This window comes from Odontesthes bonariensis, chromosome 1, assembly GCF_027942865.1.
Source record: "Odontesthes bonariensis isolate fOdoBon6 chromosome 1, fOdoBon6.hap1, whole genome shotgun sequence".
NCBI classification, from domain to species: domain Eukaryota; kingdom Metazoa; phylum Chordata; class Actinopteri; order Atheriniformes; family Atherinopsidae; genus Odontesthes; species Odontesthes bonariensis.
The window spans coordinates 24,072,956-24,575,014 of NC_134506.1; the positions used below are offsets into that span (position 1 = coordinate 24,072,956).

A 502,059-nucleotide genomic window follows, 5' to 3' on the forward strand; every position below is an offset into this window, starting at 1 on the left:
TAACTTAAAATGAATAGATTAAAACGTCCCCGTCAATAAACATCAAAGAGGAACTATCTCTTCATTCTGCATAAATCTAAATGTAAAGAAAGAGTACGACCACAGCACTTCTATCACACTTTATTAAAAATAAACATATATTCATAGTACTTTCCATACAGACTACATGGTCCACTGGTACTATTTTCAAATGAGTTACATACTGTAAAACACTCATTTGGCCTAAATACACTGTAGAAATATCTCCAAAACGAAAACAATAACAGAGTCTGAATTACCCTAATTTCCTTTCCTCGTTTCTCTTCTGTGTTTTTCACAAACCAAAATTCAACGCGGAGGCCGAAAGCACGACACAGAGATTAATGAGAAACATGTTTGTTCTGGGAGAGAAATAACTGCACGTACAATGGAGTTTAAAAAAGATGGCACATTTATTGCAACATAAATGTTATATACATTGTTTTTTTTTCCTGTTGAAAAAGACAGAAAATTCAAATTCTTGCTGCCGCAGTTTGTTTTCATTTTTGTTCTTTTTTTTCATCCTTTTTGATGTGCACCAACAACACCCTTTATTTGACACAGGAACAAATCTTTTATCAATTGACCACGGAGACTGAAGACTAAGACGGAGGTCGCCTTTTCAGTGATTCTGGAGCTCGTGCGAAGCCTTTTTAAGAACTAGACTACGAGCAACACTTCAGCTGTTGTTCTGGAGATGCCGCTGGTAAATATCTCGTCATAATGGGCATGTCATGGTAAATAACCGTACATTTTACTATCTAACATAGTAAAATAAAGTAAGAAACTTTTTACTCAAAACTTTTGCTTTCAAAAATCTAGAAAGAGTAATATTTAGAATTCAAGAAATATTCTTACAGTATTATTGTATAAAAGACTAACTACAGTGAAAAATAAGCCAAATGTTTTTTTTTTCATTTTCCTTTTCTTTTTTTTTGTCATATATTATACAAGGGGAAAGCATCTGGGAATACAGCAAAGTCTAACTTGGCAAACAAAGGAGCAAAGAAACACAGGAAGAACAGGACATTTAAAAAATAAAAAAAATGAAGGAAATAGAGCTGGAAGTGACATACATTATGCCCTCAACTGAAGTCTGCCAACAGGAATACAAGGTCATGAAATACTGAAATGAAGAACAAGGCCACATTCAGTCAGAGAATACACAAAAACTGATTATGTTTTTCTGCCCTCGCTAGAAATAAAGGTGGTGATCCTCGATTCTTTCCGAAGTCCCTTTATTGTACAGAATACCCATTCTGAATGCGGCAGCCTTGTTTAAAGGTGTAAATAATGGTAGAACCGAATACACAAAGAAATATATGGAATATAAAGCAAGTCTTAAGACCAAAGATTTCATAAAAGGAGAAACGTAAAGCATGCACACTGATAGGGAAAACAAAAATAAAGCCATGACCAATATGTGTTGAAATGTAAAAGAACATCCTCTTCACTGCTTTTGTTCATTATCATGCTACAGTTCAATGACATCCAACAAAATTGGTGAAATATGGAGCCTGGCTGACTGTATCGAGTGCTATCATGGCTTTGATCAAAACATCATTGAAAAATAACTTAGACGCTCTCTCAGATGACTGAAACTGAACGTCATAATGCTGAAAGTCAAAAGAAAGGACGTGCTACAACACAAATAAGCATAACTTAACGTTACTCTGAATAACTGCGCTTGAAATGTAATGTCTTGATTTAGTAACAGAAGTAAAAATTGATATGTTCATCAGGCCAGGAGAAGGTGTGGTCGTCGTTTATTTCTTATTTGTACTTTTTTTTTTAACTACATCTCTGATAAGCAATCTCTGATTTGCCGGTGAAAACAAAACACAAGACAAACGAGCCATCCCAATGCTGAGATCAACGACGTAACCGTCAGGAGGCTAAATGTAGACAAGCATCTGCAAAAATATGTAACTGCTTACATTTAACACTATATGGCAAAGGAACAACGGGTCAGTGACCCATATTCCTTTAGTTAAGACACTAAAAAAATATGCAGGGAATGCTAAGGTCTGCAGATAAGTTTGCTCTCTGTGTATTTTCACTGTTCACTACCAAGGAAAACAAAACAAAATAAAAAAACCTGAATCTGAGCTTTCAGTAAAACTACAGTTTGCCATTCGTCCGTCACCTTTGTGGACAACATTGTTGATTTGAATGTAGTTGGGCCCGTTTGTCGCGATGCTCGGGAATGCAGAAGCTGATCTAAACTGCACGGCAACAAACATTATAGGTAGTTTTGGTTGCACGGGTGGCCAGTGGCAGAATGAAGCACATATAAATATAAATACAATATCGTCTTTAAAAAACATTGGGTGGGGTTAGTCTTTAGCTTCTAAAAGCTATATTCAGTTGGATATAAATATCAATCTAAACTGGCCAATAAATTAATCTCGATCCTTTCAGTGCTCAAATCTTTTCCCCCGCATCTCGGACTAGCCGAAGACTTCTCAGGGCGGAGTGCTCAGTTTTAGCGATGACGCCAGCAAACTATAGATCAACTGAAAAGCTGCTTGCTTCTCTTTGAATTTACCTAACTTTCCCTTTAGACATACACTTCATAGCTCAATAACATAATAAATAGAAAAAAACAAAACAAAACAAAACAAAAAAAGAAACAGACAAACAGAAACAATTGCTGTTACAATGCATTCGTCAATTCAGTTTAGGCACGAGGCAATTTCCACAAACAGATGGAGGAGATTGCGAAGTCTCTGATTGTTCAGAAGCATCACACTTCTTGCAGACAGTGATATGTGCTGAGGATTTTTCTTTATGGGGAGAAATTTGCAGATGGAAACCGGTCGCAGGGAGCTGTACGCTTGGCTCTTCTTCGATCTTAGAACTGGATTGTGTTTAGACTCGTAGTTTTGCTTCAAGTGGTCTCTCTCCTCCAATTGATGTCACAAACACAGAGTCCTGTCGGTCGCTGGGAAGCAATTTCACCGACTGAAGCGGGACAGAAATGCTCTGCATCTTGCTGATCTGGAGAGAGGAATGGAGAAATGTACAGATTAGAGGGGAAGATCAACGATCATTAAGCAAGGACACAAGTGATTCTGTCTGCTTTAGGGTAAACTTTTACTGAGACTGTCGCACATATCTACAGACTTTTCTTCTCATTCCAGTGATGTATGAACAGAGGCACGATCAGCCAAATGATAGGCAGATAGACAGCATCTTACTAGTTAAAATAAATTGTGATGAATGTTTTGCTTTATTTCATAGAACAAATCAAAATATCTGTAAGTTGAAGACTTATTTTCTGGTTAAACAGAGAGAACAGAAAATACAATTTGAAATTTAAATATAATAGTGGAATAAAAAGTTTTAAGAAGAGATTCTGAGGATGTTGACAGCCTTCTGAGATGTTAACAAAGGTCAGCTGAGGTGCAAGTACCTGTTTCCTGTTCAGAGGTGGCCCATGGAGTTGGATGTGTCCGTCAGGCCTGGATGGACTCCCGTGTGAGCTTGTTGGGTGTCACTGGAGCTTCCGGACACTTTTTCCTCTTCCCGTCTCTTAAGGCAGGCTGCTTTGGGGTTCAAATTCCGCTCTGAAAGTCCAAAGAGACTGAAATCAAACTTTTCTGCCTTTTTCTTTTTTTTACTTTTATTTGAACAAAACAGCAAGAGTACAAATTCACAGATCAAAATCGTTGATTCTTTTTAATCAAACCTGATCAATGATATGCGACAAAGCAGAATTTTGATGACTGAATGGAGGAGTTGCGTCATAAAAAGCCCTAACTGAGATTATTCAAACTATCTTTAATGAAGACACTAATACAGAAAACAAGATGTGTTTTTAACACTGGTGTGATATCATGACTCAATATCCACATTGTCAGTTGTGTAAAGTGAATTAGCTCCCTATAAATCAGAGTACAGCTCAGTTTAGGGCTCTACTTAAAGTCCTCTCTGGGTGTGACACTAAAATAAAATGATCACTTGTAGTCTTACGATATGAAGACAATAATTGAGTTATTCCATGGCAGGACAAGCAGCAGTCTATGCTTCATTTTTTATTTTATTTTGTTAAATGTATTTCTGATGGCAGATGAAAATACATGATGGAGATAATGCAGTAAGAAATCCCCCCGTGGCTCCACCATCTGAACATATAGAATAACTTTCACCAGGAGAAAATCAAAGGTAAGAGCATTTCAAAAACACGGTTGAGCTGACATGGAATAGCCCGATTGTTTTCAGGACACTGCAGATGAGATAGCTGATGACATTTCAGATACTTGCGGCAAGGCTACGACACTGACCTCTGACTTGATGCTCCAAGTTAAGAATGACGGCCACAGCCTGATGGAGGATGAGCAGTTTTGTCTGGGGCTTCTCGCTTTTCAGGTGCAGCTGGCACATACGACCCAGCTCCTTGAAGGCCTCGTTGATGTCCCGCACTCTCAGGCGTTCACGGGCGTTGTTGGCCATCCTCCTGTCACGCTCACGTTCAGCCTTCTGCTCAGGATTCAGATCCTCATCTTCAGTGACGCTGCTGAAAACGAGAGAAGAGATCCACCTGCTGTCAATGCAAAGCAGATTGTGGTAACAGAGGTCTCAACCTGACTGACAGTGGGACCATTTCATCAAAAAGAGAATATCAAATACTCGCTCCAACCTCTCATTGACTGTTCCAATTATAAGGAACCTCCAACTAAACCTCTCTAAAACTGAACTGTTTGTCTTCCCAGCCAAACCAACCATACACCACAGCATCTGCATCCAAACTGAATCCCTATCTCTTGCTCCGTCAAAGGTAGCTAGAAACTTGGGTGTCATGATGACCAGCTGACCAGTAGAGATCATGTTGCCCCTGTTGCTCGATCATACCACTCCGAATTGTTAGACATAAGAAAGATCAGGCCGTACCTAATCCAACACGCCACCCAGCTCCTGGTGCAGTCTATGGTCATCTCCCACCTTGACTACTGCAACACCCTCCCAACTGTTCTCCCAGCCTGTGCTGTTAAACTTCTGCAGATGGCCTTCAATCAGCCTAAAAGAGCACACGTCACCCCTCTGTTCGTCGAGCTCCACTGGCTACCCTTACCCGCCCGCATCAAATTCAAGTCACTGATGTTAGCCTGCAAAGTGCTTAATGGAACGGCTCCCATCTACTTGAATGCTCTCGCAAAGGCTTATGTCACAACTCGGTCACCCCGGTCGTTAAAGGATGGTCGTCTAGCAGTGCCTACACCACGCTCAAGACAATCCAGACTCTTTTCATGTGTCGTTCCACGATGGTGGAACCTAACCTACCGAGCACTACCAGAACAGGGGCGTCCCTGAATATCTTCAAGAAACTCTTAAAGACCAAGCTCTTCAGAGAGAATCTCCTACCCTAGCACTTACTCTGTACTCCCCTACTGCTCTTTCTGTACTTCCCTCTATGCCTGCACTCTATTTCTACACCGTGCCCCCTGTCACTTCTGACAGAGCCTGACTAAGGGTTTTAATTCCATGTAGCTTATTGTTAGCTTTGATGTTCGCTGCATTGTCATATCCTAATTTGTAAGTCGCTTTGGATAAAAGCATCTTTCAAATGCATAAACATAAACATACTAGCGTAAGACTTCATCATTTTGCAAACTAGTACCATCTGCAATCTTTAGAAAATATCTTAATAAAATTGGTACTCATTTCTTAACGAGTTTATACAATTTTCTGTTGTATATATGTATAAATGTCCAAATATTAGTTGAACACTAATTTATTTCTCTTCTGGAAAATATTTGGAGCCTTCTTTTGTACTAAAATGTTCCAACCTTGTGCGTGGGCCTGTTCTGGGTGTCTTCATATCTCTTCTGTCGCTCTCATCATCTGACTTGGCATCAATGGAGAGGCTATCATGCATCTCATCCTTTTCCTGTTTCTCAACCTTTAGCTCCAGGGTGGCAGGCACCTGGCCAGTCAGCCCTGAGGTGAGACCTGTTGTCAATTACATAAATGTGGATGTAAAACATACATACATACACTGATCCCTTTCAGCCGTGCAAATGTACTGACTGCAGAGTGCATCTTACTTCTGAATGCCTCCACTTGGTGGTTGAGTTCTGTGCTGGACGTAGAGCCGGCGCTGGGCAGCCCTCTGTGACTGTTGTTCAGGCTGGCAGCGTCATCACCACCCTGCTGCAACACATACAGGAAGGACATGTGAGGAAAGGAAGCAGACATCCTCTGAGACAGCACAGACAACAATACTTTTCAGCAAGAGATGACAGCTTGTTAACAGCCAAATATGGACAACCTCCTGGGTCTAAACAGAAAAATAACCTCAGTTGAGGGTATATGTAGTTACACTAAATGGCCTTTGAATTTCAGATTCATCGCCATCTATTCATCGTGTTTAAAGACTGAACCATTTAAGTGACAGTTATAATGATGGTCCAGGTCTATCTCCAGCTCCTGGGGATGGTTTGCTGACTAGCTTTACAAATGGATTGTATCATAATTTTTAAAAAAGAACCCATCTATGTCTCTGTTTGTGCTACACTGCTCATTGGTGTGACATGTTCAGGCAAAGCTCTTTGTAGCCAGAACTGAAAACACATCCCCGTCTCATGTCTACAATCCTGTATTCTTTTTCTCAACTAAACCCACTCCAAAGTCTGAACATTTCCTTCTTGTTTTTTTCCCCCAAATTCATTACATAAAAATGGTGAACTCCCACCATGTTGTACCACAAAGTCCCTCCTATTCCACATGCTCTCAAGCTATTTGATTTCCCCTTTGAGGACCGAGGAAAGGCGGAGAAATCATCACTGTGGGTGGAGAGTGTCTCCCCCTTTTCTTCTGGAATGTGATCCCCCAGTCACTGTTGGCCTCTGTTAACCCCACCACTACGAGATCCTCCCCTTCCTCAGCGCTACGCTAATCTTTGCTGCGCTCTCAACAGGTGTCCAAACACCTCTTTGTCTGGAGGAGGAGGAGGGAAGCCGGGGCTCTGGCGAGAAAAGAACGCTGCCATTTTCATGGCTCTGCCTGATTACCATACAGCTGAGGACCTCTATTTGGGTGGAGGCCGCGGGTTCAGACACACGTTTCCAACGATTCAGATTTCCTGGGTTGTTAAAAAAAGTGATGAAAAGGGGTGGACAGGGGTAGAGGGCGGGGTGTAAGCCGGAGTAAATAGCCTGCGGCTGTACCGTGCCGAGGCTGTTGAGCCCTGTCTGAAGGGACCTCTTCCCACACAGGAAGTTCTGTGTTAGTGCAGACACAGTATGCTCTATCTCACAGTCGCAGTCGGTCAACATCACTGCCACAAGCCAGCCCAACAAATACATCACACTGAGGTCTTCTGACAACAGGAGTGTCACGCCAGTGGACTCATGTCTTAAGTTTTATGTTTCAGGTTACGTTTTGGTGTTCAGTCTATGTCCAGGTTTTGCTTTTCAGTCTTGTCATTGTTTTTCCCCCTCACTCAGGTCATTAGTTTCATTCACGTCACCTGCACTCATTTTCATCAGCTGCACTCATCAGTTCCCCACAGTACTTAAGTTCCCTGTTTGTTTTCAGTTATCGTGAGATCCTTGCACCATACATGTGCACCTTCACGCCACGTCTAGTCTGGCAAAGTTAAGTATTTATCCATGCCATGCTAAGTTGTTTGTTTTGCTCCTAGTCTTGTTAATGTTTCTTTTGATTCCACAGTTTAAGTTTCTTTGTTATCCGGCTCAGCCGCGCTTTTGTTTGAACTTTGTTTTTGAAAATAAATCTAGTTTGCTTTTTGAATTTCCGCATCCGTGTCCTTCTCACACCACCCAAACTGACACAGAGAAAAATACTTGTTGGATACAAAACGAAGTACTGAACATCTTCAGCATCAATAGTGAAAACTCATAAAACCAAAAACTTCAACAGCACTGAAATTTTTTTCAAAGTCTTCAGTAATCGTTGGAGAATTGGATTTAAAGTAAAGTAAAATGAGGGAAAAATAATCACAACAAACATTTGAAAAACTGTTCATGGTCCGGACTCCTCTTTCTGTCATTTGCATCCTGCTTACTGGAAGTGATCTAAACTCGTATCTATAATGAAACTAATTCAGCATTGTTTTTTTTCTTTGATACAGTGTGTGACCCAAATCATTTCCAAACACCGACGGATTACAGTTGAACGAGCCGTCCCCATTTCAATTTCCACTGCAGATGTGTTCAAATCTCTCGGCTCTATAAAATCAAATACCTCGACTGGAGGATGGGCGAACACGTCCTGATTTATACTGAGACCTGCATTCCCCTGCTCCTCGAGAGGCTTCGACTTTAATTCTACGAGGAGCGCTACACACAAACACATCCCACACTGAAGCACAACTTCACTTTATTGCGCCTGTTTTCCTCATTTCTCCTTCACCCCTGAGTATACAGCCGCTCTCAAGAGGAGGGTGAGCCTGAGGCCAGGCATTACACTTATGGAAAATATGTCGATTCAACTGTGTAAATTCAACTGTTCATGTGTGGAAAATGTGTCGTATTTACACATGGCAAAGCACCGCATTTGAGCAGGTGGCCGAGCCTCTAGTGAGGTAAATTTTCCCAAACACCATACAGGAAAAATCTTAAGAAATATTAAGGATCTAAATACTTATGCAGATTATCATACCATCGCTGCAGTCCGACTTGGGACCAGCCCAGAGGCAGGGAAGTTTGGTCCAATAGCTGTTATTGGCCCATTCTGTGCCTGTCCCAGCAGACTGTGTATGTCACTGGGCAGACTGGCGGTGGAGCCCACTGCATGGTTCCTCAGAACAAGGATTGCATCATCCAATCTGTCCAAACGATCCTCCATTCGAGACTGGGAGGAACAGGGGGATTGAGAAAAGAAGAGTTAGGGAGAGGAGTGGAAAAGAAGGACAGAGCAGCTTAGTATAAGCACATTAGGACAAAAGTCGAAAACACTGATTGTATGGAGTGGACTTTGAGAGAGAAAAAAAAAAATCTGAAACATACGATAAAGAAGGCAATTCAAATGTAAAACCAACTGAGTCATTTCAGCTTGAGTTGTTACAGACAACACATGTCCTCATTTGCTTTTAACAAAATAACAGAGGCAATCTATCCACATGGGTCTTTTAGAAGTCAACCCATGTGCTCGAGCTTATTACTGCAAGCTGGAACGGCTGTAGGAGACAACACGACATGACAATAAAGCAACAAAGACAGAAAAATGAAACATTATTTCACAGTGACAAATGTAGTCGAACAGGTGGGAGCAAACGAAACGATAAATGCAGAGATATATGGAACAGCTAATGAGGAAAGGTTATCTGAAGAGTACCTCGCAGACATCCTTTAAGAAAGACATGGCATCCTGGAGATGCTCATGTAACTGCTGATGAACTCTGTTTTTCTGGCAAAATCAAATGAGAACAGGACAGAATTATGAGTAAAGGTCAGAGTCTTTAAGTACTGCAAATACACTGAGGATAGAGACTGTTTCTGTGGAGTCACGCAGACGAGAAGGAAAAGGATTTGGTCGGAAGCTGCTGACCATTCACTTTGTAAAGATGACAGTGTTTGCACATTTAATAGCTCCCGCCACAGCCCTGGTCACATCCTCTACTCTACATTTACTGCAATGCACACAAGTTTCTTGACGTCATTAACGTCAAAGTTTTCTGTAGGCCCTTTCCTTTTTGCAATAAATACTGCCACTACTCGTTTTATCCACCTGTGCTTAACACTTTAAAACAACGGTCAGCGATTTCTAAATTAGTCTTAACCATAAATGACGACTGGTGGTCGAGTTCACTGATATTATCAACAATTTAAACTAGAATCTAAACCTCATCTCTCCTCATCACTGCTTCCTAAAGCTCTGAGACTTTACAATGTTCCCTCAACTATCAGGGATATTTGGTCCACGCTTTTATTCCAACACACTCTTAAACATATCCTGAGAACACATCAGCTTGTGAGCTTTCCTTCACCTCCTGCCAGTGGGATGATTTATCTATTCCAAGTTGAAACAGAGTTTTACTTGAACCCCTTCCGAGCCCAAATGGTTCAGCAGTTCTTGGACAAGGAATTAAAGGCACATCCTTTTCCATTTTTGTAACTCCTCCCCCAATTTCTAATCTTATACAGCATCATTCCAAGAAGGTTTTAGGTTGCCATGCAGCCGAGTAATCTTTCCAGACAATAAGATTTGACAGGAAATGGTTGTGAAAATATAGAAAAATGTAGATATTACACATTACACCTGTGACCCACAGTGAACCTGAACAACTTGTTATTCCAATTCATCCCATCAAAATCTATAATCTTTAACTCCACTACAGGTCTTACTCTCTCTCCACAGAGATATAAATTGCAATCTTATGAGACCCTGCAGCTAATTGTTAGGTTAGCACTCTCACTGACTTATCTTTGGTGGCCATGTGTGAGGACACATTAAAATGGACACGTTCAATGTCTGCATGCAGCGAGCTGGCTGTTCAATGACTGGGATCTAATTAAGCCATTCTGAAAAATGTTAAGGAGCAGCATGTCTTTACAGGCTCCAGACAACACAATATTTATCTATACATGCTGGTAGTTTGAACCCAAAACAAAAGAAAGAAAAAAACAGCTGCAGACTCATCCATAGATCATATGTTCCTGTTTTATTTTGTATTTGTACATTCTTCAATGTGTTTTCTTTTCATACCTACCTCTTTACTGACGTTTATCAACTTGTGCAGTCACAAATGATAATAAACAAGAAAAAAATAAATGCTAAATATCCTTTAAAATGTATCAACAATTGAGCCTTTTCTTTTCTTTTCTTCGCCTTTTTGTGTTGTGTGTTCTTTGGCTTATATTGGCCAAGATGCTCTTCATCTTTCAGGTAAGGTAACGTTCATGCAAATATTGTCGTGCAGTCGGAACCTGTCTTTATTTTGCCTGACCCCCCCCCCCCCCCCCACAGAAACCTCCAGCCTGGAATCCAAGACATTCTGCAAACCGGCATGTGAGGAGACAGCAAACAGCTGGGAGCAGCTTACACGAACAGCACTGTTCATGAGACTGAAAACATTTCCAATAAATATTTACAGCCTTTTGCGAGCCTCGTCCTGATTGAGGTTTGGTGATTTTCTGCAAATTCTGTTTTGCATCCTCGCTTTTATTTACTGTGAAAAAAAATGTTTGGACTTCTGTGCAACAAGTGGTTTATATTTGAAAGTATTGCATTTAACCTCGTGGCAGAGAATAGGAAGCGGGGCAGGCCGAAACGGGATCCTTAGCTGTGGTCGCATGGCAGCGAAGGAATTCTGGAGAAGCGGTTCAGCAAACAGCTGCCACCTACCCACGCCGGCCTGCCCAACTCAACCCATCCCCCAACTGTCATCCTTGTCCCAGCCCACAGAGTAGAGGACAGATGGCAAGCCCCAAGGGACAGGTATTGTTCAGTTTGGTTATCCCTCGACCCCCACCTTCCTCAGGAAAACATTTGTCAGACAGGAATCTCCCTGTAATGCAAGCTCAGTCCTCCATGAGTGGCTTATCTAAAGTAAGCATCCATCATATCATTCGCTCACTGGAGGAGGGAGGTGGACGGGGAGCTTACCAGCGAGTGAAGGGAGTTCTCATAATTTGGAGAGGAGGGGGTCTGTCCACTCGCGTGGGGCCACTGGTTGGTACCTGATGAGAAAGAAAGTGATATAGAGATGGTCAGAGTTAGTAATCCTCTGATTCAGTTTCATATCAACGTGGCCAGAAGCCGCGTCCTGCTGAATCGTGTGTAGACTGAGGCACACAACGTGCAGCCATAACACACAGACATCCTGATTATCTGGTTTCATGTCGTTCTATAAGGGATATTTTTATCTTACAAGGCCCAACTACATAATTTCCTGATGGCTGGACTGCATCCTGACATAAGAGCTAGCAGAGGATTTGACTAACACCCACTTCCCCCCTGACATGCACGCTGTGTTTGTACAGTCATACCATTTAAACACTAGTTCTCATTTCCATTGTCTTTTGTCTCAGAGTCTTTGGGTCTCTGCAGGAACAAAAGAGTGATCAAAAGTGCTTCGGCACGTGGTCTTCATCTGGGTTTTTGATGACGAAAATATGCCAAGCATCTGAGTTCAATCAAAGTTAATTATCTTGCAACAATTTAGTTTACACTGCTAATTTAAATGTTTTAGAATTCTCCTTTTGAAGACTTATTTGACTGCTGATGTCGTAGCAGTGGTCAGTTTCTGTTATTCATGCATTTCACAGCATCTGGAAACAAGTGAGCAAGATTTTTCAATAACCCTAGTTTGTTTGATAAAAGCACATTTCTTTTTGACAAATCCCCTCTTATCATCAAAAAATAAATAAATAATAATCCTTCATTTTTAGTCACATGCTCTCAAAATGATGCAATCTTAAGATGTTCAAGAAATTAAAATGTCCCATTGGCTGGAGAAAGTTTGCTCTGGATTCTGTAGGTCTTTACGAGCCAAGAAGTTAATCTACAGGCCCGTACAGGAAGACAAATCAAGTTGATTTGATCTGTTGTAAATTAGAGGAATCCACATCTGTTCATCGCATTTCCAGCTCCTCTATGTTTCTTTCTTTCCTTTTTCAGAAGCACAATTGTCCAAGTAACCTGCGTGCTCTGTGTAACAAGAGGTAATGGATTGTACCACAATCAAATAACCGTGATGGTTTTCCACAATAATGAACCTTTCCAGGTTATTTAAAGGATGGCGTATCTTTGAACTTCCCAGCTCAGGACAAAGCTCCTCTGGCATCTTATCACGGTGGAAGGATGCCAAATCCAACCTACGTGCTTGTAAATGGAGTCTGTTATTTTACAATCCACACATGGATACTTTGTTTTAGTTACCCTTTATTTGGCATGAGTCCACTGTTCTCCACTTCTTATAATAGCAAGGTAATGAAAAATATAGAGCAGGATGAGGGGAATCATTTATAGCAGAGGCCTGGGGGATACTAATTGTTTTGGGTTGGTTTTTTTCACTCCTAATTCAAAGAATAATCTAAAAAAGTGTAGTGTAGCGCAAAATGATTTTCTGAGCCCATCTGTGAGCGGAGTGATGCATTGTTTTAATCATAATTGTTCAGTGTGAAGGCCTACGTGATCAGGCTGAACGCGTAATGAACAACTAAATGCAACACTATCGTTTTAGAGACAGATAGGCTCATACCTCCCTCAAGTTCAGGAAACTCTTCACAATGTTTTCCATTATTCAATTCCAATTAAATGTCTGACTAAACTTCTGCGGTCTTCTGTTTTTTGAGTGTTCCCATTTCCAAAAAGCCTTTGAAAAATCAGCCTTTCATTAACAGACTATTAAAAGTGAGGGAAATCAAGAAGTCTCTGCTCTGCCTCGGCTTTCTCCCAGGTGAGTGAGGGAGGAACTTCCCACGAGCCTCTGCTGGCTGCCAGCTATGAAAAATTAGGCTTAGGCTCTGTTCCCCACATGCACCAGAGAGGGCTAATTGAACAAACCAGCCTTGAGTAATGTGCTGTATATGGCTGCAATCCCAGTGATGAATGGATTTTGCCACTAACATCAACAGCGAGCCAAATTTCGTACCATTTTCAGAGTATCGCTCTTTTTCCAGCCTCAGAAGCATAATAAGGGGTGAATAATTAGCGAAACAATTTCTTTTCTCTACAATCCCTGATGTATACATTTGGCATTAGTGTTTTATGCTTCTTATGTCGATTAAGAGCTTCATTACTCATCAGCGCTACGCAGCCTGGTGTGGCACGCTGTGCTGCAAAAAGGAAAGGAAAATGGTCACGGTCCTCATCAGCTGAGTCACAGCCACCTTCGCTCACCCACCGGCAAATAAACTGAGCCATTTGCAGTCTGCTCTGCGTGTGCAAGTGTGTGTGAGCGCGTGTGTCTGGGTGTGTGTTAGGGGGAACAGCTGTCCATGGGGCAGGGCAACAGCTGAGGATGAGGGGGGCATACGTAGAGACAGCTGTCGCCACTCCATTACCGCACATGACACAACTGCCCGCTGAAACAACACACTGGGCTTTCCCTTACTGTCCCTCCCCATTCTCTGCCTATAACTCTCACCTATGTCAACACATCTGACAGTCCATATTCTATAATGCACATCTCCATTTTTCTGCACAAACAGGAAACCCCTTTGGCGTTCTCTCAACCATGAGAAGATGGGCTGTGCCGTACTTTCCTGTTTTTGCTGCACAAAGTAATTACGATTTATAGGGAAGTCGGTGCGCCCACCCTCAACAGTTTAACTGACATTAAAACACAAACTACTACAAAGCATTTGTCGGGAAAAGCGGGATTACGCAACAATAAATCCACTCTCTAAAAATCCCTCTTATTACAAAGCAGGGAGAATGTCATCAACTATTACTATAAGCCAGAGAATCAGTGTTCCCAAATTAAAGGCTTGTTCGAGAATAGTCATCTAGGACTCACTTCAAACACTTTCCTTGCAAGAGTTTCCCGTCTTTCAGCACTTCAGAAAGCCACAGGTTTTTATTTCCTTTTATTTACACTCTCATTCCAGGGCTTGTCTGAAAGTTTCCATCACAAAGACCCTCCCAACGCTGAGAGCCAGAACTAGTCTGTGACGTCGCCGGGAGCCGATGCTGAGCAGCAGATAATGAAGCACATGTTGTGAACACTGGGCTAGCAAGTCCGGCACTGTATGGAGGTGTGGGTGTGTTGTTACAGTCAGAGTGAACTAAACAATGATCTGATGGTTTTAATGCAAATCGTGTTATTTTTGTTTCCATGGAGGGCAAATAGGAGGCAGCCAGTAGATAGAAACTCTTACGATGAGGTCAGCATTTACTGTACATTCTCAGGAAAAAGTACATCTAGTGTTTTAAATTTTCTTTAAAGACTCATCACAACTGTCATTTTCCTGTTCAGAACGGATCATAATAAAAAACAGCATTTACTGCCGTGGCTCAGATAAAGCATGGGAAATTATTGGTGATATTCTGAAGCTAAAAAGGGGTATCAAGTTGAATTTCAGAAAACTTCTCACAACCCATTCTTTTTCGGATTGGATACACCCAAAGAATCCAAAGAAAAACTAAAGTCACAGGGCCATATTTTTGTAGGAATGAAACAGCAGTCACAGGCAGATCTATGACAGTCTGGCAATTTCCAAACTCTTGAAATTAATTTCATCTGTTTGTTGTTTTCACGCCAAGAACAGAGTGCACGGCACAAACAGTAGGTGGGAGGATCGTTCACATGATCATTGTTAAGTGATTTGATGGTATTTTAGTGGAAAATATGTCCTTGTGCTGAGAAGAAGCAGCAAACTTGGAGCTGTTTTTAGTGATTCACTAATATTGTCATCATGTTTACTCGTCCATTTGTGCTACGCTGCTTTATAATGCACTTATAAACACTTTATAACGTGTTTATAAATACAATCCGAATCCTAATAAAAGCCTTTTGATTTGAAAATGACCACGCCAACCATCACACACTACTGTCCAGTGTGTTTACCTTTGATAAATCACATGCAAATGGCAGCAGGCTGCTCCAAAGTCACCCATTCACAAACTGGTCTGCCGTGACAGAGTTTTTTCTGTTTGTAAGCTGAGGATACGTTTACAGCTGCGCCTGCTTGTTTATCATACATCTATAAACTTCTATGATCCTTAGGGTTGCAAATGGGGCGGAAATTTCCACGTAAATTGTCAGTAAATTTCCAGAAACTTTCCAAGGTAACTTTAGTTCGGGAATCGTGGGAATATTCCAAATTGGATGATTTATACAAAAACAAAGACCCTCCATCAACATTAGCTGGTATGCCTTTTTTCTGTTGAATAACGTTTAAAAAACACTAATTCAATGCAAGCAAGATGCATTAAATGTTAGCTGAAGAAATGGGATGATTTTCAAAATATTTAACAACTCATGTTATATAAAATTTTGTATGGTTAGAAAACTTTCTAGCAGGAGGCAGAAGAAACAGCATCACATCTGAGGTGGCGAGCGCCACGATAAGATAGCCTCTTTAATGAAATGGCGCTAGCTATCCTGCATTTAGCAAATGCTGTTTACCAGTTGGCTAGCTACTGAATACATTTTGATTTAATAGCTGCTGCTTAAACTTCAACACGATAGATCAAACATATCCACCTCATAATATCAACAAAACTTACTTGACTTTTATGTAGTTTTTGGGCTCAAATGTGTGGCTTCAGTATTCTGCGTCTGTGCTGTGCGGTCAAAAGAGTTGCTTTAGGAGTTCAGAAATCCTGAAATCATCAGTGCATGTGTTGGACAATGCAGGTAGATGTGTGGTAACAACAGCCCTGCAGTAAGTAGTGTGCCATGTGCCTATGAGCGTTGAATAGCATGGATACTAAACTGTATTTGCATAAAATCTGATCACTTTTAGCCAACATTATGCTACAATATACCCTTTTACCAACTACATTTAATTCTTATAAATTCCCGTTTATTCCCAGTTTCCAACTCTGAAAATGCTCAGAATTTTGCAACCCTAATGATCATCGTAAAAGTTCAATAAAAACCACACCATCTTTCTCTGGCTACAGATTTGAGGTGTTGTGAGTTCAGGTTGTGCACCATCGAGACAAAAAAAAAACACCCTAGAGAAGCTCTCCTCAGCCTTGTAAAGGTCTAAATGGTTCATTATCCCGCTCAACTATTTAAATCCCACATCAATAAGCCATTTCAAACTTCACTGAGGTTGCACCTAGATGAATAAAACAGCAGGTGTGCTTGGAGACGCTCCCCATTGCCTCCTTTTTTTGTGCAAATTCTTTTTTTTTGTACGGTTAAAATTAGCAAAATCCTTTTAATGAGACCGTTGTCTACTTCAAACAATCTATTGTGCATCTCTCGCTGCTTCAGAACCTGTGGGAATGTCTTATCAAGCAGTATCAGGGCAGTTTTCTTTTATATTGCTGGTGTCTAAGGTGAGTGAAAAGTAGGTGTGTAGGAGATTAAAATCCAAAGACTGGCGCTCTACCTGGCCTTCCGGACGGGGTGCCAGCAGCAGCCACCACAGTACCTGCGGAGGCAGCACCTGCCGTGGCCGTCAGAGGTGAAGGAGAGCCCACAGGTGTCGACGGATTGGATGCAAAACTACTGCTAGTGTGGTCAGGTGAGTAAATCTGAAAGCACAGAGGAGGAGATAGAGAGAGATTCATCATCAGTGCAGCAGCAGCTTGAGATTTATAGTATATAAATATCAGGTTGTTGCTTTTTCATTCATATCTCAGCCATTTCTTTACCGTGTAGGATATCATGCTCAGAGTTCAGCAGTAACCAAATGAGTCATAAACAACATTCACTTTGATGTCTGTTGCTGAAGTTTTGCTCTCCGTCATCTCCATTAAGTCTGTCAATTGTATGTGAAAGATATTTAAAAATGTGTGATGTAACAGATTAAATGTTTAGTCTATTTCTATTGCCCTGTGGTTCTCTAAATGTTTTTCATTCTGGTTTCAATCTATGGGTTCATCAAGGTTGGAAAGATGAATCTCCTAATAAATAGGACTGCACCAATATATTAGAAAAAAAAATGTTTTCGAGGATTAAAGACGGATGCATAAGCAGGCAGAATTACGGTCTCTCTGTGAACGAGACCTGGAGCTGAGCAGAGAGATTAACTCTGGCTCAAATTTATACACAAATGGGAGAACTTCATTCGGCTTCCTTTGTGTGCACATTTTTGCAATGAGGACTCAAACTTTTGATAAACTTTTTTGTAGTTTTGTCGGATCACAGCCGTTTTTTCTCTTGTATTCAGACTCTTGTTTCTGTACGAGTCAGCGCTTATTATTCCGCTGTGGCTCCAAGAAGTTCAGACGCCCAACCTGGAAACCCCGTTAAGCCAAAAAACTGAAAAATCTCAAGGGCCACATTTCAGCCTGCAGTCAGAGATTGCACAGCAACCCATGCATCAAAATCTCGAAGCGTTCAAGTGTTGTTTATGTTTCCATCTTTTTAAATTTCTACTGCAGTCTCGGTTAAAAAGGACAACGAGGGCGAATGTCTGGGCTTTATGCATGATGCCAAAGATAACACACCTCAGCTTCACAGCTTCTTTTTGCTCTGGTATACTGTCTGGTAACTTATACAGGATTCATTTAGCTTTGTGATGACTCACTGCTAATGAGAGTCTTATTCTTGTTTTTTTTCCTTTAGTAAGTGGATATTTATGGCAGAATGTCTCAGAGAAGTCAGCCCATAGCAGTGGATCCTGACTAATTAGTAGAGAAGGGGGGGGGGGGGGGGGGTCTGCAGAGATTTTTCTACTAAGTTGATCAAATTGAGTTTGGAAGCAACCGTTTAAAACTTCAGTGGGGATGATAGAATGTGCTTACTGTTAATAATCACCTTATTTAATCTTGGATCACAGGGCTTTAGTTTTTTCAATCAGTGTGGAGCATCGGGATGAAGTTTTCACTGAAGTGTGTCGCTGAGTGTAACGGAGGATCGACCGTTGTTTGAAGAGAAGAAAGTCTATCTATGCTTTTTTTGCATTCTAAGCCTCAGCTCAGCATTTTTACTCTCAGACATGCAGTTCAGTCAAAAACTAAGTAGGATTAATGGCAAGTGGTTATCGCTGTGGCAGAAACCAATAGAACGCAAACTAAATCTCCAAATATCTTTTAGTGTCTCAACAGCAAGCCGTTTTCTAACCGTGACTTTTGACCAGACAATATATGACTTTCTATTCTTCTGCCTCCCTGGCTGCTAACGCTGAATTCAAAGTGAAACATAGCTCATTTTACTGGAATAAATGAAGCCCCGCCTCATCATCAGTTACGCTCCCGCAGGCGGCATGGGGCCAATAAGCATGGCCAATTTAAAAGGGCGGAGAACAAAAGCTCTAAAGGGGGCGGGGGGCATGGAGTTGAGCCACAGCAGCTATAAACTCCCTTGTGCACACTGATCCATCCACCCACCCCCACCCCAGTCCAAGCATGTCCATTTCACTCCAGCTTTGTCATGCTAATAGAATTGAGTCTGCAAACATAAAGGACTTAATTTGTTATTACCATCCCTAAACTCTAATATTTTGGAAATTTTCTTCTTAAAGGCACAGCTTGTACTTCGACTGAAAACTAATGTTTCTTTATGTAATGCTCAAATCTTCAGGATCACATAATGTCTTTGCAACATATTAAACACCATTTGAGGAAATTTGGTTCAGTGACTGAATTTTGACTAATTTCTCCAAATTCTGAATACATTCTCCAGATTTTAATGGGTCAGTGTTTTTACAGAGATGATCTAAAGATCTGAACCCATCTATGGCTGTTTTTTCCTCAAACTGTGCAGTCCACCAGCTTTCCAAACATGTATAATGTACAGCTGCCTTTCTAGAATACTCTTCCTTTAATCCCCCAATTATAAAGGTTTAGGCCTAAAAGCAACTACAAACACTTCCTCAATGCTTTCTTTGAATCAGCAGTCAGTATAGCGTGATTACTGGCTCCCCTTCTTTAGAGAAAACTTTCTATTTTGATCTGAATAAGAATGTGTTTTATAGAGGCATGAGGGTGTACACAGCCTCACATCCTCACAAGATGGGATACGAATGCAGAAATGCAGAGACTTCTTAAAAGAGGACAGAAAAGCTTAAGCCATTGATGCTTCCCAGAAAATAATCCAATATTAATGCGGAATAAATTCTCCATACAAAGAACAATTGATTCCGACCAGTTTTCAAATCTAAATCTTTAATCAGCGATGTGTAGTAGAAGAAACCGAACTCATCTTAAAACTGGGACTGTAACTCACCGAGGCTAAAGCCTTGCCCAGTGCATCTCCAGTCTGCGAGCTTCCAGTGGCCGTCCCCCGATTTGCAGCAGCTACGGGAACACAGAGGAAAGTTTTGTGACAGCAGAATCGCAAATATGGAGAGAGGTCACGCTACACAAAGCAGCTGTCCAACTGACTCACTCATTACCTTTACAGAGTGTATGCTGTGCTAAGGTTCACACTGAGGACCAGTGAGTCAGTCAACCCGAGAAGGTTGCTGAATGGTTTCCATAAGAACATACCCATAACCCCATCGGCTGAGTTGACGGACGGGGTGTGTGCTGCGGTAACGAATGGTGAAGTGCTGGTGTTGCTTCGGTGGAAGCTGGACATGGGAGGAAGACTGGCATTGATGTCCGGAGAGACCGAGTGTGCAGGATAGTTCTGTAACATAAAAATAACACTAAGCTTTTATATGTTCGAACATAAATGTGTTGGTGTGTAAGAAAGAAAGGGCTCATTTGTTCTCTAAATTGTAATTGTCCTTTGACATCTCCCAGGCGTTTATGGAGCAAAAGTTAATGGGGGGGGGGGGGGGGGGGGGGCAGAGATAAAGGGAGGGCAGGCAGCATCTGCAGGCTCTCTGTGATGCTCTGCCAGCTGAAGCAGGCAGTCAGACGAGGCCAGATCAAACACTGACAAAAAGAGGGTCAACAGTGTCTTCACTGATAATAACCAGACAACAACTTAATACGCACACACCCACCACCCAGGGGGGGGGGGACCTGTGCAAAGGGAGTGCAGAGCTGAGATAGAATTTAAAATGTGAGCGATACACACTGGATCTCTTACACACATGATGGCAAAAAGAGTGACTAACAATCAATTATTATCTATTTATCTGGTTAAGTATTGTGCGTTCTGGGTGGTGCTGCTTACCAAACGGTTGTGTGAGTGCAGGCTGCTGTAGTTTCCTGACTGTGGCATGTGAGATGAAGATCCTGGGAGCATTCCAGCATAGCCGGGCTGACTGATCCCACTGGACGAATTCCATGGGTCAGACGAACTGTGGGTACCATCTAACACACACACAAAAAAAAGTTGTTTTTCTGTACGTGTGCTCAGAATTCAAAGCAGAAACATGAACAGGGTGTCAATTCTCCTTTTAAAACTTGGGGTCATTAACATGTGCTTTTTATGCTTTTCTTTCCTAGAGACTGAGACAAAATCCCTGTCCTGAACACAGCTGAGATTCCACAAAAGCTATAACCATCAATAAGAGAACTTACCAAAGAAAGTGCTTGCAAACATACTGCTGGAGGGTTTAGGAGAGGAGTAAGAGGGCGAATCTCTATTGAAGTCCTCTGAGTTCGGAGACGGTGCGTACACCTGCCAGGCAAACACAGGTGTTATGACAACAGACCGCCACACAGGAAAACACTGTGGCAAGTGTAGAATACCAAGGCATGACTGTAAGACATGGATCTGTCAAGTATGACGTCTGAAAATGAATCATTTGTCTATCTCAGTTCCTCTGAAGTAAATGTTTTCACCAGAAATGCAAAGCACAATCACATTTACCAACGCAACAGTGTGTAATCTCATGCGTGTGTACAACAAGCACAACAAGTACTGTCGATGCAGCCCTAAACCTCCAAATACACAAATGCACACACCTTAACGACTAGCAAGCAATCAAGCTCATGAAGGGAGGAGTGGATTATCAGGAGTATTTTACATTTCAGATAGACTCAGCCTCTAATGGAAATGTAATGGTACCGCTTACACGCATAGACTAAGAGCTTGGCAAATTACAGCATTCCCACAGCGGCAGAAATCAAATAACAAGTACGAAAAACTGCCTGGTTTGCTTTATTCATATTTGTACCTGCAAGCTGGTGGCAGAAAAGAGGGGCACAATGGGCATGCTGTTGTACAGCTGCAAGGGTGTGCCAAGCTGGGCCATGGGATCAAAGAGACTGGAGGCCAAACACCGGTGATGTGGTCTCTGACTTCATCAACTCCAGATGGAGGGAGCGAGGGTGAGGAGGGGAAGAAGGGAGAAAAGGTTTGGATAAATCCTCCCTCCCACAGACAGGACTGGATGACCCTGTCGCTATGTAACACGAATCAGAGCCAGATAGATGCACCTGCACGTCTCCAGCCCGTGTCTTCCGCTCTGCATGTTAAATCCCTCCGTTAATGGCCTCATTTCACACTCTGATGATGACAGCTCACTCCTGAAAATTGCTTTCTAATGCAAGTGGATGTCACGGGCCACAAGCATTGCTCGCACACTGTATGTTGTTGTTTTACGACACAGTGCTGTTGGGAAATGTGCATCACAGCCCCATGTAAATAAATTCAATTAAAACACTAGTGTGCCCACACGTGAACATGCAGGCAGGACGTGAGACTCAGTGCTGTTGGGCTTTGCTGAGTGAGCAGGACTCCGGCCTGCTGTTGTCTGGATGTGTAATTAAAGTGCTCAGGGAGGGGTGGAGCTCTCATGGGTCTTCTGGCTTACACATGTGACCAGAGTTGATAGTAGTTCCGCGGAGGTCTCAGGTTAGCCTCACACAGGAGCCAAGGCTTTTGTCTTTTGCCTCTGTCAGACGTTCTATGGGCAGCATATGGCAGCGGACGATGCTAATTGTCCTTTTTACCCTGGGCTAACCAGTCGAAGCATTAATAAACCATCCCGAACACCGGGTGCCTCATTCCGCTGGCCTATGGTGGAGAGGGTCCGCCCGGGTTTCCTTTTACAAGGCCATTAATTAAAAGCCGTCACTCACACAGACCGTCGCACCAACGCAGACATACACTGATTATTCGAGCCGCAGCCGATATTACTTAAATAAAATGAACCCTAACAGGGACACCAAAGTTCGAAGCATTCATTCATCTGAATAAGATAGGGCTTGAAAAGTAAAGAAGAAAAATCTCCCACTGGGGCAAACTCGAGTGTAAAATATTGTCCCTTCTACTATTCATCATTAGAATGTAAGAGTAAAGCAAAAACTATGGCCTGGATTTGTCTGCATGACGTGTTAATGATAAGAAATTAACACAATGGGGGACAAATATTTGAGCTAAAGAGTCCACGCTGAGTTTTAATGGTTCAATAGCTCTGTTATATCTTTCAACAGCGCTGCTTCTGAGGGAAAATATCCTGCACGCTTTCCCAAAAGCCTCCAAGCAAACCTGCCTGTGGTACCTGCCTTTGAAGTTCATGCCACACCAATCAAAACATCACATCATGTTAAAACGCAATCTTTCAACCTCCACAAAGGATGTAACATAACAACATGAAGGGCAATTAAAAACTAAAAGAGTAAGTCAAAATTGGGCGATCGACCAAAAAGCTCAAAGAGACGAAGTTCAAACACGCTATTAATGGCGTGTCCTGTTTTTCTATGGTATGTCATTACTTGGAATCGGACCAAATCTCTGAAGGCATTTTGTTTCAAGTCCAAAACCTTACACACTTACAAGGCTTAGTGTGCTTGAAAGATTCAATGTCTTTTCAAACAACTGCTGGGCTTAACCTGCTCAGAGGGGCATTGTTTCATATCAGTCTGTGGTTTTTGAACAATACTGTCGCTCCGTACTCTCACGATCACGCCGCGACATCGAACCTCCACAAGGACCGACTTTCAGCTGTCACAGTGATCTGAAGAATGCAAAGTTGGTTTAAGAATAATCGAGTAACTCAGTGAGCGTACATGACACGTGACTGTGAACATGACACTCAAATAAAACCCGGAGTGTGTACAAGTACTCTTTCACACAAACAAAAGAGTACTTCAGCAAACCTACCCTGTCATCTGTTGACAGCCCCATCAGCCTACTTAAAACATTGTCCTGGCCAAAATCTATTTTTTTTTATAAAAAGTCAAGTGCACAGCAGAATGAGACCTTCAAGTCTTCAATAATAAGAAAAACACACACAAACACACCACCCCCCACTCTGACTTTGTTTTGCGTACGCAGTGAAGCCTGCATGCTTCAGTGCAGCCGCACGTGTGTACAATGTGGGGGGGGGGGGTTGGAGGATTAGCTTCTAGAAAGAGTGACGTTACCTGTTGCACCACAAAAACAACAACAGGTAAACTGATCTTTACAGAAAGAGCGTTTAAATATTTATTTGTTTCACTGTCTTGCGATGTGGTGTAAGGCAGCTGCACTACAGGGGGAAAAAAAACTGCCTACGACTTAATGTGAGGTTTGGCATTTTCTCTTTTCTTCTTTTTCACTCATAGGGCAACGATAGAAAGATCCGCGAGCTGCTCCATCTGTATTGGTAGCGTGCCACCAGCTCACAAGCCAAAGGCCCACTGCGGATTCTCCCAGTGCTCCAGATGGTGAGCCTGCTATGAAACGATGCATTGCAACAAATTAATGTGGATCGACTTGACTCAAAGAATGAGTACCATCTTTCTCCTCCTTTGCATGAAAAACAGAGAACAAACAGTTGGTGCTGGTCGTTCAACAAGTGCTTTTGATCATAACCCTTTGCCTGTTCTGTCCACATGCGATCAATTTTCTCCCCATCACAACTGTAACACAAGCCTGTTAATGCTTAATATGAAAAAGATCAAAGTCATCTTTTGTGCGGCAGGAACAAAAAGGGAAATGCTGTAATGGGCTGTGAGGAAAGTTGAAACAAAAGGCTGAGTAAGATGACCTTTTCGACACAGAACCATAAAAAGGCTAATCTCCGTATTTTTGCCTTCAAACAAAAGTGCCCTTTATAAAATAACAAAAGTAGCCTGGAACATGACAGGTGGAAATGAGCCTGTGTAATTTGCCTATGACAAGATCGTTCCTCAAGGATTACTGAAATGCTTTACAGAGCCCGTCCAGCCATTGTTGGACTGCGTCCTTGAGCAGATGCATTAGTTCACTGGATTGTTTTTACAATGAAAACAGGAGAAACACTTTCTAAAACCCTGTCTGCAACACACCCACAGCTAACATCTACACCTACAAGTTCACTCAAAACAACCATAAAAACTCTGTTCCATCAACTCCAAGTGCCGAATTATACACACATACACACTCAATTATGTGTATATTGACTAAAAAAATAAAATAAAATAAAACACTCAGAGCAACAAAAATCAAAGAGGTCATTACAGAAAAGTTCAGAAATCACATTAGGCTCCCTGTGGCGTCAAGAATGCCAAAGTGATTAAAAACAGATGGAATAACAGCAACACTGGTGCTTGGAGCTCAATCTGCAAACAGGAAAGTATAACCTCAACAGGCAGCCTCTTTCCCTTAATCATTCCCAGACTCCCACTTGTTATTATTTCAACCCAGTCTCGGAGCTGAAGAAACCAGCCAGTAAAAATAAATTCAAGACTGCAAGACACTTTCTGCCGCACTGTTTCACTGGGCGCACGAGTTTTATACAATGGCAAAAACTTTTCTCTCACGCGCACCTGCTTACTTACACAGGACAGGGTACGGGGGGCAGGCAGGCCGAAATAAGGTTATGGTATCATCAAACCGCAGTCTTTCAACTGTCAGACAGCTTTAACTGATATAATGGAAAATCAGACAGAGGAGACCAGAGCACATGCATCCACACAAACAGAGACAGGAGTGCGGGGCTTTCATCTAAAATGAACTAAACTTAGGGAGGCTCAGATAGGAAAGCAGGCAGAGACTGACAGTCAGAGACAAACACACACATGCACACTTCTCGCAGCTCCTCTCCGTCTTAGACACACACATTCCCAAAGGGACTACTCACCGATTTCCCGTTGTAGTAATACATTAAAGAGTTGCTACCCATTCCAGGGACAGGGTAGGCGCAATACATTATAGCTTTTACAATTCAAGTGATCGAGGCGTGTAACAGCGGCACACTAGCCTGCTCTCAGACATACATCCAAACCGTTCAAAAGGGACTAATAATTCTTTCAGTGCTGGCCTTCACACACGACCCACTCAGAGGAAACTTATGCAAAGCAGGATTGTACCATTCCACGCAGCGGGGAGGGGAGGCTGCAAGAAGGGAGTGGCTCATGTGGTACATCCCTCTCTTAAGCCTCTGAATGCTGAGGCAAAGAGGAAGAGGATGGGGGAGGGAGGCGAAGGGGAGGTGGGCAGAGAAAAGATAAAGGGAAGTGGGTGGGACGGAAAACAAATGTGTGAGCGGATTTAGAGGGAGAGGACAAATGTTTAATTCCAGGCATAAAAAAGTGCAGATTTTCTGCTGGGGAACCCCAACAAACTGGAACTAAAATAATGGCGCCGTAAGCTGGATTTCATTAATATGTGTGGCGATCAAATGAGCGCTACAATAACCGCAGTGAGCCTGTTCTCGTCCCCACATTTTAATCCCGAGTGTCTAATCTTTTTGTTTTTGTGACGATTAAATGAGTCTACAGGCAGTGAGGAGGAATTTGGCATCAGGAAGAACACAATAAACTGGCAACGCACTTTACCTGTTCCCACACACGGCTCACACACCATCTCGGAGTCATTCGTGAGTGAGAGCTCAAAATGCAAAATTCCAAAGATCCAGCTCCAGACAATGAGAGGGAAAAGAGTATCTATTCAGTGTGGGGTGTTAAATGTGAGTTTTGGTGTTAGGTGAGCGTGACCTTTAGCTGAAGTGCCTGTGAACAGAGTTGTAAAGCATGCAACAGCTGCAAAGGGGTCGGCTTGTGACGTCGAGCAGGAAAATAATGCTCCATTTCCTATACCCTGGAGGCCTCAGACGGGGGTGAGCGAAACACTGACAGCCATTTTAGCATGGTTTACTGTCACTGCAAGCCACGCGGCTCCCAATTACCTTTCCCATGTGGGAGGAGGTGGAGGGGAGCAAAGGAGAGGAGAAGAAAGGAGAGGATAGATACCATATTCCAGTGAGAGCCCGGTCTGACTGGAGCCTTTCATGTGCAGCACTCGAGGCTCGCTGGACTAAACACAGGCCTGAAGACTCATTGAGAACATTACTGTTATAGAAAGATGAAAGCATCCACTTCCCTAACAAAACTAGGCCCTTATTATTTTTTCCTTTTAGCACTGTTATTATTTATCCCCCCCTTTCTTCTCTGAATCTCTTTTAAACTCATCCAAAACACTGGCTCTGCATGTTGTTACCATTTTATATCTGGCGCCATTTCAAGTTGATGCTTTAAGGAAAATGGTCATGGTAGAAGTGTTTGAAGGGGTCTGAAACAAGTCCAGACACACAGTGCACTGTTGCAGGAAAACACATGAAAGCAGGGGACAAATAAGCATTCATTTAGGAAATTAAGCACACACATCGGTGCCTGCTGATTTAGGACACAGCCAGAGCATTTGGTTTTACTACCGACTCTGCAGGAGGCACAGTGAGCATGCCTAAATGCTTTTATATTGATTGAGCTGAAATGAATCGGTGATTATGCCAAATAATTCACGGCCCTGACACAGTGGTAAAAAACTCGTATCAGTCCGAGAGGTGACGGCTCAGCTCCGCCCACCCGTTCATACTATCCTCCCTGAGGTGCTTTTCTTAGAATTTGAGAGTGAAGAGTGAAGAACGATAATAAAAATAAAAAACCGCTGAGGTCACCCCCTCTCACCTACGGATTTAGCAGTGATGTCATCAGAGGGCAGGATTGCTTCCTATAAGAAGCTCTGCTTCTAATTAGGGAGGGTTGACACGAAGAGTAGGAGGGTGTGAGGGATTCAGACCCCGACTCGCCCAAAGCTGAGCACGTTTTGATCAATTCTAAGTGATATTTCCTGTTTTCAGCTGGGTTCATCTCGGATAGCATTTAAGCGAAGTAGTATGACAGTGGAGTGCACAGACAGCATGTTATACATCCTGTATATAATGAGAAACTTTTTAATGGATATTAGTTAAAGGGGCCTGAAACAGAACAAACACACAACATATGACAATTCAAATGATCAGCTTCTCTAAGGCGATGGTTGGTAAGTTTATGTAAGTGGCGTGAAAGCTAGTTTTGAAATTGAAAGAAATCTAGTTTAAATAGAACAATGTTTGTATAGTAACACTAATAATGTCCCTCGTCTTCACATAATGTATTAACATCAAACAAATCCACTGAGGTAACTTGGCTGCTAACTCAGCTACAGACAAAACTGTTTAAATTGTGCACCTTGATTATAAACCATCTTGACCGTGGCAAATACGACATCAGCACATATTTGTCGATCAGGTTTTTTTTTCATTCAATTTACTCGTTAAAACAAACCGGATTTACTGTAATTGCTCATATGTAAGTTTATTTCTTCATACAGACGCCGTTGTTTGTCTTTGATCTGAAAAGTGTTTCCATACTCTCACCTAGTACAAATAAAACAACAACGTCGTGTCGGAATGAGCTAAAACACTTCAACCTCAAAGCATTAGTATTCCTGACAAGGAGCTCCCTTTATTCACTTAATTCTCCTGCTCACACAAAGAGTCTGTATTGTTTCACACCGAGGAATAAATGGTGGAAATATAAATCAGAAAGGGTATAAGAGAGATGCGAATAAAAGGAAGAGAGACGGAGGGGTGGAGAATGAAGGCTTAAACGGTGACAAAGTGAGGCTTTAATTCCTCAGAAGATTAGATTTATCTGATTTCACATGATAAGGGATGACTATGTTGTTTTTTTTTGGCAGGACCAGGAAGGCCACCGTATCACTGGGCAGACAGATAGAACAACACCGAGGACAGAAATGCCAGAATGATTCAAGACCCCCCCCCCAAAAAACAAACACACAACACTCAGCTTTGAAAAGGAAGATTATTCTTTTGTCTATGCAAGCAGACTCTTTGGTTGTCTTTGTTCAGTTACATCTTTCTATCCAGACAAAACATCACTTTTGTAGTTCCAGTGTAGGTGGAGCCTGCCTGACCACAAGCGTATTCATCCTAACTCCAACTCTGTACTCACAATTATCCTGTGTGTGCTGTGTACAGTACATCCAAGCACTCGCTGTAAAACTGATGTACATTTTCAGATATTTCCACAGTATTCTGCTGTGTTGTTACACTGGAAACTGCTCACCGATGAGCTCGGGAAGATAACAGAAAAGTGCAGGATCTAAAATCTATACTTAAACTATACCAATGACTTCTTTTTCATTTCTTGCAAAATTCTGCTTTCGGAACTTGAATTTCAAGTTTTGATTTTGAATCGGGATGGATTAGTGATGCTTTCTGAGTTCTGAGGGTTAAGAGAGTTTTCTCTGGCTCCCTTCCACAGTACAAAGAAACCCACGTAAACTTCATTAGCAATTCTAAATTTGAGGCAGGTATGAACATGCTGGGTCTGCTGTCTAGATGTGATAGGTATCTGTCTGTGCTGCTCTCGGCCTCTACAGATGGCAGACAAACACATAGGCTCTGCAGATCAAGCTACGTGCTGATCGACTGTTGATTGGCGGAAAATTAGCGAGAACCGAGAGAGGCTGACAATAACGGATTTCATAACAAAGACTACAAAGTGGCTAAAACCATTAATAGCAAAGAAGAACAACAATTTTTATCATCTTCATTACCTCAACACTTAGTTTAACTCCATCACAAGGCAGATCTTTGTCCACTTTGACTTCTGTATTTTCCACAACAGTAAAGTAACAACAACAACATCAATAACCCAACTAAGAGCCGCACACCGCTTCGGTTGTTCCACATATTTATGCCCCAAAAAAGGCAGCAAAATGCTAAAACAGGCAGACATGTGTTTATGAGGCACCAAAGGAGAATAAACAAATATCATTTGGACAAAATACTAACCAATACGTCCTACACCAAATAGGAAGATCATCAGCTGAGACCACTAAACAGGATTAGAGCAATTAATCCCACACACACGCATATATATTACAAGTTAACTTTGACCTACAAGTGCGTGAGCTTCTACATGAGCTTCATGTGGCTCACCACTTTCCAGGTCAGAGCAGTTAGTCTTAAAGGGCCTCTAAATAACAAACACTACCACGGTTACTGTTGGCAGGCTGTGTGTTCTTGGGTCTGCCTGTGATCTGAAATCAGGGTTTCCATTAATGCTGTACACTCACGCAAGGCCAACATGAATAATTTACAACAGGCCAGAATGTGAGTAATGACTTTAACGTGTGCATTATTTTTTGTTCTCTTTGTCTCTTTGAGTCCTTGTTCTCCTTACAGATGAAAGACGCCTAGCCTCTGGCTTGTTTGTCTGTTCCATTATCTGCAGCCTCTAATGTCCGTGGTAGATTTCACCCAAACAAAGATAAACGCCAAGTCCCAGAGGTAGCAGCGACTGGTCAGCATCACCCCGTCAAACCAGGGGTGTCTATCTAATCAGCAATCTGATGAGGTAGCCTCTGCGGAGCTCACTCACTCGCATCAGACCACAACCTTAAATCCTGCCCTTGCTGTAGCAAAATTCAACAACAATGATAAATAAAACAGCTGAACGAATAAAACTATGTCAGTTATTGGGTTTTATAAAAGTGAAAGTAACACAAAGCTCAGACGACGGTTGGCGCGTGAGTTTTGCAGCGTGGTTTCTTTTACGTGGCGCTTCTTTTTCTTTTTTTCTTTCATGCTTTAAGCCTCCACATTCTCCTGGTGATGATTTCAGACATTAAAAACACGTCTTTTAAATAAGCCACTGTGTTTTTTTGTTGTACATTCACAGGCTTTTGAGCATGAACAGAGCTTAGACGGACCTGATAAAACCGTACATGAAGTAATGTGCAGATGGTAATAAGAGTCCGCTGAGGTAAGAGCTGCTGCTTGACAGCAACCACAACATTTGGTGGATTTTTCATTCTGCTTTGAGCAGAGCAGGTAGCACACATGAAACTGGTCTGAACCTGTTTGGGCGAAATGAATGACTATGGTTTCCATGGGTGGGTTTGGTAAGATGAGCCAAACCCAACTAAGCAGTTATTAATCACAGTGGAACCAAAACAGTCGCCTAAAGGAAGGAGAAAACCTTAAAGAGCTGCTAAGAGGCTTTTTAAATTTTCAGTTGAATTGGCAGCTAGAGTGACCCTTATACATCAGATATATTTATATAATTTGGTACAAATATCAGTTATCATGGAAATGACACATGTTGACGGGTCAATATAAGACTGTTTTAAAATCTTATTCAATTCATTTTCTCCCCATATTCGGATCAAATTAAGCACTACAGAACCCTGTCCGATATGACAGTACATCATTTCTAAGTATATTAGCCAGTTTCAGCAGAATAAAACAAATCCTTTAAACTTGGACAAATAACAAAAGTTGTACAAGTCTACCAAAAATATCCCGAGGAGAATCTGGAAGAGAAAGAATTCAAATCAACTGGCAAGAAAACACCTGACTAATTAAAATGCCAAAAATATGAATAATATTAGTCCACAATAGCAGCGTTTATTTTACTGAACAATAGTTTATTTCAACATGAAAGTGGTTGTTAAAGGTGATCCAATCAATTAGCTGCCAGCTGCTAATGGCAGAAGAATTATTTAATCCCTAAAAAGAGCTAAAAGAAAAGGAGAAGAGAACAGCTCAGTCTTTTTTCGTCACTTTTTTTTGTGCAACACAACCTTTACATTCAGATCAAATTACTCTTTTGAAACTTGGTGCTCATCGAATTATGTCAGCACAAGCAGGTATGTCGAACATTAAATGTGCAGTAGTAATCCCTGATTCAGGATTATCAGACATCAAAGGGGGAAACTGTCTGTGTGCGTGTGTGAAGTGCAACTGAGAAAAGACAGCTAAAGTAAAGAAAATAAAACTCGAGATGGCAACTCATAATGTTACCACAAGTGCAATAATCTAAAAGAATAATAATCTAAAATGAGTGAGGACCATTTGAAAACAAGGCTTTAAACCCTGAATCTGGTAAACATGGCATATGTGTTAGAAGCTTTGCTGCTCTTGGTCGCAAAGCTTGGTTGCATGTTTTAAGTTTCAGTAGTAAAATAAAGTAAAATATAGTAAAATAAATAATTTGGCAACTTGGGCTACTTTATCTTCTCTCAGTTTCAGAATGCAACATGCGATGCTGCTGAGAGCAGAAAATGAAAAAAACTAAGATCATGGTGAAAGGCATGTTTTGTCTGGGTGACATTAAGTGTCTGTCAGCAGCATAAAACTGTACCTCGTCGCACTCAGCCCCACTTTCTTGATTTGATGTTTATTTGTATGCAAACATAAATTAAGTAATATAAAGAGAATATTGTGTCTGTCGCATCTGTTATTACCCCACAAAGCTTTGATGATACAAGCAATAGCAGTAATTTATTCTGTTATTGCAGCAATCCTGTAATCTTTTTTTTTAACCCCTTGTCCTTTCCAGCATTATGGCAGCAGAATTGTAATCTGAATACCGTTTATGCCAAACACATTTGCTATGCCCAGGGAAGCTTTATGAATGTAAAGCTCGCCTTGATGCCCATCAACTGCTTATTTATCTATTTATTTTTGTTACAAAACTTAACATGTGATAGTGCCGAACCGGACCGGCGGACAGGGAAAGAGGAGGAGCAAAGAGAAAAAAAAGGAACAGAAATAGGAAGAAACAATCATAGAAATCCTGTAATCTAAGCGGTTACTTTTAAAAGTAACATGATCAAACACGGATAATAAATCAAAAGTTTAAAATAAGATGGGCTGATCTAGCTTCCAGCGATTTGTCACCAAAAGTCATGATGGAAGCGCCCTTATAACCTGCAGCAAGTTGAACGCCATTCTGCTCGCCTAATCATGACTCGCAGAGCAGAACACACATCTGTTTCAAAACTGTGAGGAAAAATTCACGCCCTTGCATGCTGAAAAAAATCTTATTACTTGTAATGATATTATTGAGCTGATGTTTTCCCCTCCTGAGCTGCTTTCTTTTATCATATCGAAGACATCTGTATCAATAAATGAAGACTGAACACTGGTACCCAGGGCTCGGTGTCAAGGTACCTCTTAAGAGTAGATAAGAGAACTGTTGAAGGCAAATAAAAAGATATAGCAGGATGTAATGAAAAATGGATGCAGGTGTATGTTTAATTGTTCATGGTGTTCATCTTTCCCCGTGCTGCTTTTTTAGTTTTTGTGATTTTTGCATCAAAACAACAAAAAGGCAAAAACAGAAGAGTGCAGCTTTATTCTTTTCTGCCGGATGGCCCCAGCATCTAATTGTCCTTGTGACTTTAAAGGGCCTCAGGTCTTTGTGGATATTTATACCGGGCTCTACTGGTGCATTTCATCTGAGATCTCAGGCACTCCTGTTACTGTCCCAGCCTGCTATGGTTCAAAGGGAGAAACAAAAAGGACCTGATCTGTCGACAGGAGTATTAGGTTATTTTTGCAGCTCAGTATAATACTCATCTCTTGTTTTTGAATTGTTTAAGACACGCTGATAGAAAGAAAGAGATCATTTGAATGTCATGCACTTGACAGCACTACGAGGAACATTTCTAGGTCTGAAGATTCAGAGCCTTGAGCAGACTTCCTCTCTTACAACTCGCACAGTACAAATGTCTCAGAAGCAGGGGTGTCTGAGTGATCTGTCAAAAGCAAATGTCAATCTTTTTTGTCATCCACACTCAGGGTTCTCGCTAGCTAAAGTCCCAGAGGGCAGCTGAATCTCAGCCCACCGCTTTCTTTTTCTCATCCTGTAGCTATACTGCCACCAAAGCCAGGGAGGAAGTGTCACATCAAGCCGCTCTGCCTCTGACAAGGGGGGTGGGGGGACACCATTTACACAAACAAACTGACATGCAGACACACACATACAGAACATGCCCTTGCAGATTCCCATAAATATCCTACAAGATGCAGCTTTCCCCCACGAGCTAAAAAACCCTTCCTCTCCTTCTTGAGTCGTCCTGCCAGACAGGTGCCCACGCAGCTGCCCATCAGCATCCTTCAGCACAGCAGCTTGTCTGTCCACTGACAACATGCCCTGTCCTTCACTCCCAGTCTTCAGTTTATACAGTCAAATAATGCAGCGAGCCAACTATTGCCCCGTTATCTCCAGGAACCAAAACAAACAGGCTTATGCTTGAATACTATATAGATGAGTAGTTTTTACACTAAGCAGGAAGCTAGGTAGAGTCTAAAATTCTCATCTTAAAAAGATATGGGACAGGCAAAAACATCACACAACTACAGCCTCTGCTGTATCCCAAGTCTGCAAGCACACAACCATCAGACCACAGAGGAAAGTATGTGTGTGGCAGAGGGATGAGGTGGAGGAGGAGGGGGGGTGTCTGTATATAAGATGAAAAAGCCCTATAAACATTTAAATGTTTGCAATCACCATCTGGCATGTCTAGATAGTCTTCACATCCTGGTGCACTGCAGTGTCAAAACCGAAATGCACAGAGGATGTGTTCCCATAAATATTTTGATTTAGCTCAATCATGCAGTGTACACACAGGCACAACATGCTTGGACCTGCAACTTGCATTGCCCATCTGATTAAAAACTCCAAAAATGTATTTTTAGACTGGGAAGCATAAATGCTGGTGGAATCCAAAAAAATAGAATAATAAGAAATAAATTTAAAGGACGGTGGTGTGGGGTGAACATTCCCAGAAGTAGACATAACGATAGGAAGCACTGTGTTGATCTTTTTTTTTTTTCTTTTTTTTTTTTCAAATCAAGCAGCTATTCAGGTCCCTGGTGGGGCCCTCCAGTTTGCTTACACAAGCAAAAGCTTTTAGTGGCATCTGCAGCTGCATTCATGCTTTACAGGTACGCTGCTGGCTCTTCACACAGCTGCCTCTGGCACAGCAGATCTGACTCCAGGTGCGCCTTCCCCCCTCGACACTTCCTCAACACCTTCACTACTTCATCTACTGCTGCTGGCAATACAAACACAGATCATGGCTGATAACCACCCCTAGACATACACATTACGCTCTCTCTAACAATCACTTAGTACAGTGTTGAAGGCCACGGGTGGTGCTTTTTCACCCATCGGGTAGTTTCTGCTCCCGTACTTCACCTTTGCTTCCTATTACTGTAGAAACCATTAATGCAACACCTAAAAGCTGCCAGACAACCTCCTACTCAAACATTTTCCACTTATGCCACCTGTCAAAATCAGCTTTATGTTTTTTTCCGCTCTCTGTCAGCGGGTTATAAGAGAACTACAACCAGTTATTCAGCAGTGCCATCTTTATACTTTCAAATGGGATCAAAGACTAACTGGGATAATTCCTTCGAAGCTCCAGGTTTTATCTTCTGAGCAGCCCTGACTGACAAGACGAAGCTGCATTTTATCCCATGCTCCGTCACCGTTTTTCCCCATCTTGCATTGTACTGCTTGATTGTACTCTTATGAGTCACAGAACCACACCTGCGCCTATGTGTTAAGTACTGACAAATAATAGCCCAGCGTCCATTTACACAACAAAGAGATGTAACCCGTGAGGCAACCTTTCTTTGCCTGCCTCCCTCCGTGTGACAAGACCTCAAATATATCACTTAGTTAAGAAAAAGGCAGCTCACGTTCCTGCCTCTGCCGGGGACTTCGTCTCTCCCTCACGCTCTGACAAACTTCTTTTCAAATACAAATCCAGAAACAAAACACATGCCACCCTTTTATGTCGGCTGGCCTGTTCCATATTTAATTTCAGAGCAACAGCAGCAGAAGTGAAGATTATCAAAGCTCTGAAAGGCAAATCCAGCCTCAGACTCCCTCACGACAAAAAAAAAGAGAAAGAAAGCCTCTCATTGTTTAAGGAAAGAAAATGTGGATTCTAGTGAACCATTTGCTTCTTATTAAAAAAAGAAGAAGAAGAAGAAGAAAAAAACATTGTCTTTTGCAAGTTCAGGGAAGTTAAGGCAAGGTTTAATAAAACCTTTACCAATCCGCCGGGGTTTCAACAATGAACATCTGACTTACTGATTTATGCATATTAATGAACTCCAACACTCCCTGTCTGTGCGAATACAAGCTGAGCTCCACACTTCTCTGCATCCTAATGGTTTCTGCTCCACCGGGATCATTACCAATAGAAATTTCAGATATTCTGTGCTATTAATCTCTGTCTGTCCTCCTGCTCAGCCACGTAATGACTAATTAAACATCAAAAGAGCAGAGCTGGGGATCCGCTCTGACAGCCTCTCTTTCTCCCAGGAGAGGCTGTGAGGAGACTAGACTGTGACAGGGCAGCACTGAAAATCAATCACCCCAAGGTCCACACACACACACACACACACACACACACGTGCATGTATACACGCACACACAAAACAGCAAGAAAGAAAGAAAGAAAGAAAGAAAGAAAGAAAGACAGGCAGTGCCCCAATGAGACCTTTGCATGCTAGGATTAAACAACAAAAATGTAAACAACAAACATCACAACTTCATCAACCGACAGGCACCAACGGTGCCACTTCTGAACGAGGCACACAAAAACCGAATGAATTTCCATCCAAGAGGTGCGGTGGTGATGTCAACGGCGCTCTTTGTGTGCACTCATGGAAAGGGAGAGCAGTAAAGAAGTGTGTGTGTTTGTAAGGGTAAGCTCACTGTGAAATCTATTTATATGAGAGGTAGATGATCTTCCACTCACAGATGAAGGCAGGCCAGGGGGGACCTTGCGAACCTTTTTTGTTTGTAGAGGATCTGTGAAGAGATGAAAGCCCATCGATTCATTCGAAAGCAAAAACAAACAAAAAAAGAGGCGACTGCTCGCAAACTAGACAGAACTCACCAACAAAAACCCTAATGAGGTGTAACAAATCATTTGTGACTGAAGCGTCATGATCGCACAAGCAAGAAAAAGAGAAATACAACTGAAGATATTCTTACATTCGATACATGTTTTAGCCACAATCCTGAGCAGGGTCAATTATTTCACCCCAAAGCAGGTATTTCATGAGTAACTTATCTGTGGGTTAGCAGTGGGGTAAAGAGGTGGCAACATTTTTTTAAAAGCTTGATTCCCAGATTGAGTAATTATTGAAACTGTATTGAAACCTGACCTACTTTGGAAGCACTAAGGTAACTGCATTGTATAATCTCTCCTTTGTCCCTGCACAGGACATCTTAAATAAACTTTTGTCTTTTAATGATTGAGACTGCACTCACCGGTGGGAGGAGGATCTTGTAGAGAACGTCTTCTGGGATTGGCAGCGGTGAAGGAGTAGAACGGAGCAGAGGACTTCCCTGATGTAGCCGCTGAACTTGGACTCGCCAACCCGATGTCCGGCCTTAGAGAGGACTGAAAGACAAAGAACACGCACTAAAAATGTGCTTGGAACTGAGTGTTTGTTTCATTAGTTTGTCGTAAACACAACATAATCATTGATTTCATGTCCCTAAAACTAGATTTTCTAAATTGCCTATATCTTAAACATAATTGAGTACACATTTGGGGACCACAATGGCTGCATAGAGGGGTGTTCTTCCAATCAGAGGACTGATAGTTTGATCCCCAAACCCCCCACATGTAGAAGTGTTCTTGGGCAAGACACTGAAAGCAGTGTTTTTCCTCATGGGGATCTTCCACACCAGGGACTATGCCTACTTGGGCTGTGGGGATCGCCCTGGTCAGGGTGTCTGGGGGCTCCTGCCCTGCAGCCCTGGCTGTGGTGTGGCCGGCCTGCCCTGATCTGGGCGGTTCGCCGTTGTGACGGCCTCTGTGGTCATTGGTGGGCTGGCTCCCGGCGTGGACAGATCCCCAAGATATCGTTTCCTCACCTCAGCGACAAGCCAGATGTTGATGTTTATTGTTGTTGATGTTGCTCGTGTGTGTGTGTGTGTGTTGGGGGGGGTTAAGACCTTCATACTTAAATTGTTGTGAGAAAATTGTAACTAATGCATGTCCAATATGTTTCAGATGCGTGACACATCATGGGTAACTGGGCAGGCCTCTGAAAGCTCTCCTGTCACCACTATCTTTTTAACCTTTGCAGTCCAAACTAACTGGGTTAAGTGGCCAATTAAGAGCTTGGTCTGATTAGAGTAGGCAGCTGTGGAGAGCAGGGATCACGTGAGTGAGTACTACTTGGATGGACGTGTAGTAGTTGGCTTGAAAATTGGCTGTACGCGCCCTGTCGGATTCCCCGAGGATTGACACAGTAACCACTAAGAACTTTTCCAGCGATGCAACTTTTAAATTGCGAATTCAAGACGGGTGGAAAATAAACAGAATTTAGCGTAAATGTTTTTAATTAATAAATGAAGAAATAAAAGAATAAAAAAGTAAAAAGATATTGGGTGTAGTTTTTGAAAAAATGAAAACAAATTCTCTGACCTGAAACACAGCAAAGGAAGAAATCAGGTTCTGTGAAATGGCAGCCTGTCAATGGTGCTGCAGCATTCACACGGTTCAACAAAAACAGACCCACATCTGCTGCTGCCTGCGTTCAATGATACTGCACCCCAACCGCAAATCGAGGTCTAGTCTCCTTAATATAGTTATACTTCTGCAGAATGGAACAACATGTAAATCTGGATGCTTGTGATGATCTCTGTGAGCTCTACTGATTAAAAAAAATTCAGTGTAATCATTTTGGTGAGGGCTGTTGCCCCTCGCAGAGAAGAGGGAGCAGGCAGGCAGGCAGGGAAGGAATCAGGAACCAAACTCTTGCAGCTTAAGTACTTCACATCTTGAGAGGGTGCCAATATACATATTAAATGCCAAGTTTCACATCGGGCTTTGTGACTCAGATGCAACATGGAAGCAAAATCCCGGGACTCGTGACATGTGCACCTAAACATTGACAGGTAGAACTCAGCAAACGAGAAGGTCTGAATCTAAACCACAGTCGGCTCTTTTCTTTAAGGAGCTATCTAGGTCATGGCGTAAGCGACCCTACTGGCTACCTTTCCTGAGGCAAGCAGATCATGAGATTAGTTAACTTGTTTATTTCTTATGCTTGTTCAGACGACAAAATAAAATCAACTTTTGTGTTCCTGTTTGTGTGTTTGCACCTGGATACATCAGGAGGTATTCCTGCTAAACATTAGCTCATTAAGAAAGGTCGATTATGTCTTATCATGTCAGAGTATGCAAAAACTTTGTGACACCAAACCCACCTAAACGCCACTGCCAAAGACACCCAGTATCAATGAATACCATTTAAGGTTTGCTCTCTCTGTTTCAATGCAGCCCTGTATCTTGTTGATACTGTAAACTTATCTTACACAAAGAGATCAACACATCCTAGTAGTTGTTTTGGATAGGACCTTTGCCAATTTCTCAAAATTCAAAGTATTGTATGAATACAATACACATTCTCCTAACAAGGATTAAAAGAAATGAACACCAGAAGAGCCTTAAAGGTGACTGTCTGAGCTTCTGCTCAGACTGCAGCATCCTGATCAGTTCTGATACCCACAGAAACAATATCAAAACCGGACACAAATGGAGTTTCTCAAAGGGCTGAAATGTTGAGATGGGCCAAATAAAAACTGTCACCGTAAAGTAAATGCAAGACAGCAGTGTCGTCTTACAGCTTTGTGAAAAAGCCTGGCGGCTACATTTGCAGCACAGTAGAAGGAGCTTTCATTTAGACTGGAAGAAAGGACGTGCCAAGACAAACCTTCATCAGATAAAAGGAAAGTTGAAGAAAGCCTTATAAAATCTGTTTGGATGCAGAAATGTTTAATGTGGTACAGCTAGGTTACTTCTCACTTAATTACAGTTGAAAAGGAAACAAGCGGTCAACAGCCACGCTTCTGCATTTCGGCTTTGTTTTTGTTGAACGAACAAAGACGGCATAATATTTCACCTGTTCTGAGGTTGTGTTTACCTAACTTTGGGAACCGGTGAGGACAAGATGATTTCTTATTAAGTCCTGATACATAAAACCTTAGAAATGAAAGAGTGTACTGTGGCAACGTTGAGGGTTAAAGAGGTATTTTCTTTATAACTTGTTGTTTTTTAAAAAGGGCTTGAAGCTACCAGCACGGTCGATAAGTATCACAGCTTGTAAACAGTTTTCTGTTTTTGTAGAAACCTAAAAGTCTTTTACCCTTTCAGGCTCCAGTGCTGGTTAAGAGCTGGTGAGGGAGCAGGTTCTAAGTTGGTTCTGGCTTAGAACTGGTTTGGTTTAACACAGCTGGACGGCCAATACAGCGGTTTTTACATCATTTTAAGAGCATTTTATCATCAGAAGTTTGACCCTCCCTCTAGTGTATTCTGAACTTCTGTAAAGGACCCTGGGCAGACAGGGGTGGGTGAGGGGACAAGGTTTTCTACAAACCTTCATAATCTCGTAGACTTGTGCAGGTATTGTGCCATATAACCATTCACCAACACTTTAGAGCCTGCTTAATCCCCCCGAAGTTATTTTTCATTAATTGAGGGTTCGGATTTTACCTCTTCAACAATGATGCAAGCAGCTCTTCCTGAAGATTTCTTTGGTCTTCAAGACATCACCGTGACCTCCACCTGTACACTGCCATTTCTTTATTTAATTAAACTGAGGAGACAGCTATGTGCAATTATTTTTGCTATCTTCTTACAGCCTTTTTCATTATATTAACTGTCAGCATGGTTAAGCTGTTGGTACAAGGTTACCAAGGAGCATTTATGACTTTAATCATAATCTCACCTTTGTAATGATGACTGTTAACAAGCCATGACTCAAACAAGCTAATTAAAGTTTTAAAATTTTGGAAAGACACACATCTCTAAGTGTTACCAAACATTTTGATGCAAGCACTTTTCTTCACTCTGATATTATAAAAAAAAAAAAGAAAAGACGAATCCATGTATAACAGTATGCCCTTTAGGAGATCAGCACCTGTTCGTGTCAGTTCCTGACACAGGACCTCAGTCTGTGGTGTGTCTGTTCACATTCACTACTCAGAGGTTTTCTCCAAACAATTCTGCTTGCACGAGACTCCCTAAGCAGTTTTAATGGTATTAAATTTGTAAATGGATCTGTAGGGAAAACATACAAAACCAAATAAAAGATTTTAAAAAACTGAACCTCTGACGTGAAACTCACCTGGCAACCGGATGCTCCAGGATCCCTCCCATAACCAAGAAAAGAGGCCCTCTCTGATTTACCTGCAATCAACACAGAAAAGCCACATGTAAGTACGGTGATACTTTATGAAAGATGGCCACACACCGTGCTTCAAGCCCTCATGATCTGCTACTGCCTCCAAGTTGTTTGGGTCTGCAGGGAGAAAAGTTGGGTGCAAGACCAATGCTTAGTTCGCTGTCGCACCCTCTTCTTCCTCGTGCCAGTTTGGTCCTCATCAGAACCATTGCAAAGACTCGCTTTTTTAGCACACAGTAAAGACAGTTTTGTGCAGCTGGTTACAATGAAATTGTGCAATGAAATTCCTGTAATTCCGAGCACTTTAAGGTGTTGTGGTTTCTCAACACTGGTTGTCAGCATCTCTTGTCAGCATCCCTTTGACTTCGACAGACACTTTGATATCCACTTCTCCAACACCTGGCCCGCTGCTGTCTGTACAATGTAGTGTCTTTAACTGAAGATAAGAGCTACTCTGTATCATGTGATGATGCCAAACGCTGACTGGAAATGAAGAAAAGACAGAGGGAGGGGATGCAGTCTGCCAATGCGCTAACTGACAGACGGGCTGCTTTGCATTTGTGTGGTAAATCTCGCTTGTTTTTTTTCCACAGTAAACTGTTCAGCCTCATGGATTAGTCATACCAAAGTGAACTAAGTTTTTACTTCACTGCAAGAAAAGCAGCAGCTGCAAAGGTCCCGTTGCAACACACTAACCCGTAAATGTACAAAACAATTCGGAATAAAAACAAAACCTGAGGTTTACAGTATGCAGAATGTGTTTTCAGAGAAGCGTAACAATAGTCAAGAGTCCTTCTATCAGTGTCACATCCTGTGTGCAACACTCAAAGGAGGCTCCCAAGCTGCCAACAGGGGGGAAATAAAGATCTTACACAACACAGATGAATCATACACATCACAACATCCACACTCAGCAGTTTTACTCCCATATAAAGACCGAACAAACAAACAAACGAGAGCTCCTCGGGGAGAATGATGAACAGCTTTAGGGGCATCGTACATTATTTTTGTCAGACTTCCAAAAATTACAAGCACAGACAGTGTTGGAACTAAATTCTGTTTACTCTGGGGACAAGGTAAATATCTTTTTGAGCATTAAAAACCTGCATAGCCTGGATCTTTTTGTCACACAATGACTGATTTGAACACTGCTTGCACGAGCGCAGGTGAACAGAAGCACATCTAAGAGAATTCACTTGTGCTTATCTGAGCAATCCTGCAGAAGACAGTTGTTCTGCATCAGGGGAGAATGTCTCTGGAGACAAAAGAAGCTGAGGAAATCAGGGGACTTGGTTAAACTGGCAAAGCTGCTTCTGCCGTAACAATTATGGGATGCTGCTCTGAGCCATCTTTCTTGCAAAAGGAAATAGGATTAAGTTGTTGGTTACCACCAATGTTCACTATTATGGCAGGATGATGAAAGACGTCCCCTCACGAGGATTTTAATTTCTCTATTCTCTGTCTAACATGCAGAGGTGGTTTAGTGAAATTCATTTTCCGTCCTTAGATGTCTACAGACAAAAAAAAGGTCTGCTCAAGTGCAAGAGTTTAATATTCATTGGCAGCATGTGTGTTGTCACACACACGGGTTCTGATGTGAATAATTGATGGTCACTGTTGTAATTCAGACCCCACCAGCAGACAGATGTGTTTGTGAAAACACTGTTACGGTCTATGCTATGATGCACAGAAGGTGGCGGCACCACAGGCGGCTGTAGCTCAGGAGGAAGCGATGTCGCCCACCAATCGGAAATTCGGTGGTTCAACTCCAGCTTCCCCGGGCCACATGTCAAATTGTCCTTGGGCAAGACACTGAACCCCAGCTAATAGTTTGTTTAACCGAGAATACATACATATAGGCCGTTTCTCAATACCAAGTACGCTAAGTCGTACTCTTGTGCTTACAAGTATGGACTTGTCGGAAGTACGGACATCTGAGTACACAAGTACGCTCATTGTGCATTTGGAACGGAAGCGTACTTGATTACATCATAGACATTGACGTTGCCGCTAAAAATATAAAAAACGAAAACGATTGTTTTTGATTTTTCTGTTCATCGCTGCCCGTGTGTGATTTCAACAGCAAAGAAAAATCAAAACTTCTAGAAAAGATTGAAAATGGACCGAGCTGTGCTTGCAGCTGCTGTTGGAGTTCTTTATTTTAAAGCTGAAGAGGAAGCGGTGAGGCTGAGGAGGAGCAGGCTAATGGCATACCTGTCAACTTTTGTCAACTCCTCTGCCATTTTCGCTTGACCCACTTTTTTTTTTTTGCTTGTGCCACACTGGTTTCTGGGACAGCAAGCTGTCTGAAGTCTACACAAGTCACCACAGAAGCAGACTCGATAAAATGGGCGGAGCAAGTACACATCCGGGAATGTGGAGCGTACTTGTCTGGATGCGTACTTTGAATCGGGACAGTACTTGGTCCTTTCGTGATGACGTTTCAGAAGTACACGAGAACACAAGTACAGACAATTACGCGTATTGAGAAACAGCCATAGATTCAACCTGCTTATTTTGTGAACAAAGCCTTGTTTTTGAATCTGCCCCTAATCTCTGCTTTATATTTTCATTAAAACTCTTCAAAAATCTCTGCATGAAAACATAGCAGAGTTAAGATATGATTAAATCTCCTTTTGGAGAACTGACTGACCCATGTTATTCGAATAGGAGCTGGATTTGCTAAATCTAAGAAAGTGCACTTTCTACAACACTAGTACTCAAGGCAGAGCTAAATTTAGACAGAACTGGGATTAAAGCTGTCGCTGAAGGTACTGCAGTCCATCCAATTTGGAAATATAGATCACAAAACTGTATCCATACAACTGATATTTGTAAGTATTATGTTTCTTGAACACAAGAAGTTTCAAGTTTGAGAGGAGAGTCTTGGGGATGCTTTAGAGGGAAAAAGCAGGTGCGTGCAGGCGTCCTGAAACCAAAAGGAAGCCAGTTTTAGTAGCTTAGGCTGCTGATTTTACCTCCTCTACAGCACAGTCAGCAGTTGGAGCTGCAGCAGGGGCTGTGACATGCTGGTTAAAGGACACAAAAACCCTTTGCATCTGACTGCTGCATCAAAAATAGCGCTCTGTTCCCTGAGTCATAACTGAGTCAATTCTGAACACAAGATACACATATTTTTAGGCTCTTTATGAGGACATCCTTGTCTTCACCTTTGCAAACAAGTGATCCATAAACCTGCAAAGAAATCATTGAAAATGGGCGCACTTGCCAGTGAATCACCAGTTTTAAGTGCATGCATGGCTGCATTACAAACAGGAACTGCTAATTCTGCTTTCTTTTATTGGCACACATTTGCAAATACAGGGTGCAGCAGTTTAGATTTTGTTATTTGCGGCAGACTTTGAAAATCTCTTCTGGTAAATTCAGCCGTTTATTGTGACAAGATTGATTTTCCTGTAGATTAGATAGTGGGCAAAAATAACCACATTAATAACAAGAGCAGTGTGAAATATCTTCGTATAAAATTATATGGCAGAAAGAAAGAAGCAATATGGCATGAGGGCAAGACACATGACCACTGGACACCACAACTCCCATTCCGACTGTATTCTACCTCTGAAATATCAGCCAGCAGGAAGAGATGGATGAAGTGATTCTTTGTCCGGTCATGTGGCAGCAATGGTCTGTCCAAAGATAGGTATCCCATCACAGCCCTCACAAAGTGAAGCAGTTATTAAACTGGAAGTCGTGCAAAAGCTTTTCATCACTTTCTCAAAGACGGTCTTTCTTCCCGTGACATGTCCAACAAAGACATAAATTAAATCTCTCTGCAGCATGTTAAATTTCACAATGTAGCGAGAGCACCTGCTTCTAAATGACTTGCAGAAATCCGCGCACAGATTTCAGGAGAATTCATATTTATGATGCTGAACTAAAGTAGAACAAAGTGATATATGGAGTGGAACGCTCTGCTGGGTTGGCCAGGAGCTTAAATTAGACAAATTAAATATCACGCAGTGACACAATCTCCTGTCTAACACTGTAACTCACGGAGAGCAAAATAGGTCAGCGTATTGAAGTATATTTTCTATTAAATTCACAAAACTAGATCTGAAACTGGTCATTTGTTGATTTAGGTACCCAAGTTTGAAATATTAGCCCATAAATTAAAGATTATTCCCACTGTGAGGAAGAAATGTGTAAAAGCAGAGTCGATTAGTTTCACGTGTTGCAGGGTTGTTATTTAGCCATGTTTGTTTTCCCTCCACTGAGCAGACCCGTGTGATCACAGCCTAACAACAAGAGCAACACTAATATCGTTATTATTATGTCCTGAGCAGCCGTACAAAGGGCTAAACATGCGTTTTCTTTTTGTGGCGCAGACCTATTAACAAGACTATAAGCAATCACTGATAGGAAGCAGAAATCATTGTCAGCTTTAAAACAACAGGAAAGCAGCAGAAAACGCAAAAAAAAACAACAACAATGACAGTAAAGTGTTTTAATTACTGCAAAGTATGCGGTCCTCCCTCCCTCGGGATATCTCTTTATGCTGTGAAAATTCAAGCTCACGGGGGAACAAATTCCATCAATTCCGATGAAAATATTCTGTGAAGCCGATAATTAGCATATCACTGAGAAGTGTGAAGGTGTAACTATAATTGCGAGACATCTCGCTGTAGAAGGAAGTCTGCGTTCGTCAGAGCATGCCGTGGCAGTTGTAAATAACCATTTACAATAGTCAGAGCCTAAAATCTTGCAAGTATGTAACCAGCTGGAATAAGGAATGCATTCATCAAACTAAATATTAAGCTGATGAGTGTGATTAAAACTACATTCAAAATATTAATTTCCAGAGCGGATACACTGTAAAGGTGCTTTTGGTATCAATTATAGCTTTACCTACATATACATATATATATATACATATATATAATATATATATATATATATATATACACATATACATATATATATATATATATAAATATATACACATATACACACATATATATATATATATATATATATATATATATATATATATATATATATATATATGAAAAAAAATAATGGATAAAGTTTGATTTGCACAGGTTTGCTCATGTGAACAGGGAGCGTCTGTGCTATAACAGCTATCAGGACATCGGGACTCCACGGATTTGAAAGCTTTGCGACAGATGTGCAATGAAAATGCTTCAACGTTCGTGCTGGGACACCAAGTTAGTGTTGATTCAAATGTAAGCTTACAATGCCAAAGGTCAAGATTTTGTTGGGACATAAATAATCATGCCACTCTTAAGTCTTTCCTGCATTTGGCTTCTTTCTGCCCTGTTGTACCACCAGCATGCAGTGCAGCGGGGATGGTCATCTGCGCCCAGTTTCGGCTAAATATAGCACTCTCATTAAATAAATATAGCGCTCCTCTTTTGTTTAGCCAAAGCCAATAATTGTCAGCCTCGTTCTTTCATCTTTCTTTGTTTGTTTCCATATTCTGGGCTGCAGCCATGTGCCTTTTATCAGGACTGGCTTGTTTCTACTCATCCTGTGTCACGCTGATACATTAGGTTTTGGCAAGTTCTCTCATTGCAGTCAAGGAAGTGCAGTTGTTCTCCTTGCCAACTTGTTTCCCGATTGTTTGGAATGAGCATTTGCAGGTCCTTCGTCTTCTTTTCACGTCACGATGAAGCCCACTGTGCTCCTCCTACAATACATCCACTAACTGCCCTGGTTACCTTTTTCCAACTGCTGGCCGTTATACAGCCCCACTGACACAAGAGTCACGTTGTTTGCTCAAACAGACCTCAACAGAGTTTTCTTAAGAAAGGAGTCTCTTTTCTCACCCTGATGTTCTCTATAATAATGCTCATCCTAAACTGCTACAAATTGAATTCATCACGCTTCATTCTGCAGTAACAACAGTGTAAATAACGTATGATGTCAGATCGCATGATTGCAGAAAAGCTAGTCTGTTCTACACTATTTAATATCAAGCTGAATAAGCATAAAGTAAACATTCGTTATAAATCAATCAACTTGTGTGTAGAGAAGTATTTTGATTTCAGATCATTACGAAATCGAGCCATTATCCTCCTCTAAATTTAAACACTTTTAATCCAGTTCAGTCTCATCTCCCTTTATGCTTTAGCGGTGGAAAATAAACAATAATTGGTGCTTAAATCCGTCACAAAGAAAAGGCAAGCTGACTGGTCATTCACAGCGTGCGACCTTATTGATCACAGTATTGCAGTACAGCATGGCATGTCGAGCCCCTTATTTTGATAATGTGAGCGGTAGTGACCTAATCGTCTCCGGGAGACGATTAGGTCACTACCACAAAAACAGCCAATTAGTGAGGGCACTTCACTGCCTCTCAGATGCATTCCAAGAGCCACTTTTTCTCCATCCAGAAAATGAGTGCTTTTTCCTTGCTCCCAAGGAAAGCCAAGACCATGAAAACAAGCACGTAATAATGATCCTACAGGATGAGGAAACGTTAATGTAGAAACCAAATGAACTTATCACGTGCCAACTTGCTTGGTTTGTTTTTCCTCTGAGTAAACATGTGTTTGGAGTTGGTGTCTGGGCTTATTTTCCAGTCTGATGGCACTTCACCACAAAAGATTATTGCTATGAAGTTAAAGATCATTACTTCTTTGTAGCAATGAAAACTATGATGGACTTGTAAGCACTAAATAGGCAAGACCTTAATATTGTTATGTGATGTTGAGTTTGTGTTTTTGTTTTTTCAGCTGAATTTCATCAAAGCATGGCGGCAATACAAGGACCTACAACAGGGAAGACTAAATAATGAACTGTCAATGAGCAATGGCAATGATTTTGGGCTGTGTGGCTGCTTTAAAAATTAGACAGGCTCCATGGTTACTAATATATTCCTCTGGCAACCAGAGATGGTACGGGCTTCCGTCAGATGAACACTCACTCTGAGCTTTTTCACCATACCTTTTAACATGCCTCCCTTTGTTTCCCTTTTAAGAGATCGTGTACATCCGTTCCGTCAGTGCTGTTTGATGCTTTCAACATTTCTCTTTCACCCTAAATAAAAGCTGGCTGGGTTAGAGGTTAGGTCAGTGTGAATGAGGAAACAGGGAAGGGAGATGGGAGAAGGGAGGCAGTGCACCATATCAGCTTCCTCCCTGGCTGGCAGGAGAATGTCTGCAGCGCAGCATTAAGGAATAACAGCAGGACGGAGGAACATGATAGAGCCACAAAACACCAAGGAAACATGTCTCCCTTGCCCTGAGCTCAACATCAATTTCTGTATACAGCCTTGTCAGCAGCGACATTATTCAAAACAGCTAGAGCAAATGTTAATGAGTTCTTATTTGCATATTTATTTTTTTTCTTTGTTGAAATGTCACTGATTATTACGTACTAGGATGATAAATGCATCTGCTCTTGCAGCCTGATGTGTAATTAGCCATTAGGTGGAATGAATAGATCAATTAAAGGCGAGGGAGCAGGATTAAGAGAAATCAAACTGGGAAGAAACAGGAAAAAGAAACAAAACAGCACATTAGCTCAGGAGAGGAAAAAAAAAACTCTGTTGCTTTTAGATTCGGCTAGAAATTACAATGAGATTAGAAATTGTTTTTTGTTTTTTTTTTCTAATCTGCAAAATCACAAACATTCAGCATTTTAGAAAATTTTCTTGAGCCTTAAAGTATGACTTTCAAAAATCTGGAGCTGCTGCCCTTCACACAAGCTAAACTGCTTATTTTCTCCTAAAATCCATCTCTGCGCGACACAAGTGGATTTCCTGATTGTGTTTATCCCCTCCCAGGATAATCAGGTGCCATGGCTTGGTCTATTTAAATTTATTTTTAACTCGGTAAGAGGGAAAAAGGGGAGGTGGACAGGGGAAAGTGTTTTCGCTTGGCCTTTGCCTTTTTCTGAGCCCAACCATTCTCCTGCCAGCGCTTGTTATTCACAAATGAGGGAAAAAAATGCATTACTGTGGACCAGATGGGAACATTCCACATGACCAAATCAATCAATCACTTTGGTGGGACGCAGGTGTGACACAGCCGTGCAGCAACACACCATTTCACAGTCTATCAGGCACAAACACATGGTCACCAATCAATGGCACCCTGAGGACCCATGAGGAGGGGTGCTCCTCTGTAGCCTCGCTGGTTCATGGCTGATGACTTCATAATAATCACACATCCATTCTCTCTGAGGAGAAAGGCGATGAGCTCCCTAATAACGTCTCCCAACATGTGAGCACCAACACTGTAATGGATGCTGCTTTAGCAGGGACACCAACATGCTCTCCTACGTGTCACATTCAAATGTGAGCTCAATGCAATGGCCCCTATCTGGGAAACAAGAGCAGCTTTAACAAGCTGGAGAAATATCCCCCTGTTGGCTGTTAGAATCAAGCCAGCACGCACCATCAAAGAATGAGTCAATGTTTGGTATTAGATGCCAAACAACTGTTGAACAGCAAAACAGCAGAGAGTCAAAGAGAGGTGAAGGACAAGGAAGGATACACACATGGGTTAGGAATGCTGATCCAGCTCACAGCACTGTGGGCATATTTCCTTACACAGAAACCCCCGCAAACCCTAAGCAGTCTTCAGTCCAAGAGCTCAAGCTTGTACTAAATAAAACATCAAGACAGCCAGGAGGGGATAAATCTTTTGATGAGCACTCTCTGTGGGGACGGCATGGTAGGACAGCAAAAAACTGGAGCAGCCATTTAAAGGAGTTTCGTTTGGTTTTAAGTTGACAAAAAAAGTACCTTCCCACCCCCAGATCCCTGGCATTAAAGAACAAGTCTCACAGAGACGTGCTTCTCTCCACACTTCCCACACTTTACACTCTCGGGGCTGTGCCAGCGTAGGAGAAAATGTCAGGCATTGTCATGTGGGAGTAAAGGCGAAACAAATGTTTGCATTTTATTATCCAATTACAATTCACTACAGTCCGAAAAGAGGGGAGCGTAATATTATCTTGTATTTTGCTTGCCAGCACACCCAGCGTGGACACAAGACGCCTGGCCAAACAGTTGTGACTGTGGAAAGAATGGAGGTGGGAGTTAGAGGAGTGGGGGGGCAAGAAAGCTAACCAACAACTGCGTGCCAGCCTAGTTGCTTTAGCAGAGGGAAACTTTACCGAGGCGAGTTCAAGTAAAACCTGGCCGGTCCATGTTGGAGAGATCAATGTGCAAAGGTCAATTTCACGCATTCCCCTGTTGTAACGGGGAAGTTACTCTGTTTCAAGAAAAGAATCTCAGAATTCATTTGTTACGCGTCTATGACCATAAATTACAACTACAGGGGATCTTAAAAAAAGACTCCTTATGTTGATCATCTTTATGGTAAATGCAAACAGACAGTAACAATCTTTAAGGATTATTAGGCCCCTTTTTAGGTTAGGTCTTGTTAAAATGTATGAAATTTGCTTTGGTCAAAATGTCACTTGGCTTAAGTACAAGAGCTGTCTTATAAAATGACTTTATTGACCCCACAAAGGCGATTATTTTTTTTTTTTAGAAATCTTTCGGTGCAACTTATTGATAGGTCCCGCTAAGTAAAGCTTTCCCATCAACAGTAATGGACCAAGAGAAATACACAGGGGGTGGTGTGTAAATTATGTCTGTAAATGAAGAAGAAACAATATTCCTTAATGGCAAACGGTTTTTCGGGGGTGTGGTTCAAAGCTGAACAATCTTAAACATTCACTGCTATAAACAAGACAATGTCAGGCACCACAGTAAGCAGACTTAAAGTGTTCTGCTAACAGTGATCCTTCTGAATGAATCACTTCCTTTTAAGAGGCTGAACTTGAATTAAATAAGCTCCAACATTCTTATTGGCATCAGCTGCACAAAGCACGAGGTGGGAGAAATACGAGAATGGGGGGGGGGGGGGGGGAGAAAAGGAAAAAGAAAGATAGATGTGGGGTATACATGCACACAGGCACTACAGATCTCAGCAGCAGGATTTGGATGAAAACATCTTTATTATTCAGCAGAAAAGTTATTTTGATGATAGAACTGGATGTCATGTGAACTTCTAACAAACAAAGCTGCCTGTTCTTGGCCCTGTGAAGTCAACATTCATAGCAAGCCAAAAAAAAAAAAAAGAAATGTAGTGAACTGACTGAGGCAAACGAGATTAAGACACCTTTCCTCTGGTCAGAAATATAAGTGCCGTGCTCTGACCCTTGCAGCTGCTTCCTAGAGACTTGTTATGTCATCATAACTTGGCTATACCACCGCTCATCTATCCTCTTTGGAGAGACGGCCCTTGGGGCCTACGCAGTCTACAGCTGATCCTCTACATCTGGACAGCCTCGCCAGTTGCATGCTGGGGGCGAAGACTAAGGAAGGAAGGGAGGAAGGACGGAAGGAGCTTGGCAGGGCCAAGATGGGCTGAGAGAAGCCTGAAGGCGGGGAGGGGTGTGGGGGAGATGTGGGCAGCATGGGGAAGGAGAAATGGGATTTGCACCCTTTCAGCTCATCCTCAGCTCCTCATGCTTCACTGACCACAGTAACAGATAAGCACACCCTGCAGCTCTGCATAATGACAAGTTATATCTACTTAACTGTACTGCACACATCTCCCTTTTCTGATTATATCGCATGACATGGCCAAATAATATCAGTCATAATGATATTATTACATATATGTATATGCATACATACATGTATATATATATATATATATATATATATATATTTTGGTGCATATATATAGGCAAGGCAAGGCAAGTTTATTTGTATAGCACAATTCAACTACTATATATATATATATATATATATATATATATATATTCATGTATGTATGTATATATATATATAATTAGATATATGTGTTTTGTGAGTTCAATTTAAAACCATTTCATTACTACTACATTGTATTTTTCTCCTGAAAGCTTGCAGTTAACTATGTGCGCGTGTGTGTGTGTGTGTGTGTGTGTGTGTGTGTGTGTGTGTGTGTGTGTGTGTGTGTGTGTGTGTGTGTGTGTGTGTGTGAGTATGGTTATGAGCAGCAAAGTGGGAAGAGGGAGCAGCACTGGCAGCACCTGTGACCCACACTGCACTGGAAACTGAGTGCGCACCTGAACAACACCTGGCCACATTCGCAGCCTGGGTCCGCGGAGGTTTTTCCCGTGGGACGGAGCATTAGCACATGACACCTGCCCCAATAAAAATGCTCCGGGGAAGCCAGCATGAAGTAGGATTTGACACTTTGCAAAAAGCCTTGAGGATCAATTAAACACAAAAAAAGAAAAAAGGCAAGAACAGATCCGGCAAGAGTCTGGCAAATGCAGAATGGATGTCTTTTTTTAACCTTAAAAACATAACGTCACAGAAGCAATTCCACTATCTACTTTATTAGCTTTAAGAGAAGACAAGCCAGCGTAAAGAAACGTTCTTTTTTGCACACAGTATTAGGAGCACGGGGAGAGAAAAAGCCCACAAATACTGTCCAATCATCAACATTAGCATGGTGAAAGTCGTTGGTACGAGACACTACACAAATACAAAGTGTAGAATTACTTGTTAAGACAAGATATAATATTTGACCAGTAATATTATACTGGAAACATAGGCTAAGAGCAAACCACCAGTCACATAAAGTCTGGGGATTCAATTTTTACCCCCTCTACTGTTGTCAGAGAATGACAATCATAAAAAAGTACTCTGAAAGCAATAACCACACATGGAGCAATCAGGTTATAAAAGGGAAAATCCTTTTTTGGGTCAAACTTGTCACTTCAATTATTTCATATCACGGGCCACATTTTTCTTTCTTGGTATTAAGCTCAGAGATGACTTAAGATAGCATGACAACCAGCAGGAGGTTCGAATAACAATAGAAAAATATCTTCGGAAATGTTCAAAAGACAAATTACTTTTGTGCCTCAAATGTCTAATCAGTGACCAAATGTCTTAGATCTTTTCTATAATCATCCTTTCAGTACAGACCCTTAGTTTAGAGGAACAGACGCGTCAACACAAATCAATACGATTTAATAAGCGGCTGTCAAAAAGAAATTTCTTCTGAGGGCTTTTTTCCTGGGAAGCAAAAGTGCATTTTGTGTGTATGCCGTGAGATGCCTTTGACTAATTCACTTGTTGCAACAGAAAACAAAAACATGCAGCAGAACTTACATTTAAAGAAAAAAAATACAAAAACAGAAAGCAGCTCATTGTTGCAATTACAGTGTCAACGTCCTGTTCGACTAACACGTCAAACATTTAAAGTTGGCAATGAGATATTCGTCTCCATTGTCTGCGATGTGCAGCAGTGGATAAAACAAACTGAGACGGGACAGCGACCCAACTGTGCGATCGCAGTCTGAAAATAATGTTGAGGTCGCACGTGTATGTCAACATGCCGGCAACACCGTGCATGTGTTGATGACAGCTTTAAGCTGATTAGATTTTATGAAGCACTAAAGCTGTATGAGTAACACAAATGAAGCACGCCTAAGGAACGTGAGTCTAAAACTACAACTCAGCAGTCGTGGTATCACGCCCTCAGGCACATGGCTGCAAAGAACCGATTCAAAAGCAGCTGAGTTATGCAGCGAGAGCCCACATGAACGTTACTTTGTTCTACACACATTTGAAGTGTTAAGATATCCACTTGAATCTATCAAACTAAATACGACAATTTGAAAAGGACTATAAAGTACTTGGGGAAATAATAAGTCATGTGTGCCTCAGATTGGACAAATGTGAACAATTTTAAGCCTTATCCCACTGCAATTTTAAGTGTAAATTAAGCGCAGTTTGAGAAAGCTTTAACAAAATATATTGAGCACACAAACAATCAGAAATTTGGTTTGTGGCTTTACCTCAACTTGATAATCTTGTAGCTATAACTATGAAGCTTTTATGGTTCTCAAACTCCAATTACAGTCCTTGTTTTTCCATTCAGACCATCTGACACACATACATACAAAAGTCACTCTAAGTACACGGACGAAGCAAACCAGCGATAGAGAGCGAACTTGAAACTTAGGCATTACAGTATAATTATCCTGACCTGAACGATGTGAAATCAATAAAATCATAATGTTGGGAAGTTATTTCACAATTCTTTTGATTTCCAGATGAGTGATTTCCCATTCTTTTATGTGTTCAAGAACTGTTATTAAAGACAGATGTGGAAAGCTTCACTAGCTCTATTCTCCACGGCAACATTAACATTATTTGAGGTTTGAGAGAATCAAAAGGCTTTCTGCAAGATCAGTCCATTGAGTAAATAACATCAAAAAGGCAAAAACTAAGTAGCTCACACTCAAAATACAGTGTGAAATAAATGAGCAAAGTGCAGCTCGTTCAGTTGGAGCTCATCGCCTGTGGTAATTGCCCAGATCGCTTGAAGTCGACCTCCCTGCCGACCGCTCGTATTGAGCTCACAACACAAGTGAAAATCTCAGCAGGTAATTAGATGTAACCATTTCTTGTCGGGGCTGTGAACTGTTCGAAATCCCTGTGGCTAAACAATTAGAACAAGTGGATGAGAGACAAACCTCCACTGGAGGACCAGCCGAAGACCTTAAGTCAAGCATTGTAAAAAAGAAGCTGTTTGTTTCAGTGTCGGCCAAGCTTTATTTGCAGCTCGGTGGGCAAGGGACAGGAGTTAAGGCGTGGGCACACAGTGAAGTGGGTTAAGCGCCAAAATAAAGAATGCCCGCTGAATTGAGAATTGGTTTAAATTGAGAATAACTGGAATCCGATCGTGTTGTTGCTAAAGATTCCCACGTGGACCACTTTCTCTATCTCATCACTTCACGTTCACTATAATTAATAATTAAGTAGGTGTTTGTTTTGTCTGGGTGACTACTGACTATTAATACTGTCAGTCAGGGGAATCACACACGGTGCTGCAAATCCCTTTCAATGATACCGCTCATCGACTGTCCTAGTGTTGCCTTTGTCCCAAATGCATGTGACGGTTGAGTCACAGAGACTCACATGGCTGAGACTGAAACTTTTTGATGTCCGCTGTGTGCATGAACAATGTGGCTGCCACCTGTTGGGCAGTCCACACTGGATGACGTGCCAGTTTGTAAGAGGATTGCAGAACAAGAGGGTGGGGCTAAAATGTTCTTGAAGCTCGGACCAGTCAGATTCCTAACTGGGACATTAACCCCCACCCCACCCCCTACCAGAGAACAGCATCATCATTAACCACTCAGTGACATTAAAACAACACCCCCCTCTTCGTCTCTACGCCCACGCATTCTTCTCCTGTCGATATTTCCAAGGAAGAGAGGCAGAGTTATCACAGAACACCTGAAGAAGGTGTGATTGGACTTCTTCCTAAAGAAGAAAATGACAATTTATTTAAAAAAGAGAAAGAGACGCTTAAAATTCGGTTGATGAAGGTAATTTGAGTGTCCAAACCAAAGGCAAAACTACAACATAATCCACATACTGTACATTCAGGCACTAAATATTGCTCATATAGACCCATTCTCAAAAATACATAAGTCAGAAAACACAAGATCAGTACAATACACAGTTAGAAACTTAGTCCCCCAAAGCTGCAGGTGATGTTAATTTTACAGCAACATGTGCAGACCTCTTCTTTTCAAACAATTGTTCTTGTGTTTCTTTCCTCCTCTCTGACCTCCTCTGTTGTTTTTAAAATTCAGACATGTTTACATGCGCATTTAGTCTTGGAGCTGTTTTTCTGAGCAGCAGTACGTCTGACGGCTTAATGAACAACAGGAGAGACGTTACTAAAATGAGAGTTGAGGGGTTTTTTTTGCAAAAGCAAAACAAAATATTTTTGTCACTATTCTTCCAAAGGAAATTTCCAATTACTGTTCTCTGATGCTAACCCTGGTTTGGATCTATTGTGCTGATGAACAGACCAAACATCCATGTTACAATGGCGTGTTACTTAGGTCATTTATTGCCCACTTCCGATCAGGAAGAGTGGCCTGAATAAGAGGCAGGAAATATGAAGTGGACCTGAGGCCTCTGAGTCATCAAGTAGACTGCTGGTCACCGCTCATTCCAGCAGATATCGTCCATATTCTGCCACTGAGGAGCGTATTACAGACACAGGGGTGGGTAGAAATAAGCTGTGTGTTGGAAGCAGTCATGTGATCAATTACAAGAAAGATAACATTTTGTTTCAATTCAGCAGCACCCATTTGTGAACTAATCACTGTGTCTGGAGGGCCAATATATAATGAGCTGAGATGTAGTTAGCCATAAAACCATCAAGCGGTTACACATCACAGTGGTGATGAGCTCCAAAGAGCTGGATAGGGTGGATGAAAGGACATGTCAGAGCTGTTGGGCGGTGGTGTGTGTGTGTGTGTGTGTGTGTGTGTGTGTGTGTGTGTGTGTGTGTGTGTGTGTTTGGGGGGGACGCATCACATCAAATAGATTTGGAACCACTGAGCTGAGAAGCATCAACTGGGTTTGGTAAGGCAGATATAGAACGTTTCTTATTTACATCTGCTTACAGACACAGGGTATAAAGTCTTGATTAATATATTTAGACAATAGATCAAAGTAAAAAGGTTTGGATCTTTCAGTGACACAGTCTGTGATACAACTCATAACCTACACCAAAGAAACACAACTGACTTGTGGCCAATGGAAGCTGCTGAAGGTGGTTTTGATGTCTAAGAGACAGCTTCATATGATGGAAAGCTACACTGATGGTGTGACTTCGAGCCTGGGGGAGGGTCATCACAGGAGGAGGAAGATGGAGATGCAGAAAGGGATGGGGGGGGCTGGCAAGCCTTTCAGCACTGCTACCTCCAGATGCATGATGTGCCTTGCACCTCAGTCAGGCTTTTTCATTTTTTACCATCTTTCCACTACCAACAGGCATGTGAGGGATGAGTTAAGAGGAGTAGCTCACTTACCCATTATGTTTGAGTTCACAAAAGGTGTTGGGGACAATCCTTCATGGGACACTAATCGGCCGTCACTCAAATGATCGCTGTAATGAGGGCTGTCTGCGAAACCCTGAGGGAAAACATCAGAATATCAAGCACATTAGTGAGCAACTTCAGTAACTGTGTGCTGCAGCATACTGCTAGAGGAGAACACAAGTGGTCATTTATGCCAGTGAACTATATGCATGGTAGTTTGAAAAAAAAAAAAAGAGTTTGTCAAGAAAAGATCCAGCGGTGACAGTGACTGGTTCATCTTCACGATACGGTCACAAATATAACCCGATTATTTGCCACCTATATACAATAACTTATATTTTTTTATCTTGGTGCAAGAAACACTGAGCTTACTTTATCGCTCGGTGAATATGAAAACCAACAACCTTAAATACCTTCCTGTAGGTTTTATCTGAGCCTAACAAACATACCACAGAGATTTCAGAGCACCTGTTCATGCACAGCTAAAACGATAATGGTGGAAGTGGTTATGATAAACGACAGAGTTACTGTTAGATTTTTGCTTTTTAACATTTTTACTCCAGTATGGCAGTTACTGTTTATAATATTGTGTGTTTTTAAATGGCATCTACCATCATTCTAACCTCTTTAATACATCAGCACAATATCAAAAGATTGTGGCGGTTTTTCTGAGGTTCTCCTGTTCATGCAAAACCTTATTTTTACAAACCCAGCTCTTTCAAAAAAAAAAAAAAAAAGAGGGCAAATATACCATCTTGTTGCAAATTTAAATAGCTGGCTAAGGATTCCACTGTCGATGCATCTCGCATCATCAGCAATATATATCAAAAGGACTGTAGCTGGAAGTTTGTTCAGAAAAAGCGTGTATTTGTGTTTATCTTGATTTATTTTAACATTTACTCTAGATTCTAAGAGGTTTTTGCACCAACTCACGCACGTGGATGCTACAAAGGCGATGTTTAATAGAAGAGGAAGACTTAGAGAGATGCACTCCTACATTATTTCCAGGTACCTGCAGCTTACGAAAATTGGCTTTTTTTCCCCGCCGCTTCACAGCGCCTTTTTATGACAGTTATCAGCTTCAGGGGCTTTGGTCTAAATATCGGTCACAGTGTGGTTCTGGAAAACTTTGGGTCCCAGGTAATAAAAGATTCTCTGTTACAGTGTTAATCCCAAACCCTAGAAAAATCCTCCTGTGCTCCAGTCACATACCGAACTACATTAACTCCCAGCAGACGGTCCACGCAGCGGCGCGCTCGCATTTCTATAGAGCTATTTTCACCGACTCCTACCCTTTGCATTTAACATATAGTAAAAAAAAAAAAAAGAAAGTTAATCTGATTATCTATCTTTTTTTGTGAGAGGATGGCGATGGAGTAAATTCAAAGGCAGTGGAGTGTTGTGCTGCATTGAGGGATTCCCTGTTGTGCTTCTGCCAGGCTGCACACACTGTAAATCACACCGTGAACCGACTCAATGACAACAACACCCCCGAGAGAAGCTCTAAGATAACTATTACACACAAACAGACTTACACATACAGTGCTGAACCAAGCAAGCAAAATAAAGAAATATTTGCTCCAAAATGTTTACCTCAAGGAATAGAATGATTTTGGAAGTTTAAATAAGATTGACACTACTTCCTTATTTGTCCCACAAAAATCAGCTTTCGTATGTAACGATAGTTCACTTTTGCCGGATGAGATTGCAACGGTTTGTGTGCAAATGGAGGTGAGGGCACACACTTTCTTAAATCCCTTTCTTTCCCTTTCTACACAATGCATTAGGCAAAGTGCTGAGAAGTGAACAATAAATTCAGCTGCCTCTCCGGTGAGTCTCTCATTCAGCTGAAAGAATCCACCGTCTTGGATTGTAGCTGGTGACCACGATTCTTTTCTGCAGCCCTTTATGAACGTGGAGCTGCAAAACGTGAGCCAGATCGCCACCTGCTTGCATTTGTGTGTGGAGTTGTCCTCGAGAACGTATGCCACAGGTTGCAGGCCAAGACGGTGGAGATGTAGCATGTCGGTGAGACTCACTGGAGAGGCAACCAGCCTGCGGGAAGGGAGACATGTGGACGGATTGGACAGAGCTAAGTAGTTAGCAGCCATTGAACTTTCAAAACAAATATTGTGGTGGGCCTCCACAAATCATCAAAAGTATGGAAAACAAAGCAATTGGCTGCACATGGCAGAGTCCTATCTTATGAATAAAGAATACAAATTTTGAAAAATGCCAAAATAGGTCTCAAAATCTATTCTGAAACCATTACAAAAATAATACAAACAAAATAAAAAAATTAATAAAATAAAATAAAGGACTATAGGGAAAGTCAATATAGCAACCAGATTAGATTCTCAGCTGGTTGCCAGGCAACTACTTCCAGCCAAAACACAATCTGATACGCAATTCTCTACAAAATGGGGAGTTTTCGCTTTTACATTAAAAGATATATAACTTAGAGACAGCCTACAGGCCAGTACACACATTCTCGGCCGTTCCAAATAACAGATGACCAACATGAAAGAATCGTAGTAATGTCTTTGATAGCGGCAAAAAAATGTTGTCTCTACACTGAATAGTCAGAGGAGTTCAAAGACCCTTGTTGACCAAAGATAAACGGGGACAAATGTCTGCAAGTTTTCAGAAAATGATGATCATCTGCAATGGTCCGCGCCTCCAAATGAACATATCATGAAATGACATGCTGATCAACAAAACAGACCTCAACAGTGTAGATGGAAGCTAAGTGAGATAAATGTCACTTGTGGACTTCAAACAAAGGACGAAATCTGGTTGAGATGTGGCAGCAGAATTCTTCCAGCTCGCGTCACGACCGCACAGAGAACGATGCAGCACAGAAAGAAATACCAGAGGATTTACAACGTCGAAGTGAGTAGCAAAGTAGTAGACATGTCGATGCACATCTCGGTGAACAATGCGGTGATTCTTCAGTGTGTCGGCTCATCAAACTTACTTTGTGTTAACGTGGCGTTCTGAATCCATCTTGCTCTTCACAGCCGCGTCCTATGATTCAGCAAGTATCACGATTGTACAGTCGGCATAAATTTAACATGATCTTGTAGCCTAGTTCATGAGATTCCTTTTGATAGAGTGTGGCTAAAATCGCATAGTGCAGAGCTGCTTTCAGAGAGAGCGGTTTAACTTATCAGTGAGCGGTATCGATCTCATCATCGAACCCTGTCTTAGCAAAAGGTTACGTGTACTTCCCAAAATATCAAACTATTGTCTTCTAAATGAATTGTCATAAATCATTTGGAATAGTTTCATCACTCAAAAATGAGGCTGCCTTTGACTGCCATGAAATCCCCGCTAACAGGGTCTGTCAGCGGGGCAGGGAAAAGGCGAGAGATGATGGTAAAACCAGGCTTACTGGATGCCTGTGATTGTATGTTTGTCAATGCGACCAGACTGTTTGCTCCTCTGAGTCTGTTAGATCATCAATCACAGGTCCCTCATCATTCCCCAAATACTTGTGGCCTAAGTCTATCTAAGACACTAACATACGCTGTCATCGCTGCCACAGGGCGACATTAGCACTCTTGGCTAAATAGCTGTCAGATCACTATGGCAGCAAGTGGGCTGTGGCTCACGCCTTGTTCTCCATTCACTCACCACACCATTAACAGAGTCATTTTTCCACACACTGGATTGCATCCCAGGTGAATGTGTGGCTGCATGCGGCTGCTGGGGAAGTGATGATATGCTCATGATGGATGCTTGTGGGGTTGAGTATCAATAGGGGCAGGACACTGGAGAAGAGGGGGTTGTCGTGCTGTGGCGGTGGTCGCAGCCCTGCCTGTCAGATGGGGATACAGCGGCTGGCTGCGGGCCAAGGTCAGCTCGACAGGGCTCAGGACTCTTCACAGTCGACTGATCACACATTCATAGTGCAACAGCTCAGACAAGCTCAGGGACAAGACCGAATTCCCCTTCGTAACAGACTGAAAGATGAGGCACGCAGAATCTCTTCCAAGATCCTTGGACAGATTTAGTGAATGAAGCATAAATTGGGAAATTTGCGAATAACAGCTTTGTTTTTGTTTTTTTTAATCAATAATCACCACACTGTCTTTCAACAGTGTGGTGAAATGAAAAATAGCAATTCCTGAAAACACCTAATTTCCACAGGCAAATCTATTGAGAAAAGAATAACAGAGTTTGTTTCATGGCGCAGCTTTGTTGTTATCCCTGCTTTTCAATTTCAAGGAAAAGTAGAAAAATGACAACATGGTCCTGACAGCATATATAAACGTCTGCACATATTCAGCGCTCAAACACTCGTAAGTACATAAATTATGCTTTAACTTACACTGGTCCATTAAGATTTATGTTGCTGGGATGATTTGATGATGATTTGTATTTACACATGAAAATCTCATCCTCGACCTCTTACTTTTTCCAAGATGGCTTCAGATGAAACAATTAGGAATAAAAAAATGAGGAGGATTAAAACTTTTAATGGCATCACTTGATTCTTTTTGTAGCTCTGGTGTTCCTTGGTGATCATCGGGTTTATGTACTCCTACAGGCTTCAGTAGAATGCAAATTGACATGTTGAGTGAGTTGAGAACCTCTGCTCACGCTTTTAAGCTTGTAAAAATGTGGCCTTGGTTAAATGTACGGGTAACTCAAACATTATATCTAGTGCCTATATTATCATTGTGTTTATTCTTTATTCATTTTGAGCTATTCATAAAAAAAAGGTGGAAAAAAAACTTTACCAAAGAATCATTAAAGGCAACATATGAATGATGGTGTTCTGGGTATAAAACAATAATTATTACAGAAAAACTAATTAAATATTCCATACAAACAAATAAGGTAACATGATTATTACAGTGCACAGCTTTCATTTACAGGCAAATCTAACAAACACTAAAAGAGACATGAATCATTTAATGGGCCTCTCGTTCGTAAGTGTTATTCACGACATATTGATCGGATGTGCCCTCAAAGGAAAAGACACTACATTTAACAATGAAAACAATAAATCAGTTGCACTACAGTTGGTTTGGTTTATTTCCTGAGAAGCAAAGTAAATAAGAGCTGCACATTATCACAGATGGGGTTTGTTGTACGACTGATAAGGATGCACAACGATAGCGACACCATCCTCTTTATCAGCTGGTCCACGGTTTAGAGTCGTGTTAGGAATGTAACAGGAAATAAGTACGCACAATTTTCATGTCAGTTCAAGTTGTTGTTTCGCTTTTTGCGCAGTGAATTTGTACATGGGGGGGAAGGGGGGGGTGTAATATATTGGTATCCGGGGTTTCCCCCACAACGTTAATGTCCAGGTAAACTGCCCAATAATATTTGACAAACCACCTACTACGCTCGATTCAGCCCCCCACGGTACGTCAGCCCCTGCCGGCGTCATGCGACCAGCGGTAGTTTGGCCACTTTAAAACCTCTTTTAAAGTGACCTTTAAAGCACCTTTCTACAAAAAAGAAACCAGCAAAATAAAGCGGAAACATTTGAAATCAATACGAATTACTTTCTGTGCGAGACTATCTGTCCCTGGCACTGCTCCTCTGTGCTTTAATACTGCCACAAGTATGATGTCTTTCAGTGGGAAACGCAGGTGATGCCACGAGAAGTTGATCAAAACAAGCTGGAAAACATTGACATACCAGACATCATCAAAACTCTAATATTGTTCATCATAAAGCCTCTGCGAGCAACTACAATGAAGAGTACATTTCATTTCACACACTGAGCAGAAGCTTTTATCCACAGAAACTTACAGGTGAGGAACATTATGCACAAGATTTCTTTATCTATACAAATGAAGTACGTTTCAAAAAGCAGCGCTGGACAACACATACAAACAAAGCTTTACACACCATCGATAACTCCTTATTAACCACACACATTTTTACTAGTCATCATTTAATAGCAACAAACCTCATTGTTAATTTTCTCTGCATCCTATTCTGTCACCATTTAAGGTCTGCTGGGTTTATAAATCCGTGTGATGGGAATACTAAACCATCAAAACTGGTCGAACAGATCGTTGTACTATACTGATATTTATGAGAAATTCTACTCCTGTGTGGGATATGACATCCTATGGGCTGTGCTGTCAAATGTGTATCAGTAGAAGGTGTTTGTGCAGCTGTGTGTGAGCGTCTGCACGCAGGCCTTATGGATGTGCAAACAGCTGTCTGCTGGCTGACGCTATGCCTTCTAATGTCAGAATCACTCATTTATATGCACCTGGAGCAAAGATATCTCAAGCGTCTCTGTCTTATAATTCAAATCAAGCTGGCTATGTTACCATCGCCTGTAGATGTTCATTCGGGAAGGGCACAGAGAAATAAACAAGGTAACGCAGCCCGAGTGGCTCTGACATTTGGCTGAATTCTAATGGAAAGTGACAGGAGATTGACATTAAATGAAATTCATACAGGGCATCTAGAACAAAGAGGAAGATGTTCACACTTGCTCACAAGAAGAAGAAGTGAGACGTCCTCACTTAAAGAAGACAAAGAGACACAGTTTGAAGATGTCAGATGCATGTGTGGGTCTTATAAATCATCCTCATCATCATACAAACACATCCCTCTTGAAAATACAATGAGGACACTTTTTCTTGAGTGAATAACAACCCGTTACACATTGAGAAATAATAAATTAAACTTTATGACTACCACACATTTCTTAGTTCATGCCAACGATTCCCAGAGATTCATTCAAATTCAAAGAAATTCAAATTAAATTGTACATACAGTTGTGACAAATACATAGTACAAAGTCTGAATCACCGAACCGATTGCACAGATGAACGAGGACTGACCTTCCCTTTTACAGAGCAAAGAATTAGTTATTAGTCACTGGCTCGTCAACCAGAAACCTGTGCTCATCCTGACTTTTCGCAGCTTGAACTCCTATTCAAAGTTGTAATAATTTGTCAGTTAATCAGTAGTTGGCCAATATGCAAATAATTTGCCATTCAAACTGGTTAACCACTGCAGCAATTTTCCAAACAAGAAGCAGCGTTGGAGTTGGAGGATTTACTTGTTTTCTCTGGTTTATACAGATGTAAGTTTTGGGTCGTATAGAACAAAACAATTGAAGATGTTTGTTCTTTGTGTTGTTTGAGCCTAAAAGGGGAACGTTTTTTATTGGTTATTTGTAGACTAAACTATTATCAGTTAGAATAGAAACACAACGGCACCTTGATAAATAATGAAAATATAGACTAACACTGAAACTTTTATTTTAGTTTCATAGTAGCCATGAGATGGGATTGATTCATTGTAAGTGTGTTACAAATGAAGAAAGCATTAGAGAGCATATGTTTAGATAATTATCAAACACTGTGACACCACTTCCTCCACATCGCTTCACCATAACTAGGAAAGGGTGTAAAGTTGCTGTGTCACTGGACCTGAAAGAATATCTAATATTCAGGCCATAAAAACAGTCATGATAGCTTTTTTTTGCTTTTGGGTGAAAAAATACACATTTTGTGAATTGTGAGAAGCATCGACAAAATACCCCTCGGTTACAACAGCGTGACAAGAAGTTTAATAACATGAGACTTTGATCATCCTGGTACCCATAAACTAAGTAACACATCGAGTTTGGTCGAAGAAAAAAAAAAATTTATTTCACCAGTCAGTGGAGACCACTCGTGTCACAGAGAAATATGTCTATTATAGGTCAAAGAACAGGGCGGGCTCTGCGATAAGGTGACACAAAAACACTGTGCATTCAACACTTTGATGTAATGAGTGTTAAATGATGTGCTGTGGAGCAGAAAGGCCACTCAGAGGCATTATATTGTGGGTCATCTTACCCGGGAGGACTCATAGGAAGGACTGGACTCGCCACCTGGGGCCCAAGACGCTTGGTTGGTCCGCTCGTCCAAACCTGTCAGGAGAGGAGATGCGCAGCTCAGTCAGCAAGTCACGATTACTCGCACAGTTCAATGTACATGTTGAAGAATCCGTATCCAAACCCTCTCACACGCAAACGTTATATGCATATGTAAGCAGTTTCACTCTGCTTGTGTTTGACAGAATATCCCCTCGTTACGATCACATCACTTCAAAAGAGACACCGCATCTCTTTCAACCTGCCCCCTCTGTGCGTTTCTCCGGTACGGTACACAGCAGACGGATAATCCAACATGTATTCAAGTTCCCCTAAATGCTGTGTTGCAACGGGCAACCGAGAGGAAAAATGTCCTTTTAAGTAAATGCCAGAATAGGTTAAAGCACTCAATGATTAATGAACCGAAAATGAAGCTTTATGGTCCACGGTATGAAAAAAAAGGGGGGTGGGAAAGTGTTTCTTTACTTCCTTACAGCAAGAACGATAAGAACTGATGGGGTTTTGTTTTCCTTTTAAATGGTTGAGATAGTAATATATTACAAATGAGAGTGAAAGTAATGGAATTACACTGCTCACAGACCTAAATCCAATGGGAGAGACGGCTCAGGCAGGCGTAAGATTGGGACATTTCAAGGTTCAAATGAAACTGATCCAGTCAAACTTCAGCAAAACGTCCCCACACAGACAACATTTCGCTGCTTCGGCCACTTACATCTACTTCATGTGTTGTTTGCTTGTCCCGTTTCATATGGACATAAATTAAACATCTTTGGGTTTACGGACAGTTGGTTCGACAAAATAAGACCTCAAATCTTTTGACATTTCACCAATAAATAAAAGTAAATAAAGAATTTTTCGGAATAAAATAAACTATGAAGATTACTTGATAAAAAATAAGTTGAGGACGGTTAATTGAAGCCAGCGTATCGGCACCACATCACATAACCTTCAACTGAGTAAAAAAAACACTTCACCGTCCTGTAATCTAATCAGGATTTGTCTCCTAAACACTGTCATGTTCCTGAAAATCACATGCGTAGCCTGCATACAAATGGCCAATTGGAAGCTTGATCAAAAAGGCTCGCCAAGATTAGAATTATTTCTGATTGGTTATGTATCTGATTGACACCTTACGCCAAGTTAATACTGATCACAGATGCACTGAAGCCTCGCTGATCGCTGGCATGGTAGGGCTGGTGTTTTTTTTTTCACCCCGACTATGTTTTCTCCATCTTGAAATGAATAAAAAAAACACAACTTTCTAATATCTTTAAAAGTTACTCTTGTTAAAACAACACGCTTCCAATGTGTTTCACTTCAAATGCATCACGGTCATATTGGTTCGTACGTTCTTAAAGTATCAACAGGCGACAACTTTCTGATTATGCGTATGCCAAGCTAAACAGCTGAGAACTGAAGCAAGATTTAAAAAAAAGCAATCCCTAGATTAACTAAAAAAAAACTTGATGCTTCAAGCAGATAAACACATAAATCAATAACGCCAACTAAACTGTCAAGCTACACCATCTGGCATATGTTGAAAAACAGAATATCTGGTCTTTACAATCAAATTTATGTGATGCAGTCATTTACAAATATTTGAAACCTTGGTTTTTTCTCGCCATTTGAAACAATATCGTGTTGCAGTAATGGCAAAAGCCTCCACAACAAACCCATAGCTGCAGAGGCGGGGAAACATCAACATTCTTCAAGTTATTGATTGTCCCTGTTGTAATTTCATCTGTCTCAGTAAAAATGCATTTGTTCATTTTCAACTTCAAATAAAGGGAATCAGAAAGAAATGTGGATGCCTGTAAAACAAAAGATAAATAAATAAATAACAATATTTTGGGGGCAATAAAGCAAATTGTTCAATATTACTATGTTTCACCGAGATGCCTCCGTGCAGCAAGAATATCTTATCAAAGATTCAGAAAGTTGTTTGTTTACGTGCGTTCTTCAAAGCAGAAGTTAATTATGCCCAGCAAAAGGGGGAAAAAAAACAAGACTAAAGCAGATCAAAATGCGTTCAGTCATCTTCTGAGTCACCAACATCAAAGTGAAGCTAAGCAAACAGCCACATGTGATGTGTACATTTAACCCTCTGCAGTTAGATCCAACTCTGCGGTCACTTTTCATGCCTCATCATAGTTTATAATCCAAAGCAACGGCGTTTTTGGTGAGACAGAAAAACCATAAAGAGGCAGAATTTTATAGTTAAAAGCATGTTATATTGCTGAATGTTAGCTTATTTCTTGTTAGTATTTTTGGGGACATTTATCCTCGTCACGCCATTTTCGACCTGCTTTCTGCAAATACCTTTTTTGCTTGTGAATCTTTTTTTTTTTTACCCTTGTCCTGTCCAGCATTATGGCAGCAGAATTGTAATCTGAATACCGTTTATGCTAAACACATTTGCTATGCCAAGGGAAGCTTTTTTTTGCTTGTGAATCTAATTATATACTTAACCAGAAAGTCAGTGGCATGTCTCTAACCAGAAATCATGCTCCGCTGAGCAGAGCTCTCGATAAGTTTCATCCTGAGAAACATGATGCTTTGCTGTCTGCACACATCAGATTCATTTCCTCTTCTTCGGTGGCTTTATGGAAACACCACTTGGTTAATTTAGTCTCACTTTCATCATGGCTCTTCTTCTCACATGTTTAGCTGCGATACTCATGCAACCATGCGACAAGTTATCGTTTCATTAACAAAACTATGCAAAAAGGGCCTGAAACTTAGTAAATACTTTTATAGAAACTCAGAGGGTAAGTAGCTGATAGGTGCTGCTGATCAAATTCACTTAATCAATTGATCATCAGTTTGTTGATCTGAAGCATTCAGGTGTTAACACGGTGCCAAGGAGGAAAGACATCAGCAGTGACCTAAGAGAAGCAGTTGGTGCTGCCCATCAATCTGAGAGTCTATCATTGTTATTCAAAAGTGAAGAACATTAGATATGGATAAAGTCGCTGACCTGCCCTGAAGTGGACAATCCAGTCCCAAGTTCAGACTGTGCCACAGAAACTCTCAGAGAAACTTTTAAAAAGTCACCCAAACGTGACACCGCAGGCATAAGATCATGACAGCACAATTACAAAAAGGCTGGACTGGTGCGGCTTGTTTGGAGGGGTTGCAGGAGAAAGCCTCTTCACTCTAAAAAGAAGGTGGCAGCACGACTTAGCTATGCTGAAGCTATGCTGAAGAAACCCCAAAGATTTCTGGAACAATGTTTGGTCATAATGCACAGCAGCATGTGGCGAAAACTGAACGCAGCACATCAGCACAAACAGCTCAGACCAACTGTCAAGCACGCTGGTGGAGAGCTGATGATCTGGACACTTTGCACCCACCATCAACTCCTTCGTAAACCAAAGCATTCTAGTCAGATGTGAGGCCTTTGGTCCATCAGCTAAAGTTTGGTTGAAACTGGGTCATGCAACAACGACTCCAAAAGCACCAGAAAGTCTACAACAGACTTGCTGAAACATAAAAAAAATTAAAAATCAAAAAAAGCATGATGTTATTGAAATGACTCAGTAAAAGTCCAAACTCAGCCTGATTGCAATGCTGTGGTGGGACCTTAAGAGAACAAACAAAGGCCTCCAACCCTCAATGAACTGAAACAAAGTTGTAAAGCAGAATGGGATAAAATCCCTCCACAATAATGAACGTCACTTATTATCTCATACAGAAAACAATTACTTCAAGTCACTGCTGCTGAAGATGGTTTAACAAGTTATTGAATTATGTGTTCTTCTTAAGTTTTTCACACTATGCTGCAGCTTTTTGCTTTAGAAAAATAATGATGCGTGTCATATGTTTATAGAAGGTTGCATTTACCTAAATTTAAGACCTAATACAGACAAACACATTTTTTTTTATCATTTCCCTGAATGTAAAACCTTTTACACAAGACTATAACTGACCGAATAACTCCTGTGTCTTTTTAACCCAACTGAAGCCTTTTACACTGAATAAAATAAGCGGATTTTGCCGTCTGGTCCGGTGGTTATCATCCTGTCTGATTACCATCTCCTAAAACGGCTCAAGGGAACCTTCTTTTCTCAGTGCACACACACAAACACAGTGAGATCACTCACTAATACAAAAGGTTCAAGGACAGAAGTATAATTAATTACAAGAAGCAGTGCTGCACTACAGTTAGTAATTTCAAGCAAATGTGCTCAAAATCCTACAACAGATGTTTATTTTTTCTTTTCACACACACATAAAGTGTGTCTAACAAATGCAAGCAATAAGAGAAGCAGCCCCAAATGTGTCCAAAAGAGCACTAAACTGCAGGAAGAAAAGGTTCAATATGCTTCATCATCAATTTCAAACAAAGTCTAATCTAAAAAAAAATTTCAATTTCCTGGGAACCTGTGGTGAGAATATTGTAATGGAGGCCTGACAGAGTAAACACAGAGGTTGGCTATCATAACTGACTGCTTCTTTCTTATTGTCTCTGCTGGGCCATTCATAAGCAGCTGCACCCTCCCCAAACCCCTGATTCAGGGAACAGTCATCCAACAGCAATATTGAGGAATTTTCTGTGTAACTGAGTAAAACAAAAAGCTTCATTTAAGAGACTTTAAATATTTCTGATTGTGAAAATGCAACCAGGCTGAGGTACTGCCAAGTTTCTGCTTAATAATCTGCAGGAAAAAAAAAAACAACACCTAAATGTCAGCTTGTCAGTAACAATTTCAGCATCCGATCAATAAACTGAAACAGACCTAATGTTTTCATTTAGCATAATTGATTTTTGTGTAAAAAAAAAAAAAAACTGTCAAACTAATACAAACTAATACACTTCTGTTCTTTATTGTTGTCGACATCGCTTAATAAACACATAGCAGTCAGAATAACGACCTTACTGAATCTGTTCCAACATTGTTCCAACATTTCTGTCTTTATTTATTTGTGAACTGAATTTGAAGTTTTATCTGAAAGTCAGACGGCAAAAGAAATATATCCCAATCAAACAGGCTCTAATAAACAGAGAAAAACAGCGTGAGAAAGCAGCTGTAAAATAGTCAAAAGCCATATCATTTTTGGAGATATTCACGCCGAAAACACACGGCCGCAGTCTTAAAGACGCCAATCAGACCCACACAAAAGAAGCAACACATGAAACTGAACATTTAAACACTGTCCCTGAGGAGATAGAGGGAAGTAGAACAAAACGCAGAAACCCAACGGATGATTTAATATTCTCCCGCCGTTAAGAGACTGTTACACATCATTAAGTTAATTCAGACGCACGGCTCAGCTTCATCTACGGACAGCTGAGTTTGACTGAGAAATCCATGTAATCCAGTCCTGGGGCTGAATTCTTCCCGTCACTCAACAAAAAAAAACAAAAGGGGTGTAAAAGAAAAGCTCACGGTCTTTGTGGCATCTTAAAAAGACACAAAAAAACGTCTGTTTTTAAGGATTTTATCAGCCTTATTCTCAGCACATATAATAAGGCTTCTGTGACCCCAACAGTGATCAAATGATTCCCACATACAAAGGCACGGTCAGATTCCATCTGGATAATAAAACCAGAGGTTTTTTGGTTTTTTTTTTGCTCATTTGAACTAAATCTCTGCTGCACTGCAACAGGTTCAACAATCCCGCGAGTTACAACTAACTGTTGGATTTCACCGAGCCCGGCTTCATCACAGTCTGCCTGCAACGAGAGCCGACTGTGCCCACTTAAGACGATGCTTGTGTTTCCACCAGGCACACGTTTCAAAAGCGCCCATAAAAGGCTCTCCCCGCTCCACTGACAATACAAGCCTTGCATGTTTGTGATAGAAGCTGCATCAAACAGATGAGCCGAATGGGTAACTAGATACGGGAAACAGGACAGAAGAGCCAGTCGAATTTGAAAAGAGGAAACTGTGCGAGGAATTCGCGACCGTATGTCACAAAACTACATCAACACAGCCAAGAGGGACCGGGCCAGAAAATAAGAGCGTTTTCACCAGGGACGACGAGAAGTTCATCAGCTGCACAACAAAGCAGTAAATGGCTCCAACGATCCCTCTGAAGGGACAACACTGAACCGATAAGACACTGAATCAACTGAAGGAGTTTTTGGGAGGAGATCAAAAAACCGCTCCGCTCCCAAAACACTCCTGTAGTGGTGTGAATGAAGCTTCGTGAAGTATGAAATAAAAACCAGACGAGACATTATAGGTCTATGCCCCAGGAAATGTTAATCACAGTGTTCATTTCTCACAACAATCTGATTCATGTTCACAACATCTTCAATCGTGAATAAATCCAGAAAGCTGCCAAACTCCAAGTGACAGCACTCGCTAAGAAACAACGTAAACTATTGTGACTGTATCGGGCTTTCTAATGGGCAGTCAGGTCATACTTGGTGTTTTAAAATGGTATTTTAGTGATGACTCTTCACACACTAAATTAAGACATTAATTCCACTAGAACGTCATTGTTTTCTGAGGCTTTCTTTAGATTTCAGGCTCATCACGTCTGATCTATGAGGCAGACTGTCCGCGCTGCAATATGAAAGTAATCCCATTATCGAGTATCAAATCCAATATGAATTGCATTTCAAACCACTTCCACATGTGGTTCGCATCTGATTAAATAATTAATTGATGTGGGAAGTGGATGTGTTGCTAATCAAATGGATTTGTTTGACTGACAGTCTTGTTCTAACAGATATTTGCTGAAGCTGCCAAATATGATCACTGAAAACGATTCAAACGCTGTTTCATTACGTTTACATTTGAATTCTGTTAACAAGCATCTCACAATGAATCATTTGACCATCATGAGAACTGATCCATGCTGACTGCAGGCCAGGTTCTCTTGCTTTGTTTTAAACCCCAAACTGAACACAAAGTGCTGCTCTTTGGAGCTGTGGTCAGCAGTGAAAAACATGCAACGTTGGGGTCCAACCGACTCCACAAACCAACGAGCAGCTCGTCACACAGCTAAATAAAAATGACCCATTTCACAACAGCCATTCACAGCCCCAGTACGGGCTAAAGAGTCAATGGCCTCATCAGATTTGCATCCTCGACACAGCTGCAGGGGAGAAAGGATGAATCTCTGTTAGAGCCACTTTGGCTGTTTTTTTTCTTCCCCCAATCCATCTTTCTCTGGCACACTTTTGAAGAGTCTCGCCTGTCCCACTCTACCTCAATTATCTGGCAATGCCCGGCTGAGATGCAATAATCCAAACTCTCATTCCCTGCAATTTCCACACTTGTGTCTGCACACTCACTTGCCTTAAGTTCATGATCACTTATGTAGGTGCTTCTTCCCCCACCTTGAGGATCTGAGAGACGTGAGCTCTGACTGTAGGCTGAAGGGAGGAGGGATTTACCCAACACGCGCCTTCAGTCGAGGAATATTTCAATCGAAATGTATTCAGATTCAATCTAATTTTAGCCCCCTGAAATTGGACTCCACTCCAAGTTAAAGTGATGTAGAAATACGCTGGAGATTTCATGCGTTTTCTGTCTTTTTTGCTCCATAAACAGACAAAATACACAAATCAAAATTAAATATTTCCTTTCTGCTGGTCTGTGGTTGGTCTCATCCACAAAATGTCAAAACTAACTCAGATTTTACGAGCATCACAAACTGAAAGCCAAATACATCTTTAACGTCTGGATTTCCCTTATTATAATATGCATCCACGTCATCTGTCATGAATGCATGAAAGAATTAACATCGGACAAAATAAATGTGCCTGCATCATATGTCTTTGTAAAAACATAGACATATGATGCAGGCACATCCTAATTAAAATCAAAGTGAGGTCGTAATATAACAGTTTAATTCTTACACAAACTTTATATTTTTGGAAACTTTGCACCAGCCTGGATTTGTGCCCCGTCCCGTTCTTTTAAAGGATGAAGTTGGTCGTCAGACAACACGCAGCTCTGACAATGAGCTGTGGCTGTGACACACAGTTCTCCGGACCTCCTGACAGTCTCCACTTCTTTTCTGTTCCAAACAAAAAGCACCATGCTGACACTGGTCTATTTTGGAAGTCACAGAGTGCACGGCTTAGTCTAGAGGTGGCTGCCCACATGATGTCCCCGCGTTGCGTTATTAAATCGTCATGGAGCAGAGCAATGCCCTCTGTTTTGGGATCATACACACTCAGGATACACTGTAGTCGATTCAGACTGGCTTCGAAACATCCTGCATGTTATTCTGAAGACCAATCGACCTTCAACAAACTAATACTCAAGAGTGTTAGAGATACAGCCTGGCTTGTGAAAACTTGAATATACGGAAAGGAAGCTGTTTATCAGGTAACTCCTGCAATAAATAAATCCCATCACTGTGTTCCACAAGAAAATACGGATTAGATCTACTGGGAATTTGGAGGAAGAAGTTGGGGTTGTGTAAACAGGAGCACGGTTTAATAACAACATCTACAATGTTATTCTGTTGTCAGTCCGGGTGATTTCTGTGTTATTTAATCACGATCTCGGTGGAAACCTTCATATCTCACAGCAGTTAAACTCCAGTTTCTTTGTTATTTGTTTCACTGAAGAGCGCGCACATAAACATCCTTCCCACTTGAATGATTAGGTATCATAAAAGTCACCCTCACAGCTCCACAGTTCATGTGTGACAGCTCTGTTGTTGTTTCTTTGTCATTCCTACTCAATGTGTGTCTTTGGTTTCACAGATAACTGCCTACAACGAGGCTTTGTGGATGCACACAAGACGCGCTCTCAGACAACATAATGCTCGATTGTTGACTTTCTCTAGTGGCACATCAGACAATAGATGTGCTTCAGATTAATGTCCTGTGGCATTTATAGCCATAGGAAGCGATCCAGAAGAAGGGGATCTGCACCAAACCAACTCAGATTGAGATCATTTCAACGCTCAGATATGAAAGGCGGGAAACAAAGTGAATGGGTGTATGTGGCAGATTTTATAACAGGTGGAGCTGCTCTGATCCGTGTCAAGCTCACCGAAATGAAAGCCAGCACAGCAAATCTCACAGAGACAATGTCTCATTATTTCATTCAGCTAAACTGCAGCTCAGAGAAAAGCTCCAGCACTCATATTAGCACAGATTTTCTCCAACACACCTCACAGTAAACCCTCTCCGGTGACCGTCTCTGTCAACATTTCCCGCGCTTGACCACACCTGATCATAACAGCCAAAAACTTTATGCATTATTCATACGTCTGGCAGTAACACTAAACATGATTAACATTCCCTGCACTAACCATAATGTAATCAGATCAATAAAACATTTACACATGTCTGCGGCCTAAACTGTGCTTTGTTCAACATCTTTTACTGCAGCACTGCTCCACAATTCCAGGTGGAGAGCTCAGGTTTCAAGCACCAGATGTGAAGAGGGAGAGGAACTGCATCCAGGACTGTAAACTAAGACGCGTTTCCCTCCATTCATAAATAAGCCCAGAAACCATTCAAAACAAAGGTAGAAGACAGCAGACAAGAGGCAGAGACATCAGAAGGTTTGCAGAAGTAGGTTTGAGGGATTAAGTCCTACCTGATGCACTGAATTGACTGCTTCCAAGTGTAGTAGGCCTGTTTTTCCCTCCGCCGACAGGTGGAGAGAACATCTGAAGAGGAAAATATGGACATATAACTGCAAGTAAAGCAAAGACTCCCGCTGTGTAAAAGCAACCGTTCAGCTAATCCGCTGCAGTGACTCTGACTGTGATTTTAATAAATAAATAAATAAATCAGACAGACAGCCTGTGGTTTATGACATATTCATGTGATGGCAATCATGAATTATTATTAATTGTTTCGCTTCACCTGTATAAAAACTGTTGGGTGAACCTAGCAAATAATGTATTTTCACCAGCATTCCCACCTGCCACTGACCATAGAAGTTTAAAAGCTAGAATAGGCTACCAATCACATTATCTTGTTTCTTTCCCTTCTTCAGGTATAATTTAAAGGCACCTTTTGGAGGAATTAGCACCACCAGCAGTTAGCCTAATCGGGAGATGCTTTAAACATTGGGCTGACGGTGTAAGGATGACAATCTGCTAATATTATATATCTGCAAAGCCAAACACCACAAAACTAGCCTATTATGGGAACATTTCAACTTTGGGGTCACATGAATAAGAAAAGCTCAATCATTCGGAGGCGGTGAGAGCAAAAAGGTGGTCAAACGCACAAATACCACTAAAAAGAGAATACAACATCTACAACATTGTTGTAGAGTTTTGGAAAGACGAGAAACACTTCAAACATCAACTAAGTCTTCATTCGTTTGTGTCTATGTTCCAACCCACAAAATGAGTGTTTAAGTGCAAGTTTATGTGCATTATCAAACATTATTTTAAGCTGAAAGCGGTATAAAATGAACAGAGCAAGACATTTATAGCATTAATGACACTACATTTAACTGTCTTCTACAATGTCGTGATGTAGTCTGTTTGGTCCTCACATCTCTGAGCTCTGACGAGTGAAATGCACCAACAGGTAAGACTGAAAAACGGTTAATCCTACCGCACTAAAATCCAGCAGGTCACTTAATTCCTTGTCTGTTCCGAGCGCGGAAATCCGCTGCTGAGGATTCATCCTTGCGATCTAGAAACCTGGAGAAAGCACAGTCCATCAGGTCACACATTAACAGCGGGGACCGGTGCCACAGGAAATTACTGCCACGGGAGGCATTTGTTCTGGATGCACAATAAAAAACCCACACTGTGAAGTAAAGTTGGCTCTGGTTTCACACCGCAACGACACACTGACTGCGAGCTGATGATCACAACGGATCAAATGGCGATGGATAGTTTTGTTCGCACAGCTTCGGTTGTCTTTCTCTTCCAAGGGCTGATAAGGAGAGATGATTGCGCTCTGAATGGATGTCTGAGCGTGCTCAAGCCCGGACCTGCAGCATCGCGTTAGTGCAGTAACAATGTTACTCTCTACTAACACCGCGTGTCACTGGGTAGACATCTGCGTGGGTCGCTGGTTAGGCTGTCACTGTCGGTGTTAATGCCAGTGATGTATGAAGCCCACTTCCCAAGCATGTCGGTGGTGCGCTGGTGTCTGAGGCACCTAACGTTACTTAGCTAGCCGGCTAACGCTAGCTGCAGTTACTCGCTCATATGGGTTGAGAACAGCTAGCGAGCTGCGGGCAGCGGCAGCGGGTTGAGTCTTTGTGGGCAGTAGTGAGAGGAGGACACTGCCTTCCCAGTGACTGAAACGGAGATTACAAACAAGCTCAAGACAGGCAACGCGGACAAACAAGTAGTGCAAGTGACAATCTCAGTCTCCAGCTCCAGAAAACAAAACGCAATGATGGTCTCTCTCAACTCCCAACTTCTTCCACGGGTCCGACAGCTTCTGGCAAACTCCCACCCATATCTTACCTGTTTTCCGATTAAAATCCCGACTAGGGTGATCTGGTGGAGAGTCGCTGCCAGACAAAACGCCACCAAATAGCTAAATGTGAAGTTAAACAGCAATACGAGGGATAAAATCCTCTATATATATCAGTTACGAGTTTCCCTTAGGCAGACATTTTTGCTTTGCAAAAGCCTCAGCACCACGATGACAGTGGTTAATGTATCCCTCCGCCGAGCACGGCGAGGTGATGGTCCCACTCAGCGGGAGATGCTGCGGGAGTCAGCACGCGCTGTCCTGAGTCACAGTGATGCGCGACAGGTTTATCACTGCTTTATCTATCGCAAGCCAACCCCGCGCTCCGTGGATTTTAATGCACTGCAGCATAGCAGACATCTTAATGTTAAAATCTTGTAATTAAAAAGTAAAATACTTATTTTCCAGTTATAACTTGGTTACATTTTTAAAACCACCGCCATAACCATTCTCACAACGCTGCCATTTATTCATGTTGTTAGTATAAGTTTAAAAGATATCATTAGCAATACTCAAGCGCCAACCAGGCGAACTGTTGCAGGCTCCCACCAAATGCTGCATGTTTGGTCATGTGGTGAAATGTAAGATGCAAGAGGATCTCTGAATATCACAGACTGTCTCATATTGTAAGGATCAACATCTAGTTTTGACGCAGGCGTTAATTATGGCATCCAAATCATGCATATCCCCGTAGTAAACAGCCGATTCCTTGAGTGGCAGCACAGCACCACCTATAATTACCTTCCAAGAATTACAAACACTGAAATAAGTTTGCTCTACTATTAAAAAAAATCGTTTTCTTTGTAGTTTCTTTGTTTTTGACTGTTGGGTGGTTGTATTTTCGCCTTGTTTGACTGGTTTGCAGCGCCGAATGTCTGAAATGCAGTTTAAAAAATTGCTTTCATTGTCCAAATGTGGCCCTTTGGTCAGCAGCCAGCAGCATTTGTGTCAATGCTTCCGAAGTATTGATAGAAAAGGAAGTTCGTTTTTCTTATTTCGAAAGTCGTTTCATGCACAGTTTTCGTTTTAGCTACTTGCTCTTGAAGAAAAATCGGGAGTTTGAATGATATCGCAAGTGATGTTTTGATTTCTGTTGTTCGCGTTTATCAATCGACATTGTTGGGATGTTACACTTTTATTCTAAAAAGTTCAAACCGGAAGTGTGATATCAGCCGGCGGAAATAAGGCGGGCATTTAAAAACAAGCTATTTACTTACCTTCTATCTTTGTGTTGAAATGATGAAATAAAGATGCATTAGCGAATGGCCAAACATCAAGTGAAAACAGCACAACACACTGATGTTAGTCAGATATCAGCTCCAGCGGCAAAACAGAGGAAGGTCTGAGAAAAAGGAATAATGTCACAGTCTGAACCAGATTTCTTTTCCTTTTCCATTGTTTTAAAAGGTGGAGAGAATTAAATGAGCAGAATCTGTACCTATATATTGAATTAGTAAGTGTTCGGTGAGTTACATTAGACCTAATTTCTTACAGCTCTGTTGCACTCTTAAGTATCTATTATGATAAAATGCTGATCAAATAATAATTACTAACGCATACATCGGATCAGTATCAAACTGAATTGCAATTATTATTGAATACATTTGCTCACTAGACTGTAAATAAAGATCTAAACATTCACTTTAAAGCTGGAATTGCTCAGAAATGTCAAAGATGGCACCTTAGTTCGTCTGCAGCCGAGTTCAGGGTCAATTCCACGGTTTTAATTGTTAGCTTTGATAGCGGTGCTTTACTGTGTTGAATTGTGGCGATGCCACGGGCAGACAAAAGCAACCTTTCACACGTAGAATTACGAAAATAGACAAACACCGAAACGCAGCGTCTTTTGTTAGATGCTTTTGCGAGGCTATTCAGGAGTGCATTTGTCACTACATTGGGACTACTTTTTCTTCCGCGCTGAGGTAAAGTTAGGTTGATCGTCAAGGCTGTGTTATTAATGAAGACATCGATTTCTAGGTCTGTTACACATTTTACTTTCAGCAAGTGCTGTTTTTTCCCATCCTTTTCCGTTTATGCACGTTTCAGCTCAAGTATTAAAGGAATGGTACTTGGGGTTTACCTCTGATTATTGCTTACCCGTTCATTGACAAATGATCAGCGCAAGATAAATGTATATTTAATTCAAAGATGTGAAGTTAAGGTTGCAATGTGTAACAAAATCAAACATATATGAGTGAAATTGACAATAGTAGCACAAACTATTTCCGTTTGTAAATTTCTGCTTTTCTGAATGGATTTTTATGCTTTTAAAAACCTTAGAATAAACCATTTATATCTATTTGTGCAGCAGGTCCTTCGACATGGGAGAAAGGACATATTTGCACTGCCATTTTGAGCCTTTTAAGAGTGCTATAAGTGGGTGGTGAGGAAGAAAACGCAGAGGAATCAGTGGTTGTGAATGCCAGTTTGCAAGAAGGATAGATGAAGGCTGACAGCAAGAAAAAACACTGGTGTAGATGGAAATTTGCTAATTAAAAACAAAGCTCTTTCAAAGTTTCTTGCTTTTTTTTATCTCGGCAGATCATTTAGTCTACTGAAACAGATGCAGTCTTCTGTTACATACTGGGCAGACATCTTTTTAGATGGTTGCTATCTACAAATCGACCGCTATATTTCAGTAATTGTTCCATACTTACATTAAGGGTTGAGTCCTCATGCACATACTGCAGAAATGTTGGGTCTAAAAGTTAACCCAGCTGGAACACAGTTCACTCAAGACAACCCCAGTGATCAACAAAACACTCAGTGCACAAGATTGCATTTTTACTTGCAAGGGGAGCCGGACGGAGTGACAGAACTTACTTCTTCATCCGTGCTCAAAACGACTCCATCCGACTTTCCCGTGTAGTTCTTTTTATTACACAGCTTAGTTACACTCAGCATACGTAAAACAATCTTGTGAGCAAGATGCAACAAATTTTTCACTGGGACATCTAGTTCCTCACGTGTTGAGTGGTTGCACATTTTCCTACATGGGAAGACCAGAGCACCCTGTTTCTCACAGTTCCCTTTAATTACTTTGTATCACACTAAGCAGAGTTCACACACTACATGTCTGTCTTTAAAATGTTGTTTACTAAATACATTTTCTCAACAAGGGCTGCACGGTGGTGTGGTGGTTAGCACCATCACCTCACAGCAAGAAGGTTCCAGGTTCAACTCCCAGCTGGGGCCTTTCTGTGTGGAGTTTGCATGTTCTCCCCATGTATGTGTGGGTTCTCTCTGGGTACTCTGGCTTCCTCCCACTGTTCAAAAACATGCATGTTAAGTTAATTGGTGTCTCTAAAATTGTCCTTAGGAGTGAGTGTGAGCATGTATGGTTGTTTGTCTCGTGTGGCCCTGTGATGGCGTGGCTGCCTGTCCAGGGTGTACCCTGCCTCTTACCCGTTGACCGCTGGGATAGGCTCCAGCCCCCCCACGACCTGATCGACAGATTCAGCGGTATAGAAAATGGAAGGATGGATTTTTCCAACAAGCACCCACCTCCAAAATGATATCTCCATCAATTTTTACTCAAAAAAGCCAAATACTAAATATACCTTCTCACCCCACATCCCTTAAATTGGGACTGTGCAGACATGCATGCGGTCCTTTACATCTTATAGGTCACCTGTTCCAGTGCATCCAATACATGGGCATATGATCAGCCTATGGTACATTGTAGAGGTGTGAATGACAGGGATTCTCTTTCAAAGTCTTAAAACCAAAGACTCCATTGTTCATCTGCCCTTTATCTTCTCATGTATTGTGCTTTAATGAACGGAGATTAATCCAGGAGCACGAGTGGTCAGGGCCCTGGGTGTGTGAGGTTACAAATATTTGGGCTGCACGTGATCAGTTGAAGAGGGACCTTCGCAGGCGGGAGAGGATGTTACGAACAAACCATGAATTGCCTTTAGGGGAAAACATATTGCAGAATTGTAATAGGTTTAGAGACATATTAGGATTCACCTTCCCTGGATTTGGAAATTTGAAGTTCATGCAAAGTATATCCTCTCTGTTGAAACATGTAGTTTGCAGTGTGCTGGAATCTTAGCACATCAGGGTCAATAATCCAGTCCAGTAGATCTATGTTGATTTTTCTTAGTTTGTTCAAACTCTTGGCATTTCAATTTAGTCTCTCCTTGCATGGTCCCTTCTTATCTTATTTTCACTCTTCTCCATCTAGTCTGACTGCTCTGAACAAGTTTATAGCTTCTTATCAAGGTGATAATCCTGGATAAGATAAATTTCAATGGGACCCAGCTGTGAATGCAGGCTTCTGACCTCCTCAGCATAGCGTGCATTCAAAATGAGCGTCCAAGTGGCCACGTTGAACTGTGTACCCTTCCATGAGGTGTGAAACCTGCTTTACCTCATTCACACTGTGTGCATTTTTGTGAGTCATGTAAGGACCAGCTTTAAGACCTTGCTGTTTTTGTTCTGTGGGGGAGGAGGTGTAAGCGGTGATGGTAGATTTCTGAAAAGAATGTGGAAAACAAAGCTGTTTTCATGTTGTTTGATCCTGTTTTATATTTCACCCTTTTATTTTTGTAGAAAATACATTCTTTAACCTGGTTTATATAACTGCATCCCCAATGACACATGTGGAACATGAGCTTGACTTTATGGCAATGAACACATCAGTCTTTGGTCTCTCAACATTAAGTTTCAGTTTCTAAAAGTATTTCAAAACACTTTTGGGAGTTTCTTTTCTTTTCCTATGTTTACATCTTGTTATTAAACACCTGTAGGAGGCTGATTCTATTCTAAAGACTGATTTTTACTCAAAATACAGCTGAGTGTGGGTGTTGAGCTGCAAGACTGAAACTATGGTTGAAAGAGGAGCATGCCTGAAACTGAGTTCTTACGTAGCATAAGGGTTCAGAGAAGACATGGGAGATGGGTTAGCTGGTGCACATGTCACTGACTGCAGGGCTCAGTGTTTGAAGCTAACCTCAATCTTTTGGCCATATTGAATTAAAGTTACTGGAAAATAAGTTTTCTGTTAAGAATAAAATTTTACAAGTGAACCTGTTTCTGTGAGCTAAATCGGCTCAAATCCTCATCATAATCTCAGATATGTAAGTATGCTTGCTGCTCGTCTTTGGACTGGCAGGAGTGTCACAGAAAGAGAGTAGGGAAACAAATAAATAGAGGAAATAATGGAAGAGGGAATGTGGAAGTAAGAAAATATGGAAACAAGAGGGGAAATAAATAAAAGAACAAATAAATGGAAAAATCCTATTTATTTTTGTATGATTTAATAGTTTCATGTTTTTATTTTTTCCTGTTCTTCTCCACATTAAATGTGCTTTTTCTGTTTTGTTATAGCTTTTTTATTATTATTATTGCTTTTGCTTTTATTGACACGTTTACATTTTCCACCTCTGAATTGCTTTTGCTATTTCTCTTCCACCTGTGCAACTGTAAAAAATCTAAGTGCAGCTGCTCGATCTTTGCAATCCTAACTTACAAGTCAATGAAGCAAATAGCTAGAACAGGTCTGCCACTTGATCAGTGGACCCAGGATGGGTGTTAAACCCCTGTTTATATGAACCTTTCCTTCCTCTGACAAGATCTTGGCAGCATTGATAAAACAGGACACAGCACAGTCTTATACATTATATGAAAGGTGAGACCCTGGTTGCAGTTTTTGGGGAAGAGGATTTCCTCCCCAGACATGTGCAACCAGTCTTATAAAGCCTATATATAAAGCCTCTTATAAAGTCTAAAACACAGCCTATTGAGCAAAAGTAAAATTGAAATACTGAAAGCAAAGCCGTGAAGAAAAGAAATACAATATAAGCTGGTTACTCAATTTAAAAAATAAACAATGAAAACTGTTTATATCTTTATTTATTTGTTTTATATTTCCAAACTCGTTTTTTTCTGTCTCTCCTATAAATCCATAAATTTCAAAATAACTTTGTGTGCGTGTTCCTTAAAGATTGTGAATGAAATGCAGAATACCAACAAAGGATGAAACACTTAAAGCAGAGTGAGGTACCTTGAAACCCATATTTGAACGTTGAAGGAAGCAGCAGGGGTGTTGGTGCATCGCTAGGGGTTACCACTCCCATCCAGTCCAGATGTTTTATTGAATGAGGCCTGTTCCACTTAAAGAGTCAGTAAACTTAATCCCACAACCACCAACACGTCTGGCAGTATTCACTCTGATTAATATAATACTAAGTAGACATGAGAGAGGGAAGAAAATAGCCCATTTTAGAACAGGATGGGCTTCATAATCAGGGAGGGTAAACATTTCTTTGCTGTTGTGGCAGAAATCTGCGTAAACACTTGAAGCTCATTAGATGTAATAAAAAACTGGCTGCAGGTCAAGGCGACTCATGCAACAGATGTTATGGCCTTCACAAAGCCCTGACTTCAACATCTTGTAGTCATGTTGGGATTAAAGCAGAAGTGTGTAATATTTGGTGAGGTAAAGTTGCAGATTACAAATAGTTCCAAACTCCTCAACTCAACCTACACTTCCAAGTATGCAGGAGAAACAAAGGCAACTGCTACAAAATAAATATAAAAGGCTCACTCCAGAGTTGGGTTTAGTTTGTCCATTCTGGCCTATTTTAGAAACTTAGTAGTGGAGCATACAAGGGAGTAGACGGATACCATCTTTATATATGTGTAGTTGGTTCTAATGTATTATTTTAATTATATCAGTTCTGAAAGTTGTGTTTATTTTCTGCCATTTAACACCACTGATTGCTACACATTTGAACTTAAGGAGATGTTTAAGAGACAGTTTACTTATTCTTTTCATTGTAGATGGTTTTACAGTCATAGTCGTACATTTAAATCCTGACATTTTTTACATGTAGACCACAGTAAGCACTTTTTAAATTCAAAAAGGTCGGAGATAGTTACAGTGCTTTCTGACCTCAGTCCAATTTTTTCTAAAGGGCCCTGAAATTAGGAGGGACATGAGTGTTGTTGCATGTTGGTTGTCAGGAAATACAGCGAATCTTTGCATTGTGTGTTGCTGTTATGGATATGAATTTCCCAGGAAGTGACGCCATGATGGCAAGTAAGTTAAAATGATTTCCACATAGATTTTCTGCTATTTTCACTGGAAATACACCATCCATGTAACAAACACAGGGCAATAGAGCTCACAAAAGCATGCAGATTGTAGCAGAGATGGACGATATGCTTTATTTAGAACATCAAAACATTTTTTCCATTTTAAAAATGCCTCTCAACATATTGTTCAGAGGAAACTGCAGAGCTCAGTTACCAGAATGTCCTCATGTTTACTTTCAGGGTGTAGCTCTGAATATCAGCCAGTTTAGATGTAAAAAATGTTGAATTACTCAATCAAAACCAAACTGTCATAAAAGAGGAAATTAATAACATGTTTTCTCTTTGAGTTGAAACGGACCCATGAGAGGCCCCTCTGCAGTACATTATTAATTCCAGACTGCCACCTGTTGGACAAATTCAGATCACCCAAATCCTCCAGATGCTCCTCACTCAGCGAAAACATCCAGATAAGGAGATGAAAAACAGTTTGAAAGGAACTTTTATATCTTATCAAAAAAATCTCACAGATTTTTTAAATAAAGTTGCAGCAAAAGGATATTATATCATATTCTCTATATTCTGGAATACATTAACAGTTTTCTGAGGCAATACTGCAAAGCTGTGATACTAATGCTAATATTTCCTAAAAATCATCTGAAATATTGTGATAGAGCATTGTAAGAAGAACTTATTTCGGAAAGTATTTCATTGTTATTTTTATACATTTATCAGGAAATCTAGCCATTTAAGATCTTTTTTGCAAACGTTTCCTACCCAGGTAAGCCAGCAGCTCATTAAGAATGGTTACACAGCAAAACACACTCAATATACACGGAGCAATAGACTTAAAAGTATACTTATACATTTAATGACACATAAAAGTAGTTTGCGCTAAGTGTGATAAAAAACTTAAATCTACTTTACGTCAATCTGATCACATCTTGAGTCATTTTGAGGACGTTTGTTAACGATAAACATGAGATAGATGAGGATGAAACTGTTCCATCCGTGGGAATATCATGTTGTCGTACATCTGTTACCAACACTTCCAAATGAATTGATTAAATTTAATTTAGGTTAGCTGAAAAACACTAAAATTCATTTTACAAATGAATCCCTTTACCAGCATGTCTGACAGACATTCACAAAATATCGTTATGTGGGTTCGCTGCACTCAAACTTCAGCTGTTCAATAAACATTCTACAAAAGGTGCTTTAGATACTTTGTCTAATGCAATCTTATCACATAGTTACCTGAAGATGATCTCATTGTGTTAGAGATCATATAGAATGTAACTTTATTACTGAGGTTAGTCATTGATCAGCACAGAAAACTTTTAAAAAGTTAGATATATAGTCACAGGCTGTTCACACACCTTCCTGTCCTCACATTTATCCACACAAATCACAGTTAACACGTCCAGATGAAAATAATCGGGCGTCACCGTGAAAGTTGCAGCTGTGTGGAATTGTGGGACAGAATTATCGCTTTTCTTTCATAAAGGGTGGTCCGATGTTTCCTATGCCGAAGGAGATCTCGAGGGACGGATCGGAGCTCCTTTTTGTTTGGAGAATTCCAGCAACTCTTATCTGAGTCCTTTCAGTCAGTTGGGAAGGATCCAAATCAAAACACCTTGTTTGACCGGACACTTGATCTCATCCAACTGTACGCAGGGAATGATGGGAAAATGTCTGGTTCAGATACCAGCTCAGCACCGCAACAGTTTTGTTTTTTTGGCCAGTGAAACTGTAATTTTTTTTATGTGATTTTGTTGCCGTTGGTGGTGTTTGTCAGACTATACGTTTGTATTATTTCATACTGAGTACTACTTATTGTGGTTCTAGACATACTGTATTTATATGAAAATTAGACCACTTGGCATTGTTCCATAAATAAAGATGTCATAATTTTGTAATTCAAGTGGTCTGAGAGGAAATAAAATTCCTGCGACCCCTCCGGACTCTGCCACAGTAGACTTTGGTCGATCACAAGTATCTTTGGAGAGACAAATCCTGAAAGGAAAGGCTATTCCAGCATTGGCAGTAACAGTCTATACTATCTTAAGAAAAAAAGACTTGTCAAGTTTAATGATAAACACAACAAAGCACGTGTTAATATCTACATAGAGTTTGACAGATGGAGAGAATTTTAGGATTGCATCAGTCATGTTAAAGAGCTCCAACGCTTGCTGTTCTTCTTCTGAATGGGTGTTATGTTAGAATATCTCTTACTGACAGTTCAAAGTAACATGTAGCTACATGAATTGATTAGGCTTGTGATGTTTGCTAAGTAAGAAGTGCGTGCAGATGCATGTGATTATTTACATGAAAATGTTGCATTTGATGCACAGTGCATAGGGAGTAAAGAGAGAAGAGTAACTGCAGGTGCTCAATGCCTCATGGACGGTTCCTCAGCAATCAAGGCTTTTGACAGCATAATTAAATGGTCACCTGAGCCAGTGCTAACCATAAAATATATGTAAAAATACCTGATTATGTTCTTGATCATCTTTTTTTAAAAGTTTTGGGGCACTTGTGGTCTTTATTCAGCAGTGGGTGGACAGGAAAGAGGGCAGATAACGTTTTAAATCATATGGCGACGAGCCTTGTGTATTTATGGTCAGGTCATTTTGTTGGGAGTTATGTTAAGAGTTTCTCAATTGTTTTCAGGTGTGCAGTAGCACCCACAGCTACAGCGACACCTGAAGCCCGCATCAAATGAGCAACAATCCCGTGTCCTTATGCAGTGTACTGACTCCTGCAGCATATACAGAGTCATCTAGCTAGCCAAACACATTCAGAACAGCCTAAGACACAGTTGATAAGATGAAAATTATTTTCACAATGAATCCTCTGCGTGGGTGTAGCTGCGGTCTGCCATGTGCGAGGGCAGCTCGCCCTTTTTTTCAAGATCAAATAACAAAATTACATTTCATTAAATAGCAGACTTTCAGTTTCCTTCCACCTCAGACTTAAAGCTCTTAATAAGCATGTCTAGCACAGTAGATTCTGTGGTCAAAACTCTGAATCAAATGTTCTGTTTCATCAAGCTTAGTTTGAATGAATACATCCATGACTGTCATACCACTGTTCGGAGTGTTCCTCCATGCGAGGTCCTTACTTGGACAATGTACCACTGTGACAAACCCTGCCCACAAATGCAAACTGCTTGTCATGTTCCCTTAGAAAAGTTTAAAGCCATGTTTACCCAAGATAATAAAAAATTCCTTTCATCAAATAGTAGCCACAAAAGTTTTTTTTGTCTGATTTGTTCAAATCATCTCATATTGATCAAGAAGTCTGTGGTGGCCACTGTATTTAAATTGTCTTTATGGATATTTGTTCAATGGGAATGTGTAAAACCACTGGACTTTCAGACTTAAAACTCCATGTGTTATGACCTTTTAATGTATATGACTACTTTAAGAGTTAACCTGCAGTGCTGTTACAGTAAAAGATGTTGGTATGACCAAGAAAATTAAACAAAAACATTGAAGCTTGCGACTTAAAATGTTCAGTGTCATCAGGGTTTGATCAGAAACAGAGCACTATTTTACTGCTGGTGTAGGAAATCCATCTTTGGGTCATTGCAGCCAGATTGCAGTATTCTCAACACTAAAATGAAAAATAAAGCAATTAGAAGTGCAACACAGATGCCTTTAATGTGACAGAATACAAATCTTAGTCATCCTCAGCATTGGTACAAACAAGACTGATTGAAAATGTCGAATTTATCAAATGCTTTTAATACTAATTTGCTCCACATTCATTTTTCCACATATTATTCTTGTAGTTGGTGCCTTTCCAGAAAATACAGAAATATCGTTGTCGACTTGAGAACTTATGTGACCACTTGGGCTGTAAAGAAGCTGAACTCTGAAATCAAGTAAGTATGGGTGAGTGTGTCACTGGGAAAAGTGGGTCTCCTTAGTTCCAAGATGCTTAAAACGTGTTGTTAAGGTGATGCAACACAGTGGTTACCAGGCTTGTTCAACTCTTTGAAAAGTGGCATCGAATTCAAAAGGAACATAAATAAGAATGAATGACAATAGAAAATGACTAAATGATCAGTTTCAGCATTTAATATGATGTCTTTCTACAAGTTCCAATCAGACATAGTGTTTAAAGTAAATGTGTGATAATTGGATACACAGAAGTTGTAGATAGTGATCATCTCAAGTGCCATCAACAGTTTAGTGAAAAAAGAAAGCTAAAAATTGTATATATAGAAAGAGAAAATCTGGTCCTGAACAACAAGATATTACACTCAGTCAATATGGTTTTAACTAAACTAACTGATTTACTAATTGTCATCTGTATAAAGCATCAGTCTCGCATGTCATTGAGGATTAATTCTGGCCCACTCTTCTTTACGACTTTGTTTCAGTTCACTGTTTATGAACAGCTCTCTTAAGATCCCACCACGGTGTTTAAATCAGGCTGACCTCTGGACTTCAACTGGACCATTGCAACACTGTGATTCTTTTCTTTTTCAGACATTCTGTTGTTGATTTGCTGCTGTGTTTGGGATCTTTGTCCTGTTGATGACCCAGTTTCAGTCAAGCTTTAGCTGTCGGACAGACGGCCTCACATTTGACTCTAGAAAAAAATTTGACAAATGATACGACGTAATACAAGTGTTGTTGTTCATCTGAGGTTGTATTTAGCTCATTTTAAGACCTGGTAAGTCCAAGAAAATATTTCAATAAGTTCTGAAGCCTAAGTGACAACCTTAGAACTGAAAGCGGATATTCTATGTTCTTCAGGCGAATGGGGCAACAAATGAATCCATGTAGATGGGCTTTTGGCTGTTCTCATGTGTAGTTTGGGCCTGCTGTGTAAAAATATATTTTATTCTGTTGGAACTACAATAATACAGATGTAACCATCCATTCAGTAAAGTAAGTATCAGAATCATCTTTATTTGGCCAAGTTTGGGTTCACAAACAAGGAATTTGACTCTGGTTCCCTTTGCTCTCTGCATGCAAAAAAAAAACAACAACAAAAAAAGAAGATATTAATATATACATATTGTCATCAATTTTACCAGATCTTTGTTTGTTACTAATACACCCTACAGCTTTTAAACCTATATATAATTGTTTATGAATAAAAATGGATGACTTTATTATATGATACATGTACTGTGTATGTTCAGTTTGTGATCCACGGTTTAAACGTTAAGGTCACACAAGCCAGGAGACTTAATTTACAACGGGACTGGATCTGATTAAGATTCGGGTTGACTTGGGAGCCACCATTGTTTTTTTTTTATTTTGGGGCCCCCATCATGCCAAGAAGATAAGAAAACCCGCCAGAGGGACTGGGAAGCACTCCATTCCCGGGCTCCTGATTGGTCCAAACCTTCCGAGCATTTCCGCTGTCTTGGACCAGCCATATAGATAACCCCCCTCCACCCCCTCGGGGTGATGTACACCCGCAGTGCGTGATTACCATCGTCCACAGGCCAAAGACTGAGCTGAAACCCGTATCTAGAAAGGCTCTGTCCCAATCATTGGGAGAGAAAGAGGTAAACTGAAACACAAACCCTGCTCAACAAGTCTTTGTCTCGGATCTACCTCCTAAAGAACGTGAGCATGCTAACGGAGGCTGGCTAATTTTATGGATCTGTGGTCAATGATCGGTACCTCTAGCGACTTATTGGCAGGCTGATTTAGAAATACAATGAGACGAAGGGTTTAAATCTGACTTTTGCTTTAACGCCGCAGCGTTGTGCAGTGGTTTGAATAGTGGCAGCTTCACATGAAATATGATCGTTAGCATTAGCTTCTCAGCTGTTGAAAAGAAGCGAGAAGATAAAAGGCACACAGCGCTGCTCAGCTTAGCTAGTATTAGCTCGTGTTAGCTAGTGGAAGTTGGCTTTGCAGTCTGTTCAAAGTACCAAACCATAATTGCTGTGTTTCGTTTGTTTTTAGAAATGGCCAGAAGCACAATACATGGTGCGAGGTTAGCTAGCTTTAAGCACCTTTACATTCTTGCACAATTTCACCCAATTGTTCTTTCTTGCAAGGAAAAAGCTTACTCTACTCTAAATTTATTTGCCGTATCATAGACCAGCATTCATATGTAACTAATAAAAACTCGTCACACTGGGGTTTTAAAAGTGTTGGATTTCCAAAACGCGTAAATTGGTCTGTACAGAGGTTTGAAAACAGCATCAGTAATCGATGCTGTCGCCATCTTGGGAGGCAGTTGAGCAGCCTTGTTCAATGGCATTGCTGATCAATGATCTTACACTGATATTTCAGTTTGTCTCCCATTTAGGTTTGTATAATAAAACAATATGTCAACATTATCCTGATGGTTACATGTGCTCTGGTTGGCTGTCCAGTAAAAATACCTCATTATAAAGCAGTATTATAGGTTACTCTGACATCATCAAAGCTTTTAGTTAAGACAGTGAGGTTTGAATTAGATATTTAAGTGACTATTATTAGAATCATTAGAATAAATGACCACAGGGATTGATCTCTTGTCTCCACCACTGACCTCTTTAACATCTGTCAGCCCATTGTTCTGGTTTTACCTCCCCATGAGCCCGTGTCGCAACAAAATCAAAATGCCTACATTCCTATAACACAATGCGATACCTGTTCAGAAGGGGTGACCCGAAGGTGACTCTCTTTTGAACAAGCCAAAATCACGACGATGTGTTAGGCTAAAGGCAGAACTTGCTGTAGTTTTGCTCAGTTTAAACAACAGTTGAATGTGATCGATTTGAAGTATTGAGTCGGTTTCGAGGTCTGACTTTGAAACCAAATTTACTTTGTTGAAGTGCACTTTGTTCACATTTTGTCCTGATTTGCCAAAGAGTTTGTTCTGTACTGATATTGGATTTACTATAACACGGTTTAGACAATGAATCAGTATACCTGGTTGGTTGGATAGTGTCGGATCTAAATAAGTGTCGGATAGATGACGTTTTAAGTTTAGAGCTTTATTTGCAGCTTTCTTTTTTAGCCATAAACAGCCAAATATTAACTGCTTTTATTTGTAAAAAGGAACCCATTGTCTCTTTTCTTGCCTTAATTGCTGTTATAGTGTTTTTGTTTTTGTTTTTTTGCATGAATGATTTTTACATTCATCACATATTCAAACAGCCTGATCCTCTTAATTGTCTGTGGAAGATTCGTCAAAGAGGGCATAAAAATGCCCCTTTTTGTATGCATTTGACCAGGAAAACTCAATTCAAATTCAATTCAATTCAAAAATACTTGATTTATCCCAGAGGGAAATTAAATGTTGATGTAACTCAATAAAATCAAGGAGTTATTATAGATGCTGATGGGTAGGAAAGATTTCCTGTAGCGGTCCGTTTTGCATCCAAACTGAAGAAGCCTTTGACTGAAGAGACTCTGTTTTCCGATAACAGTCTCATGGAGAGGATGTTCAGGGTTGTCCATAATTCTCTTGATTTAATGCAAAATCCTTCTTTGCATTATTGTCTCCAAAGGTTCCACAGTCGTTCCCAGAACAGAACCAGCCTTCCTTATCAGGTTGTTGAGTCTTTTTAGGTCCCTGGTTCTGATGCTGCTGCCCCAACAGATGACGCAAGAGGAAATGACGCTCTCAACAACAGACTTGTAGAAGATCTGCAACATCTTGTTGCAAACCTTGAAGGACCTTAGCTTCCTCAAGAAGTACAGTCTGCTCTGTCCTTTCTTGTAGATGGCTTCACTGTTGTGTCTCCAGTCCAGTCTGTTGTCCACATGAACACCCAGGTATTTATATTCCTCAACCACCTCCACTTCTTCTCCCATGATGGAAACAGGGTTTGATCTGACCCTGTTTCTCCTGAAATCTACAATCATCTCCTTTGTTTTGTTAACATTCAAGATGAGATGATTGTTCCCACACCATGCCACAAAGCGGTCCACCAGCTCTCTGTAGTCAGCTTCTTGTCCATCTCTGATACACCCGACAACTGCAGAGTCATCTGAATATTTCTGTAGATGACAGGAGTCTGACTTGTACTGGAAGTCTGAAGTGTACAGAGTAAAAAGGAATGGTGAGAGTACAGTCCCCTGTGGTGCTCCTGTGCTGCTGATCACCTGGTTAGACACACAATTCTTCAGTCTGACAAACTGTGGTCTGTTTGTCAGGTAGTCATTAATCCAGGTGATTGTTGAGGCCTCCACCTGAGTCTTCTGGAGTTTCTGACGAAGCAGATCAGGCTGGATTGTGTTAAATGCACTGGAGAAATCAAAGAACATGATCCTCACAGTGCTGCCTGCTTTGTCCAGATGACAGTGGGTTTGTTGAAGCAGGTGTATTATAGCGTCTTCAACTCCAACTCCATGGCGATAAGCAAACTGCAGGGGGTCCTGATATGTGCTGGTCTGCTTACACAGGTGGGTCAACAGGAGTCTCTCCAGGACCTTCATGATGTGGGATGTCAGGGCAACAGGTCTGTAGTCATTGATGACTGAAGGGTGAGTTTTCTTTGGTACCAGAACCAGACAGGATGTCTTCCACAACAGTGGTACCTTCTCTTGGGTCAAGCTAAGGTTGAAAAGGTGTTGCAGAATCCCACAGAGCTGCTCTGCACAGGCCTTCAGGACTCGGGGGCTGACACCATCTGGACCTGCAGCCTTGTTCCGGTTCAGTCTCTCCAACTGCCTCTTCACCTGACTTCTAGAAACAGAAAAGTGGGGGGAGGCAAAGGGGACAGCAGCATCTCCTGATTGGGTTGAAGACAAACTAGTGGAAGCAGAAGAATCCATGACTGAGGTGGAGGTGGAGATGTTACAGGAAAGCTGTGGGTCAGAGGAGGGTGGGATGTCTCTTTGGCTGGGAACAGGAGGGGAGGGTGGTGAGCTTGTTCCTGAACTGAACCTGTTGAAGAATGTGTTCAGCTCATTTGCTCTGTCCAGATTTCCATCCTCCATCCATCCGATCCTCCCTCTGTTTGAGGCCTGTGATCTTCTTCATTCCTGACCACACATCTCTGATATTGTTCCTCTGCAGTTTACTCTCAAGCTTCTTTCTATACACCTCCTTGCTCTCTCTGATCTTGACTTTGAGCTGCTTCTGTATACTCCTCAGTAACTCCCTGTCTCGCTCCCTAAAGGCTCTTTTTTTCTTGTTCAATAGTTCCTTTAGCTCACTGGTGATCCAGGGTTTGTTATTAGGGAAGCATCTCACTGTTCTGGTGGGGATGGTGTTGTCCACACAGAAGTTTATATAGTCAGTCACACACTCAGTCATGGCATTAATGTCCTCTCCATGTGGCTTACAAAGAGAAATCCAATCGGTTGCATCAAAACAACCCTGTAAGGCTTCTTCAGCTTCCTGTGACCACTTTCTAACAGTCCTTTTTGTGACAGGTAGTCTCTGGACAAGGGGTTTATATGCTGAACAGAGAAAAACAAGGTTGTGATCTGATTTACCCAGGGGAGGTCTTGATTTGGAAATGTATGAATCCTTGACATTTGTGTAACACAAATCCAATGTCTTGTTTTCTCTGGTAGAGCAGCTGACAAACTGTTGAAAAGTTGGCAGTGTAGCAGAGAGTGAGGCATGATTAAAATCACCAGATATTGCCACAAAAGAATTGGGGTGTTGTGTCTGTATCTTAGCAACAACGGAACTGATGACATCACATGCAGTGTCGGCAACAGCTGAGGGTAGAATGTAAACAGCCACCAAAACAACACTGGTGAACTCTCTTGGCAAATAATATGGACGAAAACTTACTGCCAATAATTCAATGTCAGGACTGCAGAGACGACTCTTCACAGTAACATGTCCTGGGTGACACCATCTGTTGTTGACAAGCACTGCCAATCCACCCCCTTTCCTTTTCCTGCTACTCTTTATATCTCGATCTGCTCGTACAGTCAGGAAGCCCGGCAGAGAGACGCTGGAGTCGGGGATATGATCCTGCAGCCATGTCTCAGTAAAACACATAATGCTACATTCCCGATATTCTTGCTGAGTCCTTGTCAAGGCTAGAAGTTCATCCAACTTGTTAGCTAACGATCTTACATTGCCCATGATGACGGATGGCAGAGATGGTTTGAACTTCTTCTTTCTTTCTCTCCTCTTTGCTCCTGCTCTGCATCCACGACGCCTCCTTTTCAATTCCAGTGGGATTTCTGGCTTCAGTTGTCGAATTATTTCTGCTTTTCCAATGTTAATCAGCTGCTCCCTGTTGTAAACCACCCTGTTGCTATGGTTATGCATCATAACAAAAGAGCAAAATATACAAAAGTATTGGGAAAAATCAATCCAGCTGCACGGCATCCAAGGCAGGAAGGAACAGTTGTCCAAAAAATGCAATTTCTTCCAAGAAAAAACAGGAATGAAATTTAGAAAAAAAAAAGAAAATCTCAATGTGAGGTACAGAGCTACTCCAACGTGCTGCCACCCTCAGCGGCGCATTCTAGAACAGTGGTGTCTTTGAATTTATTTTAATAATGGAGAAATTGAGCAGCCTTGCTTTGTTGTCTACAGTAGTAGATCAACCCTCATCTTACTTTGAAGCTCCCAGCTCCCTGAAGTGACGTCGACGCAGCTTTAGCAGCAGAGAAGCTATCAGGCTTGTGTTGATAATAATAAACTCCTGGACTATTTTCAAACTTCCAAATGCATCGTTTTGTGAGTACAGACCCATATTTGTAGTACTGTAGAAGTTTGGTGTCATGGCATGTGATTTTAGTGTGGTAATTTTGGAGATACTGCCAGGGTCCATTAAACCTTGTACGAAGCTATTCGGGATAACTCAGTAACTCAGCTGATGTTCAGCCAATATCGAAAAAACTGCGGGTGGGCTACTTGGCTGGATATCACGGTTCAAATTACCCCAGGTTGAATCTACTCCGGACCATCACTTTAAATGTCAGTTTTAACCAGATTTCTATTTTATTTTATTTTTTTATTAGCACAAAGGGAGTTGTTTTGAACTGACCAAACACTGAAAATGTTGAGGAATAATGCGTCCTATCAGTTGTCAGAATATTTGATCAAATCATAACTATATAATCTCTCACTATATCTTATCATACACCTAAATAGATTAACCAGTCTCCTACAGCCAGCTTGATTTATTTTTTATGTGTCAAATAATGAGCTTTTGGGGGTAGATACGAGACATTTTTAACAGGTGACGATTGATTATTGTTTGCAGCGACAGTTGCAAGAAGCTATCAAAATTCGATCTGTTGTAGGTCCAGGATGTCTGAGCTTTTTATGGAGTGTGTAGAGGAGGAGCTGGAGCCGTGGCAGAAGCAAGTTCCTCAAGTTCACCTGATAGACGATGATGACGACGAGCCCATCTTCGTCGGCGTGCTCTGTATGTCAAAGTGCATTTCTAACACGTTCGTGCAAAGCATTTAAACGGCGAAATGTGTTGACTTGAAAACTTGTCGTGTGATAAATCGGCCTTGGTTTCTAATATGATCTTATATTAGCTTATTGTTAGTATATCGTCACACTGACTTCAGTTACAGGTTTTTTTCTCGTTGATATTTAATCCTTTACGATGGATTTGTCTTGCAGTATGACTCACATGGTCCACTAAAAGTTTGTTTAAGGTGTTTCATTAGCAGCCAAGGTCGGTTGATCAAACGTGTACGTGTTCTTACATGTAGAGGGGCTTCATTTCCTGAGAAGCTTGCTTTGGCCCTGGTTTTTTGTTCTTGCAGCTAACAGCCAGAAGGATGGTAAGAATCAGCCAGCACCTCCTCAGAAGAACAGTCCAAGGAAACAGGACATAAAGCGCCCTCCCCCCCAGGCTTCTGCTGCTGGCCCCGCACCAGTAGTGCTGCCATTGAGCGCACCCGCAACCACAGTGAATGCTGCGCCACCTAACCTGACAACAGTCACTCCGCAGCCTGTCATAGTTAATAATCAGGTAGGTTTGATATTTACAGGTTTGTGAAATAATAAGTAAACACAGTGTTCGTGGTGAATGTGAATTTTTTTCTTTTCTCAGGGCTTTATTGTCACCTCTCCACAAATGACCAACCACAATGAGCTTATTGCCACTCTTGGGAGTCGGTATCCCCCTGGGACGTCATTTACAATTGTTCCAGGTAAATCTGAGTATGCCGTACTTCTGAGGAGTGCATTTTTGTCCCCCCTCCCCCACCCCTCAGTTTGGAAGTTTAATGACAAATGTCCGTCCTCTCGTCTTTCAGCCGGTCAGCAGCAGCTTTTCCAGCAGGTTTCTCCTGCCACAGCGTTGCCCGGTGTGGTCCACAGGCCTCAGGTGCAACAAATTAGGAACAACGTAGTGACTCTGTCTCATGTCCAGAGTCCTGCTGTGTATTCAATACAGTCCAGTCAGCTGCAGGCCAAACGCTCCAACTTGCAATTGCTTCAGACTATTTCTGCGCCCGTCAAGGAGAATAGCAACAACAGAGGTAAAAAATAAATAAATAAATAAATTAGCTTGTTTTAACTCATTATGAACTAAATAAGGACTTCTTAAAAGCTTTGTAAAATGTTTTAAACTGTCATCTAAAACCTTTAATTTCTCAGTTTACCAAAAACATGAAATGAGAACCTTTGGCTTTGATTGTGACTTACCGACTTTTTAAAGATGGTAATCATTCTTGTGTCTTGAAAATGTGTGTGATGCAAGCGTCACATCAAGCTGAAGTGGTGTTGATTTAAACGTGTGATAGAAATGTAAAAGATTTTGGTGTTGGATTTCATTTAGATCCCATCTCAGTCAAAAAAGAATCGAAATCACTAGAAGGTGAAAGTGTGGCGAAAAAAGCTAAGCTTGATTTGGGTAAGTTTCTGTCAATCTCACTACTGTTGGGGGGGGGGGGGGGGGGTCTAATCCTGTTGGGTTTTAATATGTTATTAGTTGTTCAATCTAACTGTTTTTTTCTGTAGCACCAGCAAAAGTCACCGTCAAGTTGGAAAACGGCATCCTAAAGAAAAAGTGCCCCAAATGTCAAGAAGAACTTCTTACAGAGGAGGCCCAGAAGTATCATACGATGGTGCGTAAACTTGTGAAATCGTGTGTGTCAGTGGGGTAAAAATGTGCCAGAACCATTTAGGAAACATTTTGAGTCTTAAGTGATGTAGAACCATCTCTTTTTATTTCAGCGATGCCGTGGAAATGTGGGAAATCCCACTCCGTCGGGCCCGAACTCGAGCACAAACAAGCTCATCATGCTTGTGGCAGATTTTTACTACGGACGCTTTGAGGGGGAGCAACAAAAGAAGGAAGCGCCGAAGACCAACACCACTTTCAAGTGCCAAAGCTGTCTAAAAGTTCTCAAGAACAACATCAGGTATGATCCTCTTAGAAAATAACAGGATAGGAAGCAAGTTTTCGGGTTATTTCCAAAGAGTGGGCTTTTCTCAGTTCGATGAGCCCCAACTTTGCATCGCAGCATTTCACCGGTGATGCAAGTTTGTTTGGGTCGTCGAGTTGGCTTCGTGCATCTGGACACAGAGGAGTTTTCAGGCAGTGTGTGCTGCGTTTATGATGATGTCTCAGGTGTCTGCTATTCACTGAAGTCTTATCCAGTATATGTTTATTGAGTTTATACATGCAGTAACTCACTTTCTGGCTTTTTGGGTGCGAGCTGCCTTTATTTGACAGTACGTGGATAGGCAAGGGGGCAGAGAGACTAGAGGAAGGCATGCAGCAAAGAGCCTCAGGAACTACAGAAACTTCAGCCTCTGTACTTGGGGTGCCCACTCAACCAGTTAAGCTTTAAGGCCCCCCTGAATCATTACACCAAAAATTGTTTGCCTAAATTGCACGTTGTTCAACTCACCAGCTAATGAGGTACAAAAATCAGCATTAAGAGCTCTTAATAATCCATTTTATTAATATTATTATTATTATAATTGTTCACGGTCATCAGGAATTCTTTACATTAATTGTTTTAATTGGGGAAACTAAAAGTAAAACGCTTCAAACAAATATTTTTTTTAGCTCATTTTTAATTCTTTGTTCATATTACTTTTATTTGCAGAGTGTTTTTTTTTTTTATCTTATTGTTATCATGAAAATAGTTTAATTTATTGAGCTTTCTGTCAGAAACTACCTACATGCAGTGATAAATCTATCCCCACAAGGGAGACAGGGACTTTGATATCTGTCCTGTGCCGATAAAGAAAGGGTGGACATCTTTTTCCGCCCTGACTTCAGCTCTCCTCTCAGATGGATGACGGTATTGGACCGTGTTTTTTTTTTTTTTTTTTTTTTCCTCAAGGACCCGAAGATGAAAAATTACTGTTAGTTTACGTAGCGTGAAAACTGCTCCTTTGATTAAATAACTTTGCTTCTGAGCGTTGCAAACAAAAAAAAAAAACAGCTTTTGTAAGCTGCTTTTAATGGGGAAACACATTTGTACTTCAACTACACTCTCACTGTCGCGGTCATAGTTCATCCACATGAAACTTTCTATTAGGGGAGCTGAGGTAGCACAATGTGCAGGCTGAGAAATGGGCCGCGCATCGTCGGGGCAACAGTGGCAGGTTTGCTGCTGAGGTGCCACGGAGCACTACATCATTAGGAAAAAAACTAAAATCTCTGTGTAATTGCTGATATTATAACGGCCATTATACATGCTTAGAAAGTGAGGCGTGAGGAGAATTCCTCATTTGTCTTAAAAACCTTTGGGACCGGCACCATAACTGCTGCATGCACATAAGCCGTTAATAATGAATTTTTCCCCACTCCTTAACGCCTTATCCTTATCTTTTAACCCCTCTATCCTCACAATTGAAGTCCTGATGTTTAGTTTAGTTCTTAAAGAAATGTACTCAGCTTTGCACTCAACACCATTGGAAAATTGCTAATATTTTGCAGTTGTAACGGTTGGTGTAATATTGTTAGTTTGATTAAAAAAAATGTATTGTAAAATTAATGGTGAGTTTCTTTCTTGTTATTGATGATGGTTATTACAGGGAAAAGTAGAGTTCATCATCAGGAAGTCTACTATTTTATAGTCGGAGGCAAACATCACCCTTCGTGTTAAAAAGAATTTGAATAAGTAACTGATTAATATATTGATGTCAGATTTAACCAGTTGATTCATTGGTTAACCCTTTAAAGCCTACTGACATCCTGTCGTTAAATCTGAGGGTTTTGGCTCCTTGTGCCACGAACGCGCAACAATCACTGCGGTGAAATTCTGGCTGAATTGTCGTGAATTCATCGGGTTAAACAGTTATCGGACATTTTGTTCTTTCCTCACCGTGTGTGTATGTGGGTTCTTTTCCTGGCAGGTTCATGAACCACATGAAGCACCACCTGGAGCTGGAAAAGCAGAACAGTGAGAGCTGGGAAAGCCACACAACCTGCCAGCACTGCTACCGACAGTACATGACTCCATTCCAGCTGCAGTGTCACATCGAAAGTGCTCACAGCCCGATCGAATCCTCAAGTAAGATATTCGTCTGGATTGATCGTTTGCTTACACACTTATTGGCCTTTGAGTGACCTTCATTTTTCTTTCCTTTTGCAGCAAATTGCAAGATATGCGAGCTGGCGTTTGAGTCTGAGCAGGTGCTCCTGGAACACATGAAGGGGAACCACAAACCCGGGGAAATGCCTTACGTCTGCCAGGTCGACCTCTCGTTATCACTCAACTTAATGTGTCAAGACAAACTGTCCCTGATACTGACGTTGTGCCTTTACTCATTCTGAAGGTGTGCAGTTACAGATCGTCTTTCTTCTCGGACGTGGAGACGCATTTCCGAAGCGTCCACGAAAACACGAAGGACCTGCTGTGTCCTTTCTGCCTCAAAGTTCTCAGAACGAGCCACATATACATGCAGCACTACATGAAACATCAGGTATGATGTAAATCACACCCCCCGGGGTTGTAAAGATGATAAAACCTGCCTGAAAAATTATTTTCAAAGTCTGTGCTTTGACTGAGACACACAGCAGTTCTGCTGTTTCTTGAAATATTTGGGTGTGACCTGCCTTTTTGTTTGTACTGATGGCTCAGAGTGAGCTCCGATTGATTGATTTGGTCTTAAACCTGCTCCAAAGAGGCAATAAATGTGAGGGAGGTGGAGCCCAATTGAAGGGATTTAAACTTGATTAATTGGAATAAAAACGTTTTCTTTTTTTTTACTGGTTGTTGAATTGAAGTGAATCCCAATCAAATGCATATGTAGCCTTTAGTCACATTTATTGATTGTTTGTTCTGCTTCAGAAAAAAGGGATCCATCGCTGTGGAAAATGCAGACTGAATTTCCTCACCTACAAGGAAAAAGTGGAGCACAGGACTCACGTCCACAAGACTTTCAGGAAACCCAGGGCCCTGGAGGGCCTTCCTCCGGGAACAAAGGTCTGAGGCCGTCAGCCGCACCCGTGCAACATTTACCGTAGACCCGTGGAGTTTTCGGTGTTCCGACGTTAATAAGATTGGATTCACTGTCGGTTCTTCTTTTGCTCTCGTCACAGGTGACCATCCGAGCCTCCCTCGTAGGAAAGTCGTCTGTATCGCCTCTCTCACCCGATCGATCTGCTATTACTGTCCGTCCAGAACCACCGACCGGCTCCAGTTTCAAAGTTGGTGTATCCAAGTCTAAACCAAACAACTCCGGAGCAGGAAAAGCCAAGGCGGCTCAGAACAAGAAGCGATATCATCCACCCACCAAACACAACCTGGCACTCAAGAATCTCAGGTTGTTAACTGAGCTTTTTTCCAAAATGCTACGCCGTCATATTAACAGTTTATTTTAACAGAGACTTTCACACGCTGGAGCATGGAATTAACAGAAGGCCACATGTGTGATGCATATTCATGGGATTTAAGAGGGATAGCAGCTTTTAGTTGGTTTTATGTTAACGCACAAGGTGAGGACCGCCAATTACACTCCTGAGGTGCTTCTTCAGTGAGATCTGTTGGGTCTGAATATGTGTGGGGTTGGATTTTCAGGGTTTTGTTTTATTTTTACTGACAGTGTAGCACAGTTAAACGCTGAATCTGTTCTTTTTGCACACAATTTTACTGTAATTAAATCCATATTTGGCAATGTGTTGTTCATTTATTAAGTGATTGTGGCAGGTTATTTAAAACAAAAAACAAAACTCCCTAATAAATCCAGCTTTGAGTTACCAAATCACAGTCCTCATCCCGACATCCAAGGTACTCATGACAGGGAGACGGTGAATTAATGGACGTTATTAAATCACAGCATTACGCAAAGTGGCTAATTGTGTTTTCTTTTTTGGGGGCTTTTTATGCCTTTAATGATAGGACAGTTGGAGAGAGACAGGAAGCAGGGGGCAGAGAGAGGGGGGAGACCTCTCTCTCCCACCGACCGCCCCGGCTAATTGTGTTTTCAATCAATTATCTAAACACTTCATTAGGCTGGCTAAAAATAAGTTGATGCATAGCAGGATTACTTCCATTGAAAAAAGAATCGTCTGAAACTGAGGTCATTTGTCCTCAGCCATTTAAAAACAATGTCCTGACCTGACAACAGGGTTTCAGATCATTCGTCTTTTAATGTGTCTAAACGTGAAAGCATCTGAGTCGGACCGTACAGACTGAATAACGGCGGGTTCTGTGTTTTCAGCATCAACGGAGGCCGCTACACGTGCATTGAGTGCAACGGGAAAGTCGCCGACTTCTTTTCGCATTACCCGATGGTCTCAAGCTGCGGTGCGTGCAACTATCGCACGAGCTGCAAAACTTCCATCGGGAACCACATGATAAAGTGAGTAAGACCCGCTTTATTTGTCCTAGCAATTGACGAAGCTTGTCGTGACGAGGCTTCTTTGCTTTTTTTTTTTTTTTGGTCAGATTTCATAGCACCATCAGCAAACAGAAATTTCTCAAAATGGATCAGAAGAAACATCCGCCGCCATTGAGGTGAGAAGGCTTCACCAGCTGCAGTTGAGTTAAAAATGGAGAAACAGAAAATGACGAAGCGCCTTCTTTTCCCTTCAGATATACCATCCTCTGTCTCGACTGCAACCTCCTCGTTGATGCGTCGGGTGGTGACCTGATGACCAAACATTTAACCGATAAACCAAATCACTTATGCAGAGTCATTCAGGAGAGAGGTATGTTTTTATTTGTCTATTTATTTATTAAAAAAAAAAAATGTAATACTTTTTTTTAACCTCCATATAACAGTCACATCAATGTGAGTTTAGTTTTAAGAAGTTTCTTTTTCCTCTGTTTAACCCAACAGAAATTAAAACTGAAGACCAAGAAGTAGAGTGAGTAGAAACTTACATTTCACCCTCTTCGTCTTTACGTAAAACACTTGCGTTAGTCTCTTACAAGGCGTGCTGTTGTGTTATCAACATGTAGAGTCAGCAGAGGCCAAGATTTCCTGACTTGCGCTACATGGGATGAATATCACAAACGCTGTGGTCCTTAAACAGACTTCCTACATGAGACGCATCATCATACGGTTAAAATATGCTCACAGTTACAAACTGACCATGTAAAGGCTGAGTGTAAAATACAATTCTTTTTAAAACAGTTGTCACTCAAAAGGTTCAGCTTTTGCTGCTTACTGCTTCCCAGTATCTGAGTTCATTCAAGCTGTTTTATTCATATTATTTGTAGTTCTGTTTTATTTTATGTACCATTATAGTATTATTTCTATTTAGGTCTGCCAGTCCCTCTGGGAGAAGCATTTATTATTAAACAGATCCCAGTTCCAGTGAAAGTTCCCAGTGAAACAGTAGAATGTTTTAGGGGACGACCATGTGTTACCCTTAATGCACTGAGGTTTCTCACCTTCACCTCAGGAGGTCACTGCTGACAACAGGAAAAAAATATAAACCGATGAACACATACCATGCAGTGATTAATTCTGTGTCGACATCACTCGGGCAATTCTGATGACATCATTGCTCAGAGTTGACACAAGTCTGAGGTCGCTTCTTCACTAAATCTTACCGACCACTCGGGCAGCTTTAAGCAGAGGATTGTGCGAGGGCAACTTCACAGTCGATGCTTTTGTGCTCGACTAAAGACATTTTCACCGCGCGGTGAATGATGACATCACACAATTTATTCGCTCCAGGTTTATACCATTTTGCTTTTTTTTTGTTTACGATCTACTGACCGTACATTTTTTTTTTTTTTATTAATTTATTTATTCATTTTTTGGTTGTTCGTTTTAAATATGTGACATCTAAAGGTTGAGACACACCCGGTCCATTCAATTCATGTTAGAAGAAAACAGATGGGTCTGTCATTGGGAAAGATCGCTGATCGACTGTTTTGCATAGGAGAATGAGCTCTAACTGCCCTTTAATATGTGTCTAACATTCATTGTGTGTTTGTGTTTGTGTGCCTATAAGAGCATAAATGTACAGAACAATTCATATGTTGTGTTCGTTTAAACTGAAACACAGTTTTTTGATAGTCTACAAATGTAGAACATGCATAACTGAACCGGACACCATGCTTGATATTACAAACTGGACTGATTAAGGACTTTTTGCAAACATTTATGCAGCTTCATTTGAATTAGTTTTTTCATCTATGCAGTTGTCCTGTTTCCCCTTTTTAAATATAACGTACATAGACCTCAGCCTTCGTCTGTGCTGGTGAGTTGTATCCTGTTGTGCAGACGTAGAGTGTCGTTGATGTAGCTGGCAGATGCAGGTCATCGCAGTGGTCTACGGACACAGCCAACGTGAAGAAACCCAGTCGGAGGCCTTGATTAGGAGCCTCGGGGGGCCTTAACAAGTTAATTTTGCGAGACAGCTTGTGAATTTTGTCTTGTTGGAATCAGGAAAAACTAAATCCCTATTTTACGATAGACACTCCGTACTCTTCAACAGTGTTTAGAACGCCGTAAAAATGCCGTTCAACGTCATCCTTTCTTTGTTTGTTCTCACCATCATTCAAATATTTCTGATCAGGATTGGGAACGGGATTTCTAAACGAAGAAAACTGAGAAGTATTGCTCTTGCTGCTCTAGCAAGACACCGCCACCTTGTAAGTGAAAAGCTAAAGGTCTTGCTAGGTTTTCACATTTCTCATATAGAAATAAAGTCAAAAGTTTGGACACACCTACTCAAATCATCACATGGTGCAATTTTGTTTTCACATCCTGTATAGACAACTGTTACAGCACATTGGGATTGATTGTCACAGAGCTTTTAGTGATACACATCCTTTCATAACACTGTGTTATAAGCTTTAATATCTTTATTTACAGTGTGAACAACCATGTCGGTACTGTGCTCTGAACCGCCATTCCGAGGTCTTGGCCTTGTACTTTGATGAACAAAGTGACCTGAGACCGGACTTCCGCCTCTCCAGACCGACAGTCGCCCATCTGATTCAGGTCATCGGCTCTCCGTCAAGTAAAGGCTGGGGTCACGACCTGGAGGTTCTTGTGTTTCTCTTTTGGCTGTCAAGTGCAACCTCATACGGAGTCGTGTCCAGAGCATTTGGGATCCCACGCGCCACTGTGACCGATATCGTCCACAGGGTTGCAAACAAAGTGATGCAGCTCAAAAAGAGTATGATCTGCTTACCATCACAGAACGGGCTCAAAGAAGCGGCTGCTGGCTTTGAAAGCCTCGCCGGATCTGCAGCGTTCTCCAGGGTCGTGGGCAGTATTGACGGCTGTCATGTAAAGATCAAGCTCCCCGTTGACGATGCTCGGTTCTACCTCAACAAGGAATCGTTCCATTCCATTCAGATACAAGGCGTCTGTGACCACCAGTGCCAGTTCCTTGACATATTTGCTGGCTTCCCAGGCTCGGTCCGCGATGCCAAAGTTCTTCAAAACAGCTCATTATACGAACAAAGACTGTACCCTCCTACAGGCTACTGCATTCTGGGAGATGGTGGATACCCCTGTATGGAACAACCCATTGCTGTCGTCACGCCTTACAGGGAGCCGGTGACGAGTGCGGCTGCAGCAAAGTTCAACATGCATCACGCTAAAGCCCATTCTGTCATCAGTAGGGCTTTCGGCAGCATGAAGACCAGATGGCAGTCGATATTTTTTAAGGTCCTGGAGGTACACCCAGTTTTTGCTGTGCAGGTCATTGCTTGTTGTGCTATATTGCACAACTTCTGTCTCAGAGATGGAGACACATTCGAGCCTGAAGTAGAGTCGCTGCGCCCAGATTATTGCGACGATCACCTTGGGCCAGACCTGAAATGTGGCGAGGAGCTCCGTGAACGCATGGCTGCTGCGCTCTCAGCGCCCGACGACACTCCTCGTGCTCTTCAGGACCACGACTATTATTAAGAAGACGGCTCATAGTTGGTTCAAACACTTTCACGTCAGTCTTTTGATGCAGATTTGATGTAAATGGTTTCACTTGGTGATGATAATGTAAATGTGATCTTTTTATCTGTCGCTTCCCTATGAGACTAAAACACCAGCGGAAAGTTCATGTAAGGCTGAAGTTTGTCTTTGCTCTGTAGATTTTTATTTTTGAACCCACTAGTGTTCATCAGTTTTTGAACAACATTATTTTTTTGTTGAACAACCAAAGTTTTATACTTATTTTTATTTTTTTCTCTTCATCAATCTTCTCCCTTGAATTTAGCAGCCTCTCCTTCTCTATATCCTGGTTTAGAGCTTTTCTCTGCCCTCTGGATCAAAGATGGCCCTGAATCAGGCGCTGCTGGTTCTGACATGGAGGGGTTCTCTCTTGAGATTGAGGCTTGGAGGCTAAATTGATGGCCAACAATAGGACTATTCAGTTGGCAGGCCCTTTCATTCGGTGCCAGTTCACTTTCAAAATGTCCTGATTATTGACGACTTATTGAAATTTGTAGCCATGTTTACTTTTCTATTGTGAAAGTGTTGGATTTTAAAAAAAGCAGCATCAAACCATCATTTCATTGGTCAAACCATGGTTACTCTCCAACGAAGAAGGTGGCCTGAATAAACCTTTAAGTGTGAGGACCTCTTTTCCTTGAACATCACTTAGATGTGTGTGCATGCGGTGAAACTTTGAGCCTACGTCCAAAAGGGTTGGGGTATAGTCCTGGTGGTGTTTACGAGATAATGTTTAGATTGTTTGGAAAGAGTAGTGACTGCTGCTTAATGTGTCAACAATTAAATACAAATTCAGATTTGTATGGTCAGAAAACTTACATTGGAACTGCTTTATTGGGAAAGCAGTTGTATTGGGATCTAAAGGCATCGCTGAACAGGCCTTACCTACCAGCTTTTGCCTCACTAATGGGAGAGAACCACTTCTTTGTTTGAGCAGTGGGGCTTCTCAGATTCAGGCTTCCTGAGGTGCTGCACAAAGTTTGCAGTTTTTATCAAATATTTCTTGTGATTTAATTTAATTAATTAAGTCGTGTCACTTTTTGAACGTAAAATTGCCGGTAACGGCTGTGATCATCTTCAGAGACACTAACCAGGGATTGGATTGAATTACAATGAATTTGAAGTAACTTATTTGGGCTGCAGCAGTGAAGCGCCTTCCTGAGGGGCATTTTGACCCCCATCATATTTCAACTGGAGCGGTTGAAGTTGTATGAGATGTATCTTCTTTTCTTTCGAAGTTATTTGCTGTGCATCATAACATCTGGAGTTTTAACCAAACCTCTCTAAATCGGCTGTAAAAATTTCATTATTCACGAGGTCCCTGAAAATATTTAAGCCCTGACTAAGAATTGTGACACTCGGTGTTGAAGCTTCTTTTTTTTCCTGGTGGTGTAATTAAATGGGGCTGTAACGGTCTGAATGCATCTTGATATTGTATGATCATTTCTAGTCCTAGAATTCATCCGTTCATTTAATTCAGTCTGATAAAGCAGGACGGTGTGCACATTTACAGATGTAATGTGAAGTCTTTTATATCCACAGAGCTGCAGATTATACCTGAAGAGAATTTAACCAGGTTAAAATCCACAAGGCCTCTGACTCTAAGAGCACTGAGCAGATGACAGTAAAAGAAGAAGTGATACAGAAGGAGCTTGTATTAACTTTGTTTCTAGCACGGCTTCAAGTTTGACTGTCTGACGTGCAGCTTGATTTTTGTACAAGCCGCACTGTGTGCTGCACCATGTTAGACCAAGTAAGTGATGACACTGATTTATTTGATAATCGAACAATAAACCGTGAGATTTCGGTTAAACACAAACAATTACCCTGCTCTTTGATACTAAAAGATCTCTTAAATTGACCTTAGTAAAAGTGCTCCTCCAATCCATGTAGCAGACGGCATCTTTGCTTTCTTATTATGACAACATGCTCTGGAAGTTCATTCACACATAATTAGTCTGTTACAATTTTTCTGTTGAACTGTAAAGCCTTAACTTGAGAACATCTTTGCTCCTCTTAATAAGTCCAGCTGTGGTGTCATTGGTCCCTGAGGTGATAAAAGTCAAATTATGATCAATATTTCTATTGTACATCTGTGAAACTCATAGATGACTCTGCTTCACTTGGTAGAAAACAAAAAACAGTAAAGAATGGGGGCTTTTTTTTTTTTAATTCCCCATGCAAACAAATTTGATTCAGATATTTTAATGCAATCTGCTTTGCTACATGTCACCTTCACACCCATAACTCCATAAACAGAGCAAAAATAAAAAGGACCATAGGTAAGAGTCCTTAAAGCCATTTAAATAATAATAAATAAAAAATAATATTCAGGAGCCATCCTGTGATGGTGTTCTTTATTTGAATTTCAGATCTCAGTAGAGTTGATGCTGAATGGTGGGCTGTGTCCGATCAGGCCACTGGAGCTGACCAATCACAGCAGATTTGGCTTTTTCTTGTAAAAGAAATTTCAGTTTTTACAAGAAATGTAATGTCCAAAGGCAAAAAGCATGGTGCTAGCTGCTTAATGGGTACCTGAGCGTAGGACGATCATGGTTGCTCGCTGTGATTTCTGCTATAATGGTACATGTACACATTATACTCTAGATAGTGGGCTACATTGAGCACTACATCATCTCTATACATTGTGACTGTTTAAATAATGTCAGACACGGTCTCAGCCTCTGCCTACTTCAGACAATATATGCATGAGGTGTCAGTAAACCGGACTCTTGTTTCATTAGCACTAAAAGTACAAATGCTGTTCACTCGCCATTATCTGTCTTTCTATAAAACTTTGTTTATTATTAACTCTGTTAGCCTGTCGCTCTACATCTTGGCTGCCTGTTGAACTGAAAAGGTTTTCATGATGCTGTCCTCTTTATTTCACACAGCCATCTCCGGCAGCCAGCCAAAGTCCAGCTGTTGATGACAGCACCTGCTATAAGAATAGAAGAAACAAACTTGAAACGGGCTGAGAGCGTCACATCTGGAAGTGTGAGTGTTGCCGCTGTTGGCCAACAAGAGGCCAATCCGAAGTTGCCAGAAGGGAATCGGGAAGAGGATTTCACAGAAATGAGTGCCCCGAAAGGAGAATTAAAGCCTTTGTTGCTGCCGGCTGCGTCACCTTCCTGTGCATCTGATGGGGTTTTAGATCTCTGCGATGAATCTGCGGGTCTTTCGGAGAACACACATGTTCAGGACCAGCTGCCCGTCTCTGAGGTTTTGTTTCATCACACGACTGGAGAAAAACAGCCTGAATCAGAATGAATCTGTACGTGAAGTAAACGATGCATAAAAGATGTGCACAGGATTCATTTTAAATCATTTCTTTTGCATATATTAAACATCTGTTACTTTGGCAATATAGCATGGCAGTTTGAACAACTGGAATGGAAAACTTTTGTCATGCTTTTCTTTAAACTTGTCTCAAGCCTACACAACCATTTAAAATACATTTTTAAATAAAACACCTCCACAAATGTTTTCCTATTTTACATGTTAAACTTAAAAAAAAAATGCACATTCTGCACCTTGGGTAATTCCAGACCACCAACCATGTGGTTTTAGATAATTCTGTATTTCTTAAAGGTTTCAAATACTGGTCATACATTTTTTGCCAACAACCAAAGTGGTTTATTTTATCTAAGCCCAGCTCTCTGTTCCGCGTGTCATGATTTGCATCATACACTCATTTCTCTTTAACTAACTGAAAAATTAAAAGTGCGAGAAGTGCAGCATGTACAAGTCTCAGTTTGAAATGTGCATGCAGTCCGTTTTTTATGCATCCTGAAATTATGTAATTATTACTTTGAGCGAGCTGTGTCTGACTTTCAAAGCAGAACTGGTGTTTTAGACTGTTTTTTTTTTTAAGTGAGTAACAGCAGTTTTTCTTTCTTTAATTTGTGATTTTGTGATTTTCTGATGTTTCCTTTATTTTTATTTTTTTCTGTAACATCTAAGGTGCTCCCTTTATATTGATTTTGAGGTGTCCATAACATGTTTTTTAGTTTTTAAATAGTTTACAGACACTTTTTGGCTTCATTCCATGAATGATGACACGCACATGTATTACTGCAACGATTCATTATTACCTGCTGGTTTTTAACACACCACATTTATTTGTATCTAAGCTCTCAGGTGCTTTAAACCGTTATGAGAGGCTTGCATAGGAAAGGTTAGCATCAGATGTTATTCCCTCAAGAAAATGGGTACCAGATCAGCTTTGAGAGATATGTTTCTTGGGAGAAAAAGCATTCATAGGAAAATAACTACAAGTACCTTCAGAATAGTAAAGTAAATGCTGTTCAACACTGCACCCGAGTGCATTTCATGTCTCTAATGGTTAGAAAGTTCCAGTTTGTAAAAGAAACATGTACATGCTAATAATATTCGAGCAGGTGCGCAACACGTTTTATCGGATCTGTCATCTGATTATGCTCCTAGTACTTTTTCAGTATGTGTACAATACTGTTTTATTATGCATTTACTTAGTAAAATGCCAGTTTCTTGTAGTTTTGAGAATATTTACACATTTGAGTATTTTCTGTGTAGGAATATGTCAAAAGTCACTTCATAGCTTTTAAAAAGGGGGGGGGTTCACGACATCATGTACAGTAGAGCGAGTTTGTAAATACATTGTTACATAAATGTTTTGAATACATTCCAAAAAAGAAAACGAATTCTCCATTATCCTAAGATCTACAAACTGAATTTAGGTCAGTTACTTTCCATTGTGTTATGTAAATAAATCTTTAATACAAGACTCATTGAGTGTTACTTAATGAAAGTTTTTCTAGATCAGACAAAGCTTTCATAGTTTTGCTTCAATCTGGCACATATATACATATATATGTGTGTGTGTGTGTGTGTGTGTGTGTAAAAGTCACGGTGTTTTTTTAATTTGTGCACTGCGTTTTTTATTTGCTCCTCAAATTTGGAAAGTCACGGTCTATTTGCTTTTTTTTTTTGTACCTGAGTTTGAATTTCAATTTACTGGATGGTGCACAAGCCCAGAGCTGCCTCCCTCATTCTTTATATATTGCCAAGAAAAACGTGACATGGCTGCAACTGTGAAAACATTTAAACATAAATGTAATTATAGTATTTAAGGCAAATACAGAGTTTGTACAAAATTCTAACATGCTTGAAAGTCAATATTACCTTTATTCTTCAGCCCAGGCAGAAAGCTTTCTGTAATTTCCATAATAAGTCTTCAAGAATAGTTCTCCAGACTTCTTGTGGGACATGCCAGAGCTCTCCTTTGGATGTTGGCTGCCTGATACTCCGTTGTCTGTCAAAATGACCCCACGCTGCTTCAATAATGTTGAGGTCCAGGCTCTGGGTAGGATCCATCCCTCCACATGACCTGTTGCCGCTGATTTTCAATCCAGATGTGGTGTCATTTTAGCCTAGAAATCTAGACGCCGCTAGCGACCGCAAATAGAACCGTGGTACGGGTCTGGCTTGCTAGGCTAGTGTCATTTGGCATACCTCAGTCTTTCTAAGTACAAGGACTGAACAGGAAATTAGTGAACAAGGAGCCAAGGTCCAAAGAAAAACTTTGAGAAAAACCTTAGAAAAGCCTGGAGAACTATTGCTCAAGAATTCTTTGAAAGATTACAAGAAAGTTTGGCAGGAAAATATAAAGAAATGAGCGGTGGCGCAGGGTAGTTATGGCCTTGAAATAAACACGAAAATAGTTAATATTAATATTAACAGTATATAATGCAACAGAGAAATTCACGCTTGTAACACACTCAGTGGCTTCGACAGGACTTGTCTTTATACGTTTACATTTGTGTAAGAGATATTTTCCTAAACAGATGACGACGTTGATCAAGAGTTCTATGTTTTTATCTTTGTGTAAGCACCCATATTTAATTACATTCAAGACAAAGAGAAGAACGGCTGTAATGTATTTTGAGAAGTGAGTGAGAAGTGAGGAATCAAAACAATAAACACGTTTTGATTTTCCCGGACCTGACGTCATTGTCTGCGCTCATTTGCATTGGCTGAATTCACGGAACACGCACTGTTCTCTGCTGTTCCCAGGACAACGAGACCCCAAACAACCGACCGAATTAGCCCAACGACTCCTTGAGTCAATTTTGGAAAATTAACAGTAAACGACGGTGGTCCATCGAAAGTAATATTGAAACAGCCAGTCTATTTGTTACGCTTAAAAAATATTGATAGAGTAAACTTAAAAGGTGGGAATATACAAAATAACTACAAACATGGTAAGTCCGAGTTGCCACACCGAGTTAGCATCACTGTTGCTAACAGAGCAGTTAGCCAAGTCATGACACTGCTGAGCTGCTCAGTGTTGTTCTCTTCTGTCTTTTTCTTCGGGACAGAGTCGTAGCTGGATGTACAACCAGCAGCAGAGATTAATGTCTCAGCGCCACGCTCAGGAGCAGCACAGAGAGCAGGAGGCCCGGCGTGTGGACAGAGAGAGACAGCTGCAGGACAATATGAGGAAGGAGGACAGCTTTGAGAGGAAGCGATACCTGCGACAGGTGCAGCAGGAGCTCAAGGAGACACAAATAGAGACCACTCTGAGGAAGGTTTGTTTTCTGCCGTGACATTTGAAGAAAACAAATACCGGATTAATCTGACATTTTATTTCTCCCTCCAGAGCAGACGGAAAGCATTTGTCACCATTATGCTTAAAAATTAGCATCAAATCTTCTTTTTTTTAACTTTTAAGTTAGATATAACTTTTATTTAGTGGGAATAGTGGGAATGAGAATTCTGCAACTATGAGTAAGTGACCTACATTAATTTCAAGAAAAGATCAAAGTCAGCTAAAAGTTTAAAGGTATGAGATCTTGGAAAAACGGTTCCTGCAACCTTGCCTCTCCCTTTAGCCCACCTCTAGAAACCGAGCCTTCAAAACACATGAACGAGTCACGAGTCTGTGAACTGGGGGCGCTGACGGTTGATTGGCATGTCAGAATCCAAAAGAAGTAACTCTCATCATTACTTCTATTGGTCATACATTTCCTCTTGCTACACCCTCTACAATGGACTAAAATATATATTATAATATATATTTTCCAAACATTCTATTTTAGTGGGTGCAATGTGGTCGTGAGGAGATTTTCAGACAATATGATAAAAAATGCTCCAGAAAACATCTCATACCCCACCTTTAAGTGATGAATTCATTTCATCATAATTTTTTCACTTAAATCCGATTTGATAAAAACACAGTTGTGAAAAGATGAAAACAGAACAATGATACGTTGATCATTATTACTGGAAGTAATGGATTATATTCAAATTGGAGAAAGTGTTGAATTGTCAAAAGATATCAAACTGTAAATCCAATGGAGAGGCCGGCCAAACAAAGTGTTTGTATTTGTATTTTACTTGTAACTAAACATTGTTTGAGTGGTTTTGGGAAATAGTGGAGTCATTGTTTAACTTTCCTGTTCACAAATTGCTGGTGAGTAAGTTACTGTAAAGAGACAGATACGCTTTGGTAAGAAAATGGAGAAAAATACTGCTCAGGGCTTATCTGTGATAGGCCAACATAAGCTGATACTGTTGATATGGCTCTACTAGAGTAGACTCTAATGTTGTGGACATTTAAATGTTACATACAAAATTGAATATTTTGGGAAGCATGAAGCGACTGGAAGACAATTATCAGTAATTTATGTTATATTTATACAGTAAGTATAGAGTAATTTGGAAGGTTATCCTCTGCTAAGGCCCCTTTTTCAGAGTTTATTATGACAACGATCTGGATGCACACACTGTATGTCTCCATCAGTGTTTTCCTGTGGAATCTTTTCTGACAGACAGCTAAGCCGCAACAATCACATACCAAATAAAAACTGTGGCAGACGGGATTCAAAGCTTTACTAAACACCAGCTCGTGCCGTCAATGTCTTCATTGGGTGTTGTATTAACTCAGATGAAGGTAATGATAATAAAATCTAACTTGCAGGCAGAGGAGGAGAGAATAAAAAGGGAAAAGCAGCTGGAACAAGAGGAGAGAATGGCTAAAGAGCTGGCCCGCATCAACTATGAGAAGCAAAAAGAGGAGAAAATGAGGCAGCATATTAAAGAGAACAGGTAAACACCAATAATTACCCCGACTTACTGGATGTTCTGGGTCTGTGAACAAATACAGCAATTGATTTTTTTTTTTTTTGCTGTATAGTTTGGAGCTTAAAGAACTGGAATCCAAACTGAGGTCTGCCTATGTGAACAAGGAAAGAGCTGCACAGATCGCTGAGCATGAAGCTACGAGGCTTGAGACCTTGGTGAGCGCCTCCCTTGTTAGTTCATACAGTATGAAGAAACAAAAGTTTTCCATCCTCCAAAATATTGGTTCCAAAAAACTTTTATTCCAGTGTGGATAAGTACTAAATAGAACAACTGTGGGATTATGGACTTTTTGTGTGGATCTAACTTATAAGTAAAAAGTTCCTGTTACTTCAAACAAATCTAAGGGGTTGGAAAGCTTATATATATGGGTTAAGATGACCCAAAGTCCCGAGAACAAAAACTGCAGTGAAGCCTATCGGTATTTATTTCGTTTCTCTCCTTTCTGTGACGTTAGCGTGAAGAATCCGACTTTGCACGTAAGATGAAGACTGAATATGAGCGAACAGCCATTGAGCAGCAGAAGCTGGAGCAGAAGCTGGCGCTGCAGCATCACAAGGAGATGGTGCAGTATCAAAAGGAGCAGCTCATGGAGAGGGAGAGCAAGAGACAGGAAGCATACGAGGAGTTTCTCAAAGAGAAGCTCATGGTGGACGAGATCATCAGGAAAATTTATGAGGAGGACCAGATGTAAGTCGTTAATAATGCTCTCTTAAACAGTAATTTAAAATGTATGCAGACCCAGTGTATTTCCTAACAATTATGGATATTATTATGAGACCTGATACAGTGTGATTGTCCATTTCAAACAATGTTACACCATCTATATATGAAAAAGATGGCACCATGTCAGGGACTCATTTAAATGAAATGTTTCCCTAAAAGGGAGAGGCAGCTGAAGCTGGAGAAGCTAAGAGCCACTCAGCAGAACATCGAGGAGTTCAAAAGACAGCAGGCTGAATGGAGGCGCATGGAGCAGGAAAAGATGGAGGCAGAGAACAGACGCATCATGGAGTTTGTGCAGCAACAGCAGCACACGGAGGAGAGCAGGATGGCTAAGATCAGAGAGAGGGAGGAAGCCAAGGAACATCTTCGAAAAATGGTTCAGACAACTTTTTTTTTTCTTGATGCCCATCCACTTATCTGTTCAGAGACTCGGGAGTTAATGTGTAACAAACATTCTTTTTCTCTGTTCCTAAGCTGTGTGAGAAGATCGAAGAGGAGCGGCAGCAGCGTGAAGAGATGGAGCGAGTCCGTGAGGAGCTGTACTTTGAGAAACAAGAGGAGGCGAGGAGGCAGAAAGACATTGTAAGGATCTTTATTTTAGCAGCCGTCCTTAAATAAGGACGGCTGATCTTTTATGTTATGGACCGCAGGTAACGATTATCTGCATTTCCAAATAACCTCAAATCTATCTTTTTTTTCAAGTTCTTTAATCTGCTAAATTACACAAAACTACCTATTTTGCAGACATGGCGGTCCAAATCCCAAATATATTTAACTAACATTCTTTGAAGCGCAAACACTACGATTGTCTGACATTTTCATGTTGTATAAGTGATAAGTCAAATCTATGTGGGTAAAATATTGAATGTAGTTAACTGAGTGGAGCCTGAGATGTGAACATACCAATCTTTACTTTAATTATTTTGACACATGCTGTTGTTTGTAATTTCACAACCAGTTGAACAAAGCAGTCTGAACATCCCAGTTTGGGAACACTCTTCATTATTAACAGCAGTTCATGACACATGTAGACTCGATGTGCTTCGGAGTTCAGATTTATCCGCACAGCTGAAGTATCTTCAAAGCTTCCTGATGTATGTTTAAAAACTTTGATCCAACAGGAAGAGATGGAGAACAAAATCAGACAGACGCTGATGATGCAGCAGACGTGCCAGGAGCAAATGGCTTTCAAAGAGATGCGGAGGCAAGCAGAGAAAGAGGAGGAGGAGGCCTTCAGGAAGATGATGATGGCCAAGTTTGCAGAGGACGATCGCATCGAGCAGATGATGGACCAAAAACGGCGCATGAGGCAACTTCAACACAAACGTGAAGTGGAGAAACTGTTAGAGCACAGAAGACAAAAGCGAGAGGCTGACCTGGTACTAATCGCTTTATTTGTGTACATATTTACATCCACGTGAGGGTGGTGCTGGTAGAGTTTTACTGCCATTAGTGGTTCTAACTAACACAGCATGTTGGAGGACAGCAGCCAGCTCTCAGCAAGTTAAACCACTGAATCAAAGTATCCCATCCGAGTAGTTTGAATTAAAAATAATAATAATAATTTGAGACAGAAAGTAAGATTTATTTAAGAAAACACACAGAATATTTTAATCTTTGATATCAGTGCCAATGGTGACAGACCCGCTTTGTTTAAGACATTTTTCTGTCTCTCTTCAAGGAACTGGAGGCGAACGAAAGAGCGACTGAGCAGGAGAAGGAGGCACATCGTAGGAAGATCATCGAAGAAGAGAGGCAGAAACTTTTAAAACGTCACGCAACAAAGCTCCTCGGATACTTTCCTAAGGTATGAGTCAGTTAGTTACACCCCTGAGGATAAAAAAATATAAATGACCCATCACTGCGTCTCTATTTTCAGGGTTTGCTCCACGAAGATGACCTGGAACACTTTGATGAAGATTTCAGGAAAAAATTCCAAACCCGTCCGGCTGACATCTTCTCTGACGACGACGACGACAATGACAGAGATGATTAAACTTTTCCAGTTTGCCTCTAGAGGGCAGTTTAAGGTCATAATAAAGTACGTTGCAGTTTGTAAGGAACACTAAATCTGGTTTCTTGTTCGTGTTATTATGGTAAACCTGTTTGCATTCAGTGATGACAAAATTCTTAAAGATACGTGTTTTTATTTGGAATTTGTTGACAACAGATTCATTAAAATCAGTTCAAAAAGACCCGGTGAATTAACCTCATCACGTTTAAAAGACTACAGCAAGATTTGTAAGATAAGTAATCGAACTCTGAGAGACTGAGGCTCATCGCTCCACAAAGCACACAACTATCTTTCAAAAGATTTTCTTTTAGAAAAGAAGAAAAGTTCAGATTCATGACTTCCCCCAGTCTAAAGCTTTCATGAACTCGTCTTCTGTGAAGGAGAGCAACTTGGCAGCTTCATAGTGCATCTGCGCACACACACACACACACACACACACACACACACACACACACACACACACAAATAGTTAATATCCCAATGAAAAACATGGATTAAGGGTTTAACTTAAAGACACTTACCTTTTGTCTTTTGAGAATGTCGATCAGCTTGAGCTGTTTCTTGAAACCCACAATGAGTTCTGTTTTCTGTTTCTTAAGCATTTTGTTTTCAGCCAGTACGTTTTCCTGACTCTGATGTTCCTCACTTTTCTTGTCCTTATTTAAGAGAATTTGAAAGAAAAAGAAAAAAAGCTGAAGGTGAAAGCTGAACAGAAACGCCACTTTGTCGGGTTTCAAGTGTCCGTTGTAAATCAGGTCAAATTCAGTCCTAGTTTGGGTTTATTTATAAATGAGTAAAACCTAGATTATTTGACTTATTTGGCCACATAGTCTCTCATTAAAGTAATAAAACACTTGACAAATGTACTTTTGAAAGAGGCAGCCTCTCTGTTAAAGTGCTTTTTATACCTCCTACATTATGACAGGCGTGTCGACAGTTAACCTGATCATTTATACTGATCAAGTGTGTGTGTGTGTGTGTGTGTGTGGGTTATTGTTTTTAAAGCATTTTACAGGACTTTTCCAGTCTTGAATTGTCCCCGTCCCCTGACCAGGGACATGTTGGGTAGAATCAGTCACAGAATAGAGTCTTGATTAAAGGATGATTATGATCTCTACTACTTAGTGTTTACTGTCAATGAGGTGGTGAAGTGAACCAATTTTATCTGATTAAATATTTCTGCATCCTTGATTTTTAATAACAAAGTTGAAACAAAGACACATTTTTGACTTGACCCAATGCTTTCTCTTTACATCAAAGACGCCTATCAAATTTAAGCGCCTACTCTAATTACACCGAGAACATGCGTTTGTCAGCGGTGCCCTGTTCTTACTTTGTTAATCTGTTCCATCTTGTTAAGTTGAGTCTTTAGCCGCTCCACCTCCTCCAGAGCTCTGTTCAGGCGAACCTCCGCGGTGCTGTGGACAGCAGCTGCTTGTTTTTGCGATCTATTCAGATTTTCTATCTCCTACACAGGGCACAGCCAGGTTTGGGGGGGAAAGTGCCAAAGAAATATAATAAATGTATCACAAAAATGCTTGAAATAGTAGGCCGGCTGGTCAGTCTTTATGTGTCAAACTGCTCTCAGATCATGTCTCAAACCTTGTGTAAAGCAGACACTTGCAGCTGAAGACCCTCACATCTTTTGGCAGACTCCTCGGCTAAAGCTCTATGCTTCTCAATCTGTGTTTGCTGGATGCTTGTTGTCTTCTGCAGTTTGGCTCGATCCTCCTCAAGCTCCTTAATTTTGGCATTAAGCTTTGCATTTTCATCGTCCTGCAGCAGCAGAAAATGTAAAGTCTCCTCAACAGTATCTCAACCACCGATTTGTATCACAGTGGAACTGTGTAACTTTAGACTGACGATCCAAAATATGTCAAACTGAAATACTGATGATGAATCATTTCTACAGAAACCTTCTTATAGTATTCACTTGACAGCTGGTCCAGTTCTTCTTGCATAATTCGCAGTTTTGCCTTGAGAACTCGCATCTGAGCATCCAAAACGCCTGGAAAGAAAACAAAATGAACACAACCAGACCCACACGCGTGCAAAAGGAAGCGCTACAAAGTTACCAAACACGAATTGTTTACAGTGAACGCTTCAATTCAGATTTCATTCAGGATTCTCGAGTGGCATAGTGTCCTGATAAATGAATCCTGCCGCTTTTTTTTTTTTTAAATCAGAAAATGACATGAACTCCATGTACTTCAGAGAGGAACTAACACAAATGATGCAAAAGAGAAAATTATCCTTACTGATCTCGCTAAATTCATTGTAACCTGTTGTGTAAAATGTGTGTTCTGTATACATTTCTATAAACTTTCATGTAATAATCATTGCTGATAAATAAATCTGAAGTCTCTGTCTTTACAAAGCGTCATCAGCATTACCTGATCCGACATTGTCCTCCACATCAGGCACATCCTCCACAACATTTTCATGAGCATCGGCCTCATTCATCTTCTCCTCCACGCCCTGAATCGTTTTTGCCAAGAAAAGGTCTGCTGCATCTTCTACAGCCGCGGAAACATCTACGCGAGAGTCCTTTGAAGTTCTAAATAAAGCAAACAACTCTTGAACTGTTAGGAACCTTTTAAAGAATCCTAATGGGGAAAAAAAATAATGATTTTGGACGCGATGTTATATCAAACTAACGTGACTTTATAGTGACTCTTCTTTCCTTGTTTCCCAGTGTAAGTGTTTCGAGCAGCTGATGTGACCTTTTTTTTGGTCGCTGCCTAAGAAAAGATCGAGGTGAGAAAAACAACAAACCATCGTTTAAGTCTCCAGCCTTCACTAAATGTAGCTCTAGATAATTCAGTAATGTTTGGGCAAAATGTACAGACATCCCAGCTCTACAGTCTGGAGTGATACCTTCACACCGAGATCGTGCACAGCGGCGCGTGGTCGAGTCTTCATCGCCCTGCAGCTGAGGAGGTGGACACAGAGACAAACATATGCATATTTTCTCATCTACTGCTTTATTTATTAATGAATATCTCAATGTATCGCGTAAACTTGTGAAAACTCCTTTAGATATTCATTACCCAGAATAGTCATCATCTTCAATATCCGAGAGCAGGACGTTGGATAAGGGCTTTGACAGGACTTCACTCTGTTCTTTCTATAAGCGGATAAACACAGAGAGCCAGTTTCAGCCTTTAAAGTGAGATTGCCCTTCAAACTCCACTGTAATCTCATCTTTAACCATTAGCTGACTCTTTAATTCGTGGTTTGTTTTTCTGTTTGCAAATATGTTCACAACTTACCATGAGTTGCTCTGCTTGTCTTACTAAATCTGCTGTTTTGGCTTCCAGCTCCGCATTTAAGAGCCTGATGGATATAAGAAATACGTTATGGATATATTCCTATTGTCATCATTAATAACAAAACATTTTAGAGCTACAGGAGAGCAGAAACTAAAATTCATCCACTGCTTTTTGAGAAAGTATTGGAAAATGAGCAGCTTCAGTTCACCGAACAACTACTCGTTGAACAAAATTCCTTTTTTAAGCTTTGGTACATTGACATGAAGAGTGATATGAAGAGGGATGTAAGTTAATCTACTCTACAAAGGAGGAGTTATGCACAAGGTTTGATTAAACAGCACACTCATGCTGACGGAGAGCAACAATTAATGCCTCTGATCCAAATTTTAGTGCTACTTTGACAGAAAAACACGTCCTAAACTTGTTTGAAATGTATAAAGATTAAATGCGAACATTTGTCAGAAGGGCTTATTTTATCCTATTAAAACAAAAATTAAACAGATGAAAACAGACAGATGGTCTTACTTGTACTGTTCTTCCTTCGCTAAAAGGTCATCTGTTGGCTTCTGTGTTAGACCTGAGGCAGATTTTGCCTGTGGTCTTAACTCAACCCTCTTGGACCTCTCAGCTTTACTGCTGGAGGATGGCCGTCCCCTGGTCTGCAAAAACAATACAGGAGAGCAGAGTTTATCGGGGGAATTTTTTACATTTTACAGGATTGTGTTTAGTTTTTATTTTAATTTCTCCACTGTTTTTTTTTACAACAATCCCAACATGATGTTATTTCCCTCATCAGAGCATAGTATCACAATAGGTCATGACTGTAAAATTAAGCTTATTTAACTATTTTCTTCGGCAATATTTACATGACAGATGGGACTGATTCATTGTTTTGCTGATTTTCATTCATCATTCACATATTTTGTTAGAAAAACGCAATTATAAATCATAAATCTATTGGAAACATTCAGGACGCCACATAATTGAGGGCTTGCGGCTAAACACCTTTTACAACCGTCATGATGGCGGAAGTCCACTTGGAGAAAGTTGAGCTATTTCAGCAGTTGGAAAGAGATAAAACTACAAAAAGCACAAAAATGGTTCTGCTTGAACACACGAGACACAACTATGAGAAACAAACCACTACACACCTGTGAGACGGCGGACTGAACCTTTTTATCAGAGCTTCTTTCAGCCATTGTAACGCACTGAGAGGCAACACAGTTCAGGTTGCATAGCAACAAACAGCACATTCGGAGCGCGGATGCATTACGGCAGCCGGTGAAAGACATTTGAATGCGATTTTTTTATTTATTTATTTATTTATTTCCAGAATAAATGTTAGAAATCCCGTCATTTCATGTAGATTCAGTGTGCTTCTTAGCTTATCTGAATAGCCAACAGTTTTGTGGTTAACAGTGATATTTTTATAAAGAGGAAGTTCAGGACAGCAAGGTTTTCAGAAAGACCCTATTAAACATAAACACTATCCTCACCTTGATGTTCTCCCCCACCCAGATATTTATGTTGCATTACATGCTTGAGCTTGTCAATGATTTATATGCTGGATGTGTTGACACTAGGGGCCTGCTTTCACATTCAGTCCCAGCGTCCACCTTTAAAATGACTTTCAAGTCCCCATCTGCTAAAAATCAACTCTTTCTACCCATTAAGATAATCATACGGTGTTTTTTATGTGTTACAACAAATATCATGAGTGGAATCAGCCATCAAAGCTATGGCTGAATATTCCAGCTTTGAATCTGGTGAGGTTAGACAGCCTGAATGTTTTACATAAACTATTCGGAGGCACCAGCACCAACCAATCCTGACTACTTGCTGGTGCTGTAGCAGGTTATAGGGAAAACTAACACAAGCGAGATGGAGAAGCAAGCTGGTGTGTTTTCTTGTGATTGCATGACATGACATCGGCTCCTGTAAGCCTTTGTGTCTTATTGAATGAAGTTTAACTAAAGCAGAAGAAGATTCACTTTATTTGGAAAGATTGCAGTGTCCCATAAAAAAATGACAGAGAGGATAAATGTCTGCAGTCTTCATTTTCAAAAATCAGTTTCACAAATTTGACCTGGAAACAGCTTGGTTTTATATCTAAACTAATTATAAAGTGGTTCCGAACCACTTATTTGAGAGACAACCTGAGTATGAAAAGATGTGGCTGATTTTTCGCTCCAGACAGCGGGGCAGATAGCCTTCCACTGGCCAAGGTTCCCCTGCAGTGGCTGCCGGTTCTGTAAGACCGGGACAAAAAGACACAGACCAGCGTCTTTCCCTTGAAGGAGACAGCCTTCATACAGAATGAGTCCTGCTCTCGAATTTGACCAAAAAAACCAAAAACATCTGGATTTGCCATTAAATTCATTATGAAGACTGACACTAATCCACTCATAGATCTGGGAGACACTACAAGTATGAGAGGGCATGTCTGCAAATTTATTTTTCTAATCTGTTTTCTGTCAAATTCATTCTTGATTGTAATTTGTGCCATTGGTGAAAAAGCTACAATCAGCAGCTGCAAATCATCTGTATTTCTAGGTTTTGGCCACTGTTTCCCCAGTAAAACACACTGCGTCTGTGGTACAAAAAGGCGAATACTGTTTTTTTCCAAGGAGGTTAATGCGTAATGTCAGACTTCTCGCAAAGCCGCCTCTCCAGAAATGAATCCTGAGCAGACTGTCTCTCTTCTCTGGGAGGAAAGTCACTGAGACCAGAGCAGTTGCTGCCCGTGATTCTTGTGCACAGTGAGTGAGAGTTAGCTGTCCTAATCATCATTTCAGTGCTGCTTGTTCTTTCCATTATAAATGTACTAGAGAGAGTTTTGCAGAGTTGGAGGAGGCTCTGAGGTAGTAGGTGTGGCTGGAGCTCATTATCATATTAATGGTCCCCACTCACGGGATGGGGAAGAGGTTGGAGAGTCATGTCCCATGAAGTTTATTTTTCATGGCAAAAACTTGAAATGATTCTGGGGACCTAAGAAAAAAGAAAATATGCTCAGCAGACTGTAAAGTACAAGAAAAAAAACATCTCTAAGAACAGGTCTAGAACAACTCAGTCAGACAGATTGTGTACGAATGGAAAACAATCAGGACCATCATTAACCCTCCCAGGGAGTGGTCAAGCAACTGAAATAGTTACAAGAGCAAGGTGTGTAGTCTTTGATGTCACAACTAAGGGTAACTTTGAAGCAACTAAATCCTCACATCAGCTCATTTTAATGTTAATTTCCACCACCAGAAGAACACTGAACACTAATGATGTGCAAGTCAGAGCTGCAGACAGAGGGCTACTGCTCATCGCTACCCATTTGCAGTTTGAAGAGATCATGGTAAACTACAAGGCTCCTTGAAAAATGTTTTGTGAATCAATGAGACCAAAATAAAACTGAGCGAAAAAATTAAACGAGTTATGTTTGGAGAGAGGACTGGCGACCTGTCCAGTGTGTACCCCGTCTCTCGCCCCAGTGACAGCTGGGATAGGCTCCAGCCTATAATTCAAGGTAATTCGACAAAGTTCAGAAACTTCCAGACACCACTGAAGGGGACAAAATCACTTAAACTTTTAAAGCTGCAGTCGGCAGGTTTTCAAAATTGCGAGTCTAAAGTCGGAAAATTCGAACTGATACAACTTTCAGGTCCCTCCCCCAACCTCTAACAAGCTCCGAATCGCCCCCCAAACCCCTCCCCCTCTGTGGACGAGGTTGTGCACGTGAGTTCACACCAGTGTGAGCGCACACAAGCTGGGGCAGACTCACGCTCAGCAGCGTGTGCACAAGCTGTGATTGACAGGTAGGATTCCTCCACCCTAACTTGATTGGTTAAAAACAGCCGGGAGCGCTCGGTTTTTGTAAGCATGATTACAGGCTTCAGAGGGAGCTACAGATTTCGTTATTTTTTCTAAACAGACTATTTAATATTCTACTTCCAGAATCCCATGACAGTTCAAGCTAATATGACTAAAAAAAAGTTGCCGACCGCAGCTTTAAGCTTTGGAAACAAATGATTGAAATGTCTCGGTGTGTAAGAAAGGGTGGATGTTTTTTTTACCATAGAATCTTTTGTTGAATGTACCTTACGTTGAAATATCGTATCAGAGATATAAATTGGTACTGAAAACAGCTGCACAGTTAATCAAATGACTGAAAACAGTTGTCATACAGTATAACTGTGGCTTATGGATGGCCGTCAGAGGCCGTTGACTGTACACTGTTTATAGAACAATAACAATAAATAACAAATGATTATAAAAATTAACGTGAAAGATTAATACTCATGTGTTAAAATATTGTAAGCAACAGTAAACTAAACAGAAACCTCCACGACTAAACCTGCGGTCTGCTGACAGTGCTTACATCTTGTTTTTGATGATGGACCCCCCTTTGCGCATGCGCCCACCCAACAGCTACTACTCACAGTGCACATGCAGAGAAATCCCACAACGTGCGAGGCAGAGCACACCGAAGGGACTAGCAAGTGGTTATTCAACTGTCAGCTTTACTGTTTACACTCGCTTTTATTTATATCCATGCATAACGCCGGGTCTGACAGCGGCTGGTAGTTCAGCTGCACAGCCTCTTAAGTGGCCGAGTGTCGGGGACTTGGGGCGAGCGATGTCGAAGGAGGACCGGGTGGCAACAACAACAACAACAGGGCGCGCTGCTGTCCCGTTAGCATCACAACGTCCTGCGGTTCATGTCGTTTAACCCCGTCGGGCGACTACACCCGTCCACGCCCCGTGTGTAGTCCAGTCCAGTCCGGGTCCCAAGCGCCCTAATGGCCGAGGAGGACCCCCAGCAGACGGACCGCGGGGCGGGGAGTCTACCCGGCCTGCTCCCCGGGCTGCAGGGTGCTGAGGCCAGCGCTCTGCAGCTCAGGATCAAGAACTCCATCTGGTGAGATGTTCAGATACTGAGGTGGATGGTTTGATGCTGGAGGGGGACAAGTTATTTTATTTTCAGTTTATCACTGGGTTTATCATGCTAAGGAGCGGAATCTTCTCTTCTCTAAAGATAGGGAAGTAAATTGATTGATGGTCGACTCCTCATTTGGCCGTGGCTTTCTTGAACTTTCACAAAGGACCTGCAAGTGAGTTTTCCAGCACAGTCTGGTTATCAGCTGCTCAGCTCCAGAGGAGGGATCTTCAAGTTCATGAGCCAAACTACAACTGAGTGTGACCAAGTTAAAAGTTTAGGTCAAGTCTTTAAGGAATCTGTCGTCATAAAGTAGAAGTCGTCTTTCAAAATGAATTTCAATTTTAAATTTATGTAACATTTCGAGTTTATTATGCATAAATGTGGGAGGGAACAGGAGTCTGTTTGTATCAGTAAACATCAGAGTGGTACAGCTCATTACACCCTGATGCCTCATGGACTATAAGAGACAAACAGAAAAAAACAGTTGGTACTCGTTTGGTCTGAGTAACACACACTTCTCCTCCAGCATCCACCCAAACTCTCCTCTCTGTTGTTAAAGTCTGTGAGTCATTAGATCTCAGAGAACCCGTCCTGGCTTCTGGCCTTATTTTTATGGCCACAATGGACAGTGGTGGACTCTAATTTTATGTCACCTCAGCAGAAAAATAAAGTTTTCACCTTATTGAATTAACAGTTATTGTTGTTTTTGAAGATTCAGAGTGTGAGATCTAATTCAGACGATATAATCACCCTAAAAGATGTGATGTCTATCTACACATTTTACGAAGACTCTCGCAAAGAGTCAGAAGACATTTTTATAGCATGAGATGCAAAACGTTGTGCTTCACCTCACAAAACACTTTCCTCCTCATCTTGTATCCTTTACCCGTTCTTTAAAGGTCTAGGTACAGCCATGACCACCTATTTTCTGTCTGAACTGACTAAACTTGTTTTCATTGAACTGAGCAAACACATTTAATGTTGACTCCTGTTGTATTAACTTGATTGCAAATCAATACCATGAACTATCGTGACAACATTCAATCATTTTCAGAATGTTTTTTTTTTATAGACATTTTTGGCCTTGCAGAATAAACAAAACAAGAATAATCAGTTGGTGTAGATTTTTTTATATATACTAATGATTTAACCGTTATTTGATTTGCATTCATGATAAACCAGACAGGAGCACATTTGTGGCGAATCCACCTGTTTATGCTCTTTACAAAAGACGATAAAGATCACTGAGTCAGTGCCTGTTGCAGAAGTGAAACACATTACAAGAGAACTGATTTAATCTTTACACAGAGATGTGCTTAAGAGTTTACCGGGTCAGATTAACACTGTAAATGTACTGATAGTTTCTTTCGGTTATTTTGAACCTCACAGTCTCTGCTGTGGGATGAGAGACACGGAGGTGTGAGGCTTGAGCTACTGAATGGTACATATGAAAAGCCGTCCTCTTGCCTTTTCAATTCACTTCAACTCAGTTTGGCTCAATTCAAGTATATTTTATTAATCCCCGAAGGGAAATAATTACTAAAATCCTACAGTATCTGTGTTTGCTGTTGTGTAAGGCCATGATCTGACCTTTCATTTCTCAATGAACTCGAGTGGCATCATTTAAATATCAAACAGCCATAAAATGTCAAGGACTGAGCAGAACAGGTCAGAGTTCAAACGTCTGCAGGAAACAGAAACATGTCACTGCGCAGGTTCCAGTTTACTGATAACACGTTGGATGTTGAATATTTGTTATGCCTCATAAATGATGAAACTTGAAAATATATACCGATAGCGATATTCATCTTATTGGCATCCTGTTGGCAGTATGACACAGTTTCAGTCAGGGTCACCACTTTCAGTTGCAGCCTTTCTTCATATGAAGCAATAGTCTCCAGCATTGTGATGCTGCTTCATTCAAGCCTTTTAATGGCAGAACGAATCACCGCTTTTGTCCGTGGTGAGGGTTGAGGGGATGTGTTGCATCACTTCTTTATTTCCTGATCTAAATCCTTGGAAAAAGTTGCATCAGTTGTCATTCGGTTTACCTGCCAAGTCTGCCTCACAAACAGCTTAATGAAGGGCTTTCAGCACCGGGAAACCCTCGGCCCCCTGGTAACAGCGAATTAAAGTGAACCGTTCTTGTCACGGCTTAGAGCGTCTCGTGATTCTGACATACCCAGTGTCGTCAAGTAAGAGTCTTTAAGTGCGATTTACCCTCTGTCTCACAGTCGGTAGATTAGAGGTGAAACCTCCAGAAGTTATGCATGCATCTGCACAAACTTCTGACACCTAAATAAAATATTTTGAATGGAAACAGTCTGTTATGTCAGCCTTTGTTCCTTCTTGCTCTCTTTACAGTATTTTTTTTAGTATTTGTTATTGAGTATGCATAGCTTTTCTTAACACTTTTTCAGTAAAGGATGCGGAACGGGTGAAAGAACATGATCTTTAATCGTAGTCCTTTTTTGAGATGAGACTTAAATTGGATAAAACAGCAGATACACAGCGTGTACCCTCTGACTGTGACCCAACTTCTTGTTTTCTGAATGGTGGAATATCTTCTGTCCTAAACAATGTACGCACACAGCCTGTGTCTTTCTTCCCTTACATATGACAACATGTGTTCCTGGTGGTGGGATACATGACCTGAGAGATGCTGAAGGGAGGGTCGTCTCATACCAAGCATTCCTCTGCTTTATAAATAAATACTCTTTAGACAGAAGCGCTCATGTTACATCAGCTTCGTACTAATTTGTACTTTGTCTCTATTTTGCAGCAAATCTGTTCAGTCAAAAGTGGAAAACATTCTGGTGAGTAACTTTGTCATGTTTGCCAATCACAGACTACATCCTCCATGAAACTTCTCCTGTTTGTTTAAAAGTCCTCTCTTATTGATAAGTGGATCCAGCATGTTGAGCATGTTAATTTTGGGTGGCAGCGGATCACAAAGTAGGGTGGCCAGGCCCCAACTCCTTCTTGCATGTTGAAGTATCCTTGGCAACACAATACAGACTCTGAGCAGCAGTTTTTGATCCTTTTTATATATTGTTTTATATTGTTTATAATTTGATCTGCTGGACCTTTTCATCTCATAGAAATGATACAAAAATCCTGATCTGATATTAAATTGTTCTGTTGTGCACGTATTAAGTACTCTTGGGCCATTTTAAAAGACACCCTGTTGCCAGAACTCAGCTAGAGTTGCTGCTGTTACATTCAGCAGTGCTCGGGAATGTTTCGAGGACGCTCTAGTCGTGCCCTCCCCGTCTTTGCCGAAAGTCCCAAACGAATCCCATACTGCTCCCTTCTCACTTGTAAGTTCCTTTAATTATGCGAGTCAGCTGAAAGAGTCAGCAAGAATAATAAATGTACATTGGATTCGGCTATAATGTAAAAAAAAAAAATTTGCCGGCTAAAATCTACACAGCATCTTTTGCGACCCGCCTGAAGATGGCACATTTGAAGCTGTGCTGAGCTAGAGACGTCTGTCAAATATTCAGGTTTCAGCGAGGTGAATTATCAGTGTTTGTATTTTTATACGGTGTAACATTCATAAAAACCTTCCTGCACAAACTATGTTTTCAAACTGAATGGATGAACTTTGCTATGTCTAAAAGTTACAAATCCAAGGAAGGAAAGTTTCCACAAACAGTTTAGCAGTGATTGTGTCTTGAATCTGCTAATTAACGAGCTGATGTGCAGAAATCTGTTTTTCCCGCTAAATCTGACTCTTCTTTTAAGTAAATCAATTAAGCGCTTTATATTGAAACTGCATCTTTTTGGTCATCATTGTTGAACAAGGTCATTTAAACAGACAAAATGTGGGAAGGTCACACTAAATGGGATGTATGTGATAATCCAGACCTTAAATGTTAAACCTAAAAATGTGCCTTGAATCATGAGCAGAGTTTTGGAATTAAACAAATAAAACCTGAGGGGTCGTCACTGTCCAATTAAATCTCAAATCTGTCAATAGCAACTATAAATGTGAAATAAAAACCATTATGAGAGGTTTATCTTTCAGATTTTATTGTAAATTATTTACTTTGTTTTTAAAAAAATGATGTCACACCGGCCATTAAAGATAGAAGAAGGCAAACTTTGCTCCAGATCTGTTGGGGAGATAAGCAGATCTCTAGGTGTAGGCATCCTAATGCATTTACGATGACAACAGTGCATTGTTGTTCCTGTACTTTTGTTTACAGTGGGAAACATAAGGAAATTAAAGTAAAATCATGCATTGTTTCAGTTGCACACGTTGAAACCCTGAGTTTTAGAGGTCAGACATGAAAAATGTAAATATCCGGTCCTTTGTGATTCAATTTTCTGAAGTCTTGCCCTCCTAAATTACTAATGGTCGTGGTATAGAGCAAATCTAGAGCTTGTGCTGTATGTATGTATCCCATGTCACTGTGGAAAACTGTTCAAACTTGAAGTGTTATCATGAGCCATTGCTGTTGTTAGGTGTTTGCGCTTAGTTGGTAGGAAAATTTCAAATATGTTCTGAGCCAATAACAAATTGATGTTGAAAGTCCAGCTGAAGCAGCACTTCTGTTTGTGGAGCTGTAGCTTGCATGTTTGTGTCAGAAGAAACGCAGCAAACGTGAGAGGTGAGGCGATGTGTCAACTTTACATCACTTAATGCATTTCCAGGCTGTCACTTTACTCTTATAAAATCCTGATTTTATGACGTCAGCGTAATCTAACAAAATCACCTTTCAACTAACTGAAAGCCAACATTTCAAACGCTGTCCGTCATTGTTCACTTTCAATATACTAGTGGGTCACACCTTTTCGTTTGTTCTGCAGCGTTGAATAATGACTTAAGCTGCTGTGGTTTGGGGGTGTCCGTATGAGCCACAGTTAGATGACGTGCTCATTCACACGAAAAATAAGTAGAAATTGGTCACTTTTACATAGGCTAGTGATGGTGACACTTTCTGGTATTTCCACACAGCGGTTGGCCACCTTATTGATGTTTGTAATTTAACATGAGGCATGACGTTTACACTGGTGTTCTTCATGAGTGATGCTGCTTCTTGTTACTTCATGGCTGGTGTGAGCTCTGAGTAATCATTCTAAGGAGCCAATTTAAAGGTTAATTTGTCTGACTGAGCACACGTGTTGTGAGCAGATTTGTGCTTCTCTTTGCCCATCATGCTGAGCTGCTCCATGAGAAGTGTTAACAGCAGACGATTTGGGTTCATCCTGCAGAAGCCTGTCTGTCTGCAGCTCTTTACTGCACTAGATGTGTGTGCGTGCTTGCACGTTTCACACTGGACGGATAAGTGAATGCCATAAAGCTGAGACTGGTGAGCAGCCCATGCGGCCGTTGTATCCTTTATGGTTCTCCTTAGATGTTGATGCAGATTCTTTAAGATTAAACGAAAGGGTCCTCCACTGATTTAGCTCTGCTCTCGTGAAACAAGAACAGAAATGAATGCAGCAGAGCCTGAGAATATGTCACATTTATTTTAAACGTTACTTGTAAAAACACAGTGGCTACATTACCCACACTGCATCTCCACCACCACCAACATGCTTGTGGTAGCTAACTGAGGAGTGGGCTACAGTCAGAGATGTGAAACAATCACTTGTTTTCTGCTCTGCTGCCACTGACTGATTGTTTTTCAGTCTTCCGCTGACTCAGGTGGAATCATTGCAAGACATTTATCAGATTTTACAGTTTCCTCTGCAGCCTCAGAAGACTGTCAACATTTTTTTTTTATTTTACCTTTGCACAAGCATCCTCTAAAACTAATAAACAAACAGTAAATTCCCCTTCAGTGACCTGGACACTGACACGTATTATGCCCTTCGCTAGAAGTCACCTTTTCTTTGCTTTGAGCGCTCCCTGTTTTTTAGGCTTTACCTCAATGCTCACCCACTAAAAGTTAAGGCCACCAGACACAAGTGCGTGAGAACAAAATCAGATAAAACCTCTTAACTACTCACCTGTGTGTCATATTAACTAATTGTGTGTCTCATTAAAACCGATATGTGTTCAACTTTCACATCAAATCTTTTTCCCCTGATGGATCTAAAAAGTTCCAACCTAATCTCAGAAGGGGAGTTGGATACTTAATATAGCCAGCGAAGACAGTCTGTTGCTAAATTCACTCGTAAAGGGTATGGATGTTCTTTCAACACTGTTCTCTGCAGCCGTCTAAAACAGCACCTGCTGGCCCCTCAGACTATCATGTTTATTTTTTCCTTTGTAGAATGGCATTGGCGAGGTTTCAGAGTGAGTCGCACGGCGGAGGTTTGATTAGTGCACTCTTTACTGTGTGTTGAAAGAGAAGAAATGTTTGATGGCACATCTTATATTCGACATGCTTTAATGCAGGTTTCGTTCATTCACTGCTGGGTTTTGTTGTGTGCGTTTGTGTGGTACACAGCAGTCACTTGACAGGTGAGGTGAGATGAAGAGGGGGCGAATAGAGAGACTGGACTAGAAAAGGTCTCTATAGTTACATGTAAACAAATAAACACAGGATTCGTTTAACCTAGTGAAGGCGAGCCTGACCTCCAGTCCTGCAGTCTCACAGAGAAAAACCCCACCGGAGGATTACAGTAGTTCCTCTGTGCTCATAGTTAACAGTAATAAAGCCGCTTCCTGCTTTTTCCCATCTTTCTGAATCTATTTGCATAAAGTGACCAATGTTAAAGCATTTCCTATTGACAGGGTCACCTATAACTTCCTTATTGCTACCGTAAGAGAGCTGTTTAATCTCTATACTGACAAGGTTTTACCAGCAGTTCACTGTTTCCAGTGTCTCAAAAATTCACAATATGAGACATTTTTCACATTCATGTGAAATCAGGATTTTATATTGTAGGATTTTGAGCTGCAGCTCAAACGAAACAAGACATTTGAAGATTTGGATTCCAGATGATGAGATGCAAAGTGATGACACAAAGAACCGTTAGAGGGTTTTTATTCAGACCAAATACAAAAGAACCAGCTAAGTCCCTTTGATGCAACCATATTGTTGCAAATCCACAGGAAAGTGATTAGTCTTGCAGCTGTATTGATGGAAGGACTGTCTCCTGCTGTCAGCCTGTGATCTGCAGGTGTGACAGTGACCACGTCTCCTTTTAAATCCAGGCAGGAAACGACTTCTAGACTGATGGACAGCAAGGCAAAACTTAACAACTACATCTCTGTCTCTCTTTGCCTTTTTAAATCTGCAGCAAGATGTCGAGAAGTTCTCCGACATTGAAAAACTCTACCTCTACCTTAAGTTGCCTTCTAGTCCCAGCAGCAGCAGCAGCAGCGCCGACAAAAGGTAAGAACACTCCTGCTGTGTGGTAGTTACATAGAAACGTGTTTGAAACAGGGAAACACTGAATGATGATTAGAGGATATTAATTGAACCAGTTCTTGTTGGTCTATTCTGTCTACATAAGAGTCATGGTGCGTGCACAGCTCTTTTGAGGTCTGTTCATAGATTTCTGATGATGTTTAGGATACGAGTCGTGGCAGCACCTTCATCTGTCTCATTATGAATTTTGACGTATAGTATGTTTAAGATTTATGTTTTATTTAAGTTGCTATCCTCGCTCAATCCTCAGCTTTTTCACAGATAGCTTGTTTCTTCTTTTTATTTCTTGTCAGATTTGTTTGCGTTTAGTTTAATCCACGATTTCCTCTACAGTCAAATGTTCCCTGTGTCACTGAAACAAAACCCCAAAACATGGTTGATCTGCTCCCACGCTCAACACTCGAAGCGGTGGACTTTTCATGAAAATTGGGACCATTTTCCCTTAAAAAAAAATCCATCTATACTTCATTGTTACACAGGACTTGTTTTTAAAAGGTAGCAGATTGTTATAGAAAATCTTGTAGCGAGGACTACGGAGAGATTTCCTCTGAAAAGTCATCCTTGAAGGTTATTTAGTCTTGTCTGCTAAATCCTCCTTAAGGTCTTTTGATTTAGCAGTTCACTCTTTATTATTCCTCCAGTCTTTATTATTCCTCCAGTCTTTATTATTTATTGGTCTTCCAGACCTCTACTTGACCTCTAAATCTAAACTGCCATTTCTTAATTACATTATGAACTGAGGAAGCAGCAGCTACTTGAACAAGCTTAACACTCCACTTATGTCCTTCTCCAGTGTTGTGGGCATCAGCTATCTTAGCTCTCAGCGCTAGGCAGCTGTTTAAAGGACTTTGGAAATGTGGTGTAAGGAGTCATTTATAAAGTATTTATGCAGCTTGGAAGTTAGTGTCTCTTGAACTTTCTAAACAATGGCTGAGAACAAGCCACAGCCATAACAAGCTTATTACAAAATGCACATCACTGTATACAATATTATGAAAAAGTCAAAGATTAGAATGACTTGTACACAAAGAAATAGCCTCGGTAGGCCTCCATTGTCTTTGAATCATCCAGATATTGTGTTGTTTGTCGAATTAGCTACTGATTCAGATCTTTTCTTAGTGACCAGAGTGCCCTGTCTTCGAGCCGCACACAGCAGATGCATGCGTTCAACTGGATCCGCGATCATCTAGAAGAATATCCAGAGACCTCTCTTCCCAAGCAGGAGGTCTATGATGAATACAAGTGGGTACAAACAGAAGAAGTTTCTGGTACAGAGTGCAACTATGTTGTCACAAAAACTGTGCATTTATTGTTCCTTTTTATTATTATTTTTTTTTTTTAACTTTTTTTGTTACATGGACGACATCTTATGGTGTTTGCATGTCTTTCTGCTCCACATTACTGCAGGCTAAAGCGTCTGTATAAATAGACGCAGCAGGCATGAGAATCACAGAGCAGCATGTGTCGGTAATATTAGAATGGAAAATCTGAGACAGTCATTGAAATGCTCTGACAGTGTTATGTAACTATCTTTTTAACTCCACTAGAACAGAAATACAGCACCCTCCAGAAGCATTGGCGCCTTCGGGACAGGCCGCTGAAAAGGCTTTAAAAAGACGCAACGCACATCATTTTTCAACAGTAAAACAATCAGTCATTTTCGAACTTGAGTTGCAGAAGCAGATGCTGTAATGTAAGAAAATGAGGTCAAATAAAGCTTAGAAGTACCTATTAATAAACTGCAAACGTTATATGAAAAGGGTGTGTGGTTTCTAACCAGTTGTAGTGTTTTGTTTTTTTTGGGCTCATACTCAGTCCTGTCAATAGCTTCACACAATGCCAGTGACCCACAGCTGGCGGTAGCGTGTTGAAAGACACGCGACACCATGCCCACAAAGGCCGAGAGCTGGATGCTAAAGTTGCATAAAAACTTTGGTTTGCGAATAGAGAGTAAAAGTGTATTTAAGCATTTAGAAAGAAAAATTGGAATGTGCTTTACTAGCTCCTGTGGTACAAGTACACAAAAATGTGTACGGTGCATATTGTGCAGATCCTGTATGCAGCCATGAGAGGGAAGTGTGGACGTTAGGGGACATGAAGCCGAAACACTGAGCTGAGACACTAAAATGCTTTGCTGTGCGAAGCTGAGAGAGCAGGGGATCATCACCACTTCTATTATTCATTGTTTATGCTCTTCATTCTGTGTCTGTGTGTGTTAATCTGTGTTTCAGGAGCTTCTGTGACAACCTCAACTATCACCCGCTGAGCGCGGCAGACTTTGGAAAGATGATGAAAAACGTCTTTCCGAACATGAAGGCGCGCCGACTTGGCATGAGAGGAAAATCAAAATATCCTTTACTGGAATGGATTGTATCAGTCTGGCCTCTGTGTCTGGTCGCAGACCATCTGCTGCTGCAGTTCATAAGCTCTCTAAATATAGACGTGAAATGAAATGAAGTCCCCCTCTGCCTCAAAGGCACAAGCATAATACAGAGACCCTCAGGGGAATCTCTGTGATCTTGACCTTCATGCTTACTTGTTTTTCCTTTCCTGTAAAGTTTGTGACGTCAAAGTGCAACACTTGGTTTGTGTTCATGGCCATCGGGGTCAATAGTACTAGCATTATCATTCAGTAATCTTGATTTTTCTGTCATGTAAGAAAAAAAGGAAACGGCACATTAGCCAGTTAAAGGGAGCTCACTTTGAACATGTTGGAAGAAATGCGACCGTCGTAAAGGTTGATGATTCACTTTTATTTAAGCGTCATTTGTAATGTGAAAATCAGATCTGAAAAAAAAGAATACTTCAGAAGAATTGGGTTTCAACATAAAAAAAACCTATTATTTTATTTAAAAAAAAAATCCAAATAAAACATTCATAAAGCACATTGAAAACAACCAAAGATGACAAGATAAGTGTTGTACATGATATTAAAGGTGGGGTGGGGGATCTTTTTCTGGAACATTTTTTTACATATTGCTTGAAATACTCTTCACACCCCCATTGCAACCAATTAATTAAAAGTTTTGACACAAATATGAAAAGTTTTAGTGGCCTCTAGAACATACAATCTAGGAAAAACACTATCCAATCATACTGAACGGACCGTTCACAATGATTGGATTCTGATGCCGTCTATCAAACTGCAATCTGCTCCTCCCTCCCCCTCCCTCCCCCTCCTTCCCCCTGTGCGCGTACCCTTCTTCATGAACGAATTACGCGTGTCCAGAAGCTTGGCAGGAAGCTAAACTAGAGCCAGCTTGGCTAGCACCTAGCATTATTAAACGTATAGTTATCATATACTAAATACTAAATACGGCCAGAGCCCGTCTACGGAGAGCCTTGCCACTCTCCGTAAGCCCCATTGTATCGAACTTGGTTGCTGTCCCACCAGAATTCCACTGGGGGTGATCGCGGGCGAGTCCAGAATGAATGGGGGTCTATGGGGCTAAACGGCTAAATATATTTATTTCACCTGCTTGTCGTTGAAACATCGCATATTTTATTCTAGATTCGGCAAGTTCAATATAGATTATAGGTCGAAAGTCGAATTAATGAGTATTTATGTCCTTTCGATTTCTTTCAGTTTGGGTCGTTGTTGGCCATAAAATGCTAGCATTCTGCTAATGAATGCTGATTGGTCAGTGACGGACATGCGACTGATTACGACCAGAGACCCCGCTTGATGGCAGCTGAAGCCAAAGCAGTGGATGTCCAGAATGGAATATGAAACAGAATCTTAAGGAGGACCTTCCCGCTATTAATATTTAAGTTAATATTTGTGTATAGTAACTTATTTCTCTGATTAGCCGATAGTCTTACCTCTAAAAGCTACTGCCATGTGCCCGACCGTGCTGAATTGCCAGTGACTCAGAACTTGCCGTAAAGCAGAACGTACGCAATCTGTGACGTCATCACCATTTTTGAACGGCTTTTTAGAACAGATAAGTGAACTTCAAAAATGCAATATTCAGCCGAGTGTATTTTTTTAGTCCCCCCTTTTGAATGCAACTTTCAAATTACTTGACAAAAAATTATATCCTGAGAAAAGTGGATTTTTAGGGTGCAACCCCCATAGACCCCATTCATTCTGGACTCGCCCGCGAGCGCCCTCACATGGACAGAGACACCAGTTCAGAAACCGGAAGTTACCGAGAGTGGCAGTTCTCTTCCATTAGACATTCTCTGATACGGCAACGATCGATGCTTGCTGTCAGAACAGCGCTCGTGCACCTTCGTGCTCGTGCACGTTCATGTACTCTAGAGGCTTGCCTTCGGGGGGAAAGTGAAGAAAAGGGTTGTGACTTTTTACCTGTGTATTTTCAAAATGCAGCTTCGCTGGACTCAAAATCCAGGATCTCCTACCCTACTTTTAATGCACAATAACAACAGTAAAATAAATATTTTAGCTACAATCGCTCAAATTCCCTTAATCAGAGTGTTGAGATCAGAGTCCAAACCTGTTTCCAAAAAAACTGGGGCAATGTAGATGAAAATAAAATAAAACTTAACGAGCAAATCATGTATCCATATCAGCAAATTATAATTATATATGATCATCTTAACATGTTAATCAAAACAGTGTGCACGTAACTCTTCTTGGCCTTTCTCCATGAACAGCTTCAGGTAGTTTGTGGAAGATTGTGGAAGTATTTTCAAAAGGACCTCAATATCTGATCTGATAAGTGGAAAAGAAAACAGTTGAAATGTATTTGGTATCAGGTAAGTTTTGAAGCCAGCACCAAGTGACCATCAGTTGCATTCTATTTTAAACCATCGTGACCTGATGCGTGCAACATTTGTGGGCCTTCACGTTTCAAGCCTGGCGTGACGCACACGTCGCACCAACAGGGCTAAATGTTTGATTTTAAAATCCTCACATTTTTATCTGTGCTAAAAGCTACGTGAGCAGAATCTCTTCACAGTAAAAATTGGTTATGTTTATACACACACAGATATATATATAAAAGCAATAGAAAATGTTGTTTTTATTGTCAAAATAATTTTTATTTCAATCCATTTGTCTATGGATCTGTTACCATTTTAAAACATCGTCAAGATGCGTTCTTATAGTTGATCCGACAAATAAAGACAAAAACTGTTTTAGGTCAAAAAGCATTCATCAACTGTTTCAGTTTTAGACAGATCGTGTATCAGCCATAATTTTCTTCTTGTGTAATTATTTTGTACAATTGTGTGTTTTTTCTCTTAACACTGACTTACATATTGCTATAGTGGACTAAGGAAGAGGCCCTACGTTCACATGCCGTCTTTACCCACTTTGGATCTCCATAAAACATCAGATGGAGTAAAAACATGAACACGTTCGTTGTCTGTATTTCAGAATACTCTCTTTGAATCCTGTCTATAGAACCAAACATATGTTCTCTGTGTAGCACCAGTGTGACGTACTGGAGTCACCGGGCCAGCTGAGCAGCATCAAGGAGGAGGTGCGGTTCGCAGCCTGTGATCTTGTGTGCGAATGGGCCCAGAAGGTGCTGAAGCGTCAGTTTGATGCTGTGGAAGACTTGGCTCGCTTCCTGATTGACAGTCATAACATCAGCAACAAATCTTTGGCAGCACTCACCGTTATGACCGGCACAGCAACAGGTAAGAAAGTTAAGGTGGTGGTAGTGACACCTGGTGGTAGCTGTCTGTCACTGCACCCACAGTTTCAAATACTTCTTTTTTAAAAGTACCAGTACAACACTGGTAAGATATGTGTTGACTTTTTCTTTCAGCAAACTTTTTCTTTTGTCTTTTTTGGAGTGATTTGGAGTAATTTTGACTTCTGAAATGTGACCAGAGGCAGCAAATAGACCCCTCTCTCTGTAGATTGACCACTTGTTTGATATCTTGTATTTTAAAAGGTGATTGTTCAAAGTTAAATTTGATTCTCTAAAAAAAAAGTTTTTAAAAATTCATTATTTTATTCTGAAATTTTGTGGATTATAAATTTGTGGATTTTGTGGATGGAGTAAAACAAGGCTTTAGCAAAGGAAGCATTCTCATTGCTGTAGCATATACTTACATATTTATATCTCTTTTTTTCTTTCTTCAGAGGCCAAACCTCTGCAGACCGTCTCAGCCTTCGCCCCCACAGTAGAGGCTCACCCCTTCCAGCCTCATGTGACGATGCTGACATCACCTTCTGTCGATGCAAAGCAGCAGCTGCAGAGGAAGATCCAGAGGAAGCAACAGGAGCAGAAGCTGCACTCTCCTCCACCTGGAGACGGACAAGCTAAGAGGGTAGATGAGGGTAGTGTGCCTTGTGGTAGTCCCACCCCTCCGTCTCCACAGCCAGCCATAGGTATCATGGTCGCTGCTGTCCCAAGCCCCATCACGGTGAGAAAAGTTGACATAAAATTAGATACCTGTTTTTTGTTTTAGAAAAAGAGAAAATAACCTAAATTGATGGAAAATAGAGGTAAAATGTCACTTCGAGGGGCCGTATGCTTTCACTGATGCTCTCAGTCTAACAAAGGATTGATGAGTGAAGACGAGCACAGTTGACTGCAGAATTGCTTTTAGTCACATATTGTTTTCATACTAATGAATCATAACATATTGAATATGCTGATATCAAGCTGAAGTAATCATACTACTACACATTGTGTTGAAAATTACAATATAATTTCAGTAAACTAAACGGACGACGATGAAAAACATGGACAAAGTCAGTTAGTGATGTTTTACTTTGGTGTCTTTCTGCATTTCAAAGAGTTCAAATCAAACGCGTTCGTGGGCATTTATTTCTAAAAACAGATGACTGAATCGGCCGTAGTTGTCAACAATTTCCATCTTCTTATTCAGAAAATAGTTTTGTTTTCTTACTCTTAATGTAACTTCTCGGGCCAACAACGATAAACGTTTTTGACCGAAATGCCCAGGGCTTAAAGGGGAACTCCGGGGCATTTGAAGCGTGTTTCCATTGCTAGAGGTTGTCAAATACTGATAGTAGGACACAGAGAGGTGCAAATCTGCGCTCCCTGTGTGGAGATCGCTCTGTTCGCACACCCTGTCATGCGAGGCTAATACGTGGTGGCTAAGGGGCAAGCGCTAACCCTTCCACGTAAAACAACAACTTGCACACAGCAGAAACGTCACACCACTTTATAAACCATCCGACAATAAAGTCACAAGCCTTACCATCAAAACCATATGCATGGTTCTCACATTACTGGCATGGGGACGTTACAAAACAACTTTATAAACAGCATGTAACTCACCGGGTAGTTGTAGGCTCGCGCATGTGAAAGCCCAAAAGAGTCGATGGAGAATAATCCCATATACAAAACAATTATATTCTCTAGAAAAACTGCGTTCAAGTATTTAAAACATTACAACAATATTACTGGGCATGTATTGTTGTAATGTTTTAAATACTTGAACGCAGTTTTTCTAGAGAATATAATTGTTTTGTATATGGGATTATTCTCCATCGACTCTTTTGGGCTTTCACATGCGCGAGCCTACAACCAGCCGGTGAGTTACATGCTGTTTATAAAGTTGTTTTGTAACGTCCCCATGCCAGTAATGTGAGAACCATGCATATGGTTTTGATGGTAAGGCTTGTGACTTTATTGTCGGATGGTTTATAAAGTGGTGTGACGTTTCTGCAGTGTGCAAGTTGTTGTTTTACGTGGAAGGGTTAGCGCTTGCCCCTTAGCCACCACGTATTAGCCTCGCATGACAGGGTGTGCGAACAGAGCGATCTCCACACAGGGAGCGCAGATTTGCACCTCTCTGTGTCCTACTATCAGTATTTGACAACCTCTAGCAATGGAAACGCGCTTCAAATGCCCCAGAGTTCCCCTTTAATTTGTGTTAATTTGCACCTCTTGGTTTTGGCCTGCCTGTGTTCCGGGACTTATTTGGGCTGAAAAATGTTAATATTAAAAAAAAGTTTAAAAAATGTCTAAAATAAAACAATAATATTCCAAACAAATCCCATGAATTTAATGTTATTTATTAAGATAAAACAACATCATTTGAAAGACTATGAGATCTATTGTTGATGCACTGAAAACTACTGGTCATCAAACCCCGCTTCGCAGACACAGGCTGTGTTCGAAACCGCATACTTCTCCTACTACTCCTACTAACTTTTTGAGTTAGTATGCGAGTTTGAGTAAACGAGAAGTTCCCGTATGCATACTAGATTCGCCGAAATGTTGGGTATGCATCATGAGGTTACTACTCATACTCAAACTACCCAAGATGCAACATAACTTGACGTCACTGATTGTCATTTCCTGTCAAAATGGCAGTTTCAAGTTAGCTATAACGAGGGTAGGTTCACTTCCTGTTTTCAAAACAAAAGCACCAATTGTATCGTAATGTCTTTCCCTAAGCTAAAAGGCAACCGGTATTTTATTTTGTTAAAATAACAGGAAGTGCGTTACTCATTACGGCTAGCGCCGAATTTGTCGGAACAAAATTGTAAATAGCCGCTATTTTGTCAGATTTTCAACACGTTGGAGATCTAAACGACTACTTTCTCGCCTGAAAATGTTTCAAATGTTGCTAAAGTTTACAAAGTTTAGAGCTTAAGTGAAATCTGCTTCAGGCCGGCTGATTTCGGCTCGGGCAGGAGCCAAATGCATTGTGTGTAAACGCTCTGCATACTGTCTGATCAATGAGTATGCAGTATGGAAGTATGCCATATGCAAGTATGTAGTATGTAGTCTGCGGTTTCGAACACAGCCAAAAACTTTTGAAATTTGCGGCATCTGGGTAGCAAGCAGCAGAGAGGAACAAAGATTGACCTTTTCAATGCAAACATGTCAAAAAGACAGTTGTATTTTTTTCAAAAAGAAGGAAGATTTGCATGACGCTTCGAAACGAGTCAGAAAAGCCACGACAAGCGGCGACAAGGGCAGTTGCAGCGGACGTGCTGACGAGCAAAACTGGCTGCAGCAGGAGACTAGCGCCGCAACCGCTAGCCAACTTCACTAACAGCTAGCCAAGCCAGGGCAGAAGGCCGGTACTGTGGCAGCAGCAGGTCAGGTTGCCCGACAGCCTGTGCAGTATAGCCTAAAATAATTGTGAATTATTGTCATAACATTTATACTCTGGATATTATTCAAAATTAAGGCTTGTAAGTTCCACAGCATTGTCAGTGGGCATTTGTATGTTGTTTTCAGCACCGTTTTCTGTATGCGTTCCGGGACCTGTGGCCGTCTCGTCATCCCTGCGCTGTCATATGTACTTTGCGTTCCGGCACCTTGTGATTTGCAAATTAAGCACTGGAAATGCCTTATTTAACCATCTTTAACTTATTTATTCTGCCACATTTTGTACAGAAGAAACACAAATGTCACACTGATGTGTGTGGGAAAGCCTTACAGCGCTCACAATGGCACAGCTGTGCTTTTTTTTTCTTCTTAAATAGCTGTGGTTTGAGGCAAACTTTGAGTGAATGTTGCGCCACCATCACCATGGCAACCTCAGCCGCCCCTCTGAACTCACAGCTGATGGACATTTGACAATCAGCACCTTGTCTCATCTCTGTCTGTGTACACTTTGCTGTGTTCAGATCATCTACTTGTTCACTCTCTCACTATCGTGTCCGATGTGTTGGACCGCAGAGATGCTGATGTCTTTTGGACACTACTTGAATGCATCAGCACGTTTACACCACAAGGAGACGTTTGACTAAAGCATAAGGATTAAACAAAGTTTACAAAAATTTCTAATTTAAATGAGAATCTATTAACAAATCATGAAACCGCAACGTAAACATGTAGAATAAATCGAAGCCAACAAAAGCCAAGATAAAACTGGTTGAAATTAATTAGAAGGATTGAAATCTAAACGTTGTAGCTCCCATCCGCACATATTAAAAAGGGAGCATCTCAGGCAAAAAAAAAAATAATCCAGGCATTTACTTCATGGTTGAGACATCTGAGGAATATTTGCACTTTGCATGAGTAAGAAAATCCCAATACTGACCAAATATAGTACTTTTGTGTGCAATCCTACTTCCAGTGTACTAGGTTAGTTATTCCTTCATATTATAGTGTTTTGTTTGCCAGATAAGCTGCTGGATGCCTAAATATCCTCTGGGATTAATAAAGTAGGGAACACTGAATGATGGGGACTAAAACTAGCAAGTGAACAAACGACCCAAAATCTACAAAACAATGGTAATCAAACTAGTAGAAATGCCATAATATTTTGTCCAAAACCTTGTGATTTCATATGGAATTCAGTGGTTCCACTTTTCTCTGCAGGTACAGAGAAGCAGGCCGCGGATGTCTCCAAGTCCTGTGGGAACAGTGGAGAGCAAAGGGCTGCCTATCAACTTCCAAATGATCACCCAGCCAGTTCAGGCGATGAAACAAAGCCCCAAACCTGCCCAAAATATTTTAGCCAGTCCAGTGGGGGAACGCACAGCTCGGCAGCGCTATGCTCAAATCCTGCCGAAACCTTCAGCCACCACCGCTATCGCTCTGCGCTCGCCCTCCACTATGATCATCGCCAACAGCCCCATCAAGACTGTGATGACCACATGTCACGTCAGCCCAGTCAGTTTGGTCAAGATGACAGCCATATCACTGGCACCGAACAGCAGTGAAACCACCACATCCCTTACAAACTCCACACTGCGCCCAGCGTCTGCCTGTATCAGTTCTGCGGCAGCTGCAGACATCGGCTACAATCAAAGCATGAGGAGTGCTTCAGCGGTCCCCATTCTGGCCACATTGGGAAGGCCAGAGCAGACCACTAACACTCAAAGCATTGATGTTGAAATGGAAATTGAAGCTATACATAAGAACAGCCAAATGCAAAGTCCCAGCTGTCGAGTTTTGGCCCAGGCAGCGATGGCAAATAGAGCTGACGGTGCTGTACAGAGGGCTGCCAGTGTGCCCATACCACAGTCCAAAGGCTTCCTGGGTCTGGAGGAAACATCCAGTACTAGATGTAGTGAAAAATCTTCCTCGGACACTAATTGTGTGGTTGAGAGCAGCAATAATAGAGCTAATAATACACGCACTTTGCACTTCAATGCCTCCTGTCAGAATACCAGTGCTGTTTCTTCACTTAACACCGGCAGGTTATGCTTGTTTGGAGAAAGCAGCCAAACAAAGGAAGCCTTCTTGTCAACAAAGAGCCTCAGGAAACGCTCAGGCCTCAGTCCAGACCTTTCCCCGATTAAAAGGGTTTTCATGCCTCAGCAGCCAGCAGAGGGCGCTGCTGGTCTTGGATATGACATCAGAAACACAGTTGGGAACATCTGCAGGCCAGGTGGTCCAGCTAGATCTGAGAGTGCACCAGCCACAAGAGAGGTTGAGAGGAAAATGAGCTCTTTCTTGTCCACTCAAGTCCATCCTCAAGACACTTCCTCTTTCAGAACCAGTGGTTTTGACTCTGTTGTCAAAACATATAACTTAATGCAAAAGAAAAATACTTCAACTGCTATGGAAATTGGCACCTCAGTCAGTCATGCAGTTGTACAGGAACAGCAAGCGCACACAGTGGTTAATGTGCATAATCCTGGTTTTCTGAAACATACAGGTGTAAGTTTAAACTCCACCACCACAGGGAGTGTGGAAGCAGTTCAACAACAGACATACGCTCAGTCCAATCATGCTTGTGACCCCTTACAGTTTTTGGATCAAGCATCGTCCAGTCAGCTCCCAATGCAGGAGCAAATGGACTATTTTCCCTTTGATGACGATGTAACTCAGGACAGCATTGTGGAGGAGCTGGTGCAGATGGAGGAGCAGATGAAACTTAAACACCTGCAGGAGCTTGGAAAGTGTGGCACCTTGCAAAGCCAACACGCTGTGATTCCAGGCATCATAGCATCCAACAATCCGGCCATGACTTCTTTCTATCATGCTGCAAACAACAGCAGCAACCCAATCCAAACCCCCACACCCACATCAGAGATGATGGGAGGAGCCCAAAGCCTGACCGGAGAGAGCCCCTGCTCCCACATTGCCTCCACGACCCCAGTGGACAGCGCTCTGGGAAGCAGTCGCCACACTCCAGTTGGAACGCCGCACTCCAACTGCAGCAGCACTGTTCCTCCCAGTCCAGTGGAGTGCAGGAATCCATTTGCATTCACACCCATCAACTCCAGCATCCCTGGTTTCCATGACAGCAGCACTCTATCCAGCAGTCCAGTCAAGCCCATGCAGAGACCGATGGCTACCCACCCAGACAAGGCGAGGTTGGAGTGGATGAATAACAGCTACAACAGCAGCACAGTTAGCGCCAACAAGTCAAACAGTGGAATGGGAATCCTCCCCAGCTATCAAGGCCTGATAGACGACCATTTTCAAAAGCCTCACGCATTCGCCATTCCTCACACACGGCACTTCGAAAGCCATTTTGGCCGCTTGACTCCTATCTCACCTGTGCAGCAGCAGGTGGCCAGCATGGCAAATATAACCAAGCAGGAGGGTTTCGCTGTGCCTGCTCCTCTGGATAATAAAACCACCAACACGTCCACTGCAGCTTTTCGATGTCGCAGCGTGAGCCCTGCAGTGCATCAGAGGAATCTGACTGGAAACACTGCCCATCCCAATGTCCCTCGTTCAGTGGTATCCCCCTTTAATTCTCCTGTGACCCCTGAGGTGTTAAACATCTTTGCCAACAGCAAGACAAGTCTTGGAGCAAGCAGCATGGCTCAGAGGAGCCGCTCTGTGCCGCTCAACATCATGATGCAAACTGAGGTCCTGCCCACACCGGGCCAACAATGCAGCAGCAAAAACATCACCAGTGTCCTCCGGAGCAAGCTGGATGGGGACCATGTTGACACTTTGCGGGGTTTGGGCATCAATAATTTATCCTCCACCTACACTGCACGGATGAACCTCACCCAGATCCTAGAGTCCAACCCCAGCCTCTCCTGTGCTGACAGGCACCTGAGCCCGATGTCATTGGACTCCACCAGCACCTGCAACTCACAGAGGCCGAATTACCTCATAGAGAACGCTATTAAAGAACAAATGATTTTCTCAGGAGGCGACAACCAAGTTCAGTCAGCTTCTGGAAAGCAGCATCAACAGCAATACCATTCTGCAATGTTAGCCTTGAGCTCACAGCAGCAGCAGAACGAGCTCCAGCATCAGCAGCAGTTGGATTTCAGCAGCACGCAGCACCTTCTAACAGACAGCGGTCAGCTCATGGAACATGTGTCTGAGCTGACTACAGGCGGGACAGACTTTCCCTGTGAAATCCGAATGACATCGGAGCTCTCCAGTAGCATCAATGACCTTAACGCGCTGGACACAAACCTGCTGTTTGACCCCAACCAGCAGCAAGGACAATATCAACATGCTACTCCAGAGGAGCTGGTGAGCGATCAGCTGTTTCAACAAATGACCAACGAGACGCCACATTCAGGTGGACTCGACTGGTTAGAGAGTAAAGATCATCCAACTGTTGGGTTAATGGGCTGAGAACATATCTTTTTTTTCTAATGTCATGTTGAAGATGTAAATCTGTGGCTTCGTTTTATTTTCAGGCATTTAAACTGTAAAATGCCACTCTGGACACGCTGAGGCGGGTCCAGTTTAAGTGCCAGGTTGAACTGAGATGATGCTGCAACGCTCGGAGTAAAATGCTGGTCATTTCCCTTAAAGGATAGAACGTCATCGTGCGTCGTCTCATCAAGAGCATTTTCAGCAAGTAGACTAAACTAAAAGAGAAAAACAGCTTCCTAAACTTATTGTTTCATATTAGAACATTATGAGGTTAAAAAAAAGCTGTGGGAGTGGCAGATAATGATTAACAGGCATTTTGCAATAAAAGTATATCACAGTGTATAAACCCTGAGAACTGCATCAATATGTGATAAAGGCGTGAATTATAAAAAAATATATATATTACATGTTTAACTAATATCACAAACTTATTTACTTGCGTAATTTTAAGATATTAACAATAACTAACAAAATGCACATATAGCTTATGAACCCATCGTGTTGTAATAAACTCATTGAACCAAATTCATCCATATAAATGCATTTGATATTTACTTGTAATCACGGTATATCATATATATATATATATATGTTAAAAGCATTTTAAATGATGTGCCAGCTATTTATCTGATTAGAAACATAGTCTCTTTTACAAGTTATTCACTGTGGTGAAGATACAAAAAGCAACTGTTAAAACTTTGGAAGAACCACAAAATGAAGGGAAATATATGCCTGAACTGTTAATCAAAAGTTTATATTCCCATTTTTTTCAAGCTTTTCAAGGAGTTTTATTGATTTTGTTTCACAAAATTTGTGCCTGAACTGGCCGGTAAACTTCCCGATCCGAGTCGGCCTGTTTTCAAACAGCTCGTGTTGAAGATGTCAATATATATATATATAGCTCGGCCTCTTATTGTGCATTTTATAATTGTTTTTCAGGTTTGTAAAATGTGTACGTTATGATGAAGATTTTGAAATGCAGAAGCTACGATGAATCCCTTTAAATGACACGTTTTACGTACAAACGCTGCACTACGTCAAATAAACAGGTGATGCCTCGAAAGGAAGGATGACCTCCGTTGTTTTCTGATGCCCTAAAAATAGCTTTAATTATGCACTAAGTACTAATGTGGCGGTTATGTCACACCAACAGTTATGCAGGATTGTGGGATTTTGTGTTGTAGGCAAGGCCTTAAACATGTGTCCCTTGATTGAAAAAAAAAAAGGAAAACCATCTTAAAACCCATTTATTAAGCTACAACCTTTAAATGGGTAATTGTTGCACTTGTGAATTTAAAAAAAGAAAGAAAAAGAAAAGTCATTTTCCTGTCATGTAGTATGTTTCAAATGATTAAGTTTCATCTGAAGATGACAAAACAAATCTACACCATGATGCTCTGTTGAAAGCCAATTACACTCACTGTAAAGCACTGACAATCTGTTGTGTTAATGGACAAAAATACGCTGTGTTTGGCCTGTGCGGTAAAGGTTTAACCATCTGTCCCGAGGAGTCGTTAAATGTAAGGTCTGACCTTACACCAATGCCGAGCAGCCACCGACTCAAAAGATGCCTCTGGGAGGGGTGGGGGGGTGTTCTGGTTTCTGAGCCTTATGTCCATGCCAAAGATGTAACCTACAACAACATGCACTATGATGATGAGTGTAAGGTAATGTAACCTCCTCCCACTGTATGTGCTGTGCATACCGGGAGTGACGTGCCCGGTAACAGCTGTAGCACATGCACTGCACTCGGTCCTGTGAAGAAGAGATGTGATGAAAAGTGAAGCTTTTTTGACTTTTACCACACTGGAAAGACGTTGGTCTCTAAAAAAAAGAAATCTGGGAAATGTGAAAGATTTCTTTGTTTACTATTGCTGATGCTTTTGTGAACACAGCAGGTATGTTTTTTGTTTTTTTTAATGGAGGCAAAAAAAAAAAAAAAAAAAAACCCCACCTGTGATTTATTGAAGAACTGTGTCTCTGTGTTAGTGTTAGCTCTGTTTTCTGGTCACACTGCACTGCTTTATTTGTCCCTCAGACTGGGAGTGTGACCGGTTTTTAACAGCTTTTTGTTTCTATACTGCTATTTATTTTCAGTGTGTCGTTTGTACAGAGGGTGTAGCCATGTGAACCTTATATTCTCGTGTATTCACAGCAATCTGGCCTGCACTGGTGTTTTGTAGCATACATTTTAGAGTGTCGTAGCGACCCATCACCGTGCAGTACTTTCTTTTTGTTTTGGAAAGCTTTTCTTTTTCCCGGCAAATGTTCTGTCCAACTATCTGGTAGTGAATACTGAGAAAATTTGTCCAATGTTCTTAAGATTCAAAACTAGATTTTGGCAGAAAATAGTCCCAGAAAACATTTGCACTTGCTTTAAAATGTGGAAATGGCACTATGCGTATAATTGTAACGTCTAAGATTAATGTCTGGATACATTATAAATGCAGTACGTTGAAATTTTAACTGCTAAAGAAGCAGATTGTATCACTTTAACATCAAGTCTGATTTGATATTGAGAAATTTAGACAAACCTGTCTTATTTATATTAAGTTTATTTTTAATCTGTCTTTCAGTTTAGGTTTTTAGTTTTTCTGTGTGTGTCTGTGTGTTTGTTAGCACTGATGTTTGTTTGATGAAGACTTTACCCTTCCTCTTGTAAGTGGTTCAGAGCTGTGGACCTGCACTCCACTGTGAATCTTTTGCCATGTTTTTTTTTGCATTTTAGCAGGTGCTTTTATAAGGGGAAGTGCTTGTTGATACATTTTTTAAAGACTTTTTAAAATTAATAAACATTTTTAAGTATAAATCTGAAGTCGGTATTGTTTTTGTTTTGTTTTTTTTCACTAATCCCACTGCAGCAACATTTCTGTGTATACGAAGAAGTTCAGTTTTGGGCAGACCATAGGGATGTTAAGCTACAGGGAATACGGTATATACAACAATGCATGTTTGCTTAGATTGCTCACAGAACCTTAAACATCCACACTGGACACTGCTGGTTATTCCAGTTTGTTGATCCTAGTGAGCAAAGAAAAGTGACTTCCTTCCTCCCTTGATTTTAAATTAACTACATCATATGTTTACCACCTAAAATGAGCTACTGGGAGTGTTGAAATAAAACCGAGATAGCTCAGAATAAACAAATAGAAACAGAGATAAAACAGAGACAGGTACACTGGAAGTATCCACAGGCCAGGCAGTAATCTCTGGTTTTGGATTATGAGAAAGTAGTGCACATAAAAAAATATATATATATATTTATGCTGTGCCCTTAAAATATGCCTGTTGAATATAACACTCAGATAAAAGTACACAGGACGGGATGCAAAGAATGATTTCAGATGTGGCTTCGGGGTTGCAGAATATCCAGATCAACACAAAAAGTATGTCACAGTTAAACATAAAATGTCCCTATTTTCCTAAAACCAAGATGTAGAGCAGTCACTGGTTCGGCCACCACTCCTGATTAAACCCAAAGTTATTGAATGTAAAAAGGGGCATTTTTGACACCAGTATATATTTCTTTTTAAAATATTTGAATGGCTTGACGTTTTGAGCTATTTTGAGCCATTTTAATGGCTTGCCTGTCTGGTGTATGAAATAATCAGATAAACAATAACCACACAATCACGTCAGGGGAAAATTACATGAAAATGGCAGTTAGAAATTATTCAGCTCCCTGATCGGGGAGAATGATTTGTTGAAAAAAGTCAAACACGAAATGAAATTCAGTTTTTCAAAAAACCACAAAAGGTACAAAACGGGAATGTTTAACAGACGTGTAATTAATCAAGAATAGAATAAAGGACAAATAAAGATTGTAGACTTGAAATCAAATTTCTAGATGTGATGTAGAAACCCTGCCTGACTTAGGTTTTTGTTGCAACAGGACATTGAACACTTTTACCGCATGTAGTATCTGATGTAGTTATTTGACCACAGGTAATAAACGATATTTCACTTTCTCACAGCAGGAAAGCTAAAGCAGATTTACTGAAAGGGGTATTACTCTAATATGTTCTCACAGCCTGCATACTGTCTCACAGAAAGAAATGAAGCTGTTGTAAAATATTTCATTTACATTATGTCAACAGGAAGGCAGGGCCGTAACCAGGATTTTTCAAATACCGAGGTCAAATATTGCGATAAATCTTATTTGACAAAAAAACCATCCTAATATGTTGACTTTTTAAAATACAGTTTGGAAATGTGAATAAACAGAGGTAAATCACAAGCCCATCAAGGAGGTGAATATGTAGGTGAACAAGTTTATTATAACAATGTGATCACAAAAGTAGAGTATTTGAGTGAGTGAGACTCAGTTCTTCCCCTTTCTTCCTCTACTGACTCTCTCTCTTCAACTCCCTCATTCTCATCCTCTCCTGTGTCATCTGTTTTAAAATATCATCATCAGCATCACCATTAATATTATTGTTATTATTAATATTACATTATTATTATTATTACTATTGTCACCATCATCACCATGCATGTGCATGACCCACTAAAAGGTCAAATGAATGAGTTGGGCTATTGGTCTACCGATGTGCAAAATTTTAGACACCATTTGCAATAAAATCCAAATGGTTCATTAGGAAAATTGCAATCATTTTACCTAAGTAATTGGTTGAATCCACCCACTAAATTAACATCGTAGAATGTGCCAAACAGACCACAAGATGTTGGCTGTATTTTAGATGTATAGTCTCAATTCAATCCATTCACTCAACACAGAGAAGACATAGGTATCATGCTGGGCCTGACAACTAGCTAAATGCTGGTAAAACTTGGCTTCATAATGCACCATGAGCAGCACAACTAACCTCAAGATTGTGTCATATGAGGGAGTACACGGGGTATTTCATTCTGTTATTTTGCCCCGTGTGCATCATCAATTGTTTTAAGTAAAAGAAAAATATAAGTTTCTGACCCAGTTTCTATTAGTCTATTTAATTTACATGTAGGAAGCCATATAGCACTGAACAAAACTGTAGCTAGTGAGGCTGAATGACCATTAGCCACAGTTGGCAGAAAGCTGTCAAGCCCTGATTAAAAAAAAAAAAAGTTAGCTTAACAGCCCAAGCCATGTCACGATTCCCAACAATTCCATTACAGGTCGCTACTTTTTTTTTTGGAAAATCGAATTGAGAGAGAGATTTGTGTGCAGTGTGTTTGTGCCGACTGGAAAACGAAATCCTAACCAAGGGGTTTTGTGACTGTTGCTTGAAATGCTGAGAACAATGATCTAGCATCCTCCTATTCCTAGCCGCGCTTTGAACGCATATGAACATTATGAACTGTCACTCATTCTCACTGGCGATTGGCGAAATGAACTCACCTCCTTCTCTCTTTATTTTCCCCTGGCCAGTTGGCTTTCCAAAGCTGAGTTTAGTTTGTTTAGTAGATTTCTTCATCTTGCTTCCATTTCCTAGCTGACTTTCGCGTCGAAGCTGTGTAATATGATAAACATGTTTCCAATGTCGGGAGGCGTAAAAAAAAAAAAAAGAAAAAAAAGTCGGGTGGCGTTTTTCCGCTCAGTTTTAAAATATAACGTGATGATAAAGGGATTATGTGGACTTTATTTTCAGAAAAACAAATGAGAATGCATGCTGATCTTTCCACCAATCAAAGTCAGAACGATTTTCATCTTATATTAATTTGACATTTCTCTGAATAAAAAAAATAAAAAATAAAAAAAATAAAAAAAACACCGGGGAAAATACCGAGGTCATGACCTGTGTGTCCTCAATGCTGGTTACGGCACTGCAGGAAGGAACAGGATTAACTCTAGAATACTAACGTCAGGTGATTCTCACCCATGCCATGCACATGTCCCAGGAAGGGGAGGACCGGAGTTCCCAGCTGCATCATTTATTGATTCGTTTTATGAATCTCGATAATGATTCCCTCATTTTTCACTAAATTTAGAGCCTTTTTATAGGGTCCCCCTATTGTAATTTTTTTGTTTTATGAGAAATTGAATAGAAATAAAAGAAGGGCACTTCAATTTGTCATGTAGTGTTTTGTTTTAATATATTTTGATGAGAAGGTTTTTTGGGGGGGTATTTTATATTGGGTAAGATACACGCAACGTTAGTGATGGTGTTATGAAAATGTACGTTAGTCCTTTAAGGTTAATGGAGTTAAAATGTATCTTAAAACCATGGTTTCAACAAATCAGTCAGGCTACAATTAGCTAAAATGTATGTAGATAATATGGCGTTTGCTGTAACAATGAAAAGAAGGAAAAGTTATCTTTCATATTATTTTCCCTTTTGTAAACTGAATTTTAACGGGCTGGTGTGAGCATGTTGGTGAAAAGTCTCAAGATAAAATATTGGGACGTTTTATAGTTTGATTGGAACTTAAAAAACGACCACAGAAACTCTTTTATTACATTCAATGAATTCTATTGCTGCAGGACACATTTCAGCCGTCAGTGCCGTCAATGTCTTTTGTGATAAGCGTTTTATGTAGAAAGTTTTTTCCTCAACAACAGTAGCAATTGTGTTTTGCTGGTGAGCAACCTGAGTGTTTGAACCTGAGCTGGGAACCAGTTCCAGCTTTCCAGTTGATTGAAACATGAACTCAAATGCTGTTAGTGCGTTTGCACCAAACACCAGTTCAGAGGGAAACTGACCGTCGACTGTTGACAGCTTAAAGCGCCTCTGCCTTTCTCCAACTAACTGCCGTTTATGCTGAACATCAGTGAAACTGCTTTTTACTCTCAGGTTTTAATTCTTAACTTTGGCCTTGATTTTGGAAATACCATAATTTCAACTCATGTTTACGTACTTTCAGAAACTGAAAACATAACGTTTCCACTGGGAATCTGTTGCACTGCATCTACTTACTACATATTTCAGGAAACCAACTGCGTGACAAAAACGTTGGTTATGCAACACACCGTTACCACACTTATTTATCATGATCTTTCCCCTTTTTTTAAACTTGGCGTCAGACTTTGAAGAGCATTGATTTCACTTTAACTTCTGCACAAGCAGTCTAGGACTGCCTCCGAGTTGCCACCGCAGGCTCGTTTTCCCCAAGTTAAACTGTATTTCACTGAAATAGAGCTGGCTCATTTGTTATAAAGCTAATTTATGACATTTGATTGATACAATTTCACCACTACACAATCTGGTGCACTGTGATAAGAGTGAGAGGACTCGTGAGACTTTCAAGTTCTGTACGCACATATGACACATGAAACACCTACTGATCACTGATCCTTAGTGCATGTTGTTAGAGAATTTCCTCTGGCACAAAATTCATTCAAACATTATTAGAGTTCACTGCTTGTGCAGCTGCAGTTGTGTATCATACAAATAAATCTTTAGATCTCAATGTAAATCAGTTTGAGAGTCAAAGCTTCCTCTTCAAACTCCACACAGCAGCTTCAGACTGACGGTGTCAGTCATGAAATGTGATTTTAAATGTAATCTATATTTCCATATAAACATGACTTAATCAAGTTACAATGCAAGTCTTAAAATCACATTAAAGGGACACTATGTAATTTCTTCCCCCATCTAGTGGTGCAATTTTATTTTGCAAAGTTGAATGAATTTGCTCTCTGCGCCTCACGTTTTCAAATGTGCGCTGCAACTTCTTGAACTACGGCAAGCGGAATGTGTCAAGATTCAAGAAGCTATAGCTTCAGACTCAAGGTCCATACAAACAAAAAGAAATCAAGACACACAGTACAAAGGATTACATAACACACATACAACAACACTATGAATACAGATGACAGATAACATGTCAGATAACATAACATCTCCTTTGGTGTGCAAGCAATGCAATTAGTCATATTCCGGGAGTTACCGGAAGTGACGTCGACGCAGCGTTAGCATTAGCCTGCGTTAGCAATAGGAGCATTAGCAGCGGTAAATAAACTCCCGGTAAACTTACAAACTTTCTAATGCCTCGTTTTGTGAGTTAAGAGCCTATGTGTACTACGGCAGAAGTTTGGTAACAATCAATGCATTATTAGTGGGATCATTTACGAGATAAAATCTATTTAGCATTTTTTTTTTTTTAACTTTATTGGTAAATCAACAAAATAACAGTTTACAAATGTGAGCATAACCCCAAAAAGAAGATATCCAGGGGGAGCATAGGAATAATAATAAAAAGAAGAAGATGATGCACTTACAAAAAGAAAGCTAATGAACACAAAGACATATGTGCCAAGGAATAAAATCTATTTAGCATTAGCGGCTGTAATAAGCCATTTGGCGGAAATGACGTCATAATGACGTCATTTCTGCTTGTAGGCCTGGTGGGGAAATCGCGATTCGAAGTGCTTTATGTCCCTCTCGGCACTTCGTCATTTTTCATAGACCGGATGGACATGGCAGCCTCCATAGAGCTTACCTGCTCTATGTAGATACAGACAAGTTATTCTTCACTCAGGAGGATAAGTGAGATTTTTGACAGAGATCATTTTACACCAATGAGGACTAACTTATGAATGAATATGTTGATTTGAGCTAATAAATGACTTAATTTATTACATAGTGTCCCTTTAAGGAAATTCAGTTAAACAAGAGTTTAAAGAGCATCACACTAGGTCTTTTATTTCTTTCATTTAGATCAAAAATTCAGTATTAAACCTATCTGAGTGGCAGAACTTTAATTACCATCATTGCAGCAGTTATCGTTCATCAATAAATGCAGCTTAATGCTCCCAACAACTATCGATCAGCTCTTCCACATGACTTGGAGGACATTTTTTTCCCACTGCTAAAACAGAAACTCTTACTAAACAGCTTCTTTCATTTCAATGGTAATTTTATTTTCTGCGGCACATTTTATGACATGTAGAGTAATCGTGCGTTACACTTAAATACATGTATTAGAGCTGTGTAATGTGTAATACAAACCCCCAAAACACGGTCAAATAGACACTAGTGAATCAAACTGTACGAGAAATGATTTACATGCAAACATAAACAAACGTGCGTGCACACACACAATGTAATTAACCACAAACCTGAACAGATAAATATTAAGTTTAGCTTTAAATGCAGACACAGTTGTGCAGACAGGTCAGGAGGCAGCTTGTTCCAGAGAGTTTGAAGACCTGAACCTGATGACCTCCGAGACCTCCGAGGATTATAGACAGTGAGCCGAAATGTGCAGGAGGTCAAACCATTAAGTGCTTAAAGACTACCAGGACAATTATTAAATTGATTTTATGTTGAACTAATAGCTGATGAGGTGATTTGAGTACCAGCGTTGCATGTTGTAAGCGTGTAAGAACTATGGCTGTTGCACTCTGAATGAACAACTTCAGATGTTATAACAGCATTTCTATTGGAAAAAAAGTCACAAATCATCCATATTATTCAACCGCTGTTTGGTAGAATAACTTTCTGTCTCGGTCTACTTTCTGAGCCACTTGACAGACAAACGTTCTAATATTTTTGCCACTGTTCAGTCGTTGATGACAAGATCTCCAGGCCCATGTTTCACAGGTGCGATAAGGTTTTGTCAACAAAATTCTCTCTTAATGAGGATCAGAGTCGCTGGAGTCAATCAACACAAAACATTTATTCTTGCAGCAAGGAGACAAGTATGCACAACATATCACAAAGCTGAGCCAGAGTTGTCTGAGTTCAAGAAATGATACTATCGCTATTTATTTTAGTCTTCTACTATGAGATCACTAGCCACACAAGGTTATGAGACATTCAGTAAAGCAAGGTTCATACAGAAGATAAAGAAGTAACAGTGTGATGCCTTCTAAGCATCCAAGGTTCCAAACAAGACAGGAGGAGGAAGCCTCCCCCAGCACACAGTCACATACTTCTTTTCATATAGTATAACCTTGTAACATTTTTCCTACACTCTTATTCTGGGATTCAGTGTTTTAAGTGTTTAAAGCAGAAAGTTCTATTTTAGTTTAAAATATGTTGAACATGTTTTTCAGCATTGTTTCAGTTTATCAGCTGATGAGGATAATGGCCTTGATTTTTATCAGGTTGTACAGCCCGTCTGACTGTGGTTTGGTGGAGTTCAAACTCTTTAGGGAAGTTTTGATTTTTACAAACCAGATGTTTTTCCTCAAAAGCATGCTTTGTTTGTGCCATGATGACACACTTCCACAAACAGTGTGAGAGGATAAAACTTTTTTTTTTATTATTATTTTTTGGGGCTTTTTATTGCTTTATTAAATAGGACAGTGAAGGGAGACAGGGGGAATAACACACAGCAAGGGGCCGTCCGATGCGGGATTCGAACTGGGGCCAGCTGCAGCGAGGACTATAGCATCTGTACATGGGGCGGCTGCTGTACCCACTACGCCACAGACCACCCCAAGAAGATAAAACTTTGATAGATCCTTGTTCTGGGGTGTCCACTCACACCTGATTGTAAACCTATTGACAAAAAACTCCCGACTCCAAATTCCACTTCAAATTAACTGCGAATCCTTGGTGTTCAAATACTTATATGAATGTGAAGTATATATACATATACATATACATATATGTATATGTATATGTAATATTGAATATTTTTTTAAAAACTGAAATGAAAGACTTTATTTTTCCCTGAAAGGACAATAGTATTGTTGCAGCAGTATAAAATAAACAATAAATAGTCCTTAGTCGTTGCTGTGGGCAGGATTGACCCCCTGTTCTGTTCTTTGATGCAACAAAGCTGAAGAAGCCTCTGACTGAACACACTTTGTGATTTAACCATTATGTTACGTAGATGACGGGCAGGGTTGACTTGTTCACATTCAAGATCCACAACGTGCCTCAAAGACCTGACAAGAAAAAAAAATGTCTGGGATGGGATTCATTTTTCATGAAAACATCATGCCACATGGAACACAAAAAGCTGTGGCCGCCATATTAATGCGGATATATAAATCTAGAGTTCATAAACTTAGAACGACTCTTTAAACGTCCTTGAAATAGTGTGATTATATGTTCCAGTCTGTATGAATAAAATCAATTTCACGTTAAGTTTACAGATAATAATAATAATAATAATAATAATGTTGATGAAGAAGAAGAAGAGGAAAAAGAAGAAAAAGGAATTACCGCAGTTTATTTGAGCACATTTGTCTTGCTGAAAAGTTACTATTGTTTAGTTTGAATTGGGATGCATAACTCTCACTTACAGTATTCTTACGAATTGATTCTAGGATAACTACAATGTTTTCAGTAAATACGCCCTCAGTTTTGTTGTTTTCCTCTGGATTTCCTCCGGCTGTAGCAGTGACAAGAAACAACAGGAGGAAGAGGAAAAGGGAGGAGGAGGAGGAGGAGGAGGAGGAGGAGGAAAGGGAGGAGGAGAACGAGGAGGAGGAGGAGGATGGGCAATGCCAATGACGACGGTGCCACAGCAAGCCACTCGGTCAGGCTCACGGTATCTGTGAGCGTAAACACACACGCGCGCGCGCACAGTATCAGACGGAGGAAACGGAGCCAGAGGAGCAATTGAACACCTGAGGAGTGACTGCTGTCCGCATACACCGCTGTCCTCATCTGCTCGTCGCTCTCTAGGAGGAAGAAGGACGAGGACATTATGGCTGCAGTTTCTTCACAAATCCGAGGACTTCAAGCTGATGAGGTAAACTTACACATTTGTTAACGAGGCTGCTCACGTGACCCGTCGTTAGCCAGCTAGCTAACTAGTTAATGCTCAGTATAGCAAACTAAACGCAGATACATCTGAATGTCCGCTTTGACAGATACCCCACTATCTGGTTTAGCTGCGATTCGGGGAGTTTAGTCCCAACTGCATTGATGTGTTACGTATCACCAGAAAATCGATACAAGTGATCATCTGTAACTACTTCGCAGCTAGCTGCACTTCGTCAAACAGGAAACCAGCTGGGCTGTCAACGCCTCTGCCGTCAACACAAACTCACACCAAACTGAGATTTCTAAAGCTACTGTTTTGCCAGTGGCCCACACCGTTGGGCCCCCGGCGACCAGGCACCCACATACACTGAGGCCCCTTGAAGTTACAAAACAGTGTGACTGGTTGCGAAATCTGACGATGATTCACAAAACTTCTCAGGAAAACCAGGAGCGAGGCAGCGGTTATAGTAGGAAACGCGCGGAGGAGCCTTGCACTGTCGGGATGTTACATCATCTGCACACTAAACGCGTTCAGGCTGTGCACGACATGCACGAGATGGGAGTCATGATACAGCAACAGCTGTCTGATCCCTTACGCGTTTGGCATTCATTTCTACTGTTCACCAGTACTGTAAATGTCAGGTTCATTGGTAGGGTTATAAATCATTTCATCTCATAGATATTTGATGCCAGGATCATAGTCATTACGGTGTAGTTGACCGTTCTTATACAAAATTTGTGTTAAATGTTCATTTTACTGGTATTCAAGCAGTGGGTCACAGTCTTTATGCCCCACTCGAAGTTATTGAGTTTTGCCTTTTTCATTTGGTTGAAAACCAAAATGTGCTCCGGCTGAAATGCAGCTGGTTGAGTATTTGAACTTTAGTACCCTGAGATAAGCAGCAGCAGCTGCTGTTATACCAAAACCAAAACAAAGTAAAAGCAAACACGTGGGAACTAGTAGTGATAGAAATATGGTGTTTTTGTGCTACTTTGATCCAACTCTTCACGGTCAAATCAAATGATTGCGTTCAGGTAATTTTGTGACAAAGTGTGGCAAGACTGCTTTGAATAAGCACTCCACCCAATTAAATTGTCATTATTACATTCATTAACCCTTTTATTTTGTTCATTCAGGATGGATCCAGAATCCTGAAAGTGAAAGTCGTTGCTGGTATTGGGCTGGCCAAAAAAGATATTCTTGGAGCCAGGTAAGTTAAAGAGATGCTTAACCTGCCTGTTCGATACTTGATTAAATGATTCTAACATCCTCAGATGTCACATTTATTCTTATTAACAATCCTAAACCCCCAGAACGATTTATTACCGCCACAAAAAAAGCACATATTAGAGAAGCTATGACATGAACGTAATGATTTGGCTAAATGGTTTTCAGATTTTTAGTAGTCCGACAACTAAGGCTACGGCTACACGGAAACGTTTTTCACTGTAAACGATACTTTTTTCTTATCGTTTGGCTGTCGCGGCCACACGGAGCCGGCGTTCCCACTACCCCAAAACAATAGTTTTTGAGAACAGGTTCCAGAGTGGGAAGATTTGAGAACGGCGTCGTTTCGTTTCCATTGTTACAGCCAGAACGGATTTGTTTACACCTGCGTCACAGCCACATGGCTAACGCAGTGACGTATACACATACGTCAGTGACCAGAACAAAAAGCGGCTTCCATTCAAAATCCGGAAGAAGACAACATAACAAGGACAGACAGCGATCATCATGGACCCCACAACACTGATAGCAGCACTGCTGCAGACACTGCTAACTACAGCGGCGTTGTTGAAAGAACAACGTGAGCTTCGCGCTGGTAGAAGTAGGGGCGTACACGCATGCGCATTGCTTCTTCTATTGTTCTGGTGTAACCGGTGGGGGTGGCTTACAGCGCACCTAGAGGTGTTTCGTGTGTACTACATCGTTTTCATCGTTACCATCTGGACCTGAGTCTTTACAGCAGCTTTCACATGTGGTCGGAATAATTTTCGTACCCGTTTTCAAAAAAACCCTCGTTTCGTTTTCGTGTAGCCGTAGCCTAAGTGACTAATCAGATCTACATTCCAGCTCTTTGTCAACAGATCAATCCCCTGGTCAACTATTTAACAAGTAGTAAATAGATAATTGGGATATAGTGTCAGTGTTTGAATAGCCGATTTCATCCAACCAGCATCCACAACCCATGTCCTTTCATTTACAATGATATATTTTGATATATGACCACTTTCCTTGATTATTTACTTAAATAAATGACTAATTGTTGGGTCTGGGACACAGTTCACTCAAGACAACCCCAGTGATCAACAAAACACTCAGTGCACAAGATTGTATTTTTACTTGCAAGGGGAGCCGGACGGAGTGACAGAACTTACTTCTTCACCCGTGCTCAAAACGACTCCCTCCGACTTTCCCCGTGTAGTTCTTTTTATTACACAGCTTAGTTACACTCAGCATACGTAAAACAATCTTGTGAGCAAGATGCAACAAATGTTTCACTGGGACATCTAGTTCCTCACGTGTTGAGTGGTTGCACATTTTCCTACATGGGAAGACCAGAGCACCCTGTTTCTCACAGTTCCTTTTAATTACTTTGTATCACACTAAGCAGAGTTCACACACTACATGTCTGTCTTTAAAATGTTGTTTACTCAAAATGAAAATCTATATACAGTTTTCCAACACTAATAATCAAATTAGTTTATAGTCATCTTTTTGCCAGTTTCACCAAATGTTATGTTCCTACTTTTTTTTTTTATTACAAACTCGCAAGCCATCATCCTCACATTGTTATGCGTTGATGGTGTTTACCTGTCACAGTTTTCTTCATCATGTTTGGTAAAGATGGAAAATTAGAGCCTGTTAAACATTTTTTTTTTATTTCTACAAATCAGTGGTTTAATTAATCTTCTGTAGTTCACCGTCCACTCCAAAAACGTCACTAAGGACTTTGTTGTCAGTTAAACCCTCGCATGTTTGGACTTTTTCTCAGATGTCCATCTCAGTGAGTTTACGTTATTCTCCACATTAAATTTGATAATAACGTCCGGGACATCCAGACAAACAAATCTGTAACACTGGTTCACCCCAGAGAGAAGGCAGGAGTAACACGAGTTGCACATTCCACACTTTTAACGTGCCACTTTCTTCATACTTATATTTCTGTAGAAATTCTGTATATTTCTGTTCGTTGCTCAGGGACTTATCTTGCTTTTACATCTACTGCATGTCAGCTTAATATGTTGTTTGTGACAAAACATGGAAGTCGTTAGGGCTGGTAATGAATAAAGTAATGGAAATGATGGTTGCGGTCTTTATGAACAGTGCCTCAGATCATTATAAAAATGGAATTGCAGCCATTACGCGAGCTGCGAGCAGCCGGAACTGTTATGTCGGTGTTTTTGTGGTCCGAGTCCTGATAAGATCAAACATTAATGTTTCCTTTGCCTCAGCTCAGAGATAAGGCCGACGCTGGTGGCAGGAGAATGTCGTTTAGACTTTAAAATGAATGTCTATAAACCTGAATCTTGTGGTCTTTCTGCTCTCTGTGGTGCAGTGATCCGTACACAAGGCTGTCTCTCTATGATCCTGTTAATGGAGAAATCACAAGTCTGCAGACTAAGACGATTAAAAAGGTGAGTAGATGCACGCCTGCAGTTTGTTGCACTTGCTTCATTTGTGGACTCTGTGGATATTTGATGCGTTCTTTTTTTTATTTTCCATCATTCGCCTTACCCGAAGACTCTGGATCCAAAATGGAACGAAGAATTCTTTTTCAGAGTAAGTGACACTTTAGATAATTCAACATTAGTCACGTTTCATCATGCAATTGTGTATCTGTTGTGCCTACATGGATGTATTATAACGAACCACCTTTAATTTCAGGAAAATACATGTATTCAAGGCCTGCTTCACCTAATTTAACAATGAAAATGTCAGCTTTGTCAAGCAGGGATCATGTTTGCAGCACTTCCACCGGGCGATTCATCCGTTTTCACTCAACAGTCCACTGTGTGTATTTCAGGTGGACCCCAGGAAGCATCGCCTGTTGTTGGAAGTGTTTGATGAGAACCGACTGGTGAGCCATTGAGTTTTCTTCAACTTTTATATGATTTGTTGATAGCTTTGAAAAATGCCTCTTTTCTTTTTTCCCCAACCTCTTCTCATCTATTACCGTTGCTCTTGTTTGTCTCTTTACAAGATGCATTTGTGCACATCCAGCAGTAGAATTACAATGTACATAGAGTTCAAGTTTGGACAAATATAAAGGCTTTATGAGGGGTTTTAGCAAATACTAAGTAAGGGGCTTCAGAAGAGTAGCATTCAGCCTGAGCAGGTGGCTCCATTGTTTGTTATGTGAGGAGAGGAGGATGAGGAAGAAATGATTAACAGGACCTTATCCATATTCTTCATTTTCAACAGATTACCATCTGAAAAGCAGACGCACCTCCTCCCCACCACCTGAGTGTAGTGTCATATGGTGGTCATCAGTGTTATATTTACATTTTAAGATAAGAGGAAAGGAAAACGCTTGTGGATCATGATAAATATACTACACAGGGACCAAGGATTAGAACGACTAACTGTATTTTTTTTTAATTGTATTTAACGGACTAAATGGCATATTGGTGTAAGCGAATAACTCGAAGATCCATTGGCTTTCGTACATTTTCATCAACCAGCTAACGGCTTGAATGCTGGCCTGTAAGCCCAAAATGATGACATCTTTAACTGTGTTGTTTTGTTCAGGAAACAATGTAAAATCCTCCGACGTGGCTAATCGCAGCGGTTCTGATTCGCTTCCAGATCTCGTTGAAGTCGGAAAACTCAAATATAAATCCTAACAATCCCCCAAAGCTCATAGTCAGTTCAAGTCACTCCTGTAGATGTGCAGTACAGACTGGCTTTCTGCCTGTAATTGCTCTAAAGAGGATTCTTTGCTACGTAAGAGATGGCGACCGCAGTTATAATGTTGTATTTTTGTTTTTAAAAGCTCAGCTCCTCTCCGGTAGAAGAGGTCGAATGTTTTTTTTTTTTTTAAATGTCTGATAAGTGGATAAAGTATTGGGAATTGCTTCCTTCTTTGTGTTCGAAGAACAGTAATAATGTCTGCTTTAAATGTAGTTTGAAAAAATTAGCCTCAAACAACTATTTAGATAAAAACAACATTTAAATTAAAAAAATTTTTTTACCTGTTTTATATACTACAAGACACAATGAATGCCAAACATTGGAACACGTTATAGTTCTGTGGATGCGGGCATCCACCAGTCAGTGTGAGGTTGACTTTGGTTTGTCTTCCTGTCAAAGACTCAGGGGCCCTTATTTTGCCACGACGTGTGTGATATTATTGGAAACCAAAGATTCCTTATTAGTCAGCGCTGTAAATAAAGGAAAATCTGGCTAGCTTAAGGGCGTCCTAACGTCTCGTGTAGATGGAGAATAAGAGTCATATATCACTTCTGGAGTTAAACACTGTGATGGAGCTAAATAGTTTCTATAAGCAGCTACAGGTGGTTGGGAAGAACTGATGTTTTTAGTTGTGGGATTAAGTTTGATTTCAGTGTCTAATATTCTTTTACCTATAGCGCATTTTAATGTTACGGGTTTCAGGAGTACTTGGTTGTTGCTGGATATCAGTTGAGCTGCTACCTCTTTCTCAGGTCCTGAGAAACATGAACAGCCTCAGCTGAGAAACAGCAGCACACATGCTGCTAACTGCATCTGTATCCGAGCAGCTGCACAGTTCTGACTTTGACCAAATATCACCTTACACGCACATATTGATTTTGAAATGCACTGACTGCGCTAAACAGTGTTCTATTTTCTTAATGACCCTTTTAGCCATGATGCAACCAGAATTTGTGGAGATTAAACCAGAACTGACTCATTTGACAAAAAACAAAAACATAATTGCTTGTGGTAAATTTAAAGACGCAGTCAGTGTGGTGACTAAAGCAGCCAAGCTTTGGCTTATTTGTTCAGATGCATTTGTATTAGTGTTTAGGTAATAGTAATATATCCTATATATTAGAGATGTAGTCCCATCAAGGCTAAGGCTAAACACTGTGTTCATCAACCTGTCTTTCTGGTAAAGTCTGCTGAGTAATTACTGAGTTGCAGCAAATTAGGTTTCTATAAGAGCAAGTCAGGGCACAGCAATTTCTAACCAATCAGTTTTTAAAAGCCAGTCATGTGTATACACACACACACACACACACACACACACACACACACACACACGTATGACATTTGTAATGTCTTAATAATACTGTGCTGTGAAAACAACATGTGACTATTTATTTCCCCTCCTTCAAAGCTTTAATGGTTCTTATCATTGTAAGTCCCTCGTTGTTCTTTGTTTCTTTGTCTTTTGTAACATTTGTTGCACAAGATCTGGCTCTGACATGCATACAGTCAATCATCATTCATTTCTGTTTCCATGTGCTATTGTTTGTAGATTGGCAGAATGTTTCGAGGACGTGTCGCTACGTCACAAGTTTTGCTGTCACATGATAAAATAAAACTTGGGTGTGACTGACTCAGGTCTGCCTCGTCATGTTCCAGGTAGATTTTGTAGTGCTTCAGAGGGCGTGTCAGTGCTGCGAACGTGTTTTTGTGGAAGTGCACGTCTCTGCTTATCTTAAAGATTGAAAACGGGGCCAAAAAGTATTGTAGACATTTCCTGTTTTGTTTTGTTAGCGGCATGATGAAAGAATGAAACCGTACCTGTTTCTGGGCCACAGGCATGTAAATTAGATGCTTATTGTTCCCTTAACAATGAGTAATAACAGTTTCTATAACCTAACATTTGATTTTTCAAACAATGTCATTATAAGATTCCTCTGATCCTCATCTTGTTTTATGGTATGGCGACTCATTAATACTCATGATCCACTCAGGAGAGAAACCCATGACTTCACCTCTTGCACCAACAACAAGCTGGTTTTCACTGTAACTGTGAGGGATGTGAAAGTGTGATGTACAGATTGCTATAAAAAGCTCTCACTTATGTTTTACAAAAGTGGTGAAAGCTTCAGGCAGCACAAGACTTGACTGATCTTTTACAGGTAGATTGTCGCCTCTTATGAGTAATTCTGTTAATGCTAAGGGGAAAAAACACACTCTTGATTCATGCTGAGCAGATTAAACTCTGTAGTTGGGGAGTTCTCCAAGCGAAACTGTCCCAGACTCCACAGCCCGGTGTGATTTAACAACAGTGCGGCCCTTCCTGGTTCCAGGTTGATTTACCAACAGCTGGAGATGCTCTGACATTCACAGACAACAGTGACTAACTTATTTGAATAACTCACACTTATTTGCATACACCCTAAACGAGACAATCATTGAAGCCTCTCTTAAAATTTTCACATACTGGCATGAGGATGTCTGCGTTTGCAGGCCCTGTCTCGCCTCCAGAAACAGCATGAATAGAGGGCATGCACATGCCATCAACACAGTATGGAGAGGTTGCTATGGTTACCCCCTCTTGAATGCATTACCATCATGAATTCCCATGGCTGTTGGGAAAGCAATGAAATGGTAAAGAGTATTTTTGGGGGTTACATGAAGAGATTCTGAAAGACAAAGTTGCTGTTTTTTTACTGCTAAAGAAAGCTGAACTTTCTTGTAGACATACTTGTTCTACTGGACATTGAAGGAATAATTCATGTTCTGTGAAGTTCACCTATATTTTTACCAATGCTATCATTTAGACTTTGCTACATTAGCAAGACACAGGTTCAGACGTGGCTTTGGGGCTGTTGTAGTTAGCAGTTACCTGAACACATGAAAGCTAAACTCCTCCACAGAGCTGTGACAATGACTAACGTTTTAGTTCCCTACTAGTAGTGGTTGTTGTCTTTGTTTACTGACTCCTGGAGTTGTAGCAGAAGATTTTTTTTCATTAGATTTGGCTAAAATACAACAGTGAGAGAGAAATTCAGGGCGCAAACTGGATGTAACGATGCCAAATAGACTCTTACAGAGCAGATGTCAGTCGTGGTTGTAGCTTCGTCATTTCCAGCTCGTTTCTTTTGCCAGTACATACAAACGATTTGTCCACCTGTTTGCAGAAAACATTAGGGCTCTACTGTTGGGGTTTTTACACAATATCACATATCACAATGGCCCGGTGGAAGATGCAGACACAACAATAAAGATTTTAAATCCAAACAAGGAGCTAAGGCTTTTTGTTAATGTTTAATTTTAGCATAAAATAAGAGAAGATAAGGGAGACCTATATTCATTTCACAAGGGAAAACTCAGATAAAGTATTTTTCCTAACATGTACTCTGCGTGCCATTGTTCCACCAGTGCTTTATGTAATTTATTTGATTGTTCTTTTCCTCCATATATCACCAGTCGGAGCGGTCATAGCTGATTTATTCCATAAGTGCTAAGGTTCACTGGAGAATATCACAAAGTCAATTCGACCATACCATTTCTGAAGAGTTTGTGGTGGGATCGATGAGACTGCCCGTCCCCTGTCTCTTGCTCACTGCTGAATAATTTAATCTGAATCTATCAAAGTGAGTGTAAACGGACAGAGACGAGAGAAGCTGCTGATTATCAAATGTCCATCAGTTGTAAGTGGCAGCTGAGGTTGCCACGGTGAGATTAAATGCAAAACACTCTATTTCACTCAGACAGAAAATTCCCTCAGATTTTGTCTCAAAGCACAGCTGCTAAAAACTCGACTCCTATTTGTACAGTTGTGCCCTTGTGAGCAAAAAAGGCTTTCCCACACGGTGTCACATTGATGAAGCTGCTGTACAAAATGTGGTCAGATGGATGTTTTAGAAGCAAGAGTTGGGTCCTACTTTGTCTGAAAATCCTGTTCTTATGTCGTATTGGAGTCAATGGGACAGTTGGTGGTATTCGTGTGATTTGGAGGCATGCGGGTTAAAAGGTGTAGATCCTGGCAAAGAACACGAACGTTCCTGCGTTTTGATGGAAAAACCTTTCAGCTGGAGTGAAAACTGGGCATTGTGGAAGATTAAAGAGAAATGTTACTGAGAACTTTTAACCTTTCTCACTGTTGAATGTCAGTTTTTTTCCATTACAACATGGTAGGATTACATTTTACTGCAGTCCCATCAATAATTACATTTCAGGGACTAGTTAGTTTAACTTACTGCAGCTGCACCTGCTAATTGATTTTTCCAGCCTCTAATCAAACCCCACCTCACCTCACAGTTTTTAGCGACTATGCCTTGGACTCTTTCTTCTTCTGAAACTTTTGACAATGTAGTTTCTTCTTCAGTGTTTCTTTTGTTAACATCACTGCCAAATTATTGTGTATATTACAGGCGGCTTTGCTGAATTATTGACATGTGACATCATGCTCTGTGACTCTGTGTGTAAATGTGCTGCGTGAGTCACCAATCTTATCTCATGGCCGACACATTACCATCAATTACAGGTATTGGCCACATGAGTTCTTAATTTCCAGTCACGAGGTTTCCTTGAAGTCTGCCTCAGTTGTTTAAAAAAAATGGGTGATGAGTTCCACGGGAGCAGTGTTCTCCAGTGACTCATGTCTTTATCCTGGCTGTGCCTCCTACTATTAAACATTACCCTGAAACTGATTAGGATGCAGGGTAATGCCCTGAAATAGGTCAGCCAGGCTCACAATAGGCTGCCATTAATAAATTGGACTGTCAACAGCCATGGAGAAGGAATCAGACCAGCTCTGACTGTTACATGAGGTGTCACATAACTGGTGTCATGTCACTGTAATGTCACAGGATCACTGTTCTTTCTCCTTCGTATCTTCTTGTGTTTTCCTTGTCAAGCAGATAAGTGTTCAACAGCTTGCCTGCTCCCTGCAGGAGGTGTTCAGCTCAGCTGGCACTCTCTGCAATATTTGACGGCTTCAATTTTCTTTTTGCGTTATTCATGTTTCATTGCAGTTTAGAATCGGTTTTGGCATCTCTGTCACATTTTCACAGGCTGGGGGTATTTTTATGGTGTGGTTTAGTGTGCTTTAGTAACCCAGTCCCCGTTTTGATGCCGAATTATGTTTGAAAGTCATTCTCTTTGATTTCCTGTAATTCAATAGCAGTGGGTAAAAATATTTGTGGGGGCACAGAGCAGCAGAAACCTTAGAAGCATAGCGGCAGCAGGAAGGAGAATCCTGAGTGAGTGGCCTGAAGCAGATTTAGCAGTTAAGCAGTGTGACAGAGCTTCGGTCTGAGATGCAGCATGGAGGACTGCCATGTTGTTTTTTCCCAAGGAGTAAACAAGAGCTAAGTGGCTGCAGAGGAGAGAAGGTGATACTAATCTGTCTCCACTTTAGGAGGAATAGTCTAGGGGTACTGAGCTAAAGAGACAGCAGCTCGGCAGCAGAAAGCCTATGTTTTATGTTTTAGAATCATTTTTGTTTTCTGTCTGTGGTTGAAGCTTCCCCAAGGAGCTAACTGTGCGGATCGCTCTAGTTTCAAAGGTCGCATGTTTGGGTCATATCTCCAAACAGAACCACCTCTGACTAAGAGCTGAGATCAGCCTGCAGAGGAATGTAGGTTGTCAGAGGAGCTATTTTAGCAATGAACGGCCACTAATGATTGTGATCACAGAGCGGAGTGCGAAGCAGTTGCTTTGCTCTCTTTTTTTCTGACCAGCAAGTTCGATCATGCAGCTCTCTGTGGCGCTGCAGGGATTAGAGAGTTAAACAAATGGCACGTCGGCTCCGCTTGCATTTTGCGTCAAGGAGAAGCAACACGGACCCCCTGTCAGAAAGCCTCAGCAGCCATGGTGAGGAGAGTGGAGTTAATGTGTCAGCTCACAGCCCCGCAGAGAGTCTGGCGCAGAGTTCTGTCCACTTGAAGGTGACTCCTCTGTCACCAGACTTTGCCAACAGTCAGTGCTCTTCAGTGTTCATACCGAGGGTTAACACTGGAGGGTGTAATAAGAAGAGCATTCTGCAAATCTCGCTGCAGCCCTGCGGAAAGCTCAGTGGAGAGCTGGATGGCAGTATAGAGGATGGAGACCCGGGACTTAGTGAAGGTGGAGCAGGTACTTGCTCAGACGGAGGCTCGTGTAACAGCAGCATGGCCAGTGACGCCGGATACTGTAGCAGCAACAGCATCTTTGAGCCAGAGGCTCCAGAAAAGCAAAGGACCAAACAGGAGAGGAGTCTGCTCAGCTGCAAGTCCAAGGTCCCGCTGCGACGGTGCTCCTCCTTGGTAATATTTCCCAAGAGCCCCTGCAGCACCCCACCTGCTTCTCCAGTAATTCCTGTGGCTCTGCCTGCTCTCCCACCGACAAGGGGGTCTTATCAGTCATCTCTTCGAAAATCTGCCAGTGATTTCTCCCAGTTTGATGACAGAGGGACTTGCAAAGGGTCCACCACCGCTGCAGTAAGTGGCCGTCGTCAGTCAAAAGGGAGCTGTTCAACCGAGTTTAGGGACATGAAACATATGGTGCACTTTAATATTCCTTTACAGGACGAACCAAAATGCAAAATGCAGGACAGGAGTACTGTGATGGAGCTGTCATCAGTTCCAGACAGATATAATCGTCACTCTAGCAGCGTGCTGCTGCATTTTGCCCACCAGAGACCAATGATATCGTCGAAGGGAGCTACAACCATGGCTGCTGTCAACGGGCAATATCCTGAGGCTTATTACCCAGCCGAACACCCCGACAGTGAACACGACTCTCACAAAAAACTGTATCGCAGTACCTCTGCTTGTTTGTTTTCCTCAACGAAGCCATCAGAGAAAAACAAGCTGAGTTTATCAGGAAAAGGCCAAAACAGGCCCGAGGAAAACCACTGTCATCGTGCCATACAAAGGAGCTTTTCCCTTGAGGTGCCCTACCCTAACACTGGAATTTCATGTCACGTTTCGAACCCAAAGCTCAGCAGCCTTTACTCTCCACATGTGCACATCCATCTGTCCCCATGCTGCCCAGCAAAGTTGCCCGGTTCTGTTTCTGATGTTAACACCCACCACAGATATAATGCACCAAAGAGCCCAGGTCTAAAAACCAAGGTGAGTGTTCATTTGAACTGATTTCCCCTCACTGATGGCATGAGCTGAAATGTCTTAAACTGTCTGTATTGAAGGATAGAGCAGTGTGGATCTTCAACAGCAATGTTGTTGACCTGGGTCACGGCTTTGGTCTGACTCTTCAGGAAACTGCTTTAACCTCAGTTTCCACATACAGAATTTAAATGAAGGGTAGTACAAATAACAAGCGATATTACCTTAATGCTAAATTTTGCTTCATTGGCTTATTGTAGCCAACATGAAGTTTAAGTTCAAGTTCAAGTAAGGTTACGATGAGCCTTACTTCTTTTTTTTTTTGTGTACGAATTTATAAATGTTGCAATAAAACAGCTCTTTTCCACTACCGTTGCCTTTTGGGTCGTTAAAACTTTGTTTACTCAGGTTAAGCAATTAGGCTTCTCACAAGATGGAGTGACCTCCAGTAACTGAGAAGATCTGTACAGCTAAGACATGCAATTAACAAGGCCAATGTGGACAAACATTCAGAGGTGTTCAGTTACATTGCAATAAATCCATCTGCAGATTAGTTTCCAAGAAATGTGGGAATTAGAAAAAGACGGCTTCCCTTCCGTGTTGTGGGTCTCGACGTTCATTTGTGTGCAACTTAACTTTAGAATAGTTCTCCGTTTTTATTATTCTGTTAGCACCATGAGTGATCGGCCTAAGTATTTACTGAGGCTAATTTTAGTGGTTGGAAAAGCGGTGCCCCTTGCTGGTATAAATAAAGTGCCTCTGAAATGTTCCCCCTGACTCCAGATAGTCTGGCGGTCTGTAGCACTGCCCAGTTCTGTGGATTCAAATTTAACAGCATGATACTAGAGCAGCGCACAGTCATGCCAGCCATCTGCGGACATGGTGGTGTATGTGTGTGTGTGTGTGTGTGTGTGTGTGTGTGTGTGTGTGTGTGTAAGCCTTTTCCAGTATACGGTGGTGTGTTACCTTCCCTGTGGGTCCCCCTACCAAGCAGTGTTTGTTAAATATCAGATGTCGGCCTCCCCTGCATTTAGCAGGTTGTCAAGAGCGAAGGTCTCCTTCAGTAATTAGACAGTCCCTTTTCTTAAACTGATCTAAATATGTTTTTGTACTTTCATCCTTTTGAGAAGCTTCAGAAATACCACTGTTGACAACTGAAAGTATCGGTTGTATTCATTTTACACTTTAGTGTCGCCTACCACACACTCGTTTTTATATTTAAGTCCTTTTTTAAAACAGGTTTTACCTGTCTTGCTCTCACTCTGACCTATAACAATGATTTTGTACTTAATGCTTATGCCAGGGTTTTACTGTTCACGTGAATGTGAACATTTTGCAACAACGTGATTTGCACACAGTGAAGTGACTCTGATCAAAGGTAAATCATAGCTTAAATAAACAGGAGGAAGTAACAGATGTAGAGAAAAAAACCATAAAGTCTTAAAACGCTTAATAATCCTCGTCACGCAAGACGTGAATTTAAAAGAAATGAAGGACTTTTTCACTAAATTCATGTAAATGAGGGCTCGGATTTCTATTCTTTTTTTTTTTTATTTTTTTTTATTTTTTTAAATACTCCTTAAATACCACAGCTCCTTGGTCGTGATGCAGCCGGCTGGAGTGTTTTTAAAGAAAGTTTCAGCTCTGCTGTTCTTATCTGCATTGCCCTCGTAAGCCCATATTCCTCCTCACATAAGTTAATGAACAACCAGATGCGACAATGTTACACAAGCCAAGTGGAAAACATGAATCACATCTTTTTGTTATGTGTTTTGAGCCGGTCTGAGTCATACCGTTATTTTGTATATCATCTAGTTTAATGAGCTTGGATGATTTAGTATTCAACTTTAACTGAGATGAAGGGTTTTAAGGACATTGATTTGAACACACATGTACCTGTAAGCTGATGTTACTGTGCTAGCGCTTGAGGTCCAGTGCTGCACTTCTCAGATCAAGTTGGTGCTTCTTGGGTTGCCATTTAAAATGAGAACACGTTCTAAGAGACGTCATACCCCTATTTTGAAAAGAGCTCAGCATAGTGTCCTTTCTCCATACATGCTTAGCGCAAAGCCCAACTTCAAACTTGGAAAGGTTTATGGATTGGATATCAGCCCGCAGTTTGGGGAAATGTCACCTTTCTCCCTTCGGGAGTTAAAATAAATATGTTTTGTATTTACTACACATTTCCCATGAGTGTAGCAATTGAATAACAAGGGTAAATAATCTCCTGTAGCATGGTTGTAAAACTGGAGCCTACCGAACCACTTTACAGTTTTGACTTAAATATGCCGATCCTCACCACAGTTACTTGGCCGGAAACTCTAAAGAAGTATTTGTACAAGCTGTTACCCACCTGTTGAAAGCACTTAGTTGTTGCACAGCTAAGATGGGTGTCACTGAGCGTGCTCCACAGATGCTTCCAACATGTGTCTGTAGCTGTTTGGACAACCTCATACAGTACACGATCAGCGCTGCTCTCTGCCACATGCAAAGCTGAGTTGCTTTCAGCGTTACCTGAACCCTCAGGGATGCTCTAGATGGACATTTGTCTGTCGTTAGCTTCATATCTGGGGTAGTAGGTTCACATGGCCAGAGCTCCTACTTCCCCCTTTGTTAAGCTTCACCTCACCTCACTAGGGAGACTTCTTGGAAGAGATGATTTCAATTTAGAATCTGTTTGCTACAGATATAGATGTGCCCTACTCGGCTTTTCAAACTCGCATGAAGAGCCTTCATCAGTTCTGAGTTGACCAAGGGGATCAGTTGTCCAATTAGTCTATAACTGCGCGGTATGGTTTAGCTTCTGAACATCTGAGCAGACCGTTAAACGGTATTAAGAGCGACATCTGCTGAATATTATGGATACTGATATGTCTGAGTGCCACAAAATTTGGAAGTAGGGTGTTTAAGGATATGTTTCAGCCTAATTATGGTCAGTGGAAGCAGGTCTAGCTGGAGGTCTGACCAACTCTGAACGCTAATGTGAATGAAACACAAAAAATTGTAATGTTGGCAGCCTCTTGCAAAACTTACCGTTTTTAGAAGAGCGCATATACTGACTCACTGAACTTTTTGTGGCATTACTTGACTTAATATGCTCTTTCTCTGTCTGTTTTTTTTTCTTTTATTGCTAATTTTATGAATATATTACTCTTATCTGCAAATTGCTTTTATCCATGTGGTCATTCTTTTTCATACCTTGCTTGTGTCCTTTTGACAGTTTTTTATAAAGCACTGATTCCCAATCACTGCTTGCGTTAATCTGTAGTGTTTTACGCAGCCACATTATCTGTGTATACTGTATTGATCGCTCTTCTGTACTCTTACTGTCTTATTTAGGGGCCATATCTAAACAGTACTGAAAGTAGCTACTGTGGACAGTGGAGTGTAAATAAATATATGAGACCTCAATGACACTCAGAATCAGTATTTCAAAGACTTTCGTACCAAGGAAACAATGTGCACAGCAAGCAACTTCTTAGAGGAAATGGAAAGCTTCCCAGAAGAACAGCAGTGATAATAAACACGCTGCCATTCTGAGAATGTGTGGAGAAAAAGCACCGCTCTCTGAGACATGAGTTACAGCTGTGCCTGGAGACTTAAAATAACACGCATGTGCAGTCATCATGCGTGAAAAAAGCAATTGTTCAGACTGCCCAGTGCTGATTTGACTTTCTCCTAAGCTGACTTTATCTGTTTCTCTTGGCTCCACTATTGGAAGTGCAAGGGCAGGACAAAGGAGGCCCCTTTCTATATTTGTGCACGTGAACGCTTGTGCTGCTGTCAGACAGTTTGACCTGTCGGGGGTGTTAATGTGCTCACAAAGCGGACCCCCCCTGTACACTGTGCTCGCTTTCGAGACTCCGAAAAGGGGCATGCAGTGAATGCGTCGAGCCTTCAAAGCAGATACCGTGTATTTGGCAAATGCTACATTATTTTGATCCCAGTCTCTCTTGCAAAAACACAGAGCAGCCATTAATTTGGGGCTGATGCACACATTCCTATCTGTGCTGCACAGACAGTATATACAGAAATAGATCAAGTCAAATGACTGTTGTAGTTGAAGGGTGAAAGAGCACAGTGTTTGTGTTGTGGAAGAGAGATGTTTTCTCTCTCATGTAATGACTGAGAGGAAGCAGAGAAGTTGGCGCAACAGGAATATTTCCAGAGTAAAAGTCCTAGTCTTGACATGGTTAGATAGAAAAGTAGGTGGGCTTCTTGATACTGAGTAAAACAGACTGTCTCAATATTACAGTGCTTTTATATAGTCTGAAGGCAGCTGAGTAACAGCACGTATGGATGAAAGTCTTCTGGGTGTATGTGCGCGTTATTGGGAGGATTCTGACATCTGTGCGATTTCCTCTTTCCCTTTTAGACACGTGATGACTTTCTCGGACAGGTGGATGTTCCCTTAAATCAGATACCGGTGAGTCTTCGGTTGTTATTTTCTGCACTGATTTCTATGACTTGTTTGATTTAATAGATGCTGAATGTTTGTGCTTGGATTTATTGTTTAACCGTCATCTGATCTGGAAGAAGGACTCTTGATATTTGGAAACTCACGTGTAAGAGTGTTCTGACAGTAGAGTAATCCATCGTCACATGCATCAAAAGTCAAAACTGGGGCGTTAATAGTAAGTTAAAGGGGAACTCCGGGGCATTTGAAGCGCATTTCCATTGCTAGAGGTTGTCAAATACTGACAGTAGGACACAGACTGGTGCAAATCTGCGCTCCCTGTGTGGAGATAGCGCTGTTCGCACACCCTGTCATGCGAGGGTAATACGTGGTGGCTAAGGGGCAACTGCTAACCCTTCCACATAAAACAACAACTTGCACACAGCAGAAACGTCACACCACTTTATAAACCATCCGACAATGAAGTCACAAGCCTTACCATCAAAACCATATGCATGGTTCTCACATTACTGGCATGGGGACGTTACAAAACAACTTTATAAACAGCATGTAACTCACCAGTTGGTTGTACGCTCGCGCATGTGAAAGCCCAAAAGAGTCGATGGACGATAATCCCATATACAAAACAATTATCTTCTCTAGAAAAACTGCGTTCAAGTATTTAAAACATTACAACAATATTACTGGGCATGTATTGTTGTAATGTTTTAAATACTTAAACGCAGTTTTTCTAGAGAATATAATTGTTTTGTATATGGGATTATCGTCCATCGACTCTTTTGGGCTTTCAACTAACCGTACAACTAACCGGTGAGTTACATGCTGTTTATAAAGTTGTTTTGTAACGTCCCCATGCCAGTAATGTGAGAACCATGCATATGGTTTTGATGGTAAGGCTTGTGACTTTATTGTCGGATGGTTTATAAAGTGGTGTGACGTTTCTGCTGTGTGCAAGTTGTTGTTTTACGTGGAAGGGTTAGCGCTTGCCCCTTAGCCACCACGTATTAGCCTCGCATGACAGCCTGAGCGAACAGCGCGATCTCCACACAGGGAGCGCAGATTTGCACCTGTCTGTGTCCTACTGTCAGTATTTGACAACCTCTAGCAATGGAAATGCGCTTCAAATGCCCTGGAGTTCCCCTTTAAGAAACATCAGCTGCCAGATGCACTGGCCTAAAAGTTGTATTAAAAGCGAGACCTGCTCCATTAAGGTGTTTTTTTCCAAACGGAAAGGGAGCAGCGTGTCATTTGTTTTCACTGTACTAACTCTCGACCTCAATCTGACCCATGTCGCTGTGTAAACATGAATACATACACCCTCATTCTGGTGTCCGTTCCATATCGTTTTCCATGGTTTTGGAAACACAGTCCGTCATGTTTATGTTGTGCTCCTGCTTTTGTTTAATTGTAAACGCAGACCCCCAGAAATTGGCCTCCATTGTGCACTGCCACCGTCATTTCATGTCATCCTAAAAATGCTGTTTTGTGATGCAGCGTTGTTAAAACGTGCACCGTAGAATTACACCTTTCCTTTTTTTTTCTTTTTTTTTTTCCCCCCCAGACAGAAAATCCTAACACAGAAAGGCCATACACATTCAAGGATTTTCTGCTCCACCCACGAAGGTTGGCATTTCATGATCTCTTTCCATTTTACATTCATTTATTTATTTTTTTACACGTGTTGGTACATCTATTTGCACAGGAAATGACACATGGCCACAACTGATACTTTGTTATGGAATATTCCTGACGATATTTTCTTGGCTCTGCATTTATTCTTGTTTCTTATTCCTACATAGCCATAAGTCCAGAGTCAAAGGACAGTTGCGTCTCAAAATGACCTACCTGCCAAAAAACTCAGGCTCAGAGGAGGATACCGCAGATCAGACTGAAGAAATGGACGTAAGTTAATGAGAAGTGTCACGCATCCCTTTGTGGTAGATTTGCTTCTGTATCGATCCCTCAATCTGTTTGTAACGGCAGCTTCAGCCTAAGATGAACCATCGCCGGCTTCTGGGCCACAAATTTTATTCTTCATTCATTTATTTCATATCTCATCTCGAGTTTCTACCTGCCTAGAATAAGCCGCATGATCAGTTTTTGGCTCAGAATCAAAAATGCTCTCTTCTGCGTCGCTTGGAATAACAGCAACAGTCTGGTCACTGCTGGGAAGACGCTCGATAGGTGTAGCTGCAGTAAAGATAAGGGTTAAGCTCAAATGCCACCCAACCCAAATTTTGGCTGGTTACTTGTGAGACCCAACATGTAATTTAAGCCGTGGCTGGTTGCATGCAAATGAATTTGCTGCTTAGTCTGTTTTTGAAAACTTCATATTGTATCTGTGTAATCAGTTGTCACAGGTAACACATTTACACTGAGTGTAAACGCAGGTAGAAATCACGCCGTGACATCACCTATCTCAAAAAAGTATGACATCAACAAGTGAAGCTCAGAGCAGTAAAGGGTTGTTTGTCTTCTGAGTCTCGAGATAAAACTCAGAGGACAGGAGGCCTTTATCATAGATCTTCATTCGTCCCACTGTACATCCAGGGCGTATATAAGCTATGCTGCAGATTTAATAACAACAGCTCTTTTCCATTTCAGTTCACATCTAATCTAGCTGTCAGGTTGTCATTTGTGTGTGCAGTTAAAAGTTGATGTTTGGACAGTCACCTTCCAGCACGTTTCACCTTTTAAAACTGTGTCTTGGTGTTGTGCAGCCTGGTTGGGAGCTTCTGGAGTCTCAGGACATGTCAGGTCCCAGGCAAAGCCAGCTGCTGCCTCCTCTGCCCCCTGGCTGGGAGGAGCGGCAAGACAACCTGGGAAGAATCTACTTTGTCAATCATGAAAGCAGAACCACAACGTGGCACCGACCCACTATACAGTAGGAAGGCTCCCATATTCCAACAAGTCACATTATTTTCTTGTTGGTTGTATATTTGATGAAACGAGAGTGTGTGTTTGTGTGTCTCCCACTGAAACAGGGACAGTGAAGTTGAAATTGAAAGAAGACAGAACAATAATGCGGATGCGGAGCATGCCTTCATTGCACGCAGGCAGATCTCAGACCATGAAGAGAACACCACACAGGAGTCTCCTGAGGTAACACTGTGTTCCTGTGTACCTTCTCCTTTCCATCCTGTTTAACTTCATTTTGTTTTAGAAAACACACAAAAAAAGAACATTTTTAATATCAGCATGCCCAGTCAGATGTTTAAAAAGTAACATTGAAGTCTCACTTGCAAAGATGGTTCATCTGCTCATTTTCAACGAAAACCAACTCTGTATTACCTCCTCAGCACCAAGCCACAGGCACTCAGTTAGTGGTGAACAGGTGAACATGGCAAGCGTGTCAGATATGTACCTCCGGATTTAGTAGGTACCAAGAACAGAGCGAAGGAGGAGAAGCATGAATAACCAGACTTTATCAAGCCTGAAAGATGAATAAAAGCTAATGTTGCTCTGTCTCTTATTGGGTTGTAATTGCTGTGGTTGATTCACTTTTTTGCGATCACTTAAGGTGGCTTTTGTCCATTTCAAAAAAATGATGATGCACGTTTGTGGAAATGGAAACAATTATGTCACCTGGCAAAGATAAAAGGACATGACTCACCCACTTTGTCCGGTTTTAGCCGGCAAACAATACACTCGCATGACTGACCGGCTCTTTCCCAGATATGACAGAATATCCCAGATATTCTCAGAGATGAAAGTATTTCCTGAAGAAGAGCTTTCCCCATTTTCCTCTTTTGGGTGTCCCAACACAGTTTATTGTTGTTGTGTTTTCCTCCTCAAGGTCTAGTTTTTGGTTGAGACTACTACTTCCTTCACTTCAAACCAGTTGATGGATGATTCACATTTCACTTTTGAGGCTTTTCAAAAGATTGTTTCTAATTCTAATTTGCCTTGCTTGTGAATGGAAGCGTAGGTTTTGTCAATGTGTAAATCGGCACCTCTTTGGATTTCCCATATCAACTGAATAAGTAGCAGTGTTTCCCATACATTGAGGAAACTATGGCGGCCCGCCATAGTTTCCTTTTGGCCGCCATAGTTTCCACGCCATGTGTTATTAGTTGCTGTCGGGGCGATTGACACACACGTTATAGATCAGTGGGTTCGCGTGCAAAAAGGTCAGCTGTAATCATCGGGATTTCGTTGATAAACATATTTTTTTGACCTATTTATATTATGAGAAATAATGTGAAATTTGAGCAATGACGAGTTCACTTGTATGTTGTCCGGTATGTTGCATAAAAAAACTAGTAAGCTCAATAGTTTCTGTTTAAGTTCTGTTCAAGTTTCCAGGTGTTTCATCCGTCCCGCATGTGTTTCAAACGTCCCGACTAGGCGGAGCGGGGTGAAGTTGGTTTTATATTTGACATTCGCCTATTTTCCGGCTTTGTAATTGTAATAGCGTCACGAAAACCGCACCAATTAGCCTCAGGATGGTATTAACATTTACAGAAAACTAAGACTAACATACCACAGGCTTTATCAACTCACCAAAGTAAGCAAGTCTGGCGAAAGATCAGAGTAACCGCGCCGAATATACTTCTAAGTGAACTACGGCAGCCGGAGCGCTTAGGGACCATCGCAAAAGTGCAACGCCTTTTTTTGTTCTCACTGGATATTCAACCAATGAACACCAAACCACTTCTAATGGGTTTGTGAACTCACTATAAAGCTTTCACAGCCTTTTAGTTTCCAGAAAAATCATTTTAGGTAGAACATTTACTCAGTGTGCATAGTTAATTCCATTTTAGACTTTTATTTTTGTAATAGCTCTCTTGTTTTTAAAGATATCAAAACCAAACCACTTCTGATGTGTTCCTGAACTCATTGTGTACTTCCCACACCCTTTGTTATCAAGGAAAACCTTTTCAAGTTTCTCAAAAAGGCATAAGTATTCACTGTATATGATCCATTCATATTTTTCATGAAGTTTAGTTTTAACCTGTAAATATTTTCTATTAAAATTGTTATCATTGGGTTTTAATGACAAGATGAGGTTTCCTTATAAGCCCACAAGGGTTTCTGACATCTCCAGCACACATTCCTTTTTTGTTTTTAATTTGTTGTGTTTTATTGTGTATTTTTTTATATATATTTGAATGAATGTGTGCAAATCAATCGAATAAAATAAAATCTGCAGTCGCACAAATTTACGCCGCGTGAATTTACCCCCCCCCCCCCCATATAGTTTCCAAAAATTCTGTGGGAAACACTGAGTAGAAATATGTTAGTGTCGTGTTGGCAGTTTGTTTCTACGGGCAAATAATTTGATTAATGTGGCTTAAGAATGTGGAAAAAAAAGTGTTCACAACACCGGTTAAATGGCTGTCAACATCTCTAAACAAACTAGCTCTTAACCTTAGAGTCTCCTCTCACTTTACTCTCCAGAGCTGGGAGATAATCACAGATGATGAATCCACCTTGTGTCACAGTAATAACCAGCTCACATCCCGTTCATCCCAGGAGCCTCCAGAGTTCCACTCATTCTGCGACGAGCTCAGAAACGTTTACGTTTCACGGCCCTCGGCTAGAGAGCAGCGCAGCTCGCAGACGGTGAGTCATTACCTGAGAAGTAAGAGGTTCCTGTTACTGAAAGTCAGAGGACAAGGGTCATAAACGGATGAATGTGAGCCATGAGCTTCCATTAACAAAAGTGGAAAATACTGCATATACATTAATGACCAAGTGATCATTGGTGGTATCTGCTGATTTGTCTCCTGTGCTGTAGAATCATGTGAGTAATTCAAGCCATTCCAGTCGCAGAGAAAGTGCCCGAATGTCAGCCGTAGAGGAACATCCTGTTAATCCTTTGGTGAGTATTTCCGTCTCGCAGGTTTTAACAAACCTGTCTTGCATCATGCACTAAAAACATCAGTGTTCTAGATATTATGAAAATGTAAACCTGTGTTTCTTTGTTAGATATCTTGTACTCCCACTTGTAATCTGACAATTGAACTTAAAATTGTCATCCAATAGTTGCTTCCGACCTCAGCTGGGTTACCTCCAGGTTGGGAGGAAAAGCGTGACAGCAAAGGAAGACGCTACTTTGTAAACCACAACACCAGAACCACCACCTGGGTACGACCTATAATTCAGGTGGGCTTCAGTGGGCTTACTTACTGACATCGATGTACAATGACGCTCCTCACGAACCTTGAACTCCTTTTTTTGTGATAAACTTATTAAATGGCACAATGACGTGTTCTTGGTTTGTAGTTATGGTTACTGATCTGATAGAGGTGCCCAGTAAATATTTTTTTTAAATATATTGTCTTCCTTAAAGCAGCATGACAGGATGTGGTGTACAAACCTATAAATTCTATAAACTTACAGGTTCAAACATCATAACATGTCAGCGTGAAATAGCTGATGTTTTAGAGACACACCCAAACAGATAGAATAGAATAGAAAAATACTTTATTCATCCCCCAGTGGGGAAAATTCAAATTGGTCAAGTAGCTCAAAAAATTTTAAATATTTGCAATGATTGTATATTAGAACAATAATAATAAAAATAATAATAGTAATAATAAATGACTAAATAGATAACTGTGAGAAGAACATGTCAGCAGTCACTGTTAAAAAGCCTTATGGCTGTGGGGACAAAGGACCTCCTGAACCTCTCAGTCCTGCAGCGCAGAGAGATGAGCCTCTCACTGCAGCTGCTCCTCTGTCCTGCCAGGATGCTGTGGAGAGGATGTTTATCGTTCTCCAAAACAGAATATAATTCCCAGATACACAATATGTGTAATTTTAAGCTGAGCATTTAGCCGATACAGAGAGTAATGTAACATAATATATTCATGTGTGGGGGGGTGTTTACACAAACACAGAAAATGTGCCAATTAAGTCCCAAAAAGTACGTCTGTAATACATTTACATGTACAAGTACTTGTATACTACCAGAATGTTGTTTTTGGCATACCTGTTACGTATAAAGTATACTTGAAACTTACTTGAGAATCCATAAATAAGATGAAATTAAGGTACATTCTTTCTCGTTAAAGGACTTGTTGCAAAAACTTTTATTAACACTAGTCCCTTTATGCATCTATTAAGTGTTTATACTAAGCATCTAACGCCTTAATGGTGTATATTTTGTTGGACAGAGATCTTCAGAGGCGGCAGCAGCAGCAGCAACACAGAGTGGTGCTGGTCTGTCTCAAAGCCCCACACCATCACAACCGCCCGCCCCGCTTGAGGAGTCTCCTCAGCACACTCCAAGCCCCGACACGACACTCGAATCTGGCTCGATGCCCACTGGTTGGGAAGTTCGCTGTGCTCCGAATGGAAGGCCATTTTTCATCAATCACAACACAAAGACGACTACCTGGGTGAGACGAGGGCTTCAACCGCACAATTTTGTTCCAAGATTGTAACCACTCTGGTGGAGATGCAGATTCCTACAGGGCAGCTAGAGGCTGATTTGAAAAAACAAAAACAAACCTTAAAAACAAAGCTGTTTTTCTTTTTCACAACAAGAAAGGGTTTCCATTTTCTGTATCTTTTTCTAATTGAGAACTTGGTGGCAACGTACACAATATACAACAGTGTATGTCAGCAGCATTTCTCGTGTCAGTATTTCCTCTTTGAAACACGCCCTGTTTGTCTTTCTCTGAACAGGAAGATCCCAGGCTAAAGGTTCCTGTGCAGATGAGGAGGAGGGGCTCACTCGACCCGGCTGATCTGGGCCCTATGCCAGTAAGTCCATGCGAATATCAGCAAGAAAACAAGTGGAAGACATGTATCAACCTCAGGCATTTGGTGTTGGTTAAACATAATGTACATCATGTAATCAGAGCCAGCAGTACTAGCTATTTTAATCCAAATTATGTTTTCTTCCTTTCTAGCCTGGTTGGGAGGAAAGGGTCCACTCTGATGGGAGGGCATTTTTCATAGATCACAGTGCGTACGATTTTTACTCATTTAAACCAGACAGCACATGTTATACTTCCGCTATATTAATATATTTCCTTTTCATTGAATGGCGTCTGACATATTTTATTTCACAGACACCAGGACCACACAGTGGGATGATCCCAGATTACAGAACTCAGCTATAACCGGACCAGTGAGTATTGACCGTTTTTTCATCGACGTAGACCATAAGAGGGAGTTTTTGTCAACTAACACTGACATTTGTTGATTGTAGGCAGTGCCTTACTCTCGTGATTATAAACAGAAGTATGACTACTTCAGAAAGAAGCTGAAGAAGCCGGTGAGTGTCCTTGGACAGCAGTTTTAACAGAGATGACAGTCTCTTACCATTCTCGCAACGTCTCAAAACTGTATGTTTTCTTAACAAAGGCCGACATCCCAAACCGCTTTGAGATGAAGCTGAGACGAAACGCAATGCTGGAGGACTCCTACCGACGCATCCTCGGAGTAAAGAAGGCAGACCTGCTTAAGGCTCGACTGTGGGTGGAGTTTGAGGGAGAAAAAGGACTGGATTATGGTGGTCTGGCCAGAGAGTGGTTCTTCCTCATGTCCAAAGAGATGTTCAACCCATACTACGGACTGTTTGAGTACTCTGCCACGTGAGTCTAAACTCAAACTGTTGGTTTGAAACCTTTTTTTTCTTCATTTTCTACATTTCTTTTGTTTCCAATATACTTGTCCTTATTTGTTAATTGTTGATATTTGACTAAATCTTTGTATATAAGCCATATTCTACATCAAAGGCTTGTACACTGCTCTAGATATACTGCATCTTTGCTCATTTTGTGTAGACTTCATAGGTTTTTGGAAGCATTGAGTTTTAGTTACACAGTCTACATGTAAAGACTCTAATGGCTCATCTTGTTTGAATAATTAAATCTGTAAAGCAGTAAATACTATTTGTTGTTGTGAGGCAGTTCCATTAAAGTTTATGATGGCAGAAGAATCAAGCCTGAAGCCTGGCAAGACAGATTGGCATCCAGTACTGACAGCTACAGGCAGCTGTGAGTTATGAGGGCAGTCAGCAGGTGTGACGACAGGGATTTTCATGTGTAAAGACAGAGCTAGAGAAAGAAAAGAAGATCACTTATGAAAGCTTTTCTTGGATGTGGAGATTTTGCCTCTCGACTGGTTTTGTCAGGAGTTTGATTCATCAAGCTGATAGAAATGTATTGAACAAAGTGAAGAGTATTGAAGTATTGAATAGAGTGAAGTTCACGCACAAAGGGTGTATCCAGTCGTCTGCTAATTTATTTTCTTCCAGATGGCGCTAAGCAACAAAAACATCTGGCGGACGCATTGGGTTACTTGAGATGAGCAGACTCAGAGCTGTATCTCTTATACACCATAGGGCCACATGAAAGAAAGCACATCTAAGGATTTTTGTGACAAGGCATAGACTGAAAAAGTTCATTAACAGGGCTCTATGGTCGCACGTGCGACCTATTTTCTCAATGGTGCGACTAAAAAAAATCTGAGGTCGCACAGGTGCAACCACCCGTTTGAGGGGAAAAAAAAAAAAAAAAGTCTACGCGACTCTGAAAGTCTCCCTGTGGTTCAACAACAGACACACATTTAGACCCATATTGTGGTCTAAACCAATCAGAGATAGTGAAGGTTGGCCCGTGTACGTGTGTGTATGTTTGAACACGCGCATCCTGTAGGGAGACAGAGAGGTGATGAACCTCGGCCCATCAGATAAACAGTGGATGTGACCGCAGGTGATAAGATGAAAAGAACGATTGACAACTTTTTCGTTAAGTTAAGGCCTGAAAATAACCACAACCAATGCTCTGACACGGAGCCATCAACCTCCCACGTTATGTCAGGCCCTGGTCCGGAGCTAGCATCAGATAATGAGCCACATACGATCGACTCCAAGCCAGAACCAACTGAAATTAAAAGGGGTAAAGTGTATACATTTCCAAGAGAGTGGCTTGACCAGTTTACCTGTCTAAAATACAGTAAAGCCGATAACATAATGCACTGCATTTACTGTAAAGTGTGGCAATAGTGCATTTGTGACTGGTTCTAATAGATTTCAAATTGAAACTGAAAAAGCACAACGCATCTATGAAACACATTACCTGCTCAGAGTCCCCTCTCCCCGCTGCCTTTCAGCGGCAGGCAGCAGCAAACAGATCACCGGACGAGGCCGAGATGATAATCAAGTTTAACGTTGCCGACCATATTGCAAAAGTTCCCTTCACTAAGTTCAAGTCCGAAATAATTCTTCACAAGAAAAATGGCTTGAACATAAACCCGACGTACAGCAATGATGTCGTGTGCACGCAATTTATAGGAGTCATCGCAGATACATTGGAAAAAAAAGACGTCTGTGCTAATTGCGAACAGTGAGTACATGGCATTGCTGATCGTTCAGGAATCCGAGGGGCATGTGACTGCAATGGAGGATAGTCCATAAGACATTGAGCCATGAGATGTTCAGTTTGAAGCCCTTAAAACACTTGCAATTTTAATTTAGATTTTCTTTTTATTTAATTTGTCTTGAGATGTTTTAAGTTTAAATTTCAGGCCAGTGAAGCATTTTAAGCAGCAACACTTTTTCAGTAAGTTTCAGTAAGTAGATAGTAAGTTAAGTTCAGTAAGTTTGTAGAATTGTGCTTCAAAAAAAAGAACTTTATTTTGACCAGATTGCTAGTTAATCGTTTACAAGTCAATATTGTAGCGATTTTAAAAATAAAAAAGTGAAACTGTAAAACTGCGGTGTTAAATGCAATGCGTTTGAAAATTTGGGTGCACCTAACTTTTGTGCTGGTGCACCTGAGAAAAAAAGTTGGGCGCACCAGTGCAACCAGTGCAAAAAGTTAGTCTAGAGCCCCGATTAATTAAACAGTCGCCTCTTTGGGCTTTTAATGATCTGATTTGTTTTGCAGAGACAACTACACGCTACAGATTAATCCTAACTCAGGTTTATGTAACGAGGACCACCTGACCTACTTTAAGTTTATCGGTCGTGTGGCTGGCATGGCTGTGTTTCACGGCAAACTCCTCGATGGTGAGTCCCACCACTTTATAAAACTAAACACCATTTATTTACAGCTTTAAAGATGTGAATAGAATTCAGTTTTTAACTTTTTCTGTTCTTCAAAGCTTTCTTCATTCGACCTTTCTACAAAATGATGCTGCAGAAGCCGATCACCCTGCAGGACATGGAGTCTGTTGTGAGTATCAGTGAAATTAGAGGTTCAGTGTTCAGATGAACCGTTTCATGATATAAACGTGTTATTATTTATTTTAGGATAGTGAGTACTTCAACTCCCTGAAGTGGATTTTGGATAATGACCCAACAGACTTGGATCTGAGGTTCACCATTGATGAAGAGCTGTTTGGACAGGTTTCTAAGCTTTCTCTGAACATTTAATATGCGACTGTGTGTGGCTTTCTGTGCACCTGACATGCCATGTGTTATTCTTCCTGTTCAGACTCACCAGCATGAGCTGAAGCCGGACGGTGCGGAGATCATCATCACCAATGAAAACAAAAAGGAATATATCGAGTAAGAAGAGCAAACCTCACTTGAAAATCCCACTTTTTATCATCTTTGGAGTGTTTATTGTGGTTTGATGTTAATCTTCTGTTTTGTATCTGACAGCCTGGTGATGCAGTGGAGGTTTGTGAACAGAATACAGAAGCAGATGACGGCTTTCAAAGAGGTAACAGTCTGTTTTTTTTTAACTCTTTTTTATATGGTTTAATAACGCTCATACAGCTCTTAAAGGCCTTAAATAAGAAATGCAAATGTGGGACATTTTTCTGCTTTAGGGATTCTTTGAGCTGATTCCACAAGATCTGATCAAGATCTTTGACGAGAATGAGCTTGAGGTGAGTTTTTTCAGTTTATCTGTTAAGCAGGGATCAAAATTCAGATCTGAAAAGAGAACGATATCAATCAGGCTAACTGCTTTGTTTTTGCCTCCCCAGCTGCTCATGTGTGGTCTTGGAGACGTGGATGTGAATGACTGGAGGCAGAACACTAAGTACAAGAATAGCTACTGTGCTGACCACGTGGTTATCCTCTGGTTTTGGAAAGTAAGACGACTTTTAGTCAAGACACGTTCTGTGGCATGGACTTCTCTGTTTGTTTCTGTCCTTCAAGAGGAGCTTCTGAGTTAGTTATTTTGCTGTGTTATTGTCATTGTTTCATATTATTGTAGACTGTGCTGCTGATGGATGCAGAAAAGCGAATCCGGCTCTTACAGTTTGTGACGGGGACATCCAGGGTGCCGATGAATGGCTTTGCTGAACTCTACGGTGAGATCATGTACTCTGATCTTATAATTATTTGCTGCATTGTTGCTGTATAATGTCACATCTATGTAATAATTAACGTTTCACATTCTTCTGTTCACTAAGATCATTATTATCAGCCTTTTCTTGTTTTTTATGTCCAAACAAATGACAATCTCTGCCTTGTTCTTTCCCTCAACACTCTGTATTATTGTCTTCATCTTACAGGCAGCTTGACGTTTTCTTGTTTCTTGGAAATCAGCTCCAGCTTAGATAACTTTTTCCATGAACAACGCTTTTGTTTTCCAGGGTCTAACGGACCGCAGTTGTTTACCATCGAGCAATGGGGCACAAGTGATAAACTTCCCAGAGCCCACACATGGTGAGTGCTTCATCGTGGTTATACTTCCCCGTTGTTTACACGATGAAGAAATGGATACAGAAATGTGAAAAGGAGATGGAATTAAATTTGCTTGGGGACATGCAGAGGCGAAGAATATTCAAAGGGGAAATAAAATGTAAATAAACACTTCTTCAAATGAAGAAATCTGCAAGGATTCAATTGAAAAATGAAAATAAAGATACAAAGCGGAATTTGTTTAAAAATGAAATGAACAGAATGCAAAGCAAAAAACAACTGACAAATAAATACGTTGAAAATTGAAAATAGATCAAAAATAGATGTTTAAAGAAATGATCAAATACGTAAATGAAATTTAGAAGTTAAAGAAATAAACTGTCAAATTCATCTAGCTGCTTTCTCTCTCCTGGGACGCCGTCAGTAAACACTAGTATTATCACACTGCCTCAATATGTCTCACAGATGAGGCTGTAGCTTCAGACCACGAGCTGCTCAAAGCCTTCTCCATACTTTTATCTTCCCATCATTCTGGTACAGGTCAGTCTCCGTTTTAAACTGTATTTGTTCTGTTGGAATGTTTTTCTTTATTGTGGAAAACATCCCGAGAGGAACAACATGAAAAGGCCTAGAACACAGCCGTGGTGGATGTTGCATATCTCATCATTTTTGTACATACACCTGCAGTTATCCACCCATGCTGTCATCCAGGCCTTTTCGTGTTCCCAAGCTCACCAGCACACCAGCTGTGGATTTGTCTAATCCTGATGTTCCTGCCATCTCTTGTATGGATTTGTTTGTTTTTTTCGCTGCCTACTGATGGCTGGTTTCACTTGTAGTGAGAACAGTCTTACCTCGTGTCATGTGTTAAAGGCAACATTTTCCAAATACAAATGCCACACTTGAAATCAGCACCACACCTTTTTTCCCCTAAACTGTTAAAGAAAGTATGACAGAAAACAGTGAAACAGCTTTTAAATCAGTTGTCTTGATATAACTTCCCTCATAAAGGAGGTTCAACGTATTAAAGAGCTATTCAGCTCAGCTCAGCCTTAGAGTGACCATCAAATGAGAAGCTAATTAAAAAGGACTTGCTAAAGATACCGTCTCATAGTGTCAGTGGGTGGAAGCCTTCTCGCTTTGCTGGTCTTTCCTATAGTGGACATAAGTAGTTGCTTAAGGCAACATCTGCTGGCGCTCCAGCAGTAAGTCAAATTTAGGTACAAATGGAAGAATTGGCCTGATTGATAACTTCAAAATTAAGAGGGTAAAGGCTGTTAGGAGTGTTAAATGAAGGAGAACAGAAGCCAAACAAAGGTAGCCATCTATGCTTTGATATAGTGTTTTGCACACCTTCATCACTGTGTCAGTGTTAGTGGAAGCACATACTGTAAATGAGCTTGGCGAGCTGTAGAAGCAGGGTGTTCGCTCACTATTTCCAGATTTTTCTTTTGATTTAAGGAATGTGTACAAAGCCTTGTTGTCCACATCCTACACACAATGTAAAGAAAAATCAATTCATTTATTTTTTCTAATGTAACAGGCTTGGTCATTTATTCTCTCAGTGAGAATGCACTTTGACCGGCACTGTTCTCTAGTGGCTGGATGTTGTCATAGCTCACTCACTCCACTGCTGAGCTGAACACCATCATCAGCCCCGGCGACACATCTCAGTGATGTCGATTCTTTCAAACAGTATTTTTGTGACTACAGCTTGAATGTGATTGTAACCCTGATTGTCTTCACTTCACTCGCCCAAAGCTTCAACCGACTGGACCTTCCTCCCTACGAGTCCTTCGAGGAGCTGAAGGAGAAACTTCATATCGCTATTGAGAATGCGCAAGGCTTCGACGGGGTGGATTAGTGTGTTCACAGGGAAACGACTCAAAGCCAGGCAGAGGGATGTGGTGAGACAACAAGCTGTGCCTCCGACTCGGTTCTTAACCTGCCAGCTGTGTGACAGATGAAGGAAAGTCACACAACCTTCACTTTGGTCCTCTGTTGGGAACGCATGAAGAACAAACAATAAATCTGGAGAAACAGAGGTATATTCGTGCCACTCCACGTGTTCTCAAGTTTACAAAGCAGGTTTCCTTGTTATTTGATTCTACATTATAAGTCGCTCAAAGGTGTATTTGCTCTTATTTGTTCTGCTAAAATTGTTAAATATTATAAAGAATTGATTCTGTGAACTGACATGAAAACTTACTGTGAATGAATGCTGTTGAGTTTGTGACAGAAACATCTAACCTTAAAGGACATTAATTTGGTTTGAATCAGAATGGCTTTGTGTGCGTCCTTCCTCTTCAGACCCTCGTGAGACTCTGGTGGTTGTTATCTTTAGAAACTTCTCGCTTTTGGTCTTCACTATATAGCTAAACATTACAGGTGTAAAGAGGGCGGGGGTTGTAATAATCAAACCTCTTAAAACAAAGTCGATTCCTAAGAACCTTGAATAATATAACTGTCATATTAACTTTAAAATCCACGTATGTATACTTATGGATTTAAAAAAATTTGGGATGATTTACTGAATTAATTAATTCAAACAGAATTTTTTTTATTACTAAATTGTGTCCTAAATGTGTTACCTTGCATATACTGAGTGGTATCTCAGGGATTAGGGGTATTTCTGTGCACAGTCACTGTTTTAATGCCTGCAAAAGACACCTGAAACCTCCAGCACAGAAAACGCAAGGTTGCTGTCGCATAGTTGAAAGTTATGCAAACAAACTACTAACATGATGTCTCTCCCAAACATATAGACACACAGACGGCTGCAGCCCGTCAAAACACTCTTAAGACACAAATTAATTTTCCATACTCGGCTAATCCTGTTCAGGGTTGCAGATGCTCAAAAACAGACATTTACAAACAGTAACAAGCAAACGTAGGTCCTTAATAATCCTCAATGCGTAGATTCAAGTGTTACAACAAGACAGTTACGTGACATTAGATAAATATAACCAGTTAAAGATAGCAGATAATGTAGATTTGATATAGTATGAAGTGAGCAGTGTAGCACTACTATTAATGGCCTTTAAATACTATAAGCTGTGGTGTGAACAAGTTAAATTATGACGGTACGCTAATTATCCCCACAATCTGGTTTGAATAGAATTACAGTTTGTAATGTTGTTGATGTACAGACCAGCGACCAATGTGGGATCTACGTATACATGTCTGTGGTGTCAGCCACTGACAGTTACAAGCTAACAAACAAAATTAGAAAAGAAGCAAACTACAATTATTCTGCAGGGATCTTTGGGGCAGAGTTGACTCTACATCTGAGTCTCCCCGATGTCTCTTCTTTAGCTGAAAGTAGGATTTCTGCAGACCAACGTGGCTTACAGCATCCGCATCAAACATCTTGATTCATGTTACTCTTTAGACGGTTAATTGATCAATGAATCAGAGCAAGAATTTGTTCTTCCAGGCCCCGCCCACCCCTCAGAATTTATACTTTTTATAGATGTAGGAAAACAAATTAGTGGTCATTATAGAACATTTTTACATGCTTTGTCTGGAGGGCAACCGCTACCACTTCATTTTCAAAGTCATCCCAGATAAGGTGCATTTTAAAAAAAAAAATTGTTTTTTTTCATTTGTATTTTCCGTATTTTACATTTTTCATTCCAGTAATTTAGACACACTGATGCAGTAGATGTGAAATTCATGGACCTCCCAAGCATTTAAAGCAGAAAATTAGCAGATTACTTACACATTTAAGCGACTTAGACTAATTGTATCAATGTCTAAACAGCTAAGGTAGTGATTTACCAATACCAGGACCAGTAAAAGACTAAATTAATTATACTGTACTATACTGTATCTGTGTAGTCCGCAGATAAGAAGTAACTGCATGCAGTGTTACTGTGCTGAAATATTATGTATACTTGTACATATTGGCTCATGATATCTGAATATCACTTGATTTTTGAGTTTCGCTGATATTAGACAAATGTATTGTATATGCAAATATAACTTTGAGCTCTACAAACTCGTAAAGCATTTGTCACTGAAACTGTTATGAACTGTCATTATGCTGCCACTCAGCATCCTGTTTTGCTCTTCACGCGTGATCAATAGCTCCTCTTACTTGAGTTCTTGTTCTGTGTACCAGAAAACCTGAATGAATTTATATTCATCTTGTATTTCCTGGGTTTTAGCTTTGCATAGATGTTATAAAGCTATTCTTACACAGTTTATGTCTAGTAGCTTTGCTGCCTGTTTGCCAGTTAAAATCATGTTTTTTTTTTTTTTCTTCTACTCATCAGGGGCGTTTACTGCAGCACAGTGCTCTATTTTAAGAGCGCGCTTTTAACGATTGTTCCTTTTCTTTTTGTTCGTTCTCAAAATGTGTACAGATTATTGTTTTCAAAATGAAAAGTCGCGCGTGATACCTTTTTCAGAAGGACACTGAACAAAAGCGGTGGCTTTAACATTTTCTGACAGGGAAACGTGTTTACACTAGCTGCCATGTTTACAGGTTGGCGAGAAAGGAAAAGATGGGCTAGTTTCTTGTCTCTGACAACACTCTTTTCTACTTATGCTTTTATAAAGTGAAGCACTTTGTTAATATTTGATGAGTCTTACTTCTAAACTGTCTGAATCTTTGCCAATCTATCACCTGTGGACTGCTTAAATTGCTCTTTTTAAAACATGATCCTATGCTTTGAGTGCACGTGTTAAAATGTTTACATGTGAACCTTGCTAAAAACAACAACTAAAAAAAAATGAACACATTCTCTTCTTTCCCTTCTATTTAAAGATGAAATATCAGGGCCTTCTTTTGTAATGTGTCGTAGAATCCAACTGTCTTATTGATGTTCTGATCTCTGAATTATGTGTATTGTCCACTGAACACAACACTTTACTCTGATCTATCAAATCTTGTTGTCATAACACCTATAAGTGCATTACAACATCGGCGTACATGGGTCATATGTGCAGCAGTTTAAAGGTAGAATTGAGCTGTTAAATTCTGATTTGACACCTACAGCGCGCCAAACTGAATATAAGATATATTGGAAAAATAAACGGATATAAAACAATGATGCTGTGTCTCCATGTCTAACTTTCAGTTTTATCCAGCAGACTTTTCTATTCATTCTCACGACAGTAAACGTTGTAGAACACATTAGCGGTGATGCAAATATGTCTTCCTTGGAAATAAAACCAGACAGATTTCTTTAACTCTCGAGTGTCATAACCGACTACTCCATTTACTGCTGTTCTGGTTCTACTAGGGGTGGGGAGATGTATTTTAGGACAAGCACAAGATGAAGCAGCGCAAAGAAATCTCCAGATGTCTGGGTTTACTCACGATGACACGCAGATATGTATCTTAAGAAAGATGAAGTAGCTTTAGTATGTCTGAATGCAGAATGGGGAGAGTCGGTCTGTACAATGTGAGTTTCCAGCAGAAAAAGCCTTTTTATTTTTATTTTTTGGTTTTGATGGTCATATAAAGAGTTTGTAGAACTGATACTAAGCAGGATTTTTGGAATTTTGTTGTTTTTCTGAAATGGACTCTGTTTTAGTGATTGTGTCACATTATTTTGTAAACTAGATGTTTTGTCTTTTAAAGAAATCTTTCTCTGAAAAGATGTTACATCCCAATGTAACATCTTTTCACACCACATCTTTGGGTAGATGTATTACTCGTGATATATGATTGCGCACATTTTTCCAGCGGAGGGAGCTAAAGTACACAGCATCTTCCAGATGGGGCAACACTAAATTCTTAGCTGATATCTTAGAAACAAGTCCGGCTTGATTCAAACATGTTGGCAGTGAAACCTTTTTTTTTTTTTTTTCTAGTTTCCTGTCCATCTTTTACGGCTTTAAGCGAAGGATTTATGTATAACCTCCTCTCACTAAATAACTAACTGGTTCGTGTGTAGGTTACTGTTAGCTTCTAACAACAGCAGCACACACAGAGGACTCCTCGACATCTTTGGAGCTGAAACCTTTTGTGTGGCTCAGCTGAAAAGTCACAGTCCCAATTTCCCCACAACCTCCCCATTGGGGCACTAAAAGTCCCTTCCCTCCTCAGAGGTCAGTGGAAAAGGTCATGCACGATTCAGGCCAGCCTTTCGGACACTTCTGGGGTCAGTGGGGATGGGCATGCGTGTATGGAGGAAAACACTGTCCTCAACCAATGGCAGAAGGTCTTGGGAAAGCTGGCTCCCCTTTACCAACAACCTTACCAACATGCAAAACGTGATAATGACTTATACAGCATTGATCCGGCCTCAGAGCTTGACCTGAGTTCAAATGCAGTCTGATCATCCCTCACCCACCGCCGTATTGGCAGGTGCCCAAACTGGAGTCTTGATTAATTGAACACTCAGGGGAGAGCCTAACTGACCATGAATGAGGTCAGGCTGAGACTTTCTCACGTTATGTAAGAGAGGTGCTCGACACCAAAACTCCAGCTAATATCAATTATGTGGTTCTGTAAGACAGTACAAGTATTGCAAAGCAGTGGTGTAGTGTGGGGTGGGCAGTGCTATACGTACTATACCCACTTTTTTTCTGTAATCATAGACTACACCCTCTTCTAATTCTCTTATTCTGAACATCACATTCACTGGTATGCTGCATGCCAACTTTTCACTTTCCTTAGAGGGTAAAGACATGACCTGCTTGTCTCTGCCTCTCACTGGCCAGCTCTGGCTGTCTTTGGATGAGTTCTGTTGGGTTTATGCTTTAGATTCAGGGCACTAATTTCACCCTGAAGCTTACTCCCTAATGTCACGCAACATTAGACATGCAACATTGTGCTAATGGTGCGGGCTCATTTTTTGGTCAACTAAACATGTCACTATATTTCACTGTTTATAACACGGGACGGCAACAACAAGCAAACAGATTATTAGTTGTTTGTGTGTCTGTGTGTGTGTGTGTGTGTGTGTGTGTGTGTGTGTCTGAGAGAGGTTACAGTGGCAGCAAATTAATAATTTTTTTAAATATTATAGAATAGTTTATATTTATTCATTCATTGGGTTAGTTAGTTAGTTGAATTTTTCCATAAAACCTTTAAGCTATTCTTGTAAATTTGAATATTTCCAGTGTTGAAACGGGTAACAGATCCTACATTTAGTCCTAAAAGACTCGTTGATTTGTTTGAATAGTTGAGTGAGACTTATTTTCTGACCAGAATTTGTTGCTGCCAATCCAAAGCTAATCGTGTTCAGAAATGAAACGACACCGAAGATCAAATATTTTCTTCTATTTGGATCAACTTTGTAATGTTCTGGAACAAACTGCGGGCTTTTTGAGACATAACAACTGAAATTCAGAGCAGAAGCTCTGTATCACTGAGTACATCTACCTTAAACTTTCAAGTCAAACATCCTATCTTACAAGTAGTTAAGACAGCAGCACAGTTGTACATACATATATACATATTATAAGCATTTTATAAGCATTAACCCTTTAAAACGGAGTCCATTTTTCTCTGAGACTGAATCAGCACTTTCTATCTTTTCTTCCTATTGAATATCACAGCTGGGCGGCGGTCCGGCCGCTGAACAAAGGTTCACAGACGGACGAAGGGGGAGGCCCACCGGGGGCAGGGGTTTTGACGTCTCTCCACAATAGGTGATGGACATCGGATCAATATCGACATTGACACAGCAGCTGTCCTGCTCCTATCAGTGCTTGTTTGTAATTGCAGGTCGCACTTTTAAAGGACAAACTCATTTCCATGAGCATGCCCCCCCCGCAGTTGGTTGAGACCATTTGGTGGGAAGTTGGTTGCTGATACCGGAGGATCTGCCCTCATCAATACATCTGATTTGTATTGATGAGGAAAAGAAAAATGCTCCTGCTGTGAAGGGACTGGAAATAAAAGTTATTCATGCAAAACTTGAACCATAAACACTCCAGCGAAGTGTTGTTACTGAGGCTGCTGAGGTGGGTGTGTCAAGTAAGATTACTCAACTTTAACTCGATGACATTTGTTTGTACATGAAAACTTTAACTCGGGTAACTACCTTCAAATAAATCTCACTGAACCGTCTGTTTCATGTCATTTCGGCTGTGCTGTGTGTAACAGTGGAAGGGCACTATTCTGACAAACAGTGAATTCATAATGAACTTGAAAAATTAGCTCAAATTCTTATTGTTCAAACTACATGGGAAGAAGATCTTCATTCAATGTCTATTCAGTCGAATTCGATGTTGCTTTCTGTGGGAGAGCACATAATTGACATTGCTCGAAATATGGGAGAGCAGGGCCTTGACGTTGCTCGAAGCATTCTCAGCATGTCTTGATGGTGGTCGAACCATATATTGTTCAAGGTAAGGATGAACAATCTAGACAATGACGAAGTTGTAGCAGCATTCTCAAACAGCAGGCGTCAGATAGAGATTAGGTTTGGGCCACATACACACAGAATGATGGAGAAGAGTATAAGAGGTGGTAACAAGCTGAGATCATTGGGAATTTCCGTGCATGCTGAAATGTACATGTCTCGGTGACGGTCTGTTCAATAAATTCCCTGCAGAGGCTGCAAAGGTGAGTCCGACTACTCTTTTCTCCACAACATTTCAAGCTTTCCTCAGCAACTGAGTACATTTTTCCATGTTCTCCTCGTGATGTCTATGAACAAGCCAGCAAAGATTTTTTTGTTCCATTTTCTACCAGCCGGTCAAACAAAAAAATATATTTCCGTGTACGCTTTATCAAACTAAAAGGGGACAAATAATGTGCCAATCTTGACAAAGTCGTTGTGAATGCATCGAGGTAACGAGCTCCCATCCACACAAAGATCCAACATCTTGTCTGTTTGGAGGTTCTTCAGGGGATCATAGGAGTGAAAAGAGACTTTAACCGATGCAAGAAGAGTACAACAGTAAACTGCACTTGAGTGAAGGGGGACCTCTTGATCGTAAAATGTATGTACATTCACAGAAAACTTCAAAATCAGTTATGATAGTGCATGTAAAGGCCCGTCCATCCTTACAGGGTGTGCACAAGTTGCACATCATTGTGAGACTTTGTGAGCTCTTTCAACCATCACACGGCACCTGAGCTACCGTTACGACGGAGACCCAGCTCCTCATTTAGTGCTGCAGTGACCCTCAGCATAAGAAAAAGGAGTACGGCGCAAACTGCCTCATTTGTGAATGAACTCACAACCATGAGAGGACCACGAGAGGTCCCATTGTAATGTAAGTACAAAAGTAGGATTTCCCATGTTTGATCCTCTGCACTCCACTACGTACGAATCTGCTGGAACGATGTGTTTATTCTGTCATAGATTAATGCTGATGCAAAGCTGAAACACTTGTCTGATAGAACAAAAAAGCCATTAAAAACTTCCACGACGATCACCTGAGTAATTTTGAATGCAGTGTCAAAATGTCTCACGCTTCCAGCCTTTTTGTATCTGCAAAATCCAATGATTGGGCTGTCTGTTGGTCAAAGCAAGTACAGTCCAACAAACAGTCAGAACTGAGAAAACATTCAGCACGTTGATCTGTGGTGCCACGAGATGTAGCCAGTAAGGGATGGCTGGGCTCCATCTCCATGGATTACAACCCTAAATGACTGCTTTTACATTAACATGGGCATATTAATCACCAAATGATGTAGCGTGTAAAAGCATAAAGGTCTCCTGTGAGTTATCTCAGTGCTGCTTCCTTATCATATATGCACATTTTTTGCTGAAGTAACACTTTTTTTATTGAACAACAGAAAACTTCTGCTTTGCTGTATTGTACTTTGACTAAATAATGCTTAGAAACACTAATTTTAAGACTACCCTTTAGTGGGTGTTTGTTGGCATAAACAGGACATAAACATTCACTTTTTATATTCAATGCTTGTCAAAACAATGGCCCAAAAGTAGTTTTATAGAGTAAGTGTGCTGCCTAAAGGTGTCCTGTGTGTGTCCTGCCAGGAGATGGCGCTGGACACTTCGCTCCATGTTGACCCACCGAGGTGTTTAATTGACTCTGTCCATCCCAGAGGAGGGAAACTGCGCTCCTGCATCTCTGACCGCTCGTGCTCCTCGTCAGTAGCGTTGCGGATCATGTGGAGGACACAACCATGAGAGTAGCTAGCATGCGTGGACAATTCATATAAATGGCGCCTGTCCAAAGGAAATTATACCAGCGTTTGCTGCTCTTTGTCATTTTTCTTCCTATCTCAGGTGAGAAGCATTCAAAACTTTGTATTTTGAGTTGAAACACGGTTAAGTGCGGTGTGTCAGTGAGCGGTCCTATCTGCGTCCGTCTGTGGAGGCTGAACAGTAGCTGAGTGCTTTAACTTTAAGTTTAAAGAGCTGATGGTTAGTGTCAATGGTTATCCAACTGTCTCCAAACTGTGTTTTATCGCCGAATTTGTCCATTTTCACTGCTAAATTTGCTGATAAATGCATTTGAACTACATAAACACTTTAAAGTATCAAATAACTGAGAGGTACTAAGTCAGTAAACTGTACAGTTTTATCAATTCAGCTGTCAGGTACCGTCCAAACTTTGACATGTTGCCCTCAGTTGTTCAGCTACATTGTTTGCTATCAAATATATTGAATAGTCAATGGGAATAATAGTTTTTTAGAAGTATAGTTTTACTTGTTATTTCAATTTAACCAGCTGTAGTCAGTGAAATTTAAGTGAGAGCTGTTTTCAGATTTTTTTTATCAGTTTAACACTGCTCAAAGTCTCAATAAGCTAACTAGGAAAGGTTAGAGTGGGGCATTATGAGTTGAATACATATCTACATAACATGTACTTTGAATATCTTGATTACATACGAGTGAAATTACAGCATTTATGCTATATCTATAGCTACTGTGGCTTCGTGATGCTCTAAAAAGGGTGAAATTAAGGGTCACCGACCAGTCCAACAAATATAATCACCAACACAAAACCAACAGGTGTTTTTTTTATTATCATACATGTTAATAAAATAACCGCACTGTGGAAACGCTTTATGCATGGTCTGCTCCTTTGGAGGCTTTGGACTGAGTCATAATGCAGACATAATGTGATAGGATGAAAACATAGTCGGATGTTACTCCATTAACCCTTGCTGAGAGGGAAGTCCATGCTTGGAGTTCAGGATTAAGTTTCCATGTAAACTAAGGGGACTAAGAGGATAGTCTGTTTCACCTTGAGCTGGTGACTTTATAGCTTTGAGTAAGTGGAGCAGAAAGACTTTATGGAGCTGCAGTGTGACACTGTACTGAACAGCGGGGCCTCCAGCTGGCAGCAATCCTAGCCTGTTACAGTAAATGTGATATAGTAGCTGAAATTGTGCTTTAATCTGTGTCGCATTTGGATCCGCTGTCACTGATAGTACCCACTTATGTTATACTGTGCCATAGCCCTTAATAAATGTAATTACTGACTCCGGAAGAAAAAAAAGAATGCAGGCTGGTGTGTAAATGCTTTCAATTCTTTGTGGGACTCCTGGGTGTGAGCCTTGCTTCTCAGCCCTAACAGAAGGCCTCATGCAGATAACCGCCTTCACCTCTTGTGTGCTTTTCTCACTGTTCTCTTTTGTCTTTTTTTTTTTTTTGTCCACAGGTGTTTTTTGCTTTAGTGAGTTATTTTTCATCAAAGAGCCCCACGATGTCACTGTCATGCGGAAAGAAGCGGTTATTTTGGACTGTCAGGCCCACGGAGAGGCCCCCATTGACATGACGTGGCTCAAGAATGGAGTAAAATTAGTGGAGAATGAGCGGGTGTACCTGCTCTCCAATGGCTCCCTTTATATTTCAGAGGTGGAGAGCAGAAGAGGAGACAAATCAGATGAAGGGTGCTATCAGTGCCTTGCTCAGAACAAGTATGGAACAATCCTGAGCCAGAAAGCCCGTCTTACAATCGCAAGTGAGTATCTGGAGTATGCTGGAGTTGCCTGGACAATGAAAAGTGTTGAGGACATGCTATGTATAACGTATTCAAGTTTGGGTATATGAAATATTCTATGTGGTGGCTATTATTACTTTTAAAAGATTTCTAAGCAACATTCACATCTAAAAGCATGGATTGTTCAATTATATGTTTACTTGGACTCATATCTGTTGTGTTTTTAGCTGCTCAGTCATGCACTCAGAGCAGCTTTGGTGGTGGTAGGAAGAGGAACAATTCTTCAAAGTTAGAGCTTAAAAAAGATGTTGTTTGGATGGAGGGGGGGGGGGGAGGGGGGGGGGGGGGCTATTGGTGTGTTAATGAAGGAGCAGGAGATTTGAAAGGTTAGGAGCTGTCCAGGAAACTAGCCCTCCGATGCTAAAGAGCAGATGACCCCTATTCACAGGCCTGGGCTTTCATGTTATTGCACCCTGATCGCTTGAGGAATTGTTCTTTAGGAATGCCTTCCCCTTCAGTGCAGAGCGAGTTGGCCTCGTATTTTAAGGGGGAAGGTAGGGAAGCTTCAGGCTGAGTTGGTCTTTCGGGACCTCATATCATCTCCTCCCACCACCAGCCATGCATCTTGCTGTGGCATTTTTTATAGATTGCATGTTGACCATTCTACCCTGCCAGCAATGCATTCCCAACTGTGCCTAAAAAACACAGTTTTAACGTCCTATCCAAGATACTTACATTTGACTTTGTCAAGCAAATCCAGCTGTTACAAATATAGGTTTTATATATACAAATAGTTTGATTTGAATCACTTCTCTGTATAAGGAATAATAACAGTAGCATAGCATATAAACTGCAATCAGCGAGAGTCTCGTAATAAATGACATGAATGCAGCAGAACTGAACTACATGCAGTGCTCACTTGTGGAGCTGGTACCTAAAGTACATGTAGTTTTATTAATTGATCAAGTAGTTTACCTGCTTTATAGCTTGAAGTAAAGAGGTGATAAAGGCTGCCAGTAAGCTTTACTAGTTTGTTTTAAAATGGCACTTAGAACTGCTAGAAGGTCTATCTGGAAGCTCATAAAATTTTCACATACCTGAGAAATGCCCAGTTGAAGGACACAACTGACGTAGCAGTGGGGGTTGTCACAAGTGGTATGCACACACACACATACACACACACATACACAAATGTGAATTGCTGTTTCCCAGTACTGTGGCTTTACCCTGAGTGTCTAAATGACCAAACTTTATTGCAGGCCTTCCCAGGTCACGAGGGATTGGAGGCTTTGCACACAATTGTTTTCTGCCTCACTAGTGAAAGAGTGAAAAGCTTTTCACTCTGACCGTTTTTTGTCCCCTTTGCCTCCCATGCTCACAAAAGAAAAGGTATTCTTTGGGGGCAGTTGTTTGTCCTGAAATCAGTGGACAGAATAGCTGGACTTGGTCACCACAGCAAAGCCAATTGCATTCACTGTGAAAGTTAAACATTAGTAAGTCTATATTTTGACTGAAAAGTCTTGTGGGCGTGTTTTATGTAGAAATCTTGTGTGGTGTGTTCAGAAAACATGATCAGTTTTTGTCAACTGGAGAAATTTTGTTTATTGTGAACATTTTGATCCACGTGGTCTGGTGACCGGAGGTCTTTTAACATGTTAGCACCTCACTTGGAAGATTGATGGTATAACTTGTGGGGAGCCTCACTGCCTGCTTTCATGACATGGTTTATGTCTCGGGTGCTGGAGTTATGCTCTGTGGGAGATTTTTAACCCACAGAGGTGAGATGGGATTTGGCCTTGATGAAAGGGAATGTGACACCTGGGCTTCATCTTGTGACTTTAGACAACAGACTTCAGATTGATGGGGATATTGGTACATAGATTTGCCTCCTGAGTAGGCGCCCCTTTTATTGGCCTCTTGCTCCTTGTGACAACAGGTACACAAGGCGAGGAAACATAGGAACATGTCAGATTTCTGTAAACCAACTTAATTCTTGTCAGGTTTCACTAATCTAATCTAGATGGCTTCACTTACTGTATGTTGACTGCGAAAGCCTCAGACCAGTTCATGGTGGTAATGCTTTTCACAGGGTTATTGATTTGGTAGAAAGTGAAATCAGGGGTCTTGCCTGGAGACAAAATACCAAATTCAATGTATGGCAACATGAAGACAGGAGGGGTTGCTGCTGGCCACCGCTGAATGTAACTGAGGGCAAACTTTAAAAAGTTCACAAAAGAACTATGTGTAATGTTGGTCTTATACATTTGCCCAGTGAGGTATCAGCATTTTGGATCAGAACCTCTTATGTGGATGTGGGAGGTAAATGATGGCAGGTGTTCATTAGTGCAGCGTCTGTGAGTGCAAAGGTGCTTATTGTTCAGGTATTTGGTCAACTTTAGGAACTGTATTCTGATGTCTAATAAGATTTCTGGCAATATAAAGCTTTTTGCTGCAGAAAAAAAACTAACAAAACAGGATTATCCAGCAAAATAATTATCAGTGCGTCATGATGGTGTCCAAGAGTAAAGTTTTGGTTAGCTTTTTTGTTTGCTGTGGTTGAGAGTGAGGTCAGTCCCACAAATGCTGTTGTTCTTCAAGCGATACATGTGTGATTTTTATTTATTTATTTTGCATTTAAAGATTACAGCAGACAAAGCTTTAAAGAAAGTATGTGAACGAGCTGTTGCAGCTGATGTTTTATGTCCTTCGTGTGTCCATAGGCAGGCAGGTCCGGACCACTACTTTAAGTTGCTAAGGAATGCATCTGACTTGCACTGGTTTGGCACAATTAGAAGCTCCAATACGGCTAAAGCAAACCTTGCACAGTGTGAACTGCGATGCGAATGAATGAAATGCCCTTAAGTGAGACAACTCAAAGCCTGGAATCTTGTTTTTCTCCTCCGCTGGATATGAAAGGTTACCATGGTTCCCCTGAACGGCAGGCCCAGAGGTCAAAGGTTGCTTTAAACTGCTCAATAGATGGAGGGCAGTGAGAAAGAGAACGGGACTTAAATCTTTCGTAAAATAATGACAAATAGTTATCTAACTTTTTCTGTTGCCTTGCTGGTCATCAATGAATCTACTTTTATTGTTAGATTTTTTTTTCTTATCATGCATTATTTTTGCCATCTTATTTGTATAATAAAACATGAATAATAATTAAACTTTGTTTAAAAACAGAATGCAGGTACACAGATTGACTTTCTTAACTCTCATCTGATATGCAGGTTAAAGACAATGATGCCTCTGTCTGTGAGTGGAGGGTTGCTGTTGAGTGATTAGAAAACTTTGTGGCAGAGATAAGGACCTGGAGGAGGGGGATGAACGCTCTTTCTAACACTGCTCCCCCACTGCCCGTCCCGAGCTTTGAGAGGTCACACTGCTCATGGGAATAGTTCTTTGTTTAGCCAGGCCAGTGGTCACTTGAGTGTCCTGCAGCCTGTGTTGAGCAGCAGCACATCTGCCAACCAGCCAGTGATTGATTTGTGGGCTTTTAAGCTTTGCATTCTTCTTTTTGCTTATCAGCCCTCCCTCCATCTTTTTTTTTTTTTTTTGAGCATTTTTTTAATGTTCGGTGTTGAACATTGTAAACAACTCATCGTTCAATGAAACGGTGAAGGTTTTTCAGTAGAACTGGTGGAATGAGCAAAACCAGAATCGTGAATTTGTGAAAGCGAGGAATCGGAGTCATAAGACGTGTCGAAGGAAAAGTTCTGAAGGTTGATTCGATGAGCTGAAAGCCATCAATTCAGCATTCGGCCTGCAGGATCAGAAGAGAATGATCAATTTTAATGTCTCTCAGCAAAGATTGGACCCTTGGGGGTGGGTTGGAAGAGGGATGGTTGGGGGGGACATCCACATAACTAAACACACATGCTGCCTTTGTCATCGGCACCAGGTTTAGTCACACATACTATCTGTGACTGCTGATGAAATCACTTTTGGTCTTTAGAAATGTTTTTAAAATGCTGTCTTGTAATATCTCAGTGTCAGTGAGGGTACGTTTTGCAGAAAACCCTCCTCCTTAAAAACCACACTGAAAAAAACACAGATTGTTTAACATGAGATTTGTCTTCTCGTGCAGCACGCTTAAAGTTGAGAATGTTCAAGTTATTCTCACAGTTTAAAAGACCAAAAAAGTCAAAACTGTGATTGCTGAAGACATTTTTATGTCCTTTCATACAATAGTAACTGAACTGAAATAACTGGTGTTATTTGAAGAGTTAAATGCACAAACGGACGTTACAGAGCAACATCGAAGCATAATAGTGTTAAGTCCCCTGTTCTAATAATAGCTCACGTGCAGGTGAAGTATGTACTATCCCGACGTGTTTGGCTTTGGCTAAGAAACTGACCACGGTAGCCATTGGAGAGATAGCTGAACTAATTCCTAGCATTTGTAGGGGAGTCTTTGTTTGGGCATGACCTGTCCGTTGACCTTAAGTGTGTTGAACTGCTGGCATCTGAAAGCCCATCTGCTGCAAGCTAATGTGTGTTAAATGTAGCTTTAATACTCTGGTTCACGCTGGACTTCAGGGTGAACATGACAGAAAAAACCAGGAAGGCATCCTTACTCAACTTACTGTTGTATTTCTTAAGCTTTCAGTCTTTCATCAGTCTTTCATTCATCAGCAGATTTTGCGTGTTAAAAGTGTCCTGATATCACTCCTGAGAGAGGAAGACAACCTTTAAAGTTATCACATTGCAGTCAAATGTTTGCAGCAGCTGGACCGTGTGTAGCTTTTCTTATTTGCTGTATTAGCAGCAACTGGCAGATGTCAAAGGTACAACTGAAAGGGATATCATTACAAAACATAATTCTCAATCCTCACAGCTGGAGAACAATCTAAGTGATTTCTTGGCGGTTTGCTTAGCAGCACTGGTTTGGGGTGGTCAAACAGCGCTCTGCCTGAGCCAGGATTTGTGGAGGTCAGAGGTGAGAGGTGAGATTGCTGAGAAGGGCAGATGGTCGGAGCTGTTTCTTCAAGCGTTTGGGGAGTAGGCTTAGGTATTTATTCTGTGCTGGAGTTAGGGTGGAGGCCAAAATGTTTGGTCAAAGGTTTCAAGTTTATATATTTTAAGGAAAATTACAAATACGTGACTGTAAAAAAAAAAAAAAAATTGCCTTTTTCTTTCGATAAGACAGAAGAGTCGGTGATAGATTGGTGGAATGAGTAAAAGTATTTGGTTAAGTAAATTACACAAGGCTTGATTTATTTGCCGAGGTAATTTAATCCACACATTAGATGCCCCCTAGGCAAACATCATCACTCAAAGCAGCAGGACTGCCATGGCCAGTATGTGACAACCTCTTGCGTTTATAGATTTTCCACCTTGTCTTAGTAGTTTATCAATAATCAATGATCGTCCCGCTGTTTGCCAATCCAAAATCGCTTGCCTGAATAGAAAGGCAAAGTAGGGAGGCAAGGGATCAGTGCAGCACATCTCCCATGCCCCGCAGTCATATTGCTTCAACACATGGCGGGTGTGTGTGGGAAAGGGGCTTTGAATGCCTCTCTTTGCCTCTGTCTTCACATCAAACAGCCACAGAGGAGTTACGGGGGTAACAGCTCAAAACTAATTTGATTAAATGGGACCATCGTGAGGACATCTGAACCAGACCACAGTTTGCCTGTTGTCCGAAAAAGAATGATATCAGTAACTTTGTCTGGAAATGGCAGCGTAGTGAACAGCAGTCATGCATTTAATACTTGGTTCGTACTTCGATTAAGTTCCTCATATCCAGCCCTGCACCAGCACTATGACAATGAAAGAAAAATGGTATCAGTGGCTTTAATAATGATGTTGCGGTGGTTTATGATGTAGACATGACATTAAAGCAGCTGTTTCTTTGCCTGAAGTTGCTTAAAAAAGAGATTTTGAATTCTTTAATCCTCACTTTTCTGGTTGGATTAATATTAGATAAATTTTTGATTAAAAATAATCATTTATTAATCGAAAGTATACATTAATCTTCAGGAATTAACCTGTCAGAGTGTGTTTGGGTCAAAATGAGTTCCGTTCCAGCAAAAATTCCAGAGCGATTTGTTAGCAAGTCGCTGTGAAATGTGTAAAGGTCATAATTCATTGAATGTTTTTTGTTTTGTTTTTTTTTCGTTTGAAAGTCGGAGCTCTCCTGCTGTGTAGCACCACAACACCTGGCAACTCTGCTCACACACAGGCATTCATCATTCCCCTCATACACACCACTGTGTGTTTATTGCAGTGCAGGGATTTCCTGTAGACCTTTTCTCGAAAGCAGAGGTTAACACAGCGTGCGGGTGCCGCATGTTGGGGAAAACACAACAATAACGATGATGGATGTCACTACAAAGTTGGCTTTTTTTGTGTTTCATTTCTTGTCCACGTGAGCGTGCTGTTTGTGCGTTTTCATGCAGTATCTCTAAGGGGTGGTATTAGATCCGAAAGTTTTGGGATGTTTTCATGTGCTGAAAACTTGTGGTATGAGCACGACGCCGTTCTTTCTGCTCTTTTGCTGAGTGCTGTTGGCTCACTTCAGCAGAAGTAGCTCCAGCTGTGTGGACAGAGGTTAAAGAGCACTGCAGCGTGTTTGTGTATCCATACTTAAGAGCTGATAGTTCCAGCAAGGCTGTAGTTGTGCATTCAGTAAACCAGAGTACTGAATTACTTTAGTGTACTGAATTTTAGAAACACGCATTTTGTTACTATTGATTGGTCTTTGTAGGATTGATTAGGCTTACTTTTAACTGTTTATTACAGTTAACTGTTTATTACAGTTAAAAGTAAGCACGCCCTGAATCTCACTGTCACAAACAGCAGTGCAATTGATTTCTTTTCACAAATGACTGACCACAGGCTTCTGCAGCTTTCTGAGAAGAGGGGGATGGTAGAGCCGTGGGTGACCTTTTAGGGACTTTAATGGCTGACAAGGAGAATCTATCAGCAAATATTGCTTTAAAAAAACAACTTAAATCAATGTAAGATTCATTGAAATATACAGCTGTATAAATGGCCTTGTTGTACTTCATGTTGGTTCTCATTTGCTCGCTGGTCAGCTGATGGCTGACAACAGCTCAGTTTCAGGGAAACCCTATCCATGCAGGATCTAGCTGTTCCACTCCAGTCAACACCTTCTTTCTGCACGCGGCATGTCTATGTCTTTCGGTGGTAGGCACCTCTGTTTTATGACATCCACTGGAACTGACTTAGATGGGAGGATGTCATAAATAACTTTCTATGTTTAGAGAGACTCATTGATGTCATTCATAGAAATAAATGAATGAATACACTCATAATTTGGATTTTGTATTTGCAGAAATGTCTTTTCTTTTTTTCATTATGAAATTTACCATCTATATGGGGTAAGTATCAGTAAAGTGAAGTAAATATAATTGTCAGTTATACTTCCTGCTAATTTGAGAGTCTCGTCCCTGTGCTTCCTCTGTGGGCAGTTGTTTTAGTCTTTTTAGGTATTTAATTTAATTTGCTTGCAGTCAGCTAAAGTTCTCTCAAAGCAACAAAGTGAGTGAAACTCAACACTGGTTTTTACAACAAAGAAACACCTCAAGGGAGTTTCCTGTGACTTTATTCAAAGAAGACTACTCACTCAGGGATAAAAAGCAGGAATTATCTCATAGTTGTTGCCTAGAATTCTGATTTGGTCTTTGAGATGTTTATGTCTGTTAAAGTTTTCCCATTCTAAAACACTGCATGATAAAGGAACAATGTTATTATCAGAGATCATCTGGACATTTGTTTTTTTGGCTCTGGTAATGCAGTCTTTAAAAGTCTTTCATTTGTTTCTTATGATGTTTTGTGCAGGTATGTCCTCTTTTGCACTCCAGCCGATGTCCGTAGTGGTGACTGAAGGCTCAGTTGCCAGGTTTTCCTGTAAAATCAGTGCACACCCTCCTCCTATCATCACTTGGGAGTTCAATCGGGTCACGTTACCCCTCTCTTCTGAAAGGTATGCGCTGTTGTTTCCAATTTAACTTTGTGGTACTCATTTAGGCTGCGGCTACACGGAAACGTTTTTCACTGTAAACGATACTTTTTCTTATCGTTTCACTGTCGCGGCCACACGGAGCCGGCGTTCCCACTACCCCAAAACGATAGTTTTTGAAAACGGGTTCCAGAGTGGGAAAGTTTGAAAACGGCCTCGTTTCGTTTCCATTGTTACAGCTAAAACGTTTTTGCGTCAGTCACACGTTGACGCTGGGAGCCAATTTTAACACTTCTCAATTGTCTCACAGCGTGGCGTGACACAGTGGCGTGTGTACTGCCTCGTTTCATCGTTTTCGTCTGGACAGCAGCGCGTTTCCGTGTGGTCGCAAGAATTTTCGAACCCGTTTTCAAAAAAAACCTCGTTTCGTTTTCGTGTAGCCGTAGCCTTATATTCTTCTAGAGAGGAACTTCAAAGATGATCTGTGATCACTCTTAGCCATATCACTCCTTGAAAACATTTTAACGAGCAATCACTTCTCTGGCATTCAGAATCACAGTCTTGCCCAACGGAGTCCTTCAGATCCATGGAGTGAGGCGAGCGGATGCTGGACACTACCGCTGCATTGCCACGAACATTGCCAGCCGTCGCCGAAGCACAGAAACCACCCTCACTGTCACCCCAGGTGTGTGAACTAGCTTTTTATTTGGTCTGTGTCTTTGCTTTTTTTACTCGACTCTTTGCACTACATAACACAACATGCACTAAAGCTTCCCTCCTCTCTCTCTGCAGCTCCCGGCCCCCAACATCCCCAGAGACCGCGCATCATCGCTGGGCCACAGAACATCTCGGTGTCCCTGCACCAGAATGCCATCCTGGAGTGCCTGGCCACAGGCAATCCACGACCCCTCATCTCCTGGAGCCGAGCAGACAGCAAGTCTATTGATGTTTACAACACCAAAGTGTTGGGAAATGGCAACCTAATTATCACAGACATCAAGCCCCAGCATGGAGGAGTCTATATGTGCAGAGCCACAACGCCTGGCACTCGAAACTTTACTGTCGCCTCAGCCAATGTCACTGTGTTAGGTAAAGACAGTATACAGTAGTTTGACTGTGTATGTTTTGCTTTGTACTGCTCATTTGTAATTCCTCATCTTGCTTTGTATTTTTTGCACAGCACCACCTTCCTTTGTGGAATGGCCCGAGAGCTTGACCCGTCCACGTGCTGGCACCGCCCGCTTCGTGTGCCACGCTGAAGGAGTTCCAGCACCTCAAATCACATGGTTCAAGAACGGAGAGAAAGTTCATTCCAATGGTCGGATTAAGATGTACCACAGGTGTGTTTCTCTCAAGTTCATTTTAAGTCTTGTCTGACACGTCAGATGAATTTGTTTTGTGTGCACAAAGATAGCAAACAGAGGCTACATCTCGCCTGACCACGAGATGCTAGATCAATTATTCACTATGTTACCTGTAGTAGAAAGGAAACTGAATAATTTACAGCTGTGCAAATTGGATTTTTGTTGTTTTCCAATTATTTGTTCTTGCTCTTTCTCCAACTGTCACTGCTTGTTAAAGGGATTATTGAATGACAACACCCTGGAGGAAGAGCCTCGGTAAGATGCCGTGTGGGTGTTTACTCTGTATCTATGTGTTTCCCAGCAAACTGGTCATCAACCAGATCATCCTAGAAGACGATGCCATTTATCAGTGCCAGGCAGACAATAAGCTGGGATCGGTCCTCTCCATGGCGAGGCTCATCGTGGTGATGTCAGAGGACCGACCGAGCGCACCCAGAAATATCCGAGCTGATACAGTGTCGAGCACTGCCATCCTTCTAGCTTGGGACAGGCCTCAGTATAACTCTGATAAAGTCATTGCTTACTCTGTGCACTACATGAAGGCTGAAGGTGAGTGACGTGCAGACCCAAAAGTGAGAACATCTTTGTTTTCCGTTTTGTGTCACACAGAACAATCCATAGATATTAAGGAAACTGTTAATCCCCAAAGACATTTAATGTTTGTGACATTTATGCCAGGAAATACCAGAAAATAGACTTTTCAGCTTCCTGCCTAGAACTTTAGGAGCAACTGTGAGTTTCCAGTACTATTCTGTTGGAGGTCAAAAACAGAAGCAGAACAACAGTCTTTTGAACAAACCAGCATAGTCATCAAGACCACAGAACTGTAGAATTTCGAGAGGCAGGGTCCCTTCCTTTACTGCACTGGCTGAAAAAGAAAAAAGCAGTATGAATACAATACTACTCACAAAAAAAAGCACAAGGGTTGTAGTGTGGCAGCATAAAAGCTTTAAGGCCTTTCAGCTTTCCTGGGAACTTCCTCTTGATAATAAAAACAACACAACATTTCAGAAAAAGTGAGCTGCCTGTCCATTCAGGCACTGCACTTAATCACAATGCCACTGATTTCCTCTGGGGAAGAAAAGTATGCAGGATTCAACATGGCAAAAAGAACACCTGCTGGATTTTATCGACCGTAAGGAGGTCAAAAAAAAAAAAATCTGACCAAATACTCTCTCTGTTTTATTGAATAACACACATTTGTCGGGGATTTTCTGCACTTGATGTAGATTTTTTTTTGACACAGTCTCCTTGGTCCCAGTCAGAGAGAATAGCTGCTTATTGACATTGACAGAGTATCAGAGAGCGCACTCTTCACCTGAGGTTGATGACAGAGAGGCTTTCCACTAAACTGAGGCTCTGCTGAAAGGAGTAACTAATTAGCCTGTGTGATGGAGTGTCCAAAAAGTGTGTATTCTGTGAGGCAGCGAGCGGGTGTGAATTGGAAAGAAAGGCAAGCATTGTGTCTTTACAAAGAGGCTTACTGAGGCATTCAGACTATTTACAATGCCTTTTGTTTACTCTGGAGTACCTTGTTTACCAAGTCACAAATCAGACCAGGTAGATAGTTTTTTTTTTTTTACTCTGGGCAAAAATGTTGTGAGAAACTTTGTTGGGAAGAATGGGAAGCAAGAGTTGAGCGTAGCTCCAAGAAATGTTGTAACTGCATGACTCCGAGTGAAAAAACTTTGGGAATACACAACTCTGTATTTAACCTGTTGAAAAGCAGAAAAATGTAATGTGATATTGATTTACTGTGTCTATGCAGGTAATTATACCCTAATTATTTAAAGTTATTCAGTTATTAAAACAAAAACACCCCTCAAAACAATTACAAGATTTTATTCCGTCACAGCTTCGTAAACATTAACCACAGATATCCTGCTATATCCTGCTTTTTATTTTCTTATTTACCGAATGGTTTTGTCTCTGTCATCATTATTAATGATACTTTAAACCAAATCCGCTTGACAGCTAATTTTATGATCTTGTCAATTGTCCAGGATTAAACAATGAGGAATATCAAGTTGTCATCGGAAACGACACAACTCGTTACATTATAGATGATCTGGAGCCGGCTCGGAACTACACCTTCTACGTGGTGGCCTACATGCCGATGGGAGCCAGCCGTATGTCGGACCACGTCTTCCAACACACGCTTGAAGATGGTGAGTTCTACACCCAGGGAACGTTGGAAATGAAAAGCTAAATGAGTAAACTGTACTTTACAGACTTCTGTGCACACAGTGGAAATTTGTGGTAACCTTGAATAAGAGCTCAAAATTCTGCAGACAAATAATCATTCGCGCTCTGGTGTCAGAGATTTTCATATTGTAAATGAATTGATAACAGGGTGTGTGACTGTATCGAGTACCGTTGCTTTTATTCTTTCAACAAAGAAACTGTGTCCTTCTTTGTTTTTTTCCTTATGCTTTTATTATCAGCAATAGGTTCGGCGATAAGCAAAAGATATTTTGCAAATGCGTTTATGTCGCAGTTCATTTTATGGAAAACTGATATACGTTTTTAAAAATCTCCATGTTTAGCTTAGCCAAACATCCATCCATCCATTTTCTATACTCGCTGAATCTGTCGGTCGGGTTGCGGGGGGGCTGGAGCCTTTCCCAGCAGTCAATGGGCGAGAGGCAGGGTACACCCTGGACAGACCGCTAGTCCATCACAGGGCCACATAGAGACAAACGAGACAAACAACCATACATGCTCACACTCACTCCTAAGGACAATTTTAGAGACACCTATTAACTTAACATGCATGTTTTTGGACAGTGGGAGGAAGCCGGAGTACCCGGAGAGAACCCACGCATACTCGGGGAGAACATGCAAACTCCACACAGAAAGGCCCCATCTGGGAGTTGAGCTTAGCCAAACAATTAAAAACTAAATATTTGTGGCAATTCATGAATACGAGACATCAAAAATGACAGAAAAATCTGATTTTTTTTTTTTTTTTTTTAAATGAATGCTCTTAAAATTTTCTCACTATGGCTTATTACAAGCTGGGCATTTTTTGTCAATCCATCGTTACTGATGGATTAGTTATCAGTGATATGTTTGTTTAGAGTGCAGACAAAAAACTGTCAATGTTTGTTCTTTTCTCATCATAACAAGCAGCAATAATCTTTCACTTCTCGGTGCTTCTAGAATGCACAGTTTCTCCACTCTGTGGTGGACAAACCTGGAAATATAATTACTATTTGTAGTTTTAAGTTTTACTTTTGGGTTGGGGACGTGTTTTGTTTAGTAATCAGGTGACACAATCACTTAAGTTGTGCTTCGCCTTACTTTCCGGTCCTATTTGTTCCCACAGTTCCCCTCCGGGCCCCGGAGCTCAGCCTCACCAGTCGCAGCCCCACAGACATCCAGGTGTCTTGGCAGCCTCTTTCAAAGAAGCTGAGTCGTGGGCGAGTTTCCGGCTACCGCTTGTCCTATCGCACCAGTGCAGAGAGTGCAGTATCACAGTTAGAGCTACCTGGAGAAATGACCCAGCATCTCCTGGAAAACCTGCAGCCTGACACCATCTACCTTCTGCGCATTGTCGCTGCCACCAGCATTGGGTGGGGTGAGCAGTCTGCCTGGACGTCTCACCGAACTCCAAAGGCATCCAGTGCTCAAGGTACAACATTTTAAAGAGCTCTCCTCCAAATTTCTGAAACAACCGCCTGAAAGGGATGTAAAAATTGTGTGATTTTTCAAAGTTAAAACGTGCTGTCCTGCTTAAAGAATATTGTTGTTGACAAACCGGAACTTGACCCAAACAGCTCAGTTATCACTGCACTGCTGAGCTCAGATTAAACCAGGAGACAGAGCAAGAGATAGAGAAGAGCTTGCACTAATAATGCTGTTAAGTCAATGCGTTTCTTACACGCTGACCTTTGCCCTGCACTGTCAGTAGCATTGGAAGGGCTTCAGTCATGGGTCCTAAAGGAAGCAGCTCAGGCCTCCGGGTGGGAAAGAGTATATGGCTGTTTGGAGGTACATCTGAAGCATTGAGGCGGGGGAGGGGAGGATTTGTTTTTCCTGCCCATTAGTCTCCAGTTTAGACTCAGGCAAGAGTCTTTCATTGGCAACTTCTTTTTGCTAATATGAAGTTGTGTGATACGGCTCCCTACACTGTTAATGTGGTTATCTCTGGTTTGTATTGAGTGTGAAACAGCTGGTGAGCTATCATACGGTAGTTAACATTATTCAAAGGAAACCTGCTCAGGAGGCTCATCTGCCCAACACATTAACTCTGGAAACAGATTGTCACAGCTTCCTGACAGTCATCTGTTATATGGTATCCATGGAAAAACACTGTCTCTGAAATCTTGTCGAATCTTGTCAAGAACAGAGATCTTTTTGAGTTGCGAGGCAGCACTTTGACTACACGCACCACCTTTATCCAGAGTGTGTTTCTTTTCCATTGTATTTTTGTCTCAGTGAAGCATTTTGTAATATCAACATTGATTCTGAATGTTCTCTTGACTCTGTCTCCGGTCAGTTCCTCTGGCACCTGAGTTGCACCTGGAGCCCTTGAACTGCACCACTATTTCGGCACGGTGGGTGTTAACACCCAGAAAGTCAGCCAATATGCAGGGCTACAAACTTTTCTACCACGAGGAGAGCCAGCCTGAGAGCGCCCTGGTTCAGCTGCATGCCTCTGCGAACACACACATCATCGAAGGCCTGGGTGAGTTTTTCTTCAGGTTAGCTTGCGCCCGAGCGGCACCTTGTATGTAGTTTACTATTCAGCATTTTCTTACGGTCTTCTTGTGAACACCACTGCGTGACAGATGTTTCAAAAATACTTTTCATAACTTGGCATTGCTGTAATGTCTTTGTTTTTATCAATATTGCGTAATGATAATGTGTTTAATGAAGAACACAGACACTAAACTTAGTTATCTAGCATCTGAATTAGCATAATTAAGGATCTTAGTCAGTGATAACGGGCGGTCATCAAGGAGCTTAAGTACTCTTCACTCATTAGAGTCAATAAAAACAGACAACCTAGATGCTCAACATATTCTACAAGTGACTACAATACAGTCACACGCGTCCGTACAGTTATTCAAACTCACAAGGTGTTCAGGAAAAAAGCCTGTGGAGGACAAATTTGGTTTAAAGCATTCACAGCATCTGTTGACAGGCAAGCATGTGAGTGATTAATAGGCTTAAGTCTTGTCATGTGTTGGGCAGAGGTTCACTGGGCGTAGAGGAGAACAGCGCCACATCCCACTTCCATGACCTCCTAACCTCTGAGCAGGATTTTTGTGTGTGGCTTTTTAGCTGCTGCCGAATGGTGTTTGGAGCACATCACATCTTTTCTGGCCTTCAGGTCAGATTCATTTTAGCTGTTTTGTTTGAAAAAGGAGAGGGGGCTCAGGCCAGTGCAGTGGACATCTGACCATCTGTGGCCAGAGGGGGTCAACCAGGTGGTCAGCAGCTGACTTGTAAATCAGGAAGCTCTGTGCTTGAATGAGATCTGAAAGAAAGGCAGAGAGACAGGGAGGCTCTATAAATTAATTAGATGTTAACTCTAACCGCTGCAGGCTTTTAATTAGTTAGACATTTACTTCAGCGGATTGCAGGGCTGCAGTACAGCTGCTGTTAGAGATATACCAAGGTATATCTATTGATATCTATTGATATCTATTGATATACCATAGGTATATCAATAGATGGTTATAAGAAAGTTGTCACAATTGAACAATTTTGTCATTTAACCTCTATTTATTTTTATTTTTATGATGTGTCTTTATTTTTGGACTTCTGAATCACGATCAAGATGCAGTGAGTCGGCAAAACTGGCTAAAGTTAAAAAAAAAAGGGTTTTAGCTGAATAAAAAGAATCTACTTTGTAAAAGGAGCTTTGAAGGGCTGTGTTTTAGAGAGGGAAGCTGTTCTGTCAAGGCTGATTTATCTTGTGTTTTATGACTGCTTTGAGCAGTGTTGCTGGAGGAGCACAAACATCAAAGACTCTCATTGTGTGGCTTTGAGAGCCACAAAAATAGTTTATTAGCCAAGACCTAAAGGAAACGCATCTCCCGGCTAACTGACAAGTTACTGAGTTGCTGACCAAACAATGGGCAGGTTTTTTGAACTCTCTAAAATACTGCTCTGAGCTGCTGCTCTGTAAGTATCTTAACCCCCCGTGTGGCTACACATCCTGCAGCAGTGAAAACACTGATATGAGGAAGGTTTATGCACAAGGAGATTTTAACATGTTTTAAAAACACAGTGATTTTAAAAAGGCTTAAAAGTGATCAGAAAAAAACTGAAGAGAAATAAGAAGATTTAAAGGCAGTGTAGATAAAGATCCTAGGTAATGATAACAGCTGTTACGGTAAAGCAAATGGAAGTCATTGACTTGGTGAACACCCTCTGTGACGGTTATAAAGTCATTCACACTGTAACTACAGTTTGTCAACATTAGCCAACCCAGGTCACTGGTTGCATCGTCTTAAGCAGAAGCTGCAGAAGTTAAGAACATTTATTGTAATAAATGGGGAAGAATATGTTGTTTTCTCTGTTAGATTTGACAAATTCTTGAGATGGAGCACAAATCTTTGGTCGTAATCTGTGTTGTATATGAAATCTGCATATTTTAAGATGTCTCAGGAGAATCGGCTGTGTTTTAATTATAAACAACCACATTGATTGTCTCGGCAGCCTGTAATTAACTGCAGATTATCATCAAGTAATGGCAGCAGGCACAATTTATACAAATGAGATCAAAACCTTAAAAAGAGAGGAGACAAATCTTTGGTTTATTCATATTACCCAGTAACAGTGGTGATGTATTACAAGCTGACAGGAAAAAAATCTTTTTGAATCTTTGAAGCTCTAAGAGTTGATCTTTCTCAGCAGGTGATCACTACAAACTAAATCTACTTGCACTGTAAATGGCATCTCCTATAATCCATTTGATGTTGAAAACAGCAACATTGATTCCTGAACCATCAGCTGTAGCAATACTGGATGCCGCTGACTCAGCTCTGTGTACGACTGCTGAAGAGCACGCTCTGAAGTGGCCCCCCTGTTAAATTATCACTTATGACAATGCAGATGATTAAAAGCGCACCATGAGAGACAGGAATGTGTTCGAGAGGCTCCAGTTGGGTGTAAATGGTGCTGTGATGTGACCTCTCCTCACGTGTGTATACTCTGCTTGGCCCATGAGAGGAACATGGAGTCATCGCTGAGGCTTAAATACCTTTCATACCTGTTGGCACCAGACAGCGCAGCATGCACAACTGTAGATTTATCTCTCTGCTGCAGGCCATGTTGCATCCTGTCCACTCCTTCTGTTAAAGATGCTGTGAAGTGTATTTGGTGTGAAAACTAGGCCAAACAGCCATCACTTAAAAGGTTGTTTAATGCTTAAGCTGCATGCGTGTCAGTATGCGTCTTCGTGTTGATTTGTGTGGGTAAGGGCAATAGAGGGGGGTTGGTGGAGGGGATGATAGATGCTGGTGTGAGGGTTCATGCAGGAGTTGACATTTATGGCCCCTGTTCAGGGCTGGTTTGACGCTGCCTGGGGGGCCTTTCGGAGCAGAACAAAACTTCAGGGGCCAACGGGAACTGCATTTCAGTCATTTAAAAAAATTAAAAGAAGAAGGAGGGAGATAGTGGGGCACAAATGGCTCAATTATGCTGTTTAATACAAACAGAAAGATACCACGCTGTATGTCTTCACTCGTTTTTAAAGCAGAGCTCTACTTCTGGCTGTGAAAACTAATTGACAACTAAAATTACCATTGGCTGTTAATCAAAACTTTAAGTGTTTGTACACAGGATATTTGAAACGTGCTGTACGCATTTTTCAGTCTATTGTTGAATCTAAACAGAACTTAAAAAATCTAAATATGGTGTTAGTAAGAAAAGTTTTTGGACCTTTAATGTCAGGATCTTAAAAGAACATAAACTATTTATTTCTTTGTTGCAGAATCTGGTTAAGAATTAACTAATTAAAAGTTTATGGATAGTACAGTAACACCCTGGTTGTTTCTAATCTTGTTATTTGTTGAAACTTTAGGATGTAACAGTATATATTGGTCGCATCACAATGCTTTTGTTGCTTTTGAAAGTCCTGCTCCTCTGTGGCTGAAAAGAAACCTGTTGGCTGAGTCGTCTCTTATCTGGACACTGTTACACCTCAAACAGCATTTTATTCTGACTCTTGGTGCTTCCCTGTTTTTGCTCTCACTTCCTCTGCTTGACCCTCCCCCTTCAGAGCTGGATGTGTAACCCCTCCTTTTGCAGGATTTAGCTTGCCCAGATTCCATGTCAAAGGTCGTGGCCCAGATGTCACAGCTTCCCCCCTCTCAGAGCTCCTCTCTCGCATAATTATGGTAGACCCATTGTATTGTGGGGCTGGGAAGAGGTGTCCTCTAAATGCCGGCTCATCTTTAGAGGTGGACACTAAGACTTAACAAACTCCAAACTCCATGGATAACAAGAAGGGCACTGAAGAGAAAAAAAGCCTAGAACTTCTGTTTTTATCTGCCTGTTTTAGGAACAAATGGAGAAAGATGCTGTTTCAAACCATCTTCTTGCTTGGTTTTGACATGTTAAACATTTACATACTCCCCTCAAAGGCCAGTAACTCACATCCAACATCACCGAAGAGCAGCCTTTTACTTTTTCTTGCTCTTAATTGTCTTTGCAATTAGCTATTGAGAGGTGTCCATCTCATATTCCACACCCACCACCCTGAATTCTTTCAGTTTTATCTCAGCCAGACCTGCTGGCCCTGGTGTGGTTCCAGTGAAACTCCTCGGGGCTGCTGGGGGGTGCGAGTAGCTGAGCTCCACCTCCTTGAAACTTTACAAACCTCCATGGAAACAAATTCATCTCCTGTGGTGTCCCTCTACTGTGATGCCCCTACAGCAGAAAGGGTGTTTTACTGTTGCACACACATAACTTTAGTAATAGTACCAGGATCAAGATTAACTTGTGTTGGTGTGTATGATGTGCGCATTCATATTGGGGTTGTATATTTACTTCCTGTGTAATGTCTGTTATTACCACGTCTAGCGTACGTGCCACAGAAAAAAGAATTCAAAAGGGTGGCACTCACATTTAAAACTTTCTAAAACATACGAACAGGACAAAGTACATTAATATTGTCGTATCAGGCAAACTGACTTCCTGTTGAAAACGTCTCTCCAGACTGCAACCAAACATTTGAAAACATTAACTTTAATTAAGGGTTGACTCATATGACCCACAATATCCATATGGTACGCAACATTTAAATTAGAGCCTGATCATAATTCTTTTAAGGGTAAAAGGGACATTTGGTCAGATGGCTATTGTTCAGGAGGCTGTTGACCGTCTGCAGTGTCCCTCCCAGGGGATTTTGTCTCTGTGTTTGACCCCTGGACTCAGAACCTGAGAAGAAATGGCCACTGACCGCTGACCAGTAGGCCGGTGAAAGAGCTTTCTTATTTGCCATCAAAAGAGTCGGGGTGACAGGGTGATGGATAGTGGAGCTCCTCTGTTCTGCTGCCCTGGGTGCTGTTGAAGCTGACCAAAGGACTCGCAGCACCGAGCATCTGTCACACTGCCTCACCTCCCGTTCCCACCACACCAGAAACCTCACTGACCCCACACACACCCACACACTTCAGCTCGCCTTCAAAAAGCAGCCCTGCCTCCTATTGGCTGTAGGAGTCTGACATCGTGTCATGTTGAGTTATTACGTTGATGGAAAATAATGCTGAGCAAAATTCTAGACTGAATATGTTTGTTTTTTTCTTCATTAAGATCCTAGAAAGAAGTACCACGTCAAGCTTCTGGCTTATAATGTTGTTGGAGATGGATACCAAGCAGACCAGACTGTCAGCACCCCCGGATGTGTGTGTAAGTGATGCAATATACTGCGAAGTGTTCTGTGTGTTTCAGGAATCACAGTGCGTTAAATTCCTTATAAGGTAAAGTTTGAATGATAACTCTCAATGTACTTTACCTCTCAGCTGTTCGAGATCGCCTGGTGCCCCCTCCGCCTCCTCCACACAATGTGCACGCCAGGACCAACAGCTCCTCCGCTGTGTTTCTGCACTGGGCCAGACCAGCCTTCACCTCCAGCCAGGTGGTCAACTACACTGTCCGCTGCAACCCTGTAGGCCTGCAGAACGCCTCGCTGGTGCTCTACCTGCAGACGTAAGAATTTCTTCATAACTCAGGCTGTCATTTAAAGCTTCTGCAATGCTTTTATCCGTCCAGCGTCACTCACACATATTATAGCCTTTTAAACTTGTTCTGGGTTTTATGCTTGCAAGTCATTGTGTGATAACATATCCAGAAGACACAGCAGTCTCTGGTCATCTGATGAACTCATATTGATTAGTGTAGCTTTAATCAATTTCTGTTAACTTCTGTTTATTACTCTTCTATCTGGACAGTATTTCGTGAAAGGTCGAACTATATTTACCAACTCACTTACTGTGTAATGGCTTTATTCAATCCATAGTTTAGCCCTTCTCTTTACATTACACCATGTAATTTACAATGATACAAAGTTTTCATCAGTTTTTCAGTGTAAGTTAAAACTGAATCACTGAACAGCATGAACACTCTCCTCAGCTGTAGCTCTCTGGCTCTGCATCACCCTCTGCTGGACATTTATAAAACAGCAGTTCACCTCAGGTAAACTGAATCATATGAAGAGTGACCACATCTCACATTTTATAAGAGACATTAGAGTTATTTAACTTATATCAGTGTTTTGGCTTGATTCATTGAGCATTGCATTTAATCAGTTTGGAAACTCCTGTTTTTTTTTAAGTGCCTGTCACATCTTTATTCTGCAGGAGTCAACAGAGCTTCATGGTGCGAGATCTGGAGCCAAACACGAAGTATGAGTTCGCCATTCGCCTTCATATTGACCAGCTGTCCAGCCCCTGGAGCCCTGTAGTCTATCAGAGCACCTTCCCTGATGGTGAGCATGACATTTATATTATATCTTCAGTTATTGTTGGCATGAGCATGCACTTCCAGTTTTGATAACTATTCCATGTTGAAAGTTGCTTGCTGGCTTTCTGTTCCATTGTTTGTGGTTGAGTTTTTTTCAACATTGTCACTTTCATCCATCACCTCACAGCTCCCACACAACCTCCGTCCAACATCAAAGTGGCTCTGATTGAGGAAGACACAGCACTGGTTTCATGGAAGCTCCCAGATGAATCCAGCGTAGCTGTGACCCACTACACAATCCTGTATGCCTCCAGGAGCGACTGGCTCGCTGGGAAATGGCAAGTGCTGCAAAAAGAAGGTAAGGAGGAGAGTTAAAGTACATTCAGATCTTCATATCAGAATGTATAAAACGTACGATATCCAGAAATGTAAAGCAGAATAACAGACTTTAAAAAAAAAAAAAAAAAAGATATGATGCCTGGTGCATGAGGCAGCAGAGAGGTGTTTTTAAGAACAGATGACCCAAAGAAAGACATATAGCTCCCCCTCTGCCAGTGGCAAAGAGGTCAAAAGTGAAGCCATTCATAAATCTCCCCGTCCCACCCAGCCCCCTCTTACCTCAGGCTGAGCATCCACCCCCCCTGCAGTCTCTGCTGGACGCTGGTAGGGTGGAGACTGGGTCGTTGAGAGAATGTGAATAGCTCTGACCCCCAGTGCTTCCCCTCAGATGTCCCTTCTCATGAGGATAGTTTTTATTGTTCATCTTTCAGTGCATCACAAAGTCCTGTTCTGCACTAGTCCGCTTCAGGGTTTAAAACAATTCATTTAGGGAAATTTGCCTATTTATGATTATTTTTTGGCATTTGTTTTATTATTTTTAATGTCCACTCCTTGCTATGTTGCTTTTGTAGGACTGCACATCTCTCTGTTTGCATTGAAGAAAATACCCCAAATCCTTCACTCTATAGGGGCTGATGCAGACAGATACCTTCATGCAAGCATTAACAAGCTCTTGGTGATTGATATTATGGTTCCTTTGGACAGAGTTAGGCCCGCTGTTTTCCATGTTTCCAGTTTTGATGCAAGACTAAGCAAAGGAGCTGCCTGCTCCAGCTACATGTTTAATTTAAAGAAAGATTGTTCTCTAAAAATATACAGATAATTCTAACAAGGGGACTTTTTGACTTATTTGATTTGTACATATTTAATTACATAATATGTTTGTAGATCCCTGACATGTTGACAGCATTTTGAAACCATTAACCATATCTTAGTCTCCCCCACTTGTTTGATATTTGACCAAAATATTGAATAAAAGTTCACACATCGTTAATATATTCTGACAATAATAGTCAGTTGGTCTTAAGTTTGTTGCACGAGGGCGGGCTGCAGTCGGGTTGTTAAACCCTCAGCAGATAAGGTTAAAAAGACAAAATCCTTTTATTCACTAAGAGTTAAATCTCGCCACAGGGAGTATTACCATGGCGCTGCTGGAGAACCTGAAGCCGGGTCAGGTGTACTTGGTGAAAGTTTCTGCATCCAACAACATGGGCGATGGGCCATTTTCTCCCACAGTGGAGCTGACGGTCAGAGCAGATCTCTCCACTGGTAATGATATCCGGCTGTCTCGTGGCCCCACACACTCCACAGGTCAGTGGCAGAAACGTCACGTTAACAGAGACACATGGCTTATGATGGGCAGGTCTGTCTGACAGTGTAGCTGCGATCCTTCACAGGCTTTTCTGACAGCTTCTACCACCTGGACCAAAAGTCAGTGACCGGTATAGGTGTGGGGGTCTGCATCGCTCTCATCTGTATCATCATCTGCGCTTTCATCATCGTCTGCAGAGGCAAAAAGAGGTACTTAGTGTCTCTAAGTGCAGTGATAACAGTGATTACTGTCCTCCATTATTCTCATGTCCTTGACTGTCCTGTTTGGTGTTTTTTTTCCCCCTGCAGTAAACTTTCAGCTGTTAAAACTTACCGAGAGCAGCCGAGCACATCTGCTGCAGATGCAGGACATCTGGGAATTGAGGGACAAGCAGAGAATGCAGAAGTAACCATGCCGATGGTTAGCCGAAGCCATTTCATCGATGCCAAGGTAAAGCAAACTTATCAAAATCCTGGGAAAACTTTGGAATAATAGCTCTGTTATCTGTAGTTTCAACTAAATGAGCAAACCCTGATGAGACCCACTTATAATATGTGAATAGCAAGACAATTGTATCTATTTCAATCATCCTCACTACAGTAAAACGTTTCAGTCATTAATAAATGTTTTTTTTCTCATAGGGGGGAACAAATCTCATCATTAATTCTCTTGGCCCTGTGCAGCTCTGCTCTCAGAAGAAAAAGAAATGGTCTCTGTTCAGCAGTGACGTGACAAAAGACGGCAAAGAAGCTCAAGTAAGTTTGAGAATGATGAGCTCTGCTCATTAGTTCATAATTAGCAGTTTGTGGGTTGGAAGGGAAATTAATATGGACGGTTTTGAAATGACAAAGGACTATAATGCACTGAACCTCAGGCACAATGCATGCCATATGCCATGGCTCTAACTTTAACCAGAGCTTTCTGTAAACTCAGCCTAAACACAGCTTAGTGGTCTGTTTTTTGGTGTCTTTTGGAGGTTTGAATGCTTAGTAATTTGTCCTAAAGTAATTTAAGAAGCTTCATGTTTTTTTTTTTTTAATGAGCTAATGTGAAGGTGGAATATTATCTCCTTGTACCGGTTAGCTCAGGACACAAAGTTCAAAAATGAGCCGTGAGACTCACAAACTTTCTCTGTGCTGTAGAATAAGAGCTATGGCGTCGTCTCCTACCAGGCAGGCACCACAGTGTTGACCTTCGAGGAAGAACTTTCCATTTCTCCAAACCAGCCCACCACCCTGCAGTCTCTGCTAGGGCGCCCCGGCGACATGGAGGGATCGTCCAACAGCGAGGGCAGTCACGAAACCGGTGACTCGGGTCGCTATTCTCACGATGAGACAGAGATGACAAACTTATCCTCTGGTCCCAACAGTCGCCCATCGTCTCTGAGAGCAGAGGACAGTGGAGACTTGGACTGCGGCGATCCTGCTGGAGAACTGAACAAGCTGTCGGCAAAGAGTCTGACCGACCTTACGGGGAAAGAGTGCGTCGATGGTGGCTGCAGTCGTCAGGAAGCTCAGAGCAGGTCTCAGTCTGCACTTAGTGTGTAGGCACGTCTGTGAGTGTGTGTGTGTGTGTGTGTGGAGGCAGTGTTACTGGCAAATCATTTTTATTGTGCTAAAGGAGAAAAACAGTTTAGCAGGACTCATGCAGTATATGGCGTCGAATAAAACGGGTAAGAAGACTGATCTGACTCCGAGTGCAGCAAGTTAGCTTAGCACAAAGACAATCCAAAGGTTACATAATCCACTTTCCTGCTCCACTAAAGCTCACTAACATGTCATATTTCATGTGCAAAAAGCCGTTTGTTTGATCACAGGGTTTATAAAGTGACTTCCTGGGGAACATGTGACTTTTTGTATGAAATAAAAAAAAAAAGACATAACATGTTAGATAGTGAACTTTAGAGGTGATGGGTAGATTAAGTTACCTTTTGTGCTGAGCTGTTTACTCTCCAAGCTTCATGTTAGACTGACACACGAGACTGATGGAAATCCTCTCAGGTATCAGTCCACCTTAAGGACATTTTGAACTAAAATTCATCCCCATAAAAAACCTGCTTCAGTTCTTTTCACTGCAGGCCTGAATGTCAGTGTGACAGTTTTGTATGCGTGAGAGAGCGGTTTAAAGAAGCAGAGACATTTTTGGTTTTGTTGTTATCTTTTGCTCAGCCACATTTTGAACAGAGAGCCAACAGAGGCGGGACAGTAAGCAACGAGAGTGTCGTTTGATTTCTTTCACTTCTTTCTTTTTCTTTTTTTTATTTCAATGAATGTCTTTTTTTTCCTTTCTTTTCATTTTGTTGTGTATATTTTTGAAAAAAAAAAAAAATCTCACCCACCATGAATGTTTAGAGAAGATTGTCAAAAATGTCCCAAAAAATGTGACATTTCTGGCTTTATTTATGAGAGTTTTATCACTGGAGCGGAGGGGACGTGTGAGTCCTCTCTGCTGATTATCTACCTCTGTTTGCCTCAGGGTGAACTTTCCACTGTATATTTAATAACTACTTATACTTATGTTACGTGATGGGCTGCTTCAGCTACATTACACGTTATACTTCCTGATGACCCTTTTTTTCTGATCGTGATCCCGTTTGTGTTGTTTTTTCTCTTGTGTTGTCGTTTGGTGGATGGTAAGGGCGCTGCAGCTTCCTCCTCTCGCTCCACCTGTGGTGTGGAATGAAGGATGTAAACACACACAAACACTTTGTTATTTATCTCCTCAGGTGTTGCTGAGGTACTGAGCCAGTATTAATAATATTTTTGTTCATTTAGTCCATTATTGAGTAATGATATGAAAGAAAATAATGAATGTCAGCTTGTGTTTTGTCTTGTCAGTGTGCGGCTGCCCTTGCTATTCCTGTTTTTATACTACCTCGTTTAAGAGTTGCTTTTATTGTCTTATTGTTTTCCTAAACTCAGGGAACAAGGTTTAGTACATTTGAAAAGTCATGTAGTGTTGCATGGTGAACTGACAGGGTATCTTCTCAGTACTAAACTGTTGTCGTGTGTAACTGCCCGATAGACATGAATGAATCTTATGAATGTATCTCTGACATTTTGTGCCCGCAGCTCAAGTTAGTGCTGCTTTCCCCACAGAAGGAAATTCCCTTTTGATGTCTGTTTTTTTTCCAACAAACTCCCGTGTTTGTTGACCTCTTTATTTCATTTGATTTAAGATTCACACCAGAAGTGCTTGCAGAGGCATGTCGGAATAGAAAAGCTTTATAATTGGCCTTAAATGTCGACAGCGTCCCTCAGATGGGGAAACCAAAGCCTAACCCGTCTGAGGGAGCGACTCCATGTGAGGATGCGACACATGAAGAATGATTGTAATGGAAGTGTTTAATCAGAGATTCAAGTGAAGAATGAACACCGTAAAATGTTTTACCTCTAAAATATCTATTTTTCCTAGAAGAATGTACTTCAGAGGAGTACGCTTTGTAGTTACTTTGTAGTAAAGCTTTTTTTTTTTTTCTTCGTTGCTGTAGTTGAGATAAAAAATTAGCACTTGTCTGCCACGTAGTTTTGTATCACAGGCCAATGTGCAGCGGTGACCGTGAAGAAGCTATTACCCAAAGAGTCGTTTGCTGATTGAGTTTGTTTTAGCCTCTCAACTAATCTCTGGCAGAAGGTTGCTGAGGAGTGAAAGTTAATCGACACGCATCAGACCAAAAAAAAAAACTGCGGCCTTGGAGATCAGTTGAGGCGCTGCTCCTCGAACGAAGCCTTGCACATTAGTGGCCTTGACTCACGAGAAAAAGTGCCGAGGGCTCGTGGGTTCAAACTCTGAGAAAGTGCCAGCAGGCTCCCGAAGGAGTGACCGTTAATAATCAATGTTATGCACACTGACCAAATTATCCTGTCGCAGAGTTCCTCGTAAAAATGTTGCGAGCAGATGTCTGTACATTGTAGGTGAATATTATAAGAGATAAACACAGTCTATTATATTGATTAGTGATCTGTGTTGCAGCAGTGCAGTTGTGTGTGTGTGTGGATGTGCGCCCGCTGACTTTTCTCTTGGCGAATGAGTGGAAAATAATTTACAGAATGGTTTAAAAGATTGTATTTGAGAGAATATGACCCAAATGTTTAAGTGTGCGATGATGTTATTCAGATTTAATGTCTATATTTTCACGGGTGAAAAGTTATTGCAGATTTGAATTATTTTATAGTGAAATGTCAGCGAGTGCACAAATCTCTGCACGCTTCTGTGCTTGTTAATCAGAGGACTCTGCGGAGGATTCAATCATGGGAAACGAGAAGTGACACAATCAGTTTAACTTTCTTTTAAAAGGCAAACAGTACGAACCAAAGATTTTTTTTTTCCCTCTTTTTAATGTCACCGTTGCATGTTGGCACGAGATCCGTTTAAAGGCATCCTCTCTTTGTGTGAAATGTAACTTTCTGTGTTTTCATGCTCATTTTACCACGACGATGAGCAGCAGGATGGAAGCAATCATCAATTCCCACAAAAATCAAGTTGTGCTCTTGTTGAATCAGTTGTCTTTCAAGATAAAATGTTTTTTATGTGGTGGGTTTGTGTTATTCATCGCAGACAAACGTATCTTTTGTAACTTCAGTGTCTTCATATATCCTGTATTAGTGAAGCTTTAAAGGCCCAGTCCTGGAACCTGAAAACATCTCGTTTATCACACGGACTCGTGACACTTCCGAAGGTGTTGTGCAGTGAAGATGCCGACTTCCTGCCTAACCAAATAAGGACGTTGTTCTGAGAACTAACTCGTGGAGTCATTCCAGCTTCTGAGCTGGGTCTTTATAGTTCGCGCAGGTGCACAAGTGCTACCTCAGGTCTTTGTTTTATGTTATATTCTTGTGGTCGGTGCAGAGGAGACAGACTGGGGTTGTGAACGTCTGTAACACTGAGGTCAAGCAAGGGACCCCGGATGCTGCTCTGCCTCCTTTCATCTCAATAATTGTGTTGGAATTATGTTCCTGTCCGAGGATGTGAATTTAAAGGGATAAAACTCAGAGAGTCCGGTCTGCAGAGGAACCGACCGGCTCTTTGTTCTCCCTTCTGAGCGGTGGAGCGCTTGCGGGTCATTTACAGTCACACTCAGGGGGACCCGCAGCTGCTCGCCCTCGGTTTTTAAATTGAATGTACCTTTTTGTAATTATTATGTTATCTAATATTTTCTGTCATTGTTTTGTTATATTTTTGTCATGAAATTAAATGTTTTGGGTTTTTTTTAAGTTTTTTTTTTTTAAATGTTTAGTTAGGAGATTTTAGACGCTGCTTAATGACGAAAAAGTTTGATTCTCAGTTTAAATAATAAAATAAAAAAATACCTGATGCTGACTGTGTCTTTTTGTGCTGTTTTCTCATTTAGTTTCTTTTGGTTTAAACTTGATCACAAAGAGTCCAGTTTTAGTTCATTCGCTAATTCATTTTAGTCCTTTTTAAACTTTTTAAAGTCATTCCATACAGCAGACCACTGTAAAGATGTGTTTTATATAAACTAGTTTAAAGTGTGCTACTTTCATTCAACAAAAAACAACATTCTGGTCACGGTAGTGGCACCGCAGAGAACACAGAGGTCACGTAACACAGGTTTGTGATTTCATGTCTTTACATTTATTCAAAATAAGTGTCTGAATAAACCAGGGAAACTATGTTTGACACATCCCGCTGCTGATCAGTATTGACGCCTTAAAGTGCAGAGCAAAGCAACTAAACACGAGGACTGTACTTCAAACTCTTGATGATTTTCTAGAGGATTAGCATTTAAAACTCCTTCAAATCTCACCCCAGTGTAGGAATAAACTCTTTGGTCTCTGACTAAAGAAGCTGTGCTCATAACACAGCAAAACAAAGCCCTGTGTTCCGGGTAATGTCGGGAAGATATAACAGCTGAAAGAACTTTATTGTCAAAGTGGATAAAAGGCAACAAAATTCAGAGTGCAGCCTAAAAACAGACATAGAAACATAAATCATTACTCTCCCGAACACAACTCAACATATGCTTGAAAAAACAATAAAAGGAAATAGATGCATAAAATGTACAAACAAATAACCTTAAATATCATAGTAGATGATATATTCATAAATACTGTGTGTACATTGTTGCAGCTCAGGAGGAAGAGCAGTTGTCTGCCAGTTGGTGGGTTTGTGGTTCAACTACCAGATTCATGAGACCACATGCTGAAGTGTCCTTGGGCAAGACGCTGAACCCCTCATTGCCTCCAACACGCTCATCAGTGAGTGACTGCGGGTCGGAGGGAAAAAAAGCGCTTTAACGTTGTAAGAAGTGTTTGTGTGAATGGTTGGTCAACAAGAACAGAAAAGCACTTTACATAAACAGTCTATTTATTCGTTTTTAAAATCAGAAAACAGTGAGGAATGCTTTCAATGGCCTGAAGCCCTACATTTTAATGCCTTTGCTGAAAGTACCTTTCTGTTTACTAACAAACTAATGACTGAGCCACTGATTTCAGCTTTAATTGTTGAGAACTTTGAGTATTTTAACTTACGCAGAAACTCTGTCTCAAAATATCTATGACTCTATTTGGTAATTAAAGGTTCCAGATAACTGTGGTTGTGTGGAAACCTTAATAATAGCCTCTTAATGTGAAAATCAGATACTTGAGCTAAATGCACTCCTCTACATTTACGTTCTAACCCAACCAAACTTGAGCCCTAAGGACATAAGCTACTCCTGGCAGACTCTGACCTTTCATTTAACCAGCATAACATGTAATTATGGATTATATTGAATTAACAGCAGTGGTTAACAGGTTAATATTTGTTCTCCGTCTCTGTCAGATGCCACAATAACAATGAACAGGCGTTTCTAAACGTTTCTGTGCCTGCCACGTAATATGTTAATGCTGTAACACTTTACACAACTCTTACACAGGCCTGTTTTGGTGTTCAGTCATCCTCGTCATATCATATAGGTATAATACTACGTAAAATATTGCTTTATTATCAAGGTTAGTCATTTAAAATTAAAGAAAAGGGTACAAAAGTGTTGTAGCAGGCTGCTCAAGCTCACCTTTCTGTCCTCGCATTTATCCACACAAATCATAGTTATTATGACTGGATCTATATAAACAAGCATCGATTTGGAGACACTTTGCTTCTCTACATAATGTATCTATGGGGTGATCGTGATCAGGGCCGCTGACAGGTTTGGCTGGGCCCGGGACAAAATTCTCTGAATGCCCCCCAGCTGACCGGGGATGATTCTCAAATCAATTCAGCCTGATTGGCATGCGTGCCTGAAACATTTGGACATATTTGCGGACTAATGCGCATATTTCTTTTTTTTTTCTTTTCTTTTTTTATATATATATATATATATATATATATATATATATATATATATATATATATATATATATATATATATATATATATGATCGTGATAGACGCAGATACAGCAACTTTGGTTGGAAAAAAATGTAAATAGGCCTCTAGTGGTTGTTAAGAGTAACTGCATGCGAAGGGAAAACATGGCGTCCATGTTTCAATTTATTCCACTTTTTTTTTATGGAGCCTTAACCGCGCTTGTTTTCTAGGGGCCGTGTATACTCTCGCAGCAGTGTGTCGCAGACACGACGCAGTTATTTTTGTGCCTACTTTTGAAGCGCTGTCTGCCTATGTTAATCCCACGCCACAACGCAAGAGGGACAATCACGCACAAGCTAGGATTGTGGGTGTGGTGGGTGGCGTGTTTCTCTTCCGGTTACGGAGGTCATTCAACAACAATGGCAACTGGACGAATGCGCACTTTGATTGACATGCAGCTGATCGATCTAGAAATAGAATAAATATTGCTACTACTGGAGCTGGCAGAGAGGCGAAAGTATCGTCACGGTTAGCGTCACCATTAGCCGGTTAGCAAACCAGAAATACGCATAGTGTAGAGCGGATGTAGAGTTGACCAATCAGAGGCCTCCTTTCTCTCCTCCCTGCGGCGATGTCTGCGGCACTGTCTGCGGTGAGTTACAATTTTGGGGAAGAAGCTCCTCTAATTTTACACCAATTATAGAGAAAACCAGAAAGAAGCTAAACCAGTGGCTTCAGAGGGACTTATCTCTAAAAGGAAGAGTGTTGCTTTCCAAAGCTGAAGGATTATCCCGACTGACATATGCTGCTCTCCCCTTACATTTAGACAACAAAATCTGTAAAGATATTGATCGTATGCTTCTTAATTTTATATGGAAAAATCGTACACACTATATCAAAAAAACTGTTGTCATGAATAATTATGAATCAGGTGGTCTTAACTTTCTCGATTTCTCTACCTTAAATAACACATTCAAAATTAAATGGGCTAAACACTTCCTTAAAAATCCAACCTCTATCTGGAACCTCATACCAGGTCACGTTTTCTCGCGCTTTGGTGGCTTTAACTTAATTTTAAATTGTAATTACAATGTTGAGAAACTTCCTGTAAAACTCTCATCTTTCCATAAGCAGGTGCTCTTAGTGTGGACGCTCATTTATAAACATAACTTCTCACCTCACAAATACCTCATCTGGAACAACAGAGATATTTTATTTATAAACAGGTCACTCTATCTTGAAACCTGGGTTCAAAATGGGATCCTACTGGTGGCTCAGCTGGTTAATAAGGAAGGTAAAATTCTCAGTTACAACGAATTTTGCTCAATATGCAAATTTCCAATTAATTTCCAGGAGTTCTCCATGGTGGTTGATGCTTTACCTTCGGGCACTTTAATGCTGTTTAAAAACACTAATTATACTCTATCTGTTCCACCCAGTATCCCTGATCCAGTCGAGTCATCTGTGGGGAAAATCTGTTTTTCACAGGAGATTAGGAAGAGCAATAAAAGAATACGCAGGTTGTTCCAAGAATCTATTATTTCTCGTTCGTCGGTAGAAATTTACTGGAGCCGTTATATCCCAGATATCCACTGGAAAACAGTTTGGATGATCCCCCATAAATATTTAATTGTAAACAAGGTGAAGGAAGTGTCATTTAAAATTCTCCATAAAATTTACCCTGCTAAACACTATATGATCAAATTTAAAAGAGACATAAATACTAATTGCAGCTTCTGTGAGGATCTTCCAGAAACTTTAATACATCTCTTTTGGCTCTGCTCTTTCACATGTAGGTTCTGGTCAGAGTTTAGCAGGTTTATTAATGACCATATTTAAAAAAAAGTTTCCTTATGCTGGGAAAATGTTTTATTTTGTTTCTATAGATTTCATAAAAAGGATGCTAAATGTTTCTTTATAATAAACCTGCTAATCCTCTTTGCTAAATTTTATATTCATAAATGTAAATTTGCTAATAAAACACCATGTTTTTCTGTTTTCATTAAAGATATGGAAATATATATCAAATCAATAACAGACTCTACAAATGAAAAGGCTCTAAGGACAATTTCAATATGTACGTCTTTGCATGTTCTTATTTAATTATCACCCCTGGTTGTTTGTTTGCATGGTTGTTGTATTGTGTTGTATACTTCAATCTGTTGGTTTGTTGTATACTAATATTGTCTAAATAAAGTTCTTAAAAAAAAAAAAGTTACAATTTTGGGGAGGTGCACCAGAGTGTCTGCGTAAGGGGCGGGGGCATGTCTGCGTTAACTGCGACACACACGCAGACGACCTGGTTTTAATGTTTATTTCATAACTTATCCTAACCAAGGGGAGTCATTTTCTAAAGCCAACCGGAAAGCGAAGACGTTTCGTTGGAACGTGTTTGTTTACACGTAACCAGGGCAACCGACAAAATGGCGTCCATACGGTGAAAGGCGCATTATTTAAACACGCGTTTTAGAGCTTACTACTATGATTGTTTCGTGACTCTAGCCAGCTGATGTTGTTGTTTAAATCCAAGTATGAAGTGAAAAAAAGGTGTCAAAGAAAAGTGTTTATATGTTCTACACGAATTTTGTGTCAGTGTCTGACTTGACACAACGGCAGTTGGCTGACAGATGTGTTCTGCATCCACTCACCTCCTTCATATATGAGGACTTTGTGACTTCGTAACCGAAATACTATAATTTTTCAAACAAGTGTAATAATGGCTGCTGCTTAGCTCCACTGGGGTGATGTTCGTGAAGCTGGGCCGTTGTTGATGTAAACACGGAGGAGCCTTTGGCGTTGAATGAGCCTTTTAAATGGCTGAAATGACAGGCTAAGTGAAGTGTTTCCAAAGGATAATAAGACTGGTGATATTAAATAAGTGTTGCTTGCGGGTGATCGATGCATTGCAGAGCAGATAGCAGAGGTCCGCGAGCTAAAGTGTCATGCGAAGGCAAGAGCGCCAGATGCGGCATTTTGTTTTTGAAAATATTTTGTGCAGCTGCTGACCTCCGCCTTCCCCATCGGATGAGGAGTTACCCTCAAGCGATGAGGTTGTCACCAATTACCACGGTCCATCGAAGAGGGGTCTGGCGACAGAGCTCAACCCTAGCTGCCTGGGGAGCACATGTCACGTAGGGTATTCCCTCGCTCAACGATGAACCGTAGCAAGACATGGTGGTCAACAGTCACCCCGCTACCTCGAGGAGGGGTTTCTCCAATGGTGACAGAGGTGGATCAAATATCACCACCCTAGCACTACCCAACCTGTCTGGGGAGCACATGTCACGTGTAGACCCTCGCTCCTCGAGGAAGCGTACTACGCTTAAGGCGGTAGCATGGTTGCCGCGTCTGTCACGGCGGTGGCGGACCGTGACGTCAAAATGACGTTTCAGGCATGGCGCTTCCCTTGAAAAGACGGCGCAGCGCGTTGTCGTGCACCAGTCGATTTTTGTAACTTGGCGGCGCCGAGCACAACGAACCGGATGGACCGATGTGAGACCAGGCTCAGTGAGGAGGTGCGTTTGTACAGGCAGCTGTACGAAACTGCAGTGAAACAGCACAGGGAGCATGTAAACTCCCAAAACTGGTGCACAGAGATGGGCAGAACTTTGGGGAAAGAGGGAGAGTTCTGTAAGAATGTGTGGAAGAAGCTACGGGACAGATACCTGAAGGCAAAGAAGAGGGCAGAGACTCTGTTGATGCCGGGGGCTTCAAACCTTCACCTCTTTTAACTGAATTAAAAAATTAAAATGATCCGAAAACTGCAGCAGTATCATTAATTACAGTATTCTTGCTCTTGACAGCGGCATTGTTTTCTTCTCCACTTTCGTGGTTGTAGAATAGCGGTAACCTTCACGTAGCAGCGCCACCTCTGTGACGGAGAAAATTGCAACTACTGGCGCGCAACGACTTGCGCCACTATATAGGGTCCTATGGCGGGCACGAACTCGTGACGTCATCAACACCGCTCGCGCGAGCAGACGCGGCAACCATGCCAGAGCCTTTACGTACTACTTATTACGTACTAGTGCTCGCCAGGCACTCTTTGAAAGATTACTAGCCTATATAGGGGGTGTATCGATGCCGCCATGCACATCACACTCACGGTGACAGCATCGGCAGAAAATATTAAATTGGTGAATACGCACTCTACACAACTTAAACATAAATAAAACAGAAAGGCAGGTAAAATAACGCCAGTACGCATATTATAAATATTTTAAAGTTTATTAAATTGGCTGCCAGCCATTTTCAGTGCAGAGAGACCCATACTGCCAAGTGTTTTACAGTATTTTGACTGATTTTCCAAGACCCACAGAAAAGTGTGTCTTATGACTATGTACACACCGAAATGACCAAACGAAAGAGTAGACTCTCTTCTTTCATCAGGAAAAAAAGTTTGTTTCTACCATTTTCAGTCCTTTAGTAATAGACCTACATAGGTTGGTTTCACCAAAAACAGCTGTTTTTGACCAAAAAAATGCAAGTACCCCTGACTGCAGACCGCAGATCGGGGCGGAGATCAACGTTGAGGGGGCGGAACGTTGAGGGGGCGGAGCTAAACATTGAGGGGGCGGAGCTCAATGACTCCTTTGCGGGTGCCATCTGGTGGCGGAGACCATGCAGCACATTCACAAACAGCAAGCAGCACTGAGTTAAAAAAATAAGGAATCAATTATAACTATATATAAAACAATTATAATAATATATATTAGATATATAATTATACATATGAAACAATTATGTATATTAGATAGATAATTTTATATATATATATATATATATATATATATATATATATATATATATATATATATATATATATATATATAAGCACACCGTTTGACCAATCAACTATCTGCAGACTGAGATCAGCTGATTATCTGAGTCAAGACTGTCATACTGTTGCCTGTTTGGGACGAAAACATGCAGCTGGTGATGGAAATTGAATCATTTTGAACCATTGTGTCATAAAGTGGTTCACTACCCGAAGCTTCATTCAATTCCCTTGGGTTACATCTACTGGCAGTAGCGATTGTTGCACCAAATAAAGCAAATATGATACATCTCTTCTGTATATAATAACACAATAATTTAAAAACAATGTGAAAATTTTTGGTTTGTCATTCATATTTTCTTTGGGAGTGCGCTTGGTGTAATAAAGAGAGTGCTTGTGTTACTTCACGTGTTTTTATTCAAGAAAAGTAGTTTTTGCACAGTAGAAGGGCTCAAACGGTTTATTTTTTTTTTTAGACAATTTCTCCAGCGAGTTTGAAGCATGCTTCGAAGCTTCGGTGTTATTTATTTAAAAAAAAACGAGTGTAGGGGCATAGTACTATAACTTGTTTTATGAGACACACATCTCTCTTTCTTTTTTTAAATAAAAAATTGACAGTTCTCGTTTATTTTTGAAAACCGGAAGTCACCACATGCTGTTGAAAGTTAGCGCTGAGTTTCTCAGTCGTCTCCGTGGTGTAAGATAATAACTAAGCTAATAACTAAGAACACAGTGTATCGTCACAGAGAGAATAGCATATTTTAAAATGAAAAAATGTTTACTTTCTTCCTTGTCTGTCACAAATATTGCAAAATAGCACATTAAAAAACGAATCTACTTCTTCTCCACACAGTCTTCTTCTGCGGTTCAATGTGTTGTTCTATGTTGAGCACCGCCACCAGATGGCACCCGCAAAGGAGTCATTGAGCTCCGCCCCCTCAACGTTGAGCTCCGCCCCCTCAACGTTCTGCCCCCTCAACGTTGATCTCCGCCCCGATCTGCGGTCTGCAGTCAGGGGCTACTCAAAAAATGGAGAAAACAAGCTTTTTGTCCAAAGAAAAAAAGTGGCACTGCTGCCACCTTGCGGGTAATTTTGCCAGTATATTCTCTGTTTAGTGTTTACAAGCCTAAGATTTAGTGACAAACTCCGCTAGATTGTTCCCCAGCCCGCTCCGTTAAAAAACGCAATTGACGTCTATAGACGTCTTTGGCAGTGAACGGTTGTTTTTAAATTGACGTCAATGGCAGCCAATGAGTTAAAGATATTTTATTGTGGATTAAATCACTTCACATGAGTTCTCGCGGCCGCGTTCGCCTGTGACGTAACGGATTTGCGCTGCTCGTGATTTCAGCTGCGTTCCATCTTGTTTGCTTGTTCGTCATGCATCCACATGGTACTGGATTCATTTGAAATTGATTGATTTATCAAACGTAGTTTATATGTAATGTTTATTTGCAAATATTTGTGTTAAATGAAGGGTAAGGGTAACCAAGAAAAAAAAGGCTGCGTTCCGTTGGCATCGGCAGTCAGGTGCAGACGTTCGAATGACGTCACATTCGAGTTTCCTCACATTCGATTAAAGAATTCTTCAGTCAAATCAGTCATTTTATGCTTCCACCATATTTTTGACTCGATAGTGGGAAGGACTAAATAAGGCCAGTGCATGTCGGTCACAACTTAAACCATCACCATAGTCACAGTTAAATTGAATAAACAAACAGCAGAAGTATACATACACTGACTGCAAAAAAGTGCTGATTTTAATGAAAAACATGCTGCAATTGCAATTGGAATAACGCTGACATAAAATGGTATGATACAAGCTGCTTAGAAATAATACAGCATTTATTCACTCTACTGTATTGACAGTAGCGCTAATTAATTTCTTCCTTATTTTTATTATAAATTAACCTTGTTTAACCAGGAATGAGACTCGTTGACCTGGCTACAGGATCTTTTTGGAGGTTCCTTCCTCTGTCACCTCATTTTAAACTGCAGGAACCAGGGGCTAAGGGAGAGACATTTCAGCCCTCATTTGGAACCAGTATAGAGGAAGACCTTTTTTGTAAAACTACCTTAAAACCTAAAAAAGGGGAGTTTCTGTAAGATAGAATTTCCACGTCTTTGGGCAGCCATAACATGCATGGGGTCAAAACACTGTTGCGTTTTTTTTTTTTTATCTCTCTCTCTCTCTTTTTTGTAACGAGTAACTAAACCGGACAATGAAAATGTATTGGAGTAAAAGTATGCAATTAAGTTCGGAAATATAGTGAAGTAAAAGTGAAAGTTGTCAAAAAAATTTAAACTCGAGGAAAGTACAAAGTATTCCAAAATATACGTAAGTACAGTAGTGAAGTATTTTTCTTCGTTACACTGCTCGTCAATGCTTGCTATGTCACGCTTCCTTGTTTATGTTTTTTTTCTCACCCACCGTCTCCCCGGCTTTTGCGCCACCCTCGCAGAGCCTGTTTGGCCACCGCGCTGCCTTATGGGAAACGTATTTCGAAAATCTTCCAGAAACCGTTCGTCCTGTTCCTCAATGGTACCACCCAAAAACTACATATCCCACATTCTGCTGTGTTGTTAACGGATAACCAGGGTTTGGGTGTACTGCAATAGCTGAGACTGCGTGCAAACAGCTGTCTGGGCGCAAAAACACTGGTGAGTTTAGCCACTTTTCATTGTTTTGAAACATCTGATACTGTTAAACGGCTGCTAAAAAAACCACTAAACGACGGGCGTTTTTCACACCGCAGTAAATGTATGCGTTAGGTGGAGGGGGTTTAATTTAAACTTGTAAAGTCAGCTAACCAGCAGCGAGACAGCCACTAAACGTCGTCATGTGATGTTTGCAGACGGAGCTAACCTTAGCTGTAATTCACAGTTTATGGTTTGACCGTTGACACCGTTGCTCTTTAGCCACCCGGTGGCTGTTTTCATTGTCAGGCCGCGTTGGTTGGCATCATCTGTTTACTGTTTACACCGCTGTGTGGCCGCCGGGGGGCGCTATTAGACCTGTTTGTTCGTATTTGATTTAAATGGACATCTTTAGGTTTTATGTCTTATCCTTTCATCACAACAAATTGCTTGAAGTGTTCATCATGTTTGTATTCTGCAGGCCCTGTTAACTGTTGACAGCTGACAGAACATGTCAGAAACATCCAGTGATGCGGAGTCGTCCTGTGGATGGACCATCATTAGTAATGAGGTATACGTCTTTTTCCTCCTTGACTGCCAAATCAAAGCGATATTTGTGCTCTGTGTATGAAATATCGTTTAGTCACACAATAAACATCTGTCTGTCTTCTTTTTTTGATTTGTGAGTTGAATCATTGCTCTTTATTGGAAATGTAATTATTTTAACACACGTACAATTAAGATGATTTTACAAAGATTTGATCATCTCATATTGTCCAGTTTTGATGCATGCCTGGTGTGATATAACAGGGTTCAGATATTGAGACTTTGGGATCGGAGGCTGTGGTTGAATTTGGAGCTGAGGTATTAGACCCGCCTACGTTGGAAGAACCAGAGCTGCTGGAATCACAAGCCTCGGCATCTGCTGGTAAAAACCATGCCCTCATTTATTTATTTTCTAAATGTTTATGCCCGGTCTTAAAATGGATTATGATAAAGCAGCCACCTTTTGGGAATGCTAAGGGCCAAGAACCGCAGTTCCTTGAATGACCACAGAGTGGTGGCTTCAAAAAGAGAGTCACTGCTAATTGTTAAAATGGGACTTATGGCCTGATGCTTCAGTGGTTGTTGTTTTCAGTTGAGTCCTTACATTTCCTTACAAAGTCAAATGTAAAACTCAAGCCTTCAGCCTGGTAGTGCAAAAACTAGTGTGTGATGTACTGGTGCTAATGTCTTCCTTTTACTTAGAGACTGATTTTTATTCTTTGTCCTTAAAGCAGAAATGCCATCAGTTAAAAGGTTGTACATATAAAGTGTAAACATTTGTGTTTTGCACTGTGGTTTGAACCAAATGTGCATCTTGAAAATTTCAATATGGACGTGGAGTTGTGTAATATTCCAATGTTTTATGTACCACATGGTTAATAGATTGATTATTAATTGTAATTGTCTTTGCATACATTTTTGCAGCTTCTCAAATGTATTTGATTAGAACTTTTTAAATCACATTTAGTATTCGTTATATTTCCAGCTTTGTCTGTTGAAGAGAAGGCTGCTGATTCACTTGAAGACACATTGGGAGAACAGACGTTAGATGAGACACTGTGTGCCCCAAAGGTGAGCGAACCTGACAGTGATATGCATCAGTCTGTGGATAATTCAATACCGTGTTGTTACTGAGCACCTTAACAACCTCTGGATCTTTTGTAGGCTGCAGACTGTGCTGCAGGGAAAGAGCACGTGTTATCATTGAGTGATCATTCGGACATTGTGACTCTTGGCGACTTGAAGGAGGGTGAGCACGTGCAGGAGGAGGCAACCGCCAGTGAGGAACTTTACCTCGGGACTTCCTGCAGCAGTCATTACGCCTTCACTGCCACAGACACTGGTAGGACTGCAGAGCAACACACGCTGAACAATTCCCATGTTTCCTTCTTCAAGCTGACTCCTGTTTCCACTCACATCCAGTCAAGATGGAGAAATTCAACGCAAAACATTTCTCCTCTGCCTGATCAGGTTTGTTGTTGAGTCACTGGAAACTTCCACAGACTCTGGTGAACCTAAGCTACCATCTGAGGAGTCAGCTCACTGGAAGCCGCACTTTTCCAGGTGGCTGGAGTGAATCTAATATGATGCCAAGCTTGTTCAGCAGCATTTCAAACTAATCCTGATGAGTGTCTGACAGATAAAATGCTGTCAGGTGGCTGTTTGTTTCTTGTCTGTGTGCATGAGCAGATTTAAGGAATTAATGTGTTGTTTTTTTCTCCATTTTTTTGCAGTTTAGCATGACAAATTACAGCAACCTTATCTAGAAAATCCAAGATGAGTCAAAGATTAGTACAGATGGATTTTCTACCTCAAGTAATAGTTGGGAAAATACACTTTTTCACTGTCTTGGTCATGTGAAATGAGAGGATGGATCCTTACATGTCTTTGCAGTAGTATTGGGCATTATTGGGCCTTTCTTTATATGCCAAAAAAACATAAGCATTCCTATGTTGTTGTTATGTGTAGACACAACTCTGGTTGAGTTTGGTGCTTTTTTTTTTTTTTTTTTTTTTGACACTTGAATGATTCATGGATCCGTTTTGGTTGGTTTAACAAACTAAAAAACACATTTAGCTGAAAAGTTAAAGTCCGGTACAAGGACTGGACTGAGAGTGGATGAAACAGCAGCCGGTGTCCAGAGAAAAACAGAGAATTGAAAATCCTGTCTGGCTACTTGAAAGCAAAATATAAAGAAATGACGAGTGAATTAAGACTTTTGGACAGTCCTGTAAATATCATGTGATGCTGAGGGGTGGGCGCAGGTTTTCACGTAATCTCCTACACGTTTGCCTGCATGGATGTATCTGTTGCCTTGATTTGTACAGTGCACGCACAGAATAATGTTTTCTGTAGATGCAGCAGGATTAAAGCTGTCCAGAACATGGCTGTTACATGTTTATCGAGCATCAGAGATGAAGGGGAGGTTAGGTCTCTACACGGAGCACAAAGTCTTCTGAAAGACAAAAGCCTTTGCAGATAATGAAGAAACCTCATTCCCTAAATGTGGAACTATTCCTTTAGTGTAATACAAATATTTCGCAAGCACAATTAGTTTTTTTTTGTGTGTGCTTGCATGATTAACTTTACATATACTGCACATGTTTGTGAACCAGCTCTATCCGTTTTCACGTTGTGCTTTTCCATCTTTATAACACTTAATGTCTCGAATGCAGCTTTCCCAGCACCGCAGCCAGCAGTGACAAACTCAAGCAGCAGTGAGGATGAAGCTGGTCGAAGTGCCGGTGCTGTCGTACGAAGACGAAGGGTGAGGAAGAACACCACGAGCATTGTGACGGACCCTGAGGAAGAGGAATCACGCTCAAGTGATGAGGAAGAAAAGGTCAGAGAAGTGGAGCAAGAGGAGGAGCGGACTGAAGTTGGTCCAACTGCTGCTCTGGATGACCGAGGCCGGGGCGGCCGCATGCTCAACAAATGTATCCTGCTCGCCCTCATCATAGCCATCAGTATGGGTTTTGGCCACTTCTATGGTGAGAAGTTCACTGGTTAATTGCAAAAGTTTTTATTGATGCTTCCTTTCTAAAAGGTTTCTTTATGTGCTGCTCACTGAGTTAAACTAATGTTCCTCGTAACTGTGGAGAAGGCTGCTTCAACACGTGTAGACTTGCCATCACAGATCTTTGTGCTGTGAATAACCTGTGTGACAAATCTCATGCAGGCACAGTCCAAATTCAGGAAAGACAAAAAACTGGGGAGAAAATCAGAGGGAATGAGCTCGATGTCGTCAGGGATCTGCTTCATGTGAGAAAACAAGGTTTTACAAACCAGGTCAGTGAAAACACTCACATGCTCACAGCTCAGAGAATAAGAAGCTATTTTTTTTTTTGTCAGAAAGAAAATAATAATAACCACTAACCCTACTGTCACCTTAAAGGTAAATTCAACCAAATATAAAAACACATACATTATTAATATTTGAATGCTTTGTCAGGGCATGTTTGTGCTTTTTATGGGGAGAGACTTTCCTCAGTAAAAGGACACAAAGATTAAATTTATTTGTGTGTTACCAAGCGCTCATAATCAGACAAGCAACTTGTCCCACATACGCTCATCAGTGTGTGGTTACGGAGAGATGTATATCAAAGCAAATATAGCAAGAGGCACCGTGTGAGTGTGTGAAAGAGTGAAGGAGAAACCATTGTAAAGCTCTTTGTAGGACCTAAATAAGGTTAACTGTTGCAATTTGAAAGCTTGTAATGTTGAAATCTAGTTCTCAGTATAAGTGTAAATGTGTCGATGATTCTGAGTGACAATCAGTTTACTTTTTTAAAGGGATAGTTCGCCTCTTTTGACATGAAGCTGTATGGCATCCCATACTAGCAATATCATTTATGAACATTTTCTTACCCCCCACTGCGTTCTGTGAGCCGAGTTCCAGCCTCGTTTTGGTGTTGACGAAGGTAGTCCGGCTAGTTGGCTGGGGCCACAAAAATAAAGCGTTTTTGCTTCTCAAAATAATATGCGTTCAAAACAGTAATACATTTGCATCACAAAATCGTTCTCCAGGAAAAAGTCAGACCTCACAATCGCTTGGTGCTATTTTCTCTCCCTTGTATCACTGCGTGCTGCCACCTGCCGACAGCCGCGCCTGTTACGGTGTTTACTGCTCGGAATCAGGGGACTGCCCGGTCTGCACTTCGGTCTGCACGGTTTACACAGCACGCAGTGGGGGGTAAGAAAATGTTCATAAACGATATTGCTAGTATGGGATGTCATACAGCTTCATGTCAAAAGAGGCGGACTATCCCTTTACGTCTGCTTCAAAAGAGCAGCAACAATGTCTCACGAGAGAGGCGTGAAACACATAAACTTGACGTCACTGAGGTGTAACTTGTTTTTTCCGTTTCTGACTCTGGTTCAGAGGATTTATTTTGGACAAGACGGCCTGGATGAAAAAGAAACGATTGCATTGCTCGCAGAGGTGATTGAGAAGATAAAGCAAGAGAACAAGGAGCTCAACGTGAAACGGGTGCACATTCAGGTAACGTGGATGTCAGCCTTCCGACAAAACACTAATCCAGTAAAAAATGTTTACATGTCAAAATTGAAGCAAAAAGAAGAAGAGTTTTTCCTCTTTGGTTTTGTTTTACAATTCTAATGCTGCATTGTTTGAGTGGACTTTCAATAATCATGACATTTGCTAAACATCAGGAATTTACTTCCTGTGTTCTCAAGGCCCAGAGAGATGACCTGAAAATGCTGCTGAAACAGACGGCCGAGGAGAGGACTAACATCATGTCCCAGCAGCAGAGTTTGACAGCTGAAAACCAGCTGCTGAAAAACTCCCTGGAGCACGAGGAAAAGTCTTTGTCCATCTTACAGGAGGAGCTGAGAAAGATGCGCTCTCAGATCAGAGATCTGGAGGCGGTGGGAGCCGGAGCCGACTCGCTACTCTCAGAAAACCAGAGGCTGAGAGACCGACTGGAGGAGGAGAAACAGGTGATCAGAGACTTCCACGTCCAAAGGGAAGACATGGTGGGGGAAGCACAGATGCTGAGAAAGAAGCTTGACAAAGAGCGGAGGGTCACAGAAGAGCTTAGAAGAGAGCTGAATCGTCTGAGAAGTCGCATCCCCGAAGCTGGAAAGGAAGGCGTCTCAGAGGCCGAAGAGCTTCAGTCACGACTGACGGAGCTGGAGAAGAGGCTGGGCTTTGAGCAGCAGCGCTCTGACCTGTGGGAGAGGCTGTATTTGGAAAACAAAGACGAAAGAGCCAAAGGAGACCGAGAGTCCAAAGTGAAAAAAACGAAAGGGAGCATGGCTGGAAAAGTGGAGGAGACGTTTGATGCCGTGAAGAACTCCACCAAAGAGTTTGTTAGCCACCACAAGGAGCAGATTAAGAAAGCCAAGGAGGCTGTGAAGGAGAACCTGAGGAAGTTTTCTGATTCTGTCAAATCGACTTTCCGACACTTTAAGGATTCAGCCTCCACCTTCATCACCAAAGCCCGAGGTTTTTATCACAAAAAGAAAACAGAGGAGTCGTGGCAGCACAGACAGCACGGGCCTCGTCACAGACACAAATCTGACTTCTTCCAGAGCGACCACAACACACGAAAATCAGGTGGGAAAGTTCACGAGGACCATACACATAGTGGCCACAGAACCAGCATGAAGGGATGCGCCGGGGTGTTCGACTGTGCGTTCCAGGAGTCCATGAGCCTCTTCAACATAGCCCTGGAGCCAATCAGAGCTGACGAATTCTACCAGCTGCTGCAGAGCTACTTGCAGCAGGAAGTCGACCACTTTCACCACTGGAAGGAGCTGGAGATGTTCATCAACAACTTCTTCCACAACGGAGTGTTCATCCATGACCAGATGCTGTTCACAGACTTTGTCAGTGGAGTTGAGGACTATCTGACGGACATGCACGAGTATCACGGCCCCGCTGACGATGTGTTTGGAGATCTCGATGACTACATCTACAGGCACTTCTTTGGAGAAGCGTACACAAAAAGCTACGGCCCGCGGTAAGTATCCTGCAGATGTTCGAGCAAAGTGTCGTCTAATACCTCCCCCAAAATGGTTTTCAGCTCCCAGCTAAGTCGAATGCTTTGTTTTACCAGCATGTGACCTCTGAGGAGTTTCCTGAGATCAGACTTTCTTATACTTATGTAAGAAACCTCATTAGAGATGTTTACTAATTCCAGTTAAGAAAGCATTCATTCGTTTCTTCACCACGCTGTTACAGAACTCCAGTTTTTTGAGTACATATATAATCATAGCTGTTCGAAGAGAAGAGTTACACACTTGGACAACAGCTGCCATCACTTTATTGACTTCAAGTAAAAAAACTTGTTTATTTTTTAACCATACCAGCCTCTCATCTTGGCAGTGAATTAAAGTAGTTATGACTGAATCTCTGCTGCACTCTCCACAGTGGCGCTGCCGCTTGTACAAGTCTTTCATTTGTTCGTCTTGTGTTTGCATCACACAGCGGGCCGTTCGAAAGACCCGACGCAGGCTCAAAGGAGGAGTTCAGGGCGAAGCATCAACAGCGGAAACAGCAGAGAGCCAGATCTCGACCGCACAATGATCGCAAGTGGAGCAGGTCGGGAAGAGACGCAGACAGACACATGGCCGACGTCAAAATAGAACTGGGCCCGATGCCGTTTGACCCGAAATACTGAAAACATCGCAGCTAGTTTAACAGGATCGCTGAAATTTCCCAATTTTTGTTTGTATTTAGCAGCAAAGTCTCCTTTTCTTTTCTTTTTTGTAAGTTTGCACAATCTTTTTAATGCTACTGAAGGCCCTCGAGCCATTTGGCAAAGTAATGATTTTCAAATTCCAGCGAAAATTATGTGGCATATTTTACACATTTGTGATGAGAGAGGTGTGAGTTTAACTTTTGGTTTGTTTGTGAATTTACACCTGAAATAACATCCATATTCATCTGAAGCAACATTAAACTACTGCACCATGTTAAGGAAAAATCAAAATGCAAAGGAGCCACATTTAAAGTGTCCGTGTACATTGTTTTGAATTGCTGCGGCGCGGCCAGTTTGTGTGACCTGGTTTTCTTTTTAAGAGTTCAGATGCTGATTTCTAACATTCCACCTCGAGCTTGTGTTGACTGGACCCAGCAGTTTTAATTAACATTTACACGTGTTGGACAAAAAAGACTGGAAAGGTGTCATCACCGCTAATTTAACTGTGGTTGAAAATGTGCTTGTTTGACCGGAGATATTTTGAAATGACAACATCCGAGTTTAAAATATTTATTTTGGTAGCAAATCAATGTTACATATGTTTCTTAGAGAGAAAGTCGCCATTGCTTCAGTGTTTGTCTCAGTGCCTTTCATAAATAAAGATGCTTCCTCCGACTCTTCCCTCAGGAAAGTGTGTATGAAATATCTCTGCTGACCTCACAAAGTGATTCCCCTGAAGAAACGCAGAGATTTCCTGAAACAAAAACATGTTCAAATTAAAAATGTACTTTTTTTCCCCTAAAAAAATACATACAAAAATATGTTTTTGTGTCGCACCTTTTCCAAAACATCGAACAAAACCAGATGTGTTGGCAGAGAGGATTTGTACGGAAACGAAGTCTTGAGCCACAGAAGCGGCTCGTCGAAGAAACTGTCGGCCTCATCGAAATAACCCTCCTCTCCGAGATCCGGTGGGCACTCCAGAAACCTCATCCTTAGTGGGCAGTGCACGTGGCTACGAGGAGACAGGACAGTCAGCTGCTGCGTGCATCGTACCAACACACATTTAGGCGGAAAGATGGATTGCAGCATGACTTCAAGCCAGATAATTACTGGGGGAAAACAATGAAATACTTGATTGAATTTCTCCTCTTTGGAGCTCTGAAGCTGCTCTAATGTGCTCCACAAAAAGGGAAAGACACGACAGACACTCCGGTCTCATCTGAGTCTGTGTACCATGTAATTTAGCCACAGCCGGTACTGATAAAATGTATGAAACCCTGGTATCCAGTCATCGTGAACTTCCCATTTACTGGAAACATTTTCTGTAAAGAACATCTAATCATGTTCAGCTTAAACAACTAACAAGCAGCTTTTTGTATTGACATATCTGCTCTCAGAACTCTCACAGTAATCATAGAAAAATGTAAACGGTGAAGATTTCAACAAAAACACCCTTCAGAGCTCAGAGTGTTGGCTCTTTGACGCTCCGTTCAGACGCCATGGTGCCGCTGTGGGAGGCTCCTGTACCTGTAGAAGGGCGTCGAGTGGCAGGGCATGAGAAAGAGGACGTCCAGCTGTGGGCTGGTGGGGTCGCTGCTGACGTCGCAAAGCGTCCGAACGTGGCTCATCGCGTCCAAGGTGCCTCTCTGGTGAATCAGGCCGGTGTACAGCGCCATAACCAGGTTGGACGCTAACAGAGCGACTGCAGCGGCTCGACGCCACGCTTTCAGATGGGCAATCGATGTTCCTGTGGTAGGACAAAGGTCCGACATGAACGCGTCTGTCTGAGAGCCACAACAGAGTGAGTATGTGGAGGTGAGACGGCAAACTAACCACAGAAGACCATACAGAAGGGCAGCACGGGATAGATGAACCTGAACTCCTTGTGAGGAAGCAGACTGAGAAGAAGAGACAAAAGACACTGGAGTCGCTAAACATTTCGTACAATTTATAAGACTTTCATCCTCAGTATTTTCACTGATTATACTTCCATCCACGATGATCCCTTCATCCAGGTAAAGAACGAGTTAATTATCACTCCTCACTTCTGTAGACGAGCTTCACCTGTAAACACCGACGGTCCAGACGACTGCTGCCAGAAGGATTTTGTATCTTCTGAGGGCGAGGGTGCATCCGTGAAGAAAGAACGGGAGATGGGGGCCGATCACGACAGCAAACCCCTGCGTGAGGTACCAGTGCCACGGGTGAGAGCCGTAGAAGTCCGCCACACCGTGGACGATGTTGAACTTGAGGAAGTTGAGCTGCACCAGGGTCCACTGGAACACAGAAATCAGCCGTTACATCCGGTTTTAAAGGCAGGAGCTGCTGGATATGTGGGATGTGTTTTACCTTTTCATAGAAAAGACAGTCGATCAGTGCTGAGATAACAACCGCCAACGTCCTGGTGATGAAAACAAAGACACCGTGACTGAAAGAGGAGACAAAACGGTTTCAGTGGATACGAGCCTGAGAGTACAGACCCTATAGGGATGTAGGTATGAGTGATGAGTCTCAGTTTGTGTTCCTCCCGCCAGAAATGGTAGATTAGCAGAGGAAACCAGACGATCAGGGCTGTCGGTCGAACAATCACAGCCAAAGCCACGAGAGCCAAGTACTTTTTACTGGAAAGAAAACAACAACAAAGTGTGTCTAAATGCAGTCCTGGTGCACATTTTTTTATTTTTTTTTTAAACAAGACAGGTTGTTAGGGTGGTAACAAGCAGGCACCTGCTGTGTGTTTTGGAGCCTGGCAGAGGAAAGTAAAAAAGAGCCAAACAGGTGAGGGTGGTCTCTGTGCTGTTGGTAAGGGTCCGGGTGCAGCAGAACCACGAGAACCAGGAACACAGGTGACAGAAGAACTGGAGGCCAAAGCAAGTGGAAACGGCACAATGACAAGGGGAGACTTCACAGACATGCAGCTGTTCTGGCTTTAATTTACTCTTATTTTCATTGTGTTTGTCCTCAGAAATGACTTGTTAATAATACTGCAGAGCAGTCAAAGATAAGTTGAGGTATAAGGCAGCCAATCCCATTCAGAGGGATTGTGTTGTAGCCTCTTAAAATCAGCTCTTCACTCAGATGTTTTCTCTCCTCATTTTCCCAAAAGAGTCCCAATTACATCAAATCTGCTGTCTAGATCATTATTTGTGTTTAGGGACACCCAACGCCGGTGCATTTTCTTACCGTCCATCTTGCAACGTCGGGATTTTCCAGCGTTCGGATGAGGAAGAAGAATTTTACATCAGCAAACGCAGCCAAGAGCGCCTGAACGATTCTTGGAAGCCAGATCTGCAGGAGCGGTCAGATCAAGTTTAACGGAGATGACAACCTCTGTTCAAAAGAGCCTTGCTTAACAGGAAATAAAGCAACTTGCCAGAAGATAGACTGAGTCGTAGTTTATAAGGTGAAGTATCTTGTAGATGAATGCAAAGAAAAGAGGATATGAGAACCCTCTTATTCCTGCCTTCCACTCCCAGGTCAGATAGCCATAAGTTACAGTGTTAAGGTCAAAACGGAAGAAATTTTCAGAGTCAAAATAAGACTAAGAAGCTGGTTTTAACAGAGAGGCTGAGAGGAGGAGTTCCTCCGCAGGTTGTTTTACTTCCAGGTTAGTTTTGGGCACTTTGCAGCCAACATAGTTTGGAGGGCAGGAGATTGCCACTCAGAAAACACTGGCGAGAACTATTTCAATGTCCTCTTTTTGTGCCTTTGTTAGTTTCAGATTAGTGGAATTACCGCCGATCTCCTTGAGATGAACAGTCGGTGGAATTAAAGCCTAGCAGAAGACACAGAGGTGGCGATGGAAATAAAACATCTGTGTTGGTTTAATGCAGCTGTTTCTATACATGAAGGTCAGCTCAAATAACTAGCGGGGTGATTTAGTGGTAATAGTGACCGGTCAATAAAGTGAATAAATGAAGCCCCGGCGTGCCAAAGAACTGGTGTGTGCAGCATGAGAAGATCTAAACAGTGGACATAAAGCTTTATTTGAAGCCTGCCTGCTGTTATGAATACGTTCAAATGTTAAAGTCAAAGCATTAAAAAGCCAATTATCACATAATGAAATGTCTTATTGCCGTGTGCAGCTGTTAATACCACACACAGCCACTCTTGTGATGCGTCTCTGCTGGAAGGATATTTGAAGACCATCCGGTGGGACACCTCCAGGGACTGCCAGTACTCATCAGGGACGAAGCTGGTCTGGACCAGGACACAGTTGATCAGCCTGAACACCACAGAAAACGCAACCACTCTGGCTCTCAGCGCACCTGTGGCGATCACCAAAAGCAAGTGCACGTGAATAAAAACCTCGATTTTCATACCGGGCGCGCGCACGCACGCACGCAACGGTCACAATCACGACTTTAACCACATAAAACCTCAGTAAGAGCCGCACCGTCGTTAAGACCGCTGCTATCCTCCTTTGAGTACAGCTGGGATTTACGTTTCCTCAGCTTCACATCTTCCACTTTGTTCCCAAACTTCAGCCGCGACCGGAGGCTCTCCATCTGCTCTCAACAATGTTGAGTCAACATAGCTCACCTGTCGAGGTGTGAGGCAGGTGAGATCAGTCTCATTCACGAGGCTGAGCGTCTTCAACCAAGAACCCAAACCCCGCCTTACAGAAACTCCGCCAGCTGCTACAACTGAAAACACATCTGTTTGTCAGGCTGCATCTTCAACAAGACAAATGTGATTTTATATAAACTTCCTGTTAATTCAGGGGAGTTTTTCTCGCGTGTTTCTGTACGTCTTCCGCACTCAGACCTACTTCCGGTGCGTTCTTTACTCACGACTTCAAAATATGAGCTCGTCTTATTTTTTTAAAACGATATGTAATCTTTTTTTTAAGTAAATGTTGATGATCCTTCATCCGTATCAGCGTCAGGAATCAGTCAAAATTATTTGGAAAACATCTACTATCAGCAAAAACACAAGATTATGCATCCCCAGTATGAACACATGGTGTTATACATTTGATATATTAAAGTATTATGAACTGTTGCCAAAATATACAGTAAGTATGGATGTTGATGTCACCTTGCAACAACAGACTAAATCATTCACTAATGAAATCCATTCGTTTTCAGAGGCTAAAGGAAATTGATGCTTTTTTTATGTAGGTCAAAGCCTCTGAGGTTTTGTTAATATTTCCTCTGTATCTTTCTCTTGATATAACTGCAAAGTCCAGTTGTTCTCTGTGATTGAGTCGAGACCCGATCGTCTCCTTACATGACACTTTTAGCCTTCCTGGTGACACACCAGAATTTATTGTAATTCAGCTCTTTTCTGTATTTTCTGTCATTCTGTAGAGACATAGAAGGTATTTAGAAACAAACTTACTAATTCAAACTGATATCTTTGAGAAGATTCTTATCTTCATATGGAAAAAGTAATCCTTCTGATTCAATTTTAAAATAGTGCAAGGACAACCTGTCAAACATTGCACTGAAGCCAAGTTTTTTGTTGTTGTTGTTGTTTGACCTGTTTTGCTTTTGCTCATTTGCTCATTCTTTGAAATGGTTGGTGGTAAAATGTTAGTTCAGATGCAACAATTGTAGAAATGTAAAAAACAACAACAACAACAACAAAACAAATGGTTAAACATATTATAAAGTTAGCAGGCAACAGGTCAGAAATATGTTTGAATATGTCTGAGCTGTTCAACACTGTCACTGCTTTGCTTTACACCGTGTAAAGGAGTAACAGTGTTGAACAGCTCAGGTGAAGTTTCACCGTCTGTGAAAGACCACGCAGCACGTCACCACAGTCTCCGCTGGGGGGCGCTGTGCAGCTTCCTGCTGCTGCTCTGACACATTTCGGAGTAGAAGAAGAATGCTCTCCTGCTGTACATAACCGTCCTGGCTGTTGTTTCTTATATCTTTACATGCCGTTTCGTCTTCCTGTCTATGTATGGTGATAACAGTCACATCGCATAATCTGCTTCCTTGGTGAGTTAATGTTACAGTAAATTATCTCTGAAGCAGCCAAAATGTCACGTTTGACCAGTATTCAACTAAACGGTCAGGAAAGCGTCAAGTTTACTGTTGCGTTATTATAATATCCGGTTAGGATTTTCAAAAATAAATCGATCAATTTTGATACTTTTTTTTTTTTTATTACTTTGTTTATTGGTATAGTTGTACAACATATACAATTTCATCATCAACAAAATATATATATAATTATTTTTATTATTATTATTATTATTATTATTATTTTTTTTTTAAATTATTTTTCTTTTTTTTTTTTCTCCCCTTTCCTCTTTCTCCAGTTCACAGTGTATGTCCATACACGACTACAGTTATTTTCCCTTATATTTCAACATACCACCATATAAACTCTTTTTTTTTTTTTTTTTTTTTTTCCACAAAGATACACAAATGACACTAGACAGTTGACGCATAGACAAACACATAAGCATACAAAAAATGGGGCAGAGAGAGAGAGAAAAAGTAAGAGATATATAGAGAGAAGGGGGGGGGGGGGGGGGGGGACATGACATAAAAAAAAAAAATATATATATATATTTAGTGGCGTTCCCGTATGTGTGTATGTGTATAGTGTAGGTGTTGTATTGAATAATATGTATGTGCCAGTATAGTGAGTTGGTGTGGAAGGGTATACCTAAACTTTGTGGACATCTTCATAAAAGATTTGGTAGCTTATATTATTGTTCTGTTTTCAAAATATAAGCGCATTTTATTGCACATATTGTCTGGATACATTTCCTTCCATTTTTCTGAGCAATTTCTACAAATTAATATATTTTTTTCCATTTCCAGAACACTTTCTATTGTTTTATACCATAGCTGAACCTCTGGTTGTTTACTTTGTTTCCATAGTCTTGTAATTTGCTTTAGTGCAGTAAGTCTTAGGAGATGAAAAAATTTTCGGTATATTCTTTTTATCTTATTTGGTAAGTCGATGCCTAGTATGTTTACTGGTGTTAAAGGTTGTTTAAGATCAAAAATATATGTAATAGCTCGCCTTACCTCCTCCCAAAATGATTTTGATACTTAAGGAAAATATACCTTAAAGACCTGCATTGCACTCAAAATCTTATAAAAATGAGCCAATATGCAGTTTGTAGGCTCAGCTTTCGTGTTTCAGCCTGATGTTGTGTTTATTTGGGAATTTTTATACTCTTTATGAGGAGAAGATCCAGTTTTTCTGAAGCTGACAAACCATCGAAGGCAGAAGTAAAGCCATGTCTCACTGTGTGTTAGACGTGCACTGTGCACATACATGCATCCAGGCTTCGTAGATTAAAGATGATATATATTTTTAAAATTCTTATGCATGATACTGGTGTAGTTCATTTATAAATATGAAATATTGTTTATTATTTTACCTCACGTAGAAGTACTGTTTGGGGGCTTGTGGATACGCTTTTAGAGTAGTTGCATTTGCACACTCAGCAAAACATCAGATAACGTGCACAGTGTGGAGTCCATGGAAAAGGTTACACTTAATTTTTTTTAAGTACATGTCGCATTCAATACAGTGTAGGAAATGTAAAATGTCAGCAAAGACTCATATAGGTGCTTGGATACACACACACACACACACACACACACACTCATATATATATATAGATATGTATCTGTATCCTGAGTGACACCACTTTGTGATTCTTTCAGGATCATTTGGGTGTCTGTGGATTCCTCATCAAAAGAAGTCATGTTTCAACGAAGATTGCCGTTCGCACAGTTGGCCATAGCCACGCTACTTGGAGTTTTAGGTGGGGTTTATATCTACAGACCTTATTTCGCGCCATTACCGGAGACCTCAGTACAGCAAAATCAGGATGTGCCAAAGAAACAAAAAGAAACAGACTGAAGCAGGTCACCACTCCCAGGAAATGCTTTGGATACAGAAACCCAAACAGTCGGGGGGCTGCTGGACTGTCACTGCTATACTGGAGTTCACACAAGAGACAAGACCAGTCGATGAATTCATTCTTCTATGGGGTGCTCTGTGTCTTTGTAAAATATAAAAAATAAAATATCTTGTTTTTTGACCTGAATGATCTCTTTCAAAATTACATTGCACACCATTATAAATCTGTTTCTTAATGTCGGTGAAAAGTTTACCTCACACTTCCTCTTAGTGCTATACATGCAAAAATGATTTAGTAGGTGGGTAATTGACATTACATATTGGCACTGTGAGCCAAAAATAACGAGAATATATACATATATATATATAGGTGTTTAAGGAAACATGACTAAAAGTGCTTTTCCAATAGTTCCTGGACACTGACATCCATTTTAAAGTGCTATGTGTGCACAGGTGCCAAACTCTTTCCTACAGGGATTTACTATTCACTGAAAAAAAGGTTAGTCATCCAACGAAGCCTTAAAATGGTTCCTGTTTTACAACAAAAAATCCATAAATGTCAGTGAATTATGAAGCCATACAACCTTTGTTTGTTCAGGCAACAGCAATAAAATACCAATAAAGTTCCTGTGAAAGCAAAAAGGGGCAACACTCCCTCTAAATTCTCTCAAGAAGCTCTCATGACAAGTACCATGTAAACATGTAGTTAACATCTGTAACTTACTACAGTGAGACCATTTTAATTAAATATACAGTAAGTTTTAGCATTTGTCAACAATCGGGGCTTTGAAAAGTTTTTCTCATTCTTATAAGGTCATGTGGGCTGAGCACTTCACATTTCACAACATTTCAGAAACATGCTTTAATAAGTAATAATAACGATATTCTTTCAATCTAATATCTATCAAGGGCCAAAAACAAAAGTGGTTGTGAAAAACTCACACCGATACCCAGATTTTTAAACAGTTTCAAACTTTTCAAACAGTCTTTTCTTGAAATTATTCAAACAGTCCAGATACTTTAGCTGTAACGGCCATTGTGGTGATATTCTCTCTTGAAGGTCCAGATGCATCTCTCTGGTCCTGTGTCTTTTCTGGATTTCTTCCTCTCTCTTTTGGACAACACTGTCTGTGATACCGTCCATCCGCTGCAGATACTGAGGTTGAGTTTTGCCAAGTTTTCTACAAATATCTCTTTGGCAATCAGCTTGTTGTTGTAAAATGACTATTTTATGTCTGTCAAACTGTGTTTTCTTTGGGTTTTTTATTTTCTATAGATGGAACAAAAGACGTGGGAACATATAGTTTTGTAAAGTACCAAAAGGTCCAACTAGAAACAGGTTCTTTACGAAGTTTTATGTAGACACAACAGTGGTACATGAATTGATTTAGCATTTTATATTAAAATGATTAATAGGTCAGTGGTAAGTAAGAAAATGGTAAGAAAATACCATTTTTACCAAAATTTACCAAAAAATACCAACATTTTTTCTAAAAATGTTCAGGTACAAGGACTTGAGAGATATTGGGTAAAAAACTTTTAATCAAGACCTCTTTCAATTCAATTCAGTTCAGTTTATTTATACAGCACCAAATTACAACAAATGTCATCTCAAGGCACTTAAATAATCAAGCAAATTGGAGTTCAATTCATTGTAATCATCCATCCATCCATCCATTTTCTATACCTGCTAATTCCATCGGTCGGGTCGCGGGGGGGCTGGAGCCTATCCCAGCAGTCATCGGGCGAGAGGCAGGGTACACCCTGGACAGGCCGCCAGTCATTGTAATCATAATTAAATTCAAAATATTCCAATCAATTCATATAGAGCCAATTCAAAAAAAATTTCCTAGCTAAGGAAACCAACAGATTGCACCGAAACTTGTCTTCAGTCCAATCTCCCGTCCTGAGCGTGCCTGAGGCGACTGTGGAGAGGAACGACTCCCTAAGAAACCTCTGGCAGAACCAGACTCAGGAAGGGTCGCCATCCGCCTCCACCAGCTGGGGTTTGAGAGGACAGATAGGAGGGGGAAAAAAACACTGTAACACCATTCAAAGGATATCTGTTGGAACAGGGAAACACAAGTTAATGACCACAATAATGTCACATACATAATATCATTTGAGAAATTGAACAGGGGAAAAAGAGAGTAAAGTGAGGAAAGGTGTGACAGATGAGCTCCCCCAGCAGTCTGGGCCTATACCAGCTTAACTATGGGATGTTTCAGGATCACCTGAACCATCCATAACTATAAGCTTTATCAAAAAGGAAAGTTTTAAGCCTGGTCTTAAAAGTGGAAAGGGTGTCTGCTTCCCGGACATTTGCTGGCAGCTTATTCCACAAGAGAGGGGCCTGATAACTGAAGGCTCTGCCTCCCATTCTACTTTTAGAAACTCTGGGAACCTCAAGTAAACCTGCAGTTTGGGAGCGAAGTGCTCTATTAGGAAAATATCCTATAATGAGATATTTAAGATATGATGGAGCTCGGTCATTAAGAGCTTTATATGTGAGGAGAAGAATCTTAAATTCTATTCTGAATTTAACAGGGAGCCAATGAAGAGAAGCTAAAACTGGAGAAATATGATCTCTCCTGTTAGTTCTCATCTGAACTCCAGCTGCATCATTTTGGATCAGCTGAAGGCTTAAAAGAGAAAGAGAAAAAAAACTGGCTGCTTGGAAACAAAATGTGAAGAAATGAGGACTGGCTCAAACCTGAGACAGTACTGCATTTAAAACTTTTTAATATTTCAAGTAAATACAAAAACTTTATATGAAACTAAGTTTCTCTCAGCTTGTTGATGGTGACTTGAAATATGTTTCTAAGATTTGCGGATGAAAAACATCTTTGTGCTGAAAATGACAGATGGACATTAGGTAATTAGATAATATTTTAGTAAAGAATCTTCAAGAAAAGCACAGTCTACGTGATATTAGATCAAATAAAGCTTAACCAGTGGAACAAACCGCACAGTGTAATGGTTGTAATGTAACGTCCGCTACAGCCGTTTCTGTCAGTTAACTGTCGCGAGCTCCGTGGGGAGGAGCTGTTTCCCACCAGCACGAGACGACAGCCACACGGAAATTTAAGGTGCTTCTCAGAGTAAGTGAGGCTGCTCTCATGATAACTGATGGGCCAGAGGCGACGGGGAAAGTAAAAGAGCTGATTTATTCACCTTTCGTTAAGTCTTCAACGGTCACTTCAGCTACTTTTTAAAAGAGGACGACGAAGAGCGCTTAGCAACAACGCCTCGCGGCTGGTGAGTACTTTGTTTTCAGGAAATGTCAGTCGAAAAAAAAACCAAAAAAAAAAACACAGCCTGTAGCATCTGTCAGGAGTTAGCAAGACGCTGAAAACTTAACTTTACTGCGCTCGAGTACTTGGGTACTTAGGAGTGTTTGTGTGCTGCTTGTCAAATTCACCCTCACTTAATGGCAGGCTGCTGGCGTTGGGAAGCATTTTTCCACCTGCCTTATCCTCTTCTCAGAGCTGATAGCTTTCACAACACTTGCTCAATAACTGACACACCATTGTGCAAACCAGTAAAACACGGGGGTCTCCAGGCAGAAGTTAGTAATTTAATCACACTGCGCAGGTATGCTTGCACCCATATGTTGGCAGAAATATGTCCGACAAAGGGGAAGCTGGGAGGTTGGCCTCCAGCTCGGTAGTCTCGGCAGGATATGTATTAAGTAAGAAAAAACAAACAAAAGGGGGGATTCTTTCTTACTTTAAGGGGTCCCATGACCACCAGTGACATCCACATGTGGACAAGCTGAGGGTCATTATATTGTCTGTTTGTCTAGGTTAATTAATCTGTTGGACATAAACATTGTTTATCATGGAAATGGGTTATGGGCGCCTGTTAAAGCCTGTTGCTGATAAACCCTCTCATGGTTTTTCAGAGACTAGATTTAGCCGCCACAAGTTTTAGAGGTGAACATCCACCCATAATCCATCCTTTAGATTTCATTCTCAACTTTTTTGCTGCTCTTTGTATCTCAGCCAGTTAAGTTTTTGGTATGTGCATATCCACATTTTTCCAAGGAGCTGCCTGCTTCTGTGTTGGACGGCTGCCCAGGGTGGGTCCACATTATCCCTGACAAATGATTAAAGCGGCTGTTTGTTTGCTGTGCTGCATGGGTGGCAGACGTAGCACGTAAGGTCCACTCCCGCTGCAGAGGAAAATGCCCAAAGATCCCAAGGACATCTCAGAGTTTTCCAACATGTGATTTATTGAAGCCTGACTTGCAGCAGAAAAAATTTGAGGTGTCTTTCAACTGCATCTTTGTAAAAATATTTAGGAAACACGGCAAATAACAGCTCAGTAACACACGACATATGATACAAAGTCTGATCATGAAATTGTACATCTGTCATGAAACGATGTGAATGACACCTTGAACTAAAGCTGGAGCTGTTGATGTATAATAAAAAGAAAGACCAGCTCCTTATTGACATTTTCTGTCAATTGATGGACCAAACAACTACTTGATTGATTAGAAAAATAGTTGACAGGCTAATCCACAGTGAAAATAATCCTCAATTCCTGTGCCCTAATCAGCTGACAGAAATGCAGATTTATTTGCTAGGTCACAGTAGAAATACCAGCACTGTAAAGATGAAGTTTTTCAGTAACTTTTGTCAGTCCCTGTGGAAAGGAAGAAGTGCTTTGGGCAGAATTTGTGTGCTTTGGTCAGGAATTAGTTGTGGTGGCTTGATTGATTTTCTCTTGCCAAATTTTTTAAATACACCGCAAAATGTCCTGAAATAGTAAAGGCTTTAAAACACGAGTTTGACTTTGGGCACAATGTTGAGTCTATTGACCAAACAATCATGAAGGAAAATTGTTGTCATCAAAGAGTTGCCTCCCTGCAGTTTATTGTTTCCTTTAGTCATACATGCTTAAGTATCAGATAATGTGGATCATTGATTAACATACCAAAAACTGTAGTTACCATTTGGTGAGTTGGGAGATTTGGATCTCTCAGAACATCTGGTATAAAGTATTATCAGGTCAAGCTCAAGACTTTCTGTGAGGAGAATAAAATCAAACAACTCCATTCCTCGTTTCACACAAGCATGTGAAATTAAAAAGAAGACTAAAAATACTACTTCAGCATAACGGATATATTATCTGATGCAGTTTATGAGCAGCCTTGTGAATTAAACAGATGTTCCCTCACACCTCCCTCAGCACAGCACAGGTAAGAGTTGTCCTTATTACAGCTGCCACTTATGTCTTTGATTGAACTGTTTTGTTACTGTTCACAGAACAAATAAATTCAGCTGAAACAGGTGTCACAGTTAGTTTTGCACAGCTGTTTAAAAGCTTCTGCTGAGGCCTTTTTTGACTGAGGGAGGAGTATGATGTGGCGTCTGTCTCGTAGTGGAACAGGGACTTGTTTGTTGTCTGTTTAAAAGCTTTTGGGAAACATGAGACTGATGTTATTTCTTCTTCTATTGGTTTAACTTGCACGCTTTCTAAAGAATGAAATGTTATTAAGTAAAGTTGATATATTAGGGGAGAATTGTCAGACGTCTGCACCTCAGGCTGTAACTCCTCGCAAGGATTCAGCTTTTAAAGCTTTGATATGTCTCTTTCCAGCTTTTAGTGTTCCCTTCTCCCATTTGGGGAACCCCCCTGTCCACGGAGGAGGATAGGTTGGGACTTTATTGTGCCAGGAAGGCTTGTGTAAGGCAGTAATGAGGACAGCACTTGTTCTCTCTGATTGCCAACTGCACTCAGTGCTTTCTTGCCCAACACAACGGAAGATCTGCTATCAGATCTCGCTTCCTTTTTACAGCTCTGATAGTACAGTGTGACTAAGAAATCGTTCTGCAATCATAGATTTCAACACTTTTCTTTTTCCTTTTAACATCGCCGTTTACTTTCTTGTATTCATTCACTTATTGTAGAGAGATTAAAACGTATTCCTGCTCAGAATGATGGTTGGTGAGCACCAAATGTCTGATCAGGTTCATATAATCTGCAGAAATGTTCTGCTGACACAGTTTTCACTACAGCAGTGTGGTTTTGCTTGACTGTGTCACTTCTGTGACCTGTTTTCACATAGTCAAAAATCATCTACTGACTCGAGCTTTGGTGTCGGGTTTAAAAAAAAAAAAAAAAAGAAATGATGCCACTAAGCAGCAGATCAGATATTAAAGTCATCTGTCAGGCAGAGTTTAGTTGTAAACAAGCTTTTCAAACAGGACCGTTCAGCTGCTTCACTGTGCCACTGTCACTGTAAAATCTGACTTGTCATAGCAGGAGAAGAACTTCTTTTACAGCTAAAGCTGTGTGACACGTGAATACCTGTGTTTATCTAATGCGTCATAAGACGGGTCAAAACTTGACCAGATTATAATAAGAGTTGTGTTTTTAATTGGTGTGCTGAAAGTGTGTTCTTGTAACATATAAGATGACTTTAACCTCATTATTTCAACAGTAGCCAAGGCATTGTTAAATGTGCATGGGAGCGAGCAACGAACCAACGTAAAAACATGATTTAAAGCTGTTAATCAGCTTATGTACAAATGTTTGAGTTCATTTTCTGTGATTATCATGTAATACAATCTAAAAAAAGAAGAGAAAAAACTATTTATCTTTTTTAAAAATCACAGAATCAAACGTTGTTCAACTGTCCAGTGAGTTGAATTTCTTTTTTTTTTTTAAAAGCATTTAAAAAGACCTGTATTTCTCATGAAAGTAATCCTCACAGACAGGTTTAGTTAAGCGGTTTAGTTAAGCCTGAAAGTGGTGCGTCATGAGAAAGGAGCAGGGAAAACTTTTAGTGTTTCAATAACAGTAACGATGGCATGTGGCCGTGTAAGCTATTTGAACCTGAATAAACACCACCCAACAAGTGGAACATTTTTTTATTTTTAATAATTCATTTGAAGTATATATGAAGAGTGGGATTCCAGAATTGTTTCAATAGCTGATGATGACAAATTCAGCCGGAGCTGCTTCTAAAAGTCAGATCCATTTTAAAGTTATAAATAAAACATTATTTCAAATTTTTACCTGCCTGAGTCAAAACACGTCTGTGAGCAGGAATGTAAACGTCATGCAGGTTTGCAGGTTTCAGCTCTCCATTTATGGCCATATCAATGCTCTAGCAACCGTTTCCATCACAGTGCATTTATCACGGATCTTGATTTTGCACGAGACCCTAATCTGCTCATGGTTCCAGATGAAAAGGTTCAGTGCGGGACGCAGTGAAAGAATGTACGGCTTGTCTGAATTCTTGTCAATTCTGTGATCATATGACACATCCGTGCCTTCTTATAACTCTTTTGACCTCAATCAGGAAACCATTACAAATGAGATTGTTACTCTTATTACCAGAGGTTTGTGCAGGGAACTTTCACTCATTACTCCTCATTAAGACTAAATTTTTACTCCAAAAGGTTTAGAACAATAGTCTACTGATCAGTGGGGTTGTAATAACATTTAGATTAAAGGGATATTAAGAAGACGTTAACCTAACTCTGTTAAAGGCGTCTTTGGTTGAATGGCGACAAATTGATTGGAAATGCTTGTGTCAGGAGGATGAAACGGCACTTTCCTTACGCATGTCAGTCCGTTGTGTCATCAGCTGTACAGATTCATGACTGGAAGTTTCATACATAACATATGAAAATGTTAAATATGTGTAGTTCTCTTGTAAGAATTGAAAACAGGTTAATCTAAACCATAGACTGTCCCCTTTGGAGGTAGACCAGAGTCTACCATGTAGCCAGCGTTTCAGTATCTACGTAAGTCCTTAACAATCGTTGTAGACACAAATGAAAAGGATCTTCCACAAAAATCTGTTGCAACTGGTTTTTCAATTCAGTAGTGTTGCACTGCAGGTAAGGTAACACTGAATTTCATTTTCAGCATCAGTTTGTGTGTTTTTTTTCTACTTGTCAGTGAGATGCGTGTTACAGTTAGTGTGGGGGAACTGTTTTAATAATAAGCTCAAATGTACCTTTCATAGATTGCATGGGAAAAGATCTCGATTTATTGCTGACACCCTCATTATGATCCTGTTGCTCATACATACTTGCCAAACAGCAGTGGTATAGCACTGTATTAGTGTGTGCTTTGAAATAGCATGATATCATCATGATCTAATCGCAGAACCAAGAGACGAGTGTCATGTCTCGAGTGGTTTGTTTGTTCTGCCTTGCTGGCTCTACCTTAAACACACACGCTGTCCCGGAAAGTCTGAGGTTCTGTGCTACGAAGCAGGTTCAACATATGAGATGAGACCATGTGCTGTGTGTTTGGGAGAGAAATGTTGTCCAATGTTGTAATTTGTGTTTCATGATGCATCAAATGTTCTCAGCTGGTGAAAGGTCTGGACTGCAGGCAGGTCAGTCCAGCACCTGGACTCTACTACAGAGCCATGTTGTTGTGATATATGCAGTATGTGCTTTAGCATTGTGTCCCTGAAATATGCAAGACTTTACCTGAAAAATAGGTTGTCTAGATGGGAGTAGGTGTTGCCCAAAACCTGTATGTATATGTATATATATATATATATATATATATATATATATATATTTATTTTTTGAACTTGCATAGTAATGGAGCACATCGAAGAGTTATGAAAATAATTTGAAGAGTTCTGATTGGAAATAAATAATCACTTTAGTATTATTGCACAATTTTTCAGGGAATGGCCTTTAAATACTCCAGTATAAATAACCATCATTCCTAAACTTAGATGTTGCAGTGCATATAATACTAAAGAGGAAGCTCGTCTGCTATTCTGGTTATTTCTCCTTTTCTCAGAAGTTAGACTATTTTAGTTTAGCATCGTATCTAACCTGTAGACTTCATGTACAGAGTGGGAACAGCCATCAGCCTCTGGTTTGCAAACTGCCTTTTTGAAGCCTGAAGTTGGACTATTAGCTGTCACCGTCTCATCTTTTTGGAACCAGAAGTGACCATATTTGCATAAGAGAGCGGAAATTGATACAAATCAATGTATCTTTGAGGCTTAATGTCTTTTACTCGTGGAATTATTTTCAAAAAGACCACCTGCAGCAAAATTGGATAGTGTGAGTGTAGCTAATGACATTGTTATTCTTATGTTTGCTATTTACTTCGCTGTTTCCTGTCATTAGATTAATACACTGACATATCTCCAGTCCCCAGCAACCACTTCCACATTTTCACCTCTTGTTGATCGCTCATTTCACTGTGCGCACGCAGAGCCTTTATGCCACTCAGTATCTACGAACTGAGTAAATAAAGCTTCAAAAAATCTCTGAGTAATTGTTGGATTTAACCACTTTGTGACCTGGCTCGTCATTTGAATGCTCAGAGTATTGTGGAGGCAGTAAAAACCAAGTACTTGATAAGATTCAAATTTCTTTAGACTAGAAGTTTAGATGTGATTTCAGATCCAGTCTTTGTACTTTAAAAAGGTTGTAGGAAAAGATCTGCTAAAACCTGCAAAAATCTGTCTTATGAGTTCAGTATGAAAGTGTTTTAATGAGGGCTGGGCGAGTTAACTCGTTGATTATTTAACGCCGATAAATATTTTATCGCACATTAGCACAGGTTTTATTATTTATTTATTTCGTAAAAGTCTGCTGTCTGCTGGGGAACCGGAAAAGAAAGTAATCGGCGGATCCACTAAACATGGAGAAGGGTACGGAACTTTTACTCTGCCATTTTCATTTTAAAGTTTTTCCAGACGGCGGAGTCGACAGAACCAAAGTCATCTGTAAACACTGCCAAGTTGAATTGTCTTATCACCGTAGTACTTCCAGTCTAAAATATCACCGGCAAGTCATTCAATGAAACAGACAGTGGAGCGAGGCTTCTACATAAAAACAAAAAAAAATGTTAAAAGTGTGTTTGCACAACAAATGTTATGGCACTTTCATTCATATGGCAGCACATTTAAAATAAAACTAAATGCTAAAAGCTATACACTATTTTTTAATTCATTTTTGGATTTCGCGTACAAATGCGATTAATCGTGATTAATCAGGGAAATCATGTGATTAATTAGATTAAAATTTGTAATCGTTGCCCAGCCCTAGTTTTAATTGTGTTTAATGAGCTGGAAGAACGTGTTGCTACTGAAACTGACTGCTGCCATTAATCAGCTCTGGCTCCAGTCGGCATTGATTTTGAGTGCCACGCCTGGGTGTGTCAGTGAGGGTGCTGCACTTTGGGCTTCAGGACTGTGCACAGCTCAAGCCTGATTTATGGTCGGTGACGCAAGACGCAAGGCAAGCCCTTGCGCGGTTGCGTGTGTCACCTCAATTTTCTAAACTTCACGCAAGACGCGAGCAGAGCTATAAAGTAGCCACTCTGGACGCGAGCACAAGCCACTATCTACTTCACATCCGGCGGCGTGTTCATCTTCCGGTTTCATCCCCTAATAAAAGACCGCTGTTTTCAAACGCCAAGGTAGAAAGCGAAGAAGAATAAGCATGACTCCCATAGACATAATACAGTGGTTCCCAAACAGTGGTACGCGTACCCCTAGTGGTACGCGGAGGTACTGCAGGGGGTACGCGGCGCACGGGGAGTTTTTATTTTTATTTTTATTTTTTTATTAAAGGAGAACTGCGGTATTTTCAACATTAAGCCTCTTTTCTGAGTCGTCTGCAATGTTTTAGAACCCCCTCACCGCTTTTTTGATGTTTACTGCTGTCTCCGGTATTTGCCTAATTTTGATTCTTCTCAACCTGCCTCAGAATGGCAAGTCATGCGCATGTCTAGAAAGGTCCGTAAAAGCACAATAAACGTCCGTTTTCAAAATAATCAACTCACCGGAGTGGTTACTGGTGTGCACTGGTAATCCATATCAAATTTCGTTGCGAAAAGTTGCTTCTGTCGTGTTTTATTTGACATTTTGTACTGGATGTTCGTTGATATTACTCCGCCACCGCTAAGAAAATAGTGCGAGCATGAACGAGCTGCCAAATAAAACACGACAGAAGCAACTTTTCGCAACGAAATTTGATATGGATTACCAGTGCACACCAGTAACCACTCCGGTTATGTCGGACCTTTTAGGAAATGTGCATGACTTGCCATTCTGAAGCAGGTTGAGAAGAATCAAAATTAGGCAAATACCGGAGACAGCAGTAAACATCAAAAAAGCGGTGAGGGGGGTTCTAAAACATTGCAGACGACTCAGAAAAGAGGCTTAATGTTGAAAATACCGCAGTTCCCCTTTAAGGCGTCACACTTTTATGGAGGACTGTTTATGAAGGAGACTCCAGTTTTGTGATGAATGTTACATGAGTTAGGCCTGTTAATGTATTCTTAAAAAGAGAGAGAAATGTTACTTGTTTAAGTTAGATAACAAAGGAAGATTATTTTGATTTAGTATTTATGCTATTTTGGTTAATTATTTATATTTCAAGAAAATGTTTTTTATTCTTATGTTGAATTCAACTGAGGTTGAAAAAAAAAAAAGAGAGAGAGAAAGCTGGCACAAACTGGCATCCACACCCCGGTCAATGTAAGAAACTGGCCTAAACATCTCAGGCACTTGTGCTTATCAGAAACTGGTCCTACACTGCTGGTAGGATACAACCCTTCATCTTGTCCTAGCCTTTTTTAATGGTTATATCTGTATATATATATATATATAAAACTGTATATATACTGTATCTCACAGTGTCACTGCTTTGGCAGCGACAAATATCATTTTGACATTTATTTATTTCCAAATTCGGTAATTTGTTTGTTGGCTGAGTTGTTTTGTTTGTGTGTTCCAGAAATTACGGACTCACTATGTCTGATGGGGACTATGATTACCTCATCAAATTCCTAGCCTTGGGTGACTCTGGTGTGGGAAAAACAAGCTTTCTATACCAGTACACGGATAGCAAGTTTAACTCCAAGTTCATCACTACAGTTGGAATAGACTTCAGAGAAAAAAGAGTGGTGAGTATGTACACATTTCTCAAGTCGGCTTTGAAATAGTGTGGATTTCCTTCATTACTCAGGGATTTTGTGCTACAAACTTGTGATGTAACGTTTCCATGTTAGCTGTCTTATTAGGGGCTTAAGTGCTTTTCCACAACATTAAGTAATACTCTTTTAACAAAAGACTACTGATGGATGTTGCAACAGAATTCTGAGATGAGACTTATGCTGATGAACGGCAGGCAGCACCCTCCTTAAGAATAAACACTTCATGCCATTGGCAAACAGCTGAGTGGTGTTCATATTTACTCTGTTCTTGTGTTATTGCTGCTGAGCTCCAGCTTCAAGAATGTAGCCCACTGTCTTAATAACTATTTTATTCTACTGAATATCCAGCTTTGTCTTTTAACAAGTGTTTCAATCTCATCTGAGGAAAAAACGGAGTTAGAAGATCAGTGTAGGAACATTTAGACTGTGGTGATGAAAAGAGTTGTTTGTGATGAATAAGTGATGCACAAAACAGCTTTTGTAATCATGTCGGTCATCGTTAAAGACTAATCACCGTGCATTGAAGCCAAAAACTGTATGAACTGAACAGAAACTGAGTTTTCCAAGTCCATGAAATTTTTGATGTGTTAATTAAATGTGTTATGAGATGAATGCTCCAGTAAAACTGTGCACAGGCATGCAGCTGTGTGTTGTAACAACAAGCACCCAGAATACTGACATCCAGTAATGCAGTTTTTACACCTAAATTAGCGTGTTGAAACGGGTATGTTAAAAACATTTTCACCAGTAGCAGCATGTTTATCCCTTATTCTCTGGCACTATATTATAATCAGAACAGGGTCCAGAAACTAACGCCACACCCACAAGACGAGCCTGCAACTGTGACACCATGAAGGGATGACGTTACACTGTATCCTCACTCACATGCACGCGCATGAATCGTGTAACATTGTGTAACAACTCAAATGTAGCTATTTTAGCCTTTAAAAATAGAAGCTTTAAAGCTTTTTGCTTTGCTGCGTTTATATTTTAGGTGTAAAAATTGTGTTGTGCTTCAAACTGGTCATTCGGGGCTTACAGACATCAGCAAAGTGACTCTAACGCAGCGGCCTCCAACCGCTGATCACAGGGTGTGCACGAGGATTTCATTCCACAGAGATTGTTCGATTTGGATTTGCATGTGTCAGGATGAGGTGCATCAAACAGAGTTCTGTTGTGTGCTTGTGTAGTTTAGAAAAGTGCATGAAAAGAGAAGAAGAATAAAAAGGGTTTAAGTTTCAGTGGCTTGTTTCGCTTCACCAGGTGACACGATGCACACGAGAGGCTACAGAGGACGTGTACAGTTTATCGATGACTAAAACAGGAGCTTTCTTTCATTGTCCCTCTTACTAAACCGATTTGTATATGATTGATTATTTTATTTTTAACTTTTCATCATTTCATAAAACAAAACCTGGAAAGGGATTTATCCTTATATTCACACGACTGGGACTTTGTAATCATGGGGATTTTTCTTTCGAAAGGCCCCAAAAAAGTTATTAAATGCAGTGGATGTCCATCACTTTTTATGGCAGTTTATGTTAATCTTTTATAGATGAATTTATTTATTTAGTTTTTTTTGTGTAAATCTTAGTTTCTCACATGAGTCCTGCTGAATAGAGAACTCTTGTCACTGTAAAACTTCTGGTCAGTACAATCAATACTAGAACTGGTAGAGTTGACTCACATTTTTTGGTTTGCTTGCACAGATTCAGACGAGTTAAATATCTTGACCTGGTTTGTCTGTTTCCCTCAGATTTACAAATCAACGGGTCCAGACGGGACTTCAGGCAGAAAGCAGAAGATCCACATGCAGCTGTGGGACACTGCAGGACAGGAGAGGTCAGACGGGTGACTTGTACCAACATTTTATCAACCTCTTCATACCTCATCACCTGCTTTTACATGTTAAATTAATTATTCGTGATTTCTTTTGTTTTTTTTCTTTTTTTCCTCCCGACTGATTTCAGGTTCCGAAGTTTGACAACAGCTTTCTTTCGAGATGCGATGGGTTTCCTCCTCCTGTTTGATCTCACGAATGAGCAAAGTTTCCTCAACATCAGAAACTGGATGAGTATGTCTCCCGATGTGATCATTAAAATGTGTGTTTTTAGTCTCATGAAAGACTGGAGACATAATCAGCAAACAGTAGTTAAGATCTAAAGAAATATACGGGACACTTTATAAGAACATTAATGTGTCTAACTCATGCAGAATTGACACTAAGAGGTTGTTAGAGCTAAAAGATGATTGTAGTAATAAGTTATATTATGTTTATATTACGTTCTGTGCTGAGCTGCTGCTCAGGTTACTGTAATTCACGACCATCTTTCTCACAAGTTAAGATGTTACACCTTTAAACGGGACAAAATGCATAACAGGCTGATGTGTCCCTCAGGTCAGTTACAGATTCACGCATACTGTGAAAATCCAGACGTCGTCCTGTGTGGCAACAAATGTGACCTGGCGGATCAGAGAGCGATCAGTGAAGACGAGGCCCGTGAACTGGCAGAGAAGTATGGGTACGTCCGTCTCCGTCTGAGTCAACTGCTCCCTCAAACATTTGTCAAGAAGGCAGTGGCTGCAGTGTTTGCCTTCATCCGGTCAGGAGACTGTGAGACTACACCGACCCTCCTCAGAAAAGCAAATATTTGTTCACATGTGTAAGATATCCTGCCTCTGGCCCCGTAAGACGCACCTTTACTGAGTGCACAGGTACTGTGCAGCAGTTTATCAAAGGTTATAAATGCCTTCACAGGACGAATAGCTTTCAGTGTTTGACACGTGTCCTACGATATTTATCATAGGTGTGTTTAGCAACATTATTCATTTATTCCTTTTTTAAATTTTACTTATGGCTTTTCGGATTTCTGCCCCACAGCTCTGTTGTTGCCAAAACGTATAAAAACACCTCAATTAGTTCAAATGTCCCCTTTATCATGCTAAACATGGACAAAGTTAATTTTAATGTTGTTACCAACATGCACCATCCTGTAGCGATACAAGCTCACCAGCTGTAGGTACCCACAGCTAAAAATAGACCGCAATACCTTTCCTGTTTGTTTAATATTATCAAAAGTTACAGTTTCCAGCTTTTTATGACACAATTGAGCTCCTTTTTAAAAAGACAAACCTGCCCCTTTCTGAGGTAATGAAACAGGGACTTTCATGGAGATTGAAATGTATTAAAAGCTGAAGGTTTGTGTGACATCATAACTAGTAAAAGGTAATCTCTGGTTCAGTTTCTATGACCTTGACTTGTCTCCTTGCAGAATCCCATACTTTGAGACAAGTGCTGCAAATGGACAGAACGTCACCGAGGTCGTGGACGTTCTGCTGGATCTGATCATGAGGAGGATGGAGCGATGTGTGGACAAGTCCTGGATCCCAGACGGGACCGTCCGAGCCAACGGACCCGCCAACCCGGACCTCTCTGAGGGCTCTGATAGAGGCAAATGTGCATGTTAGAATGATTTCATGTCACATGTCTGTATTTCATAGAACATTTCAGGAAAGAGTGAGACATCCAAGTATAAGAGAAAGTTTGTTTATTCCACTCTGTGTGTTAACGAAATTAACTGTATCATCAAAATCTGTGCATTTGGCCCCACAAATCAGTGTGTTACAGATCTACTGTCAGTGTAGAGGTAAATGCCTTTTTAAATTTATTTGTACTTACACAAGACTTTGGAGTATTTCATTCACACTGGCTCTAAGTCTGGGATATGTATTACTTATGAAGCCTCCAGTTTTAATAAGTAGTTTATTAGACTGATCAGATTTTCTATTATAAATGCAGTCTGCAGCAGAATAGTGAACTGGCATGTCACGTGTAATATAAATGTATTCTTAACTTGTTGTAAAGAGAAAATTAGGCAATACGTCTTCTTTGTAGGAACCTTTTGTTCACCACTTAAGTGTCACTGTTACTTTAAACACTGAATGTCTCTTGAAAGCCAGTGAAATGTAGCCCACATTGACCATTCAGCTGGATGGACAGTCAGCACTGGCGTGTTTTCTCCTGTACATCTTTTAGCCTGTAAAAAGTGGATTATTGAGTGCAGTTTGGTCAATAATTTACGTGTACTTTGGCCAATAGTTGTCTTAGTTGTTCAAAATGCTTTTAATTAGATAACATATAGATGAATAGATGCGTCATTAAAGAGTTAAAAACAGCAGAGGAACTCAGGAACCCAGATAATTCAGGTGCTGCCATCTATTAGACAGATGCTGAAATGCAGAAAGGATGAAACAAATTAAAGCTTTTTGGCTGACTGCATAATTCCGATCTTTATGAATTAAGTATTTTCTTTTAATTCGGTGCTTTATGTAGAAAAATAAATAAATATTTTTAAAAAGGATCCCCATCATGATAATTTGTTTAACAAATGCACAAAAATTAAGCTTGTGGACTTCAAACTTAAAAACATCAGATTAGATTCACAAATGAAATATCTGTTGGAGCAGGAACTCTCACTGAGCCTTAAAATCATGAATTTAAAAATGTAATGTAAGACTACATTCAAGGCAAAGTGGCACAGAAACGTGGTTATTGTTTATTGATCAAATGATTCAGTTTTTTTCTTTTGAAGGCGTCTTTACTGTAGTGCTAGAAAGCCGCTCTAATGACAACATATTATGTTTTCTTTTATGGAAACTGTCTGATGTGTTAATCGTTCAGCACAGTGTTGGTTGCTAGATGGGTTTATTCTTGAAAACTGGTGAGTCTGGCTGTTGCATTGGAAAGTTTTATAAATATGACAATTAAAAGGGGGTTTTCACATTAATGTGCCAAAACGTTGCATTTAAAGACATTCAGTTTGGTTCATAATTCTTCTAATATTTTATAAAATTCACAAAACACTGGAATAACACGTTTAATCGTCTCGCACATAAAACTACATTTGCATTACACTGTTTTACATCATTTATTTTGTTAAATACTAGTTGTGACGTTTTTAAGACACATTGATATATTTTTATTATCACAATTTCATCATGCAAATTTAGATAATTTGAAAATATGTTATGAAAAAGTATGTAATCATGTTAGTAAGATTAAAATATATCATTCTGTCAGTTGTGCCATACTTTCTTATGCAAATTGTGTAAATTATTTCCAAAATAAACATTTGTATTTATGTATGACCTTGAAGCAGGATCCTGTTTAATGTAATCAGTTTTGAAAACGTTGGAAAAAGTGCAGCTGATGCCAGATTCTTTATAGATTCTGATGAGAATCATTATTTGAAATATTTTGGTATATTGCCAGTGCTGGGAAATCCATAGACGACATCTACACAATATTTTCACTCAAGAAAAGAAGTAGTTTTTTTCTGTTAACACTCTGGAGTCTAAAACCCGCCGACGGGATTTTTGACACTTCTCCAAAAACACATTTGTAACTGTGAGTTTTTGTCATTCAAACATATAAGTGACACCATTAAAAACCTTGAAACTTCTAGTTTTCAAATATATATATATATAAAAATAAATTATATAGCTGGTTAAGAGAGGACGGCAGTGCTGCGGTTCCCCTGATGACCTGCCGGGGGCAGCACGTCCGCATTGTATCTCTGGTTGCAGGAATTAATCCGGCGAAGAAGAAGCAGCACTGAAACAGAAGCAGAGAAGCAGTTGGAGTTGTTTTAAGGTATCGTTTTTGCTTTTCCATGTTGTCATGTCAGAAGTTTTAGGTCAAACCTAAGTTGTTTTTTTTGTAAAGCCACTACTTAAACTGAGCCACGGGCCGACGTGTCCACTTAAAACACACTCGCCTTGTTTTTATTTTATTGGACAAATGATGTGTGGTCACAGCGTAGATTGTATCGTTGGCAAAGAAAGTGACAAACAGCGTCTGGCGGTAGAGCTCTGAGTTATTCGCTTTAGCTAACTCAATTTGTAGTTTGCTAACACCGGTGTTCAGTCGATTTCTCCTACTTGTCGAAAATTGCTACTTTGTGGTTTTGCGCATGCGCCGAGCCGATTTTCTAAGTTTCGTTTTCACGCCCATAATGTTTTGCTACCCTGCGTCTGATTATTTTCTCTTTTGGAAGACATGCAAAGTAATAAAACACTTATCGTATTAACAAGCAGTTAGCTTAACATGCACAAATGGTGTGTCATTCGCCATTTGTTTTTGTATTTGGGACACTTCTGTCTTTATTTAGGTGACTCTGCTCCATCATTGTTATGAATGCATTGAGAAGGGGGAGCATTATTTGACAGCGTGTTATTGGACTATCAAATTGTGCTACCCTCTTAAATATTGATTACAAAATTTTATGAACATGCTGCCATTCATCCTACAGTGGCAGTGAGGTGATAAGTCGTCTTACAAGAATGCATTGAGAAGGGGGAGCAATATTTGACAGGGTGTTATTGGACTATCAAAATATGCTACCCTCTTAAATAAATCAATTTCATTACACTTTTTATATTTACACACATGAGAGACAAAAAAAAGTTACTTAATGACTTTATTTGATATACAGAGGTAGAAAACCATAAAGTAGCATTTTTGATAGGGTAGTTTGAATCTTATCCGCTTATCCGTTTTTGCGGCGGTAGCATTTCTCGACGAAGTAGCACAAATCGACACAATTAAGTTTATGTTTACCATGCTATAATACAAGCATCTATTTTCTGATCGAAATCTGTGACGGAAATGCTTTGCACATTTCCTTTGCATCCAAGTCCAAACTGACAGAAACCTAGGCACATCAGTCATATTAACACAAATTGAACAAGTTTTCTGAACTTTACAGTGTAGATATTGATATTATGTTCTGTTGATCAAAATATACAATAAATACGTGATTTTCCATAATTTTCCATATAATTGATTTCCAATAGTACCAAAAATGAGTATTAAAGTACTGTTTAGAAGGCAAAAACAGTAATAAACTAATAGCTTAAAAGTCAGTATTTTGCATCCCCAAATTTATTTTCCAAAACAGCCTGAACCCTCTATGACAAGCTTTCCTGTCATTGCTTTAAGTAGTCTTTAGGAACAGTTCTCCAGGCTTTGTAAAGGACATCCCAAAGCTCTTCCTTGGATGTCGGCTTCTTTTTGTTCCGTTCTCTGTCAAGATGATCCCACACTTCTTCGATAATGTTGAGGTCCAGTCTGTGGGGAGGATTCATCCGTCCATAAGACCTGTTGCCACTGATTTTCAGTCCACTTCTTGTGTGATTTAGCACCCCTCAGCCTTTAGAATGGCTTCTTAATTTCTGATGAGGCTTTGGCCAACAGTAGATGGACCAACTGGAGGTCCAGATGTATCTATGACGTCCTAGATATCCGAGATAGTTGTTTTTCCCCTTGTTTCCTCAATGTTTTTAAAGACAAACTGCACACTATGCTGAGGAAATAGTAAGTTTTCAGCCAACAGCTCTTTGGGAATCACTTTGGGAATCAGCCAAAAATGTAATTGTATGTCAGTCAAACTATTATCTTTGGTATTTTTTTATGCAGCTAAAGAAATGGGAACAGATTATTTATCTTTTTCACAGGCCGCTCTATGCTGGAATGATACATAGGTTAGTGTCAAACAAAAATAAAAACATTCCTCTGAAAGCAATCGGCTGCAAGGACTGGACTGAAAATAAGGGGGAGAAAAAAAGCCAATGTCCAAAGAAAACCTTTAATAGATCTTCAGAAAGCGTGGAGAACTATTGCTGAAGACCACTTTAAAAGCCTACATGAAAGTCTGACTGCTTGGAAGAAAATATGAAGAAATGAGGGCGTGCACAAGACTTTGCTCAATACTGTATCATAAAATGGTTTTATTGTGGTGACTCACTTCACCATAAGCAGAAAATGTATTTCCATTTGATAATTAGCTTTTAACAAGGGGACAAACGCATGAAGTTTAGTTAGTTTTCACTCCTAATAACGGTTCATAACAGAGCACAGTCCGTGTGCCAAACAGTTTTGACTTACTTAAGCTAAGCACTGAGCTTTTGGCATAAAGAGCTTCTTTTGTATGTGTTCGTCTCTGAGCTCTCATTCACAGGATCATCTGCACTGAGACTCTTCGTGGTGGTGAGGAGGGGTTTCTGATCATTTCTGTGTTCACTCCTGCAGAATGCCTTTCCATTTTTGCCCCCAGTGTGGGACAAAGTTGCAGCCGGATTTCAGATTTTGTCCATCATGTGGGGGAAAACTTCCCTGCTCTGCTGATGATTCTGGGCCCGACGAAGAAGTTGAAACGAGCCCAGCTTTCAGCTCGAGTTTTGATTCCACGGAAAACAAAGGTGAATATCTTTGCAGTGTTGTCATTGATGATTATTTTGAGACTATTGTGTCACTACTAAACCTTTTTAGTCTACAGCCCATTAATGTGTCACTTTAACCCCAGTGTCACCCCGTCCTGCACTGCGAAAGGCCAGAAAGTCCCTGCACCTGGACAAAGCAGTCAAATTCATCATCAACGATGCCTCTCCACATGAGGTGGCTTCCACTTCTCCTGTCAGAGGTGAGAAGACTAAAGGTGATCAAAAGGGCGTGGAGGCAATTTAAAGTTCCGGATCAGAGAAACATGCAGTTGCACGAAGTGCCTGTGTGTTGTTGGTACATGTTAGATGGTTGAAGCCAAACTTCCGAACATTTTTCTAAAGTATTGCATGTGATTAATAAGAATAAGTAACACGTGAGAAGACAAAGATCCAGGTAAAGCTACAGCTTTAAATCCTGAAAGTTGAAAGGCTTTGATTTGCATCAGCAGGTCAGAGTCGAGGGTGTTGGGTGTCACCGTCAAGGCAGCACACGGTCGCTGTCAAAGCCGGAGCAGAGGTGGAGCCGGCGCCAGAGTCCTCGTCGCCTCCGGACGTAAAATCCTCTCGACCTGGTGAGCTTTAACCCAGTCTGCTTTATCGATCCACTCAGGCACATACAGCGCAGTATTATCTTTATTTTTGCTGTCATATATTTTTTTTGTTTAATCGCTGACGGGTCCATGTGTAGTCAGGGGAAAGGCAAAACTCTGCAGCCCCACGAAGAAGAAAGAAGAAGAGGGAAAAAGCCCGTCTGATAAAACCGAGGCATCGACAGTCGACGGCTCTTCCTCTGTTTCCTCACCAATCGACAGGTCTCCTTTAAAAGGTGAGCTACACCTGTCACACAGGATGTTGCACACATCCACATGTGGATTAAATGCATCCGTTCGGTTCATTCGAGGCTACTTAAACTAATCGTGTAGCCTTATGTTGTCACACATCATGTCGGTGACAGATGTGCTGACCATCATGACAGATTTTTTTGTCTTTTATCTGTATCTAGATATTTTCATATATATTTTTTTTTTTACATGTTTTATTTAACTGATTACGCTTTATTCTTATTCGTTGACGGATTTATTATTTTAGGAAGTAAATCCTAAAACAAATTCCTGATGTTTCTCGCCATTAATGATCATTGCTAAACTGCAAAAAGACGTGCGTTCACGTGGAAACTGCTGTGCATCGTCGTTGGATGTTATTTTATTCTGCCTACATGTTAGTTTGGTCTGTTTGTATGAATTGTGCAGCAACGGGACGAAGCAAAGCCAAGAAGTCAAAGCATTCGACTGCAGTGGAGCCGCTGCAGGAAGGTGAGGAGGTGACGGACAAGACGGGCAAGAAGTGGAAACTGACAGAGCTGCTCAGGCAGAACACGGCAGAGCTCTTCTACCAAGGTGAGAGCTGCGAAGAAGTGGTGAAAGGGAAATCATTTTATAGTTAAAAAGTGTCTAATTCTGGGATTATTAGTGATGTCAAGGATCCTGATAGTAACACAGATGTTACCAAACCACAGATTTTACATTTAGACGCTGATGTCTGGATTAATTTCATATTTCTGGAGAAAGCATAAGAATTATTTTTTGCTATTATCGTACAGCTGATATTTCTTGATGCCAACAAGTAGCTTCTTGGAGCTCAAGTTGATTCCAGAATTTACAGCAGAGCTGTTTAACCAAAGTTTTAGTGGTTCATTTGGTCAGACTTTTGTTTTGATCACAGTATTTGGGCTGAGTTGCTGTGTCCTGTTCCATGAAACTTTAGTCAAAAGTCCTCCTCAAAGTCATGGCTAATGTTGCAGCACCTTTTTCGAATCTAAATCGTATAATATTTTATTTATTTCAGTTTCGCGACCCAGTTGTAAGGAAGCAGATCACATCCTCAAACTGGTCGGTACCAACACACGAGCTGCCTTTAATAAAGAAATACCACCTTTTTTTATATTCTATTACTTTATTGTTTCACTTGTTCTCCATTTCTTGATTTTTGCTTCTTTATGGTTTTATTTCATTTTCCTGCATATAAACACTTAATTTGATTTCTCTTGTATTTTAGGGAGCTAAAGACGGACGAATCTTCAAAGAGCAGAACTTTCTGCAGAGAGCAGCTAAGTCTGCACCTGGTGAGGGTTTAGCATGTTGTCTTTAAAGTGGATATGATATGATGGGTCAGGAGTGTGATGTTACATGATGATCCTCATTTATTGTCTCTCCAGTGGAAAAGTGGATCAAACAAAACAAGATGGACTTCCTGGGGATTCCTTCCTGCGTTGGTTTTGGTCTTCATGTAGATTCATACAGGTGGGAATTACATCTGCACGTAATTACACGTTCTGTGATATTTAAAATGAGCTCAGATCTTTTTATTTTGTTTTCACACGTAGGTTTCTAATTTTCCCCGACATGGGCCGCTCTCTCCACTCTGTCATCGAAGAACAAAACGAGCTTCTGTCTGAAAAAGTTGTTCTTCAGCTCGCCTGTAGAATTGTGAGTCGTTCTTTCACTCTGTGTAAACTCCTCAGACAGCTCTTGGGCATCATCAGTGAAACGTTGTGTTACCACGTGTTTAAACCACAGCTTTTCTGTTTCCCTTGCAGCTGGATGTGCTGGAATTTATCCACTCCAATGAGTATGTTCATGCTGATATTAATGCGGAGAACATCTACATCAAACCTGGACAGAAATCACAGGTGAGACATGTTCCACAAAGTCCAAACTTAACTCTTCGGCCACCCTGAGGTGAAAAACAAGGAAAAAAACTAGGGCTGTGACTCGATTAAAAATTTTAATCGCGTTAACTACAGGCTTTGAAATTAATTAATCGAAATTAATCGCATTTAATCGCATATACTTTATCCTTTAGAAAATTAACATTTTCAACAATATTTCAACAAACACAGAACATATCCCTATTTGAAATCTGAATGTAGCATGCATGAAAACACAGTATATAGAATCTTGGATGTTAAGCTGCGTTGGGCCCCCGTTAGCTTCCACGCTAGCTGCTACATGTTCCGAGACACATCATGGCTCGGCGGCCAGCAATCGGATAAACCAATGAAATGAATCAATCCTGTGAAAGAATGAAAACAAGTGAATGAAACCTGCACTCACCCATTATGAAGTTAACTCTACCAGCCCTTCCATAACCTGCTCAGCCAACTCCTTGACGTCGGGTATGGATGGTAACGTTACGGCGGCTAGCATTAGCAACGAGGCTGCTAGGCTTGCTAAATCGGTAAGCATTAGGCTACTGAAGAAAGCTAGTCTTTTTAGCTACGTTATATTATCATCTTTCTTCTCGGCTATAACCTTTGTTTACGGCCACTGGCCCTAACCTGACGCCCTAGCTGTCAAATCACCGGAAGTTTTCACCGGAAGTACTCGCGCACACACAAAAGCTCTCTCCAGACATATCATTCTTTCATTCTGCCCAGATGAAATTTAATGCCGCATGAAATATTGGCTACACAACGAGCCCCTCGTCAGCCCTCATCATCAGTAAATTTCTGAGTGGGTGCGATCAGTCTTGCTTGACTTGCGTCCATCCGTCTGTATTTAAAAAAAAAAAATAAAAAAAAATAAATAAATAAATTATAGTGTGCGATTAAAATGCGTTATTTTTTTTTAACGCGCTAATATGTGTGTAGTTAATTAATCGAAATTAACGCGCTAAAGTCCCAGCCCTAAAAAAAACACAACAGACTTTTGTTTATTTGTTGTTGTTTGGTCCTCGGGGCCAGCCTCTGGTTTTCTGTCAGTGTCTTATAACCGAAGTGTGTGGTTGTTGTTAGGTGTATCTCGTAGGATACGGCCATGCCTTCAGGTACTGTCCAGGAGGGCAGCATGTGGAGTACCGTGAAACCAGCAGGACACCACACGAGGGCGCTGTGGAGTTCATCAGCCTAGACGCACACAAGGGAGCAGGTGTGTTTCCTCTCTTAAACCCTCCCATCAGTGTCAGCAAACGAGGCATCACTTTATATAAGTTACTGTAAACCAAGCATCTGTTTTCTCTCCAGCTCTCCACCGTACACACTCTCATAATGAGATGTGATTTTTGAAATTTTGTTTTCCTTGTGAAGCTTATTCTGATGTTTTCCTGTCAAAAGTTCATAAAAGACTCACACTTGCATCATGAAAACTACCAGAACAAGCTGACGAGTGCAGCTGGGGTCTGTTGTGCTGTTTCCATGTGTGAGGGTAAAATGTGGCTGTGCTCGTCGCTGTGTTTCAGCTCCGTCTCGCCGCAGTGATTTGCAGTCTCTTGGTTACTGCATGTTGCACTGGCTCACAGCGACTCTGCCGTGGAGCGATCTCACTCAACCTGATCAGGTGGCCACCCAGAAACAGAGGTAAGTCGGAGATCTTCAGCGCTGTCAGACACGCCTTTGAAGCTAAAAGTTGTGCCAAATTTCTGGTACATGCCTGCGTAGCTTCAACCTTTACTATGACACAAGAAGATGCAAAATACTAACAGCAAAGTTCTCATTGCAGATACATGGAGGATGTTAAAGCCCTGTTGAGCCACTGCTTTGGGAAAAAAAGAGTTTCAAGTGGGTATAAACGTGCCTTCTGTGACCTAAGTGTGACGGCCGGCCGTTTGGTAATCTATGTCTGTGTGTGTCTCGACACAGGTGCATTTCAAACCTACCTGACGGCGGTGATGGCTCTGCAGTACTCAGAGCAGCCCGACTACTCGGAGCTGAAGGCTGGACTCAGTGCTGCTTTACAGCAGCTGGGGGGGTCGGTGGAGCTGCCGCTCAGTTTATGGTGAGAACACACCCCTCCTCGCCTCACACGCCTGCTTAGAAACACGTTCTAGTTTGACACAGCTGGATTAATAAACCGGTGTTTTTTTAATCGTTGTGGCTGATCAGAGTAAATCTGAATTTATTGATTATGACACCCTGGTTAAAGGGGAACTCCGGGGCATTTGAAGCGCGTTTCCATTGCTAGAGGTTGTCAAATACTGACAGTAGGACACAGACCGGTGCAAATCTGCGCTCCCTGTGTGGAGATCGCGCTGTTCGCACAGCGTGTCATGCGAGGCTAATATGTGGTGGCTAAGGGGCAACTGCTAACCCTTCCACGTAAAACAACAACTTGCACACTGCAGAAACGTCACACCACTTTATAAACCATCCGACAATAAAGTCACAAGCCTTACCATCAAAACCATATGCATGGTTCTCACATTACTGGCATGGGGACGTTACAAAACAACTTTATAAACAGCATGTAACTCACCGGTTAGTTGTAGGCTCGCGCATGTGAAAGCCCAAAAGAGTCGATGGACGATAATCCCATATACAAAACAATTATCTTCTCTAGAAAAACTGCGTTCAAGTATTTAAAACATTACAACAATATTACTGGGCATGTATTGTTGTAATGTTTTAAATACTTGAACGCAGTTTTTTTCTAAAGAAGATAATTGTTTTGTATATGGGAGTATCGTCCATCGACTCTTTTGGGCTTTCACATGCGCGAGCCTACAACCAGCCGGTGAGTTACATGCTGTTTATAAAGTTGTTTTGTAACGTCCCCATGCCAGTAATGTGAGAACCATGCATATGGTTTTGATGGTAAGGCTTGTGACTTTATTGTCGGATGGTTTATAAAGTGGTGTGACGTTTCTGCTGTGTGCAAGTTGTTGTTTTACGTGGAAGGGTTAGCAGTTGCCCCTTAGCCACCATGTATTAGCCTCGCATGACAGGCTGAGCGAACAGCGCGATCTCCACACAGGGAGCGCAGATTTGCACCTCTCTGTGTCCTACTGTCAGTATTTGACAACCTCTAGCAATGGAAACGCGCTTCAAACGCCCCGGAGTTCCCCTTTAAGAAGATGATACATAAACTGAGTTAAGCCCTTCATGTGTGATATTATCATTTTTTTGTTGTTTTTCACAGAAATTGAGCCATAAGATGACAACTGGATTTCTTTTTAATAGTTTTTAGTTTGCTGTGTTTTTATCTTTGATGTTTTATTGCACTGAGAGCTGTGTGTTGCACAGTTCAATGCGTGCTAATGGCGCTAAAAAGGTTAAAAGGTTGAGGGGGGGCGGGATCATCATTTCAAGCATTCGTTGGAATCCGTGCTGCCTCTTGGGTAAATTACATTGTCGATTTTAGCATTTCAAGAGCTATATAAACTGTTCTGTTCCTGCACATATTGGACGCTCACTTGGTTTAAATGTGTCACATTACTGTTGAGTTATCTAGTTTTCAGTAGTCTTACGAGTCCCTGCAACTTCACATTTCTTTCCTGAGAATGTACGGAGAGCAGGATTTTTTATTTATTTAAAGCTTTAGCACTGTATAAAACTTCATTAAAACGAGCCAACACAAAGACGTGCATTAAACAAATAAAATGTCTATTTTTCACACACGGCAGTGCCTTATTTTCTTTGACTTTCTCTGTTTTACTCAGCAGCAGCAACACCCCTGCGTTCATGTACGCTCATTCGATCAGTACATTCAACAGGAAAATATGGTTCTGCACTGGTTTCCTGCATCAAAGCATTCAACACAGAGGCACGTTCATTTGAAAGAAACCTTTATAAAGTTTAAACATTTCTGAACATAAACATTTTTAACATTTCAAGACATATACAATTCTTAATATGAAACAGTAAATATCTCTTGTTGTGCACACTCTTAAAGTGGTTCAGAAAATAAACACTGTTATTGTCTGCCGGATCCCGTCATGGCATTTAAAACCTTAACATCTCTGTCATTTGAGGCACTTTCTGAATGACGAGGCTTTTAAACATTTAAAAGCACAACAATGAAAGACTACAGCGCCCCCGTGAGGCAGCTTTGATGACACAGTTACAGATTGGGTGGCTTTCTCGGAGCACAGCCTAGCTTACACACTTGAACTGATCATTTGAGCGTTTTAAACAGACATGCTGGCAGCATGAGGCAGCTACACATGCAGGTTTAAATATAGTTCCACACTGCAGATGGTTTTCATGTTTGGAAAAACTGGACCAAAGTGGGTTCTGAGCTCCTGTTTAAGGGTTTATATTCACTTCTTATGTAACGTGTCCATTCAGCTCAGACGTCGGTACAGGCTGGAATGAAACGGATCTTAAAGGAAAAGATCCTCTTTGTTTTCAGGGTACATTCCTGGTTTGGAAATGACTTCTTGTCTTCAGATAAACATCACATGCTCACGAAGCCTTTCCTCTGACTAGCTTTGGGCGGTACACTGAATTAACACTGAAATTATTAAGCTCGGTAGGTTTTCATACCCACAAACACTGCTGCTTTTTGAAACTCTAATAAAACTTGGTGACTGTTTCTCTGTAAATGAAACAAAACGACTGAACTTATTAAACCATTTCAAAGTAATCACTTAAAAAAAAAAAGCACTAATAAATTCAGAAACAAGGCCGCTTTTATATGTTCCTGAAATGTTTTTGGACACAGAGTTTTTCACATGACAGGAGCAGTTTGTGAAATTGTAAACTTTAGTGGTGTCCCACTTTAACCCAGGCAACATTATGGAGTGTGTGTCAAGAAACGATTGCCGTTGAAGGGAGGGGTGTGTGTATTATCTGTTGGACTTGAGGAGCACGAACCTCCAGGTTTATCGTTCTCGGTAAACAAGGCTGAAACGAGCACAAACTCCACTGTGATGGAAGAGCTTGTTTGTCTGAGCGTTAAGTGGAACATCCTCAAGGCCTCCGATCCTGCAGTGTGAAAGAGAAATGGCACCGGCTTGTCAGAGAGGAAAAAAACCCAAAACGATTCGCTGTGGTTCCACTGAGTCATTGGAGGACAGCGTTGCCCAACTGCCTGGGAGTGGAGGGACGCTCTTGCTGATCAGTTTCCTCTCCTGAAAGATTCGAATCAGCAAATTAAACCTCTCACAGCGGCAGTCACATGATCGACTACCACTTCTGTTTACTGACACACTGCTCTCACCCTGCTGTTCGTCTTCCTTTTCCACGCTGAACTCCTCTTTGTCTTCAGGAATTTCTACCTGACCCAAATCCAGCAGATCATCCACACTTGACTCCTTTTAAAAAAAAAAATATATATATATATATATACACATATATATATACATATATATATATATATATATACATATATATATACATATATATATATATATATATACATATATATATATACATATATACATATATATATATATATATATATATTAGCCTTGAAAAACAGCAAAGGTGACACAGCAGCTATAACACGAGTCAGTTTACCTGTGATTCAGAGAAACGATCTTCATCTGAGTTCCTAAATCCTTCTGGAGCTTCCATAAGGATATCCAAACCATCTGCCTCTCCTTCATCACAGCTGAAAGACAAAAACACTGATGTGACAACAACATATACGGTGGCCAAAAGACTGTCATGCTTACTGTATCTTCTTGGTCCCTCTCTTCACCTCACCATCTTAACACGGAGTTAAATATTCAAACTTATACCTCCATGTTTTCTACAACTTGGCCTTTGAAAATTGAGTTTTCAACCCCAGACACATTAATCATCAGCCCACATCAATGTTACATCGATGCCATACTGTGTGTCACGCAATTATGAGGACCAGAGTCAGAAAAAGCTTTTGCATCAGCCTTGAAGTAATCCTCAGCTAAACATATGAGGAATTTCTAACATCTATGATAGTGTACGCTAACTAAAAAGGACCACCGACGACAGTGTTAAAGCAGTGACAATCCATCACACTTAGATCTAACTAAAGTAAATGTAGTGGACCGTATTCCAATTCATATTTGGAACAGACAACCTATTTAATGCTTTAAAAACTGAATTAAACTGGTGTCCAAATAGGCCTTAAAAAATATTACAAGTTGGGTAAAAACACGGATTTTTGCCAATGTCCAATATGCTGATCCTTTTTCGACATTTCGACAGACGTCCACTTGTGTAGAAAAATTTATATATTATTTCTACTCTTACAGTGATAGGCCAAATTTAGTCTCTTAAAAGGCTAATTTACATTTAAAACAATCTACGTTAATCTTTAGATAACATTACTAATTGATGCTTTTGACTTCATCGTGCTTTAAGAAGCTTGTATGATTCTCTTCCAGCAACAATTTCATTTTAAAGCCTTTGTTGGCTGATACAATGAAGATGTTGATATTGTGGAGCATTCCTCATTTGTGGCACTATTTCTTTTTGGTCTCTAACAGCTGGCGAGAGAAACACCTGCTCTGTTATCTGCTAAATGTTTATCAGCTAGTCTGTAGCTGACAGTTTGGATCAGCTGTGATGTGAGTACGGGTTTTTAACGGCTTTTTTTTTTCTTCCCTGAAACTAGCAAAAACAATAGGAAGTGATAACAAAAAATCCTATGCTTGTTGAACTAAGCACAACGCTCAGAGAAGAGGGGCTGTTCGATGCAGGTTCATGACTGCTGATCATTTATTTTTACACTGGTATTATAAACTTATCGATCACAGTGGCTCTGATGCCATTTCAGATCGAACAAAGTAAATCACAAAGTTGGCAGGCGGGGGCAGCCATCTTGGAAATATGTGGAATTCAAACTACCAGAATAAGAAATGATTTTTGTCCTGTAGAGACTGACCTCCCTTCAGAGTACAAGTGCTCCGCATTATTTTCTTCTTCCTCTGTTTTCTCCTCTTCTGTCTTATTTTGGTCCTCTTCACATTTCCCCTCCAGCTCTTCTTTTTCTACTTTTTCCTCCTCTTCGTCACCTTCATCGAGATCAGAGTAGTTGAGAAAGTCGAAGCTTTCGAGGGCAGTCTCGACCTCATGAGTGAAGCTAGCAGAAGCAGGAAAAGCAGCCTGAGGGGGGGAAGCAAATGCAGGAGTTAAAAAAACAAAAACACCGTCAACACGCGGCCTTCAGACAAACCTGCTGAGTTTGTTCTTCAACTCACCGTCGGCGCGTCCTCTGGTTGTTTTACCTCCTGGACGGACTGAAGTGGTTCACTTTGCTCCACTGAGTGTCCCTCTGCGGCCTCAGCTGTGCCGTCCTCTTTTTCTGCCTCAGTCTGTGCAGCGTGCGCTGACGAGCCCGCACATAGATCATCGTTTGGCTCTGCAGCCGACACACCAGCGCTCTCCACCAACGACTCCTGATGTCCTGAGGAGTCGTCGGGGCAGGAGCAGCAGAGCTCTGCTGAGGTTTCAGAGCCGAGTTCCTCTGATTGGACAGACGCCCTGTCAGCCGCAGCACAGTGTGAGCTACTCTCTCCGGCGACGCTCTGAGAGCAGGAAGTCTGCAGATGGCCATTGGGCACCGCGTCCGTCTGAGGGAAAACGTCCCCTCCTTCGGTCTCGTCCTCTTCTTGGTTGGACGAGAGTGAAGGCGTCGAAGCGCTGGACTTGTGCGGTGCGAGTGACAGCTGATTGGTCAGAGTGGTTTGCAGCATGTTGGAGGCCGTCAGCCTCTGAGCGTGATGAGCCAGCGCCGGACTGGAGGAGTCGTCGGATGATTCGGAGGAGTTGGACCAGACGGTTCCGTTCTCCATCTCTCCCTGACGCTTCAGCAGGGACTGGAGAGGAAGGGAAAGTGTTTACTGTGATGTTGAAATACAGCAGGGCCCTGCGCGGACAGGTTGCTCATCAAAGTACTAAATTAAACAGACACATTAATCAATCCAGTGGGCCTCAAAGACACACTGAAGCAAAGATAAAACCACGTCACAGAGCTTTTTCAAACATCTTCAGGTCCAGATTCAAACAGCAGAATGAAATGCCTGTAAAGAAGGCAAAGAGCTAAAACGTCACCTCTAATATATAGAAGATGAATTGATCATTTTGGGATTATCATTCCTTTAAAACACTAAATGATTTGGGTCATTCCATACCTGCAGCTCATTATCCTCCCACTTCAATGTCATGAATTTATCTGAAAACATTAATTCAGTTATATATATATATATACATGGAGAGAGAAAGAGAGAATGAAAGCAGTGTGAATGGAGGCGTGTGGCTGGTAGTGTTAGCACACTTAGAGGTCAGTTTGTATCACGTAGATTAATAAAGTTTAGCTGTAAGTTGTCCTTCAACTTTTGTGGATGTTCAGTGCAAATTTCAAACCAGTCTGATGAGTGAGTGAGGAGGATTAAAAAACGCTGAGGGGCAAACTTCATAACATTGTAACTAAAGAAGCTTTAGGTTTTTCCCCATAAAGTTTAGAGCAGATTTTACAAGGTTGTTTTTTTTTTTTCCCCACGGACAGTCACGGCATGTTCTGGGAGTTGGGATAAATGTAATCTTATTATAAATTGTGACCAGTTTATGATGAAATCAAACACGACTTGGATTTGATTTGAAATCAACTTCAAGAATTTGTTAAAGTATTGCGTATCGATTTTCTTTTCATGAATTTCTTTTTCACCTTGGTGACATGACTGCAAACTAAACTACAGCTACAGCTACGTCCCAACACACCGGCTGCGATGGGATAAAGTGCGGCGTTGCACGGCTGACCTCCCGACGTAGGGACGCCGCCCTGTCCGTCGTGCCGCCGGGGAAAGCCTCCACCAGCGAGCGGCTCTGCCTGGGCCCGCTGCGAGGCACGTTCTTCATCGAGGTGAGGAAGAGGAGGGACATATTGGAGTGCTACTCAACCACTATTAAACAGCTACAAGGACCACAGCTGCGCTCGAACAAACTGCTGCTGTCACACAACCCTCTACTGCTCCCAGTCATTCTCCTCACATGGGGCACCCCACTCCCACAACCACACGTCCTAGCACACAACCCTCTGTGAATCTCCTCACACACATCAGTGCTACCGCTACACACAAAGCAGTTGGGAAGCCTCTGAAACAGAACAAGCCAGTGAAATGACAGTATTGATAGTCATCAGTGAGATAAGTCTCAAAAAGTTGTATTTTTGTGAGCTGTAGATTAAGAGCGTACTGTGTGTTCAGCCCATAATAACAAGTCGTGCACGAGCAGTGCCACAGAAAGTGTGGCTAAATCGTTTTAAACGGAAAGTGCTGAAGATAAACATCTCTTTCCACGTGACTCACATAGAACACCTGCTCTCGCATCGACGGCGTGTCAGGAGGGCTCTGATTGGACAGCAGTCGTTTGGAAACTGTACTGGACGATGATGTCTGGTCATCCTTATCAAATGGACTTAAAACGGGAAAACAGAAAAGGGCAAAGAATGAGATTTTATAATCACTAAAAAAGAAGGCAGGCACAGCAGTCAGAGGAGTGTGTGTGCCGCAGGTGGGCCTACCTCCAGGTGACCTCCAGGTTCAGCTTCACCGTCCCCAGGTCGTTGATGTCCACGGCGAGCGTCTGGGGGAGCGGGCAGAACAGGTCCAACATTTCACAGGACACGCTGCCCACCACCACGTGATTGGCCAGGCTCTTAAGCTCCGTAACCTTGACAACAACAACAAACAAACCTCTGATATGAGAACACGCAGAGACGATTTAACCAAAAGTGATGATGATCTAAAGCCTCTGAGCACGGCCGCAGTGTGGCGCAGGTTTGTGAGTGTGCACGATCAGGCTGTGGTTGGTGAAATGTTCTTTACATGCTGAGCATTTCTTGTGTAATCAAAAGCTGATACAGATATTTTCATTGAACTACAGACCATCTAAAACAGTGAGCTACAAGGGTTGTTGTGATGTAACTTTGTTCATGTGTAAGCTCTGTTTTGGTACAGAGACGGGTGGAAACAGCCTCTGTTACTATTTCTGGCAGCAGGCCAGTACATATAAGGGAAGCTCTTTCTCCAGCAAAGTTACCGTCAAGATGCTCAGATCAGCAAAACAAGACAAGCTACATTTAGACTTTGACCATTTAGGGAATCATAAGGAGAATTCATTGCATGATATAAGTCGGTAAGTTTTTCACATGAAATGTTGGACAGGAACTGATGACAATCATCCCGTATTAAAGTGTCATGGTTTGAGTGTCGTGGCGTCTTATTCTTCTCTCTTTAGAAAAGAATCATCCATAAATATCCTAATGTTATTATATGTTACAATTCTTTTCATTTCTATCATTACTAAATATCTGCATGAACATGTGGGAAAGCAGTGTCACGTCTATCTTGTAAATGTCCCGTGAAACAGCTGCTGGAGAGAAATTGCCTTTGGTATTTCGACATGTTTCCTCTAAAAACAAGCAAAAAATGATGCAGACCCTCTCCTCCATAAAAGCCCGGTCTGCTCTGATTGGTCAGATCCTTTGGGCGTAAACTGGCACCGCCTATCAGTCTTTATAAGTGCAATGAAACTTGATGAGATAAAGCCATGTTCAGACGTGACTGACACTGATTCTTTCGCACACGTTAATTCAGCTTCATTCAGGCAAACTCACCGAAACAGTGGGAGAGAGCTATGCTGTCCATGTGATTTAGGCCATTTTGCTTGAGATTAGATTTGTATGTTTGTATTTTTCATGTTTAAGCTTATTCCACAGTCACTGCTGTTTGTCAACGCATCAAAATCTGTACGCATCTGTACGAGTTACTGTTCTCTGTTAACGTGTTGTTTTCACTGTGTTGAAACAGCGGTGGATGGCAGCTGTTGGAAATATTGGTATGTGGTTGACAGAAAGCAGACATTTAAGTTTTCTCCCATTCATTTGGCTCAGACAACTGAAAAAAAACAACAACAACGGTGCTGTAGATCATTATTGCAGGTAAAACCACAGGGGAGGAAAGTTTGAACAGCTGTGGTTTAGATTCTTGTAATAACATGATCCCTGGGACTCCTCTGAACAGCTGCTCAGACGTCAGATTAACCCAGTCAGACCGCTGTCGCAACATGTTACATAAAAGCACCTGGGGGGTAATTCACAGATGACAGTGACACAGTGCATGTGTGAAAGGGATTAAGGAAGATCTTAGTCATTCTATTCCACTATGGTGGATATGGCTGATTTTTTTTTCAGGTATGCTCTGTCACCTCCTGTTTCCCACAGTTTCAAAATAAATTTGTCCTCAATTTTCTACGTCACCGCTTTCACCCAATAACTGTCTGCCTGACTTCTCACAGCCAATCAGCTCATATTACAGGGCCTTGCGAAAGTATTCGGCCCCCTTGAACTTTTCAACCTTTTGCCACATTTCAGGCTTCAAACATAAAGATATAAAATTAAAATTTTTTGTGAAGAATCAACAACAAGTGGGACACAATCGTGAAGTGGAATGAAATTTATTGGATGTGTCAAACTTTTTTAACAAATAAAAAACTGAAAAGTGGGGCGTGCAATATTATTCGGCCCCTTTACTGTCAGTGCAGCAAACTCACTCCAGAAGTTCAGTGAGGATCTCTGAATGATCCAATGTTGTCCCAAATGATTGATGATGATAAATAGAATCCACCTGTGTGTAATCAAGTCTCCGTATAAATGCACCTGCTCTGTGATAGTCTCAGGGTTCTGTTCAAAGCGCAGAGAGCATCATGAAGACCAAGGAACACACCAGGCAGGTCCGAGATACTGTTGTGGAGAAGTTTAAAGCCGGATTTGGATACAAAAAGATTTCCCAAGCTTTAAACATCCCAAGGAGCACTGTGCAAGAAATCATATTGAAATGGAAGGAGTATCAGACCACTGCAAATCTACCAAGACCCGGCCGTCCCTCTAAACTTTCATCTGGAACAAGGAGAAGACTGATCAGAGATGCAGCCAAGAGGCCCATGATCACTCTGGATGAACTGCAGAGATCTACAGCTGAGGTGGGAGAGTCCGTCCATAGGACAACAATAAGTCGTACACTGCACAAATCTGGCCTTTATGGAAGAGTGGCAAGAAGAAAGCCATTTCTCAAAGATATCCATAAAAAGTGTTGTTTAAAGTTTGCCACAAGCCACCTGGGAGACACACCAAACATGTGTCAGAAGGTGCTCTGGTCAGATGAAACCAAAATCGAACTGTTTGGCCACAATGCAAAACGATATGTTTGGCGTAAAAGCAACACAGCTCATCACCCTGAACACACCATCCCCACTGTCAAACATGGTGGTGGCAGCATCATGGTTTGGGCCGGCTTTTCGTCAGCAGGGACAGGGAAGATGGTCAAAATTGATGGGAAGACTCCTGTTGGAGTTTGCAAGAGACCTGAGACTGGGACGGAGATTTATCTTCCAACAAGACAATGATCCAAAACATAAAGCCAAATCTACAATGGAATGGTTCACAAATAAACGTATCCAGGTGTTGGAATGGCCAAGTCAAAGTCCAGACCTGAATCCAATCGAGAATCTGTGGAAAGAGCTGAAGACTGCTGTTCACAAACGCTCTCCATCCAACCTCACTGAGCTCGAGCTGTTTTGCAAGGAAGAATGGGCAAGAATTTCAGTTTCTGATGTGCGAAACTGATAGAGACATACCCCAAGCGACTTGCAGCTCTAATTGCAGCAAAAGTCGGCGCTACAAAGTATTAACGCAAGGGGGCCGAATAATATTGCACGCCCCACTTTTCAGTTTTTTATTTGTTAAAGTTTGACACATCCAATAAATTTCATTCCACTTCACGATTGTGTCCCACTTGTTGTTGATTCTTCACAAAAATTTAGAATTTTATATCTTTATGTTTGAAGCCTGAAATGTGGCAAAGTTCAAGGGGGCCGAATACTTTCGCAAGGCACTGTTTATACGGTCACTCTTCTGTATCTTCCTCTGGGTTTCTCACTCGTCTCAGGCTGTTTCTCATTCATTCCTGTGTTTTTCCATAGATTTTTTTTTGCTCAAAATTATCTTTCCTTATTGAAGTGAAATTAAAAATTGAAGACTGAGTTTCACTAAATGCTAATTTACACCCCCACAGTGCAGGATGAGTTATCAGCGATTTAAAAAAAATGTTTTACAGGTAATAATTAAAATACTATTAAGAATACTTACAAAACTACTTTTTTTTTGTCACTGGTAAGCAAGATCGTACGTGTATAGATGATGAATAGTGCAAGACAAACCATAGAAAAGGAGTAAACATCAAATTTGATTTCACTGAGACTTTTAAAGTTGGTTTTATTACCTTGATTGACAGAAGCTCAGTGATGAGAGGCAGGAAAATATACTCCTCACTGTCCCAAATCTGCTTGTTGCTGACCTCCACACGGCCTCGTAGCCTCCAGCGTTGCCGGCCGTAGCGCATCAGGACCTAACAGGGCCAAAAATAGTTGAGATAATGCAGAAACAGTAAAATAAAATTTTAAAAAGGGAAGCAGTCCACTGTATGCGCTCGTGTTGGTGTCTTACTTCATACTGGTCACCAGCACATAGCCGCGCAAATCCAGCAAGGCCTAAAACATCAGAGATCGGCAGAGAAAATGAGAACTGGACTGAGAGGAGAGTGTAGGAAACAGGAAGTCGCATTAGAACGGAGAGTGACTCACCCTTCATCTTAACATGAAATTCTCCCATCTGGCTTTCTAACTCGCTCTCGAGAGAGCACATGTGCTACAGAGACAAAGAGAGGTGACAATTAAAAAAACTTTCACTTTCACTTGTCCAACTTTCACACGGATGTAAGTATTGTTACTTATTTTGTGCGAAATCCAGAATAAAACAAAGTTTATTAAAGAGAACCAGACCACAGTTGCACAGCTGCTGAATTTGTGACCTCAGATCAGTCACCTACCTCTGTACATTCCCTGTAACCCTTGTTGGCTTCGCTCAGGCTTTCTCGGGCCTCCTTGCTGCCGGTGGCGGAGTTAAATGCTGCCACCATCTTACTGGCTCCATCACGCAGTCGCCGCTGTATACAATAGGCATCATAGAGTTCCTCAACCTGGAAATGTAACAAAGGTTTCAAGACATGGATGTATTTTGTTTTTTAAATGATTCAACCTGTACTAATGAATGTTTACAGTCGCTTTTTAAAGCTAACGTAGTTACATGTTTTTCACCTTCAAGAGAAACCCAGACCCATTGGCATTCATTTGGAGCCGAGTTGATATGATGAAATCAAAATGAATATCCACCATCCTTCTAGCTGTTTAGCTCTAAAACCCCCCCATGAAGGAAATATCAGGCACTTTAGCTGCTAAATGTTTTATTATGTTCACCAGCTATTCTGAACCTCTCAACCTATGATTTTTTCAGCAGGCACTGCTAAGTGGGTTAATCAAAGTTATGACTCAAGGTTGTGAACACGGGAGCCGATGAAACCAAGAAAATGAGCTGAAAGAAGCAAAGTTCTCCACAGAACTGAAGAAACAAACTGCAGAGTTTGGTTTGGTTTCAGCCTTTCTAATAACGCATCCACTCTTGAGTCATGCTCAGCATCCAAATCATGTCAATGTAGACTTCAGGGGAAAAGTTATTTGTAGGTCTGTCTATCAACCATGTGTACATACAGACCTTACTCAGATGGAACTCTAAGCGACGCATGAACCTCTCAATGGCTTTCACTTGCTAGAAAAAGGAAAATAATTATTGCACTTAGCAAACTCATAGAGAACAGTCTCTCCTCCAATCATGTACGGTTTCTCTGCGATTACATTAATACGCAACAACAGGTGTGAATGAAACTCACCTTGTCCAACTCATACAAAGACCCCTGCAAAGAAAACAACAAGAATGAAAAAAAACATTTAGTATCACAAATCATCCAGCTGACACCCTCATTGAGGGCTGGAGACAACCAGTTACTGAATGACAGTCAATACTGGTGTGACTGGTTTGACAAAATGAGCTCTCACCAGACGACTGTTCTTCTTGTTTTCTCTGATCTGCTGACCCAGACTGTCCAGCTCCAGCTGGTGGACCTGCAGGTACGACCTGACAACGAAACCACACCATCTTTACTTCTGTATGCTAAAGCCTGACGAGCAGCTGATATCAGAGAGATTCCACCTGGCAGCCATCCACTGGAATCAGTGCAAACAGTGCCTGAGATGTGTTTACTCACTGTAAGCCTCTGCGCAAGGCAGCGTAGACTTCATCCAGCCGCTCGGGCTGGGGGGTTTTAGTGGGTGGCAGTTTGGTGGAGCCTGTGAACATCCTGCTTCCTTACAAGGCACGTTTCTCTTGGATCAAACAGGACTGGCGGGGGGAGAGGAAGAGATTGAGGGAGCTTTATCATCTCTGATAAGGCCTTCTGGATCATGTTTATTAAAGTGACAATCAAAGAAAACAGACAGACAAACAGACAGACAGACAGAGTAGGAGAAAGTGCTGCTCACCTGTTGAGTGGAAAGATACTATCACTGCATGCTTGGAGACTTGTGTGTAAGGCTGTGGCTTCAACAAACTGAAGGACATGTCCTGTAATTAGACAAAAACAGAGACATTAGAGACAAAATCGTCCCTCTTCTGCTCATTCGGCTCTAAATTTAGCCTAACTTCTGCTCCTCTTTGATCACTAAATATTCCAGTTCTCACAGAGGAGGCTACAGGGGGGGAAAAAAGAGGATACAAATCACTCTTTCACTTCCTCGGTTTGTCCAGAGTGCTTTGTTGAAAGTCTGAGACGGCGAGCAACGTGCTAGCAGTAACCACAGTGGCCACCACTGTCAACAGATGGGAGTACAGTCTGCCTATGCTTCTCTTCCCCTTCCTTCCCCGCCTCTCCACCCCTCCCCTGCTCCTCCACATCCAGCACCACAGTACAGGAAGTCTCATGGCTGACTCCACACAGGAAATTCTACACTGAAGTTTGGCCCAGGAATATAAAACCATCCCTCCACTGCGAGTGCGAGGGTGTAAAAACCTTCTCAACTTGCAGATCTGAGCGATGCAGCAGTCAGGAGAAAACTGCAACAAGTGAGGGTCGCGTCTGAGCTAATAATCCACTCACAACAGAGATTACGGATGTAAAACTAAATTTGTCAAGCAGGAGAAAATGCGGAGCCCGTACAGGACGCAGCAACCGGTGGCATCTGCTCTGCATTGTCCAGAAATTCCCCTCATTATAGCGCAACAGATGGGATGAAGTGCTCCACCTGTTGGACTTGCTGAGATGGAAAACACACAGATTATGGTTGTACATGATCAAAGCTGTATTAAAAACAAAGCACTGCTGATATGAGATTAATCTGTCCACAACACCCTGCTGCACTTCTGTGGTGTCCTGCCTCACAGCGAGGACTGGACAGGGTGCTTCAGGGGTCCAGTTAAACCTCTAATCTCTGCTGTACACTCGGGGAAGCTGGGGGGGATTAAGTGGAGCTGGTTGAAGTTGTTGGAACACAGCAAAGAAAAGGTGCCAGACCATAAGAGCTTTTACAGATAAAACACCCCACCACCAACCGCCTTCTGCCAAACATGGAGCGTGGCTCGGACTCTTGCAGGGAAAGTGCAAAGTCATCCCCGATAACACACACGACAAAGCAAAGGCCCACATATAACACGCTCCACATCCATGCATAAATAGCTTAGACCCACACATGTCCTCTGCAGGCCTCACTTATATTGATAATTATGAGAGCTAATCGCCCAGTTTCCTCTCTGTTAGATGTGCTTTGATCCCTTTCCTTACATTAGAGGTCATTAGCTGGATTAATCCTTTTCACAGAGTAGTGTGAACAAAGAGGACACTGTTCCCAAACACCTCACAAGACTGGAGATTGTTTAAAAAAAAAAAGACTTCAATGCACTCAGTGCATGCACAACTGTATACTGTGTGGTTGTTTGGGATGACGACAATCTCAGCTTTGATTTGTATTCAGTCCTTCAGTAAATACTGTTAACTGAAGAAGGCTACAAGTAATCTTTTTTTTTTTTTTTGTTAAACCAACAATGCATTGTTTACCCCATGGTCTGTCCACCTCAACACATGAATAAAAAGGACAAGCATAGTCCTATAAATTGTAATCTGGCATTTTCTCCTTGATAACAACCCAAATCATTAATAAATGATCAACATGTTTGGGTGGACGTCATTACTAAAGGAGCTTTGTAAGGGCAGATTAAACAAAAACCATGTATGTGGAAATGGAAGCTTTCGTTTACTTTATATGACAAAAGACTCACAATTTAATGTTAGACACCCGTTTTTTTCTTTAAGGAGCATTCAACAGCTTTACCTGTCAAACTGAGAGTTCATCCATACTTTGGGTCTGTTTGAGGAGGAAGAGGAGAAGGAGGATAAGGGGAAGTGGTGTTACAATAAAATGCAGCCACCTCTTTTCCAGATTACTGGATTAGCCTGACCCGGCGGCAGCAGGTTGGATAAACTCGCTCACACATCACAGCAGCTCTGCTCTTTACTTGCACTAACAGCAAAGGACGGAGTCCAACCCGCAAACTTGTGTGATGCCGTCGTGCCAGATTTTGTATTCCGTTCATATCCCACCCCAGCAGCCGCTGAAGCCCATCACAGGCCACAAAAAAGTCCTCTCCCGTCCACACATGGAACCCCCCTCCCTACACCCACCCACCCACCAGCGCCTGCTTTCCCTGAAAATATCAGCCCACCAACTCACGACAAACACCACAAAGCCGCTGGGAAAAGAGGGAAACAGACAACCAGAGCCCGCTGGCTGGCGGATATCATTTCGACAACATCACAGCGAAGCAACTTCACGTCGGACGGACTCATGCCCATGTAGAGAAAATTGGTCAGGGTTCTTGTTGTGACCTTGGCGATAAAGAAAAGAGCACATCCCTACCTCTGTTTTACCATCCAACAACCCGGAGGATATAACCGGAGTCCCATTCCCAACGAGATGCTGCAAACAGTTTGCAGAGGTTTACAGTTATTCTGGGCGCTGTCCTTCTCCTTGATTTCGCAGTTTTTTGTGTCCACAGTCAAACCAGCTGCAGACACCCGCGACCACTTCCGGCCGACGGGTTTCAGTATAAAAGCTCAACAGCGAACCTCTCTCTGTGTGTGACTGACATGAAATCACAGCCGTGCAGGCATAAAGAGAATTGGAAAAGTGTTAGACAGGACAATGGCAATGTTTTGGTCACCAAAATAAGGTCACATAACGTAAAAAATAAATAACAGATACTTGTCTCATTACCATGACTTCATAACACCCACGGGCCATAATGAAAAAGATAGTAAGTCACATCTATGAGCTGCGATGATAACAAGGTCAAATAAATACTCCTAATCTCCTAATTATGACTCTGTGCCTCATAACTATGAAATCATACCTCAGATGCACAACTTTCTGCAGCATAATAATGACCCGTGAGCTCAGACCAACATATGTAATGAAAGTTTTTGATATTCTAAAAAAATAATCATAACATATTGCATGAAAGTTAGAAACGGAGTTAGGATCTTGTAAGTATAAGATAATAACTCTTTACGTGGCTTTTCAGACCTCATCTCTGTTCCACACCACCAACTTTCCAAGAGCTAATAAGTTATACAAAATAGTTGTATAATGATAAAATGATCAAACCATTATATATTTTTTCATCTTTAGTAAAAATTACTATGTACTAAAAAAAAATCATACCTACGAGATATAAATAATTCAAAACACAATCTCATGATCATGAAACAATGGGCACAAATGATAAGATAAAGGGATACTTATAAGCCAGTAAGGCATAACAATAAGACTTACTAGGTGATGATTATACAACCTCTCTTACAATTCTAGCACATAATATGACTTCATTTCTTATCTTTTTTCCAAGAAGAGGAGACAGGCTCTCATGGAAAAGCTTTTGCCAAAATGTTTTGAAGACTTGAAATGTATATCCATAGACTGGGAGCTGAGATGGCCCAAATGATGACCCAGTGGGTTAAAAACCAAGAGAAAAGGGGTGCTAAAAAACAAATAGAAACAGCAAAGTCACTTTAAATAACTCAAAGTCATTACACATTAAATGGCCTTTTATTTAACAAACTGAGTAATAAACAATGGGACTATAATTAAGGCAAAATGTATGGAGTAAGTAAATAGTACATGTAATAAAGTATTGCTATAAAAGACAAAAGGTATAAGCACTTAATATATGTGTCCTATTTTAGGCTCCATAGTCTTTAACAGTAAAGGGCAAGCAGATAAAGCTGATTAGTTATAGATACCATACACAAATACAGGATAAAGATGAGTTCTGTCCCTCCATCTCTAACTCCACCACATTTTGAACTTCTCATTTAAATAAAAAAAAATCTGATTTATAGAGTAAATATTTTCTGATTAAACTAACCATATTCTGTTTTAACACTGCAGCAGTTTTCACTGAATCACACAAAATTAGCTTTTTTCTATTCATAACAGACTGGAAAGAGGATGCTCTTTAGATTTAATGTGCATTGGAACGTGCACAAGCATATTTGTATACCACATCTCAAAACACAGTCCCCGTTAGGTACTCTTCCACAAGTTTATCCCAAACTAGAGACTTCTACGCTCTGGTTTTATTTTGAAACCCTGCTTACATGACCGGAAATCGAGTGCTGAGTAGTTGCTGTGGCAACGAGCGTGTCCCTCAGCTTCAGTTGCTGTTTTCTCCGTTGTTTCCTTTGCTTTGCTGGCGACGCCACAGCGAAACCAACGGAAAAAAATAGACACGGTGTTTCCAAGGGAGAAGACGGAGAGAAGCGCCGACTTCTTCAAACGCAGTGGCAACCCAGTAAACCGTGCGGGTTCCCTGCTGGCCGCTAAATCTATCAGGTGCAGTTGGCCGGGGGGCCGTTTCACCACTCCGGCGAGGAGGTGACGATAAGAAGAGCATGTGGCACTTTTTTTTTTTTACTCCAGACTTCCCCATAAACAGGACATTTTAGCTGGCAAAAACCAAGAGTTATGCTGCCAGTGTGCAATGTTAAACAGCTCCAATTATATTCCTGCTGGCGGTTGATGCTGAACCTCGGTATTTGTTGGTTTAGGCGAGGATAATTGAAGACACAAAAGCTGCAAACATGGAAGTTGAGAACTCCTGCAGTCGGGGCAGTGGAATACATATGCATCTTTAGTTGAGGGTTGTTTGAGTAAAACTACCCTTCCCGACAGTTTTGCATCTGTGATTTGATATCGAAAGGTCACGTAGAGTTCCAGCTGGCTCCTGCAGATCCAAAGCACCTAGACCTCAGAAACCACCAGGACTCAAAATTACATCTGAATTGTCTAAAATGACGATGGTTCGTTGAATGAGCTGTAATGGTAAATATTGCAGAGACAAACATGCTATACATGAACACTACCACGAGAAACATTTGTAATTTCGCTAAATACATGAAAGAAATACCAGTAATAGCCTACTTTAAAGTGGAAAAGGTGAGTACACCGTTGTTAAAGGTTGGTTTTGTTCCTTCTAACAGGAATAACATCTTCTACTATTGTTCATCACTCCTTTTTTTTTTTTAAACCACACTTTTCTGTGAAATATCATTTGTCAGAAAAGGTTTTAAAGGCTCCCTTTGAAGGATTTACCATTATTTACAAACTCTAGACTATCACACATTTCAATTTGACCCATTTTTACTTTTTTAGGATTATTCTCATAAGGCCCGCTGTCAGCTCAGCTGAAATGGTCAGAGGCACATCATCTTAAATCTTCTTGATATGATTCAGAACTCAAGTGAATCATTTAACACGGGCTGTCCAGTCCCAGAGGCAGCGAGAGAACTCCAAACCATAATGTCTCTTACCACTGTGCGTAATGTCTTTGGTCCCCATAAAGGTTACATGCACAGTTTTGCTCCAGTTTCCCTTTAGGACTCTCTCCTGACACATCTACACTTGCATGTTAGCACAACCATTATCCTGTGATGAAACTTCTGGGTTCATAGAAAATTCATCTTGGATTAGAAGGCATCAGAGCGAAACTATTAATCTTGACTTCGGTGGCTTGCTAGAGTCATTGAAGCAGAGCCCCACAGATGTTAGCAAGATGACACCAGACAGATGTTCTCATCACTGGTGCTCTGGTTCTAATGTGAGGGATTCAAAACAGCAACATACGTCACGGCCTTCCTCTTTTTTTTCCATGTGGCTGATCTGGTATTAGTAAGAAAATTATCAATTATTTCAGTTTTATCATTTGATGATAAAACCTTTAATGGAAATTAGAATATTCCCAAACTCATCAAAACATCCTAAATCTAGTAGTTCACGTCTAAAACGCACTGCAAACGAATCCATCTGTGGCTATATTAGAGACAGTGAAGTAATGATAGAAGTGTGATGTATACCGGAACTAGCGTTTTAATTAGACTCAACATGCTTTGCTCACATGGTGCATGTGACGTGTCACATGCAACACAGATGGTCGTGTTGTCGTTTTCTCTCGACAATTTTCTTGTTGGCAACGGGCTGAAAAATATCTTTTTATGTGCCAAATAAACCGGTAAGAAACTGATATTTACCAAAGATTTCACAGGACAAATCCAGCACATTCATGCTGTGCTCCAACATGTTAGTTTGTTCACGTAAATGTAAAAACATAAAGCAGTTTAGTTAGGGAGCGATTCTAGGTTCAAGACGTCTCATTTAACTGTAAATGTTATGTAGACCACATAATAATCCATTCACAGGGAAACAGACAACACGCAAGGTCCCGTCCGGTTCCTTAACACAAGCACGTTAAGTCAAAATGTCACATTTTCCATTTAATAAAATATATCTGCAAGCAAAATACACCAACATTTACCATTCTGTTGTTTCTCTGCCAACTTCAATAGACAGTGAGTCAAGCAAACTCCTCAGCTGTAACTGCACCAGTAACATTTAACTGAGCCAAACCAGTCTTATTTTAAAAACCCATGATAGATCATTACAGCTGCAGAAATCTAAAAACAGTTTCATGTCTACTTCTTTTAAAATTGGTTGCACAGTCATACATCTGTTCATATCTGCCACACAGTTAATAAAAGGTCATCCGAGCTGCTACGTAGCTTTGCCGATGGTACAAAAAGGAAAACAACATCAACCCAGAGTGGAATGGCTACGCGTGTTCTCTCCTTGCACTCATCTGTGACAATGTTTAGTACGTACACGTTTTCTACAAGTGTTACAGTAGCAGGAAAACAGCAGGAGATAAGCTCTCTATTTAGCTTTTAAAAACTAGAATATGCTTTGGGACAAAAAAAAAAAAAAGGAATTTACTAACACAGAAGAAAAGAAAAAGTGGCTGTTATTAGTAACAGTATCAGCTTCCTGAAAGCTGCTCTTTGTTTTTACAGTTTTCTCTTTTAATTAGGCCTTAAATTGGCAGTTTTCTGCCAACATGGGTAAATAAATCTAATCAACCAGCAAACATGGTGGGATTTATGATACATAAGGAAAGAAAATAAGAATTTCACACAAAAGGTTGATAGCTTTAACCCTCTGGCACAGGTAAAACGTACAAAGAAAGGCCTTTTAGGAAAAGATGACGCAACTCACCTCAGTCCATCTCAAAGAAAGTTTAGATCATTTCTGTTTATGACAAATTTCTCAGCGTAGAAACATCAAAAAGTAGCAACAACAAAGGATACTGCTATAAACCACAGCCACTCCAAACTCACATGTACTGAAATGGGTTTTTGGTTTGATAAATCCTCATTAAAAAAGAAAATTTCCCCACTTATCCAAGTCTTCATCAATACATGATTAAAAAGCAAATCTTAAATTACAACAGTGATGTTTGTTTCTGTGCAGGATGCAAATGTTTGTTTTCCTAAAATGCCAAGAATTAAAGATTTTATGAGGGTCTGGGTGTCGTCACAGGTTCCACCCTCGTGCCCATTATCGGTCCATCATACTGAGGATCATCTCAGGGGTCAGGTCTCCATTAGGAGGGGCCCCCTGCGCTGCTCCACCTTCATGGGACAACTCCATCTGAATGGTCGGCTTCGCCCCGCCAACCACCACCTCCTCTGCATCATTGGCGATGTCTTGCTCGGCTCCGACCTCCTTCTTCACAATGATCTCATCTATCTCTCCAGTGGCCTCGTCCTCCACACGAATGATGGCAGCCGCTGGAAAGAATTTCAGGTCAGACTGATGCAGAAACTTGAAGAACATTTTACTGGTTTAAGGGGCCGTTTAATGTGCCTCTGTGACACTTACTGGCAGGTTTATTCTTTGGGGGGCGTCCTCGTTTCCTCTTCACTGGAGGCTCCACTGGGGCTGGGATAGGGACAACTGGAGCGGCCTGTTCCATTTCCATCTCATCCAGCAGATCCTCTTCCTCCTCAGCCTCATCCAGTTCATCCTCTACACGATGAGACAAGCAGATATGAATCAAAATTCGGACATCAACTCAATTTCTCACCTTGTTAAACAGGTTTAATGGAAACAGAGTTTTATATTAATATGTTGCTTAAAACCATCCGATTGTCCAACAATATCCTGGGAGGCAATTAAACTTTAAACCAGAACCTCTTACAGATCTGCACCTTTACCAGCAACAAGCTGGTAAAAAAAAAGAGCCGCCGCGTTCACTAAATTCATGGACCCCACTGAATTGTTAAAAACCCAGAGTTCAAGTGAATCCTGCTTATGGTTGGTTAGACAGTCTAAAGTTGCCCGTTAAATAAACACAAGTAGTCCACTAATAATACAGGTATAAGGCTAATCAATTCAATCATTTCCCGTCTGCCCTCAGCACTTTGATGACTTAAACATACTCAGAATCTCAGTCAGAAAGCTTTCTGAAATAATTAAGATAGTTTCTCATTGTTGTTGTAGTCACTCAACACACTGAGTGTTGGATACATAAACAATAATAAGAATAAATACACAACGCAGTCTCGTCTCAGACTTTTTGATAGAAAAAGATAAATGAACTTTTCACTCATTTTAGACTAATTTAAATGCATAATTTGATGAGGAGTCAAGAGATTTGTTCATTACATATCAGATTCTTATGTCTACAACACCTGTGTTGCCATTGTCGTCTTCAATATCATCAATATCCTCATCTTCCTCATCATCATCATCCATCCTGGTTTGCATCTTCCTCTTCCTGCCACGTCGGCCCTTCTTGGTGGTGGGAGTTCCGTTTTCATCTCCAGTATCTTCACCCATGCAGCTCTCAGCATGACGCAGCATGGTGTTCTGTGGAGCGCACACACATCAGTGACATAATGTGTAAAAAGTAAACTGCAGCGAGACAACTGAAACTTGTCCTACCCTGCGCGTGAAGGTCTTGCTACATTTGCTACAGACAAAGGCCGTGGGGACGAAGTTGGGATCATGGTAGCGCTTGAAGTGCATGTCCAGAAGCTGCTTCTGCCGGAAGGTTTTATCACATTGGCTGCAGGCAAATGGCTTCTCCCCTGTGTGTGTTCGCTTGTGCATTATCATGTGGCGCTCCTGTGGGACCAGAGACACGAGGCATTCAATAGTTATTAAACAGCAAAACACACACATCACCACAGCACATGTTAAGATGTTCTCAATAGCACAAACCTGTCTGCAACAGTAATCACACTGTTCACACTTGAAACGCTTCTCATTTTTGTGAGACTTCTGATGTTGGATGAGAGCATAGCGCTCGTGAAACACAGCGTCACAGTAGCGACATTTCTTCCCCGTTTCAATAAATGAGTGCTGCTTTCGCAAGTGAACACCTAGTAAAGAAAGAGCAAATGCTGAAAATCAGAGAAACCTTCCTATTACTGTCCCCATTACTTCCATACTACATTACCAAGGACTTACCAAGGTCACTCTTGCGTGCAATGACTGTATCACAGTGTGGGCAGTGGTACTTTGCCACGTTCTCTGTGTGTTTCTGCAGAATGTGCATCTTCATGGTGCCGCTCTGCGTGAAACGAGCATGGCAGATGTAGCACTCGTACGGCTTCTCGCCTGCAACACAGCAAAGGGAAAACAGTGAGTGAAGTTCTCCTCTTGAACTGGAGACCAGACTGGAAGAGCCTGATCTTACCTGAATGTGTTCTCATGTGTCTCTTCAGCTTGTAAGTGTCTCTGCTGGCATAGCTGCACAGACTGCACTGGAAGGGCCGCTCCCCTGTATGAGAGCGGATGTGCCTTTTCAATTTGCTCACCTGAGAAAAGAAATGAGAGAATTCAGAATAAGAAGTTGTCCCTCTGCGCAGGGAAGAGAATTACAGTGAAGTACAAAAAAAAAAAAATGAGCACACTACCCACCTCCACACTGCAATAATCACACATGGAACATTTGAAAGGCTTCTCATGCGTGTGTTTGTAGCGACGATGACGCACTAACTCACCGCTGGTCACAAATGCCATGTCACAATCTGTGCATTTATGTGGCCGAGTGCCTAAAAAGATGGAGAAAAAAAAACAAAAAACAAAACGCAACAATTTTATAATTAAAGCGAGACCAAGAGAGGATAAATGCCCACTCTTTTTACCATACAGAAGGACGGTATGATGCCAACATGACACACAGCCAAAATTAACTATCAAGCTATGAAAGGAGGCTTTGATTCTTCTGCTGATCAATTCACTCCAATAACAACCATTTCCATTATCAACATTTTTCTGTTATGTTGATTTACCAGTGTGTGTATTGAGGTGGTTTCTCAACAGTGTGACTGTTCTGAAGGCTCTTCCACACAAGTGACATTTGTGTGGCCTCTCGTCGGTGTGACTCTTCATGTGTCTGTCCAGGTTTGAGCGCCTTGGACAGGTGTAGCTACAGAGCTCACACTGGAAAGTCTTTTTGACACCTAGACACAGAGACCAGACATTTTGTTAATTTTAAGCACCACATATCAACAACACTACCAATCTGAAAATAAATTGTATAGATCTCACTATTAACTTCAGTGTTAATACATTTATTTGTCGTTTCTTGTATGTAAAAGCCAAAACAGTAAGAGCAAGTCTAACCTTTTTTCTTGATCTTTGTGGGTTTTGGAGGCTTCATGTTGCCAACAACCTTCTCTGCATTCACCTCAGACAGCTGCCCCTCCTGCTGCTCCTCCTCAAAGTCATACACAGAAACATCCATGTCACGGTCACCCTCTCCGTAACGCAGTCGGCTCTTCTGTCCTTTCTTCCCTCTATGGACAGCTGTAACAGGCTGGTAGTCTGGGTCTTTGGTCCATTCTGGGTCATCTTGTTGTGGCACAGAGGGTTCAACTTCTTCCGCCTCTTCGTCCTCTTCCACCCCACCTGTCCCCTGGAACTCATCATGGGCGGCCTGGAGCTCCTCCTGCTCCACGGTCTCCACTTCACCATTGGCACCCACTTTCACAACCTAAAAGAACACATTGGTTGAAGGATTCAACACTAAGTCGAGGACACTACTAAAAATACATAGAGACACAGACATGTCTCACCTGAAAGCCTTCAGGCAAGGGAAGGGTGTGACAGATCACCGGTTCCGCATCCTTGTTTGCTGCTGATGCCTGAATATAAGTGGCCTGGAGTCCATCTACAGTTGCTGTTGTGACTGGAACCTGCACCAGCTGAAGCTGACCGAGACTTAATGCAGCACCTGCCTGCTCCTCCATGTTCACCACCTACAAGGAGACGTACAACCTTTCAACAACCCAATCACATGTCAAAACATTTCCACAACAAGCGCCATTACTAATTATCTGGCATATGTCTAACATGCATTCTGTACAAACCTGGAGTGTGATAATCTGACCCTCATCTCCACCAGTAACTGTAACTGTACCGCCTCCCTCCAGCACCTCGGTCTTCATTTGCAGCAAAGTTGGATCGAGAGCATCCATCACCATCATTTCCATGTTACCAGCCACTTCACCCTCTGGCAGGACCTTAGCCTCAGAGACCTGGGCGGAAACCACCTCGCCCTCCATGGTAATGGGCAAAGATCACTCTAAACAGATGCATGACAAATGATGTGGAATTGTTCTAAATGCACTTCTTTATATACAAACATCAGAAAAAAGTGTTCCAACCTCCCCCCCTCCTTTGTTATAAGTTTATTTCCCCTTTGGCCAGGGCAAAAATACTCGAAAGCTATTAAATTAATCTTTGTATTTCAATATAAAATGCTGGAAACATCTCATGAAACTCTAAAAGCCACTGACTATATGGGTCCATCATCTTCTAGAGACTATATTAGTGCGATTCCCTCCCAGTACACAATGACTTTTTACTTAAGCCACAAATCATATCAATATGGACTCTAATACTTAATTTGGTCTGCTTCTGTGGAGTACTTCGCAGGTTACGGTGATAAAATCACATATGAACTGTGGCCAGACGTCTCCAGACAGCAAGCAACAACTTGGCGCAAAGTCGCGTTGAGTATAATGGAGGACAACCTGACTTCTAGTTTTTGGCTTTTCAACACAGCCAGGGCTGAACGTGAGCTAAGTGAAGTAGCGTTTGAGCCGAGTTCAAAATGTGAAACTGTGCTGGGTTATCTTGCAACGTCTCACTATAGTAACAATAAGGTAAACGTTTGAATAAAGTATGTTTTAAGACTTCCTGTGCTGATTAGACATTGATGGGGTTTATCTGTTTGCCAATCACAAACAGTTGATCGCTCAATGCTTCCGAGTGTCTCGTGCGCCTGTTTAAAAACATCCACTCTTAAAATTTAGTTTGTTACTGTAAGAAGGGGAAATCATCTCAAAGCGACACAATGTAATTCAAAAAACAAAAGAAAAACTACTTAAAGACTGTCCCATGTTAGTTGGTTAAGTGGGGAAGCGCGAGTACGTCTGAAAACAGGAAACAAAGGGCACGAGAAGATGGACGTCAGGCCTGAACAAACTTAAAACAGAAATACCGGTTATTACCGCCATCCCTGTGCAAATACACTTTTATATCATTCAAAATGCACAAACATGCCTGGCCAAGACGGGTGGTTACAGTTTATAGACGATTTAGTGCATTTTGGATAACGATAGAGGGAGACAAACACCCCCCGCCAGCCGCCTAGTCGGTAAGCCCTACCGTGACACCTAGAGGCCGTCGACGGCTCCTACAAAAACGTCCCCTTGTTTGGAGGCACAGTAATAGTTTCACTTACTCCTGGTTGTTTCTTTCCCCCGTTAAATTCACTTGGAAGCCCAGCGCCTGCGATCGCTCCTGTCAGTCCTGCAGCGGACGGTCGTAAGAGCTCTGTGACGAGCTAATAATTTTCTCCCGCTTTGGAGGAGTAGGCCTAACACAAAATGGCGGCCAGTGAGCGCTACCGCGGCTGCGCGCTCACAGCACCCGAGGGAGTAAAGGGGCGTGGTCGAGCGTCGGCTGCTGGTAATGGGCGCCAGATTTGAATTTTGGCGTGGGCGTGGCTATTGGGAACATAAAGATGATCAAAAAAACAGATTACCGATTAGATTTCTGACAAGAATTGCTGATAAAGTTTACCTTCGAAAAATTTTACCTGAACAGTCAGGGAGGAGAAAAGATGATGACATTCAATAGACGAGTGTAAATCACAATATCACCCACAGGAGGGCAGACTTGTTGTGACTGGTGTGTGGGATTTACGTCTACACAAACCACAGAGTGTACACTGAAGATCATGTCAAATTGGTTTGATCTCATCTCTCACTCAGGTCTCATTCTCAGTTACTAAACCACTCAAATCCAAATAGAAATAAACAAACCACCCCAACTTCATTGTACACTGACAAAACATTCTTAATTTATACATCATCTCAGTAAACAGAAATAATAATAATAATAATGAAAATATGGTGACTGTAAATATCTTGCTCCTGTGTTGAGGACGTGTGTGAACCATCCATGTTATATTAGATTTTGATACATTGTCTGCTGCCAAGACCACAACCGTGTACTTTATCAAAAGCAGCTTAATTGGCCAACTGTAAATTCATTTAATACCTTTAAATACTATTAATTCAATCTATAAAACATAGTTAAACTATAGCTTAGTTGATTGTCTGAGGCATACAACCACAAATTAATACTAATTACTCTTTTATGTACATAGGCCTTACATCAAGACTTAGTTGAATATTTTCTTGGTAAATCATTTTATCAATATTCAAAGCACTTAGAAAATAGCAACAAATTCCGATCACAGCCAAAGCACATTGTGATAGCTTTAAACCACAGTTTAAATGTAAAAAATATTGAGTTAGGGAACTGAATGCTTACGAATCTAAAAAGATTAAGTACTTATAACTTGCCTTGTGTCAAATTATTCTTAATTTTTTTAGACTCATGAATTGAGTGATCAGTTAATCTGTTTAATCGAATCATTAAAGTTCAAAATGTAAAAATTTCTGGGAATTTTAGTCTTTTAAACTATATTCTGAAAGGTTTATGTATTTTTTGTTTGAAGCGTTCAATTTGTGAAGTCCTGCTGTCAGATAGCTGTGTTTTTAAAAGTACAATATTCTCCTTTGTGAGGCAGAAGTACAAAGTGTTTTGAAAATGAAAAACTGTAAGTGTACTTACCTCTTATTCCTCTTTGGATACGTACATATTTTAGTAAACGTACTTTGTTACATTTCCACATTTCATCCCCCTGCTTTACTTGAAAATATCTGGACATTTGGATCTTTCTAGTGAAACTTTTACTGCTCTGAAAGAAAACAGAGCTCACGACTTTCCCCTGATGTGTGTAAATAGTTTCAGTTCAGATACAGTGAGAAAACAAACGTGATAATAATAAATTTATTTATATAGCACCTTTCATACATAAAATGTAGCTCAAAGTGCTTAACAAATAAGATCAATATAAAAAGTAAAGCAATAAAGTAAAACAATCACAAGAAAAACAAAATAGAGCACAATAGAACATGTAACATGTCACTGGGGGGGGGGGGGGGGGGGGGGCGCAGAGCGAGGAGGAAACAGACACAAACCAAAGACAAAGCACTAAAAATAAAAATGAATTTACCAATAAAATAGAGAAACATCAAATGCAATATACAAATAGTAATAATAATAATAATAAAATCCATAAAACTAGTAGAAGGCGAGGGTGTATAGATGTGTTTTTAGCTGCTTTTTAAAGTTTGTAATATCTGTTGACTGACGAATGTGCACTGGTAAAAAGTTCCAGATTTTTGGTGCATAAAAACAGAAAGCAGCTTCACCCGTCTTTTTATATTTCATCCTAGGAACACTTAGTAAAGTAGCACCTGATGATCTCAGAGCTCGACCCGGAACATACTCCGTGAGTAGTTCTGAAATGCACGGAGGTGCTAATCTATTCAGAGATTTAAAAACCAATAAGAGAATTTTAAAATCTATTCTAAAAGAAACAGGGAGCCAGTGTAGTGAAGCCAGAACAGGTGTGATGTGTTCTCTCTTTTTAGTGCGGGTTAGGATTCTAGCAGCAGCATTCTGAACAAGCTGTAATCTGTCAGTCGTAGATTTTGGGAGCCCAGTAAATAGCGCATTACAGTAGTCAAGTTGTGAAAAAACAAAAGAATGCTGTTCTTGTAACATTTCCAATGTGAGGTTTAAAAGTTAATTTGGAGTCTAGAATTACACCCAGATTTCTAATTTCATCCTTCACTTGTATAGACAAATTTCCAAGTTGGTTCAAAACCTTTGATTTATCTGCTAGGTTGCCAATTATAAGAATTTCTGTTTTTTCTTCATTCAATTTTAGGAAGTTTCTATTCATCCAGTTAGTGATGCTGTTCAAGCAGGATGTTAGTTTGTCTAGAGCACTTGTATCATTTTGCTCAACAGAGATATAGAGTTGCGTGTCATCTGCATAGCTATGATAACTGACTCCATGTTTTTTAATAATGTGTCCTAATGGTAGCATATAAAGAGAGAACAGTAGAGGACCCAGTACTGAACCTTGAGGGACACCATAATTTATATCATAAACATTGGATCTATGCTCGGCCAGACTAATAAAGAACTTTCTGCCTCTAAGATACGATTTGAACCACTGTAAGACTGTTCCCGAAAGGCCTACCCAATTTTCAAGTTGATCTATAAGAATGTCGAGGTCTACCGTGTCAAAAGCTGCACTGAGATCTAAGAGAAGGAGGACAGATACCTGGTTTCTATCCGCATTAACTCTGAGATCATTTAGTATTCTGACCAGAGCTGTTTCAGTGCTGTGACCTGATCTGAAACCTGATTGGAATTTATCAAACACCTCATTATTTTTTAAAAATTAATTTACTTGTGATGTCCATGTAGGACTAGTTCAGCTGAATATCTTGCTTTGCTTTATCAAACATTGAAGCAGGCATCACAGTTCCCATAAAACCTGTGACACATGTCGCCCGGGCAGTCAACGCTGTAAATACATAGAAGCTGGTGCTCATGGGTGTGCATCATGCGTGTTTTATGGTTTCGAGACAAGTCATACAGCTCATTATAGAGTTTCCCGAAAATACTCTCAGGACCACTTAGCACAATTTCCTCTATTAGGGGTGAGACATGTTGTTTTGACATTTACATGAATCATAGACTAATTTGTGCACCTTCTGAGTGACAAAAGAAAATACCCGCTCATCCTGTCAGTTTCAGCACCACATAATCTTTTCCGCATATGAAATAAATTATTAATTTGTTACATAACCAGTGGAACATTTTGTCCATTAAGGTATGTCCTGAGGAGTATAACTGCTGATATGCACTTGACCTGGGCTCGGATGCTCGGATGACGCAATTGTCTGTGTGGTTATTTTATACCTGTCTGTGTGCCTCTTCTTATTTTATCAGCATCTTTTTCTCATGGTTTCACTCTTGGAGTGGGGAGGGGGCAGAGAAAGGCGAGGTTATGTTGTCAGATCTGTCAGTCTAGTCAGCCTGGCCCCTCCCACCTTGGTGGAGGCATTACATACTGCTGGTGCTGGTGCTCTTAGCAACCGTGCCTCAGCAACAGAGCCACGGCAACAGAGCTCCACGGCAACAGCGTGCCGTGTCTCCCCAATGGAGCTGCCATTGGGCGGACCAGCTCTCAGGCACTACACCCAGAGCAGACCGAGACCTCACCGACAAAAACTGAACTATCGTCCCACCAGACCGCAGGTACTGTGCAGTAGGATCAGAGAGGGGTTTGGTAAAAATGGAGTGTGAGGGAAAGGTGGAGTGTGTGAGGAGAGAAAATGGAAGGGAGGGAGAGAAGCGAGATGTAATAGGGTACAGAGGGGAGAGGCAGGGGGAAGGGAAGGATGGAGAGGGAGTGCTGTAAAAGATGCCAGGTCCCTGCTTGAATGAGGCAGTCCCATTGTACCGGTCACTGGCTCTTTGAAGGATGCACACTATTTTCTGTCTGTGTGAGCACGATGACTTTAAATGAGAGCCAGTGGTAGTTTGATCTGACTGTCTTTTCCAGCTCTTAAAAGAAAAAGAAAAGCTAATGGTGTTTTACCCTCTCATATCTGTTAAAATCTAATGTGTGTGTAATTTTTCCAGTGAGGCGATCATGTTGTCACAGAGCTATTAGGCTGTAGACATGCAGTCACTCCCTTAGAGACCAAATTCAAGCAATTCCCCCGACAGGATATCATGTAACGGTGACTTCTGCTAAATTTGTTTTTCTGCAGTCAACCTCTTGACTGTCATTGCTACTTGTGGGCACATATGTTGATTTGATCAGTGTAATGCAACTCTATATAGCTGCAATTTCTATATCAAATTACCTTAATTGGCAAAATGAGTTATTGTGCCCTCATTCCGCATGTAAAATGCAGTGACGCCCCCCCAATATACGTTACTGAGCAACGGACTCCCAGGAGGCCCGGATCGTAGGATAAATGGATAAGAGATTCAAACTAAAATACACCTATAGAGGCAGGAGGAATACTACTCCCAGAGTGTGTGTGGGTTTTCAGATGTGATTGTTATGTAATGTAAAGTTACATATCATGGAAGTTGCTCTTCATCATCAGTTTGTCTAATTTTTCTGTGCGTGTGTGTGGTGCAATAATTAGGAGACAATAATTGAGAGTGAAAATGAAGTCCTCGAGCTCATGGGGAGAGTGGATGAAGGAGTTGAGGAGTTCTTTACAAAGAAGGTTCTACCCACTGATACACTGTGAGTACCACAGCTGACAGATTGGACTCAGGGTGAACAGAAACAACTAGATCTGACTTACATGATTCTTTGTGTAGGATCAAGCAAGATGAGGAATCTATCACAGTACATGAAGTGGCTCCGGCCAGCTCTGTCCCTTGTCCACCACCGACAAAAACTCTCAGGAGGAAGCTTGGTGACTTCTTTACACTCAAGAAGAGGCGAGGTTTGAAATCAGAGACGAGCCAGGAAGGGCGTCCCAAAAAGGCCTCCATTGCTGATCTCATTCGCCCTCTCAGGGAGGTCGCCAGGTCCGAAAAAGATAAAGATAAGGAACGAGTGAAGGAACAGGACAAAGAAAATGAAAAGGAGAAAGCAAAAGAACATCCCAGTGCTGTTACTGGGGAGTCAGCTGTTCCGGAGACACCTGTTACTGGTGACGTGCCGTTGAGAGGTGAGGCGGTGCCTCCCCGTCGTGCTCTCAGAGAGGGGAAATCCCAGTCTCTCATTTTGCTGTCGGGATCAGCAGCAGCAGCAGGGACTGCCAATGCCAGAAACACTGCAAAGGTGAGTGTCGCTAAGGTAAAGGTGTCGCTTTTATATTCATAGAAAAGTCTCAAAAGAAGAATTAATCATGTGCTGTTACTGATTTCAGAAACAGTTGGAAGGCCAACAAAGCTTTGAGCAGAAACTCCATCTCATGCTTCAGCGTATTGGAGTTTCCAAACCTCAGCCAGGAGAGACACAGGTGTGTGAATGTGTGAGTCTCAATTTAGGAATGAATATCAGTGAAAAGCTGTGTTAAAGTCTTTCTTTCATTCTTGTAGAATCAAGAGGGAGAGATGAAAAAAGCAGAGTCTGAAGGTATGTTCCCTTATCTGTGTGACGTGTACTATAATAAACTACTCTCTCCTCCAGCTTTGTGTTAATGACGTTAAATTAATCTTTGAAGTTAAAGGATTTGTATCAAAAGGAAAGACTTGTGGACATGGATCAGATCTCCACTGAAAAGATTAAATATCTCAGGCACTGTGCTGATAAGACCAGCAGGGTAATTTGGCTACAGGCATCTATAGTGGGGCCTATTTGGGGTTTAATTCCTGTGGTGAAATAAGATGGAAATCTTTGTGCTCCAGGTACCATCATTGACAGTAAACCTGAGCCACCCCCTACTTTCTCTAAACCTCGAACAATGTCTGCGTCATCAGGTAAATCAGCTTTTTACAGTCTCAGGTGCTTGATTTCAAATAAGCAAAATAATTTTCACGTTCATTTTGTTTCTTTAGACACACGGCATCAGATTCGGGCGAGTGTGTCAGCACATGAGTCAGCTGGGAAGCCCGCTCTGCTTCCAAAGCCAGTTATCAAACCAGGTCCACCACCCACAACATCTGGCCGCAACACACCTGAGAACGAGTTAGCCCAGATACAGGAAACGGAGACAAACACTCCCACTAAACTCAATCCAGCTGCTGCTCCATCAGCCCCTATTGCTCCAATCATGACTGCTACCACCACTCCGTCTGTACTGGCAATCTTGGACTCAGTCCCTGACTCAGCCGGTGTTAAAGTCTCCTCTTCAAGTACTGTAACTCCCGCTGACACAGATATATGCACTGACTCAGTTAAATCTCCCGCAGCAGCTACAACACCCACATGTGGGACAGTGCTTGACAGTAAAGCCTCTGTCTCCAAAACCAGTGCCCCTACCACTGAACCATCCACCTTGCCAGCAACACTTGCAGGCATCACAACACCAACAGAGCCCCCTGATCCAGTCTCACATCCTTCCACCTCCTCAGAGTCCATTACCCCAAGCCTTTCTGTCACCTCCACCTCAGAAACAGTAACAACACCTTCCATTACCACCCCAGAAACTGTTTCTGCTCCCATCAACCAAGCCTCGGTTTCCTCTGCATCAACAAATCTGTCAACTAAGTCAAGCTTGGCAGAGCCAAATGGTGCTTTCTTAGTTGATGCTGCTCCAGCTGCAGGAGGTGATGCAGATGTTTCTATCACCACCACAGCTTCTTCGCCCTCCACCAGCACATCAGATATGCCATCAGGCTTGTCTACTAACATTAAATCAGTTAGTGAAGCTGGCGATGAATCCACTTCAGTCGCCTCCAGTAGCTCTGTAACACTGGTTTCATTAGTCCCTAAAACTACATGTCCTCCTCCTCCTAACTCCAGCAGAACAATGACAACTGCAGCTCCACATGACAGCTCCATCATCACATCTACTGCCCTTCCTTGCACCACCACCACTTCCTCTACCACCAATGACACCATTGTCCAGATATCCAGCAATGGCATGAGCTCTGTCTCTGCACCCACCATTACTCAGTCAGCCACTGATAACCCCATTCCCTCCACTTCTTCCAGTGAAACAAACCCAACAGACACCTTCTCGACCGCCACCAGTTTAAACCGCGCAGATACCACCTCCACCAGTAGTTCAGCACACACAACTGGCTCAGACACAGCTTTCTCCAATAATGTCAGCACCACCCTCACACCACCTGTCTCTAGCCTGCCCCCTGCTGATAATTCAAATGCCACTTCTCACCATTTGACCAGCCCAGCACCCTCTAATGATAGACCAGGCCAAGATTGTGTTTTACAGACACCTCATGAAGAAAGAGCAGGGGAAGAAAAAACAGAGGAGCCCACAGATAAAGGCATCGGTAAGGTTGAACCTCTTTGAATTTGTCACATATGCTTCCATGTTATATGTTTTTAGTTATATATTGAATGGCATGCTTTGGAATTTCATCTCTTAATGGCAGATGAGGAACTCGACATGGTCCAAAAGAGCAAGTCAGTTGAGTTGGGTGAGAAGAGGAATGTTGTTGATAGCGGGGAGAAGAGCAAATGGGACAATGACAAACTGACGCTTGACAACAGTGACGTGACAAGAAAAGAAGTGCAAGCAGAAAGTGTGAAAGCTGAAGAAGACGCTCTGGGTGAACCTGCAGAGAGTGACCGAAGCAGAGATGAAGCTGTCACAGAAGCTCAAAAGCAAGATGAAACTACACCAGTGAGTGATAAGTGATTGAAAATTGAATACATCGCCGAATATGGGACCAACTACTGTGACAGGCAGAAGACAACACAGTAAAAGGTATGGGGTGGGGCGGGGGTGATCCATGGCACTTCCTACAGGGACCACCACATTACAGCAGCACACCACAGAGGGTGGGCCACTGGACCAAAGAACTGAGATCCCCTTGGTGTGATGTTATCAACAAATCCAGCAGTGTCTTTGTCCGTTTTTTTTTTAACTTATGTTTGAGATTTTGCATTGCACGTATGATTATGTACCATGAAAAAGTACTGTGTAAAATACACCATGTTTACAATATATGGATAAGAGACATAGCTATGACTAATAAATGGAATATTGAATTGACAGAGTCCCTCTCTCAGCTGTGTTTTTCATGATGATTTCATGTGTTTCTGACCAGCACACTCGTTAGCTTTTTTAGGGGGTTTCATCCACATCTCATGTTTGTCCTCACCTGCTGTTGAGATAGTTTAGGTATGGATGGTGTTATATTGTTTTGTCTTATCGCTTTGCGCCATTTCTTAATAGTCTCGTCTTAGAAGAGGAACAATTCCTGAGGAAGATCGTGAGGTGCTGTTGAAATCTCTGGGAAGTTTAAGATGTCTGTGGGTTAAAACTGTAAAAACATATATGCATTTTTCTATTTGATTTATTTTTTATGGGACTTCATAAAATTTTCAAGATAAATGTGAACATATATTTGTCATTAAGCTGTGTACTCGCCCAATGACAGCTGGGATAGGCTCCAGCCCTCCTGCAACCCTGCAGTTGGGTTGAGCGGGTATAGAAAATGGACGGATTAATCTGTATAGGGAGACAAAAAAATAAAACAAGCATGTTGTCGGTCATAATGTTCCTCCAGTTATCCTCCACTTACAAAGCTTGTCTAGTTAGAAAACTCAGGTTTGAAAATTTTCACATATCACTTTCTTAAAGCTTTTAGGACACCAGACCAACCATGAAAATACTGTTTCTATATTTTCTGTGAAATGGAATGATAGTATTGTATTATTCACATTGTTGTCTTCATTTAAATTGTATGATTCGGAAATTATTTCACACTATACCACGGTAATATCAACAAAGAAACACAATAAGATACATTTATTTGCCAACACTGCTCTGTGAAAACGTTCAAATACTCTGATTTAACTGCACAAAAGGGTGATACTCACTACGCATGGACGAGTTCTGCTTTATTCAACCTTGAAATTGAAGTACAGTAATTCAAGAAAATCAAACAGTAGACATATAGTGATTGTTTTTATCTCAATGAAATGACCCTTTTGATCTAATTTGTTTTTATAATGTTTTTACTTGCTCTGATTTGGTTATCTAATAACTCAAAACATGTTATCATGCATTTTCTGGCATTTAGCAAAATCTTTTTTTTTAAGACAATAGGCACAGGATGTAACAAAAGTGCTTCTTAGCATCACAACTGGATGTTGAAAAAGAGCATTCGTGACTCGTTCATAAAGTGTCTCTTGAGAACAAGCAGAGTTCCTATGTTACCTGTACATCCTGCTCATATGTCCAAGTACAGCTAATGAATCTAATCAAAGGTTTTTATATGATATTTCGGCCTGGTGATGCTGATTGGTAATCAAACAAAAAGCTTGCCGAAGGAGGCCAGTCCTTTATGTCATAAACAAAACAATTCTGCTTCTGTTTTGTGGAGAAACGAGTAAACTGCCATTTACATAAATCCAGCTCTGTTGGAGCTCAATCTCTACAGAACAGCATCAAAAACCTCCAACAAAATAATAACACTTTTTTTAGGAAGTGCACAGCGGTGACATGGTTGATACAATTAATAGTTAAGCAATGCACCTGGTTTAGTTTTGGTTTGTTCTGTGTGATATCGTCTCCGTATTCTCTGCTTGTTGTTCGTCATCCAGACCAGCAGGCGTCACTAGTGACGTAATCATACTCAAATCTGTCCGATTTCACCCGGAAGAGGAGCAACGACGCTCGAGACTGAAAGTGCAGCTCTACCCCGTTTCGTTCGCGGTTAAAGAAATATATTGAAATACGTACCCACCGACTATCACCAGAGGCGGACGCGCAGGAGGATTAAGTGTCGTTGGTAAAGATGTCGGTAGTGCCTCCCAGTCGCTCGGCTACCGGCTGGCCGCGCCGCGGTGGAGACCAGTTCGGGAGCAAGTACATCGGTGGGCCCGCTAAACCGCTCACACTGGAGAGGACAATCAATCTGTGAGTTCACGAGGAAAACAGGGAAATAATTCACATGGACTTGGTCCCACTGTCGACATGTGATTATTAATCAATGTAAAAAAAAAATGAAAGCAACCAAGTCAAAGCTGCTTAATTGTTATTTGTTTTTGTTTCCTGAAAGAAAGACGTAAAGAGGAGTTAGCAGACAATCATCATCATTAACTCTTTGTCTGAATCCGAATGTTACTTTATAACAAATTAATTCACTTGTCAAATTAGTATAATGGCTGAGCATGCAGTTTATTGCTCTAGGCAACGTTTATAGACATTAAAATACTCATTGAATTTTTGTATTACTTTACATATTTTATTGTGATTATTGTGACTGTTGCTTGAACAAAACAAACAAAGGCTTTATACATTTTGTTTAGCATTTTTTGTGTTTTCTGTTTGGAATTGTTTCATGTTTGCAGTCCATGGACTCTTCCATTAATCAACCAAATAATCAGCCGACTCATTGTTTATTTAATCAGCTGTAATTTGAGACTCCCCCTAATTGATGAAGTAATTACTTTGATTAATAAAAATGTAAGCACACACCTATAACTTCCTAACACAAACGTTTTTTGAATCCCTTGTTGACATTTTGAACTTTCATTGCCTTTTAAAACTTTTAAAGAGTTCAAATATTACATTTTCATATCTTAAGTAAGAAAAAAAGAAACTCTTAAGTAATTGGTTGATTTTGACACTCGTTTTAAGTCATCTACTGAGCAGATATATAAATTAGAGGTTTATTTTTCAGACCCTCTGTTGTGAAATTGTGTTCATTCACTTTTTTCACTGCGTTATGGACAAATATCACCATGTTGTGCCACAGATGTGGAAAATGATTATTGAATGATGAGTTTAATTGTCTGCTGTAGTTTGCAGTTTTATATTATTTTTTCTCTGCTGTTCATCGCAGCTTTTTTTTTTTTATAGCTCATAACTATGATCCACATTGTTAATTTCTAGTCATGCTCACTGACATCTGTATAAATTGGTTGCAGATACCCTCTCACCAACTACACATTTGGCACCAAAGAGCCTCTGTACGAGAAAGACAGCTCGGTTGCCGCCAGGTTCCAGCGCATGCGGGAAGAGTTTGACAAGATGGGCATGCGCAGGACGGTGGAGGGTGTCCTCATTGTCCACGAACACAGGCTTCCTCACGTGTTACTTCTGCAGCTCGGCACAACTTTCTTCAAACTGTGAGTGGCTACTGTTCGTTGGTTGCTGCGTGAACCAGTTTAGATGTTTTTTTTTTGCTGCACAGTTTCTTGACGGGTTGCATCTCTGCCGCAGGCCTGGTGGAGAGTTGAGTCCTGGAGAAGATGAAGTGGAGGGTTTGAAACGCCTGATGACTGAGGTAGCTACATCACAGCACAGTGCGTGAGCGTCCTGTCTCTGAGTTGAGTTTAGGAATATTAACTTTTAACTGGTTGTTAGATCCTTGGACGGCAGGATGGGGTGAAGCAGGACTGGGTGATTGACGACTGTATCGGCAACTGGTGGCGCCCAAACTTTGAGCCTCCGCAGGTTTGTACACATAGATGACTTCAACCATAAAACACTTTGAAAGTTTAAATGAATGAACCATCTTTCAGGATTTTGATTGAAAGCAATGTGACATGAACACAAATAAAAATGTTTGGCAATCTCTGACCCAGATTTGTGCAAGTTTGCTGTGATCCGTGTTCATTAAGGTCATAGTTGGTTTATTTTAAGATGCAGGCAGATGTATTTAGATCCTTAGCTATTGTCAGGCTTACTTTTGCTTTACATTATTACTAATGTGAATAAAGTTACTGAGGACATTTTAACAAATTACAGTTGTTGCAGCAGAGGTAGTTGTGTCTCAGTGTTTTATAAAAATCTGTAACTGATAGATAGATAGATAAGTACTTTATTCATCCCAATTTGGGATATTATTGTGTTGCAGCAGCATACAGTATAAAAGATACTACATTTTTTTGCATTTGGAGCCATTAGACCAGAACGTGTCCGCCATGTTGGAGTCTCCTTTATTTTGTTTTGTTCATACACGCCACACTAAAATCTGTTTATATGTTGTGCATGCTAATGCAAACTATTCTTAATCTTTTTGTCTGGCAGTACCCGTATATTCCAGCTCACATCACCAAACCTAAGGAGCATAAAAAACTGTTCCTGGTTCAGTTGCAGGAGAAAGGTCAGTGCGTCGTTTTGTCACTTGTGATAACTTTTAGATTTGGTTTATGGAAGATTCATGTTTGTAAAAGAAACCCAGCTTCTTGTAGCTTTTTTAATGTGTGACTGATGTTTCTCCAGCGCTCTTTGCTGTACCCAAGAACTATAAACTGGTGGCTGCACCGTTGTTTGAACTGTATGATAACGCTCCTGGATATGGACCAATCATTTCCAGTCTACCGCAGTTGTTGAGCAGGTGAAGTTGATATTTATTTCTCTCTACTACCGACAGACATTAGCCTTTGGCTAACTCACGTCTATTTACATTTTACTTGCTTATGTGTTAATTAATATGTGTTGTCCATTTTTTTAAATAAATGAAATTGAAATCTATTGTATGACCGCTGGGATAGACTCCAGCCCCCCCGCAACCTGAATGACGGATCAAGCGGGTATAGAAAATAGATGGATGGATATATTGTATTTACCTTGAAGGCAAATTAGGAATTGATCACATATCGATCACGGCCTGTTTTAAGGGTTTGTCACATTAGATTACTCACCTGTTTAAACTTTTAAAAACATCATTGCTTTTTAAAAAAAATAAATAAAAAAATGTTTTGGATGAACCAAAATTTTAAAATTGATTGAATCAGTTTGATAAATGGGTTCCTATTCTTGGTTGCTACAAGACTGCAGTTAGTGCCTCTTTCGTCTTTTTCTTTTTTTTGATTCTCCAAATGTTTTGAGTTAATTACTTCTCCTCAAAGAGCCGCTGGGTGTTTGCATGCATTGCTGCAAATCTGAATGTATGGTTTAGGTAACGTCACAAACGTGCAACTTTCCTTTAATGTACCACATACCATCAGATATGCTGGACTTTGAACCCTCTTTTCTTTATCCAGGAGGACGCCATAATTTCTAGAAAGAATTTCACATGTTCATTGGTCAGGCCATGGGACAGTTCCTCTTAAATGAACATGACCCAAGAAAGACGGCAACATTTCTGGGTCTTTTCTATATTTAGTTGGAATTTCAAGTTGTGGCTGCAGCGGGGAAAGAGTGCTCATTGGTCGTGGTTTTTCTGGGGTGTTTGTGAGCCCACGGAGTCGGCCCCAACACAGAAAGGTGTCTGTTTTAAATGCAGGGCCATGTCAGAGTCTGACGGGTCACAGTCATTTGTTTTCAGCCTTGTCCCTTGTGGAACAGATTTTTTTAATTTTTTTTATTTGCGTCTTATCAGGATATTATTTTCTCAAGATGCTGAAATCCTCAAATTTGTTGCAGTTTTTCTTTCTTTTGATAGTCCACTGGTTTATTTTTTTCTTAATGTAAGTATTACACAACTCTTCTGTTGAGCTGTATAGCTCACATTTTTTTTCTTTTTTAATAAAATCAACATTTCTCTGTTTTAACTCGTGAGAAGTGACCTTTGCAGGATTTTCAGCTAAAGTGAGACTTTACATGATTTTGAAATGAATTGATTGTATTTTTATTTACATTTCAGACATCATCCTTTTTGTGCATACGTGGTTGTAGGAATGAAACGTATCATTAGCCACATTTTTGACCTAATTGTTAGTTGTTTTTGCGCTCCCATGCGACTGCTGTGTGAAAACGCCTTTTGACATCAGTTGTCGGTGTCTTTAAACATCAATTGTGGGCATCAGGGTGAGGCAAAGTAGACAAAGACTGATGGCTTAAGTATCTGCGAGACTGAATCTGTACCACGGCTCCTCCAGACAGGTGTGGAAGCAAAAGGAGAAATATACAGAGAGTATCAGATATTGGGCTTGAATTTGACGTTAACCAGCAGAAGTTTTTCAGTTGTTTTTAAAAGTTGGAAAAGATTTTATTTATTTTTTTCTCCTGAAAATAGTTGTTCTTTGACTTGAACCTTTGATCTTATCTTACCTTTAATTTCTCTTTACAGGTTTAACTTCATCTACAATTAACTTGAGTGAACAGGAGTGTATCTGTCTGTCTCTGTGAGCACAGCCAGAAGCATTGTGATGAATGGGATTTCCACCTCTGCCTCAACTTTTACAAAAGAAAAAAACTTGTAACGCAGGTATAATGAAAGTCCACAGGGGTGTTTATACTGTTGTCCAAAAAAAAAAAAAAAAAGAGAGAAAATGTCAAGACTAGTTTCTTTTTTCTTTTTCTTATTTTTTAAACATGAGAAACTTCTTGTAGTGTGCAGGTGTGTTTTCCAGAGTGTTGAGAACCTGATTTTATGTTCACATAAAGGATGCCAGCGTTTAATTAAACAAACTACAACATTGTGTTTCCTGTTGTTTTAACCTGTAACAATGCTGTGTTTTTCTTTTTTAATAAAGCGGTCTTTTGAGTATGTTTTTATAAAGTTGAAAGAGCTGGTGAGTCTGACTAAGCAGCGATCTTCAAAGTCAATCAAACACAGAATGAACTTTAGAAAAAATAAGAGAAGAAGCTTTCCACGATTTAATTTTAGTTAGAAAGTAAAATTGTTTCTTAAGGGAGTCGTGCTGTTGGAATGCAAACAAAATGTGGTTTGGGTTTGTTTTGCTGAAATATGCAATAGCTTCCCTAAAAATAGGGTGGGGGGGGGGGTTGCAACTTATTTTGCAGCTTATGTTGTTTAAAAGCTTGTATAGATTATTAATTGTCCCGGCAGAAATGCATATCACCCATGAAGTCCCCATATGTTCACAGACGTTCAGCTGTGAGCTGATTTTAAAAAGCTGGATTTTCCCTCTCTTCTCTAGTAGTCTTTTCAGTAACATTTTACATTTAACTCTGACAAAACAAGCATTTTTGTGTTGTTGTTTTCTTTGTGGGTTATAACCCATTTTATGCTCAGCAGATGGGTTGAGCTAACCTAGTGAAAATGTAACCAGAAACTAGAAGAATTTAGGTTTCAACAGAACAAGTATTTACAACTTCTCTGGTTATGGTGTAAACTTAAAAATGCTTCCAGATATCTGGAGTCACCAGCTAATGCACTGTTTTATAACTTTGTTTTCTTTTCATTGTTACACTGTCGTGTATTATTAGATAATGATGGCAGATGACTGCAATGGTGACATCGCAGTGTGAGAGATGAAATAATTGTGTAAAGTCAGATTACTGGAGGACACGTTTCTGTGGCTTTTAAGGCATGAGGCTTTTATTTAATGTTTAAATAAAATTGATTAGGCTGAGTGGTGGTTAGTTGGTTCGTGGATTAAGCAGATATAGAAAATGGATGGATGGATGATTGCTTCATTTCTGACTGTTCATATACTTTTGTTGAACCACTTATGTATCCAGAGGATGTTGGAGATACACATGTATGGTACTGGTAAGTAAAAAAAAAAAAAAAAACAGTAATCGGACTAATGTGTGGACAATGACAGATTGGACTGTTCACTTACTGGCTTGTTTTTAACATAAAAACACTATAAACAATATTATTATCTGAAAGATACACATTTGTAAAATGTAATGGCTGCAATTATCACTGCCTGGACATAAAAACAGTAATGTGCAAATCAGATGAGGAAGCCTCATCATAAAAGTTAAACAGATTATTAAAGTATCTGATAATGATTTAATCTTTATTTTAACTTTGAATAGGTTGCCCAAAAAGACAAAACCTTATTTCTGATTATTTTCAGTATTTTTATTTAATGAAGTGATTAGTTTGTATTTTTCAGTTCTGCCTGAGAGTTTGCACTCGGGGCCGAAACGTTCTGGGGCCGAAACGTTCTAAGCCTAAAACGTCATTTTCCTGCGACGCACGGACCGCTAGAATTACGCCGCACACGTCTCAGCTAAAGTGCCTGGTCTTCTTAAAGTTGTGTGTACTTGTTGTGACACCGGATATTTCGGGCTATGGCCTCCAAACGAGCGCAGAATGAGAGCGTCAACACGGACAAGACGAAGAAGAAGAACAAGAAGAGCTGTGAGGAGAGCGCGCAGCTTTGTCCAGGTGTGGATGACGAGCAGGTGACGAGAGCCGTCAAGGAGGCATGGAGCCGCAGGACTCGCTACAGCGATGGTCAGTGGAGGAAAACTCACTGCTTCCTTAAATATGGACATGTGCTGTTAACACACACACACGCCCACGCACGTTGAAAGTTTGAAACTGTGTTACGTGAAATGTGGGAGTACCACCTTCAACCACCTCAGATCTTCTCATGACAAGACACTGTGCTGATATCTAGTTCTTGCGTTTTATAATTATTTAAAACGTGACAGAGATTTTCCTCCTAACTGGCGCAGGCATTATAGTTCAAACACTCGTCTGCATTGCATGTAATCAGGTTACAAAGCTGTCCTGCTAGTGTATTACAAATACATATGTGTTCACTTATTTTAACTTGAGGCCCCAAATCTGGTGATGCTAATTATTCTAAGAAGGCATATGATTTGTCCACCTGCGTGTAGTTCAAGAGTCAGATTATATATTACACTGCAACAAGCCTATCAAGAAAGGTCAAACAACCAGAAGTCACAGTCCAAGCAAGAATGATATCAATCAGAGATATAAAAGAGGCCAAATGCAACCCTGAAGAAGCTGCAGAGGTAAACAGCAGAGACCTGGGTATCTTTCCATGGGGCCACTTTAAGATGTTCATTTCATAAAGGAGACTTTAGACTTTATAGAAGAGTGCTCAGAGAAAGCCTTTGCTTTAAGTTAAAAAGACAAAACGGGTAATTATGTTTGGAGCTCATCAAAGGGAGAGACTCCCCAAACATTTGGAAAGGGGGTACTCTGGTCACATGAGAGTTCAGCTGAACTTTTTGACCATCAGGGAAAACTATAAACACCTTTCACCACCTTGAGAATGCCATCTCCACTGTGAAGCATGGTGGTGGCCGCATCGTGCTGTGGAGTTTTTTTTATTTTTTTTATCTTTGGCAGGGACTGGGAAACCGGTCGAGATTAAAGTATTAATGGATGCTGCTAAATACAGAAAAATTCTAGGGAAAAATCTGTTTCAGTCTTCAAGAGAAATGACACTGGGACAGATGTTCACACTTCAGCAGCACAGTGACCCTGAACAAACTGCTCAAGCAGCGGCAGAGGGGTTCGAGGTGAGACATTTGAATGTCTTAGAGTGGTCTTGTCTAAGTCCAGATCCCAATCTGATTGAGAATCAGTGGTGTGATTTAAAGATCTGCACACCAGCATGAAGGAGATGAAGCGGTTTTGCTTTGAGGAAAGAGCAAAAATCTCAGTCGCCAGATGTGCCAAACCTCTACAGACGAGCAGCTGTAACTGCTCTACATAGTGTCGACTTTAAGGGTGAATATTAAGATATGATGAAGTTTTAAGATCTTGTCTTATTTCTTGCTTAGATCACAAGTCAAAGTATTTGGTCCCTTCAAATTGGTAGGCATGCTGTGTTGATCAAGCAATACAAACACACAAAAAAAAAGTTAATTCCAGGCAACAAAGTGAGAAAAATGCCAAAGAGGTAAAAGCTTTTTTCAAGGCACTGCACATCACACTTCTAAAAACAGGCATTGATTTTCAAGTTGTGTCACAATTGAAATGGATGGATATTACATTAAGCTGACAAGAATACACAAAATAAGGAGCACTGTTTAAACTGTGCGACAAGACGGAGTAAAAATAAATTAAGTATTAATACTATTCAGTTTTAACATTGATCACATATAAAACTCAATAAAAGCAGACAAAGTAAACACAACAGCAGATTAGCTTTTGTTAAGAGACTCAGAGACCCTGAAAATTTTACTGGAAATTGTAACTCTGTCCCAGAGCCTGCGGGCAGCAAAAGAAGCAGTCCCATCACTGAAGGTGAGCATCAGACACTTTGAATAATTTGAGGGCAGAATATGGATTCAGCAGTTTTTGTGGAGTTGAGGCCTTTACTGGTCTTACTGACACTCTTTAGTCAGTTCTGTATTTGACTGATAACCAGTGCAAGTGAGTGTTACAGATGCCCAGAGTAAGCCACTTAGTGTTACTTCAGAGAAAGGTCACTGTGCCCCCGCTGTGGTTTATAATGTTGCCTCGCTGTGAGAAGGCTCGGGGCTCGAACCTGCTGCCCGACTGAAGCCTTTCTGTTTGAAAGCTGTGTGCTCTCCCTCCTCTCCCACCGTCCAAAAACATGCATGTTGCCTTCATTTGTCTGTCTAAGTCGACATCTTGTATAGGCTCCAGCCCCTGCTGAGCCAAGCTGTTTAGGTTTAGAAACTAAATGGATGGATGGATTTGGAACAACAGTTTGACCTTTCATTGTGTAATTGTTGTGCAGGAGATTTAGAGTTGGACTGCCACCCTTTCCCTCACTGCATCATCAGGAACTTCCTCAGCAGTGAAACCTTCATAGAAAACCTCCAGAGAGAACTGCTGGATCTCAACTTTCACGAGAAGTCGAATGATCTATACAAATTCAAACAGGTATTCATCAAACTGACTCTTCACTCTGACATATTTCAGATTTGTGTTTAAATCTTTTTTTTTTCTCTTTTGTTGGTGCCTTACAGTCAGATGACTTGAAGAAGAGAAAAGAGCCACATATCGTAGGACTGAGGTAACAAAGATTGTGTTTAGGTGTGTTATGTTTGAGCTGCAGTTAACACAGAATAGGGGGAGCTGCACGTGGAATAAAAGTGCTTTCAGCTGATGGAGCTCATTCTGTGAGGCGATAAATGAGCTGCAGAACTTGCTAAAAACAGATGCCCTATTTTTACGTACATTGATGTGTTATTATCTCGCCCAAAAGCGGGGGCTGAGCCACTGATGTGACAATTAATGGCCTGTTAATCTCCACTGCTCCACCACCTGATGCAGAGTTTATCCTGGTACCAGACACACAAACCTAGTTTTATTGTAATCAATATTTCCTACCTCACAGAGGGACCTGTGTTTCTTTGGAGCCATGTCTTGTTGTCGAAGCAGGTACTTATACAGGCTGCATTAAGGTGAGGCACCTCCAGGGTCCTGGTGTTGTGAACGCTGACTCACTGATGAGACTTAGCAGCACTTAGTGGAACAAAGCCACTGCCGATGTTCTTATTAACACCTGTATCTTTCCTGTTCTTGACATGTCAGTGTCCACTGTGAAATGGTCTATAGGAAGTCATTTTGATTTAGTTGTTCGTGTCTTTCAAACTGGATGACAGAAAAACTGCTGCAGCTTGTGAATGCATCCTGTCATAACATGTCTGTTATTTCCATTCACAGATCCCTGCTTCATTCTACACTTTAAGACATCATAGATAATATATACAATATATTTGATAAATTAAGGTGTATTTTGATTATGCCATGCATATACTGACACGGGGGGGATGTTAGAAGAAAATAACGTGCCTTAGGACAACAGCAACACTAACTGTGACTTTAGTGTTGAAACAAATAATTTAATTAATGCATACACTGATCAGCCACAACATTGTGACCACTGGCAGGTAAAGTGAGTAACACTCCTTTCTTCTTTCAATGCAATTTTCTGTTGAGAAATCACACAGCCTGGCATTCATATAGATGTTACTTTGTCATTTCCCACCTATATGAATGTTTTTGAACACCAGTGAATGTGGTAGATGTTAGAATCATCATCCTATCTTACAAACATCTCCTTTTACTTTCACTTTTAATCTACCAGTCACACGTTTTTTTTAGTTTTTTTTTACCTCTGCTCTGTTACATATTAGTTTATTTCTACTCGCTGCTGATCTATGTGCAGTAAAGGCAGGGTTTATATCACAACTGGTATTTATAAGCGGGGTCAGTGTTGTTAAGTAGATTGAAATAAGTTGTTATATATCAATTGTGTAAAGAACCAAAGAATCTTTGGGTTTAATGATCAGGTCCACCAGGTGGAGCCAGAGATCACACCTGCCTCCTAATTAGTCTGCTCAGTGCTGCAGAGTGAATGTTGGCGTTAATATTTGGTGCTTGGGCAGTACAGTAATCATAGATTTTACATATTTTATTGGCAGCTCGACACCACCGGATAGCTCGGGGTGATTCATGTCATCATGTTGATGCAAACAGCTGATTTCTACCACAGAGCTGAGAATGACAGTGAACACAAGACTTCTGTGCTGTAAGTCAGCAACAATGTGAATTCTTACAAGTGACTGGAAACAGATATTTTACACAACAGGTAATCTGTATCTTTTTTCGTTGGAGTTATCTTGACCTGCATTTACAGTGGAGACTTTAATGTTTAGATTCTGGTCGATACTTTCAACAGTCAGATCCAAAAGTACTTTGATAGGGATCATTTTCATTATTTTGCCAATCATGGTGGTTTGAGATGAACCAATCGCTCTGACTGGGGTGTTGATTATATTTAGCTTTGATTCAAGGTGTTAAGCAATAATACTGCATCAACCTTTCAGCAGCTACAGTTTTTTATTTGACACAGTTGCTCTATTTTCACTGTTTAAATGGCAAAGTGTGACCTGTTTTCTTGTCATTTCCTGACAAATTGAGGACATTTAAGGTCTACCATTGATTTCAAATGTTGAAGGTGTATTTGTTTGCTGTTCGTTGGCAACTCAAAATGTGATCCAAAGAGATGAGAAAGCAAGACCCTTCTGTGAAGTATTGAGGGTTACGTAGTGCTCTCATTCATCCAAATGCTGCTGAACACTGAGAGGACAGAACTTCACAGCACAGACCCCAAAGCATATTGTCTTTATTTGAATACTTTTAGAGCTGACTGTGTATGCTGCCGTGCTCACTAAAGAAATACATCCCTGGAGACCGAATCCTGCAATTAAATATACAATAACAGCCCCCCTTTGTGATCATCTATTATTCATGTTGCAACAAATGTCACCGTTGGCTTTCAGGCAGTCAAACAGTTTCTGTGTGGGGAGGGTTACCAGATTAATAATTTTATATGATGTAAAATGTTACTTTCACAGTACAATCAGGGACTTTACAGTGTACATGTTTCTGCTTCTAAAGGACAGCACTGTTTGGCCGTTTTCGTTCCTGGCTCGGGGAAGTGTTGGGGGTTGAGTTGGAGCCCACGGTGGATATTTCTTGTGCTAAATATGAATACACAGGTGAGATTTGTCTGCCAACTAATAGACGACAAGAAAGTTGTTGAATTTAAGGTGGCCAATAGTTTATTTTTATGTATCACATCCTGTCTCCTTTGTAGATGTTCTTTTGTGTCACGATGATGAATTGGAAGGAAGGCGCGTTGCTTTCATTTTGTACCTTGTGCCTCCATGGCAGAGCAGCGACGGGGGAACCCTCGATCTTTACACAACAGACAGTGAGTATCCCACTGTGTGCACATCTGCACCTTTAGATAATTGCTGTATTTAATTTTTAATTTTCTAAAATCTGTTTTCAGGTAATTTCCAGCCACAGAGTATAGTGAAGTCGCTCGTACCCTCGTGGAACACACTCATCTTATTTGAAGTTTCTCCAGTCTCTTTTCACCAAGTGAGCATGAAGCCCTTTGGTTTTTTACTTCAGATTGTGAATCTGGAGCACAAGCTGTGATTTTCTTTATTTCTTTCTTTTCCAGGTGTCAGAAGTTTTGTCCCAGGACAAATGTCGTCTGTCTCTGAGCGGCTGGTTTCATGGACCCTCTTTGGAACGACCTCCTCGTCACATAGAGCCGCCCATTCCAAGGAACCCACACTTACCAAAAGACGTGAGTGGGAAATGCATTAAACTGCTTTTATTTGATAATTACATGATATCGTGAGTCATTATGGAGCTATCACTTAGCTTACAGACTTGAAACAGAACAGAAAAGATATATATATATATATATATATATATATATATATATATATATACACACATATATATTCTTTATATGAGGGTACAAGTATAGCTTCTAATAGCACCTTTCATGGTTTTAAAGGGGAACACCGGGGCATTTGAAGCGCAATCCCATTGCTAGAGGTTGTCAAATACTGATAGTAGGACACAGACTGGTGCAAATCTGCGCTCCCTGTGCGGCGATTGCGCTGTTTGTGCAGCCTGTCATGCGAGGCTAATACGTGGTGGCTAGGGGCAAATTCTAAACCTTCCACGTAAAACAACAACTTGCACACTGCAGAAACGTCACACCACTTTATAAACCATCCGACAATAAAGTCACAAGCCTTACCATCAAAACCATATCCATGGTTCTCATGGATATGGTTTTTCTAGAGAAGATAATTGCTTTGGATATGGGATTATCGTCCATCGACTCTTTTGGGCTTTCACATGCGCGAGCCTACAACTAACCGGTAAGTGACATGCTGTTTATAAAGTTGTTTTGTAACGTCCCCATGCCAGTAATGTGAGAACCATGCATATGGTTTTGATGGTAAGGCTTGTGACTTTATTGTCGGATGGTTTATAAAGTGGTGTGACGTTTCTGCAGTGTGCAAGTTGTTGTTTTACGTGGAAGGGTTAGCGCTTGCCCCTTAGCCACCACGTATTAGCCTCGCATGACAGGGTGTGCGAACAGCGCTATCTCCACACAGGGAGCGCAGATTTGCACCAGTCTGTGTCCTACTATCAGTATTTGACAACCTCTAGCAATGATATTACGCTTCAAATGCCCCGGAGTTCCCCTTTAAATGTGCTATATTGCTTACTTAGTTTACAGAATATCTAAAACTCAAAGAAAAAATATGTCGTTTTTTGTTTTCACATGTGGTAAAATACCCACTATTCTTCTGATGAACAACTTTTATTCCTTGTGTTCCTGACAGGAGACCGTGCTGCTGGAGTGGGTCAATCCCCTGTACTTAGACATTTCTTATCAAGAGCAGATCCAGGTGGAGTTTGAAGACAGCTCTGAAATTCAGCTCAAAGATTTTCTCAGGGTAACTTTTTATTTGTGTTTTCCTACGCTTTTCCTGTTCCCATTTGCTCCAGCCAACTGATTATGTGTTTGTTTTCAGGAGGAAAAGTTCAGGGAGGTTAGTGAGGCGCTGAGACTGGCTCAGATTCAGTGGATGAAGAGGGATCCACCCAATAAGAGGTAAGTGACATATGGCAGATTATCTCACTTGTTAACTTGGTGTATGTACTGTTTTAAGATCTCTCATGTTATGAGCTGTATGTTTTCAGATGCTATGAAACGGCTTCTCTGGGCAGCCTGCCTCCGTGTGTGAGTGTTTGTTGGGAGCTGCTACACTCGGAGGCGTTCTTCCTGCTTCTCTCCAACTTTACGGGCCTTAGCTTACACTACTTGTGTCCTGCTGATGATGAGGATGAAAGCAAAGAGAAAGAGGAGCGGCAGGAAGATCAAGAAGCAGCAGGATCTTCAACTACATCATCAGATGCAAACACAAACACAGAGAAAGGTATGTGCAAGTCTGGGCTGTTTTTTCCTTTTAGTTTTTTTTATATATTTTTTTTCTGCTTGTTTACTTTAAACTTTGTGTATTCTGTAGATCCAAGCACACCTGTGTGTTGTGGAGAAGTGCGTCGATGGTCAGCTGGAAGCTACACTCTGTTGCACGATGCAGAGGCAGCACGAGCAGAGTACGCTCTGGACCTCACGTTGCCTTTTGGCTGCACAGGTAAGCACACTCACACACAGTAAATTGAGAATAAATTGAGAATCACTGTAATGCTCATGAAAATGTGATTGAACGTCACAGACTGGCAGTCAGAGTTTGGGGGTTTCACGTGTTATGTTGCCAATGAAGAGGACGAGGAGGTGAGTGATGATTATTGTCAACAGTAAAATGTATCTGCACATATGTGGGCAAAACTTCGATGGATGTTATCTTTGCTTTGTTTTCACCTTCTTCACAGCTTCTCACAGTGTATCCAGAGGACAATTCTCTCGCCCTCGTCTACAGAGACAAAGAAACCCTCAAATTTGTCAAACATGTGAACCACAAAAGCTTCTCTGCTGGCAGTTCTACCTGCAGGGAGTTTTATGATTTTTCTTTCATATACTATGAATAAATATATATGTATAAACATGTTTGTGGGTTTCTTGACATTGTAATGTCATTATTATTGCTACTGCATACAGTTTACATTAGCATAAGGACTGCATGTATATGGAACTTTTTATCTTCACTCCCCAGCTCATTTCGAAAAATTTGGAGCTCAGCTTCTTTGCTAAAATACATTTTGAAACTTGGTCACAGTAAGCCAGAGACCAAATTCTCATTGATGAACAAGCCGCCATGCTACACAAACTGAGCCACAGCAAATAAAACGATATATCATTTTGTCAAATTATGAGACTGCACCTAATCCATGAAACTGAACAATTTGCTCTTAAGAGTAGTTTTACAGAAACTGGAAAGCTGGATGCAAATTATAAACTCATAATGTCTCCTAAGTCTGAGGTTATTTAGTTTAGATTATCTTCCTAATGAGGAACAAGGTAGCGGACGTCATTGTTTGGGTACCACATGTACAGAGGCTGAAAGTCCTAAACTAGCCACGGGTTTGAGTCCCAGACATTTGGCCCACTGTAAATGAAGGCCAGTGAAGCCTAAAAAACTTTGGGGGAAAAAAGCCCTCACTTTGAGAGCCTGTTCATTCCTATCAAATTGTACCTTTCAGTGAAGTCAGCTGTCATTGCTCATGCAGTTGACATTACCATTGAAGACATAGCAGATTACTGAATCCCCCCCTCGCTCACTCTCTCTAACTTTTTCACAGCTGGTACTATTTCCACAGGCAGAAGTAACAGAAACACAATTTCATAGAGAAAATCTATAAAACAGTGTTAAAGTGTTAAACTACTCCTGCACACTGACTTGACCCTAACTCGCTTTCCAGCTTTTGGTGTCGTGTTTCATCGTTTTAATTCATATCTATTTTAAGCGCTTGTATTTCTGATCACGTCATTTTAGTCGTAATCGTTTCGCGTTGACTCAAAATTATCAGTAATTATGTCTTTGGTTTACGTGCGAAAGTATGCATTTAAGGGACAGAAAGAGAGAAAAAAAAAAACTTCCTGCCTGTCATGATTTTTTTTCCCCGGGCGGTATGCCGGTTTCCACCAATCAGAGTGGGTTTTGATTAAAGCTCAGCCAATGGGAGGCCAGGAAGTTATTTCTGTGCCAGTGGGTGTGATTCCTGAGGAGGAAGCGTCACCGAACAATATAACAAAGTTTTTAAGGTAAGTTTTTACCGACTTCATTTCAGTTTTACCTCCCAGAAAACCAAAAAGTTAGTTTCAAGTCATGCGTCTCTGCTTCCGTGTCCCCAAGCTCATGAGCAATTTTTTTGACGGTGAGCAAAATTTTACGGCAGTTATATCTACTGTACGTGAGGTTTAGTAGCACGAGCTGTGCATCGCACCCCAAACCACATTATCATGTCCCGACAAAATTAAACAAACATTTAAGTCTCCAGGTGACTTAAACTAACTGCAATGTTGAATTACTTGTAAAAGTTACACTTGGTGGCAGGTAATTAGCTAACTTTAGTTGTAAAAGAAAATCACCTGTAGCTATACGGCTGGGTCGCGTAGCAACCGTAATTTTACTAAATCCTGCTGTTTAGATTTTTAATGGCACAAATTTAGTACTCTGACATTAAAGTCATAATCTCGTATTTACCGAGTTGCTATTGGTGGTGGTGGGGGGTGGAAATCAGTGAATAGACCACGCGTTCTTAGCTTAATGGTGCTATTAAATAATTCAATATGTCAATAAAATCCATACCTTATTGTTTGTGGGACTGTAGAGCACATACAGAATACTTGCAGATTATATATTATTGGTTCACAGGGTATGCTAGACATTCACATTATCACCAAATGTTTAATTTGAACAGGGTACCATGATGCAAGAGATCTGTGAAAAACAAAAGTCCACCCTTTTTCAATTCTCAGGCTTCAAGTATAAAGTAATAAAAGACCATTTGATCCTTACAAGGACTTAGAATTAGGTTAATGCTAACTTAGTTGAACAACACATGACAGATAACTGTTTTATAACTTGACAAAAACTGAGCTAAAATTATGTGGCAGTGTGTGAAAGTCCATCCTTCCTGCTTCCTTAGAAGATACGGAGGGAGGGGTTATAGAGCCATTTCCAACCAACTTTGAGTTGGTCATTCTACATTAAGAACGATTACTCATGAGTGGAAAATGCTCAAGTTTGTCCTTAATCTTTCCAGGAGACAACATCCCAAAAAGGTTCACTCCATGGTCAAAACACACCCAAGATCTACAAGAGAAAGCCTCTTCTCTAAAAAGAACGTGGCAGCGCAGTTTATTCTGTAAAGTTACATCTGAACAAACCACAATGCTTCTGGAATACTGTCCTTTGGTCAGGTGGAACCAAAGTGTAGATGTTTAGTCATGATGTTACATCGCCACATTTGGTAAAAGCCAAACACAGCATATCAGCACAAACGAAAGACACAAAAAAATAAGTAAACAGCCATTTGTCTTGCAGCTACTTAGACACTTAATAAAGTTAATACATTTCAAGTCTTAGTTTCATACCGATGACAAAAAAGAAAATCTGAGCCCTTGATATTGAACATACAGTGAGGGCATCCGGTGCCCCTTTTTTTTAATGCCATGAGGGTATTTTTCTGGCACAATTTGAGCTGTCTTGTCCCCTTAGAGGGAAATCGATACAAAAGTGATCCAAGTAGTTATCTTTATTCATTAATGACAAATTTCTCTGCTGACTGAGGGGGTCTCTTTCAGGATGGCAAATCCTTCTTCTGTGGTGATCAGGGGTCCCTGAAAAGTCTGCTGAGAATGGAAATGAACTGATTCATATGTTATTGTCATGAGTCACCAGTATCTTCAGACGTTTTATGTTGGTTTGTCCTTTAATTTGTTACCCGTCTTTACTTTAGCTAGAACACAACTTGTCTGTGAAAGAACACTGGAAATACCAGTTAAACCAATGGTTTAACAAAACAGGAGCTATTTTAATAAAATATTTGTTTACATGTGTTTCAAAGTAACATTTTACTTGCCGTTATGTGCAATAAAATCTTTAGTGATCACAGTAATTGTTCTCCTGGTTCACACTGGCTTTAAAAGAAATGTTCTAACGGTGGAAAGTTTCTATGTACTTTGATCCAGTGCTGAAGTTTTACAAAACTTCCAGATTTCCTTATCAACTATGGATTTTCATCCAATTTACGCTGATAAAGAACTGCATTGAGTTTGGTGATGTCTTCAGGTCCCACAGCAGTCCAAACATTAACTTTACTCTTATTCCCAAGTTTATAATTTGGAGGCGTTTACGTACCCGACAGTTTAAGAAGGTTATGTAGTCACAGACCTGCTTTTTTGGACAACAAATCATGTGTATGACCTTATATTTATTAATTAATGAATAGCTTTTTTCACAGCAACATTAAATAGTTGTCAAACACATATGACAGACTAAAGATTTTTCAGCCCTGTTTAAGTGCAGAGCACCTGGTATTATTTCATAACTAAGTGTCTGCTGTCAAAAATCATCAGTTACCTTAAACCAGGGATGTCCAAAGTCAGTCCTCAAGTGCTGCTATCTTGCAGGTTTTAGATGTTGCCCTGCTTCAACACACCTGATTCAGATCAAGACCTCATTAACAGGCTTGTACATTTAATCTGAATCAGGTGTTTTGAAGCAGGGTAACATCTAAAACCTGCAGGATAGCGGCCCTCGAGGACCGACTTTGGACATCCCTGCCTTAAAGGGGAACTCCGGTATATTTGAAGTGCAATCCCATTGCTAGAGGTTGTCAAATACTGACAGTAGGACACAGACTGGTGCAAATCGGCGCTCCCTGTGCGGCGATTGCGCTGTTTGCGCAGCTTGTCATGTTAGCCAAATACGTGGTGGCCAAAGGGCAAGTGCTAAACCTTCCACGTAAAACAACAACTTGCACACTGCAGAAACGTCACACCACTTTATAAACCATCTGACAATAAAGTCACAAGCCTTACCATCAAAACCACATGCATGGTTCTCACATTACTGGCATGGGGACGTTACAAAACAACTTTATAAACAGCATGTCACTTACCTCTTGTTGGTAGGCGCGCGCATGTGAAAGCCCAAAAGAGTCAATGGGCGATACTCCCATATACAAAACAATTATCTTCTCTAGAAAAACTGTGTTCAAGTATTTAAAACATTACAACAATATTGTTGTAATATATTGTTGTAATGTTTTAAATACTTGAACGCAGTTTTTCTAGAGAAGATAATTGTTTTGTATATGGGATTATCGTCCATTGACTCTTTTGGGCTTTCACATGCACGCGCATACCAACAACCGGTGAGTTACATGCTGTTTATAAAGTTGTTTTGTAACGTCCCCATGCCAGTAATGTGAGAACCATGCATGTGGTTTTGATGGTAAGGCTTGTGACTTTATTATCGGATGGTTTATAAAGTGGTGTGACGTTTCTGCAGTGTGCAAGTTGTTGTTTTACGTGGAAGGTTTATTATTGCCCATTGGCCACCACGTATTTGGCTAGCATGACAGGCTGCGCAAACAGCGCAATTGCCGCACAGGGAGCGCCGATTTGCACCAGTCTGTGTCCTACCGTCAGTATTTGACAACCTCTAGCAATGGGATTGCGCTTCAAATGCCCCGGAGTTCCCCTTTAAACAATAGACGTTGGTGGGTGCATGCGTTGTGAAGCAGTTGTTGTTTTTGCGGATTCCCTCGGCACAAGTGGAGCCTGAGGCTGTTCAATGAACAAGCACATATTTCTTTATGTTGCCGGCCTCTATTACTGAGTGCACAAAACACAGCGCTCTTTGCAGTGTCTGGCTGGCATAAGTGCCTACTCGCACTCTTTCGCACAGCACAAACGACAACACGCACACAGGACTCGGACATTCAAGCAGTCTCCTCGAGCAGACATTTCTGCATACAAAGAGTGACTGATTAGACGGCGCTCTGCAGCTGCATCTATTAACCTCACCTGGCCCTATTCCCCCTGCAGCTGAGCAGAAACCACACCTCACTACCACACTGTGCCATCCATGTTTGGTTATTGTGCTTCTATTCTAGCGTATGGCACACCTGCTCAGCATGACTCATTTCATTTTAGTCAGTGTTATTAATGAGGTTGTTTTTAGTTGTAATGACTGCCAGACTGCAGATACACCTTTCCTTATTTAGAACAAGAAGTGTGTACATTAGAAAACAACACGTTTAATGTCTGGTGTCAGAGCAACAAAATTTACAGTACACACCAGAAGTGTGACTTTATCTTAATGTTTCTTGATTTTATTTGCCTTGATGTGCATGGATGTTATTGATGTAAAAAATTGTGGGGTTGAGGAGCTAATTAATTAGTCTTTAAATATCATTCTAAATGTAATAATCCATGTATGGATTACCTGATTAAACTAACTTGTTAGTTATTTGTGACAATAACTATGCGAGCAGCAGGCCTAATCAGAGGCGTTATGTCTTACGGCGCTTTTCCACTAGCTTTAAAAGGCTCGCCACGGCTCGGTTTGGTTGCGTTTCCATTACACTTCGCGCCTCCTCGACGTGGGCGGGGTCGTCGTAACACGGCTGCTCGTGTTGCTGCTCACCCTGTGGCTTTTTGTCGCACAGAAGGCAAGAGAAGAGAGCCAGAGAAGACTCCTGGCCGCCAGACAAAACAGTATTGAAAAGTACCGGAGAGTTTTGTTACGAGCTTAAAAAAGACGACGTTTGGAGGTAAGCTAACGGTTGCTAACGCTAGCTTTTGTTATCCGCGTTATGACGCTTCCAGTGACGACACTCATCGCCCAATCAGTGGAAGGCAGCTGGCTCACGTCACGTTGTAGTAACGCTTCGGCCCGCTTGGAACCAGGGCTAGTGGAAACACGCAATAGCGCGCCGAGCCGAAGCGAGCTAGTGGAAAAGCGCCATTAGAGTTGTGTCACCGTCGCACTTTACAACATGTATCTTATTTGGAGGCATTGTTGACTGATATGAGACTGTTTCGCTGTGCAGGAATGGAGGTGCTCAGAGTAAACTGATCAAGGCGCAGGTTTTGAACTTTTGCTATAAAGGAAATAAGTAAAGGGCTGCACGGTGGTGTGGTGGTTAGCACTGTCACCTCACAGCAAGAGTTCTTTCTGGTTCAAATCTCAGCTAGGGCCTTTCTGTGTGGAGTTTGCATGTTTTTCCGTGTATGCGTGGCAGTGTTGTGCCAGTTCACAGCTTTTCTGAACTAGTTCAAGTTCAGTTCATACATGCTCAAAGTGAACAGTTCACGTTCAAAGTTCACAATTTGTATTCTGAACTAGTTCAAAGTTCAGTTCATGTTACTTTTTTCGTGAGATATTCAAATAAATACTTTTTTTCACACTACGAGCTAGAAATCACTCTACGTTCTTTGAAACTGCTCATTGTAGACATTTGCTCATGACACTGCAATTGTGGGTTTCTTACCAGGTGATGAAACTTGCAGCAGTACAGACAAGGTAGACCAGTTCTATACTTAGTGCAATGAAATCTACCAGCATTTAATTAAAAAAAGAATATATGAAATGAAATGCCGTCGGGGTCTTGGTTTGCAAGAGTGTAAAATTGTTTTAAATGTTCATAAGGAGAATCGGTGTCTGTCTCCGTGCCATCACTTCCACCTGCCTTTTTTTTTAAATTGCAGCGCTTTCTCTCACTCTCTCTCTCTCTCTCGCTCGCTCGCTCCTCCAGCCCTCCGCGCTCTCGTCGTTGCCTGCTACGCGGCGTTGTTATGCCTATCCCGCTCTGCTGCAATTCATCACGGGTAAAGTCGTGCGGAAGCCAGTATGTTATTCAACTATTCTCAGCCGGACACTACGTTGCCTGCAATGCATTGCGCACACAATGTCAAAACCATTTCTGTCTGGTGATACATGATTTAAGCGGCACCAGCGAGAATATAGGAGGGAGGAACTTTCTCTCGTTGCGTTTCAAAAGAGAAAACAGATGTCACTCAGTTTTCAATGGAAAACAAATTCCAACGTTCATTTACAGTGATGTCTGTCGTTCATGACACATAATGTGAACTAATTCACGTTCAAGTTCTTTATTAAAAAATGTGTTGTGTTCAGTTCAACGTTCAAGAAAAAATGAGCATGTTCAATGAATGCGTTCTTTTGAACTCGTTCACGCACAACACTGATGCGTGGGTTCTCTCCGAGTACTACTGTTATTACATTACAGTGTGTCAGTGGATATAAGTCACAAACAATCTTGTGCTTGAGCTACTGAGCAAATAGACCTAGACAGGAACCATGAGGGAATTTTTTTACAGGCAGCAGTTACTCAACACTTTTGGTTGCAAAAACAATACGCTTTTAGGCACATTAAACTCTTATTTTGAAAAAAGTCTTTCACAATCAACAGGAATTGATGGAGTACGCAAATATATCAATACAAGCACATAAAAATGAGCTTATGGGGCTTTGTGTTGGGAACAGCATTTTGTGTTATCCTAGCGGGTTCACCCAAGAAATGGAAGCTGATTTTGTAAGTGAAAACAAACAAGAAAACGCCAATAAGTGTCAGAAAATACTCATAATCAGAGGTGATTTTAAATCAAGTATGCTGGATTGGGTATGACTTTAGCTTTGGGTCCCACATTGTTAGAATCAAAGCAGAGACCCGAACAGCTGAGTTGTTCTCTGAGCTTTTACAGGGGGATTTTCTACATCTGATATTGACATCTGGAAGAAGCATTTACAGCAAACAGCCGACACGTGAGATTGAAATGTACTCTACATTTGCAGTGATGCTGCTTTGGAAAACTTCTTCCAGCTTTTCTACGGTCAGGCTCAGATACTTGTAGTTACTTGAGAGTTGTGGTTTCTGGAACTTCCTGTTACAAGGTTTCATGTCAGCATCAGCTGCTACACGTATGCCTTTATTTGTGATGCCACTCTCTGTTATGAGGGATACTTTTGCTGCAGTTAGGTTTGAGCTTTATGACTCTTGAAATTGGCCAACACCCAGGAGAACTGTGCTTGTTCATTCTTACTCTTCTTATTCTCATCCAGAAAGATGGCAGGTGACAGCCAGGTTGGCATCCATATTACTTAAGGGTCAGTATATCTGCAGTGAGGCTCACAGATGCGGCCTTCAGTATCGTTTCCTTTTTCTCTTTATACTTTAACCCAGCCGTTGCCTTCAGACCCTGAGAAGTAGAAATATTGCTTTGTGTTGAAATGACCTGTAATGGCAACACATACACACCTTCCTTGTTGGCAAAACATATGCGAGGTCCATATTTTTTTTCCTCGACCTCGTAAACGCTTCATCTTCCACTTTGATAAATGGCTGTTTGTCCTTTGCCACCATATTCACTAAAGGTGTTTTTTAGCTCCCGCTTCCTTGTTGCAAATGCAAGCGATCTAAGGTCAGCTCAGTGTGAACTTTTTCACAGTACAGGAAATCATTATATCCACGATTTGATGTAACAAAACAGATTATTGTTGAACATAGTAATTTTACCTTTAATTTGTGGAATTGTTGTGGTTTAGTCTGTTTTATGTCATAGCAGGGTTGGTTTTTGGCAAGCTATTGAGGAATGATGAGGAATTATGATGAGGATGTAATTTACATTTATCGAATGAATGTAATCAAATGAAAGGACAGTCAAGTTGCACAGCAAAAAGTTTGTAGTTTTGGTGCTCTTCTTATTTGAAGCCATCTATAGGCCACTGAGGATCATCCAAGCTTACCCTTACGAACAGGTTAGGTTACAAATTTGATGAGCTGTGTTCATACATGAATCAAATATTTTGTTACCCAAACATCAGATGAGCTGTCCAGGGAATACTAGAGGTAACCTTTTGGCAGCAAAAGTTAAGTGATATATTTTAAGCTCCTGGTGATCGTGTAATCCTCATACAGCTGGTGAACTAATCTCACAGTATACCGTCAGAGTGCCAGTAGATGGGATAACATATAATTACATACTGGTTAAGTTGCAGACATTTCTGTAGACCGAGTTTGCCAAGCACACTGCGTATTAGTGAAATATGAGAAAATGCATTATAATTCCGCTCTGAGGATGCTCTTTCCATGCAGGGAGCATGGAGACGGCCCCAGGAGCGAGCTAGCGGGCCGCGGTGGTTCATCCAGGGTACAGCAGGGGCTGGACTGGGGGAGGGGAGGAATGAGATTATACATATTTTTATGTAATGAGGAGGCGGCGGTTAGAGAAGGGAAAAAAGGATAAAGTGATGACAGCTATGTCTTCTGTCTCTGGTGCAGGAAGTTGTATTCAGACATGTTACATGATTTATTTTCATTATCAGTTCAGACTCTCAGTTTGAGATGAAAAAGAAACACTGAAAAAATTCATTTTTTATCTCTATTGTTTTTTAATTAACTGCAAGGTGCTCAATCTTTTGTGTTTCAGAAAATACCAAAAAACAGTTGAGCTAAACAGAGCTAAATGTGTTAAAATGGCTCGTTTGGTCGATCGACACAACAAACTTCACAGACATTCATTTTACAGCGGGAGGAAATAACCAGTTAGAAAATCATTTATGAATCTGGGCCCTTCCAAAATCTTCATAAATTGATATTATATAATTAAAACATCAACTTCAGCTGAATACCATGAATCTGAGCTGCTGCTGCTGTTGAGGTTTAAACTCTTGTTTCCACTAGTAGCTGAGAGGAGAAAGAAATAAATGTTTTGCTGAAAGGGTTTACATGACGGAAAATAAAATGCTGCTTCAAAGCAGTGAACGTTAGAGCTTTCTTTTAAGATGTTTAACAAAAGCCCAAAAGTTCTTATAATCTAAACCAGAGCTGATCGCCCCCCACATCAGTGTTATTACTTTAGAGAGACAAACTATAAACATGAGGATTATTCTTCCAACATATTGCACAGCAGCTTGAAGTAAAAACATTTTTTTGGCATGTCTCACTTGTTCCCTTCGCTGTAACTCTGAAAATAAATCGGACTGTGTTCAGAGAATGGCAAACAAGACTGTGGATGGAGGGCCGTGGACGGGATGTGTGGTCATGTTTCTGCAGTCTCTCCGTCCTGGCGTGGACCTGCTGGCTCTCTACAAAGACGAACAGGAAAAGTTCAACGTTTTCAAAGTCATCAAATTGACACTGATAGGTGAACTACTCAGTTTGGATTTGTTAAGCACCTCCAGTGCTAAAAGAGAAGAGTGCTTCTCCCAGAATGTCACAGATTAATTAATCAGTGTTTTCCGCGGCCAGATTCTGCAGGAGGTCTGGGTGGCTACGAGATCCTAAAGGTCCATGATGCTGAGCCCTTCCTGGGGGTGGAGATGAAGTTTGTGGATGTGGCAGCATGCCAGCAGTTCCTGGAGAGCTACAGCTCTGGAGCAGTGCGTCAGTCTCTCTCCCAACACGCCTGCCGGCTTTTTGCTCTGTCTCAAGAGCTCACAGTGGAAACCCAGCTCAAGGCCAGCACACACATCCTGGATCGGTGTCTGGACAAGCTGGAGGTCTGCCTACAGCACATCCACCTTTCACAGGTACACCGAGTGACTCTGTTTGACTTTTCAGTGGTGACGCGTTTGATGGAGGCAGTCTCATGTAGCTCAGATAGTGTGAAAGTTGTGTGGAGTGGGAACCACATCCACCCAAAACAAACTGCCATTATTCTGTGTTTATGAGTGCAACCATTCTACACGTGATACGTGAGCCATCATCCAGAGGTCTTAAAACCAGAGTAGTTGGTTCTAGTCTTTTCTATTTGTAGCTATATTTATGGTGTGTTTTTGGTCAAATAATTACAAAAAACATACATAAAAGTTGGATGCCGCTGTAGCTTTTAATGAAAGCTAAACGTGGCCTTGTATAAATGTTGCTGTCAGTTAATTTAGTTCATTAGACCAGATTGACACAATTTATCTTCTGCGGGATCAACACGTTGAACTCTCTCACTGTTTTTTCAGTCTGATATTTTTTTTTAATTTAGGTCTGTCCAGCAGAGTTTTTTCGTCCCTCATACACAAAGAGTCATGTCATGGATCATGGTCATGGATAGTTGATTCAGGAAGGAAAAAAGCTGCTCATAGGTCAATGACAAAAACAGAAAAAAGAACGAATAATTAATTGTTTGGGAAATATTTTACATTCGCTCTATTAATTGTAGCTGTTAGCGGTGTTTAATGTAACACTTTTACTTCTACTGTTTTGTTTTCTAACAATGCAGATGGTCAAGTATGCTCATGTCAGTGCATCTCCAAGGACAACGTGTAAAAAGCTAGGGACCGTGTATTTCTTTAATCTTTGTGTGTAAATGAGAGTTAGTAAGGACATTTACATAATCATTGTTTGTCAGACCTTTGCAGCTCTGCGTGTATATGCCTAACGACACTCAAATGTACCAAAGTGCTCTGCACATGCTCCAAAGTTACAGTGTTTATAAATACAGCTAAATTTACAATAAAAGCTGCTCTCATTCACATATTTTTCTGTTTCTTTTCTCATTCCGCCAAACGTGTCAGAACTTGTGACTAACAAACCGGTCCAGCAAGACGTATGCGTTCACTCGTGGTTGCTCAAAGTATTTCCAAAATGCAGCTTTGCTCTAATAAAATCCCGGTTTTACAACCGCTGTATAAACTTCTGTGTCCACAAAGAATAGTTTGACGATTTCCCACAGAGAAAGTAAAAGAAGCAGGATGTCTTGAACATTTTCTCACGCAGTCTATACCATCTCGGTATCGGACACACTTCAGTCAATAACTCGATTCCTCTCTCGTGTATGTATACTGGGACAAGAGCGGCGGTCCAGTTAAATGGTCATGTTGAATTCCAACCGTTTTTTGACTCAATTTTGCGTGTAACTTTCCCGAGTGTGTCATTTATGTCTGACAAGTCAGCTGAACAACAGGTAAGGGAGCAGTGAAGTCTGTGAACTCATGTAAAAGGTTGACTTCACCTTGTATTGAGTATTTTTAAGTGATTTTTCTTGTTTTGTGACAGCCGGAGCGCCTGCGCGATGAGGAGATTGATCGTCTGGAAAAGCAGCTGCAGAGTCAGGCTCTGGGTCCTGCCCCTCAGCCCGCCACCATCATACAAGAAGAGTCTCCCGTCCCCAGCAACTGCTTCAAATTTCAGAACAGAGTGTTTGGTGAGTCCAGACGACTGTTCCTGTGAAAACACGTGTTGAACTATAAGCCACAGCAGAGCTTGAAATAGCATTTATATTAGATGTGTCTTTAAAATCTTTTATTTTAGGTTAATTGAGGGAAATATGGTCGCCAAGAGTTCGCTCAAACCCAGTTTGTTTGTGTTTTTCTCTGAAGTGAAATCCAATTGGATAAATTATAGTCCAAGAATACAGTGAGCATCAGATAGAAAATATTCCTGTTAATGCATCTTTGTCCAGAATCTGGTTTTGCTGCTGCTATCATGCTCACCCTGTAATATTGGTGGTCTACACCCTAAAAGCAACCAAACACACCAAGCACTCAGATGCTTGTTATCACACTCACAACATGCACCTTTTTGGCTGATTCATGTATTAGGTTTTCTGACAGCTCATGAGTGCATTGCTGTTTTCCAGCTCTCTATAATCCAGCCTTTTATAAAGTGATGGCTACCAGTCTATGGGAAGAGATTAGTGGAATCAGATAATGTATTTGGTTTTCATATTTGGATTGATTTCATGGTGGGTCACTTGAAATTTAAATTAAAAGAGCTGAATGAGATGCAGCAGCTTTACTTTAAGCTTTGAAATATGAAACAGAACAGAGCTGCTCGGCTGTAATAAAAAGCAGACTTTAACTCGTTCTCTTGGGCTTTGGTAATTGATGTTGGCGGTTTTATTGGACAGGGGAAAATATGCCACAAGTCATCCTTTAGTTTTTAAAAAGATAATGATGATGGGACAGTAGACACCAGATAGTTCAGTGTATGATTATGTGAATGTATAATGTTAAAGCTGTGCTGGTTGGTATTTTCATCTTAACACCGAATCAGATGAGTTTGTGTTACTTTGGGGGAGGTTTGATGCGGGCAGTGACAGCTTTAGCTGCCTTTTCTCTCAGCTTCACGGGGCTCTTTATTGTCTATGAGCTCACTGATTTGGTTTCAGTTTTCTGGCCTGCGACAACTGTTTTAGTTCAGGCTCTGATAAGAGATATTTGCTCTTGCTCAGCATGTCCACTGAACACTTCACAGCACTCAGCAGCTGACAGCTGACAGACAGAAAACCACCTCCAAGGGAGGATAGAGGAGCTAAAGGGAGCTAAAGGGTGATGTACTGTATTTTGCAGGATTTAGTGCTAAAAGTGCGTGAACTCCTAATAACTGTTAATGTTCTTCCTCAAGGGTACATCCACATATAGGGTCTATTTTTAAGCTGTCATCGTGTGTTACAAAATTATCTAATGTGGTAGAATGTGTTTTCAAAAATGCCCTGTGTTCTATCTAACAGCTGAATATCCAAATAGCAACATGCTAACATGTAGTGGGTTTGTGTGTAAAGCTATTTAATGAAATGCTCTGCAACTCATCCCTCTGGCAAAAGAACAATTGCCTGTTGTAAGGTATTCTGGTGAATTTTTTTGTATTTACACATACATGTTTGTTTACAAAGCAGAGTTTATGCAATCTCAGTAAAGCACAGTTTATATCAATGTGTTATTCCTCTGTGCTTTATTCTTTGGCCCACCAGAGGACCGAATGCTGACAGCTGCAGATGTACAGAGCTTTTCTAATGGAGTGGGCCGTCAGTGGAAGCATGTAGGGAGGGCCCTGGGGAAGAGCTGCCGCGCTCTGAAGGGCCCGGCCATAGACAACCTGGCCTACGAGTACGAGAGAGAAGGTCTGTACGAGCAAGCCTATCAGTTGCTCAACCGCTTCATCCAGTCGGAGGGGAGAGCGGCCAATCTGAGTCGACTGGTCAAAGCTCTGGAGGACAGCAAACTCACCAGCCTGGCTGAAAATATTCTGGAGATACAGCCCAGAGAGTAACTCTGTGTTGGAGTCGTAAAAACTGAGGGGACGGGTCCTCTGCACGAGGAGCTGGGGCGTTGTCCCGCCTGCTTTTACATACAGCGTGGTTGTTCTTGTTTGACGTCTGTTTTCCTCACGTTTAAATCATTCCCGAGGGGTGTGTGTGTGTGTGTGTGTGTGTGTGTGTGTGTGTGTGTGTGCGTGCGTGTTTCATGAAAACACACCACTGTGAGAGTGTGATGATTCATATCAGGATTTGATTTTCAGTTATTAGTATTAGTGGTAGTTGTTTTCATTTATATGAGATAATCACTGTTAAAGAAAGGAGTTTAGTGCACTGTTCAAACAGTTTTCATCATGCGCCTCTTTGATTTCTGCTTTACAAGTCCATTTTCAGATGAAACATGTTGGGTCTTGTTTCTAATGACTGCACAACTGAAGTTTATTGATTTTTTTTTTTTTTTTTTTTTTTTTTCTATAAAATGGGTTCTTGCAAATTAAATGGCTGTGAAAAAAAGGCTTTGTGTTTGCGTTTGATGCATTAGTGTAATTAAAGCTGAAAACATAATTTCGTCAAAATTCCCTCAGGTATAATTTTAGTATTAATCCCTCTTTCCCTCCCTCTTAGCCATCACTCGCCGTCACTCACACACGTGCACATGTTCATACGACTGAATCGCTGATTGCCAATGCTGTCGGTCAGTGTGGGTGTGGGGTCCCGCTGTGGGAGCTTCAGGGCAAAGAGGAGGAGACTTCATCTGAGATGTGTGTGGGGAGGTTTTATCTCAGCCTGGCTGTCATAGAGAAGATTCACTGATGGATGAAACCAGCTCCTCTGCTGGTCTCACTCAGAGTCCACTATAAGCCCCATCCTTCCCCCTTCATACTCTTCTTGACCATCCATCCAGATGTGATGTGTTGGATTAGAAGCTTTTATAACACACTTGTTACCGCTCTATGGTAAAACCACAACCCCCAACACAGACATGCGCAGTTTTATTAGTTTTGATAAATGGAGTTGCACAACTCTACATCTGCTCTAACCACTGTGCATGACTAAAGGAGTTATTTTTTTTAAAAAGAGATGACTTTCCAAAGCTGTTATTGACAGCATTTGCTATTAGATATCTTTGAATGAATGCTTCCCTCAGTCATATTACATCAACTGCAAATTCCCAAAGGTCTCAACTCACCATAGTTAACTTTGGAAATAAATAAGACTGCAAAAGATGTCCTGCAGATTGAAATATGCTGCATTTTGAGCGACAAAATAACACAAATAATGATTCTTCCAGAACACCTTTGAAAATTATTCTTATCATCATCATTGCCTTGTTGCTACCACGTATATAAATGAGGTCACCTTTGCTTTAATATGTGCATATCATCAAGCTGAGTGAGAACATTTGTCTGCAGCAGCATGGGCCATTTTTTGGGTAACTATTAGGTTTTTGAGGGGCATTTTGCACCAAAGCTGAACTGATGCGCTCAGAAGTGTATTTGAAACCACAGTGAGATGTGCTTTTAGACAGGGGACATGACACTGAGGCGCGTTTTAAAACGACTGTTAAAAAAATAAACAACCAATTGGACAAATAGTTACCAGCAGTTTGAAAGTTTTAAGATTTTCAATGCGAAAAATCTCATAAAATATGTTGAACTCGTACTGAACAAACTGTCTAGCAGTAGTATAATTAATAGTATGTTAATATATTGAGTGTGTATAGTAATGTGTTATTATAGTGTGTATTTCTACTTTTGACATTTTGGATATATTTAAAATACTAGTACTATTTTGAGTCTACTGACTTGCTTTGCTGCCTGTATTGTAAGCCTGGTGACACTTTTCAAATCAATATTTTCAAAGCAAGAGTTTGATTTGATATGGACTGGTGACCTGTCCAGGGTGTACCCCCAGCCTCTCACCCGATTACCGCTGGGATAGGCTCCAGCCCCCCCGTGACCCGACCGAGGAATTAAATGGATGGATAGATGGATGGATGGATGGAGTTTGATTTGATGTTTTGAGGTAATAAAGTAGGGTAGCTATATTTTTTTCAGTCTTATTTACATATCGCACCACACATAGCCTAATATGAGCCCAATTATTACACTTTCCAAACCTGACGTCCCTGCTTTATAACAGGCGTAATTGGGTGTTCACCTGATGCTCGGTGTCGACCACCGGGTGTTTCTCAGACCTAATTATACTGTTGACAACATGATTAAACGTCATCCGGGTCCCGGAGAATAGAAGAAGAGCAACGATGACCGTGTTAGGACGATTTAATTACTACAACGACACAATTTCCTCCAATACCCCGAGACAAGAGGGCAACATTTGCCATTTACATGGCCCTTTCATTTGAATAATCTATCATCGGACGTGATTAGAGGTCGGCGGCTTTGACGTAAACCAGATTGTTAGGTGAGTCTCGCGCGGCCAGCCCTGCTTCCCTCCTCTTCCTCTCGTGCCCCTCCTTCCTGGCTTCGTGAAAAGATACGGTGAAATCGCTCGCGCTCGCCGTCGTCATCGTCAGCGCCGCCCTGTAGAGATAGCGAGAAAGAGAGAGAGGTAGAGACACCCCCCCCTCCCCACCTAACAACAACCCCAACCCAGCAGGCTCGAGCATAACGACCCCACCCCCCAAACCCCTCTGAGAGAGGGGACTGAGTGCGAGACACACAGTCACGGAGAAAAGACCGATTCGGGATCCCGGCTCTGTTTCGCCCTCAATCCGGGCCTAATGCTGTAGCAGACAACGCGGGAGGAGAGCGCGAGCGAGAGACAACTCAGAGACAGAGAGTCGGCGAGGGACAGGGCGGACCGGGGATTGCTCATTCGCCTGGAAACATGGGATGTACACTGAGCGCCGAGGAGCGCGCAGCTCTGGACCGGAGCAAGGCCATCGAGAAAAACCTGAAGGAGGACGGGGTGGTCGCCGCCAAGGACGTCAAGCTGCTCCTGCTCGGTAAGAGAAGAGGCTCCGTGGCCGCAGGGCTGCTGCGCCTCGGCTCGGTTTGCTTATGGTGGGACTGCGTGGGGCGGAGGTGCTCTCCGTGGTACTGATTTCTCTGCCGGCTCTCACTCTGCCCTCCGTTCTTTACAGGCGGCGGAGAGTCCGGGAAAAGCACCATCGTCAAACAGATGAAGTAAGTATTTGCCCGTTTTTTACATTTTTTTTTTAACTTATTTTGACGCTCCTCAACTCAACCGGAGTGAAAGGCCCGAGATTGCGCCTCCTCTGTCTGCACTGAGGCAGGTTGAGCCGCCATGTTTCGAGAGGCCGAAGCCCAGGAGGAGCGTCGGTGACTCGAGCACCTCCTGCAGACAGTCAATGAGGCTGCTGAGCCTCACCGGTGCGTCCCAGGGTGCTGTTCACTGCCGGGGTGCTGAAATGTAGTTAACGAGGTTTTTACTTGACTACAGGGAGTGTGCGGCTGGGGATGTGTGGGTGTTGTTCTTGTGTGTGTGTGTGTGTGTGTGTGTGTGTGTGTGTGTGTGTGTGTGTGTGTGTTTGTGTGCGTGCGTGTAAATTATTGTGAGGTCACAACTGCTCCATTAGTGAATACCTCTGCTTTTAGTCTTAATGGCTTTAAGTGCCCGATATCGCCGGGAGTACTTTGCCTATAAAGCGGATTTACGCAGAAATATGGCTTCTAAAACCGCATCTAAACCTGCCCCTGTCTAAGCTAAATCACTCTTTGATGTTTTAAAAGACTGACCTCTTAGTCAGGTTTCGGGATGTTTTCAGCTCGAAAAAGACACAGCCCTTATACATATTTTGTCTTGCGGAACATCTCTCGCAGTGTTTGTGGGCAGCAGTGAGAGCTCTTTCCTGCACTGCACTGACTGCACCCTCCCTCCGTGCCTTGCTTTCTCCTCCTCCATACACCTCATTACCCTCCCCGTGCTCCCTGGTTACCCGTAACTCGGTGCTCTGCACTGAACCCAAGACGCTGGTCCAGATAATGTTTACAGACACTCTCAGGGCTTGCTGTAGCCTAAGCAAGCAGCGGATGGATGGGTTTTACTACACACCTTTGGTCATAAAGTTTAGGTATCGGTGGGTACATGTAGTATGCGCTGCTGTGATTCGTGGTCTCATCATCGTCACATACGCGGAGTATGTGACGATAACCTGCGGAAGGTTAGTATGACAGCTGTGAGGCTCTCCTTGTGGTCTGATCCATGGGAGAGAGGCTGGGCCGGATGTGTGGTTTCTCTATCACTGCACCGTGAAGGAGAGATGGAGACTGAGGAGAAGAACAGTTTAACATGGTCAGAAAATGCAAACTATATTGAGTTGAAATGATGCACACAATGGGTAAGGTTTGGCGTGTGGATTTGATGAATTATACAAATATGCTGCTGCTACTCCGCTGCAGCTGCAAAAATGTCAGTGACGTCTATTTTTATACTTTTGCGTTTTCAGACTCTGTGATTGGTCTGTTAGGGGTTCATTAATAACTCATACTGTCCATATAACTGGAACCAAAATGTTTTATCCATGATAGTAGAAATAAACAAAAACATTAGGATGATAACTGATGTTTTCCTAAATAAAAAAAGTCAGGTTTTATTTGTCTGTTAATCCAGACAATAACCAACAATTCAAGTAATAATACTGACTATGAAGATTATGTGTTCACCGATTTAAACAATCTGAATAGCAACACAGCTTATTTTTAGGCTTTATCCCAGGAAGCCTTCAGTACTGGTGGTGAGATACCACCACTGGGACATTCTGTACAGCTGAATTATATTGTTCTACAGTTTGGAAGTCAGTGACTAAGCTGATAATCAGTTAATTGATTTATAGAAAACAAATTAAACGATTAAACTGTAATTTCTGTTGTTTCTCTACTGCTGTTCCTGATAGCAAATCTGATATTTTTGGGTTTGATAAGGTTGTCATACATGTTGAGACCTCGAGTTGCAATAAATATAGAAATAATCATTATTTTCTGGACTGTCATGGACAAGAGCAAAACAATCACCAGCTGCAGCTAGTTATTTGCCCTGCAAAGCTGCCCCCCCCCCCACGAAGGTTAATGTTTTATTTCATAAAACTGTTAAATCTGATGATGGTGCTAGGGAGATTCAGGCCAGGTGGTGCTGATCTCAGCTGTAAAAAAATTATTCTCATAATGTGCACTGATGAGATGAATTCATGAAAACCATCATCCCTCATCTATTTTCCTCACATTTGTCAATTAATGTTTGCACATGAGCTGACAAGAAGCTTCTTTTAAAGTATGACTGTGAGTTGCAGGTCAGTTTCATGAAGATATTTCAGTGATTGATTTCAGTCCGTTTCCCACCATGCATTGGAACTGGTTGAAATATCACATTACTGCCTGAGTGCACATCACAGACTGACAATGCGATCAATTTCTTCCCCATTATGCATGGACACACTTAAAGATGGTGGAGATGGTTGAAACAAGTGGGAGAGGATGAGAAACTGTATGATAGAAATCACGTCACACACACACACACACACACACACACACACACACACACACACTCAGAACATGTGGAGCTTTTATTGTAAGAAGACAGGAATTTTAAATGCAGGAACATATGGACGTGTGAGACCTTTTTCCTGTGGAGTCCAGGCTTGTGCCTCTAGCGATAATATCTCTGTACGCATGCAGGATTATCCACGAAGATGGCTTTTCTGGGGATGATGTGAAGCAGTATAAGCCTGTGGTCTACAGCAACACCATCCAGAGCTTGGCAGCCATCCTTCGAGCCATGGATTCCCTGGGCATCGAGTTTGGAGACAAGGACCGTAAAGTTAGTCTCACCTGTACACTCACCTACAGACACAGAGATTGTATATATACATATAAATAAATATTTAGGTGTGAGAGTACCAGAGCAGGACTGGGATCTGTGGATCGATGAAATTAAAAAGGAGAACAGGAAATGGACGAATACAAATCACAGTATCAGTCGACTAGTGTGTTCCTCATGTCGAGATGATCATTTTTTAAAAATGATTTCTGGAAATTTGTGACCTGTTATTAATTTGTATTGTCCCTTTAAAAAAGAAAAAAAATATTAAAAAAGATAGTAAATTAATTCATTATATTTCATGCATCATATTAAGGGGGAAAAATCAGCCAATGATCAGTAATAAAAAAACAGATATATCTTAGATGCTGTTGCCCTGAAACTTATGAAACGTGTTTTATCCAGGCTGATGCTAAGCTGGTCTGTGATGTGGTCACTCGGATGGAGGACACAGAGCCGTACTCTGCGGAGCTTCTCTCTGCTATGAAGCGTGTATGGGCTGATGCCGGGACTCAGGAGTGCTTCAACCGTGCTCGTGAATACCAGCTTAATGACTCTGCTCAATAGTGAGTACAACAAAGAGACCATAAAACACCTGTGTTAGTTTTTTAGAGAACCCCAGCCGTCTAATCTGGTCTTTTTTCATTTTCCTTCTTGCTGTCAACAGCTACCTGGACAGTCTAGAACGGATTGGTGGTGCAGACTACCAGCCCACAGAGCAGGATATCCTGAGAACTCGAGTGAAGACCACTGGAATCGTCGAAACCCACTTCACCTTCAAAAACCTGCATTTCAGGTAGGCGAGTTGCTGCAGCTCGAGTCAACTGATGTCGACGTGGTTCAGGGATTTGTAAGGCCCGGGTCTGAACTGTCATCTTGCCTCCTTTTCCAGGCTGTTTGACGTTGGAGGTCAGAGGTCAGAGAGGAAGAAGTGGATCCACTGCTTTGAGGATGTGACAGCCATTATTTTCTGTGTTGCTATGAGTGGATACGACCAGGTGCTCCATGAAGACGAAACAACCGTGAGTGTGTCTTAGTTATTTCAATTTTCTGAGACCACACGTGTCAATGATATTTATTTTTTAAGAACTACCCTTGTTATAACTAAAGATGTGTCAGAGGAGCACCTAACAAGCGATGAAACTCCGTCTAAACACAGACATTTCAGTTTGATGAGGAGTACGGCAATTGTAGAATAATTTATTACACTTCAGCTAGGTGCTTGTGGCTAATTTAACAAGAAACGTTCATCTGCTCCTCTGTGATATTCAGTGAAATAAAACTTTTAGAGGAAAGGATTATAAAATCACGAATGCCGTCATTCAAATTGTAAACTGGATCTTATGGAAAAAACGACTTCCAGTTCATATCTAACTGGAGTCCCTCCTTCGTTCAGTACCCTCCTCCGGACGCTCACCTCATACTAAGCCTAACGTATTCTTCCTGCAGAACCGCATGCACGAATCACTCATGCTCTTTGACTCTATCTGCAACAACAAGTTCTTCATCGACACCTCCATCATCCTCTTCCTTAACAAGAAAGATCTGTTTGGTGAGAAGATAAAGAAGTCACCGCTGACGATCTGTTTTCCAGAATACACAGGTGAGTCCAGGAACCTTACTTCATCCCGTGTTTCCTGAGAAATGCTGACTAACCAAGTGCTTTTCCTCTCACGCTCCTCTCTCTGTTTCCTCCATTTGTGTCCAGGTGCTAATACTTACGAAGATGCTACTGCATATATTCAGGTTCAGTTTGAGAGTAAGAACCGCTCTCCCAACAAGGAGATCTACTGTCACCTGACCTGTGCCACAGACACAGGAAACATCCAGGTAGTGTTTGATGCCGTCACTGACATCATTATTGCAAACAACCTTAGAGGATGTGGCTTATACTGAAGCCCGGCCAGAAGCACAGGGGTTGTCATCGGGTGTGTGAGGTGTTATTTAATGATAATTTTGATGATACTTAAACACATAAATATGTAATTCTACACGTCCAAATGGACCCAAAGAGCTGCCGCCAGTCACCACACCGGATTATTGCCATGATTTGTTCCCGTCCTCTTATTTTAAGTATGAAACCCCCCAGTTTTGTCATTTAAAAATGTGTTTTTGAGCTGAATGTGTCATGTTTTGTTGATAACTGTGTCAACAACTGGGAAGGTCAGAAGCACCAGGGGTGTATTCAGCTGGAACCTTGTCCTGCGACACTTTGAGAACCCAGAAATGCGACATGAGTGATCATTGTCACTCGTAAACACAGCGTGGGCCCATTCTTTGTGGCATTTATATCCACTCTGAATACAGCCTCTGGTGCTCCGTTTGAAGAGCTGCTGTGTGTGTGAAGGTGGAGATGATGATGATGATGAAGATGGTATCGGGGAGGTGCTGTTCTCGTGGCTGAGGGTCATGGATGGAAAGAAGGAGGCTGTTTTAACTTTCCTTCAGACCCACACATGACTGAGTAGCCTGCAGGTCTGTTCCACTCTGTTTTCTCTTTTTACTTTTAAACATGATGAAAGAGAGGATTCTTATGTTTATAGTGGCCGCCCATCGCCATCGGTCTCTTGTAGCGTGAGGAAAGACCTATCAGCCAATGATATCTTTAAAAGAAAAAAATTAAATAAATGAAAAAAAAAAAAAAAAAAAGTCATATTGGTGCCAACCATCTGAGAATGACAGATAGGGGAATAGGATCAGAAGTCATAGCTCATTCTATTGACTATACTATTTAAGTGACATATATAAGATTTTATTATCATTGAATGATTTATTTATTTAAGCCTCATGCCCTACATGCCTCCTCCTACCTCCTGAAATCCCGTGCCACATGTTTTTTCCTTATCATGATAAAATTGGGGTGCACCGATATCCGTTCAGAGGGTGTAAAGCAGCCCTCCAATGACATCTTCTTCTCTGTGTGGTGCTTGACCCTTCGATGTGAATCTGTGTAGAAATAGAAGACCGCACGAGGAGAACAATATCATTTGAGGCAGCCTCTGTCTCGAGAGTTTTTGTTTTCTTTGTTTGTTTTTTTTCTCCCCTGATCAGTGAACCACTATCCCCACCGTCTGCCACGTTTCTCTTTTCATAGAGAAAAAGTACAGCTCTCCATTTACACCTGTGCACCCAGAAATTCATCTTCCCATCCCTGTATTCTATTTACCCATCACACCAGTCCTCATATCCTATCTCCATTTTCACCTTAAAAGCACCGTACTGTATATATATATTATGATTATACCAGATTTTTTTTTTACTGTGAATGTTTTTGTGCTGCACCCCATCCTATTCAGTAGTTTATTGGTTGCTCTCATGTGGAATGTTTGTGCTGAGCCAATCGAATGTTGTGTTTACATTAAAGCCACACTTTTCCTAACTATTCCTGCCGTGTTGGTCTGAGTCCATTTATGTTGCAAGGTAACAGGGTTGATGACAAGCTGTACGCTCACAGCGCTGTTCCCTGCACACTCTGACCCGCTTTAATCTGTGCAGAATTAAGGTTGGACCAGGAAATTAGGCTGAACATTATGAGTGCACCACTTTTAATGCTTCATTGCCTTGTGAACAAAGCTTTGTTTTTAAAGTCATAAATACAGTCATGTGAAAAAGAGAGTACACCAAGGTTTTATGTATCCGGACACAATACAAAATAATCTGTTCCTTACCAGGTCTCAAAATGAGGGACATAGAACCACAATAAATGATTTATAACACGGTGTCATTATTTATTCAACATGAAGACAAAATGAAAAAGCAATGTGTAGAAAGTCCTCTCTTACGGTTTCCATAAGAATTAAGGCATTAAGGAGCAGCCAGGCACTGCTAATCGAATGTATTTGATTAATTGATCATCAGCAAGTTTAAGCACTTCAGCAAGACATCAACAAAGATCTAAGAGAAGCAATTCTTGCTGCCCATCAATTTGGGAAAGACTATAAGGCCATTTCCAAACTATTTGGAGTCCATCATTTGACAGTGTGCAAGATTATTCACAATGGAAAACATTCAAGACAGCTGTCAATCTTCCCAGGAGCGGACGTCCGAGCAAGCTCACCCCAAGGTCAGATGGTGCACTGCTCAGAGAAACTGCAAACAGAGCGACACCTCTACAGGCCTCAGGTAGCATGTAAATGTAAAATGAGAATACACTTTATTTATCCCAAAGGGAAATCATAGATAAATATCTAAATTTAGATATTTAAAGTTCATGTCAGTACAAGTAGAAAAAGACAAGTATGGCTTGTTTGGAAGGGTTGCAAGAGAAAGCCTCTTCTTGCTACATCTGAACAAACCACAACACTTCTGGAACAATGTTTGGTCAGGCTGGAGACCATAGTGGAGATGTTTGGTCGTTATGCACAGCAGCACGGTTGAAGAAAACCGAGCGCAGCATATCAGCACAAACACCTCCTTCCAAGTGAAAAAGCACAGTGGTGGAGGGCTGATGGTCTGCAGCTGTATCCAGGACCTGGACCTGGTCCAGATAGAGGTGTCCAGGATCTGGACACCTTGCAGTTATCGGGTTGACCATGGACTGCTCTGTATAGCAGAGTATTCTATAGTAAAATTGGGTCACGCAACAGAACAATGATTCCATGGAAATAACCAAATCTATCACAGAATGGCTGAAAAAAAAATAGTGTTTAATATTAAACACACATTTTGGCTTAGTTTTTGTAAAGTAAACAATGACTAAGTGTAATATGTTGTTAGGTTCATCTGGTTTTATTCGCCTCACTTTAACACCTAGTAAGTACAACATGAGATGTGTTTGTTTTTTTCTAAGTCCTGATATGTAATACCTAAGAAATGAAACGGGGTGTACTTACTTTTTCACACGACGGTCTGTATAATGGATTGGGAACAGGTCTTGCATGGAAACAGTGCAGCATTGAAACGTAGCGGAGAGCAGGGATCAGAAGCGTAACGAAACCGCTCTCAATTTATTAGGTTAAAAGTGTTCCACCATCACAGACAAGGAGCTATTCATACATTGAATGACTAGGCTGGATCAGTCTGACCTGCTTCTGTCAGTTTAATGGGTATGATGTTCATTACTGCTCTGTTTCACTGACAGCCCCAGAGCTCCAATCCTCAGTCCCAGGCTGCCCTCGTTTCTCGCAGACAGTTACAGGTTAAAAGGTTGGAATTCCCACTGTGATACAATCACACATTTACAATTTTAATTACACATTTTACAGTTAATTAACATCAAATAAATCACTGCCACGTAAACCAAAGCCCCCGTGTCTCTAAAAGCTCAGCTGTAACCGATACAGACTGGCATCAGCTGGGAGAGGAGCAGAAGCGCCAGAAGAACAATCAGTGTCTTTTGCTTCAGAATAAAAGAAACCGTCAGCCATTTGTCTACGACGTGCCCACGTCCATTTACTGAACCGTGGATGATGCAAGAATTGAGCTCTTCAGCGAGCAGCAGGTGGATAATTCACAGCAATCATAGTCGCAGCCTCTTGATATCTTCGCTCCCGAAGTCGATCCGCAACGCCAGAACCTGACGCACCTCAGCTGGGGTCAGCCGCCACGTCAGTGGGCCTGAGTTAGGGCCCCAATAATCCAAGATCTCAGTTACCTGCAGCATAAATGGGTACAAGTTAACCTGGGGACATGGTAAATATCTGTAGGAAAACGTACAAAGTAGATTCTGTTAAACCATGTACGAAAGATTATTTACTGTCATTATCACTGATGGATGCAAGTACGAGCATAATCCCGAGGCTGACGTCACCAGACATACACACTAAGCAAATGAGACTGAAACCTTTACTTGGATTTCCACATCAAACCAAATCAGACCAACATGCCTCGACATGCAAATGGAACAACAGACAATCAGAACCACAACATCATTACTTGGCACCAGATGGTGTGTTCCAGAGGTGCTCTACTGTTCAGTCTCATTCTGCAATCAGTGCACCTTGGAAACTGGAGGTTGTGAGGCTTTTATTTTCTTGCCATAAGTTCAGTGCAAAGTGGGAGAAAAAATACGTCTGCTTCCACCATCCAAAAATGAGGAGGCAAAATATTCAAATTTTAGTTTTAGATTTGTTTGAATCAAAAAGCGTTAAAGAGAATGTAGATAAAACAAAACAAAACGGGAAGAATATTTCTATTATAAACTTGAACTTGTTTCTACCTTAATACAGTTCACCGCTGGTGTAAATCCTCTTAAATGCGAATTATTAAAAGGTGTGTGCTTTGTTTGTGTGGGAATCAAATAGACTAAATTACCCGCTCCAGGTTGAGGATGGTGGCCATTTGTGTGAGACGAGCAAACTTGTCTCTGATGGTCCAGGTGGTCACAGTGGTAAGATACGCCACAAGAGACCGAAGCTCTTTATCAAACTGCAACCCTCCAAGCTACAACAAAAGGATCAGAAGGTGGAAAACAGCTCAGCTGAGGTCTCATTATATTGTATGCAGATGCAACTAATCCAAGCGGAAACACCCTCTCCTACAGGCCTCTCTAGACTCATTAATAAATCACTGCAGGAGCACTTTCTTCAGTGTGCACAGGAAACTCGCTGCCACCTTGTGGCCGAGCGCAGCCCCTCACCCTGCTGAATGAGCATTTGAGGACCGTCTTCTCCATTTCAATAGATATCAAGCTGGTCATCAGACTGGTCAGAGTGTCATAGATGACAGGAGAGAGGGCTGTCTGGTGAGGAAAGAAAGTGAAGATTAGAAAGAAAGAAAGAAATAGAAAAAATACTTTATTTATCCCCCAATGGGGGAAATTCAAAAGGCAAAGCGAGACTAAAATATTCAGGAATCAAGTCAAAGCTTAAGAGGTGTGGATACCTTAAACTCAGTCATGAGCTGCTCCAAGTTAACGATGAGCTGCTGCACCCAGGGATCGTTGGCTTCGTAGTCATTAAACTCCTCCTGTGAGGACAGCCAACACTTACATGTGTCATGAGCACTGAATTATTTTTTTTTACCAACTGTGAGACAATTACCTCTTCAATGTTATGTGAGATGGACAGGAAGCCGCTGATCCAGGGTTTGATTTGAGGTTTTATGGCTGTAGTGTTCAACTCTGTCAGACCCTCCTGAGAAATAAAATTAGAGTTTGGGATCCTTTTCTCTGTAGTAAAAGATGCCGTTAAACAAAGAGAGCTACTGCATGTCTCACAGACACACAATTTGTAACATGTCTATATGAAAAAACGTTTTTGCTGAAAAATGCTCGTTTCAGTTCTAGAAGAACCTCCTAAACAGATCTCCTTCCAGTCTGGTTGTTTCTTCTCTCTGTTCTGTGACTGGTCAAATGATAAGCCTCCACTACACGGGGCACTTATCTGTCACACAGACAGTGGTTCCCCATCCAGTGGCTTTCACCCTAAGTACCTCTCAGAGCTCATACAGGTAAACTGCTGTGTGCGTGTCTGCGTCCAACCTGTAAGAGATCCTTGAACTTTGTGGACGTACTGACAAGGTCAGACAAACAGCTCTCGATCTTGGCTTGTTCTCCAGAGCCGAACCCCTGACTGAACAACTTGGAGCAGTCGTTCTGTCAAAAACAAGACATTCAGTTTTTCAAGAAATGGTGCAAACTGTTAATAAAATAAACAGAGGTGAGGCAGAGCCTTGGGAATGACGTGCAACTTACCTCTAGGTTTCTCTTTAAAGTTGTGATATTCTCACTGCACACCTCCACATTATTCAGAGTCACCTGAGGGGTGAAAACAAAACATGTAACCGATGGACAGTACAGATAGCATAAAGACAGGACGGTTCAGTACAACTCGATTTAGTCTTTAAAAATATAACATACTGAAATCAAGTGAATTTGCTGTAAACCTTTTATTGTTTTTTCAAGTTAAATTGATTTGGATACAGAGCTACCTTCAGCAATTAGCCATTTTAAGACTTAAAGCACCATCAGAGAAGGCAATTCATGCTTTTTATTCCGGGTGATCTAATTTTAAAAAAAGGGTTTAACATGTGAATGTTTAAACTGTCACAGACTTGCCAACAGTTTCTAAAAAACTGCTCGAGGGCGACGCAGGATTGTACATGTTTGACTAATTGATCTTACCAGGAATGCAGCCTTGGCATTTTCAGTGCTCTCGATGCCCATAGTGTTGAACTTGCCCTGCTGTAAGCTGCTCTGCATCAGACTGACCGCACTGCTCACGCCACGCTGGATGTCCTGCAGCGTTGTGGCCGGGAAGCCCTGCCGCAGCTTATTATACAGCACCTCCCTGACATGGGAAAGGAGACCGGGCAGGAGGGAGCACACGTATGAGACGTCAGGCAGTGATTTTAAAAACATATTGAGTGTTTTAGGTGGATGTGGCAGCTGAGCACCTGAAGTCAGACTCCAGCACAGAGTTAGCGTGGTTGATCATCGCACAGAGGCAGTCGATGCTGGAGCTCGATAAAGCTCTACTTATGCACTTTTTTACAATGTAGAAACAATCGTCAACCATGCTGCTGGTCAGCTGACCCTTTTCATGCGTATCCATGGCAACAGCCTGAGGGAGGGGAGGGTGATAAATGATTAAGAGTTATATCCCAATATAAACAACCCAATTTCATATAGCTTTGTTAAGCACTTGGACTTATTTTCATGTCTTATCTACTTGTATGAAAAATCTACTTGCAAAAATGTTACATTTCATTGTCAAACACATAATGTAAGACCACAGGGCCATTTACATTCCCTGTAAAAACATGCTGCCTTCCAACACTGAAGCTCAAGCTCCAAGTTTGGTTTGTTGTTGTTGATGCAGCCTGCAGCGGCTGCTGATGTTTGGAAATCACATTTCCTCCAAACTATATACACCCACATCTTTTTCATGTTCATAATTAATTGTCACCCCCAAGCCTCGCTAAATCAAATAAAGACACTTGAGGGTTTTCTCAAAAAAGTTGTTACCCAATGTAAACTGGAGATAAAATCAAAATGCAGTGATTTGAAGACCATTTAAATCCTGAGTCCAATTGAAAATGGTACAAAGATACCTCTGAGGAAATGTCTGAATGAACACACTTTGTTGAAAGCGAGGGTTTCAGCATCTTCTCTACATAATATAATTAAGAGATTCAGAGAACTCACAGAAATCTCTCTATTTATACAACAAACAATACTGAAAGGCAGGGTGAAAGTTGCCATGTGAGCTTTGGGCCCTGGGGCAGCACAGACATGATGTTTTACTGGAAATCCGGATCATTTCTGAAAATCACTGTCAGTGAAGGAAGTTCATCCACAAGTGCAAATTAAAACTCGACCATGCAAAGAAAAAACACAAATAAACAAGATGTAGAACTACTTTTTTTGTCTTCTCTGGACCTGATCCAGAGGTCTGATGAATCAAAATTTTAAATACTTTTTGGAAAGTATGGATGCAGGACTGTCCAGGCCAAAAGAAGAGAGGATCCATGATACTTGTAATCGGCAAACAATTCAAAAGTAAGCATCCGTCTGATAAGGGTGTTCTTTATTGCACATAACATGGGTGATTTGTTGAACTGCGAAGGTATCTATTCATCCTAAAAGATATACATAGGTTTCGAATCATCTAGATGACCAAAAGGGAAGGCCTAGTTTATTTTAGCAAAAACAGTACCAAAACACACACTGCATAACACAGGAGCACTGCTCTGTAGCAAAAGAGCACTAAGCCACCTGACAACGTCAGAGAAACTTACTTTGATGGAAATTTTCTGAGTTTCTGCTAGAAATGATGCTTTGTAAAACTGACCTTGTTGACAGACTCCCTCATATAGTATTCCTCCATTGGAATGTAGTATCCAATCAGCTCCTGCATCGTCCTGCTCAGTGCACAGTGTTTCAGGAGCTTCTCCACGTTCTGCTGATGCTCTGAGTGTTCGAAAAATGTTGCCGGACAAAAACACAAATGTATTTTGATGCATTTTCAGCACCACATCTAAAGACAACCTTCCTTAAATGCAGGGATGTCCAAATCCGGTCTTCGAGGGCCGCTATCCTGCAGGTTTTAGATGTTTCCCTGCTTCAAGACACCAGATTCAAATCAATGCATTATTAGCAAGCTTGTGCAGAACTTGATAATCTTTCGAAAGAGATCTATTTAATCTGAATAAGGTGTGTTGAACCAGGGAAACATCTCAAAACTGCAGGACAGCGGCCCTTGAGGACCGGATTTGGACATCCCTGTTTAAGTGTAAAATCATGCTTTAATATAAAACTACCCTGTGTGATGCTCTGAGCATCTCCCACTTCAAAGTCGGCCATGATGCGCCGGCGTAGGAAGCGCAGGTAGAGCTCAGCCCTCGCGTTCATCAGGGTAACTTCTGCCAGCACAGGGTCCAGTTCCCTGTTTGTGAAAGACATCAGACATTAACACAAACACCTCAGAGCCAAACACGAAGGGGAATGCAGCCACAGATGCACACCTCGGCTCGATCCTCTCCCCTGGCACGCTCTTCATCATGCCACTCTGAACAATCTGAAACTAGAGGACAGATTCAAGGTCTCAGTGGGATTGGATATGCAGGGTAAACAACCATGTGATGTAGCAGATGTCACACACCTTGTTGTGGTATCCTCTCTGCTGGATGAACTTGTCGACTATTTTCTGGGCCTGACGGTCACATTCCTGCTGCAGGTGAGTGATGAGTATGTACAGATGACCCGGACCGTAGTATGTCTCTACTATAGGTTGATGAGTCTCTACAATACGAGCGATGCCTGGAAATGCAGAGCAACACATCAGTGGAGTTCAGTGACATGAGGGGAAAAAAAGAAGAAAAAAAAAGACCCGTTTTTCACCTTCCAGCAGCAGTGTCAGCGTGTCTGCGAATATCAGCAGAGCTCTCTTCTCACCCAGATCACCTCCTGTCGCTAACAGCAAGTTCTCCTCAGCTTTGGAGGCAAGCTGTGTAAGCGAGAGTCAAAAAATACAGAGACAGAGTCCCAATAGGATGTGATTAAGTTGAAAGGATCACATGTCTGACTAAAAGAAAAAGAGATGGGTTAATTACTGTTCATTTCTCAGCCTGCTCACTCTCACCCTCTGTCCTCATATTTATTTACACGAATTATAGTTTGTATGAAATAATAAGTGTTGCAGCCACAAGGACTTGTGGGACAAAATTATCTGCTTTCTTTCTTAAAAGATGATGCAGTATTTCTTTTGCTAAAGGAAATAATATGGGAAACACTGAAGCTCCTTTCCTTAGCATTTAAATAATTCAACTGGCTCTTATTATAGCTGCCACTTAGATATTTCCAGGTCAATTCACTCCGTTATGAACCTTCCTCTATTCAACCGGATGCCAACTCTTGGAGTAATTACAACTGGAAAGCCTCAGACACAAAAAAAACCCTGCAACCCCTTCAATATGACACAGCAGCTCTCTTGGTACTAACCTGGCTGCAGAGGTATTGACCAAAACGGGACAGGCCCTGCTGGTGGAGGCCCAGCAGAGGGAAGATCTTGAAAAACCTCTCCACCTGCGCCAGGTCGACCGCTGCTACAGCCTCATCAAGCTTCTCAGCAACGATGACCTTCAATTTCTGCTCTGCCTCCTGCAGCAAGAGTAGACTGGCGTCCACAGCGCTACCTGCGCAGACACGATGCGTGAGTAGGGTTACGGTGGTTGTCGAGTCATAGAGAAAAAGCACGTTTAAGCTAAGATTAATATTCTTGAGATTCTACCCAGCAGTTTGTGTAAAAAAAAAAAAAAAAAAAAAAAAAAAAAAGACAGGTAAAGTGAATGCCTGATCATCCCATTTCAATAGAACACGAGGACAGGGAACCTTGGATGTGCGCTGGGGTTCATGTGGACATTGCTTTTGACGCGCACCTCCCAGTGGAAGCTCACGTTTGATGATGTAAGATCTACTGGAGGCCAATCAAGGAGTTTTAGAAAAACAACCAGAAATAATAGAACTTGAGGCCTCGTACTTTCTTCTCCCTGCCTGCTCAGCTCAATCACTGACTGGTCCAGAGACAGGTATCGATGGATGTGTGCAGCAGCCTGCTCATAATCTTCGTTACGTAGCGCTGTCTGCACACCATCTGTACAGAACTTTAGGTCGAGGATATCATCAGCCCGCTGGATGACGTTATACAGCCGTGTCTGCAATAAATAAAATGGGATATAAACTTCATTGTGATGCACCTTTCAAGTATGAGAAATTTAAATCCTCTACCTCAGTCTCAAAAGAAAAGAAAAAATGGCAAGTTCTGCAGAGATTATGTTTTTGTGTTCCAGTGTTTTGTATTATCAACATTTATACTGACACTCTCCTCTGCGAATTAAAAGGTGTATTTACCTTTGCCAGGTCTAGCTGTCTGACTTTCTGGCTGACATTTTCAGCCAGGCTGCAAGTAAAAGTTATCATCCCCGACAGCTGACTGGCGTCTCCTCCAATCAGCTGTAGATTGGGTCTGCAGAAGCATTTTGCACAGCAAAAAAACAACAAAATCAAGATTTTCGTTTAAAGATCTGAGACATCCAACTGCTTTTTAGACTAAACCAATCAGTGTGATCTGTACCCCATCCTCTGCAGTGCTAGCATCTTTGTGTGAATGGTCGCCTCCTGGCCCACCAGCCTGTCCAGCTCACCTTCCACCTCTTTCTGTAATAAATAAAAGATACCAAATGTACACCATGTTCTGATTTCTGCATTGTGAGAGCACAGCAAAGTTACAGAAAGAGGTTTATATATTCATCAGGTTGTGGCAGTATATAAGGATTCATAAATCGTTTCAAAGAAACAGTAGATATTTAGCGATAATCTCTGCATGTATATAAAACGACTTATGAGGAGGGGATTGTCGGTTTTAAGAGAATATGGCAACTAACTTGATCAGCATAATATAAGGTCTTTCTGCATAAACCAAGGTAGTAGAAGTAGTAAGTGCTGAGAAGTTTTGTCTGCCTAACTGACGGTATGATGGACTCCACAATATATCAATATGCAAAGTTCTTTACAAAGCTGCTGCTTTACAAACTGATGATTTAAGAGCAGATCTGTGCTGAGCAGTTAAGTGGAAGCAGTGGTGTGAAGACAAAAACCACAAAAAAAACCCATGATATTTCTTTGGACTTATCAAACTCAATCCTCCCCTTCTGTCTATAAAATACATAAAGATACCCCAAACTGATGATTAAATTAGCTCACTGCATTTAATTTATTAACTTTCTTTCACAAAGACTTGTTTACTGTGTTCCATATAACTTCCCATTGTTAAAAAGAAGAATAACTCAGGACAGGATGACTCAAGCAACTACACCATTGATTTAATAATAATTTTACAATGACATAAACTAATCAAAACACAGATGTGTGCATGGTCATGATGGTCCTCAGTAAAAGTAGCTCTGTTGATCAGGCATGCAAACTGGTCAGGGGTGAAAAAGGTGAGAAGGGTACACGGACACACGGCACGCGCGGAAAAGCGGAAACATGAGACGCATTAAGTTGTAAATTATACAAAATATATATTATAAAATATACAGTATGTCCCATTTGCATTAAGTAGAGAACAGCTGTGCAGCATAAAAGATGAATTTATAGGTACAGTAGGCCTATCAATTGCATTTACTGTACTATTATGTGTTTGATATATAACATCACAGGTCTTCAAAAGCATTTAACTGTAGTATCATACATTTAATTACATTAAATTTAACGAAAAATTTAGTCCCATGGTCCTTAAAGGGATACTACAAGTATGTAGGATTAAACGTTTAATTAATTACTGCCCCAAGACAGCCTATGCTTAGTAATAGCCTGAACGATGACTCTCCCGACCACTTTCACGGTCCGCTGTCATTAAACCACGAAAGTGAACGTTTGGCATGCCGAGCCAAACGAGCTCCACGGGAAAAACTTATATCAGCAATTCACTTGACGTACCGCCAGAGACAAATTTGTATCGACAGCTGGCACTCTAACATGAAAAACATTCTCGCGGCAAGCTTAGTTAAACGGCATTTTTTCATGACAGTGTAAGTTTTGAGACATGCATGCCACGAGCACTACGTAATCCTACATTGTGCCCCCTTTTAACTTCGATTGATGGTGCATCATACTGGATGAACACGAGTGCACCTGTAGGCTGTCATCATCAACGGGGGTATCAACGGGGGTGTGGGCGAACAGCGAGGGGATGGGGGTCGCACTCTCAAATACGACCTGTGGCAGAGCTCTCCGGACTCTGCATTGATAAACTCACGACGAATGAAACGACCTCCTCAAATGGGCAAAATGTTCCCTTTCCGTGATTATCGGAGGGTATTATGAAGGGGCATACCTCGTTAAAAAGCCAAGTCCGGCGACAATTAAGGTCTCCATTGACGTTGGCTAAAAGTATTAGCAAAGCCCTGAACTTGTGTGGAAGGCGCTAGTTAGCCACTCTACAGTTACCTCGAGTAGCACTAACACAAACAGCGTTCTGTGAGGCGGTGAAATATCGAGGAATTGTAGACTATTTCAAGTCTGTTATCAAGACATTTAGCTGACACTTGTATCAAAGACACTATTAAAAGCACATTAATTGATCTAACGACACAATTCGTTATGAAGACTATTTCAGGACATCAGTCAAATTGTAGCAGGGGGGTGGTCCGGGGGGGGGGGGGTGTGAATAGGGGTTCGCCCTCCTCACTTCTGATTGGTGATAGTGGTTCTCTCACACGCCACTCTTGTCAGTCATTTGTTGTCACATAGGTCTAGTGTAGTTTTGAGGTTCACAGTTCCACTCGCTAGTTGACATGCTCACCCCCCCCCCCCATTTTTTTTTCTCCTCGGATCTACGCGATTCAGAAGAATGACCCATTTTGATTTCAAAACGGCGAATTTCGCCGAAAGGTGGCAAGTTTGCATGCCTGGTTGATGAAGTAAACAACCCAACATCACTGCCTTGAACTGCTTTGTATGTCTAGAAAACTAAAACCCTTAAAGACCACCATGTCTAAAACCAATCAGGAGTAGTTCTGCTCCATCTGGCTAAGCAGAGTCTGTAGCTTAATGTCTTCTGAGCAGTGTTTGGAGGCAGCAGCGTCGCGGAAGTTTACAATGATGACGTAGGCAGCACACAAGCCGCCGTTGGCGTCCGTTGGTACGAACCTCCTCTGTGCAGAGCTGCTGGTAAACTTTCTCCAGGTCCTCCAGCTCCGTCAGCGCGGAGATAGCCTCCATACTCCCAGAAAACAGAGAGCCGGAGTCGCATCTTTTAGCTGCCAAAGCTCCGCTGTCAGCCATCTTCCGCCACACGAAAAATACTCCGGAGCACGGGAGCAGACGTCATCACCATGCTACACCGCCCTGGGTTTAGTCTGGCAGACAGCGTCTCCGTAAATGACCATCTGGGGTACAGCGCAAGGAGGTTTTTTTTTTTTTTTTTAAATAACAATCATATTGGTTACGTTATCCTTAATCGTGAGAAGCGGAAATCCACACATTGTCCCCCGGGTGGCGGGGCAGTGACAAAACAAAACTACCACCTGAGAAGTCAAATAATAGGGAATTTAACCTAAATTCTGCGCATGCGTTTGATGCTGCGCATGACTCCTGAGGTGATGAATCAAGTGCTTTTTATTTAAGTGTGAATAAATTCAGACATATTGCCAGTGTCATCAGTTCTACGGTTCATATGGGTTATCTAAAAAAGAAAGAAAAAAACTCTTAACGAGCTTCCACCACTCATTGCAGAAATTATTAAAGTTTATTTGAAGTAGAAAAGCTAAATTTACAATAAAAAAATCTCCTCCATCATACTTCTCCCTGGACAGCAGATGTTATATTACATTGAGGATAACAAAGACAGTGTTGCACAGAACATACCTCTTCACTAGGGTACGCGTTCATGGTGCGTATAATTAGAAGGAATGCCACAGAAAGCTAACCCTGCTTCAGTGTTCCCTGACTGTGTGATAAAACAGACTAAGAAATTAGCTATGATCCTTAAAAGATAAGTGTATTTTTTAGACAAAGGATAACACAGTCCATCCAAATCATAACTTCCAAAAAGGTGTCATTTCCTTTTGGTTTTACTTGCCCTGACTCGTGAAATAACAACTACTACCTATCGCATTTCCAAAAAACTAAATCATTGTTACACTGAGTTGATAACTGGGCAGAGCAGAAATTTGTCTGCAGAGGAAAAGCTGTCAAGAAAAACGTCTTCTCTAAATTATTCCCTCTCCGAGCGGATTCCTGAAGAAATGAGGCATTGGTGACGTCTTGACATAATGGAGAGCTTTGTAAAAAAATCAATTTTTTTTCCAAATAATATCTCCCAGATCATCTTATATACCTTCAGTGTCTCTGTAAAAAATACAACACCTAAATAAAAACATTTAGGCAAGAGTATAACTACAGCATCTCTTAAATATACAACAGTTTACACTTCATTCTAATCTCTCCCAAAGGTCTTATAATAACTTATTTCAATTAAAAAGGTCAACTATCAACAGCACGACATCGTCTTCATGTTACAGCTGCTGCCATTTCAGGTCTCAACTAGAGACTTTCTGCTGTAACTACAATGCGGCCTCTCAAACTAAATGAAAAGACAAAAGTTACCCGCTTACTAGACTAATTCGAATATTGCTTGTTGTGGCTTCGAAATAAATGTGGGATGAGGTGGAGTCATCTGAAGCTCAGGTGATGGCAAAACACCGGCTGCAACACAAACCTAAATAACTGTGCATAGATTGTCAGCAAACATCCGTTACTAAAAGACCAGGTTATATTTTTAGATTATCCTGTGTTCGAATTAGTCTCATCACATTTACAGAGAAGCTAGAAATCACTGAATTCCCTTGAATGCAGCCGCCGTGCAGCAGAATCAGGAGGTTTCCTGACCTCCTCCTGACAGGAGTTTTTCTCTTTCTTGGTGAAGTTCCTCCCATTTCTTCTGAAGCTCTGCTTTTTCCATCTCCAGCTCTTTTCTCTGTTTACTTAAATCTTTGGCTTCCACCTGCTGTGCTTTCCTCAGCGACTCAATCCTCTCCCTCTCCACTTCTGCCTCTCTGGCACCAGCGGCTCGCAGCACCTCAAGCAGCTCCCTCTGGTGCTCCAGAGTCCGAGCCTCCTCCCTCTGCGTTCTCCTCAGAGCTTCTATCAGCTCCATCTCCCTGTTGAACATTCGCCTTTCTACTACAGACGCTCCTGAAACCTTCAACTCACCTGTAGGGAGAAAAGTTTAGTGTGCAGAAAACCATTTCAGACACTTTCGACATGTAGCAGTACTATCAGTTAGAAATACACCACTCTATAACAGTTAACTTTAACTCTACCTATTAAAATCATGAATGAAGTCAAACAACTCTACAACAAAAATAAAAGCTCACCTGGTATCTGTTTCTGCTCTGCTGCAGTGCCGCTGTTTGAGCTCTGGTGCTTCCAGTTGAATAAAAGCTCAGAGAACACCTTTGGGTGCCTCTTTGATAAGTGTTGATGCAGATTGCTGGTGCCCCCGCTCTGAAAGCACTGCAGCTTCTTCATGCATATGCGGCACCGAGCAGCGTTCAAACTATCTAACTGCTCAAAGTGTCTCCAAATCAAACTATGTCTGCGTGTCCAGCTCTCGTTGTGGTCACTGCTCACTTCTGCACGCGGTATCTGCTGCGCGGAGTGTCCTTGCATGGAGTCCAGGAGCCCATTATTGATAGGGTTATCAGTTTCATTCAGGGTGATGATGTCAGAGTCGTCATCATCCACTTCCACTGAATGGGAAGAAAATAAAGTTTGAACTGTGGCTGCAATTGCTGAACTATTGAGTTTTTAAAAGTCCCTCTTATAATGCCTCTTTCGTTGGGACAGATTATGACCATTCAGAGTAGGAAAAGCAGAGGTGCTGATGATGATATTGAGGATACCATTACAATATTGAACCCAGTTCAAGAGTTTGAAACAGTCTTTCTGAACATGTAGCAACAGCTTAAACTCAAACGCCCGTTTACAAAATGGTCGGCACACTGAGTAAAATGTAAATAATTTCAGAGTATAATGATCTCTAAGTCACTGAAACCCTATATGCCACTTAGTCAGTTCAGCTGGGCTGTTTAACTGGACCAGCCTTCATGCATTGGAGGGGAACTGGGCGATTGATATCATGAAGTATGTCTGACAGCGTGGACTGTGTGAGAGAACATTCAAGAAATTCTGCTGATTCTAACTTTCTCTGCGAGAGATGTAATTACAGCTTAAGTCACTCGGCAGATGTTGTCTTTAAGCTACTTGAATGATGTTTTTGTCAGATGACTCTGGTCATAAAATCAGGATTTTATTAAACCAGAGCAACAGTCTGGAAATGGTTTAAATGACCACGATTTGACGTGCAGTTTATTTTCAGGCACAATTTCTGGTGCCATTGAGTCAATGTCAAAAACGAACGGAAAAATATGTGAATGAGCGCAGCTTTACTGGTAATTCAGCTGTATTAATATGCACTTAAATGTGACTCGGGAACATTGAAGCATGTGCAGAGCATCTCGGCCCATCTAGTCTCATTGAGCGTAGACAGCTTAACAGCTTACCTGGCATCTCCCACGAGGTCTCATCGATCCCACCATCACCATTTGAGTCCTGTGTTGAGTTTGATGGTGGCGGCTGCTGCTGCGTGTTGGCAACTAGTTCAGAGAACACCTTTGGGTGCTTGTTTAACAAGTGTCGACGCAGGTTTCCGGTGGCACGGCCTTCGAAACACTGCAACGTTCTCATGCATATGCGACAACGAGCTGCGTCCAAACTGTCCAACCGCTGAAAGTGCCTCCAAATCAAACTCCGTTTGCGTGCCGGTCTCTCATCACTCGCATCTGCATGCGTTTCCTGTTGTGCTGAATCTGAGCCCGGGAGGCCATTGATGACAGGATTATCGGTTTCATTCAACGTTGTCATGAGGTCAGAGTTTCCATCCTCAAGTGCCACTTCCACTGAATGAAAAGAGAAAATGGTTAACTATCGTCTTAACTAACGACTCATAATTCAAAGCTAAAAATTTCAAGCCGAATCTATTAAAGTGAGTGAGACGGAGATGAGAGAAGCTGCTGAGTATCAAATGTCCATCATCACTTAAAATTCACTCAATTTATGCCTTGAATCACAGAAGTTTAAGAAACTGTAACTTATAATGACCCTGAGAGCACTGCAAGGCTTTCCAGCTTTACACTGTTGTCAGGTATCCAGAAAATATACATTTTCATTTCTAAACAGGACATAAACAAAGTAATTTGTTGTAAAATTAACTTTGTAGTAACATTCAGCTTCCAGTTTCTTCCCTCTTCCCATATTTATATGAACCCTTTCTCTGACGCAAATACAACATGCACATCACAAACGTGTCATCCATTTATATAAACAAAGCTGATGTCTTTTTATGCCATTGTAAACTCTGTTTTGACCGCGTGCCAGTTGTTGGCACAATCCATGTCTGATGTGAACATAATTGAAAGCTGTGATTTATTATGTCTTGAAGAATGTAAGAAAATAGTTTTTTTTTTCATCTAACTAAAAAGTTTGGTCTGTTGTCGTTTCCATGCTAAAAAAACAACAACACTGAAGACGCTCAGTTTACACTTCTAAATCACTCATCTGTTGTTGAATATCAAGATTAACTGCTTTCCTGCTCAAGACTCAGACTATTTTACACCTCAGCAATAATATAAGGAGAAGACAGGTTTACTAACATACTAAGTTAAGACATACAATGTCAGCTTCAGTTATGTATTTACAGATGACAGAAGGAGTTGCACCTGAGCACTTGCTTGTTGTCTAACAAACAACAGTGTCCTATGAGCTTACCTGAACCCTGCATTTGCTCCGATCCCAAAAAGGACTCAACAAGGACACCATCGGCATTTGAGTGGTGTGGGTCTGCAGGAGGTTGCTGCCCGCTGGCTAGTAGCTCAGAGAGCACCTCAGGGTGTCTCTTTGACAAGTGTCGACGGAGGTTGCTGATGCCGCCACTTACATGTAACCTCTTTGTGCAAATGCGGCAACGGGCAGCGTCCAAACTGTCCAACTGCTCAAAGAGCCTCCAAATCAAACTGCGTCTGCGTGTGTGTCTTACAGGACGGTTAACTCTCGCCTCTGCGTGTGTTATTTGCTCAGCTGGACCTTCATGTGACGCTGCCAGGAGGCCACTGATAGCAGCACTGAGGTGAGCATCATTCACTGTGGTTATGCTGTCAGAGTCTCCTTCCTCCAGAGCCACTTCCACTGATGAAGAAGAGAGCAAAGTTCAATTTAGGGCTGCAGATACTGATTCAAAAGGGGTTTCTATGGAAATAATTTGGACAATTGGCTGTACAAAGAGCACAAGTGTAATTATTTACATTTCTAAAATGAAGTTCCATCAAACCAAAATAAATCTTGTACAACGCCATTTGTTTTAATTTTCAGGTTATCCACAGCCCATTCTGCTGCATTTTAGTACATTATCTTACAGACAGGACAACTCTTTGTATTTATGTGGCATTTCTGACTTTGGTCTGTGTGAATGTGCCAATATCACATTTATTTCAATCGTGTTAGCTAAAGCAAACTCTCTGTTGACAAAAGCTTTAAGGAACCGTACCGGAGCAGAACTGTTCACCCACTACTTTAATGTCCCGATGGTCGACACAAACACCACTTTCAGTAATTCGTCCATCACTACTGAAGACTTCGACGGGGTGTTTCAGGCGCAGATGTCTCAGCATTGGAGTGGTGGAGCCACGATTATTTCTGACTAGAAAACCACTGCAGATCACACACTGCACTGTGCTGGAGTCTATGTCTTTAAAATAGCTCCACACTACACTTCTCTTACGGAACATATCCATCTTTACCTTCCGGCTCTCATCAACACACTGGCTACCTAGTTACTAAATTTGCATTAATTTATCAATTAAATTGTAAATTGTGGACTCCACTCCTGAAGAGCAGTAATTATTGTCCTTTTCAACAACGTTAGCTGTTGTGCTAAGCTAGCCTAGCTACCAGTGACCCATAATGCATTGCAAGAGCCCGTTTTTTCTATTTTCCCCTTAAAAAAAACAAAAAAAAAACTTTATCCATGAATACAAAATTACATAAAAAGTGGGTTACATCTGAGTATAAGCAGTGTCTTTAAAAAAAAAAACTAAGGGCAAATTGATAAAAACAAGCAAATACATTTTACGTACGTAGCCAACTAGAATCCCAAATTGTACGGTGGCCATGAGCTGAAGAACTAATTTTATCATGTACAAGGAAATAGACACTACATTTTATAAAGAAAACAAATATAAACTCGAAAATAGTAAACTCCACTTGTTCCATAACACAACAGGCAGTAAACAAAATTAATGTACTTATTTTTATTTTTTTGGTGAAATATTTTTGAAATACTGTTTTGTTTACAGTCTTTTTGTGCATTGTAAAATGTTTTGAATTGACTGATTTTGTTGTATTGTGCACCTCAGGATCACTGTAGAGTCAAACGTTTTAGCAGCCTTTACATTAAAGCAACACTAGAAAGTTGTAAACCTAGGGTAGGCACGTTTCAGGGCCTGTACTTGCTATGGAGCTCACAGCGGCTGAGATACCTCAGTTTGCAGCTCTGATTTCCAGCCCTGCACCACACTTATTTATTTATTTATTCATTTTGCTTTAGGCCACTTGACATTTTTGTGGGATTTTGATGCCATTACACTCGCAGGACTCACTTGGACGTTTGGTTTTTTTTACGACAGCGGTATCACATCCCACACCTGTAGGGGGCACCAAAGAGTAACATAAAACAAAAAACACATTTCTAGAGTTGCCTTTTAACATTCAGAAGTTTGTTATTACTTTTTCTCCCAACTTTGTTTATCAATTTAACAAACTAATAAATCATCAAATAATTAATCTAATCCACCACTTACAACTGAGTACTGAGGAGTCATTAGTAAAGGGGAGTAGGGTCACACTTCCTCTTCTTCCTGTCTTTGTAAATTCAGCCATGACCTCCTCGGGCCCTCTGTGGCTCTCTGCTGCTGTAGCCAGCAGTTCTTCAATGTTCAAGCTCCAGTGCTTCCAACTGTAGATTTTCTTTCAACCCCTCTTCCTCTCCTTTCATACACAGTCTGCTAGAACTGAACTGAATGTGTATAGTGTTAGTTAGGGTTGAATTTGAGCTCTATAGACCATCTCAGATGCTTAATGTGGACTATTTTCCTCCCTCTAACAGTAAGTTTAAATATAATTGATCCTCTCTCAGGGTGTTTTACCTTCCATCTGTAACACATTTGTTGTAAACATATTCCCTGTTGATATTCCAGTTATTGAAGGTTTAAATGTTTTATAGCCCTCACAATATGCAGGATTCTTGTCAACATAGTGGACACTTCAGAGTGGTTTGTAATCCATCAGTGCTAAATTTTACAAAAGTATTCCTGACTTTTTTTCCGTTTCTTTTGCATACTGGTGGTCTTTAAATTAGACGACCCTCTGATTATTAATTTAGATTTATAGCATTGATAAACCCACAACAGATGAGGACTTCTAAATGAAAACTGTTTTATTAAAGGAAATACCTGTTACGCAGATGAACAGTACAGTTTCCCCAACTTTAAAGAAATGAATTAGTGCTCAAAATGCCACCATTTAAAACAACAATTAAATCTAAAAAGAAAAGAAAAAAAGATAAATATTACAGCTTTTAACAGAAATTCACAGGCTGAAAACAAACAACGGACAGAACAAACATTGGCAAACTTCCTCCACATCGACTCATAAATAAATCTTTAAAAAAAGTACTCCTCTGACAAATGTTAAATTCACCTTTGCAGCAAGCTGGCTGGTGTAAGCATTAAACAGCATATTAAATAGTTTGCATCACATCAGTGCAAAAAACAAAACAACTGCTGACGAGTTGCTGGAAAACTCATCTGGAATGTATTTTAATAGCGACGGGACCTTACGCACTTTTATAAAGACACTTTGTGTAAACTCCACTGTTTTTGTAAAGCACTGCTGGGATATGTGAGGTAAGAATGTAGCATGTACACAGCTATATCTGTAGATCCTGCGCGGGTCGAAGTGAACAGATCAATGAAATAAAACCAGTAGTGACTGCGTCTGTCTTAAACACCTCCTGACTCCTCCTGAGCGCTCATTACCGAGAGTATTTAGGAGGACTGACATGCAGCGGGTGTCTGGAACAACTGTAAACCTCCTTCACTTGTACTTTAGTGAGCCATTTATTCTTTTTACTTGTGAACATTAAATCCAGTGGTTCTACTCAATAAAAAGATCAGTACAGTTTCAGGATGACTGGCATTAAACGGTGGCCTCACACTACACTGGACAACACATCTGTAATACATTTTAGTGCATGAGGCTGATCTTCTGGAACGTCCTCAATGATTAACGTAATGTAAACAAACCTTTCACATCCATTTTAAACTCATTTAGTTGTCCAATACCTCCAGGTTTCATATATAAAACCAGTCTCAGGGATAAGCCTGTTTTTGTTTATCTAAACTTTGGAGCCGGCACATGTTCATGTTTAAGCCTGACAGGTCGTGGTTAAAAGATGGTAGTCTCCCACCTTCGGTTTGGTTTTAATTGTTAAATGCATTCAGATTAGTGAAATATTTTCATTTTTTCTTTCAACAGGTAGCAGATGTCTCCAGAAAATCCAGTTTCATGTCATTATTCTAAAAAAAAAAAAAAAAAAATAACAACAACACAAAACCATGGCATCTGTGTTTAACTCCTCATTAAATGTCAAATAGAGATTTAAGCTGTGGTACATTTTGATAAAAGGACTGATAAAAAAAAACAAAAATGCAACTAGGAGCAGTCTGAAAGGTTTAGATGCTTTTTTGCCCTCTGCAGCTGCTGCGCATGAAGCAGGAAACTCCCAAGCCTTTTACAGCCTCTTCTAAAGCTTACAGCAGGCTGTCACACTAAATAATCATTTACACCAAGAATTGGGCATTTTGAGGGACAATGCTACAAATTCACCTTTTATTAGTCTAGTCTCTACATAGCTTATTCAAACTCAATCCCTGCTATCTTACGGATGTCAAAGCATTCCGTAACGTAAAGAAAAAAAACCCAAAAACAAATAACAAGGCTCTCTTCCAATTCTCTCAGTTATCTAACTATAAGCTAAGCATTTCACAATCCAAAAGAAAACAAGAAGTAAACTGTGTACAGCCCCATTTTTCTGAATAGTGTCAGCTCCAACTGAGAATCATTTTCAGCACTTTATCTCAAATTATTTTGGTCGTCAAATTATCCTCATGCTTTGTTTTGTGTCAATATCTGAGGTAGACTCTCCCTGTCGTAATAAGGTGCTACTGGTGTTTATCAACAGCCAATATACTTTCATTCAAACATCAAAATTGTATGTATGATAATACAGACTCGCATGTTTGACTCTTAACAGTTTGGAGCCAACTGCTCAGTTGCCAAAGTATAAAACTCTCTGACCCTCAAAAATTGGTCTTGGCGGGGGGACAATGTCTTAATATATTAATTAACCGTACTTATACCCTCTGCAGTCATGATTTTATAACTTTAAATGAGTGTTAGAATAAAGGCAGCTTTTATATTTGGGCACATGTTGTCAGTAGATTTCCTTAAGATTTTTACAATTAAACTACATTTAGAGGCTCCACAATGTTTTCTGGTGAGAATCCAAATACTGGAGCTGTGGTCCACAAATTCAGCAAATTTAGTGTAAAAACTAAATACGACTGTGAAAGTACAAGCACACAATGCAGCTGTGATCCTCTCAAATAAAATATTGAGCTGAAGGTGCGACAGAAAGTCATGTGCGTTGTAAGCAGTCGAAGCAGCTGAGTGTGATAAACAATCGGAGCCCTGTTCTGTAACGTGTAGTTTTAGCACCAGTCGAATAAATTAATTCAGTTTTTGTTTCTCTGAAGAGCCTCACACAAGTTGTGGTTGGGATCTGGCTCCTGACTCATGATCTCAACACAGACCCATTCTCCACATGAGCTGGACTGTTTCACCGCCTCGACCACCGTCTGCACATACAGACCATCCTCGAAGGTGGGCGCCGTGACAACCGGCCCTCGCGCCCAAGAGCGGCGCTCCTCATGAGCCTGAAAAGACTGTCTCAGTGCCTTTACCATGGACCGAAGCCCCTGTAGGTGAGGCAGGGGCATCTCTTTCACCTCTGGTCCAACCCACCCGTTGTCACCTAGCAACAGCTCCTCACCTTTGCTCCCATTGCGTTGACCATACAGTTCTGTGCCTCTGACAACCAACCTCCCAGTGGATCCAACCACCATTACCTCGTGCACAAATGACCCCGGCATGTTGAAATTCAGGGTCACTGTGCAGCATGCACCACCAGACCCACTGCCACCCATCAACATTTGGAAGAAACAAAAGTCATCGCTGGTGACGCGGCGGATGCCTCGGATCAAGCTATTTTGTTGAACAAAGGTCCGCAGTAAACCATGTACACGATGGGCTCGAGCACCTGTCAAGTAACTTAAGAGGTCGATGATGGCGGAGCCGACGGTGTGCAGCCCGCCTCCTCCCATCAGCTCCTCACAGGTCCAACCGTACGACTGGTCCAGGAGGCTTGGGCCGTACACCCGAACATCACACACCTGGATTTCACCAACATATCCTTCGACCAGCCGCTGGCGCATTGCAGCAAAAGCTGGCAGGAAGCGCAGGGTATTACCCATAATGCTGAGCAGCTGGGGGTAGTATCTAGCTGCAGTCACCATCTTGAATGAATCCACAGCCGTTGCAGCTTTCTCACTCACAACATTCTTACCTATACCTGCCAAAAGAGGGACAGATAAATTATTATTCAGACAAACTTCAATAAACTTTAAGACAAAATGAATAACAATAGATTTAAGATGCATGCTGACCTGCATTTTGGTTAGTTAGGTGTACCTATTAAATAAATAACTGAGTAAACATTAAATATGATTTGTAGGTGGAGGGACTGTGAGTTTGGGAATACTGTGGAGTTGATTGCTTTTGATAGTATTCCTGCACCCACATGTTCCATCACAGTGGATGAACGTAGTTTTCATATATGCAGATAAGGCTTCAGTGGCCCATGGGATCAGTGCTGCAGATAAGTCTTTCAGCAGCGAAACATTCAGGAAGTTACAACTAAAACAGGAAACTGAGCTCAACACTCAGGAATTCCACCAGATACACTAAGTTAACTTTTTACATCTACTCCCCACTGATACGATCATGTGCTGATTATGTTTGGTTTAGAGAGATACTACGTTCTCTTTTAAAAGTTCTGATAAATCTTGTCTTAGAAATGTTTTCTCAAAACCCTGTTGTAATCGCTAGGATTACCAACAATTACATGTCGACCATAAGCGGTTCAGTACAAACATTTCTGAAGGGGACTAAGAATGATTCAAATATGTTGAAGATCTGACCTGCCACGCTCAAACAGCTGGCCTGTATCACATTAGCAATGCGTAACGGAGAGTCAAAAAAGGACTGAAAGATCAAGTTTATATGAGAGCAATAACTGACATGGAGCCAAAAAAAAAAAAAAAAAAAAAATCTGAATTTTACTTTACAAAGAACATTCACAAATGTTCCCTGTTTTATAGTATGAGGTGAAGTGCAATTGTTAATTAAAGTCATAAACTTTAAATATGGGTATAATTTTGACATGTCAACCAGCTAAAAGAAATATTTTGACCTCTTACCCAGTGCTTTGACTGCAATTTGTCTTGTCATTGAGGGTGGAATATAGATGCAAACAAGATCGACATCTTGGTGCAGAAGGACGTCGTCGGATCGGCTGGTGTGGAACGGGATTCCAAGTTCCTTTGCTAAGCAGCATGCTTCCTCTTCACTTCGTCCCCAAAGTGCGTGAACTTCAAAGCCCTCGGCTTGCAACAGTGGGACCAGCACTCGGGCTGTGCTCCCTGTGCCAAACACGCCGACTCCTGGCAACATGGCAGTGCCACTAAATGTAACTTTATGTATGAACCATGGCCATCCTCACTAACATCTCAAATGCAAATGATCTTGATTTTTAAGGCTTGTGCTCTCGTCTTCAAACCTGGGAGGGTTTACCTATGAAAACGTATGAAAAGAAAAATAAAACATAACTTATTATCAAAAAAACATTTTCGGTCCAATTTATTACAGCTTCCATAAATGGCTCCAAATAAAGGAGAGTGAAATATGACCAAACAGGACAAGCATGTCATTTGGAGGCCATGCTCCGTGTTTCCTGTCAGACAGCTACTTAAATTGTGTCCTGCTACATACTTTACATGCCTTTCCTCAGATTATTCACATCTACCAAATGTCAATGTCATTTCTATCTCTGTCACAAGTTGTACCTCCGTCTCTGTGCATACAACCCTATCAATGTTAAACACAACAAAGTGCACCCAGAGCAGATTAGTCTGCTAACACCTGTCACTGACTGGGTGCTTGATCTTGTTCAGAAAAATATACATCAAATATTTTAAAACACTTTCCTTTGTGGTCTCCTAATCAAAGTGTGTTTGTAGACCTAGCTGTTTGGATTTCAGCAACAGATTACATTACTGTTCAACTACAGTTGGCTTGAGTAGTAGAGGTCCTTTGCAACGATTTTCTGTATTTCTGAGAGGAAGGCTCCAGCTCGTTATAAGGTTCATTTGGCTGCAGAATGAGTGGCTGCGTATTCACAATGTTTAAAAATAGGTAGGTAACACGCCCTGTGAACATGACCGCACGACAACCGGCTGATAAAAGGAAGTATGGGCCCGTGCACCTGCATTACCTGTGTAACCAGAAGCAAGCTCTTTCACCACAGGATTATGCACATTTGCCATCCTGTCAGCAGGAGAAGCCTCTCGCACACTGACACCGCTGGACCTCGCTGAGCTGTGTCGTGTCAAAGCCATGCCATAAGAAACTACCACTGTCAAGATTAGAAGTCGTTGGGAGTGAACATAACTTTTACGACCCCTCTGGCTTACGTAAAATGAACTCAACTTCATGTGAGATAAGCGTGTACATACTCTATTGGTACACACACAGCTAGCCAAACAGAGAAGCTATTGATAACGTTAGCTAGCAAATTCAGCTAGCCGGCCAAAAAGCCACAGAGCGAATACAAAAAAAATCGCAATAAATTCAGGTATTCTATATAGTCAATGTCTACACTTACATTATATGCTGTTCTTTAAAGGCCATATAATAAATATATAATAGAAAATAAGTTTAGAAACGCTAAGCTACTTACTGTTTTGACTGTGTAAACATCCGAGACGGAGGTAGGTGTTTAACCGGGCACTGCCCAGTTGCTAATGGTAACTCAGACAGCAACGGCAGTACCGCGAGGGAACCGGAAATACTAAAGAGGCTGAGGATTGTTCACAAGCGCAGAGGGTAGTACTAGCACCCATAGGTAGCACCTACAAATGTCGCATCGCGCTTAAAATTTAGTCAAGCAGAAACCTTTTCTTTTGTAGATAAACGAATTAAAAAAGCCAAACGAATAGTGATGAATGAAATAAGTGCATTATTTGATGTGTCTCTGCTAGATTGGATCAGAGACTGGGATGAAGCGGAAAACACGCCCTGTTGTGATTGGACGTTGAGAGTAGGTTGGGTCTGTGGCCACAGATGATAAAAATCTAGCAGTGAACAATTACTTATCTTTACCATTATAAGTAAACCTCACCAACTTGTCTATAGAAAATATCAACAATGCAAACAATGTTATTTGATTTATTCCTGACAACCATATTCCTCCCAGATAAGAATTTAAATAGTAATCTTTGTAATATAATGGCATTAGATTACTCAAAAAAAGTAAACATGTTACAGCGAGTATTTCTGTGAATGGTCCCAGTCTATATTAGAGGTACTTATAGGTTTAAACACACATTAGGGGTGTGTGCCTGCGGTTCATATGTGAAATTTCATTATTTACAACAAAATAGCTAATGACTGTATCCCTTGCATTGCTGTTAAGCTGTACTGTAAGCATCTATTGTACTTGTTTAGCATGTTCATAGTTTATTACAGACTGGCCTGCATAATGAGCCCCATTTCTTGTAGGCTATTTCAGAAAATGAACAGAGTACATTATCATAATAAAGCAATCATTCCAACTGATCAGCAGAGATTTAGCACCATGAGCAATAAGTTAAACTATGCTCCTAAAGCCTCTAAATTAAACACATATCGTATTTGATTGATTGGAAAACACTTTGTGCACATCTGCATCCCTTCTTAGTGGACATCTTTTCTATCCTTGCCATAAATGTCAGGCCACAGTTTGCATTTCTATTTTATTTGAAAAATGAATAAAAGTAATCTTGACAATGGTGGACTTTGGTTTTCCATTCCATGGCCTCAATAAATATCAATTATATGTAATACAAAGTTTTTCTGACAGTTCCATGAAAGTTATTTAATTAGGAATATGTTTTCAAATTCAATTCAAGTGTCTCATTTCGAAAATATTCATTTAAGGTTCAAAGCTCAGTATAATTCTGTAAAGTTGATTTTAGGTGGCGCACGAAGGAAACTACTTGATTTAAAGTTGGCACATTTCAGACACTGATAATGCAATATGGCTGAATGCTGCCTGTGAAAAAAGCTGCCTGGCATCTAAATGGACAAATCCTCTGCAGCCTCCAGGCCATGAGAGAAATCCATCAAGGCCATCCAGTGGCTGATTATAGTCACTACAACCAGGAGACTTACAAGGCTGCACAGTGTGCCTTTTTAGAGAGAAAAACTGACAGAATCAGAGAAAAAAGATTGAAAAAATGGTGTGTATTCCTACCAAACAAGTACTGTGTAAACATTTAATTTCAAAGCAAACACCATTCTGTCAAATAAAACATGGATAAATAAAAGATAAAACACTGGTTCAGTAAATGTATTACATTTTTTCAGTTGATTATTTTGATTAAATAGTGTGCAGGAATAAAACATGTAAAACTTAAGGAGGCTAAATGGTGTGAGTTTCTCTCCGTTTATATGCTTTTACTATTATTCTAAGTTAATAACGTAATTTTGAATAGCCCTCACAACTTTCTTTCTAACGGATGCTGTCATGTTTCAGATAAAAATAAAAGTTTTGGGTCTACGTTATGGATTAAATAAGCGCTTGTCAACAGATTGCTCGTGTTTTCTTAAAGTTTTGATCGTTACAAATCAAAAAAGATTCAGATAGAAACACAACGGATGCTTCAGACTGTACGCTGACCAGCAGGGGCGCTGCGTAACGGACGGGTTCGAAAAGGGCGCGCAAAGAATTGTGGGACATTTAGTTCTCAGTTGGAAACGGTTGGCTTGATAACACACCGAAGAACAAAACAAGAAATATGTCGCCGGAAATAAATGATCAGCGTTGAAGTCGGTGTAAATACGGGTTATGTATGCAGCTGACTTGGATAAATTCGAGTGGATTCAGTCGTCATAAGACAGAGATCAGCTCACTTTGGTGGAAAATAAACAGGAAGTTGCTAGCGTTGTGGGAGGTGTAGTTCTCCTTGCAGGCCGTCGAGCGTGATAACAACGCATAGATAAAGAAACATCTATAAAATAATCTGAATATAACCCGAACATCGTGCGTATAGCCTCGACTTTGGAGAGAACATGCCCGGGTTCACCTGTTGTGTACCTGGCTGCTACAACAACTCGCACAGGGACCGGGACCTGCGCTTCTACACATTTCCTAAGGACACCACGCTGAGGGAGCAGTGGCTGAGAAACATCTCCCGGGCCGGGGTCAGCGGCTGCTTCAGCACCTTTCAGCCCACCACAGGACACCGAGTCTGCAGTGTGCATTTCGCGGGTGGTAGGAAAACCTACAGCGTCCGAGTGCCGTCCCTTTTCCCTCTGCGGGGCGTGAATGAGCGCAGGAGTCGGCGTGGCAGAGGGAGGAAGGTGTCCGCCGCGGCTCCTGCCCCCGCCAGTGTGCCGACCTCCAGGATTATCGCCACCAGCGTACTGGGTAACACGGCCGGGGGAGCCGAGGGCAATGCCGGCGGTGAGGCGGGCGACGAAAACATAACCGTGGTTCAGATAGGCCAAAACGGAGAGTACTTAGGCACAGCCCGACTACCTGCCCAGTCAGAGGGGACTTGTTACACTGCGCCGGGCGGCAGCGCAGAGGAGCTCATAGCCGACGACTCGTCGGTTGAAACCGGCACCGCCGGGCTCCAGCCGCCCGTACATTATGTCAGTGTGACCAGCAGCCCGCTGGACCACTCGTACTCTCTGACCACCGGTACCACGTCGGCCGAGCTGCTGCGGAAACTGAACGAGCAGCGGGACATCATCGCACTGATGGAGGTGAAGATGAAGGAGATGAAGGCGACCATCCGCCAGCTCCGGGTGGCCGAGGCCAAGCTACAGGAGGAGGTGCGGGAGCGAGACCGGCTGCTGTACGGCCACTCGTTGGCTGTCAACGTCCGAAAGAAAGTCTGATGTTGTGGGACATAACCGGAGACGACCCGTTACAGAGACTCAGACTAACCGAGAAGTCCAGGAGGGGGTTGAAGACAGATTTGTCCCTATTTTGTAATAAACTACGATCGGAGCGATGACAATTTATTTTCAACAAGTAGATATGAATTTCATAAGCCTGATGTCGAAAAAGTCCGACTAGTTTGTGTAGCTGATAGTAATAACCTCATTGCTAATTATATAGAAACAAATACAAAACACTGTTACCCGCTACGGGGATCAAACAGTTTTATTCCTTCAGCCAGCATTTACAGACAGGGCAGATTCACAAGCTGATCAGACTCTTATATTTATAATTAAACAGAGGGGAATCTGATGAGAAAGATCATCTGAATAGCTGTTTTTTCTTCTTAAGATTTAATTGTTTTTGTTTCCTTTTAATATGAAATTCAGACGTGGATGCATAACAAATTTATGCTGGCTTGCAGAAGGGAGATGAAGTGCGCCAAGATTAAGTTTAGGATTTTCTTTGTAGCCAAAACACTATTCCTGGCACACTTGTACAATTTTGATCATCTTAACTAAAACTCTACCGTGACTGTAACAGAGTTGCCTTTAAACATACCTTAAAAAGTAGCTTTCCTGTAATTTTGTTGCTGCAGATATTTGTGCAACAGAAGGAGGACTTTTAACAAACTCCTTGAAACGACAAATGGCGCTCAAGGTATGAAATGTCATTAAAGGATGTTTCATGAAGACTTGCATTGTGTTCCATTTGTAAAATTGCATTTTTTTTTGTCATAGGAAATCTTAGTACCATGACGTTGGAAAAAACATTTACTTCTTTATTCAACATGTATGTGAGTCTCTGAGGTTGTTTCGTGAAAGCGCACCTGCTTGTTTCTGTGTGATTGGAGAATATTGTGCGCCTGTCTGTAGCCAGATGTTTTCTCAACACAGGTCAGTGACTGCATCTCTTCATCCTCTTCACAAGTGTTTCAATAACAGGACGTTTCATCCATTTCTTAAACCTGCTCTGGCTGCTGTGTTCTACTCTCAGTTGAAGTAAACTTCATTTTGAACTTTTGTCTACCAGATGGATCATTATTCTGTACAGTGTCACAGTAACTATGGGCAACAGGCTCCAGCAGCGCTTTGAATGCACTCTACCTTTAGGTCCAGAGGGGTTTGGTCCGTCCTGACTGGGGTAAAAAACTCTCTGGACCTCGATGTGGGTTTCTGTTTTGAAGAGAGAAGATAAGGATTTAGAGTGGCTCCTTTAAACCTCATTAAAGCTGAATATTTTTTTCAGTTGTGTTGACTGGTGAAAACTAATAAAATGTGTACAATATGTATTTGTCAATCATAAAGATTTGTGATTGAAACTGATCATAAACTCAATGTTGCCACCTGTTCAATGAGGTCTGAGAGCATTTCAGTCAAGAAATGAAACCATCAAGACCCTGCACCTGGCGTTAAGGGACTGGATAGTCTAGTGGTAAGATTGCCACCTTTGATGTGGGTGACCTGGGTTCAAATCTTCTGCATGAAAGGTACTACCTCCTATAGGGGTCCTTAGGCAAGACCCCCATTACAAAAAAAAGCATCTGCCAAATGCATAAACATTAAGAGTTAATGGAAGACCCCAACTGTAATTTACTGTAGTATGTAAAGAATTGTTTATGAATAGGTAAGTGAGTAGAAGATTAACTTATCTTCAAAAGTTAACAGTGCAATATTCCTTTCAACATCTTATCATTTCCAAGGCAATCATTGTGCATTTTAGAGAGAAAGGGGACAGAAGATTTGAGCTTAGGTGCAGTTTATCACGATCTCAGCTTTTTACACTTTACTCTGACTCCCCAAACCTCCTCCCAACAGTCAGCAGCCACTGTCTCCTCTAAGCAGCTGCTGAGTACTCTGTAAATAAAAGTATTTTATGCCAGCTAAGCAGGCTATTGCACAAGTTCAAGATATTGTTTCAGGTGCACAAATAATAGATAGAGTAATCTGAAGAAAAAAATCTTTCCGCAGTAAGTCTGCGGTGAACACTGAAAAGAGCCCTGATGTAGTTTCGAAAAAAGATATTGGCCGATCAAGCTTGGAAATAACTTTTGGCTGCAAAGTGGTGAAATGCATTTGAAAAAAAAAAGAAAAGGACATAATCAGTGTGATGTAATGCATTGGGAACTGCAGCTTATAAGCCTTCAGTTTGGGGTTTGATCATCACCAGCTTGATCTTTTTGTAGCCAGATGGGACTTTATTTGGAGGGTGGAGAAAGATGCCTGAAACCTGGCTGAACGAAAATACATGTTTAAAGACTATTATCAACTTAATGATGAAATTATTCTTGAAACACCAGGACAATGATAAGACAAAGTTAATCTAATAATGTCACCAGTATGTTTTGGGGAGATCATGCGTAGTATATTATACATAATGTTTCATGAGCTGAGGTTATGCTTCTTGAATGGAAGTCTGTCAGAGCCAGAGAGGTTTTGAAACCAGTGTCGAGCAGCCTTCAGTGTTATTGCACTGCAAAATGCATGCTCCTGGAAGTCATGTCTATCCTTTATATAAAGCCTATTTGCAGTGTTTGACACAAGGAAGATTTCACTGATCGAGGGAAGAATGGGTTAAATGAAATACCAACAAACCCTGGATGTCAGTAAAAAGGCTGAAGATGGGAGGAGAATAGCTTCACAAGGATAATAATCTTTTAACACATGTCAAAATCCAAAATGGACTGCCTCAAATAGGTGCAAGTTGAAAGTTTTTACGTGGCCCTTGTTGTCTCCTGACCTTATTATCACCAAAAAATCTATAGATGGACCGTAAAAGGGCAGTGCCTGCAGCAGTAAAGAGAAATAGAAGCTTTTGTGGGAAGAATGGATTCATTTTCCTGAAAAGAGAGCTGAAAGAGTTTTAAAAAGCTCATAGAAAGGGGCTTTACAAAGTATGGCAAGGCAAGGCAATTTTATTTATAGAGCACAATTCGTACACATGGTAATTCAAAGTGCTGCAGGCAAACTTTAACTTCAAGCCCCTCTTTGTTTTTTTGAAAGTGTAAAAAATGGGATTAGATTAATGTTGTTGCTTCAAATGTTAAATAAGTTCTTCATCTCGATCTTTATACCTTTCATAGATAATCTTTTATTTGCTGAACTTTTCCCGTTAACTCAAGTTTTGGCCCTGGGAGCCCAGTGTGGCAGGGATGCAAAATAAATTGATTGGTCCAGATGTTGCCCATACAAGATTCCAGGGGTAATATGTCTTCTGGCTGCTTGTTTTGATGAAGTAATTAGATTTACTTGGCATTTTTAATTAATCAGTAAATCACGGTAATGAATAATGTGTAAAGCATTTATCGTCTCGTCGGTTTAGCTCTGGTTTCAGCAAATGTCTTCATACATTAAGGGCAGCATCAGGAATAAACAACTATTTATCCACATCACATTTCTCCTGGGCGATACTCTATTAGATTTAACAGTAGAAATGTCAGTGGCAGAGTGAAGGCTCTCCTGGTGCAGCATGATTTTTTCCTCTAGCGACGGGATAAACGCTCTGCCAGGCGAGGTTTAGCTTCCGTTTATATGGCCTAATTTACTTGATCTGTCTCACTGTGTTTGTTGGGAGCTTTAATGGTCATTTGCTAATTGTTTCTCATAGGAAAGCGCTGAAATGTTCGGCGTATTAATGTAAATACAGGACAGTAGTGCAGTTCCTTGACCTAAACTTCAGTTGGTGATCGTAAAAAATAAAAGTGATGAGGTGCAACATGAAATAAAACAAAAGCAGAGGGAGAGATGTTGAATGGATAGATAGAGCGCATTGGAAAGGACAAGGATCCAGATCCCTAATCTCATCTGGATTTATTTTTTTACTCCCAACACAGTTGTGTAATTCCTTAATCCGCTGCTGTCAGTCAAACTTACACAACTCTTTCTTCTCTGTGGCTCCTGCTATTCAGTGCTGACGTCTTTATGTTCACACTAAACAACAGCTTCTCATATCAGATTGTTTTATCCTCTGAGAGTTCTTATGTAATGTGAATGAATTAAAACAATGTAAGCAACATGGGATTCTGACATCCAGTGTTTGAAATCTGAGCAAATAGGAGAGCACCAAATATTTTAAATCTGCACATGAGAAAGGACACGACAGTAAATTCAGTCTCATCAAAATTATTTCTTTCTTACAAAAGCAAAGAAATAACCAACGAGGAGAAGAGTAAAGATTAAAGACCTTTTGACAGTTCTTTAAATATAGACTATTACAAAATTCTTGTTCAGGTGTAACTCCCAATTAAAGTCAATATCTAATAGGTGAATAATGTTAATCAAAAATGATGATGTAAAGCAACTTTTCGCAACGAAATTTGATATGGATTACCAGTGCACACCAGTAACCACTCCTGTGAGTTGATGATTTTGAAAACGGACGTTTATGGTGCTTTTACGGACCTTTTTGGACATGCACATGACTTTCCATTCTGAAGCAGGTTGAGATGAATCAAAATTAGGCAAATACCGGAGACAGCAGTAAACATCAAAAAAGCGGTGAGGGGGGTTCTAAAACATTGCAGACGACTCAGAAAAGAGGCTTAATGTTGAAAATACCGCAGTTCTCCTTTAAGAATAATTAACTGGTGCGGTCGGTGGCGTAGTGGGTTAAGCAGCCGCCCCATGTACAGAGGCTACAATCCTCGCTGCAGCTGGCCCCGGTTTGAGTCCTGCACCGAGCAGCCCTTTGCTGCATGTCTCCCCCCACTCTCTGCCACTTGCATTTCTGTCTCTCTCCAACTGTCCTATCATTAAAGGCATAAAAAGCCCCCCCAAAAAAGAATAATTAACTAACAATTATTTCACAGCATGAGAAAGAAAACCAACATGCATTTTAGGATGATTAAATGCAAGATTTGATTTGTTTTAGTAAAAACATGATGAGTGGATTATGCTCCAAGAGGCCTCTACAGATGTTTTTTGACCTCCTTTTGTTTTTTAAAGCTTTTTACAATTTCACTCCACTGTTGCCCCTGATCCCAACAAATCCAAAGGTTTCTGTTCTGTTTTCACATAGTGGGAAGTATCACTAACACTGTTCAGTATGTGAATACATTTGAGTATGTCTACTACTGCAGATGGATCAGAGTAGTTTCTCTGCAATGAAAACCAGTAAGAAGGTGACAGGACCTAAAATAAAGCTTACAATTTGTACTGATGATGTCTCTGAAGGGAACATTCAACCGAAATCTGCCTTCACAAACACCTGCTGGCAAAACAACAATCCTTCAGGTGCCTTTAGACAGTATATAAGCTTTAAGATCCAAACAATGTAAATCAGCCTAAGAACAGTCTGCAAAAATAAACTGCATAGTGCTACCAGAGGTGTCACACAAGTACCTCGGGCATCTTCAATGGTTCCCCTCAATGTGAAAGAATAAGAAAAGCCCACGTCATTATATTTTCATCAAGGGATTTACAGGACCCTCTAGATTCTTCTGTTTGGACAAAAACAAATTCTCTTCAATGGAGACAAAAATAAAAAAGCACAAAACAACATTATGTTGTGAAGAAAAGCAGTTTTTTTTCTTTCAACCAGTGTCTTATGTTTAGATTCACAAATTCAGAGCCCTTGTACCATATGACAAAAACAACACATTTACAGAGCAAATACAGATGGTTTTTGCTGTTAAATTAGCTCCTGTGTTGATTTGTGACAGTGGCCTAAGACACAGGCAGATTATTCTGTAGTTAATGGTTGTTTTAAACGGCAGATTAACAATGAGTCACTGTTCCTCTTGAATCAGTATACAGATGTGAACCAGGATTTATACTAATGCACAGAGTATGAGCCATCTGGGGGTGGCAGAAAGGAGGTGGAAATGGATGTAAGTTAGATGCTCATGTGGCTAAGATGGGGTCAAAAAATGGATTATCCACAATCAACCCTCTTTAAACTGTTTTTGTGAACTGTCACTGTCCAATCTCTTAATTAAGACTGTTTACGACATCACAATGCTCTTCACTGGACCCTTCATGACCCATTTAGCTGCAGATGAATTCTCCCATGGGCTGCAGCAAATCTCTGAGGCCGCTCTGGCTCTGCATCAGATTCCCAGGTGAGCTGGATCCTCTTATTCTCACTGGTATATCGTCCATCTGTCCAAATGAAATGAAAAAACACAAATCCTCCTCACACTTCTGATTCAGTTTTTTTTTTTTTTTTACATTATCATGATACAAACTCTCTGTTTGAAAGTAAAAGCAGCAGGCTGTTGTGTCACAAGGTATGTGTACTGAGAGAACAATAACCATTATACCATCCATAATTCATTTGTGTTTCAAATAAATGTTCCAAATACTGAGCACCGGAAATGAGAATGCTCTAATCCACTGTACTGCATTGGGATGCTGTCATTGGTCTGCTGCATCCAAGCTCTCTACACCACTCGCCTCCCTGGTGAGCGCGCGCGCGCGCGCACACACACACACACACACACACACACACACACACACACACTGCCACAACATCCTCTTTACTCTGTGATACATTGGTCCCTTTCACTGTTAATCCAGCGGGTTTGTGCCTCGGAGCATTGCTGTACTTTTGCAATCTGACGAATTCCCAACAGATGACAGGAAACATTACATTTTAAAGCAGCAACTTCTCCATCTTTAGAATTCCAGCCAGTGAGAGCATCACTCTCATTCAAAGGTGCTACTCAGCTCCACGGGACTCTGCTGAGCTGAACAATGAAGTCCCATCCATGCGCCGCGACCGTGCTGCTAACCGTCGCTCTTTGCCTGAGTAAGAACATTTCTGCACTTTCCAGCTGTTGTATGAGTGCTTTTTTATGTTCGTGTGTGCACTTTTGTCCTCTTGTAGAAGTTTGAAAGTGTTCCCTCCACCCTTTTTTGGCAGAGCAATGGATTTTCAAACTTTGTTAGATCAGAGAAAATTCAGTTGTTTTTTTTTGAGAATGCCCTAAGTAGGCAAGAGGGCTCATGAAGTCTATTTCAATCTGAAATTGAGGAGAGACAGATTTTACGAATGCACTTACCTTAATGAAAGTCTCATTGTCCACTCGTGGGTGGATTCTCTCTCTGCTGTGCGTGCTTCAGTGTGTCTACACATGCAGATTAGTGCATGTCAGTGGGTGTTTGGATCTGTTATCTATTGTTTGATTTCTTTCTGGTGAGGAAACTGTAAAATTAAAAACACACAGTTTGTGACTGTAGCACAGACAATGATCATCAATAGTGGAAATGTTGAGATGTTATTTATGAAGTGTTTTGCAGACAATTAAAACGCATTGAAAAATGATGTGCAGGAAAGTCAACATTCACAAAGTAGGACAAAACAATTGTACTGAACAAGATGCATTTGTATATGATTACTAAATTCAACAGGAAGTAAATCACATCTGAAAACAAAAGTTATAGATTTTATGTGTAGAGAACATTTGAAAAAATAAAAATTTTACGCAATAATTTGTGTTTTGGTAGAGACCAAAACTCAAAGATTGGGATCCGTTAACATCAGGTGTGCAAATCTAGGGATGGTTTTAAAGAAGGTGGCTTCAAAGTCTGGGAGTTGCTGTTGTTAAAGGCTTCCTCAACTCTGGTTTGTGTTCTGTGGCCAAAAGCATTTGGACAGCTTTAGGTTTTGTCTCTGTAGTCTAAAATAATCAGGTCCTCTAAAACTTATTTTCTTGGGGGGAAAACTCCAAACTGCCCACTTACACCTGAGTTTCTGTCCAGATGGAAGTAGTATCCTCCACAATAACAGTGACTTTAACACTGTGTTACTGATTGCTTTGATTAGTGAGAATATTATATTATCAAATCTTAGGTGGCCTTCACACTAATCAGATCTCAGCTTGACTGGAAAGCTGTGGGAGATTTTGAGCCAATGCTTGGGTCATCATCTCAGTCACCAAATGACCAAATTATGGATTATTCTTTAATATAATGGTGTAAATTCAATGGCAGTGCAAACTGAAATCGTTCCAGCTGCAAATGCTGGCTTTAAATTTTTATTTTTTGCTTTGATTGGTCACTCTGTCTCTCTGTTAGATCAAATCCCGCTTTATCAAATTCATTTTAGGATCACCTTTTCCTGTTCCAGTGTGATGCAATATCTGCAGACAGAAACAGGTGTCTTAGTTTTGCGTGGGGAAAGCCGATATGGAGCCCTTAGCTTAACCCAATCCAATGTTCAGGGGAAAAAGCTCACACCAAAACCGAACTCACCTCACTACCTCAGTTCATTAACAGATGAAGGAAAGTCTGTGGCCAGTTTAAAATATCACGGACACCCTAACTAGAAAAGGGAAGGCTGCTTTGGCTGTAGAATGACAGGAAGTCAGGTGTTCAACAATCCCAAGCTATGAAGTGCACTGCTGACCCTTGAATATTCTACGAAAGCTGCTGCCAACAACAAACTGGAGGAGAGTTCATGTGCACATTTTCACCAACAGTCCTCTGTTGAATATTCTAATTAAAGTGCAAACTCAAACCAATCTGAGAGAGATGTGAAATAGATGAGCTGATCAATTGATACAGACATCTTGTGCATGATTTTACAGTACGACACTGAATTTGGCTTTGTGGGTGGATAATCCCTCCAGATAAACAGAATATAACGTTTTTGGTATTTGTTGATCTAAGCACCACATGGATGGCGTCTCTATAAACACTGGATTTCACTCTAAAAAAACTATATCCTCACTTTTTGTATTTTTCTGTGCTGTAAAAATGTATTTACTGATATTTTGATTAATGGATTTGAGGTTTAAGGTTATGATAACACGTGCTTTCCTATTCTCTTTTTATCTTTTGCATGCTTCAGGTTTGGTCCCTCTGTGCTTTGGAGCTGCGCTCCCCGTCGCCTGTGATTCCATCTACAAGAGTTTTGCACAGTGTTTGCTCACACTGGGGGACAGTTTGGTGGAAACACAAAAAGACCAAAACACACAGGATATTGATTCAGTCTGCAGGTTTGTGTGTCACTATGGCAACCATGTAATCAGACTAGGTCTGTCTTGATTGTGGATTTACTGTCCATCATCCGTCTGATTTTAGTGACCATTTCACTTTTTTACTTTGTGGCACCATGAGTGGAACATGTTTGGCTTTCGAAGGAATGTCTTGAAAGCAGTTTGATACATGAACTTTACTTCACCTGTCAAGTTATTCTCGAAATGAACTGTAATGAAAAATGCTGTCAGTCTTCATGTAACTCCATTATCAGGTAAAATTTGTCTAATGACTATAGCTAATGAAATTACTGACTGTTCACATTTCCACCAGCCTTAGCAGGACATTTATGAGAGAATCCAAGCATACTAAACACAGAGAAACTAGCTGCAGTCTATAAACCCTTCGGGTTTGAGGCTTGCAGATTTATTGTTTTGGTGATAATTTACAGATACTGCAGGTTTTCAGTTAAAAAGCTCAAACCACACCCATCAGTGATGTCACTGGGGCCTGAACATACCTGCACCACTGAAGCAATATAAGCATCAAACCTCTCTTCAGTCAGTGAACAAAGTTTTTGTGTAATTAGTATTTACAAGCTCAAGACTGGATGTTTGTTGTAACCCTTGACAATGTAGACGTTAGATGTTAGAGGGTTTTTTGTATGTTGGTTCACATGTCCAAAATGTCCAAAACTTACAACCCACGGCTGTAGTTTGTGAGATAACAATGTATCCCAAGGCTGATGTTTTCTTTAAGGCAGCGTTCAAAGTGACATGAGCAAAACTGCGGAGCATTAATAGTAAAATGTGTGTCCTAAACAATGTGCGTTAACTGATGTGTTTTTAGTGTCCAACCCAACCGTTCACAGTAGAAAAGTGCAGTAGAAAAATAAAGAATCGCAAGTAGGAGGGGAAACTGAAAAGGGAAAGAACTGTTGGAAACAGTTGTGCTGGAAGAGTTTCAAAGTAGCGACTTCTGGCACAAACGTTTGTGACTTAGCACCTTCTGCCACCCCGTCCTTATAAGTGTTCGTGGCCAAATAATGTTCAAGAATCTAAACTTAAGTTGTATCTCAGTGAGGAAAGTGTAGTAATACTAACAATAATTTTTTAACATTTATGATGAGGTTGGGTTAGTAAATCACATGTAGTCTCATATAATTGTGGGGATGATGCACTGCTGCACTGAAATCTGCTCCTGTCCTGGTTCCTTGAAGGTCCTGGAATGCATTCCATGTTTGTGCCAACTCAGCTCTTGCCGGCTGTCCTGGAGAGGCAGCAGCTGTCTGGGAGTCTTTGAGACAAGAGTCCAGGAAGGCGCAGTTTTCTGGAAACCTCTATGATATGTGTGCCAGTCGCACCACCCTCCCCCCCAGCGCCTCGCCGGTACCCCAGAGCCCTCCTACCTCTGACCAGATGAACCAGGAGACACTGAAAGCGCAGACACACAAGCATGTCCCTGCCCCCATCACCCTGTTATTCCCTTTGTGCAACATGCTGCTAATTCTCCTCAGGAGTTAGTGGACCTCTACAGAGACACTCATACAGCTCAAAGACTTTAACACTCTGACAACTTCTACTCTCTTGTAACTGTTTTAACTAGAAATGCTACGTGTCATTGAATATGTACATGTAGCTCCGTTTCATGTTTTTGTACTCTTGCATATAAGATCTTTATTTAGATGGGATATTATGATTAAATAATTAGAGGAATCAATCTTTAGTCTGAGTGCTGACAGCTGGCCATCTGAATGCTGCTCCCCTAACAATCCAAACCCACAAGTCATGATCACTTATTGATCCTGAGGTAAGGATTGATATGAATGGATCACTTGTTTCGGAGCATCTTACATGGTCAAAGTGGTTCAATCATTGAGTAAATATTCAGTTATGATCAGATTACTGTATATCTTGCTCTCTGAAGGACGATGCTTGCATTCTAAAATGAACATCTAAAACAACCACACCAGAAACAATTCAGCTGTGTGGCTTAAAGACATTGGATTGTGAACAACTGCTCGTGTTTAAGGGACTGCGATTAAATTCACATTATGTATTAGCGATCATATTGTTTTTGTCTTGAGGGATGAAGGCTTTAAGTAAGGTATATGTATGAACTTCCCACGAAAGTTACAATGCTGCAAGAAAGCCCCCTCTCAAAGGCAAATAAATGTAAAAAAAATTTTTTTTACCACCGCAATAAATCAGGAATACTACATGATTTTGGGGCAAATGAGATTCTAGGGGATGTTGTAAATCCATGTGTGCAGATGTGCCTGTGATCCAATCAGGTGGGTCTGAGCGCAATATTGTGTTTTTATACAGTGAATTTTATAAATCATCTTATTTCATTGGTTACTTGCCAGATCCATGCATGCACATATGCTTTTCCAAGTTCAATCATTTATGTAAAAAGTAGCCAACTCACTACATTCAGAACCTCAAATTTGATCTGCTAGTTACGATAAAGTTTGTTCTGTGTTTGCCACATAACTGATCACACATTATGAAGAAATTAAATGTGTATATACATCAAGAACAACAAGTGCCTCACCAAGTCCGTGGTGAGAAAAAGATCTTTATTTGTTAATTAACAGTTACAGTGATGTTTTATTAATGTTATCCAGCTGCTCTATGGGACTGAAAGAGGTCTGTTTTTACACAGAGTGCATTTTGTTCACTGATGTTTACATTACCAGTGTAATTACTGTACTTATATTGAGATGTAGCACCGTTCCAATGTTTTCTCAGCATTATGGACTGCCAGTTTGCTTCACGCTGATTCTCAAATCAGCTAAATTCAAGGTTTGAAATAAATAAAATGGAGTTATTTTGAGAGGAATTGTAACCATCCCTTGTGTCAGATTTTGTGAGTTTAGGTGTGCCGTGCGTGTTGGAGAGAGGGTTATTTTTTGTGTGTGATCTTAATGCTCTTAAGCTGTTTCATAACAGCAGAATCATGAGTAGATTAATCTCATCTGTCTTCGTTCATCTACAGTGTAGCAGGTTGCACCTCGAAGCACTCTTGGTGCCCTCAGTGAGCAGGAGGTGGGAGGTGAAAGACAGCTGATGGAGAACAGAGACTGGAAGATCGTGTGATCATGTTTGACAGGTGAGGAACAGAGCTGAAACATCATTGTTGAAGTATGCTGAATGTAATAAGTTATCACAATGGTCACTGCAGTGTATTCCCCCACTATAGACTGATTTAATGTGATTAAATGTAAGGTCATGTATAGTTTTGCTGCTTTAATGGTTAATTCAAATACAGCTGATTTACAGAATTAAGAATACAAGGTTAAAATTCAAAGGGTGTTGTATCTTATTCAAATTTTCTGATTGAATTAATGTCACAGCTTATCCATATATGTTTAAAATCAACGTTATGATATTGGTTTGGACATGATGACTGACTTTAAAGTATAAAAAGTCAGGGGTGGGGTTTACTGGTATTCATTTTTTTTTTAAAAACTGGCTGTTAAAAAGATTGAGCCTGAAAAACACATAAAACATAGATTGTAAAACAAATATTTGCAAAAGGGAAAGCTAAACCTGACTAGAAAGATATTGCCTATGAAATGCAATGTGAATGCTAAAAGCTGAATGATATTTCCTCCCTTTGCTGAAGAAGGTGAACATATGATTGCAAAGTAGTAAAACTAGAACCAGAGATGAACATTTCTGGATATCCCTAAATCCTTTGGACAGTCTAGAGCAATTGTAGGTATCCCAGAAACTCCCTGTAATGGACTTGGTACTTTTGATTTATAAAACAGGAATGACCTTCGATCTCACTGATATCCCTTGTTAGTGTTTTGGGACCATAACAAATCAAGGCCACTACAAAGCCTCTCACAAGGCTGCTATTTAATGGTTTTAGACTCTTATGTCAAAATTTGATTGAGTCCGTATATATACAGGTACACCTAACATCTAACACTGCTCATCTTGTCACAATGCAATGTTTTTGTTGAAAAAAACTGAATCCAGGCTTTTACATGGGTGGTACTTTAACACTTGTAGCCTACATGGACATCTGTGCTGTGATGGAGCTCATACTGTAAGAATGTAGATCTAATATTATGACAAAGATCTGTTTGCATGCGTGTGTGTATGTGTGTGTTGGAGTGGTCAGCCACAATAAGAACTGTATGAGAGTATGAGATTCTCACAATGTGTTAGAAATCTGTATGCGTCTGTCTGTGCTGGTAATATTGTGTGTTGGCGTGTGTGTGTCTGAGCTGGGTTTTTGCTTCGTTAAAACAATAGATTCCACAGTAAACACATTATAAACACAGAAATGGGCCAAAAATATCACAAAACAACATTTTTACAAAAAAATAAACAAACAAAATTAAAAAAATCAGAGCCGTATGGTAATTGTCCAATCTCTTATGAACCATTAAACCCTTCTCTAACTGAAAAAACTACATAAACTAACACAAAGTATACATATCTTTTATCTTCAAGCTTTTATCACAGTTCTAAATATACAAATCTCTTTCATATCTGTAAAAACAAAAGGACTGTAGGACTAGTGTTGCATTGTGCTGAATAGTGATATGTGACATTGAGAGGAATACCCGCTTTATAGAGACACATATTTCAGATTTGGTGAGAGAGGTGGAAAGCAGGTAGAAACCTGAGACTTCAAATGACAGCACAGGGGACAGAGGAGCAGGACATGATGATAACCCTATTCCCATTAATGGTGTCCCCCTCAGCATGTGCTTTTCACATATTTTTCTGTTTAAAGGCCCCGTAACACTGAAATGAAATGTCTACCCGTGATTGTAAACTTTGAAAGCATTTGGTTAGACAGAACTCAAACTTATTTTTGACAAATATGTGCAGCTCAGCCATCAAACCCCTCAGACCTTCCAATGTTTTTGTGTTAATAAATGTGATGAGCACCACTTCTGTGAAATCCCATTAAACACAATGAGACTACATGTAGCGCAGTTATGTTCGTAATCATTTTCACCAAAGATCTGAGAAACGTGTCTTCAGACACAAATTAATAGATAAAATTTTAGTGATAGATCAATAAGACTGTATTGTTGTGTGAGAGTACAAAGATAACTGAGGATGTTTATTTATCTATGAAAAAAGTAAACCAATTAAAAACTTATGAACAATGTTCATTGAGTCAAACAGAAGCATAAAATGAGTACATTAAGAGAAAGTTGTCTTCCGCTAAAGCTTACGCCTGATATGAAGGAAATGATCCGAACCTGCTGTTCAGTTTGAAGGGTTCTTTCTTTGTCCGTTCGACACGTTTCATGTCAAGTTTCATGACAGTCAGACAGAAGTGGCAAAAGTACTCATATTCTGTACTAAAGTAGAAGTACAGATACATGTGAAAAATAAAACTCTGGTAAAAGTAGAAGTACTGATCCAACTCCTTTACTCAAGTAAAAGTAAGAAAGTAAAGGCTCTGAAATGTACTTTCAAAGTAAAAGTAAAAATGAATTTGTGTCATTAATGAAACACATCCTTTGATAATTTTGTTAAATGAAAAAAGTTCAGACAAAATAATCAAGATTGAACTGACCAGAGGTACTGCATGAGCATCTAGATAACAGATTCGTTACTCTGAATACGATAGGTTGTTTTCCTTTTCCACTGCAGCACAACCATACTGTAATCAGTAATAGTTATGACCAGTAAGCCAAATTGGATGTTTACACTTAATAACAAAAGACCAATATTATTTAATATTGAAAAGTACAGTCCTCCGCTAAAGAAGTACAAATACTTTGTTACTTGTCACCTCTGCAGTCAGACAAATACAAGCTAAATATACCATAAACAACATTTATGGGCAAAATAATCTTAAGAAAAAATACAATCAAAGATTGTTGTCTTTCTCCATGATACGGCTGCCTTGCCAAAGCGATCACAGACAGTTTGTGAACATTTCATGAAGACCTCTCCCTGATATGTGTTTCAGTTACATCCTCTATTTGATGATCTACCTCTTTGACTGCATTTCGTGGTAGAATGTCATGACCACCATCTTAAATTTTCATCCAGTTGGTCATTTGTAACAGCTTTAAGAATGATAGTAGTCAATTTTCTTTATCTAATAAAACAGATACATCTGAAAACATTTAGTCTGAAGGACCAGCTGCTTAGTCACCTTGACGTCACCTTGACGTGCTCACCCTGTGTAATCTCTCTGTATTTCACTCTTTTATTCAGCCCCAAGGTCCTTACTTGTCAAGCTGTTTTCTTTAATGTTAAAATACATCACACAGGTTTTTATTTGTTCTTACGTGACAGGTCTTGTCATATCCTCTAAAGTCAGTGAGATGTGGAGCAAAATACACCGGATTATGTGTGATGCTATCAGTTCTATGGCAGATGGTATGTAGCATCAGACATAGAGGAGATTATGAATTCCCAGAGTAGTAGATTGTACTGTCCATATGGTGGGATTTTATAGAATCAGAACATACATACTATAAACCTGTAAGCTGTATGGTACTCTAACTCTTTATGTTTCTTTCTTTACATAACATAATAAAGGAGTAAGAAAAACAATAGAAAAATCTAAAGAAAACAATAGTCTTGTCCAACCTCTCCAGTGATTACTTCCCAAAGACAGGTGATATTACTGGAACTTTTGCCTTATCCAAGTTAAGTTCAAGCCTTCATGACACTGAAATTTGTTTACTACGTGTTACATTAATGTACAAACTCACTTTCAAGAAAAGCTGGGGAATTTTCGGCAATGCAACAAAAACTGAAACTGACTTTTAATTCTTTTTTAAACAGGGTTATGAAAAATACATCTGAGTAGTGTGTGTGTGTGATATCCAAAGTAGACAGCAGTCAGAGCACTCTCATTTTGGAACAGCAGAGAAAATGGTGGATGGGGGCGAAGCCAACAGATGCTCAGAACTGTAACAGGAGAAGAGCAAATTTCTCGTTATCTGAAAAAAATCATAAAGGCTTGTGCTCTGTTTATTAAATAATAATATGATAAATTAGATAGTACAAATTCATTGGAGGACAATGTGAGTCATGCCTACCTTGTTTCACAATAACTTCGCCCACAGAGATGTTGCAAATATCGCTTTCTGAAGTGCGGGATCACTTTAAAGCAAAGCGATAAAAATATCAAAAACAGCAACATCTTTTGATCTAGTCCAGTGATTGCAGCTGTAAAATCAGTCAAAATTTAAAATGTCTTAGTAAGTCCTGTATCATAATCACTTTTGGATCACTTTTACTCACACTTATTGAAGTTTCTTGTCAAGAGCATTGTCAATATAGTATAATCAGGGCCTCACCATCTTTTGTCACTTCCACTCAGAGGTTAACTCTATATTTCAAAGGGGAATAAAAACCTTTAAGTTTGATAATTTGATATCAGGTCTTTTTCCAATTTTGATTCACAAAAAAAAGTATAAAATGAAAGAACAAGATGACATCAGAGCTCCTTCAAGTTTAGAATCACAATTCATTCACACTTTGTCTGAGGCACAACTCTGTCAAAAAACAACATCTAAATTTTCAGACATTGTCTGAGAAACAAGCCAGGTTGACAAATGAACACCAAGGGCACATCCAGTTGACTGAGTTTACAAAAAAAACTTCTATGAGACTACATAGTGGCGATTGAAACTGATGTTCTGGGGAATCCCCCCTGAGAGGCTTAATGTTTTCTATAATGCTAGTGATAGCAAAGGAAGTGATTAGCAAGCCTCCCCTCGGCCATGAACTGGGACTCCTAGCATAGGGGAAGCCCAACAAAAAAACCCTATGAGAACATCCAACAGAATAGGGAGCAATGACACATATATGCAGGCACGAGTAAGGAGGATCTAATGGATTTTGAGAAATTAAAGCAGAGAAATGCCGACCTCTGTGGGATGATGATAAAAATTAATTTCCAGGGAAAAGAGGCTGAGGTGGAAAACTTGAAACAGCGCCAACCTTGAAATTGCCTCCAAACTCAAAGGACAGAAACACAGCACCTACATTCAATGACCTCAGTGAAATCCTGAAACACAGACATGTTTGTCAGGAGAGAATAAGAAATGTGAAAAGGAAAAGAGAGGTGTTCTCTAAGGAGGAGCGTTTCTTACAGTTTCATAATTGTCAACAAGTCAAAAGTTTTGTATTTTCTTTAGCTTTCTTTCACAAATGAATAAATTAATGAATCAATGTGGGATTAGAAACAGCACCTCAAAGTCTGAAACTACGGTACTCTGTTAGAAAAGATTGGATTGGATTGCCCCCTCCAGGCTGAAAATTAATGAGTTACAAACTCTTGGCCACACGTGGGGGGTAACGAAGTGGGAGACTGACAGACCAACTGGGGCAGATACTTTACTGGTAAGTGGTGGTAAGGGAAAGATGAGCTGGAAGGTGAAAACTTTTGATGTACCAGTCAACCCATGAATCAACTCTCATCAGCGGTCGCAAGCTGTGCGTAGTGATTGAAAGAATGAAATTGCAAATACTAGAGGCCAAAATGAGCTTCCTCTAAAGGGTATCTGGGCTCACCTTGAGGGATGAGATAAGAAACTTTGTCTTCTGGAAGGCACTGAGAAAAGTCACCGTTCCTCCGCATTGAAATTACCCCGTTGAGGTGTTTTGGGCATCTGGTAAAGATGTGTTCTGGATGCTTCCCACATGTCCCCACAGGAGGCCTTGGGAAAGAGAGAAGACTTGCTGGGAGTTTATATCTATCTATATCAAACATCTGTAGAAATGGACATGTAGACACAAATTAGAAAGAGCCCCGATTGGAATGTTCAGACAAGGTCCGAAAGCTGTGCTGATTTATGAACACTGTTGACAAGAGTATACATCAAATAATAACCAAAGCAGTCTTCCTGTTGAAGCACACAAAATCATATTGGACGTGATCTTACAATGTAGCTTCTTGGGACGAGTGCAAAAACATTTGACTTCCATGGTAAGGCACAGATTACCTTACAGAGTTACCTTTGGGAAGCAATCTGGCCCTAAAATCTCAAAAGATCCTGGGTTCAACATTTAGTTTAGTTCTACTTATTGTTACGTATTCCAAAATTAGTATGTGTTTAAATAACTTAAGCAAACTTGGGGCCGTAAAAAGGGGACCAGCTAAATATTTTGTCCTAGAGTCTCTCAGTATAGTAGTAAATCCAACCATTTTCCGTCCTTCTAGAGTTTTTACTTTTTCAGGGAGCATCCACTCTAGTTAAACATCCACAAAAGTATTTTGCTTTATCTTGTTATATTTTCATGTAATGTAAAGAGGCTCCCATGGCATTAATGACAGACATAAAGGGACAGGGTGAGAGCACACACAGGCAAACATACACACTGCAGTGTCAAACTTATCACTGCTGTGTGAAATGCTTAATAGTCAAATTAAGACCATGTGCGTGGGTGTGTAGGTCTATATATTCCATGGTTTTCCATTCACCACGTTTACACGGAGTTGTCGCCCAAAGGCTCTCTTTAAACGTTGCCTCAGGCACTAGTGTCTGGGTTTGGGGGCCGGCTCATCATCATGGAGGAACTGGCCCGCGAGAGCATCAGCCTGTTGGCCCGGTCTGCATCTCATGCAGATCCCCCTCGGCTTGGTTCGTTCGGAGCGGTGTTCATTATGTTAAAGTCTGCACTGGGAGCCGGACTACTCAATTTTCCCTGGGCCTTTGAGAAAGCGGGGGGAGTGACCACTGCCATCAGTGTGGAGCTGGTGAGTTTTTGATTAAAAAAAGGTGTCATTGGTGCACCGGAAATTTTTACAGAAACCAGTGCAGATTATTAACTGCATTTTTTTTTAATGTGACTCAGCTAATATGTGCTTAGAGAGTTTTGTGAGTACATTATGATGCTCGGCCTGCAACCTCTGTGCACACAACATACACCACCATCCATCTGTCTCCCCTTGGTGTGAAACAGCCACATATTTTTCACAGGTGAGCTCTAATGAAGCAAAACAGCCACTGTGCTGCATCACACTGTCATTGAAATGTGTGTGTGTGTCTGTTTCATGGAGGGATAAAAAGCTTTTCCAAGAATTAGCACACTTGGTGTCTCAGTCACAGTTCTGTGCAGAACCACTCCTCATTTCATCATATTTTGCTTTAAAGCAGCCAGACTTGTAATATTTTATGGTGGGCTTGAACAACAGTTATCTTTTAACATTTCCCTGAGGATACGTGCACCTTTTTAAACCAATTTTCAGTCCAGAGCCTATACCTGACAGTTTACAGAGGAATGTGTTTTTTTGTTTGTTGAGCCACTTGACACTGACCTATGAATGATTTAAACATACATCCAGCACCTAACTCAAGGAATTAACCAGTGTGGTGTCTACATATAACAGACAAGCTGCATCCTTAAAACACATCAAAGATAACTCAGTTTGACAGAAATAAAATATTATTTTTGCACCTACATGATGATTCCCAAAGAGCTTTTAGCTGAAAACTCGGCATATCTCAGCATGGGGTGCAGCAAAAGAAGAAATGGCAGGGTATCAATGTATCTACAGCAGATGAACAGTATCTGAAGGTGATGTCCTTAGGATATAGGAGGAAAAAAAAATCCAGCAAAGACCTGACACAGGACCTGAGAGCTGCATTTGGACATTCAGTTGATCCTGTTGGCCTCATCAGAAATGTTCTCCACGGAAGGGTGGATTCTGTATGTGTCATCTTATCCTTTGTGATATCGTGGCAGACTTTTACTTTTGGACATGGCTCTGGTCATGAGCGGTGGGACAACGGTTAGTCTTCTTTCCTTAATGAGTCTTTGATAAGTATGTGTTTCATATTCTGCCTGTGGTTAGTTTCAGAATCACCTTGATCTGTGTCTGAATAAGGATTAGCTTTAAACTCCTCTCTGTCATGCCCTTTCAGGTATCCCTGTTGTTCCTCATCAGTGGCCTAGTTATCCTCGGCTATGCATCGTCTGTCAGCAGACAGAAGACATATCAGGACGTGGTGAGAGAAGTGTGTGGACAGGCCGTGGGACAGCTCTGCGAAGTTTGTTTCTGCTTTAACCTCTTCATGATAAGTGTCGCCTTTCTGGTGGTGGTGCAGGACCAGCTGGAGAAACGTAAGAGGAGGGCAGATATGACTGTGTTTACCTACTGCTTCATGTCCTGTTGCTCTATTCAGTTTAGTTGTTTTTCCATGTTATGCTGTGTATCATTCTCCACTTATAGGTCCATATTCTCCCTGAAGTTTGAATCAGAAAATACACTTTTTTGGCTGTGGTCTTGACAATGGAGAAGAATAATATAAAATACAGCATCATTTAAGCAAAACCTTCAAGTTTTATACTAATCCACTGAGACATGAAACATTAGCACAATTACGCAAATGAAAACATCAGCTGAGTTCTCATTTAAAGAAATGATGGATGGTGCATGCGGGTCCATCACCATCCTTCTTGTTCAGAGTTTACTCTGAATGATGTTGATGTTGTTGTGAAGCTAACCCATTAAGTTTAGGTTCAGTTTGGAGGCCATTTCGTATGTTAAATTAATCTTCATCAGAGAACAAATTGTCCACTTTTTGCTTTTCTTTCTTGCTGGTATTAGACTGACCACGTGACTGATATCAGCACAGCTTTACATTCTGTTTTAAGGTTTCTCTTCGTCCATCTGAAAGCCCTCAAATCCCTGTAAAGTTTTTTTCTCTGTTCCAATTTAAAATGGAGCATTTGATTGGGTTTACAAACAACACCAATCTGAAAACAAAAAGCTGTGAACACATTCATAGAAGTGCTCATCGTTCTTAATGTTAAACACCAACATAAAAATCAGAAATGGCACAGTTTAGCAGAGTCTAAGATGTAAGTGAACTCTTTGTAGACTTCATGGGATCTGATGTCACCTCTTCTGTCTTGTTGTGCAGTTTACCGATGCCTGGTATTGTGGACTTTTGTCTCTCCAGTGTGTATTTCTTTGTATGAAACGGTGACTGGGTTGACTGAGGCAGAAATGCCTTATCACTGGTACACTGACCAGCGCTTTGCCCTCTTCATCATGTGCGTTATCATCATCCTACCACTGTCCATCCCAAAGGAAATCGGCATCCAGAAATACACAAGGTAACTGCCATTGCCTGTCATCACGGAGACATCTAGCTTAGTGTAAATGATTTTTTCAGTTAAATGTTTCTGTGTCAGTGTTTTAGGGACGCTGGCTGCTACATATCTGTGTGTGGCAGTGATTGTCAAGTATTACCTGATGGACAGCCACACAGCTATAATAACTCCCGAGCACAGCCAGGGGTCAGTAACTATGGACTTTATTGTTGACTTGGTGTATTTTTCATCTGTTTGTTGTGTCATGTACAGCGATAAATCTGTAATGTGTGTGTCTTTCAGTGTGAGTTCTTGGGCGTCCATGTTCAGTGTTGTTCCAACCATTTGCTTTGGCTTCCAGGTAAGATCATCTTCTGGCACATAAAATAAGCAACTTGCCACCTGCTCAGGCTGTCCACTCGTGCTTTTATCCAATCACCTCGCAGTGTTTCTGTCAGAATATGATCTTGCCACCAGAAAAACTCTGCTTCAGAGAGTCGGTCCAGCAAAACTTACCTCAGAAATGCAACAAAAACATTACAAGAAGGTAAACACCAAAGTCACTCTGAAATATGACTTTAGACGGAAACTTTCCACAGGAATTTATGGGAATAAACTGGGAATTCAAAATTGAAGGTTGGCTCTTCTAGGGAACTTAAATATAATTGAGGAAAGTATACTTTAGCATAATCTTGACTAAAACAAACAGATGCCATTCAAATACACTTGAATATCCATGCCATTCCTCAATCACATGCACAGAGCACACTGCTTACTGCATGGCTATTGAGACCACACCCCCTACTGGCACTGTGCATGCCTCCATCACATGTACAGAAGATTTCTAGAAGACTGGACCACACTTTTGAGCCTGAAGCACAAAGACTATTGAAGGCACACATTTGAGCCTGTGGACTTAACAAAGTGAAGTAAGTTTTGAGTCTATTGACTGAGCAAAAATGCAGAGGATTGCTTGAAGGAAGATTTGCATGTTTAATGGGACGTTTTGGAGGAAGAGTGGCATTTTTCATTTAACATTTTGAATGGGACTTTGTGGAGATTTTTGGATGGGGGGGTGGGCAATTTTGAATGAGTGGGGTTAGGGGATGGGTAATACTCCTGTTTTTGTTCATCCCTGAAACAAGTAATTAGGACGTGTTCTACTCTACTTACAAATAAATCTGTTGAAATATCTGTTGAAAACATTTTGTATGGATGTTTTCTTATGACTTCTGTTTATATTTATGCTTGGATATAATATATTCCCAGTTAGTTCTCCTAAATTCCCATTAGTTTCCATAATTCCCATTATTCCCATGGAAAGTTTCCAATATGGAATATATCCAAAATTCCCAAGCTTAACTTCCCATGGAAATTTACCGAAAATTTTCCGCCCCTTTGCAACCCTAAATATGACATCCAGCTCATTACCACAATTTGTAATAATCGTTATGATCTGATTGATGTCACTGCTGATTGTTTAATGTCCTTATTTCACCGTATATTTTTATAGAGACAACTGCGTGCAAACTGTGGCCTCGTTCAGTCTGGATATTTCACTAATTCTTATTCTGTTTGTTTTTCAAAAAATTCTTCTCATAAGATCATAACACTACTTATCGATACTCTTAGAAGGTTCTTTCCATGTTCGGTGATTTAAAAAAAAAAAAAAAAGATTTCATGAAATTTCCACAACATACACTCCTTTAACATGAAGTCATTCAAAATGTTTGACAAACAAACAAACCCTCAGTACCATGCTAGAAAACCATTCCCATCTTACATTTTTAGAAAATGGGGTATTTGGTATGTTTATCTCAACATGTATGCTCGTTGTCACTTTCACCACTGAGTCCAAGTGTAGTCATTTGTTTGTGCAAATTTACAGAAGGGTATCAAAAGAAACCCCAAATGGCAATGTGAGACACGTAGGCTGAGTTTCTATTGTCGTTTTTGAAGCACATTTGGAGGATGTGGGGAGAAAAAGAAGCCAAATCTAACACACAAAAAAGGAATAATCCACTTATGTGGATTCACAGAAGACTTGGTACTAATTATGGAGAAGATACAACAGTTTTGTGAATCGTGTCTGACCTAGCAAAGATAAAAAATGATCTGACTGATTTGATATTCTCCTTGAGGTAAGGGCTTGAGTTTCTGTTTCGGACAAAAGCTTCTTGCCTTGAAATACAACCAACAGCAACATAATCTATGACACCCTCTGTCGACCCCAGTTTATTCATTTTAAATCAATCTATGGAAATGTATCCGATTCATATTTCTATTTTGCAGCTTATCCAAAGATCATTTCAGGTTTGCTTTGCAAAGATAACATGTGTCTTTGGTTTTCCGAACGTGTGAGATAAAAATATCTATCTGGTGAAGAACACTGAGATGAAGCTTGGTTATCTACTTATGTGAGATGTTCAAACTAAAGCTGCATTTCAACAGCAGGAACCATTTCCAGAAACTACATTCTCACCTTTGCATGTCCCCCTTTTTGTCTCGAAGAAATGTAGAAATGTTAATACTAAGTTGTACTACAGAACTAGTTGTTACTGTTTATCAATACAACATTTAAACTCAGCCATTCAGTCACTTAATTGACTTAATTTTAAACACATTTTCCCTTTTTAAAAAGTGAGGATTTTTGCTCAGGGACCGTGTCCTGTAGCTGGCAAGTCAGCTCAGACCCGACATCAATCCCTGACAGGATAAAATCAGTTTCATGACAGGTTCAACTGATTCGGACATTTTCACACAGTGCATAAATGCTATAAAGTGAAAATCAAAAGGAAAAGAATGTCCAATCTATAGTAAAACACAGAGGAGGTTCTATCATGCTGTGACAACAGTGAACATTCTCACTGATTAGCATCAACAACAACATTGGTAACACAACTCTAAAACTTCCTATTACTGTGTGTGTGTGTGTGTGTGTGTGTGTGTGTGTGTGCAGTGTCATGAGGCCTGCATAGCGATCTACAGCAGCATGGAGAACCAGAGGCTCTCCCACTGGGTGGTCATCTCTGTGCTCTCCATGTTTTTCTGCTTGCTCATCTACACTCTCACTGGTGAGTTCCCCACTAAAACTTCACTTTGGTTGAATTATGCTCAGCCGGAAACTGCTCATCATATCCACTTTTTTTCTCACCAGGTGTTTATGGCTTCATGACGTTTGGGCGAGCTGTCGCCTCAGATATTCTGATGTCATATCCAGGAAACGATGTGGTCATGATCATTTCCAGACTACTTTTTGGAATATCAATTGTCACTATCTATCCTATCATTCTTCTTCTGGGGAGGTAAGTCATACAGTTGGAGGAGTTTTTTTAGTGTGTGATTTGCTGCGTCTGCTCAGTGCCTTGTTGTAAAAAACAGATCTGTAGTCCTGAACCTGATGTTACGAGTTCAAAGACGTCGCCGGGGAATTGTCACTCATTCTTTCGAGAGTCGCTGCAGAGTTGTTCTAACTGTGGTCTGGATCACCTTCACCCTTCTCATCGCCATGTTTGTCCCTGACATGGCTGACGTCATCAGCGTCATTGGAGGAATCAGCGCCTTCTTCATCTTTATCTTTCCTGGTATGAGCAAACTTGAATCTGTGCCAATGGCCACAAACGATGATTTGAACTTTGAGTTCTTCTTTAAAACATTCATATAATTTTTGCTCAACTTCTGTTGGAATAAGAATGGATACCGATTAGTGTGAAGGTAACAACCTTATATTCAGTTCTTCTCTTGAACCGATCAATGATATGATCTGCAAAATGTCAACATATTTTTTCTAATATTGTTCTGCATGTATTTTCATTTATAAATTGATCCCTAAAATAAATGATTATCTCAAATAATCTATTAATGCAGTTCATGATCACCTGATCTCTAAACTGTACAAACTTGATGCTTTGCAAATTACGCTTGACTGAGGGTCGAATTGATGACCATGTGGTAATACAACCACTTTGGTGTTTTTTGTGTGTTGCAGGTCTTTGTTTAGTGTTCACAATGCAAAGTGAAGATGTCTCTCAAAGAGTCAGGTGAGCATATGCGTAACATGGTACTAGTATGGACTCATACATGAAGCAAGAGCTGTTTTTGATTTCCTGAAAAGAATCTTAATAAAGATAGCTTATGAATTAAATCTAATTGTTACTCATTTAGTCAGCAGCTGAAAATGCAACATGTAACTGCACACTTACAAATGAGCATCTACTCACTCACAAAATTACTTAGCAAAGCAAACTAAAGATCTGATCATCCAAACACTTGACAGGAACTTTAGGGATTTAATGCCCCTTTTAAAAATAAAAATCAGGATGGTGGGTGTTGCTTTTTGTTGCATTGTTGCAGACCATGTCCCTTTAGGACAGTGTACAGCCATCTTTTCACGTCTCAGCAACACTATGTCACAGAGCTCATATGAACTGAGTGATTCCTTGAACATGAGTTCATTGCACGTAAGTGGCCTCCAGAGTTATCAGATTTCAAACCAGCTGACCACCTCGTTTACTAATCTGCAACTATGTGATACTTTCGGGTCAAAATACAACCATATATCTGAGGAAGGCTTTCAGCACATTGTTGAATCTACTCCAGGAGGGATTAAGGACGTTCTATTATGAGAAAGAGCCCAAAACCAGCAGTGGGTATGTTGTCCTAATCATTGCTGAGAAGAGTTGTTTGTACTTTCTGTTGATAATTTGATTTTGTTTTTTTTTTCCATTTCAGAGCAATTCTAACAGTTTGGGGGGTGATAACAATTGTAGTTGGAGCCTTCATCTTCGGACAGAGCACAACCCTTGCTGTGATGGAGATGTTCAACAAATTCTAAATTTTGCCTCAACTATCACCACTGTCTGCAGCAGCTGCCATACTGTGACGCTCATTTCTATTGCACAACTTAATGGTGATTTTTTAAAGATAAATTTTAGGAAGACAATATGTTTATGACGGGAAGACTGTCGTGTGTGATGTGTAAAACTTGATTTGAAGGCATTGTGTTTTGATCATTAAGTCGTGTAAAAGTGCCCAAAAATAAAGTAGATATTACTTTGTTTGCTGCAGCAGTAACATACCAACCATGTGTATCGGTTTAAGGCCTCATGTGTTCTTGCTCAGCTCTGCCAGGGGGCAGTGTTGTACCAGAGAGTTAAAGAGTTATTTATTTAACATAGTAGTTTCCGTTTACATATGTGTAGAGCTGTGTATTATCATGGTGATTCTGGTTGGCAGGAAATTTTTAATGTCTAAGGGAACTGAGCAAGAAAATTGATATTTGATTATATTAACAGAGGGATTCATTGTTATACAAATGTGTTTTTACATCTACCAAGTGATGCAATAATAAACAGTTTTTCCTTTCAAGAGTCTGATTCATATATATTTTTTCTGTGTTACCTGATTCTTTCTTTCACTAACCTCAATCATAGCAATGATTTCAATCTGCAGCTTTCACTGAGAACAGAGTGATTGCTAAGGTGTGCAGAATGGAACCGTTTAATATCTATTGACTTCATACTTCAAGGAGTTGCAGGACACTGCCTGCAAACCCTCACTCATATGTGTTGGTGTATGAGTGAGTGATGATTTACAGTAAATCTAAATGCTGGGTGCTGTTTCTGTGTCTTGAGGGGTGTGATTAAAAGCAACATTTGAGCCATTTGGCATCACAGAAATGCAAGTGGCATAAATACAGCATGTATCTGCCAGATCACACATGCAGCAGCTTTTATCAATTCTTGTAATAGTATGTAATAGATTCATCATGTGCAGCGTTTGTGTTTTTTAACAGGAAAACCTTCAGCTGTGATCCTCGGCTTGTGTTCTGCCTGTAGGACTACATTTTAACCTGCCGGCGAAATGACTAAATCCAGAACACCAATCCTTGGGTTTATGAGGGAAACTCGACGGGACATACCCTTCGAGTAGCATCCAGCTATCAAGAGATGCGCATTTCTGTTGTCCCTCCATCCATCCATCCACTTAATCCGTCGGTCGGGTAGCGGGGGGCTGGAGCCTATCCCAGCAGTTATCGGGCGAGAGGCGTGGGCATTTCTGCTGTTTCCCTAGTAAATTAATTTCAGCCTTTTGTCTGGGAAAAAAAGGGAGTTTTGCCTCAGTTTAATCAGAAAACTGATTTTCATCGCATTCAGTTGCTTTCCCATCAACTTGTCATCATTTAGTTTTCACAACCAGGAAATGTTAGCACCTTAATGACTGTGAACCCTGTGTGTGCTGAGTATTCATGATATATTATTAGATGGGTTCTAAGTCAAATCATGATGACGAATATATCCACAGAATGAAAACAATACCCTCAAGGCTATCATGACTCATAAAAAATACACTATACATCATGCAACCCATGGTGATAGGAAAACTGAAATATTATCAGGAGCTTGAGTGTGTGCACAAAGTCTGTTTTGAGACACTTTCTTGGAAAAGTTCAAACTTTAACCTACTGATGGTGCTAAATCAAATGTCAGAATTCAGAAGTCATTACGATCCTGATGTCTTAAATGTTTGGACAAAATTTAATTTAACCCTTCTGATAAATGATCTGCTCCAAAGTGGTGGACTGAGCCACCGAGAGACTGACATTATCTCTGTGATGCCGCCAGCACGACTGAAATCATCTATTATTTTCAGCATTAGATTATCTCAGCCTCTGAAAAATAATTTCCAGCCCTCATTACTATGCCGTCCCCTGTAGCTGCTGTCGTTCTGAAAGATTACTTGTAATGAAGGCTTCTTGCAGGGCTAATTAATTAAATGGCATTTTGTGGCGACATCCCTTTTATATGTTTAATTGTTACTGATAAGAGCATCAGCAGGACGCACGAGTGGAAAAGGATGTTATTCATATTACTGTGCGTCTTTCACACTGATTGAAATCTTCATGCCTTTTGTTCTCTGAATGAATAAAAAGAGAGTTTGCTCCTGTTTCTTTTGCAGATAAGTGACGGATTTCCAACTGCTGGTGTGTGTCTCCACCATAAGAACAGAGTTGCTACTCTCACTGCTCTGCTATGGCAGTTTGCCTCAGGCAGCACACTGCATCTATAACATGGTTGTGTGCATGTGTGCACGTGACCTCGTTTTATGTGGATCAAGATTATGAAAAGCGACCATCATACATCAGTTGTTGTGCTGCTCAGCCTTTATTGAAGTGGGGACAGCAGACCTTTGACCCTGTGGGACTAACTCTGAGAGACAATTGATGCAGCAGTGGTGAACTTGGGTTAAAGAGATGTGGGGTTCAGTATTTTGTCCGAGGATACTTTGACATGCAGTCAGGAGAAGTTGGGGATCAAACCATCAACCTCCAAGTGAAAGGGCAACCACTCTATGCCCTAAGCTACAGCCACCCTAATTAAAGTTAAATCACTGATGATCTTTGAAAATTCAGCAGAATTTGAATCCTTGATATAACATGAGTTTATTTTAGCTAACATTTACACAATTATGTGAAATGGATGAAAACATTTTTTTAGGTAGAATTAACACGAACCAAACAAAGAACATTGTTCAAACAATGTCACTGCATTCAAGGTCCAGAAACAGCCTAATTAAATCTAAAACAATAGTTGAATATTGTTGTTTTTATGTAAAGAAATCTTTCTGATCGAACCTCGGCACATCTTTTACATGGAAGCTATGTAAAACGTGCACAATGAAGACAACGGGAATAAGACTGGATGATTAATGTACTTTACGTCATGAGGCATTTATTGATGTGTACTGGGCGTAAGTCTCTTCCTTATTCTTTTATCCTATGAAAATTAAATTAAAAATAAAATAAAAATGTTCTAAGGTGTTAAAACTTCAATGTGTTGGAGTGAGAATGGGCTGGGTGAGGTGAAGTCACTGTGAAATCATTTGAAAGGAGACCTCATGAGCAGCTATGTTTTCTTATCATCTCGTGCAGCTCGTGTAAATTCTGGAAACATTAGGGACTGTGAGGACCAACTCATGCGTTCCTTTTCTTTGATACATTCTGTGCTCTGCTCTCATCCACCAGGGTTCTCTCTGCAGATGTCCGTGTGCAGTCCAAACTTATGGCCGCGTGCCAACTGCTTATACTTCCTGTACTGTGTCCGTCCACTGTGTTTGGAAAGGGGAGAGCAAAGAAAAAGCCCAGCCTTCCTGCTGTTTATCCACTTATAACGCCTCAGTGAGTACAAATGAAACTGTAACAAGTCTCTTTACACTACAGTCTAAAGGATGTGTGTCGCAGTTTGGCTTTCTACACTCCAGCATTGATAAAAAGGACATTATCACGAAGACTGAGCTGAATGTTGGCCGGAAATCTGGAGTGGATGTCCTTTGCCAGTATGGGCATACAGCATGAGTCTATCTTTCCATTTGCAGTCACACACGACCTTTAAAATCCCCATGACTTAAATATCAGTTGTCACATGTATAATATGTTGCTATGGTTGATTTGAACAATGCAAACTCAAAGCTACATTGTCCCCTCAAGCGCCCTGATTGGTCGACTTTCTCGCTATTATGTACCCATAAAATAAGACACTCGAATACAAAAAAAAGTCTAAAATAAGGAAATTTACAAAAATGACACTGATAAGAGTTGCAGATATGTACAACACAGATTATATAAATCCTCTGAGCCTTTATCCTTTATCAAGTCTTTGGAATAAAAGTTTGTCTCAGTCGTGTTTTCAGATTCTCAGCAGTTTTAGAAAAATGTTTTCTTTCTCTTTTGTTTAACTTCCCACATAAGCAGTTACCTCCAGCTTCTGCAGATAAGTGACAAAGATGCAATCTATATTTCAAGTCAAGTAGTAAGATGTTATGAGTCTTATTCGTTTTACTGGTATGGACGGAGTAAAACTGTGCTTGTTTTTCACAGAAAAGATGAGAAACCTGAAAACATTATGATGAGCTCATCTGAAAACAAACAGGGGTTATAAACTATCATCATATAATATATAGATTTATTTCATGCACGATGTGCTTCACACGTCCAGAGCGTAATTCTACAATATGGTAACTACTTATTAGCATCTCCTTTGATACCATTTGTAGATATTATATGATAATAGATCCAAGGACTCAGGTCAGCTGGTCCAGTCCAGAGTCCAGACTAAACATGGAGAAGCAGCATTTAGCTGTTATGCTGCAAACAAGTGGAACAAACTGCCAGTGGAGATTAAACTTTCACCAAACCCAGGTTAAAGACATTTCTGTTCTCATGTGTCTATGCATGAAATCTGCACGATATCTTTTAATTTATCTGGACTGTTGCTTGTTTTTAAATTAATTTAAATAATTTTATTTGTTTCTCTTTATATTCTTTAATGTAATTGTAATGCTTCTTCCACTCCCTGCTGCAATGCTTTTATTTTATGTAAAGCACTTTGAATTGTTTTGTACATGAAATGTGCTATACAAATAAATTTGATTTGATTTGATTTGAGAAACCTTTTCACTTAAACTGGAATTATCTTTGCAGAAGCAGCAAATTTTATCAATGTGAATTAGATTTGAAGGACAATGAAGCTGACAGAGGACAAACGATCCAAACGTGCCTTCCAAACACAGTATTACTGGAAAGATGTATAAACAAGAAAACTATGTGAAACCGTGGACATTATTGAGCTTATTCCCCATCAAAAACTTTTAATTCAACCTTAAACAAAAAGTCTGAACACCCCTCTGGATTAATACATGTAGTCACCTTCTTCCTCTGGTATTTAAAACTTCTCCTTTAGACTTATTATCATTAATCTACGAAGACTGAGAAGGGCTATGCTTGTAATTATTATCACAAGATAATTATCACATTATCTTGATGTAACAACCTTAATTTCCTCGAGATGACTGGTAAATTATTTCTAATCTCAGGAAAACAAAAGGAAGGGTTTTCTCTTATAGTTATCAGACACCAGGAGTGCTGTGTCAGCACACATAGATGACATCTTGAAAGCTGCAGCAACTGATTTATGCTGAAAATGTCAGATTGAAAACAGGAATGGTCTGACATGGTCTGACATTCCAAGCATGTCTTAAAGACATAAAGACCTGGATGACTCAGAACTGTCTGCTTCGAAATTCAGACAAAACTGAAGTCGTTATCTTTGGACCTGAGCGCTCTAGGGAGAAATTGTCTAGCTATATAGTTACTGTAGATGGTATTTCCTTGGCTTCTAGTTCTACAGTGAGGAACCTTGGAGTTATTTTTCATCAGAATTTATCATTTGACTCACATATAAAACAGGTTTCTAGGACTGCCTTCTTTCACCTTCGTAATATTGTTAAAATCAGGAACATCTTGTCAGAAATTCAGAATAGAATTTAAGATTCTTATCCTCACATATAAAGCTCTTAATGCTCGAGCTCCATCATATCTTAAAGATCTCATTGTAAGATATTTTCCTAACAGAGCACTTTGTTCCCAAACTGCAGGTTTACTTGAGGTTCCCAGAGTTTCTAAAAGTAGAATGGGAGGCAGAGCCTTCAGTTATCAGGCCCCTCTATTGTGGAATAAGCTGCCAGTAAATGTCCGGGAAGCAGACACCCTTTCCACTTTTAAGACCAGGCTTAAAACTTTCCTTTTTGATAAAGCTTATAGTTAGGGATGGCTCAGGTGATCCTGAAACATCCCATAGTTAAGCTGCTATAGGCCCAGCCTGCTGGGGGGCCTCATCTGTCACACCTTTCCTCCCTTTCCTCCCCCCTCCTCTTATTATTTAAGTGCCTTGAGATGACATTTGTTGTATTTGGCGCTATATAAATAAAAATGAATTGAATTGAAAGGCTCTAGGAGGACTTTAATTGAGCAGCTGCTGGAGCATAAGTGGGAGATGTTGACCATCTCCCCTTTTCCCACTATTATGGTGATAATTTAACTGCAGCTCCCCGACAGTCGTTACAGGGATGTTTAAAGCTGAAATGAACCAGACACTCAGTTTTGAGTACTCGAAACATAGGCATATTTTAATATGAAGGCATTTTAATAAATAATTACATTCTTGGTTTTAGTATCAATCTACCATGAATTCAATGTAAAAGCATCAAAAGAAAAGAAGTTGTAGCGACTAAAAGGATCCTGGTTTAAATTTCCTGAAGACATCAAATGAATGGCTGAATTCCTCAGAGGAATGCATACTGCTCTGAGGGGTTTGTTCCTGCAGCCTCGTTTTATTACATAATGAGTTTCACCTCACCTGATCTGTCAACGTCTTTCCTGTGCAGACAGATGAGCAACTGTAGTCTGTAGAAATTACAAATGCAGTTGAATACTGGCTCTCTGCGTAATCATGATATAGTTGTGGTAATAGCAATAAACCATATTGGGTTATTTTTCTGTGTTATCTGAATGTTAGGGATTAAAATGTCAAGCCAAAGTGGCTTTACTCAAAATGACATTTGATATCATTAAACAGAGTTTAAATGTTTGCAGTTCATTCACTCTGACACGGCATCATTTGGAAAACTGCCGCACAATGAAGTCAAAGTTCACACCAGCTCAACATCTGATTACTTCCTCCACAGATTAGACTCCTGTCATCAGAGGCAGAGCACAGAGAACATGCACAGATACCCACAAACACACAACGCTTTGTGTTGAGCAGATATTTGGACAGGTCAGAAAAACATGCAACACTGAAAACGGATTACATTATTGTTGCACAGCAGAGCCCAAGTTCTCCCTCAGGAACACACACGCACACACAAATAAACCCTCTGATCCCATTTTAAAATGTAATCCACAACATCAAACTAACCAACAAACACCCAACACGTAAGAATTTGGTGAGTTTTGAGCGCAAAAGATGATTTTTATGGTTTGACAATAACTCTGAACTACAGTTAAACGTCGAGTTAATCAGACTCAAGAGAAATCAATATAGTGGATTTCTATTTGACCAACATGTTCAGAACAGCCAGCCTTAGCTGGCTCAACAGAACCTAAACCTTTCCTGGGAGATAATGGGCATTTCTTCATTAACTGAGACTTTCCTCTTAAGGTTCTGTGTGTGCTCACATGAAATCTGCGTTTCACACGTCGCACGACTCTTCACCAGGCTTTCATTCATAAAAAGGGCAGGATGTATGCACCCGTTTCTGTAATTCAGCAAGAGAACGACGCTTCCAGACTTCATTCCTGCTGTTTCTATTATTACAGCTGCACACAAAGCTCTTAAACTTTGAACTGAATAAGATGATAGATAAAATATTCTTACCCAATAGAAATGAAACTGAATTAAACTTTTTGATATACATTAGATTATTTTAGAAAGCGATTTGAACTTCTTTTTGGCGATTTAAAGGAAATAAAAATGAAAGACTCTCGGCAGGGAGATCAAATCTATCAAAGGATAAGCAGATTTCTTCATTTTCACATCTTTAGGAGATATATTCACACGTCAGCAGTGTCAAGAAGGACCAGACGTCAAATCAGTGCACATTTTTTATTAAGTTAGTAAGAAAATAAATTATACCGACAGAAAATCAGAATATACAAATAAAAAACTACAATAAACAAACACATATCTTTTTTTTGCGCTCAGTCTGCTCCTCTTATGTGAGGAAGGAAAGTTTTTCCCTCACTTGGCACAAAATAAAATTAATTGGTTTAACAGTAATTCAGCTCCAAGAACCGCGATGGCTTACAGATTCCCACCAGTCTCACTTCATGAAATAAAGTGCTTCTGCAAGACAACAGGCACTTGAGGGTACACTTAAGGCTTTCTGTGATGTAAACTTCAACTCCAAACATCTGTGACTGTTTGGTGCCGCGGGTTGGATTTCTGATTATTTGGTCTCTTTACAAGCCTCAGAGACTTTAGTCATGGATGACTTCTGCTGATCAAGAACAGAAATTAATTAGCATTTTTCACGTGTTGGATGTTTGGACCATCAGTTTTGTTCTCGCCTGCAGGTTGTCAGTAGTTGTGTATGAAACACAAAATGAAACCATGAAGAAGATGGCTGAATTTGTTTAGTTTGGATTAAGCGGGTAAAAAAAAAGAAAAAAAAAAAAAAGAAAAAAAAATTGTTCAATATTAAGGGTGCTGCTCAAACAGCAGTAAGGCAGATTAAATCAGATTAGGCCATTACAGATCACTAAGTGTAGGCTACTTTTAAATAAAGTTATCATTGAATGGATAAGGAGCTCTGTTAGTTTTACCCCCCCCCCCCCCAACTCTAAAATGTGTCGCTCACTGCAAATCAAGCCGAAACGCCTCCACTTCCAACAAAATATCATTACTCGATTATCAGTCAGTGCTTGCTTCTATTTCAGGCCACGGACCACACTCGTTTTTTAATTTAATCATAATTTCTCTGGCCAGACAAATAACTGAAAGACACGTTTTACATATGAAAAATGAACTGTGGCATCCCCATTTATAAAGCTATTTAAACAGAGTTGAACACAAATTTAGAGGCCAAATTCTGATTTATATTGAAATTTCTAACTGACTAATAAGTTTCCTTCATCTCTTCTAAAAACAACATAAAAATTTTTAATATGAAAGCCTTCATTTGCCATCACAGGAACAAAAAAACGGTTCTTAAACTGCTGTGAAGGCAAGCAAAGCTGGTTTTGCTGCTTCAGCGTCAGATCACTGTAGAGCCTATGGTTTGTAACCGACATCGTGGCCTTCGCCACCAGATTCTGACATGCACCTCCCTAGAAACGTGACTTCGGTACGGTACTTTGCTCAAATCTAATGCACTTGTTATTCGCTCGTATAGTTTTTTAATAAAACTTATAGTTGTTTAACATTTAGTCTGAGAACTAAAAAGTTACATGAAAAAAGGGAACTTGTTTTCAAGGCGAACAAATGTTCACACGAGCTTAGGTCAGGTATTTAGGCTCCATAGACTCTGCGCCAATCTGATGTTGAGGCATGAACCGAGCTTCAGGGCTTTGATATTGATGACTGAGAAACTGTATAAATAATTGTGGACATAAGAAAATGTAAAACTAAAAGAAAGAACCTACTGGTCATGTGAAATCTAAATCAATAGTTTCAGGCTTAACTGCATATCTTCAGCACACTGTAGTTGTTTTTTAGTGTCTCAGTCATTTGTACGCTAAAACCAATATATCTGTAAAGAGTTCTGCGGTTAGAGAGGGAGTAACTCGGGATGAATTGTGGGTAAAATGGACACATGTTTGGAGGAAAGGAGAAAAAGGGATATTTCTTGCTTTGCCAAATGATTTTGAAATCTGTCCATTAGGAGTCGCGTTGCATCATAAAGGAGTAATGTTTAATCAGATGAGTCCTCTTGATTTTTGCATGCAGAAACGATTCGGTGACAGTCATCATCTCTGAGCAGTCTTCTGCAACATGATGAGATGGTATCAGAAACATGAATATACATCGCAGAGTGACAGCTCACTAAACTGCCCTACGACTGCGTGAGCAGATGCAGCTTCTGTCGAATGATTTCAGAGTTCATGGCCCACAGAAACTCCGTCAGGCCTCCAGTGAGCAGCTCGTCCATGGGAACAAACTGCAGCACCTGGCTGTCACCTCCACAAGGCTGAGTTTCACCTGTGCCCTCGTCTCCTTTCAACAGCTGACCCATGGAGCTCTGCACATCAGTCAGAACTGGATGCATTCGGGCAGCAGCTTCGGGGCAGAAGCCAGCACAGACAAGAACCACCCCGACTGTACTGGAGGGGGGCGAACACTTGTAGGAGACTGAGTGAAAACATGCCTGCAGGCAGAGCACAACAGCTGCAGTGACACGGGTGAGGGCAGAAAACACAGGCAGCAGCAGAGCATCCCCAGAGCTCAGGGTCTGCAGCGAAAACACGACACAGCTTAAGAGCTGCTGCTGATACAGCGGCTCCCCGTCGTGCAGCGAGATGCCGCCTCTCTGAGGAAATGAAGGCTCTGCGCAGAATGTTAAGACTAAATTCCCAACTTGGCTCCCACAATCACCCCAAACTGAGCGGCTGCCAAACACAAGACACTTTTTCTTCTCGTTTCCCACAGAGCCAGCTTTCTGGACACAAAGACCCGCCACCTCAGACAATATGGAGGCGGCGCAAGTGACCTGGCAAGAGCCACAGCGGGGCATGTGGGCCCAGTCTACAGCTGTGTCCATCAGGGCTTCATTTAAGTGGTTTAAAATGACCCCATCACAGAACGGAGAGTTTCTGACCGCAGGTAGTGCAGCCCCAGTAATGACATACCATGAGTCAACATGACAGCTGGACAGGGGACCTTCCAGCACGCAGCCTGTCCTGCTGTCCTCAGTGCAGTGCGTCTCCATCCAGGCAGCATGGCAGCTCCTCTCAACACGCTCCCTCCAGCTCAGGGTCTGCAACTCCCTGCGCTCATTGAAGGAGCCCGTCTGCTTCTTTTGTCCCAGAGGTCGGCCCGCCGAGACGGTGCTGCAAGCAGGACTCACTGTGTTACGGGAAATCCATCGGCTTCTTGGAAGAAAGCTCACCTAAACAGAAAAACAAGGCCATGTTCAGATAAACTTGTCTCATCGGCTAAAATGTTTGGCACCAGTGTTGACTTTAAAGGGATATGCCACCCCCAGGCCAAATTAAGTGTATCCCCGCATTCCCGAGACATAAATAAGTGTGTGGGAGCGTTTTCCTGGCGACCCAGGCATTGTCCGAATCTCACAGCACTGACCACTGCTTGGTTGCGCGTAATACATACATGCTAGCGTCGCCAATCGAAATATTTCGCCCAACGTGAATTAATTTACTTGATTTACCTTCTAATTACTGTGTGAGTGGTGTACTTTCACATCGAGTGCAAATGACTGTGTAAAACATGAGTAAACCAAACCTTCTGTGTAGATTTACATCATCATAACAAACTGAATCCATCTTTTAAAAACAGATAAAACGACAAATTTAGTCATGCCGAGTGCTTGAATATGAAGTTACTACTTTCTAATATTCAAGTGTGACATGTTGATAAAATTCCAACTGTACTCAACTGTTTTTTATCTAATTTAGTTTTTTTCATTTAGCGTATTTTCTATTCAGTTTGTATTTGTTTTGGTAGTTACTTTAAGATGATAATAACTAGAAGAAAGCCACTGCACAACAGTGACATAGCTAAACCAACTGATGTCCTGGTCTCATCATCTCATCTTTGTTCACCTTTTATTTAAATCACACTGACATTTACTAATTAGCACAAAAGTGCCATTGAAACTGACGAGAATGTCATTCATTTTGAACAAAGTGAAATTTAAGCAAGACGGAGAATCACCAATGTGATTACTGCTAATCTTAAGGGGAATTACAGGGTTGTATAAATGTTCTATTTGTTCACATTGGGAAGTTATCTTACATGGAAGCGCTGCAGGTATTCGTGAGCCACACAGTCTCTCATGTGGTCCAGCCGCTGCCTCTGCTCTGTGCTTATTCCCTCAAAGAGTCTCAGGTTTTCTGTGATCGTCTCCACCTGCAGTGTGTGGAAGTACCAGCACACCTCTCCATGCTGCTTCAGAAATGACTCTGGGATAAGAGATCTGGGGAAAAGGGCCTCTTTGTCAGCCAGATGCGGTCCATAATTACGAATCAGTTTTGACAGCAGGAGCCTCACGGACTCCTTGCTGTCATAGTTCAGACACACAACATACACCTCAGAGTTTCCCGCTTTGCTGGTTGCAGGTTTGAAGACATTGACGGAGTGGAAACAGCAGTTCAGCAGGTACAGTAAGCAGACAGAGGAGTGTTCATACAGGGTGAACACCTTCAGTACAAAGGATCCACCGGGGCTCAGGAGCAGCAGTGCAGCTACGACTTCGCAGTAATGGAGAGACGCCACCAGGGCCTCCTGCTCGTCAGGGTTCTCCTGACAGTCAAAACTTCCATCCGCCGTCACCAAATCAACTCGACGCATGTTCGACACAAACCCCTGCAGATCTATCAAGTGTTTCTGGATCATGATGTTGCCCGTGTTGTCTGAGCCAAAGAACCACCAGGGTAGCGTGTTGGCGATTAACCGATCGTCTGCGATGGTCGTGCTCCCCCCATTGGCCTCATGGTAGGGATTAAGAGTGTTGGCGGCCCAGCACCAGTCACAGTATCGTGTGCAGTCACTGGTTTTCATGTAGTGGTTAAGAGCAGTTATAAATGCACCGGGAGCCTCACACAGGTGGACTGTGTTCAGCTCTCCGTTTTGAAGAGCCTCCTCTGGCAGAAGATGAAAGGTTCCCAGGATCTCGTAGAACTTGCACCAGGCCTGAGTGCAGATCTCCGCGTTGGCAGCAGATCGTACGGCAGCTATAACTTTCCCGGCCCGATTGGTGGAGTTGGTGTGCTGATGCCACACCTGTACGTTCTTGTCACTGAGCCGGTTCTTCACTGCGTTCAGGGAAGCCTTCATCTCCTGCAGATCCTGGTGCTCCTCCGCTGGGTGTCGGAGAGCAACATTCGGGTCGGGGATGTCCCACTCACCGCTGGATGGCTTCACATAGGCTCTAACTTTGCTAAAAAGACCTTGTATCTCCGCCAGTGTTTCAGGGTCAGATGCCACCACACTGAAGTGCTGCTGCTGCTGCTTGCAGGCTTTCCTCCTGGTGCCATTGCCTGAGCTCATCCTCCACACCTGTTGAGCGATAACAACACGAAGAGGTGGACATGCAATGATTAAAAGGGAAACAGGCATCACCTTCTCTCCATTTTGACATAATTTACCACAAAGCATTCATTTTTCAGGCTTAGAAAGCACAGACGTATTCTATTCTCATTAAATTAAGAGGAATCAGCCGTGACTTATACTGAGGTTCAGCTCAGCAACACCTTATTTAAATCATCATCGGCGGTAATCTTGCTAAGACTGGTGTATTTTACATGATGTTATTGCTGTCCTGTGTAAACCACATTCCTTTAGTCAACAGGCTTCCTAAAACATGTTCCTTTATAAAATTCCAAACTTTTCCAGGCCTAAAATTTCAAGATTGCTACACTGTTCAGCCTTTTTCGGACAACTGAGTAATTACTGTAAATATTTATTAAATGGTTTTGAAATCTAATGCTGAACATGCACGTTAAATTATTACGGTGTATGATATCATGTTGCCAAATAGCATAATAAATATCTGCAACGTGACCATTTAAAAAGGTGCCAGAAATCTCTGTATGTGTGCAGAGTGAGTTCTGAATAGACCAAAAGTAGAGTTTTATATATGAGTGTAATGAGAGAAATTATTTTATTATTGTATTAAACCACCTAATTTCTATTCCAAAATAGCCTCAGTTCACCTGGTTTTGCATTTCGTGTATTGAAATCAGTTGCATGCTGTCAGAGTTGATAAAGAAATTACTACATGCAATTTATCCTTTTCAGTACCAAGACAGTTAGACATTTCATCAATAACAATAATATTAAAAATGATATGCCAAAAAAAATTTGAAGATTTTGTACATTTAAACCAGCAGAGGATGCAGGGACTGATAACACGGTGTCACAATTATGCTTGTGAACTCACAATAGAAAAATAATCACTGCCCTTGATTTCTTGCCTTGCTTAAGGGAAAGCTGTTGCTCTCAGATTAAGATATCCAAGCAGCAACGGGATCATAAAATGGGAAATAAAATAAATAAATCCGTCACTGGACTTCCACAACTGGAACTGAACACCGCGTGACATTGGACCAAATCAGGTGAGTGGATGTGTTTCCTGCTCAGTCTGCAGGCAAAACCTTCTGCTTTCATTTGAATCAGCGATACAGCAAAACCAAGGAGAGTATGCATCAAAGTGCTTAGCCGAGTTAAGACAACGAAAATGCAGCTGCGTGTTTTTGGGCTGTACAAACTGCCGCATGCTGTCATCAACAAAGTTTCTCATCGACTGGACATTTCCTACAGCGCAGAGCTGTAGTGTTGTGTCTCCTAAAACCTGCGGTGGCTCAATTTTCTCACACGCCGTGGTCGAAACGGCAAGTCTTACAGCCAAGCATCCCCGGGCCTCTGCTGTTTGCCGATAAGACACAAAACAACATGAAAACATTGGTCACAAACTCACCGAACTGACGTGCTTCTACGAGACGGAAAAGCCAGTTCACGTGACTAAAAATAACTGTGCGCATGCGTAAGTAACAGTGGGCGGTGCTTCTGTTAAAGGAATATCTCTTAAATTTGAGCTTTCAATTATATCAGACGCTTCTGCCTATTTCCAATTATCATATTATTATCTATTTGAACGACACTGGCAATGACAAGGCAGCTTCACAAAAAGATGGGGACTAAGCATGAAAACAGAATGCAAAAGGACAACGTATGAGATGTTTTGTGCTAAATGTTAGTTTTTTCCTGTGGTAATAATTTTAAAAAGCTTGACACACAGGGAACTTAACTACTGGACTGCATAATCTAAGCACTCTAAAAGTGTTTGGGAGACCATGTGGTTTTCAAAGTTAAACGTTTCCCTCTCTCATGATTCCACCTCCCTGAGAGTTTTAGACTTCTTAGTTTTATAATAAGGCAAATGTTTTCAGTAGGTGACAGATTTGGACTGCTGGTAGGTTAGTTTAGCTCTTAAACTGTATCACTACAGAACTATGCTGTTGAAATATGGGCAGAATGTGGTTTGATATTGTCTTACTGAAATAAGAAACGCTTTCCCCTAAAGAAGGTTGACTGGATGACAGTTTATGTTGTTCATATAATTAAGGATTAGTATAATCTGTGTACTGACCAAGCATCCGTTTCATCATTTAAAAATGATTTCTATTAATCAGTTCACAGGACTGAGATGATCTTTAAAGCGCTTGGGTCCAGAGAATGGTCAGTTTCTGAACTTTGTTTTATATTGTTTTTTTCTTAGCTTAGTTTGAATTTGAATTTCTGGATGCAGAGTTGAATGACAATGACTTTCAGAACAGTCTCTGAACCCATGCACCAATTTCCACTGCAGAAATGTGTCTGCTGTAATGTGATGCTGCCTTCGGGTCCAAAGATCACAATCGCTCAACATTTGTTTTCAGCCTTGACTTTCTTTATCTTGATGATATTATGTTGCATATTTGATTACATCTTCCCATTTTTTAACATGTTTTGTTGCTTACTAACCTGATTAGTAGTATGTTTTTCTAAGCATTGGGCAACTTTTACAATCTTTTGTTGCCAATGCCCCAACTTTGAAACAAGTTTCTGACTTCAAATCAGATTTACTTTAAGACCATTGAAATTTCCCAGTTTCTTCATCTGTATATATAACTTCTGAAGTAACATGGGTAATGATGTTTTAAAATCTTGTGTTCAGAAGATAACAACTTTACTTGTACGATTCAATTATTATCCTGTGTGCTCATGTTGTTATGTCAAATGCACGAGATAAAACTAAGTCACCAGTGACACTTCATGGGCTCCATCTCCATATCACTCCATGGCCTTTATTGGAAAGTTGCTTGACAGGAAATGGAGCAGAGAGTGAGAGAGAGAAGAAGGACATGTAGCAAAGGGCCATGAGCTGGGCCTTGAACTGGGGACGGCTGCATCGAGGAGCTTAGGCCTGTGTGTGTGAGATACCTGCTCAACCCATTGAGCTAACCGGCACCCCAACACTAGGCTAAATCTTTCACAGAAAATGTGTTCTTTGACAAACAAGGAGAAACATCAAGCTAAGCTTTGTGCTAACACCTCTGATGTACTATCTTAACCCACATGGAAATATAAGAGTAAGAATGATTATTAAGGTGTCGAGAATCAGAATATCTCTTGCAACGTTTGCTTGCTTCTAGTCTACACTGGTTGTTCTCCTCTACACTTACTAAGAGGGAAAAAAGTATATCTGTCAACTAAAAACACTGCATTCTGACTCTTTCCATACCTGACTTGTCATGTCACACTTGTCTGTTTTTCATAGCTCTTCTAGCGCTGTCACTTCAGTGAACATGCTTCATGTAAGCTGGTCTGCTGATGACACTGTCACTGTTGAAGCAGGTGCTTTGCCAGATGCTGCATAATTCCTGAGTAATTAGAGAATGAGTGAGTCCTTTTACCGTGTGCAGCTTTGGACTGAAGTAGCTCAACTTGGAGGATACTCGGTGGATCCATGGTCCACGGAGAATGTTTCCCAATTACTTTGGTTTACTTACTTTTGGTGACCCCAGGTGACCCCAGCCTCAGCTGTACTTTGTCTGTAGTTATCTGTAAGAAATTCCTGATGCAAATCATACCCAGAATACAATCTTCATATCAAACACAAAATACAATACAGGAAAAAAACATTCTCTATATGGTGAAATGTGAAAAGTAATTAAATGTAGAGCATTAAAATGATGGATGTTTGTAACAGTAGTGGCTTGGGAGTCATTCCACAGGATGAGAGTTGAGGAAGACAGTCGTGTTTTATCTCTGATTAGATGAGGGGTAGAGTAGGAACAAACATGGCACAGCAATCACGGTGAACATCTGTTCTCTGTCAATGCCGCACAGGAACGATGCAAACGAGTCATTCTCTCTTCTCCTGCAGCTGCTGTCTGACAACAAACCCTCTTCGTCTCTCTCACATATGAAAGATGGATCCTCGCAAAACAGTAAGAAAAGAGATAAAACTGTAATTTAGAAAAAGATATATAAAGCACATCACAGCTGGTGTGGTGGGCACAAACTCAGCTTTCACAGTGCAAACAAGCAAATGAAGAAATATGACACATTCATTTGTGTTCACAGTCCCCGTGAGCAGCTTGCGAAGTTACTGTCATGACAGAGGACTTTTGAGTTTTTGGCGATCCAAAGCAAAGCCTTCAGAACTCTTCTGAACGTTCTCTGACAGTGACGTATTAGGGGAAATGATAAAGGAAAAAATTCAACTGTAAAGATGCAATCCGACTAAACTATGATGGGTTGACTTTGTATAATTTACCCTGCAAGAAAAAACCATCCTTTCTTTAAAAAAGAAATGCTGCAATAACGTAATCAGTGTATTCTGCTGTGACAGTAGTATACACAGGTTTAAGAAACTTACAATAATCCTTCACGAGAATATGCAGTTCAGCAGTTAATTAAGCCATCTGTCATTTATGTTAAAGGGTTTTATTCTCTGTTGTAGATACAGATTAGGAGTCCGCAGGGAAAAATTTTTGCAGAAAGGAAAAAAGGGATGCGGGGGAAAGAAGCCACAAATCTTCTTGTGTGGGCACGTGTCTTCCATTCATAAACAACAACAGCAACCAATTAACCATTGGCACCGTGACAGACACTGAGTGTCAATCTTTCTATGTTCTTGGAAATAAACATTTTAGGTGCTGTTCTAATGCTTGCTTTTATGGACTAGTTGTGTTAATCATGTTGAATATTCTCACATTCAACGGAAGCACAGTTGTGTTTGGGTTTTTTCAATGAATTGTTTCTTAGTAATAAAAATAATAATATTGTTTTTTCAACATTAAACCGTGTAAAAAGAACCAAGAAAATGAGCTAAACATTTAAAGCATTCACCTCACATGAGCTATAGATCATCTGAATCATTTATTGCTTTATTTTATGTTTCTTAAATGTGTGCAGCATAATTTCCATGTAGTTTATATGGGCTGTCAAACTGCTTCAAAACTATTAGTCATTTCTATGCCAATAAATGGGAACTATCCAAATATTTTAAAAGATAATAAATCAAAAGGTTTTTTCTCTCCAGCCTATAAGCATAATACATTCATTTTATTCAAGGTACCAAGCATTCCTACACAACAGTCCAACATTAGATCTTACTGTCTTATAGGGGATAATGTAAAATGTCTGTTTAAACTGAAATAAAAAAAGATGCTTATTCATCGGTGATGTGCCGTGACTGCATCACACACTACATCCTGGTCAATAAACATCAGCAATGATCACTTTTATTTACATGATTTTTTTTTTCAGCCAGATCGCTCTTATCAAGTTTTACTACATGTTTTGTTTTGATAGTTGTTTTAGGCCTTTGAATGTTAATTGATGTAATTTTGTTGTACCAACATCTGTGAGCTGTCAGATTTTGTGATACAAGAGAATTCACTGTGACAAGTGACAAACTGTCACGATGTCAGCAGAAGCGTAAGAGTTCAACTTCAACAAACTTTACTAACAATGTAAGAAACAATTTATTGTAAAGAATATGAAAAAAACACACAAACACAAATAAACATGAAGAGAGTTTTGTCACTGACTCAGCCTCCATGGAGGGAGAGATCGATGCCCGAGCAGATTGGGGTGCTGGTGGTGCCTGTGAGACAAGCTGTGGGAACACTGAGGGAATGTGCTATGTTTACAGTGAGGGGGGACATAATGACAGGGCTGAACATGTGGAGATTGGATGAATGTGAATAAGTGGAAAGCGGGAGGGTAGAGGAAAGGTTGGACAAAGAGTGGAGAATATGAAAGGACCAGGTTCAGTCTCCTCATCGAACCAGATACTTCTAAATAATGACATAAACTTTTAAAGCAATGAAGGTACCCAGTTTATCTTTAACAGCACTTTTTGACTACAACATTCAACTAGGATACTATTTTTGCCAGCATTTGCTATTTTTCAGAGCATAAAATGATACTACACATTACAGGCTCAGCCTGAGTTGTTTGAACTTTCTGTCTGGATTTTTAAAATATTGCATCAGCTTATATAAATTGGTATGCAGGATTAGTCAGGATACATCTACATGCTTCAGATGTCAGCAGTCTCGCTTCTGATTCACTTTCAATGGGGTGACATCTTGCATTGCCGAACTGAATTCTGGGTCTGTTGCTTCGCTTTGCTAGCGTAGCTTGCGGTGTAATGTTGAGAATAGTTCAACTTTTCAAGCAGCAGAAGAGATGCCAGCCAGTCAAATTGCCTGACTTATGTGTGTCTGATTGCCACTATAATGCCAAACATCAGGCCCACTGTTCAGCGTTAAAGCATTGCGTCTGTGTGAATCTGGCCTGAAAGTTCAGCTCAGTATAAACTAAAATAAAGAATAGGACACGCTAAGCTGATAGAAAAAAATTAGACCACACTCTTAAACTGATGGGGTATTGCCAAAATCCAGACAGGGTAACGAAAACAGTGGGAGCAGGGTGGTGTTGTTCAAGAAAAACAGATGAAAGTGGAGGATGATGGCCAACAGCGCATGTGGAAAACACTAAGTTATCAGGTGACTCTAAAAACTGGTGTAGAAAAACAGGAAGTGAAGGAAATACGGACCCTTTAGGTAACCGACCGCAAAGTAATGCACAGGAACAACGACTAAAACCCAAAACCTGATCAGAAAAAATATCTGATGTCACTAAGAGCTGACTGAGTGGCTGATAAAAAGTCACTGCTACAATCACCTGCAGGGTCACAATCATACTGCATGATCAAAGCAATGTGAGGAAAAATTCCTAAAGCTTTTTATGTGCCTTCATGTGCCCTGTGTTCCCGGGCAAATGTCTTATAATGGACTTATTCGTAGCTATTTGTATTGTGAGAGATTTGGAGTTGGTAGTCGTAAAACTGTCCATAACAGTGAAAAATATCAAAGAAAATAGCAGCTGCATGATATAAATGGAAGGCAGGAAACACACTGAAAGATGTAACCTTTGTGGTACATACCTGAAATGTTTTTTATTGATACTAAAACTCCAATGGACACGGTGCATCAGTAAATCTGAGAAGTCTAATTTGGCAGTCTGATATTTTTCTCTCCCTTCGAGCCTCTATTTCGACACAGCAGCTTACACTTTGAGCTCATTGTGTCATTTTCAGTCCAAAATATAAACACACAATGAAGCCAAAGCCTCAAATGTGCAGCTGCCTAAAAAATGAGTGTGGGATGCTGCTATGTGTCTGTTGGGTCGCACATATTTTCCAACAGTTTGGCAGCTTGATTACATCGCATGTGGGCCATATTGGATTTTTGTTTAATTTGATTAAACTGCGTCAACTCTTGTAATGCCAGGAGCATTTTTCTCTGGCTGGTCATCTGTATTTGCAGTTTACCCCCTACGGTTTCGCTTGAAGGGCCATTGATAGACCTCGGTTCACCGGCTGAATTTAATTGACTCAATAAAAAGTATTGACTGGGTTGAAGAGGGGGGCAGAGGGCACAAATCAGGCCACAGGGACACTTGTTGTTGACATGCAATATGTGCATGCACACATGGTACACATCCGTCTGAAGATATGTTGGCTCAGGTAGGTCTTCTTCACTTTTATATCTGCCTTTGGGAGGGCTTGTTGTGCTTCAGTGCATTTGTTTATGGGGGTCTGTCAACACGCTGTGATTCATAACATCACTGTGCTTCCTAGCTTTAGAGTTTCTCCCTCCATGTGTGTGATGCATGTGTTTGTCTGCACGGATTCACATTTCTCCTACCAAAAGCACTGATAATAAAGGTGGTGAGGGCAGATTGGGGTGTGACACGAGCATGTAACTCAGTTATGAAGTTCGTGCGTGCTGGGAAAAACACCTGACACTGCACGTTAATACAGAGGTCGATTTACTTGTCACTGTTTACGTCTGCTGTGCAAAAAAAGTCTTAACATTAGAAGTGAGGGTAGTTTTAATCAAACAGTATATAAACACGTTCAATGTTGATTTATATGAGTTAGCCAAAAGGCTGATTTTCACCAGATGCTAGCAGGCATCGAAACTGAAAATATAAGAACATAAACATGAGTACAAAAATCAAAAGACCCTATAGAATAAACAAAATAAGTAAAGCTGATAAAAAGAACAGATAATTTATGTTGATTCTCAAAAAAGTCAAGTCTTAAACATTGTGGTGAATGAATAATAAGACCAAGATTGCCTGATTAACTGTGGTGTAGACTTCCACTGAAGGATGCTCTAAAAGAAATCAGCCTTACTAAATGAAGTCTTCCTATGTGGGATTGTAAAGCCCCCTCTGGCTGTTCCTCTTGCTGCCATGTTTGTAACAGATTTAAACTGACAAAACCAGGCAGAGGAGGAGGAGCTCTACCATGCATAATCGTGTAAATCAGAAGCATTCTTATACTTGAGTATATGAATATATGTTCATGTATGTTCTTGTAGAATATGATAGTGACAGTAAATAAATGGTTTCTTATCTCAAATCTTAAGTGCTTGTCTGTATAAAGACTCCACTTATTTTAAAGTTAAAGGGTATGTGTTCGATCAACTTGCCAAACAGCAGCTAAAAGTGAATCCCGACTGCCTTACTTGATAGGAACTATCTAAACAAATAAAATGAGTCAAACTGATTGGGTGAAAAATTTCCTGATGAAGACGTTTACAGAGCCCTGCTTTATACAATACAAACTGGCGTTCTCAGGCATGCTCACAAAGTGATGGTTGCAGAGTTAAATGCAGCTGTTTCTGGGCTGAGCACAGTAAATTCTTGTAACAGCTTTGTGTTTTGCTACTGACTGCACCTTCGCGTTCAACCACCATGACTGGTATCAGTCTTATCATCTGGCTCTTGCTCTCAGTTATTATCCCATGCTACATTATCGTCATTTCATTTTTTTTTTTTTGCAATGCGTGAAGGTATAGGCTCACACAACCGCAGGGCTCACTCTTGCATCATGAGGACAAATAATCGCCTCCTCTCTCAGGTGGCACTATTCCTCATGGTGGAGTTGTTTTTGCAGGTCTTAATTGCTCCCTGTGGGTGGGGGGGTGGGGGGGGGGCTCACGTTGTCCTGCTTGCCTGCAGGGAGATGCCTTTCCCTTCCTAACTGCTCAACAAACTGCCAGTAAAAAATTAAACTTTCTAGTGTGAAGCAGGCAGCCGAGATGGTGTGTTTTCTTTGGGTCGCATTGTGTGAGTTCAGCTCCTATCCCCCACAGGGAGATGGCAGTGAGCTGGCTATTTGTTGCCTGTCCATACGGCACGCACAAAATGATGGGACAGATTTTGTCATTGCAAGGTGTTTATCTATTCTAGTTTTGTGTAAAAGTAAATCACAACACAATCTGCCAAACAGACCACAAACTGCATTCTGCTTTATCAGTTTCCCGCATTTGGCCGCTCCAGCACTTCCTATCTATGACGACTGCACTACAGCTTCAGTCCACAATGCACGAGTGATAAAAATGGCTGATTTCTGCGATGAGGCACCCTGTCACTCTAATTCACACAAGTTGTACATTCACACTCTGACTGCTGCTTAGCCCTATTAATACAAGAGTAAATATGCGGCAGAGAGACCCAGAGAGCCTGATTTAATGCACATGCACACTTCCACACGGATAATCTCACTGTGATATTCATTTCTTCCAACAGTACGTACTTTTAGTTTTTATTGCTCTTTAGAGCATATAATTATGCAGCTTCTGATGCATCACATCAACAAGGAGGACTTTGGCGGAAATGATTATTCCAGTTGATGCATTTCTACCAATATTCCTGATAAGCTACACAAAAAAAAGGTGCAAGCTTGTTGGAGGTTTGGTTGTGATTATGTTAAAGGCTGTTCATCATATAGCAGGTGGAGCTGATGATGAAAAGTGGGTTAGACAAACAACTACATGGGACACTGCATTGTGATCCACACGGACCGGACCAGAGATTCAGAAGAGAGATTATCCTCTGAGCTGTGCCGCCTCTATACGTCCTAAAGATGTCATTACTAAATGCAGGCATGCTGTTGTTGTAAGTGCTGGCACGCCGCTTCCCTGCTGTTCTCAGGAAGGCGGAGAACACCACCAGTAATGAAAGGTTCAAATCCCACGACTGAGAATATAATACATTTCTGAAGGTCACTTTGCTTCCCAGGTACATGTTTACCTGACATGAACCAACACATCGCTGAATCTAACGGATAATAACTGGTCTCTCTGCACCACTTCCGTATGAGCCACATAAGCTGCTTATTGTTTGCCACAATTAATGTAAAGCAGTCTTCCTGTTCTCTGTCAGGTCATTAAATCCCATTTCACTGAGCCGCAGTATGTTAATAAATGCAGAACGGTAATTTGGATTTTTCCAACTCTTTGATCCCGACAAGCTGTAAAATGGATGGATTGTTGTAAAACATAGCAAAGGTATTCATGATCCTTCCACTTTTAATCAAATATTTTCATTTGAGCGCATTTTGGGATATTTTGTCATGAACTCTGGCAGTAAGCTGGTCTATACATATCTTAATGTCAGGCCCTGTCATCTGATGAAAATTACAATTTGTCCATCTGCTTATTTAAAAAAAAGTACACTTTTCTGAATTACTGATCAGCAAATGTTAACACACTAACAAATTAATTATTATTACAGCTAAAAGTGTGCCTGTGGGCATGCAAATGTGTAATGGTATAACTAGGCCGTGCTGTCCGACCACATTAAAGGTAATCATTTTTACACTTTTTCACAAAAGATCACAGTGGGAAAGCCGCCCACAGTCTCAGACTGAAGTGTTTTACGATTCTAAAAGAAAATTAAGAAGCAGTATGTTTAAGTTGCATTTTCTTCAGTATTTAGCAGTCTTCTTGTACTCTGTCAGGTGTATTTAACATACCAGGGGGGTCAGCTCATTGCTTTGCGTGCTGTAGTTTGATTAGATACTAGAATTAGGCACAGACAGATTTAACCATAATAACATGCTGGAGGTTACTTAGAACACAGAAACATCTGTGAGAGACTCATCACGCAGCTGCTGTCCTGCCCCACACACTCTCACACACACATTTTTTTGTATCACATGTGCACACTTTGGTATTGTGGTGGCTAATGTCTCAGAGGTTCATTTCCAACTTAACAACATCGGGGCTTCTTGCTGGCTGCATTTACTCATGTTAATTTAGCAGCTGACTTTTTCTCATTGCGCATATGCAGAAAAGCCCCAGAGGCTACGTTTAAGCAAAGAAGGGAGTTGTACAGCTGCATTCGATGCGTTTGTTTTATTTAGAGGGCACTAATGTTTAATAGACTATGTTCCCTCCACCACATCTTTTCTTAGTGTTTTATAATATAAACTTCACACATGTTTCCTCAAGGAAAACAAAGTTTTCCCTTTTTAAAGGCTCTTATTTTGTGTTGGCTTTTACTCTTTCTCCTTTTCTCTTCTCCTGTCACCTCTGAGCGTGTGTTCGTGCCCGTGAATGTGAATGTGGGCCATCTTTGGGGCTGTGTAGCAACACGACAAAACAGCTTTAGTTTATCCGGAAGCAGCGAGATTAAGGCAGCCAGAGCTGCAGTTCAACCAGATATTTACTCTTTATCCACAATGAACGCGCAGCAAAAACATAATGAACAAATTAAAACCCTGGCCCTTTTTTCAAAAAAAAAAATATTGCTGAAATGTAAACTTGTGGTCTTGCTCAGTCATGTGAATGAAGGTATGTTTGTTATAGAGATGAACGACTAAAACAGACAATGGAGCAAAGATATGAGCAGGACAGATGTGGGTAAACAGCAGCAGACACTGGAGGAAATAATTAACAAAAACCATTGACCCTTGGTGTCAACCTGCATCTAATTGTATTCAACTAAGAATATGTTCTGGACCACTAAGCCAGCACAGGTTGTCATTTAATTATTTTTGACAAGGCGTAATCTGTTCTTTTTATGTAGAAGCGCGAGCAGGATTTGCACACTTGATCCTGCATAATTCTGCATAAAGCCAAAGACGCTGAGCCAATATTGCCTTTCAGAAAATTAAACCTAAGTATTATGAAGAGTCTCTTAAACACTGTCTGCAACATTTCATCAGCCTGATTTCACTTTCCAGGTTATTTATTAGCATTATGCTACTTTAACTCATCTAAATTTCATGATGTGTTCAACAAACCATGAACAGGATTGCATAATTATACATAATCTGCGATCCAGTTATTAAAGTATGCCAGGCACACAAAGCTAACACCACAGGCCTCCTGATTTAATTCATAATCTGTGTGTGTGCATACCTACTTGCTCCTGCGTGCCTCTGTGTGAGTTTATCTCTTTGAAAGTACATTAATGCGCGAGTCCATAACCAGGTAACGCTTTTTCATTACAATGATGGTCCCTTGTCCATCATTGTTCCTCTCAGCCCCCACACCTCTCTTTTATTCATGCCTTCACTCACACCTCACGTACATTCAAATGTGAGCGCTCTGCAAACACATCCCTGAGATTCTATTATCTTCATTCATACAGTTCAGGCTTTATGAAGGTGGTGCGTTTGAATATTCCCCTCTTCCCAACCTCTATTTCTGTCATCCCCAGATATTTTGTATGTATGCAGATATCCTACATGAAAACACTCACATACACACACACTTCTTATCTGCGCTGTTTAACTCTCTGTTTTCCTGTTCTTCTGTTTTCTCCCAGAACAGAAACCTGCAGCCCTGAGGGGAGGAGATAAGGTGCCGTCTTCATCTTCCACATCCTTCCCATCAGGGCCCCCTCCCCCACATCAGCACCCATCCTTTCCACCACCTTGTGGGGTCCAAACCAGACGAGGAGATGCAGCGCAGTAAGAAAGGAGGAAAGGATCAAATTATTCAAAATGAACAAAGATGTTTAGCTATGCTGTGGCTATGCAACAGCAGCTGCTGCTTGGATTTACACCAAATCTGATTGGTAAAGAAGGCTGAGAGCTCCTCTGACCGGCAGAGGCCGGTAGGAGATGAATGGAGGGAGGGTCGTTTAATCGGATTGGCAAACTCAGCAAAAAGTGGTGATTTGAAAGGAATTGAAGTTTTTACTGAGGCATGACATGCACATTGATGCACATTTAAGGGTAAGGGTTAAAGGCCCCAGGGGTTACACATCAGGGACATGCGGCTGATTTAAGCTTGTGATTCTGTGATGCTGATGATTCACAGTACAGGGGTATGTAGTCAGAGCTGGAAAAGACAGGTTAGACAGTCCTTGTGGACTCACCGTAGCCAGCAGTGCGCCCCACTGTAGAATAAACTGTTTGGTGGAATTTTCCCCTCAAGGGAGCTCTATGATCAGATTAAGTATAAAAATCCGGCTATCAAACCAGCCAGCCGAAACAGCAGTTAACAGTTACTCAAATGCAAACCTCAGGAGAGTCTTTTTCCTCTCCCTCCTCCCTCATGCAAATCTTCTCCTGCTGTACTTGATTGGAGGCTCCTCTTGACTGTGGAGGCGCCCCCCTGCGGCGGGCAGGAGGAGCGCTGGCGCCGCGGGTGGTTTAAAAGCTTCGGCTGGGGAGGCGCTACTCAGAACTGTGGAGCTCTGCGCTGGGAAAAGTTTACCTCCAATTACTACAGACGTGTTCGAGGAGGTTAAAACACCAGAGATGGCAACTCAGGCGGAGCAGCTTCCCCAACTGCACTTGGCTGAGATCACCGCCACGCAGTTCATCGACATCTGGAAACATTTTGATACAGACGGTCAGTACGCTCACCGTGAATGTCAATGAGATCAATAAGTGTTTATTAGATGCTAAAAAGATAGACTCAGACTCACTTTTCTTTTTTTTTTTTTTTTTTTTTTTTAAGTGGTTGCTTCAGAGATTTTAAAATATTCGGCTTGTTTTGGATATAATTTGGGGAACTCTGCAACATCCGCAAATTAATTTTTCAAGGAGGTGTTGGAAAAAAATAAACTAAAAGATAATGGAAAAACCCAGGCTGGTTCGTAAATTTAAAAACGAATACAATACGAGAAATAATTTACGATTTAAGGATTCAATTTCAGATTTTGCATTAAACGAAAAAAACTTTCTCTTGAGCCTTTTTATGGATGGTATCATTGAAACATCCTTCAATAACTGATGTCACTCACTTTAAATATATATATATATACATATATATGAGATGACTCCATTAGTGTTAGAGGCCGAAAATGAGAGGGAGGGGGAGGGGAGGATGAAGGACGAAAACTGGGGGAGGGAGAGATAAAGATGAGAAAGATGAAATGAAGATAGAGCCTGAGATTGAGAGGGGAAAAGGTGAAAGAGTGTTTCTCTTAGATTTGGGCGGAGCTTCTGATTCTGAGCTCTTACTGGGAATGAACTGGAGCGGGCGTCTGTGTTTGTGTGCGAGCGTGCGCGTTTGTGGCCACACAGTCCCGAAGGAAAAAAAATATCTTGTTATTAAAAAAAATCACATTATTAGTCTTACTGAAGAAAATTTAAATGAAATTTTATGTAAGATTTAAAAGTGTAATAGTTCAACTCATTCTGTTGGAAGGTAACTAATGGAAATGACTTGATATTTAGTAATAGGTTGCTATCTGTAGTACATTAAAGCAGATACTTGATTTCGGACAAGATGTACTTGAGCCGTAGCTACTTGAGCCGGTCTTCTGTGACTGAATATCATACATACAAATTTTTGACTGTTGGTTAAACAAAAAGCCAATGAAGGATGATGATTATAAAGTAAATCATATAAACAGAAGCCTAAAGTTAAGAAAAGGATGATTTCAGCCTTCATGACAACAAATTGTACTTCGTTACATGAGCTGTGTTTTCTGATGTTATTTTGAAAAGTTCTCCTGGTTTTGTTTGGTTCATATCCAGCTTTTAGTAAAGCTCACGTCTTATGCTAAGCCAGCATTTGTTTCATTTCCTGTTTTATTTATTTTTTGTGGTTTTATCCATCGTACTGTTTTGCTTTGCTTTTCGTTCTGGTTTCACACCAGTTACTGAGAGCCGTTCCCCTGCTCTGTGTCTCAACGCCTCCCTCTCTATATATACCACCAGGTTTCCGTTATTCTGGGCCAGATAACGTCATTGTTCACACTTTGTCAGTCCAGTTCTGTTTTTCAGATTTCTGGGTTAAAGCAGAACATTCGGTTTTGTTCAGTGTTTATTTAAGTTGTTTATCTGCACTTCAGTCTGCACTTGGATCCATCACCACTACCAAAACATGACAGGTTCATCACTGCATACACCCGAGGAATTATTCATTCACTTGCGTGGCAGCCACACTGCAGGGTGCTGTCATTGTTCCTCTCTCTCACTATGAGCCACTCCAACTTCACCGATTTCCATACTGCAGCTCCAATAAAGATTAATTTCTGCTGCCATTCAGAGGAAACACTGACCTATATATAGTTAAACCCTTTTCAAACCCCCACCCAATAAACTATACAGCTGTTTTTTTTTACATCTAACAATATAGCTCGACAGTATTGAATCACGCCAGCCACAACCCTCCACACTGTAAACTACCGTTTACGTCCTGTTTATCCCAACACTCAGGCTGGTTTGTCTTGACTTGAATCTTCATCTTTCTTTCATAAATTTCAGACAATACATGTTTGAAATGGCTCTAAGTCTTTATTGCAGAACATAATATGAGTTTGCCGTGTACAAGCTCCAAACCTCATCATTCCCTCTGAATTTGTTTTCTTAAGATGATATTGGAAGTTTGCCCCGGAACCTGCAGGTGGATGTGGGGTGGCTCAGAGGCTGAAAAAACTGGAAGCATGCAGGGAAGACCATGTGCATATCAAAACCAGACTGGAATTTAGCAGCTCAAACAGACAAACAGAGATTGTGTTTGATTGTTGTCGTGCGGAGTGAGAGGCAGATCGCGTGTGAAGCAGCAATGCAGCTTGAGTTGACTGCACAAACAGGCTCGCAGCCCTCGCTCTAGTCTTTTGGCGCCTAAGGATGCAAACCGTAATCCTGACCACAGTGCTGATTGATCAGAAGATGGCCAAAGCTTTGCAAAAGCCATACATCACTATCGTCTCATGTAAAGGGAGACAAAATGGCATCTGAATTTTACAGGAGTGGTAGAAAAATCATCACACATAATTGGAGATAAATGGCCAAGTGGTCGTTGATCCGAAGCTTTTCAGAGTCGAACAGCTGCTGCGCTGGAGGAGTTAAGGAGCAGAGTGCCCTGCTCAAACGCACCTCTTCACTGGCAGTCGGGGGGAGGAAGGTTATACTTTCACCACTTAGAGGGCTGGAATCATGTGTCCTCATGGGTGAACCTTAATAAAGTTGCTTTGCAGAGATGGTTGACAGCAGAAGAATCTGATGATGCAAATTTGAATTTGCTCAAATTTGATTTTTTTCTTCCGAAACACAACTCTTATCAGAGCCGGAGAGTGACTATTGATCAGTTTACTGGTAATATGTATCAGTTACATGTTAAAAAACATTTGCTTTGAGGGAATTAAGCCCTTATTACGCTCTATACATATTCTTACTAATAGCAAACACACCAGTAAACACATAATGTTCTGGTCACTCTTTTTTAAACGAACCAATACAAAGTGATATCTGGGGATCAATATGTTGAAGATATAGGCAACAGACAATATTTGATACATGAGGAGGTATTGACAAATCACTTTTGAGCTAGCTTTTGTTGCATAGAGGTAAGTTATACTGTGCTGAAGAAAATAAGCTCTGAATTAAACAACCACCGGATACAGGATGGCTATCATATATGATTTCACTTTTTTGTGAAATCATAAAATATCAATGGTACAACAGAAAAAGTCTCGGCCTAGATCTGTTGTCTGGGTTTTGGAATATTTGAATATTCATTAGTCACATTGGAAGCCCCGAACTACAGAATGTGCCCCCCAGATGATGTCTGATCAACAGAGAAAGGCCATAATTCAAAAGTTGGCTTCACAGTAGACATAAAGACTGACGCATGTTTAATCGTGTCTTAATGATGTGAGTTAAATGGAACGAGTTGACACGACCCCTTCAGCTGAGGGGCGACACAGCAACATGTAGAAACTCAAACACGAAACACTCGCATGTCTTTTTGACATTTTCAAGCCATCATATGTTGGACTGCTGAATTATTTTCGAGGTGCCATTGAGCAATCAAATGTTTTGGGGCAGAGAACTACAGCTGCTCAGTGTGCAGTGGTGTGCTCCATGAGGCAGCTGAGCTTTGGATCACATCTAAACTTAGTCAGTGAGTACCAATGAACTGAGGAGGCCATTACTGAGTGAATTTAACACAAAAACGACACTTTCCTTCAAAAATGTTGAATTTGGGATATCATCTAATTTTACATCTAAGTGATATTCAGTAAATTATTCCTTTGATCAGACAGGACAGGATTGGCTCTTAGTCCATTTATTTGGCCAGCAGTTCTCTCCAGTCTCAGCATGGGAAGGAAACTTTTTCTCCTCAAAGAACTCCCTTGGAAACAGAAGTCTTGGCCAACGTTGCTTCCCACTTTACTGCAGACACTTTGACGCACACAAGGCTGTGCATCGTCTTCTTATTGCATGCACACTTGATGTATGAACCCCACTCCTGCGGGGATGCTTAACTTTTCACTGAGTGCTATTGTAGCTGACAGATTAGAGTGATGACTGGCTAATGACTGTTCTCTGTTTACTTTGTACTGCAACATTTACACATTTCCGTTCACTTCAGCTCACATTTCATCATCATCACCGATAGAAAAAAGACAATCATTAAGATAAATTCACATAGATATGAATGAGGTGAAAACACAATAATAAGCTATTTTTTTTCCTAAACTGCTGTCTGTCTGTGCACATAAAAAGAAAAAGAAAAACATCAGACTGCCATTTCATGTACTACTTTAAAACTATTCAATCAGTTGTAATGACATTTTGTCCAGAGATTCATGTCATCCAGGATGAAACGCATTCATTTCGATACATGCATGCAGAACCACCATTTTGTCAAAAAAAAAAGTTATTCCTTTGCATATTCAAGACTACTCTGTTTAAAATGATCTTTATTAATTATTTATATTATCTGAACTTGTCTGTTGACTTGTCTCATTGAGTATATGTGCACATGAAAGCTGTCCTCCAAGAGGACTCCAGACAGATGCTAGAATAGGAACGACTCTGCATACATTGTGCTCACAATTGTTCGTGTGTGTTCCTTTACCCACGTGTAATAGAGTCCTTACCATGTTAAAACCATAAACTAATATACAATGTCAACTGTGTCAAAGCAGTTCTTTGATAATATCTGTAATACCTGCATTGGTCAAAGCTGTAATTTCACGATGAAGGTTAAAAAGTTGTTATTTTTCCTGACTTGTTTTACCTACCGTGGTGCAGATTTCATCAGCTTCTGAGCACACTGTTGACTTCCACAAGGTTACCTGCAAAGGTGTAAGATGGGTTTAGTAGATGGTATCATTTAAACAACAGATTGGTAGTTAAGACCCCTGTCCTATGTCACGTTTTCCATAGTCCTTTCACTCTTCTGCTTCACTCTCACCAGCGAACGGCTGGGGGTTGGATGCTTAAAGTACATGGTTCTGGTTTGAAAAATTTTTTTTATAGTCATGGTTCGCAGTTCCCGCCACATGATGCTGTCGCTGCCCTCCAGAGAACAACAGTCTGGCCTTACGTTGCCATGTTACAAGTTTTAGTCTTGAAATGTGACACACACTGCTACATTTTTAACGTGTGGACATCTCATTGTGACACTGGGCTGACTGTACAGGCAAACAGTAAAACATCAGCCTTTACAACGTAGACACAGTTAGAGGGCAACTGTGTGCTATTTTAGAGGTTAAAAATATTATATCCCTCTTAACTTTCCCTCTGTTTGGTCATTACACATAGAAATATATCTAAAATGACAGTTTATGTTTTGGCTATAGAGTTGGGATTTTGATGGTTCAGAGTAGCTGATTGGAAGTTGTTGTCATTATGGGCTTCTTTTCAACTGCTATTTCATGCTTGTTCTGTCATCTGACAAAAGAAACTGAAAAAATATGTTAATTAGAGCAGCTTTATTAGGAATTCAGCTGCAATAGAATATAGTTTATGTCAAAACAAAGAGTAGAAGAGGGGCAAACATATGCTGACACAAGGAGAGAATGCATCTTAATGCATTTTAAAACCATCCTTCCCATATCACTGCTGACACAGATTGATGCAAACTGTGATTAGTTTGTTCCTCAAGTGTTTTTTTAAGCCATTTTTCAAACTATAAGTCTACTTGGTGATTAGAAGTTATGAATAATGAAGGCAAAGTGAAAGTGAACTGAAGATTAATTTCAGACTCTATTAAGGCTGCGTTGCCTTCAGCCTTAGTGCTGTGTCCGTACACTGATTTGTTTATGTCTGCAACACCAGCTCGTCCTAAGCAGATGGGAGTCCTTGTCAACTAATGCGTGTAAGTGAAGCTAGGCAGGGAGATGGGAGGAAGGGGAAGATAAAAAATAAAGGAGATGAGAGGCTGAGAGATTAAGAGATGATGATGGAAATGGGATGAATTCACATCTTATTCAGTTCATTAATGTTCTATTTTTGGAATTCTAATACCATTTGTGTCTTTTTTTTGTCACCTGGTGGGACACTTTAAGATTAAAAACAGAACACTGTATAACCTGCGTAGACTGTGACTTGCAAATAAACTATGAAGCAAATTATTGCATTAAACTATACCCAGTTATATGAGTGTTACTAGTAGTAGAAGTGCAGACAGAATGCCCCAATAAGCATCAAACTGATTGCCCACTCTCATCCTTTCAGGCAAGAAGATGGTCATTATTCTGCTTACGCCCCAGTGCCACTTTTGTGTGTTTTATTTCTGCTGCAGCAAACATATACGTACAGTCCATCCTACAGTTAAATGTCAGGTTTGAATGAGATACATGACTGTGATCAAGGATACATAGATGCATTCATACAGACATGACCTTGTTTTTGTGTGAAATGCCGTCAGCAGGTAATCAAAGTGAGTTTTTAGTCAAATGTAGTGGAGGGACGAAATAACATCCGACAATCTTTTCTTACTTAAGCAAAGCTCTAACTCAAAGCATGACTTGTGCATTGAACTCAGCTAAATGTCAGAAATGGTCCAGTTGACTTTAGTACAGCTTTAAGAATGTATGCACTCCACATTATCTTGGAAAGTGATTATTTTTTGCTTTAATCTCAGAAGGCTTGAGGCTGAACTAGTGCTCAGCGTTGGGCAACTCTTCTAAAATTTAAAGACCCTCAGTAACCATTAATCTTTCTTCCACATCTAAGTCTTTAATTAAGCGTTTGAACAGTCAACAAAGCTGTGAGAAATTTAAAAGTTTCCCAACAACATTATTTTACCAAACTAATTCCGTTTCTCTGGTGCACCACAGGAAACGGCTACATCGAAGGGAAGGAGCTGGAACATTTCTTCACAGAGCTGGAAACTGCAAGACGAGGAGCAGGCATGGTGAGTTTGTGCTTGTACAGCATATCACTAATTATCAAAGGCACACCTCAGTTGAAAATGTTAGTTAAATGGAAGGATAAACAAGATAAATTGGTAGATAAAACCATAGATTGAGACTTGAAATTGTTAGCTGAGTTTATACAAACACTATTGTTATTATTATTATCTATAATGATTATTATCATTATTATTATTTTGCTAAAAGCATAAACTGTTGAAACTGTTTGCTATACAGTATTGATAATCAAACATAGATAAATGAAGTACGAGCGTAAAGTAGTAGATTAATGCTCATTCACACACACTCTTATACGACACAGAGGTTTTTTTTCCCCCTCTGTCACAAACGCTCACAATCACAATGATTCTGTCCATGTTGTGAGGACATACTGGTAGGTAGATTAGTGAAGCTGCAGCTACAGCCACCCAGAATAAAGTTAAATACCGTTGCTAAATCTAAACCTTTAGTTAAGCATAGTTTAGGTTTGACGAGTGGCCTGTCCAGGGTGTAGTCCAGGTCCAATTTAAAAATAGATTAAAACATCTGAGCTTGAGAGATGGTGCTGATGGAGGCTTTATGCGACAAATGACGAGGCTTTGGGTGTTAACACATGGAAAAGGTTGGAGCCACTGGTACTGACAACCAATTTCATTGATATTTGATCTATTTTTTGAGTACACAATTTACCCACGGTATTAAACAGAAAACTTGAGGACAGAAAATAAATTGAACATGTTGTCAGGGATATTTTTTCCAAAACATTGAGTCATTTGCGAGTCATTTTCATCAGGAACGGGACAAATCAGCCAGATGACAAAGCTGAGTTGCTGTTGCAAATTAACAGTAGGCTGTAAATGTAATCTTTAAAGTATGTGCTGGCATAATTGATAGATTAATATGTATGTGTGATCTGATGTGGTTGCAGGATCCTTCACATGCGATGTTCAAGGAGAAGATGAAGGAGTTCATGGCCAACTTTGACAAGAATTCTGATGGCAGAATTGAGATGTCAGAGGTGAGTCTAGGGTATTCATACATAGTTTAGTGTTTTTTAATTATGTATATTATGTAATTTTTCCTTCTATAGATTTCCCATGAACCTACCCAATAAAGTTTAAAGTGACCAAAATTAAAACTTGCAAACATTGTAAATTACCAAAGTAAAGCCTATAGTTTAAACATTTTTTTATTAAACTGTAAACATTAACTCTCAAAATCTTCCTAATTCCTTCTGTAGTTGGCGCAGATTCTGCCCACAGAAGAAAACTTCCTGCTCTGTTTCAGAGAGTTTGTTGGATCCAGTACTCAATTCATGGACGTAAGTTGGTATATATTCACATCTGTGTCCCTTACCTTGTGTGCTGACATGGAGCAAGTGATGTTATGTAAGTCTTTATATTAAATCTGCTCTGTCAAGCTTTCATCCACTTCAAAAGCCCTTCAGTTTAATGACTGTAAAAAAAAAAAAAGAAAGAAATAGTCTTGTTCCTTTTCAGTCTCTATTGGAGTCCTGTCATTTTTGAGGGAAGGTTGCTCACTGGCTTAACTGATAAACCCTACTGAGCTGTGAAATTGCCTCAAAAATGCCTCAAGCCAGCGTGCCTTCACAGTCTGTCCTATGGGACACATGTTCAGCTGCCCAACAATTCCTGTGGCTTCACTGCCAAGTTTTGACATCTGTTTCATGCTGTAACTGCCCAGCTAAGATTTGAATTGTCTTGTGTCTGGAACTCAGCTGGCTAAAAGTTAACATTGCTAAATAGCTACCATATCACAGACAGAAAAGCATCTCAGTGTCTCATTTGATGTAGCATTTAACATAAACCAAATGCTTTGCATTCAGTACTCCACACATGCACACACTGGGCTTACAGCATTTTAGGAGGGTTTTTTGGTGCAATGTTCAGACTGTTATGTGAGTTAAAGCTATTCTCAGACATCCATACATTATAGATGCACCCCCAGCTTTCTGTTGGGGGGAAAGTCAGTGAGCGCTGGAGGCGTTTGTGTATCCATCTTTGAGGAGGGCTTTGACAAATTTCATTTTTTCACAAAGTCAGATGACACTAATGTTTCTCTTTCCTGTACTCTGCATAAGTTTATAAGTGTGTTTTTTGTAGTGTTTCTGTGGCTAAAGTTTGTGCTTGTATTCTGGAAACATAACTCTTCTCCTGCAGGCCTGGAGGAGGTATGACTCTGACCGTAGTGGATACATTGAGTCGAATGAGCTGAAGGTAAAACACTCAACTCCTAACATGAAATCATGATTTCATCAAGAGTTTTGTGCTTTTTGTAGATGCAACGATAAAATCATTTTTAATATAACGACAAGGATGTCTAAAACTTTTTTAAAATGCACTTTTGCTTACCTGCATATTATTAAGCTGTTCTTCTTACTTTCACAACAAAGGAGAGAACGGTAGATTCTCAAAGAAGAAAATTTGTGCATTTGTCCAGAAAGTTTTATAAACAAATCCAGCTCCGGCTGATGATTAGCTTCTGTGTCAAGCTATTGATGTATAATTGGTGCTAATATCTCCAGTGATTCACCAACTCTAAAAATTAACGATACATGCTCCATTTTTGTCATTTAAAAATTAAATCCCACGGCACCTTTTAAACACATCCACTCCAATCATTTACATTAAATGACTTTCAATTGAACATGAATATATATTAAACTGTGTCATCACTGATTGTGTGCTGTTTTGTTTCTCTCTCTTCAGGGTTTCCTGTCTGAACTGCTGAAGAAGGCCAACAGGAACTATGATGACAAGAAGCTCAATGAGTACACGCAGACGATTGTGAGTGTCATAACATTTAGATAATTGATGTTACAGCCCGTCAGTGTACAAAAGCCAAGCACCTTTCAAACCTAGAATTATCATATTGGTTGAGACTTTAGTTTCAGCTGCAGTGATGAAAGTTGCTGACTCAGGCTTGATTCGTTTCTACATGACTTAAATATGTCTTAATCCTGCTATGCTTGAAGTGAAGCATTTAACTGCTGCACACTTCATAATCTTCAGATATCTGAGGGCTTGAATATTAATAACCTCTGCTTCAGATAGTGCACCTGTCATGCTGAGACTTCACTTTTCTTGCCACCAGGGTCAGTGGACCATCTGTGTGCTGAACACACGGCTGCCATTTAATCTCACTTGAATAGATACGCTTTAACACGTGATGCATGTGTAGGAAGAGATAGTCACGACATTTTCTTTTAACCTCCCGGTTAATTTCCTTTTTTTGTGTAGCTGAGGATGTTTGACCTTAATGGTGATGGAAAGCTGGGCCTCTCTGAGATGGCAAGGTGAATGTCCCTTCTTTTTTATTCATGTGTTTACAAGATTCATTCAGTTTTTCCTTGAAAATGCTGCTCAGGGAAAAAAACTGATTAGCCTCTGTATTTTTTCCCACAGGCTCTTGCCAGTCCAGGAGAATTTCCTGCTTAAGTTTCAGGTAAGACTATGCTGGCGAACAATGAGCGCATCTACTTTCAAGTCAAATCCATGGCTGTCATACAGAGAAGCCAGACAACATTGGAAGATGAAATTTACCTGAAAGAACATTTGGGCTTTGACACAAATGTGTCGATGCTAACTTTGAGGCTTTCAAGGATTAAATAATACATGGACACCATATGGACACTTGGATCTAGAAAAAAATTGTTTGAAAGACAGAAAACAAGCCATTGATAATATCTATTTATTTACTGAGAGGCTTGTCAGCTATGGCTCCTGTCTCTTTAAGCCCTGCCTCCCTAAAAGCCCACTTTCTTTGGATCGACCATCTTCTGGAAGCCTGACGAAATGAAGAAGACACATCTTAAGCTGCACCAGAGTGTAGAAGCAAAGAAATTCAACTAGATAACAGTTTTACACCCGCGACCCGACCGACGGATTCAGCGGTATAGATAATGGATGGATGGATGGAACAGGGTTACAGCAGTGCTCTCGCCAATTTGAACTGGAAATGGGCAATAAAAAGACAGAACCTACAACAGGACTAAGAAAAGGAGTTTGTGTTGTGTTTTTTCTCAAAACTGAGGAAATTAAAATCTGTACATCTCACAGCCAAGTGAGCCAAAACATAAAGTCTCTAAAAGCTCATTGCCAGTAAACGTTGTGGTGTTTCATTGGCCCTGTGTCCTTGCTAAGCTGTTCCGCGTCAGTGAAGAGCCAGAAATTAATTTGTTTATTTACTTTTACATGTCTAATTCCCACCCAGAGACATGTCAGAACATGTAACCTAACTTACAAAGTTAGTCTTAACATCGCAACTTTACTCAATTCATTTAAACTCTATAACCATATAAAGCACCTTTCCTACCAAACAAACAAAAGTCTGCTATCAGATTCCAACAAACGCCTGGCTGCTTTTTCTTTCAATGGGAGAAAATTACAATCTTACATATACAGTATATATTTTCATATATATCTGTATGATATATATAGACATATGTAACCATGTTCATGAAGAAGAATGCAGTTTATATACACATTTCGATTAATTTCAGAAGTCAATATTTATAGCGTGGTCACAAGTACCGTTATTCCCCCATAAAGCTACACATTTATATTCACATATACTGTATGTGCTCCTTTTTATTGCTGCTGAGATCAGATCAACAATTCCTCTGGACCGAGGATTAGTCTGTCTCATGTGGATTAACTCAACTCTAGTCCCAGTTAATATAATCTGCATGGATTAATATCAGCTGTGGATCATGGGGCTTTTACCACTCTCTAGAAATATCCATCAGTTTCTGATAATGTTCAATGCTCTTGCTGTCTCTCTTTCATGCAGGGAATCAGACTCACCGTGAAGGAATTTGATTCACTCTTCACTTTCTATGATCAGGTGAAAAAAAAGCCTGTTTCTGTTTGTATTTTCATATTTTGTGTCTGTACAAGGTTTTATGTAAATTACACAGTTTGTGGTGCCTAAACAACAGCATGCAGCCATTCTACAGGCTCTGCACTGCAGCTAGAATCAGCATGTTCAGCATACCCACACTGGACCTTGAGAAACTGTATAAATGTCATGGTGAGCCATTCAGTACAAGTCGATCTGTTTCGCTCAAAACTACAAATGTCCGCCTGGTGGGCGTCCTAGATAGATTAAAGGATCTCGTCATTTGGACTAATCCTCTGCGGGAAATTACGTGACAATCTCTCTAATGTATGTTGAAACCCTAATCTAAGTCGGGACCATCCTGATGGCTCACAGGTTGCCAAACTAAGCGTGATGAAGAGACATTTAGAGCTATTTAGTTACAAATTTACCAATTAATGCTACCAATCCCAATACAAATTTAATTAATTCCCTGTTTAAGCCATGCTATCAGCATTGAATTAACGATGGAGACATCAGTCTGTCAGTCCAGTGCTTTGGCCCAAACTGAAATACATCAACAGTTGATAGATACCTTTATGTATGTTTATGTTCATTATCTCCAGAAGATGCATACCATTGACTTCTATGAGGCTGCCATATGAAGTTTCTTTTAGATTATCTAAAAAACTGTCAGAAGAATCAAGTTCAACATCTGTTGACTCCTGTCCTGTCATCACTAGATCCAAATTTCAATTGTTCCAATTGTTTCAAAGGTAAAAAAAAGTGTTAAACACAGTAAACCTTTTACCTGCCAAACAGCCACATTATATCTGATAGATGAGAGAAAGTGCAGAGCCCCTTGCGTTACTCAATACTTCAAGTAAAAGCTTCTTTGTCTGTGTAACTCCAATCTCTTGTGTTGTTTCTTTCACTAGGATGGTAACGGTTACATTGATGAGCAGGAGCTGGATGCTTTGCTGAAGGACCTCTGTGACAAGAACAAAATGGTAATGAATAGTTTCCCTATTGATTGATCAGTTCAGGTTACTTTTCTTCTTTCCAATAATAGTAGTGAGATGGGGACGCTGACTTAGTGACCGCTGTAATGTATTTTCCACTGACTATGTACCCGTGGCTTTTCTGGCAGGACGTGGACTCGACCGGATTGGTGGAATACAAGAAGAGCATAATGGCTCTGTCCGATGGAGGGAAACTGTACCGCACTGAGATGGAGATCGTCCTCTGTCGGGACTCCATGCTGTGACCTTCCTGCCTGGGACCCTGCCACCCTCCTTCCTGCACTGCTTCCTCCTTCCTACCTCCTGATGTAACCTGGTGCATGTGTGACCCTAAACTTGCTCCTGAAAGCAAAAAGTGTCCTGCAGGACTCGCTGTTTCAGATCTGTGACCCCTCTGAGTTGTTTTTTCTTTTTTTAAACATGCATTTACGTAGTGAGATTGCCGTAGCAGTGACAACAAGAAAATATTGTGTGTTTGTTTATTTGACTCTCCATTTTTAATATGCATTTGTATCTATAATTTAATATTTTTCTCACCCACTGGATTTAAGAGGATTTCTCCAGTTCTGTAGCATCTCCTCGCTTTTATTTATTTCACTTTAATTTATCATGAGCTTATTTTATTTGAAGAGGCTTGTACTGTTCTATTAAAGATATATTAATGAGAGAATGAATAAATATAACATGAGAGCTCTTGTCCCAATTATTCAATTGCATCAGAAAGTCTCACCAGCTTCTAAAAATGCAGATGTAGGTTTATGGTTTGTTTGTATTTTCCGCTCAGCGACAGGGGAAACACAAGGACATTCTTCTCAGAGGCGTGCAAAGATTACATCTCCAGTAGAGACGATCAGAATAAGAGTAACGAACCTGCTTCACTTTCTCCTGGAAACAAGAAGCGTGGTGGAGAAAGAGCTTGTGCTGCTCCATTTTAAATTTTTTTTTTTATAAAGGAGAGTCTGAGGTACTGCTGGACTCTATGAGTGCCAGTTATAGAGGAAGGGAGCAAAATAGGACCAGCTGAGAAATGAATGACAGAACAATAGCGAGATGATCATCTCACTCCTACATGCATGAAAGCCTGTTATGATAAAATCTGACTAACGATTTGCAATTCCTAATAACTGAAATCTTTTTACCATTCAGATGTGTGTATATGAACCTCCACCTCACACAATATACGCCTAATATTGATTATATGTAGATAAGTAGACATCACCATGGACTGAACAGACTGTAGGTTAGATCGTCCTTATAAGAAACTGCCCTGGTTTTTACAGGTTTTATTTTTCTCTGTTTTCTCTCTATAGGGGAAATCAACTCACTCTCCCATACCTTCCCATATGTCAGCATTATGGAGCTGTCTACCTTCCATCAATTAATCATTAGCACTTTCCTCTTAAATCAAACTCACTATCTTTAACACACGAATGCCATCACTGCCATCAAACTCACTCACTCATGGCATAATTCTCACAGCAAATGTTCAATTTTACGCACGTTTGGGCATGAACATAGACATATACAGTAAATATGCCAACAGAAGTACAGAAGGACATGCAGAGAAACACTTGGCTGTAGACCAAGCTGTTAACTGCTGACAACAAGGGAAAAGAGAGTTTCATCCGCTCTGATTCCTTCACGCACATCACTCAGTGAGAGGAATGAGGCTCAGATGAGATTACCTCTGTTTGTTACCCTTAGCACAGCTGCACACATTCCCTAGAGAAGCCACTGACATGGTTTAATTTCTTCTTGGCTCAACTGTCATGAACTGAGTGTTTTAGACATGGAATACTATATTGTTTTTGTTGATACATGACAGATTATGCAAATTATATCATCACTGGAACTTTTGTCTGCAGGCGAAAAAAATTCAACCTGACTTGCTTTTCTTTTTCACATCACTAAGACTACCATGTTTCTTTTATTCATCTTTCAATCTGTTTTCATCCCTTTTAGCTTCTTGTGGTGTTTAAGATTCAAGGATTTCATTTACTTTTTGACTGACTCAAAAAAAATTTCGGATATTACAATCACTCGTGGTGGAGATTATTATTCACTGCACTGGGCTTTTTTCTCTTTTTTTGAGATATAAGTCATTAATTACAATGTTGGAAAAAAATCTAATTATTCTGTTAATTTAAATAAAACTGGATTTTAATCAATTTGATTTAGAAGAAATTCCCTTGGACTAACGTGTACAGTCATGTTAGTATATAAATATTACTTTTCAATAAATCATACTTAAGACAGACAGACACTGCCATGATCTTGGATTTATGTGTTTTGTTTCTTATATTCTGGTTATTTCCTGTTTTATTTTGTAGACCTCCCCCTTGTTTATTATGTTGAATTTAACGTCAGTTCCTGAGTTACACCTGGTCGTATATTTTTCCTCACAGTTGTTCCCTTATCGGATCTTTTCAAGTTGCATCTAGTTCCTTTCCCCTGTAGATACTCTTCACCTCTTCCTATAGGCTGCACTTGGGTCCGCTCCTCCACAAAACATTGACAAACACATCTAGATAATGTAGTTGGGAGTCAACTGGACGAGGCACTTTGAGCATGCTTCGTAGTTCCTGCCTCAGACTATGACCCGAGAATAACAGAATTGAGTACACAGAAGAAGAAGCTGGTAACGACGGAGCATCTGAAACTAAAACAGCATGCACAAAATGTACACAGCTGTAACGCTGTTCACACTGGACACATAACCAAGTTTTGGTCAATGACATCATAGGTCGACCAGAAAGAGCCCACTATTACTATTAGCAAGCTGAAAGGGTTTATATCTCCACATTTAGTAGCAGAGATTAACATATTTGGATTAAAAATCCAGCCATTCATATTTGAACATACAGCTGCTCGGCACCTAGAACTTTTGGACACGGCCTCGTGCATCAAGATATACCACTGGAAGGCAGGAAGGGCGTAGTGACAAAATCCAGCTATTTTAGGGTCAAATTTACAAAGCGGTCGTCAGAAAAATTACTGTTGACCCTGCTGACGACTGACACCACAATGTCTAAGCTGTAGACATTGTAGATATGATAAACTTCTGTTGTGATGGCTGAAATAATGTGATTGTGTGCCGTTACAGCCATAAACAGAACATGTCAGGTCTGCCCTAATCAACAACACAACACACCAGTATATCCTGAATCTGCACGTACCGAGAGAAGGACTGGTTCCTCCAATCTTCCACATAACACACACAGCCTTTCTGAGACAGTAGGTTGTGTTCTGTAGATTTAAACCAGAAATCCTGTGTCAGCTGTGAAAAAGGCCAATGTGGAGAGCAACTAATCTGCTAAAATGAAAGTATCTGTGTTCTCTGTAAACTTTGATTATTGTCAAATACTAATGTTTAATTTTTTATATCAGAGACATTCGTAACTTTTGTTTCATTAAAAAGAGTTTCCTTCAGAATTGCCTCAGTTTCTTTTAATTTTTTGGTTGTTATGTCACACACATGCTTACTTCTCTCTGCTGTAAACTAGCACAGAAGCATTAAGCAGCACTTGCACGGCTGCAACACAGCAGCTCTAAACATACAGGGAATTCCCTGTGTTACAGATATGATTGAAGAAAAAGAAAGGATTTTTATAAATATGATGAAATAAAACACAGTGTTGGCCAGCACTATGCCCTACATGTGGAATAAAATGAAACATCTAATGGTTCACAGCATTACTGCTCATCCTTTAATCATCTCAATTATCATGCACAACCTATTAACCCATGACCTGAGGGAGTGCAGGGGAGAGGTGACATATGCTCCTGCAGAGTGTGTGTTTTACCACATACCTGTGCACACATACATGATATACAGAAAAGGGAGTTCTTAAAGAAGCCTTTAAGCAGAGAAACGCGAGTCAGCATTACAGTCAGAAATATGTCTCTTATCAGTTTTTATTCCTTCTCAGCTGCTCTCTCGGTTTAATGCCTCCTGTGCTCCGCTCTGTTTGCTCCGCTGATCCTCAACCTCCTACCTCTCTTCATCAGTAAATTTCAAACTGTCATCACTTTCAGTCAGCCGAGTGTTTTAACAGAAAAACATTGAATGATTTCATTTCAGCTTTGGGGTCAGGATTAACTACTTGACACATACTTAAAGATTTGGATTGTATCTGTATTAACTTGAGCTTATGCTTTGACATTCATATCATACGATGACTGCAATGTCCAGACTACAGCTACACTAACTCACTACCTCTGCTTTGATGTATGCTACTTCTGGATTAAAAAAAACATTCTGCTCCCTCTCTGCTCCTGTTTGTGACATTGCAGGTTTGTTGGTAATATCCATATCTTCTTTGCACACACGCGACCCCACATGTAAGCATCAAACATGTCTTGAACATGTATTGTCACTCTGTTTGTGTTCTAGCAGACAGTCTCTTGCCAGATATGGGTTTCATGTACTTCCAGGCTCTATAATATTCATTCAGATTGCTGCTCCTTCCATCCTTTCAGATGGTGACAGTGAAGTTAGTGTTCTTGAACAGTGTGGGCCTTTGGGAATTGAAAAAAAAAAAACAAGTTCTCGCTTTGTGCAGCACTTACTGCTGGATCCCTTTGGATGATTACTGATTGACGATTTGAATAGGTTGAACAAATACATCAATAATGGTAGCTTTCAAGTGTATATCAGCCAAAAAACAGCATAAAATGTTGCAGTGAATCAACTACTGTTATGTGAGGCCATCGATATTCAAATATTCAAATGGGATCTCTGAGAGGGTGCTGGGGTTCAGCTGAATACCTCTTTTGCCCAGGAAGGTTCCAAACTGAGAGAAATGACCTGAAAGTATCTGAGTGGCAGCCATGAAGTAGCTGTTCTTATATTATATTATAAACCACTGTGTGTGTATAAAGTAGCCACTGTGTAACAATATGATAAGATTACATTAGACGTATCTAACTCACATTTTGTAGAGTATTTATTGAATGGTCTCAGTTTCAGTACTGCAGATCCACGTCACAGCTTAGTTTGAGTTTCGTTGGATTCTTTAGAAATGTACAACTATCATTCCTTGACCACGTGACGTTTCCCAATGAGATAGCTTAGGAAAGAGCTTAGGAAAAATAGTAGGATGTCATTTTCGACCACTCGGACTATTTCAGACTCCAAGATTATGATAAAATTAACATACATTGAGCATCTGTCAAGGCAGCTGTAATTCAAAAAGATATACTGGCTATTGTATAATGTTGCCCTCAAGTGGATTGTGAATTAACTACAGGATGCTACTACAGGTGCCCGGGATAGCATCCAGTCTACAATCAAACATCAAATAAACAGATAACGATGACCTTAAAACTTTTTATTTTCAAAAATATTTTTCAACCTCTAAAACCTAAAAAACCTTTAAGAAAGATGATGAACCTCTTTTTTAAATATTTTTTTCTTTAAGAAAGGCAATGCACATTGTTTCTATGGTTTAATTTAAAGCCATAATGTGTAATATTTCACGTTGTCTATTAACAAATTTGAGTCTTATCATTCACAAGTATTACCTCAATCGTTATTAGTTACCTCCATCACAAAAGTGCAGTGTTCTTATATTCAGAATGCTAATGTACGTAACAGTGTAACACCCCAATGAATGTCTCCATGTCGCTCCGCCATTTTAAAACTACGGGATTTGTAGAAGGACATGTCATCAGCTTCGCCCTTTCCGTTTCCACATTGAAAAGGACATGGAGACATTCATTGTCCGTGAAATATTACACATTATAGCTTTAAATGGCATTTGCTTTTGTTTTTGCTTTTCTTTATTGAAAACCACAATGTTACAACAACAACAACAATCTACATTGCAATACAAAACGTGAATTCTCAATATACAAGTGCTTATATCAATATATAGGCAATAAGAAAGAAGAAAGAGAGAGGAAAGAAGAAGAAGAGAGAGTATGCTTTCTGAGTTGCCAGGGGGGTTCAGGGTTCATCAGTTATCTTCAATGAGGAACATGTTTCGATAGTTCTTATGGCTTTGGGTTTCTTTGAGTTCTTGATTGAAAGGATGTACTGTTTAAATGTATTACAAAATGCTATAAAGCTTGGCTTCTTCCCTGAGTACTTGCAACAATAAATATAAAATATAGAAAGTATAATCAAAAGTTAATCAGGTACAATGCATCACTTTTGATTTGGCTGTTCAGTACAACAGTACATCCTTCCAGAAAATAACAAAGTTTTCCACACATTATTAACAACAAAGTCACAGAGTCTCTGCCAAAAGTCTTTCACAGCAGGGCAATGCCAGAATAAATGTACATCAATTTCAGGACAGTCATTACATCAATGTCCTTGTTAAATCTAGATTTAATATACATTTTGGTTAGATATAATCTATGTATAAGCTTAAAACAGATTTCTCTAACCTTGTTAGTAATCATATATTTATTTGGTAATAGCCAGACCTTTTTCCATGGTATCCCAACTTCTAGGTTGTCCCAATAACTTTGAACATAAGGTACAGACGTGATGTCTTTTTGAAGTAAAGCACGAATGGATCTCTTCTTGTTGACTGGAGGGCTGGAGAAACAGACTTTTCCTACTGGTGTATTAACTACACACACTGAGGAGAAATAACTGAGGTTAAGTCTTGGTTGACTCTTAAATAGCATACACACACCAGAAGGAATGGCTCCAAAGATCTTGGCATAGTCAAATGGCATTTGCTTTGATGCGACGGTATTCACATGTCAAACATCTCTAAGGGTCCGGGTACTAAAGTATAATCCGTTTTTCTGTCAAAACGAAAAAACGAAAAACGGAAGTAGCTGTCCTTTTTCCTTTTTTCGTTTTAAACCAAAAATGAAAAAACGGCAAAAAAAAACGGATTTTGTTGATTTCATAAAAAAACGAAAAACGAAAAAACCAAAATCAAATAACGACCCAAATTTGGTTTTTGGAAATTACTTTTTTCATTTTTCGTTTCTTACGTTCGAACCACCACTCTGGTTCGAACATGACGGCAGGCAGACCGGAAGCGGAAGTAACGCCAAAATAAAATTAGTGTGCTAATTTAATATCAAACATATTTTCCGCTTTTTATACACCCATTGTAGGTAGTAGGCTGCATTTATTTTAGTTAAGTGAAACTACAACAGCTGGTTGTTTGGGAGAACGTGATAGCCTATATAAAATTATAATACGCTTAAAAAAAGTGATCACAGGCAAATATGACAAAAGATGAGACTAGCCTTTCATTTCTAGCTGAACATTGCATCTACAAACCTTAAACAAAAACAACCGTCTTTTTTTTTCTTAAAAGATGTTTTATATTGTTTTCATATAATTTTCTGATGGCAATTATAGAATGCGAGTGCGTGTGTTATATTGAAAGCGAGGCTGTCTATGAATATAGGCAACAGTGAGTTGTTGTTTTTTAAATGTGTTTAATTTTTTCAATAAGCAGACATGAAAAAAGAGCAAAGCATATTTGTTTATAGTGTAGGCTACAGTGCTTCATTCAATACACTGATTCGGAAGTTAGGGTAGTTCAGCGTATTACATGGTAAGTGAGTGATGGCATCTTATGCTGTAAGAGTGGAGAAGGTGGGAATTGGCCAGGAGTTAGGCTACACTGGAAGTCCGGGCAAAGTAGGACATAGAGTAGAGAGTAGAGTATCATTTATTAATCCAGAGGGAAATTAAGGTGTCCAGTAGCAAACATACATCAATAGAAAATACACAAGGCAACACACACATCATTACACATATATCAACCATATAGCTCTTCCATACATTCAGCAAAAAGGCAGATCTCTCTCACACACACACACACACACACACAGTATGTGTCTATTGTCCTAGTGAAAAAGCGCAGAGTCCTAGTGCAGAGAAGTTGTTCCTGATTATTGGGGGGGGGGGGGGATTATGCAGTCCAATCACCTATGGCAGTCTCTTTCTGTGTGGTGTTGGATAGCTGGATTGCCCTGGGGACAAAGGACCTCCGTAGCCTGTCTGTCCTGCAGGGGATGGCGCAGAACCTGTAGCTGAACAGGCTTCTCTGGCTGGCAAACACAGAGGGTGACTGTGGTTGTCCATTATAGAGAAGAGCCTGCTCAGTGTCCTCTTCTCAGCTGTGGTAGTGAGAGCCTCCAGTTCTGTGCCTACAACAGACCCAGCCTTCCTCACCAACCTGTCAAGGCGTCCAGCATCTCTCTTCCTAATGCTACCCCTCCAGCATGTCACAGCATAGGAGAGCACACTGGCCATGACAGACTGGTAGAACATCAGCAGGAGTCTGTTGCAGACATCTCAGCTTCCTCAGAAAGTAGAGCCTGCTCTGACCCTTCTTGTAGAGTGCGTGAGAGTTTGCAGACCAGTCCAGTTTATTCTCCAGATGTACCCCTAGGTACTTGTACGTGCAGACTGTCTCCACTGTCTCCCCCTCGATAGAGACAGACACCAGGGGCGGGGTGGTTCGCCTGAAGTCAACCACCATTTCCTTTGTTTTGGTGGTGTTCAGCTGCAGCTGGTTGGTCCTGACCTGCACCATCCGGCAAAGTTCTCCACCAGTCCCCTGTACTCCCCCTCCTGCCCATCCTTAATGCATACAACAATGGCGGTGTCATCTGAGAACTTTTGCATGTGGCAGGTGTCTGAGTTGTAGTTGAAGTCAGTGGTGTACAGGGTGAACAACACCGGGGAGAGCACCGTTCCTTATGGAGTTCCAGTGCTACTGACCACAGTCTCTGACAGAAATTGGTGATCTTACTCACTGTTTCTGATCCTGTGTTAAAATACAAATTTATTGGAGTAATATCTTATTTGAAATGCAAAAGATTGTGAAAAAGGACCTCGATCTCGACCCGGTCTCTCTCCTTCTGGGCCTTCCCAGTGAGCGTGTGACTGATAAGTACCAGAAGAAGCTGTATAATGTTATGTCATTCTACAGCACTGGATTTCAGATAAAGCCCCCTCATTGAGAGGATGGCACAGGACATTGGGGGGGGGGGTGTCTCTCTTCTCTCTCTATAATGTACCTGTCACATCTATCTGAAACTGATCCTTCCATTTGAGTTTTTGATTTTTCTGTTGTTGTTCCCAGCTTGTTGTTGTTGTCGTCGTTTTATTATTCTGTCTAGTCTTGTCTTTTGTATGTCTGGTTATTGAAAAAAATAAACACATTAAAAAAAAAAACCTCACTGTTGTCTATATTCATAGACAGCCTCGCTTTCAATATAACACATGCACTCGCATTCTATAATTACCATCAGAAAATTATATGAAAACAATATAAAACATCTTTTAAGAAAAAAAAAAGACGGTTGTTTTTGTTTAAGGTTTGTAGATGCAATGTTCAGCTAGAAATGAAAGGCTAGCCTCATCTTTTGTCATATTTGCCTGTGATCACTTTTTTTAAGCGTATTATAATTTTATATAGGCTATCACGTTCTCCCAAACAACCAGCTGTTGTATTTTCACTAAACTAAAATAAATGCAGCCTACTACCTACAATGGGTGTATAAAAAGCGGAAAATATGTTTGATATTAAATTAGCACGCTAATTTTATTTTGGCGTTACTTCCGCTTCCGGTCTGCCTGCCGTCATGTTCGAACATAAGAAACGAAAAATGAAAAAAGTAATTTCCAAAAACCAAATTTGGGTCGTTATTTGATTTTGGTTTTTTCGTTTTTCGTTTTTTTATGAAATCAAAAAAATCCGTTTTTTTTGCCGTTTTTTCATTTTTGGTTTAAAACGAAAAAAGGAAAAAGGACAGCTACTTCCGTTTTTCGTTTTTTCGTTTTGACAGAAAAACGGATTAAGCCCGATTTATGCCCTACGGAACCGGACGAAATTCGTCTGTCCGGTCCATACGTTGCTCCCGGAGCTTCTGTTTATGCCTCCGTCCGTATTGCGCACGTCCCTAAGAAATCCTCTAGAGGGCGGTATTATATATTGAGTCATTGTCGGCCGCGGGTTTGAGAAACATGGCGTCAATTGAGGAAGTTGCAGTCATACAAATGTATATACCCCCTGACCATCTCACAAATCCTCTCCTCCATTACCTGGCATTTTTAAATCTTAAAATGTTTTAATCTCCTACTCTTCGTTCTTCTTCTTCCTCCATAACTTCCGGAGCCAACACGCTCCTGACTCTCTACTGCCCCCACGAATTCCTCTGGTATTGCTCCGTTTCGCCCGGAGCTCACCGGATTGCTAAGCTCTTGACCTACGGACAAACTGACGGATGAAACGCCCCCCGGAACCGGGTGAAAGCGTCCGTTTCCGTAGTTAACGTAGGGCATAAATGGGCCTTTATACTTTAGTACCCAGACCTCTAAGCAGATAACCTGATGAACACAGGGTCATGAAACACATAAACCTCCTCTTTGTCAGTCAGATGGATTTCATCATGTGGAAGACTGCACTTGTATTGTGTAAATTTATGTTTGTGTGGCTCTCTTCTCCCTGCACGTCATTCAGAGGATCAATAAATTACAATCTCAGTTCTTTCTCTTTCCGTGTCTGGAAACGACGCCGTGCTAACGTCATCGCGTACCAAGAGCGTATCATCGCGGCCGCTGCTGTCCTTCACATCCGTCCACATCCCGCTAGGCTCGTCTCCCAAGCGCTGCAACTATGGCCCTGCTCAAGTCAAACAAGGTGATCTACTGCCTGGGGAATATTTCCCCGTCCCTGGGAGCTCTGTCCATCCGCAACAGGTAAACCGCCGCACTACGCCTAAAGCTAACCTGCACACGGGCATTTAGACAGTTCATCACCAGATGTCATTGATAAGTTAGCGGCGAGCTGTCACGTTTTACAGCTCACAGAGTGGCAGGCTATAAGCTTTTCAAATCTTATCACACCTGCCAACCTTCAGTTATACGGGGCAGCTTCGTTTATCGGTGGTTAGTGAAGTTTCACTAGCTGATTAGCTAGCTACACATAGGGGTCAAACGGTTTGAACAGGCCCCGGTGTGCTGTCGGTGTAGGTTAGCATCAGTGAACACAGCGCGGCTAAGAAGCTGTATATGTAGTCTTTAGTTTTACAACTCTGTAACCTAACAGGTTGTTCACTAAATCCTATCTGTAACTTCAGACACCTTCTTTGATTATCACGTAACTTGCACCAGAGAGCAGTTAGGTGTTGCCAGTAGTTACTCTGATGAAAGTCACGTTAGTGTGTCGATAGGACAAACTCAAGTACCGCAGTGTGTGGAAGAAATCAGCTCAGGTCGGCTAGCTACGATTTAGAAGGCTTGATTAAAATACGTGCTTTAGTCATTTTATTTATCTAAATGAAAAATCTGTTTGTCTTTAGAATAACTTCCTCAGATGTTCATACGATCGCCATCGTTTTAAATTGAAATGTGCCGTGCGTTTTGAGCTATTAGACTTGTCGTAGTTGAAGTCGTCGAAGCTGATTGGATATCTTCAGAGTGTTATTCCATCTCTGGACGCTGATTGGTTATCAGTTCCCACCTTCGATCGTTGATTGGCTAATTAACGGTGAAACGGAGAGACTGTTGTGTCCTTTCAGACTTTGTTTGGAGGGCAAACTCGTGTAGATAATGTATTTAGCATTTATTTGAAATCTTTTATCATGTATCCTTTTCTTAATTTAGATAATTTGATGCAGTATCTTTCTTGGCTTTAGCTTTATGTCAACAGGCATATAGTTTCGTTTTGACAGTGCAGTCCTGGGTCTGTTTCTTTGCCGCCTCGGCTCATTTCAAGCCACCAGTATCAACACCTGCAACTAAAAGTCCTCATTAAATGTGAGATGTTGAGATGTTTTGGGGAAGGAACAGCAGTCCTGCCGCATGTCTTGCCAAAAGACCTTTGGTCTATTGATCATTGGTAGCTTGCCAGTCTGTTTATATAAACTCTGAGGTTCAGCTGGTCAAAGTTTATATGTGCAAGCACTCTGCAGGAACAGTGATGCTGCTTAAGCCCAAATGCCCCTTTGGGAAGCATTTAAGTGTTATGATTTGAAATGCAATAGAATGTTAAATAAAACTGTACACTTGAACTTACCGTTAACTTTGGTGTCCTTAAGGTTCACTCCTATACTGCATGCATCCTTTTACCTGAAACACTCAAATATATCAAAGTACACTCTTTAGAACAATCTTCCTACCAAGCATCAGAGGTGGATTTCACCCTCTTCTCCTGGATTCTCCAGCACTATCCTTTAGAGTTGTATCAGAGCTCAACCCTGCACATACCTTGTTATTTCTGCAAGATTTTCTTCTAGTGAATGTATGGTTTTCAATAAATGATGTGACAATATAATACCGCCCGTGTAGTAATGGTAGGGGCCGGGGGTTGGAGACTCTTGCCCTTTGCAAAGTATTCTGTCCTAAATTTAGCTGCAAAGTTTTGACAGATTACAAAACTATAAGAAACCTGAGTCAAAGACATGTTCATGAGCATAGGAGTGCATTTGAAGTCCCAACATGAACCAACCTATATTTACTCTAACCCAACTGGCAGACATGTTGATCTAAAACAACAGATTTTATTTTTTAGTTGGCTGTGGGACAGAAGAGCTTTCAAAGTCTAGATTCTTGTTCAGGTTTTTAAACTTGGCCTCAACACCAACATGTAGAGATCCAGCTGGAAAACTATTGACTCAGAGTGAGAATAGAAAAATCGGTTATTTTATATGAAATAACGTGCAAATCTTAGGTGGATCCTGTCAACTCACTCAGCTTACACTACACTACTTTCATTTGCATGATGAGCTGTGGACTGTCAGATGGAGGCCAACGGTTCAGATGTGTTTACACTTGATATTTAGCTGACCTTACGACCTTTAATCCCGGCCTACTTGCCTCTCTTTTTTTGAGTGCTCTCTCCCTTTTCTCAGGTAATATCAGTTTTTTTTTTTTATGACTGGAGGTGTTGCTAGTCTTTGCAGATCTTTAATTTATGCAGTTCATTTAGTAGATTTGGCTTCTTCATCACAAGAAAACCTAATATTTATTGACCTATTACCTCCTAAAACATCTGAGTTAAGAAATTGGAATATACTCTCAGTTGTCTTTAGTTTCGCAGGGAGCGCTTTTTAAAAGACAGAATGAGCTGATGCCCCATTTGTTCTTATAGTAAAATGCTGAACAACTCAATCAATTTAAAAAAACAGGATTAATCAAATGTGTTTTAAAAGAAAACATTAAACCAAAAAGATTAAATAAGAAAAATAAATGAACATTTCATAGCCCAATAGATTGAACATGCTGCTAAAAGCACGAGTAAAAGAAATGGCCATTGCAAATTGGCACGCTGCTCTTCTGACATGGGTCTGCCCACCATCCCCCAGCCCGAGCTGCAGACCTTCAGGGAGAAATCCTTAACTCTTGCCCCCATCTCGTAGGACCCCCCCCCCCCCCCCCCCCCCCGGCACAGATCTGTGTCACCACCTGTGTTGTGACTTTTAGAAATCTTCTGAAAACCCTCTAGCTTACAAAGGCCAGGCGTCTTGGCTAATCCTGCCTCTCTAGAAATAACTGCAACTATACAGTATCCAACTGGTTGTTGTGAGTGAATGCGATTTTTAGTGACTGGTCGCATGTTGGACCCAGATTAGCTGTTTCTCTTGTTTTTGGACTTTGAAACTTCTGAAAGGATTATTTTTTTTTTGTTTCCTGAACCTCGTGTCCCCTCAGCATGTGTGCCTCTACGTCAGTGTGATATCGTCAGGTCACATGAGGTGTTAAGCTTAAGTATTAGGTCCACAGTGTGCAATGGGAGCTTTGGTAATTCTTGCTGTCAAATAGGGTCATGATGGGATCTTGAGCATGTGAAGCTTCTCAAGTGTTTCCATTCATGAATGAAGAGGTTTCTTTTCAGCACGTAGCATGTAGTTGACCTCAGTGTTTGCAGTTGTGTCATCATCCCCGTTCATCTGCTTTTTGTGTCTCTGGTGCAGCTCATGGTGGAGTGGAGTTCAGATGGGCCCCCCCGATCCCATCCTGGGGGTGACTGAGGCCTTCAAGAGGGACACCAACCCCAAGAAGATGAACCTGGGAGTGGGAGCCTACAGGGATGACAAGGGAAAGCCCTTTGTCCTCAGCTGTGTTCGCAAGGTAGAACCGTCAAAACCGCCAGTGAATCGGTTACGATTTCCTCGCGTCAGACACGTGCACATTTTTATTTCCTGAAGGTTTGAAGTCGAAGAAAGCTGCATTTCTCCACTGCTGTGCAGTGTCAGGCAGATGGCTGGTTGACATTTAAACATGTTGTTGTCACCAGTCAGGAGGCTTCACACTGGCTTCACACTGGCTTCACACTGGCTTCACACTGGCTTCACACTGGCTTCACACTGGTTTCACACTGGTTTCACACTGGCTTCACACTGGCTTCACACTGGTGGATTCTTGCTTTGTTAGGAAGAATGCACACATTACAATGAATATGAATAATTTTACAGTACGAACAAATCAAAGCAGAAGCATAATGCTTATATTTGCTCTGCCTATATTTTCATGAATTAAAGCTTCCCACTAACAGTCATCCTGACATCTTTAGCCATTCTCTGCGGTGCCTGTGGAGCCTTTTGAAATGGGAGCTTTTAGACATTTTTATTTATTTTTTGGATTAATGCTTTTGGTGCTTTAATTTTCTTTGCTCTTTTTAATGTACAGCACTTTAGTCACGGACAGTTCTTTGGAAATATTTATAAACTTGAAGGCAAATACAGTAATTTGCAGTAAAAGCAGAAGTTTTAAACCTTTCCGTTAGTTTTTATTCCATGTTTCTAATTTCTTCAGAGGTTAAAGGGATACGCCACCCCCAGGCCAAATTAAAGCTGCAGTCTGCAACTCTTTTTCAAGCATAATGCCTGGAACTGTCCGGGGATTCTGAAAGTAGTACATTAAATACCCCAATACAAAAAAAAACGAGTTCTCTAGGTCCCCTATATGTCCCGCTAGGTCCCTCCAAAGCCAGCAGGTTTGTTTACAAAATTGCAGACCGGACCGGTAAAAGGTAACCAATCAGGTTACGAGCTGGGCTCTGCTGCCTGTCAATCACCGATTGTGCACGCGCGATACAAGGTAGGCTCGTCCCCACGCTTATTTATCTGGACTATTGAACTTCATTACGGGCTAGTCTACTTACTGTGTCTTCCATGATCGCAAATGACAGGTGAGTTGATGAATGAGGAGTCGTGTAAGCGCATCTGGCGTGCACGTCTACGTGCACGAGTTCTCATGTGTTTTGAAGGGGCGGGACAGGAAGTTGAATAACTTTTTATTTTTCGGTTAAAAAATAGGCATTTCTTGCATTTTGCGACTACAGAAGTCACCGTTTTCAACTTCAAGCGTTCTGATAGATCATGTAAACTCTTAAAATGCCAAAAATTAGAACTTTACGTATGACAACAACAAATCTTGCAGACTGCAGCTTTAAGTGTATCCCCGCATTCCCGAGACATAAATAAGTGTGTGGGAGCGTTTTCCTGGCGACCCAGGCATTGTCCGAATCTCACAGCACTGACCACTGCTTGGTTTTGCGTAATACCTTCATGCTCGCGTTGCCGATCGAAATATTACTCCACTCAACCTCTGTTTCGAACACAGATGGGACAGTGGGGGGGGGGGATTCCCAAAGACGTAGCGGGGAGTGTGCTTCGGCTGTGTTTTCCGCACCGGAAACTAGTTCCCAAACCGACATGAGCAAAACAAGCCTTCTGTGTAGATTTACACAGTCATTTGCACTCGATGTGAAAGTACACCACTCACACATTAATTAGAAGGTAAATCAAGTAAATTAATTCACGTTGGGCGAAATATTTCGATCGGCGACGCTAGCATGTATGTATTACGCGCAACCAAGCAGTGGTCAGTGCTGTGAGATTCGGACAATGCCTGGGTCGCCAGGAAAACGCTCCCACACACTTATTTATGTCTCGGGATACACTTAATTTGGCCTGGGGGTGGCATATCCCTTTAAGTATTAGAAGGTCTTTGTGGGCCATTTTAAGCCTCAGGTCTGAATGGGTTAAACAAGCTTATGAATAAACTTGAGTTCAGTGCCATGAAACAAAATCAATAATTAGGAGATTTACTGCACTGTCCCCGTGAGATGCTGTGTTTCCATTGCTTTGTACTTTCTAACCGGTTGTTTTCAGTTAAGGAATTTAAAAAAGTGTTTTGTATATTCTTGCTTTCGGCGCTTTTTCTGTAGGCGGAGGCTTTGATTGCGGCCCAACAGCTGGATAAGGAGTACCTCGGCATTGGTGGTCTGGGGGAATTCACCAAGGCTTGTGCACAGCTGGCTCTTGGTGCTGACAATGAGGTCTTGAAGAGTGGCAGGGTAAGTTGGCTGGGTTCGCTTAATCCAATTTAAACAAAGGTCCTGAGTGTTTTAAATCCAGATCAGTGCAGCAGTATTTTTCTCCGAAACAGAACATTACTGTCCAGACTATCTCAGGAACTGGATCTCTGCGCATTGGAGGCAACTATCTGGTGAGTTTTGCTTACGTCTGTCACTTTGGACAAAATAAACAGCATTAAAGTTATGCTTGCTAAGTCGCAGTGCCTTTCTTTGACACAGGCCCGGTTCCATGCAGGCCCACTTGATGTTTACCTTCCCAAACCCTCTTGGGGAAACCACACACCCATATTCAGAGACGCTGGCTTGCAGCTCAAATCTTACAGATACTACGACCCATCCACCTGTGGCTTTGACTTCAAAGGAGCTCTTGAAGACATCTCTGTAAGACTATAATATATGCATCCTCCTGCCCTTTTTGTGTATACCTCGTAGCTGGTGTCAGTTTTTTTCTCACTGTGTGGACTAAAACCTTTCTGTGTCACAGAAAATCCCAGAAAAGAGTGTGATTATGCTACACGCATGTGCCCACAACCCCACTGGTGTGGACCCCCGGCCCGAGCAGTGGAAGGAGATTGCAGACATTGTGAAGGTGATTGAGGATCGGCTCAAAAGAGATTCAATGCATTTTTTTTGCTGTTGCCTCATTATCAGCAAAATGAAAAGCCATAACTGATATGAGCTGAATATTATCTAGCTAACATGTCGTCCCTTCAAACATTAACTGCCTGCTTTTTATCTGCGTCTCTCCTTTGCAGAAGAGGAACCTGCTGGTGTTCTTCGACATGGCTTATCAAGGCTTTGCCAGTGGAGACATAGATCGGGATGCCTGGGCTGTGCGCTACTTCATTGAACAGGGCCACAACATCCTGCTGTCCCAATCCTACGCCAAGAACATGGGACTGTACGGTCAGTACATAAAGATGAAAAGCACATCAAAGCACTGATTTGAAATATTCTGTATTCTTGTGTTTTGCCACCACCCAGTGGTGGCAGACTGATATGATTCGATGATATGATAAAGACGCATTTGGGCGCTTAAAGCACTGGGAGTTAGTGCACCGATTACAGTACTTTAAACAAAATGAGTCGGTCATCTTGATCGAGGCGGTCTTTCAGACATGACGGCATGACCTCCTCTTCACAGCTTTAGTAAAAGCTCATCAGTGTTCGCAGTGTAACGCTGGCCTGAGCCGGTCAGACTCACTTGTGTTGGTGCCGACAGGTGAGCGTGTGGGAGGCTTCACTGTCGTATGCAACGATGCAGAAGAGGCAAAGCGGGTGGAGTCTCAGCTCAAGATCCTCATCAGGCCCATTTACTCCAACCCACCTATGAACGGCGCCAGAATTGCATCAACCATTCTCAACACACCAGAACTGCGCACCATCTGGTACGAGCTTACAGGCGGATGCTTTCACGTGCTGTTGCTGAAATAAAAGCTAAAAGGTCGTCCCCATCATTCATGTACACCGTCTTTTTTATCTCTGTTCGCAGGCTGGGGGAGGTCCACGATATGGCGAACCGCATCATTAAGATGAGAGAACAGCTGGTGGCAGGTCTGAAAAAGCAGGGCTCCTCCCACAACTGGCAGCACGTCACCGACCAGATCGGCATGTTCTGCTTCACGGGCCTCAAACCCGAACAGGTACTCCGGCACATGTTTGAGGTTAAGAGTTGACGGCAGGAGACATTAAGGAGACTATGTTCTTCATTGAAATGTATGTTGAAAAGTTGGTTTTAAAACTAAACCAGTAGAAAAAAATTGTCATGCAATAACAATTCTGTCCATTTTTATCAAGGTAAACAAGAGACATTCTGCATTATTATCCGAGTTTTAGGTGCTGTCAGATGGATTTTTTTTTATTTTGGTGGGACACAAGCTACCGTGTCTGCTTTTCATGCGTCTGATCTTAATCTGTTAAACTAGTTGTAGTTTCATATTAACTGTATAGACGTGTGAGCAGTTTTAATGACCTAATGCTCCGCCAGAGACAAATGTCTGCATTTCCCCCATTCAACTGTCCTTTAAAGGTCATACAGATTACGTTTAAAAAAAAAAAAAATAGCACCTTGAAAAGAAGTGTTTCAAACCCAGTCGAGGAAGAAAAATAAAGCTACCTCATGCATGCTCACAGCAAGATATTTGAACATGAATATTAACAGTATTTAGATTGAAGAATTCACTAATTTCTCATGTAATATGCGTTTGTCCCCACTGGTCTGCTTTTGCAGATCTAAATGAATTAATTTGATATTCTGAGACTATATAAGAATATAGTTTACCTAACTGAAAACTGCAGCTAAAAGCATTGTTTGTTAAAAGTTTTACAAGGGAAAAAAAAAACCCTAATTAAACGAAAAAGTATCTAATAATTTCTCGTCTCTTTACCAAGTTTTGAACCAGAGACGTTATCAGTTGCAGCTTGAGTGTCCCACAGTGTAAAGGAAACCCCTCCTGCTGTTAGCTGTTAATCATGATTAGATGAAGGCATCATAGCAGCCTATCAGCAGCCCTTTTTACACGTTAAGCACATTTACTTAACACTAGGAAAAAAAAAAAGATTCTATTGGTCCCATCGAAACCTGACATATAAAATGCATTTAAACGGCATCAGTTTGTCTGAAACTGTACAGAGTTGAGCTTGTCCAAACCGGACTAACACTTATAACCCTGCATGTTTGCCCTCAACTAGACTCAAATGGGCCGAGGTTCCCTGTACATGCTCCAGAGTTCCATCTTTTTGTAAATATAGTGACATGTAAGCACATAATTCAGCTGAATTTCCAATAAAGCTGCTCAGAAGTTGTGACTGAAAATCAGTCCATTCCGACCGCCAACAAGCTCTTTTCAGACTCTTAAAATCTTTTTTTTTTTTTTTTAACTGCATCATCGTCTGACCCAATCACTGTTTGATCCATTCATTCATTAAAGACGTCTGAGCAGCGAATTCAGCTGTTCTTTCATGTCTCCCACAGTGAAGGTTAGGAGCGGCATACTGTCTTTGCCGTTTTCTCACACAGTCCACCGTGTTGTGGTGTCGGTCATACATCAGTCAATAATTGGATTCTGACCTTGTTAATGTACACAGGAACAAGAACGGGGGTCCAGTTAGATGGTCAAGTTGAGCTGTAATCGTACCTTGACTCAACTGTGCACGTAGCTGTGCTGAGTAGTTGCACCTTTTCAGTGCGAAGTGGGTACAGTTGCAGAAAGGAGCCCTGTTACCTGCTGACGGTCTTGTCAGAGTTGTGTGAGTTATGGCTGTTTTCCCGTTCCCGCAGGTTGAGCGTCTGACGAAGGAGTTTTCAGTCTACATGACCAAGGACGGCAGAATTTCCATGGCAGGCGTGACCTCTGGGAACGTGGGCTTCCTGGCAGAGGGAATCCATGCAGTCACCAAGTAGAGTTGATCCCGCTGGAGGCCCGACAGAATCAAAGCTGCAGTGTCACTCCTCCATTCCACCTGTAGAGAAGAGCTCGGCATTTAGCTATACGTTTCCTCTGGATTTCATCATGACTTCAACTTGGAACGGTCGCTGTGTATTTTCCAACTTTTCAACATTTTACTGAACAGGTTCCCCCAACAAAATTTAAACACATGGATCTTCCCCTTCTGACTGAGCTCATGTCTCATTTTATTTATTATATGGAGACAGCTGTTGGCTGTGCACAACTGTCAGGTTCTGCTGGGGCCCCCCTCTCTACTCTCTAAACATCAAGTTAAAAAAAACATCAGGTTAATGTATATCCGCTTTATGTGCAAGATGGGGATCTCTGTTGCTTTGTGAAAACCTGTAGGACATGTGAGTTTTGTTCCTTTCTTCTTTATTTAATTTCATTGGTGGTGTGGTAGCACTTTATAAAGCTTTATGGCACTATTTGAGTTCCTCACTGTATAAATAGGTATTTATCAGGTTATCAGGTCACTTTGTTAATCTGATCAATCATCCAGTAATTTGATCTCTCTCTATCTCTCTCTCTTTGGGAAGGGCTCTCCTATCTCTCTTGTACTCAATACTTTTCCTGCAGGATGTGTGAATCTTTTGTGGTTCCAATCGAGGCGATCACATGACAGCGGTCTCTCATTCGGCCATTTTTAAATCTCCAATTCAAAAATAAGCACATAAGCCACAAGAGTTAAACGGTATGGAGAGAGAAAAGTCCAAAGAAAAGCGACGTAAATCTGTATGAATATCTTCATGTTTTGCTCATGCCCCAAATGGAATACCCCATGTCTAATTTTTCATACTTGAAGGCTTTGTACTTGTCACCAGCGCTGATGTCTGTGTGCGGTTATAAAGATGAATTGGGGCATCTCGGAGTGAACGGGGCAGTTGGTAGGAAAAGCACACATGCTGCTCAGTTACTCAGATGCCACATTTCAGTGTTTGCTCATCATTGAGACACAGATGGCATTTAGAAATGTGGGGTTTGCCCCTTTCTGCTCAAACTTCTGGCACTTTTCCTCCATGCTCTGCATTCTGTCTTGAACTAAGGATCATTGATCATGTACCTCACTGAACAAACAATAAATCATTACAGAATAAGATGTCCCAATGTGTTTGTTTTCCTCAGCCTGCCGTTGGTTAGCCTTACGTCCTTCCTCACATGTAAAGTATTTTTATTTTATTTTATACCAATGGTGGTTTACTAATCAAATATAAACCACGTAGCGAGTGACGTTTGGTCATTGAGTTCAGCTTCAGCAGTGTAGTTGCTACTTGCTGTGGACATAATGAAAATAGCGGTTGTGTTCCAGCACAGCTTTGGGTCGGTAGTTACTCAGAATACAAAAGAAAGCACACGTGAAACGCATTCGTACATTTGTAACCCTGTCAAATGAAGGGTTTCACACCTCAGTTGGAATTCTGGAAACGTCGAGAAATGCGTCCCTGTACAGAGCACTACAACTCCCACAATTCCAAGCAGGCGGAAAGCTGAGAGTTCAGTCACCTGACGCAATGTCACATGACCCTCCAGGTTGTACGTTCTGCCGAAAACACGGAGGTCTCAGTCATTCCCTGCGGCGGAGGCTGAAGATAAGGTAACTGGCATCTGTTTGCCCCCATTTAAACTGTGATTGGTAAAAAAAAAAAAAAAACGACGACGTTACAGTGAATTTGACAGATTTGATTGTGTGGTTGGTGAACTTGAGCTTCGTTGTATTTTGAGTTGAGTTCGTTTGTTAGCTAGCTGCTGTAGGACACAATAACAAAGGGCATGGCAGCGTTTACAAATCTTATTGTTCTTTAGATGAAAAGAGAAGCCCTAATCCAATCACGTTAAACAGTGGTGTACTTATTATATATACGTGTCGTAGAAAAAAACTTAAGTCTGGGTGAAATGGCAGTAAATTAAATTCCAGTCTTGTGGACATCTTCACTTACTCCCAAGTTACTTTTACACATGCAGATTCTGTTGATTGAGCTCATCGGTCATTTAACCACAGTAAGACACGTTTAAATCAGGGAGAAAAACCATTCTTTTTTTCCCAGGCTGAATATTATAGTTCTCTGTTGTGTTTTAGTTAGTGAAAATTCAAAAGACATCGTGACTTCTCTTTATAAAGGTATTTACAGCATAGCGTCCATTCACCTCTCTGACTTTTTTAAAAATCACATGCTTGCACAGCACTTAAAAAAAAAAAAAAAAAGGAATACAAGTGAAGGAGCTTACTTGCAAACTTGACAAGCAGCAGACAGTGTGGTACACGTGGGAACTCAAATCAGACTAAATAACTGACTGAAGAGGATTTTCGTCATAATACTCGCGAAATGTATATAGATTTATACTTTTAAGAGTCAATTAACAGAGTCTGTGTTTTACCAAACAGTCCTATTGCTTCTTCATAATGTACATCAGGGTTTAAATTGGGGCGGAGCGCTCCGGAGCGCGCCTCCGCCTGCTCCAGTGTTCATATTTATTTATTTTTTTTTTTTAAACGTTTTTTTTTTTTATGTGATTAAATTCATTTTTCAAGTCTTCAAAAAAAATTTACAATTGTCTGGAAGGTTTGTCAATAATTACGCTGAAAATAAAAGCAAGTTTAGGTGAATTACAGCACTGTGCACATGCGCAGAGCCATGACATCACAGTTAGCATTATTCAATCCAGCCAGGCAGGCAGTGCAACATGCGCGTCCGAGATTTTCTCATCAAGTCGTGTCATTCTGAGTGAAACGAGTTTGAAGTTGGTCTGTGCTGTATCTTCGTGCTAGTTAAATATCACATCAGAATGTTTTAAAAAAAAGAGTTGACTAACTGATTGAACGAATGCCTGCTGCAACGTAGCTTTGCGTATGGAAACTAGCAAACTTCTCTCTTGCAGCCTGGATAGCGTGCTCGACTCCCAATCCTATGAGTTTGGCCAAAGTTATGAGGTCGCTAAACTTCGTTATTCGTTACAAATGAGTTATTCTAATGGAAAGGATGAGTGGTAGCCTACTTCAGCACACATGGTAAAGGGGTAAATGGCAGTGTTGGTAGGGTAGGCTTTTGAAAGACTTTTTTTTTTTTTTTTTGCTTCGCTTATTAATAACATCAGATGGATTCAGTGCCACAATGTCTTTAGGTAGCTCAATTCTTTTTCATTCTGTACTGTAGCTCATGTTGATTTTAACTACATTCAAGTTTGTGAGCCAGTGCATAGTGGACCACCCCCACATTGGTATTTAACTTCATTTTTCTGTTCAGACACTGTAACTCTGACAACAGTGAGGGACTTTTTTAGTGGGTATGTTGAGGTCATTTTGGCAAAAAAAAAAAAAATAAACCCAGCCATATTTAATACATTGGATTATAAATTCCTAAAATCTGTGTTTAGAATTGGTAACCATCATATTGTATGCATTTAACAGGAGCAGCAAAGGAGTAAGTGCAGGGCCAGCTGCTAAAAATGTCTATTTCTAGAAATTCAAAATGGTAGACATGGAGAAGATGAATTTTTTCATGTATGAAAAGTGCAATTTTCCCAGTCATAATAAATACTTAGAATCTGATGGTGGTGGTGGTAAGTATTTGTGAAAAAGGTAAAAATTGTGAAAGGGCAGCATGAATTCTGGAAAGAAACTGCTAAAAATATTACACGGTGCACCTTTAAAGTTATGTTATTGTTGTGATATGTGCATATGAGATGAATAACTAATAAAGAACACATAATGTGAATTAACAGTGTGTTAGTAGCAGTGTTTTCACATAGTAGAAATGTTTCGCGACATTGACCACTGCGAGTGAAGGGCTCCCCCACTTTACAAAAGCCAATTTAAACACTGGTAATGATACCACACTGTTCTGTTGTTTGTGACCCTTTCCATTAGGTCTAAATGCAAGCAATCTTTCATTACAGACTGATCAGTAAATGGCCTCACTGTCGCACCATCTCTCTTGATAACTCCTGAACAATGGCTGTCTTCTGACCTGTGGAACCGAACACAGTTCATCTTCAGCTGCAGCTGAGTCCCTCCACTCAGACTTTTTTCCATTTTCTCATGGCGATTAACACCAACATTGAGGACTGGGGTGGCATCAGCAGTAATGACTCTGGAGAAAGGGCGTGGCTCTTGCAGAGCCCCAGTGTGGATTCTGTCCGGCAGCTTGAGGCGGACGGCAACAGGAGCCGAGGCGTGTCGTCCATAGGCGCCGTCTTCATCGTTGTGAATGCAGCATTGGGAGCAGGTCTGTTGAATTTTCCTGCCGCCTTCAACATGGCAGGAGGAGTAACTGCAGGAGTGACGCTTCAGATGGTGAGGAGATATCAGTGATATAACGGGTTCCCTTCTGTTTTGTGTTCAACACTGTTAACATGTGGTATAAAGTAACAAAAAGTTATGCTGCATATTTAATATATCAAAAGGTATTTTTTGAGGGACAGATGTTACTGATAACATAAATCGTCCCTGCTCTGTTCCTGTTGAAGGAATCCGTTATTACCAGAAGCACATAACAGACTGAACCAATTTGTTTTGCTTTTATGTCATCATTGAGGAAAATGACTTGTCGCTGCCGTCTGAATGTTAAAGCTGATAACAGCTGACAGTTGGCCTTCTTTATATTATTGTAACCAGCACAAACACAGTTACAGGCTGTATACAATAACAGTTCGTCTCCTCTTCCTGTGTTTCAGTTTATGCTGATCTTCATCATCAGTGGGCTTGTGATTCTGGGCTACTGCTGCCTGGTATGTTTTTATTACCATTTGTTCTACTCTGATCACTTTAGTCTTTCCTCAAAATTTTTCCTTCATTTGTGGAAAACGTTAGGAAGCAGCATGCTTTTGCAGTCATTTCTTTAGTCTGTGGTTGTACTCCTGATCACATGCAGAACTTTGCATGTGAATGTTGACTTTCAGTTCCTGAACAGCTCAGACAAATGCTTATGAGTTGAAACATGAAGTGAAGACGAAGCAGAACCAAAGCTTAGTAAGCCGAGTTCATCGTTTAAAGATATAAAGTAAGCTCTGATGCAGAAATATTCCAAGAAAAGTCAAACCTCATGTGTTTTCTGCTGCAGGAGAAACCATGTCATTCCATTTTTGCATGCAACTAACTGTATAAGTGACCATTGACTTCAGCTTGGATAGACAGTGATTAAGTGTTAAGTCTCAGATAGAGAGAATTGGCCTTCTGGCTGTTGCTTTAATCTCATCTCATTCTGTGGATAAATGATTGACACCCAGTTTTAACATTGTGTATCTTCCTGAGTGGGTGCATCGTGTCATATATGGATCTTTTCCCACTCGCAGTGCACCGTCACACAACATATTAATCTCAGATTGATTGTGTAAACCTTCTGAAGATAAAACTATGAAAAAATAATCAGTTGCCCGCTCAGACTGAGGTGCAGTTCTTCAGCTTGACACAAAGCCCTCAGCTATTCAGTGCGTGCCCTTTTTTATGCCGGTTGTCTCAGAGGGCAGATTGGACACAAAGTAAATATTGTTTTTCATTTGAATGAATAATCTTAAATGGTTTGTCTGGTTTCTTCAGGTCTGTAATGAAGGCACCTATCAGGAGGTTGTTCGAGCCACCTGTGGCAAAGTCTCAGGAGTCATATGTGAAGTAGCCATTGCTGTCTACACCTTCGGCACCTGCATTGCTTTTTTTATTGTCATTGGAGACCAGCTGGATCGCTGTAAGTGTATCACTTGGTAGTGAACAGCAGCCTCTCTGTCTTTCTCTGTCAGACTAGTTAGACACACACTGGATCTCAGTTTATCTTTTATTAACACCTAAGAGTTGAGTGCCATTGCTCTGAGCTTAGTTTTCTATCTGTTAAGACTTTAACTTTTATTGTTTTGCATTTAGCTGTTTAGAAGTTTAGTGAAGCAGCAATAATAATATAGAGAAAGGCTGTGCTGGCACTGACGAGGGCAAAGAGCATGAAGTATGACTCCCCTCAGCTTTTAAACGTGTCTCACTCATGTGACAAACTCTTACATGTCCTTGCTCTGAGACGCTGACTGAGTAGAAATCCTGATCTGGCTTATTGGTGACCTACATTCTCCATGCAGTCTTTTTAAGTTAATTTTTTTTTTTTTATGTCTTTTGTTTTAATGTGCAGCAGTCTTCAGTTAATTCCCTGCATGGCGTTCTCTGCATGTCTTCGTCACTTCGTATTTCACTGCCTCTCCCTCAAAGCTCTTCTCAGCGTAATCGCTGCTTTCTGTCGCAGTGATCGCTGCAGCGGATCACGACGCAGGCGGCACGGCCGGTGGCCACTGGTACACTGACCGAAAGTTTACCATCGTCATCACTGCCGTACTCGTCATTCTTCCTCTCTCCATTCCCAAAGAGATTGGCTTTCAGAAGTATGCCAGGTACGGAAATCGTTGACTGACAGCTGAATCTTTTTTGAACTCTTTTCACGTTTTCCTTTCATGCCGCATGTTGATCATATCGGTTGTTGTTTTCGCCTGCAGTGCCCTGAGTGTGATGGGAACCTGGTACGTTACCATCGTGGTCATTGTGAAGTACATCTGGCCGGACAAAGAGTTGACTCCAAGTGTAGTTCCCACCAGGTGAGTCCTACACCATGATTCGTGGCACGGTCCTTTCTAAAAGCAAATCTCTTTTCTGTTTTTTAGTCTCTGTCCAACTTATCTGGACTCGCACCACCTTGCTCGCCTTGTGTTGCTAAATTGTTGTTTTTGTTACAGTTCTGCTTCCTGGACTGCTGTATTCAATGCAATGCCCACCATATGCTTTGGCTTCCAGGTATCTCCTCACTCAGTATCATTTGGCACCTTAAAATGGAATGCCCTCGAGTTCGATGTTGATGAATGTTGCCCTCTCCCTCCTGCAGTGTCACGTCAGCTGTGTGCCGGTGTTCAACAGCATGAGGAGGAAAGAGATCAAACCGTGGGGACTTGTAGTGACCCTCAGCATGATAATCTGCCTTTTTGTCTACACAGGAACAGGCATGTTGAAATCATTTTCATTACAAAATGAAAGTAATCTGAGATGAATAAAAGTTGTCCGTTTATTTATTTGATGTCAGTAAAAACGGGATTCCATCATTTGTCCCGTGGGTACTTAACCACTACGTGTGATGTTTTTTTGTTTTCGTCAGGTGTCTGTGGCTTCCTGACTTTTGGCTCCAACGTGAGTCAGGATGTGCTGATGTCGTACCCGCCGGACGACATCGCCGTGGCCATCGCAAGAGCTTTCATCATCATCTGCGTGGTCACCTCTTATCCCATTTTACACTTCTGTGGCAGGTAAGATACAGCAAAAGGAAAACTTAATTTTTTTTATTGCTAAGTCATTATTTAAGATAAGGCTGCATAAATTTACTCAGTTGACCTTGACCAAAGTTGGCATTTTAATGCTGGACACCTCGGTTGTCTGTGCTGTGTCATATGTTCTTTGAGTTGTTCTGGTTCTGAAGTAGAGTACTTCTACAGCAAACATCTTAAATGAAAAAAAACACGGGTAGAAACAACACATTAAGAAATAAAAGTTGCACCTTGACCAGACTCTTTTACTGGCCATTAACAAGCTTTTTTCAGCATTCTGACTGGCTACTTGGTCCGACAGAACTGTTGAAGTTGGGTATTTCTACTTCATTACCCTTCTACTTCAAACTATCAACCATTTCATGTGGCAGCAGAAAGCCCCTGAGTATGATGCTTCCACCGCCATGCCTAACAGCAAGTTGAGTGTTCTTTGAGTTGTCATTGCCTCGCCTTCTCTCCTCCAAACTTGCTAGATTGTGGGTCTGTGGGACCGTAACACTCCATCTTTATCTCATCATATATATCTTTATTATAATTTGCAAACTCAATTCAAGCTTGAATGTGTCAAATGTAGAGCAGGGGCTTCCACTCGGTTCATAGACCTATAACCTGGAGGTTTTGGGCTCTTCTTTAAGATCTCTAACAAGTTTCCACTTGGTTAAGGATGACAGTTTGCCAACATCTGGAAGAACTTCAACTTCAACTTTCCACTTTATTGTCCCCAAAAGGGGCGAATGAATGTGCAGCAAGACAACAACATAAGCACATAGAACAACAACAGATAACACAGGACAAACATAAAGTGCAATTGGTCAGTAAAAGGTTAAAAGGACCATAAATATGGTATAAAATAAGATAAAAACATCATAACTAATAAATAAAATAAGAAAGAAAGCTCACTGTGGCTGAGCTGATGATGCAAATGTCTGACCAGAACTTTGTGAATGTCTGTAAGATTTCTGCTTATAACCTGAGAACAGATATCCGTAGCTGGATTTGAGCAGGTCTGCTGAGTGGCACCGACAGCTTTTCTTATTTTACGATGCAGTTTATGAGGCATTTCTTCTCTGCACTCTGCTGTGATCACATGTCTCTCCAGGGCTGTTATAGAGGGACTTTGGCTGCGCTTCCAAAACGAACAGGTGGAGGTGTGTGTTCGCCGTGAGCGGAGGAGGAGGATCCTGCAGACGCTGGTGTGGTTCGTCGTCACCCTCGTCCTCGCCCTCTTCATCCCAGACATCGGACGTGTGATCTCGCTGATCGGAGGACTGGCAGCCTGCTTCATCTTTGTGTTTCCAGGTAAAGCTGTATGTCCTGTGAAGACTTTGGGGGGGGGGGGGGGGTTGTGCGTTTTTATTGTCCCACTAATGTCTTTAACTTTACAGGTTTGTGTCTGATGCAAGTCAAACTGTCAGAGACAGACATCCGATCCGCAAGGTGAGATGCTGCTTTTTCTTCTTTGTCTGTCAGTTATTTTCTCCTTTGAAAATCTCTTAACTTGTGTGCGTTCACGTGTTGGAAGCATGCGTCCTTTAACGGAGCTGGATCTTGGTTGATGGAGTGCGTCGACTGAAGAAAAACAAATTGCCCTGAAAAGAACACTTTGATAAGCATCAAGCATTTTACAGTGACATGTGAGTCACAGTCACTATAAAATGCTTAATGCAGCTAATTCTTTGCTTTTGGTTTCGTCATCTCTTTTACAGCTGGCATGGAATGGTTTGCTTCGGTGTTGCCATGGTCACACTCGGTGCTTTCATCTTTGGCCTCACGACAACAAACTCCATCTATCAAGATGTTGTCAACTAAAAGGTGCCTCCCTTTTGGAGCTGGAGCTGTCCTGTGTTACTAAGACAGGAGGAGTACTCAGATCTGAGCTGCTATTCTGCACTGTTGGATGAGGTGAAGTGTCACATGATGCTCATTTGGAAGAAAATCATCATCTGCTCCAAACAGTTTACAAATCAAGAGTGGTTCAGTCAGGAAGTGACCACAAATGCCAAGTGACTTCAGACACTTTCACTTTTATTTTCTGTGAAGTTGTAATTGCATGGTTTATGTTCATGACCGAGTCGTCATTCAAGGGAGAACCAGACTGGATTCTTGGTCAAGAGATTCCTGTCCTATTGACATGAGCTGAAGGATTTTGTATTGAATGGTCTTTTAATCAAATTGATTTACCTCATAAAATTGTACCAATTTGTGAATTTTAACCTGCATGTCAATGTTTATCATTGAAAACCGACACCTTTTGGTTCCCGCGTCCTGTTCCATAAGTTAAGGTGCTGCTGATGGTTTATACTCTCCATTTAAAAAGAAATTAAATTAATAAACACGTAAACACATTAGAACATAGCAAGTCTAACATATTTAATGAGGGACACAATCGCAGGTCTGTACAGTTCAGTCTGATTTGGGAACTTCTAAAATACAGCTCGTTTCAAACTTGGGACATTTGATTTATGTCATTTACTTTGAAAGTCATTTGTTTCTTTTCATTGATTTTGTTGGCTTCATATTTTTTTGTGAAGGAACAATTATTGTTGGCTTTGAGGTTGGATTGCATTTGGACGATTAAGTACAAATCTCGTCTAATTTAGGCCGACGAGAGAAATGATTGAGCTGCTTTTGAAGGGCAGAAGGAAGAAGCCCTGTTCAGGACCTGAAAATTCAACTTTTTTCGAGAGTGCTGGTTCCTCACAGAAAAAGTTAGGAGCAACGTACCATTAAGAACCAGAACAAAAGGGATGTAACCTACACGATTTGGTGTATTTAAAGGAGACTGTTGGGTGTACGGGGTGTAGAGAGTGAAGACGCACAGACTGCAGACGTCTTTTCACGAGGACTTAAGAAAACAATGGTTGCTCTCTTACCTGAAGTCTAAGTGTGATCTTTCTTATGTTCTGGTTTCCAAAACGACTTCTGCTCAACACTTAGGAAGTGAGGGGCACAGTTGATGCGTTTAATTTAAGAACACTGCAGTACCTTTCCCACTAAAGCTGCAAAAGCTCGCTGAAGTAACCTTTTTGGAGAAGAAAATATTTCAAAGGTTTAAAACTGTATGGAAATCTGGACATAAACTATCGTCATCCCTGTTGGGTGTAGACCGTGACGAAGCTTTGAGGAAGTTTTTATGATTTGAATGAAAATCAAAACCCGACAGCCATGATTTTTTTTATTTTTTTTTTACGTTGGGTGCATAAAGGACAAACCTTAAAAGGGATTAAAAGCAATTATGTTGTATTGATCAAGTTATTGGTTTCAACACACTGACCTACATATCTAATGTCAAAGAACGGAAAGACGCAGTAGTCGAAACAGGAAAATGTTGGGCTGTAGTGTTAGCTGAATATGTCTTGCAATCAGTGTTTGAATACAAATTTGTTTTTATAGTTTGTATAGTTAATGCAGTTTTTATGATCCGTAATTGATTTTTTTTTTTCTGTTTGGAAAGATCAACACTAATCAATCAGACAGACATCCGTCATCGCTGTTGCCTTTTTAAGATGACTTCGTAACATGTCAATGGGAAGTTTTAAAGGATGTTTATGTTCTCACAGATGATACTCCCATAAATGATGTTCTGTTAAAGCATGTGGAAAAAAAGAAAAGAAAAGAGAGACGATCCACGTTTCACAAGCTCAATAAAAGATTTAATAAAAAGACAAACCGAAGTGGAGTTTATGATTTGATCCAGAGCATCGTCAGTAACTTAAGAATGATGTCGAACTACTTTGTTCACGTGACGTTTGATTAAAAGGTCACTGATAAGGCCAAGAGAAAGAACATTCATCAGTATCATAGACAAAAAAAGACAAAGCACAGTGTCATGTATTTAAAACATGGGTCGCTCCTGTTCTGGCATTGAACTTTTCAATTTTCAATGACGAGTTAACCACAGAGATTTTCATCTTCTTATTGGGTAAATGGTCAAATATTGAAATGATCATTTAACACAACTACACAAGGCGACCTACTAAGCAAAAGAATTTCCCCAAGACGGAGAAGCAAAACTGTTTCATAACGCGGAATGAAATATCACTTTTGGTCACTTTGTGCCATTAATCTTGGAGTGACCTTCTGTGTGGTTCTATCCCTTTTCATTTCCAACATGTTGGTGTTTTGTTTAATTTCCCTTTCAGACCAGTTTTTGGAGTTTGTCTCCTTTCCAGTGAGATTATTTGGTTGCAGGATTACTCAGAAAGTTGTAGACAGACTTAAAATACCATTTTACAAGAGCGAGGGCAAAAAGGAATCTGTAGTTTTATTTCCATGAAGATTTAGATCCAGCCTGCACATAAAAGCCTTGTGAAAGAATGCAGGATTGCGCTCTATTCTTAGTTTTATAACACATGATTTCTGCACCTTTGTTCAGGCTGCCAATAGGTTGGGATATCCATGTTCTATCAGAGAGTGAGTAAAATTATTCAACCTCGAATGTGTGTGAAACGCACTATAATCTCTATACTGTTCACTAAACTGACGCAAAACATCAACCGAATATGTCAGAGTTCCAAAAAAAATCCAACGCTCTGACCTGTATGTACTGCATGAATCATATGACTGAGACAATAAAAAAAGATTCCTGAGTAGAACTTGCTCTCCCTAAATCGCTCTTCCATGTACACCCGAACAAGTGAGAAGTGCAGGTGAGTTAGAGAATGCAGCCTCCATCACGGCTCAGTAGATGTCGTTCCTTATGAAGGACTGGAACATGTGCAAAGCTGGGCCTGGAGCCCACTGAGGAACCATGTGACCTGCCCCCTGAAACACAGTTGAAATTGAAATGATTTTGCAATAATGACACCACATCCTCCACCTAAAGCAGCACAAGTATGCAAACACATTCATTCCTTACCTTAACTGTCAGGAAAGTGACGTTTCCAAATTGTTGATAGAAACCAGCAACTTGGTCGTTATGAATCCAGTGCTGGTACTTGCTGGTTGCCTAAAACATTTTGGTGCAGTTAAGTCACATATCTTGTGGAGCAGTATGAGAAAAACAATACACAAGACCCTCCCAAAGTAAAAACACGGATGTGAAAGATTTCAGTCTTCACAGTACTGGGGTAGTTATGTAGAAGCACCGTGTCAAGGAACACATTATAACACCGGAAAAGGTGCAATGTTGCAAACACCATTTTCTGTGACTCCCCCAAACAGCTACCTTAGCTGTTGGCCCTCAAGTGTAATTTGAAAGCAAATAGTTCATCCAGAAAGTGTGTTCCAGTTTTGAGACGAGGAGGACGAATCTACGGCGTTCAGAAGGCTCTCACTGCATCACCTCACTGGGGCGCACACTGACCTACGAGAAGTGGGACGCTCAGGGTTACTTCCTCTGCCGAGGGCAACTTTCTCTCCGTGTCTAGTGTGCATGTCAGAAGCTTAGCTGTTCCTCAGCTGACAGCTCGTTTTAATGACACAAATTCAGCAGCAGTGTCTGTAGGCGGCTTCAGGGAGCAGCTTGCATGGCAGAGCTTCTGGAAAGAAATCACTCACTTACACCTTCAAAAACTACAATAAGAGACTGAAGTGGGCCCAACTTTGTTAAAAAAAAAAAAAAAAAAAGACGTACATAGAACTACAAAACTGTGCATTAAGTTTTCCAGGAATTGAAAATGACCTTTATGCCGAGGTCCTCCACAAACCACTGGTCTCCCAGGAAGTTGCAGGCCATGTCAGTGTCTCCGTTGTAGACGAGCGCTCGCAGGCCCATTGAGAGCAGCTTCAAATACACGTCCTTCATGGTTGAGTACACAACTTTGTAGTGCTCTCCAACAGCATCACTACAACAGAGACACATCCATCATCAACCTCAAGATAAAAATGTCAACCTCCAACCATGATTCAACAAAGCAGATTGTCCAAAAGTTGTACTCCAAGGTGTTAACTGCCCCTATGAAAGCACTACATTTCCCATATATGGTCTGAAACGCCAATGTAAATCACCATGAGTGTTGCTACAATCTTTTCTCTTTAAAAGGATCACTTGTTCCTTGGATGAGGGTACACTTCTTTAAAAAAAATTGGAATGGTGTGTAAAATATAGCCGAAATAAAAACAATGCAATGGTTTGCAAACCCTTTAAATCCTGTGTTTGTTGAAAATCAGCACAAAGACATTTAAAAAAAGCAATGGGAAAACATTTCACTCAAAACTAAGAGCTACTGGTTTTCTAATTTACCAAACACTTACAGTGTTGTTAAAAGGAGAAGTGATGGATGCAATGCAGTGGTGAACAGGCCCCCGTTCCAGCTTATGACACCATAATTTACCACCTTTTTTTCTTAAACCTCCATGCAGACATCTCTTGTATTTCAAAAACTGTCTGAACTTGCTCCTTGCAGGACAAATGACTACAGCATTAAGTATCAATAACGTCTAGGAAACAATGCTTGCCATTTCCAAATGTACACATATTTATAAAGGAACAATGGCTACTCTCCTTTTGTAAGAAAATATAATATATTGATGAGTGCATAACGCAGAGAGAGCATTTGTTTTTGACCAATCTTCAGGCCTACAGCCACGGGAAGGATCGATACATAATAATATTAAGCACCACCGTCATCTCGCCATACTCATTATTTGCTGCGGCGTACCTGCAGATGTCCCAGGCTGGCAGCGTATCTGGAATGTGTAAAGCTTTCCTCACGTCGCCTCTGTTCAGCCAGTTTGTCTGAGCTGTGCTGTTGATGCAGGGAGGAACTTCATTCACGGACACGGAGGTCGTCACGCCATCTGAAAACTTCATTTAAGATATTTACCATGAAGACAACAACTCAATTAAAAAAAAAATTCAAAGCACACAATAGACTTGTTCAGAACACCTTGTTGGTGTGCAAGTTTTCCCTGAAGCTCTTAAACAGATGGCTCATGGCCGTCTCGTATCCTTTGTGGAACGCTCTGCGACCCTCGCAATCCAAGTACAGGGCGTACTCATTCAGTCCACTCTCGTAAACAATATGAAAGGCCACGTTTACCTGAGGCCAAAAAGAGAAGCAGAAATCTGATCAAGTAAACTTGGAACACCAGGAGTCCCCGCTGATTATGACTGTAAAGCAGTGCACACATACCAGCGTTTTGCAGGTCTCAGAAACGGGGTTGGAAAAGTCACATTTTCCCTCATTACAGCAATTTATGTTCAGGTCACGCCACAAACTGCACGAAAAAATGTACAAAACAATCAGCAATGAGCAACTTGTAATGCTAAACATTACAATACGACACTCAAACAGCTGTCTGCTACATCGTAATAAACGTTTTCAACGTCTTTAATTTAGCATTATATAAAAATGAATGCTGTCCAAATTAATTATACACTTGTTGTATGCCAGTTGTGTCCTCCATCTTTTAATTGTTCGTTTCATTGTGTATTGCAAAATCAATATCAAATCAAATCAAATTTATTTGAATAGCACATTTCATGTACAAACAATTCAAAGTGCTTTACATAAAATAAAAGCATTGCAGCAGGGAAGCATTAAAAATACATAAAAGAATATAAAGAGAAACAAATAAAATCATTTAAATTAATTTAAAAACAAGCAAATGTCATGGGTATTGCATCATGGGTCAAAAGTGTTCACAAGCCCACTGACCCATATTTCAACCATTTTATGATAAAAAAACAAAAACAGTTGATCAAAAACTAAGCTGCTGAATTACGTTATTAGGACATTTCAATAATCTACGCTTCCAACAATTTGATCAATGATTACACAAGCGATTTCACTGTCTGTGTAGTCTTTACTTCCATGGACGTAAATATTCCCTAACCTGTTTAATAGGTCAGCGATCGGGTTGGTTTTTTTTTGCACACATTTCCTCATAGCACAGCAAACAAGTAATACAAAGAGAAACTTACTCTTCTCCAAAGAGACCGTGGTAATATCCAAAATAGATCAAAGACTGGTCATTGAGAGCAAAGCTGCTGAGACCATTTCCCACTGCAAAGCCCTGAAAAGCCAAAAACATCCAAAAATAGATTTTAAGGATGTTTAAAATCGCGTAGAGAAGCATTCATGACGTTGCCAGAAGGCTTCATTCTGACAGTGGGAAAGAAGCACGAAGCATCTCACCTTGAAGTTGATATTGGCGCTTCCTGTGACCACACGCAGGCTGAGCGTCGGTGCATAAATTCCACCATAACTCTCCCCAAAGATGAAGAACTCATTCTGGGTGAAGTTGGGGAACTTGGCAAAGAAACTCTGCAGAGCTTTGTAATTATCATCAGCGACCTAAGCCAAGAAAATATCATGTTTTTTTAAAATTGAGTATAGTCCCAGGCTGTCTCTAAACCAGAGATACTCATTGCGCAGCTCGCGAGCCACATGCGGCTCGCACTCACATAGTAGCTTATAACAATATGGTAACAATAACAATACATTTTTTCAAATGACATACAGCGAATTCTGCACAGTATTAACTATTTTTTATTAAGTTTGTGTTTTTGTAGTATTAAGTATTAATTAAGGCTTAATGGTGTTTCCTAAAGGGGGCTCTGTTAAACCTGGCAACGCAGCCCGCTTAAACCAACTCACACTTGAACGCAGTGCACACTAGCTCCTTTAGCCAGCGCGACATGCTGGCACAATGAATCGTTTTTTAATCAAAAAATGGCAAAAACCAGCACAAAAACCATGCTCATCTTGAATGTCTCACTATGATTACAACAACAAACTACAAATACAACATGAAGAAAGTCAAGGACGTGCATGCCAGCTTCCGCTCATCCCAGTATTAAGGCAAATTTAAGGTATTAAAGCTGCCGTCGGCAGGTTTTCAAAATTCCGAGTCTAAAGTCGGAAAATTCGAACTGATACAACTTTCAGGTTCCTCCCCCTCTGTGGACGAGGCCGTGCACGTGAGTTCACACCAGTGTGCGCGCACACAAGCTGGGGGCAGACTCACGCTCAGCATGGAAGACGTGGTTGGTGACTGTTCTGCTCAGATAATAGATCAATAATAAACCTAACGTGATTGGTTAAAAACAGCCGGGAGCGCTCGATTTTTGCAAGCACGATTACAGGCTTCAGAGGGAGCTACAGATTTCGGGATTTTTCCTAAACAGCCTATTTAATATTCTCCTTTCAGAATCCCATGACAGTTCAAGCTAATATGACTAAAAAAAAGTTGCCGACGGCAGCTTTAAGGTAAGGTTTCTTTTTTTGTGGGATGTTTTATATGTAGAAAAGCATATTTGCAAAAAGGGGACTTAGTATGTTGTCGTAAAAGTGGCTCTTCCCTTGATTTTGCTCTGCCAATGTGGCTCTTGTGAAAAAAATAGTGAGTATCACTGCTCTAAACTTTTCTTATTTGCTAACGAAACAACTGAACTTACCTGGTTATCATCAGTTACATAAGTATCGTTATCAGAGTAGGAATACCCCACTCCTGCAGGAGATTCAAGATACAGCATATTGGCAATCTTGTTCCAGCTGAATTTGTTCTCATACAGAGTGGCCCCATCATCATTTACCTGAAAAAAAAAAAAAAAATTCAACTCTAACAACTGAAACAGAACGTCTCTTCAAATCAGAGCACAGGCGCAGTTATGCTCACGTGAAACGGTCCATTCTCAGACAAGAATCCATCCAGAGAGCTGCAGCCGGGGCCTCCGTTCAACCAGAGCACCAACGGGTCTTTGGTTGGGTCCCTCTGAGAAGTCACAAACCTGAAGGAGATCAGGACCTGGGATTAAATCGTCCACACTGAACAATAAACAATACTTAATGGTTACTGAGATGTATTTATTAATCTGCTGCACATCATATAAAGAATTTATACATGGCAAGAAAACATTTAAAAAGTCCCTCCAGCCTTATTCAAAATGAACAAATTACCTATGGTACATCAACCAGTGTCAAATGACTCTAGTCTAATCCCCTGTGCTTTATGCACCCAAAGCAATCACCAAGCCAAAATCAATACATCATTCAATCATTAAGACCAATATCTTTAACTGATCCAATCATCTGACCCAATCCTCAATTGTGCTCAAAACTTCTTCTTCATCAGGAAATGTTTTCTATTATTCTGCTCCATGTCATAAATCTGGTATCGTTGGTCTAACGTGGATCATTTGATAAGGTTGCTGTGTCTTTAGGAATAAACATCCTGACAAAACCAAGATTTTCCAAAGTCTTCTTGCATTAAAAAAAAAGCATTTTCATAAGGTGAACAAGGGGGATTTAATGCACGTTCGTTTGTAAACTGTCTAAAAATAAAATGAAAAAAAAACACAAAACAAATACAAATAGTCTATTGCGGGAAATGTAAATTAAAACCTGGCAACGGACAACTGCAGTGCGCACCATTACTGGGGGAGTTGAAACCAAACATTGACATGACATGGACGGAAAACGTTTCTAGGCCCCAATGTATGAAACACTTCCACACCATAACCCGCTGGGTCAAAACCAGCTATTTCTTACCAGTAATGGAAGAACTTTCCGGGCCCTGCCTTGAGGTATCCAGACCATTGTCGATAGTTACATTTGAACGTCGCACCTGGCAGGGAGGTCACCTCATCTGGGGCGTACTGAGTCCGCGAGCCGAGCGGAAACACGGCCAGCAAACACAACAGAAAACCACCTGCGTACATCTCTGAACCTCACTCTCCTCCGACAAAACAACCCCAATGCTGACAGTGTCGAGTTATAGGAAGAGTAGACTGTGAGTCAGTCAGTTCCTCTACCGAAACTCCGCGTGAGCCCGACCAAACGTCACATGACCACTATGACGTGCCACATGACTCCGACCGACTTTCAGACATGTTGACGTTGCTGTAGGGTTATGTTTGCCGCTTTGTTACATCGCTTCTGCTTTTAACAACTATCTGTAACACTTCTGAAAAATGCAAAAGGTTCCCCTTGTTTTGCATGGTATAAACTTCAGAATCAGAATCAGCTTTATTGGCCAGGTTTGACTAAACAAACAAGGAATTTGACTCCGGTAAAACTTCACTCGCAAAGTACAACACTCAACAATAACGTAAAAAAATACAAATTAGAAATGCAGAACAGTAAGAATGGAATTGAGTATGGGTGGTAAATAGGGATGTGTATGAAAATAATAAATACAGTATGTACATTTGCAATAAATAGACACTATGGGTGGGAATGCAATTGTCCAGAGGAGTGTGCGGCTGGGAATGTCCCCCTTCTTGTTGTCCCTGTCAGTGTACCATGGTCATGGACACCTCAACAGGTACAAGCAAAATGCAATAATACAATTGATACAATTGAAGAGGGTGAGAATTGTGCAATAGTGCAATATCAGAGTAGGCAGGTTAAGGATTAGGTATAACTGTAGTGCAAGGCAGTTCAGTGCATAACAATATATTAATAGCAATACTGTAACTCAGATCAATGTTTTTAAGGTAGAGGTAGATGAGCAGCACAGTTTGATTGACCATGTTCACTGTAGGGGTGGGTGCTATTCCTGGGTGTTTCAGACTTCAGTGAAGTTAGTTTTAAGTTGGATATTCGACAGACATTCGCAAAACACTCCAACATTTCAAGTGCACTCGTATTGCAGAGTTATTGAAAATTATGAACAGAACTAAACTGTAAAAATAAAAGTTTTATCTCATGCAGCCAGTGTAGTTACATGATCCCAAACTGATTTGGAGTCAATTCATCACGTTATCTAGAAGCTATTGAGCTAAAATGTTAATATTTACATTTAAAAATTTATAAAAATTATGAACAGATATAAATTGTAAAAATAAAAAGTGTATCTCATGCAGCCAGTGTAGTTACATGATCCCAAACTGATTTGGAGTCAATTGATCACATGACCTGGAAGCTATTGAGCAAAAATGCTAATATTTACATATAATAAAAATTATGAACAGAACTAAATTGTAAAAATAAAAGGTGTATCTCATGCAACCAGGGTAGTTACATGATTCCACACTGATTTGGAGTCAATTCATCACATGACCTGGAAGCTATTGAGCAAAATGCTAATATTTACATATAAATATTAATAAAAATTATGAACAGAACTAAATTGTAAAAATAAAAGTTTTATCTCATGCAGCCAGTGTAGTTACATGATCCCACACTGATTTGGAGTCAATTGATCACGTTATCTAGAAGCTATTAAGCTAAAATGCTAATATTTACATTTAAAAATTTATAAAACTTGTGAACAGAACTAAATTGTAAAAATAAAAGGTGTATCTCATGCAGCCAGTGTAGTTACATGATCCCAAACTGATTTGGAGTCAATTCATCACATGACCTGGCAGCTATTGAGCTAAAATGCTAATATTTACAAATAAAAATGAATGAAAATTATGAACAGATGTAAAATGTAAAAACGTAGAAATAAAATAAATAAAATAAAAAGGGAAACCCTCGGAAAATAACATAGCAAAGGACACACGGACAAAACATGATAAAAAACAGGCAAAAAACACAAAACCTTCAGCTTTCTCGGAGCTGCTTTAAAGGGATAGTTCGCCTCTTTTGACATGAAGCTGTATGACATCCCATACTAGCAATATCGTGCATGAACTTTAGGTTAAGAAATTAACCCCGGTTCTCTGAAACACGAGTGAGGTATCTCACTATGGGACATGCCCCCTGCGCTTCTCCCCAGAAGCAATTTTCCACTACGCCAGTCCTGACTGGCAGACAGACGTGTCGGACTGACTTCCTCCTCCTTATAAGACCGGGGCATCATGTCGTCTATTCAATCTGAGCAAAGTACACCTCTTCCTCACTCCAGGCAAGGAGAATGATCTGGTGAGATACCTCACTCATGTTTCAGAGAACCGGGTTAATTTCTTAACCTATAGTTCTCTTTCAACATTCGTTTCAGTATCTCACTATGGGATATAGAGACTCCCGTGTTGCCAGACAATCATACCTCGAGGACCAGTTATCAAAACAACCACAGTCACATAGGTAGCCCTATATCTGTCGCAGAACCCACGCACAGAACTGTGTGAGCCAACGTGGGTACCGTAACATCCAATCTGTAAAATCTGGATATGGTGTGAGGCGTAGTCCAGCTAGCAGCCGCACATATCTCCCCAATAGAAATGCCTTGGAACAATGCCCATGACGCGAATGGAATGAGCACGCAGCCCTGAGGGGGGTTGAAGCCCCTTGCTCTCATAGGCCAAGGATATAGCCTCCACAATCCAGGGTCACAACCGCTGCTTCGTAAAGCTGGATTTACAGTTGACGAGTCGTGACGTCAAAATGACGTTTCAGGCCTGGCGCTTGCCTTGAAAAGACGGCGCAGCGCGTTGTCATGCACCAGTCGATATTTGTAACTTGGCTGCGCCGAGAACGACAAACCGGATCGATCTGAGACCAGGCTCAGTCAAGATGTGCGTTTGTAAAGCTGCATCGACGTCACGTAGTAGTAGTTGATCTACTAGTAGTAGATCAACTCTACTAGTAGTAGATCAACTCTCATCTTACTTTGAAGCTCCCAGAAGTGACGTCGATGCAGCTTTAGCAGCAGAAAAGCTATCAGGCTTGTGTTGATAATGATAAACTCCTGGACTATTTTCAAACTTCCAAATGCATCGTTTTGTGAGTACAGACCATATTTGTACTACTGTAGAAGTTTGGTGTCATGGCATGTGATTTTAGTGTGGTAATTTTGGAGATAGTGCCAGGATCCATTAACCCTTGTACGAAGCTATTCGGGATAACTCAGTAACTCAGCTGATGTTCAGCCAATATCGAAAAAACTGCGGGTGGGCTACTTGGCTGGATATCACGGTTCAAATGACCCCAGGTTAATTCTACTCCGGAGTATCGCTTTAAACAGAAGAGGTCCAAGAATTGACCCCTGGGGGACTCCAAAAGTCATGGCCACTCGCTCAGATTCATAGCTGCCAATTGTAACAAAATAACTCCGGCCTTCTAAGTAGGACCTGAACCAGTTAAGGACCGCTCCAGAAAGTCCAACCCAGTTTTCAAGCTTGTGCAACAGGATTTTGTGATCAACAGCATCAAACGCAGCGCTGAGGTCCAACAGAACCAGGACTGAAACATTACCAGAATCAGTATTCAACCTGATGTCGTTTAACATAGCATTTTAAACATCAATACGAACTGAAGGCTTCAAATTGCGGAGATCAGCACCGCCCCACCGCGACCCGAGTCATTGGATTAGAACGGGAGAAAATGAAAAATGATAATGAAAAAAAATACAAAGTACAGTAGGACAAATAGTGACTCACGTGTATTTCACTGCTCTTCTGACTGAGCCGCTGCATCCTGACTTGGCTCTGTAAAGTTTTTTTCTTCTAAAGCCTGCGGTGCAGGTTTGTTTTTTCGAGAGAGAAACTTGAAATTGCAAGAGAACTTGCAAACTTAAATTTGGCAAGCTGTTTTACGTACGTGTACATATTAAACCGCAACGTTATTGACACACAGGTAAAGAAGAAGCGGAGAGACTGTTTAGCCAATCAGAATGCAGAACACAATGCAAATCTGTGAAGCAGCGAGACCGTGAAAGGTGAACCGCGTTATAGCGATGGTTCACTGTAATTTCTTTTTTACCAGTTCACTTTCTGGCTGTTGTTCTCTCTTGACAAACATCCACAATGCACAGTAGTCTTTGCCGAAACCCAGGATGAACCAGGGACCTTCAGATCTTCAGTCTGACACTCTCCCAATTGAGCTATTTCGGCTACAAAGGGCTAAAATGGCCGTTTTCACTTGGAAAGTAAAACCAGGAACTGGCTCAGTGGAGCATAGACGACAAACCTGGGGAGTCAGATAAAGGCCACAAAAAAAATGCAATAATTGACTGTTGTAGCTGAGGAAGAAGCCTTGTGTGTTTTCATTAATGCAGGTTTTTTGAGATTTTTCTTTTTTACCAGTTGACTTACCTAAAATGGTCTCTCTTGACAAACATCCACAATTAATAGTAGTCTTTGCCGAAACCTGTGACCTTCAGATCTTCAGTCTGACGCTCTCCCAACTGAGCTATTTCGGCTACAAAGGGCTAAAATGGACGTTTTCATTTGGAAAGTAAAACCAGGAACTCGCTCCGTGGAGCGTAGACGACAAAGCTGGGGAGCCAGATAAAGGCCACAAAAGCGCAATAAATGATTTTTGTAGCTGACGAAGAAGCCTCCTGTGTATTCATTAATGCAGGTTTTTTGGAGTTTATGCCTATTTACCAGTTCACTTTCCTAACATGGGCTGTTGTTCCCTCTTGACAAACATCCACAAAGCACAGTAGTCTTTGCTGAAACCCGGGATTAAACCAGGGACCTTCAGATCTTCAGTCTGACGCTCTCCCAACTGAGCTAGTTAGGCTACAAAGGGCTAAAACGGCCGTTTTCATTTGGAAAGTTAAACCAGGAACTCGCTCCGTGGAGCGTAGACGACAAAGCTGGGGAGCCAGATAAAGGCCACAAAAAAAAATGCAATAATTGACTGTTGTAGCTGAGGAAGAAGCCTCCTGTGTTTTGATTAATACAGGTTTTTTGAGATAATTCCTTTTTACTAGTTCACTTTTCTACCAGCCTTGTGTATTTTCATTAATCTAGGCTTTTTGAGATAATTCCTTTTTATCAGTTCACTTTCCTAACATGGGCTGTTGTTCTCTCTTGACAAACATCCAAAATTCATAGTAGTCTTTGCCGAAACCCGGGATTAAACCAGGGACCTTCAGATCTTCAGCCTGACGCTCTCCCAACTGAGCTATTTCGGTCTATTTACCAGTTCACTTTCCTACCATGGGCATTACTGTAGTATTAGTTATTACAGTCGACACTATTACTGTAGTATTAGCACAGTATTACTGTAGTATTGGTTATTAGTGTTATTACACTATTACTGTAGTATTAGTACACTATTACTGTAGTATTAGTTATTACATTGGTATTACACTATTACCGTAGTATTAGTTATTACAGTGTTATTACAATATTAACTCTTTCGGTGCCATTGACGTCTTTAGACGTCAATTTAAAAAAAAACGTTGACTGCCAAAGACGTCTATAGACGTCAATTGCATTTTTTAACGGAGCGGGCTGGGGGACAATCTAGCAGAGTTTGTCACTAAATCTTAGGCTTGTAAACACTAAACAGAGAATATACTGGCAAAATTACCCGCAAGGTGGCAGCAGTGCCACTTTGCACAAAAAAAAGAAGCTGGTTTTCTCCGTTTTTTTGGTCAAACAGCTGTTTTTGGTGAAACCAACCTATGTTCTACAGTCTATTACTAAAGGACTGAAAATGGTAGAAACAAACTTTTATTTCCTGATGAAAGAAGAGAGTCTACTCTTTCGTTTGGTAATTTCGGTGTGTACATAGTCATAAGACACACTTTTCTGTGGGTTTTGGAAAATCAGTCAAAATACTGTAAAACACTTGGCAGTATGGCTCTCTCTTCACTGAAAATGGCTGGCAGCCAATGAGTTAATGTAGTATTAGTTATTACAGTGTTATTACAATATTACTGTAGTATTACTACACTATTACTGTAGTATTAGTAAACTATTACTGAAGAATTAGTTATTAGTGTTATTACACTATTACTCTTGTATTAGTTATTAGTGTTATTACAATATTACTGGAGTATTAGTTATTACAGTGTGATTACAGTTTTGTTACACTATTACTGTAGTATTAGTTATTATAGTGTTATTACAGTGTTGTTACACTATTACCGTAGTATTAGTACACTATTACTGTAGTATTAGTTATTACAGTGTTAGTAGTGTTATTACACTATTACTGTAGTATTAGTTATTACAGTTTTATTACAGTTTTATTACACTATTACTGTAGTATTAGTTATTACAGTCTACACTATTACTGTAGTACTGTAGTATTACTGTAGTTATTACAGTGTTATTAAACTATTACTGTAGTATTAGTACACTATTACTGTAGTATTAGTTATTACAGTGTTCCGTTGGCAAAAGTCTACATTCCTAACGTGGGCTGTTGCTCCCTCTTGACAAACATCCACAGTTCATAGTAGTCTTTCCCAAAACCCGGGATTGAACCAGGGACCTTCAGATCTTCAGTCTGACGCTCTCCCAACTGAGCTATTTCGGCTACAAAGGGCTAAAATGGCAGCTTTCATTTGGAACATAAAACCAGGAACTCGCTCCGTGGAGCGTAGACGACAAAGCTGGAGAGTCAGATAAAGGCCACAAAAATGCAATAATTGACAGTTGTAGCTGACGAAGAAGCCTCCTGTGTATTCATTAATGCAGATTTTTTGGAGTTTATGCCTTTTTACCAGTTCACTTTCCTAACATGGGCTGTTGTTCCCTCTTGACAAACATCCACAAAGCACAGTAGTCTTTGCCGAAACCCGGGATTAAACCAGGGACCTTCAGATCTTCAGCCTGACGCTTTCCCAACTGAGCTATTTCGGCCTATTTACCAGTTCACTTTCCTACCATGGGCATTACTTTACTATTAGTTATTACAGTGTTATTACAATATTACTGTAGTATTAGTTATTACAGTCTACACTATTACTGTAGTATTAGTACAGTATTACTGTAGTATTAGTTATTAGTGTTATTACACTATTACTGTAGTATTAGTACACTATTACTGTAGTATTAGTTATTACAGTCTTATTACATTGGTATTACACTATTACCGTAGTATTAGTTATTACAGTGTTATTACAATATTAACTCTTTCGGTGCCAAAGACGTCTATAGACGTCAATTGCGTTTTTAAACGGAGCGGGCTGGGGGACAATCTAGCAGAGTTTGTCACTAAATCTTAGGCTTGTAAACACTAAACAGAGAATATACTGGCAAAATTACCCGCAAGGTGGCAGCAGTGCCACTTTGCACAAAAAAAAGAAGCTGGTTTTCTCCGTTTTTTTGGTCAAAAACAGCTGTTTTTGGTGAAACCAACCTATGTTCTACTGTCTATTACTAAAGGACTGAAAATGGTAGAAACAAACTTTTTTTCCTGATGAAAGAAGAGAGTCTACTCTTTCGTTTGGTAATTTCGGTGTGTACATAGTCATGAGACACTCTTTTCTTTGGGTTTTGGAAAATCAGTCAAAATACTGTAAAACACTTGGCAGTATGGCTCTCTCTTCACTGAAAATGGCTGGCAGCCAATGAGTTAATGTAGTATTAGTTATTACAGTGTTATTACAATATTACTGTAGTATTACTACACAATTACTGTAGTATTAGTAAACTATTACTGAAGGATTAGTTATTAGTGTTATTACACTATGACTCTTGTATTAGTTATTAGTGTTATTACACTATGACTGTAGAATTAGTTATTACAGTGTTATTACAGTGTTGTTACACTATTACCGTAGTATTAGTACACTATTACTGTAGTATTCGTTATTACAGTCTACACTATTACTGTAGTATTAGTACATTATTACTGTAGTATTACTTATTACAGTGTTAGTAGTGTTATTACACTATTACTGTAGTATTAGTACATTATTACTGTAGTATTAGTTATTACAGTCTACACTATTACTGTAGTATTAGTATATTATTACTGTAGTATTAGTTATTACAGTGTTATTAAAGTTTTATTAAACTATTACTGTAGTATTAGTTATTACAGTGTTATTACACTATTAATGTAGTATTAGTTATTACAGTCTACACTATTACTGTAGTACTGTAGTATTACTGTAGTTATTACAGTGTTATTAAACTATTACTGTAGTATTAGTTATTACAGTGTTCCGTTGGCAAAAGTCTACATTCCTAACGTGGGCTGTTGTTCCCGCTTGACAAACATCCACAGTTCATAGTAGTCTTTCCCGAAACCCGGGATTAAACCAGGGACCTTCAGTCTGACGCTCTCCCAACTGAGCTATTTCGGCTACAAAGGGCTAAAATGGCCGTTTTCATTTGGAAAGTAAAACCAGGAACTCGCTCCGTGGAGCGTAGACGACAAGCTGGAGAGTCAGATAAAGGCCACAAAAGCGCAATAATTGACTGTTGTAGCTGAGGAAGAAGCCTCCTGTGTTTTCATTAATGCAGATTTTTTGGAGTTTATGCCTTTTTACCAGTTCACTTTCCTAACATGGGCTGTTGTTCCCTCTTGACAAACATCCACAAAGCACAGTAGTCTTTGCCGAAACCCGGGATTAAACCAGGGACCTTCAGATCTTCAGCCTGACGCTTTCCCAACTGAGCTATTTCGGCCTATTTACCAGTTCACTTTCCTACCATGGGCATTACTTTACTATTAGTTATTACAGTGTTATTACAATATTACTGTAGTATTAGTTATTACAGTCTACACTATTACTGTAGTATTAGTACAGTATTACTGTAGTATTAGTTATTAGTGTTATTACACTATTACTGTAGTATTAGTACACTATTACTGTAGTATTAGTTATTACAGTCTTATTACATTGGTATTACACTATTACCGTAGTATTAGTTATTACAGTGTTATTACAATATTAACTCTTTCGGTGCCAAAGACGTCTATAGACGTCAATTGCGTTTTTAAACGGAGCGGGCTGGGGGACAATCTAGCAGAGTTTGTCACTAAATCTTAGGCTTGTAAACACTAAACAGAGAATATACTGGCAAAATTACCCGCAAGGTGGCAGCAGTGCCACTTTGCACAAAAAAAAGAAGCTGGTTTTCTCCGTTTTTTTGGTCAAACAGCTGTTTTTGGTGAAACCAACCTATGTTCTACTGTCTATTACTAAAGGACTGAAAATGGTAGAAACAAACTTTTTTTTCCTGATGAAAGAAGAGAGTACTCTTTCGTTTGGTAATTTCAGTGTGTACATAGTCATAAGACACACTTTTCTGTGGGTTTTGGAAAATCAGTCAAAATACTGTAAAACACTTGGCAGTATGGCTCTCTCTTCACTGAAAATGGCTGGCAGCCAATGAGTTAATGTAGTATTAGTTATTACAGTGTTATTACAATATTACTGTAGTATTACTACACTATTACTGTAGTATTAGTAAACTATTACTTTTGTATTAGTTATTAGTGTTATTATACTATTACTCTTGTATTAGTTATTATTGTTATTACAATATGACTGTAGTATTAGTTATTACAGTGCTATTACAGTGTTGTTACATTATTACCGTAGTATTAGCACACTATTACTGTAGTATTAGTTATTACAGTGTTAGTAGTGTTATTACACTATTACTGTGGTATTCGTTATAACAGTCTATACTATTACTGTAGTATTAGTACATTATTACTGTAGTATTACTTATTACAGTGTTAGTAGTGTTATTACACTATTACTGTAGTATTAGTTATAACAGTCTACACTATTACTGTAGTATTAGTACATCATTACTGTAGTATTAGTTATTACAGTCTACACTATTACTGTAGTATTAGTACATTATTACTGTAGTATTAGTTATTACAGTGTTATCACAGTTTTATTACAGTATTACTGTAGTATTAATTATTACAGTGTTATTACAATATTAATGTAGTATTAGTTATTACAGTCTACACTATTACTGTAGTATTAGTACACTATTACTGTAGTATTAGTACACTATTACTGTAGTATTAGTTATTACAGTGTTCCGTAGGCAAAAGTCTACATTCCTAACGTGGGCTGTTGTTCCCTCTTGACAAACATCCACAATTCACAGTAGTCTTTGCCAAAACCTGGGATTGAACCAGGGACCTTCAGATCTTCAGTCTAACGCTCTCGCAACTGAGCTATTTCGGCTACTAAAGGGCTGAAATGGCCGCTTTCATTTGGAACATAAAACCGGGAGCTCGCTCCGTGGAGCGTAGACGACAAAGCTGGAGAGCCAGATAAAGGCCACAAAAAAAAAATGCAATAATTGACAGTTGTAGCTGAGGAAGAAGCCTCCTGTGTTTTCATTAATGCAGGTTTTTCGATATAATTCCTTTTTACTAGTTCTCTTTCCTACCAGCCTTGAGTATTTTCATTAATCTTGGTTTTTTGAGATAATTCCTTTTTATCAGTTCACTTTCCTAACATGGGCTGTTGTTCTCTCTTGACAAACATCCACAAAGCAGAGTAGTCTTCGCCGAAACCCGGGATTGAACCAGGGACCTTCAGATCTTCAGTCTGACGCTCTCCCAACTGAGCTATTTCGGCTACAAAGGGCTAAAATGGCCGTTTTCATTTGGAAAGTAAAACCGGGAGCTCGCTCCGTGGAGCGTAGACGACAAAGCTGGAGAGTCAGATAAAGGCCACAAAAATGCAATAATTGACAGTTGTAGCTGACGAAGAAGCCTCCTGTGTATTCATTAATGCAGATTTTTTGGAGTTTATGCCTTTTTACCAGTTCACTTTCCTAACATGGGCTGTTGTTCCCTCTTGACAAACATCCACAATTCACAGTAGTCTTTGCCGAAACCTGGGATTGAACCAGGGACCTTCAGATCTTCAGTCTAACGCTCTCGCAACTGAGCTATTTCGGCTACTAAAGGCCAAAATGGCAGCTTTCATTTCGAAAGTAAAACCGGGAGCTCGCTCCGTGGAGCGTAGACGACAAAGCTGGAGAGCCAGATAAAGGCCAAAAAAAAAATGCAATAATTGACTGTTGTAGCTGAGGAAGAAGCCTCCTGTGTTTTCATTAATGCAGATTTTTTGGAGTTTATGCCTTTTTACCAGTTCACTTTCCTAACATGGGCTGTTGTTCCCTCTTGACAAACATCCACAAAGCACAGTAGTCTTTGCCGAAACCCGGGATTGAACCAGGGACCTTCAGTCTAACGCTCTCCCAACTGAGCTATTTCAGCTACAAAGGGCTAAAATAGCCGCTTTCATTTGGAAAGTAAAACCGGGAGCTCGCTCCGTGGAGCGTAGACGACAAACCTGGAGAGTCAGATAAAGGCCACAAAAAAAAATGCAATAATTGACTGTTGTAGCTGAGGAAGAAGCCTCCTGTGTTTTCATTAATGCAGGTTTTTTCGAGATAATTCCTTTTTACTAGTTCACTTTTCTACCAGCCTTGTGTATTTTCATTAATCTAGGCTTTTTGAGATAATTCCTTTTTATCAGTTCACTTTCCTAACATGGGCTGTTGTTCTCTCTTGACAAACATCCACAATTCATAGTAGTCTTTGCCGAAACCCGGGATTAAACCAGGGACCTTCAGATCTTCAGCCTGACGCTTTCCCAACTGAGCTATTTCGGCCTATTTACCTACCATGACAGGGTTGCTTACTATCCCAATTCCTGTTTTTACTGACCATTGACTGGATAATGGAAAAAAACACAGTACAAAGAAATAACGGAATTCAGTGGACGTTATGGACACAGCTAGACGACTTGGATTTTGCAGACGATCTGGCCCTACTCTCACATAGACACCACCAAATGCAAGAAAAAACAAAAATACTGGCAGAGAATTCCTCTCAAGTAGGACTCTCCATTCACAAGGGAAAAACACAATTCATGAGGATTAATAACACCAGCACTGAGCCAATCCTTCTAGGGTACGACACGTTGCAAGAAGTAGAGTGCTTCACCTACTTGGGGAGTATCATCAGCAACCAGGGTGGTACGGATGCAGATGTGAAAGCTAGGATAGGCAAGGCTAGAACAGCATTCCTACTTCTAAAGAACATCTGGCGCTCTAGAGAGATACAACAACACACAAAAATAAGAATATTCAACTCTAATGTAAAATCAGTCCTGCTTTACGGGGCACAGACATGGAGAACAATAAAGACCACCACAAATAAAGTGCAAACCTTCATCAATAAATGCCTCAGAAGAATCCTGAACATATACTGGCCAGACAAAATCAGCAATAAAGACCTATGGACAAAGACCAAACAACTACCAGCAGCAGACGAAATTGGGCGAAGAAGGTGGAGATGGATCGGGCACACACTACGCAAACCAGCGTCAAACACCACCAGACAGGCTCTGACTTGGAACCCTCAAGGGAAGAGAAACAGAGGTCGGCCCAAAAACACCTGGCGGAGGGATCTCCAGGCAGACACCAAGAGGCTGGGAGGCACCTGGTTGCAGATTGAAAAGAACGCCAGTGACCGAAAACTCTGGAGGACCCTTGTCGACGGCCTATACCCTGGAAAGGGTGTCAGGCATAAGTGAAGTGAAGTTTCCTACCATGGGCATTACTTTACTATTAGTTATTACAGTGTTATTACACTAATACTGTAGTATTAGCTATTACAGTCTACACCATTACTGTAGTATTAGTACAGTATTACTGTAGTATTAGTTATTAGAGTTATTACACTATTACTGTAGTATTAGTTATTACAGTGTTATTACAATATTAACTCTTTCGGTGCCATTGACGTCTATAGACGTCAATTTAAAAAAATCGTTGACTGCCATAGACGTCTATAGACGTCAATTGCGTTTTTTAACGGAGCGGGCTGGGGGACAATCTAGCAGAGTTTGTCACTAGATCTTAGGCTTGTAAACACTAAACAGAGATTATACTGGCAAAATTACCCGCAAGGGGGCAGCAGTGCCACTTTGCACAAAAAAAAGAAGCTGGTTTTCTCCGTTTTTTTGGTCAAACAGCTGTTTTTGGTGAAACCAACCTATGTTCTACTGTCTATTACTAAAGGACTGAGAATGGTAGAAACAAACTTTTTTTTCCTGATGAAAGAAGAGAGTCTACTCTTTCGTTTGGTAATTTCGGTGTGCACATAGTCATGAGACACACTTTTCTGTGGGTTTTGGAAAATCAGTCAAAATACTGTAAAACACTTGGCAGTATGGCTCTCTCTTCACTGAAAATGGCTGGCAGCCAATGAGTTAATGTAGTATTAGTTATTACAGTGTTATTACAATATTACTGTAGTATTACTACACTATTACTGTAGTATTAATAAACTATTACTAAAGGATTAGTTATTAGTGTTATTACACTATTACTCTTGTATTAGTTATTAGTGTTATTACAATATGACTGTAGAATTAGTTATTACAGTGTGATTATAGTTTTATTACACTATTACTGTAGTATTAGTACACTATTACTGTAGTATTCGTTATTACAGTCTACACTATTACTGTAGTATTAGTACATTATTACTGTAGTATTACTTATTACAGTGTTATTACACTATTACTGTAGTATTAGTTATTACAGTCTACACTATTACTGTAGTACTGTAGTATTACTGTAGTTATTACAGTGTTATTAAACTATTACTGTAGTATTAGTTATTACAGTGTTCCGTTGGCAAAAGTCTACATTCCTAACGTGGGCTGTTGTTCCCGCTTGACAAACATCCACAGTTCATAGTAGTCTTTCCCGAAACCCGGGATTAAACCAGGGACCTTCAGTCTGACGCTCTCCCAACTGAGCTATTTCGGCTACAAAGGGCTAAAATGGCCGTTTTCATTTGGAAAGTAAAACCAGGAACTCGCTCCGTGGAATGTAGACGACAAAGCTCGAGAGCCAGATAAAGGCCACAAAAGCGCAATAATTGACTGTTGTAGCTGAGGAAGAAGCCTCCTGTGTTTTCATTAATGCAGATTTTTTGGAGTTTATGCCTTTTTACCAGTTCACTTTCCTAACATGGGCTGTTGTTCCCTCTTGACAAACATCCACAAAGCACAGTAGTCTTTGCCGAAGACCGGGATTAAACCAGGGACCTTCAGATCTTCAGCCTGACGCTTTCCCAACTGAGCTATTTCGGCCTATTTACCAGTTCACTTTCCTACCATGGGCATTACTTTACTATTAGTTATTACAGTGTTATTACAATATTACTGTAGTATTAGTTATTACAGTCTACACTATTACTGTAGTATTAGTACAGTATTACTGTAGTATTAGTTATTAGTGTTATTACACTATTACTGTAGTATTAGTACACTATTACTGTAGTATTAGTTATTAAAGTCTTATTACATTGGTATTACACTATTACCGTAGTATTAGTTATTACAGTGTTATTACAATATTAACTCTTTCGGTGCCAAAGACGTCTATAGACGTCAATTGCGTTTTTAAACGGAGCGGGCTGGGGGACAATCTAGCAGAGTTTGTCACTAAATCTTAGGCTTGTAAACACTAAACAGAGAATATACTGGCAAAATTACCCGCAAGGTGGCAGCAGTGCCACTTTGCACAAAAAAAAGAAGCTGGTTTTCTCCGTTTTTTTGGTCAAAAACAGCTGTTTTTGGTGAAACCAACCTATGTTCTACGGTCTATTACTAAAGGACTGAAAATGGTAGAAACAAACTTTTTTTTCCTGATGAAAGAAGAGAGTCTACTCTTTCGTTTGGTAATTTCAGTGTGTACATAGTCATAAGACACACTTTTCTGTGGGTTTTGGAAAATCAGTCAAAATACTGTAAAACACTTGGCAGTATGGCTCTCTCTTCACTGAAAATGGCTGGCAGCCAATGAGTTAATGTAGTATTACATCTTAACAGTTCAAAAACTGAAATGATTCAAATTGGAACCTTACATCAAATTCAACAACAAAAAATTCTCAACATTATCTTCTCTGGCCAGAACATTTCTCTTTCCAGTACGGTCACCAATCTTGGTGTTATTTTTGATCCACAGCTCACCTTTGAAAGCCATATTAAGCATATCTGCAAAATTTCATTCTTTCACCTCCGAAATATTGCAAAACTTGCAAAACTGGAAAATCAGTCAAAATACTGTAAAACACTTGGCAGTATGGCTCTCTCTTCACTGAAAATGGCTGGCAGCCAATGAGTTAATGTAGTATTAGTTATTACAGTGTTATTACAATATTACTGTGGTATTACTACACTATTACTGTAGTATTAGTAAACTATTACTGAAGGATTAGTTATTAGTGTTATTACACTATTACTCTTGTATTAGTACACTATTACTATAGTATTAGTTATTACAGTGTTAGTAGTGTTATTACACTATTACTGTAGTATTAGTTATTACAGTGTGATTACAGTTTTGTTACACTATTACTGTAGTATCAGTTATTACAGTGTGATTACAGTTTTGTTACACTATTACTGTAGTATCAGTTATTACAGTGTTATTACAGTGTTGTTACACTATTACCGTAGTATTAGTACACTATTACTGTAGTATTAGTTATTACAGTGTTAGTAGTGTTATTACACTATTACTGTAGTATTAGTTATTACAGTTTTATTACAGTTTTATTACACTATTACTGTAGTATTAGTTGTTACAGTCTACACTATTACTGTAGTACTGTAGTATTACTGTAGTTATTACAGTGTTATTAAACTATTACTGTAGTATTAGTACACTATTACTGTAGTATTAGTTATTACAGTGTTCCGTTGGCAAAAGTCTACATTCCTAACGTGGGCTGTTGCTCCCTCTTGACAAACATCCACAGTTCATAGTAGTCTTTCCCAAAACCCGGGATTGAACCAGGGACCTTCAGATCTTCAGTCTGACGCTCTCCCAACTGAGCTAGTTAGGCTACAAAGGGCTAAAATGGCCGCTTTCATTTGGAAAGTAAAACCGGGAGCTCGCTCCGTGGAGCGTAGACGACAAAGCTGGAGAGTCAGATAAAGGCCACAAAAATGCAATAATTGATTTTTGTAGCTGACGAAGAAGCCTCCTGTGTATTCATTAATGCAGGTTTTTTGGAGTTTATATCTTTTTACCAGTTCACTTTCCTAACATGGACTGTTGTTCCCGCTTGACAAACATCCACAAAGCACAGCAGTCTTTGCCGAAACCCGGGATTGAACCAGGGACCTTCAGTCTGACGCTCTCCCAACTGAGCTATTTCGGCTACAAAGGGCTAAAATGGCCGTTTTCATTTGGAAAGTAAAACCAGGAACTCGCTTCGTGGAGCGTCGACGACATAGCTGGGGAGCCAGATAAAGGCCACAAAAAAAATGCAATAACTGACTGTTGTAGCTGAGGAAGAAGCCTTGTGTATTTTCATTAATCTTGTTTTTTCGATATAATTCCTTTTTATCAGTTCACTTTCCTAACATGGGCCTTTGTTCCCTCTTGACAAACATCCACAATTCACAGTAGTCTTTGCCGAAACCTGGGATTGAACCAGGGACCTTCAGATCTTCAGTCTAACGCTCTCGCAACTGAGCTATTTCGGCTACTAAAGGCCAAAATGGCAGCTTTCATTTGGAAAGTAAAACCGGGAGCTCGCTCCGTGGAGCGTAGACGACAAAGCTGGAGAGCCAGATAAAGGCCAAAAAAAAATGCAATAATTGACTGTTGTAGCTGAGGAAGAAGCCTCCTGTGTTTTCATTAATGCAGATTTTTTGGAGTTTATGGCTTTTTACCAGTTCACTTTCCTAACATGGGCTGTTGTTCCCTCTTGACAAACATCCACAAAGCACAGTAGTCTTTGCCGAAACCCGGGATTGAACCAGGGACCTTCAGTCTAACGCTCTCCCAACTGAGCTATTTCGGCTACAAAGGGCTAAAATGGCAGCTTTCATTTGGAACATAAAACCAGGAACTCGCTCCGTGGAGCGTAGACGACAAAGCTGGAGAGTCAGATAAAGGCCACAAAAAAAAATGCAATAATTGACTGTTGTAGCTGAGGAAGAAGCCTCCTGTGTTTTCATTAATGCAGGTTTTTTCGAGATAATTCCTTTTTACTAGTTCACTTTTCTACCAGCCTTGTGTATTTTCATTAATCTAGGCTTTTTGAGATAATTCCTTTTTATCAGTTCACTTTCCTAACATGGGCTGTTGTTCTCTCTTGACAAACATCCACAATTCATAGTAGTCTTTGCCGAAACCCGGGATTAAACCAGGGACCTTCAGATCTTCAGCCTGACGCTTTCCCAACTGAGCTATTTCGGCCTATTTACCTACCATGACAGGGTTGCTTACTATCCCAATTCCTGTTTTTACTGACCATTGACTGGATAATGGAAAAAACCACAGTACAAAGAAATAACGGAATTCAGTGGACGTTATGGACACAGCTAGACGACTTGGATTTTGCAGACGATCTGGCCCTACTCTCACATAGACACCACCAAATGCAAGAAAAAACAAAAATACTGGCAGAGAATTCCTCTCAAGTAGGACTCTCCATTCACAAGGGAAAAACACAATTCATGAGGATTAATAACACCAGCACTGAGCCAATCCTTCTAGGGGACGACACGTTGCAAGAAGTAGAGTGCTTCACCTACTTGGGGAGTATCATCAGCAACCAGGGTGGTACGGATGCAGATGTGAAAGCTAGGATAGGCAAGGCTAGAACAGCATTCCTACTTCTAAAGAACATCTGGCGCTCTAGAGAGATACAACAACACACAAAAATAAGAATATTCAACTCTAATGTAAAATCAGTCCTGCTTTACGGGGCACAGACATGGAGAACAATAAAGACCACCACAAATAAAGTGCAAACCTTCATCAATAAATGCCTCAGAAGAATCCTGAACATATACTGGCCAGACAAAATCAGCAATAAAGACCTATGGACAAAGACCAAACAACTACCAGCAGCAGACGAAATTGGGCGAAGAAGGTGGAGATGGATCGGGCACACACTACGCAAACCAGCGTCAAACACCACCAGACAGGCTCTGACTTGGAACCCTCAAGGGAAGAGAAACAGAGGTCGGCCCAAAAACACCTGGCGGAGGGATCTCCAGGCAGACACCAAGAGGCTGGGAGGCACCTGGTTGCAGATTGAAAAGAACGCCAGTGACCGAAAACTCTGGAGGACCCTTGTCGACGGCCTATACCCTGGAAAGGGTGTCAGGCATAAGTGAAGTGAAGTTTCCTACCATGGGCATTACTTTACTATTAGTTATTACAGTGTTATTACACTAATACTGTAGTATTAGCTATTACAGTCTACACTATTACTGTAGTATTAGTACAGTATTACTGTAGTATTAGTTATTAGTGTTATTACACTATTACTGTAGTATTAGTTATTACAGTGTTATTACAATATTAACTCTTTCGGTGCCAAAGACGTCTATAGACGTCAATTGCGTTTTTTAACGGAGCGGGCTGGGGGACAATCTAGCAGAGTTTGTCACTAGATCTTAGGCTTGTAAACACTAAACAGAGATTATACTGGCAAAATTACCCGCAAGGTGGCAGCAGTGCCACTTTGCACAAAAAAAAGAAGCTGGTTTTCTCCGTTTTTTTGGTCAAACAGCTGTTTTTGGTGAAACCAACCTATGTTCTACTGTCTATTACTAAAGGACTGAAAATGGTAGAAACAAACTTTTTTTTCCTGATGAAAGAAGAGAGTCTACTCTTTCGTTTGGTAATTTCGGTGTGTACATAGTCATGAGACACACTTTTCTGTGGGTTTTGGAAAATCAGTCAAAATACTGTAAAACACTTGGCAGTATGGCTCTCTCTTCACTGAAAATGGCTGGCAGCCAATGAGTTAATGTAGTATTAGTTATTACAGTGTTATTACAATATTACTGTAGTATTAGTAAACTATTACTGAAGGATTAGTTATTAGTGTTATTACACTATTACTCTTGTATTAGTTATTAGTGTTATTACAATATGACTGTAGAATTAGTTATTACAGTGTTATTACAGTTTTATTACACTATTACTGTAGTATTAGTTATTACAGTGTGATTACAGTTTTATTACACTATTACTGTAGTATTAGTTATTACAGTGTTAGTAGTGTTATTACACTATTACTGTAGTATTCGTTATTACAGTCTACACTATTACTGTAGTATTAGTACATTATTACTGTAGTATTACTTATTACAGTGTTAGTAGTGTTATTACACTATTACTGTAGTATTAGTTATTACAGTCTACACTATTACTGTAGTATTAGTTATTACAGTGTTATTACACTATTAATGTAGTATTAGTTATTACAGTCTACACTATTACTGTAGTACTGTAGTATTACTGTAGTTATTACAGTGTTATTAAACTATTACTGTAGTATTAGTTATTACAGTGTTCCGTTGGCAAAAGTCTACATTCCTAACGTGGGCTGTTGTTCCCGCTTGACAAACATCCACAGTTCATAGTAGTCTTTCCCAAAACCCGGGATTAAACCAGGGACCTTCAGTCTGACGCTCTCCCAACTGAGCTATTTCGGCTACAAAGGGCTAAAATGGCCGTTTTCATTTGGAAAGTAAAACCAGGAACTCGCTCCGTGGAATGTAGACGACAAAGCTCGAGAGCCAGATAAAGGCCACAAAAGCGCAATAATTGACTGTTGTAGCTGAGGAAGAAGCCTCCTGTGTTTTCATTAATGCAGATTTTTTGGAGTTTATGCCTTTTTACCAGTTCACTTTCCTAACATGGGCTGTTGTTCCCTCTTGACAAACATCCACAAAGCACAGTAGTCTTTGCCGAAGACCGGGATTAAACCAGGGACCTTCAGATCTTCAGCCTGACGCTTTCCCAACTGAGCTATTTCGGCCTATTTACCAGTTCACTTTCCTACCATGGGCATTACTTTACTATTAGTTATTACAGTGTTATTACAATATTACTGTAGTATTAGTTATTACAGTCTACACTATTACTGTAGTATTAGTACAGTATTACTGTAGTATTAGTTATTAGTGTTATTACACTATTACTGTAGTATTAGTACACTATTACTGTAGTATTAGTTATTACAGTCTTATTACATTGGTATTACACTATTACCGTAGTATTAGTTATTACAGTGTTATTACAATATTAACTCTTTCGGTGCCAAAGACGTCTATAGACGTCAATTGCGTTTTTTAACGGAGCGGGCTGGGAGACAATCTAGCAGAGTTTGTCACTAGATCTTAGGCTTGTAAACACTAAACAGAGATTATACTGGCAAAATTACCCGCAAGGTGGCAGCAGTGCCACTTTGCACAAAAAAAAGAAGCTGGTTTTCTCCGTTTTTTTGGTCAAACAGCTGTTTTTGGTGAAACCAACCTATGTTCTACTGTCTATTACTAAAGGACTGAAAATGGTAGAAACAAACTTTTTTTCCTGATGAAAGAAGAGAGTCTACTCTTTCGTTTGGTAATTTCGGTGTGTACATAGTCATGAGACACACTTTTCTGTGGGTTTTGGAAAATCAGTCAAAATACTGTAAAACACTTGGCAGTATGGCTCTCTCTTCACTGAAAATGGCTGGCAGCCAATGAGTTAATGTAGTATTAGTTATTACAGTGTTATTACAATATTACTGTAGTATTAGTAAACTATTACTGAAGGATTAGTTATTAGTGTTATTACACTATTACTCTTGTATTAGTTATTAGTGTTATTACAATATGACTGTAGAATTAGTTATTACAGTGTTATTACAGTTTTATTACACTATTACTGTAGTATTAGTTATTACAGTGTGATTACAGTTTTATTACACTATTACTGTAGTATTAGTACACTATTACTGTAGTATTAGTTATTACAGTGTTAGTAGTGTTATTACACTATTACTGTAGTATTCGTTATTACAGTCTACATTATTACTGTAGTATTAGTACATTATTACTGTAGTATTACTTATTACAGTGTTAGTAGTGTTATTACACTATTACTGTAGTATTAGTTATTACAGTCTACACTATTACTGTAGTATTAGTTATTACAGTGTTATTACACTATTAATGTAGTATTAGTTATTACAGTCTACACTATTACTGTAGTACTGTAGTATTACTGTAGTTATTACAGTGTTATTAAACTATTACTGTAGTATTAGTTATTACAGTGTTCCGTTGGCAAAAGTCTACATTCCTAACGTGGGCTGTTGTTCCCGCTTGACAAACATCCACAGTTCATAGTAGTCTTTCCCAAAACCCGGGATTAAACCAGGGACCTTCAGTCTGACGCTCTCCCAACTGAGCTATTTCGGCTACAAAGGGCTAAAATGGCCGTTTTCATTTGGAAAGTAAAACCAGGAACTCGCTCCGTGGAATGTAGACGACAAAGCTCGAGAGCCAGATAAAGGCCACAAAAGCGCAATAATTGACTGTTGTAGCTGAGGAAGAAGCCTCCTGTGTTTTCATTAATGCAGATTTTTTGGAGTTTATGCCTTTTTACCAGTTCACTTTCCTAACATGGGCTGTTGTTCCCTCTTGACAAACATCCACAAAGCACAGTAGTCTTTGCCGAAGACCGGGATTAAACCAGGGACCTTCAGATCTTCAGCCTGACGCTTTCCCAACTGAGCTATTTCGGCCTATTTACCAGTTCACTTTCCTACCATGGGCATTACTTTACTATTAGTTATTACAGTGTTATTACAATATTACTGTAGTATTAGTTATTACAGTCTACACTATTACTGTAGTATTAGTACAGTATTACTGTAGTATTAGTTATTAGTGTTATTACACTATTACTGTAGTATTAGTACACTATTACTGTAGTATTAGTTATTACAGTCTTATTACATTGGTATTACACTATTACCGTAGTATTAGTTATTACAGTGTTATTACAATATTAACTCTTTCGGTGCCAAAGACGTCTATAGACGTCAATTGCGTTTTTTAACGGAGCGGGCTGGGAGACAATCTAGCAGAGTTTGTCACTAGATCTTAGGCTTGTAAACACTAAACAGAGATTATACTGGCAAAATTACCCGCAAGGTGGCAGCAGTGCCACTTTGCACAAAAAAAAGAAGCTGGTTTTCTCCGTTTTTTTGGTCAAACAGCTGTTTTTGGTGAAACCAACCTATGTTCTACTGTCTATTACTAAAGGACTGAAAATGGTAGAAACAAACTTTTTTTCCTGATGAAAGAAGAGAGTCTACTCTTTCGTTTGGTAATTTCGGTGTGTACATAGTCATGAGACACACTTTTCTGTGGGTTTTGGAAAATCAGTCAAAATACTGTAAAACACTTGGCAGTATGGCTCTCTCTTCACTGAAAATGGCTGGCAGCCAATGAGTTAATGTAGTATTAGTTATTACAGTGTTATTACAATATTACTGTAGTATTAGTAAACTATTACTGAAGGATTAGTTATTAGTGTTATTACACTATTACTCTTGTATTAGTTATTAGTGTTATTACAATATGACTGTAGAATTAGTTATTACAGTGTTATTACAGTTTTATTACACTATTACTGTAGTATTAGTTATTACAGTGTGATTACAGTTTTATTACACTATTACTGTAGTATTAGTACACTATTACTGTAGTATTAGTTATTACAGTGTTAGTAGTGTTATTACACTATTACTGTAGTATTCGTTATTACAGTCTACATTATTACTGTAGTATTAGTACATTATTACTGTAGTATTACTTATTACAGTGTTAGTAGTGTTATTACACTATTACTGTAGTATTAGTTATTACAGTCTACACTATTACTGTAGTATTAGTACATTATTACTGTAGTATTAGTTATTACAGTGTTATTACACTATTACTGTAGTATTAGTCATTACAGTCTACACTATTACTGTAGTACTGTAGTATTACTGTAGTTATTACAGTGTTATTAAACTATTACTGTAGTATTAGTTATTACAGTGTTCCGTTGGCAAAAGTCTACATTCCTAACGTGGGCTGTTGTTCCCGCTTGACAAACATCCACAGTTCATAGTAGTCTTTCCCAAAACCCGGGATTAAACCAGGGACCTTCAGTCTGACGCTCTCCCAACTGAGCTATTTCGGCTACAAAGGGCTAAAATGGCCGTTTTCATTTGGAAAGTAAAACCAGGAACTCGCTCCGTGGAATGTAGACGACAAAGCTCGAGAGCCAGATAAAGGCCACAAAAGCGCAATAATTGACTGTTGTAGCTGAGGAAGAAGCCTCCTGTGTTTTCATTAATGCAGATTTTTTGGAGTTTATGCCTTTTTACCAGTTCACTTTCCTAACATGGGCTGTTGTTCCCTCTTGACAAACATCCACAAAGCACAGTAGTCTTTGCCGAAGACCGGGATTAAACCAGGGACCTTCAGATCTTCAGCCTGACGCTTTCCCAACTGAGCTATTTCGGCCTATTTACCAGTTCACTTTCCTACCATGGGCATTACTTTACTATTAGTTATTACAGTGTTATTACAATAATACTGTAGTATTAGTTATTACAGTCTACACTATTACTGTAGTATTAGTACAGTATTACTGTAGTATTAGTTATTAGTGTTATTACACTATTACTGTAGTATTAGTTATTACAGTCTTATTACATTGGTATTACACTATTACCGTAGTATTAGTTATTACAGTGTTATTACAATATTAACTCTTTCGGTGCCAAAGACGTCTATAGACGTCAATTGCGTTTTTAAACGGAGCGGGCTGGGGGACAATCTAGCAGAGTTTGTCACTAAATCTTAGGCTTGTAAACACTAAACAGAGAATATACTGGCAAAATTACCCGCAAGGTGGCAGCAGTGCCACTTTGCACAAAAAAAAAGAAGCTGGTTTTCTCCGTTTTTTTGGTCAAACAGCTGTTTTTGGTGAAACCAACCTATGTTCTACTGTCTATTACTAAAGGACTGAAAATGGTAGAAACAAACTTTTTTTTCCTGATGAAAGAAGAGAGTCTACTCTTTCGTTTGGTAATTTCAGTGTGTACATAGTCATAAGACACACTTTTCTGTGGGTTTTGGAAAATCAGTCAAAATACTGTAAAACACTTGGCAGTATGGCTCTCTCTTCACTGAAAATGGCTGGCAGCCAATGAGTTAATGTAGTATTACATCTTAACAGTTCAAAAACTGAAATGATTCAAATTGGAACCTTACATCAAATTCAACAACAAAAAATTCTCAACATTATCTTCTCTGGCCAGAACATTTCTCTTTCCAGTACGGTCACCAATCTTGGTGTTATTTTTGATCCACAGCTCACCTTTGAAAGCCATATTAAGCATATCTGCAAAATTTCATTCTTTCACCTCCGAAATATTGCAAAACTTGCAAAACTGGAAAATCAGTCAAAATACTGTAAAACACTTGGCAGTTTGGCTCTCTCTTCACTGAAAATGGCTGGCAGCCAATGAGTTAATGTAGTATTAGTTATTACAGTGTTATTACAATATTACTGTAGTATTACTACACTATTACTGTAGTATTAGTAAACTATTACTGAAGGATTAGTTATTAGTGTTATTACACTATTACTCTTGTATTAGTTATTAGTGTTATTACAATATTACTGTAGCATTAGATATTACAGTGTTATTACAGTTTTATTACACTATTACTGTAGTATTAGTTATTACAGTGTTATTACAGTGTTGTTACACTATTACCGTAGTATTAGTACACTATTACTATAGTATTAGTTATTACAGTGTTAGTAGTGTTATTACACTATTACTGTAGTATTAGTTATTACAGTCTACACTATTACTGTAGTATTAGTACATTATTACTGTAGTATTAGTTATTACAGTGTTATTACAATATTAATATAGTATTAGTTATTACAGTCTACACTATTACTGTAGTATTAGTTATTACAGTCTACACTATTACTATAGTACTGTAGTGTTACTGTAGTTATTACAGTGTTATTAAACTATTACTGTAGTATTAGTACACTATTACTGTAGTATTAGTTATTATTGTTCCGTTGGCAAAAGTCTACATTCCTAACGTGGGCTGTTGTTCCCTCTTGACAAACATCCACAGTTCATAGTAGTCTTTCCCAAAATCCGGGTTTGAACCAGGGACCTTCAGATCTTCAGTCTGACGCTCTCCCAACTGAGCTAGTTAGGCTACAAAGGGCTAAAATGGCCGCTTTCATTTGGAAAGTAAAACCGGGAGCTCGCTCCGTGGAGCGTAGACGACAAAGCTGGAGAGTCAGATAAAGGCCACAAAAATGCAATAATTGATTGTTGTAGCTGAGGAAGAAGCCTCCTTTGTTTTCATTAATGCAGATTTTTTGGAGTTTATGCCTTTTTACCAGTTCACTTTCC

At 40.7% G+C, this 502,059-nt stretch overlaps 30 protein-coding genes and 1 non-coding gene across 56 annotated transcripts; 20 read left to right on the plus strand and 11 right to left on the minus strand.

Annotated features, from left to right (window-relative positions):
- Window positions 1–407: 407 nt before the first annotated feature.
- On the minus strand, window positions 408–75,955 carry tcf12 (transcription factor 12). Of its 8 annotated transcripts, none has more exons than XM_075461274.1 (21): window positions 75,799–75,955; window positions 74,930–75,018; window positions 73,953–74,025; window positions 64,397–64,470; window positions 56,559–56,661; window positions 40,662–40,723; window positions 36,790–36,922; window positions 36,272–36,324; window positions 21,028–21,127; window positions 20,678–20,817; window positions 20,041–20,182; window positions 19,778–19,848; window positions 16,995–17,139; window positions 11,590–11,663; window positions 9,319–9,390; window positions 8,644–8,835; window positions 6,066–6,168; window positions 5,808–5,970; window positions 4,305–4,537; window positions 3,434–3,587; window positions 408–3,018 (listed from the first exon to the last, which is right to left on the minus strand). In XM_075461274.1, the coding sequence occupies exons 2-20, from the start codon at window positions 74,999–75,001 to the stop codon at window positions 3,445–3,447; spliced, it is 2,148 nt and encodes a 715-aa protein (XP_075317389.1). In that variant the 5' UTR covers window positions 75,002–75,018; window positions 75,799–75,955; the 3' UTR covers window positions 408–3,018; window positions 3,434–3,444. The 8 variants fall into 8 exon arrangements, with proteins under 8 accessions (XP_075317389.1, XP_075317372.1, XP_075317380.1 ...); XM_075461257.1 differs by having other exon boundaries at window positions 6,066–6,171; XM_075461265.1 differs by lacking the exon at window positions 75,799–75,955 and adding an exon at window positions 75,127–75,754 and having other exon boundaries at window positions 6,066–6,171.
- A 12,288-nt stretch (window positions 75,956–88,243) lies between these two features.
- znf280d (zinc finger protein 280D) lies at window positions 88,244–109,538 on the plus strand. 4 transcript variants are annotated; one of them, XR_012769506.1, is made up of 21 exons: window positions 88,244–88,382; window positions 94,042–94,166; window positions 94,519–94,727; window positions 94,809–94,908; window positions 95,014–95,238; window positions 95,538–95,612; window positions 95,720–95,826; window positions 95,936–96,123; window positions 98,075–98,232; window positions 98,314–98,414; window positions 98,498–98,644; window positions 99,013–99,147; window positions 99,264–99,487; window positions 100,385–100,525; window positions 100,612–100,680; window positions 100,759–100,874; window positions 101,006–101,033; window positions 102,699–102,774; window positions 102,998–104,078; window positions 105,626–105,836; window positions 106,978–107,057. XR_012769506.1 is itself a non-coding variant. In XM_075461337.1 (20 exons), exons 2-19 carry the CDS (start codon window positions 94,049–94,051, stop codon window positions 104,042–104,044), a joined length of 3,264 nt encoding a protein of 1,087 aa, XP_075317452.1. In that variant the 5' UTR covers window positions 88,244–88,382; window positions 94,042–94,048; the 3' UTR covers window positions 104,045–104,078; window positions 106,978–107,065. The 4 variants fall into 4 exon arrangements, 2 of the variants coding, with proteins under 2 accessions (XP_075317452.1, XP_075317461.1); XR_012769505.1 differs by having other exon boundaries at window positions 102,998–105,836; XM_075461337.1 differs by lacking the exon at window positions 105,626–105,836 and having other exon boundaries at window positions 106,978–107,065.
- A 603-nt stretch (window positions 109,539–110,141) lies between these two features.
- Window positions 110,142–115,064, plus strand: mns1 (meiosis-specific nuclear structural 1). The gene is made up of 10 exons (XM_075471138.1): window positions 110,142–110,325; window positions 110,443–110,652; window positions 112,044–112,171; window positions 112,260–112,362; window positions 112,662–112,894; window positions 113,090–113,306; window positions 113,405–113,512; window positions 114,052–114,309; window positions 114,612–114,737; window positions 114,810–115,064. The coding sequence occupies exons 1-10, from the start codon at window positions 110,323–110,325 to the stop codon at window positions 114,924–114,926; spliced, it is 1,503 nt and encodes a 500-aa protein (XP_075327253.1). The 5' UTR covers window positions 110,142–110,322; the 3' UTR covers window positions 114,927–115,064.
- tex9 (testis expressed 9) lies at window positions 115,011–119,423 on the minus strand. The gene is made up of 12 exons (XM_075471150.1): window positions 119,368–119,423; window positions 118,742–118,875; window positions 118,217–118,280; window positions 117,995–118,071; window positions 117,822–117,876; window positions 117,603–117,685; window positions 117,338–117,501; window positions 116,861–116,952; window positions 116,547–116,720; window positions 116,278–116,412; window positions 115,466–115,600; window positions 115,011–115,353 (listed from the first exon to the last, which is right to left on the minus strand). The coding sequence occupies exons 1-12, from the start codon at window positions 119,413–119,415 to the stop codon at window positions 115,276–115,278; spliced, it is 1,239 nt and encodes a 412-aa protein (XP_075327265.1). The 5' UTR covers window positions 119,416–119,423; the 3' UTR covers window positions 115,011–115,275.
- Window positions 119,424–122,667: 3,244 nt separating this feature from the next.
- Window positions 122,668–146,670, plus strand: LOC142377349 (DNA-binding protein RFX7-like). Its single transcript, XM_075461359.1, has 9 exons — window positions 122,668–123,122; window positions 125,926–125,959; window positions 130,344–130,438; window positions 131,594–131,716; window positions 132,706–132,822; window positions 135,698–135,782; window positions 135,871–136,084; window positions 136,536–136,819; window positions 140,710–146,670. Exons 1-9 carry the CDS (start codon window positions 123,004–123,006, stop codon window positions 143,887–143,889), a joined length of 4,251 nt encoding a protein of 1,416 aa, XP_075317474.1. The 5' UTR covers window positions 122,668–123,003; the 3' UTR covers window positions 143,890–146,670.
- Window positions 146,671–155,245: 8,575 nt separating this feature from the next.
- On the plus strand, window positions 155,246–189,540 carry nedd4a (NEDD4 E3 ubiquitin protein ligase a). 4 transcript variants are annotated; one of them, XM_075461401.1, is made up of 29 exons: window positions 155,246–155,505; window positions 156,657–156,730; window positions 159,080–159,158; window positions 159,265–159,303; window positions 159,548–159,601; window positions 171,886–171,936; window positions 173,489–173,550; window positions 173,727–173,829; window positions 174,648–174,811; window positions 174,912–175,029; window positions 177,328–177,492; window positions 177,668–177,751; window positions 177,916–178,035; window positions 179,049–179,273; window positions 179,563–179,640; window positions 179,790–179,844; window positions 179,952–180,010; window positions 180,092–180,157; window positions 180,247–180,476; window positions 182,775–182,896; window positions 182,992–183,062; window positions 183,140–183,235; window positions 183,324–183,397; window positions 183,494–183,554; window positions 183,664–183,723; window positions 183,823–183,930; window positions 184,056–184,152; window positions 184,438–184,510; window positions 186,248–189,540. In XM_075461401.1, the coding sequence occupies exons 1-29, from the start codon at window positions 155,461–155,463 to the stop codon at window positions 186,348–186,350; spliced, it is 2,736 nt and encodes a 911-aa protein (XP_075317516.1). In that variant the 5' UTR covers window positions 155,246–155,460; the 3' UTR covers window positions 186,351–189,540. The 4 variants fall into 4 exon arrangements, with proteins under 4 accessions (XP_075317516.1, XP_075317496.1, XP_075317506.1 ...); XM_075461381.1 differs by lacking the exons at window positions 155,246–155,505; window positions 156,657–156,730; window positions 159,080–159,158; window positions 159,265–159,303; window positions 159,548–159,601 and adding an exon at window positions 165,681–167,519 and having other exon boundaries at window positions 177,916–178,017; XM_075461391.1 differs by lacking the exons at window positions 155,246–155,505; window positions 156,657–156,730; window positions 159,080–159,158; window positions 159,265–159,303; window positions 159,548–159,601 and adding an exon at window positions 165,681–167,519 and having other exon boundaries at window positions 177,403–177,492.
- Window positions 189,541–194,570: 5,030 nt separating this feature from the next.
- prtga (protogenin homolog a (Gallus gallus)) lies at window positions 194,571–223,423 on the plus strand. The gene is made up of 19 exons (XM_075461412.1): window positions 194,571–194,652; window positions 196,034–196,336; window positions 204,119–204,263; window positions 204,791–204,924; window positions 205,032–205,328; window positions 205,420–205,579; window positions 205,905–206,152; window positions 207,607–207,771; window positions 208,932–209,237; window positions 210,105–210,293; window positions 215,375–215,470; window positions 215,584–215,770; window positions 216,421–216,548; window positions 216,711–216,881; window positions 217,994–218,173; window positions 218,260–218,383; window positions 218,483–218,624; window positions 218,816–218,929; window positions 219,317–223,423. Exons 1-19 carry the CDS (start codon window positions 194,586–194,588, stop codon window positions 219,719–219,721), a joined length of 3,561 nt encoding a protein of 1,186 aa, XP_075317527.1. The 5' UTR covers window positions 194,571–194,585; the 3' UTR covers window positions 219,722–223,423.
- Window positions 223,424–232,850: 9,427 nt separating this feature from the next.
- ccpg1 (cell cycle progression 1) lies at window positions 232,851–240,786 on the plus strand. Of its 3 annotated transcripts, XM_075461425.1 has the most exons (12): window positions 232,851–232,924; window positions 233,382–233,471; window positions 233,711–233,828; window positions 234,432–234,517; window positions 234,611–234,788; window positions 234,917–235,009; window positions 236,122–236,436; window positions 236,625–236,734; window positions 237,549–237,638; window positions 237,828–237,947; window positions 238,142–239,430; window positions 239,898–240,786. In XM_075461425.1, exons 2-12 carry the CDS (start codon window positions 233,412–233,414, stop codon window positions 240,088–240,090), a joined length of 2,652 nt encoding a protein of 883 aa, XP_075317540.1. In that variant the 5' UTR covers window positions 232,851–232,924; window positions 233,382–233,411; the 3' UTR covers window positions 240,091–240,786. The 3 variants fall into 3 exon arrangements, with proteins under 3 accessions (XP_075317540.1, XP_075317549.1, XP_075317560.1); XM_075461434.1 differs by lacking the exon at window positions 237,549–237,638; XM_075461445.1 differs by lacking the exon at window positions 234,917–235,009.
- Window positions 240,668–244,883, minus strand: pigb (phosphatidylinositol glycan anchor biosynthesis, class B). The gene is made up of 12 exons (XM_075461458.1): window positions 244,511–244,883; window positions 244,253–244,382; window positions 243,488–243,605; window positions 243,298–243,402; window positions 242,842–242,972; window positions 242,595–242,735; window positions 242,464–242,515; window positions 242,179–242,390; window positions 241,948–242,012; window positions 241,642–241,861; window positions 240,949–241,126; window positions 240,668–240,865 (listed from the first exon to the last, which is right to left on the minus strand). Exons 1-12 carry the CDS (start codon window positions 244,620–244,622, stop codon window positions 240,752–240,754), a joined length of 1,578 nt encoding a protein of 525 aa, XP_075317573.1. The 5' UTR covers window positions 244,623–244,883; the 3' UTR covers window positions 240,668–240,751.
- A 1,032-nt stretch (window positions 244,884–245,915) lies between these two features.
- pigbos1 (PIGB opposite strand 1) lies at window positions 245,916–248,137 on the plus strand. The gene is made up of 2 exons (XM_075471159.1): window positions 245,916–246,065; window positions 247,758–248,137. The coding sequence occupies exons 1-2, from the start codon at window positions 246,028–246,030 to the stop codon at window positions 247,954–247,956; spliced, it is 237 nt and encodes a 78-aa protein (XP_075327274.1). The 5' UTR covers window positions 245,916–246,027; the 3' UTR covers window positions 247,957–248,137.
- Window positions 248,138–250,982: 2,845 nt separating this feature from the next.
- rab27a (RAB27A, member RAS oncogene family) lies at window positions 250,983–263,780 on the plus strand. Its single transcript, XM_075461541.1, has 6 exons — window positions 250,983–251,214; window positions 259,701–259,869; window positions 261,656–261,741; window positions 261,870–261,973; window positions 262,298–262,421; window positions 263,172–263,780. Exons 2-6 carry the CDS (start codon window positions 259,717–259,719, stop codon window positions 263,365–263,367), a joined length of 663 nt encoding a protein of 220 aa, XP_075317656.1. The 5' UTR covers window positions 250,983–251,214; window positions 259,701–259,716; the 3' UTR covers window positions 263,368–263,780.
- Window positions 263,781–265,412: 1,632 nt separating this feature from the next.
- vrk3 (VRK serine/threonine kinase 3) lies at window positions 265,413–279,200 on the plus strand. 4 transcript variants are annotated; one of them, XM_075461502.1, is made up of 16 exons: window positions 265,413–265,552; window positions 267,989–268,158; window positions 268,263–268,394; window positions 268,629–268,751; window positions 268,868–269,005; window positions 269,430–269,576; window positions 270,025–270,068; window positions 270,235–270,301; window positions 270,395–270,479; window positions 270,563–270,665; window positions 270,776–270,868; window positions 271,973–272,105; window positions 272,416–272,533; window positions 272,676–272,734; window positions 272,816–272,951; window positions 274,092–274,569. In XM_075461502.1, coding segments are annotated over exons 2-16 (1,548 nt in total). In that variant the 5' UTR covers window positions 265,413–265,552; window position 267,989; the 3' UTR covers window positions 274,093–274,569. The 4 variants fall into 4 exon arrangements, with proteins under 4 accessions (XP_075317617.1, XP_075317625.1, XP_075317634.1 ...); XM_075461510.1 differs by having other exon boundaries at window positions 268,263–268,379; window positions 268,626–268,751; XM_075461519.1 differs by having other exon boundaries at window positions 268,263–268,379.
- On the minus strand, window positions 274,721–290,707 carry LOC142377396 (rho family-interacting cell polarization regulator 1-like). 3 transcript variants are annotated; one of them, XM_075461481.1, is made up of 19 exons: window positions 290,476–290,707; window positions 288,737–289,856; window positions 286,310–286,391; window positions 286,036–286,169; window positions 285,827–285,905; window positions 285,661–285,684; window positions 285,486–285,539; window positions 284,764–284,913; window positions 284,519–284,582; window positions 284,382–284,425; window positions 284,158–284,283; window positions 280,401–280,549; window positions 280,186–280,294; window positions 279,638–279,730; window positions 278,080–278,697; window positions 277,764–277,984; window positions 276,413–276,506; window positions 276,114–276,207; window positions 274,721–276,024 (listed from the first exon to the last, which is right to left on the minus strand). In XM_075461481.1, the coding sequence occupies exons 4-19, from the start codon at window positions 286,125–286,127 to the stop codon at window positions 275,957–275,959; spliced, it is 2,079 nt and encodes a 692-aa protein (XP_075317596.1). In that variant the 5' UTR covers window positions 286,128–286,169; window positions 286,310–286,391; window positions 288,737–289,856; window positions 290,476–290,707; the 3' UTR covers window positions 274,721–275,956. The 3 variants fall into 3 exon arrangements, with proteins under 3 accessions (XP_075317596.1, XP_075317589.1, XP_075317605.1); XM_075461474.1 differs by having other exon boundaries at window positions 279,599–279,730; XM_075461490.1 differs by lacking the exon at window positions 279,638–279,730 and having other exon boundaries at window positions 290,476–290,705.
- A 1,927-nt stretch (window positions 290,708–292,634) lies between these two features.
- On the minus strand, window positions 292,635–299,118 carry LOC142377440 (transcriptional repressor CTCF-like). The gene is made up of 13 exons (XM_075461551.1): window positions 298,968–299,118; window positions 297,589–297,803; window positions 297,295–297,477; window positions 296,843–297,212; window positions 296,509–296,679; window positions 296,135–296,268; window positions 295,911–296,031; window positions 295,682–295,831; window positions 295,433–295,593; window positions 295,154–295,336; window positions 294,901–295,078; window positions 294,089–294,235; window positions 292,635–293,997 (listed from the first exon to the last, which is right to left on the minus strand). Exons 2-13 carry the CDS (start codon window positions 297,781–297,783, stop codon window positions 293,765–293,767), a joined length of 2,226 nt encoding a protein of 741 aa, XP_075317666.1. The 5' UTR covers window positions 297,784–297,803; window positions 298,968–299,118; the 3' UTR covers window positions 292,635–293,764.
- A 3,614-nt stretch (window positions 299,119–302,732) lies between these two features.
- On the plus strand, window positions 302,733–307,332 carry LOC142377450 (uncharacterized). The gene is made up of 8 exons (XM_075461564.1): window positions 302,733–302,917; window positions 303,823–303,926; window positions 304,004–304,472; window positions 304,561–304,653; window positions 304,733–304,769; window positions 305,042–305,113; window positions 305,192–306,592; window positions 306,695–307,332. Exons 1-8 carry the CDS (start codon window positions 302,819–302,821, stop codon window positions 306,958–306,960), a joined length of 2,541 nt encoding a protein of 846 aa, XP_075317679.1. The 5' UTR covers window positions 302,733–302,818; the 3' UTR covers window positions 306,961–307,332.
- A 1,589-nt stretch (window positions 307,333–308,921) lies between these two features.
- nudt21 (nudix hydrolase 21) lies at window positions 308,922–313,714 on the plus strand. Its single transcript, XM_075471166.1, has 7 exons — window positions 308,922–309,189; window positions 310,203–310,403; window positions 310,498–310,561; window positions 310,642–310,731; window positions 311,308–311,383; window positions 311,503–311,617; window positions 313,295–313,714. Exons 1-7 carry the CDS (start codon window positions 309,068–309,070, stop codon window positions 313,314–313,316), a joined length of 690 nt encoding a protein of 229 aa, XP_075327281.1. The 5' UTR covers window positions 308,922–309,067; the 3' UTR covers window positions 313,317–313,714.
- A 1,408-nt stretch (window positions 313,715–315,122) lies between these two features.
- On the plus strand, window positions 315,123–323,274 carry ogfod1 (2-oxoglutarate and iron-dependent oxygenase domain containing 1). Of its 3 annotated transcripts, XM_075461576.1 has the most exons (13): window positions 315,123–315,382; window positions 317,613–317,758; window positions 317,845–317,891; window positions 320,285–320,385; window positions 320,484–320,600; window positions 320,682–320,773; window positions 320,859–320,987; window positions 322,048–322,161; window positions 322,240–322,319; window positions 322,409–322,644; window positions 322,735–322,863; window positions 322,945–323,003; window positions 323,102–323,274. In XM_075461576.1, exons 1-13 carry the CDS (start codon window positions 315,217–315,219, stop codon window positions 323,255–323,257), a joined length of 1,572 nt encoding a protein of 523 aa, XP_075317691.1. In that variant the 5' UTR covers window positions 315,123–315,216; the 3' UTR covers window positions 323,258–323,274. The 3 variants fall into 3 exon arrangements, with proteins under 3 accessions (XP_075317691.1, XP_075317699.1, XP_075317708.1); XM_075461584.1 differs by lacking the exon at window positions 315,123–315,382 and having other exon boundaries at window positions 317,706–317,758; window positions 317,845–319,412; XM_075461593.1 differs by lacking the exons at window positions 315,123–315,382; window positions 317,613–317,758 and adding an exon at window positions 318,216–319,412.
- Window positions 323,275–324,353: 1,079 nt separating this feature from the next.
- tradd (tnfrsf1a-associated via death domain) lies at window positions 324,354–337,647 on the plus strand. Its single transcript, XM_075471174.1, has 5 exons — window positions 324,354–324,431; window positions 333,194–333,347; window positions 333,452–333,732; window positions 335,192–335,339; window positions 336,888–337,647. Exons 2-5 carry the CDS (start codon window positions 333,197–333,199, stop codon window positions 337,184–337,186), a joined length of 879 nt encoding a protein of 292 aa, XP_075327289.1. The 5' UTR covers window positions 324,354–324,431; window positions 333,194–333,196; the 3' UTR covers window positions 337,187–337,647.
- A 2,035-nt stretch (window positions 337,648–339,682) lies between these two features.
- On the plus strand, window positions 339,683–346,353 carry gnao1b (guanine nucleotide binding protein (G protein), alpha activating activity polypeptide O, b). Its single transcript, XM_075461622.1, has 8 exons — window positions 339,683–340,140; window positions 340,279–340,321; window positions 342,830–342,971; window positions 343,377–343,537; window positions 343,639–343,767; window positions 343,864–343,993; window positions 344,421–344,574; window positions 344,680–346,353. Exons 1-8 carry the CDS (start codon window positions 340,023–340,025, stop codon window positions 344,865–344,867), a joined length of 1,065 nt encoding a protein of 354 aa, XP_075317737.1. The 5' UTR covers window positions 339,683–340,022; the 3' UTR covers window positions 344,868–346,353.
- A 1,243-nt stretch (window positions 346,354–347,596) lies between these two features.
- Window positions 347,597–358,246, minus strand: cog4 (component of oligomeric golgi complex 4). The gene is made up of 19 exons (XM_075461609.1): window positions 358,063–358,246; window positions 355,484–355,566; window positions 355,261–355,375; window positions 354,890–355,064; window positions 354,352–354,545; window positions 353,752–353,857; window positions 353,513–353,670; window positions 353,376–353,434; window positions 353,172–353,296; window positions 352,703–352,821; window positions 351,306–351,472; window positions 351,034–351,199; window positions 350,605–350,667; window positions 350,392–350,505; window positions 349,952–350,044; window positions 349,794–349,877; window positions 349,549–349,650; window positions 349,224–349,352; window positions 347,597–348,564 (listed from the first exon to the last, which is right to left on the minus strand). Exons 1-19 carry the CDS (start codon window positions 358,195–358,197, stop codon window positions 348,430–348,432), a joined length of 2,322 nt encoding a protein of 773 aa, XP_075317724.1. The 5' UTR covers window positions 358,198–358,246; the 3' UTR covers window positions 347,597–348,429.
- A 254-nt stretch (window positions 358,247–358,500) lies between these two features.
- Window positions 358,501–363,944, minus strand: LOC142384873 (uncharacterized). The gene is made up of 5 exons (XM_075471184.1): window positions 363,518–363,944; window positions 362,743–363,159; window positions 361,479–361,874; window positions 360,291–360,665; window positions 358,501–360,126 (listed from the first exon to the last, which is right to left on the minus strand). The coding sequence occupies exons 1-5, from the start codon at window positions 363,762–363,764 to the stop codon at window positions 359,786–359,788; spliced, it is 1,776 nt and encodes a 591-aa protein (XP_075327299.1). The 5' UTR covers window positions 363,765–363,944; the 3' UTR covers window positions 358,501–359,785.
- A 1,502-nt stretch (window positions 363,945–365,446) lies between these two features.
- gfod2 (glucose-fructose oxidoreductase domain containing 2) lies at window positions 365,447–371,538 on the minus strand. 2 transcript variants are annotated; one of them, XM_075461632.1, is made up of 3 exons: window positions 371,165–371,538; window positions 369,627–369,999; window positions 365,447–368,719 (listed from the first exon to the last, which is right to left on the minus strand). In XM_075461632.1, the coding sequence occupies exons 2-3, from the start codon at window positions 369,877–369,879 to the stop codon at window positions 367,824–367,826; spliced, it is 1,149 nt and encodes a 382-aa protein (XP_075317747.1). In that variant the 5' UTR covers window positions 369,880–369,999; window positions 371,165–371,538; the 3' UTR covers window positions 365,447–367,823. The 2 variants fall into 2 exon arrangements, with proteins under 2 accessions (XP_075317747.1, XP_075317755.1); XM_075461640.1 differs by lacking the exon at window positions 371,165–371,538 and adding an exon at window positions 370,700–371,014.
- A 1,663-nt stretch (window positions 371,539–373,201) lies between these two features.
- On the plus strand, window positions 373,202–375,688 carry thap11 (THAP domain containing 11). Its single transcript, XM_075471193.1, has one exon. It carries the CDS (start codon window positions 373,537–373,539, stop codon window positions 374,368–374,370), a length of 834 nt encoding a protein of 277 aa, XP_075327308.1. The 5' UTR covers window positions 373,202–373,536; the 3' UTR covers window positions 374,371–375,688.
- Window positions 375,689–381,105: 5,417 nt separating this feature from the next.
- Window positions 381,106–384,854, plus strand: nrn1lb (neuritin 1-like b). Its single transcript, XM_075471201.1, has 3 exons — window positions 381,106–381,160; window positions 383,204–383,351; window positions 384,551–384,854. The coding sequence occupies exons 1-3, from the start codon at window positions 381,106–381,108 to the stop codon at window positions 384,852–384,854; spliced, it is 507 nt and encodes a 168-aa protein (XP_075327316.1).
- A 7,993-nt stretch (window positions 384,855–392,847) lies between these two features.
- On the plus strand, window positions 392,848–400,626 carry slc38a8b (solute carrier family 38 member 8b). Its single transcript, XM_075471212.1, has 10 exons — window positions 392,848–393,036; window positions 394,205–394,403; window positions 395,246–395,402; window positions 395,481–395,585; window positions 395,682–395,739; window positions 398,338–398,452; window positions 398,536–398,683; window positions 398,760–398,962; window positions 399,367–399,418; window positions 400,110–400,626. The coding sequence occupies exons 1-10, from the start codon at window positions 392,848–392,850 to the stop codon at window positions 400,210–400,212; spliced, it is 1,329 nt and encodes a 442-aa protein (XP_075327327.1). The 3' UTR covers window positions 400,213–400,626.
- Window positions 400,627–407,804: 7,178 nt separating this feature from the next.
- Window positions 407,805–414,428, minus strand: cmtr2 (cap methyltransferase 2). 2 transcript variants are annotated; one of them, XM_075461662.1, is made up of 3 exons: window positions 414,369–414,428; window positions 411,686–412,948; window positions 407,805–410,819 (listed from the first exon to the last, which is right to left on the minus strand). In XM_075461662.1, exons 2-3 carry the CDS (start codon window positions 412,937–412,939, stop codon window positions 409,767–409,769), a joined length of 2,307 nt encoding a protein of 768 aa, XP_075317777.1. In that variant the 5' UTR covers window positions 412,940–412,948; window positions 414,369–414,428; the 3' UTR covers window positions 407,805–409,766. The 2 variants fall into 2 exon arrangements, with proteins under 2 accessions (XP_075317777.1, XP_075317768.1); XM_075461653.1 differs by lacking the exon at window positions 414,369–414,428 and having other exon boundaries at window positions 411,686–414,321.
- A 12,025-nt stretch (window positions 414,429–426,453) lies between these two features.
- On the plus strand, window positions 426,454–439,907 carry LOC142384914 (calretinin-like). The gene is made up of 11 exons (XM_075471222.1): window positions 426,454–426,612; window positions 433,289–433,365; window positions 434,292–434,381; window positions 434,604–434,684; window positions 435,544–435,600; window positions 436,093–436,170; window positions 436,624–436,679; window positions 436,789–436,828; window positions 438,176–438,229; window positions 439,141–439,212; window positions 439,353–439,907. The coding sequence occupies exons 1-11, from the start codon at window positions 426,519–426,521 to the stop codon at window positions 439,467–439,469; spliced, it is 816 nt and encodes a 271-aa protein (XP_075327337.1). The 5' UTR covers window positions 426,454–426,518; the 3' UTR covers window positions 439,470–439,907.
- Window positions 439,908–449,747: 9,840 nt separating this feature from the next.
- Window positions 449,748–460,083, plus strand: LOC142377518 (aspartate aminotransferase, mitochondrial-like). The gene is made up of 10 exons (XM_075461713.1): window positions 449,748–449,914; window positions 453,130–453,286; window positions 455,388–455,516; window positions 455,609–455,668; window positions 455,757–455,918; window positions 456,022–456,126; window positions 456,293–456,443; window positions 456,760–456,925; window positions 457,030–457,180; window positions 458,818–460,083. The coding sequence occupies exons 1-10, from the start codon at window positions 449,832–449,834 to the stop codon at window positions 458,938–458,940; spliced, it is 1,287 nt and encodes a 428-aa protein (XP_075317828.1). The 5' UTR covers window positions 449,748–449,831; the 3' UTR covers window positions 458,941–460,083.
- A 423-nt stretch (window positions 460,084–460,506) lies between these two features.
- On the plus strand, window positions 460,507–469,936 carry slc38a7 (solute carrier family 38 member 7). Of its 2 annotated transcripts, none has more exons than XM_075461691.1 (12): window positions 460,507–460,580; window positions 462,881–463,277; window positions 463,658–463,711; window positions 464,520–464,664; window positions 465,205–465,349; window positions 465,452–465,550; window positions 465,689–465,746; window positions 465,835–465,949; window positions 466,102–466,249; window positions 467,367–467,566; window positions 467,653–467,704; window positions 467,974–469,936. In XM_075461691.1, exons 2-12 carry the CDS (start codon window positions 463,023–463,025, stop codon window positions 468,074–468,076), a joined length of 1,374 nt encoding a protein of 457 aa, XP_075317806.1. In that variant the 5' UTR covers window positions 460,507–460,580; window positions 462,881–463,022; the 3' UTR covers window positions 468,077–469,936. The 2 variants fall into 2 exon arrangements, with proteins under 2 accessions (XP_075317806.1, XP_075317814.1); XM_075461699.1 differs by having other exon boundaries at window positions 460,518–460,580; window positions 462,852–463,277.
- LOC142377503 (lysosomal protective protein) lies at window positions 469,899–477,004 on the minus strand. The gene is made up of 11 exons (XM_075461676.1): window positions 476,704–477,004; window positions 475,832–475,943; window positions 475,611–475,748; window positions 474,349–474,507; window positions 474,135–474,226; window positions 473,344–473,428; window positions 473,098–473,250; window positions 472,870–473,015; window positions 471,891–472,053; window positions 471,126–471,215; window positions 469,899–471,031 (listed from the first exon to the last, which is right to left on the minus strand). The coding sequence occupies exons 1-11, from the start codon at window positions 476,871–476,873 to the stop codon at window positions 470,948–470,950; spliced, it is 1,392 nt and encodes a 463-aa protein (XP_075317791.1). The 5' UTR covers window positions 476,874–477,004; the 3' UTR covers window positions 469,899–470,947.
- Window positions 477,005–487,278: 10,274 nt separating this feature from the next.
- On the minus strand, window positions 487,279–487,351 carry trnaf-gaa (transfer RNA phenylalanine (anticodon GAA)). Its single transcript has one exon. It is a non-coding gene; the product is annotated as a tRNA-Phe (tRNA).
- Window positions 487,352–502,059: the final 14,708 nt, after the last annotated feature.

Bases quoted from the DNA above. Each gene is read 5' to 3' on its own strand.
- tcf12 (XM_075461257.1), bottom strand. From the start codon at position 75,001: ATGAATCCTCAGCAGCGGATTTCCGCGCTCGGAACAGACAAGGAATTA. The intron at 19,849-20,040 runs GTATGTTCTTAT...GTGTTCCCGTAG, and splicing joins CTCAGCCGATGGGGTTATGG to CTGCTGCAAATCGGGGGACG. The intron at 8,836-9,318 runs GTACTCTTCAGA...TGTTCCTCCCAG, and splicing joins TCTTAAAGGATGTCTGCGAG to TCTCGAATGGAGGATCGTTT.
- znf280d (XM_075461337.1), top strand. From the start codon at position 94,049: ATGTCTGAGCTTTTTATGGAGTGTGTAGAGGAGGAGCTGGAGCCGTGG. The intron at 96,124-98,074 runs GTATGATCCTCT...TTTTCCTGGCAG, and splicing joins GTTCTCAAGAACAACATCAG to GTTCATGAACCACATGAAGC. The intron at 98,645-99,012 runs GTATGATGTAAA...GTTCTGCTTCAG, and splicing joins AGCACTACATGAAACATCAG to AAAAAAGGGATCCATCGCTG.
- mns1 (XM_075471138.1), top strand. The intron at 113,513-114,051 runs GTAAGGATCTTT...TTGATCCAACAG, and splicing joins CGAGGAGGCAGAAAGACATT to GAAGAGATGGAGAACAAAAT. The intron at 114,738-114,809 runs GTATGAGTCAGT...CTCTATTTTCAG, and splicing joins TCCTCGGATACTTTCCTAAG to GGTTTGCTCCACGAAGATGA.
- tex9 (XM_075471150.1), bottom strand. From the start codon at position 119,415: ATGGCTGAAAGAAGCTCTGATAAAAAGGTTCAGTCCGCCGTCTCACAG. The intron at 116,413-116,546 runs GTTTGAGACATG...TGCCCTGTGTAG, and splicing joins AAGTGTCTGCTTTACACAAG to GAGATAGAAAATCTGAATAG. The intron at 115,601-116,277 runs GTAAGAACAGGG...CTCTTAAATAAG, and splicing joins AGATGGAACAGATTAACAAA to GACAAGAAAAGTGAGGAACA.
- LOC142377349 (XM_075461359.1), top strand. From the start codon at position 123,004: ATGGCCGAGGAGGACCCCCAGCAGACGGACCGCGGGGCGGGGAGTCTA. The intron at 131,717-132,705 runs GTGGGTACAAAC...TCTGTGTTTCAG, and splicing joins GAGGTCTATGATGAATACAA to GAGCTTCTGTGACAACCTCA. The intron at 135,783-135,870 runs GTAAAAACATGA...TTCTCTGTGTAG, and splicing joins TCCATAAAACATCAGATGGA to CACCAGTGTGACGTACTGGA.
- nedd4a (XM_075461372.1), top strand. From the start codon at position 166,200: ATGGCACGTCGGCTCCGCTTGCATTTTGCGTCAAGGAGAAGCAACACG. The intron at 180,158-180,246 runs GTGAGTGTCCTT...TTCTTAACAAAG, and splicing joins GAAAGAAGCTGAAGAAGCCG to GCCGACATCCCAAACCGCTT. The intron at 183,063-183,139 runs GTGAGTATCAGT...TATTTATTTTAG, and splicing joins TGCAGGACATGGAGTCTGTT to GATAGTGAGTACTTCAACTC.
- prtga (XM_075461412.1), top strand. From the start codon at position 194,586: ATGGCGCCTGTCCAAAGGAAATTATACCAGCGTTTGCTGCTCTTTGTC. The intron at 205,580-205,904 runs GTGTGTTTCTCT...TGTGTTTCCCAG, and splicing joins CGGATTAAGATGTACCACAG to CAAACTGGTCATCAACCAGA. The intron at 218,625-218,815 runs GTAAAGCAAACT...TTTTTCTCATAG, and splicing joins GCCATTTCATCGATGCCAAG to GGGGGAACAAATCTCATCAT.
- ccpg1 (XM_075461425.1), top strand. From the start codon at position 233,412: ATGTCAGAAACATCCAGTGATGCGGAGTCGTCCTGTGGATGGACCATC. The intron at 234,789-234,916 runs GTAGGACTGCAG...CTGCCTGATCAG, and splicing joins CTTCACTGCCACAGACACTG to GTTTGTTGTTGAGTCACTGG. The intron at 239,431-239,897 runs GTAAGTATCCTG...TGCATCACACAG, and splicing joins ACAAAAAGCTACGGCCCGCG to CGGGCCGTTCGAAAGACCCG.
- pigb (XM_075461458.1), bottom strand. From the start codon at position 244,622: ATGGAGAGCCTCCGGTCGCGGCTGAAGTTTGGGAACAAAGTGGAAGAT. The intron at 243,606-244,252 runs ATATCCTTCCAG...TAACACTGTAAC, and splicing joins TCCCACCGGATGGTCTTCAA to TTATGGCTATCTGACCTGGG. The intron at 241,862-241,947 runs GTTAGTTTGCCG...GTCCTACCACAG, and splicing joins CTTCTGTATGGTCTTCTGTG to GAACATCGATTGCCCATCTG.
- pigbos1 (XM_075471159.1), top strand. From the start codon at position 246,028: ATGGTGATAACAGTCACATCGCATAATCTGCTTCCTTG. The intron at 246,066-247,757 runs GTGAGTTAATGT...TGATTCTTTCAG, and splicing joins TCGCATAATCTGCTTCCTTG to GATCATTTGGGTGTCTGTGG.
- rab27a (XM_075461541.1), top strand. From the start codon at position 259,717: ATGTCTGATGGGGACTATGATTACCTCATCAAATTCCTAGCCTTGGGT. The intron at 261,974-262,297 runs GTATGTCTCCCG...TGTGTCCCTCAG, and splicing joins CAACATCAGAAACTGGATGA to GTCAGTTACAGATTCACGCA. The intron at 262,422-263,171 runs GTACGTCCGTCT...GTCTCCTTGCAG, and splicing joins GAACTGGCAGAGAAGTATGG to AATCCCATACTTTGAGACAA.
- vrk3 (XM_075461502.1), top strand. From the start codon at position 267,990: ATGCCTTTCCATTTTTGCCCCCAGTGTGGGACAAAGTTGCAGCCGGAT. The intron at 268,159-268,262 runs GTGAATATCTTT...CTTTAACCCCAG, and splicing joins TGATTCCACGGAAAACAAAG to TGTCACCCCGTCCTGCACTG. The intron at 270,869-271,972 runs GTGAGACATGTT...GGTTGTTGTTAG, and splicing joins AACCTGGACAGAAATCACAG to GTGTATCTCGTAGGATACGG.
- LOC142377396 (XM_075461474.1), bottom strand. From the start codon at position 286,127: ATGTTCACAGGCTCCACCAAACTGCCACCCACTAAAACCCCCCAGCCC. The intron at 285,906-286,035 runs GTGAGTAAACAC...TTTCGTTGTCAG, and splicing joins GCCTTGCGCAGAGGCTTACA to GTCGTACCTGCAGGTCCACC. The intron at 276,208-276,412 runs GTAAACTGACTC...TTTTTTTAAAAG, and splicing joins ATCGTTTCTCTGAATCACAG to GAGTCAAGTGTGGATGATCT.
- LOC142377440 (XM_075461551.1), bottom strand. From the start codon at position 297,783: ATGGAGGGCGAGGTGGTTTCCGCCCAGGTCTCTGAGGCTAAGGTCCTG. The intron at 296,032-296,134 runs GTGGGTAGTGTG...TTCTTTTCTCAG, and splicing joins GTGATTATTGCAGTGTGGAG to GTGAGCAAATTGAAAAGGCA. The intron at 295,337-295,432 runs GTTTGTGCTATT...CTGGTCCCACAG, and splicing joins GTGATTACTGTTGCAGACAG to GAGCGCCACATGATAATGCA.
- LOC142377450 (XM_075461564.1), top strand. From the start codon at position 302,819: ATGGAGCTGCCATTGGGCGGACCAGCTCTCAGGCACTACACCCAGAGC. The intron at 304,654-304,732 runs GTGTGTGAATGT...TCATTCTTGTAG, and splicing joins CTCAGCCAGGAGAGACACAG to AATCAAGAGGGAGAGATGAA. The intron at 306,593-306,694 runs GTAAGGTTGAAC...TCTTAATGGCAG, and splicing joins GCCCACAGATAAAGGCATCG to ATGAGGAACTCGACATGGTC.
- nudt21 (XM_075471166.1), top strand. From the start codon at position 309,068: ATGTCGGTAGTGCCTCCCAGTCGCTCGGCTACCGGCTGGCCGCGCCGC. The intron at 310,562-310,641 runs GTAGCTACATCA...ACTGGTTGTTAG, and splicing joins TGAAACGCCTGATGACTGAG to ATCCTTGGACGGCAGGATGG. The intron at 310,732-311,307 runs GTTTGTACACAT...TTTGTCTGGCAG, and splicing joins CAAACTTTGAGCCTCCGCAG to TACCCGTATATTCCAGCTCA.
- ogfod1 (XM_075461576.1), top strand. From the start codon at position 315,217: ATGGCCTCCAAACGAGCGCAGAATGAGAGCGTCAACACGGACAAGACG. The intron at 320,386-320,483 runs GTGAGATTTGTC...TCTCCTTTGTAG, and splicing joins TGCTAAATATGAATACACAG to ATGTTCTTTTGTGTCACGAT. The intron at 320,774-320,858 runs GTGAGCATGAAG...TTTCTTTTCCAG, and splicing joins CTCCAGTCTCTTTTCACCAA to GTGTCAGAAGTTTTGTCCCA.
- tradd (XM_075471174.1), top strand. From the start codon at position 333,197: ATGGCAAACAAGACTGTGGATGGAGGGCCGTGGACGGGATGTGTGGTC. The intron at 333,348-333,451 runs GTGAACTACTCA...TTCCGCGGCCAG, and splicing joins CATCAAATTGACACTGATAG to ATTCTGCAGGAGGTCTGGGT. The intron at 333,733-335,191 runs GTACACCGAGTG...GTTTTGTGACAG, and splicing joins AGCACATCCACCTTTCACAG to CCGGAGCGCCTGCGCGATGA.
- gnao1b (XM_075461622.1), top strand. From the start codon at position 340,023: ATGGGATGTACACTGAGCGCCGAGGAGCGCGCAGCTCTGGACCGGAGC. The intron at 343,538-343,638 runs GTGAGTACAACA...TGCTGTCAACAG, and splicing joins CTTAATGACTCTGCTCAATA to CTACCTGGACAGTCTAGAAC. The intron at 343,994-344,420 runs GTGAGTGTGTCT...TTCTTCCTGCAG, and splicing joins TCCATGAAGACGAAACAACC to AACCGCATGCACGAATCACT.
- cog4 (XM_075461609.1), bottom strand. From the start codon at position 358,197: ATGGCTGACAGCGGAGCTTTGGCAGCTAAAAGATGCGACTCCGGCTCT. The intron at 353,297-353,375 runs GTGTGCATCTGT...TTTCACAAACAG, and splicing joins GGGGAGAGGATCGAGCCGAG to GGAACTGGACCCTGTGCTGG. The intron at 350,506-350,604 runs GTAAGTTGCACG...TGTTTTTGACAG, and splicing joins CTTTAAAGAGAAACCTAGAG to AACGACTGCTCCAAGTTGTT.
- LOC142384873 (XM_075471184.1), bottom strand. From the start codon at position 363,764: ATGGATATGTTCCGTAAGAGAAGTGTAGTGTGGAGCTATTTTAAAGAC. The intron at 363,160-363,517 runs GTACGGTTCCTT...CTTCTTCATCAG, and splicing joins GGGTGAACAGTTCTGCTCCG to TGGAAGTGGCTCTGGAGGAA. The intron at 361,875-362,742 runs GTAAGCTCATAG...CTTTTCATTCAG, and splicing joins GGAGCAAATGCAGGGTTCAG to TGGAAGTGGCACTTGAGGAT.
- gfod2 (XM_075461632.1), bottom strand. From the start codon at position 369,879: ATGTTGCCAGGAGTCGGCGTGTTTGGCACAGGGAGCACAGCCCGAGTG. The intron at 368,720-369,626 runs GTAAGAGGTCAA...CTCTTTTGGCAG, and splicing joins AATTGCAGTCAAAGCACTGG to GTATAGGTAAGAATGTTGTG.
- thap11 (XM_075471193.1), top strand. From the start codon at position 373,537: ATGCCCGGGTTCACCTGTTGTGTACCTGGCTGCTACAACAACTCGCAC.
- nrn1lb (XM_075471201.1), top strand. From the start codon at position 381,106: ATGAAGTCCCATCCATGCGCCGCGACCGTGCTGCTAACCGTCGCTCTT. The intron at 381,161-383,203 runs GTAAGAACATTT...TGCATGCTTCAG, and splicing joins AACCGTCGCTCTTTGCCTGA to GTTTGGTCCCTCTGTGCTTT. The intron at 383,352-384,550 runs GTTTGTGTGTCA...GGTTCCTTGAAG, and splicing joins GATATTGATTCAGTCTGCAG to GTCCTGGAATGCATTCCATG.
- slc38a8b (XM_075471212.1), top strand. From the start codon at position 392,848: ATGGAGGAACTGGCCCGCGAGAGCATCAGCCTGTTGGCCCGGTCTGCA. The intron at 395,403-395,480 runs GTAACTGCCATT...TTTCTGTGTCAG, and splicing joins GGCATCCAGAAATACACAAG to TGTTTTAGGGACGCTGGCTG. The intron at 398,684-398,759 runs GTAAGTCATACA...TGTAAAAAACAG, and splicing joins ATCATTCTTCTTCTGGGGAG to ATCTGTAGTCCTGAACCTGA.
- cmtr2 (XM_075461653.1), bottom strand. From the start codon at position 413,047: ATGCTTTGTGGTAAATTATGTCAAAATGGAGAGAAGGTGATGCCTGTT. The intron at 410,820-411,685 runs GTAAGATAACTT...TTTTCTGTTTAG, and splicing joins AATACCTGCAGCGCTTCCAT to GTGAGCTTTCTTCCAAGAAG.
- LOC142384914 (XM_075471222.1), top strand. From the start codon at position 426,519: ATGGCAACTCAGGCGGAGCAGCTTCCCCAACTGCACTTGGCTGAGATC. The intron at 436,171-436,623 runs GTGAGTGTCATA...TTTTTTGTGTAG, and splicing joins ATGAGTACACGCAGACGATT to CTGAGGATGTTTGACCTTAA. The intron at 436,680-436,788 runs GTGAATGTCCCT...TTTTTCCCACAG, and splicing joins GGCCTCTCTGAGATGGCAAG to GCTCTTGCCAGTCCAGGAGA.
- LOC142377518 (XM_075461713.1), top strand. From the start codon at position 449,832: ATGGCCCTGCTCAAGTCAAACAAGGTGATCTACTGCCTGGGGAATATT. The intron at 455,517-455,608 runs GTAAGTTGGCTG...TCTCCGAAACAG, and splicing joins AGGTCTTGAAGAGTGGCAGG to AACATTACTGTCCAGACTAT. The intron at 456,926-457,029 runs GTACGAGCTTAC...CTCTGTTCGCAG, and splicing joins CCAGAACTGCGCACCATCTG to GCTGGGGGAGGTCCACGATA.
- slc38a7 (XM_075461691.1), top strand. From the start codon at position 463,023: ATGGCGATTAACACCAACATTGAGGACTGGGGTGGCATCAGCAGTAAT. The intron at 465,350-465,451 runs GTACGGAAATCG...TTTCGCCTGCAG, and splicing joins GGCTTTCAGAAGTATGCCAG to TGCCCTGAGTGTGATGGGAA. The intron at 466,250-467,366 runs GTAAGATACAGC...ATGTCTCTCCAG, and splicing joins ATTTTACACTTCTGTGGCAG to GGCTGTTATAGAGGGACTTT.
- LOC142377503 (XM_075461676.1), bottom strand. From the start codon at position 476,873: ATGTACGCAGGTGGTTTTCTGTTGTGTTTGCTGGCCGTGTTTCCGCTC. The intron at 473,016-473,097 runs GTGTTCTGAACA...TCTTAAATGAAG, and splicing joins AAAACTTGCACACCAACAAG to TTTTCAGATGGCGTGACGAC. The intron at 471,216-471,890 runs GTCATTTTCAAT...AAAATGTTTTAG, and splicing joins TGGAGGACCTCGGCATAAAG to GCAACCAGCAAGTACCAGCA.